This window comes from Staurois parvus, unplaced genomic scaffold (assembly GCF_062004578.1).
Source record: "Staurois parvus isolate SC_StPar_1 unplaced genomic scaffold, SC_StPar_1.0 ptg000114l, whole genome shotgun sequence".
Taxonomy (NCBI): domain Eukaryota; kingdom Metazoa; phylum Chordata; class Amphibia; order Anura; family Ranidae; genus Staurois; species Staurois parvus.
The window spans coordinates 4,913,562-5,490,277 of NW_028317910.1; the positions used below are offsets into that span (position 1 = coordinate 4,913,562).

At 43.0% G+C, this 576,716-nt stretch overlaps 7 protein-coding genes and 1 long non-coding RNA gene across 11 annotated transcripts; 4 read left to right on the forward strand and 4 right to left on the reverse strand.

Moving 5' to 3' along the window:
- The first annotated feature begins 23,834 nt into the window (after nt 1-23,834).
- LOC149467398 (sodium- and chloride-dependent betaine transporter-like) lies at nt 23,835-79,428 on the forward strand. Its single transcript, XM_089671763.1, has 15 exons — nt 23,835-23,889; nt 27,674-27,865; nt 34,101-34,235; nt 54,279-54,419; nt 57,851-57,932; nt 59,150-59,282; nt 65,246-65,380; nt 71,152-71,255; nt 71,820-71,944; nt 73,376-73,488; nt 74,078-74,215; nt 75,499-75,601; nt 77,479-77,579; nt 78,002-78,172; nt 79,033-79,428. The coding sequence occupies exons 1-15, from the start codon at nt 23,835-23,837 to the stop codon at nt 79,189-79,191; spliced, it is 1,887 nt and encodes a 628-aa protein (XP_089527889.1). The 3' UTR covers nt 79,192-79,428.
- Nucleotides 79,429-80,859: 1,431 nt separating this feature from the next.
- On the reverse strand, nt 80,860-101,068 carry LOC149467399 (uncharacterized). Its single transcript, XR_016311938.1, has 3 exons — nt 100,737-101,068; nt 84,324-84,514; nt 80,860-84,242 (listed from the first exon to the last, which is right to left on the reverse strand). It is a non-coding gene; the product is annotated as an uncharacterized LOC149467399 (long non-coding RNA).
- Nucleotides 101,069-111,606: 10,538 nt separating this feature from the next.
- On the reverse strand, nt 111,607-204,261 carry SLC6A13 (solute carrier family 6 member 13). The gene is made up of 16 exons (XM_089671764.1): nt 204,187-204,261; nt 164,323-164,420; nt 154,502-154,720; nt 138,260-138,394; nt 136,353-136,493; nt 135,528-135,609; nt 133,677-133,809; nt 129,945-130,079; nt 127,839-127,942; nt 122,843-122,967; nt 117,787-117,899; nt 116,371-116,508; nt 115,861-115,963; nt 115,521-115,621; nt 115,230-115,400; nt 111,607-112,143 (listed from the first exon to the last, which is right to left on the reverse strand). Exons 3-16 carry the CDS (start codon nt 154,713-154,715, stop codon nt 112,036-112,038), a joined length of 1,803 nt encoding a protein of 600 aa, XP_089527890.1. The 5' UTR covers nt 154,716-154,720; nt 164,323-164,420; nt 204,187-204,261; the 3' UTR covers nt 111,607-112,035.
- A 3,863-nt stretch (nt 204,262-208,124) lies between these two features.
- On the reverse strand, nt 208,125-304,267 carry KDM5A (lysine demethylase 5A). 2 transcript variants are annotated; one of them, XM_089671767.1, is made up of 28 exons: nt 302,117-304,267; nt 293,319-293,396; nt 281,283-281,405; nt 278,280-278,450; nt 277,921-278,052; nt 276,798-276,900; nt 276,565-276,650; nt 273,555-273,713; nt 270,662-270,781; nt 270,114-270,272; nt 269,191-269,372; nt 267,932-268,094; nt 267,692-267,811; nt 265,614-265,808; nt 265,354-265,535; nt 264,198-264,322; nt 260,584-260,734; nt 259,920-260,037; nt 251,315-251,670; nt 250,333-250,471; nt 250,014-250,193; nt 247,154-247,306; nt 244,229-244,780; nt 237,232-237,375; nt 227,301-227,460; nt 224,050-224,264; nt 220,519-220,926; nt 208,125-209,283 (listed from the first exon to the last, which is right to left on the reverse strand). In XM_089671767.1, exons 1-28 carry the CDS (start codon nt 302,291-302,293, stop codon nt 209,071-209,073), a joined length of 5,064 nt encoding a protein of 1,687 aa, XP_089527893.1. In that variant the 5' UTR covers nt 302,294-304,267; the 3' UTR covers nt 208,125-209,070. The 2 variants fall into 2 exon arrangements, with proteins under 2 accessions (XP_089527893.1, XP_089527892.1); XM_089671766.1 differs by having other exon boundaries at nt 224,050-224,270.
- CCDC77 (coiled-coil domain containing 77) lies at nt 304,096-360,792 on the forward strand. 3 transcript variants are annotated; one of them, XM_089671770.1, is made up of 12 exons: nt 304,096-304,231; nt 316,856-316,914; nt 323,382-323,601; nt 327,956-328,098; nt 333,827-333,923; nt 335,889-335,964; nt 337,436-337,524; nt 340,877-341,025; nt 345,000-345,246; nt 350,511-350,636; nt 351,206-351,358; nt 356,344-360,792. In XM_089671770.1, the coding sequence occupies exons 2-12, from the start codon at nt 316,877-316,879 to the stop codon at nt 356,488-356,490; spliced, it is 1,485 nt and encodes a 494-aa protein (XP_089527896.1). In that variant the 5' UTR covers nt 304,096-304,231; nt 316,856-316,876; the 3' UTR covers nt 356,491-360,792. The 3 variants fall into 3 exon arrangements, with proteins under 3 accessions (XP_089527896.1, XP_089527894.1, XP_089527895.1); XM_089671768.1 differs by lacking the exon at nt 304,096-304,231 and adding an exon at nt 313,175-313,254; XM_089671769.1 differs by lacking the exon at nt 304,096-304,231 and adding an exon at nt 314,679-315,111.
- Nucleotides 360,793-417,221: 56,429 nt separating this feature from the next.
- B4GALNT3 (beta-1,4-N-acetyl-galactosaminyltransferase 3) lies at nt 417,222-510,494 on the forward strand. The gene is made up of 20 exons (XM_089671771.1): nt 417,222-417,793; nt 459,646-459,749; nt 469,292-469,339; nt 478,554-478,649; nt 484,207-484,297; nt 487,578-487,678; nt 488,096-488,163; nt 490,447-490,525; nt 491,133-491,199; nt 492,017-492,145; nt 493,749-493,858; nt 495,562-495,662; nt 495,811-495,872; nt 496,120-497,869; nt 498,499-498,800; nt 499,682-499,835; nt 500,003-500,075; nt 503,037-503,190; nt 504,636-504,762; nt 506,639-510,494. The coding sequence occupies exons 1-20, from the start codon at nt 417,616-417,618 to the stop codon at nt 506,754-506,756; spliced, it is 3,912 nt and encodes a 1,303-aa protein (XP_089527897.1). The 5' UTR covers nt 417,222-417,615; the 3' UTR covers nt 506,757-510,494.
- Nucleotides 510,495-510,883: 389 nt separating this feature from the next.
- NINJ2 (ninjurin 2) lies at nt 510,884-552,526 on the reverse strand. The gene is made up of 4 exons (XM_089671772.1): nt 552,373-552,526; nt 519,035-519,272; nt 513,809-513,987; nt 510,884-511,001 (listed from the first exon to the last, which is right to left on the reverse strand). The coding sequence occupies exons 1-3, from the start codon at nt 552,499-552,501 to the stop codon at nt 513,821-513,823; spliced, it is 534 nt and encodes a 177-aa protein (XP_089527898.1). The 5' UTR covers nt 552,502-552,526; the 3' UTR covers nt 510,884-511,001; nt 513,809-513,820.
- A 5,782-nt stretch (nt 552,527-558,308) lies between these two features.
- LOC149467405 (uncharacterized) lies at nt 558,309-560,624 on the forward strand. The gene is made up of 2 exons (XM_089671680.1): nt 558,309-558,327; nt 559,913-560,624. The coding sequence occupies exons 1-2, from the start codon at nt 558,309-558,311 to the stop codon at nt 560,599-560,601; spliced, it is 708 nt and encodes a 235-aa protein (XP_089527806.1). The 3' UTR covers nt 560,602-560,624.
- The last annotated feature ends 16,092 nt before the right edge of the window (nt 560,625-576,716 follow it).

Here is a 576,716-nt window from a genome sequence, read left to right on the forward strand (position 1 = left end):
ACTATGTGATTTTAGTGAATGTCACTTTTTGTCATTTTCAAATTTCCCGCCGTTTCGTCCCTCGTGTGTCCCGGCGCTCGTAGGGGACTGAACCCAGATGACAGATGCCGGCATCCGCCGGATTACATTGCCCGGGACACTGCAGGAGGGACATCGCGGGAGCGCAGGACAAGGTAAGTGATTGAGGGATCCCGGAGCAGCGCCGCATGGTAAGCCCGAGTGTAGTTCGGGGTTACCGCTTGTGGTACTGAAACTTTACCCCGAGCTACACTCAGGAATACCGCCAGGGAGGTTAAGGAGAGCCCACCATTTGTGCACCCAGAATCTTGTGATCACCCAACTGGGGGCAGTCATCTTTCACATCATGGATCCATATCTCTTATTAGGAGATTGGGAGGTCTGATCGAGGAGAGCCTGTTGCTGGTCGTCAATGCTTATGATAACAAAGCAATATTTGACCACCTTAACCGGGATCAATTTTTTTCTGGTGAGTGAGAAATTCACTTATTGTCTGCACGTGGTGAAAGAACATATTTTTGGTCTATGGGACCACACCTTTTTGGGGCTGTCACCATAATATACTTAGTTCACTATTCATCATATTTTGTTCAGGACTACTATTTGTTTTTGATGTTATTGCTATTTCACTTTACTTTTCATTTGTGTTACATAATCATTGCAGCGCCTACCTATTCACACATTCATTTGTTTAAGTGTATTTCACTTTTTAGGGGCAGCTGTTAATTTTTTGCTGGCTTAGAGCAGGCGATATCCATTATTGTTTAAATTATTCACTTATTTGGACGCCACAATATTGCTTTTTCAAATCGCATACACCCATTGCCCTGGTCCCCCACCCATCCCCGCTGCACTTACCTCCCTGGGTGGTTAACTTTTGCTGCCCATGGTGCTAATGCAGGAGTCCAAGGATTTGAAAGTCACATTCTTCTTCAGGGATGGATCAGAGCAATTCTGATTGGTTATGTGACTTCTCTGACCAATCAGAATCACTCTGATTTGTCCTGGCATCCCTAAGGAAACAAGGTAAAAAAGTAAAGGAGACTTTGAAATCCTCAGACCCCCGCAGAGGCTTTGTAGGCAGTGAAGACTAATTATTCATGGAGGTAAGCGCAGAGGGGACTGGGAGGGTGGAGTGGGGAGGGTGTACGGTGTTTGTTCACCATTTCATTTACTGCGAGGTGAAAAATAGTGAACTTACACTTTAAACCCTAATACTTCTAAAAAATAAAAGTTCAGTTTTATTAGTATACTAGAAGCCCCTATACAGCATCTAAGACTTAACTCCAATGTCCCCAGCTAGTGGACGACAGAAAAGACTACTCCAGATACATACCTCTAAACTTTCTGAGATGGGAATGAGGGACACCTATTAGCAAAAGTATGTAGGCATAGGGACTTTGTTACAAATAAGGGACAGTCCCTCGAAATCAGGGACAGTTGGGAGCTATGCAGATGTGTAAGGCAGGCCTACCCCTGGATGAAGGCCTTGCCCCATGATGTAGTATGATAAGCCTGTCCTGTTGATTAGTACCCAAGCCCCACCACTGCAGTTCACTGCTCGTGTACACGGGTTTTACCTTTCTCAGGCCTTAAGGTTACAGGTCTAATGCTGGGTATCACATATTACACAGCTAGCAAGGCCTTGCAACACCTGAGGCCTACTAAATGGGCAGAGTGCAGGAAGCCTGTGGAAACTTTCCTACCCACCACCACTGACAGACCTTCCTTCAGCCACCACACATTCCCAACTGAATCAATAAACTCTTATGACATCTCTTGTTACTCTCCATCTGGTATTAGCTGTGCTATAGGTACTTATAAAGAACCACTGACCACTCCAGCATAGGTGAAGTGCTCTGCTGCATCTTCTGGCTGCCTGCAGTCACAACACACACAAAGTCTAGGTTCACACCTATGCATTTTCTGTTGTGTTTTGCAGAAACGCACAGCAGTCCATATAACATGATTTCCTATGGGACAGGTTCACATATCATTTTTGAAACGGTCAGGGACTTTTTTAAACACAAAACGTTGCATTTTTGGTTCTATAGACTTCAATGGAGATGCTGCAGAAAAGCATGTAGTGCATTTTTGAAGCATTTTGCATTCATTTTAATGTGCCCAGCAACAAGTTGGGCAAAAAACACATGTGCAAAAATGCACAACGCTCCACGAAAAGCAGTGCAAACTTGGATCAAGCGCAAACTACATAGGTGTGAACCTACTTTAAGGGCTTATGTACACTGCAGCTGATAAACTGACGTTCAGGAGCTTTTCTGTGTTTTCTTTCAGCAGCCCCTGAACTCTCCCTAATGTTTTTCTATGTGTCCATGTACATTATGTCGTTTACAGGCAGTTGAGTTCACAGTCGTTTTTTTTAAAGCACCAAAACTTGCGTTCATGAGTAGATTTTATCAGTGTTTCAAATGCTTGTAAATGCGTGTAAACACGGCTAACCACGGTTTTAAGCGTTTGCGTTTAGAAGCGTTTTTTAACTGTTCCATATCCAAATGCTGTCCAGAGCCTTTTTTTCATCATCAGAAATGCATGCAAAGTGTTTTCCATGTATTCAAATGGACCTAGTACACCAGCGCAGTGAGTTCCAGGTTTCGCGTGAAGGAAAAATGGAAGAACGTGCCGCATTATGCTCATAATGGGATCCATAGTGAATACAACCAGAAAAGACAGGCCATCTCAACACATACTGCTCTCCCTGCTTCTGCTCTCTCTATTTCTCTCAAAATGTCTGAAATAGTTAATTTTTACTGTTTTTCATGCATTCTGGGCATTTTGGAAGGTCTCCTGATGTTATCTTTAAAAAAACGCTTCTAAACGCAAATGCACATAAACGCGGTATGCAAACGTAGCTAAACCTACATTTTTAACCTACAGTTAGGTCCATAAATATTGGGACATTGACACAATTCTAAAATTTTTGGCTCTATACACCACCACAATGGATTTGAAATGAAACAAACAAGATGTGCTTTAACTGCAGACTGTGAGCTTTAATTTGAGGGTATTTACATCCAAATCAGGTGAACGGTGTAGGAATTACAACAGTTTGCATATGTGCCTCTGTGTTAAGGGACCAAAAGTAATGGGACAATTGGCTTCTCAGCTGTTCCATGGCCAGGTGTGTGTTATTCCCTCATTATCCCAATTACAATGAGCAGATAAAAAGTCCAGAGCTCATTTCAAGTGTACTATTTGCATTTGGAATCTGTTGCTGTCAACTCTCAAGATGAGATCCAAAGAGCTGTCACTATCAGTGAAGCAAGCCATCGTTAGGCTGAAAAAATTAGGCATGGCCAAAACAACTGTTTGGAACATTCTTAAAAAGAAGGAACGCACCGGTGAGCTCAGCAACACCAAAAGACCCGGAAGACCACGGAAAACAACTGTGGTGGATGACCGAAGAATTCTTTCCCTGGTGAAGAAAACACCCTTCACAACAGTTGGCCAGATCAAGAACACTCTCCAGGAGGTAGGTGTATGTGTGTCAAAGTCAACAATCAAGAGAAGACTTCACCAGAGTGAATACAGAGGGTTCACCACAAGATGTAAACCATTGGTGAGCCTCAAAAACAGGAAGGCCAGATTAGAGTTTGCCAAACGACATCTAAAAAAGCCTTCACAGTTCTGGAACAACATCCTATGGACAGATGAGACCAAGATCAACTTGTACCAGAGTGATGGGAAGAGAAGAGTATGGAGAAGGAAAGGAACTGCTCATGATCCTAAGCATACCACCTCATCAGTGAAGCATGGTGGTGGTAGTGTCATGGCGTGGGCATGTATGGCTGCCAATGGAACTGGTTCTCTTGTATTTATTGATGATGTGACTGCTGACAAAAGCAGCAGGATGAATTCTGAAGTGTTTCGGGCAATATTATCTGTTCATATTCAGCCAAATGCTTCAGAACTCATTGGACGCCGCTTCACAGTGCAGATGGACAATGACCCAAAGCATACTGCAAAAGCAACCAAAGAGTTTTTTAAGGGAAAGAAGTGGAATGTTATGCAATGGCCAAGTCAATCACCTGACCTGAATCCGATTGAGCGTGCATTTCACTTGCTGAAGACAAAACTGAAGGGAAAATGCCCCAAGAACAAGCAAGAACTGAAGACAGTTGCAGTAGAGGCCTGGCAGAGCATCACCAGGGATGAAACCCAGAGTCTGGTGATGTCTATGCGTTCCAGACTTCAGGCTGTAATTGACTGCAAAGGATTTGCAACCAAGTATTAAAAAGTGAAAGTTTGATTTATGATTATTATTCTGTCCCATTACTTTTGGTCCCTTAACAAGTGGGAGGCACATATGCAAACTGTTGTAATTACTACACCGTTCACCTGATTTGGATGTAAATACCCTCAAATTAAAGCTGACACTCTGCAGTTAAAGCACATCTTGTTCGTTTCATTTCAAATCCATTGTGGTGGTGTATAGAGCCAAAAATGTTAGAATTGTGTCGATGTCCCAATATTTATGGACCTGACTGTACATTTTCCAGCAGTCAGTTTCCCTTATTCAGAAATGTTTTCCAAACGTGTACATGAGCCCTAAGGGCTTTTTCTGTATTCCTGTGTGGGCTGGTGTTTGTGCTGGATAGGTTTTAGTTGTGGTGCCTTGTGCAATGCTCTGCATCTGCTGGCTGTGTTCCAGTGTAAACAAATTAAATACAATTGTTTCTTGTGTGCTCTTGCAGAGACCAGAGTGCAGAATAAGGCCTCCTGTACAGGAGCAGCTCCTAAACTCAAGTTTAGGAGCTTTTGCCATTTTTTTGCCAAAGCTCCTATACTCAACTCCATAAAAGCCTATGTGTCCATGTACAGATAGGCTTTTAGCAGAGTTTAGGAGATGCCATGTTTAGGTGAGGATAAACCTCCCTCTTCTGAATGCGGAAGAAACGCGTTCAGGATAGGAACGTTTTGACCACCGACCACGGGAAAACTCAAAACACAGCAAAATCGCGGTACCGCTGTTTTGCCACGATTTGCGTTTTCCTGCGTCTGGAGGTCAGGGTAGGCTCATGTACATGGAGCCTAAATCTTATCTCTACACAAATGTCAATGAGCACTAAGCACCATTCTGATGCTTATAGTCTCTACTGAACATAATAATTTGATGTTTCTTTCTTTCAGTGCTTTACTGGGCTTGGTAACCATTTACAGAGCAAAACTTTTTTCTGTGCCCGTTCCTAAAGGAAATCTATGGTCACAGCATACACTTTAATTTTATAACATTGACATTGTAATAGTCATATAAACAATAGATCAAGGGCGGACTGACAACTCATGGACATCATGGGGCCCCTGTGTCCTCGCCAACACTCAAATCACATCGAAAAATATAATACAATAGATATATATTGACAATCCAATATAAGGTTACTAGAAAAATCTTCTTTCATGTTGTCAGTTCTGCCTCTCTGCTGGCTATCTTTTTCAACAACTTCCTGGATTCCCTAAATCAGTGGTTCTTAACCTGGGTTCGATCGAACCCCAGGGGTTCGGTGAGTCAGTCTCGCGGGTTCGGCGGAGGTGAAGACCCACACCCAACTCATATGATTCGTGCAGTAAATATTCATTATTATGTTTTTGTTTTTGTGTGAAAATCATGTTTTAATGGTTTTGTTCTTTGTTCTTAATGGTTAGTTCATTTTGTGCACCTATGTATAAATATATACCTAAATATATACCTATGTTTTGAATTTGAAAAATCATATTTTATTTTTCCAATTAAGAAGGGTTCGGTGAATGCGCATATGAAACTGGTGGGGGTCAGTACCTCCAACAAGGTTAAGAACCACTGCCCTAAATGCTTTGCAGCTTCTCTTCTGCTGTATACATTCTATCTCTAAGGACTACATATCCCATGGTACCTTGCTGCCTGAAAGTGGTGATTTCTGTACTGACTCCACCTCCTGAAACTCCTCTGTAGATGAGAAGGCAGGCTCTGTGAAATGTGTGACACATCAGTGCCTACCCATAGGGCATAGTGATTATGTGTCACAGAATTCAAGGAAGGGAATGTGTGGGGATCTTTACAAAGTAGGTTTACAAACTTCAGGATGCTTCATATTAATAGTAGAGTAGGATACATATATAGGACAGGTTTGAAATACAACGTGGAAATTAAAACATGAATTAATTTATGACCATAGGTACATTTTAAAGAGAAAGTATGGTAAAGGGAAAGTTTTTTATAGCGTCACTTAACAACCGATTTTTGCATGAACATTTTTAAGTTTTATTCCTTGCAAGCTTGCTCCTGTATGTCTGGCAATTTAATTTTACCATATATTTATAATATTGTATATTATTGTAGCTCTACTCCGGAGGAACCGCTGGATGTAATGTTTCTGTATAACTGGAGATGACACACCTTGCACCCAGCATTTACCAGGGACTATTCACAAAGTAGTATCTTACCACATCCAAGTATGCAGTAAGATACAGCACAGCGGTTTTAAAAAAGTTTGTTAGCTTTCACTAAAAAACACTACTAAAATACTGCATGTGTTATTATATGAGGTCAGCCGTCATTTTAGTAGTAAAAACATGCCCCCAAAGCACCTCCCCCATGTTGGCGGCATGTGGCTTGGTATGGTTCAGGATGAGTGGGTGCTCACTCGAAGGGCCTGGTAAGGACTGGGGGGACCCAATGCTGTTTTTTGTTTCTTAATTTTTAATTGCTGGCAATTCTGACAGCTGATGACTCATGAGTTGTTAAGGACGCAGCAGCTGCCTGCTCCTTAACAACCAGTTATTGTTTGTTAAGGGTGCCGGCGGGCGCCCGCTCCGTGTCATCCACTACATACCATATGCTTTGACTACTACTTAATTGCATGCATTTAATTATTTATTGACTTTAACATATTTTTAAATATGTAAATACCACAAAACACAAAAGCACTTGGTAAAAATTGCATACTAGCAATCAGAGGCGTCACTAGGGTTGGTGTCACCCAGTGCGGTAACACGTGATGTTGGGAGACGGAAGGATGTCCTGTGCAGGGACCGGCCAGTGATGTGTGATGCAGAGGGGTGGACTCTGGGCGGGGTCATTACCATTCATGGACTGACATGTAGAGTAGGAGCCGTCCAATCAGAGAGCGGGAGCGGGCTCCGGTGTACGGGGACAGGCTGGGTGTGAATTGGCCTCCAGCAGCCACTGTGATCCTGGGGATCGGACACCCCTTCCCCCCTTCCTGCCGGGACCCGACATCTCACCCCTCGCATGGCACGGCTGTTCCTGGGGCTGCAGGAGGGATGAGGTGCGCCGATACCCGGGAAGAGGACGGGGGACACTCCGAACAGATGGATTACAGCCACTGACAGCTCTTCTTTTAATTTTTGTGTCACCCATTGTGATGTTGTCACCCGGTGCGGCCTGCAACCCCCTAGTGACGCCACTGCTAGCAATAGTGAATTGCCATTTTCAGTATCACATTCGATATGTGGTTGCGTGACCGACATAAGGGATGTGATAACCGATAATGAATTGTCCCCACCGACACATCGTGAGGTTTTCCAAAGAATTTATTCGGCTAAGCATAGCCTAAAAGGAAAGAAGATTAGCGAGTGTACCCATACAAACCATCAATAAGACAATACCAGGGTCTGCAGTGTGGTGGTAAATTGCTAACCGGAGGATCCTGAGGAGCTAACCAGGGGTCATCGGTAAAGCTCAGAGTTTCCACCAAAAAGAAAAGGGAGGGAGACAGGAGAGCCCTTATAGTGTAGTAGATTAGTTCAGAAAACTGGGATAAAATGCTTCCACAATAAAAGGAAATAGGTCAAAACAGAGTTACAACAGAGACTGGTCACCCAGGAAAGGGGAAACATGCGTCCTTCCTAGTGTGCTGGTGGAGAAAACCTGACTCCACACAGGGTCAGTGTGGTCGCTCGATGCCTCAGGCATTCCCATCCTGGGTGCTCTGTTGGATTCTCAGGTGGGTGAAGAAATTGGTAGGAAGAGTCAGTGCAAAATGAAGCCTGTCAATAGTTTGATTAGCAGAGGCGCCCAATATGGTTGTTCAAAGGATCCTTTGAACAACCACATTGGGCGCCTCTGCAATTGAACAATCAAAGGGCTTTCTGACTCTTCCTACCAATAAGATAATAATGTTACTCTGAGAGATATGGATAAAACCAGTAGTAATCTGGAAAACAGCAATTAAAGTGATTGCAAAGGTTTTTTTTTTCAATTTAAATAACAAACGTGTTATACTTACCTGCCCTGTGAACTGGTTTTGCGCAGAGCAGCCCCAATCCTCCTCCTCTGGGGTCCCCCACAGCCCTCCTGGCTCCTCCTCTTCAGTGTCTGCCCCCACAGCAAGCGCTTGCTATGGGGGCACATGTGCAGGCTTGCTCCCAAGGTGGCAGCTTGTTTGTCCATGGACACACACAATTCGGCTCATCCCTGCTCCCCACTCTCTGCTCACTGGCTTTGACTGACAGCAGCAGGAGCCAATGGCACTGGCTGCTGTCTCTGATCCTACAAAGAGAGAGAAGCGCTGCTGCTCTATGGCACAGTGCTGGATTGAGATCAGGCTAAGGTAAGTATTTGGGGAGGGGGGGGCGAGCACAGGAACTTTTTTTGTTTTTCACTTTAATGCAGATAATGGATTAAAGTAAAAAAAAACCTTAACCTTTACATCTACTTTAACAGAACTGAACTGCATTTACATATTGAACTTGTGATCTCTCTCTTTCAATCCTGTTGAGACAGTCCCACTTTTCCTTACTTATAAGTGGGGAGGAGTGCTCTCTAGTACAGTCTTTGTAATCCAAAGGGCACTGGATTTTCCCAAATAAAGGGGAGTTAAGGCAACCCCATGGGGCAGAACTATTTCACGGAACCGGGACACAACAAAAGTCAGTGGCCAAGAGTCTTTTCATTAAAGTAGGCACTCTCCTAATTCCAGGCATTCTTACGTAGGTTTATGAAAGGGTCCCCCCTCACAAGCTAGCACCCAGAAGTAGTAGCCAGTGGTCCTGTTATAATGGTCATGGGTCTGCTGATGGTCACAATCAATCGCTGTGTCCAGCAAGAGAAGCGCTGATCCCCAGTGTGGACTCTAAGGATCCAAATTCCCTCAGATGTAGCATTGCACAGAGTATAATGTCAGCAGCAGTCTCTAATTAGCCCTCTTTTCCTGGGCAGCACAGCATCAGCAGCTCCAGCAAACTCTGGCCACACACCTGTTGCCCCTTCACTGCAACCTTGTGGTGCTCTCTTCATTTTTCTCTGCAGCCTGCACACTATACATCTCCTTGCTCTGTTGCATCAGCCAATCACCGTCCTACAGACCCAGCCACGATTGGCTGTGCCCTGCACTAGAGACACTGCATAGATGAACATTAAAAAGTCGCCTCATTAAAGTGTAACTAAAGGCAAAACTTTGTTCTTCATTTTAGATAGAGTGGAGAAGGATTAGAACACTTGTCAGTTTCTATTTCTGTCTGAGCCCCTGTTAGGGAGATTCCCCCTCTCTGTTTGTCCTATTTACCATTATCATTGAAAGTGAAAGTAAAAGAAAATCCCACATTTTGAGTTGTCCCCAGAAACGTAATAGATGAGAAATCTTTCAATGGGGACACTAGTTCTGGGTCCAGATGGTGAAAACAAATCTGACAAACCCTTCCTTGCTCTATCCAAAATTAAAATAAAATGTCTCCTATAGTTCTACTTTAAAGATAGCTGCTGTACTTCTGCATTCATGAATATCCAGTTTAACTCTGTCCAAACTGCAGAAGGATAATACAGCAGCAACAAAAGAAGACATTTCACAACAGTTATCAGCTACAATCCCTGTTACATTATTATATATGCAATTACCCTGTCTCCTAACTCCCAGCAGCACTGAGATGCACACAAGATGAACAAAAGTGAAATCCGTTTTCACTAGGCTAGGTAGAAGTCTTACAGTACCAACATTCTGGTTTTCACAAACAATCTAAAAAACACACACTATGGTTTACCTTCCCCCACTTAAACTGGTGAGATTGTAGCGGAACAGAAAAGTGAGCGTTCCTTGGGGGTGGGACTTATGTGAATGGTCATTGCATTCAGTAAAGGGCCTTGGAGTTTGTTACTACTAAATCAAAAGCGTTTAGAATTTCCCTAATAGTGATGGAATATTAAACCAGTGCACACAAGAGAGGTGAAATCCCCTGACTGTATCAAATCATACAATAAGAAGAAAATTGTTGAACAGATGATTCACAATCACCACAGAGTGCACACTTCTGACCAGCCGGGCATGTGCTGCACTGCATGGGCAATGGCTGACAATGGCACAACCACACCCTACTTCATGTTCTACATCTCCCAGACCTGAGACTTTTATTCACTAAGCAAACAATGTTCCAGGTGTGGTAACTATTGTCATCTATTCATTATTCTGCAAACTACATAAGGACAGTGGAAGGAGGGGGGAGGGGTGGTGAGACGCCTGGCAGTGCCATCTGTTTGTGATCACTGAAGGAATGCCAGGGACATGAACTGGTGACGAGGTGGATAAAGCTATCTTCATGACAATAACATCCTGTTCCCTCACTAATTACTACAGCGTGCTACCACAGACCTTTCCTACTGGACCTCCAACATGCAGATGAATAGACACTTGTGTATATAAACGCACACAATGATTTGGACGAATTATTCAATTGTGTTAAAGGTACCTGCACTTTGGGATATCATTGACTCAGGGGCGCAGCCATTGTAATTCTTGTCCTGACAATGAATGATTCACATACTGCCCTTTTGGTTTTGTCTGGAGCATAAGGCTCCTTTCACACTGACGGTCCGATCGGGTCCACCTGTCAGTTTTTCAGGCTGACCCCAACAGACCATTTATAGAGCTCTATGGTCCGCTGACACCCACCGGCATCCGATCCTGTACATCAAAAACCGATGGGGATCCGTTCCCCATCCATCTGGCGGATCAGATGACAGACGGGTGGAAAAGGGCAAGCGGGCCGTTTCCATCTGAACGCTCCAAAGAAGTCAGAGGGCTGTGTCTGTGTCCGCTCTGCAGCAGCAGAGAGGACACAAACCCATCATCTGCCTGCTCAATGGAGATAAGCAGACAGATCCCCTGCAGAGCAGGTGGATCCGGTGATGGGTCCGTCCCGTCTGAAAGGGGAATAGAAGGAGGTTCTATAGACAAACAATAGCCAGTAAAACAGCAACTGCTAAGGGGGATAATCAGTGCTCAAGTTGAGCAACTCATTGGCTGGCCCTGCCTGATGTTCAGCCCCCTAGGCCCCTTTTGCCACTTCTGCAATGGCACCAGTCATATGGCAGGCTGGCTGACAGCTCTGTTTTCTGTATGAAAGGTATCTGCTTTCAGAATTTATGAGTGCAACAGAGCAGGACTATTTTTTTGGTGGGGGTAATCTGACTTCACTGGAGAGATTTGGCGCATTTCAAAAACTGCTAATTAAATGAATCTAGCACCACTATGGTTTTCATTTAAAAATGGGAACGACTGCAGGACATGATTGGAAGTTTGAAGCACAGAGAGGTTCTGCTCATCAAGAGCAAAGATGACTTTTTTATTAAATCGCCATCTCTGTGCATATTAGAATATCGTCCTGGCAGTGCTGAGGCGGGCAGTCAACCTGTGACCCCGCGAGCTGGCATTCCACGAGAGGAGGTGTGATTTTTATGGTTCTGTGTACGCATAATCATTTTCTTATTTTTCTATGTCATGTAATGTTTTACTGAGATGTCATAAAATAACTTTGTGAATGATTAAAAGGAAAGAAAATCTAATCAGAGAATGTGAAGTTTGCTAAAGCCTTGAAAATTTCACCCTACCCTGCAAAGTATAGATCCCCGAGAAAAGAATGTCTGGATATGCAGCAGTTTCCTTGGGTGTCAGTGCCCAGATTCATATTACAATGTAACAATTAAAGTGACTGTAAAGAATCCCTTTTTATTTTATAAAAATGACAAACATGTCATAATTACTTGCTCTGTGTAATGGTTTTGCACAGAGCAGCCCCGATCCTTCTCTTCTTGGGTCCCCAGTCACCATTTTTAGCTCCTCCCCCCCCAGGTGCCCACACAGCAAGCTGCTTGCTATGGGGGCACTCATGTGTGCTTACTTCTGAGCTGGTTCTGTGTATCCATTGACACACAGAGCACAGCTTGGCCCTTCCCTCCATTTACTCCTCACTGGCTGTAATTGGCAGCAGCGGGAGCCAATGGAAGGAGAGAACCACTGCTCTTGTGCACATCTCTGGATCAAGATCAAGCTTCTCAGGTGAGTATGGGGGGGGCTGTGGAGGAGTTGAATGCAGAGATGCATTAAGGTAAAAACCACCTGCATTTAGAACCACTTTAATTTATTCTGCCTGCAGCTGTTTTGAATAATTAGTTACAGTGTCTAGACAAGGAGCAATGTCTGAGAGCATTGCAGATTTGAAGCAAAGTGTACTGCTCGGATGTTACCCTTCTTGCTAAATCTGATAAAATGTCACAAGTGTTAAAAAAAACACAGTTATGGTTGTAATAATCACCTTTAATAGATCGCTGTACCCTTGCAGTACTTTTTGTTTGCCACAAGATGTCCTCAGTCTTCTAGGTTGAATGACTCCCAACTTCGCTTACAGAGGACTATAAATGGCCTGTGAGTGTAGGGTGTCATGAACCCACCTCCTAAGGATATGCCGCACACTGTAATCACATCTGCAACACTTTCCGCATCATTGGGGACTACTAACCATCAGGTAAAGACTGAGAGGGAAGAGGCTTTATGTGATTGGCCTGAAAAAAGAAAAGGTTAAAAAAAACGAAATACTGCTAGGAAGACCATGGGGGGGGGGGGGAGTGTGAGTGTTTGGGGGGGGGGGGAGTTGGACAGATAAGAGTGAAGTTGGCCTGGATGGTGTGCAAAAGCATTGGATGACAATCTTCCAATCCCAAACCATTGTGGATCTGAGATCTTCACCTACACACTCACAGGGGTTGCCTACTGACACCCTTTAGCAATTACACAGCTTAGAAAAATCTTCTCTGCTTGATAATTATTTTTTTTCATCTTTTTTAAAATATTTCCTTGCAAAATAAACGTCCACTGAGCCTAATAAAAAGGTGAATCTGCATTCACTGTACTCAACCAATCATGTGCTAGCAAAAATGCTGTCTTTTATTTCTCTCTATTCAAAGTGAACACCGGTTTAACTTATTTACTAAAATTCACTTTGCTACATGAACAGCATCTATTCTAGTAAATCAGTGAAAATAAGTGTTCCTTTATAGAAAGATGGTAATACAGTGCCATCTACTGGTCAATGTCATAATGCGCCTAATGTAAAGTACAATCCCACAACTATTATTGATACTCCTGTTATTATTGTTACTATTGGTATTATCACCATATTCATCACATGCAATTTAAAAAAGCACATTTCAATATTTTAAATCTTCCATTTAAAGCTTCTATTAAATAATCCTTCGTGATCCTGCTATGATGGCACTTGGGGGGGTTGACAACGCTCTGTCCACCAATTATGTCACTGTTTAATCAACCTGTCACATGGAGACCACAAACAGCTGTTGTGGAACATATTACGCAGGTATGGTCCACTGTTGCTCACCACACACAGTATTATTCCACCCACCTCCTCTGAGCCCAGGTAGTCCTGGTCTAGCCCCAGCCTGGTGAAGCAAAATCAGCATAGTGATGAACTCTTATCACTGTCACTCTGCCCTCTCCTCCTATCAGAATGGCTCTTGTCAGTGCATAAACTGATTGGCTCCTTTTACTGCTTCCTTCTCTCCTAGTTTGAACTTGGCTTTAAAGGGACTGCAAAAGGCTGATACCATGTCAGATCCAAGTACTTCCACTGCTTGCATTTAAAATACATTAATTAATGATCACAGAGCTACACTATTTTGTGTCCAGCTTTAGCATTTTGGACTCATTTTTGGATCATTTCTGCAGGCCTACAATATATTTCAAATGTCTTTAGAGTTGTTTGGAATAAGTGACATTTGTTATTCCTGATTGTCTACATTGTATGTGTAAACCTTTAGTGGGTGTTATCCTTAACAGGGCTTAGAGGCTGCTCCATAATGATGGATTTATACAATAGGATACAATAGCATTAGGATAATAAATGTTCTTAAAAGAATAATGTATGTGTATTTAGTGTGTGTCAGATTATACATGTATGTGTATTTAGTGTGTGTCAGATTATACATGTATGTGTATTTAGTGTGTGTCAGATTATACATGTATGTGTATTTAGTGTGTGTCAGATTATACATGTATGTGTATTTAGTGTGTGTCAGATTATACATGTCAGTTTTTCTGCAACAACTGAAGTTTACTTTGCCTTCCATTTCACCCTCCTTAACATGGTAAGAATAATTTTAAAGAAAATCTTTCTGGTTTCATTTCATACCTTATTTTAGACTCAGTGATGTCATCACTGGGTCTCTGTGCTTCTGTATGCAACACAGGCAGGTGGGCTGTCTCTTGGGAAACATTGTACAAATATCAAAATGCCTTGATGGGTGGATGTCAGTCTGGAGTAGTGGACACTCCTAGGAAGACTACATTTGCAACAAAACCACCCAAGGTAACTCCCACATGTCATACTGAGATTCTATGATTGAAGGAAATGACATTCAATGAATAAAAGGAGCAGACCAGGAACAGTAATGATAAGGAGGAAAGACTAGGTAATGTTGGGTGCCCAACCAGGAAATTGTGTTTGGTTTGTTGCAGCTTCTAAGGCACATTGTAAGAAGCTCACAGTGTGCAGTGAAATCAGAGTAAGCAATTTCAGTACAGGAGATCACTCTGTGCAAATGTGCAGCAAGACATAGGCCCCCTTCACACGGGTGTTCCGTATGTCCATTTACTGATGAAAAACGGATACTCATGTATGTCTATGGACTAGTGGATGTAAACTGATGTTTTCATCCGTTAATGTCCACATCTGTTAACATCTAAAAATGTATAAACATGCAGCGCTAAGATGAGATGACAAATTCAATATATGAGATATAGTGTAAAAAATTGCTAAAATAAATTGGTATGAAACCAATGTTCAAAATAATACTGCAATGTCCCACAGCAGATCAAAGTGCATATAGTGATAAAGGTGCCAAAGTTAATCAATCCATAAATAAATCCAAGTGACAAGGAAATCCGTGACATCGGTGGTAAAAAGTGGCTGTTGAATGCACTAACCAGATAGCGCACAATAAAGTGCGTTAGAGTAAAACGACCTACTCCTGGTCACTGGATCAGGGATACTGCCAAACAGGTGGTCATCGGTGCAGCAACCTCCAGATCCTCTAAAGCAGTGGTTCTCAACCTTTCTAGCGCCGCGACCCCTTAATACAGTTCCTCATGTTGTGGTGACCCCCAACCATAAAATTATTTTCGTTGCTACTTCATAACTGTAATTTTGCAGTAGGAGGAATAGTGCCACGTCATTGGTGTCATTGGGAGGAATAGTGCCCCATCATTGGTATCAGTGGGAGGAATAGTGCCCCGTCATTGGTGTCAGTGGGAGGAATAGTGCCCCTTTCATTGGTGTCAGTCGGAGGAATAGTGCCCCTTTCATTGGTGTCAGTGGGAGGAATAGTGCCCCGTCATTGGTGTCAGTGGGAGGAATAGTGCCCTGTCATTGGTGTCAGTGGGAGGAATAGTGCCCCGTCATTGGTGTCAGTGGGAGGAATAGTGTCCCGTCATTGGTATCAGTGGGAGGAATAGTGCCCCGTCATTGGTATCAGTGGTAGGAATAGTGCCCCGTCATTGGTGTCAGTGGGAGGAATAGTGCCTCGTCATTGGTGTCAGTGGGAGGAATAGTGCCCCGTCATTGGTATCAGTGGGAGGAATAGTGCCCCATCATTGGTGTCAGTGTGAGGAATAGTGTCCCATCATTGGTGTCAGTGGGAGGAATAGTGCCCCATCATTGGTATCAGTGGGAGGAATAGTGCCTCATCATTGGTATCAGTGGGAGGAATAGTGCCCCATCATTGGTGTCAGTGGGGGGGAATAGTGCCCCATCATTGGTATCAGTGGGAGGAATAGTGTCCCATCATTGGTATCAGTGGGAGGAATAGTGCCCGATCATTGGTGTCAGTGGGAGGAATAGTGCCCCATCATTGGTATCAGTGGGGGGGAATAGTGTCCCATCATTGGTGTCAGTGGGAGGAATAGTGCCCCGTCATTGGTGTCAGTGTGAGGAATAGTGCCTCGTCATCGGTGTCAGTGTGAGGAATAGTGCCCCGTCATCGGTATCAGTGGGAGGAATAGTGCTCCATCATCGGTGTCAGTGGGAGGAATAGTGCCTCATCATCGGTATCAGTGGGAGGAATAGTGTCCCATCATCGGTATCAGTGGGAGGAATAGTGCCCCATCATAGGTGTCAGTGGGAGGAGGAATAGTGCCCCATCATTGGTGTCAGTGGGGGGAATAGTGCCCCATCATAGGTGTCAGTGGGAGGAATAGTGCCTCATCATTGGTATCAGTGGGAGGAATAGTGCCCCATCATTGGTATCAGTGGGAGGAATAGTGCCCCATCATTGGTATCAGTGGGAGGAATAGTGCCCCGTCATTGGTGTCAGTGGGAGGAATAGTGCCCCGTCATTGGTATCAGTGGGAGGAGGAATAGTGCCCCGTCATTGGTATCAGTGGGAGGAATAGTGCCCCGTCATTGGTATCAGTGGGAGGAATAGTACCCCATCGTTGGTGTCAGTGGGAGGAATAGTGCCCCATCATTGGTGTCAGTGGGAGGAATAGTGCCTCATCATCGGTATCAGTGGGAGGAGTAGTGCCCCATCATTGGTATCAGTGGGAGGAATAGTGCCCCATCATTGCTGTCAGTGGGAGGAATAGTGCCCCATCATTGGTGTCAGTGGGAGGAGGAATAGTGCCCCATCATTGGTGTCAGTGGGGGGAGGAATAGTGCCCCATCATAGGTGTCAGTGGGGGGAATAGTGCCCCATCATTGGTGTCAGTGGGGGGAATAGTGCCCCATCATAGGTGTCAGTGGGGGGAATAGTGCCCCATCATAGGTGTCAGTGGGGGGAGGAATAGTGCCCCATCCTTGGTGTCAGTGGGGGGAGGAATAGTGCCCCATCCTTGGTGTCAGTGGGGGGAGGAATAGTGCCCCATCCTTGGTGTCAGTGGGGGGAGGAATAGTGCCCCATCCTTGGTGTCAGTGGGGGGAGGAATAGTGCCCCATCCTTGGTGTCAGTGGGGGGAGGAATTGTGCCCCATCGTTGGTGTCAGTGGGGGGAGGAATCGTGCCCCATCCTTGGTGTCAGTGGGGGAGGAATAGTGCCCCATCCTTGGTGTCAGTGGGGGAGGAATAGTGCCCCATCGTTGGTGTCATTTGGGGGAGGAATAGTGCCCCATCGTTGGTGTCATTTGGGGGAGGAATAGTGCCCCATCGTTGGTGTCAGTGGGAGGAATAGTGTCCCATCATTGGTGTCAGTGGGAGGAATAGTGCCCCATCATTGGTATTAGTGACACCAATGATGGGGCACTATTCCCACTGACACCAATGATACTTACCTTGCAGACCCCTGCTCCAGCCTGGGCTCGCTCGCTCCCTCCCTCTCCCATGGTACCGACACTTACCTGTCAGATGTCTTCCTTCTCCGGCCGCTCTCCTCCTCTTCACTCGCTCGATCTTCGCGGTGCCGCTCGGCTCCTCTTCTCCAAGCTCCACCTCCTTGCCGGTGATTGGCCGCCTGTGTGCCTCTCCTGAGCTACAGTGCCGGCGGCCAATTACAGGCGAGGATTGATCTCGAGGTGTGTCCAGATGACAGGGGCGGCATGTCATCCCGCCCACACCTGGAGACGGCGGTGGCGGCGGCGGCGGCGGCGAGGAGGGGTGTCTCGGTTCCTAAGACCATCGGAAATATGTGTTTTCCGATGGTCTTAGGCGACCCCTGTGGAAGCGTCGTTCGACCCCCAAAGGGGTCGCGACCCCCAGGTTGAGAACCGCTGCTCTAAAGCTTCTCCAGGTGTACCGTCTCCAGCCACTGGGGGGATATGTGTCTCTCCCACATATCACGAATCACATAATATAATCCAAATAATTCCAAGGGTCCAAAATGGCCGTCAGTCAGATGTATGGGCCTTGTGGACTATGTCAGCATGTGAGGTATCATCTCCGTAATGCGTTTCGTGGCTAAAGCACATTTTCAAAGGGTTGACTCCCTTTGATAATGTGCTTTAGCCACGAAACGCGTTAGAGAGATGATTCGTAATACATGGGAGTAACTTTCCTAAATAATATACACTAATTTGGGGTATTTTCACCAAAGAAATGTAGCAGAATACATTTTGACCTAAATTTATGAATAAAGGTTATTTACTTGCAAAATTTTATAATAGAAAAGAAGAAAAACACTGTTTTTTTTTTTAAATGTTGTAGGTTTTTTTGTTTATTTAACTCAGTGGTGATTAAATACCACCAAAAGAAAGCTTTATTTGTGTGACAACACACGTTTGTTTACCCCCTTGGCCTGGGCAGGAAGGGGGTAAAAATATTGAAGTGGTTAATATATGCCGTTCCACATACAATGATCCTTATTGTATTGTAACCCCCAGACACATCCAGCAGTGGGCAATCCTCTAATGATATAGAGAGCAGAGCTAATGTGATGATGCCAGCACTGCACTCTTCATCAATAACCTACACAAAGGGACCATGATGCCCTGCATTCATAGTATGCCTTCCTTCATAGTATATCATTAGTCTTCTGCGTTAAAGGAAGCTAGATATCATCTTTTCACAGAAGACAGTGGAAATCTCTGTTCTGTCTCTCCAATCTAAGCATTGAAAGTGTGATCTCTGTAACTTACAGTTGTGATGAGATAGTGATAACTCCAATCTTATTTGAATAAAACAGGCAGTGACTCGATCCAGACAACACCTTGTAGATCTTGGGAAGTTTATTCCATAAACTGAGAGAATCTTACAACGATGAACATCGGATAGGTCAAAAAATCATAATGTAATCTACTTCATGAGACATGAGGCTTGAAGCTGAGGTGCATTACTGGGAAGATAAACAAGGGGTGGAGCTATCTATACAGCATGAACTAAACCAAAGGAAAGGGAGGAGCAGAGACAAAATAAAAAGAACACTTAAAGGCATATGACAGTCATGCAAAACATGACACTTGTGAAAAAAAATACCATGAGGGGTAGTCCTGGATTTGAGGTAAGTATTGCAGGACAAGCTGCTTTTTATTTTTCATACTGGCTGGAGGGGAAATATTATTTTTTTCACAAAGTCAGGCTTTAAACTTAAATAAGGAGGGCTGCCTCTTTCTGTAAATGCTAATTGCCTGGCTGTGTCTGGGAAAAGTTCTTTTGACTTACAGTTGCAGAATAAGCGGGGTCAATGACTCAGTTAGCATTGAAGCCAAAGCATTCAAACGACATCCAGAAAACTAATATTCTCCTAAGAAGAGATCAGCAATAGCAGCCTCCCATAACAGACCTTTAACTGCTGTAGTCTGTATTCTCTCTGGCAGGGTTGCCTAGATCACAAGCCTGGCTGGACACCTTACAGGACCCTGTAAGGTGGTCTGTGTGTGCTGTGGCTGCATGGCACTATGGAGAATTCAGATTAGGGTAAATTAAATGAACATTCTTTTTAGCACAGTTGCAGTATTTGCTAAATATTAGTTACTGATTGTTTGCTTGCAAGTGCTCTCTAAGGGCTCATGTACATGGGGTGTTTGGAAAACTCTTCTGAATGATGGAAACTGACTGCTGGAAAATGTAGGTTAAAAAACGTCAGTTTAGCCGCGTTTGCATACCACATTTATGCGTGTTTGCATTTAAAAGCGTTTTTAAAAGATAACATCAGGAGACCTTCCAAATGCTGCCCAGAATGCACTGAAAAAAAGTAAATAATTTACTATTTCAGACATTTTGAGAGGAATAGAAAAGCAGAAGCAGAGAGAGCAGTATGTGTTGAGATGACCTGTCTTTTCTGGTTGTATTCACTATGGATCCCATCATGAGCATAATACGGCACGTTCTACCATTTTTTCCTTCACGCAAAACCTGGAACTGACTGTGCTGGTGTACCGGTTCCATTTGAATACATGGAAAACACTTTGCATGCATTTCTGATGATGAAGAAAGGCTCTGGACAGCATATGGATATGGAACAGTTAAAAAATGCTTCTAAACGCAAACACTTTTAAATGCGGTCAACCGCGTTTACAAACGCTTGGCGTTTGAAATGCTGGTAAAATCTACTCCTGAACGCAAGTTTGGTGCGTTCAAAAAAATGACTGTAAACTCAACTGCTTGTAAACGACTGTAAACGAAGATGTGTACATGGACACATAGGAAAACATTAGGGAGAGTTCAGAGGCTGCTGAAAAAAATGCTGAACAGCTCCTGAACATCAGTCTAGCAGCTACAGTGTACATGAGCCCTAACACCTTCACTCCCATAATCTGTTTTCAGGCACCGTTTCCCATGTTAAAAGAACATTAAACTAGTGACAAATGCAAGTCTGACACAACATTCAGGAACTAAATAGCATGGTCCCAGTCACGTGATTAACATGGCAGCCAATCATGGCAATCACATGTTTATAAACAAACCTGCATTTTCTCTCCCTATGCACAAAAAGAGGACACAGTGGTAGCTTCAGCTGTCACTCAGCATTTCAGTGCATTACAGTGCATCAATCAAAAATGATTTAGGTGGTCAAATTAGTCACAGAGTTGTTGTGAATTTAACAAATGCATTCTAAGGCCCCTTTCACAGGGGTGTTCCATTTTTTTTCAGCAGTTCACATCAGTTTTTCATCACTTTATATCAGTGTTTCATCAGTTTGCATCCGTTTTTCATCAGTTTACAATTGTTTTTCATCAGTTTACATCAGTTTTTCATCTGTTTTTAATCAGTATACATCCGTTTTGTCGGTTTACATCCCCTTTTCATCCCTTTACACCTGTTTTTGTACGGTTACGTCCTTTCCTTTTTTTTTTTTAACGGTTTAAAAAGAGGGTTTTCTTCCGTTCAAAAAAATGAATGTTAATGGATGTTAATGTTAATGGCTGCGGACATTAACCACTTGCTCTGCTGAAGATTCCCCCCCCCCCCCCTTCCTGAACAGGCCATTTTTTGTGTTACGACGCTGCATTACTTTAACTGACAATTGCACAGTCATCCTTTTTTTCCCACTAATAGATATTTCTTTTGGTGGTAATTGTGCGTTTTTTATTTTTACGCTATAAAAAAAAGAGAAAAAAGCTATATTTTTGACTTTTTGTTATTAAACATGTCCAGTAAAAAAAATTGAAAAATCAGTTTTCTTCATAAATTTAGGCCAAAATGTATTCTGCTACAAGTCTTTGCTAAAAAATATCCTAATATGTGTAAATTAATTGGTTTACGTGAAAGTTTACAAATGGCGGTATAGATACTGGAATTTTTAATTTTTTTTTGCTAGTAATGGTTTGGTAGGATAAGTGCTGTCCACATGTCTTACTTATCGAAATTGCTATATGTTTTTCGAGTCCTACCAGTTCCAGTCCCCGCTCACATCTTGCGCATCCACCATTGTAAACTATTAAAATTATTTTGGGGATCATCCAGACCCAGAATCAACAAGCAGGTACTGTTTGCCTGTAAAATAAATGGTGGTCTTTTGGTTCCGTACCTTCAGGCCTATTATCTGGCGGCCACTATTGCCCCCTTGTCCCACCACCTCCCATTATGGGCCACCATAGATCTAGTGGACTCACACCCCAAACCCTTATTCCTCCTTACCCTGGCTTCCAGCACAGCACCGCCCACCATCGCTCATCCCAATTTTATCACACCGCTCTCCCAATGTGGAAGTCAGTCAAATACTCAGCGGGTCTGATCTCACCCCACTTACCATAACTGTAAGTCCTCCGGTGCCCACTGTTCCCTCTGGGTTTTGACAATCCGAGGCAATTTTCTCAGTGGACTGACCATGGGTTCCATGATATACACTCTCGCCTTACCCCTACTAGACATCTTACATTTGATGCTCTCAGGTGTTCTCATGATATCCCGTTATGGGAGCACTACAGATACCTTCAAACTCTGCCACTTTCTATCTCTTCTACTTAGAACTCAGCCCACGCCCTATACACTAACCCCCTTTGAAAGTTTATGTAGCGCACAACATCATTCTCCAGGCCTTATTTCATTGATTTACTCCTCAATAACTTCTAAAAAAACCCCACTAAGACCATTTCACCAACAATGGGAATGTGACTTGGGGAAGCAGCTCTTATACAGATAGTATTACATGCTGGCTAAGCTGGCACACTTTATTCCTGCCTACTCGCCAAACTGCTTTCACGGATGTCCACAGTCAGGCACGATAGTCCACATCTGGTGATCCTGCCCAAGGGTATGCAGACTTTGGGTCAGGGTCTACATGTTACTCCGCACCCTGCTACAAACAGGTCTTAAGAGGAACCCCCATGAGGCCCTTCTCTGTAAACTGATTGCGGAATTGCTTCGCCCTGTATGACAAATGGCAATGCACCTTTTCACAGCTACCAAACTGACCATAGCTAAAGCCTGGAAAACCCGATCCTTAGATTTAAAGCAGTTAAAAACTGCATAAACGAATTCATGGTAAATGAAAAATGAACAGCCATACTATCAAATACTCATGAGAAATTTCTTCGAGTCTGGCAACCCTGTATAACTCATGCTCAGCCATCTCGATTTGACAACACTCTTTTGTCAATATAACAACCTAGCGCTGTGCACCCCCGGTTTCGGCCTTATTCTTCCTCTGACTACACTTTCTGTTCTATAGCCTTTTCAAGCTTTTGTTCTGGTTTCTCTCTCCACCCGCTTTCTTGCTTGTGATCAGTTAATGTAACGACCTGGTGGCTGGGCATCAGCTTGGCCCTGATGGTTACAACATATGTAACTTCTGATTTCATAACTGGTTTGAGTTGTGTCACATGATAATTCACAATTTATGTACATGCACCATTTGCTGCTTATCTTGAGCATGTTATATTTTTGCCAGCTATGCTTTGTTATTCATGACTCCCATATTGTATGGTTGAGTACACCAGTTGTTCTGATATTCACCTTTGTCTGTTTGACTGAACATTGACAATAAAAAAACCTTTGTAAATAAATTAATAAAACATGGTTACACTAATGTATAAGAAAATAACAATCAGTTAGACACTAAATACACCTAAACTACAAGGAGCAATAGGCTAATGGATTACATTGGATCTCATAAGTGTTATATGCATCACATTTATATCATATTTGATCTCTAACAAATCATAATTTAATTCCCTGCAATAATACTATATGTCAGTTGTGAGATGGTAAAACCTTGTCAGATTAAAAATAGCTGCATTTATTTAATACCTGACATTAGGGATGTGCCTACTGAAACCTAATAAATACGTGTTCATGCCAATATAAATGATTAATAAAAAGGTTTACATCAATGTAATAATAAATCAGATCAGTTAGTTGGAAGTACTGATAGGATACATGTGTGCACATGTTAAATACAGGATTCGTATATACAGTTGTTAGCTGTACATACAGTAAGAGAGAAGTGCCAATGCAATTAGATAATTTACTGTCCTTAGTGTACAAAGTGCCAATTATTACAGGAAATTATTACTGGAGATCAAATGGAATTTAATATCGTCACCACAGTGTCACTGATATTTGAATTCTCCTCCTCTACCTGGCAAGAGGATCAGAGGGAGGAGGAGAAGAAGGTCCAGAAAACTTTTCACAGCAGCTGCAGTTCAGGTGAGATGCCAGCCGAGGACATGCAGGAGCCACAGACCCATCTGCCAGAACTGCTGCCAGGTAAATTGCAAAATCAGAAATTACAGCTTAGAGGAAATGTCAATCAGTGTTAATATCATGCATAACATATTTGTACAACGCAGATATAAGGTAAAATAATAAGTGGCATATTGTGATTGTTTCTTGAATGCCTAATTCATAATGGGGTGGTTCATTGTTATTAGCTCTATGGCTCAAATAAGGGGATATTTAATAAAATATTTGTGACACAATTAAACCCTAATTTAGCAAAGTTGCAGCCGTATGTTATTCTGTGTATTTGTGAGCCCTGCGCCTGCAGTTTTAGACAGTAACCGGACAGATTTGCACAGAAGAGAAGAGATTTTCACTGCAGATACACAATGACAAGTTGATTGGGGCAGGTTTATTTTTTTCACAGTGCTACTTAACAGCTAAGAAAGGAATTTAGGAATGAGGCTGAACCCCTATAATAAATCTGTCTCAGAATCTAAGAGCTCCTGGTTACTATCACCTTGCTGTGGGAGAACATTGACAAATATCCCCTAGTTTGTTTTATGTAGACTTCACCTCCGCAACATCTCCAAGATACGTTCATTTTTAACCTCTGAAACCACTAAGCAACCTATTCACTCCCTTGTTATCTCTCGCCTTGACTATTGTAACTCCCTCCTTATTGGCCTACCTCGTCGTAGGCTATCCCCTCTTCAGTCTATCATGAATGCTGCTGCCAGACTCATCCACCTTACCAGTCGTTCCATATCTGCCATCGCTTTCTGCCAACTCCTCCACTGGCCTACCATTGCCCAACCAATAAAATTTAAAACATTAACAATAACATGTAAAGCCATTTATAACTCTGCCCCAAATGACACCACTGATCTTGTCTCCAAATATCACCCAAACTGTACTCTCTACTCGTCCTAGGACCTCTTGCTCTCTAGCTCCCTTGTCTCCTCCTCCCTTGGTCATCTTCAGGACTTCTCCAGAGCCTGAGTTTATCTGGCACTTGGGGCACTATTCCACCAACTGTCACCAATGATGGAGCACCATTCCCCCTACTGACACCATCAATGGGGCATATACTTCTCTCTGATATCAACAATGAAGCACTTTTCTTCTCACTGACATCAACAATGGGGTATTATCCCTCCCTTTACAATCAATAATGGTGTACTGATGCCAGGAATTTTCTACTCCCATTGGCTACGGTCCGGCCCCCCTAAGGTCTGAGGGACAGAAAACTGTCCCTTTGCATAGAAAAATTGGAGACCCCTGCTTTAGACAAATGTCATCAGAGTCGGTGTCCCTATTATAATATTTCTCCTTTTATTCCATCGACAGCTTCAATATTTTGACTTTCCTATCACTTTCTGCTCCATGACATAGCAGACGTTGAGAACTGCAGTTTCATAAACAAATCACTAATGGCTTCTAGTGGCAGCTCCCATATTTTGTGTTCTGATATTGTCTCTATGCAATGATTATACATTTTGAGTAACATAGTGATATGTACCTAACAATAATTTTCATGTTTGTTTTTTTTATACACTTGCTGTTCCATATTTTTATACCTATATCTTACTGCCAGATTTGAAGACTCTAGTGACCACCTATTAAGCAATACATTCAGTATTCCTGCTAAGTGACTGCCCCATAAAGAACCTGTTGGATTCAGTACATCTGTGCAAACTAAAGCCAGTCATACATGGCTTGAAATTCTGCCAGTTCAACAGGGACTGGCTGAATTTTGATCCATGTATGGGCTAGCTGGTTGTACATAAGTCGATCTATTGATCAACTTGTGTACAACCAGCCTATCAGATTTTTCCCAAATGATTAGTGTTGCCATCTATAGCCAGCAACACTGATTATTGTATTCTACTGGCAGGGACGGCTCCCTGTCAGTACACAATAACTGATTCTCCCATCAGCACCGAATGTGTTGATGAGGGAAGCAATGCATTTTTAGGCTCAACCTGCTGATTATACAGAAAAACAAAGGTATAACGTACGGACAGCCTAACAAATGAGCAGTGAGTGAAAGAACAGTTCAGAACAGTAGATTGATCAGTTTACAAAACCACAGAGAAGATGATTTCAGCCAGTTAAAAACTTGTGAATGTGTATTTTTGAGTTCAGAACTCTAATTTACTGAAAAAGTTGTTATTATGTTGTAACGTTCCCAGATTTAAAGGCATAGTCCATCATTTGCAAAAATGTAATAAATGCACTTGCGTTAAAATAAAGAAAAATGAATTTATTACTTTTCTTTTATCGAAGTCTGACTAGCATTGCAAACATGAGTAGTGTGTTGTGGGTGCAGTGCACAGGCTCCTGCATTGTTTAACCCCAACCCAAGGTTCCTATAAAGGTACAGACTTTCTGTTATGAGGCTGGAGGAAGTGTTACTAAACCCATGACCCTGATTATAAAGTGCTAAATACCTTTTCTCATCAGCTGTTAGAGCAGTCTTGTGACTTCTATCAGTGTCCAGCAGAGCACTGGTTAAAGCTTGTAGGAGGAGTTTTCATTCTCCCCTGATTGTTCTATGAGGCTGCAGGACCCCTGACCCTCTGTCTGGACACTGCTGATTAGCCTCTCCCAAGAAAAAAAACTCTCTACCAATACACACCAAGCTGTGCATGTGCAGCTTGCCCCTAAGGCTGTGTTCTATCAGCAGATGGATTGGGGACTGTCGAAGAAGGGGAGGATCAGAAAAGACAGGATCAAACATCCTTTTTACACAATGCAGAGGATTAACCCCTTAGGTTCCGCAGTGAGTATAACAAGCATGCTTTACTGCATATACAGACTGATTTTACTGTTGAGGGTTTAGTAACACTTTAAAAGATGGACTATAAGGCAGGACCAATACAATCTGTAAGTCCCTCTGCTGAGGTGGAATATGGGATTTGTAGTCTCCCATTTATAGATCTCTGAAAATGGATGACACGGCTGTGAGGGCAGAGACACGCACAACCAGGCTAAATTAAGAAATTCAACAGGATTCTGCAAGGAGGGGAATCCTATGATTTCGGCAAGTGGAAAGGAGGCAGGTGGGTTGGGGAATGCAGCCATGTTTCAGGTTACATCTTAAAGAAGATCTTCAGTAAAAAAAAAAAAATACAAATACTGTAGTTGCTGACATTATAAGAAGACGCATACCTGTCCAGGGATCCAGCGCTGTCCGCACCTGGGCTGGTTCTTCACTAGTCTTACGGTTCTTGGTCCTGCCATGTTTACTGTGGGAACAAAGTCACACTGCACTTTGTGAATGGATCCGCAGCCTCTTGGGACAAGTCAAGGGTACCTAAGAAGATGCGGCAGGGAGGGGGCTGAACTTCCACTCGGATTGCCTAGTTCAGGGGTAGGCAACCTGTGGCTCTCTAGCTGTTGTGGAACTACATTTCCCATAAGGCTTTGCAAAGATTACAAAACTGACAGTTACAGCTATGACTTGCAGAGGCATGATGGAACTTGTAGTTCTGCAGCTCTCAGGTTGCCTACCCCTGGCCTAGGTGATCCAAGCAGAAATTGGAGAGGGTGCTTCTCAAAACTAGGTACCTGTTTCCTAAAAAAAAAACCAAAACTCCAAAGTGGGAGAGTCACGGGGGGGGACTTGGGGTTGTGGCAGAGGAGATAAAGCAGAACTTTCATTTTCAGGTGAAGTTCCTCTTTAAATATGGGTGTAATATGAAACATGTCCCAAAGGACTACACCTAAAATCTTGCACCAATTAAAGTAGCAGCTCTATTGCCATTTGCATTTTATTACATTAATTTTCAGCAGTTTTACTATCATTGTTCACATTTCTTATCTGTAGATTCATCAGATGGAGCTCCACGCAGTCCTGAGGGTGACAAGCAATGCACCCACACTGAGGATCAACAATCAAATCTACAATCTCGAGGGCAATGGGCGAGCAGGGCGGAGTTTATTTTGTCCATCGTAGGTGGAATCATCGGATTGGGGAATATCTGGAGATTCCCATATCTGTGCTACAAAAATGGTGGAGGTGGGAGGTCCATTCCTATCTACTTTTTATATACCAACTAAGAAAAAGTTCTTACTTTCTGTACATTTTAAGGTTTGGCATTGTTACACAGGAGGTCTGGTGCTAGAATTATTGCTCTCGCTCTGACATTCACAGCAATACCTATATGCATGTGAGCATGGGGGGGCAGGGCGCTTTAAATTCTAATACTTATTGTAGTTAATTTTTTTTTTACGTTGTATCAAAATTTTGATAAACAAAATCCCTTGTGATAGAATGGGCAGTGACTGGTCCTCTTTGCTGAGAGATTTGGGGCTATTGAACCCCGGATCTCTCCTCTGCCCTAAAAAGCATCTGCTCAAACTCAGATAATAGCTTTGAAACAACAAACCAAACCAGAAGTGACAAAATCCTCGTAGCTTCCGGTTTTATAAGCCATACAGATGATTGGGGAATAGAAATTCCTCCATCTCTTTGGATTGCTATCCTGATTGCTGGTTTCATTCTCGATGGCCTCTGGGAAAGAGGCTTGGGAGGGGGGGGGGGGGAAACCACCTTCTACCACTTATAAAGGTGATTTGGTGGCTGTATAGCTTTTTGGATCACTTTTACATTTTAGAGCAGATACTATTGTCATGACTGCAGCAGCAGCGATGCCCCTGGTAGAACCACTGAATCCTGAGGATGTACGGGTATTTCCATTTGCATGAAGTGGTTAATATTTTATTAAATATATAATTTGAATACAAGCAGTGCAAGTATCTGAATTCGATTTGGTGTCAGCCACTTGCAGTCTCTGTGCAGCAGAACTCAGAGTAGGGGAGGAAGGAGCACCACAAGCCAATCAGCTCATGTGCTGACAAGGAGCATGCTGATAGTAGGAGAAAGCAGAATGACTGAGAGTTGTTTGTCAGTATGCTGCTTGTCTCTCATTGTCCAGTCACAGGCTGGAGTTGGGCTCATGACAGCCTGAATTCAGAGGACAAGAGTAGAATTTTGCTGGTAATCATTTAACCCCAAAGACTGAGGACATCTAAAAAATAATATTGGGGACAGCTCTGGACTGGAAATGAGTATAGCAAAAAAAGCTGCTAATATGTTTTATATTTTTTTGGGCTATTCATTGTTTTTATTTTTGATGTTTCTACTTTAACCACTTGTCCTCCAGAGGATTTACCCCTCTTCCTGACCAGGCCATTTTTTGCGATACGGCACTGCATTAATTTAACTGACAATTGCGCGGTCATGCAACGCTGCACCCAAGTGAAATTTGTGTACTTTTTTTCCCACAAATGAAGCTTTCTTTTGGTGGTATTTGATCGTCACTGCATTTTTTATTTTTTGCGCTATAAACAAAAAAAGACCCACAATTTTGAAAAAAAAAAAACCAATATTTTTGCCTTTTTGCTATAAAACATATCCAGTAAAAAAATGTAAAAATTTAATTTCGTCAATAACACAGGTCTGCAAAAAAGTTTTTTTTCAAGAGCTGTTTTGGTTATTCTACATAATCTTTATGTTTTTTGGTGCGCTGAATCCGAAAATGACCTCCATTTTGTCATAGAACATCACGTTTCCTAACAATTTAGGTAACTGTTAAATAAGGCAATACCTCAAAATAAATGGAAATAGACTTATAAAATTAAAGTTTTATTACAATTTTTTCATGAAAATCCTTTTTTGAACTGAAATGAGCTCACCTACACACACTAAACTCGATTCTTCTTCCCTGTGAGGCTCCTCTTGGTGCATTTTCGCTTGTGAGTAGCATCTGGAATGTCTCTCTGAAGCATCCAACAGTAGTCTGCCATCATTGTAATGCTCCATTTTCCCTGGTATCTCCTTTCCATCTCTTTAATGTCTTAGTGGAATCGTTCACCTTGTTCCTCACTCACAGCTCCCACATTTTCAGGAAAGTAGTCAAGGTGGGACTGGAGGAAATGCGCTTTCAAACTCATCAAGCAACCTAAAGCTTGAAATGCTTTCAGCATTCGTCCGACGATCTTTTTGTAGTGAGGATCTTTGTTATTGCCTAAAAATTTCTGTACGACTTCTTTAAATGCAATCCACCCTTCTTTTTGAGGATCCGTCATGGTATTGACAAACTCTTCATCAACTATAAGCCTTCTAATGTTTGGTCCGACGAACACACCTTCCTTCAATTTTGCCTCCGACAGGCCTGGAAACTTGGTGACGAAGTATTTGAGGCATTCTCCATCTCTTGGAAGTGATTTTAAGAATTGCTTCATCAATCCCAATCAATTTTATGTGGAGAGGTGGTAGAAGAACTTTATGGGAAGGTACCAAAGTTTCTCGGAGGACATTTTTTTCACCAACTGTTAGCACCCTTGGCTGCCAACTCTTCTTGGTCCAGTGATTTTGTCGGTCTCGACTGTCCCATAGACATAGAAAACAAGAGTATTTGGTATCCCACCCACTGGATTCTTCAGGAAAGATTAACCCCTTCTACCATTAGAAGCACAGACTCAGGGCTGAGGCTTACACATACAGAATGCTGCTGAGTATCCCAGTAGTCAGACATGTCACTCAGAGCAGCACTTGTATTCACCCCCTTTGCAGGGGGGGAGGGGCAGAGATTGTTTACCTGCAAATAACAACAAAGGTCCAGAAGAGAACTAGGGAAATGAGGAAATAGAATTTTTTTTCCTTAAAACTTGCTTATGTATATATTGCTGACCATCAGATTTACAGTGCTATTTTTTTTTTACATAACTCGGACAACCCCTTTAAGGTTTTTTTGGCATTTTATATCTTAAATGCACTTATGTGAATTAATTATTAGTAATTTGGACTTTAGATTTGGTTAAAAACCCATAATATAAAAAAAATACTAAAAATTTTATAAATTTGAAGACAATTTTGCATTTTGTGGCAAATCATGACGTCTAGGAGTTTTTTCAATATTTTATTTGTTTTCAGCACACCAAAATACATGGAAATTAGATGAAAATAATCAAACAGCTTTTTAGTTGCAGACCTGTGTAATTTAGACCAAAATGTATTCTGCTACATGTCTATGCTAAAACAAAATCCCAATACGTGTAAATTAATTGGTTTATGTGAAAGTTATAGCGTTTACCAATGGCGATATGTATACTGGACTTTTCTTTTTTTATTTTATATTAGTAATGGCGGCGATCAGTGACTTATAGCGGGACTTCGGTGGGCATTCTGACACTGGGGGGGAACTGACTAACTGCCACTGACATTCCCAGTGACACTAATACAGTGACCAATGCTAATAAAAAGAACTGACACTGTACTAATGACACTGAGCAGGAAGGGGTTAACATCTTGGGCAGTCATAGGGTTAACTGTGTGTTGTTTTACTATGTGACCTATGTGTGCTTTACTGTGTAAGCATGCTGGTTTGTATTGCTCTGCTATACAGAGCAATACAAAGCAGCGTACTGGTGCTGACAGGGGAGAGATCTGTATTGTTTACATATAGACCTCTCCCCCGTCAGTGTTCCTTGGTGATCGCAAGTCGTCGGCGGGGAATCTCAGGTCGGGACCCAGTGATCGACAGCTGTACCCACCTACCCGGAAATACAAAATCACATATATATACATGATTTTGCACAGCTCTGCTGTCCTGTAGCAGTAGTTCTGTTATAGGGCGGTTGGGAAGCAGTTGAAACTGAACTAAAAGCAGATGGCTAAATACACAGATTTATTATATACCACAGCCAGGTGGATGACACCACTTACAGATATTGAATACAGTAATACCTCGGTTCACAAACTTAATTTGTTCCACAACTTGGTCGTGAACCGAATTGGTCGCGAACTGAGGCAAATTTTTCTGTAGAGTTCAATGTAAATCAGGATAATCCGTTCTGACCCCTACAAACATGGTTGCCAGCCGAATCAAATTTTCCCATAAGGTTCAATGCAAATAAGGTTAATCCATTCTAAACTTTTTTTTGTTTGTTTTTGAACCACAAAAATATGAAACAAAGTACAATACAGTATGGAGAGAGAGAACACTAACCTTGTTTGAGACGACTTCTGGGGGACAGGAAGGCGGGTGGGAGGCGGCTATTATTCGGAGGGAAAGTCCCCCTACATAAGGACATTGGGGATATCTCTCTTCTTTGTCTCTGTTTTGGTGAAAAATCTGTCCAATGTCACTTGTCTTTTCCTGCGCTGCATAACCCTCCGGAAATGAGAGACCACGTTATTGCTCATCAGATTCAACACTTTGTTACAGTTATGTTGGGGTGGTGCTTCTGGTCACCTTCATTACCGTTCTGCACTTTCTTTTTACCACCATACTTGCTCTGTGCGTTTTTGTTGCCTTCATTACCGTTCTGCACTTTCTTTTTACCACCATGCTTGCTCTGTGCATTTTTGTCACCTTCATTACCGCTCTGCACTTTCTTTTTACCAACATGCTTGCTCTGCACGTTCTTGTCACCTTCATTACTGCTCTGCACTTTCTTTTTACCAACATGCTTGCTCTGCACGTTCTTGTCACCTTCATTACCGCTATGCACTTTCTTTTTACCACCATGCTTGCAATGCACGTTCTTGTCACCTTCATTACCGCTATGTACTTTCTTTTTACCAACATGCTTGCACTGCATGTTCTTGTCACCTTCATTACCGCTCTGCATTTTCTTTTTACCAACATGCTTGCTCTGAACGTTTTTGTCACCTTCATTACGGCTATGCACTTTTTTACCACCATGCTTGCTCTGCACATTCTTGTCACCTTCATTATCGCTCCGCTCTTTCTTCTTACCACCATACTTGCCCTGAATTTTCTTTGGAGCCATACTGCATATCCGGTACAGTATGTGCTAAAAAGCACACAAAAAATCTTTATAGCAAGTGTACACAGGGATGTACAGTACAGTATGTGCTAAAAAGCTTCTCAGTACTGTAATTGTCTTCACAGTACACTTTCAGTGTCTGCCTGTGACCGCAATCTCGCCTACAGGAAGTCAGGACCACGTGTCAGAGCAGGCAAGATGGCCACGGCTCGTGTTCGTGAACCGAAGTGGAGTTCGTGAACCAAAGCAAATTTTTGTGAACTCTTCTGTTCACGAACTGAGTTGTTCATGAACAGAAGCTTTCCTGAACCGAGGTATCACTGTGCAATGGTGTCCTCTATGACTACATTGTAATAGAGCATCAGCAAACTGCTGAGGTCATTCCTCTGTTCACCCTGCTGTCATCCTCTCAACATAATCCTTGTCAGCTTATAGTATTTGCATGCAACACACCTTATTTTATTCCTGCTCTGATTCACCCTCTCCCAGCCTGAACTGTGCTGTACAGAATATTGGCTAATACCAGGTCAAATTCAGGTACTCACACTGCGCCCATTTAAAAATGAGTTTATTGATGTATACATGAATACAAAGCTTCATTAGTATTTGCCTGGAGATCAGCTTTAGTCCTCATGCACACCGGACGTTTTTTTTACGCGACTGTTTTTGGCTTTTGACGGTTTTTTTCTACAGCCAGTAAACTCCCCAGCATGTTATCCTCTGTGTTCATGCACACATAGACTGTAATTAACGTTTTTTGGCTGGGGCGTTTTTTGGCTGGAAAAAAAACCCAGGACTAGTGGGTTTCTAGAGGAGTCTTTTTAGCTGTAAAAACACTATAATGCTGAAAAACGCAGCATAATGCAGTAAAACGTAGCAAACCAGCATTTATGGATGTTTTTTTGACCAAAGAAAAAAAATTATTTTTGTCAAAAAAACTGCAAATGTGAAAAACTCTGCTAAACGCTAATACAAAAACGCTAAAAAAAAGTGACTTTACACAGCTAACATTACCAGCGTTATTAAAACGCCCAGTGTGCATGGAGCCTTAACAGCATTTTTTCAGTGAGTGTTCAGTCTTGTAAATATGCCATTCTGTCAATAGTTTGTCATTATCTATGCACATGGCACAGCCATATGTTTTAGCTTTCCTACAGGCTTTGCTATCTGCTCGATAGTACAGCTTTGTGCCTGTACATTGCTGCTTCTCTCATCCCAAAGTGGCTCTAGGGGATGAAGTAAAATTTCAACATTTTGGATAAGAGCGTGCATTCACAAGGTCGATAATCAATATTATTGAAAAATGTAACTATTTGCATAATGCATTTGCCAGAAATGTGGCACTGTAAAAAAAGATAAGAAAATAGCTAAACAAAAATATAACAATTATAAACTACATTTTAAATCCTTCTATTCACTGTACAGTTTATGATGTGTTATGTATGTGTTCAATATAGGGGCATTCCTTATCCCATATGTCATTTTCATGGTCACCTGCGGAGTTCCCATCTTCTTCCTTGAGATCGCTTTGGGTCAATATACCACACAAGGGCCAACGACCGCCTGGTTCAAAATATGCCCTCTCTTCTCTGGTAAGCACAGGACAAATGAAACCTAAACATGAATTTAAAAATATACACTCAAATCAATATTCAAAAGTTATAAAGTGTAACTAAAGGCAAAACTTTAGTTTTTTTTTTAGTTTTGGATAGAGTGGAGAGGGATTAGAGCACCTGTCGGGTTTTTATTGCTGTCTGTGCCCTCAATAGGGAGACTTCTCTATTTGTTCTGTTTACCAATATTACCAAAAGTGAAAGTAGAAGAAAAACTCACTTTTTGGGTTGTCCCCAGAACAGTAATAGAGGGAAAATGTTCAGATGGGGATACAAGTTCTGGTGACAACCAGGGATTTACTCACTTTGGAGGGAATTCCTCTTATTTACTGTTTTGGTTATGGAAATCTCCCTAATGGGACATAGATGGCAAAAAATAAAAACTGACAGAGGTCATAACCTTACCTTACTCTGTCCAAAAATGAAAAAAAAAAGTTTTGCCTTTAGTTCTACTTTCACCACAATAGTTCAAAAAGATTATCAAATGGTCCACTGGAAAGACATTCAGCGAAGGTGCATGTTACTTAAATCATGTAACCAGAGGCTGTAGTCTTTCCCAGAAGAAAATGTAAGGGGGAGTTTAAGTTGTATTGGTTTTTTAGAATAATTTTAAACTAAGTGAAGCAGTCATGTTGTGTTTCCTAGACAGAATGAACAGTGGAATGATTTTAAATATTACTTGCTGAGTTGTGCTTTAATATACAGAATTTTCATCTACAGTCTATATATAAACAAGCTCATCAAACCCCTTTGATTTTTTTAACACTTGGAGGTGATAGCAAACAAACCTGTCAAACTGGGTGATGGTACTTGAATATAGTGCACAGGAAATTCTTCTAGTCTGTTGCATAGCAGGAAAAGTTTCATACTAGGGTAAGTAACCTCTCCCCATACAAAGCAGCAGTGCCTGTTGTCACCCCTGGGCTTTGCCTAGGTTATAGAACTACAGTTCTGGCAAAAACATTTGATTACTTATGATAACACAGTAAGGCTCCATGTACACAAGCCTACCATGACTGCCCGCCACAGGAAAACGTAAATTGCGGCTGCGATTTTGCCGTGCTTTTGCCGCATTTTGTATTTTCCCATGGCCGTCGATTCTTCTGTGTTCAGGACAGGGAGGTTTAACCTCACCTAAATGCGGCAGCTCCTAAACTCTGCAAAAAAGCCTAAGGCTTCAAGTAGACGAACTTACCCTGACCACCGACCATGGGAAAACCCAAAATGCGGGCAAAACCACGGTTTTGCTGTGATTTGCGTTTTCTCGTGGCCGGCGATCAAAACATTCCTATCCTGAACACGATTCTTCTGTGTTCAGGACAGGGAGGTTTAACCTCACCTAAACGCGGCAGCTCCTAAACTCTGCTAAAAGCCTATGTGTACATGAACGCATAGGCTTTTATGGAGTCGAGTTTAGGAGCTTTGGCAATAAAGCCTAAGGCTCCCTCACCGCCAAAAATGCGAAACCACGGCAAAATCGCGGTTTTGCCACGATTTGCAGTTTCCCGCAGCCGGCAATAAGGGTAGGCTCGTGTACATGGAGCCTAAAACATATATGAATTTTGTGGACAACAGTTAATATTCCAAATGTCCAAATATGTTTTATGTCATGCTTTTTCAAGGCAAGACCAAAAACAACACGAAAACAAACAAAAAACTTGTTTTCTGCTAAGAGTTTCAATTAGTTTTTCGGCAGACTTCCTAGAGCCCTCCCCGTTAGGCACACAAGGATGCATATACAGTCATGGCCAAAAATACTGGCACTCCTGCATTTCTGTCAGATAATTCTCCACTTCGCCCAGAAAATTGTTGTAATTACAAATGTTTAGGCATTCTTGTCTTTATTTCTTTTGTTTGTATTGGTATGACACAATAAAGTGGTGAACAAAAAAGCCAAATCTGACCCATTCCTACTATTTACTTGAATATGTGGCATCTGGCAGGTTTGTCACCCGCCAATCGCTACATGTCGGGTGAACTTTTGCAGTGGGCGCAAAGCGAAGCATCACGGGCGCGGCATGGAAACATCCCCATCAGATGCCTATTGCAGCTTAAGGGGGGGGCAGTAGGAACATGCCTCAAACGCACATACTGTATTTGCCATCCACAAACTGCAAGTCTTGATGAAGTCTAAAGGTGTTAAATATCAACAACTTTCAGCATGGGCCCACTGATTTTATCAGCAGAGGGTGCAGCAGGAGGGTGTAACCCAGAGCATACCAGGTCACCAGACAACTTTAAATGTCTAAAATAGATAATTTATTTAGATTTTTGAGTATACAGATTACGCCTAACAGATCATGTCACAATAAACATCTGACTAATCTTAATTTAATTTAAAACTGAATCTGGCACATAGAGCAGGCTCTCAGAAGCACAACACAACTTTAAAAAAACAGCAAGGATGTCATAGTTAATGTACTTTCTCAGTAACAATTTCTTACAGTGCATCCTGAAACAATTTGTTTTTTATTTAGTAAACTGTAGGGAAGGGTTAAGTCTGAACTCTAGAATAAGTAATTATTGCCTAAATACAAGAGTCGTGTATTCTGAATAAGGTGATCCCCGAAAACTTAACTCTTCAGAGAAGTCTATCCTGCCTTCAGCTACTAACCAAATCTTCTATTTCTCCCATCAGTTCATCCCCCAAAGTTATTACCACTGTCTTGGACTCGGTCACTTACAGACCATTTACCGTGATCTACCAGTGAGCCAAATTAATATGAGAATACGTGCACGTGGAAGTAAGACACTGACACTTCGCAGTTTGCCAACTTCCTAAAAATTCTGTTTTATTGAGGAACTAACAGTATCATTTATAGGGCTTATGATGCAGGCAAAGCATATACATTGATTGGGTGAAAAGTCCACTGGGTTTCTGCGTGTTCGTCCATCCGTGTTGATATCTTCCAATCATTGTCCCCAAAGAGACTCATTCCCTTTTATGGGGGTTGTTTACATTAAAAGATACTTTTCTCCTGATGAGTCACCAAGGGTGAGACTCCGGATGAAGGCGCCATCTTAATTATCATCATTGTTCCGTCAACCTATATCTGATTGTTCACTTAAGAGAGTAAGGAATTTAAAGAGCAAGATACAGACAGTAGCAAGACTATAAAATTGTCATTTTACTGATCATCTAATAAAACGTGGACTGTCAATCACAATCCACTACAATCCCCCCTTAAAATGGCTATTTTATTCCTGACTGTCCCTATATCTTCTGATGTCCTAACTGCCTGGTGGCCCTCCCTCTGGAACTCTTTTAAGACGCATATAGAGCCCCTGAGTGGCTAATCCATCCCTAGAGTCTCGATACGTCCTGAGAAGGCCACAGTCAGGCACTATCTTTCCCTATTTATAGTTGTCTGTTAGGGGGGGAAATTTGTAGCATTCCCTTTTGTTTTTATAAATCTGAAATATGATGATCAGGGGCTATAGTCTGTAAGGGAGTATAGGATTCTCTTTCTTCACGGGGGAGTTCAACATTGTTATAGTTCAGGAATGTAGGGGAGATCTCGTTCACAGCGTTTCCTATTAGCCTCTTAATGCAAGGGATCACACAGCAGGCGACTATTGCCATTAGAATGATAATACCCAGGATAACCACCCCCGCTTGGGCGAGGGCTTTCTGCCAGCCACTCAGCCATCCAAACCACTGATCCCAGGGATGTGTAATACCTGAGTTTTCCTTAAGCTCATTTGACAGGTCCTCCAACCTCTTGATGGCCAGTGTCACCTTCCCATTTGGGCCTGTGTTATCTGGGATATACGTACAGCAGGTCATGGTCTTTGGTATCATTTTACAGACCCCCCCTTTTTCAGCTAATAACATATCGAGTGTCATACGATTTTGAAAGACCATGTTAGAAGTAGCCTCCAACTGCTCTGCTATCCCCTTGAGGGCATCTCGTGTGTAGTTTACAAACCGTTGTTGATTATAGTAGATGTAGTTTATCCAATCTACATTCTTGTTCTCAGTGATGAAGAGGAATAGGGATTCAAATCCCGCGGCCACCTGGTCTCTGGCTTTGAATTCATCGGGTACCCCCCTTGGGACTCCTATCGCATCTATATAGACATGGGGGTCAAAACTCCCTTGTGGGGCACTTCGTTTGTGCTTGGTTGCATGGAGGGGGTTAGGCGGCCCCTTAAGTAATGGATCTGAGAGGATGTGCAATGGCATTATGGCATTGGCAAGGGTACATTCCCCTCTCCATTTCCCCATCAGTCGGGTCCTAATCTTCTGATCACCACAGATCCAGAATATATCCCCCAATGACATGACCTGGTTCTGGGTGAGATCTGACCGGGCTGTACTATAAGCAGCACAGAATCCCTTTGTGAAGTTCCCCAGAAACCTTCCTCCTCCCTCATAGTTGGCATAGCAGGTATAATTACCGGGATATATGGTTAAACCATTTGGGGCCTTTTCGTCTCCTTGGATTAAGGGGTAACGCTTCTTCCAGTCCTCACATAAAGACTGGTTCGTAGAGATGTTAGTATACAGGCTTAAGACACACTCCTCTATGGAATCTGGTAGGGTTAGTGGCACCGTCCCCAGATGTGGTCTGGCATGCCCACACACATAGCAGTTGGACTTATTATGCGAGTTTGCATTGTATCTCATCCATTCTAACCACAAATTAGTGTCTGAGAGGCCGGTTTCTACTGCTATAGTATCTTCGTATGTAGGGTTTGCTATGGCCACCATCTCTGCCAACGTTTTGATCTTTGGCATAAGTGGGTTATAGGTGGGAGCAGTATCTCTGGAAGATTTCCATCGGTTTGATCTATACATATCCCTTATCCAGAATTGTCCCATCACTCCCCCATGTCCCCAGTATCCCAACCAGTAAAGCCCCTCATCTCCTGGGCTGGGGTTCTCTATGGTGAGGGTGAGTGGCATAGTTCTCCCTGTTGGGTTTTCATATGAACATGTGCCTTTTTTAAATATAGTCAATCTATCAATTAGGCTCTTCCCATTTTTATCTTTGCGGTTTAAGGCACTTAGCGGTTTATACCCCCAGTCAGGCCCCGTATTCCATCCTACTGAGCCCCAGTATCTGCATTTGTCTCCCCAATAGTCATCCGTCACACATATATATATATTACTGGAGTGATCCTGATACGTAGTACACTGCCAAGGTTGTTTCGGACAAGGCGCTATGAAGCAGAAGTCAAAGGCAAAAGTGGCCACACGGGTGTTGGAAGAATTGTACCAAAATGTTATCAGGCCACTCTGTTCGGGTGTCCCACCTTCCCTTGTGATTGCCACTCTTTGTCCCCTACCCATTCCCGAAAGCACATACAAAAGGATATATGTGTATAGTCTCATGTTCTAGTTGTCTTCTGGGGGTGCAACTTTCTTGCAGTGAGAGGCGTGGATCCAGGTACTCTTTCCTTCTAGCTTCACTGAGGTGGCCGTCACCAGAAGCACCTGGAAGGGACCGTCATATCTGGGTTCCAATGTATGTTTCCGCAGAAACTTCTTGACCAAGACCCAGTCTCCAGGTTGCAAAGTGTGCGTTCCAGTGTCCGCCTCAGGATCTGGAATGGAGGAGAAAACTTGCGCATGGATATTAGTCAACACACGTGCCAAAGATATCACATACTTTGTCAATGAGTCAGACTGCAACTGTAATTGTTGAGGATAGTAGGTACCCAGTCTAGGGGCGGACCCAAACAAAATCTCATAGGGAGACAACCCATGACTTCCCCTTGGTGTGTATCTAACGCTGAAAAGAGCAATAGGCAAGCTGTCCGGCCATCCCATGCCTACCTCTTGGGCCATTTTTAACATTCTTGACTTCAGGACCCCATTTAGGCGCTCTACCTTCCCACTACTCTGGGGATGATAGGGTGTGTGAAACGCAAGTGTGACCCCCAGAGCCCCCCAGATCTCTTTCGTGACATTGGCAGTAAAAGCCGGTCCCTGATCGCTTTCAACCACCTCGGGCACTCCGTATCTGCAGACTATCTCCGTGAGCAGCTTCTTGGCAGTGGTTCTTGCCGTCTGGTTGGTTACTGCGAATGCCTCTGGCCATCCTGAGAACATATCCACCACCACTAGGGCATATTCAAATCGTCCACTTTTTGGCATCTGGATATGATCTATCTGGATCCTCTGAAATGGATATAGTGCCCTGGCCAGATGCTTGCTTGGAGGTTTCTCAGGTCTTCCAGGATTGCACTTGGCACATACAACACAAGACTTACAGAATCTGTCTGTGTAAGCCGTAATTCCGGGTGCCACATAGTATTTACTGATCAAAGAGTTCATTAGCATCTTGGACAGGTGTGACGCTCCATGTGCCCACTGCACTGTTGCCGGATATAAGGATCTGGGAAGCAAAACCTTCTTCCCCACCACCCACAATCCTTTGTCCTCAACTGCTCCTTTCTGCATCCATTCCTTCCTTTCTTCTTCTGAAGCATTATCCTGGGCTTCCTGGAGTTGGTTGTCCTTGGGCTGATGAATTAGCACAGGCATCACCTCACTGCACATCTCTTCATCCTCTTCCTGCACCCTGACCGCAGCTTGCTTAGCAGCCATGTCTGCCAGATGATTTCCTTTTGCTTCCATAGTGGTCAATTTACCGTGGGCCTTCACCTTCAGTATGGCCACTTGGGCTGGTAGTAAAAGTGCTTCCATAAGGTGGTTGATCGCCTTTCCATGCTTTACAGGAGTCCCAGCTGCCGTGAGAAAGCCCCTCATTTTCCAGATTAGGCCAAAATCAAGTGCAACCCCCAGTGCATATCTGGAGTCCGTGTAAATGTTAGCTGTCTTTCCGTTTGTTAATTCACAGGCTTTGGTGAGGGCCCTTAGTTCAGCCTCTTGTGCAGACATAAAAGGTGGAAGAGGTCTAGCTTGCAGTACCATTGTGTCGGTAGTCACAGCATATCCAGTGTGGTAGGTGCCAGCATTATCTGCAAAGCGGGATCCATCCACAAAAAGTATTAAGTCAGGATTTGATAGGGGCGTATCATGGACTGTTGGTAGGTGTGTAGTTTCTGCCTGCATAAGTTCCAAACAGTCATGTACCACATCCTCTGGTGCCACGTCTTTGGTGTCTTCTTCTGCGAAGAGATACATGCAAGAGGGGTCCAGCGGAACACTGAAGAAGGCATTGGCCAAGTCAATAACTGTGAACACTTGGGCTGTGGGAGGTACCCCTGCAAGCAGGGTGTGGGGGTTTGGTACAATGGGGGTTTCCAAAATAGTTGCCTCATTGACTGCTCTCAGATCTTGAACCATGCGATATTTGGTGGGCTCACCTTTTGGAGTTTTTTTCTTCACTGGGAAAAGGGGTGTATTGCATGGGGACACACAGGGAATTAATGCCCCATTTTCCAGAAGTATATTGACTTGTTTGGAGATGGCGTCCATCTGGGCTTGCTTCAGAGGATATTGAGGCTTCCGTGGCAATGGTGCTCCAGGCTTAAGCTGGACTAACACTGGAGCAACTTTCAGATGGCCAATATCCTCAGGGCCGGTGGACCAAAGAGTGAGTGGCAGCTCCTGTAAGGCCTGTTCTACATGGTCTGGCAAGGGGTGGCCTGAAACTTCCTGTAGAGACATCATCAGTGGTAATGAACATAGAGCCGAGGTGTCTTCCTCTCCCAAGGGGGTGGAGAGCTGAATGGTGCCATCTGGTTGGTAGGATATAGTTGCTTGCAACCTGGACAAGACATCAGCTCCCAGCAGATTCAACGGGCAAGTATTTGACACCACAAAACGAGACAGAAGATTGGGTAAGGTGCCGATATGTAGAGGTTTTGTAAGCCAACTGCGTTGTGGGCAGCCGTCTACTCCAACGCAGGAAACATCAATGTTTGAGAGGTATGTTTCATTGGGTAAATCTTCTCTCCGCAAAACGCTTCTGGCTGCACCTGTGTCCACTAAGAATTGTGTAGGATGTCCCTCGATGGGGACAGTGACCTTTGCTAGGGGCCCACTAGCACAATATCCATGAGAAGAAACTGTCATAAGGGGAGTGGACACAGGTTTGCCCCTGTCCTATTGGAGAAGGTTTAGATGTTCTTGGGTAGGACCTGTGCGTGGGGGTCCTGGAAGCGGTGGAGGTGGTGGCATTGCAGACTCTTCCCACCCTGAGTTGTAGTCATTGGGTCGTCGTGAACGTCTGGGAGCTCTGCATTCCCTTCTGAAATGTCCTGGTTTTCCACAGTTGAAGCAGATAAGTGGGTTTCTTCTGGAGACCTGCTCTCCAGCCGACAACATGAGTGGTGCCGGCTTCCGGGCCACCTGGGCGGTCTCTAGACCTTTTGCCACCAATAGCAGTATATCCAGGTGGAGGGTACGGTACTCTGGACGGGCAGTGATCAAACCCTTGCGAACAGACTCCTTTAGTCCTGATACAAATGCAGAGGCCAGCATTTGAGTATGTACCTTGTTATGGACACTGAATCCCAGGTCTGTAAACACCTGTGTTAGTCTGGTATGGAACTTTTCCACCGACTCAGTCTTGTCTTGGGTAATGTCCTGCAATGTGGTTGCCTGGTCCGCCAGTCTCTCTCTGGCCCACTGCTGCAACTGGTCACAGAAAGAAATTCCCGAGGCATAAGTGGTGTCCTCATTTGGCTTTACTCTGGTGAGATCCTTTTCCATTATAGGCCAATATGCATCCCCAGCCTTGATCTCACACAGACTGACCAAATCCCTCCAGGCTGTGGAATAGGTCTTGTGGATCTGGGCTATGCGCCGGTAAAAAGGCATCGGGTGTTTCTCCGGGTCCGGGAGAGTTGTGACTAGTGCGGAGGCTTGGGATGGAGTGAAGGCCACATACATGATAGGAGCATCAGGTAGGTTGGGCACCGGGCGGGGATGGTCTCCTTCAGATCCTTGGGGGCGATAGACAGGATTGTGGTAAGTGGAAGAAAAGGGATGAGGTGCTGAGTCTGCTTCCATTCCAGACTCATACATAGATAATTTTTGACGTTGGGGTTGTGTGGTTGGGGGAAGTTGAACGAGTGGTTTGCTTTCTGGACCATGGCCTTCTGAGAACGGATCATTCTGTTGGGAACGAATGGAAACAGCATCATCCTCTCGGGTACCCTGGCGGACTGCCGCAGCCACTGTCTTTTCTTGAGCCCATCCTCTTCTGTCTGGCAGAGAGGTAGGGGTTACCACATCTGTAAAATTCCAGCCCTGCCATTCTGTGGGTGTCTTCAGTTCAACTTGGTCTGAACCCTCTGTTTGTTTTGGTGGTGGTGCTACAGGCATCAGGGGTGTGTGGAGGGCCGAAGGTGGTTGGGAGCCAGAGACAGTAAGCACTGGGCACAAGGTGGTAGCTGGTATGAGGTGTGTATGGTGTATCGGTGTACTAAGCCCAGAGTCAACATGGCTTCCGGTGGCCTCACTGGGCGCCGCCATCTTTGAAGAGGGCGGAAGCGGAAGGGGCGGAGGCGGAAATGGAGGTGACTGAGTTGGAAGCATCGGATGTTGCATAGTCAGCTTCCGGTCACATCCCTTGCAAATCTCCTCCCACCCCGGATTCTTAACTGAACACCCCTTACATATCCGGAGGTTCTGACTACACGGTATGCAAAAATCTGGACTCTCGGGGTAGGGCCTTCCTGTATTTCCACATGCCTCGCACCTCCAGGACGGGCCATCATCATAGGGGGGCGGCGCCTTGCCGGGCGCATCTCCTTTCCTGTAATATACATATACAACTCCTGATTCAGTTTTTGCTCCACCCACCCCTCCTGATGTAAGGTGCGGGCCACATTAAACCAAGTTTCTGCTGTCTTTAACATGTTATGCTTCATTAGAAGCCCTCTCTTCTCTTTACACAGCTTCCTCCACCAGTTCACAAGCAAACGGACTGTTCTCTGGCTTTATAAGTTTCTGTCCCATTTTGTTTTACTTCCCTCCCGGGGACCCTAAGGTGGTCCCCAAAGCCGTCACTCTGTTCTGAAAGTGCTGTGCCGTGAGACAGTGTAAGCGAAACCCGCGCAGCACCTTGCCCCCTGCTTCTCCTCCAGTAACTTCCCTATTTTTCAGCTACACTGAGAATAATGTACATTAACCCTGTAAACCAATATATCAGGATCTACGATTGTCACCGTACCACTACTTGTAGTACTTTCACGAATCCCCACTCTTTCGTGGTGTACACCAAACATTAATCCACATACACAGTGTGATCATGACATAGTATTTCAGACACGCCTGTCGGGAGTAAAATGTTTTTTTTTTTTTTTTTTTTTAGTTTTCTTTTTCCCCCACAAGCCAATCCCTGGCTGTGGTTTTTTCCCCCGTGTCGCCATTACTGCGACTACGAGTTTCCCCTCGACAGTCACCATCACCACGACTGCGAGTGCCCGGCACCCTCTCTCAAATCAGAGTGTATCCTGTCCACTCCTGACGAGGAATATTTTGCCGTAATTCTCCCCTCCCTCACAGGCGCATCAACAACAACCCAACCAATCACACTGGTACACACAGACAACCAGACAACAAGACAACACAAAAGACAAGACATATCACACTGGTAGATGACGTTACACTGACAGGTGGGTTCAAAGGAGCCCCGGGCAAGTATACCTGTCACTTTGCTGATCAACGGACAGCCAGACGGGTGAGTAGTCCCGCTGAGCAATTCCAGACTACGCAGGTAAGGAATTATTAGACATAAAAATTCACTTACCGCTTTTGGAGGTGATCAGTCTCCGCGTCTGGAATGCTCCACGGTCCCCCTCATCCACTCTGGGTCGGGCTGAGCCGGTGTTCAGAACCCGGGCCCCACGTTGGGCGCCAAATGTCTTGGACTCGGTCACTTACAGACCATTTACCGTGATCTACCAGTGAGCCAAATTAATATGAGAATACGTGCACGTGGAAGTAAGACACTGACACTTCGCAGTTTGCCAACTTCCTAAAAATTCTGTTTTATTGAGGAACTAACAGTATCATTTATAGGGCTTATGATGCAGGCAAAGCATATACATTGATTGGGTGAAAAGTCCACTGGGTTTCTGCGTGTTCGTCCATCCGTGTTGATATCTTCCAATCATTGTCCCCAAAGAGACTCATTCCCTTTTATGGGGGTTGTTTACATTAAAAGATACTTTTCTCCTGATGAGTCACCAAGGGTGAGACTCCGGATGAAGGCGCCATCTTAATTATCATCATTGTTCCGTCAACCTATATCTGATTGTTCACTTAAGAGAGTAAGGAATTTAAAGAGCAAGATACAGACAGTAGCAAGACTATAAAATTGTCATTTTACTGATCATCTAATAAAACGTGGACTGTCAATCACAATCCACTACAATCCCCCCTTAAAATGGCTATTTTATTCCTGACTGTCCCTATATCTTCTGATGTCCTAACTGCCTGGTGGCCCTCCCTCTGGAACTCTTTTAAGACGCATATAGAGCCCCTGAGTGGCTAATCCATCCCTAGAGTCTCGATACGTCCTGAGAAGGCCACAGTCAGGCACTATCTTTCCCTATTTATAGTTGTCTGTTAGGGGGGGAAATTTGTAGCATTCCCTTTTGTTTTTATAAATCTGAAATATGATGATCAGGGGCTATAGTCTGTAAGGGAGTATAGGATTCTCTTTCTTCACGGGGGAGTTCAACATTGTTATAGTTCAGGAATGTAGGGGAGATCTCGTTCACAGCGTTTCCTATTAGCCTCTTAATGCAAGGGATCACACAGCAGGCGACTATTGCCATTAGAATGATAATACCCAGGATAACCACCCCCGCTTGGGCGAGGGCTTTCTGCCAGCCACTCAGCCATCCAAACCACTGATCCCAGGGATGTGTAATACCTGAGTTTTCCTTAAGCTCATTTGACAGGTCCTCCAACCTCTTGATGGCCAGTGTCACCTTCCCATTTGGGCCTGTGTTATCTGGGATATACGTACAGCAGGTCATGGTCTTTGGTATCATTTTACAGACCCCCCCTTTTTCAGCTAATAACATATCGAGTGTCATACGATTTTGAAAGACCATGTTAGAAGTAGCCTCCAACTGCTCTGCTATCCCCTTGAGGGCATCTCGTGTGTAGTTTACAAACCGTTGTTGATTATAGTAGATGTAGTTTATCCAATCTACATTCTTGTTCTCAGTGATGAAGAGGAATAGGGATTCAAATCCCGTGAGAATACGTGCACGTGGAAGTAAGACACTGACACTTCGCAGTTTGCCAACTTCCTAAAAATTCTGTTTTATTGAGGAACTAACAGTATCATTTATAGGGCTTATGATGCAGGCAAAGCATATACATTGATTGGGTGAAAAGTCCACTGGGTTTCTGCGTGTTCGTCCATCCGTGTTGATATCTTCCAATCATTGTCCCCAAAGAGACTCATTCCCTTTTATGGGGGTTGTTTACATTAAAAGATACTTTTCTCCTGATGAGTCACCAAGGGTGAGACTCCGGATGAAGGCGCCATCTTAATTATCATCATTGTTCCGTCAACCTATATCTGATTGTTCACTTAAGAGAGTAAGGAATTTAAAGAGCAAGATACAGACAGTAGCAAGACTATAAAATTGTCATTTTACTGATCATCTAATAAAACGTGGACTGTCAATCACAATCCACTACACCACGTGTACCACCAGCCCCTCCCTTGTAAGCTCCAAGGAGCAGGGCCCTTCTTACCCTCTTGTATTGAACTGTATCGTTGCTGTATTGTCTCCCTTCATGTTGTAAAGCACCAAGCAAACTGTTGGCACTATATAAATCCTGTATAATATTTATGTGCTTGGCATATTTCTTCCAGATCTGTGCAGTAACTTACCATAGAACAGCTTCCTGTAATAAAGACTGATGCCTGCTGCTTTCTCTCCATGTGCAGGGTGACTGGTCTTTATTCCACCCCCTCCTGTAGTTTTTTGCAGACAGCCTATCGTGGGTGGGGTCTTTTGAGTTCATATAGCTTCTTTCTACACAGGCTATGTACAGCACAGTGATGATGTCACTGCTACTTTTATATGGTAATATCTAAGTTTGCTCTTTATGTCCCATTGGAGGAATTTCCTCTCGCTTTTTGTCCCAAACACAAAAAATTAAAAAGAAGACAAAATGAGGAAAAAGAGCACTCTTAAACAGTTGTTGCCGAAACACCTATTCCAGTTCTGCTGACAGCTGTAATATGTTGGATTTCCCAATATCCACATTGAGGGAAAATCTCCCTAGCAGAGCCCTGGATAGCCGTGAAAAACTAACAGAGTTTCTAATTCACCCACACTATATCTAAAATTTAAGAAAAAAAGGTTTTACCTTTAAAATTAAAACTCAAACTCCAAATCCAATATTGGACATAATAAACTTAAAGTGGTTCTAAAGCCTTAAGCTTTTTCACCTTAATGCATCTAATGCATTAAGGTGAGAAACCTTCCAGGCTGCAGAATCCCCCCCCCCCCCCACTTATTTTTACCTGAGCCCAATCCGATCCAGCAATGTGCACAAGAGTAGCAGCTCTCACCCCTGTCTCCTTCCTCCCTAGACAGTTTGATAGCAGCAGGAGCCATTGCCTCCCACTGCTGTCAATCAAATGCTGTGCCAAGCGAGGTGGGGGGCAGATCCAAGCCATCCACTCTGTGTCAATGGATGCTTTCCATGGGGGCACTCACACAAGAGGAGGAGCCTGGAGCATCGGCAGGGGAACTGCAAAACCACTGTAATTATGATCCATTTGTTATTTTAATAAAAAAAAAATAAAAGGAAGCTTTAATGTCGCTTTAACAAGATTAAAGCAGTTGTACATTCTTTTGCCTGAAAAGCAACCCTCCATCATGCAGGTTCCCTCCTTCTCCTCCTAGACATTCACAGATGAAGCCTGGGGCTGTGTGTTTTATGTAATAGGGACACAAACACCTCGCTGGGGTCTTTGAGACATGCAGCGTTTGCATCCAAAGCTGCCGAAACTACAGCAGAAGCTGCAATATGCATATAAGCGAGCAGATTTGCCTAATGCAGAAAGCATGCATTACAGAGGATTGATCGAGGCAAAGAAATGTATTAACCCTGGTGAGTTTATTGTGCCCAGAGTTGGGCTTTCAGTTTAAATCAGCTGAATACCTTTCAGTTGCATACATACAAAAAGTGTGCAAAGTCTAAAGGTGGCCATACAGGGATTGAAATTCTACCAGTTCAACAGGAACCAGACGAATTTTGATCCATGTATGGGCACAGCGGTTGTACAGAAGTCAATTCACCAATCAACTATTGTGAATCCACTCTGCTGGATTTTCCCCACTCAATCAGCTATAGCCTGCAATGCTGATTATTATTATTATTATTATTATACAGTATTTATATAGCGCCAAAGGGTATGCTCAGCGCTATACAGTAGCAAGGGGGACAGAACATGAGACAAGACAGTAACAATACACTACACGAGGGGTTCGAGGGCCCTGCTCTTTCGAGCTTACAATCTAGGAGGGAGGGGAAGGTGGTACAGGAGGAGATGGCTGTGGGGGATGGAGTGGTGGGAGGAGTGGAGGAGGTTAGTTGTTAGGTGAGGTCGGGTGTTAGGTGAGGTTGGGGTAGGCTTCCCTGAAGAGGAGGGTTTTCAGGGTGCACCTGAAGGTGAGGAGGGTAGGTGACAGTCTGATGGATTGGGGTAGGGAGTTCCAGAGGATGGGGGAAGTCCTGGAGAAGTCCTGCAATTGGGCGTGGGAGGAGGAGACCAGGGAGCTAGAGAGTAGGAGGTCCTGTGAGGAGCAAGGGGCATGGGTAGGGTAGTATTTGGGTATCAGGTCAGTTATGTAGTTCGGGGAGGCATTGTGAATGGCTTTGTAGGTCCGAGTTAGCAGTTTGAATTTGATGCGCTGGGCAATCGGGAGCCAATGAAGGGATTGGCAGAGGGGGGGAGGCAGATGTGGAGCGGTTGGTGAGGTGGATGAGTCTAGCCCAGCAATGGGCAAACTACGGCCCGCGGGCCATATACGACCCGGCGGACCTTTTAATCCGGCCCGTGGAGCGTGATACTGTCAGGATGGCTGTCAGGATGTGTGTAGGCGGGGCAGCGTGACGAACGTGAGGGGAGCTAGGCTCCTCTCACAGTCTGCCCTGAAGACCGGAACGGCGCGGGAACACGGCGAGAGGAACGCGCGGAGCAAAGGTAAGTGAATTGACACAGGGGGGACTTGGCTTACTACTTGGGGGGGAATAGTACTATGGGATGAATTAATATGGGGGATGAATTAATATGGGGAATGAATTACTATATGGGGGATGAATTACTATGGGGGATGAATTACTATGGGGGTTGAATTACTATATGGGGGATTAATTACTATGGGGGATGAATTACTATGGGGGATGAATTACTATGGGGGATGAATTACTATATGGGGGATTAATTACTGAGGGGGATGAATTACTATATGGGGGATGAATTACTATGGGGGATGAATTACTATATGGGGGATTAATTACTATGCTTACTATGGGGGAATATTACTATACTTACTATGGATGACACATACACATCATTCATCTACTCTTGGTCCTGCCCCCGGGTCCAATATATTAACCCATTGCGGCCCTCAAGTCAAAAAGTTTGCCCACCCCTGTTCTAGCCGCTGAGTTTAGGATAGACTGGAGTGGGGATAGCATTCGTTTGGGTAGGCCGGTGAGGAGGGAATTGCAATAGTCCAGGCGTGAGATGATGAGGGAGTGTATGAGTTGTTTGGTGGTGTCTGGGGTGAGGAATGTGCGTATCTTGGAGATGTTACGGAGGTGGAGCCTGCAAGATCTAGATAGCAGTTGGATTTTGAAAGCCAGGACTTTGGCGTGTGGGGTAGGAGAGATGGTGGCGTTTTTAGTAGTGATGGAGAGGATGGGGGGGGGCGCGGGGTGGGGGGAAGACCAGGAGCTCGGTTTTGGATAGTTTAAGTTTGAGGAAATGGAGCGACATCCAGTCTGATATGTCGTTTAGGAGGTGGGCGATGCGGGCAGAGAGTGAGGGGGTGAGGTGGGGGGTGGAGAGGTAAATTTGGGTGTCGTCGGCATAGAGGTGAGTTTACACCCGTTTTTTTGTCCAGTTACATCAGTTTTTTCCTCGTTAACATCCTTTTTTTAATGGAAAACCCTATTTCAGCGTACTCTGACAGCAGGAATGTCTCCTCACTGTCAAAATACAATAGCTCAGCGGGAGCATTCACATCCACATTGAGTGTGTGGATGGGAGAATCGAAACAGTTTTTTTGTTGAACCCACTGGGTGTAAAAAAAAAAAGACTCATCTATGGACTCCTTTATAGCTTGCTTTCTTTAGGAAGCAGCCACAGCCTCAGTAAAAAAGCCTGCCCCCTGCCAGCATGCTCTCTGTGGAGTCAGAACTAGAGCTGTCCAATCAGTAGGGAGCATGAGCTTTGCTGATTGCAGAGTTAAATGTCTGATTTCCAGTAATATTAGGTAATGTGTTGGCTCAGAGATAGTTTACTGCAATAAATAGGCCATGGCAAAATAATCCCAAGAACATAATTACAAAACAGTTACTCTTGATACAATAAAATGCACACTGTATTAGTACTTCACCATTCTCTACTTTATCCCTCTGCATAATACCCGATGATGTTTTCTGGGTTTGTACATGGATTGTATATGGTGGCAGTTTAATAGGCATGAATCCAAGATGTTGGGTAAGAATGATTTTGGGAAAGAGTGGAACTTTCTTCCCATCAGCCGGAGTTGTGTTTACAGTATTGCAGTTACAGTATTGCATACATTGTTTTATGCAATCAGATTGGCTATCTTGTTCTCTGTCAGCCTCCCAATTACAGAGAACACAAGGGCGTAGCCCCCCAATACAATCTCACACAGATCAGCCCCGAATATACAAGTGAGCTTACAAACACTAGTAGTAAAAGAACAGTCTCTCCAGCAGATGTAAATTCTTTGCTTAGTACTCTAATGTAATACCCTAGGCACAGGGACAGAGCCATGGGGTGATTGGATGTGCTCAAGCATTCCCAAAAATCCCCATAGCACCCCCATCAGCAGTAATCCTAAGGGTTTTCTGCTTGTCATGATGGCTACTGGCAGATCCAGGGGCAAGGAAATGTCTTATCTTCAAAGTGGCCGTAAGACAGGCCAGTTCTGATGGCCGGGTTGTGTAAGGATTCCCTCCTGATCATCTAATTGCAATGAGTCCAAACACAACATGACTGCCATGAGCAGGGTTCATATAATTGTTTTGTTGGTCTCTAGGTAGTTTCATAATGCCATGACATGCCATTTTACATAAATATACAGGTCACAGCTCATACCATCAGAAAGAATAACTCTCATCTCCCACAACTAATATTTTAGATTTTGTGAGAGATTAAACATATTCCCTCTAATCTTCAGAAAATAAGCTACAATCCCACACAATTTGGTGACCATGTAGTCTCGGTCTGCTGGATCTATAGGGAGGGTCCTGAAGGTGTTAATTCTTCAGATGTGCAGGCCAAGATGACTGTTCTTATTCTATTTGTCCATTCCACTGAGTAATGAATTGTGGCCATATCTGTAATATTTTCATCATTTTTCTATATCTAATGTTACCTCAAGGATTATTTGCAGTTTTTGACAAGACTGTACCTTTTAACAAAATCTGTGTAAAAAAGATATTTTTTTAAATCAATTCCCTCAAAGACTGAATCCATTGCTTTTGATGCCAAACACCCGCCACTATTTGCTTTTGGTACAGAATCTAGGTGATCCAGTGCTCAGTCTGCCAAAGAATGGCCTTGAGAACATAACCATAGATTTCAAGGGGTTTAATTAGTATCAGGGAGTAAAGATTAAGGTTAAATATATATATATATATATATATATATATAAACCTGCGCTAGTAAGAACCACAATAGATAATCAAAAATGAGGTATAAAACATATAGTGACTGAACACAAAAACCCTGATACTAGGCAATCAACAGTAAATACATAAAAGTGCAGCGCTTAAAAAGTTACAAATATAATCATAAGAAAACAGTGAAAAATGTGTAAAGAAATTAGTCCATCCAAAAAGAAAAGGAAAGTCCCAGAGGCTGTGATGAAACAAAAGAAATCCAAGGACAGTTGTCGTGTCACCAACCACTACTACAGAAGGCTTACCAGAAAGGCATGACCCTCTGTTAACAGTGGTCAGTCACGCTTTGTTAAACAATCCAGAAAGCCAGACACTCGAATCATCATCACCAATCATCCTCCAGATCACCAAAACAGCAGATAAGGATCTTCCAAACAATGGACCTTAATTAGGTAGCTAAACCATTCAGGATAAGACTTGTACTTGTACTGGAAAACATGCAAAGAAAGAACGCTCCACATAATGTAAAACCATAATCACAACATTTATTTAAAGTATGGTTGCACTCACATGTAAGCAAACATCATTAGGCATTGATTGGCAAAAAAATTCAAAATTTTCCAGTTTCCAAAATAGCCGCCAGCCATTCCCCAGGGTGGAGCCACGCACACACGCTACTGTGCATGCGCGAACGGCCAGCAGCCATTTTGGAAACTGGAAAATTTTGATTTTTTTTGGTCAATCAAAGATTAAGGTTAAAGTGTTACAAAACCCAGGACCCTGCATTCATTATATCTGGTCTAGCACAATACACACTACATAGAAATGCAATTATTTTAGTAAATATAAGTTGCTAAATACCTTTTCTCATCAGCAGTTAGAGCAGTCTTGTGACTTCTATCAGCGTCCAGCCAAGCACTGGTTAAAGCTTGTAGGAGGAGTTATCTTTTTGCTCTAGGAAGATGCAAAACCCCTGACCTCTGTCTGGACAGTGCTGATTGGCCCTGTGCTGATCACATGCACTCTCCCAAGAAAAAAAAAAAACCTCTAGCAGTACACACCAAACTGAGCATGTGCAGAGTGTCTCCACACAATATGTCTTATCAGGAGATAAGAGGGAGACAATGGAAGAAGGGGAGGATCAGAGGAAACAGGATCAAACAGCCTTTTTACACAATGCAGAGGATTAATCCCTTAGGTTCCACAGTGAGTATAACAAGCATGCTTTACTGCATATACAGACTGATTTTACTGTTGTGGGTTTAGTAACACATTAAGTTAAGATTATGGATAAGGTGTAGGATGGTAAGGTTGCGGTTACCTTTTAGAAAATTATGGCTTAAAGTGTTATTAAAGACAAAACATTTTTTTTAGCTTGCATAGAGTAAGGGAGGGTTATAACTCCCATCAGTTTTTTTGCCATTAGTGTGCCATTGGGGAGATTTCCCTTCACTTTCTGTCCCATAGTCAAAACAGGAAGTGAGAGGAAATCCCTCCAAAGTGAGAGAATCCCAGTATGTCACCAGGGTCACCAGAACTAATGTCCCCAAGATTTCCCCTCTATTAATGTTTTGATGTCAACCCAAAATTTGGAATTTTCTTTTAATTTGACTTTCTGACTAAGCAGACCACTTTGGGAGAACACTGGAATGTGCATGAAGAAGATCGCCAAAAAACAAAAACAAAACAGCAATTTAAGCCATGGTGAAGGGGGAACTGTTTAGCCCCCCGAAATATGCTAACATGGTTATCTTTGGAATTCTGTGATGAAGTAAAAAGACTTGATCTCCTATACCTTTGGCGTAGTATTCTTACTTGGCTTTCACCTTCCAGGTTTGTATGGATGTCCTCAGTGGTGATGTGTCCTCAATGGGACGAAGCATATAGTATATAGTAAATGAGCAGTTCTAATTGAACAAAAAAAAAAAGTTCCATGCAGGGGAGGACTGACAACTCATGGGGCCCCCGGGCAATAGGGGATCATGGGGCCCCTGTGTCCTTGCCCACACTCAAAGCACACCCAAAAAAGCCTATAAAAAGTACCAGGGGCATTTCATGGGGCCCCCTACTGACCCCGGGCCCTCGGGCAGTGCCCGAGTGCTTGAATGGTCAGTCCGCCCCTGGTCCCATGATCCAACAGGAATGGGTACAAAACATGGGAAGGTGTCAGGCACTGGCTGCATAGTCTGCACCTGCTGAAATTACAAATAAATCCCTTTCTACTTCTCCCACAGGTATCGGTTACGGGACGATGATTATGTCTTTCCTAAGTAATATTTATTACATTGTGATCTTGGCCTGGGCATTCTTCTATCTATTTAACTCTTTCACAGCCAGATTACCCTGGGCATCCTGCAATAACACCTGGAACACAGGTAAAAGTGGCAGAATCACTTGCTTCAGAGGATGCATTTTTTGGTGTTGTTGTGGCCTAGTAGACAAAAATGTTTGCTGATCGTTGCTATAGCCATTTCTTAATTTATAATGATTTTGTATGTAATTTAAAGTGTTTCTAAAGGTATAAGGTTTTTTGCCATAATGCATTCTCTGCATCAAGGTAAAAAAAATGTCCATGATCAGCTCCTCTCAGCCCCACCCACCCCCCCAAATACTACTTGGCTCAACTTTCATTCCAGCGCTGTGTCTCCATCTGCACTAGTGCTGCTTTCTCTTCCTGTATTTATAGGACTCAGAGGCAGCAGGAGGAGCCATTGGTAGTTGCTGCTGTCTTTTAGATCTTGTGAGGAGGAAGTGGGGGGTGGGGCCAAGTGGCACGGGGTATGTCTATGGATGCACACAGCCCGAGTGCCCCAATAGTACACAGCTTGCTATGGAGGGCACTCAGAGAAGAGGAGGAGCAGACAGCATCGACAGGGAACCTCAGAAGAGTAGGTAAGAGGCCGCTCCGTGCAAAATCCATTCACAGATCATATAAGTATAACATGTTTGTTATAGTAATTTATTTATTATTATTTATTTATTTCAGGTACTTACATAGCGCCGTCAATTTACGCTGCGCTTTACATATACAGTGGGGATCGAAAGTTTGGGCACCCCAGCTAAACATTTGTATTAATGTGCATAAAGAAGCCAAGGAAAGATGGAAAAATCTCCAAAAGGCATCAAATTACAGATTAGACATTCTTATAATATGTCAACAAAAGTTAGATTTTATTTCCATCATTTACACTTTCAAAATAACAGAAAACAAAAAAATGGCGTCTGCAAAAGTTTGGGTACCCTGCAGAATTTATAGCATGCACTGCCCCCTTTGCCAAGCTGAGACCTGCCAGTGTCATGGATTGTTCTCAGTCATCGTCTGGGAAGACCAGGTGATGTCAATCTCAAAGGTTTTAAATGCCCAGACTCATCTGACCTTGCCCCAACAATCAGCACCATGGGTTCTTCTAAGCAGTTGTCTAGAAAACTGAAACTGAAAATAGTTGACGCTCACAAAGCTGGAGAAGGCTATGAGAAGATAGCAAAGCGTTTTCAGATGTCAATATCCTCTGTTACATCCTCAGTACAAGATATTAACTCTGCAGGGTGCCCAAACTTTTGCAGACGCCATTTTTTTGTTTTCTGTTATTTTGAAAGTGTAAATGATGGAAATAAAATCTAACTTTTGTTGACATATTATAAGAATGTCTAATCTGTAATTTGATGCCTTTTGGAGATTTTTCCATCTTTCCTTGGCTTCTTTATGCACATTAATACAAATTTTTAGCTGGGGTGCCCAAACTTTCGATCCCCACTGTATATTGTACATTCACATCAGTCCCTAACCCTCAAGGGGCGTACAATCTAAGGTCCCTAACTCACATTCATATACAAGGGCCAATTTAGACAGGTTCCAATTAACCTACCAGCATGTCTTTGGAGTGTGGGAGGAAACCGAAGTACCCGGAGGAAACCCACGCAGGCACAGGGAGAACATGCAAACTCCAGGCAGGATGTGCCATGGCTGGGATTCGAACCAACGACCCTGGTACTGCCAGGCGGAAGTGATTGTAAAGCTTCAGTGTTTTTTTTAAATAATAAACATTGTACACTTGCCTGCTCTGTGCAATGGTATTGCACAGAATGACCACGTACCTCCTCTTCTGGGATCCTCTTGCCCCTGCCCTCTGCTCTTACTTTTCTGTGAGTGCCCCCATAGCATACCGCTTGCTATGGGGGCACTCATGCAAGTGCGCTACCAAGCTGAGCTGTAAGACACATGCACAGTGTGGCTCTGCTTCCCAATGCTCCCTCTCCCTGCTCACAGAATTTGACTGACAGTAGCAGGAGCCATGGCTCCCATTGCTGTCAGTAAAGCCTGTGAATACAGGATGAGAGGAGAGCGGGACTGCCAGTAGGAACATCGCTGAAAATGAATGCATCCACCATATCTAAGGCCTGGTTCACACCAATCCGTTTTTTAGTGCTTTATGCAGAAACTCACTACAGTCCATTTACCATGGTTTTCTATGGGACACGTTCACATCTATGCTTTTTTGTGCTTCTGCATTTCTGGAAAGGGTCAGAGACTTTTTAAAATGCAAAACGTTGCATTTTTGGTTCAATAGACTTCAATCAAGGCGTTGCAGAAAACACATACAGTGCATTTTTTATGTGTTTTTCACACAGTTTTTTTTATGCGTTCTATGTTTTTAATCTGCCCAGCAACCATTTGGCCCCAAAAAAATACAAAATGCATCAAAAAATATGTCAAGCACCGCAAAATGGACAAAATGCAAACTGCATTGGAGTGAACCAGGCCTAGGGACTGGTCAGCGTGTGGGTAGGTGTAGCGTGGTGCAATGGCAGTAAAGACTGCAATGTGTTTTACTAATGTCAGGTGATAATAAAACTTGGAACTTGTATTGAAGAGAATGTCAAATTACAGACACCTCAATGGGAGAGCGCCACTTAGGGAAAAGCTCACAGTTCAGTTCAAATTCAGAGATCCAGAAGGAGGAGATACACCAACGGTGTCTGTTTCAGAGGGTGGAGTGTGGCCAGCCTGGTTCCAAAAAGGGGAGGCTTCCTTGCATGATAGTAAGTTCCTAGCCTGTCCCTACTCATCTGGAACTTTTAAACAATAAGACAACATGCCATAAATCAAGGACTAATCAACACAAAAGCCACAGTACGGGGGGGGGGGGGGAGTCATAAGGACACAGTACAGGGGAAGTCAGGAGGGCACAATACTTGGATAAGGAGGGCACAGTCCAGGTTCTGGGATGCTGCCTGGGGAATCCCAGGACAGCTTAGTTAAAAAGGCTGACTGTCCCAGCAAATCTGGGCAAGTTGACAAATATAATGTAATGCAAAATTATCCTGGGGCCCCCATGCACCTGCGGCTCCTAAGCAGTGCTCAGGGGTGCCCATGCATTAAGACAGCCCTGCCTGCCGCTAATATTTTCCCTTACAGACAGGTGCTCTTCCCCTGTTCTAACCTTGGGGGCAGGGACATATAACTTGGGGGCAGGGACATATAAAGCCTCTGCTGACCCAAGATCGCCATCAGAGGTCACCTAAATGCAGCGTAGCTAATTGGAACGCTGCCTTCATGGACTAGGAAACCATAGAGAAATCAGGTTTCTCCTGACTTCCCCTCCAGGCTGTGGTACCACTCAGGTCAAGCACAACCTACAGTGGAGAAAACAGACTTCACCTTCTTACAATCTGCAACATATTGTATTTTTGGTTTTGGTCTTAGATACGCATTGAACTCATATTTCAGCCTTGTTACTTTGAGCAATATATAATGTATAGTTCACCTAGCTTTCGGATAACCTATCTCATATAACTTATTCTGCAGAAAACTGTGTGGAGTTTGTAAACAAGGCAGAAAACTGGACAAAGAGCAGCAATCAGACCAGCCCGGAGGTAGAATTCTGGGAGTAAGTGAATGAGAAGTGTCCTTTATTGTGTGTACTAATAAGAGGTGACATTTATAACTGCATTTACATTATACTGTGTCCCTATTGGTGGGATCAACCCTCTCCTTTTTTTCCTGGTGACCACTGTTACTGGGATTGAAAGAAATGCAAATTTTGTGTTGTCACAAAAACAAGAATCAAGGAGAAATCTTCCATCGGGACAATTGTTCTGGTCACAATTATCTTGCAGTGCAGTGTTGGGCTGCTTTGGTCAATGTTTGCCAATGCTATCCCAACGCAAGAACAAGGCATTTTGCCTTATGTCCTCTGGATCGGGTCTCACCAAGAAGAACATTGTGCATTTTAACAAGTGTGTTCCATCATACTGTAATGCATCATAATTACATATATGTTAAAAAGGGGCAAAAAACACTACAATGTGTTATACCAATGTTGACATGTGTGCACATGTTATGTACGCATTAACTCATAATGTGTGGTGTGAATGAGCCCTAAGAGAGCATTCCACCAACTCTTGAGAGATTTCTTCTCACTTCCTGTTGTGTCTACAGGACATGAAGTAAAGGGATATCTCCCAAATGGGACACAGATGGAAAAAAGCAGATAGAGGTTCTAACACTCTTTAACCACTCCAGCTCCGGAAGAATTTTCCCTCTTCATGACCAGCACATTGCTATTCGGCACTTTAACTGGCAATTGTGCAGTCATGCCCACATTAAATTTATATCTTTTTTTTCCCCACACAAATAGAGCTTTCTTTTGGTGGTATTTGATCACCGCTGGGTTTTTAATTTTTTATTATATAAACGATTACAGACTGAAAATTTTGAAAAAAAACTAAATTTTTAACTTTCTGTTATAAAATATATCCAATAATTTTTTTTTTAAATTTCTTCTGCTACATGTCTTTGGTAAAAAAAATATTGATTGATTTACATGAAAGTTATATATATATTTTATATATATGTTTTGTATTGAATTGAAAAAAAAAAGAAAAATAATGCAGACACTACAGCTAAGGATTAGTAAACTGCAATATATGACATTTTTGCATTTGGGATTGGGTTTAATAACACTTTAAAGTTAAACCCTAACTGAATGATATTTAATTTGCTAAAGCAGTGTGTACCTGTTTTCAAGTTTTTCATCCGTTGTTACCTCTCAATGGGAACCCAACTCATGCTGATGTATAAAATGGGTCTTACGTCATTTTTTAGGAGGCGAACTCTGGGCATCTCAGAGGGCATCCACCATCTTGGATCTATCCAATGGGAGCTAGCACTGTGTCTCCTCCTCGGCTGGATTATATGCTATTTCTGTATCTGGAAGGGGGTCAAATCCACCGGGAAGGTGAGGTCAAACTCTATGTAACTCTATCTCTCAGACTTAAAAGATCCATTCCATTCAGATTATCATTTTTCACTTTTAATACATTTTTTATTGAAAAAAAATGTGAGGGTTAAAACAGAGCATAATAAAACTGTCTGAAATATCCAAGAAGATATTAAACAGCAGGAACATAGCTGCCGAGAATGTAAAAACATCCAACAGTATATATAGTATATTAGCCACTTCATGTCTGGACACTTTCATCTCCTTCCAGTCCAGGCCAATTTTCAGCTTTCAGTGCTATCACACTTTGAATGACAATTGCGTGGTCATGCAACACTGTACCCATATTAATTTTTTAGCATTTTTTGTGAGACAGATAAAACTTTATTTCGGTGGTATTTTCACCACTGGAATTTTTTTTTATATATAAATGAAAAAGTCCAAATAATTTTTAAAAAAGGTGTTTTTCTTATAAAATTTTGCAAATAAATGATCTTTCTTCATAAATCTTGGCTAAAATGTATTTTTTACAATTTTATTTTATTTTGTTATATTATTATTTATTTATTTATTCATATTTGTTTAACATACAGTCACCCTAGCAGTACAGTGTCACCATAGTGACACTGTACTACTTGTGGGGGGCGAGGAAGATTTTTTTTTTCCTTTTTTTACACTGACTGCTTTTACACCCATAAAAGCTGTAAAAGCAATCATTTCTCCTTCTCTCTGGCTGCATTCTTGTAGCCACTGAGAAATACTGTGCAAGCTGTGATTGGTCACAGCTTGTCACATGGTACAAGACTGTTGTGAATAGCCTTGTACCATGTGACCTCTGTGATCATTCACAGATTTCACAAGTAGTAAGCAATGATGTCAGGAAGTGACATCTTGTTTACTACTATTCATGTGATCACTGACTGGCCAATCAGTGAGCACATGAATCGGGACCTCACACAGAGGTCCCGTACAGCGGTCTGTGTTCTGCTGTGTCCTCCAGACACAGCGGGCACCAATCGCGGTGCCGCGCGGTCTCAGAAAGTGCACACACGCAATGGATACGGGAGGACATTTCCACCTGCACCGGCAGCGCTCCCATCTGGCCATTTATTGACATGGGCTGGACGGGAAGAGCTTAATAAACAAGACTTGTAGTCTAAGTTAGAGTAGGTATCATTGAGCCATCAAGTCTCAATAAACAACATGATCCACAAAAAAGAAAAAGAAAGAAAGATGAAGGAAGGATGTCCACAGTAGGAAAGTTGGAAGGAGAGGTGGAGTGAAGGGGAAGGGAATGAATGTTGAGAACCAGTACCCCAAAGCTGGACTGCTACAAGGAGGTGCAGCTCTCCATGGACAGTGGCGAATGGGCGTATTGTATCTATGGGGTCCATATCTAGGAGAATTTATTTTGCATGTCCAGCAGGATGCTGGTTGGTTTCTCATTGATAAAAAACCCGTCGACCCGCTGACGAACTTCTTCAAAGGAAAGAAATAGTTTCTTCCAGACTGTGGCAATAGTCTGTTTTGCACTAACAAAACGTAGGTTGCCAGTTTGAATTGGGGTTTCGTAAAATCAAGGGGTTTAGGGCTCGTTCACACTAGGCTGTTTTGCCAACGCTTGCCAAACCCCCCTATAGCGTTTGGCAAGCGTTGGTCCGGTGTTTGCGGAGCGTTTTTAATGCTCGGCAAACGCTCCGCAAACGCCGCATGTGCGGTTTAGCGGCGGTTGCTAGGCGTTTGCCGAGCGTTAATAACGCCCCACAAACGCCTATAATGCATTTGAGTGGTGTTACCGCTCCGCAAACACCCTGCAACCGCGTCGCAACCGCACCGCAAACGCCGGCCGGGCGTTTGCGGAGCGGCACCATAGACGAGAATAGGAGGCTTCAAAGCCTCCTGACTCGACCAGAGGCGTCCGTTTTGCCGTGACGCAACGCGACGCAAACGCGCCTGTTAGAACAGCACCATGTGCTGTAATGTGCAGAATTGGCAGAGGCGTTTGGGAAGCGGTAAAAACGCTTCCCAAACGCCTCTCTGCCACCTGCACACAAGGCTAGTGTGAACGTAGCCTTAAGGTGTAATAAGATGTACCAAGGATCTCTGGAGAAACGGCAGTCAAATAAGGAATGTATGAGCTTCAAGACCTTGGTTCAAAACCATGTGAGAATTATAATTTTTTAGATAGCATGACATTACCAAACTGCACACAAATTCCAGTCATAGACCAAGTATTACAAGACATGTTATGATGAGTTGGCTTAAAGCACGTCTAACCCCAAAAACAAAGCATTTAATATACTGCCGTTTACTAATCCTTAAATGTGTTTTTTTTTCACCTGATGATCCAGCCAGTAATTCTGTTATTTTTCAACTTTCCTTAAGGCTCCGTTCACACTTGTGCAACTTCAAAATCGTGTGATTTTCTGTGTGACTTGATGCGACTTTGCCGCAACTTTGATGTGACTTTGCCGCAACTTTGGATGAGTGCGACTTTGGCTTTGACAAAGTATGATTTTTTGTGCTGTACAAAGTTGCACACCAGTCCCATGTATATAATTCAGGTACAACTTTCATGCTCCTTTGAAGGGTTTACATTAAAATCTATGGCCCCAAAGTCAGACCAAAGTAGTGCAGGAACGCTGCAACTTGAAGTCACACAGGTATGAATGGTATTCATTTGGAAACATGGTTGCGACTTGTCATGCAACCTTGGTCCCCAAAGTCGCACAAGTGTGAATGGGCTCTATCTTGTCGGCAGCATTCCCCACTGTGCTATAAGCTCATTGTTGCTTCATCATGAACTTAAACCCCCGCCCCCACCCCAAAAAAAAAAATTAAAGTCAGCAGCTACAAACACTGTAGCTGCTGACTTTTATTATAAGGACACTTACCTGTCCAGGGATCCAGCGGTGTCCTCAAAAAAATAGGCCCACTAATGGTTTAAATAATAGCTCCTCGTATGGGTTGTGCTTAATGTTTGTGTGAAACATAGTGCGGAGAAGGGCATAAACTCTGATCCACAGTCTGCAAACCTTGACGTAAGTCCACCAACTATTGGCCATGGTGCCTATTTGTTGACAACCCCGAAAGCAAGTAGGGGAGTATGCGGAGATAAAATGAGTCAGACATGCAGGCATGTAATACCATCTATAAAGAACCTTATAGGCATTTTCTAAAATAATAACAGTCCTAGACCATTTAGACAATGCTTGGGTCATGATCCACCAGTCTTGCTGATCCTGACTTCTCCCAAGTCTCCCCGACTGCCAATGCTGATGATAAGAACGAACCGGGGGCATTCTATAAGAAATAATAACTGAATAGACAAGAGAGATCAAGCCCGGGGCATGGGGTCTATGTCTACAAAGTCTTTCAAAGGGGGTCAGCCTATAGGGTCCTGAATGCACCTGTATTAATGTATTGATAAAGTGGCGGAGTTGAAGGTAGCCAAAGTGCTCCCGCAACGGAATATCATAAGAGGAATGCAGAGTCTCATAAGTGAGGAGAAAGCACAGAATGCACGTAGTGGAAGCCATGGGCTAGCCAACATGCAAACTGTCTGGGATTGTCACGGCACGGGGGAAATAATGGATTATGGAGCAAACGCAGCAAAGGCAGATTGGCGGAAACTAGACCAGCAGAATATTTGATAGAATCCAGTCGAAGCCTGTGCGTCAACGTCGGATTAAGAGGTGAAGGGCGATGAATAGGGGGAAGCCATGGCAAAGAAGGGAGTGGTATTCGGTGGAAGTCCATCAGATCTACAGTAACCCACAAGGGGATATTGCGAGATGCGTGAAGATGGGCTAAGGGAGCAATATTAGCCGCTAAATAGTAAGCCTGAAGATTCGGGACGGACAACCCTCCCTCAGTCTTGTGGGCAAATAAAATCTGTTTGTTATTTCTGGGTCGAGTGGAGCCCCAGATAAAAGACAGAAGTTTCCGCTGATGAATACGCAATATATGTGAAGGGACAGGGACTGGTAAAACTCGAAACACGTACAATAATTTGGGGAGATAAGTCATATGAATCGCATTGATTCTACCGTACCATGAAAGCGGCAAATGAGTCCAGGAGGACAACTTCTCTGTCAAATCCTTAAAAACAGTGGGGAAGTTAGTCCGATAAAGTCCTTCGTAAGTTGGGGTGAGCCTAATCCGCAAATTATGGCAAGACCAAGAGCCATTGAAAAGGGAACGAATGTTTCAGAGTCGCCAGTACCGACGGTGAAAGGGTAACAGACATGGCCTTAGATTTGGCAGGGTTGAGATGAAGGCCTGAGAGAGCAGCAAAGGAATCCAAAGCAGCGAGTAGGTTTGGCAGAGTAACCCCCGGATTCGTAACTGACAACAATATATCGTCAGCAAACAGGGATAACGTATGCTGAGAACCGGCAACATCCAGTCCCTTAATATCAGGATGCATACGAATAGCTTCTGCAAGGGGTTCCAAAGCCAAAATAAATAGTATGGGGGAAAGCAGGCAACCCTGTCTAGTACCCCTACCAATCGGGAACATTGGAGACTCAAAACCATAATATTTGTGTTTTGCTTGGGGGCATGTACTGTAGAATATGTTGAATGTAGACCTTGCATTATGATCACATGTAAAAACCTGGGAGATAAATTGTAAAACATCTGATGCTCTTGTTACCTTTAATGGAAAAAAAACCTAATCATTTTTTTCTTAAAAATGTTCTCATTTCCTACATATCCTGCCTACCCTGTATAAAAAGTTAGGTATACTTAACTATTACCTAATACACTTTGGTATGGTCACGTGATTACTCAGGTATAGCTCTTTTGTGTCAGTGAGCACTTGCTGCAGAGGATAGAGCGCTGACTACAGCAGAGCTACGGGAGCCTATGAGTGATTTCACAGCTCCCGGAATTCAGAGCCATTGTTGAGCACTCCCTGACACAGAGTTTGGGGCATGCATGTGTGCGCATGACCCCTGCTGACCTATTCTGTGATTGGACACAGCATGAGTCTGGCATCTGATTTCAGCCAATGATTACAGCTGAAATCAGCTGTGTCCAATCACTTAGAGAGTTCTGTGTTAACAAACACACAGAACTCTATATACAGGGAATGCATAGCAGGGAGAAAAAACTGCTATATAGTAAAGTAAAATTACACACATCACACATTGGTAGGCACACAATTAAGCCTTTGATTTCCCCTAGATGTTGACCCCTTCCGTGCCAGTGTAATTATTAGAGTGTCAGTGTACAGTATTACATGTGATAACTGTATTAGTGTCACTTTTGATGCCAGTGTCAGTTAGTCAGTTAGTATACCTCCCAGCCAGCATCGGGTAGTACCAGATTGCCTGTCACACTATCACAGTCCCACTATAGGTTGCTGATCACCGCCATTACCAGTACAGTGTCATAACGGCGTAAATTCCAGTATATATATATATCATACTAGATGCTATAGCTTTCGCACAAACCAATTAACATACACTTATTGGAATTATTTTTGTTTTTACCAAAGACATGCAGCAGAATACATTTAGGTGTAAACTTATGAAGAGATTTTATTTTTTTTTATTGGATATGGTTTGTAGTAGGAAATAACAGATATTTTTTATTAGAATAGAAAAATTATATAAATTTCATTTGGGTACAGTGTTGCATGACCGCACAATTACCAATTAAAGAAGTGCAGTGCCAAATAGTAAAAGAAATGCTGTGTCGTGAAGGGGGTAAATCATCCGGTGGTCAAGTGGTTAAATAGATATTAATTTATTTTTTAAAAGAATTCTTTAGCTTTGCTGGCACCTTTCACAGTGTCACTTTCTAGGTGATGTGACTGTTTAAACGCTCCAGTGTAAAATTATAGTTGTTGGATGTTTGACATACAATGTGGTTATTATTACAAGATGACATTTCATTAATCTTTAGAAAGACATCTTTGATAATAGAACATCATTATTGCATTTTTACCATCTGCTTCCAATGTCTGTGGGCAGGTCGTATATTTCACCTCCACCTTTCCCTTTCTTATGCTGGTTATCCTGCTTGTTCGAGGGGTCACGCTCCCTGGAGCGTATGATGGGATAAAGTACTATATATACCCGGATACTTCTCGGCTTAAGGACCCTCAGGTGAGCTGCAAACACATGTCCTTATATAGGATTTACAGCCTTTTCAGTTTTTTAATATATACTGTAGATCTGTGTAACCATCACGATGCAAATAACCATACTGATTTTTTTAAAATAATTTAATTCTATGTATTTGTATTTATACATGTAAATGTGCTCATATTTGCTCAGTAAATGCTCAGGGTCTGCCTTCTACTTTGCAGCATTAAAAAATGGCTGTGCTTTACTGCTATTTCTCATGTTACATGCTTATGAATTAGCTGACTTTGAAAACAATGCACCCACCAAGTGGCTGATATCTGATCTCAACAGCTGTTGAGAAAGAAACTGCTCTGATCCAAATGCTGCTTTATGCAATCACATACATTTATAAACCCAGTCTGTCCAGGCAGCATGGTCACCTGCTGACTTGGCAGCATCAACAGCCAGCTTAACTCTTTAATAAGATAATAAATCCAATGCAATTTTACTTCAGATAATTGGAGTTTAGTGGATTTTTTTTGGTCTTTTGAAATGTACGAAAACAAAGACTTTGTTAAGCTATGTCTCTGTAAAGAACTAACACTGACTGAGGGAACATGGAAGAAATAGAGAGGGTCTAGCTAGGGTTGAATTAACACTAAACGGGGCGGACCGAACAAAATACCAAATTTCAGAGTAAATAAGTGTAGTGGCCCAAAACTGCCACTAGATGCCAGCATACATCAAACAGTAGTAACCTGATACAGTTCAAAACAACAACAGAAAAATACATTTAGGTGGTTCAGAACAGATGGAGGTTTTTATGTGGCTTTCAAAACTCTCTTTAGTGGGGGATATACAAATCTCTATATTTAAAACAATATTAAAAATGCATAAGAATAAATATTTAAAAATGTGTCATGTGACTATGATTTACACCACTTTTGGTGATAATTTCTCACATCCTTAAAGCTGAACTCCATCTTGCAGCCAAATTTTCAGCCCCCATTGCTCCCACCTTGAAGCACTTCCCACACCCTTTGTATATTAAAAAAAACAATATAATAGAGATGGTTGTGCATGAAAATCCCAGTAGATCAGCAGTTTTTTAAATACTCAGACCAGCCCGTCTGGCACCAACAACCATGCTACATTCAAAGTCACTTAAATCCAATTTCTTCCCGATTATGGTGCTCGGTTTGAACTTCAGTAAGTTGTCTTCACCACATCTAGATGCCTAAATGCATTGAGTTGCTGTCATGTGATTGGCTGATTAGCAATTTGTTTTACCAAGCAATTGAACAGGGGTGCCTAGTGAACTGGCCAATGAGTGTATATATACTCTGTGTATACTATATATACACTGTATTGCCAAAAGGATTGAGACACCCCACCAAATCATGGGATTCAGGTGTTCCAATAGCCTCCATGGCCACAGGTGTGTATAAAATCAAGGTCTAGGCATGCAGACTACTTCTACAAACATTTGTGAAAGAATGGGTCGCTCTCAGGAGCTCAGTGAATTCAAGCGTGGTACCGTAATAAGTTGCCACCTGTGCAATAAATCCATTCGTGAAATTTCCTTGCTACTAAATATTCCACAATCAACTGTAAGTGGTATTATAACAGGGTCAGCGTATGCTGAAGTGCGCAAATGTCGCCAACTGTCTGCAGAGTCAATAGCTAAAGACCTCCAAACTTCATGTGGCCTTCAGATTAGCACAACAACAGTGTGTAGAGAGCTTCATGGAATGGGTTTCCATGGCTGAGCAGCTGCATCCAAGCCTTACATCACCAAGTGCAATGCAAAGCGTCGTATGCAGTAATGTAAAGCACGCCGCCATTGGACTCTAGAGCAGTGGAGATGTGATCTCTGGAGTGACGAATCATGCTTTTCTGTCTGGCAATCTGATGGATGTGTCTGGGTGTGGCAATAGCCAGGAGAAAGGTAGTTGCCTGACTGCATTGTGCCAAGTGTAAAGCTTGGTGGAGGGGGATTATGATGTGGGGTTGTTTTTCAGGAATCAGCCTTGGCCCCTTAGTTTCAGTGAAGGGAACTCTTAAGGTATCAGCATACCAAGACATTTTGAACAATTTCATGCTCCCAACTTTGTGGGAACAGTTTGGTGATGGCCCCTTCCTGTTCCAACATGACTGCACACCAATGCACAAAGCAAGGTCCATAAAGACATGGAGGAGTGAGTTTGGGGTGGAGGAACTTGACTGGCCTGCACACCTGACCTCAACCCGATAGAACACCTTTGGGATGAATTAGAGCGGAGACTGGGAGCCAGGCCTTGTCGTCCAACATCAGTGTCTGGCCTCACAAATGTGCTTCTGGAAGAAAGGTCAAACCTTCCCATAGACACCCTCCTAAACCTTGTGGACAGCCTTCCCAGAAGAGATGAAGCTGTTATAGCTGCAAAGGGTGGGCCAACTCAATATTGAACCCTACGGACTAAGACTGGGATGCCATTAAAGTTTATGTGCATGTAAAGGCAGGCGGCCCAATACTTTTGGCAATATAGTGTGTATATATATATATGTGTGTGTGTATATATATATTATTATTATTATTATTATACAGGATTTATATAGCGCCAACAGTTTGCTCAGCGCTTTACAATATAACAAGAGACAATACAGCAACAATACAGTTCAATACAAGAGGGATAGGAGGGCCCTGCTCCTTGGAGCTTACAATCTAGGATATACAGTCAGGTCCATAAATATTGGGACATGGACACAATTCTAACATTTTTGGCTCTATAGACCACCACAATAGATTTGAAATACAACAAACACGATGTGCTTTTACTGCAGACTGTCAGCTTTAATTTGAGGGTATTTACATCCAAATCAGGTGCACGGTGTAGGAATGACAACAGTTTGCATATGTGCCTCCCACTTGTTAAGGGACCAAAATTAATGGGACAATTGGCTTCTCAGCTGTTCCATGGCTAGGTGTGTGTTATTTCCTCATTATCCCAATTACAATGAGCAGATAAAAGATCCAGAGTTCATTTCAAGTGTGCTATTTGCATTTGGAATCTGTTGCTGTCAACTCTCAAGATGAGATCCAAAGAGCTGTCACTATCAGTGAAGCAAGCCATCATTAGGCTGAAAAACAAAACAAACCCATCAGAGAGATAGCAAAAATATTAGGCGTGGCCAAAACAACTGTTTGGAACATTCTTAAAAAGAAGTAACGCACCGGTGAGCTCAGCAACACCAAAAGACCCGGAAGACCACGGAAAACAACTGTGGTGGATGACCGAAGAATTCTTTCCCTGGTGAAGAAAACACCCTTCACAACAGTTGGCCAGATCAAGAACACTCTCCAGGAGGTAGGTGTATGTGTGCCAAAGTCACCAATCAAGAGAAGACTTCACCAGAGTGAATACAGAGGGTTCACCACAAGATGGAAACCATTGGTGAGCCTCAAAAACAGGAAGGCCAGATTAGAGTTTGCCAAACGACATCTAAAACAGCCTTCACAGTTCTGGAACAACATCCTATGAACAGATGAGACCGAGATCAACTTGTACCAGAGTGATGGGAAGAGAAGAGTATGGAGAAGGAAAGGAACTGCTCATGATCCTAAGCATACCACCTCATCAGTGAAGCATGGTGGTGGTAGTGTCATGGCGTGGGCATGTATGGCTGCCAATGGAACTGCTTCTCTTGTATTTATTGATGATGTGACTGCTGACAAAAGCAGCCGGATGAATTGTGAAGTGTTTCGGGAATATTATCTGCTCATATTCAACCAAATGCTTCACAACTCATTGGACGCTTCACAGTGCAGATGGACAATGACCCAAAGCATACTGCAAAAGCAACCAAAGAGTTTTTGAAGGGAAAGAAGTGGAATGGTATGCAATGGCCAAGTCAATCACCTGACCTGAATCCGATTGAACATGCATTTCACTTGCTGAAGAGAAAACTGAAGGGAAAATGCCCCAAGAACAAGCAGGAACTGAAGACAGTTGCAGTAGAGGCCTGGCAGAGCATCTCCGGGGATGAAACCCAGCGTCTGGTGATGTCTATGCGTTCCAGACTTCAGGCTGTAATTGACTGCAAAGGATTTGTAACCAAGTATTAAAAAGTGAAAGTTTGAATTATAATTATTATTCTGTCCCATTACTTTTGGTCCCTTAACAAGTGGGAGACACATATGCAAACTGTTGTCATTCCTACACAGTTCACCTGATTTGGATTTAAATAGCCTCAAATTAAAGCTGACAGTCTGCAGTTAAAGCACATCTTGTTCGTTGCATTTCAAATCTATTGTGGTGGTGTATGGAGCCAAAAATGTTAGAATTGTGTCCATGTCCCAATATTTATGAACCTGACTGTATATCTATATATATAAATATATATATAAAATATATTTTTTTAGCATTGATGTTCCCACCCCAAACTTCACTGTTGGGATGGTGTTTTTGGGGTGATGTGCAGTGCCATTTGACCTCCAAACATGGTGTGTATTATGGCAGCCAAAGAGTTCAATTTTGGTCTCATCTGACCAGACTATATTCTCCCAGTAATTCACAGGCTTGTCCAAAAATGTGCAGCAAACTTTAAACTAGCTTCAACATGCTTTTTCTTCAGCAATGGAGTCTTGCGCGGTGAGTGTGCATACAGGCCATGGCAGTTGAGTCCATTACTTATAGTTTTCTTTAAAACAATTGTACGTGCTAATTTCCAGGTCTTTCTGAAGCTCTCCACAAGTGGTCCTTGGCTCTTGCACAACTCTTCTGATAATTCTTTTCACTCCTCTGTCAGAAATCTTGTGAAGCACCTGGTCGTGGCCGGTTTATGGTGAGAGAGCTCTTTGCCATCACCAATCGTAAGATGTTTCTTGTGTGCCACCTTGGTAATGAGACACCTTTTTATAGGCCATTTGTTGAGACTGAACCACCTGATATTAATTTGCACTGACAAGGGGCAGGTTAGCTTTCTAATTACTGATAGATTTCAGTTGGTGTCTTGGCTTTTCATGCCCTTTTGCACCTCCCTTTCTTCATGTGTTCAATACTTTTTTCCTGTGTCATTCCATTTAGTACACATAACTTAATTTATGAACTAATTTGTTTTGGTTTCTTTGCATGTATGGATTGCATCGGTTGTTATCAGCATGTGGTGAAAATTTCATATTTTCATATTATATTATTGCCATATCTTTCATATTAAATTTCATACTAATTTTACCTGCTGTGTGTGTGTGTGTATATATATATATATATTTATATATGTGTGTGTGTATATGTGTATATATATATATATATATATATATATATATATATATATATATATATTTTTAGCACTGTTCAGTCCAGTCAGGTTGTGATGTCACAGGTCCTCTTTCTCTAGTGCTGGGTGATTGCAAAAGGCTGCAGATAGCAGCACCATGTACTGTAACAGTATCAAGCTACTCTCTCAGCATTCTCCTGGGGGCCCAGCCTGGAGTGGATAACACACGCTCATAGGGCAGGTTCATGATGGCCTGGGCTCTCAGGAAATGGGTTGTATAGCTGGCTATAATTTAACAGAAAAATACTAGCAGCCCTGGACCTTGGAGAGGGCAGTACAGAATAGGAGATGGGTTTTTTGAGAGCTGTTTTTTTTTTTTCTTTTTAAATGGGCAATTAAACTTGAGTTTCACCATAATTAAGCATAAAAGACTAAGCTTCTGCTTACTGAATTTTGCGTGTTTTCCTGAAGTTACTTTTTCTTTTTTGTCATGTATAATCAGTATGCTAACTTCTAGTGGTTGATACTTTGAAGATTTTTTTGTTTCCCTCTAGGTGTGGATAGATGCTGGCACGCAAATCTTTTACTCCTATGCCATCACAATGGGCTTTACTGTCGGTATTGGAAGCTATAATCCCTATAACTACAATTGTTACAGGTATAATCCACAAGGAGAATGTATGCAATTATACTCTGCAAGAAGATCTTACCAGGAGCTGGGTCCTAGAACACACATACCTTCATTACATATGTATTTATATAATTCTATTTTCACATTGCTCCTTTAAAGAGGAACCCCAGGCAGATTTTAAATATCACTATTCAATGTACTGTGGTCATGTATTTATTTAAAAATTATATTTTAAGTACAGCTAGTATAAATACCTTGGTTTAAGTTGATTTTAGTTTCCTCTGTACACTACTGGACACAGAAGAGGCAGTAATTAGGGCCAATCAGGTGTCCTGTATTGACATGTGCTGACTAAGAACATGCTGACAGGAGGAGAGAGCAGAGGGATTACCTAATCTCTCTGATGCTGCTGCTTCTTCAATTAGAAACTGAACCAAGGAGTCAAGCATGGCAAGGTTACACTTATCCACTGTGCTACCCACAAGAGAGAACAGAAACTATGAGACAGACCAGGAATGTACATAACACATATGTCAGATGTACATTGCTAAAATTATCCATCAATTTTTCCACCCATGTTTACCTCTGCAGAGACTGCATCTGTTTGTGTTTCTTGGACAGTGTCACCAGCTTCATTGGGGGATTTGCCATGTTCTCTGTCCTGGGGTTCATGGCACAGGAGCAAGGTGTGCCCGTCTCAATGGTGGCAGAGTCAGGTAAGGCATACATGATGCAACCCTCCAGTACTGGCATGACTGTAGGAACAAAGCTGTATTGGCTAATTAATGACCTCATTAAATGTTTGCTTAAAATGTGTGAAAAAGGATTAGAATATATATAAAATGTTAAAGTCTAGTGTTTCACTAGATGGAGCTATGAGCTTACAGTTCTAAGCCTCCCAGTGATGATACATTTTATCCGTATGTTACACTTTTTATACAGGTAACTGAACTACTGAAAATTGTGCGCCGAGCAAGATGGGGCTCCCTTTAAAAGTAGACCTGTCAGTATTTTTACAAGCCTGAATGAATAAATAAATACCTTCCTGTCACTTGTCACAGTATACAGTAACAGTATCATTTTTCAGAAAAGCTCCACCTTTTGTCATTAAAAAAGTCATGCTTGAGCATTAGTCCATTGACTTTGCTTAGGCAGAGATAATGGCATTCATCTGCTACAGGCAGGATGAAGCATTTCTCCTCTCCTCTCAGCCTGCAATATTGCAACTTTGCCACACAATGGGAGGCTGAAATAGGGGCTGGTCTGTGTCAGACATTTGTGAACATAGGCACGAACTGCACAGGCACCAGGATTTACATGATTGTGTCATCTCTGAGCCGGCATCTCAGAAAGATGGAGAAAAGGAGAAAGATGATGAACCTGGATCAGGGGTCTTCACACAAAGGGCCAGTTTACTGCCCTTCAAACTTTAGGGGGGCCAGACTGAGGCCAATGGATGCAAACAATTTGGGTGTAAACAATTTCATAGGGGTGATGAGGGAGTAAAAAAAATTACATCATCCCTATCATTGGTGTCAGTGAGAAGTGTAGTGCCCCATCGTTGGTGTCAGTGGGAGGAATAGCGCCCCATAAGTGGTGTCAGTGTGAGAATTAGTTCCCTATTTCTGGTGTCAGTGCCCTATTGTTGGTGTCAGTGGGAGGAATAGTGCCTGGTATCAGTAGAAGGAATAGTGCCCCAAGGGCTAGATAAAGGCAAGCAAAGGGCCACATCTGGCCCTCCAGCCGTAGTTTGGAGACCCCTGCCCTGTTTGATGCCTGCACAAAAATGGCATGACCTTTCTGAAAAGAAAAGCAGATGAAGACATTGTCAGAGGAGCACTGTGATCTCTGTGAAAGGTAACACATATTTGGAAGTGCTACACTTACAGATTTAATAGCAAAATATATATATCCTATGGCAGGTCTGCTTATGGTAAATGAAAAATGAATTGCCTTGTTTTTTTACCAGTCGGTCTTTTTTCACTCCCCACTTTAACATCCTACATTTCCGAGTCAGTTTTGTATAAACTGGAGAACATCAGGCTGGTTTTAGTGATGAAATAGGAAACTGTGTTGTGGAACAAAAATATAATATTTTATTGACCTTAATAAATACCCTGAGAGTGAAATTATGTGTCTGCCATTAGGACCAGGACTGGCTTTTATCGCATACCCCAAAGCGGTGACTATGATGCCCGTCTCACAACTCTGGTCCTGCCTCTTTTTCATCATGATTATCCTGCTTGGTCTGGACAGCCAGGTATGATGCCATTTGTATAAACACTGTAGGGGTCCTATGATCACAAAACTGTCATTGCTCAATCTGATCATGACTTTTAACACCGAGCAAAAGTGGGGCAGCACAGTGGCGGGGCAGCACAGTGGCTAAATGGTTAGCACTTCCGCCTAGCAGTACTAGGGTCATGGTTCGAATCCTAGCCACGGCACCTCTTGCCTGGAGTTTGCATGTTCTCCCTGTGCCTGCATGGGTTTCCTCCAGGTACTCCAGTGTCCTTCCACACTCCAAAGACATGCTGGTAGGTTAATTGGTTCCTGTCTAAATTGGCCCTAGTATGTGTATGTATGAATGTGAGTTAGGGCCCTTAGATTGTACACCCCTTGAGGGTTAGGTACTGATGTGAATGTACAATATATATGTAAAGCGCTGTGTAAATTGACAGTGCTATACAAGTACCTGAAATAAATAATAATAGTAAATAAAAGAAGAATGTCTAGCCAACAGCATTCATAAAAATGCACATTTTCTATAGTGGGTTAGAAAATTATGGTTTACTACATTTGCTTAAATCAGTTTTTTTAGATAGTTTTCCTTTCTCGTTTTTGTGCAGTTCATTTACGTTGAGGCACTGTGCTTGGCCATCACAGATATGTACCCAACTGTTTTGCGTAAGGGCTACCGGAGAGAGCTGCTGATTCTGGCTATATGTGTCATCTGCTACTTAATGGGACTTTTTATTGTGACTCAGGTAAGTTAGTAGTGATAAAGGGGGGGGGGGGTTTAAAAACAGACTCAGAATTTTAGTATTTACTGCCCAGCTGTAACAATTTTGATTGAGCTTTTGTTATATGCTGGTTGTTGCTCAGCACTACAGCTAAGGTATCTAAAGTGCACACCTGTCCTATTTAAGGAAGTGCTTAAGAAGACTGCTTGACATTCAGACACTTCCTGGTAAACAAGTCAATCTCTCTGATTGTACATGTCCCTCATCTGTATCTGACTTTTGGCTGTTTGTTCTGCATGCTGTCTGAGAACCAAAGGCTGCTATACATGGCTCAATTGTTTCTCGAGATAATATCAGTCAATTCCCCCATCTATACTAAAGCTATAGGGATTGATTTACTAAAACTGGAGAGTGCAAAATCTGGTGCAGCTGTGCATAGAAACCAACCAGCTTCCAATTCCTTTTGGTCAAAGCTTAAAGGATAAGTACACCTTTTTACCAAAAATAATAAAAGTAGGTACAAAAAAATGTGCATTTATTATTTTTGGTTGCAGGAGCTTAGAAACCATTGCACCAGCGATCAGCAGATTATTGGTGCCATGCAGGTCTCTTGCAGACCTGTCAGTATATCTACTTGCCTGTACAGCCCCGTTTTTTAAAAATATGACAGCAAGCGGGGGGAGAGAAGATCCCTCGCTAGCTGTCAAAGAGGGGGCCAGTGTATCCATAACATGTTACATGTTATACCCTGAATATGAGTGTAACATTTTATGAAAGGTGAACTTATCTTTTAATTGAACAGTTGAGCTGAAGTTAGAAGCTGATTGCTGGCTTCCATGCACAGCTGCACCAAATTTTGCACTCTCCAGTTTTAGTTAATCAACCCCATAGTATGGACATATTATTCACCTGAGCAGCAACTACATCTGATCATTTTTCACCTAGCTCAGCCAATTTTGCAAACACTCTTTTGCTATGGAAGGCAGTGCCTACAGGGCCACTCATGGCTCTGTATTCAGCAAGCATTGGCTGAAATTTGAGTTACCTATGGAGATCTTTACTGCAATATCACATCATCACATCATGACCTGCTGGTTGGGATCTCTGCTGAAATTGGACTGTTTTAACAATCTGGAATTCACTGAATGCCAAACTAAATTGGCAGCGTAAAGTGGGTGGGACTAATCTTTTTTTATTTACATACATATCAGTTGCTTTACAATGGCAAATGTTTAGTGTGGATTGTTAGAATGTTATTTGTTCATGCATAGTTTGTTTTAACCAGCCAGCTTTTGTATAATCTGCAGGGAGGTATGTATATCTTCCAGTTATTCGATTATTACTCCAGCAGTGGAATCTGCCTTCTCTTTGTGGGGATATTTGAGTGTATCTGCATCGGCTGGGTATATGGTGAGTATCATTACAGTATGTGGGTCAATATTATACCAAGAGGCATAACCCACAGCACCCAATCCTCAATTGTCTTTCTTTGTTCTAATTGCTCATCTGGAAAAAAAAGCTTACATCCTATTGGTTGCTGTACATATTGTCTGTCTTCTATGTTTTTACATAAAAGTGAATATGACACTGACAAACTATTATCTATTAGTTGTACTATCTTTACTAAACTGTCTGTCCCGTAAATATATTTTACTGTGTTTCTCTAATGTTTGTATACACAAGAGTGATGGAAAATTTTATATGGAAAGGGGAAAAAAAATTTTTTCTGAAAGATGACTAAATTTTAAGTGCACTACATAAAATGTTATCCTTCTTTATGTTAAACTGTCCTTATCTCCTGCAAACCAATATATATTTCACACAAAGTGAAAAAATAAAAGTGCGTGACCTGCCAATGCAAAAGCAAGAAAGAGAGCAGAGACGTGAAATGACTCCTTCCTTGTCCTGGTGAGACTAAATTCATTGACTAGACGCTTACAGACTATTTCAGGCACTGGGAGAGGCTGGTAGAAGAGTTTAAGGCCCTTTCACATGGGGAAGACCTGTCAGCTGATCTGCTTACACAGCGGGGGATCTGCTCGCTGATCCGTGCTAAGCAAGCGAATGACAGGTCCGTATCCGCTGTGCATAAGAAAAGCACAGCCCGCTATCCTCTATGGGCTGTCGGATAGAAACGGACCACCTGTCCATTTCCATCCGAATATCATCCTATCCGATCTGCCAGACGGATGGAGAAAGGATCCCCATCCATCTGCTTTTAGTGGACAGGATCAAATCGGATGCAGGCAGTTATAAACACATCCATTTACACCCGCCGCTCCATAGGGAGCAATCGAACGTCCGGTCGGGTCCACTTGAAAAACAGACAGGAAGACCCACTTGTGTGAAAGGGGCCCAACTCACACACAGAGTTCAGGCATGTGTCAGGATGACAGGGAAACACACCTGGATAAATTAAGTCATGCTCAGAAAATAGGAGTCATGTACTGCTCGATAAAGAAGCCATGGGGAATATTGGTAGAATTGAAAAAAACTAAAGATTTTACAATTCACAAATATGCATCTTTATTGCTTGAAAATATGCTTTTTCTTACTTACTGGCTGTAAACCTCAGACGTGAAATATGAACAAAATGTATCCCTATATAGTGTGTACTTGTCTCAAATAAGAGCACTAAGTGTCATTTTTGTCTTCTGCTTCATTTCTCTGCTATCAACATGAGTCATTTCTGACAAGTTTTCCTGACACTGAGAAAAAAGATGACATGGGAAAGGAACTCCAGGAAACTGACAGCCTCAGCTCTGTTCCTGTGAGCTGTGTGAAGGAGGGTGTGTCCCTTCCTTCCAATCAGCTCTCAGAGCTCTCCTCACTGAGCTCTGCAGAGTGTAATTTCAGCTCTCCACCTCCTTTTTTCTGAACTCTCAGACAAGCTTCATAAACTCAGCACTTTGAACAGATGTAGAGAAGAAAAGACTGCAGATAGACAGGTACAACTTATGTAGGAGGATTTGTTTAATCTTTGTGTATCACATGAGGCCAGTCACTTCATGAGTATAAGTAAGGGTTTACAACCACTTTAACTGACGTACCTGTTAGAAATTTTAGGCTTAATTCATTCGACTATAACCAGCTTTATTTTCTTTAGTGGCCATTGTAGTCCCCACGGAGAGCCAATGAGAGCTGAAAAGTGACATGGCACTAAATACTGAAAGAAATGGAAAATAACACATTTGTGAATTGAGCATAATATCATCTTGAGTACAGTTGAGTCAATAACACTTTCCCCTTTTTCTCTTTCTCTCATTAACCCTGATGTGATGATGCAGGGGCAGACCGCTTCTATGATAATATCCAGGACATGATTGGCTATCGGCCCTGGCCCTTGATGAAGATCTCCTGGATGGCAGTGACCCCAGCCATATGCCTGGTATGTGGCCTTTAATATGAACCTTAATTTCAGGAATTCTAGAAAATGCAAATGCCCCTCTTTGTCCCCCAAAGCATACAGTACCCTTAAAGAACTTCTCCAGCATCTTGTTGAATCCAGCAAATGCAGCAAAAGAATCAGGTTTTAAGGCAAAAATGGGTCCCGTAAGATACTAGATAGGTACCAAATAAAATGGCTACTCAGTGTAAAACACTTTATTGGTCTTCTGATATCTTTGTTTGAACTGTGGCTGCACTGTCTATGGTTGTTAAATATGCCTACACAGTAAATGAAAATACTAACTACCAACCTTGGACAAAGTGAAAACAGTAGAGACTCAATGGGGAATTAATCCCACCCCTGAGGGATGCAGTACTCTCTTCTCTGATTGGTTTTCTTGCTCTTTCTTTTTTTTTTTTTAGGGCACATTCCTTTTTTCTGTGATCAAGTACATGCCCTTGAAGTACAATAATATATATGTGTACCCGCCATGGGGTTATGCCATTGGCTGGCTCATGGCTATTGCCTCCATGATCTGCATCCCTGTGTGGGCAATTTATATCCTACTCAAGACGGACGGATCCTTCATGGAGGTAAGTGAATGAACTATTCCCCAAATGTGATTTGTGTCGTTCCTTTGTGGAAACCTAATTCTATTACTTTCATTTGATTATCTCAACACTGTCACATGATCCACGAGGACCATTCAATGTACTGGCAGGAGCATACTTACTTCCTGTAATTGTTTAATTTAATGCAGCACATGTTTTTATCTGTTAAAAGCCTACCTGGAAGGAGATAATTTTTGTTGTTGTGCTCTATTTAGACAACCTATAGCAATCCAAGAATGATCCATAATGTTAAAAGGATAAGTTTACCTTTTGACAAAACATATTACATAAACTAGGAGGTAAATGCATTTATAATTTTTTTTTGTTGCAGGAGCTTGTAAATCAATTTACCAGCGATCAGCAGATCGCTGGTGCCATGCAGGTCTCTTGCGGATCTCTCCGTAGATCTGCTTGCCCGTACATCCCGTACAGGCACACAGATACACTGCCAAAAAGAATTAATGAACTCCTCAGCCCCTTGGTAGACAATTGAGAACTACAAGCCGACATCTGCAAAGGATGTTGGTACTTGTAGTTCATTAATTCACATAACTCTGTGAATGAATAATGCGTCCGTGTGAGCGGAGCCCCATAGGGCCGTGCTGTTTTTGAAAAGTGACAGCTTGTACGGGGAACTTCTCCTGTACTGTTGTAACAGGGGGATCGGGCAGCGACTGCAGCACTGGGAACAAGTTACATGTTCCACCCTAAAAACAGGTAGGACATGTAACATGTTCCCAAAGGTGAACTTATCCTTTAACAAAAAAAAATGTATACATTAAAAGAAAAACAGATATAGAAAAAGCTATTCTTAACATTGACTCATTTATTAATTTCATCAGAGGCTGCTTAAAGTTGTTTCCCCTGCGGATGATCTTCCACAACCAAAAGAGCAAGCAGAGAAATCGATATCCTGCCAATCCTGCTTTGGTTCTAGAATGAGGTCCTTCAGTCTTCCAGAAGTTATCAGCGTCAAGGACCTGGAACTTACTTCACTGTAATAATGCTGAATTATGGGACCTTCTCCGGACTCTCCAGTGTATTATTTCATAAGTTCAGCTTTCTGAGCCTCAGAGGCTTGAAGCCCATGAAGACAAGGAGGTTGATGTTCAGAACTGCCTCAAAGGCATCTTATTTTTAAGCTAAGAGATTAGTCACTTTGCTATGCAAACCTTTGCATCATTTATATATTATATATAAATATATTGCATAATTTAAAAACTTTATGCCAAAGTCTACCCTGCCATGTGCAATGAACTCAGTTAATTATTTTCAGCTCAGTACAGGAAGTTAGGAACTTGATGGATTTCTGGCAGGATCAATACATATTTTTCTGTACTTGCAGTGTATTTAAAGACAAAACATGGGGAAATGTTCATATTGCACTTTTCCTCTTAACACCTCTGTAGTTTATAAAGCAGGCTGTGTGAATTGTGTGACACAGTGGGGCCTATTCACATAGCATAATGAATATGTGTCACAAAATGCAAGGATGTTAATGGTGGGGATCTTCACAAAGTACGTTTGCACCCAAGCTTTAGAAAGGGAACTACCACACCTCCGGAAACAAGTAACAGACCTCTCACGGTTCAGAGCCAAAGCCGCAGTTCAAACCTGTAGACGTGTCTTCTACAAATCTGGCAATAAATGCAGTAGACTCTTGGCCAAATCTTTACAAGATCAAGGGGCGGAGACTTGTGTTCTCCATATTACGCGAATGGATGGTCAGTAGGCCTCTCAGCCCAAATATATCGCTTAAACATTTGGATAATTTTACTCCTCTTTATATAGTTTGCACACTGCATCTGCCTCTTCTGTCCAAGTAGAGAGCTATCTAACATCCTCCTGTATGCCCAGACTGCCCTCCTTGATTCGTCAGGTAAAGCACTGGGCCCAGATAGCCTTACTGTTCAATATTATAAACCGATACTTCCCAACCTAGGCCCTTATATGCTTAATGCATTTAAAGACTCAGCTTCTTTCCCCCCAGATGTCCTGAAAGCTCATATTACTGTTCTACCAAAAGAGGGGAAGGATCTCTCGTCTTGCGGTAGTTACTGGCCAATCTCTCTTTTGAATATTGATCTGAAACTTTTCACTAAGGTAGTGGCCACAAGACTTCAGCAACATTTACCACAGCTAGTCCATCTCTACCAAGTAGGGTTTATCCCCAGCCGAGAGGCTCAAGATAACACTCAAGGTGAAGAAATTAATTCATACGGCCAGCCTGACCAATACCTCCTGTATTTTTCTGGGTACAGATGCTGAAAAGGCCTTTGACCAAAGAAACTGGCAGTTTATGTTGGCTGTTTTACACTATATCGGCCTCAGAAACAACATGCTCAATTGGATCTCCAGTGTTTACACCTTACCAATGACCTCTGTTAAAGTAAATGGCATCCTTTTGGATCCTTTCCCTATTGCAAATGGTACCAGGCAGGGGTACCCCCTCTCACCCCTGCTTTTTGCCCTCACTTTGGAGCCTTTTCTTTTTACAGTCAGAAAGAATCCTGATATCCAAGGTACAGTGGGGCAAAAAAGTATTTAGTCAGCCACCAATTGTGCAAGTTCTCCCACTTAAAAAGATGAGAGGCCGGTAATTGGCATCATAGGTAGACCTCAACTATGAGAGACAAAATGAGAAAAAAAATCCAGACAATCACACTGGCTGATTTGGAAAGAATTTATTTGCAAATTATGGTGGAAAATAAGTATTTGGTCACCTACAAACAAGCAAGATTTCTGGCTCTCACAGACCTGTACCTTCTTCTTTAAGAGGCTCCTCTGTCCTGCACTCATTACCTGTATCAATGGAGACAAGAATAACCTCTAGAACACACCTAGGATGACTAATAGACTGGTGCTGGCATAGGGACACTAAACTGTGGACAGAATCAGATATTGAAGATATTGAACAGATTCAGTCAGATTCCACTTCAACGAGCCCAGTGGTGTCATACTTCTCTACCTTCAATTCTCAAATCTCATCTGCGCTCTTTACGCCAGGACTCATGGAACGCACCTTCCGGGCTTTTCTACGCTCAGGCCATGTTCAAGAATCTCATTTCCTGGAAGTATTCTATTGTGTGCTTGAAGCTGCCAGTGCAAAGGAGAGAAGGGAACCCGGCAGCATTGCAGGGGTGGGGGGCACACAGGGAGGCCTGGACAGCAGGGGAAACGTATGGTGCACAGAGCGAGTGATGGGTGCAGCGAAGGGCCAGAGGAGGAGGGAGAGGAAAAGAAGCCAACTTGCAGCTGCTGCAGAGAGCACCATGCAGAGGATCAGTTCCAGTAATTGCCCCCCCCTGTCATTCTGATCACCCTCCCTGCTCACATGTGATTCACCCAGCTGCCTGGCTCCCCTGCTGGCCTAGGCCCTGTACAAGAGGACTGGTGGTACCCCTTTATCCACAATCCTGCTGACAGCCATGGCATGTGCTGGTCTAAAAAATCATCTGGATGTTCCATCTGTCTTAATAAAAAAAAAAATTACACTGATCCTGGAAACTTAGGATGTGGACACAGCTTCTGCAGAATTGCCATTGGTCTAATGCTGAATACGCTGGGGAATTCTAGAGGTTATTCTTGTCTCCAATGCAGAGCATGAATACAGAATCCAGCTTGCATTGCAGAGGCATTTTACTATGTGGGAAACCTACATTTACTCTAGCAGGTCAGTGTATGGCTGTTACCTCTTCTAATTCCTGCTAAAAACTCTTTTGAGCCTATTGTTGAATCTTTCTTGCATTGTAAAGTTTCAGTTTGTGAGAGACATACTAATTCCAGCCTTGTATCAGTAAATACATACTACTGGCCTTTGGCGCATGCAAGGTTATGATACAAATTTTCTGAAGCCTAAAAATATTTAAAGCTGAACTCCTGGTATAATCTTAAAAGTATAGTTACAATTGGTTCTGCTTGGACCAAATAAGTATGCCTTTTCCATGTTTGTCATGATCGTCAGCTTCCACAGCGATCCATCATGAAATAAGCTGGACTAATGTAACTATACTATCAAGATCATACCTGTAGATCAGCTTTAAAAATGTCCCCCTGCAAATGAATAGCTTTCAACATTCTGCAAAAAAGTTTAGTGAGTTAATTTTCACACATTTGTATAAAGATTGTGTTTATAATGAGAACAAAAAGTGTAGGGGTTGTGAGATATGCATAAGACATTTAAAAAAAAAAAACCCACAAACTAAAGCCAGCTTGTATCTTCAATTTTGTATTCTGTCTGCATGGATTATGGATTTTCTCCTATTATTCTACTTGCCATCAATTTTCTCTCCATTAAGCTGACCACAGATAGATCGAAATGCAGTTGGTTCAGGAGGGACCAACCAAATTTTGATCCATCTTTGGCTGTTCCTGTTCATGAGAAGTCAGTCTATTGATTGACTCTCTATTGATTGACTCTCATGAACAGGCTTATTGGAAAATTTTTGTTTGATCGTTGCTGTAGCCAATTTGATGCAGCACTGATAAGTGTATTCTGAAAGTGGATTAGGGAATCTGGTCAGTTTTTCTGATTGAGAAAAGCGGATCCATATATGGCCACCTTAAAGTGGATTTCCACCTGCTCCACCTAATTTTTTTCTTTTTTATAACTTATAATTATAAGTACTGCACATTTCAGATACTCACCCACTCAATGTATCGAGTGTTGTCCAGCTAAGATCCTCTTTTCTGGCAGCACTCAGTCCCACAATGCGATGCTTTGATGTAATGTCATTAAGAGGCTGCTGGCTATTCTGGGTTCAGCCTTCGAGCCTCCTGCTGACACCCGCTAGGCCCACCCCCTCCACATTTACTGAATGAAGGGCTTTGCCTCCTGGAATATGTGACGTGCATATCCCGGGAGGCAAAGGAAGGACAGTGCTCCTCACTCACCTGTGCAAAAAATGTGCAGGGGGGGGGGGAATCGGACTATTTATTAAAAAAAAAAAAGAGTGCTATCCACGCAGAGGACCAGAGGAGGAGTGGAGAGGAGGGATTGTGTTTTAGAGGGTGAAGATCCACTTTAAATCTACTATCCATAAGTCCTGTAGCTGCTCTCTCATTTGAACAAGTACATTTTCTTCCAAACCCCAGCTGCATACCCAACTCTCTCCACCAGTCGGCAACTCTCCTCCACATAGCATAAACAGAGGCATGAAAGCATATCTAAGCACAGGTTTCCTCAATCAATTCCTGCTCACAGGATTTACAGTTATGCAGCCCTTTCATGGTGGGGACAGGTTTCTTTGGGCTACCAAGTGTGCCTTGATGCCACAGTGATTAGTAGGTTATGGCGAAAGGTGGGTGTTCTTAAATGACATTGTTTGTTGTGGCCCACATTTTCACATCACCTAACATCAATGCCAGTGGCTGGTCAATAGGAGTGGTGTGAGTGCCAGTCCAGGAGAACCAGAACAAAGAGGGAGAAGGAGAAAACCAAACATGAGACTATAGCAGATCATTTCTTGAGAAAGCACACTGCTACAAATTGTCTATTTGCTTACTGTATGATATAGTTGTATAAAGCCAAAGGGAATGCTTCAGAACAGGAGTTGCAGCAGGCGGGTAGGCAGTACTAGTGCTTGTAGTGAAGGCAGACAGTGGACCTTATGTCTGGTGCAGTTCACTTGATGGAATAAGGGCTGAGGGCAGTGGGCAAGGCAAGGTGTTGGCAGCAGTGGTGGAACAGGCTGAGGCTGGTCAAAGCAGCGTGACTGGGAGTCCAGGGAGAGAAGAACCAACCTACAGCACAAAGAAGGAGAGAAGGAGAACACCAAACATGAGACTCAGTAGAGCAGATCATTTCTTGACAAAACACATCACTGCAATTTGTGAAATTTGATTACAGTCATATCAAGCAAAAAGGAACGCTTCAGGAGAAGTTGCAACAGGCAATGCTTGGCTTGTAGGCAGACAGTGGACTTTGTGTTTGGTGTAGTTCACTTGATGGAAGGAGGGCTGAGGGCAGCAGGCAAGGTGTTGTTGCAGTGGTGGAACAGGATGAGGCTGGTCAGAGGGGCGTAACTGGGAGTCCAGGGAGAGGAGAACCAACCTGTGGCACAAAGAGGGGAAACTCACTAGAGCAGATAATTTCTTGACAAAGCACACTGCAGCAAATTGTGTATTTGCTTACCCTATGAATGCAAGGGAATGCTTCTTGGGAGGAGTTGCAGCAGGCAGGCAGGTGGTACTTCTGCTTGTAGGCTGGCGGCTGAACTTGTGCAGTTCACTTGATTCAAGGAGGGAAACAGGCAAAGGAGTTGGCAGCAGTGGTGGCATTGGCTGGATAAAGCAGGCTTGATTGCGAGTCCAGGGAGAGCCAACCTAACAGCACAAAGAGGGAGGGAGAAGGTGAAAAAACAAACATGACAGTATAGCTGTCGGTGTTCCTCCACTGCAGTAATTGCTTGCTCCCATAAACTGCTTCATTCCATTGCATTAGTTCATTATTGCCCCCAGTAGACTGCTCCATTCATTGCATGTATTCATAATTGCCCCAGAGAGAGTAGACTGCTCTATCCATCCATTGACCATTGCATTCATTCACTATTGCCCCAGTAGTATGTTGGCCATTTCCAATTTTGCATAAAAATTCACCATTTTGCACTCACAGGCAGTACTTGTAGTTTGCACTTGCACACAATGATCTTACAATTTGCAAACTGTAATAATACATACTGAATTGTGTGGGTACTGGTGGTGGGCACTGGGCAGAGATGGTCTGGTCACTGTTGGCCATTTGCTTAAAAAGTCACTGTTGTGTGCTCACAGTACTAGTTTGCCCTTGCACACAATTTGCAAATTGCTAAAAAAGGGAACTGGTGGTGGGCACTGGGCAGAGCTGTTCTGATCACTGTTGGCAGTGTTGCCAACACCCCGAAGTCAATTTACTGACAAGACACCCAAAATCTACAAACAGCACAAATTTGTTCTGGCAGAAATAATGAAATTTACTGACAGAAACACATTATTTACTAGCATTTAAAAAAAAAAGTACACAAAACCATCTGTTCTGTCCCCACATGAAGGCGAATGAAGGTATATCTAATAATGGCTGTGTAACTTCCTACCTTCGTATCCAAGCAGTGGAGCAGACCGGACCGGCAGATGTTCAGGTTAGATGGATCCAAACGTATACACGGGAATGAAATCAGCGTGGGTTTATTTGGTCCAAAATACAGCGACAAACAGTGATACAATACTGTAAGGTAGTAGAGGTATTGATGCTGTCCTGTGATATCTTTCCTGAGGCTAACTGCTGGTCAAAAACTGATGCCTTCACAAGCCCAGGGTAATGAATGTCCTGTCACACAGCTATATAGCAGATAAAATGGCTGCAGGAAGTGACCAGAACCAAGGCTTGCCTAAAACCACGCCCAGCAGAGAAAACACTTACTAGCTATAACAAAGGCATGCAGCATGCAAATTCTGGCCAGCAGATGGCAGCAACAGATCAAGACATAGAAACAACATGGTGAAATAAGAATTGGTAATACAATGCACAGTTAAATAACAAATATGAGGGGAACAGCACACTCCCCGTCTGAAATTCCATAAGGGATTTCACTATGACGAATGTCCATAAAATATAAAACAACCTGTAACAAAGAACATGTTAGAATGCAATAAACATAACAATATAGTAGATTCCGAGTTGGAATAGAGAAGAACCACAAAGTTCAAGTTCAGTAGAGTTCACCCAGCAGGAATGTTCTCGATGGGTAGTATCAAAATGAGTTCATTAATTGGCCTTGCGAATATTTTAAGCTCACCCTTTCTGAAGATCTTCAACTCCACTTTACGGACCTTGCCATCCTTGCTAGGAAGAACCTTTGTAATTAGTCCCATAGGCCAGTCAATCCGTACGGTATGTTGCTCCTTCATTAACACGAGGTCGCCTTCTTTTAGGTTTGGTTTGTGGTGTTGCCACTTTCTTCTTCCTTGAAGAATATTGAGATACTCCTTTCGCCACCTGTTCCAGAAGTAATCAGCTAGGTATTGTACACGTTTCCAGTGTTTTTGGTAGATATTCGCATGAGTAAATTCTCCACTAGGTAATAGCGTAATCTCAGTTTTTTGGGTAAGTAGGATAGCTGGAGTCAGTACGGCTGGTGTTTCAGGATCCATAGATACTGGCACGAGGGGTCTAGAATTGATGATGGCTGAAACTTCAGCGAGAAGGGTGACTAGAGTCTCATGTGTGAGTCTTGAAGAGTTTACATCCATCAACATAGAATTCAAGATGTTGCGTGAGATGCCGATCATTCTCTCCCAGGAGCCCCCCATGTGGGAACTATGAGGAGGATTGAAAATCCAGGTGCAACCCTTTTCCGCCAAGTGATCTTGAATGGATTTGGTGTCTATGTTCATTTCTCTACAGGCTCCAATGAAGTTGCTTCCACGGTCAGACCTCAACTGTTTCACTGGTCCTCTGATTGCGAAGAACCGTCTTAAGGCATTAATAAGGCTGGATGTGTCCATGGATTCTATGACCTCTAAGTGAACGGCTCGCACACTCATGCAAGTAAATAGTACAGCCCAACGCTTACTGTTTGCGTGACCGCCACGGGTCCTGCGTGCGGACACCATCCATGGCCCGAAGACGTCTAGGCCAATGTAGGTGAAAGGCGGCTCTGTACATAGTCTGTCCGCAGGCAAATCAGCCATTTGTTGGTGTAGTTGTTTTCCTCTAGCTTTGCGACAGTGAACACAGTCATGCAGTACTTGGGCCACACGTCTTTTCATACCTATAATCCAAAGGCCAGCAGACCGTAACTTGCCCTCAGTGATTTGCCTGCCCTGGTGTTCAGTCTTTTTGTGGTAGTGTCGGATCAGCAAGACGGTGATATGGTGTTTGCTGGGAATGATGAGAGGATTTTGTTCTGCAACTCTTAGGTGGGCTTGATTCAAACGACCACCAACTCTGAGCAAGCCAAAACTGTCAATAACTGGATTTAAGTTGGCAAGAGGGCTTTTTATTGGAATCTGCTGTTTGTTGTATAAGCACTTCCATTCTACATTGAATTCCTCTTGTTGGACGTGACGTATTATGAGGGACTCACTATGAGAGATGTTCTCCGCAGAGAAGGGTTTATGGCAGACGTGCCAACCGTGACAATCCTTATCTTTGTGAGTATTGTGATAACATTTCGCAATGTGCACTAACCTTGCAATAGTCCTGACGAGTCTCATCCAACTGGAGAAACGTTCAAAGCGCTGGCAACCGAGGCTGGAGGTTTGCTTTGTTCCAGTGACCAATGCACTAACTTCAGCGCGGATTTCTGGATCATTATCCGGATCCTGGATGCTGAAAACTTCCTGTACACATTCGTCCGCCTGTCTTAGCAGAAACTCCGGACCTGTAAGCCAAGTAGAGTTAGTAAAGGAACCTACAGACATAGGTCTAGTGGCATGATATACTCCGAATGAAGGCAAGTAGCAGCACTTGTTGTTCTTCCTAAAGGATGGAGCTGGTTCTGCATGGTTGTTACGGAATATTTTATCCATAAAGGCGACGATGTGTTCTCTCATTTCAGGCTTGCTATTCATGGTACGCTGAAGAGAGTTAAATCTAGACAGAGCTTGTTCCCGGTTCTTCGGGAGTCTTACCCTGTTAGCTCGGAAGGGTAATGGAGAAACCCAGTGATTGGTTTTGTCTTTAAAGAACTCACTGTCCATTATCTTGACAAATTCTCTGTCCTCTACTGACAAGGCTACTTTATCGTCGTCCTTGGTTGTATGAAAGACTGATCTCCCCAAGTTGTCTGCAAAGAGGGGAGTAATGACATCAGGTAGTTGTACGAGGCCTGGAGACTTCTCTCTCACCTCATAGTGATGAGGACACGGCTTAATGCAAGTTGTGCGTCCATCTGCACGCACATACGTTTTGAAGGAGTTGATTTTTGGTTGATCTAAGCACACATTTCCTATGATTACCCATCCCAAGTCCAGTCTCTGGGCGTATGGCGCGTAGTCAGGACCATTACACTGTTGACGCACCTTGTGTACCCTTAGATTGTCTCTGCCGAGCAGGAGTAGAATCTCGGCGTTGATGTCCATAGGTGGGATAACGTTGGCTAGGTGCCTTAGGTGAGGTTGGTGAAATGCAGCTTCTGGGGTAGGAATCTCATCCCTATGGTTGGGTATTTGATCGCATTCGATCAGCGTCGGTAAGGGTATTTCCGTATCCCCACTGACTGGAGAAGCGATGAATCCTTGTGCCCTTCTGCCGCTAGTCTCTATGCGGCCCGAGCAGGTGTTTAAGGTATAGGGTTCGGATGGTCCCTTTATTCCAAAGGCTTCAAAGAATTTAGGACCTGCTAGGGACCGGTTGCTTTGGTCGTCGATGATGGCATACATTTTTACTGCCTTTTCTGGTAGTCCCTCTGGGTAGACCTTGATTAGGCATATTCGGGCACAACATTTCTCACACTGGCCCTCCCCACATACATCCAAGCATGAGCAGGAAACAGCAGTCGCTGCATTAGCGTAATTTTGGGGCTCCCCGCCATGACTTGGAGCAGGACTGGTGGTGACGGCAGTGGGTGAATCTCTGGAGAGTGGGATTGGGTGCATAGCTGAGGCATGTCTTTCACTATGACACTCCTCACACTTGATGACAGATTTACAGTCCTTAGCCATGTGCTCCAATGAAGCGCAGCATCTGAAACATACCCCGAGCTCGGTGAGGATTTTCTTGCGCTCCTGTATGGTTTTGGATCTAAACCCTCTACATTTGTTCAGAGAGTGTGGTTTTTTATGAATGGGACATTCACGATTGAAGGTCTTATCTCCTGATGAGGTGGTGTACTGTTTACCCGTGGGTACTGCAGGAGATGGTAGGTTAGTCTTTCTAACACTCACGCTGCTCTTGAAGTCTCTGTGTTTATGCATGATGCTTTCATACCTTGACGATGATGTTGCTGAAGCTGTAGTGTTGAACTCCAGGAAGTCGAGGCTGGGGTCATTCCTCATCTGGGACTGTTCATCGATAAATCTACAGAAGTGAATAAATGGGGGAAAGGTGATGTCATGCTCTCTTTTGTACCTTGAGACTGATGCCGCCCACTTTTCTTGCAGACTGTATGGTAGCTTCACGACAATTGGGTTCACTCCATGAGCTGTATCCAGGTAGCAAAGCCCAGACAGACGAGGGTCACCCTTGGCAAGCTCCAGTTCCATGAGCAGATCACTTAAATCCTGAAGCTTCTGGACATCCTTGAGATTGATCCTTGGAACGTTCTGCAGTCTCTTGAATAGGGCCTTCTCTATTGCTTCTGCACTGCCGAAGGTACGTTCGAGTCTCTGCCAGGCGACAGCAAGACCTGCTTCTGCTTGTCCCACATAGACAGTTCTGAGGCTCTTGACACGATTTGTGGAGCCTGGGCCCAGCCATTTGATCAAGAGGTCAAACTCCTGCTCTGCGGTTAGGTTGAGGTTAGCGATGGCGGCCTTGAAGGTTGCCTTCCAAGCTCTGTAGCTCTCTGCACGGTCATCAAATTTTGAGAGACTGGTGTTGATTAGCTCTCTGCTCACCATAAACCTGGCAAACTCAGACATATCTGATTTCTCACTGCTTGTGGCCATGACGACTTGTGATGCCCCTGGGGCGTATTGGCTGCCTGGTGTGAAGGGGTGAGATGCTTCCGGGTAGAATGATGTAGCTGCAGGGTTAAGCTTTCGTTTAGCCTCTGTATATTGTGATGACTGCTGCTTGAGCTGTGGAGGTAGGCCAGAAAACGCCTGATAGCGATCTTTCTGTAACAATCGTCCTTGAGAGGGCACTTCCGGGTAACGGTTATTAGGTTGCTCGGGTGCTGTGGGTGGCACTGGTACCGCAGGTAGAGCTGACTTGGAGGTTTCAGTGTTCTCGGCTTGGACGGTACTGCAAACTGGGGGTGGCGCAGATAACTGATTCAGTACATAGTCACTGGTGCGATCAACTGGATCATCTATCTCCTGTGGTAGCGAGCAGACTGGATCAAGACCTTGGCTCAATGCTTGCTCAAGTAGTCTTACTTTAGCTAATGCAATTTCCTCCTGCATCTCTGATTCGAAAATCTTTATTCAAGCCTCTGCTTCTGCCCTCTTGGCCTCTGCTTCTGCCTCTGCCCTCTTGGCCTCTGCTTCTGCTTCTGCCCTCTTGGCCTCTGCCTCTGCTTCTGCCCTCTTGGCCTCTGCCTCTGCTTCTGCCCTCTTGGCCTCTGCCCTTGCAAGAGCTTCTTTTTCTGTGAAGGAGCGTCTCGCTTTGGATTGCTCTGCGTTTATGCGGGCCTCTAGTAATCTGTCGCTCAAGGCTGAGCTTCTTGAGCACGATGATCTGTATGACCGAGAGGAATGTTTAGATGAATTTGATCTGTGTGACTTAGTTTCTTGCAAATGCGAGATACGGAGTTCCGCTTTACCTTTAACATCCAGCACCATGACGTCTCTTTGTCTGGCTATTGATTCTGCCTTGCTCAGTTCTGATAGGGCTTCATCGATATTAGAGTCTTTTAGAAAGGTTATATACCTTGTGGACAGTTTATTGTATCTTTCATGAGCTGTGTCCAGCCGCCCGATGGCAACTTGTAAGCTTGTGGCATCACCTGAGGAGGATTTAAGTCCGGACATGAGGGAGGAAACTCGTTCCCATTGTTCCTCCAGGTTATCACATAGCTCATCTTTCGTGGTGTGATAATTTTCAATGACTTTTACTGTCGGTTTCAGAGAGCGTCTTGGTCGCACGACTTGTTCTGCTGGAAGTGTGGATTCTGTTCCCTGCCCTTCATAACGATCAGTATCAGGTTGTATTTGCTTTAGTTCATCACTGGGGAACTGTGCAAAGTCCTTTTCGGCCATTTTGACTTAAGGTGCGCTGTCCCTTTAAGAAAATGAAGTTTTGAATTGGGCGCTGAAAATCGCAGCACGGCTCCGATAGGGCACTTTGATAAAATTTCTAAGATGTTTAGAGTGAATTGCGGGGTTTTGCGGGCCACAGCAATGTAATGAGCGTGCATAAACAGTACTTCTATTATGCGAGGAAAAGTTAATATAGGACTTTAGGAATGGCTTGGCGAGTTGTGGAGGACTTCCAGGCGAGACTATAGATACTGCGTATGCGCAGTGCTTCCGCATAGGCTTGTGGAACGTGCACTGTAGCCGGGCAGATTTGCTGCAAGTGGGCCTGTTGCTAGGGAGATTCCTGAGTGTGGTACTGGACTCTGAGGGAATCTGTAGCGGGGTATGGACTTTAAGGCAGTTTTTGACTGTTCTGTCCCCACATGAAGGCGAATGAAGGTATATCTAATAATGGCTGTGTAACTTCCTACCTTCGTATCCAAGCAGTGGAGCAGACCGGACCGGCAGATGTTCAGGTTAGATGGATCCAAACGTATACACGGGAATGAAATCAGCGTGGGTTTATTTGGTCCAAAATACAGCGACAAACAGTGATACAATACTGTAAGGTAGTAGAGGTATTGATGCTGTCCTGTGATATCTTTCCTGAGGCTAACTGCTGGTCAAAAACTGATGCCTTCACAAGCCCAGGGTAATGAATGTCCTGTCACACAGCTATATAGCAGATAAAATGGCTGCAGGAAGTGACCAGAACCAAGGCTTGCCTAAAACCACGCCCAGCAGAGAAAACACTTACTATCTATAACAAAGGCATGCAGCATGCAAATTCTGGCCAGCAGATGGCAGCAACAGATCAAGACATAGAAACAACATGGTGAAATAAGAATTGGTAATACAATGCACAGTTAAATAACAAATATGAGGGGAACAGCACACCATCGTTTTAAGTGTAAAACAGTGCAAATATCAATATTTAAACTATAGACATATAGCTAGTGCTATCAGCAATATATTTACGTTATAAGAATAGTACAAAACACACAGTCTTGGAACGCACAGAGAGAGAGAGATTATGGATCCGGGGGTCCAACTGCTGAGTCCGCTGGTCTCCAGGAGGCAAGACTATACATAAATGGTGCCAAGTGACGCCATGACGTTCCTGCACATGTGCCCATCTGCAAGAGAACAGCCAAAAATGGCTGAGCTTGCCCAAGCCCGCCGTCTGCAATGGACAATTATGGACAGGCAGTAAATGGATAAAACTTTATGGACTTTCCTAAATTTATGGACGGTTGGCAATCCTGACTATTGGCCATTTGCAGTTTTACTTCAAAATTCACCGTTTTTGTACTCACAGCACTAGTTTGCACTTGTACACAATGATCTCACAAAATGTTCAAATTGCAAATATAATATATACCACCTTGTTTGGGCTGGGCCTGTGCACTGGTGTGGGCACTGGGCACAAGAGGTCTGGTTACTGTGTGGCAATGGTGACAGCTGGGGCCTGGGCTGGCCTGGGGCTGGGCGGCAGTGGCACTGGCAGGCAGATCTAGGGCCAGGAAAGAGGGCAGGTAGTCACAGAGAGCAGCAGGTGGTGGTGAGCAAGCAGATTGTAGAGCAGGGTAGGGCAGTGTACCGAGTGGTGAACAAGTGGAGCGACTGGGAAGCAGCCCTTTCTCCAGGAGTCCTGTGATGCAAATGGCAGCTGGTGGGAAATAGCACGCAGTTTTATGCACACCATGCGTTATGGCGTCACGAAAATGCCCACTGCACATGTGCGAAGCCTATTTGACACCGCAACGCCCATGTGTGCTGGTGATGGCAGAGTGTCATTTGGCCGGATTGGCCACTGCACATGTGCAGTGCACTGTCTGCAAAATTTAACATTTTTTACAGGCAGTCACCGTCCGTAATGGACATTTACTGACAGGTTGTAGATGCCCTAAATTTACAAACTGTCCCTAAATTTATGGACTGTTGGCAACCCTATTGACTAAGCTAAGTGACTTTCTTGTTATAAAATAAACTTTAGTAAACTGTATTCATCTAATCATGTGCAAAAATCCATTAATGAAATTCCTTGCATATGATTTTCTTTGCAAAACAAATGTTCACTTTGCTTCATCTCTTGCGCTAAACAAAGTGATTGATTCACTTTGCAAAGAGAATATTATTTTGAAAGTGAACATGCTCTTCTCCTTTTAGTAAATCAGGGTTGTAGAATGACTGAATGTATTAAAGTCAAAGACAGCCAGGAAACTAGAGTTTCCTGAGAGAGGTCAGCAATGGCAGCCAATAGCATGCCTTTCATGACAGGTGTCCTTTGAAGTGTTTAGTTTAATTGTAGATGGCACACGGACGGGTTTAAGGTTATTTTTTTACCGCTGCATCCAGGAATTCTCTCCAAAGTGAACGGAAATCGCAAATTAGACAGTGTAGTGATACCCTCTTGAGAGTCGCTGGTTTTGGGTTCCCCTTTACTGCCAGGCAACACACATTTTCTATTAGTATCCAGACACAAGAAACAGTCTATGGGCTTGGTTTTTAAGTTTTTATTAGGGAACAAAAATAGGCATTAGCAAAATACAGTTTGCTGGAATCCCCTGAGTGTTTTTTTTAGCAAAGTCCCAATTTGTAGGAGATGTTAGTCCCCTAAGTGAACAAAATACTAGCCCACCTGGCTACAGTATCTGATCCTAGGATAAGGGATTGGGTAAGCTATGAACTGTCCCCTGAAGACTTGCCAAGAACTTGCATCTAGCAGATTTCTCCCTTATAGTCCCTGAGGGTGTAGAGGTATTCAGATTGTCCTTGTCCTGTAGCTATGGATACAACTGCTTTCAGGGCTTCAAGCTGGGCTGGTTCCTCTCCAAGCTATGCAGGCTGCCTTTCCCTGGTGAATTGCAGGGCAGTGGAGCTCCCTCCTTCAGCTCTCATCTTTCCTCCTTTATCTTCCAGCCTCCAGCTTCAATGCAGAACCCTCCCTTCTCTGGGCCCCCCGTCAAAGCTACACAGCAGCACCTCTCAGCATTCCATCATCCACCCAACTTCCCTGCTGGCTAGGCTCTGTAATATTTACAAGCTGGTCTGCCACACTGCCAGGCCTCCTGCCTGGGATTGGTCAGACTATATGTAGATCAACCCCTCCTCGCCTCTGCTTACTGACTTCTAGAAGCCTCCCCAAGCTTCTAGATCATGGGTGAGGTACCAGAGGACTGACCTGCAGAGCCCTCCAGCTGGACCTGAAGTAACCCTCTGTCTAAACCCAGGCTTCTAGCAAGCCTCTAACTATTCTCAACAAACTATTTACACCAGAGGGCACTACAACAGACTTTACCAGAACAGAAATCACCTTTGAATGGTTTCCCCTCATCTCTTACTCTCATAACGTTCCCCAGTGACATTGGTCTCCAGGACAAATAGAAGAGAGAATCTAACCAGTGGGCACACAGTAACACAAACTGGTGGAAGAATGATAGAGAAGCAACAGGAAAGGTGGCAGAAGCTCAGATACATAGAATGGGTGAAGCAAAAAGAGGGAGATCCTTGGAATGCAGGTCCTCGGTACAGCTTTCTCTCCAGCAAGAAAAACAGTGAGCAGCACAGTAACAACATCTCCAAACCTCACTCCAAATTGGGTGATACTAGCAGTCACAGGCAGCAGTACCTTAGATGATCTCACACTGTAGATATAGCACTGAGACAGCACAGTGGCCAAGTGGTTGGCACTTCCACCTAGCAGCACTAGGGTTATCAGTTTGAATCCCAAACATGTCACTACCTGGCTGGAGACTGCGTGTTCTCCCTGTGCTTGCATGGGTACTCCAGTTTCCTTACACTCTAAAAACATGCTGGTAGGTTAATTGGCTCCTGTCTAACTTGGCCCTACTATGCGTATGTGAGTTAGGGACCTTTGATTGTAACCTCCTTGAGGGCAGGGACTGATGTGAATGTACAATATATATGTAAAACGCTGCATAAATTGAAAGAACCTGAAATAAATAAGACATGGGAAATATAATGCTATTTTTTAGAAGTTACAAGGTAAATCTTTCAGGGTACAGTTTAGGCACAACTCGCATTTCTAAATGTTCTCTATAACATTGCAGTTTTTTACTTTTTTGAGTTCTTGTCCACTTTAATAAAAGCAAACATTCATCCTCATATCATGCTTGTATTCTCCATGAACTTCAGTGGAAGAAAGCTCAGTAAGTAAAAAAATCTACATATCATTTTTATTATTTCAACATGCATTTCAGTTTTGACATCTATAAACCAAATAGCAATATTTGTAAAATTCTTTTCACAAAACCTTTTTTTTTTTTTATAAGACTATTTTACTGTAAGATATTTTTTATGCTTTATCTGTGTCATCATATACAGTATACACTATATTGCCAAAAGTATTGGGCCAGCCCTCCAAATCATTGGATTCAGGTGTTCCAGTCTCCTCCATGACCACAGGTGTATAAAATCAAGTACCTAGGCATGCAGACTGCTTCTACAAATATTTGTGAAAAAATGGGTTGCTCTCAGGAGCTCAGTGCATTGAAGCGTGGTACCGTGGTAGGTTGCCATCTGTGTAATAAGTCCATACGTGACATTTCCTTGCTACTAAATTTTTCACGGTCAACTGTTAGTGGTATTATAACATAGTGGAAGCAACAGCAACTCAGTCACAAAGTGGTAGGCCACTTAAAATGACAGAGCAGTGTCAGCACATACTGAAGCGCACAGTGCGCAGAAGTCGCCAACTGTCTGCAGAGTCAATAGCTAAAGACCTCCAAACTTCGTGTGGCCTTCAGATTAGCACAACAACAGTGTGTAGAGAGCTTCATGGAATGGGTTTCCATGGCCGAGCAGCTGCATCCAAGCCTTACATCACCAAGGACAATGCAAAGCATCAAATGCAATGGTGTAAAGCATTCCGCCACTGGACTCTAGAGCAGTGGAGATGTGTTGTCTGGAGTGACTAATCACGCTTCTCTGTCTGGTAATCCAATGGACGTGTTTGGGTTTGGTGGTTGCCAGGAGAATGGTATTTGCCTGACCGCATTGTGCCAAATGTAAAGTTTGGTGGAGGGGGATTATGGTACAGGGTTGTTTTTCAGGGGTTGGGCCTAGCCCCTTAGTTCCAGTGAAGGCTGAAAAAAGACAAAAGTCCATCTAGTTCAACCATTAAAAAAAAAAGAAAAAAGTTATAATCCTATACCAACAGTTGATCCAGAGGAAGGCAAAAGAGCCAGCAAAGCATGATTCAATTTGCTCCTGCAGGGAAAAAATTCCTTCCTGATCCCCTGAGAGGCAATTAGATATTCCCTGGATCAACTTTACCTATAAATATTAGTATCCAGTTATATTCTGTGTATCTAGGAAAGAATCCAGGCCTTTTTTAAAGCAATCTACCGAGCTGGCTAGAACCAACTCTTGAGGGAACTGAACTGGAAGGGGGTGAAATTGCTCAGTCTTGAAGTGGTTAACATGGCTCTTTACATTTTTGAAGCCATTTTGGTCTTTACTAGGCTGGGGTGTATGCGAGAGCCACATTTTGGCACTAGAACAATGCACACACATGTTTACCACTCTGCAGCCAGTTTCTTGTTTTTATTCTTCTCCATGGCTCAGGTGAAAGGTTGTGGGTAATGCAAGTCCTTTTCATGGATTTATAAAGTACTCTATACCTTTTATATAACGCCCAATGAAGTAAAATTCATCTATGAAACACGTTGAGAAAAAAAAGTTCACCATCTACTATGGGCTAATTACAGAGTTTCTCTGAGGATGGTTTTGTTCATTTATTTATACGGTATGTTTAACATATACTGTGTGTTTGGTAAAAGTGTAGGACAAAAGTCCATCCAGTTCAAACATTAAAAAAAAAAAAAAAGAAGTTATAATCCTATACCCACAGTTGATCCAGAGGAAGGCAAAAAAAAGCCAACATAGCATGATCCAATTTGCTCCTGCAGGGAAAAAATTCCTTCCTTTCTCTTTGGTTATCTAGTGTATCTGGGGGATTTCAGCCCACACAACCATAGCATCCTGTTAGACATTGTCACCTTCACTATATTATGCGTAGCACCCTCTAGTGTGCTAGTTAGGTAAATTCAGCTTGGCTCACAGAGTAGATGACGTGAGCATGTCTGTGGGGGAGTCAAGCTCAGGTCAGGCTGGAAGGCTCTGCAGGTCAGGCCTCTATCGCTTCCCCCTGGTTCTGGAGCTCCCTGGAAACATCAAAAAGCTAGTGGGTGGAGGGACAGAGGCAAGGATCTGAATATTTATGGGAGTCTGACAAAAGGAGGCCTGGCAGTGTGGTGAGGACCGTGAGGCCTGGGAGGGGACCCTAGGAAAGGGAGGTTCTGCCTCCAGGAAGAAGGTGAGGTAGGAGAGGGAATGACAGACAGACTATCACTACCTTACTAGTCCTATCCAGGAGACACCCTGCCCAGCATGGAAGACTAGCACAGCAAAAGGCCTGGACAAGCAGTCTGATCCAAAACAGCAGGATTCAAGGGACAGTGTGAACATCTCTATATCTCCAGGGCCTACAAGCGAGAAGGCTGCCAGATGCAATACCCAACATGCTTTCACGGAGACAGTGTAACAGCTAACCTAAATCCATTGCTCTGGGACACTTCATAAAGCAGGTAGGTGGGCTGGTATTTTCTTACAAAGTATTGTGACTTTGCCAGTCTCATTCAGAGGTCATAGAGCTCCTAAGAGAGGAACCTTTGCTAATGACCAGCTAGAGACTAATTATTTTGCAGGGAGTATAGTCCAGGATCTGCTTTTTTGTGCACATAGAGAAGAAAGTTTGTCCTCAAGCTGTTCTTTCAAGTCAAGTTGAGCATCCCATAATCCTTTATCACTAGTTTGTCCTCAAGCTGTTCTTTCAAGTCAAGTTGAGCATCCCTATCCCTTTTCCCCCTCAATAAAACAAAAACAAGCCCATGGACTGGATTTCTGACCACGTGTGCCTGCAAAAAATGTGCAGAAATAGGGGGATCCCAAAATCCAGTGGCCCTCTAGGAAGTAGCACCACATGCGTATACAATTAATGATGGCGTCTACTGATGTAAGAAGAAAAGAGCTCCATTTGTGTGGACATTTTTACTGATCCAGCAACTCTGAACTGGGGACACACGTTTTACTGGGTTTTTATGGTGTCCTGAATGCAGACTGCAAGGAGACCATGCCCCACATTTTTTTTGACAATGTGGTGTACAACTTCCCTTCTCACCAATATCAGGTCAAGTCTGGAATCTTCGGCAGTCATTATCTTGACTCTTCTGTACCAGCTATTAGACCTTGCCTGCATTGTGAAGTTTCACTGTGTGACAGACAAGTGCCCACTAAACAACACCAGAACACATCATAATTGAATCTATCACTGAACTGAGAAATGTTCTCCAGATATTGATGAAAAAGAGGGGGGGCTAAGAAGAGGGTCCAGATAGTAAAGGGACGTATCAGAAACATACAAGAAAGAGCAGCCACTGAAGAAGGGAGAATCTCCGCTTTATTTAGAGACAAGAGACAGCTGGAAAACCTGGAGAACAGGGTCCTGAATGAGTTCTCAAGACAGAAAGTGTTCCCCATGCTCCCAATCTCGTTTTATCCTGCAGCTGGAAGTAAAGAGGGATGATCTGTCAAGGAAGATGCATCACATATAGGAGTTATGTGACAAGACTAATCCACTGACTGTTTTACAGAAAACAGATATAGGTGACTTCTGTAAGACTGAGGATGGAGATAACGAGGACACCTGGACATAAAGAGACACGGTCAGCTCCTCCATGATGATGAGGATCTGGATCTTAGCTCTGATCTCACATATGCTAGATTAGAGGATATAATGACCAAGATTAAGAAAGGTATCATTACTGTGTAAACTGCAAACCTATTGCTGGATATAAACACAATCGGTAACTTTCTACTTGTGTCAGAAGACATAAAAATTGCATCCAGTACATATAACCAAAATCAACCACAAATGGCAGAGAGATTCCAAGATGCTCCTCAAGCTTTAAGCACCCAGTTTCCCTTCAGGAAAACATTACTGGGAAGTGCATGACAAAAGATCATGAAGTTGGAGGATTTGAATGTGCTGTCCCAGTATAGACAGGAGCAGTCATAGATTGGAAATAATGAAAAGTCCTGGTATTTGAGCTGATATGATGGTCAGTACAAGAGACAAGATACCCAGTGACAGAGGCAGAATATGTCTGGATTATGGGGCTGGGCAGATCTCCTTTTATGATCTGAGAGACCCAATCCGACACCTCCACACAATCCTCACCACCTTCACCGAGCCCCTCCATGCTGCCGTATGGGTAGAGTTTGGATGTATAAAGATTTGTAGTCAAGGGGAGTTAGAAATGGGAAATATCAGAATATAGGGAATCTGCCCATCAATTGGGAGGTAAAGATTAACTGCCTGGTGAAGATTAACTGTTTCCCGTCCACCCATTGCCTATAGATGGAAGACAGGAAGTACCGCCGATGCGGGCTATTGTATCTGTACATCACAGAGTACACACCTGGGAGTCTGGTGATCCAAGTGTCACCCGGACACAGCGGATCACATTACCGCTGTGTCCAGGTAGTCACATGGTATTGTACCATGTGATTGCTGTGTCCTGTGCAGGGGCAGACTGACAACTCATGGGGCCCCCGGGCAATAGGGGATCATGGGGCCCCTGTGTCTGTGCCTAAACTCAAAAAAGCCTATGAAAACGGTACCAGGGGCATCTCATTGGGCCCCCTACTGACCCCAGGTAGTGCCCGGGTTTCCAAATGGTCAGTCCGCCCCTGGTCCTGTGTCTGCTCTCAAGAGCAGAGAAAAGCAATGCTGCAGCTTGTGAGTGTACAGTAGCCCATTAGGCTGCAGTCCCAGTTAGCCCTAGTGTCCCTGATCACTGCCCCAGTGTAATCATAATAAAAATGCAGCCAGCCCCTGTCAAGTGTCCCAGTGCTCCTGATCACCGCCATACACCATACCAGTGCCATGATCACCACCATACACCATACTAGCACCCTGATAATCGCCATACCCCATACCACCATTCTGATTACCGCCATAGCCCATACCAGTGTTCTGATGACCCCATATGCCATATCAGCATCCTGATCACTGCCATACTGCAAACCAGCATCCTGATCACTGCCATACCACATATCAGCATCCTGATCACTGCCATACCCCATACCAGCATCTGGATCACCGCCATACACCGTACCAACATCCTGATCACTGCCATACCACATGCCAGCATCCTGATCACTGCCATACCACATACCAGCATCCTGATCACTGCCATACCCCATACCAGCATCTGGATCACCACCATACACCGTACCAACATAAATTAAAGTGCAACAGCGCTAGGTGTCTAATAATTAATTCAAATAGATGAGTGTATGGGTTAAAGAAATAATTAGTTGAGCTGCTGGCATAGAAAGTAAACCTCAAAAAACTTCGGATAATATGTCATAGAAATATGCAGCGCTCATAAATCAGATCTCATAGTCCACAGAAACCTGATCGCATATACTGAATCTAGATTAGGTAAAATTCATAATAAACAAACATTACATGTAAAGCATATTAAACTCGTGACTTCTGTGGTGCATCCAGGGTTGGAAAACCAGAGGAAAGTTCGTGACTCTTGTGTTGAAAAAGCTGAAAATAGTTTGCACTAACCAGATGTCTCAGCACATGGAGCATGGAGTAATTAAGACCTACTCCTGGTACTCTGAAAGGAAGCCACTGGAGGGGATGATGTCATCTGATCTCTCGCCACTAGATGTCATGTTCCCAGGACAGCAGGACGATGATTCCAGAAATATGCATCAGCCAATAGAAAGATGAATCCAGCAAGCCAGCCAGCAACACACGGGTCTTGAACTACTTGAATTCAAACTCTCTCCGTCTCCTTAGTTCATGAAGCTGAAGATCTCCTCTCTAGACTGTGATAATCCTTACATGTCTTCCCAATACATCGCTGTTCTCACAAGAGGCCCATGAGGACTGTGTGTTGCTGGCTGGCTTGCTGGATTCATCTTTCTATTGGCTGATGCATATTTCTGGAATCATCGTCCTGCTGTCCTGGGAACTTGACATCTAGTGGCGAGAGATCAGATGACATCATCCCCTCCAGTAGCTTCCTTTCAGAGTACCAGGAGTAGGTCTTAATTACTCCATGCTCCATGTGCTGAGACATCTGGTTAGTGCAAACTATTTTCAGCTTTTTCAACACAAGAGTCACAAACTTTCCTCTGGTTTTCCAACCCTGGATGCACCACAGAAGTCACGAGTTTAATATGCTTTACATGTAATGTTTGTTTATTATGAATTTTACCTAATCTAGATTCAGTATATGCGATCAGGTTTCTGTGGACTATGAGATCTGATTTATGAGCGCTGCATATTTCTATGACACACCGTACCAACATCCTGATCACTGCCATACCCCATACCAGCATCCTGATCACCACCATACTAGCATCCTGATCACCATCATACTTCATGCCAATGTTCTGATCACCACCATACCTCATACCATCGTCCTGATCACCACCATACCTCATACCAACGTCCTGATCACTGCCATACCTCATACCAGCGTCCAGCATTTTAACGTATCAACTGATGAATTTTCAGATATATATTCCATAATTTGTAGACTCTATAACTTTCACACAGACTAAATAATATACTAAATAAAGTACTACACTATATATCAATTTCTGGGCTCCTGTTGTGAGCTTTCTTCCTTAGAAGTCCTTTTGGTCAAAGATTCCGAGTCTCCATTTGAGGGATCAATATCATTGCTACTATACCAGTAGCTTTCTGGTGAGTGCATAGTGGTGGTGGACTGTTTCACTGGATTTCACAGCACCTGCTTGGAACTGAACACGATACTACTGTGTCTTGCAGTGCCATGAACACATTGCTTGTTTACCCACATTAACTTTTTTTTGTCACTTTGATATTTTTTTGGATGGATTTATATTTGTTCATCACACCACATAGCTATATATTGACTATTTTTGCATATATTGAAATATCAAGGGAAAACGAGCGCTAGATCCATGTGACAGGAGCAGCTGGCATGAAAGGTAATCACCTCAAAAACCTTCTGTAACACACAAATATCATACACCATGCAGCGCTTAAATGGATCAACAATGTCCTTAATGAATATCAGTATAGCGTCTTTGTTTAAAAGAAAAAACAGGTATTCCACAATATTACAGATAGGTGAGGAATCGTGACAATATATTAGATAATAGTATGGTGACTTCGGTGGTAAATATAGCTGTAGAATGCACTAACCAGATAGTGCTTAATATCGCGCATATAATTGATGGAATTAGGTCATCTAAGGTTGGACATCTAGAGCTCGGATCCATTGATAAACACCACCAGGAATATTAGTATTTCAGCCAGTACATACGAGTGATGCGATCCAAATCCACCAGGGGGAGCCGGCAGTCAAGATGTCATCAAAGATCCACAGCTCAAAATCACAAATGTGTGTGATGTAGATGGAATCTCCCAGAGGGTGCCAGTGGTTAGCATGTCATCCCAAGGCCTCTTAAAAAGGTGGGCTCAAAGAAAAAAGAGCCCAAGCACAAAAAGTTCCATAGTGCAACACTGCTTTATTTAAATTGTGTATAAAATATATAATATAGTAACACACTTTAAATAGCCTATTGGCACCTGGCCAGATGCAGTATCCACGTGGTCGAGTCACAGAGAGCAACTTGTGCTCTCTGACATGCTCTCTGTGACTCGACCACGTGGATACTGCATCTGGATGGGCACTGGTGGGCACAGGTGGGTGGCACTGCTGGGCACAGGTTGGTGGCACTGCTGGGCACAGGTGTGTGGCACAGGTGGATGGCACTGCTGGGTGGCACTGCTGGGCACAGGTGTGTGGCACTACTAGGCACTGCTGGGCACAGGTGGGTGGCACTGCTGGGCACAGGTGTATAGCAGTGCTGCCAGTCAGTGACACCAGTCAGTGCCCAGCAGTTGTGCCAGTCAGTGCCCAGCAGTTGCACCAGTCAGTGCCGCCTGTCAGTGCTGCCTATCAGTACCCATCATCAGTGCCACCTATCCGTGCCACCTCATTAGTGCTGCCTATCAGTGCCGCCTATCAGTGCCCTTCAGTGCTGCCTATCAGTGCCCATCAGTGTCGCCTATGAGTGCCCATCAGTGCTGCCACATCAACGCACATCAGTGAAGGAGAAAAATTACCTGTTTGCAACATTTTATAACAGAAACAAAGAAACTTTTTTTTTTCAAATTTTTTGCAATTTTTTTGTTTCTAGCACTCGAAAATCCGTGCAGCCGCACCACCCGCACAGAGAAAGGTTCAGGTGCGGGCTGCATTTTCGGAAGAAGTGTGTGGCACGGGCAGGGGAGGCCATTCAAATTAATGAGCTCTCGTGCCCGTGCAAAACACACCTCGCACAGCCGCATGTATGTGAACCGGGGCTAAATCATGTTGAAATCCTGCTGAAACCTGCTTGCAGGTTGTTTAAAGTGGCAGTCCCATTATGATCTGTGTTTAACATTTCCAAACAGGAGCTGAAGGGCACTTTAAAGACTTAGAGAGAGATGTTTGAAGCTTGTCAAAAGCTTGCTGTTCACACTGCTTTTATAGAAGCTGATGACCTTGTGAAATAGGCCTTAGAACAGGTGTGCTCAACCTGTGGCCCTTGGAGCCCTCTGATGTAGCCCTCAACTTCAAACCAAGGAAGTGCATGCCTGGGGTTGGCAACCTGTTGACTGCAATCTGGGCTTTCCAACCCACCATCCCAGAACATCAGACAGCATTGAGCTGGCTCCAGGAGCAGAGAAAGCAAGGAGTGATACCAAGTGCATCTTACCAAGGACCTTTCTAGCAGCGTGGAGACAGAGAGCGATGCCAGCAGAAGCTAGAGGAGGAAAAGAAGGTCAGTGTATTAACTTGTTTCCGCCAAGCCACAGTGTTTTTACTGCGGCAGTACGGCACCTCTGCGCAGAGCTCCGTCTTTTAACGTCGCTCTGCAAAACAGGTAGGGGGTGCGCGCCCTACCCGTCCCGCCGATCGCGACAGCGGGTGTCCATCACTGGGTCTCGGCGGGTCATTACCCGCCGGGTCCCGGCGATTACGGGCAATCACTGACAGAGAGCACAGCTGCAGTGTTTACAGTGCAAGTCTGCTCTCTGTCAGTTCAGAGCATGCTGAACCTGAGAGAAGAGTTTATCTCTCAGGATCAGCATGTTCCTGTGAAGTACACACCCCTGCCCCCTAGTAAAACACTCCCCTCACACAGTTAACCCTTTCATTACCTAAAAAATGTTAACCCCTTCCTCCCCAGTGCCATTAGTACAGTATCAGTGTTTTGTTTTTTTTTGCACTGATCACTGTAGTGGTGTCACTGGGGATGTCAGTGACCCCAAGTCAGTTCCCCCCCAGTGTCAAAATGTCCGCCGCAGTCCCGCCATAAGTCGCTGATCACTGTCATAAATCGCTGATCACCGCCATATGTCGCTGATCGCTGCCATTATTAGTAAAATAAAAAAAAAATCCCAGTATCTTTCCCGCCATTTATAGACGCTATAACTTTCACATAAACCAATTAATTTACACGTATTGGGATTTTTTTTTCTTTCAAAAATCTTTTGTAAGAATTTTTGTTCGAATTTCACACTATTAGTGGGCCACAGCAGTGGCCGATTTTTGAGCAACCATCAAATTAGAGTGATCAGGCATGTTGGAAATTTTTTGAAAAACTAATTTCTAATCAATAAATGGAGACTCGTGCAAGAAATGTAATCAAAAAAGAAATGAGCATGAGCTGTAACCTGGAAAGAAGAGAAAATTCCTAGCCAGGAAAATTCTTTTCTGTAGCAACATGAAGTGAAATTAAAGGCTTGGTTGGTCGAATTTCGAAATCAAGGGTGGCACCAACGGATTACAAAATGCACAAAATTTCAGATTTTCTAAAGGAAATGAGTTCGGAATTTGACCCATGATTGGATTCCAAGCACAGCTGCTTCAAATTCTGGCTGCTCCAGTCTTAAGCTGGCCACACATGGGTCGAATTCCGAAAGAATTTTCTTTAGAATTTTCTTTAGAAAATCTTTTCTAAGAATTATCGTTCAAATTTTGCACCATTAGTGGGCCACAGAAAAGGACGATTTTCGAGCAATCATCAAATTTAAGTGATTTTTGAAAATTTTTTAAAAAACAAGCGAATTTCTAATCAATGATGGGAGAATCATGCGAGAAATCTAATTGAAAAAGAAATGAGCGTGAGCTGTGACCTGGAAAGAAAAGAACATTCTTGGCCACAAAAATTCTTTTCTGTAGCAACATGAGGTGAAATTAACCACTTGCCCTCCAGAGGATGTACCCCCCTTCCTGACCAGGCCATTTTTGTGTTAAGGCGCTGCGTTTAACGGACAATTACGCAGTCATGCAACACTGCACCCAAATGAAGCTTATGTCCCATGAATTGAGCTTTCTTTTGGTGGTATTTGATCGCCTGTGCATTTTTTATTTTTTGCGCTATAAAGAAAAAAGTCTGACAATTTTGAGCTAAAAACAATATTTTTGAATTTTTGCTATTAGCCACTTCCCGTCCGGCCGTTGTATATAAACCGCCGGACGGGAAGTGGCTAATAGCAAAAATTCTAAAATATTGTTTTTATCTCAAAATTGTCAGACTTTTTTCTTTATAGCGCAAAAAATAAAAAATGCACAGCCATCTAGAGCAGTGTGCCCGAGCCGACAGGGAGGAGAACTGTTTTGTTTACAAACAATTCTCCCCTCCCCGTTGGAGATGCTTGGCAATCTCTGGGTGCCGGCAAGTAATCACCGGCCAGGGCGTGATTTTGCGCATCCATGCCACCCTGTAGCAGTATATCTGCTATAGGGTGGACAGGAAGTTGTTAAAGGTTTATTGAGTCAAATTTTTAAACCAATGGTGGCACCATCGGATTACAAAACGCACAAAATTTCCTATTTTCTAAAGAAAATTCGTTTGGAATCCGACCCATGTATGGCCTACATTAGTAAATTCCCCTCAGTGACCAGAAAGATTACAGCCTCTATTTTTCTGTTAAAGCTGAACTCCAGGGAAACTGAATAAACAGATAAAACCTTAACTGGCCATACATGGGTCGAATTCCAAAAGAATTTTCTTTCTAAAATCTTTTCTAAGAATTTTTGTTCAAATTTCACACCATTAGTACACCACAGAAACAAGCGATTTTTCGAGCTATTATCAAATTTGAGTAATCGGGCATGTTGGACATTTTTTGAAAAACGAACAAATTTTTAATCAATGATAGGAGAATTGTGCAATAAATGTAACTAAAAAAGAAATGTCTACACCGGGGTAGGCAACTGTGGCCCTCCAGCTGTTGGTGAACTACAAGCCCCATCATGCCTCTGCCTTTGGGAGTCATGCTTGTAACTGTCAGTTTTGCATCATGGGACTTGTAGTTCTACAACAGCTGAAGGGCCACAGTTGGCCACCCCTGGTCTACACAGTCCTACACAAAAAGTGCGTAATGGAAAAGATAAGCAGCTGTACTAAATATAAACAAAAGGTGAATGATAAATACAACTTAAGTGCTATCGGTATTTATCATTCACCATTCACTTTTTGTATATATGTAGTATAGCTGCTTATCTTTTCCATTACGCAGTTTTTGTGAATATCTAGGCCAATTGAGCATTCACTTGATTCATCATTGATTTATTCCATTGGGGGGGCTGATTGCTCAGTGGTGCATTTATTTTACAATGATTTATTACTGTTTTTGTTGGTTTTCACACTTGTTGCTTCAGCTCAGCCAGGTGTTTATTATAGCTCAGACAGGTGTTTACTGCTACTGTGATTGTGTTTTATTTCTGATATACGTTTCACATATTTATTATTATTATTGCTTTTTACACTATATTCTTCAGCTCAGCCAGGTGTTTATTATAAGTTGGCCAGGTATTTATTGCTACTGGGAGTCGCTGTCCTGCAGTAGGCCCTGGATGGGGGGGTTGTTGCCCTGCTGTGGGTCTGCTGTCCTGCTGTAGGCCCTGGATGGTGGGGTCGTTGTCCTGCTGTGGGTCTGCTGTCCTGCTGTAGGCCCTGGATGGGGGGGTCGTTGTCCTGCTGTGGGTCTGCTGTCCTGCTGTAGGCCCTGGATGGGGGGGTCGTTGTCCTGCTGTGGGTCTGCTGTCCTGCTGTAGGCCCTGGATGGTGGGGTCAATGTCCTGCTGTGGGCCCACTGTAGGCCCTGGAGGGTGGGTCGCTGTCCTGCTGTAGGCCCTGGATGGGGGGATCATTGTCCTGCTCTAGGCACTGGATGGGGGGGATCGTTGTCCTGCTGTGGGCCCTGGGGGGGGGATCGTTGTCCTGCTGTGGGCCCTGGATGGGGGAGTCATTGTCCTATTGTGGGCCCTGGATGGTAGGGGTCCTTGTCCTGCTGTGGGCCCTGGATGGGGGAAGGGTTGCTGTCCTGCTCTGCAAAATTCCCCAAGAATAGTGCTGCGCTGCCCCCTAGTGACGGCGCTATATAAGTACCTGAAATAAAATAAATTTACTGGGAATGCTGAAATGCATTATAGTGTCCATTTTACCTCACACCTCGTTCTGCATTTAACCTTTAAAACAGTCAGTCCTCCATTCAGTAGCCATTTTTTCCTCCTGACTCCCCTACTTCTTTAATACTAGGTCTACTGACTGTCCTACTAGAAATGGGTCAGGTGGCACATTGTCCTATTCTGGTTTCATCATATCTCCCACAGGCCACAACATAGGTCAGCTATGACTTGGCCTTAGGGTCTGTCCATTTATGGATGAAAAACTGACACCCATGTATTTCTATGGACTAGCGGATGTAAGCTGATGATCATCTGTTTACATCCGTTAGTGTCTGCATCCGTTAACATCCATTTTTTCTTTGAACGGTAAAAAGCCCTATTTTCCTTCCGTTAAATAAAAACAAAAAAAAACGGAATGGACAAAAAAGGATGTAAATAAACAAACGGTCCGTTTTTACAATGGCAAAGGATGTAGAGAATGATGAGAAACGGATCCTTTTTTTATTTGAAAAAACATGACTGAACTGATTTAAAAAACGGAACGCCGTATAGTAGGGGCCTTAGAAGTCTGCATTCAGTTTTTCTGTATAAACATTGTTTGCAGTATTTATCTAAAAAATTGTCGGAACATGCCCCTAGTAATCCAATGACTGGTGCAAGCACGGTAAACTATTGGTAGTTTGTGGATCCTGGTAGAATGGTGGACTGGCCCATAAATATGAGAATCAGGCTGACGGAGGAGTCAGGTGGAGACTGTCAGTGCCTAGGAGGGGTCCCCTGGGTCGGGGGGGGGCGGCTCCAAGCTGGGCTCAGGCTGGCTCAGGAGGATACATTCAGCAATGATGCATGAATAAGATCGAGACCTGGAACAGCAGTGTGGGATGTATTTTTGGTGGAGTGGGCTGCCACACTGTAACTTTCTGCTGGTAGATAGACAGTAAAGCATCCTTGAATGCAGGTGAGCCTGTGATTGAATGGATAAAGACCTTCACATGATCTTAACAAGATGTAGAACAGGACCATAGGATGTATACAGTGATGATTATGAATTAGGAGGTACAAGCAAAATGAGAGGTGTGTGATAAAATGAACACTGTACTGAAAATCCATTGCCATACGTTGTCTGAAGAAAATTTGTCAAGATTGCTTACTTCAACAACATTTAGTGAGGTTGGGGTGCCATGCCATTTTATTGTTGACTAAAATTTCCTTTTTGGCCTTTGCTGATGAGGAACTTTTAGTGATGCATATACTGTATGTCTGCTTTAATGTTTGAATTTGCATAAAATGGAATCCTCTTGGGTTCAATGGACTACTTTCTTCTCTGCCGTGTTTTCATGTTCTCTTCAGGGCATTACATTTAATTTTCTGTGTTTACAGCCTTCCAGTAATTATTGCACTATTTTTATCACTATTTAAGACAATAAATGAGTCTGCCTTTAATATTAAGTTATTTTCATGCTTTTGAGACTTGGCTCCCCCACTTTTACCCCTAGCACCTGCATAGCACCTGCAAAAAAAAATAGGCTGGAGCCGCCTTTGTATGAAAGGATAGTAAAATGAGTAGAGGCATATCATTGAGCTGTGAATCTGCTCTCCTCTTATCAGCATGATCCCTTTTAGCACATGAGCCTTACAGAACAACAGACTGGCTCCTTGTGCTGCATTTCCTTCTCCCAGACTGAGCTCTGCTCTACAGAGACTGCAAGAGGCTGACACCAGGCCACATTCAAATACACTGCTCAAAAAGATTAAAGGAACACTTTTAAATCAGAGTATAGCATCAAGTCAATTAAACTCCTGTGATATTGATCTGTTCAGTTAAGTAGCAGAGGGGGTTGTTAAACAGTTTCAGCTGTTTTGGTGTTAATGAAATTAACAACAGGTGCACTGGGTGGGCAACAATGAGACGACCCCCAAAACAGAAATGGTTTTACAGGTGGAGGTTGCTGACATTTTTTTCCCTACTCATCTTTTCTGTTTTTCACTAGTTTTGCATTTGGCTAGGGTCATTGTCGCTACTGGTAGCATGAGGCGATACCTGGACCCTACAGAGGTTGCACAGGCAGTCCAACTCTTCCAGGATGGCACATCAATACGTAACATTGCCAGAAGTTTTGCTGTGTCTCCCAGCACAGTCTCAAGAGCATGGAGAAGATTCCAGGTGACAGGCAATTACTCTAGGAGAGCTGGACAGGGCCGTAGAAGGTCCTTAACCCATGAAGAGGTATCTGCTCCTTTGGACAAGGAGGAAAAGGATGAGCACTGCCAGAGCCCTACAAAATGACCTCCAGCAGGCCACTATTGTGAATGTCGCTGACCAATCAGAAACAGACTTCATGAGAGTGGCCCGAGGGTCTGACGTCCTCTAGGGGGCCCTGTGCTCATTGCCCGGCACCATAGAGCTCGACTGGCATTTGCTATTGAAAACCAGAATTGGCAGGTCCGGCACTGGCTCCCTGTGCTTTTCACAGATGAAAGCAAGTTCACCCTGAGCACATGTGACAGATGTGAAAGGGTCTGGAGAAACCGTGGAGAACGTTATGCTGCCTGTAATATCGTTCAGAATTACCATTTTGGTGGTGAGTCAGTGATGGTCTGGGGAGGCATATCCATGGAGGGACGCACAGACCTCTACAGGATAGACAATGGCACCCTGACTGCCTATAGGTATCGGGATGAAATCCTAGGACCCTTTGTCAGACCCTACGCTAGTGCAGTGGGTCCTGGCTTCCTCCTGGCGCACGACAATGTCTGGCCTCATGTTTCAAGAGTATGCAGGCAGTTCCTGGAGGATAAAGGAATTGATACCATTGAATGGCCCCCACGCTCGCCTGACCTAAATCCAATAGAACACCTCTGGGATATCATGTTTTGGCCCATCTGACGCCGCCAGGTTGCACCTCAGACTGTCCAGAAGCTCAGTGATGCCTAGCCTAGATCTGGGACGAAGTACCCCAAGACACCATCTATCGTTTCATTAGGAGCATGCCCCGACGTTGTCAGGCATGCATACAAGCACGTGGGGGCCATACAAACTACTTTGTACCATTTTGAGTTGCTGCAATGAAATTTCAGCAAAATGGATTTGCCTGCTGCATCATTTTTTCACTTTGATAGAAATAAAATCAACCTACAGAGGATTGAATTCAAAGACACCCCAAAAAATCAAACGATGGGACATCCTTACATTCCTAACACATTACCCAGTCCATATCAGTATAGATTTCCAGCATGATATTTTTCCCCATTGAGATCTGATGTGTTTTCAAAATGCTATTTTAATTTTTTTGTGCAGTGTACTTACACTATTTGTATAACAAAATACATTAAAGTGGTAGTAAACTCTTTTTTTTATACTTTTACCTACAGGTAAACTTATAATAAAGCATACCTGTAGGTAAAATTAATATCTCCTAAACGTGCGCCGTTTAGGAGATATTTGCTCTTTTTGGGAGTTGGCACATACGCTCTGACGGAATGACATACCTGTGCTAGTGCTATTCCTTCAGAGCACTTGAGACTTCCCGTGCATGCGTGGGAGTGACATTGCGACTCGAACAGCCTGACTGCCGGAACTGGCAAACCTGGAAGGCTGGGTGAGGATGGAAGCCTTTGCGGCAGTGACAGCGCACCGATGCAGGGCTTTGTTTTAAGGTAAGTTCTTCATAATGTGCTGGTATACATCGCATACTAACACATTATGGCATTACCTTGCAGAGGATTTCTTTTTTTAGTTACGGTTTACTACCGCTTTAAATAACATACCAATGATTACAGAGCTGCATTCATGCGGGTCCTTAATATCTGCTGGGAGTTCAGCTCTAAGCCTCCGCTGATTAACTTATACACCCATGTTTGATAATAGCACTTGGCAAAGTTCTTAATACTCTTTTGAGATGTATAATAAAGACATTGTTTCAGCTGAAATATCACAGAACAAAAATCACTTATTTTTGGTGCCTACTGTGAAATAGAAATCATTATACCTTTTAATGCAATACTACGGAAAGCAGCCATAGGCCATGTGACAAACTCCAAGACTGGCTTTTCCACAGAATTGGGGAGAGAAAGTGTTGACATGTCACAAACTGTAAATCATGGCTTTAATTAATGGAATGCATAAAGTTAAAAAAAAAAATGTGCGTTTTACAAGTCTGTTTCATACTGCGCAAATGTCCTCGAGATGTGGAGCATATGCAGGACAAAAACACAGCTGTGTAGACAGTCCGTTCCAGCATTTGTGCAGGTGTGTGTGTTTACACGATTGTTGACATCATCTGTGAATGCGTGTAGATGTGACCCTCACCGTAAGCATTTATACCGTTGTCACTGTGCCCAGAAAAACACATCGGCCCTGCACACGCCGTGTACTGCTCACATACACACAGCCTTGTCCTAGCACAGGGACTCTTCCAGTGGAGATATAGTTGTTGCTTGTGTCTGTCGATCTCTCAGCTGCTTTTGTGGCAGGTCGGGGTCCGGACAGGTAAGCTGACGAAATCTCTGGATGAAGAAAAGTATAAGCACTGATCAGGTTTGGAAATAATGTAGTAGAGATAGGGGCTGATGAGTAGTACAAGAAGGGGACTGAACCAGCCTGCTTTTGCTTTTTGGTCTACTTAGCAGGTCAAACCATTCGACAAAATACTTTTCTGTTGCCAGGGTTGTGCATTCTGCAAATGCAAGGCCTACATTTTTCCTGCTCCTCCACAGCAAAGATGGCTGCCTTGGGTAGTTGTGTTACCAGTGTCTGTGTGCACTCACACACCCATAGGTAACCTGCTCAGAGATGATGAGCCTGTTAAAAGGGCAGGCTATGGATAACTGAAAATAATTGCCTGCTTGGCTGCTGTGCCTTCCATACAAGCAGGTGCAGTGGATGGGAGCGCTGTGCTCAGTGATTCTGAATCTGCACTTTTAGCAAGCTCCACGTCACTGAAGAAGCTGGGCTTCTGCGTCTGCTTGTGTAACCGACACAGTGTCCAGGCAGGCAGCTTAGTAATGCTGCGTCTGTGGTTCAGGGTTACCAAGCTGCAGGATGGAATGGCATGGACACTTCAGCCTTGGTGCTGCCACCCACCATGCTGCATTAAGTGCCGCCTCAAGTGGCCTTGTGGACTGCAGAGCACTGTCTGTTGTGTATAACCATTTATTGCTTCTCACTGGCAAATGGAACAAAAGAATAATGGATGGACAAACTTGAGAGTTCTCCCTTTGTTTTATTTTAGGAGAAAAATTGAGGTATTTTTGCAAAGTTCATAATATAAGGGAAAATACACTGAAATCAATATGAAAGGTGTCATTGAACGACTAAAGAGAACAAAAGCAGCGCCTTCTAAGTGCAGCGTGTTAAAACCTTTCATTCTAAATGAGCAGTAAAAAAACTCACAAAACATATGATGATGACAGAGTTCTTTTAGTACTACAGTGTATCTGATGTGGTCCAGATTGTGGATCACTGTCCAGTGGTGTAGAGCCGAATGACAAGGCGGTGCTGGTGGCTCCTGGCACTTGCTATGGATTCAGGTACACCAGGAAGACGTACCGACATTACTTCTGGTCACCAGGGTAGTGGAGGGTGGCAAGCGTTTGGAGCATGCGTGCTCCGTGTTCAGGCCTGAAGTCCTGGGAGCCACCAATGCCGCCGTGTCATTCAGCTCTACACCACTGGACAGTGATCCACTATCTGGACCACAGCAGATGCACTGTAGTACTAAAAGCGCTCTTTCATCATGTTTTTAGTTTTTTACTACTCATTTAGAATTAAAGGTTTTAACTAGCTGCACTTAGAAGGCGCCGCTTTTGTTCCTTTGATCTCCCTACAGAGTTCCTTCTAGCTCTTCCTCAGCTGGCAGCCCTCAAGTAAAGCTAGTGTCTACAGACTTATATTCATTTCCTGAACACTTACTCTAAGATCATTTATCATTATTATATTCTTCATTGTTCTTGTTCCTTATCCATTACAAGGACCACACCACTCCTACCAGAGTGAACCAAATACCTGTTGCCATTACTGTTGTCACTGAACGAATAAAACTGTCATTAAAAGTGCCCCCTTGCAAAGAAGATAGCAAATACTCCCCCCTTCTCTGCGCCGCTGAACTTTGCTACAGTCGGGGTCAGATTTAGACCTTTGGGAGCCCAGAGCACTTCAGGTTCTGGGGGGCCCCTTATACACAGAGTTGGTTTACATTCTCAATGACTATCACACATTTTTAAAATGCATGACATAACGTCCTTCTGAGATCACGCGTTCACACATACATACAGTCATAGCGCTCTGTGTGGTTCGCTTGTTCACTTTTCACCTACTCTATAATGGTATGTAGTTACGTATTCTGTGACAGATATGAGAAACTCCAGCTAGATATTCTAGTACTTGTAGCTCTATAGAAGTTGGAGAAACAGCATTGGACGGCATGCTGGGACTTCACTCTAGACAGGGCTGTGGGGCAAACTAGGCTATTACCTCTCCAGGGCCCTAGTAGCCAGAATGGCAGTGGGTGTGGGAAGCTGGAATGAAGTTCATATGGGAGCCCCCCCAGTGGCGTATCATACATAGGTGATGTGCGGGCGCTGCACATGGGCCACGAGGGGGTAGGGTCCACTGTGCTCCAACAGACACTGCACCCATGGATGAGACGTATCAGACGCTACAGCTGAGGTGTGGCTCTGGGGACCTTAATGTAGGGGGGCTCTTGGAAGCATGATGTAAGGGGGGCTCTTGGGACCCTGATGTAAGGGAGCTTTAGGGACCCTGATATAGAGAGCTATGGGGACCCTGATGTGGAGAGGTGACTTTGGGGATTCTAATGAAACAGGGAATCTGGGGACCCCGTTTTAAGGAGGGGGGACTCTGGGGACCCTGATGAAACATCGAACTTTGGGGATTCTAATGTAAAGGGCAATTTGGGGGCCCTTCTGTAGTGGAAGGAGCCTGGACCAAATACCCATCGCCATATACTCCGCAATCCTCTCCTTCACATACTACCCACCAGCATACACTCAATATCCCTCTCCCTGCACATACTACCCACCTCCATAAACTCACCCCTCTCCCTGCACATACTACCCACCTCCATAAACTCCGTACCCCTCTCCCTGCACATACTATCCACAGCCATACACTCCGTACCCCTATCTTGTACATACTACCCACGCCATACACTCCCCTCCCTGAACATACTATCCACCGCCATACACTCCATACCCCTCTCCCTGTACATACCACAAACCTACGCACTATGTAAGTCTCAGACTCTACTTAACCACACCCCTTTTAAGCCACGCGTAAGGGCCCACTTTTGATCTTGAACACGGGCCCACTGACTTCATGATACACCTCTGGGGCCCCACTTTATATTTCCCTGTTGAGACCTCAGCATAGTAAAATAAACAATTTTCTGCTTATCAGCGTTGCATCTTCCATTTTGTATTTTTTATGGACTAATGCAAAAATGACCAGTGAATATCATCTTGAAGGGTGAATCTTATCTTCTTGGATTCTCTGTAACTCTGTATGTAAGCCCTCACTTCAGCAAAATCTAGATGCTTTGATATATAAAAAGAATATGGTGTAGCCATCTTACCTGTGCCAACGGCCCTTTAATGGTTGCGACTTTATAGCAAACCCACAGCGGGATGCAAACCATGGAGGCAATTGCCAGAAGCCAGCCGACAGCATCTCCCCACCATGGGTATGTGTAGCGTTTATTATACTGTAATGGAGTGTACTTCACCAGGGAGAAGATGAACGTGGCCTGGAATAAGGTAAAGGATATGAAAAGGTGTGAGCTGGCAGTCTCTCAAACTTTTTTAACAACTAGTACTTAACTGAACCATGGTACCCACCCCCTACATCACAACTACCTCCCTCTCACCAGGCAAACAGCAGGAGTAGCAAACAGCCAGCAATACTTAATGAGGGGCAGAGGCCTGTACCCAATCATGTGCTCCACATTGTCATAGAAGTTATCCGCACCTGTATAGAGATAGATAGATACATACTTTCATTTTTTCATAAACATATATTGTTTTGTCATACATTTTGCCCGTTTGGCCAAGGATGTAATAGAAAAACCTAGATAGATAGATAGATAGATAGATAAAATTTAGGTGTAACCAATCAAGTCATTAAAGCTGTTGTCCATGTGTCATTAGAGTGTCATTAGAGGGTACCTGTCATTAAACAGCAGAGATATATACTGTGATAATACTCACCATACACCCAAGCAATACACAGAGTCTCGAAAATAGCTACAAACAGCAGACACATCCCACTGGCCGCGTAATAGTCAAAGAGCTGGAAGACATACATGCCACCCTACAAAAGAAAAGGTGACAATAAGGCCAAAAAATGATGGCAATGTACTAGTCACTGGGAAGAAAGAAGGTTGGGTAATGGTTTGAATACTCTGTACTAATACAGGGGGTGCCCAAGATTATAATTGCAAAATATTTGACAGAAGGGAGTGTAGGAAATTTTGAAATAAATGATTGCTTTGTATATTAGGTTGCATATGGTTAGGTTTAAGGTTCAATCATGATTCTCAGAACAGATGAAAGATTTTGACTGTAGGCAACAGGTTTCCATTAAGCCATTTTTTTATCATTTGAAATTTTCAAATATTAAGGTAAATAAAATTCATAATTTTGGTGGTGATTATAAATTATTAGCTCAACTTCCTACCTTAAATTCCAATCCTTACCCCACCACCCCATCCCTCATACCTCAGTTAGCATGACTAGTCCAATGAGGAAGGAGAAAATGCAGACCACCAGGATCAGTAGCTCCCGTCGATTCTTCTTACGGAATGTGCTGGGATACATATCTACCAAGGAGGTCACTAGGCTCTCTACACACACAAACTAAGCCAGGAGGAACAAAGCAGAAAACAGACTCAGTTTCAGTGACGAAAGACTGCAAATGGTAACAGTGAGGCAAAGACAGGGGCAGATGTACCATTTGCAGAGACTATGCAGCTGCACAAGGGCGCTCTGGGAGCCTATTTTTACTAGTTGTGGGTGAGTGGGTGCTAGAACCTCTCCCACCTAGATCTGGACAGTGCCACATCTAAGACAAGTAATAAATAAAAGACTTTCTTCATAATGACCTAACTGTCCATTTGCTTTGTAATATCCAAATAGTAATGGTTAGTTAGAATTTCTTTCACTTAGTAAGTGAGCAGTTTACACAATGCTTTATATGAGTGAACTGCTCCAGCATAACATTGAAATCACTTTATTTGGAAATCAGAATGTGGCTTTTCTCATTTGCGCTTTGTACCCCAGAGAAGGGGGCCTTTCTACTGAGCACTGATGGGAGTATAGGAGGAGGTTAAGCAGGAGATTCTTTATCTTATACAGAACGCTTCTCCAGAATGATACCATGCCAACTGTAAGTGAAAAGGGTGTTCCCTGTTTCACCTTAGATGGATGTCATGGACCACAAAAGAGTTCAGTGTAACAAAATCTACTCTTCATATCTATCTATCTATCTATCTATCTATCTATCTATATAAGTAAAGTAAAACTAAAGGCAATTTTTGTTTTCATTTTAGATAGAGTAAGATTATTACTTTTTTTCCAAAATGAAGGAATCCCTGGTTTTCACCAGGTCACCAAAACTCATGCCGCATTGGAAGATTTCCCCTCTATCACTGTTCTAATGACAACCCAAAATTTAAGATTTTCTTTTACTTTCACGATCAATGATAACAGTCACCAGGACAAATAGAGAGGGTGACTCTTTCTTACAGGGGCTCAAACAACAATGAAACCCTGACAGGTGTTCTAATCCCTCTCCATTCTATCCAAAACATAAAAAGATGTTTTCCCTTTAGTATACTTTAAATGGTAGTGTTAACCTCCCCCAATTGTTTTCCTATCATGCAGAATGAACAAATAATTTGGGAACCCAACAGCAAGTGAGTGACATCTTCATTATGAATTTGTGGTATGAACACAAACCACTTCTTTATAATCTCACCGATTAGGTCTATAAAAGGCATACGAAATGGGAAAGCAAATTAGCCCACCCACGTCTAACTATTACTTAGTTCCCTAAATTATCATCTGTCATTTCAGGTAAAAGACACCCCCAGGGAATGAGACAGTTTATAAGGAGAATAATGGATTCTTACATACCTGGCTGTCTAGTCCCAGCAGAATGACCATGATAAAGAAAAAACAGGCCCACAGAGGAGAGAATGGCATCATGGAGACGGCACGGGGGTAAGCAATGAATGCCAGTCCTGGACCTGCAGACCAAGGACATGTTTAGAAGAAGAGTTCATTTACAACATGGCAACTCACCTTTAGTGCTAAGAAACCATAGTTTACCCAGTTAGTTTTCTGCTTTAAACCTGAACTGTGAGCTTCTCTACCAAGTAACATACACATGCTTATAGTCCGCGTACCTCAGAAAAGTCACGCTGTCCTCTTCCATGCTCTTCCTCTCCACATAAAACAAATAATAGCCCATAATGGCCTTGCCCATTTTCTGAGTTTATATATAAAGGGATTGTAAGGACATTTTCACCCCTAATGAATGGCTGCTGTAGAAAGCGGGATACTTATTCCCTGGGTCAGAGAGGATGGAAGGGATTACGACCAGGCTGGTCAGTGTCACAGCAAACAGGCTAGTGGTTCAAAATAGCTCAATAGTGGTGACATGGGACACTCATTATATTCAACCATCTTCCTCCATTACAATTGCGCATTCACAGCAAGATCTAACGCAAACATCCAACTGGCAGGCAGGACATCCATATAACCATCTTAGGCAGAGTTTCTTGTTGAGGAGAAAGGTCATCCATGCTGGATAACTGACCTCCTCAGCAACCCCTTCTAATTTTGCAGGCTACACCTACATCATGTGGGTGCCCTGCAATTTTATTTTGACAGAAGAGAGGTAAGTAAAAAACAAAAAGGTAGTATCCTCCCTTAATGCCCCATGTACGTTGGAGGAAATAACGCGTGTGATTAGCGCACTAAGAACTTCCACAGCACCGGGCCCTGATGGGTTTACCACCAGCTATTATAAACATTTTGCTACTACACTTGCTCATTTTTTGCTGTTGTTGTTCAATCATGTTTTGCAGGGCGGCAGGTTCCCTGAGGAGATGCTGTTGTCTAATATGTCTCTTTTGCCTAAACCCTTAAAAGACCACCATCTCCCCCAAAACTATAGACCTATTTTGGTAATGAACAATAAACTGAAAATTTTTAGCCGTATTCTGGCAGATAGGTTGGCCTCAATTATACCCACTTTGGTTGGGCCACTGACCGGATCCCATACCTAGGTATCTACCTCACTCCCAACTTTTAAAAACTATTTACCATTAATTACCCACAGTGTGTGTCTCGCCTTGCTACTCTTTTGAAGGTCTGGCATGGGTACCCCATTTCATTCTTGGGCAGAGTCACAGCAGTAAAAATGAACATCTTGCCTAAATTACTTTACTTATTTAGGTCACTCCCTATCTTAGTCTCGAAGGCATTCTTAGATCGTTTTCAACGAATGATTAATAATTTTATTTGGCGTAATAAACGCCCTCGTTTTACCTCATCGGTCCTATACCAATCGCAACGGACGGGAGGCTTTGGTCTCCCCAATTTCTGGTTTTACTGCCTGTCGACCCGTTTTGATATCTCAATGGTCAACTATCAATTCCCAGATCCCTTGGATTAGATTTGAATCCCAGTCTATCCGTCCATACTCTCTTCCAGGCATATTTTGGTCAAAAACGCCCCCCCCCCCCCGTTTATTATTGACTTATAATTCTATTGTTGCCCAATCGCTAATGCTTTGGTCCTGATATAAATTTAAATTTAAGCTTATCTCCTCTATCCCTCCAGGTTCATCATTTTTTGGTGACCCGAATTTTCCTATAGCATTCTCATCCCCATAGGCATTTCGTTGGTGGTATGATAGATCCCTCATCAGGTTATGTGACTTTCAAAGGGGAGGGTCTTATGTCACTTTTGAGATGCTTTGTATACTTTTTGACATCCCGCTCAGAGAATATTATCATTATCGACAGATTAGACATTTTTTCCTCCCACATTTTTGTCTGATACCTTCCTCCCCGATCTCACTTTTCGAACATATTAGCCGTGACTCTCCCAGGGGTAGGGGTATAATTTCGGATTTGTATCGCCAATTTCTGGTTGCTGCCTTCCCATCTCCCCACAGGCATTCTCATCCCCACAGGCATTTCGTTGGTGGTATGATAGATCCCTCATCAGGTTATGTGACTTTCAAAGGAGAGGGTCTTATGTCACTTTTGAGATGCTTTGTATACTTTTTGACATCCCGCTCAGAGAATATTATCATTATCGACAGATTTGACATTTTTTCCTCCCATATTTTTGTCTGATACCTTCCTCCCCGATCTCACTTTTCGAACATGTTAGCCGTGACTCTCCCAGGGGTAGGGGTATAATTTCGGATTTGTATCGCCAATTTCTGGTTGCTGCCTTCCCATCTCCCCCCCTTTATAGACAGAAGTGGGAAGAGGATGGTGATGTCACCTTCTCTGATGAGGATTGGGAGTCCATGGTGGATAATATATGTAAGAGCTCTAGATCTCTTTCTGTCCGGGAAACTGCCCTCAAAATATTAACCAGATGGTATTATACTGTATCTAGATTACATGTCATGTTTCCAGGGACGTCCCACCTTTGCTTCCGGGGCTGCGGCCTTACTGGTACCTTGGTGCATATATTTTAGGACTGCCCAAGCCTCTCATTGTTATGGCGCAAGATCTCGGATGAGGCCTCTGCTGTGGCAGAGGCCCCGGTGCATCTGTCTATGGAGTCTTGCCTACTAGGAGCCCATATCCTGGGAGTCCGAATTAAGATTATGAGGCTAATCCATACCATCTGTATATCTGCCCTATGGGCTATAGCCCTACATTGGAAGTCCCTCATGGTACCATTGGCCACAGTTCTGAATAGAATTAATGCAGTGATGCTCATGGAGAGAATTCATTACACCTTACTGGATAAGATGCACTTATTTGACAGAAAATGGGAAGTCTGGAGAACTTATAGGCATTTACTATCTGGCTAATGTCCACTCATATTTTGGTTGATTGAGTCATTTTTCTTGGAAGCTATATAGCGTTACATACCCCTCTACTTATACTGCTCATGTACTTAATTTCTCTTCTATTTTTTTCCTTTTTTTTTTATTTTACATGGCTGTACCACTTGAAATATGCATTACAGATGTGCCTTGTTCTTGTTGTATGCTTTACTTGATACTGTACTGCCATTTTGTAGTATATGTCTTGACAAAAAAAACTAAATAAAAACGTTTGTAAACAAAAAAAACAAAAAAACAAAAAGGTGTTGCAAATCAAGATAGGGAAGGTTTATGATATAAATTAAGACACGCCCAAAAAAAGGACTTTAGGGACCCCACCCTCCCCCCACGTGCCCCATGTGACAGCACTTGGACTTGTGGACTGGCTGCTCAGCTCCTGACTAAGCTGCATTGTGGGAGGAAGAAGAGAGGATGTGAATGTTGTTATTATTACTACCTGCTAACATTCTAAAAACGGTCATTGTAATTCTTATGTACATAGGAGCAGGCAATTGAGTTTATCACATATGCAGGTTCCACTTTGTGCTGCTGATACATGGTTTGGCTATTCTGATTCTCTCAGTGGGATAAAGCAGAACTGTAAATTTTATAATCTGTATGAAGTCAGGCAGCTGACAGGCAGCAGAACTCAAGTGACATCTCACCCCCAGACCCAGACAAAGTGGGTCAAGCTAAAAACTCTTTTTTAAATAACCCTGCAGAGTTGTAATATAGTTCCAATTTTTGCAAAAGCCTAATCACAACCTATATCGTAATGTGCACCTTCCTTGGCCTAAGTGCAGGTTCCTGAAGTGCCCACATATTCTTCACTTAGTTTTTATAAAACAACTTCCGTGTGCCTTAGTTCCCAGGATACTAAACCAAGGCTGACTTCAGTCCAAGTCAAGATTAACTTACTCCGCCAAGCTAAACCTGTCATTCAAGTGTCAGATGCTAGAGCCTCTACTGCCCACTGAAGTTCTTTCCCTGAAAACTACTAAAAGTGTATGTCTGCTTTTGCATCCAAACTGGGATAACACCTACTTTATATTCATTACATTTTCCTATTCACATAACATAAGGGCCCATTCAAACTTCCCTGGAGAGCTGCCGCACACTAAACCACAGCAGTTTAGTTTGAGGCAGCTGTCCGTTCTGGCTGCAGTGAGCTGACAGTAGGGGGCGCATTTCAGTGCATCACATAGTTCCTTTTTTTGAAGTGCACAAATTGAAACTTTATTTATGTCACTGTACAGCAGCACGGTGCAATGCTCTGCTGTACAGTGACATGCAATCCTGTCCTGTAAGCTGATAAAAATGCAGCATGTTTGAATTTTATTGCAGCTCACTGCACCTTACCTCTGGGCTGTGCTGCAGTGTGAACAGAATAGAAAACCATTGTTTTCTATGTGTCCTAGCGGTTGCCTGCTTTTATCCAGTTCAGTAAAATGCAGTTCACAGCACTGTGTGTGAACAGAGTCTTAAAGGGGAACTGAAGTTCCCTTCTAGCAAACAGTGAGCAGGCAGGCTTTCGTCTTCTTGCATGTCTCTTCTGCATTAAAACATCCATACCTGCCAGCTTGCTGTTTTCTCTGGCCCTGCAAACTGAGATCTGCACAGCTTACATCACTGTGCCGGTCTCTGAGTGCCTGAATGACGGACTCCTGTGCATGTGAAGGAATGATCATCCTGCGCTGGCCAATGAAGAGGCCTAAAGACTGGCACTCATATGAAGATCTCAGTGCTGGCAGGGGACCATTGAACAGGTGGGTATAAACCCTTCAGTTCTGGTTTAATCTCCTTCACTTTGTCACTTATCTTCACACTGCCTCTATCCTAAGCAATAGAAGCTGCTATAGTGTCCTAAGTAAAAAACTGTTTTAAAGTAACAAACTAGAAAAGTAAGATATATTTAAATATATATATTTTTAGGTATACTGTGTAAATAAGAACACATAACCAACATAGAGTGGGAGGTTCAACAATGTGTTTGCAAAGGTGGAAATACATTTTAAGGGAAAACAATGCAACTAGGAGGGATGTATTAAAGTGTATTAGATCAATTTTTCTGAGCCCATGGGTTGTATGCAGGCTGTAGGTTGACATACTCACCAGACTCTGCCACTTCAGATATTGGCACCCCTTGCTCTTGTGACATGAAACCCAGAATGGAGAAGATTGCAAAACCTGCCACAAAACTAGTGCCGCTGTTAAGAAAGCACAGAGCAATGCAGTCCCTGGCAAAAGAAAAAAATAAATCTGATATAACTGCTACAATGTGACAAGGCAATAAGCAAATATCTGTCAACCATGGATATGCAGACATTCAAAGCCACACAGGTCAGACTGGCATCTTCCAGGTCACATATGGCCCTATAGCTCCTTCCATGTGATCAGCTGGAGACCCTTTCACATTATAAAAAAGTTTCAAACCAGAATGTAAAAAAAAAAAAAATAGAATGTACCCATGCCACTGAATGATATTCCATTGCCGAGGAATTATCTCCACTTCCTGGAGTGTCACTCTCCTGGGTCCCCCACAGTTCTCAATGGTTCCTTCTGCTGACCTCTACATCACTGCAGGACAGTATTGATTTTGAGGTCAGCAAAGGAAAGTGAAGTGATAGGAAATCACCTCCTATGTAGTTGCCACCAAAACTAATGTAGTGTTGAAATTGAAAGATTACCCCTCTATTCCTATTTTGGCGACAGTTGTAAAATGTTGGATTTCACTTCCCTTTCTTTCTCAAAGACAATGATCAGAAGAGAATTAGAGGTTTAATCTTCCCAGAGGGAGCACAAACAGTAGCACAAACCTGACAGGGGTTCTAATTCTTCCATGATCTCTCTCTCTCTCTCTCTCTCTCTCTCTCTCTATCGACTTTCAAAGAGTCAGTATGAGAAGCGCCAACAGAAGTTTTGTTTTCCCTGGATTTGGTAAATCTGTAACTTGAAGGCTCCAAAGAGTATTGGGAGGGATAAAGTCTTCAGTCCTGTGTCCAGGTTTTCCTAAAATTCTGTCAGGTGTGTATGTGTTCAGGTGCGCACATTCGATATAAAGCAGATCTGGGCTTAGCTCAGGAACAGAACTTGCTGCAGTTTGAAGACAGAGCTTGACAGGAGAGCTGGGAGTTCCTGGAGGAGACTACAACCCATGTTAGGAGGATTCTGGGTCCAAGGACTAGGAAAGGCTGGTCAGCTACGAGAGGCTGAGGAAGATGTAGAGGCAAGTGAGTCCAGGGGGCTGGAGGGAGCAAGCAGAGTTACTGGGAAACCCTGTCAAAAGCCCATGTGGGGCCTGAACAGCAAGGTGTTGTCATCTAGGCTGAGAGATCCTGTATAGCCAGTGGTCTGGGAGGCCCAAAACTGCGCAGAGGTACTGCTGACCCAAGAGTCAGGTGTCTCCGCATTATTTTTTTTGTATTTTTTGGTGTGTGCAGTTAAAAACCCCTACGTGGGAAACACTGCATTGGATGGACTCTTCATTTACCGTTTAATAAAAGTGGGCTACTAGACCCTCAAATTTAGTTCCTGTCTGGTATGGACTCACTTAAAAATGTATCTACTACTAAGCTAAGCATCCCCCATATCACAAAATATACACTGCTCGGAAAAAAGGAACACTTTGAAAACACATCATATCTCAATGGGGAAAAATATCATGCTGGATATCTATACTGGTATGAACTGGGTAATGTGTTAGGAACGTGAGGATGCCCCATTGTTTGATGTAAATGAAAATTGTCAACCTACAGAGGACTGAATTCAAAAACACCCCAAAAATCAAAAAGTGATCAAATCAAAGTGAAAAATGATGCAGCAGGCTAGTCCATTTTGCTGAAATTTCATTGCAGCAACTCAAAATGGTACTCAGTAGTTTGTTTGGCCCCCAACGTGCTTGTATTCATGCCAGGCAACACTGGGGCATGCTCCTAATGAGATGACGGATGATGTCCTGGGGGATTTTCTCCCAGATCTGGACCAGGGCATCACTGAGCTCCTGGACAGTCTGAGGTGCAACCTGGTGGCATCAGATGGACCAAAACATGATATCCCAGAGGTGTTCTATTGGATTTAGATCAGGCGAGTTTGGGAGTTATTTAATATTATCAATTTTCTGGCAGTGCTCATCCTGTTCCTCCTTGCACAAAAGAGCAGATACCGGTCCTGCTGGTGGGTTAAGGACCTTCTATGGCCCTGTCCAGCTCTTCTAGAGTATCTGCCTGTCTCCTTGAGTCTCCTCCATGCTCTTGAGACTGTGCTGGGAGAGACAGCAAACCTTCTGGCAATGGCACGTATTAATGTGCCATCCTGGAGGAGTTGGACTGACTGTACAACCTCTGTAGGGTCCAGGTATTGCCTCATGCTACCAGTAGTGACACTGACCCTAGCCAAATGCAAAACTAGTGAAAAACAGTCAGAAAAGATGAGTAGGAAAAAATATCAGTGGCCTCCACGTGTAAAAGCATTTCTGTTTTGGGGGTCGTCTCATCGTTTGCCCATTTAGTGCACCTGTTAATTTCATTAACACCAAAGCAGCTGAAACTTTTTAACAACCCCCTCTGCTACTTAACTGACCAGATCAATATCCCAGGAGTTTAATTGACTTGATGCTATATTCTGAATAAGGGCTAGTTCACACTAGATGCAGTTCAGTGCTTTTTTTTCTCTGCATCAAAAATGCATGCACAGTGTTTTCCATGTATTCCAATGGCCCTAGTGCACACCAGTGCAGTCATTTCCAGTCTGTCATTTCCGTTGCAGAAAAAAAAGTAGAATTTTTGCTGCATAGAACCATAGTGGAACATAGCAAACTGCATCAAAACTGCGTGTGGTGTGAACTGCAAGCAAAAACGTATCCGGAGTGCCTTTTTGTAGTGTGAACTGGCTCTAAAAAGTGTTTCTTTAATTTTTTTTTAGGTGTGTGTGTGTGTATATATATACAGGGGTGTATTTACCACAAGGCAAACAAGGCATTTGCCTAGGGTGGCATTTTTCAGGGGGGCAGTACCGTCCCCTGAAAGAAGGAAAGGAAGAAGGGACACGCAGCACAGGGATCTGAGAGAGGCTGTGGGCTGTTAATGGTGTATGCAGAGCCTGACTCTTGTTCCGCTGTATGGGGGGCGGTGGTAGTAAAAGGCTCTCTCGGGTGGGCGTGGGGGGCGGTGGTGTTGTTGGTCAATGCCAGGCTCTCTTCGTGGGGGAGAGGGGGTGTTGGTCGGTGTCAGGGTCTCTCTCCATGGAGGGGGGGAGCCAATTTTTGTTTTGCCTAGGGCAACACGTAACCTAAATACACCACTATATATACAGTTGCAAGAAAAAGTATGTGAACCCCTTGGGATTACATGGAGTTTTGCATGAATTGGGCATAAAATGTGCTCTGAACGTCATCTAAGTCACAACAATAGAAGAACACAGTCTGCTGAACATAATACTACGTTTCCTGTAGTTGCAGATCAGACCTGCACAACGATCTGGAATAATTTTGGACCACTCCTCTTCACAAAACTGTTTGTGTAGCAATATTCTTGGGATGTCTGGTGTGAATCGCTCTCTTAAGGTCATGCCACAGCATTTCAATTGGATTGAGGTCAGGACTCTGACTGGGCCACTCCAGAAGGCGTATTCTGTGCTGTTGCAGCCATTGTTTTGTTGAATTACTTGTATGCTTTGGGTCATTGTCCTGTTGCATCACCCATCCTCTGCGGAGCTTCAGTTGGCGGACAGATGGTCGTACGTTTTCCTGCAAAATGTCTTGATAAACTCTGGAATTCATTTTCCCATCAATGACAACAATCCGTCCAGGCCCTGAGGCAGCAAAGCAGCCCCAAACCATGATGCTCCCTCCGCCATGTTTTACAGTGGGGATGAGGTTTTGATGTTGGTGTGCTGTGCCTTTTTTTCTCCACACGTAGTGTTGTGTGTTCTTCCCAAACAACTCAATCTTGGTTTCATCTGTCCACAGTATATTTTGCCAGTAGTGCTGTGGAACATCCAGGTGCTCTTTTTCAAACTTCAAACGTGCTGCAATATTCTTTTTGGACAGCAATGGCTTCCTCCGTGGTGTCCTCCCATGTACTCCATTCTTGTTTAATGTTTTCCTTATTGTAGATGTGTCAACAAAAATGTTAGCATGTGCCAGAGATTTCTGTAGGTCTTTAGCTGACACTCTGGGATTCTTCTTTACCTCATGCAGCATTCTGCGCTGTGCTCTTGCAGTCATTTTTACAGGATGACCGTGCCTAGGGAGAGTAGCAACAGTGCTAAACTTTCTCCATTTGTAGACAGTCTGTCTTACCGTGGACACATGAACATCAAGGCTTTTGGAGATACTTTTCTAACCCTTTCCAGCTTCATGCAAGTAAACAATTCTTGATCGTAGGTCTTCTGAGAGCTCTTTTCTGCGAGGCATGGTTCACATCAGACAGTGCTTCTTGAAACCAGTAAACCCAAAACAGGTGTGTTTTTTAAGGGCAGGACAGCTGTCAGCAACACATCCAGTATCATCACACTGATTGGAGTCAAGGTTGGCTCACTCCTGGCTCCAATTAGCTCTGGGAGAAGTCATTAAGCTAGGGCCTCACATACTTTTTCCTCCGTGCACTGTGAATGTTTACATGTTATGTGCAATTAAACCATGGCAACATCTAATGTTTGTGTAGTATTATGTTCAGCAGACTGTGTTCTTCTATTGTTGTGACTTAGATGACGTTCAGAGCACATTTTATGCCCAATTCATGCAAAACTCCATGTAATCCCAAGGGGTTCACATACTTTTTCTTGCAACTGAGTGTGTGTGTATATATATATATATATATTATATAATTATACTGTACATGCACACACTTTAATAACTTGCTGCAAATTTAAAGCAGTAACTGGTAGCCAGATGTACTGCAAACAATATCAAAATACAGTTTAAGGATTTTAACACTTGGCTGCAAATTTCCTGAACAGTGACAATTATCAAGGGAAAAGTTGAAGTTGAAGAGGCCAGTTTGCATGGAACGAAGGAGAGTTGGCGATAGGCAAAGAAATTTCTTAACAGGCAATTGTCTGGCCCTCACCTCACTAGAGGGCACACTGGGAGTATATCGCAGACTAGTACCTGTAGCAGTTGTTGTTGTACTTGTTGTAGCTCCCTAGCGCTGTCAGACAGCCCAGGCAGATGGCGTACGAAAAGAAAATTTGAGTTCCTGCGTCCATCCAGACCTGCCGAGGAGAGTCTAATGAATGGCAAATAAAGGATCAGTTGGTAAAGGAGGCTTGGGGTATCCCTTTAACCTCAAAAAATTCTATCAGTAAAACAAACAACATTAATGGGGTGACCCAGAAGACATTCAGATCATCTGTGATAATAATGGGACAGTACAAGCATCCATTAACGACTATGCAGTGGTGAAATGAATGTGGTAATCCTAGCATGAGTCTCAAAATTAAGTGGCATTAGAAATCTTTAGGACTGTAATCCAAAAAGTTTCTGGTCATTTCACCAAAGTCCAAAGGCCTCTGGCCGCTTTGTGGATGTTAAGTAATTAGAAAATGCAAAAATAATATTTCAATCAGTCTCTTCCTCTGGTAGACTTGCAGTGAGATAGGACAAACCCCCTGTGAAGTAGGAAGCAGAGAGTGTAAATGTAATGAGCAAATATTGCTGACTATGTATACTTTAAAATGATGCTATTGCCATGCATAGGTCAGATTGTATGTGTTAAAGTGGATTTATTTTTAATGCATGCTAAGTACATCATCGTAACATTCCCAGGTATTTATTACCTCTCACAGAGATCACAGTACTCTACCTGAAAATACCTTCATCTGCTTTTCTCTCCAGAGGGAAGGCACCATCTTTGTTCAGCCATCCTCCAGGGTCACCATCTACTTCCTGGATTGAGATTCCAGCTCACCATGACACAATCATGTAAATCCTGGTGTCTCTGCAAGTTCTTGGCTGTGTTCACAAATTTCTGACACAGATCAGCCCCTGCTGCAGCCGATCACCTTTTGACTTGCTACAAAGTTACAATGTTGCAGTCTGATAACTGGGGGAGAGGAGACTGAAAAAAGAGCTTTCTCTAGCCTGCAACAGACTGCAGATACCAACCTAGCCTAGGCAAAGTTGCTGACTGGAGCTCAAGGACGACTTTATAATGATGATCGGTGGAGTTTTTTTTTTTTTTAATAAATAATAATGTTGGCATATATTGGGAACTTATTTATGTACACTTGTAAAGTCAATACAAGCTCCACTTTCAGCTGACCACTTTACAAGCATATCTAAAAAAAAAAAAAAGACAAAAAAAAAGTGAACAGACTAGTTGTTGTTTTTTTCTTTTAGAAGGTTTTATTACATAATTCAGCTTATAAGAATTATGTGATTTGCTTCCCTCAAAGTTAGCCTGTGTGCTTCCTTGAGTTACTAATTCCCCCTTTTTCATAGTAAGCACAGCTGAGTGTCACACAGAGCAAAACATCTGAAAAAACTGGCAGAAGGAAAAACACAACCTGCCCCAGGCCTCTGCTCCTGGCATGGAGGATGTTTTTCAGTACAGACCTTGTAAAGCCCAGCCGCCTGTGAACACCGCTATGTGACTACACGCTGTGATCAGACTCTGGGACCCAGCAGGGCTCTGCACATACGGGTCACCTGCTGCCCTGTGACCGAAGCCCGGAATGTGGCCCTGATCTTTTCCTACATGTTTCTGGTTAAAAGTTTGCCTGTGGATTTGTAGTTATCAAAGCACAGGCAAGAAAGGCAAAGCCATCTCTGTCCTTCTGTATCAACTGTGAAGGATTATGTATATTTTGGTAGGAGAGTTGTAAACGGAACTATAATGGTATTCTGTCAGTTTTATTTTTGTTATTTTATATTTTAGATAGTTTAAAACTGTTCACTTATACTTGATTGTGTTACTATCTATAGCCAAACTTTGTTTTACAAATAAATATGTAATAAAGGAAAAAGGGGTACCCAGAGCACCATGGGTTAGCTGAAAAGACAGCTCAGCAGAGTAGCTTGCTTTTCAGGTCCCTTTGTCTGAATGAAGCCTCCTACTGAGCCATTTGAGGAAGGAGTCACTGCTGTGATGACTCATTGAGATCTGTAAACAATGGGCTTCCCTCAACACTTACAATGTGTAAACCTATAGTTGGGATTTATGTTAAATAAAAATAATGTAAAAAATAAAGTTTTCACTCTATAATCTGTAGGTACCTGAGGGTCCTTAAGTCGGCTGAGGTCTGGGTACAGGTAGAACTGGATCCCCTCCATTGCCCCTGGGAGAGACACCCCACGGATAAGCAGGACTACCAGCATCAAGTAGGGGAAAGTGGCCGTGAAATAGACAACCTAGGAAAACAGTGAGAGAAATAGGAGAGCTCTAGAGGTAAGAAGGGTACATACAAGGTGTGTCCAGAACATAATGAAAATTATATTTTAAAAACTGTTTTATCGTAAAATTTTGCAATTGAACATTGTTTTCTTCAAAGTATGCGCCTTGTGAGTGTACACAACACTCCCAATTGATATTTCTATTCTTCACAGCTTCACTGGAAGTTTTCAAGTGGGATGGCATTCAAAGCCTGCGTAGTGGCTCTATAGACATTATCCACACTACCAAAATGGTGTCCTTTCAAACCCTTCATCTTTGGGAATATGAAAAAGTCAAAAGGAGCCAAGTCAGGCCTGTAGGGTGGATGGGGAAGCACCGTGATGTGTTTTTCAGCCAAATATTATCTGACAGCCATAGCACTGGGACTCGGTATGTTGTCGTGATGAAGGATCCAAGCTGAGCCAATCTCAGGACACATGCAAAAAATTCTTTGATTCACAGTGTCACCAATAGGTGCAAATTCCTTATGGACAATTCCACATGAAAAAAAACAAAAACAATGACCATTGATTTGATTTCATTCGAGCTTTCTTGGGGCAAGTTGACATGGGTGTATGCCATTATTAACTTTGTTTCTTCGTCTTGGGAACGTACTCAAACACTCATCTTCCATGATCACTCAACTCAAAAAACAGGCTTTTTCCAAATGAGCCAACAAGTTTTGGCAAACGAGTTGACAGGGTTCTTTCTGATCAGGTGATGGGTTCTTTGGAACACGTTTTGCACACATTTTTTTTTCATGTTCAAATCCTGAGTCATGATTTTATGAACAATCGACTTGGTAATTCCCATTTCTTCTGCAATCATTCTGACAGTGAGCGGTTGAGAACATACCTCACAGCATCTACATTCTGTTTCATTTTGGATGAAGAGGAGTGTCCTGGTTGTTTTTCTTCAACACCTTCTCGTCCTTCCTTGAAGGCCTTGAGTTATTGGTACACTTGTGCAGATGATAGCACAGCTTCTCTATAAGCTTTCCTCACCATTTCCAAAATAAAAACTTAACAGACGTTGTAATCCCTCCCATTCCTGTCCAAAACTAGTTAAAGCAGAACTCCATTAAAAAAATAATAATGTAAAAATGAATAGCACTCTAAAGGATAAAATAATGAAACAAGTCTTTACTGAAATATTGACCTGTATTTCAGATATTTGAACTGCCGAAAGTGTTTCTGCTATTAGATGTCCGGCTTAATTTAACCCACTTCTTTTGAGCCCAGATCATCCTGAACCTGCCCCCAGCCTATGACAGGACAGTGAAAGGGGAAGCAGCACAGTGATGATCTCATCTCTCTGCCACTGTGTTTTCTCCTCCTATCAGAATGTTCATTGCCAGCACATGAACTAACTGGCTCCTTGTGCTAGTTCTTCCTCCAACTTACCAGTCAGGTATGTACAGGGACTGCAACAGGATAATACCAGGTCAAATTCAGGTACTTACACTGCTTGCATTTAATGATGTATTAATGATAACAGATATGTATTATTTGTGTCTTTTATTGTATATCTACCTAGAATTCAGTATTAAAACAATTTTGGCTTTAGTTGTACTAACCCATCCTGATCTCTTAGTATTACCATTAAAGGGCAGACTGTGGAGAAGGGCCCAATGAGTTCTAAGAGGTACCTAATGGGTGATGATGCAATTTACTCATAGCGAGAAAATAGGCCATTCCATCTCATTCCATCAGTAAGGCTGTTTTCACACTGATCAGTTTTTCTTCTGCTTTTGCATAAAATAAGCAGAAGAGAAACGCATGACCATTAAATCCTATGAAACGCTTCACACTGATCCATTGCAGATAGTTTTTCCACTTTCCAAATGCCCGCTGAACCAGAGCATGCAGCTGCTGTACACATACCATGGGGGCGATTCTGTGCTTTGTAGCCAAAGCCAAAATTAACCCTTCAAGTCCGGACACTTTCACCCCCTTCCAGTCCAGGCCAATTTTCAGCTTTCAGTGCTATCAGACTTTGAATGACAATTGTGCAGTCATGCAACACTGTACCCATATGATTTTTTTTTTAGCATTTTTTTGAGACAGATAAAACTTTATTTTGGTGGTATTTATTCACCACTGGGATTTTAATTTTTTCTATATATAAATGAAAGTCCCAAAATTTTTTTAAAAAAGTTTTTCTTATAAAATTTTGCAAATAAATAATCTTTCTTCATAAATCTTGGACTAAATGTATTCATCTACCTTTTTAGTAAAAAAAAACCCAAATTAGTTTACAACCAAAAATTATAATTTTTCTTACTTTTTTTTATTTTTTTTATATTATTATTTGGGTTTTTTTTTTAACATACTGTCACCCTAGCAGTACAGTGTCATCATAGTGACACTGCACTGCTTGTGGGGAGTGATGAAGATTTTTTTTTTCTTTTTTTACACTGATTGCTTTTACACCCATAAAGGCTGTAAAAGCAATAATTTCTCCTTCTCTCTGGCTGCATTCCTGCAGCCATTGAGAAATACTGTGCGAGCCGTGCTTGGTCACAGCTTGTCATATGGTACAATCCTGTTTAAAAATGTTAACCCGCATCGGCAGAGCTCCCGTCTGGCCGATTATATACACGGGCCAGATGGGAAGAGGTTAAACATTATGTTGCATTCAGCATGTCTTGCCACCACCGAGTTATGAAAGTCTATGGGGCCCCAACGCAAGCATCCCCAACCATGTGCTATACCAGGAGTGGGCAAACTTTTTGACTTGAGGGCCGCAATGGGTTCATATATTGGACCCGGGGGGCGGACCAAGAGTAGATGAATGATGTGTATGTGTGAATTAATATAAATTAAATTACCTTTGCTCTGCGTGTTCCTCTCGCCGTGTTCCCGCGCCGTTCCGGTCTTCAGGGCGGACTGTGAGAGGAGCCTAGCTCCCCTCACGTTCGTCACGCTGCCCCGCCTACACACATCCTGACAGCCAATCACTGGCTATCAGGATGTGAGTGGCAGCGGGACTGGCCAATCATTGCATTTGAGCGTGCTGAATGATGCAAATGTTTGCCTGCCCTGGCTGTTTTTTTTTTGTATCACGCTCCGCGGGCCGGATTAAAAGCTCCGCCGGCCGTATACGGCCCGCGGGCCGTAGTTTGCCCATTCCTGTGCTATACACATGATGGCAGTATGGTGATGCAACAATTACAGGGTTAAATCAAACAGTGAGAAGGTGACACATCGCTTCCTCACCACCAGTCAAATGTCCTGTGAAAAGCCATTGACCTTTGATCACTTTTCAGAGGCAGCAAGGGCTGTCGCACATGTGAACAAGCCCTAACTGATTCCAAGCAATGTATAGCTCAGTCACTAAGCAACTGACTTTTTTGCAGCATTGGAACTATAGAATCACCAGGTCCACTAGCCCTTTGTTTTATCCAATGCATCTGCAGAGGACCACAGTGCACCACAGAGATGTAGCTGCATAGATGGGCATTATAGTCCACTAAGCAGCAACTCCAGACATCACCAGAGCACAGAAATAAGGGGATTTATAGTGTCACAAAGCCGTTCGTGTTCCTATACAGTGAATCTTGGGCCAAAACTTGCCTTTCCAGTGGATTTCACCCCTTTCCAGATACAGAAGTAGCAGATGACCCAGGCAAGAAGGAGACACAATGCCAGCTCCCAGCGCAGACTTCCAATGTGGTCGATACCATCTGATATACTCAATACACGCCTCCTGTAGACACAAGAGGCTCAGTGAGGAAAGCAGAGTCATAAGCAGAGACATGAATATTCAGTGATATCTATTACCTTAGGTTAACATCTGTGTGGGTGGTGCCGCTGCGGATCCGCACGAAAATCCGTGCAGCCACACCACACGCACAAAGAAATGCGGACCCGCAGGCGGGTGCCATTAGTTCTAATGGCACACTGCCCGCACCGAAAAACACAACCGCACTGGGAACCGAGGTACCTGTGAGGGCTGCGTTTTCCAAAGAAGTACAGGGACTTCTTCCCTGCGTGTCCCGAGGCATAGGAGTCCATTCAAATGAATGGGCTCTCGTGCCCGTGCAAATTGCAGCCCGCACAGCAGCATATATGTGAACCGGGGGACAAGGCACCACCCTTACATTCTATATATAACTGCAAAGCCATAAGTTATATATTGGATAGGCCTCATGCACACTGGGCACGTGCCCAGCTCTCCTGAATGCCTTTCTCATGGCAGGAGAAAAGCAGCATCAAAAACACACCTAAAGCTGCATTTTTGTTAAGGCGTTCATTTAGGCATGTGGTAATCCATTTCATTGGCCAGAGCAGCAATTTATTCTGGTCATTGAAATGAATTAACACATGCCTAAACGAACACCTTAACAAAAACACAGCTTTAGGTGCATTTTTTGATGCTAAGGCATTTGTTTAGGCATGTGTTAATTCATTTAATTAATTCTGGTCATTGAAATGATTTAACATTCAAACACTAAATGCGTCTAGCGTTAACATGCATTTAGTCACATTTACACACTTCTAGGCGCATCAAGTGTCTTCTTTTTTTTTTTTTTTTTTTAAATGGCAAAACACTGCTGCTCCTGAATGCACTGGGTTTTTTTTCTGGCACTAAATGCCTGTAAATGCCTATGTGTGCATGGACATATAAAGAAAAATTTTCTAAGATCTTTTTTTTGTAAATCTTCCCAAAAACAGGGGAAATTTCCTTTTTCCTTAGGTTTCCCCCTTTGAGGATTTTCACCCATCTCCTTTTTTAATGTCATCTACTAAATGTTGGACTTGACATCACTTTCTATGGCAGCGACCATGATCTTGAAGGCTATTTTAATCAGTAAGGACACAGGCCCTCACCTTCATGCAAAATTAAAGAACATTTTTGCACAGTGATACAATTTAAAGTCTCTCAACTTAAAATTAAAGTAAATCTGCCAATTGTCAATTAAAACCAAGCACATGATTTCATAGGAAAAGGTGGCCTTCAGTGAAAACTGCATAACAATTCAGTCCTAGGTCTAAAGATATATATATATATATATATATATATATATATGAAGTTATAGGCAAATCTTGACTTTTTAAAAAAAAAGCTGAGCTTGTCCCTTCTCCTGCCCACCTCCTAAGCCCTGCTGATGGCCAAGGTGCCTCCCATCAAAGAGTTTCTCGAGAGGCAATACTGGAGTGGGGCAAACATGTGTTTCAAAGTGGAGATCTACATCTAACTTTAGCTGCCTGAATCTACTGTTGATTTCTATTTGGTTAAAAACTGGCTAAATTCATACCCTTGTTGTCAAACAGTGTGGCATTAAATACAGAGAATAGTAGAAAGAGTTTACTTTCACACCCTCTCTCTATAATGGAAACTCCATTATAGCTGTGAACATGATGAAAATGGCAAGAAAACTCATTTTGGTTGGTGTTATTGGTAGATAGCAGCAGCGCACTTACTCCCAGAATTCGATGACGCTTGATGTGCCATTTGCTGTTGTGCTGTGTGTGCTGTTACTTTTGTAATTATCCAGGCATTGTACTAGAAAAACAGGAAACACATGACCAGATCGGTGAAAACATGACAAAAAGGTATACCGGTAAATCAGGAATATTTTGTAAAGTATTTTAGTTGCCGAGGACAAACTAATTACAGCTTTGGGTGCACTGTTGGTATAGAATTATCTATTTGCTGTTTCTATTTGACCCAAGGAGTTATTTCCAGTGTAGATGGAGTCTCTGGTTTCTTATTTCTTCTGGGAACTCTAGTGATGAGATGTCCCTGCTATAATTTCCAACTCAGTTCCTATCCACATGGAAGTTTCTGTTTACCAGTGCCTTCTCCTGTGGCAAATATAAATTAAAAACCTGCAGAGATGATGGGAAGCTCTCATAATGGGGATAACAGGTTTGTGGTCCCCGGAACTCGGGGCATAGATGGTGGGAGCCCCTACAATGGATCAGCGAGCATATAGACAAGGAAAGCCAATGCAAGGATGATAGGAACTACTCATAATGGGCACCGCAGTTTTGAAACACCAAGAACTAAGCTCAGGTGTGGTGGAGACTCCTCAGCATGGGCACAGCAGGTGTTAAGACCCTGAACCTCAGTGCAGAGATGGTGGGAACTGCTCATAATGGGAACAGCAAGTGGAAATTCAGAACTCCCCAATACTAGAGTAATAGAAGAAACTGTCAGGTGATTTAGCCTGTTAGCAGACACCAGCACCTGTAGTATCTGTTATGGGTGGAAATTCCAGTGTAGAAATGTTTAATACATCTTACCTGTGTTCCAGGTATGGTTGCAAGAAGCCCAGGGCAGATCAGAGGTGAAGGAGTTGAAGAGATAGAAGAATGCCCAAGCCAGGACAACGATGTAATAAAAGTTCAGCAGGACGACAATGACTTGGGATGAATAGCCAATCCCTGAACACAAAGATATAACACATGTTATGAGGCCCAAATTACCCTAGTATGTGCTATCTTATTTTGCCTACAAACAGCTGTGGCTGTCATTGGTGATCATGCTGGTATCCAACTTGTCCAAAAGTGACCAAACCTGCTGCGGGCAGGAGGACCAATTTCCTCCATCTCCTCTCCCCCAGTGATCAGACTGCAACATTGTAACTTTGTAGAAAGCCAGGTGACAGGCTGCAGCAGGGGCTGATCTGTGTTAGGCCTTGGTGAACACCGCCAAGAACTGTGCAGGCACCAGAATTTACATGACCGAGCCAGCATCCTAGTCTAAACAATAGATGGTGATTCTGGATGATGCCTGAACAAAGATGTTGCAGTCCTTCTGGCAAGAAAAGCAGATGAAGGCATTGTTATGGGGAGTATAGTGATCTCTGCGAGAGGTAATAAATACCTGGAAGTGTTAAACTGACACATTGGTTGGTGTTCTTCCCTTAACATTTTAAATAGATCTGTTAAGTCCACCTAAACCTTGTTTGGTCAAAAACGAATTCTAAAAATTATGAATAACACAGCTATTTACCTATGGTAAAAATGTAAAATCATATATTCACTCCCCATGTATTTACTTTCTGGAATTCTGTGACATGTCTTCAGCTATGCCCTGTGAATAGGCACTGCTGTGTCACACATTTCACAGAGTCTGCCTGATATGAAGAGGTGCTGATAGGAGGCGGAGTCAGTACAGAAATCACAGCTTGCAGGTAGCAAGGTACCATGGGATATGTAGCCCTTAGAAATTAAGAGTAAACAGCAGAGGAGAGGCTGCAAAGCATTTGGGGAGTTCAGGAAGTTGTGGGAAGAGATGATCAGCAGACAAGCAAAACTTTTAACATGAAAATAGATTTTTCATGTAAGCTTTTTTTGGCTTGTCAAAATAACTATTGTTTAAATTATTATTATTATTATTATTACAATGTTGATGTTATAAAATGAAGGTGTATGCTGTGACCATAGAACACCTTTAATCACTTACCCTACCACCACAAACTATTTCTATTTTAGGTTTACATTTATATAAATGCACATATATTTTCTACACTTTTTGTTACTGTATTCTGCAAAATGTGGAGATGTAAGGTATCTGTAGACATAGGAAGATTGCCTCTCCAATCTAGCTGAAAACAGTTGGCTTGTTGGATGACTGTAAGTCTGTCTCCCAGCCTATGCAGACAATAAAAGGAATAAGGTAATGCTAACTTTAATTCGTTGTTTATAAACAAGGTCATGTGATTGTCATATCAGCACTGACACAAAATGGTGGAAAACAAAGTCATGAGATTTTTTGTTTGTTCATCAAAACAGTTCATGTGCTAAAATTTGAGGCTAATGACAATATTCTGGCAAAGGCAAAATTGTTAATTTCACTGCAAAATTTTTCTCATTTTGGAGGTTACTTTTTTACTGTTACTTTTACTGTTACTTTTTTACAGTTACTTTTATATGCTCATGACACGTTGGTTCTTTTGAATGATCTTTCATTTAGGAATAGGGTCTCCAAACTATGGCCCTCCAGGTGTTGAGCAACTGCAAATCCCATGAGGCCTTTCAAGACTCTACAAGCCACAAGCAAGACTCCCAGAGGCCTGATGGGACTTGTAGTACTTCAACAGCTGGAGGGCCATAGTTTGGAGACCATAGATCTGGGATAAAAAAAGTACTGAGGCAGTTGTAGAGAAACTGGTGGCGTTTTGTGGTCCTTTGTTATATAAACTGACCTTCAAAGAGGGGGCAGATTTTCCTCCAGGCAGTGACACCTCCTTGGCTGGTGTACTGGCCCAGCGCTGTCTCCAGAAAAAAGACCGGAATCCCACAGGTGAAGAGGAAGATCAGGTAAGGGATGAAGAAGGCCCCTACAGAAATAAAAAGTATAAAGTCAAAGTTAAGTTTTTGTTTTTTTTTTAAGTTTTCAATTGAGTAGGGAAATTTTAATGTAGGGTTTTGATCCCTGTCTGTGGAGGGGATCTTTCCAACACAGACAGTGATGAAAACGATGTTGCCTGGATTTGGAATGTAAATAGCAAAATGCCTTTTTCTTACATTTTAATTGTTACTCAATAAAAAAAAAAAAATAGAAATTGCTACAAGTTATGGATGATCAGTGTATGTACACAGGGGCAGACTGGCCATTTGGAAACTCGGGCACTGCCCGAGGGCCTGGTGTCAGTAGGGGGCCCCATGAGATGCCCCTGGTACCTTTTTCATAGGCTTTTATAAGTTTGGGCAAGGACACAGGGGCCCCATGATCCCCTATTGCCCATGAGTTGTCAGTCTGCCCCTGGGTGCAGATATATTTGATCATTTGATGTGAAAACATAAAAACTGATAATGAGGTAATCAACTGGTCAACCTGTAAGGCTGCACATGTCAGTTTTTAGGAAATTCAACAATTCCACAAACTAGTCAAGAATTGCAACATTTTGAGTACAAAAGTGATCCCTCACAGGTAATAGAAATAGTAGAAGATGAGTCAAAATCATTTCCAGCTTGTTGGAAAATCCTTCCCTTCAGATGTTTTTTTTCATCCTTATCATTGACTATGTAAAGTATGGAGAATTTACAACATAAAGGATAAAAGTAAAAAACAACCACCAATTGTCCTCAAATCTTTTAAAATGACAAGCTACTATCATTTGTTCATTTACCATGGGTTAATATCTGATTTTTGTTGTTCAGTCTTTTGAAAGCTCAGACTGTCTGACCAGACAAGGTTATCCTGGTGCACCTAGGAATCCTGAGTGGGGGTCATGTCCTGACACTACACAGATGCACGTGTGACTAAATAAAACTGACTTAAGAAAAAAGCACAATTTGATTAATGAAAAACGTTACAAGTGCAGATCACACAACATCAGGCCACCGAAGCCTCAACTGACCATCTTATTAACCAGGGTGTGAGAACGGAGAGGTTAACTACAACCAGAAATGATTAAACCCTCATACATGCTGATCTGTTCATAAAGAAAGTTTCTAGCAGAAATTCCTACTCTGCTAGCCACTGATAAACTCAATGTAAATGTAAAACACAACTTTACAAAAGACGATTATCCTTAAAGTTATCCTTTATTAACCCCCCCAACACACCGGTCCACATTACTGCCATGTCCATGCAGTCATAGCTGCACAGCAGTCGCTGTAAACTCTCTTGGTCTGTTCTGTACTTCTGTTGCTCATGCACAGAAATATCCCATTCATCCTAGTCCTAGGAGGACTATCAATCGTGCCCCAGCGATATACAGCCACTCTGTAGGAATACATTGGATTTTTCAAATGGATTCCATGTGCTAAGGAAATAGGGATTGGCAGTAAATGAATGTAATTTATTGGATAACCTTTTGAATGTCATTTCAAATGTTGTTTTCAATCTTGTTAAATCCTCACAATGAAACAAATGTTTGACCATGCCTGACCCCCCCCCCACCCCCCCCCCCTACCAATGCTGATATGAATTAATTTATCTTCTTCTGTAAGTTACCTAAGATGCACTCACCTAAGCCCCCCCCCCCCCTCCAGGTCCTTCACCCCCCACCAGTTCCTGAAAAATTCCATACAGCCATTGCTGGAGTGTAGGTAAAAGAGGAAGTTCCGCTTTAAGGACTGCTCCCCCACTCCCCATTAAGGATTGGCACCTTTGGGGAGCGGGTACCCGAATTTGACCCACTTCTGGTCTGATCACCTAGGCAATCAGAAGCAGAAGGTGTCTTCCCTCCCTCCCTGTAGTCTTTTGGGACACGTGACAGGTCCCAGAAGACTACAGGACCATTCATGAAGAGCAGCGCTACTCGCGCATGCGCAGTGGGTACCCGGCTGTGAAGCTGCAAGCTATCACAGCCGGGTGCCCACACTGAAGATGCCGGCCTCCTGGAATACAGGACGGCCGGTGAAACGAGCTGCGGAGGACACACCATGGGACCGAGGGACAGGTAAGTGGCTGTTTTTTAAAAGTCAGCATCTACAGTTTTTGTAGCTGCTGACTTTTATTTTTTGACAGGGTGAGCGGAACTCCGCTTTAAGTGGCAGCAACGAGGCTGCAGAAGATTAGCAGCACTGAGAGGCAACAAAGGACAAAAAGGGTGTAAAACAGCATTTGCCAATTGTTTATGATACACAGCACTTTAAAAACTGTGGGGTTTATTTACTAACGCTGGAGAGTGTAAAATCAGGCTCACTTCTGCATAGAAACCAATCCGCTTCTAAACTCAGCTTGTTCAATCAGGCTTTGGCAACAAACTATAAAATTACTTGTGAGCCACAGAAATAGACGTTATAACTTTGAAAATGTTCGCAGGCTCCCTTTCACATCCTCATATGTATGTGTGATTGAATACCTGTATTTGGAATTTGGTGCCGCGCGCTATGATTGAGTGAATATCTATGTAATATATATGTTATATATGATGGTAAACTATAACAGTGTATTAGATATTGTGCCTTATATCAATATATAATCAATATAATAATAAGAATTGCATACATAATAATACTGTAAGATATCAATTCAGCTGATTGCAAACATTATACAATTATAATACAAAATGTGAATATAAATGGTGAAATCATTATAATAAAAATCATAATAATTAATAAAATAAGTGTCCAAAAAGTGTATATGTAAAATAAAAATGTCCAATAAATATTTTTTGCTTGCTGTTAACAGTTTTATTTTACAGTATTGTTATGTATGCAATTCTTATTATATTGATTATATATTGATATAAGGCACAATATCTAATACACTGTTATAGTTTACCATCATATATAACATATGTATTACATAGATATTCACTCAATCATAGGGCGCGGCACCAAATTCCAAATACAGGCTTTGGCAATAAAACCTGGAAGCTGATTGCTTTCTATGCAGAAGTGAGCCTGATTTAGCACTCTTCAGCTTTAATATATAAACCCCTAAGTGTCATTCAGTTAGGGTTTTCATCTGTTTAACACATACATCACTGCCTGTTTCCAGATCCCCCCTCATCCTCCTACTCTTATGCAGGCCATACATGGGTCGAATTCCAAACAATTTTTGTCCAAAAATCGAAAACGTTGTTCGCTCGGTAATCCAATGGTGTCATCAATGATTTCGAAAATCGGCCACACAAGTCATAAAGTTCACCCCATATAATAGGTGAAACGTCTGTTCCTTCCAGGTCATGGCTCATGCGCATATTCTTTTCGGAAAAATAATTGTACGTTTTGACCATCATTGAGTCGAAAATCAGTAGTTTTTCACAAATTTTCCAAAATGCCCGATCACCAAAATGGAGAGGAACCATGAAAATCGGCCAGTGCCATTGACCCACTAACAGAGCGAAAATCGGCTGATTATTCTTAGGTCTGATTTTCGGACTAAAAATCGGTCAACTTTCGACCCATGTCTGGCTGGCATTATTCCTGTACACTTTGGAAGCTTGTCAGCAAGCCCCGGGCCAACGATTCTTTGCAGGACCTGCTGATCAGCTGTGTACAATCACAGCCCAGAGCTCTGTGCTGATAATCAACACAGAGCTCTGTACAGAGGGAACGATCTCTCTGTTTGTCATCTCTACAAAGCAATGATGAGAAATTCAGAGATCTGTTAGTAAAAAGCAGCACACTTTACACATATTACACATCGGCATACATTTAATCCCTTGATTGCCCCAGATCACAGATGTCAAACTGGCGCCCCTCCAGCTGTTGTCAAACTACAAGCCCCATGAGGCGTTGCAAGATTGACAGTTACAAGCATGACTCCCAATGGCAGAGGCATGAGGGGACTTGTAGTTTCGCAACAGCTGGAGGGCCACCAGTTTGACACCCCTGCCCTAGATGTTAACCCCTTCCCAGCCAGTGTCATCATTACAACAGTGACAGTGTATAGTATTATCACTGATCACTGTAGTAATGTCACTGGTGATGTCAGAGACAGTCAGTTTCCCCCAGTGTCAGTTAGTGTCAGATAGTTTGTGAGCGCTAAAACTTTCAATCACACTTATTGGGATTTTTTTTAATAAAGACATGTAGACTATTACATTTTGATCAAAATGTATGATTTTTTTCATGTTTTTATTGGATATGTTTTTTGGTAGAAAGTAACTTTTTTTTTTATATTGCCAATAAAATACCACCAAAAGAAATCTCTGTTTGCGTGAAAAATATGATATCAATTTTGTTTGTGTACAGCATTGCATGACATCGTAGTTACCAATTAAAGTATCGCAGTGCCAAAGAGCAAAAAATGGCCTGGTTATGAAGGGGGTAAATCTTCTGGAGCTCAGGCAGTTAAAGGATCTGCCACAAATGCCCAATTTTGGTGTTCAGGTTTATGAACTGTTATCAGTAATTTGGTACTCTTTAGAAGGAAATCGATGATGAGATTGATGAGTGGCCTCAATGCTTACAGCATTCATTGCAGAATGTATATTGCCCTAAATAAAAGTACTGCTGAATGCTCTGCCCAGCCCAGTCTAGCCGTAGCAGCTAAACTCCGGAACCTCATGCACCAGGGCTGAATGCCCAATGTGCACGAGACCTCATGCACATTGGGCATGAGACCTCATGCACACGAGACCTCATGCCCAATGTGCATGAGGTCTCGTGTGTCAGTACTCTAACCCTCTCCACCGACACTCATTCAGGAACATTAGCAGACACCGCGCGGTGATTACACCTGTATAGTGGATGTAACATCTTGTACTCAGACTTTAGACTTGTCGGTTGCCAGTAATTGCTGTGCTGGGCCAAGTCTTCCCTCCTCCCTTCTCTTGGGATAATGCAGCCAATAGTACAGGGGGAGGAAACAGGTCAATCTCAGTCTAATTCTACTTCTTGGAAGAAAAAGAACTTAGAACACAAAGATTTTCCTGCTCCTGTGACCCAAATGAGGATTCAGAACTGGCACTGCATCCTGTCCGCACCCATGTTGCAGTACAATTACTTGCCAGGTTTGCAAAGCAAGCAGAGCTGACAACTCCACCCAAAGTGGATGTCCTTTTTGGACGAAGTGAGGCTTGGATGGAACACCTGGCAGGTTTTTACCACTGTATGAGATGCCAAACCTCTCCGCATCCTGGATACACTTGTGACATGCATAGCTCAGCTTTTTCTACTGAGCCATTATCGTCACCAAGTCTGTATCACAATAGATTTTTCTGGAGAATCTACTGCACAATAATGCCAGGCATTTTTTCTTTTACTGACCGATGATGTCAGGTATTTTTTCTCCAGCTGACCACTAGTACGTTTTCCCTCTTCACTCCCTACCCATGTATGCACTATGTTACAGAATATAAGCGGTGCACTCCACATGCTGTGCTGTATGTCACATACTTACCATAGTATTTATTGTCTCAACAATTGGTTGCCAAGTAGCCCCAAGTGTCTCAATGAAGTGTCTATGTATTGCTCCTTCTTTGCTTATGCCAGGGTGACAGTAGCAGCTTGGATGAAAGTTTCAACACATCTTGATACAGCCAAATCAATGGGTGGAAATATTCCCCCACCATCACAACCACACACACCTCCCAATGGCTCTCTTCCTTTTCCCTTGGTTTGGATACCACTGAGGACACCATCCTAAAGGGACTTGCTGGGCTACCATTAGAAATCATGAGGCTCCATATAGCCTACATGATAAAGCCCCCAGCCCACTTCAGGCCCTGTACCGAATAGTTGACAGGGGACCCCAACCCCTAGTGTCTCAGCATACACTTTAACCCCTCTCCATGTGCTACCTCTGTGCATAAAGCCCCCCACCCCACTTAAGGCCCTGTACCAAATATTTGACAGGGCCCCCCATCCCCTAGTGTCTCACCATACACTTTAACCCCTCTCAATGTGCTAAATCTGTGCAGACAGCCCAGCCACCATCACCCAGGACCCACACCCAGGTCCTCCTGCCCAGTTCCCAGGTAAAGACGTGCCCTATAAGGCCTCACTGGATGTTTGTACAGCTGCTCCTAGGGCTTCTGGCCTCTAAACTCCCCTGCATGTTAGCCTATGTGTCCATGCCAGGAGCAGACTGACAACTCATGGGGTCCCTGGGCAACAGGAAATCATGGGGCCCCTGTGTCCTTACCCACCCTCAAAAAAGACTATGAAAGGTACCAGGGGCATCTCATGGGGCCCCCTACTGACCCCAGGCCCTCGGGCAGTGCCCAAATGCCTAAATGGTCAGTCCGCCCCTTGTCCATGCACATATAAGCTTTTAGTGGCAGAAGAGTTTAAAAGCAAGAAAAAAACCATTGCCAATGCATCCAGGGGCAGCAGAGTTTTGGCAGAAAAAACACTTAATGCTTCTAAACGTATCTTTACACGCATTAGGTGCTTGAGCATTAATTAATTTTAATGGCCAGAATAAACTATTTATCCTGGCCAATGAAATGAATATACACCCAAACGCTTGATGCGGCTAAACACGTTATACACTTTTACAATTCGGCCTTTTTTCTGCCAAAACGCTGCTGCCAAGAAGAAAGGCTTCGAGGAGAGTTAAGAAAACGTCCTGTGTGCATGAGGCCTAATGTATCAGTGATTGTGCTGTGAAACATCCAACAGGATGTTTCATGGAAAGTACCCCCTTTTCTCTCCCCCACTGTCAACTGATACAGAGGGAGGACGGGGTGTGCCTAAAAAGAGGAGAGGGGGCAGTAAGCAGAAGAAAGAATTCATTTGGCCATACACAGATCAAAATTCAGTTGGTTCCGCAGGGAACGGACAAAGTTTGATCAGTGTATAGGCGGCCCCTCTCTACAGAAGTCGATTGGGACATTTTGGAATTTTTTTCCTAAATCAGAGGCTGCAGCCAATCTGTTGCAGCTACTGATCAGTGCATTCTGACAGCAATGGATGCTAATGTTAGAATACATTGTCCCATTGGGGGGAGGCACCTCTCTCCACCTCGTTTGTGTGGATGGAGGAATTTGTTGGCCGGCTGAATGAAAGCTAACAGAGCATAGCTAACTTTGGACTGTTCTCTTGCAATATGCAGGAATATTGCTGCACTAAGATCGCCTACAGGCAGCCCCCGCCAGGCTTTCCTGCTGACCTAATATTTCTAAAAACATACCAGGCAAGTCAATTGCCTTCCTAAAATCCTCCCCAACTTATTATGGACTGTGAACCCCCAGGGGGTACAGGGGCTGATATGAATGGCTTTATATGTTCATCGAATCCTGTCTAAATTGACCCTAGTATGTGTATGTATGAATGTAAGTTAGGGACCTTAGATTGTACACCCCTTGAGGGTTAGGGACTCATGTGAATGTACAATATACATGTAAATTGACAGTGCTATATAAGTACCTATAATAAATAAAATAAACAGGGGAAATATATAACTTCCGAGTAGGAAATGAGGCTCATTCTCTTTAATAAGGATCATATGTATGTAGTGGACGTGAAATGGTTAATGCTTCACAAGAGAACATCTTTACATGTTACAAGTAACTACAGAAGAGCCCTGGGCCATCCTAAAAGAAATTTCCATAACAAAAGTTTGACTTTTAAAGTTAGAATTCTGTGTTTAAAAGTCAGAATTCTAAGATTAAAAGACAGCATTCAAACTTTGTTACCTCAGAATTCTGATTTAATGAAAAGGCAGAATTCTGAGACTAAAAATCAGAATGCTTAGATTAAAGTCAGGATTTTGTATTAAAGTCAGAATTCTATGATTAAAAGTCAAAAACATTTTGAAAGTTAAAATTTTGATATTAAAATTCTGACCTAAATAAAACTGAATTTTTTTATTAGTCAGAATTTTGAGATTAAAAATCAGAATTCCGATTTTAAAAGCCAGAATTCTGAGTTTCAATGACAATTCAAAGTCAGGACAAAAGTACGAATTATAAACTGCAAAGTAGGAGTTCTGAGAATAAAAATCTGAATTCTGAGTTTCAGTCAAAATTCAAAGTCAGAATTCTGTAATTACAATTAGGAATTCTGAGTTTTGAAGTCAGAATTCTATCAAAAGTGATAATCTTTAGATTAAAAGTGAGAATTCTGACTTTTAAAGGTAGAACGTTGAGATTAAAAGTCAGAATTTTGTTTCATTGCTTTTCTTTTAAACTTTTCTTTCTTTCTTTTAAAATTGTCACTGGGCTGTATATTAATTTACCTTCCCAAAACTGCTACATCTAGTATGTTAGAAAGCAGCATTAGAATCATTGTTGAGCTTTCCAGAGGAACCCAGGAGCATTGGCCCCAAATGACCCACTATATTTGCTGAAAATAAAATTATGAGGAGCTAGAAACACTAAATGAGCATTCACTGAACATTCACCCCTTCCCACCAGCATTTTTTTTCTCCTCTGCTGTCAAGTACCCTCCTGTATATGTGTGCTTGCACCATCTACTGGTTAAAATAGTATATTGCACTGCAGGCACAGAGCAACGCAACAGCAGCAAAAAAATTTGCTCAGTGCAATGGGACATCCTTGAGAAAAGAAAATTGTTTGCCTTATCATAGGAACTGGGCAATTCTATGTATTTTTACTTTAATAAGAGTCAAATTAAAGCCTAACTCCTGTGAACACTGAGATTGAGCTCTGCAGTTTCCTTTGCAGCAGCTGTTTTCTTATTCTAGGTCACAATCCTGTGCAATGTTCTTTTGTCTCTTTCGGTTAGTTGACCATGTTTACCATGCTTATGGTTATCAGACAACGTTTTCCCAAAAACTGTATATGTTGTCAATTTGCTGTATATGCTGTTAGTTAAGTGTCAAAAGAATGTTACATCACTTCTGCTTTCAAGTGAAACATGTCATCACTTTCACACATGCAAATCGTGTAGTGTTTCCATTTTTTTGTCCAATCCTCTTTACAATGCAAAGCCAAAGTCTGGTGAAAGGAAAAGAGCAGGGAATTTGTGTTGGATGTGGTTTTGTCATTAGGGTGGGTTGTATTAGAAAGACAGGGAAATTTATGCTTGGAAGGCATATTGTGCATTACCTACTCCTGACTCCTGCACTCTTCGTGACACTTACTCTTGATCCAGAGCAGGGTAGGCTCAGGATTAATATAACAGTACAAACAAAGGGCAGCTGCCCCAACCTATAACTGGCCTTTGCAGCAAGGAGCACATGGAAAGGTGACGCATGCCAAACAACAAAAAAGAAAACTTCCCAGCTCAACTTACCAGCCATCCTGCAACCAACCGAATTATCCTGTTTAACAGTTCATGTTAATAACGGGTTTAGTTTGCACACATATGGGTAAGTTGCAGAGCCACTTCATGGCACCCCAGTATTATTATTTATTTATTTAAGGTACTTATATAGCACTGTCAATTTACACAGCACTTTACATATATATATTGTACATTTACATCAGTCCGTAACCCTCAAGGGGTGTACAATCTAAGGTCCCTAACTCACATTCATACATATGCATACTATGGACAATTTATACAGGATCCAATTAACCTACCTGCATGTCTTTGGAGTGTGGGAGGAAACCGGAGTACCCGGAGAAAACCCACACAGGCACAGGGAGAACATGCAAACTCCAGGCAGGTGATGCCGTGGTTGGGATTTGAACCAACAACCCCCTAGTACTGCCAGGTGGAAGTGCTAACCACTAAGCCACTGTGCCGCCCGTATTATCTGAAATCCCTAAAGCTATACATTTTTAGAGCCTCCATAGTAGAAGCACATGTATAATAATAGATAGATTAATGCATCAGGCTTAATTTAACTTTACCCCTTTAAGCTCCTCCCACTGCAATGTGGCCACTACCGCCATTTGACATGGCACACATAGTCATTATTGCTCTTCTCAGAGTTACCCCAGGTCCTTCACTGTCCTACCAACCTACCTGAATCCTCCATGATCTTGTGCTGTTAGGTAGCCATCTTAGGGATGGTGCCACTAAAGTAGGACATAGATTGATTGTTTCATTTGACCAGTGGGCTGAAAACAAAAAAATCCTCCATTCACACAAGTGAGGTAGATAGAGGAATCCCCACACTGAGACAAGGGCAGCGGGGATTCTCTGTGGTCAGAATACACTGATCAGGGGCTGCAGCCCATTGGCTGCAGCTGCCGATTGAGAAAAATTTTACAACATTCCTGTTGTCCTATTGTAACGATCGACTTCTGTCGAGTGGGAGTGGCCACACATGGATTGAAATGGTCCCCGCTGAACCGGCTGAATTTAGATCCATCTATGGACATCTTTTGAACCACAAGCGCCACTTCAAAATGGCGCTGCTGCAGCCAGTTGCACATGCATGGCAATTGTCACCTGGGCATGTTTTGCTCCGCACTGCACAACGCTGTTAATATTTGGTGAGTGTGGCTACAAATGGAGGCGTGTTTTTGTGAGTGTGGTAAATAGGGTGTCCCCGTATTTGATTATGAAAATCTGATGTTTCAGGAAGAGGGAAAGTAATGGGTCTACGTGCAGGATCAACAGGTAATACTACTATATTGTAAAGGGGAAGCTATAACTAGACCCACAACAGCAAAATCAGCCTGTATATGCAGTAAAGCATACTTGTTAAATTCACTGTGGAACGTAAGGGGTTAATCCTCTACATTGCGTAAAAAGGCTGTTTGGTCCTGTTTTTTCTGCCCCTCTTCTTGTTCAAATGTCCAGTTGATAAGACAGACTGAACCCGTAGTCGCATGTACATGCACAGTTTAGTGTGTATTGCTAGAGAGGTTTTTTTTTTCTTGGGAGAGTGCATGTGATCAACACATGGCCAATCAGCCCTGTCCAGAAAGAGATCAGGGGTTTTGCATCCTCCTAGAGCAGAAAGAAAACTCCTCCTACAAGCTTTAACCAGTGCTCTGCTGAACACTGATAGAAGCCACAAGACTGCTCTATACCGCCAATGAGAAAAGGTATTTAGCAGTTTATATTTACTAAAATAATTGCATTTCCGTGTTCTATATACTGTGGGAGACCAGATATAGTGAATGCAGGGTCCGGGGTTTAGGAACACTAAATTAATGAAAGACTGCATCATATACTGTATATCTTTTTATACTGTATATACTGTATATTTTTTTATTTTCCCAGACTTACAGTATGCTTTACGATTCCTCAGAGTCCCTTGCAATCAGAGATAGTTTACAAGGATTCTATACATTTGAGTTCAGCGCTATAAAGCCAGGTACAGTGAGTAACATACCCCAATGACAGTATGAATGTAAATGTTTGAACAAAGGTTATGCTATATGTAGTTCAAGGAAACGCAATATACACAGAATACAGGTCACTGACACCGGCCACTGATGGAACTAAGCAGGCAGTGTAATAACTGACCATTTTCATTCATTCAGTATTCTTTACTAGTTTGTCAATATCAGTATATGCAACAATTCTTGAAACCAATTTCCATTTTTTTAAGAGGATTTATTAAATTGTACACATTTTCCTTATTTATGCATGGAAACTAAAATACAGTTTTAAAAATTAATTTATAATCACGTAAAAAAGAAATATGGCATTTTAATATTTTATATTGAACACTAGTATCTACAGTTGGAGGTTTTAGGCCTGGTACACACCAACGCAGTTTGCGTTTTGTCCTTTTCTGCAGTGCTTTTTGTGGTGCGTTTTTGCATGTACATTTTTTGATGCGTTTTGATTTTTTTATGCTTTTTTTCGGAGCCAACTTGTTGCTGGGCAGGTTAAAAACCAAAATGCATCAAAAAAGCACTACATGTATTTTCTGCAGCATTCTCCATTGAAGTCTATTGAACCAAAAACGCAACATTATGCATTTAAAATGTCCCTGACCCTTTCCAAAAACGCAGTGGCTCAAAAACGCATAGCAGTGAACGTGTCCCATAGGAAACCATGTTAAATGGACTGTAGTGCGTTTCTGCAAAAAGCACTATAAAATGCATTGGTGTGAACCAGGCCTTAAGCTCCATGCCAAAGCCGAGTCTTTTTCACCTATTTTTACAACTGTAAAACTAACCTAAAAGGCAGGAGAGATCAGATTACATTGACTGAAGAGAGAATCACACCACCCAGTGTCTCCTACCAGAGACAACTTATGAACAGGGATGTCCAGCAGGGAGTAGGAAATCATTGCTGGACTTTCTTATTAAAAGAAACACAGCATGCTGACTCAATGCTATGGGAGCATTATATTAAATGTCAATCTGTATAAAAAGATTTATACAAATAATTTAAAAAGCTAAAAAATTTATAAACTCCGTATAAACAACTGACCAAAACCCATTATATTTACCTTTCAAGCTTTTTTTTCCCCGAGTGTGGCTGAGAGCACTCTAATGACCATTATCTCAATGCATCCTACAGGTTTACTCAAGCAAACAACTAAACACAGAGATGAAATATGAAAGCTGTTTTGGAGGATTTGTATTGCTATCCAACCAGTCATGGGATTTGCACAGCTGTGCCACATACCACAATTTTGACTGGCTGGGAATAAGACCAGATTTTTTGTTGCTTCAGTTCAGTACAACTACAGGTCTTGTACCTCCCCCAGCCTGTGATTGGACAGTGCAAGGAGAAGCAGCAGACGTATGAGCTCATCTCTGACACTCTGCTCTCTCCTTTGTAATCCTTCTATTTATATATTTTTTAATATGTATGTATATAAGGGCTGCCATATTTGTAAATTATGTATATGTATTCTGCAAGAATGGTTAGCAGCGTAGAATAGGGAACTGTGCTTTACTTTTCCATGCAAGGAGCTTTGACAATAGGCTTCCATTAGAAACAACCTATCTGGACAGGTTTTCCAACTCACTCAGCAGATTGTTTCCCTCCAACAGCAGATAGCCAGCAGACCTGCCATTGAACACAACCATTTGGGAGTATATTTATATAGCAGTAAATCTGACATTCACTGCTGGTGAATCTTCCTGGTGAATGTGTTTTAAATTACAGTGCTTGATTCACTACTGGTGAGTGTTTGGTGGAAGTCACATTCACTGCTTTATAAATATGATCCTTTTGATAAATAGGGTTATAATCCCATGATTTTGGGAACTTGCAGAACCCGTAGACCAAGTGATCCCAAGAAAGAGAGAGAACTTTATCCAATAACTGCACTTTTCCTAAAAATTGGATCCAGCGATGCCTGCATGTGCCTCTATGGTCCATAGAATATAAGTAAATGTTCGGGCAACCCAAGCCTGCATATCTATGCCAGAAGCTGAACCTTATCCCCAGAGGGACAAAAGTCACCAAGGGAACCCTGTCTGTGCAAGACCAATTTGTAGGCCCCCTTGCATGTACACAAACAGATTCAATGTGTATCGATTGACAGCTAGGTGGGAGTGAGCTATGTCCAGATCTATGTGTGGGTTTCAGCCTGTCTAGTATTAATGGGCCACCAGAGAGTCCTTGAGCAGCTGCATAAATGGTAAATCTGCCCGTAGAAGGTTAGATTAAGGTTGAATGTCTGTTCATCCCTTGATGCATATGGACAGCCTTCTATGAAAACAGACCTCTAATATTTTCTTAATGCTGCCCTTCCAGGAAGCATCCTTTTACACCCAAGAAAAAAAAGGCCAAAGTATGGCCCCTCCATGAGCTGTGAACTACTTTCGCAGTGAGACAGGTTCTGCTCAAGGCTGCCTCTTCTGCATACCACTCGGCCCAGCCTTGGCCCCAGACATACACCAAGTTTGTCTGATCGGCAATCATAGTGCTGCCAAGAACTGACCACTTGAATGATATTTCTGGGGGGGCCCCGCACACTTCTTCACATTGTGCTCTGCTTCAGCCTAGACTGTATTATTGCTCAGTAATCAATGCAAATCCTGCAAAATTCCAGAGAAAATGAGCTAAAGAAAATTCCAGGAGAGATTATCTTTATAGGCTCACTTTTTATCTAGATCAAACATAAGCCAAACCTTCCCTTTACCTGTGTTATTGTGTCATTAACATGTTCAACGTAAGAAAATAAATGTTAATGGTGCTGTCATGGTGTCATCCACCCTGTACATGGGTGCAAGTACAGTCAGGTCCATAAATATTGGGACATCGACACAATTCTAACATTTTTGGCTCTACACACCACCACAATGGATTTGAAATGAAACGAACAAGTGGGAGGCACATATGCAAACTGTTGTAATTCCTACACCGTTCACCTGATTTGGATGTAAATACCCTCAAATTAAAGCTGACAGTCTGCAGTTAAAGCACATCTTGTTCGTTTCATTTCAAATCCATTGTGGTGGTGTATAGAGCCAAAAATGTTAGAATTGTGTCGATGTCCCAATATTTATGGACCTGACTTTATTTACTAAAGCTGGAGAGTCCAAAATCAGACTCCCTTCTGCGTAGAAACCAATCAGCTTCTAACCTCAGCTTGTTCAATGAAGCTTTGACAATGAAACCTGGAAGCTGATTGGTTTCTATGCAGAAGGGAGTCTGATTTTGGACTCTCCAGCTTTAGTAAATAAACCCCTATGTGTCTGGCCTCTCTTCACACCTTTGCTCATGTATTTGTGCACATCTTATATGATGTGCTTTACAGCTTGTTCACAGCAGGTGAACTGAACCGCGTTGATCTATGTCAATCTACGCAGGCTCGATGCAAAGACTCTGAGAAAACCATTGTTCTCTATGTGCCCTGTTCACACCGTACTCATGTGTTGGTGTACATTACCTAAAAATGCAGCAGATCTCCATTTTAATGCAACACAGCACACAAAAATGTGTTACAATGTTCATCAGCATATTATAATGTGCTCTCGTGAATAGAATTAAATGAAGTGTTTTTTTTCTTCTTTACTTTAAATACAGTTAAAAAGAAAAAAGTATCACTGTACGCAGGGCCTGTTGTGAGTCCTGCTTGCTTAAAACTGCTATCTCTTCTCTATGTTACTATAAGTTTTTGTCTTCACAAGTGTTTTATATTTTGTTATGAAAATCTTTAATAAAGACTGATTATACAAAAAAGAAAAAAGTAAACACTACAATGTGTTGTAACAATGCATTGTGGTGCTAATGTGCACTCACTGGTGAGACCAGGCCCTTAGTATGTGCACTCCACAATAAGCAGCATGTATTTGTGTTGAGTTCCAAATGGCACCCCAACAACACCCAATCAAGCCTATCGGGTTTGATGCAGCAAGTTAATCTATGCATGTTAATGTGCTGTGTGTTGAGCTTTATGTCAACACATTGCAACAGCCCAGTAAAATGCATACGACCCCCTTTTGCCACCATAGCACACAAAGTACGGTAATTACCTAAAGGGAGAGCACAGTGGTAGCTGGCTGCCATCAGAGCCTTCAGGCTTGCTCTGTCTGACTGAAACCTCAAGTGCAGATGTATAAAGGGATGGGAGAGGAAAGAGAAGAATCACTGATCTAATTACTCATTTTCTTGTGAGTGTAAATTGCAGCTTAAGCATTTGATCTCTATAAACAAAAGTCTTTTTACAACAAACTAATAAAGGAAAAAGAGGAAAACGCATAAAAAGGAGCCTAAAGCTCCACCTGGTTCTTTAGAAGACAACATAATATCTAACCAAAAAAAAATATATATATATATAATTTTTAAAGCAGTATTTTTAATTCATAACCATAATAAAGGTAAACTTAAACTGCTATATATTACTTTTAGAACAGTGGAGTGCTTATTTACTAATTTTATCAGGTCTAAAAAAGAGAACCTTTTACTTTGCTTTCTCCAGACAAAGAACAGACCCACTTCAATCAAAGGAAAGAAGCTGAACATTTGTAGTTTTGTCCTTCAACATTTGACTGCATTAAGTGATTGTGTATATGGATTTTGAACTTGTGTCCATGAAAACAGTTTCAAATGCATTTGAGATCATTCGGAATTCGTTGATAGGTGCATTTAACCTGCAGCTGACCTATTTCTGACCTGCACTTGACCTGTTTCAGGAGGCATTTGTATTCCCATAGACTTGAATGGAAATGCTAAACCCATTTGAAGTGAACAAAGACCCTTAGGCAAAACCCATCACATCCTCATTGCTCTCATGTCTGTCTGTATTTGTTGCAGTGACGTACCTCCTCCATTCTTGTAGCACAGGTACGGAAACCTCCACACATTCCCCAATCCAATAATCTCTCCAGCCACCGACAAGACAAACTCCATTTTGTTATTCCATTGCCCTCTCTCTGTCATGTATTCCTTGGTCACCTCCTGAGGCTCCTTTGCCATCAGTGGCTGAGCTGGATAGGATTCCCCATTCACCACAGCTCCTGGGACCTTGTTGTCCATGGTACCTGGAATAAAAAGCAGACACAGTCTGTGGTGCAAACCTAGTGTGATCAGAAAGTATTATTGATTTCCAGGATGGACCATACAACATTAAAGCCCCTGTATCATCAAGGGTAAAGCAACAGAGGCTATTTAATATTTAATGGTAATATTGTCTAGCATACACACAACATGTTGATCTGTTACAAATATCTTTTTAGTAATTACAGAGCACAGGCATTTTAGGAACTTCAACATTTAGATTTTCATATTTCGTAAAGATTTGCAAATGTCTTCTCTAGTGGAGATCTGTACAGCCAGGAATCTGATTATCATTCCTACTAACAAACTTCTGACATAAACTCCTGAATTGAGAAATGAACTAAGCATATGCTTCCATAATGTGTACTTATTAATTCAATGCACCTAGTGTGATTTCTTTCTGCTCTGTCTTCCCTCTGCTATCTGCATGAGTCACTTCTAACAGGTTATGTAGACACCACAGAATCCTGGGAGATGGCCCCATCCCCTCCATCCTGCACACAGAAGGTGACTGACAGCCTTAGCTGTGCCTGTATCCCTATGAAACTGTGTAGTAGGAGATGTGTCCTTTCCCTCCACTCAGGTCTCAGATTACACTCAGCTCTATAGTCTATACCAGGGGTCTGCAACCTTTAAGACATAAAGAGCCACTTGGACCCGTTTCCGAGAGGGAAAAAAAGACTGGGAGCCGCAAAACCATTGCAACATTTAAAACAAATCCGACACTGCATATATTGCAAAAAACGCTCTGGTCATGAAGGGGGTTTAAGGGCCCAGTAAGCAAAGGGTTAATCAGGGCCACGGTGTATCGTCATAATCACAATCATAGCCTTAGGTCAGTGGTGGGCAACCTTTTTTTTCGACTGAGCCAAATCTCGCCAAAACCACGATTGAAATTTATTTTGAGAGAAACATTTTTAAAACTGAAAATACATCCCCCATATAGTAATTCATCCCCCATATAGTAATTCATCCCCCATATAGTAATTCATCCCCCATAGTAATTCATCCCCCATATAGTAATTCATCCCCCATAGTAATTCATCCCCCCTATAGTAATTCATCCCCCCTATAGTAATTCATCCCCCATATAGTAATTCATCCCCCGTAGTAATTCATCCCCCCTATAGTAATTCATCCCCCCTATAGTAATTCATCCCCCCTATAGTAATTCATCCCCCATATAGTAATTCATCCCCCATATAGTAATTCATCCCCCATATAGTAATTCATCCCCTCTATAGTAATTCATCCCCCATAGTAATTCATTCCCCATATTGTGTGAATTCACTTACCTTTGCTCCGCGCGTTCCTCTCGCTGGGTTCCCGCGCCGTTCTGGTCTTCAGGGCGGACTGTGAGAGGAGAGGAGTTCGTCACGCTGCCCCGCCTACATCCGGGCTGCCCCGCCTACATCCTGACAGCCAATGTTTGCCAGCGGGCGCCCGGCACACAGAAGATCTGCATTAAAAGAGCCGCGGCTTGCCGACCCTATTGCCTGTCACCTGGTGGGCAGTGTGCTCCGGAGCCGCAGGAAAGGTGAAAAAGAGCCGCATGCGGCTCCGGAGCCGTGGGTTGCCGACACCCGGTCTATACCAACCTTTCTCAACCTTTTCAACGCAAAGGAACCCTGGACATAACTTGCAGGTCTCAGGGAATCCCTGATAAAAATGATTTTATCTACAACTCATGATACATTAGTGTGAGGTAAGAATGCTCCTTACACTTGTGGTCATCGGGAAGAATTACCCCCTTACAGATAGCTAAAAAGATCAATGGTGTGAGTGGGAACTTACCTGAGAGGCAAAAATTGTTCATTGCTCAAGGAACCCCTGGCAACCTCTGGAAGAACCCTGGTTGAGAAACTCTGGTCTATACTGAGCAGTGTGTAAGATAAGATCCCCGCCCCCAGCTTTCTGAAGCTCAGAAATAGCCTTTTATCTGTGGGCTCTGAAGAAGTGAGGGCGGTAAATAAACATGAGCAACTTATGTACAGGGAGCTGTTTCATCTCTGTACCACCTGAGACTTGTTATTTCACTGGGTATATGAAAGGGTTTACAACCACTCTAGAAAACACCTACACCCTAACTTGATGGCATTTTGCTTGTTCTGTGCACTGTTTATCATGTGTATCAGTATGACAAGGTAATAATGCTGGGAGCCAGGGAGAGTGAGTTGTCACCACATAGGAGGAAGCTCTTTTCATGGCAGGATCATCTGGTTTTATTTTATTTAAAGTTGCAGATTAAAAAAAAATGAAAATGACTTTAGGAATGACATTACCATGTGAAAGCTTATAAGATATTTTGGTGATATGGTTTACTTTAAAGTGGAGCTTTCCTCAACTTTACTAAATTGAATTTTGCAAACTGTCCCGGTTTTTATATCAGTCTCTGTTTATGTCTCTAGTGCAGTAAAGTATTCTTACCTGCTTGATTGCAGGTTGCAGAAAGCTTGAAAAAATAAAACTAATACAGCTACCATAATGTATGTAAGTCCTCATGCACACTGGACGTGTTGATAACGTTGGTAACGTTATCTGTGTAAAGTCACATTAAAAACATGAGTTTTTCAGCTTTTTTTAGCATTTTTTCATTAGCATTTAGCGGCGTTTTGCCGTGTTTAGCAGTGTTTTCCTGCGTTTTCAGTTTTTAGCATTTTTTTGTCAAAAACGCCAGTTTGCGTTAGAGCGTTTTTACAGCTAAAAAACTCCTCTAGAAACCCACTAGTCCTGTTTTTTGTTCCAGCCAAAAAAACGCTGATCACAGTCTGTGTGCATGGACACATAGGATAACATGCTGAGGGGGTTACTAGCTGTAGAAAAAAATGGCAAAAGCCAAAAACAGCCGCTGTATAAACATTCACTGTGCATCAGGACTTAAGGTCTGGTAAGCTGAAGTAGTTTACTTTTTTATTCTTGTGTTTAAATACATATTGACATTCACTGTTAAGATTGCTCACATTAATTTACCTATAGAAAATTAAAAAAAAAAGATTAAAGTGATATTAAACCTAAAAGCAAACAGTTATTATATTGCAGCTTACCAATTCCTGGATGCGATGGCTGCATTAGTTTTCTTTTTTTAAGGTTTTTTTTCCTGCATTTTTATCTGGTAATTTCGCTGTTTTTCAAAAGAACAGGGTCTCATGCAGTTACTAGGATGAGATAAACCATTTAAAGCGGAGCTCCAGTCACACTGTAAAAAAATAAAAGTCAGAAGCTACAAAAACTGTAGCTGCTGACTTTCAAAAAACAGCCACTTGCCTGTCCCTCGATGCCGCGGTGTCCTCTCCACAGCCTGTTTCACTGGCTGTCTGGTGTTCCTGGCACCAGTATCTTCAGCATGGGCACCCGGCTGTGACAGCTTGAGGCTTCACAGCTGGGTGCCCACTGTGCATGCGCGAGTAGCGTTGCGCTTTCTTAATGCTCCCATAGTCTTCTGGGACCTGTCATGTGTCCCAGAAGACTACAGGGGGGGGGGGGGGACAACGTCTGCTTTTGATTGCCTACGTGATCGTTCCAGAAATGGGAATGGGTACCTGTCAATTTCAGGTACCCACTCCCCCCCACCCCCACTCCCAAAAATTGCCAATCCTTAATGGGGAGCATGGGACCAGTCTTTAAAGCGGAACTTTCCCTTTTGGGTGGAGCTCTGCTTTAACACTGACAGGGGTGCTTACAATGACCAGTTTTTATTTCTTTATGTAAACCCTTTATCCCAAAAGGAAAAAAACATGATTGCTGTAACTGATTATAAAGTATTAGCTGGAGTTTGGCTTCAATTTGTGAGTGTATCTAAATACCATTGCAGCTGTCTGCTGTTCCCCTGTATCCTTCATCCAGAGTGCAGACACTCTAATACAGGAGTTGTATTACTGCTATTACAGAGTGCAAACGGAGAAGAAAAAAGCCTAAAAAAAAATAAAACAAATGCAGCCACCACATCTAAGGACTAGTAAGATGCAATATATTACATTCTTGGTTTTGTTTTTAATACCATTTTAAAAATGCTATAGATAACTGTACCCAAAGAACAGCTGATTATTCCATCAAGCAAGAGTATGCCATACAGTAAGACCGATCACCTCCTCATACACGTTTGTGCAGAATCTTTGGGGTTTATTTACTAAAGCTGGAGAGTGCAAAATCAGACTCCCTTCTGCATAGAAACCAATCAGCTTCCAGGTTTCATTGCCAAAGCTTCATTGAACAAGCTGAGGTTAGAAGCTGATTGGTTTCTATGCAGAAGGGAGTCTGATTTTGCACTCTCCAGCTTTAGTAAATAAACCCCTTTGTGTCTGAGGTCAATGTGTAAGTATCAGATGTCGCCCTGTGTACACTGCAACTGATCTCCAGGAGTGTTTAATCATGTGCAAACAAGAATTTAAAAAACATTTTAGCATAATGATGCAAAACATTGCAAGTTTATAATTTATAAACAGAATTCTGTCCCAAATGCCCAGCACCAATGCCAGCCAATCAGCCGCAGTCACTGTTTGGGTATTCTGACAGCCATGGGTCCTGGCTGTTGGAATACCATGGCAGGCAGCGGGAGATTCCTCATTCTATGTTGTTTAGCATAGATAGGGGAAGCTTTATGTATATGGAGAGCTTTAGAATTGGCTGAGAGAATAAAAAAAAAAAAAAAAACTACTGCTGGTAATATTGTAAAATAATTTGCAGGGTCAGAGGTACAACCTGCGTGCTTAACGCATTCTGCATCTTTTACAGGCAGTTCAGTTTAACTCTGGAACTGAGTACGGCTATAATGACATACAGTAGATCCCACTACTCATGTAAAACATTGTGTGCATTTAAAGTAGAACTAAAGGCAAAACTTTTCATTTTGGATAAAGGGAGGGTTATAACCCCTGTCAGGTTTTTTTTTCCACTATTGTGGAGATTTCAAATGTCAACCGAAATTTGGGGATTTTATTTTATTTTCTCGACGATAACAGAAAACAAGACAAGAGAGGGTGAATCTCGCTTATGGGGACACAGACAGAAACAAAACCTGACAGGAGTTCTAATCCCTCTCCACTTTATCCAAAACTAAAAAATAAAGTTTTGTCTTTAGTTATACTTTAAGAATATCAAAACATGATGGCTTGCCTCAGTATGATTACAGCGCCGCTTTTTTTATCTAGTTCAAAATGACATATCCAATGCAATATGAAATTTTTTTTTGTTTTAGTCCCCCCCATAACACCTGTTGATCCCCCCCAGTAGATGCATTATTGTTCCACTTGCTTTAACAGGGTGACAACCCTTGAACTGGTGTATACATAAGTCAATCTCCCCCGCTCCACATCTGATTGCTCCCGCTCTATTTGTTTGAGTAAGCCCTCTCTGAGTAAATCCTCACTCTTGAGTGAAACACCTTAGAAGGGAGGCCCCAAGTGCATGGATTTCACAGCGACTATTTGCTTCAATAAATTGGAATCCATGTGATGTCATCAGATTGCAGAGACTTTTCTTCTGTCTGTTCAGGGTGACAACGCTGTCCGTTCCACAGTTAAATCACACAGCAGTGTTGTCACCCTGTAGACATAGCAGTCATAGACTTATCATTTTAAACAGACATATTATTATTATACAGGATTTATATAGCACCAACAGTTTGCTCAGCGCTTTACAATATAACGGGAGACAATACAGCAACAATACAGTTCAATACAAGAGGGATAGGAGGGCCTGATCCTTGGAGCTTACAATCTAAAACTTAAAGTAAAAAACAAACAAATGAAAGCCCAATTCCAGGTAATACTCTTGCCTCATGAACATGGGCAAATGGGGCCATACATGTAAAATTCAGGCATGTTTCCCCACCCAAAAGCCACAGGTGTTGCATACAGCTGCCAAAAGAAATCACTGGCTGGATGGTAAGCTCCTTCTCTGATTCAAAGCCCCTCACATACTCTTTCTCTCTCCTTTTGCAGTAGCTATGAGCAGGGGCGGACTGACCATTTGGAAACTCGGGCACTACCCGAGGGCCCAGGGTCAGTAGGGGGCCCTATGAGATGCCCCTGGTACCTTTTTCATAGGCTTTTTTGAGTTTGGTCAAGGACACAGGGGCCCCATGATCCCCTATTGCCCGGGGGCCCCATGAGTTGTCAGTCCGCCCCTGGCTATGAGCTCAGCGTTTGAGAGCTGGATTCTGTGACGGTGAAGGTAAACAGTAACAGCTAGGCCTCTTTTAGAAATGTCCTTGGATTTTTCCAGTTAGGCTTCATGGGGTACATAAAAGGCCTACACCTATAGCAGGGGCATTATTCAACTTTAGTTGAAGCTGTGCAGTTTGTTTTTATTTACAGACTCCCATTATCTGCATAGGCAGGTTTTTTTTGGTAAAGGTGAACTATCCCTTTAAACCAGATGAATAAAAGCTGACCATTGTAAGCACCCTGCTCAGTGTTATATGTTTTGTCCCTACCCCTGTAACGTTCACTTTAGATGCTCAGCTTGACCTGATCACTGTGTTACTGCTACTGACAGACTACATAATGTTTGTCATTTTTAAATTTTGTTATACTACACTCAATTGTTAGAAAATAAAAACAGTGCCACATCCCTGTATCCATATAGACATGCAAAAAAATTTCATAAAATGGGACTTTGTGGTACAGCATTATACATAAAAATATATTTTTATTTAATTTATATTCCTAAAAAGATTTTTCTACAAAAATCATCCCCATTACATGAAAAATGTTGCAACACCTAATTACAAAGTTTAAAAAAAAACCATCTCAACAATATAGTACATCATATCCAGAAAAGATCATTCTTAATGGCCCGATGCGTTTCCTGGACATAGTAAATATGCAAATATATGTACCAGATGCTCTGAAATAATATCCATTCACTTGCCAAAGAATGGAGGGTTATAACTGGAATGTATAGAGAACTTCCCAAGGAAAGAGAGAAAAGAAATCCAACGATTACTATATAAAATGTTGTCCTATCGTTCCAACGGTCTACTGGAAGCACCCCCTAAGAATAGAGGCTACATTATCCAGCTCCATCTAATCCATAACTAATGCTCCATGTGTGGATTATGCCTCTCCCCTTCAAGGGGGTCTGTAATGGTGAAATATCGTATAGCAACATAAACGACACCATCTGATTCATCTAATCCTTCTAATCCAGTGTACTGCATCTAATCTGCTATAAACTCACACCACACTCCTTCTATTGAATACACGTACGCCAACTGCTCTCCAACATAACCCCGCCATACACCAGAGAGACAGGTGATGTATTTGTGTAGAAAAATCTGTTTACGAATATAAACTAAATAAAAATATATTTTTATGTATATTTTTGTGCCTCAAAAGTCCCATTTTTGCATGTCTATTTGTTACATTTTAGTTTGGTGGAGTGCTAAGGACAGGTTCACACTAGTGCGGGCTGCGTTTGCTCAGACGGCAGCCCATTCACTTAAATGGGCTGCTGTGACGCGTGTCCCGCACAAAAAAAGTGCATGCACCTGTTCAAAAATGCATCCGCAGGGAAACCACGTGGTCTTTTTTTTTCACCATGCAGTTTCCCTGTGGTTCTTTCACCCTCGATCGCGCTGTGGACTGAGATGCGTGGGGGTACCATTCAGAATTAATGGCAGCCCCGTGAGTCTCGCAAGAGCAGCGTGATTCGCCTGCGAGTGGTTGCGGGAACAGATGCGATTCCTGCACCCACGGCCAGCCTGTCATCTGCGGGCTAGTGTGAACCCAGGGTAAAGGTGTGTCCTTTAGGGCTTGCTCACACGTATGGCAGTCCTTGCCACTCCTCTGAAACGCGATCTGCGGTGGAAAGTTTTTAAGAGTCATTTAACAGGCAGGTAAATGGCATTAACACTCAAAATGCTGACCAATAGCACTGCAACCACATGCAATGGACTCATTGAAGGGCATTTGTGGCATGGCCCCATTCACATGAACAATGCAGCATGGTGGCATGGGTACAGCCCTGTGTGGCTCAAGGGCGGACTGACCATTTGAAAACTGGCCCGGAGTCAGTAGGGGGCCCCATGAGATGCCCCTGGTACTGTTTTCATCAGCTTTTTTGAGTTTGGGCAAGGACACAGGGGCCCCATGATCCCCTATTGCCCGGGGGCCCCATGAGTTGTCAGTCTGCCCCTGGCTGGGATGGTAAGAGCTCCTCATAATCGGCCGAGCAGCTCTACAGAATTGGGAACTACTAAAAATGAGCTCAGCAGGTGTGCAGACCCAGAAATGGTGAGGACCCCTCATAATGGACTGCATTGCTGTATTTAGGTGGATGGCCGCCCATGTGAACAAGCCCTTGGAGAGTTCATGGTTTCTATCACATCCTCTTTGTATGAATTTCCTGTGGATGTACAGTATGCATGCTCTAGTGATAGAGAACATCAGCACACTGTTTTGCCACAATTGCTTGTAGTCCAATTCGTGACAGTGCAGGAAAAGGCCGACAACGCTGCAACTGAACCGAGCAAGTGTTGCACCATTGGAAAGTGCTTGTATAAACATTTGGCTGGTAAGTTCACCATGCTAGATTGAATCGATAAAGGATTCAACATTCTGTGCAACAATATATTTGGTTTAAAGCGTGTATCCAGCCAAAGCTTTTGCTTTTAGCTTTGGATAGGATGGTGAAGGATTACAAGCCCTGTGAGGGTTTTCCTGCTTTCCAGGGACCTGAGAGAGTTAGGCAGCACAGTGGCTTAGGTTGGTTAGCCCTTCCACCTGGCAGTACTAGGGTCATTGGTTCAAATCCCAACCATGGCACCACCTGCCTGGAGTTTGCATGTTCTCCCTGTGCCTGCGTGGGTGTAAGCGGTTTCCTCCCACACTCCAAAGACATGCTGGTATGTTAATTGGCTCCTGTCTAAATTTTCCCTAGTATATGTATGAATGTAAGTTAGGGACCTTAGATTGTGTACCCCTTGAGGGTTAGGGACTGATGTGAATGCACTTCCACCTGGCATTACTAGGGGGTTGTTGGTTCAAATCCCAACCATGGCACCACCTACCTGGAGTTTGCATGTTCTCCCTGTGCCTGTGTGGGTTTCATCCCACACTCCAAAGACATGCAGGTAGGTTAATTGGATCCTGTATAAATTGTCCCTAGTATGCATATGTATGAATGTGAGTTAGGGACCTTAGATTGTACACCCATTGAGGGTTACAGACTGATGTAAATGTACAATATATATGTAAAGCACTGTGTAAATTGACGGTGCTATATAAGTACCTGAAATTAATAAACTAATTTCAGCTACTATCCCGATAACAGTTTCACCAGACAGGACATGGGTGGAATTCTTTGACAGTAATACACACAGAAATAGAAATGTTTCTTTTTTTAGCAGTAAGGCCTGGCAGATTTTTATTTCTGTCTGCGTCCCTGTTTCCGAATTTCCTTCATTTCATTCTGGTAAACTGTTTTTTACCAGGACTGAGAGGTAGGAAGAATAGCAATGAAAACCTGGCAGGGGTTCTAATCCTTCCCTACTATATCCAAAACTAGAAAAAAAAATGCTTGGACATACACTTTAAGTGTTCTGGCTTAGATAGGCTTTAAGAAAAAACAAATGAAAATGCAATACCTTTTTTGGGGTGTCAGGACGGAACAGTGTGCAGCAGTGAGGAACCTTTCGGGGTGCCAGCAGCCGTCTACCAGGCAAGTCAGCGTGAAGGGTGCGTCCTGGGTAAATCCAAAAAAAAGAGTTCCTGGTTAGGTCAGACCATAAGAGGTGGCAGACAGAAGGAAAGCATGCTGAAGGCAGAGATGGCACGGCTGTGGCACCCACCAGCTCCAATCTCCCTAAACACTGGGCTACAAATCCCTAAGCTGCAGATATTTAAAGGACGGAGTAATTGTAAACTTCTCCGCCCTCTGACATTCCTGGGTCCAGCAGTGAGAGCAGAGGGGTCACAGGGCAGCTGGAGGAGTCTGCTCTGTCCTGCTGGGGCAACAGGACAAACACAAACCGTTATTTAACCCTTTGGCTGCCTACAGCTGTTGCCCAATGGCTGCATGCATATAGGCCTTCCAACCAATTAGATGTTCCTGTTGTATCTTTCCATTACTGTCTCACATATTCATTTAATACTTTACCAGATACCAGGACACATTTCACTTCATTCAGCAGTTCATGCATAAATAAAATAACCCCTTCCATTCATTCTGTTGGTGTCTAGATGAATCACTCTATTCTGCGTTCATAATTATTATTATTATACAGGATTTATATAGCGCCAACAGTTTGCGCAGCGCTTTACAATATAAGGGAGACAGTACAATCACAATACATTTCAGTACAGAAGGAATAGGAGGGCCCGGTTCGTGGAGCTTACAATCTAAAGTAAGAGGGGGGAGGTGATACAAAAGGTGATAGCTGCGGGGGATGATCTGGTGGCGGTGATTCAAGTACAGTTCTTAGGTGGAGGTGGGGTAGGCTTCCCTGAATAAGTGAGTTTTCAAAGATCGCCTAAAAGGAGACAGGGTGGGGGCTGACCGGACATGCTGTAGTAGGGAGTTCCAGAGGATGGGAGAGGCTCTGGAGAAGTCCTGGAGGTGAGCGTGGGAGGAGGTGGTGAGGGATCTAGAGAGGAGGATATCATGGGAGGAGCAGAGTGGGCGATTTGGGTGATATCTGCGGATGAGGTTGGTGATGTAGCTAGGGGCAGTGTTGTGGATGGATTTGTAAGATGTGGCTCGTATTTTGAATTTTATACATTTGGTTAGTGGAAGCCAGTGAAGGGATTGGCAGAGGGCAGCAGTCGCTGATCGGTTGGTATAATTCCCCATTGCCTTAAAAGATCAGCCCACCCAAAAGTGATATTTTAGGTATAGGTGGGGTCTGGAGAATTGGGTCTGTCCCTGGCTTCTTACACATCTTAAATATTCCAACAATGAGATTCATAAATTACGCCATAATCTATGACTCCAATCCACCTGGGGGATTTAGGGTGTTTCTTGCCTCATGATCTAGCCCATCCTGTCACATTCTCCACAACACAAAATGATTAATAAACTCAAAGCTGGGATCAGGGGCGGACTGACCATTTGGAGGGCCCGGGGTCAGCAGGGGGCCCCATGAGATGCCCCTGGTACCTTTTTCATAGGCTTTTTTGAGTTTGGGCAAGGACACAGGGGCCCCATGATCCCCTATTGCCCGGGAGCCCCATGAGTTGTCAGTCCGCCCCTGGCTGGGACGGTAAGAGCTCCTCATAATCGGCCAAGCAGCTCTACAGAATTGGGAACTACTAAAAATGAGCTCAGCAGGTGTGCAGACCCAGGAATGGTGAAGACCCCTCATAATGGACACAGTGAATGTTGAGAACCAGGGAATCAGCACGGGGATGGTGGGAACCCCTCATAATGGGCACAGCGTGTGTGCAGACCTGGGACCTCAGTGCAGGAACAGTGGGAACCCCTCATAATGGGCACATCTGGTGTACAGAACAAGGAATTAAGTGCAGGGATGGTGGGAGTCCCTCATAATGGGCACATCTGGTGTACAGAACAAGGAATTCAGTGCAGGAATGGTAGGAATTCCTCATAATGGGCACAGCTGATGTACAGAACCAGAAACTCTGTGGAGGGATTATGGGAACCCCTAAAAATGTGCGCAATAGGTATGCAGAACCAGGAAGTAAGGGCAGGGATAGTAGGAGCCATCATCCTAATCAGCACAGCAGGTGTGTAGACCCAGAAATTCAGGACAAAGATGGTAGGACTCCTTCATAATGGGTACAGCAGGTGTGCAGACCTGGGAACTCAGTGCAGGGATGTTGGGAACCCCTCATAATGGGCACAGCAGATGTGCAGACCTGGGAATTCAGCACAGGGATGGTGGGAGCCCCTCATAATGGGCACAGCAGGGGTGCAGACTCAGGAACACAGCACAGGGAAGGTGGGAACTCCTCATAATGGGCACAGCAGGTGTGCAGACTCAAGAACACAGCAGAGGGATGGTGAGAACTCCTCATAATGGACATAGCAGGTTTCTTCAGGCACTTCCCAATATAGGGTGACAATGTTCTGTCTGTAATTGTGCTGTTACTCTGTCACACAGTCTTACAACAAGGAATCAGCTGTGTTGACACACATTACGCAGGCATGCCCCACTGTTATCACCATCAGGAAACTGACCCTGAGAAATTCAATGGAGCCATCACTCGACTGCATGTAGATAGGACATGGTTGCAAAGAGGTTGCAGGAGATCAGCAGCACTGATTTGCCACAAAAGATAAAAATAGGGTAAATACACAATTTAATTTTTTTTTAAATGGCAACTGTTTATGATACGCAGTGTAAAGAGCAAATACAATGTCACCCAGGTGGGGTTTATATCTACTGAACAACTATTTATTCCCTTTAGCCTGTTATAACCCCTTTGGCTCTCCCTGGGTTAATGTGCTGCGTACGTCATGCTTTCTTGCATACGCTGCACATTTACCTAACTGCATAAAGGTGACTCCCCCCCTCTGTGTGTCGCCGCCCTGCTGTTCACTGTCATCTCTCAGAACATCTGACAATCCAGCTGTCATCGCAGTGTGCGGTCCAGCAGATGCATCCATAGCTTGAGGGTTGGAGAGAAATAGCGTCCCAAAAAATTCCAGAGTCTGCAGGGGCCCCCAGGAATATGGATAACCCTGTCCTTGCCAGGATGCAAAAAGTAGTCTTAAATCAACAGATATTTCCTGTGGAAACGAGTACAAATCGTAGATGGTGAAAACTATATTCTGACAGGTGCTCTGAGTTCTATTTTCTCTATGAAAGATTTGTGTCCTGGGAATAGGAGCTGCTGACACACCTGGAGTCTGATTTCCAGGGACTGTCTCTGCTTCTGAAACTGTGTGCCTGGAAATGTCCCACAATAGCACAATCAAAAGTCATTACAGTTGGAATTTTTGTAAATTATCTTTCCACTTTGCCTTTAAGGCTGAACTCCAGCTCTCCCTTCAGTCTTGCACAGTTGTATAGGTTATTTTCACTGCACACTGCGAGCTTCTCACAATGTTCTTTATAAGCTGCAGCAAGTCAGAACGAACCTGCTGGCAGAACAAATATACATACACTTTTACTGGGCGAGTTGATATTCACATTTGGGGGGGGGGGGGGGCAGCTGTGAGCTTACTTTGGCCTCATTGCCTTGAGTGCCAAAGGACTTCTCTAGAGTGTCCCTTCAACAGTGGAGGCTTAATGCAAGCAGTGAGCTGGATCTTTTTAAAATACCTTGATGGGTGAATGCCAGTCTAGAGGGGTGGCCATTCTTAGGCAAACTGTATTTGCATGCAGACTACCCTGGGTAACACCCATATGTAATACTGTGGCCCCCCATGTTTGAGAGAACTGAAAGCCAATTAATGAAAGAAGCAAGCCAGGGACAATCAGGCTGGGGATGAAAGTCCTCCAGCCAGGAAATAAAGCAAGCTTTCTATGACTTGTTGCAGCTTCTAATTGTAGCACTATCCCCTTAGGAGTTGCTGAATATTTGGATCCCCCTATAGCAGGGGTGGGCAACTGTGGCCCTCCAGCTGTTGTAGAACTACAAGTCCCATGAGGCATTGCAAAACTGACAGTAACAAGCATGACTCCCAAAGGCAGAGGCATGATGGGACTTGTAGTTCACCAACAGCTGGAGGGCCACAGTTGCCCACCCCTGACCTATAGTCCTGCACAGTCAGGCAACACGCCTTTCCACAAACTTGCATCCAGGAGTCAGAAAGCAGCCCTTGGGCTTGTTTTTTTTTATATTTTATTAGGGGGATATCAACTTGGATAAGGCAAGGGGTATATGGGATGCCAAATGGAACTGATGAACTGAGGACAACAACCTGGAACTATTTATAAGTCTACTGCAACAAAGTCTCTGTTGGAGAGCTAGCCAGCATCTCCCAATGTACCTCTCCAGACCCCAAGTATTCCTTGATGTGGCTGCCTGAAGGAAATCTCCGGACAGGGGATCCAGTTCTGCTACTTTACATAAAAGACAGTCCCAGCAGGTTTGCTAATCTGGTTTCCCACCAGAGTGCTCCTTCCCCTATCTGGCCCAGGGGTTGTGGGTTTACTCACTTGTCCCTCTCCTGTGCTGCTATTGATTCGGTGGCTACTACCAGGCCTTCTAGCTGGGCTCCTCCTCTTTTGCTGCTCAGGTGGTCCTATCTCTGGGGGCTGGTGAGGGTGCAAGCTTTCTTCCTGGCCAGCTCCTCTGCCTGTAGGTGAGCCCCTCTCCCATCTGCCCCCACCCCCAGGCTCCTGCACCTCAGCCTACTTCTCCATCTTCCACCCGAACTTTCTTGCTGCTGAGCAGGTTCTCTCACTTTTAAGGGTAGTCCTGGCTCCTTGCCAAACCTCCTGTTTGGGATTGGCCAGGATTCCTTAAGAGTACAAGCCAGCCACACCTCAGATCCACCCACTGCTTCTGGACCTTTCGCCAAAGTTCTAGAGCACAAGGAAATTCCAGAGGGGCTGGCCTGCAGTGCCTCTCAGCTCTGACCCAAATTTAACTTCCCTCTGACTGTTATACCTGGGCTGCTGCTCAGCCTCTGTCTAACAATTGAAGCTAGAGCTCCCCCTAGCTAAATAGGAGGGTGTTACATAATGAACACCATGAGAGAAGCTCACAGTGTACAGTCCAGGAGAGGAATCTGTATAACTGTGACTGAATGTAAATTTAGCCATACATGCATCAAATTTCAGCCAGTTTCTGCTAAATTATTCAAAGTTTGCTCAGTTATTGGCCCTCTCGGCAACAACCAGATTGAAAAAATTATATTTTTTACTTTTACCTTTGCCGAAGGTATTGGCTGAAAAATTGTCAGCCTAAACAGTGCCTACATATTATCAGCAAGCATCGTTCGAATATTCTGAATCCAATAGCCCGCATCAGAAGATTCGTCCACCAGAGCTGTATAGTGTGGATGGAGATATCCTTTATTATTTATTTATGCTCTATTATTCAACCCACAGGGAGAAAGAAGGACGTGTTTACAAGTATAGCCAGTTTAAGGTGTGAGTTCAGCTTTAAAGCAGAACCCTGGGTAAAAACCTCTTTACATGTCCTTGTTGCTGATTTTCTACCTTCACTGCATATGTCATCCATTTTATGGTTCACTCAGTAGTTGCTCTGTTCAGTAGCCTATTCATTTTCAAATCAAACTGGTAATTCACTTTGGTTTCCTGTTTGTAAGATCAGTGGCTGCTATGCCTCCTATATTTTCCCAGCCACTGGTCTCGGCACATCCCTTCTGTAGTTCTTTCTCCAGGAAGCAGTGATGTAATTCAGCCCCACTTGCAGTGGCGGGCGGAACAAGACTCTCAAACACATTCAACATGTACAAGTATAGTGTACCCACTCACATTCACTACAGTTCCCTGTGTTGATGGGAACTGTAGCTTCCTTTTACTGCAGAGAGAGAGGAGAGGATATGATGTAATCCCGGCTGCTATACCTCCTCCTTGGCAGAGCAGATGCTGTTATCTTTTAAATTACAGTGATGAGGTCATACATGGTAAGGATTTTCAACATTTTATTAACTGCTTAGTGTTTTGTTTAGGGGGTGTACCAATGGGTGATGTTTTGCCTATCCCTATCCCCTTCTTTAACCACTTTAAGATCGCCCTATAGCAGATGTACTACTCTGTGCAAAATCATGGAAATATACATGATTTTGCATCCCTGGGTAGGGGGCACACGTGCGCCGCCCTTCTCGCGCTGTCATTGGCTCCCGTAGATGTTAATCACCAGGCCCCAACCAGTGATTCATGGCTGGCTGGTGATTGGTGGAGCAGCTGACAGGGGAGAGATCTGAGTGTAAACAAAACATGGATCTCTCTCCTGTCAGTGGGGATGTGCTGCTTTCTATCTCTGCAAAGCAGAGAGATAGAAAGCAGCATTTCCCCCTAGCCTAGTAAAACAGTACACAGCTAACCCTTTGATCACCCCAAATGTTAACCCCTTCCTGCCCAGTGTCATTAGTATCGTGATCAGTGCCTTTTATTAGCACTGATAACTGTATTAGTGTCACTGGAGATGTCAGTGGAAGTTAGTCAGTTCCCACCCAGTGTCAGTTAGTGTCAGAATGCCCACCGCAGTCCCGCATAAATCACTGTATAAAATAAATACAAATTCCAGTTTATATACCACCATTTGTAGACCATTTGTAGACGCTATAACTTTCACAGAAACCAATTAGTATACACTTATTGGGATTTAGTTTTTACCACAGACATGTGGCAGAATACATTTTGGACTAAATTTATGAAGAAATGTTATTTATTTATTTGTTGACTTTTTTAATGGGTTTTATATCAAAAAGTATATTTTTTTTAATTTACTGTCTTTTTTTCGTTTAAAGCACAAAAAAAAATAAAACTGTAAAAATTAAAAACTGTAGAACCTTCCAGGCATGACAGAGGAGCACAGTTGAGAGAAAAAGGATAAAGCATTGTTACCCTAGAACAGGAAGTGCCTAAACAAGTACCTTCATGGCAGAATCACCAGGGATTATTTTAATAAAGCCTGCAGATTGCAAACAATTGAAAATGACATTTAAAATTAAATTTCAGCTTATACTGTATGAGATGTTAGTGATTGCATTTACATATGTTTCAATACTGCTTTGGAAAATGCTTATATAATACTCGACAACAGTGTCTCGCCTCTGGTGACACCAATCGTCCCTATTCTACCAAGCTAAAAGCATGGCTAGAATCACCACAATCCAAAACGTTTAGGTATGTTGGATGTCTGTGCCCCCACTGCTATTTCCCCACCCCTTCACCATTCATTGGTGTGTCCCTGCAGGTCTGATGGAACACACCAATGAGGTACAGTGGGGAAAATAATAATTTGATCCTCTGCAGATTTTGTAAGTTTGCCCACTTTAAATGATAGAGATAGAATATCAACCAAAAATCCAGAAAAAACACGATACAAATGTTACAAAATTGAGTTGCAGTTCAGTGAGTAAAACAAGTATTTGATCCGCTACCAACCAACAATAATTCTGGCTCCCACAGACTGGCTATGTACTCATGTGGTACACAGATTAGTCCTGTCAATTTAAGAAGGTGCTCCTAACGACAACTTGTTATGTGTATAAAATACACCTGTCCACAGAAACTCTTTCTTGGGTACCACTATGGGCAAGACCAAAGAGCTGTCAAAGGACATCAGGGACAAGATTATAAACCTTCCCAAGGCTGGAATGGGCTACAAGACCATCAGCAAGAAGCTTGGAGAGAACAATACAACTATTTGAGCCAGAGATCAAAATTTTAAGTCCTGAGCTACTAGCCAGGTCTTAGGAGTTACTCGGTACCAGTTGTCCCACCCAACCCTTACCCTGCCTGCCCCTAAACAGGCCCTCATAAATTATCTCATGAAATGACACTCTTAAATGTTTTATGCAGAATAAAGTTACAAAAATTAATATTAACAACAAGAACAATGTTAACAATATTAACATAAAGCAATGTAAACATCTCCATCCTATGTCCTCCTCCTTCTCCAGTCCCATCTCTCCCATTCAATGTTCTCCTCCTTCCCCAGTCCCATCTCCCCCATTCAATGTTCTCCTCCTTCTCCAGTCCCATCTCCCCCATTCCATATCCTCCTATTTCTCCAGTCCCATCTAATCAGAGACTGCGGATGTACTACAGGAGATGATCAGAGGCTGCGGATGTATTACAGAAGATGACCAAAGGCTGCAGATGTACTACAGGAGATGATCAGAGACTGCAGATGTACTACAGGAGATGATCAGAGACTGTGAATATACTACAGGAGATGGTCGGAGACTGTGGATGTACTACAGGAGATGATCAGAGACTGCAAATGTACTACAGAAGATGGTCGGAGACTGCGGATGTACTACAGGAGATGATCAGAGACTGTGGATGTACTACTACGGTTGATTGTCAGAGACTGCAGATGTACTACAGGAGATTGTCAGAGACTGCAGATGTACTACAGGAGATTGTCAGAGACTGCGGATGTACTACAGGAGATTGTCAGAGACTGCGGATGTACTACAGGATATGACCAGAGGCTGCAGATTTACTACAGGAGATGATCAGAGGCTGCAGATGTACTACAGGAGACGGTCAGAGACTGTGGATATAATACAGGAGACGGTCAGAGACTGCGGATGTACTACAAGAGATGATCAGAGGCTGCGGATGTACAACAGGAGATTGTCAGAGGCTGCAGATGTACCACCGGAGATAGCCAGAGGTATTACACTATGGAGGTTTTTATTGTCCTTACCCCAACCTGCACGATTGAGATATAAAGAAGGAGAGACAGTGGTGCTGCATGAGAAGGTGACCTGACTTAAGGCTGAGTCATGGGAGGAGTGGTGGAAACCCCTGGTTATTGAGCACAAGCTGGCCCAAGATTGGTGGGTGAGTGTATCTATTAGTTTTAGTTACAACAATGAGCAACTGAGGTGAAAGTGAGGGATAGAGTGGCTGATATTAGTGTATAAACTTCTATGGATTCAGTCTGCCCCCAGCACACAGTATATGGCTCCCATAGAGTATGATAGACCACAGAGCCACTATGAGCAGCACAACACCAAGCCTGAACTTGAAATAACCCGTGTGTGTGTTCTAAACTCATATATTGCAGACAGTATTGGTAAACTCACCTGCGTCTGGTCCTAGGCACACCACCCATGTAATCTCTGGTCCCCCCCTCCCCCTGCATCATGCACCTCACTCCATGCGGGCACACAGTACATAGCAGTGGTGGGGTGTGGCTAGGGGGATGTCAGCAATGCCTTCATTAAACACAGGAAAGGGAACAAGGGTCTGAACATGCAGCAAGTGAACTCCATATGGGTAGCTCCCTCGGGATGCCTGGGACCCCTACATAAGTATGGGTTGTCCCCCCTGATGGCAGCCCTGCGGTGGGAGCTACACTGATCCTCTGACCCCACCCCTTCCTGCTAGTTTGGGAATATAGCACTGGTTTGGGAATACGGCAGGGCCGGGAGCTCCACTGACGCTCTGACCCCATCCACCCCTGCTCTCTGGGACACACTCTCCCCTACTTTATTTCTACTTGCCAAATGCGAGCAGGCGAGTTGAAATTTTGAGTGCTGGTTGGAGCTATTAGCAAATGGAAGAAACACAAAATAACCATCAATCGCCCTCGGTCTGGAGCTCCATGCAAGATTTTGTCTTGAGGGGTAAGGATGATGATGAGAAAAGTGAGGGATCAGCCCAGAACTACACAGGAGGAGCTTGTGAATACGCTGTCATTGATTGAAATCCTGCCGCGCCTGCAAAGTACCCCTCCTCAAGAGGGCACATATACAAGCCAGTCTGAAGTTTGCCAATGAACATCTAAATGAATCAGAGAAGGATTGGGAGAAAGTGCTGTGGTCAGATCAGACCAAAATTGAGCTCTTTGGCATTAAAGTGGTTCTAAAGGCTTAAGGTTTTTTACCTTCAAGCATTCTATGCATGAAGGTAAAAAAACCTTCTGTGTGCAGCAGCCTCCCCCCCAATACTCACATAAGCTCCCTCTTGATCCAGCGATGTGCACAGGAGTCTCAGCTATCCCAGAACTCCCTCTTCTCATAGGCTGAGACAGCAGCGGGAGCCATTCCTGCTTTCAATCACAGCCCGGGAGCCAATGAGGAGAGAGAGGGGGTGGGGCTGAGCAATTAATGAACACACGGAGTAACGGGTGCCCCCATAGCAAGCTGCTTGCTTTGGGGGCACCCGACCGGAGGGAGGGGCCAGGAGCACCAGCGGGGGACACAAGAAAAGGAGTGCAAAACCACTGTGCATAGGTAAGTACAGACATGTTTGTTATTTTTTGTAAAAAATAATTAAGCCTTTAGAATCACTTTAACTCAACTCGCCATGTTTGGAGGAAGACAAATGCTGACTATGACCCTAAGAACACCATCCCTACAGTCAAGCATGGAGGTGGAAATATTATGCTTTGGGTTTGTTTCTCTGCTAAAGGAACAGGCTGATTTTGCCGAATTGAGGGGCCAATGGGCGAGGCCATGTATTGTATAATCTTGGATGAGAACCTTCATCCCTCAGCCAGACCACTGAAGATGGGCCGTGGATGGGTCTTCCAGCATGATAATAACCCAAAACATACTGCCAAGGCAACAAAGGAGTGGCTCAAGAAGAAGCACATTCAGGTGATGAAGAGGCCTAGCCAGTCTGTAGACCTTAATCCTATAGAAAATTTATGGAGGGAGCTGAAACTTTGAGTTGCCAAGCAACAGCCAAGAAACCTTAAGGAATTAGAGAAAATCTGTAAAAAAGAGTGGACCAAAATCCCTCCTGAGATGTGTGCAAACCTGGTAACAAACTACAAGAGTCTTACCTCTGTGCTTGCCAACAAGGGTTTTCTACCAAGTACCAAGTCATGTTTTGCTTGGGGATCAAATACTTATTTTACTCACTGAACTGCAACTCAACTTATAACATTTGTACCTTTTTTTTCTGGATTTTGGTTGATATTCTGTCTCTATCATTTAAAATACACCTATGAAAAAAATGATAGACCCTTCATTTCTTTGTAAGTGGCCAAACTTGCAAAATCTGCAGGGGATCAAATCATTATTTTCCCCACTGTATTGTTCAGGGGGAGACACAAGCATCCAATAGACCTGGAATGGTCAGTTTGTGATAAATCTAGCATGGCACTCTTTTGGGAGGTTATAATAAATAACGCTCCCCAAACAGAATATTCTGTTAAACCTGTAGATAGTTAAGAGAACCAGATCCTTCATTAAGTGGAAGAAGGATTTTAATAATAAAGCTGACAGTGACTCCTCCCAGGATAAGGCCTCTGTGAACAGAGAAGAGTCCCTTCCGGGGAAACTAGTAAGCTAATCAAGGTAATTGGGCACAGAGGAACTATAGCAATCAGCATATAACATTAACTATAAGTACAGTATATACAGTAGATGCACACCAGTATGGAAATAATACAAGCCTTTTATAGAGATTAATAACTACACACATCCAATTTACAAACAGGTATTATCAGGAAAGGGCCCTACAAGAGTCCTGGTGGAATTGTGCACCTATACCCAGGTATATTTAGTTATTACTAAAGATACCTCCAGATGAATGCTGCAGCAAATTTCAGTTGCAGAGCCCCCCTGAGAATGATTGCGATGCGGCGTCCATCTTTGTGTCAGAGACCTGAAGACAAGATCCATTGTGATGTAGCGATCCTCCAACCAATGTCCAACCAGCCTGGAACGCAGATTCTCACCAGCCAAAACCATGGTGTGGCACTGGAACAGATTTAGCCTATCTACTCTGCATCCTAGTCACTAGTAGTTTCTAATCTGTTATGCAATTTGACCTCTCTAACTACCAGAAGTGGCCGTCCAACATGTAATCTGGATCTAGCCTATTAATGAGACCTACACTAAAACCAGCTATATAATCCCAGACCAGAAGGGACAGGGTTAACTAAAATGTTAGGAGTTGCATATAAAATCTATTAAACAGGTTCAGCTACTAATATACAGCAAGGTGACTACTACACACCCATACCATATCACAGACGTATTTATCTGGTATAGTGCATGTAAGATAACTACAGGGAGACAGATAAACTTCTGTCACCAGTATATATATACAGTCATGGCCGAAATTGTTGGCACCCTTGATATTTCTCCAGGAAATCATGTATTTCTCACGAAACGTATTGCATTAACACATGTTTTGCTATACACATGTTTATTCCCTTTGTGTGTATTGGGACAAAACAAAAAAAGGGAGGAAAGAAAGCAAATTCGACATAATGTCACACAAACCTCCAAAAATGGGCTGGACAAAAGTATTGGCACCCTTTCACAACTGCGGATAAATAAGAATGTTACAAGCATGTGATGCTCCTGTAAACTCACCTGGGGCAAATAACAGGTGTGGGCAATATAGAAATCACACCTGAAAGCAGATAAAAAGGAGAGACGTTCACTTAACCTTTGCATTGTGTGTCTGTCTGTGCCACACTAAGCATGGACAACAGAAAGAGGAGACGAGAACTGTCTGAGGACCTGAGAACCAAAATTGTGGCAAAATATCAACAATCTCAAGGTTACAAGTCCATCTCCAGAGAACTAGATTTGCCTTTGTCCACAGTGCGCAACATTATCAAGAAGTTTGCAACCCATGGCACTGTAGCTAATCTCCCTGGTCGTGGACGGATGAGGAAAATTGATGAAAGATTGCAACGCAGAATAGTCCGGATGGTGGATAAGCAGCCCCAAACATGTTCCAAAGACATTCAAGCTGTCCTGCAGGCTCAGGGAGCATCAGTGTCAGCGCGAACTATCCGTCGACATTTAAATGAAATGAAACGCTATGGCAGGAGACCCAGGAGGACCCCACTGCTGACACAGAGACATAAAAAAGCAAGACTACAGTTTGCCAAAATGTACTTGAGTAAGCCAAAAGCCTTCTGGGAAAATGTCTTGTGGACAGATGAGACCAAGATAGAGCTTTTCGGTAAAGCACATCATTCTACTGTTTACCGAAAACGGAATGAGGCCTACAAAGAACAAAACACAGTACCTACGGTAAAATATGGTGGAGGTTCAATGATGTTTTGGGGTTGTTTTGCTGCCTCTGGCACTGGGTGCCTTGACTGTGTGCAAGGCATCATGAAATCTGAGGATTACCAAAGGATTTTGGGTCGCACTGTAGGGCCCAGTGTCAGAAAGCTGGGTTTGCGTCCAAGATCCTGGGTCTTCCAGCAGGACAATGACCCCAAACATACGTCAAAAAGCACTCAGAAATGGATGGCAAAGAAGCGCTGGAGAGTTCTGAAGTGGCCAGCAATGAGCCCAGATCTAAATCCCATTGAACACCTGTGGAGAGATCTTAAAATTGCTGTTGGGAAAAGGTGTCCTTCCAATAAGAGAGACCTGGAGCTGTTTGCAAAGGAAGAGTGGTCCAAAATTCCGGGTGAGAGGTGTCAGAAGCTTATTGATGGTTATAGGAAGCGACTGATTTCAGTTATGTTTTCCAAAGGGTGTGCAACCAAATATTAAGTTAAGGGTGCCAATACTTTTGTCCAGCCCATTTTTGGGGTTTTGTGTGACATTATGTCATATTTGCTTTTCTGCCTCTGTTTTATATTTGTTCCAATACATACAAAGGGAATAAACATGTGTATAGCAAAACATGTGTTAATGCAATACCTTTTTTGTGTGAAATACTTGATTTTCAGGAAAAATATCAAGGGTGCCAACAATTTCGGCCATGACTGTATATATATATATATATATATATATATATATATATATATATATATATACACAGTTGTGTTCAAAATAATAGCAGTCAGACATCACTAACCTGATCAATCACTGTTTTTGGTAGAAATTATATTTCTACATGGCAAATAATTTACTAGCAGGTGTAGTAGAGTAATAGAAATCCAACAGACCCAACAGTCATGACATGCATGCTGCTGATTCTGTGTAATTGAATCACTAATTGAAAGGGGCATGTTCAAAATAATAGCAGTGGGGAGTTCTATTAGTGAGGTCATTCATTATTTGAAAAACAGGTGGCAATTATTGCCCTTATTTAAGGAAGGAAGGCAGCAAATGTTGTACATGCTGGTTACAGTGCATTTCTCTCTGAAATTCTGAGGAAAATGGGTTGTTCCAGACATTGTTCAGAAGAACAGTGTACCTTGATTAAAAAGTTGATTGGAGAGGGGAAAACATATAAAGAAGTGCAGAAAATGATAGGCTGCTCAGCTAAAATGATCGCAAATGCTTTAAAATGGCAACCAAAACCTGAAAGACGTGGAAGAAAGCGAAAAACTACCATTCGAATAGAGAGAAGAATAGCTAAAATGGCAAGGACTCAGCCAACAATCAGCTCCAGGAAGATCAAAGAAGGTCTAAAGTTACCTGTGAGTACTGTTACAATTAGAAGACGCCTATGTGAAGCCAAGCTATCTGCAAGAAGCCCCCGCAAAGTCCCACTGTTGAAAAAAAGACATGTGCTGAAGAGGTTACAATTTGCCAAAGAGCACACTGACTGGCCTAAAGAGAAATGGCGCAACATTTTGTGGACTGATGAAAGTAAGATTGTTCTTTTTGGGTCTAGTGGCTGGAGACAGTTTGTCAGACGACCCCCAAACACTGAATTCAAGCCACAGTACACTGTGAAGACAGTGAAGCATGGTTGCGCAAGCATCATGATATGGGGATGTTTCTCATACTACGGTGTTGGGCCTATTTATCGCATACCAGGGATCATGGATCAGTTTGAATACATCAGAATACTTGAAGAGGTCATGCTGCCTTATGCTGAAGAGGAAATGCCCTTGAAATGGGTGTTCCAACAAGACAACGACCCCAAACACACCAGTAAACGTGCAACATCTTGGTTCCAGACCAACAAGATTGATGTTATGGAGTGGCCAGCCCAATCCCCGGATCTTAATCCAATAGAAAACTTGTGGGGTGACATCAAAAATGCAGCTTCGGAGGCAAAACCAAGAAATAGAGAAGAACTGTGGAATGTAGTCCAATCATCCTGGGTGGAATACCTGTTCACAGGTGCCAGAAGTTGGGTGACTCCATGCAATACAGATGTACAGCAGTTCTCAGAAACAGTGCTTATACAACTAAATATTCATTAAGTGATTCAAAGGAAAGCAAAATCTTCAAACATTTTTCAGTTTATATAGTGACTGTTTGAGTTTGTAAAGAAGAATACAAACACTGCTATTTTTTTGAACAGTCTAATATTCACTTTTCTTCAATTTTTTTAGAGGAACAACACAAATTTGATCTATTTTTCTTCATGTTTTGATTTGGAATAGAATGTGTAGTGTTCCCAATGCATTTGTGTGTATGGAAATAAAAGCTATTAGAAGGATTTTGAGCTTTATTCACTTTTTTCAACACACTGCTATTATTTTGAACACAACTGTAGATATATATATGAATACATACACTGCACCAGATAAGCTATACAGCTTTCCTCCTCCTGGCCGGGCAGCTGCCGCTCTGCATTCATTTGGCTGTCAGTTCTAGAATCCACTATCCAACTTGCATCTTTCACAGGTGAAGAATTTGAAGAGGTACTTGATGGTTGTATGGTACAGGGAGCCAGTCAATGAAATATAGGCAAGAAGATGTAGATAAAATTCCTAGGTTTTGATATTCCTTTTTTTAACAGAGCGTTCGAAAGAGGAGGAGAAGGAGATACAAGCATCAAAGTTTGTTGATGGAGAAGGAGAACCACCTGGGGAATCTTCATTCCATTAGTCCCATTAGGAGAAGCGCTTTATGACCAAAAGTTTATAAATGTGAGGTCAAAAGCTCCAGGTGACAGCACAATCTAGGTGTTGGTGGAGGAACATTGGTTTATGTTTTATGCAGATGTGAAGTAGTGAAAGAGTGGAGGAGCATCAAGAAAGATCCTAACGTATATGGGACTTTTTCTTTTGTATATGGGACTTTTCTTCTTAACCACTTGCACTCCAGAGGATTTACCCCCCTTTCTGACCAGGCCATTTTTTGTGTTATGGCGCTGCAGTACTGTAACTGACAATTGCGCGGTCATGCAACGCTGCAGCCAAATTAAATTTACGTCCTTTTTTTCCCACAGATGGAGCTTTCTTTCAGTGGTATTTGATCACCTCTGCATTTTTTTATTTTTTGTGCTATAAAAAAAAAAGACCAACAATTTTGAGAAAAAAAACAATATTTTGTACTTTTTGCTATGAAACATAAATTTTGGTCAAACTGTATTCTGCGATATGTCTTTGCTTTAAAAAAATCCCAATACATGTAAATTAATTGGTTTACGTGAAAGTTATAGCATTTACAAATGGTGGCATATATACTGGGATTTTACATTTTTTTAATTTTTACTAGTAATAGCGGCACAATGGGGGGGAACTGACATGGTGACCCGGTGATTGACAGCCACGGCCACGAATGGCAGCCCCCCACCCGGAAATTCAAAATCACACATAATATATATATATATATATATATATTATACTTGATTTTGCGCACCCGTGCCGCTCTGTAGCAGTACTTCTGCTATAGGGCGGATGGCAAGCGGTTAATATTTTTGGAATACACTTATGTTTGTGAAAAGGTTTTTAAGAGGTGTTTAGGATTAGTAGTAGGGAGGCGCTGCTCTATATATTTATTCTAGATTTTGTGACACATTAATGAATGTGTGGAGGGTGTATGCAACTTCAAATTGGGTTTTTTTTGGGGGGGGGAGGGGGGGAGTTTGGTTGCTCATGGGATTAATACCCATAAACACTAGTAAAGTATTATACATAGCAGCACTTGCCTAATAATCCCCTCTGGCTCTGAATTTATTAGCAGCTTTTCCAAGAATAGGATATGACTTTTCTCTCGTCTTCCTCCTTCTGGGGTTTTCAACCTCACAACCAAGAGTCGGGAGGGCATACATAATATATCAGCAGCCCAAGAATTTACAACTATAGACAATAGAGGGCAGCAGATCCCTATATTAGCATGCTTAAATTTGGGGTCAGAAACCAGTAGATCTCATCCAGGGGACTGATAGATCATGGTCTTGGCTTGCTGACCCACCATCCCAGAGCATCAAACAGAGTGTATTGCAAAGGAACTACTTGTAAAGTTGGAGCTGTAGTAGGGAGCAAGAGCCGCATAAGCCAATGCCTCCTCTGTAGTGCTGGCTCCTGTCCCATGTGGAGTGACACCAACTGCACTCAACCCCGGCTAGAGATCTCCAGAGTGGTGTCAGCAGCAGGAAAGAAGAGATCTTCAGGTCAGTGTGAAGCAATGCACTGGGCATAATAGTATAGGGCTGCTTTCCACTGATCCTCTGCCATTTACCCTGCAGGTTTGCTCTGCTTAGCCATAGACTTCTATTATATACTGCTGGTTTGGAGCACTTTCTGAAAGTACAGCAAACCTCCTGAAAGCATAAATACAGTATAGATAAAGCATAAAGAAAGATATAATAGAAGTCAATGGCAAAGCGCAGATGCACAGCGCTAAACCTTTGGTGCAGGTAACCCTCATCAGCCCATCAGTGTGAAAGCAGCCTTATAGGGGGCTCAGAACAGTAAGGGCTTATTTACATTTGCAGTTTGGGGGGTGGTAAAACCTCATAGTGTCTTTTCCACCCCATCTCAAACGCACCCCCTTTAGCTGCAGTGGACAAGAGTGTACACATTTTGCAGCCACAGCAGGAGTTGTACCCCTGTCATGGTTGGAGGGTGTAGCCCCTGTCAAACGTTACCCATTCCAGTGAATTAGGACTGCTCTTCAAGTGCTTTGCAACCTTGTGCAATACAGCAAACAAGGGGTTAAAGCTGTCAGGATTGTGGTGCTTTCTTACCACCTGCTTTAACCCCTTGGCCCCTCCAGAATCATGCAGTTGTGGGGCACTGTTGAATGGTCATGATTAGCAGACAGTAGCACCCGCCAAAAGCCACAGGGGGTTTTATTCCTGCTGAGGCATGTGTACACCTTTGGCTGCTGCCTCAGCTGCTAAAGGGCGTAGGCATTGGGGGTCGGTAAAAGCATGACACTGTGCCCAGTGATCTTTGACTCCTCCCATGTTCAGGTAGATCTCCATCTCTTTAAGGTTGCCTATCCCTGCTTTAAAGATACACTGAAAAATGGGAAGGGTGGGAGATGGAGAGAAAGTAACTCTACCTAGCCTTGTAAGTTGGCTTTACTGGTACCACACCTCTAAGAGACATACTGTAGTTGAGAAAACCCTAACCAGAAAAGCTAATGGTACCACACTATACACTTATGTTATGGTGTGATACCTCTAAAGCCCCATTAGCTTTTCTGGTTAGGGTTTTCTCAACCCTGCTTTAAAGAGTTACTAAACCCAGGACCCTGCATTTGCTAAAACTGGTCTCCCACAGTACACAGAACATGGAAGTGTAATTATTTTAGTAAATATAAACGGCTAAATACCTTTTCTCCTGAACAGTTGTGACTTCTATCAGTGTCCAGCAGAGCACTGGTTAAAGCTTGTAGGAGGAGTTTTCTTTCTGCTTTAGGAGGATGCAGAACTTCTGACCTCTGTCTGGACAGTGCTGATTGGCCCTGTGCTGATCACATGCACTCTCCCAAGAGAAAAATAAAACCTCTCTAGCAATATACACCAAACTGAGCATGTGCATGCCTACAGTTCAGTCTGGAGATAAGAGGTGGTCGCTTGAAAAAGGGGAGGAACAGAGAAGGAGGATCAAACAGCTTTTTTACACAGTGCAGAGGATTAACCCCTTAGGTTCCACAGTGAGTATAACAAGCATGCTTTACTGCATATACAGACTGATTTTACTGTTGTGCGTTTAGTAACACTTTAACCTCCCTGGTGGTATTCCCGAGTGTAGCTCGGGGTTAATTATCAGTATCAAAAGCGGTAACCCCAAGCAACACTCAGGATTACCCTGCAGCGTTGCTGTTTGATCCCTGTTTCACTTACCTTGTCCTGCACTCCCATGATGTCCCCCCTGCAGTGTTCCCGGCCATCTCCTCCGGCCGATGCCAGCATCCGTCTTCCGGGTTCCATTCCCTGCAAGTGTTGGGATGTACGGGACGCACGGGGGACAGAACCAGCGGGAAATTCAAAAATTTAAAAATGTGACATTCATTAAATACACAATAATTACATAGTAAAACATTACTGTATCAAACCATTTCACATACATTTTGTCCCGAGTGCTGGAAACTGAGAAACGTCCATGGTGTCCAAAAAGCATCCCTTTAGGTCAAAAGCAGTTTTAGACCAGCTAGAGAACAGCGATAGTAAATCAGAACCACTTGCAGAATTGAGTGATAATGATTCGTGGAGAAATTCGTCATCAGACACTGAAAACGATTTTTCAACTTTGCTCAGTGATGTGCAAACTTGGCGCTCTATTTCAAATTTCAGTGTTTTTGGTTTGATTATATTATTGAATTAAATTTATTATTAGATTATTATTTTTTATGATTATTATATTATAATTTATGATTTTTGGTTTCAAGTTTTATCCCACCCGTAATGTTTGCTAGACTCTTGTTCGGACAGATTTCAGTGATTTATTCCTAAAAATTACAGGCCTACAATAAAAAAACAACATATTTCCATACAAAAAAATGTACCGCTTTCAGCACAAAAATATGGACATAATCAGACCGCTAGGGAGGTTAAAGTCAGCAGATTAGTGATGGTTGGATTCACCAGAGGCATTAATACACTAAGGTGTCCATTTATGAACCAGCGGTAATAGATCGCTGCTCAGTTTTCCTTCATTCTCGGAGAACACAGTTCTCCTGTGAATGCAGTTTATGAAGCAGTTCTCCGAACGAAGGGAGAACGATCTCCAAACGCTGGAGAACGGTCTACAAACTGGAAAACGGCTGATTTTACTATTATCTCGCGAGATTACAGTAAAACATCAGTTTACTAAACAGAGGTAAATTATCTCTGCTTATGCAGGCCATAGATGGGTCGAAAATCGGCCGATTTTTCGGCCGAAAATAAAATCGGCCGATTTTCGGATCGTTAGTGGGCTATTTGTTCGGCCGTTTTTCGGTATTTTGGCCGGGTTTTTTTATCGGTAAAATTGGAAAAAAAATCGGCTGATTTTGCCGATCGGCCGATTTTCGCGGCAATGATGGGCAAATCAGCCGATTTTTTACCAATAAAAAATCTGCGCATGAGCAGTGACCTGCAAGAGGAAGACAAAAAGAAGAAAAAGAAGAAGAGGAAGAAGAAGAGGATGAAGATGATGATGATGAAGAAGAAGAAGAAGAGGATGATGATGAAGAAGAAGAGGATGATGATGATGAAGAAAAAGAAGAAGAGGATGATGATGAAGAAGAAGAAGAGGATGATGATGAAGAAGAGGAAGAAGAAGAAGAAGAAGAGGATGACGATGAAGAAGAGGAAGAAGAAGAGGATGATGATGATGATGAAGAAAAAGAAGAGGATGATGATGATGATGAAGAAAAAGAAGAGGATGATGATGATGAAGAAGAAGAAGAGGATGATGATGAAGAAGAGGAAGAAGAAGTAGTAGAAGAAGAAGAAGAGGATGATGATGAAGAAGAGGAAGAAGAAGTAGAAGAAGAGGATGATGATGAAGAAGAAGAGGATGATGATGATGAAGAAGAGGATGATGATGATGATGATGAAGAAGAGGATGATGATGATGAAGAAGAGGATGATGATGATGATGAAGAAAAGAAGAAGAAGAAGAAGAGGATGATGATGATGATGATGAAGAAGTAGAAGAAGAGGAAGAAGAGGATGATGATGAAGAAGTAGAAGAAGATGAAGAAGAGGATGATGATGAAGAAGTAGAAGAAGAGGAAGAAGGAGAAGAAGAGGATGATGATGAAGAAGAAGAAGAAGAGGAGGAGGATGATGAAGAAGAAGAAGAAGAAGAAGAGGATGATGATGAAGAAGAGGATGATGATGATGAAGAAGAAGAGGATGATGATGAAGAAGAAGAAGAGGATGATGATGAAGAAGAAGAAGAGGATGACGATGAAGAAGAAGAGGATGATGATGAAGAAGAAGAAGAAGAAGAGGATGATGATGAAGAAGAAGAAAAAGAAGAAGTAGGATGAAAAATAAGAGGAATTCCAGTCCAGCAAAAAGTGTCCCTGCAGAGAGCTCCGCTATTTCTTTGACAGTTCTTTGACAGTTCCTTGACATTTACAGCGGTTGCAACATTGTATCTGTTTGTTTCCGAATAAAAACATCTGTATCCTAAATGGAAACAAATAGATACAATGTTGCAACCGCTGTAAATGTCAAGGAACTGTTAAAGAACTGTCAAAGAAATAGCGGAGCTCTCTGCAGGGACACTTTTTTGCCGGCTGTAGACGGGATGAAAATCGGCCGATTTTTTTTACCATTGATGGTAACGTCGGCCGCTTGAACGACCTATTTTTTGTTTTTTAAAAGAAAAATCTGCCGTTTTTCTCCCCGTCTATGGCCTGCATTAGTTTGCGGTCCCTCTGATTCTCCAGCTCTGGGCTGGAGAATCTGGAGGGAGAACACAGATCTCCAGAGAAGGGCTGACATGATCTCCTGAGTGTCATAAACTGTGAATGACCAGAGAATAGCTGAGATCCGTTGAATCGCAGCTATTCTCTGTGTCATAAAGGGACACCTTAGGCTCCATGCACACTGGCTTAAAAATCGCTGCTTCTATAGGAGTTTTGTGTTTTGTCTGTAGAAGCAGCTCAGTGTTATCCTATGTGTCCATGCACATTAGAACGATTAGAGGCATATTTTAAGCTCAACATTTAGAGGCAGGAAAGAAACCCCATCCGGTTTGCGTTTTTGATTGGAGCTTTCTGACATAAAAAAAACGCTAAGCTCACCTAAACTCACCTAAACTGTGTACAAAAACGGTCTAGATGAGCGTTTTTTTTTCGGCCAGTTTTTTTTAAGCCCAGTGTGCATGAAGCCTAAGCCTAACACAAAGGTGCATTAGCTGTTTAAAGTCACGTTAAAAACGCAAGTTTTTTTGCATTGTTTAGTGTTTTGCATTAGCGTTTAGCCACATTTTTAGCGTTTTTTTACACACAAAAGAAATAACATTTTGGCTCAAAAAAAGCCGAGAAACGCTGGCTTGTTGCAGTTTTGCTCCTCTAGAAAGCCAAAAGCTATTTTTTTTTTCCATACAAAACACAGCCCTGTGCATGGACACATAGGATAACATGCTGGGGGGTTTACTGGCTGTAGAAAGAAAATGCCAAAAGCCAAAAACAGCCGCTGTAAAAACGTCACGTGTGCATGAGGACTAATGGTGAGAATTTCACATGTATTTTCCAGTACAGTATTAAAATGATTTAACTGAACAGACAAAGTGTCTGAATAAACATTTTACCAAAATAATAAGAAGCTGATATAACCCAAGTTTATTTGCAGCTAATATCTTACAGTCTTGGTATATATAAATATCTCTTTGCACTTAGTTCTAGTGGCTTAGGTGTCCCTTTATGACACAGAGAATAGCTGCGATTCAACGGATCTCAGCTATTCTCTGGTCATTCACAGTTTATGACACTCCGGAGATCATGTCAGCCCTTCACTGGAGATCTGTGTTCTCCCTCCAGATTCTCCAGCCCAGAGCTGGAGAATCAGAGGGACCGCAAACTAAGCAGAGATAATTTACCTCTGTTTAGTAAACTGATCTTTTACTGTAATCTCACGAGATTATAGTAAAATCAGCCGTTTTCCAGAGTTTGTAGACCGTTCTCCAGCGTTTGGAGATCGTTCTCCCTTCGTTCGGAGAACTGCTTCATAAACTGCATTCACAGGAGAACTGTGTTCTCCGAAAATGCCGGAGAACTGAGCAGCGATCTATTACTGCTGGTTCATAAACAGACACCTAAATCTTTAACTTAGAGTATTTATAGAGGTGTTTATGTGGGAGGAAACTAACACCAGACTCATTCTAAAGATTATACCGAGTAACCAGCAGTGTGCATTGGTGTCACCTCAGGCTGGAGCTAAGTAAAGCAATGTTTCAAATTAGAGTTTACCACCATGGTCTTGGAGTGCTGGAGTTCTGGATTCAAGCCCCACTAGGTACACTATTTGAATAGAATTTGAATGCTTTCCCCATGTTTATATTTCTTTCTCTTTGCAGTATCAAACCTACGCACACTGCTACCTCCCAGGTTACTAAGAGCCAATAGAGCATTCATAACAATAATAAATTAATTTACCCTTAAAATATGAGTGCTAGGTTTTATTGCAGTTTGTTAGGTTTTATTGCAGTTTATTAGGTTTTATTACAGTTCTTTTTATTGCAGCTTTCACAAAGCAAAGCAAGCACATTTTCAGTGAGTAGCTATAATTTGAACATTAGCCTTGTGTTTGATATTCCATATTATTATTTTTTTTTGTTGTTTTTACAACAATATCAAAGAAAATAAAAAAAAGACAAAACAGTATGTTCCATAAACATATCTCACTCATACCTATAAAATAATTAACATCAACAATAATTAACAAGTATGTCAATTCAGCCCCATATGCCAGTACAGGAAATCAAGCCACATATCATAGCATTACAAAAAATAAACAGAGGAAAAAAAAATCCAGAAACACACCTGAATGAGTAGTAACACAGATAGAATGTTATAAAATTAGGTAACGGAATAACCGGCAATGGATAAACAGCAAGCCAGGAGGACCATATTTTATAAAATTTTTGTACACAGCCCCTATGTTGGTATGATAATTTTTCTCTTTTAAGAGTTTTTTTAAAACCATATCATGCCATTGAAGAAATGTTGGTGGGATAGGGGACATTCAATTCTGAGCTATCAGTTTTGGGCTAGAAAAAGTAAGAGTATAACTATTAATTTAAGCATTGGGGATAACATACCCTCTGGTATAATACTTAGAAGCGCAATCTTATGATCCATAGGTAAACCAATATGACCTACTGTCCCATATTAAGATCCTTAGTTTATCTGTTTTGTATCTATTTCCATAAAGGGTGTTCCAATGGGCAACCTTGCTGAACAACTTGTGAGATAAAATCTACAGATATTTAGACACGGGTGTTAATTAGAAACAGTGGACTATGGGCCTGCTTACAATATTGCTTTGGTGTAACATGATCATTACTGGAACACAAGGTAGCCCACCAAACACAGTGTGAAGTGTTGCGGTACTATGCATTTCTGATGATGCCTCAATCCTAGAGCCAGTTCACACCAATGTTAATTTATCTATTAAATACTCCTCTCCAAGTTCAGGACCAATTGCTGTTTTAGACGGCATGCTTGGTTTGAAGTCAGAATCTGACATTCCTCCCGAGGAACATGATTGTGTTTCAATTATACATGAAGACACTACTCCCAGGCATGACATGTTAGAAGAGCCAGTAGAAGGGAGTGTTGATATTGTTGTAGATGGATCATGCACAAGACCTAATGACAATGTCTACTTGTCCGGTTATGCAGTTGTCCAACTCCCAGATAAGGTATGGGAAGCAAAGCCCCTGCCTTATCTCTCAGCACAGGCTCCGGAAATCAAAGCCCTGACCCGTGCTTGTGAATTATTTGAAGGGAAAGATGTTAACATTTACACAGATTCCAAATATGCATTTGGTGTAGTACATGATTTTGGCAAGATTTGGCAGCGAAGGGTATTTGTTACAGCAGATGGTAACGGTATTTCTCATGCATCTTTAGTGAATGATCTTTTAGAAGCCATACACAAACCCTGTACTATTGCTGTTATCAAATGTAAAGCCCACACATCTTTAAATGACCCCCATAGCTCTGGGTAATGCATTGGTTGACCGTACGGCCAAGGAAGCTGCTTTGCAGTCTTCACAGGAGTCTGCCAGTCTTGTTTTGACTATGTTAGAGCAGCCCATAATCCTAGAACAACACTTACTCAAAGAAATACAGTACACAGCCACAAAAGAGGATATTCAGTACTGGAAAGACAAAGGTTTGACATTGGACCAGAATGGTCTAATGTCCAAAGAGGGGATCATAGGGTACCTCAGCACAGTGCACCGGTGTTTATTGCACAGTTTCATGGCATAGGGCACAGAGGATGCAGGAAAAGAAAAAGCATTTTTGTACACATAATTTGTCACAATGGGTGCAAGATCAGTTAGGAAGGTGTGTTATTTGAGGAACAATAATACAGGAAAGCAGTATGGTCAACATGACCATCTTCTTCCACCGCAGGGTCCTTTTGAAGAATTACAGATTGATTTTACACACATGCCTAACAACAAGAGAGGTAAGTATCTGCTGGTTATAGTGAATACATTTTCAAAATGGCTGGAGGTTTTTAATCACTAACAAAGAGGATGCCTCCACTGTGGCCAAAAGTTTGTGCAAGGAAATCATTCCAAGATGGGGATGTCCACGTGTGATTGATTTAGACAAGGGCCCAGCATTCACATCCAAAGTGACTCAACACGTAGCCAAACTAATGGTTATGCAGTGTCACGTCCCTTATCACCCAGAGTTCAGGAATGGTAGAGAGGATGAACAGGACAAAAGTTGAGAAAAGCTACTGGGGGTACATTTATTAAGTGGGAGACTTAGTTGCCCGCAGTGTTGGCTGAAATCAGGATGACACCAAACAAAACAACTAAATTGTCACCTTTTGAAATTTTAATGGGCAGACCATTTCCTACCCCATGGACCTGGAGATTTAGAGCTGATCCGAGAAGCATATGTGACGAATCTTATAAGGCTCTTGAATGGTATCTACGGTGATGTATCTCTTTCTTTTCCGCTTCCCTCACAGGAACCAACACATCAAGCCTGTAGACCATGTGGTTGTTAAAGCCCTACATAAGCAAAAGGTCCTGGACCCATGTTATGGGGAGCCCACAGTGATAACAGCTGTGACATGTACAGCAGTTCTGACTGCAGATTCTCAGGCCTGGATCCATGCGTCAAGGGTAAAGAAAGTCCCAGATTCTCTTCCACCTGAGGTGTTGATTACAAAAGAGGGTGAAGCAGGTGTTGAACACCCTGAAGCAGACATGTTAGAGAGAGAAGCAGGTGATATAGTTCCATTAGAAGACAGAGGGACCAAGACTAATGAAGATGTCCATACTTTTGCATCCACAAACCTCTTGGAAAATCTTCCTTTTAATAGGTTGTCTTACAGTGATTGTGTTTCTCCCGATTTGGGTGATTAGCACGTTATTATCACTCGCAGGACTTGATGTACATTTGCCCGCAGCCCCAAAAGACTGAGCTTGTGCCCCAACACAGACATCCACGTGAACTGGTAAAACAAACGAAAAATGTCTGGGTTTATATGGCAAGGAGAGTGATGAATGTTTCCAATTTTTGTCTGACGGATATGCTTAATCCTATCAATCTCTTAATTACATGTTTGATAGCCATTCCCACTCCAACACCCGTGTTGATGGACATTTTCAGAGTAATGACTAATGATACTAATGTAAGAATGGATGATGTACCATTTATTTCATTGTATGAGTACTGTCGGAATTGTCCAGGTTCATTTAAATGCTGGGAAAATATGACTAGTATAAAAATGTTAAATGTTACCCAAGGAGATGTGTGTTACAATAGGACATGCGATTCTGAAAAGATTCCCCGGTGTTGGCATCTATGATTTACATATGGCTCACATTAAAAAAAAACCCTATCTCTTCAGGATAGAATTTTATGTAAGTCTAATAGAACATGTACTTCAGTACACAACCCTATGACCTGTAATCATGTTTTAGCACAGCCCAGCCACATTGAGCATGTCAAATTACCTTTAGGATGGTTGTTTTCTTGTGGAAATACCACATATTCATATATTCCAGGCAATATTACTGGAGGGCCTTGTACTTTGAGCCGTTTGAGTATGAGATTGCCTGAGCATCCTAAAGCCATGGAGAGGGATCTAAGATCAAGAAGGAATGCTGAGATTGTCACATCAGAAGAGTGTATATCAGATATTACACTGTTTTATAAAGCTGAATATACTAGCTTAGCTGTATGTATTGTAGGAGTACCAGCATTGGCATTATATAACGCATGAAGAAAGCATTGGCATTATATAACGCAAGAACTGTTAATGCTTTAGCATGTAGTATGGCAAAAAGTCTTAATCATACTTCTCTGGCTTTGCAGTAACTGTTGCTCGATCTTCAAGGAACCTGTAAAGCTGTGCTTCAGAATCGAGTGACTATAGATTATTTACTGCTTAAAAATAATTATGGTTGTGAACATTTTGACAAAAGTGATTTAAGTGATCATACCACCTCTATACAATCACACATAAAGGCTTTACATGAGTTGGCCTTAGGAATTAATCAGGATACTGGAAATTGGTGGGACTGGGTATTTGAATGGATACCCGGCCTAGGAAGTTTGAGGCAAATAATGGGTGGTTTGATAATATCATGTTGTGGCCTAATTGGAGTGTGCTGTAGTATATAGTATATTCCCAAGTTGGTGACAATGGCACGTTCAGTAAATCAATACTGAAAGGTATAAAGGGTGAATATAGCAGTTGTCACTTTGTGACAAAAGGGAGGTTGTGAAAGGGTTAATAGTTAACTAACTTTTGCTTTGTGCCTACTAACTGGTTTATTTTATTCAAGATGTTCCCTTGGCATTTAAAGGCAAATTTGTCTTTATTATTTTATGTAAATTTAACAAAAAGAACATAGGAAGTATAAAAAAACAAGTATAAGTATATAAACAAAAGAAAAACATCAGAGAGGTGGTTACGATCCATGCGGGTAAATGAAAATAGTGTAATATAACAGTAAGAGGGAAGGAGCGATAACCCATATTACAGAGGTAAAACAACAGATTGTCAGGGGCGTATCCCCTGGCACGATGTGTGAACCAGTATGAAAGAGCTCCGCACAACCAAGATGGTAAACCGTAATTGAGGAGAAAGAGAGGGAAAAAAGGGGGGGGGGGGGGAAACAGAAGGAAAAAGAAAAGAAGGGGTCAGTGAAAAGTATCGACGGAGAAGAAAGAAAGAAGGGGATGAGGAGAATGTGGATGGCAGTAAGCAACAATGGGATAGCTGCCCACGCATGTCTCATGGAAGCAACCCTGCTGCACACAGCACAGCGTGCGGCACAGGGTCCAACCAGCGGATAAGCCAAAATGAGATCGAGTCGGGGGGACCAGGCATAACTCCACTAGAGCGTAGCAGGGGCGCACACATCAGGAAGAGGAGAAATGAAGCCAGACCGACCACAGCATCTTATGTTTATCATAGGTATCATTAGTAAACGCCAGCATTTCCTCCATACGCATGGTATCATTAAGCACAGAGACCCACATCGGGAGAGGGGGGGGGGGGGGGTCAGCCGATTTGCAAAAGAGAGGTATTAATTGGCGGGCTGCAGACAGGAAGAAACGCAGCAGACTTTTCTTCTGTGAAGCCCGTGAGCCCAGTAATATAGAAAGAAAAGCAATTTCCGGAGAAGGGGCCAAGGACTCCCCATAGATCTCGTTAAGTCAGGGTAAATAATTAAGAGAATATAAAGCAACAAGATCAGCCGAAATCAGGACCCCCAGATATGTGATAGCCTTAGGTCGCCATTGAAAGGAAAAATTAGGCCGAAGGTTCGCCAGTACATGAGCAGGTAGAGAAATATTGAGGGCCTCCCTTTTAGAGATATTAAGTTTAAAGTTACTGAAGGAACCAAATCTACGGAATTTGTGGAAAAGACTGGGGAGGGAGAAAAGTAGTTGAACGTAAACTAGCAGGTTGTTGGCATGTAAGGATAATTTGTGGTGCGTGGAGGGAGTATGTATGCCCAGTATAGAGTCATTAGCTCGTATGGCTCGTGCAAGATGTTCCATTACTAAAACAAAGAGAAGAGGCGAGAGGGGACACCCTTGTCTAGTCCCATTCAATATGGGAAAGGAGGAGGAAATCGTACCGTTAACCAGGACAGGCGCTGAGGGGCGGGAGTAGAGGGACATAATCCGAGCGAGGGTCCACGAGCCCAAACCAATCTGTTCCAAGGTAAGACGGAGAAAGCACCAGTCAATGCAATCGAACACCTTCTCAGTGTCAAATGAGAGTAGGCAAGCCTTTAAACCGTGCTGTTTGATGTAAGAGATAAGATGGAATCATTTTGGATGTATTATCCCGTGCTTCGCGACCCTGAACAAAGCCGACCTGGTCGTGATGGATCAAGGGTGGTAAAAAAAGAGGAAAGACAGTTTGCTAAAAGTTTAGCAAAAAGCTTAACGTCCAGGTTAAGTAGAGAAATCGGGCGATAGCTACTGCAATGAGAAGGGTCTTTACCCGGCTTGGGGATAACCGAAATGGTAGCGGACAGAAAGGCTGATGAAGGCACATTCGAAACTTCGATGAAATGAAACGCTCGGGACTGACCATTTGGAAATTCAGGCACTGCCCGAGGGCCCGGGGTCAGTAGGAGGCCCCATGTGATGCCCCTGGTACCATTTTCATAGGCTTTTTTGAGTTTGGGCGAGGACACAGGGGCCCCATGATCTCCTATTGCCCGGGTGCCCCATGAGCTGTCAATCCGCCCCTGGCCGGTAGTGTTCATTGTGTGATCCAAAATAAAGTCATGGATAGTCTTCTCTATCTCCACGATACAGAGAGAATCTTTAAGTAGGGTGTCATTCAGGTGCCACGAAAAATGACATACAGATGATGGCCTGTCTTGAATTGTAAGATGGATTGGAGCGTGATCCGACCACAAGAAAAGACCAAGAGAGGATGAAGTCGGACAATCCAGCAAACACTGTGAGCAAAGAAATAGTCTATATGACTGTATGATACATGAGCTGCAGAGTAATAGCTATAGTCTCGCTCTGAAGGATGTTGGATACGCCAAACATCCACTAGGTGTAAGTCATGCAAGTGCGACTTACGTTGAGATAAGGTCGAGAAGGAAAGAGAAGACTTACCCGCTGAAGTGTCCAAATCTGGAGAGAGAGCTACATTGAAGTCCCCTCCGACAATGAGGCAGGAACCCCCAAAAGTGGACAGCTGGGAAAGGACCTCCGTAAGAAACAGAGCCTGATTTAGGTTGGGAGCGTAGATGTTTGCCATTGTAAAAACGAAATCTTGGTATTTAAATTTAAGGAAGAGATAACAACCAGTTGGATCAATTAGGGAGTCCCAAGACCTCCGGGCCGAAGGTATGATGAAAGGCTACCGACACCCCCTTAGACCTAGTCTGTGGATTAGTACTATGATACCACTGATTATAGTAACGATTGTGGCGGACTGGAATACCATCAGAGCGAAAATGAGTCTCCTGGAGTAGTAAGATCTGTGTGCCATATTTATGGAAATGGTAGAGCATCTGGCTCCGCTTCTCCGGAGTGTTAAAGCCCCTACAGTTAATAGAAGAAGATTTTATCGGAGTCATAATTGGTTGTGGGGGAACAAATTGGTAAAAAGTGTGACACCATGTCAGGGCTCCAGGGTATGACCAGAGGTATGTGACTGACGCAGGGAAACGCAGGCTTCAGATATGTTATAAACAATACGATTTATTAACACTAACAATACATAAACGCAGTGCAATACTAAAACATAACACAGTGCAAACAAACCAAACCACCCACAGATAACTATACATACAATGCAAGCATCGTCAGGCAGGCCGGGTCAATAACAAACGGGCAGGTAGGAACAGGAGGAGCAGGCAGAGAGTAGTCAGGTCACGAGCCGGGTACAGCAACTAACAGGCAGGTAGGTACAGGGGGTCAGGCAGAGAATGGTCGGGGTCACAAGCCAGGGATCAGAACAGGAGAAGTCAGCAGAGGTCAGGATCAAGCAGGGTCAGCAACAAGACAGGAACAGGGACAGGAACAGGAATGCAGGAACAAGATACAGGGCCCAGGAAAAACACACACCAAGGCAAAGACTGCAGGTCTGGGCATCACTTAAATACACCTGCATAAGCAGTTTCAGGTGTTTGGCTGGTTGCAGGGTTGAGTCTCTGATTGCTGGGAGCACCTGCTGGCCAGCCCTGGTACTGCAACCCACAAGGCAGGTGAGTCCCACCATTACTGGCAAGTCCATTCCTGACACACCAAAAGAATTCTGCCGAATCGCCCCCAACCCCAGAAAAGAGAAAAGAAAAAGAAAGTGGGGGAGAAGTCGAGAGAAGAACAGATAAAAAGAGAAAAAAGGAGAAGGAAAAACTACTATACAGGCGAGTTGTCAAAATAACATACAGTGTAATACTACGCAGTACACTGAAGGCCTAGGTGGGGAACGTAAAAAGGAGCATGTATCTGATCCCGACCCAGGCCTCCCACAGGCCAATGGTAACTAGGAGGAAGGTCACTTACAAATAAGGGTGACCGCCTCTACAAAACGTATTCAATAATTCCTCAAACAGGCATGAGAAAATAAGCCATCCCCAACAAATCAAAATAAACAAAGTATGGTAAAGACAGGATGTGGAAAAAACAAACAAGGAAGGGCCCAAAGCCCCTAAGACTAGGGCCAAAGGTGTCCCTGCCCGTCACGGCAAAACTGCGGTGGCGGTAACCGAGGATTAGCCACAGGCCACAGCCTCAGTTCCTAAAAAAAAAAAAAAAAAAAAAAAACAGAAAACCAACAGGCACAAATAAAAGGCATGAATACAAGGTATTGAACTAACAGGGGTAACCCTCAGAATGTGTGGGAACTGTAAAAAGAGGAGTAAAGGGAGAGGCCTCCCAATTCACATAGATAAGGGGTCATCCCTCCGGGACCTGTTGAGAGGAGGATCTGGAACGCTTCTTCTTGCGATTGGACCACTGCCAGGAGGAGGGAAAAGGGAGTCCTGGGGTCGGAAGTTGAAGGGGCCAGTCCGGGAGGGACACCTAGGGCAGCTCAAACACACCGAGAAATGTAGGCAGGTCCCCAAAGGAAATGGACAGATTTACCGTTCTGTGAGGCGTGACGCTGGAACTGGAACCGCCACTGGTAGCGGATATGCCTCTCTTGCATCTGAGTGAGAGGGTGCAGAGCCCTGCGCATAGCTAGAGTCTGGCGGGAAAGATCAGGGAGGAGCATTACCGGCACATTGTTGAATAGGATGGCGTCCTGCATGCTGGCCACACGCATAATGGCATAATGGACCCTGCATAAAGTGTCACGGACAAAGTATGGATCAGGATTTCTTGGGCCCATCGTGCGATGTATGCGGTCCAACTCAATGTAGGTGTCTTTAGGTTGGAGTAGTTGATTGATGATGGCGGTAGCTGCCGCGGCCAAATCTTTAGGTTCAACGGATTCAGGTATACCCCTGATATGGATATTGTTACGGCTGTTCCTATTCTCAATGTCATCTTGTTGGTACAGGAGCTGTTGTATAAGAACTGTATGGGAGTTAAGGGTCTCTTCGTGGGTTCGTAAAGCGTTACAGAGACCGCCAGCGGTGGTTTCAATCCCTTCCATACGCACACAAATATCTTGTTTAAGATCAGAAATTTCCTGTTTGTATGTGCTTTCAATACATTTCACACATTGTTCAAAATCTGCCTTTGTAGGTAGGGATTTGATGTAGGTGTGCAGGGATTTGATGTGGGACTACAGATCCCAGCCATCCTCAGAGCAGAAAGATGCTGGGGAGGGCTGCGGGATCTCTGTGTGCCCTGGGCCTGCTGAGCTTTTTGGAAAGAGCCCCCTGGAGAGAGAGAGAGAGAGGAGAGAGAGAGAGAGAGCCCCCGAGGGCTTACCTGCCCTTCATGCGCCTGCTGTCCTGTATGTTTTTACAGGACGACCGCGCCTAGGGAGAGTAGCAACAGTGCTAAACTTTCTCCATTTGTAGACAGTCTGTCTTACCGTGGATACATGAACATCAAGGCTTTTGGAGATACTTTTGTAACCCTTTCCAGCTTCATGCAAGTCAACAATTCTTGATCGTAGGTCTTCTGAGAGCTCTTTTCTGCGAGGCATGGTTCACATCAGACAGTGCTTCTTGAAACCAGTAAACCCAAAACAGGTGTGTGTTTTTTAAGGGCAGGACAGCTGTCAGCAACACATCCAATATCATCACACTGATTGGAGTCAAGGTTGGCTCACTCCTGGCTCTATTAGCTCTGGGAGAAGTCATTAAGCTAGGGCCACACATACTTTTTCCTCCCTGCACTGTGAATGTTTACATGTTATGTGCAATTAAACCATGGCAACATCTAATGTTTGTGTAGTATTATGTTCAGCAGACTGTGTTCTTCTATTGTTGTGACTTAGATGATGTTCAGAGCACATTTTAGGCCCAGTTCATGCAAAACTCCACATAATCCCAAGGGGTTCATATACTTTTTCTTGCAACTGTAGGTATTTGTGTTGCAGTGTTCCCAAAGTACTTTGAACTGTATGTCATTGTATGAGAGGAAGAGGGCCCTAATTTGATGTTCCTGACACCCCTTACACCAGAGTCTACAGAGTCCCTCCTTACATCAGAGCCCGCAGAATTTTCCTGTAAGGGGGAGATCTGTATACTCTAATGTAAAGGGTAACTTTGATGTAAGGAGTCAATGCTCACCAAAGTCCCCCCTTATATCAGAGCTTACTGAGCCCCCTTACATCAGAGTCCACAGAGCACCGCCCTTACATCAGAGTCCACAGAGCCACTTTACATCAGAGGCTGCAGAGCCCCTCCTTGCATCACAGTCCACAGAGCGCCACCCTTACATCAGAGTCTGCAGATTTTCACTGTAAAGGGGAGATCTGTGGACTCTAATGTAAAGGGAAACTCTGAAGTAAGGTGGGGCTTTGGTAAGCAGAGACTCTTCCTACATCAGAGTCCACACAGCACCCCATACAATAGTTTACTGTAGGAGGCAGGCGAGAGAAGGGAGGCACGTGCAGGCTGAGTAGCCTGCACGATCTAGTTGCCAGAGGCTGTTCTTTGCCGTTCATCCCCTTTCTGAGCACATTGCTGCTGGGAATTGGAGTGCGGGCAGGGGCACAGGCACACACAGGAGGAGAGGGGTGAAGGAAGGAGCTCCCTCTCATCTCCTGTCCCTGCGAGGGGCGGAAGGCGCAGCTGTCAGTGCTGTGGCTTGGCAGTGTAAGAGAGTGTAACAGACACTCTCCTTACAACCGCAGCCAGTCACCCTGCAGTGGAGCCACAGTCCAGGGGCTCCCCACAGTGGAGGAACTCCAAGGTCCTGTTGCAAGTGCAACCTTTGAGACCCTGGTAGCTCTGCCACTGATTCATTGATAGAAGACATCGCTTTCTATGATTGGCTGAGCGCCGCTCAGACAGACTCTATTGTTTTCCAAGTCTGAGAGAGGACGGTCTCAGCTGGCACCGGAACACAGCATTGTATGCTGTATGTAGCCTTTGCTACATACAGTTTATACAGGGGCTGCACTTGTCAATGAGGGACATAGTTCATTTGGGCCAGCTTGTAAAGTGTACCAAAAGCTGGGAGTTCAGCTTTAAACCTCACACACAGCATATGTATACTTACAATTACACCACAAAACACATTCTACTCCTCTTCCTCCTGAGTATGGTGATACCACATATGTGAGACTTTTTCACAACCTAGACACACAGAGGTGCCCAAAATCCAGTAGTAAGAAAACACCCTAAAGTATTTCCTGAAAGCCAGAGTGAGGCTTTTGAAAATTTAATGTTTTGTCAAAAGTTTTTGAAGATTATTATTTTTTTTTTTTTTTTTTTTACACAAAGTTGCCAATCAATTATATATTGCCAACACACAGCATAAGCATACTTGGCATTACACCCCAAAACACATTCTGCTGCTCCTTCTGAGTACGGCAATACCTTATGTGTGATACTTTTTCACAGCCTAGTCAAATAGTAAGGTCCAAAATCCAAGAAGTATCTTCAGGCTTTCTAGGGGCATAAATTACCCATCTAATTTCCTGACTATCACATATTTGAAGGCCCTGGACCACAAGGATAGTGGAAACACAAAATTACCACATTTCCAAATTTTGGAAGGCAAACACCCCAGGGTATTTTCTAAGAGGTATAAGAGGTTATTTTCAGGGCCGCCATCGGGGGGGGGGGTACAGCCCATACACATGTAGGGGGCCCGGCTGCTCCTGTGGAATTCACTTGCTGTATGTTCTGAGACACACAGTAAGCAGAGACAGCCAGCCCATTAAAGGATAAGTTCAGCCTTTTGACAAAAATAATAAATGCACATTATTTTGCAGGTAAAAAAAATTAGCATTTTTTATTTTGGTCTTCAGGAGCCTGGAAAGCATTGCACCAGCGATCAGTAGATCATGGATGCCATGCAGGTCTCCTGCAGACCTGTCAGACTATCTGCTTGTACATCCTGTAGGCCAAGCAGATATTCTGACAGGAAGCTTCAATGAACTACCATGGTGCTCCACAGTGCCGTGGTAGTTCCTTGAAAACTACAAGTCCACAGCCGCTAAGGGTGTCGGGACTTGCAGTTTATTCATTCACGGAAGTCCGTGAATGAATGACGCAGCCATGTGGGTGGAGCCCCGCACTGCCACATTGTTTTCAAATCTGACAGATAGTACGGGGAAACTTTAAAGGCAGCAGGGGAAGCTGCGGCTATGGAAACATGTTACATGTTCCAAAGGTGAATTTATCCTTTAACAAAGAAAGCAGACACAGCCCTACCTGAACGCTACTTGGCGCCCCCCCCTTTACCACGTACACCACCCCCGGGTTCCCCATCCACTCACTGACCAACTATGCACTGTGCTCTGCCCACCATACACCCTGTCAATCAGAGGTTACATGAATCAGTAGACCTTTGTTCCCTGTGTCTAGTAAGGGTGCTGCTGGCATTCTGATGCCTACGCTTCCCCCCCTCCCATGAATTGAAGATCATGATGATGAGGGGAGAGGGGGGGACCAGAGAGGACGGGCGGTGTCCCTAGGACTGGAAACAGGTGAGTTTACCAATAGTGCAATATATCATTGGGCTGTTTGTGACAATCTCTTGGATCAGATTGGACTGTCTCTTTGCTTTAATGGGGGTCTCTTTAATGGATTGGGCACTCTCGGGCCTGCTGTGTAAGGGACCCCAAAATTTCTGATGGCTTTGGTTATTTTTTACCTCCAGTTTTTGTAATACTTGGAAGGAAAATGCATTTTCCTTGTACCCTTTGTATCTGTTATATCTCAAAACTTTTGGGGGAAAAAAATTTATATTTTTTTAATACAAAGTTGTCAAATATTTAAAAAAAAACCACAAAAAAAAAAACCACAGCATGGGCATACTTAGCATTACACCCCACAACACATTCTGCTCTTTGTCCCAAGTATGGGAATGCCACATGTGTGGCAGATCCTCTCCAAGTCATTAACATTTGGTGGCTGACGTTTGGCAACTCGAACTTTCAGCTCCCTCCACAGATTTTCAATCGAATTAAGGTCTGGAGACTGGCTAGGCCACTCCAGGACCTTAATGTGCTTTTTCTTGAGCCGCTCCTTTTTTCTTGGCCGTGTGTTTTGGGTCATTGTCATTCTGGAACACCCATCCATGACCCATTTTCAATGCCCTGGCTGAGGGAAGAAGGTTCTCACCCAAGATTTAACGGTACATTGCAACGTCCGTCGTCCCTTTGATGTCGTGCAGTTGTCCTGTCCCCTTAGCAGAAAAACACCCCCAAAGCAGAATGTTTCCACCACCATGTTTGACAGTTGGGAAGGTGTTCTTGGGGTCATAGACAACATTCCTCCTCCAAACACTGCGAGTTGAGTTGATGCCAAAGAGCTCGATTTTGGTCTCATCTGACCACAACACTTTCAACCAGTCCTCCTCTGCATCATTCAGATGTTCAGTGGCAAGCTTCAGACAGGCCTGGACATGTGCTTTCTTGAGCAGAGGGACCCTGCGGGCACTGCAGGAATTCAATCCTTGTCAGCGTAGTGTGTTACCAATTGTTTTCTTGGGACTGTGGTCCCAGCTCCCTGGTGATCATTGACAAGATCCTCACGTGTAGTTCTGGGATGATTCCTCACTGTTCTCATGATCATTGACACTCCACGAGGTAAGATCTTGCATGGTGCACCAGACCTAGGAAGACTGACAGTAGTTTTGTGTTTCTTCAATTTGCAAATGATTACACCAACTGTTGTCACCTTCTCACCAAGCTGCTTGGCGATAGTTTGGTAGCCCAGTCCAGCCTTGTGTAGGTCTACAATCTTGTCCCTGACATCCTTGGACAGCTCTTTGGTCTTTGCCATGGTGGAGAGTTTGGAATCTGATTGTTTGATTGCTCCTGTGGACAGGTGTCTTTTATACAGGTAACAAAATTAAATTAGCAGCACTCCCTTTAACAGACTGCTTCTAATCTCAGCTTGTTACCTGTATGAAAGACACCTGGTAGCCAGAATTTCTGCTGAATGATAGGCGATCAAATACTTATTTCCCTCATGAACATGCAAATCAGTGCATACTTTGTTAGACATGCACTTCTTTTGAGTTTCTTGTTGCTATTCTGTCTCTCAGTGTTACAATACACCTATCATTTGATTTTTAGACTGATCATTTCTTTGTGAGTGGGCAAACATTCAAAATCAGCAGGGGATCAAATACTCATTTCTTTCACTGTAACAAGCCAGTTAGTTCAGGCAGCAGAGACATGGTCAGCATGTAGACAAAAGATCAGTCCAGACACCAGGCAGAAACATGATCAGTATGCAGGGAAATGGTTGAGCATCAGGCAGAAATGTGGTTGAGAAAAACAGGCAACAGGTCAGTACACAGGACATCAGATACAGGAAAAATGCAGGTTGTGAGACAAAGCAAAACCACCTTCACCATCACTAATAATGTAGTGAGGTATGGTAGTGATGGAAGCAGTCTACTTTGCAGAGGCCAGATTGTAAGGGACATTGGTAATGTGTGTCGCGCCATCTTTGGTGCATATGCAACATTTTTTTTTGGGGGAAGGGGGGGGGGACTCTTCGGTCTATTTTGGTAAGAGGGATATCAGGGAAGTGTGTCATGGGTTTTCACGTGCAGGGCCTTGCTGGTAAGGACTGCTACAACCTCTTCTCGGTCATTTCTTCCTGTGGTCCTGTAGTTGGTGTGAGAGCTGTAAATTTGCCAGTTGGGATAGATGGACACTTTTGTAAACTAGTGAGTGAATCTTCCAGTTGCCAGGTAGGGCTTTATCAGTTGGTCATTTAAATCTACACCTCCCATTAATTGTATTTGTGTTTTCAACTAGGTTTTTGCACCAGACCATTCCTTCCCTGGCTTTCCACTGAGGTGTCTTTGTGGATATAAGAAAGGACATAGACATCCCGCTAATCCTTCTATTTAAGGGCCAAAATGTCTTCATTGTACAAATTTGCCGACTCCCCCTACTTAATCAGCTGTGTGCTAAGTCCTTGTGATTTACTTGCACTATACCACAAGCTACAGTTTGCTGCAAGCTGTCAGAAGAGGGGCAAGCTAGTGTAGAAATTGTCCAATTTTCCCTGGTGGAACAAGGGAGACAATGTCCAACACTAGTTCCCGCTGCTACCCATATACGTTCAGCATCCAGGGGGCTCCAGCTGGCTATCTTTCTCTACATAAAGGTGGAAGTCATGTGGCCCTGTGACAAAGTTTATATAACTTCACCCCACATCTGACATGTTTACTGGGAATATACTGTTTGATGCCCAGTCTGCCTGTAAAATGTATGGGAGACTCATCAATGCAGATTTTTAGGAGGCGGGGGGGGGGCTGTATAAATATTGAGAAAAGTAATTTTTAAGTGGCCTAATATTGTAGAGCTTTTCATAATCAGGTACACTTCAGGGATGGCACAAGGAATGGTCATTGAACTGCAGGAATCTCAATTATTGTAAAGCATGTCCTGCTCATAACGGAGGAATTAAATGTAATTTGCGAATGGGGTGTGTGGACCAATAGGACTGCAATTAATTTTTTGTCCCATATTTAAGGTAAGGCCAAGAAAGATTTTACATTTTTCAACTGTGATGGGCTTCCACTCAGGTGGGCATAAATGGAAATCAGAATTTAGGAAATCAACTGAATGGAAAGATTGCATTGGTGAATTGAAGAAAACATATAGACAATAAATAAAAAACTGAAGGGGTGTTAACATTTTCAGATCTGTTGTGCTGGTGGTGCTTGCCTGCTGCTGGTTTATTTTTGTAGGGACCCTTTCATCCTCTGAATCAGAGGTTGTTTCTGAACTGCGGTTCTCCATGGGGTTCACATTCTGAATACAAATCTGACAGTGAGAGCTCCTCCTTGCTACTCTGCTCTGTCATGCTCAGACACAAAGGCCTCCTTACTTCTAAATCTTTGTTTTTTACATGGTGGCCAGGACACTGGTTGTGGTTGGCGATCAGGTTATGCTGGCTCTGCTGACACTCATGTAACTAGTGATCAGAACAATGTTTCTCCTGCCACTGGTTAACTGGTCAACACTGGCACTTGTGTGGCGGCAATCAAGACACTGGTGCACACTAGCACTGGTGTTACACTAGTCTGGCAACACAGTAATCAGTCACTGGCTCGATGCACTGGTTTGGTGACAGAATGACTGGTATCACTATCAATGAGGGACAATATAGCTGGCAGCACTTTAGTGACAAAACACAGGAGTGTGGCTAGTAATCAGGGACACTGTAGCTGAAACATTGTGTAACAGTATAGTTCCTTACATATGCCTGTAATGGCTCTCTTCCCTCTCACAGGCGCTATCTGTGCAAGGAGAGAGATCCAATGGCTGCACCATGCAGCCTTTGCTTACATTGGTGATCCCTGTGACTGGACACAGCAATCACAGGGTCAATTTCAGTGGCCCTTGGGTCTGAAGAACACAGCTGCTCTAGAAACTGCACACGAGCAGAAAAGGCAGGAGGGGGAGGGGGTGGGCGGGGTGTGTGTGTTAAGACGGGAAGTGGTTAAGGCTTCTTTATGTTACCCCAAGCACATCAATATCTACAAACAAATGAAAAGATTAAAGATCTCTAAGTGTGCAGGTTTGTTATCTCACCTCCAGTCTCCAGCCTGAGACAATCTTCAGTTAAAGGTCCGACTTTCAGTGAACCCCGTAGATGTTCAGAGACGTAGGGTGTCTGCAGCAGAAGAACTTCATCACAGAATAGAAAGTTACCTCATTGTACTCCCTCATAAAGGTGAATGTTTGACTTTTACAAGTGTTTAAATTGCTGTGCTTTATATAGATATAGGCCTGGAGAAGAATGCAATGTAAGTAATGCAAATCCTACATCGATAACATTCAGTTTTCTCTGTCTACATGTGTATAATAAGCAATTGCTTTTTTTTTTTTACCCATCTCAGTGCTGATGATCTCCTCTAGCCCCTTTAAACCACTTCCTGTGAACATGCATGTGTTCCAGTGTTGGCTGCATGTCATAGCTCTGGACCTGCTTCATCATAGTGACAACAGTGGACCATTCTTGTGCAACGTGTCAGCCCAGCTGCTTGCCATATCCACAAAACAGCAACAGTGCAGAGCATAATTGGGAGACGGTAGTTGCCCTGTAAAGGAGGTGTCTGAACAAGGACCTTCATGGAAGGATCTCCAGCAACTATTTGAATGAAAGCTGCAGTTTTAAAAACTTAACTTCTGAAATGACATTAACATGTCATAGCTTTTCTGGGATATTAGTGATTACATCTACTTTAGAGTGGTTCTACAGACAGTTGTTTTTTAACTGAATGCATACTCTGCACGAAGGTAAAAAAAAAAAAAAAACACACCTTCTACACGCAGCCCACTGCCCCCCAAGCCCCTGAGCCCGATCCAGCACTGAGCATGACCGCCACCGATCTCTCTCTCTTCTCACTGGACAGAGGGCAGCAGCAGCCAACCAGCAGAAATCAGGGGAAGGGCCGAGAAGCACTCTGTGTGTCAATGGACACACAGAGTGTGGCTCAGGATCAATTCCACACAAAAGCCCCCATAATGAGCAAGAATTATAAAATCTGGAGAATGTAAAGCACATCAACTGTGTATTCAGCTGCCTGCCTAGATTTCAGCTTTAAAGTTTGACCACAGGCAAACTTTTTCCAGTTTTGGATAGCATGGGAAAGGGTTAAAACTTCTGTCAAGTTTTTATTGCTGACCTTTCCAACTAGGACACAAACAGCAATAAAAAAAAAAACTAAAAGAGCTTCTTAGAACACCCAAGTTTCATGTTTCTTATGACCCTCAAATCAACCTACAAAACAAAAATGTTCATGTTTGCCTGGAGAAAGCCTTGAAAGAGTCACCATTAAGGACAAAGTGATCTTGTCTGCACATAGCTCACTCTCTCCCTTTTCCTGCAAGTATACTTACCCATCAACACTCCCTTGCTAGCTAGGTGTTGCAGCATTCCTGCTTCTCTAAACCCCATTATCAAAGCTTAGACAGGACGGTGATATCAGAGTACCTGCTCACATACTAGCGCTTGGGTCGGGTAATTGGCCACTCTGGGGGAGGTTCTGCTCTGCTCGGTTAGCCAGGGGTAAGGTAGTGTGGGAGCTTGGCTGGGTAAATATACATGCTTGGGGGGTGGGCTATGTGTAGACACTGACACATTACCCTAAATGGGTAGTGACACCATCTCTTCAGAGTAGTGCTGCCCATTAAACACAGGCTTATAAATAGTCGCCTGGGTAATTCCTATTAAAAAAAGGCGCAATCCAGGGAATGCCAGTCACATTCATTGCAGAACAGTTTGATGAAAATGATATGATAAATAGCTACATATTCATAGCAGCACTTCAGATTTGTATTAACCTCAGACTCCCCTGCCCCCCAACTTGAAGCAGTAATTCCTACTCCAATGTAGTAAATTGGCATTTCATTGAGGAATGTAACACATATACAATGACCATGACCTAGCATTGACCATTAAAACATGTCATACGGCTAAACAGAAGAGATGATGTGGGGGAGAGACTGATCTGTGTAAGGATAGTTCAAAGCTGCAGAAAGCAATATCATTCAACAAACGAGACCTTATAGCTTCATTTATATAAAATTCATAAAAACTTTGTTGGAAGTTTGGTAAATTTTATTTGTGCAAGACCCTTCGTACAGAGCATTCATAAAGTATTCAGACCTCCTTCCTTTTTTTTCAATTTTGTTATGTTGCAGCACAATACTACAGTTGTTAAAATTCATTTTTTCTCATTAATCTACACTCAGTACCCCCATAAAGACAGCATGAAAACAGAATTTTAGAAATGTTTGCAAATTTACGAAAAAGGAAAAACCAAAATATTACATGGGCACAAACCTCTCTATAAAAGGCCTCACAGCTGACTGTGAATATTGTATCAGAGCTAAAGCTATGAGGGTCAAAGAACTGCCTGCAGAGCTCAGAGACAGGATTATTGCAAGGCACAGATCTGCAGAAGGCTGTAGAAAAGAACATTCTGCTGCACCAAAGGTTTCCAAGAGCACAGTGGCTTCTTTAATTCTCAAATGGAAGTAGTTTGGCACAACCAGGACTCTTCCAGGAGCTGGTCGTCCAGCCAAACTGAGCAATCAGGGGAGAAGGGCCTTAGTAAAGGTGACCAAGAACCCGATGGTCACTCGGACTGAGCTCCAGAGATCTGGAACTTTGTGGAGATGGGACAAAGTTCCAGAAGAACAACCATCACTGCAGTCCTCCGTCCATCTGGGCTTTGGGGCAGAGTGGCTAAGCAGAAGCCTCTCCTCAGTGCAAAACACATGCCCAATCTCCACACAGGATCAATGGAGTTTAGAGTGACCATCGGTTTCTTGGTCACCTCTCTTACGAAGGCCCTTCTCCCCTGATTGCTCAGCTTGGCTGGGTGACCAGCTCCTGGTTGTGCCAGACTTCTTCCATTTGAGAATTATGGAGGATACTTTGCTCTTGGGAATCTTCAGAGTAGCAGAATTTTTTTCTGTAGCCTTTTTGTGGCTTTTGCTCTGCTACAGTATACAATTTCAGCTGTGAGGCTTTTATAGAGAGGTGTGCGCTATCCCAAATAATGTCCAATCAATTTAATTTACCACTCCAATCAAGATGTAGAAACATCTCAATGATCAAGGAAAATGGGAGGCACCTGAGCTAAATGTCAAGTGTTGTTGCAAAGAGTCTGAATACTTATGCCAATGTGATATCTCAGTTTTTTCTTTTTCATCAATTTGCAAACATTTCTAAAACTCTGTTTTCACTTAGGCATTGTGGGGTACTGAGTGCGCATTAATGAGAAAAAATTAATATAAACAACTGTAGTATCAGGCTGCAACATAACAAAAATGAAAAAAAGTGAAGGGGACCTGAATACTTTCTGAATGCACTCTATATATCTAAAACTTTTTTTGCCATATATATTCTTTTTTGTGGAAACTTTCCTTCACTTTCTGTCCTGTGGCCACAACAAAGTGAGGGAAATCTGAATTTACGCAGCTGTCATTCATTTCCTGTCATGTTTCTGGCAAGAAGAGCCTTAACATCTAAAGCTGGTCATAGATCAACTTGTCAAGCGGGAGAGCCTGCACATGGATTGAATTTCGATTCATCTATGGTCAGCTTTACTCTCCTGCCACCGCTGCAGAGAACTGCTACCCTGACATCTACCAGAAACCAGCACTTCTGGGAGTGTCCATCTTTGTGGTCTCCAGCAGATCTTACTGGTTCCTCCCTTTGATCCCAGGTCTCTACTGTGTCCTCTGTTGCAGTTCTCTGCAGCAGTGCAGTGCTGAAATGTGAGGCGGCAAAAAAGGAAAGCATTCAGCCTCTTTCTTAAAAGATATGTGCTTTCCTAATAGCATTTATTATGTGAAAGTGTTTTTTAAAAACCCATCAAACTTCTGTATGCACTCACCAAATTCTCAGCCAGTAACCCAATACCCACCACTTAATGACAAAAGCAGAAAACCTTTTCTTTTTTTTTTTTAGGTCTCTCAATACCAGATTTTTACTCAAGCTATTAAAACCAAAAGCAAACGTTCACCAAATTTTTATAAATAATGTATCTATCCACCCAGAGTCTTGAATGTTTTTCACTTCAACTTTTTTGATAAAATATGTATACCGTAAAGGAAAAACAATGACAAAGAAAAAAAGGCTTTTCAACGACTCCTTAACGATCTCTGGTTTACAAACAATCTTGTACTATGGGAGAAAATCTTTAAACAGTCAGTAGTCTCAGGAGGGAGACAGGGGCAGGAAAGTTTGAAGGTTTTTTTTTTCCTTCCTTGGGCTTTTCTGAAACCAATGACTACTGCAGTCCTTCCACCTGCCCTCGTTGACAAGCGGCATCTTTCTGCAACATCAGCAAGACTAACCATATATGAAGGAGCTCCTCGATTAGATGCAAAACCGTTGATTTGCACCATGACGGTGACACACAACTGTTGGAAGCATTTAAAAAGTGGTCCAGCTCTTTGTAATGATGGTCAATCTCTATCACTCTGCATCCAAGTTACAGTATCCACGCAGAAAGCATAAATGAAAACTCAAACTATCACCTGAGCGAGCAGACACTCCTTGTGTATTGTGCCCGGGTTTTTGGGGAATGGGCATCCATTATAAAAAGTTGCTTCAAGAAGATTCAGGAGACATTGAAACCGTTGTGAAATTAATAATACAAAAAAAAAAAAAAAAAAAAAAAGGATTTGGGTGAAGCCATCAATGCTTTTCTAAGCTACAGAGTTCAACCTGCAAAAAGGGTCCAAAACTAGCCCAACACATGGGTACAGTTTGATAACTGTTTTTCTCCAACTGATCATGGAATTCTGTCATGTCTGAGGCCTCCCCTTATGAAGAACACACGGTGCAGAAAGGGGGCTACTTAACATGAGCTGCTCAACAGACGCAGGTAGAGGATGGTATTTTTAGAGCTACAGAAGAGGAGAAGCTGACAGTCTACATTAGAGGAGTCTGTGATGCTAGCTGACTTCCTGTTTCACCTCGATGCTCGGCATAGGAAACCCTGGTGGGCAACTCAGGTTGGGAGGGCAGGGAGGACAAGGTCCCTGGACTCTCTTGCAAGTACAGTTCGTGCAGATGTAATCCTCGTTCTCTGCCATCTCAGAAGAGACGCCAACACAAACCTGGTGGAACCACTCATCGCAGCCGCCATCGCACTGCACCCAGTCAACCTGCATGAAGCAAAGGAAGATGTCAAACTGGGGACATATGTACAAAGAGCAACAGGTGGAGATGCTGGAGGCAGGGTGGCCACAGGGCAGGAGGATAACAGAACATTACAAAACATAATTAAATAAAAACACACACACACAAAAAAAGGAGTTCATTAAACAATCTGGACTGCTTGAATCACGCTTAATACATCCTTTCATGAATTGTGGTCTGTGAAGCCTAGATACCCAGGCCGAATTTAGTGTCTGTGGGCATCAGCTAGCTTCCTTCTTATTATAACAGACTGGTTTGTACTTTTTTGTCTTTTCACAATTTGATTCACTTTTATACATTTTCAATATATACATTTAGCTGCTAGCTTGATATATTTTTCAAATTAGACTAAGATTTATTATGTATTGTTTGTACTCACAAGTGAGGTTACCTTTTGTAAACACATTTATTTATGTCTTTTATAGTTATTTGCCAGAAGTTCAGCTTTAAAGAAGAGTATTTTTATGTGAACAGTGAGTACACAAAGAAAGAAACACTCTAGTGACAACTGCTTACAAATTCACGTGATTACCATGTCATAATTGACACTCCTGGTCAATGACAGGGAGGGAATACATGTAAATAACAGGATACAAGGCTATCTTTGTAAAATAATAATAATATTAATAATAATGAGTTGAGATTTAAATTCATGAAAAATGTTGACACCTGGCTGATCCTGTTTAAAAGTCTATAGAACACATTTAAGGTTCTGTACCAAAAAGCAATGATCCTTCACTCCTCTAAATAGAAAACATTTACTTTTATACACCACAGAGAAGGGGCAGTACAGAATTTTATGCCAATTCAAAGCAGACTCTAAACTGAATTATCATATTGTAGATTAACTTATTAAAATGTCATCTTTTTCTATGTGTAGTTTTTTGATCGATTATGATACCACTGGTAATGTGAAGGGGTAAGGTTGTTGAGCCCAGTGCTGACCTGTTTAACATTGACACTTGTAGCCTATGTATTTGTTTACTTCTATGAAAGGTTGTAAGTCAGGATGTCATTCTCTAGTTTCTTTATTGTAACAAACTCTAAAGTGTGCATTAAAAAAAAAAAAGTAGTATAAATCAGCCCACTTACTTTTATCCTAACTGTATTTAGCAGTTTACCTGAATTCCGTACTTTTCCTAAAACACTTTTCATGGCGTTCATTAGGGGACAGGTTAAATTATGAGAAAAGAGGGGGTTTATACTACTGCTTACAAGAGATTGGACACTAGTAGACAAAACTGTTAGTCTGCCACATATAACTCCTCCCACCAGCATCATGCTCCAGTATTGAGAAAAAGCAGTAGGAGTGAACCATAATGACAGGGGTGGGACCTGTCCCCCCCCCCCAATGAGTACCAATTTTTATAGTACATTCAAAAACCCTCTTTTCTTTATTATTCATTAAGGGACACAACTTTGCCTGGGACATTTTGGTCTGATGGGTATCATGGGTATGAGCTCAGTTTTGATTCAGATGAGAAAGCTGCATCAGAGGGGGAAAGGTGAAAATCAGATTGAACTGATTCCACAGAATCACCAGGACTACTACTGCTATGGCTAGAGAGTCCCTGGACCTGGAGGCAAACCTGCTCCATTTCTTGTTAAATCTGGAAGTCAAGAGGTCCACGTCTGGCATTCCCCAAATGCGATAGAAGTCTTGAAGTATCTTTGGGTGAAAAGAGCACTCTATAAGTCCAGACGGTGATGACCACCTGCCAATTTTGCTAAAATGCAGGTAACGTGGATAAGGAAATGCAAATAGGCATGCTTTATGTTGACAGAGGCCAGAAAGACCTACATATAGAGGAAAGCGATGGCTGAATGGATAGATTCAATGAAGAACATTTGCACTCAAAATAAGATGTTTAGGGGTTGATTTACTAAAACTGGAGAGCACAAAATATGCTGCAACTGTGCAAGATAGCCAATCCGCTTCTAACTTCAACTTTTTCAATTAAGCATTGACAAAAAAAGAACTGGAAGCTGACTGGTTGCTATGCAGAGCTGCACCAGATTTGCATTCTCCAGTTTTAGTAAATCAACCAAGTGTCTTTAGATCCAGAATTGGGTGGATGCTCCCTTTTGCTTTGGGGATGGTTAATAGGTTTGATAACCCTTACTTTTTTTTTCTGGTACCATGGCGAGAATTCCTTGAGAGAGTTGTGCCAGAGCAGCATAGAGGTCTGCTTGTCTTTGCAAGTATGTTGGCAGGCTTGACAAGTGGGCAAGAGGTAGATTTTGAACCACTAGCTTGTAGCCTCTGGATACTTTGTCCATCATCCATGCCTCTGAGACTTGAATGGTCTAGGTGGTAGCTAAGGCTAACAGACAACCCTTAACCCTTTGTGAAGTGGGGGCACCTCTCACTGCAAAAATTAATTGTTCACAGGCTTGGGGGCTTTGGGAGACCAAGGCTTACAGTGGAAGAGCTCCAGGCTTAGACCTAGATGACTAAAGGAACTACCTTGGCTTCCAAGGTAGAAGATTTTCCAGTCTGAGGCTCAGAATGGTAGTAAAGTCATATAATAAAAACAAAAATGCTGGTCCCCCTGCAGGTTTAAGTCATAATGTATTACTTTGCACGGCATACTAGCACATTATGACATACTTGCATGCAAACTGAACTCTGTCAGCTCTTCCATCTTTGCCCGGTCTTCCTACTGGGTCTTGTATGTCCGGCCGCTTGAATGACCGGGCCTCAGTGGCATCACTTCAGCGCATGCGCACTGGAGTCTCACTGCACTATGGGCATTCCCCTTATGGCTCTTTGGTGAGCTTTTTAACCCCCCAGAGCTCCCCCTGGTGACCATCCCTGGTTTATGAAGAGGCTGAATGCACGTACTTTAAGTGGACCCCGGGATGTAAGGACACCCTGACGTTATCCACCACTCCTAAGCCGTACCATCTTAAGAGGGATTCCGGGCAGACCTCCGCCTGATTAAATACATTGCGCATACCTTTTTGCGCTTCTGGTGAGTGCGCATTTTTATCTATTTGTTGCCACCCACCACCCTGTCTGAAGACTGACATACCACCGGGATTAATCGCGTCACCTCGGGGTCCATTCATGATTTTTAAGTCGAATTTTAATTTATTTATGGACTTTTATTTTAATATTTCATGACTAAGAGCCATTTTATGATGGTTATTTATGGTTTATATTTGTCCCTTGCATCTTATTGATTGATATTCCTTTATATTATTTTATCATTGTTATTACACCCATATACTTTCTTACGCTGCACTATCTTATATTAATAAAAGAATCCTCTATGCTGGGACACTGTATTCTGGCAGCGGGACTCTTCCACTGTCAGAATACATTGATCATTAGATCAATGTCTGTCGAATAGAAATGGCCACACATGGATCAAAATTCAGCCAGACCCTACTGAACTGGCTGAATTTCAATCCAGCTATGGCCAGCTTTAGCTTTCTTTTGCTGGGGCAAAATGGCACGTTTTCCTCCTGTGAGGTTCTTGATAAAGTTGTCCAGAGACACCAAAGAGGCGCCCTCAATAAAGGGGCATGTGCAACACGTGTTATTTTGCACAGATGTTCTGCAGAACAACATTTTAACTAAAGGGTACCCCACACCTATGTTTAGACAGGAAGTCCATTCTAGATAACAGGCATATGAAATCCACAACGCCATCAAACTAGTGTATGGCAACAGGTATAGATTCCAATATCCTGCAGAAAAGAGTGTTACTCCAGCCTACCTACAAAAGTCTTACACAATTGTACATGCTCCTTTCTTGGATTGAATGTCACTGTACACTGTAACCTCACAGTATGCATTAGAAGTTGCAAATCAGACAGAGCCAGCCTATGCTGAGCCAGCCTATGCTTGTAACACGAATGGGGACCATTGGGAGGAGTACAAAAGGCAGGGTTCTGTGATGTTTCAGGAGACCATGTACAGCATTCTGCTGGCTCCTCCCTCCAGTCATGATCTGCCTGCATTGCATAGATGCGCACAGAAACCTAGTGATGACATCAATGGGTGTGAAATAAGAGATGTAATGAAAACTGAAAGATTTTATTGAAAATTTCCTTATATTGATGAGGGAAAAGTGGGAACCAGGGAAGGAAAAATATAAGTAGATTAAAAGTCAGTTTTAACTATAGAAAGGACTGAGGGCAGTTCTCTCTGCAGCTGCATTAAGATCACATGGTAATTAACTCTGTCACTTTTATACAGTGCAGCAGAACGCATGGTACTCAGCAGCTCATGAGAGCTGGTCTATTCTGGAAGAGGATTACTTTTTAAGGGAAATCCACAAAGACGGAATGAAATGCAGATTTTCTTCCCACGAGACCAGAGAACAGAAGCCGCTTGTTACCAAACAGAACAGGCTGTTGGCAACTGCAGCACAAGAGACAGTGAACAAGCAAGTTAGCTGTTAACGCTAAGGCTCAGTTCCATGTGTTTCGGTTCTCCACCCCACCCCATCCACGTACTCCCCCTTTGCTGGCTGTCGCTCCTCTTCCAGGTTGAATAATTACCAGCTTCATTCAACCCACTCCATGTAAACCCAGGCTGTCATGACCATCTCCACTGGGAGTCATAACATTCTGCATGACACTAATGGAATACAGAGATACACCTGACGGAGGTAATGGCTGCTAAAAAGGTCATTTTAGTGGTGAGATCCTAGAATATGATATCCCTGGTCATCTCAAGGGGAGGTCTCTGAAGAATCAAAAGTACTAGATTCAGATCAGGGAGACACAGGAGGTCAAAGTGGGGGATTACCACCTTGTATAATGGAATTGACAAGAGCAAGTGAAGCCAACAGTTTCTGGAACAAGATGGATAAGGTAGAATCCCATCCCTTTACAGTAGAGTCAGACATGAACGAGAGAATAGCCCCAGGGACTATGTGTAGGTAAAAATTTGTATAAAAGGTAGAACAATATATCCACATTTTTATCAAACACTTAAACAAATATATATAATCAGGCACGATCTTATAAGAACAGATGTCCAAAATTCTAGTAGAGAGGTGTAAGAAGCTCACGCTTATATATAAACACGCTTAGGGGTGAGTTACACTTGTGTCCAACATAAGAAATCTAGAGATGTGCAGTCCTGCTTATATCAAATGCTTTTTTTAGTTAAAAATCCAAGTTGTATTTTCATGTAAAAGGGCATTTGATATAAACAGGACTGCACATCTCTTGATTTCAAACTAATAAAGATTTCTTTATTAGACCAAAAGCTTTCTTTCTTTCACCTTACATTACATCAAAATGCATAAAGTGAAGGGGAAAAAACCCCCAGAATCCAGTTACATAATATATTCCATACCCTACATCGCCCCGCCATGCCAACACTCAAGCACAGTTCCAGAAAACTTATAAGAAGCATTGACTCCTGCAGGGACCAGGTGACCTGGACATTTAGAAAATTGGAAATCCCACCCCAGGCCAATAGGCTGGCATCCAACATAACCACATTCAAGGGAGAGAGGAGGCAAGATTTCCTGGCATCTAGGGCTAAATTGGAAATCAACCATGCCACAGAGAAGAAGAGATCGGTTTGTCCCACACTATGAGAATGTTGTGCTGCAAAAGGTCTGGATTGGAACGAAGTAAAGGGAAACTGCCTTGAAAGAGACTATCATGAGGACAAGACTCCTCAGGGAGAAGGGAAGGAGTGAAGGAATGCCAGACTGATCTGCAAGTCCAACAGTTGGAATTCAGAGAAGCATTTTTTTCCCTAGGAAAGGAAAGGTTTGCCCTGGGCCATGTTTAGAATCAGTCTAGATACACCAGGGGATGGTAAGAGTGAAGGGCATACTTCTTTAAGATGATTACCCTTCTGAAAGTTTGAAGAAGCTGGATTGTTCTTTGAATGTTGGAAGACAAGACTGTGGCTGTGGAGTCTTTCAGCTTGAGATCGTCTAGGTATCCCATGAAAAGGATGCTCTGAGATACTAGCAGTGGTTGAAGTGGAGCAAGAAGTGGAGCAGAATAAAGCCCAAATGGCAGGGTGACAAATTGGAAGTGTTGGTCACCGACAAGAAAGCACAGTGTTGGTGTGCTCAAATCAATGAGTTCCAGGCACTAACGGAGTTCCTGTGGCTATGACCCCCGAGGTATTAGGGAACAGGTTGATTGATGGATTGACTTGGGTACAATCAGCTTGCCCACACATGGATTGAAATTCGGCTGGTCCCTGATGGACTGGCCAAATTTCAATCCATGTATGGCTGGCTTTAGTAATCTTATAAGCACTACATCAATAGCCAGAGAGAAACTTCCATTAGTGAGGTAGAAGAAAAGACTGCCAATATCAAAATAGGTAAACGCTATAATAAGGTTACATATAGGGCAGAATAAAGCAAGACAATAAAAGATAGCTCCATCTCTGATTGATTAACAGTCAGAGGGAAAAGAGGCAGCATAGCTATTTTAGCCTTTGGAAATCGAAGGTTCTAGGAGAGCCAAAAGTGTTTCAAATAATTCAGACCTAGTGGCAAAAGAATCTGCTTTTGTCAGATAGGCCACATTACATGCGGCAGAGAGGGAGATGGACCTAGAGGAGGGGAGCGGTCTCATAATAGGACAAGGGAAGCGCTATCACGCTAGGTGGGGTTTTGAGTTTCCCTTAGGCCATCAGCAGAATGTGTGGAAAATGACCATAGTTCCTGCATCCTTGTGCCTGCTATCTGTCATTACTAAAGTGAGGGGATCCCCTCTTGGATCATGGAATGGATGCAGAGGAAGAGGGGATTTGCATGTCCAGAATGCAGGAACTGCTATAGCCTAGGGGCTGACCATATTCCTTTTTGGAGTCTCTGTAGCAGAAGGTATCAGGAATTGCAGCAAATGTAGTGTGCACATTTTTGTGCAATATGGGGGTGGAAGTGCAACAGGCAGGAGGCAACAACATTAGAGTCATGAGACAAAGCATGGATAGGGAAAAAAAAAAAAGCCACATTTAAAAGTAAGTGTAAATACTTATACTGCCAAAGAAATTGGAGACAAGTATAATATTAGGGAGTAACACAAAATAAAGAACTACCCCTTGCTGTAACTACAGTGCCTTGAAAAAGTATTAATACTCTTTCCATTTTCAGATGATGGACAGTACTCAGTAAGATGTTCAAAGCTTGGGATGTTTTTTCATAACCTAACCCCGTTTTAAACTTCTCAATTTTATCCCTGATCTGTCTGAGGTGTTTCATGGCCTTCAGGATGCAGTTTGTTCACGAACGTTCTCATACAAGACCTCTGACGGCTTCACAGAACAGCTGTATTTATACTGAGACTTCTAAAGGCAATTGGTTCCGCTAGATTTAAGTCAGGTGTATCAGAGTCAACGGGGCTGAATAGAAATGCGCACCACACTTATCAGATATTTATTTGTAAATAAATTTTGAAAACCATTTATCATTTTCCTTTCAACTCAACAATTATGTGCCACTTTGTGTTGGTCTATCACACAAATTCCCAATAAAATACATTTACATTTTTGGTTGCAACATGACAAAATGTGGAAAATTTCAAGGGGTACGAATACTTTTTCAAGGCACTGTATATATGTGTTTGAATGCGAAGAACTGCGGATTGTGTATAGCCAGGAATGGTCCAAATTATAGGGAAACCCTCTCTTGCCTTGTCAATATTGGGCAAACTGCTGAGAGTGTTTTCAGGATCTGGGAAGCATAAAAAGATAGACCAGGTTTCTGGATCTGTATAGCACCCTGTGGCTAACTGCACTCATTGCAACAATGTGCCATGTTAAGTGTCTAGAATAGGATCCAAAGCGAAAACCTTACAGGCCTAGCCCACCACAGTGCGGTCTGGGTACAGTCTCTGAGGTTTACCGATCCAGAAACTGTTAAATATTGCAGGCAATAAGCAGTCAGATCTTGACAAGAGTGTCTGAAGAAACACAGAATGGTTTAAAAAAAGAATAAACCTCTCCAGAGAAGAGATCCATCAACTAAGGTCACTAGAGAAAAACTGAAGTCTCTCGGAGTTGGTGGGGTTACACAAGCATGCATTAAGGGAGTGCTGGGTCTTCTTACTCTTAATATTTACTCTGTTGGTGGGTGTCCCTGCATGATGCACTGAGTGGCACTAATGTGATGAAGTCTTCTCGGGGGTGGGTGCATGATGCCCTGCACGCACAGTATGCCTGCTGGGTGTCATTCATCCAAGAAACCTAGGAACACTTTGTGGTGAAAATGAATTCCTACATAGGTTAAACAGCACCAGCGAGGAGGTGAGAAGCGCAGACAAACATGGTGGACCTTAGAAAAAAAAAAACAAAACCCTGAATTGGGCTTTTAATGTGGGAGGGGTCCTAGTGTGGACCCTAACTTGGATTTGGGCTTAAAATTGGCAATGGCACGGTCCTGAGGAAGATTCAGTAGCTACACAGCAACAAAACCGCTAAATAAGAGGTCTGAACATAGCAAAGCCACTGTAGTACTGCACTGTGCTGGAGAAACTGTTAAAAGTTCAATACATTTAACCCTATCGCTTCCAGGCCCTGCGCTCCATTTTTAACCTCTTCCATACAGGGCACTTTTACTCCCTTCCTGCCCAGGCCATTTTTCAGGTTTCAGCGCTCTCACACTTTGAATGACAATTACGCGGTCATGCTACACTGTACCCAAACTAAAATGTTATCATTTTCTTCACACAACTAGAGCTTTCTTTTGGTGGTATTTAATCAACACTTTTATTTTTTGCTAAATTAACAAAAAAAGACCGAAAATTTTGAAAAAAAAAAAACTAAGTTTCTCTTTGTTTCTGTTATAAAAGTTTGCAAATAAATAATTGTTCTTCATAAATTTAGGCCAAGATGTATTCTACTACATGTCTTTGGTGAAAATAACCCAAATTAGGATGTATTATTTAGTCTGTAGGAAAGTTATAGAGTTCACAAACTATGGGATATATCTGAATATTGATCAATCCTGAAGTACTGACAGCCAATCTAATTTCTTGAGGTCCAAGAATATAGGAACAGTATAGATATCCCCCAAATGACCACTTTTTGCAAAGTAGACAGTCCGACGTATTTCATAAGAGGCATGGCGAGCTTTTTGAAGTTGTAATTTTTATGTCATAATTGTTTAGAAAATGAAAAAATGAAAAACATTATTTTCATTATTTTTTTTTTTTTTTTTTAATTGTCACCAGTGTAGTACAGCATCATCATATAACTGGCATGGCAGTGATCAGGGACACTGACAGGTGACAGTACGAAGAAAAAATAAAAATATTTATTTATTATTAGTTTTAATTTTTTATTACATTTTTAAAAATACACTAAAATCATATTTTTAGTGGATACATACATGGCAAAATTTACAAAAAACTCCTGCTAAAGTTCTACTAAATATAAAAGTTAAAACTGTATTGAGTTAATAAATATTTGTAAATTTTAAAGTTGCGCCTTTTTGTGTAATGGGGAAAACGGAAGGTGCGCAAAACTGCAAATAAAAACAATTTACTCTAAAAATCTGCAGGTTGCCATTTTTCACAAACAACTTCCAGAATTTGTAAAAGACCCCCCAAACCATATATTTTCCGAAAGCATATGACCTATAGAACAGAAAAAAGATGTGCTGCTGATCTTTTTAGACTACGCAATAGTTGCGCAAATGTTCATCAAATCGCTATTTTCACCTAAAATACACTAAAATCATTATTAGTAGATACATACATACATGGCAAAATGTATAACATTCCTCCTAAATTCATACTAAATACAAAAGTTAAAACTCTATCGAGTTAATAAATACCAAATATTTGTAAATTTTAAATTGTGCCTTTTGGTGACATGATTAAAACGGAATGTGTGCAAAACTGTAAATAAAAACAACTTAGTCTCAATATCTGAAGGTAACCATTGTTCACTTACAGCTTTCAGAATTGAAAAGACCCCCAAACAATATATTTTCTAAAAGCACATGACCTGTAGAATAAAAAAAGTGCTACAGATTTTTTAGGCCCTGCAGTAGTTGCGCAAATGTTCATCAAATCGCTATTTTTACACTACACTAAAATCATTATTAGTGCACACAAACACAACATAACTTACAAAATTCCTGCTAAATTGCTACTAAGGCCTCATTTACATGGGGCGTACTAAAGCGTATGTCCATGGAGGGCCGTGTCTACCCACACAGGAATGCCTAGGTGTTCCATACATGCATTCCCATTCATGTCAATGGGGATGCAGTGGCTGCACAGGCATAGCCACTGCTCACAATCGGACATTAGTGTGGGTGCATGACTCCAAGCGCAGACAGTGTGAGCTAAGGGATATGCACCCGAACCTGCATGGATGTCACATTGGGAGCAACAGCTATGTTCGTGCAGTTGCTACATCCCAAATTACATCAATGGGACTGCCTGCACAGGGATGCACAGAACACCTGTGCAGGTAAACTTTACTTTAAGAAAAAAAAATTGGGGGGGGGGGGGGGGGGGTTGTGAGATATTGGAGGTCTAAACCTCTTCTTTTTTGAGACAGAAAAAAAAGCACTGAAGACAGTCCCTTTCTTTACATCCTAAGCTGCACATTAAATGAATGAATAAGGAGTCTGTATAAAGACTCTTTTTCATTCATAAACTGACACATAGTAAACACAGTTTACTATGCCCAGTTATCAGTGGATACAGGAACGATAAGTAATAACCACTTACTGTATCCATCAAAGGAAAAGGAGGGGGCTGGTAAACACATGTATATATTTTTGTGTACGTATGTATTTTTTAAAGCCTCTGTGGCTGCCCTGAAGCCGGTGGGAGAGGCGGGAAACCAGCAGCTGCAGGGTAACCTAAAGGGGCCAAAAGAGTGGGAGGGCACAGAAAAGCGGTGGGATTTAGAGGCAGACCCAGGAAAGCAGCAGCATTGGTGGCCTCTTTGGGAGGGGGGACATCGCTCCTTTAAAGATAATTAGCTCTGATCAGCGGAATGTCATCCACTGATCAGATCTGATGTTTTGTTCAGCAGTGTCTGCTGAACATTTCTGCTATAGGTGAAGTGACAATGAGCTTATAGCAAAGGTGGAAGCAGGAAGCAGTCCTATAGGTGGCAGTGAAAGGGTTAAAACAAAAATATTAAGCACAGGAAGGACACGTGGTCATTCACCGACAAGATCAACTAATGTGAACACGATATTCTGAAAACTCCACGTGCCCATCCACCTGCGCACCCCTCTCACCTTGTCCTTGCATGGGCGCTGGCAGTTCTGCGCAGCACATATGGCGTTCTCGTCATCTGAATCTTCCGCTCCGGACCAGTCATACTTCGAGGGGATGTCCAAGACCTTTTTTTCTCTTTTCTTCTCGGTGATCTCCTTGTTAAGCTCAGCTTTGGCCGCCGCTGCCTTCTCTTTCTTTCTCTTGCGCTCCTCCTCTTTGGCAAGCCGCTTAGCCAGTTTACTGAGCTCCTTGGCCTTGTCGTGACCCAGCTTGAGCTTTTTCTTTTTGGTCTTGTCAAGCTTCTTCAGCTCCTTGGACCTCTGTTTACCCTCAGCAAAGAGGTGTTCTGCCCTCTCCAATTTCCTCTTTCGTTTCTTCTCTGATGACTCTTTCTTTACCTTCACAGGTTTCTCGTCCAGGCTGTCATCCTGTAGGAAGTCAACATGGGTTGCAAAACTACTCAAAGTGACAAGATAAACCAATGAGCTATCAGTGCATATTCAGGAAAACTTCCTTTTGCAGTCATGCTGAACTGAGAATGCTGATAAATGTGATTATAGCCCTTTGTTATCTCACACTATAGAACCTCTCACCTAAACAATACTTGTATGAAAAATGCAGAGACATAATTGACATGTTCCCACAACAACTGATTGCCTCTGACTGCAGGATGTCACACAGTGCTGTACTTAAAGTGGATCTTCACCCTCATATTTCAAAGTTCCCTACTCTACCCCTTCTCCCCGCCTTTACACAGACAGCCACTTCTCTTTCCTGTAATTTACTTTTTTTTTTATAAACCAAGACGTTCAGTCCCGCCCCCCCTTGTTCATCATTCGCCTAGACAAATGATGTGCCCTTTCCTCTCTTTACTTCCTGAGATATGCACGTCACATATCCTAGGAGGCATAGTGATCCACCAAAAAAGGAGGAGGGGGTTGGCCTAGCAGCACGTCATGAGGCCCGACGGCTGAACCTGGAAGAGCTGGAGGGCCTTGCCATGACGTCAAAAGAAAGATGGTGGCACAGGACAGAATTCTGAGAGGATTCTGCAGGATACTGCTGGATCCACTGGGTGAGCAAGTATCTGAACCAACATCAAGGTAGGCGGGAATTTGGAGAAAAAAAAGGAGGGAGCCTGGAAATCCGCTTTAAGGTATAACTAAAAGGCAAAACTTTTTTTTTTTTAGTTTTGAGTGGAGGGATTGAAGATTCCACCTTCCTCTTTGTTCTGTTTACAGTTATCAACGAAAGTGAAAGTAAATGAAAATCCCAAAAATGTTCCTTGACACCAGAACAGGAACAAAGGTGAAGCTTCCAATGGGAACATGAGTTCTGGTGACACCCCAGGATGCCCTCACTTTGGAAGGATTTTGTAACATTTCCTGTTTTGGATATGAGATGGGAGGTAAAGGAAAATCGGAAAATCTCACCAATAGGACACAGACAGCAAAAAGAAAAAACTGACAGGAGTTACAACCCTCCCTTACACTATCCCATATGAAAATAAAAAAAGTTGTACCACTAGTTCTACTATAATTCCAAGTTTAAAAATATATATCTTTGCAAGGTTCCGTACCAAATTTCTCACAAATAGCTTTTTCTTTGTTTCAGTTATTGAAGACTGAAGCGCAGAAGGTCATCAATGTCTGAAAGATGGAGAAAGTGAACAAACGTGCTTTGATCCAATACCTGCTGAAAAAGGGAATGAGTGGACAGGACATCCACAAGTACATGATGGAAACATTAGCGGAGGATGCCCCTTCTTATTCCACCGTTAAAAAGTGGGTGGCGGAATTCAAGAGGGGGAACCCCTCTGTCCAAGATGCCCCTTGCAGTGGAACTGCTTGTACGAAGGAAAACATCACAGCAATCCAGGATCTTATAATGGCAGACAGGCATGTGACAGGTAGTTGCTGGCCTTCCACTGCGAGGGGCATCTTGGACAGAGGGGTTCCCCCTCTTGAATTCCGCCACCCACTTTTTAACGGTGGAATAGGAAGGGGCATCCTCCCCTAATGTTTCCATCATGTACTTGTGGATGTCCTGTCCACTCATTCCCTTTTTCAGCAGGTATTGGATAACAGCACGTTTGTTCACTTTCTCCACCTTTCAGACAGACAATGATGACCTTCTGCGCTTCAGTCTTCAATAACTGAAATAAAAAAAAAAAACTATTTGTGAGAAATCTGGTATGGAACCTTGCAAAGATATGTACTATGAGGAGCAAAAATAAAACTGGGCTAAGACAAATGCTTCATGGGTAGGCCGAGAACTTTTCAGTCTCCCCTTATATATATATATATATATATATATATATATATATATATATATATATATATATACCGTATTTGCCGGCGTATAAGACGACTGGGCGTATAAGACGACTGGGCGTATAAGACGACCCCCCTACTTTTCCTGCTAAAATGTAGTGTTTGGGCTATACTCGCCGTATAAGACTACCCCTCTTCCAATGCACACCAGTGGGAGGAATAGTGCCCCATCATTGATGTCAGTGGGAGGAATAGTGCCCCATCATTGGTATCAGTGGGAGGAATAGTGCCCCATCATTGGTATCAGTGGGGGGAATAGGTGCCCCATCATTGGTATCAGTGGCAGGAATGGTGCCCCATCATTGGCATCAGTGGGAGGAATAGTGCCCCATCATTGGTATCAGTGGGGGGAATAGGTGCCCCATCATTGGTATCAGTGGCAGGAATAGTGCCCCATCATTGGTGTCAGTGGGAGGAATGGTGTCCCATCATTGGTGTCAGTGGGGGGAGGAATAGTGCCCCATCGTTGGTGTCAGTGGGGGGGGGAATAGTGCCCCATCGTTGGTATCAGTGGGGGGGAGGAATAGTGCCCCATCGTTGGTGTCAGTGGGAGGAATAGTGCCCCATCGTTGGTATCAGTGGGAGGAATAGTGCCCCATCATTGGTATCAGTGACACCAATGATGGGGCACTATTCCTCCCACTGACACTTGCTGACCCTGTTCTAGTACGGTGCTGCTGCAGCCAGCATATGTGGTTGCAGCAGCACCTCTACACACAGCACTTACCTGCTGCTCCGGCACTCAATTTTCGCGGGGCCGCTCGGCTCCGCCCCCTCGCCGGTGATTGGCCGCCTGTGTGCCTTTCCTGAGCTACAGTTCTGGCGGCCAATCACCGGTGAGGAGGCGGAGCCGCGCAGCCGCACGAACATCCAGTGGCCGAACTGAAGGAGACGCCGCGCTTCCTGGACCGGATCGTCGTGGGACTGGATCCAGGTAAGAGACGTCAGCCCCTGCAAACCCCTGTACTTAATGCCGCAGCCCCCCTAACATGTGTACCGGCGTATAAGACGACCCCCGACTTTTGAGAAGATTTTCAAGGGTCAAAAAGTCGTCTTATACGCCGGCAAATACGGTGTATATATATATATATATATATATATATATATAAATATAAATATATAAAATCCTAACTGGATTATCCCTCCAACACAAAAACCGATGCAAATGATTTGTTACAAATGGCCAAACCCCAAATAATTTTGCTGAATGTCCATTACCTCCATAACATGCAGGAACCTCTCCTCCGAAGGAGGATGTGTGGCTTGCAAAATACGCCATATATGTTGCGTCTCATCCAGCGACACCTCCAGAAGGTCCCCCAACATCATAAGTTCTTCCAGTTGGCATTTAGCTCCAGGAGATAGCTCTAAAACCGGGGGCTCCAGACTACGGGGCACAAGAGGGGTCTTCCGAGGCTGCTTTCGAGGTGCTCCTGAAGCTTTTAAATAAGAACATTATCATCCTGATGAAATGTATCTATAGCCAGAAAACTTTTTTTTTTTTGCATTCAATATACTAGGGTATTTTTAAAATCACTTTAATTTTTGCTGTGAGGTTACCCTTCACTTCCAGTTCTACAGGTACAACAGAAAGCAAGAGAAGATCTCTCCAAATTGAGTAGAAATTACTTTTGGTCCCAGTGGCAATGGTGACTCTCCAGTAAAAACCGACAGGATTTCTAAGCCTTCCACACATAACCAAACCAAAAAAACAAAAACAAACAAAAGCATGCTTTGGCTACAGCTATCTTAATGAGTATGTTACATGACATTTCGGATTCCTGATATGTGTCTGTCGTACCATGTACTTATGTTAAAAAGTAACAACCTGCCTGTCCTCCAATGGCTCCCTGCACAGCTCTTCAATGTGAAGATCAGTGTACTGCTTTCTCCTTTCCTCCTGCTGACAGGCATCCCCACCCCCCCTTATGCAACTAGGAGCAGCAGAGGTCATGTGTTACTTCTAGAAGAAGGAAACATTTTTGATATACAATATATACACATACATACATGCATACACACACAATCAATTTAAACTGAATGGGTTGTTTAATAAAGGTATGGGTTCACAGAAGTATACTTTAAGGCGGAACTAAACCCACTGATTTAAGTTGAACTCCAGCCTTCCATTCAGTCTTGCACAGTTGTAGTTGTTCCTCTCCTGTACTGAAATTGCTTACTGATTTCACTGCACACTGTGAACTTTTTGTAATGTGCATTAGAAGCTGCAACACATCAGATAGAGCATGCCTCACTTCCTTGCTGTCAGACATGCAGTATCATGTAGTGCTTTCCTCTCCAGCCTTACTGTCCTTGGCTAGCTCCTTTTATACACTGGATTTCAGTACTTTCAATCACAGAGGCTCAGCATCATTTATAGGAGTTACCTAGGGCAGTCTAAATGCAGCCTGGCAAGCAGGAGTGGACTGACAACTCATGGGGCCCCCGGGCAATAGGGGATCATGGGGCCCCTGTGTCCTTGCCCAAACTCAAAAAAGCCTATGAAAAAGGTACCAGGGGCATCTCATGGGGCCCCCTACTGACATTGGGCCCTCGGGCAATGCCTGAGTTTCCAAATGGTCAGTCCGCCCCTGCTGGCAAGCAACTGCCACTAGTTAAAGAACTATCTTTACTTTCTTTTCTCTCTTTTGTGGTCTCTCCGTTGTCCCCAAAACACACCCCTTAATGCCACCTCTAGCGGCACCCCCTTAAAATTAAAAAACAAAATGATCCTCCAATAGAACCAACCGTTCCCAGGTAAGTTATTGGACCAAGAACTCGTGGCGCAATACTGTCTCTTGTTTTATATCATTGAACAGCAAAGAAAAGACAGCTGCTGGCTATATATAGTAAGTTCCTTTTGGGGCACTGAAGGTCCACTCTAAGCCTCTTTTCTTCAACAGTGAAGTCCCACCAGTCACGATCCCACAGAGGTTTACAGCAGGTATGCAGGATTTTTCTGTGTTCTCAATAACTAATTTTCAGTCATTAAAAAAAATACATTCCTGGATCTATTGGAGGATCATTTGTCATTTTCTTGGGTGTATCGTATAATTTCCTTGATGTTTCCAAAGATACCCACATGGAAGAAAAATATATTTGAAATAGATCTTAAAAATATTATTCCCAAATATATTGACAATTTTGGTCATATTCAATATTTCAATAATTTTTACAATATAACGGGAGAAAATACAGCAACAATACAAGAGGGATAGGAGGGCCCTGCTCCTTGGCGCTTACAATCTAGGACACACGGACACACACACGGGGACACACGTTGAAATGTGTTTTTATTACAAAGTATATGAAAAATATTTTTTAAAATAGATTTCAAATAGACCGTATGTCTTTAAAAATCTACATTTTTGGAATGCATTTACAAATATATGTAAAAATATGTTAAAATGACTTTTTTTATATGGTAAAAAAATCTGAAGAATATATTTAAAAAATATTTTTCATACATTTTGTAATGTATAAAAACACATTTCAACATGCAGTGTATATATATATATATATATATATATATATATATATATATATATATATATATACATATACATATATACACATATATATATACATACACATATATACATACACATATATATATATATACACACATATATATATACATACACATATATACATACACACATATATATATATATATATACACACATATATATATACATATATACACATATATATATACACATATACACATATATATATACACATATATATATACATACATACATACATACATATATACATACATACATACATATATATATATATATATATATATATATATATATATATTTTTTTTTTTTTTTTTTAAGAATTTAATTTTAACATATATTTGTAAATGCATTCCAAAAATGTAGATTTGTATTTTTAAAGACATACAGTATATTTGAAATTTATTTTTAAAAATATTTTTCATATATTTTGTAATAAAAACGCATTTCAACATGCAGTGTGTATATATATATATATATATATATATATATATATATATATATATATATATATATACACACACACACACACACACACACACACACACACACACACACACACACACATATATGTACACACACACTATGTTTTATTAATTCTCACACCATATCTTCACCATTATTCATCAAGTTTAATGATAGTTTTTCTTTACGCCTGCCCTGGGCAGAAGTCAAGGACCCACAAATAGCCTAGTACAAGGATCTGAGGCGCTCCAAGGAGATTGATTACCACAAGGTGTAGCACTTCAGAACAATTCCCATCTTGCCTGAACTGTTTTAAAGCTGGCCAAGGTTCATTTTAAATAAAAAACACTGCTAAGCTCAAAAGTAAAATTAACTTGTTCATCCTTTAAACAAACAGGAAAGCCCAGCGAACCTCTGAGAATAGCGCTCCTCCAACCCCTGAGATAAAAAAGGCCGTTTAGTGAAGTCCACACTCACTTTGTATGCAGCTTTTGGAAGCGGAAGAATATGCGTGTTCAGCGCAGAACGAGGGAGTAGTCCACATATGGCTGACCACTTCCTCTGATTTAATTGGAATCTCCTCATCACAGAACAGGTTGGGTTCTAGGCTGCTTGAAGACTTGACGCTGCCAGTCTCCTAGGGGAAAAAAAAAAGTGTAATTTATTCTAGCTTAAAGCAGGAATCCAGCCAGAAAACACAATTTATATGAATAGAGCATTAAAAGATAAATTTTTTTTTTTGCAATATTTAGCTTCAGTCCAAATATTTCCCCCCCACAGTTTTTTTCTGCCAATGAATGTCCTCAGTCTGACTGCCAGCGTCATTCAACTTTCTCTTAGCCCAGGATTGTCCTGGATCAGCTCCAGCCTGTGACAGTGAATTTATAATTCTGACTTAACTCCTTATCTTAGAGAACAATACAGGCCACAAAATCATAAACCCGGGATCATATGCCGATATCTGCAGGAGATTGGACACCGACAAAAGCTTTGTTGGGAACACCCTCAGAGCACTCATATAGCCCCACCTAATCCATGGAGGGAAAACAGAGAATAAAAAGGAGGGACCTGTGTCCTATACTGTACTCCAAGATCTGGAATATACTGGTAAGTCAAAATTTCCATTATCCTACTCATAGAACACAGGACAGGGAGTCATAAACTATCAGATGTCCCCAAACAATAAACTGATGGGTGGACAAGGTCTGGGACATCTCTTATCCTTACTGGTGCAATCTCCAACAGGTATCCCCCCCCCCACTCTGAAATGAGGGGGGTTGAGGGCACCCCTTCATTGTCAGGAGGGCTTCTATGTAGGCTTGGAGGGTTTTGGGGTCCAAAGTTTGTGACAAAAAAAGATGGACCTGCCTTTGACTTAGAGAAGAATGCCAGGGTGGAGCAAAAGGACCCCTTTTGACTAAGTAGCAGCTGGGCCCTTGGGCTGTTTTTTTGTGTAGTAAAAATACCTTACATCTAGCAACTTCCTTGATAAATTTATCAAGGAATTCACAGTCACCATTAAGATACCTTTCACGGACAGGCTCAGCAGACTAAGCCTTTAACAACATCATCCTAGCAACCCGATAAAATATACTCTCTAAGGCATCAACACAAAATAGCAGTGCTGAAGACATGACCTGCAATTATTCCAGCAGAACAGGGTCCTGAAAGATAGGATCATATTCTATATTCATTTGATCAGTTCAGTTAGCAAAAGGACGTAGCTGCAATAGTCAGATGTAAGGCAGGACCAGTGAGAGCAAAGACTGGCTTTCAATATGGTTTCAAAGGATCCATCAACAGACGCCTTGAAGGAACATTATCAGCAGGAACAGGGAGATGCATGTTGGAAAAGAAAGTGGCAAGATCCACCACTGGGACAGACCATTTTTCCATAAATGTCCGTTAAATAGGGTATAACTCCGCATAAAGTCTAAGCTTATGTCTCATAAAATGCAGGAGGTGATAGTACAATTATGTCACCACCTGAGCAGCAACACTGTCTGGGAAAAAAAAGAGAGCCAAATTTAAAGAAAATTATGCAATTGTTATAATAATGTTGCTTACTGCCAATGTTAGCAGAGACATTTACAGTGGGGGATAACACAATCAAGTGAAAAGCACCCCACATCTAAAAACAGGACCTGGGGAAACCCTCCCTTACCTTATCCACGCTGTAGATTCCTGGAGTGGACAAAACTTTAAACACAGCCTAGGACCTGTATAGAAAACTGGCTAAAAGACTGAATTCAGAGAGTAGTAGTTAGTGATTCATACTCTGAATGGTCTAGGGTTGTTATTGGTGTACCCCAAGGTTCAGTGTTGGGACCCTTACTTTTTAATACACTGTTCAAAAAAATTTAAGGAACACTTTTTAATCAGAGTATAGCATAAAGTCAATTAAACTCCTGAGATATTGATCTGGTCAGTTAAGTGGCAGAGGGGGTTGTTAACCCCTTCACGCCTAAGGGTAAAACAAATCTAAATGCCTAAGCACAATTCTGCAACATTGACATGTGTTAGTAAAACCGTACATATCGTCACAACTACTTTGTACATCCAGGTGGATTATACCTTGTTTTTTTCAGGACAAATTGGGCTTTCATTTGGTGGTAAATGGTCATGGATAGCTCCTAATTTTTTTTTATTATTAAAGGAAAACTGGGCCAAAATAGTAAAAAAAATCATTTTTTTAAATTTAACTGTGTGTTTCTTGTTACGACCATAACCTACCACCAAAGAACAACTCAAAATACATTCTCCAGTTCTTGACGATCGCAGCGATACCATACATGTGTATGTTATTTGTTGTTTGTACCCGTAGTACAGTCCAGAAACAACAGTGCGCATTTTGTTTTTGTCTTTTTTTTTTATATAAAACACACTGTCACTGACATTGACATTAACACTAACTGACACTGATACCAATTTTTTTTTTAAATCCTGACCTTTGACCCTGACCTTTGCCTTTGACCCTGACCTTGACCCAAACACTAACCCTGGTACTGAACTAGATCAAACCTTGATCTAGGTATTTTTCTTTATTTTTTAATATTTATTTATCTTTTTTTTTTTTTTTTACAAACTTTTTTTTCTCTCTCTGTGTCAGGAGTTCGAGAGATACAATGTATCTCTCTTCTCCATTCATAGAGAGAGAGAAAACAAGGGGGCCGGGCTGCACAGTGATTGATCACTGTGATAGCCAATCAGAGGCTATCACAGCAATCACGTGACCCGGAATCGGGAGTCCCGGGTCCCGATCGTTAGAACGGGACCCGGGGCTCTCAGTGACACCGCGGTCTTGGTGCTGGGAGCGCGCCGAGCGGCGCGCTCCCAGCACAAAGACAGGTACGCAAATATGCGGCCCCACGGAAAAAAGCCCAGGTCCGTGAGGCCGCATATTTGTGTTACGTCGGCGTCAAGGGGTTAAGCAGTTTCAGCTGCTTTGGTTTTAATGAAATTAACAGGTGCACTAGATGGGCAACAATGAGATGACCCCCAAAACAGGAATGATTTTACAGGTGGAGACCACTGACATGTTTTTATCTGACTGTTTTTCACTAGTTTTCCATTTGGCTAGGGTCAGTGTCACTACTGGTAGCATGACGCGATACCTAGACCCTACAGAGGTTGAACAGGCAGTCTAACTCCTCCAAGACAGGCACATCACACTTGCCATTGCCAGAAGGTTTGCTGTGTCTCCCAGCACAGTAGCACAGCATTGAGGAGATTCCAGGAGACAGGCAGTTACTCTAGGAGAGCTGAACAGGGACATAGAAGGTCCTTAACCCTATAGCTGGACCGCTATCTGCTCCTTTTTGCAAGGAGGAACTGAATGAGCACTGCCAGAGCCCTACAAAATGACCTCCAGCAAGCCACTAGTGTGAATGTCTCTGACCAAACAATCAGAAACAGACTTCACGAGGGTGGCCTGACATCCTCTAATGGGCTCTGTGCTCACTGCCCAGCACCACAGACCTTGATTGGCATTTGCCACTTAATGCCAGAATTGCCAGGTCCGCCGCAGGAGTCCTGTGCTTTTCACAGATGAGAGCAGGTTCACCCTGAGCACAAGTGACAGATATGAAAGGGCCTGAAGAAGCCGCGAATAATGTTATGCTGCCTGTAACATCGTTCAGCATGATCGTTTTGGTGGTTCAGTGATGGTCTGGGGAGGTATATCCATGGAGGGACGCACAGACCTCTACAGGCTAGACAATGGCACATTGACTAAAGATAGTTTTTTTGGAGGTTACAAAATAAATTACTGTATCACCCAATATATGGCTTCCATTCAGTAGCCCAAAGAGGCATACAAAAAAGAAGGGTTTGTGAAAAGGAATTCACAGAAAAGCGGCTACATTATGAACAGAATGTGATACTCAGAAAAATTTCCAAAAATTATGCTTTATTACATATAAATATTTGACATATGGGCAATCGCCCTGGTTTACCATCACCTCAGTATGAGACAATACACACAGACCTAAAACCATATAAAATAACACCAAGACCGGTCTGGATAGATGTGCTGCAAAGACAATGACCACTGAAGTCTAAAGTCTTTGTAGCACTGGCACATAGGTTAACACTTCCCAAAGGAGGTGTACACAAAAATTATACCATAGGTATATAGTGTCACATGTAATAAATATAAAGACATGTGTCATGACCATATAGGTTCTATCCCATAGAGGGGAATTCCCAAAAATTATACCAAAGGTATGAAATATCACATGTATACAATGCAGCGAGCACAGTGTGCGTCAAAAGAGAGGCATAACCATAAGCCTATGTTAGGCAGCAAAAGGATATCACAAATGAGATGCAGTACAGTCCCATGCCGGCACATGTGGTTGGGGCCCATTCATCTGTAATATAAGTGACTGATTCTTAGGACTTTTAGATATAAATAACGCCCCAGTTGTTGCCTGGATGGAGAAACAGATGCAAGTAGCAGAACACTGCTTCAAGTGATTTCTTCACCACAGCATGTGGACTACACACCACTTTTTGTTGAAAACAAGATAAGGCCCAGCGGCTCCTCCGCCCGTTGAAATATATGTGGCATGCCTTGTTTCCTATATAAAGCACCATAATGTCCCCATCCTGTAGTAAGACAAACAATATGAGGGAAGTCACTGTAAGAGCTTTCACTCGATAATAGACGTTTATGCCATATAGGTCACAAGGGACCTTTAATCTAATGTCCTGTAACAGTCCACTCACCACCTGTGCAATGGGCAGTAGGAAAGAAAAGAATATCCTTCATAAGTACTGCCCTTCAAAAGGTACTGCTGTATGGAACCAAGGAACCACCGCTAACATCAGCCGACATACCGCGGGTTCCGACCTCTCCATGGCGCCTGTGCCGCCTAAGTATGCCTCATGGCATGTGAAGATGGCTACCTCCTTGTAGGTCAGCGTGCGTTCCACCTAGTGCGCATGACCGGAAGTGACGTATCTGACGTATGATGTCAACGCGTTTCGCCGATGGGCGTATCTCACTCAGCTTCGTCAGGACCAATGGGATTCCTGCATTTCAACCCTCTATTTATAGTGGATTAAGACCCACCCACATATGCAAAAAATTACATTGCAGTTATCCCCAATGGAAGAAAAGGGGCTAAATACTTAGCACAACCGCTGGTCATAGTTAAATTAAAAAGACAGGCGATTGGCCACCGGAACTGTAGCTCAGGAGAGGCACACAGGCGGCCAATCACCGGCGAGGAGGTGGAGCTTGGAGAGGAGGAGCCGAGCGGCAGCGCGCGTACATCAAAGAAGACCGAGGGAGCTGCCGGAGCGAGTGAAGAGAGAGGCCAGAGAAGGAAGACAGCTGACAGGTAAGTGAGAGAGCGAGCCCAGGCTGGAGCAGGGGTCAGCAAAGTAAGTATCATTGGTGTCAGTGGGAGGAATAGTGCCCCATCATTTGTGTCACTAATACCAACAATGGGGCACTATTCCCCCCCCCACTGACACCAACGATGGGGCACTATTCCCCCCCCCACTGACACCAACGATGGGGCACTATTCCTCCCCCCACTGACACCAACGATGGGGCACTATTCCTCCCCCCACTGACACCAACGATGGGGCACTATTCCTCCCCCCACTGACACCAACGATGGGGCACTATTCCTCCCCCCACTGACACCAACGATGGGGCACTATTCCTCCCCCAACTGACACCAACGATGGGGCACTATTCCTCCCCCCACTGACACCAACGATGTGACACTATTCCTCCCCCCACTGACACCAACGATGGGGCACAATTCCTCCCCCCACTGACACCAACGATGGGGCACTATTCCTCCCCCCACTGACACCAACGATTGGGCAGTATTCCTCCCCCCACTGACACCAACGATGGGGCACTATTTCTCCCCCCACTGACACCAACGATGGGGCACTATTCCTCCCCCCACTGACCCCAACGATGGGGCACTATTCCTCCCCCCACTGACACCAACGATGGGGCACTATTTCCCCCCCCCTGACCCCAATGATGGGGCACTATTCTCCCCTCCACCACACTGACATCAATGATGGGGCACTATTCCTCCCACTGACACCAATGATGGGGCACTATTCCTCCCCCCACTGACACCAACGATGGGACACTATTCCCCCCCCCCCCTGACCCCAATGATGGGGCACTATTCTCCCCTCCACCACACTGACATCAATGATGGGGCACTATTCCTCCCACTGACACCAATGATGGGGCACTATTCCTCCCACTGACACCAATGATGTGGCACTATTCCTCCCACTGACACCAGTGATGGGGCACTACTCCCCCCACTGACACCAGTGATGGGGCACTACTCCCCCCACTGACACCAGTGATGGGGCACTACTCCCCCCACTGACACCTGTGATGGGGCACTACTCCCCCCACTGACACCTGTGATGGGGCACTACTCCCCCCACTGACACCAATGATGGGGCACTACTCCCCCCACTGACACCAATGATGGGGCACTATTCCTCCCACTGACACCAATGATGTGGCACTATTCCTCCCACTGACACCAGTGATGGGGCACTACTCCCCCCACTGACACCAGTGATGGAGCACTACTCCCCCCACTGACACCAATGATGGGGCACTACTCCCCCCACTGACACCAATGATGGGGCACTACTCCTCCCACTGACACCAATGATGGGGCACTACTCCTCCCACTGACACCAATGATGGGGCACTACTCCTCCCACTGACACCAATGATGGGGCACTATTCCTCCCACTGACACCAATGATGTGGCACTATTCCTCCCACTGACACCAGTGATGGGGCACTACTCCCCCCACTGACACCAGTGATGGAGCACTACTCCCCCCACTGACACCAATGATGGGGCACTACTCCCCCCACTGACACCAATGATGGGGCACTACTCCTCCCACTGACACCAACGATGGGGCACTATTCCTCCCACTGACACCAACGATGGGGCACTATTCCTCCCACTGATACCAACGATGGGGCACTATTCCTCCCACTGATACCAACGATGGGGCACTATTCCTCCCACTGACACCAACGATGGGGCACTATTCCTCCCACTGACACCAACGATGGGGCACTATTCCTCCCACTGACACCAACGATGGGGCACTATTCCCTCCCACTGACACCAACGATGGGGCACTATTCCTCCCACTGACACCAACGATGGGGCACTATTCCCTCCCACTGACACCAACGATGGGGCACTATTCCTCCCACTGACACCAACGATGGGGCACTATTCCTCCCACTGACACCAACGATGGGGCATTATTCCTCCCACTGACACCAGTGATGGGGCACTATTCCTCCCACTGACACCAGTGATGGGGCACTATTCATCCCACTGACATCAGTGATGGGGCACTATTCCTCCCACTGATACCAACGATGGGGCACTATTCCTCCCACTGATACCAATGATGGGGCACTATTCATCCCACTGACATCAGTGATGGGGCACTATTCCTCCCACTGATACCAACGATGGGGCACTATTCCTCCCACTGATACCAACAATGGGGCACTATTCATCCCACTGACATCAGTGATGGGGCACTACTCCTTCCACTGACACCAATGACATGGCACTACTCCTTCCACTGCAAAATTACAGTTATGAAGTAGCAATGAAAATAATTTTATGGTTGGGGGTCACCACAACATGAGGAACTGTATTAAAGGGTCGCGGCATTAGAAAGGTTGAGAACCACTGCTCTATAGGTTATTTTGCCCAGGGTTCCTAAACTTCAAATTAACCACTTATAAGTGTACATTTATTCTCAAAGGAGAGGAAAATAGTTCAAAGATTAGTCCCTTCTACACTTCTAGACCTATATTTCAATGTGTAACATCAGGTTATTAGATATCTCCCCAAAGAAGGTTTACCTTAATTATTTAATTAACATATTGTCCTTAATAATTCAATTAGCGCATTAACCAGCCATTAATGCTACTTGCATCTGTTTCTCCATCCAGGCAACAACTGGGGCGTTATTTATATCTAAAAGTCCTAAGAATCAGTCACTTATATTACAGATGAATGGGCCCCAACCACATGTGCCGGCATGGGACTGTACTGCATCTCATTTGTGATATCCTTTTGCTGCCTAACATAGGCTTATGGTTATGCCTCTCTTTTGACACACACTGTGCTCGCTGCATTGTATACATGTGATATTTCATACCTTTGGTATAATTTTTGGGAATTCCCCTCTATGGGATAGAACCTATATGGTCATGACACATGTCTTTATATTTATTACATGTGACACTATATACCTATGGTATAATTTTTGTGTACACCTCCTTTGGGAAGTGTTAACCTATGTGCCAGTGCTACAAAGACTTTAGACTTCAGTGGTCATTGTCTTTGCAGCACATCTATCCAGACCGGTCTTGGTGTTATTTTATATGGTTTTAGGTCTGTGTGTATTGTCTCATACTGAGGTGATGGTAAACCAGGGCGATTGCCCATATGTCAAATATTTATATGTAATAAAGCATAATTTTTGGAAATTTTTCTGAGTATCACATTCTGTTCATAATGTAGCCGCTTTTCTGTGAATTCCTTTTCACAAACCCTTCTTTTTTGTAGACAATGGCACCCTGCCCACCATTAGGTATCGGGATGAAATCCTTGGACACATTGTCAGACCCTACGCTGGTGCAGTGGGTCCTTGGTTCCTCCTAGTGCACGACAATGCCTGGCCTCAAGCATACCGCAGGCAGTTCCTGGAGGATGAAGAAATTGGCCCCCACGCTCACCTGACCTAAATCCAATTGAACACCTCTGGGATTTTATATTTCGGTCCATCTGACGCCGCCAGGTTGCACCTCAGACTGTCCATGAGCTCAGTGACGCCCTAGTCCAGATCTGGGAGGAAATACTCCAGAACATCATCTGTCATCTCATTAGGAGCATGCCTGACGTCTTCGGGCATGCATACAAGCAGACGAGGGCCACACAAACTATTGAGTACCATTTTGAATTGGGGGCCAAACGATGGGGCATCCTTACGTTCCTAACATATTACCGAGTCCGTATCAGTACAGATATCTAGCATGTTATTTTCCCCCACTGAGATCTGATGTGTTTTCAAAGTGTTACTTTAATTTTTTTTGAGCAGTGTATATTCACAAATGATATAGGGTCTAGGATTAAAAGTAACATTTCAGTCTTTGCAGATGACACCAAGCTATGCAGTACAACAATGTCCCAGCAATGAACCTTGGGGTACACCACTAACAACCCTAGATCATTCAGAGTATGAATCATTAACCACTACTCTCTGAATAGGATCTTTTAGCCAGTTTTCCAACCATTTAAATAATTTTTCCAAGCCTGTAGACTACTTTACACATTAGCAGCATGTGGGGAACGAAGTCAAAAGCTTTTGCAGAATCCAAGCATACAACGTCCACCGCCACCCCTCTCTCCAAGGTTTTGCTCATCTCCTCATAAAAAGAAATCAGATTTGTTTGACAACTGTTTGAGTTCAATCTCAGTCTTCAACACAGGGCTCTGGGATGTGATTGGACACAGCCGATCAGCAGGTCCCAACCATAAATCATTGGCCAGAACATGCTGACTGCAGCCACTGGGATTGTGTGTACATCTGAAAAGCCGACTCCTACCTGTCAGATGAAAACATTCTGGTAGCTATGCTGCCACCCGATCGCATCCAGACACCCCTAGCAACATGCGCTCCCCCCATGAATCGTGGGCTCCGCTTTCCCATCTGCCAGCCTGGGACTGGCATAGCGGGTGCCACTGGGTAGGGGAGAGGGAGCAGAGTGGACACACATCCGCTCTCTTCTTGTTGCTTACCTGGAAGCGACATGAGCAAGGCAAGCCCTTAAAGTTTATGCAGACTGCTGTTTTACCTTAACATCATAGCCATAGGTCTCCCGGATACCTTCGTCTGAATCGGTCTCTTCGTCGTCATACTCCAGGGGGAGCTGTGGTGATGAAGTCAAACTAGACATTCCTCGGCTAAAAGAGCCCTGCTGGAAAATGGGCAGATGACCCTGGAGTGACAATGCAAGAAATTACTGAGTAGCATTTTAGTTAATAAAGACGTTCTCAAGGAAAATAGTAAATAATAATAGTAATAATAAAAAGGTCTCCATTTTAAACAATGCTCTTGGCTGGCATTTAATAAACCAAAATATAGAATAAGTCGTCAAATAAGACTTCTGATTTTACCAAAAACACTAGTAGCCATCTTCTATTGTCAAGTAAAGCACAAAAGCAGAAAGTTTGGACTTTAATAAACAAACCCTGCAGCTGAGATGGAAAGTCCACTTTAAAGAGTTTTGACTTGCTTGTAAATTCTGTATTTTGGAGTACAATACAGGAGACGGGCTTCATATTCATAGACTCTGGGTTACAGGCTGGTACTTTCAGGTGATTGAACACTGGCAAATATTTGAAGGAAATGTCCCCTTGATATTCCCCTGTAACTCGACTTTATTCTACAAGTCCACAGTTTTGTAGCAAGCAAAGCAGAGTACCACAGGATTAGAAGGGAGAGTGGCCTGTATCTTGTGCTGTACGGCTATATATGCTATTTACAGGGAAGTCAAAATTTCTTGGTGTGCAAGCTCTTGAGACGATTTGCCTAGCAATGGTGGATTTTGAAGCACAAAGTTTTCTGTGGGTAGGATGAATAGGGAGTCTTCCTAATAGAAGCTGTAGCTTTGAGGAAGATTCTGCTCTTCACTGATTGGACATGGTCAAAAACATCAATTTCCCTTGGATGCTTTGGAAAAGGGCAAAAAGAGGGAAGGATTATATCTTTACTGAGGTGGAAGACTGATACCCCCTTACGAAGAAAGAGGGTCTTGGGCGCAAGACAACTTTGTCCTTGTGAAGAATGAGGAATAGATCTTTACAAGAAAAAGCTGCCAGCTCAGGGGCATGTCTGCCAGACGTGATAGCCACCAAAAAGGCTGGTTTTGCAGGAGAGGTAATCTACGTGGATTTCTCTGAAGGGTTCAAAGGGGGGGGGGGGGGGGGGCAGATGGAACCAGAATAGGGTCACAAGAAATCACAGGGAGCTGTAAGCCGATAGCTGTCCTGTTAGAGCACTGAAGGCCATGTTGTGGTCAAGTCCTGATTGTAGGAAGACCAGAGTACAAGGCACAGAGTAATCTCGGGGACTTGAAATGCCTGTGTTTACACCGGGCAAAGAAGGACCTCCAGGTATGATAACAGATCTTCCTGGAAGCAGCATTTGTATTTAGCAAAGTAGGAATGAGACTCAGAAAGCCCTCTGTTACTCAAGACATGGGCTTCAACAGCTATGCCGTTAAAGTCAGTGACTGAGAAGCAGGAGGGGTTAAGTGGTGTAGAGCCATTTTGCTCACTTTGAGCTCCAAGATGTTGATGGGGAACTTGGCTTCAACTGGTGACTACGTTGACTGAACTGTGAGGGATTGGAACACTGCTCTCCAACCAAAGACTAGCAGCTGTTGTTATCACCTTTAAATGATATGGCACAAACAACTTCCCCAGTGTAAAGGTTGGGTTGGAAATCCACCAAGCTGAACAGAAGCATAAGCAGATTGAAAGAAGGAGTATGCTTGTTCCATGCCAACAAGATGTTGTGTTGGAGAGGTCTCAAATGAAATTAAGAAAATGGAACAGCCCAGAAGGAGGCTACCATGAGGCCCAAAACGTTTGTGGAGAATCTCAAAAAGGGGGTGTCTTTTTGATCTCAAGACCTAAGCACGAGTTCTGGGACTGTACCATTTGTTTTCTGGAAGGAAGACTTATGCTTGGGCTGTGTCTAGAATTAGGCCGAAGTATTCCAGGTGACGAGAGGGTTGGAAAGGATTTTTTTTTTTTTTAAATCGATTACTCTTAGCTGAGAACCTGAAGTGTATAAATGGTCCTGTGGGCATTTGCAGATAGCTGGAAGGGAAAGGAGTTCTTCCAGAGGTGGTTGTCTAGACAACCTGTCACTTGAACGCTCCGAGTTCTTAAAAAGGGCAAAAAAGAGCTGCAAATACCCTTGTAAATACTGTGGGAGCAAAGGATAGTCCAAACGGCATTGAGATAAACAAAGTGATTGTCCTCTACTGAAAAGTGTAGGAAGAGCTAATGGAGTGAATAAATGAGAATATGCAGACAGACACCTTGGATGGCTACAGATGCTAGGTATTCCCCTGGTTTTAGAAAGGTGATAACTGACCATACAGATTCCATACAAAATTTTGGAACTTGAAGATATACATTTAGGGATTTTACATCTAGGATAGGACGGATACGCCAGTTGGGTTCTGGTACCTTGAACAGATTTGAATTGAATCCTTGTAACCCATCCTCCAAAAGTAGTGGAGTAAACACTCTCTACAACTAGAGATAGTTCAGGGCATTCTGCAAATCTGAGAAAATTTTGGTTGGTTCGTGAGATATAAGTGTGTACGACGTCTGTGACCAGAGACAAGCAAAGTGTAACAGATGTCTCCCACTCTTAGGAGTGAAAGCTCCTCTTCACTGGGAAGAGGGCTTTGCGGTAGTCTTGGTGAATATTGTGTTCCAAGTCTTGCACCATAAGGAAGGGCTGAATTTTGGCTTAGAGTTTGGAGTATGTGTAGAGTTTTGAGGTGCTCTTTGTTTTGAGGAGATAAAAGCAGCCGAAGTGAGGGCTTTTGGAACCTTCCTCTGTGGAAGGAGCTCTCCTCCTGTGACACCTTTGGTGAATATATCTAGTGCCTCACCAAAGAAATGTCCTCCTTTGAAGGGCATACATGTGAGGTGTCCTCTACAGCCAGCTTCGACTGTCCAGGATTTTAGACATAAGATTCTACGCATAGACAGAAATAGGAGCCATTCAAGCCAGCTAGCTGCAGTCTGACAAACAGAAATTGCAGCAATAGCTGGCTCCAGAGCTTGTTCTGCAAGAGTAAAGAAAACCTTTAAGAGTATCTCAAACTTTCTTTCAGAAGAATCTGTGAATGAAGGAACATCTTCAATGGGTACAGTAAAGTTAAGACTGAGATAACAGAGTCTACTAAAAAAATCCACTATTTTTGTGAATGCTTTTTCCACTGGATAGAGCTCAGGAATGATTCTCGGAGAGGTGAAAATCTTTTTTTGAACTGACTCAATCCTTATAGTGCCTATTCTTTTTGTTTGTGAATGGAGAATGTGTTTTAGTAGGTCTCTTAAGACCCAGAGAGGCATGGAGAGAAGGTGTCAAGTGTGACAATGCAGAGACTTTTGTGCACAGTAGAAAATGAGCATAACACTGGCAAGCAAATTGCATGAAGCTGTAACATCTGGCATATAAGAATGTGGGGGTGAGAAATATTTCCTGATCTCCTCTATCACTGCCTCCAGGTACTCTTCATTTTCCTCAATGCCTGCATCCCTTAAAGGAGCCTGGTGCTTTTGAGCCCTGGACAGTGATGGCTCTATTAAAGTTGTTAGTTGTCAAAGAAACAAGTTTTCTGCAGTAATTTGCCATAAAATGTAATCTGATACTCATCTAAGTCAGTGTGCTTAAAGCAGAACTACACTGCATCTGAGCTCTACAAATCAAAAACCCTATTTAATTAATTTGTAATATTTAAAGAAAACTCCCCCATCCATATCTCCATGCTTTATTCAGGTGGTAAATAACTTTGAAAAACTCCACCCTGGCATTTCTGGATGTGGCCTTCTTGAGTAAGGGCAGATGATTCATGAAGTATTTACTTCCTGGAATCCATTTGCCCTTAGTTTAGGCATGCAGACAAGAGGGTGTGCTTGAGAATTCCCCTCCTCCCTTCCTGAAGACTCCTGGAATGTATGACATTAGTTGCCTAAGCATGGAAACCAGGAAGTAACTGAAGAAATGTAAAAAAAAAAAAAAGCCAATGTTGATTGGCAGAGTGAAGTTCCACTTTAAGCTGATAACAAACAATTCTAATTTAAAGTAAAGTAAGTAAGTGAACCCTTGACGTTAATATCTGGTCGATCCTCCTTTGGCAGCAATGTCTTCAAATGCTTTCGGCAGCAGCTCTCGAGGTCATTCCACAACATCTTAATGGGGTTAAGGTCTGGGCTCTGACTGGACCACTCCAAAAGGTGCATTTTTTTTTACTGAAAGCCAGTCTGTGGTGGATTTACTTTATGCTTAGGGACATTGTCCTACTGCATCACCCAACTTCTATTAAGCTTCAGTTGGTGGCCAGCAACCTTGACATTATCCTGTAGGATATGTTGGTAAGCTTGGGAATTCATTTTTCCCTCGATGATGGCAAGTGGTCCAGGCCATGAGGCAGCAAAGCAAAGCAAAATCATGATGTTCCCTACACCATGTTTCAGCATTGGGATGATGTTGGTAAGCTGTGCCCTTTTTGTACCATACATAGTGCTGAGTATTCTTGAACAATTCAACTTTTGTTTCATCAGTCCACAAAACATTTTCCCAGTATCGCGGAGGTTTGCCAAGGTGCTCTTTGGCAAACTTCAGGTGCTCAGAAATGTTTTTATTTGGAGAGCAGAGGCTTCCTCTGTGGTGTTCTGACATGGACACCCTTGTCTGTTCAAAGACATATGTATGGTTGGCTTATGAACAGGGTTGTTTGTCAGTTTAGCTGTTACTCGTGGGCTCTTCTTTACCTCATTGAGGATTCTTCGTTGTGCCTTGGGAGTCTTGGCTTGGCTGGGTGCCCATGAGTAGCCACAGTGCTAAACTGTCTCCATTGATAGACAATTTGTCTGTCGACTGAGGAATGCCTAAACATTTTGAGATTTTGTATCCTTTTCCAGCCTTATGCAGATCATCTATTTTGATCGTAGGTCTTCAGAGTGCTCCTTTTTGCGAGGCGTGGCTCACATCAGCGGTTATGAACATCAACCTTAAATTGTTTGAGGTTCTTTTTTCAATCAAAGTAGCTCTAAACCACACCTCCAAACTCATTATATTAATTGGACTCCAGGTGTGCAAACTACTGACTCCAAATAGCTTTTGTTGAATTAGTCTATGGGTTCACCTACTTTTTCCTTCAGCACTATGAATGTTTAATGTATGTTTAAATAAAGACACGAAAAATTAGAATTGCTTGTGTGTTAACAGCTTAAGTATATTGTGTTTGTCTACTGTTGTAACTTCAATGAGGATCAGATCACATTTTATGGCAAATTACTACAGAAAATCAGTTAATTTCAAGGGGTTAACATACTTTTTCTTGCCACTGTAGTTGCAGAAAGGTCTGCCTTAGTCAGGTAGGCCACTTGTTGCAAGCCTGAAATACAGCTAGAACTGATGCAGAAACTGGTGTTGAACTAGGGCCCTGCTTTGGTGAAAGGGAAGCATAGCCACTATGAATGTTTTGAGTGTTTGGCAGAACTTTGGCAGAGCGAAAATGTTTACCTGAGCTTTTGCTGTGGTTCCCTTGCACCTTGCTTATGCTATTGCTGTCATTAGGTATTCCCCTGTGAAGTATTCATGGAGTAATCTACAGAAATTGGATAATCATGTCCGTATAAGAGTATGCAGCAACTCCGGTGTCAACTGTCCTGCAGCAAAGTCCTTGAGGTGAAAGGGCAGGAGGAGGCGCCTTACAAAAAGCTCAGGTGAAAATGGCGGTAAACTGTGAAATCTGCAGCGTGATTTAACACTTAGCATGATGTAACACCTCGCCATCCGACTGGGAAAGTACCAGCCTATAATCTAGGGTCTATGAATATCAAGCCTGGGCCCTGTACTGTATGATTCAGATCTGATAATTTGAGAATGACAGTTTACTAGTGTATATCTAGCTTAATCTTCTGAGATATACCTTTTCTGAAGGGTCAAGTTACACATACAACAGATATGGTTTTTGTGTTTCAGACAGAAAACGCCTTAGTCATATCCTTAATAATGACTTGTAAGAAAGACCCATTTGGGCTGAAATACGCAAGCTAAATCCGTTTAATGCGTAACTTTAAACTTCAATAAAGTTTATGTCGGGGTTATCTTGTGTGCTGGATTGTTTACACTCTTGGTATGGATTCAGTTTGCAGAAAGGACTGTTGCAGAGTACTGATGGAATGGAGTGTGAGCTGGATGTGGGGTCAGAGTGTCGAACTTTCTATATCTTCCTGTGCTCTCTGACTGAACAAAGAGAAATGAAGTAGGCAGTGCTGAAAACATATGCTTAAGAATTTAGAGCTGTGCTGTCGTGTCAAAAAAGGTAGGAGCAGAGCATACTTCTGGCACTTCAACAATACATTTTCTGTACCTGCAGCATGTTTAAAGGGGTATAACATAGGGAAATGTGCATGTATTCCAGAGATGTACTAAACATGTTTCTTTTTTTTTTGGCATATGCTCTAAGAAATAGGGGCACATATCCTTTTAATGCCTTTCCTCTCCACAGATACATATGCACTCACTGCTCAGGACAACCTGTCCAGTACAGCCGCACTGACTTCTATGGGACAGGCACCTTTCATCTCTGGCCATGGGAGCCTATGGGGTCATAATGCATAGGCATGGCTGAGACAGTGTGGTTTATGAGCTAAAGCTGGAGAGTGCAAAATCAGCTTCACTTCTGCATAGAAGCCAATCAGATTCCAGGTTTTATTGCTAAAACTTAATAGAACAAGCTGAGGTTACAGGCTGATCGACTAACAAGCATAGGTGAACAGGATTCTGAGTGAACCAGCTTTAGTAAATCTCCTCCAAGGAGACTTGTTAGGTTGCATGTGGAGGCCACAAGCCTGGGATCAAGATATGACTGTACCTTAAATACAAATCACCAGTGATACATAATGGTTGAACTATGCAAGTGGGGGGGGGGGGAGGGAAGAAACAATAAGATCAATGAATATAACCTCTGTTAAAGGATACTAGCTGTTGTGAATAGCAATATCAGTGCTATCATGTCCTCAGGCACTCACCTGTAGGTCAGGGTTTGCTGCAGCTTTCTGGAGCTCTGCGCTGATAATTTTCTCTGTCTTTTCCCTTGCTGCCTGTTCTACCATGCGCTGGCTCAGCACAGACAGCTTGGCCAGTGCACATGACAGTTCCTCAGTAGCCAGCGCTTGCCGTGCTCGGTCCTGCCAGCTCATTGCTCGCTCTGTCAGGCACTGCAATGCCTCCCCCTCTGGCAGCCGTACTGGAAGCTTCTGCAATGATACCAGCAGCGAGAGAATGGTCTCCAATCGTGGCCGCCGGGACCTCATACACTGTGTACAGAGAAACTTAACGTCTTTCGATTGCCAGTTGGTGCCCTTTTTTTGGGAGCTGGTCTTGGGCAGAGGAACACATGTGCCGTGAAACCAGTCCTTGCACAGTTCACATTGTAGCATGAAGCCACTGGCAGCTTTGCGGCAAACACAAAACCGCACCTCTTCAATGCGATCCACCATGGTCATCTTCGCCAGGTTGGCTGCCCGTATAGAACGCATGGAGTCCACCTCTTTGCGCTCCATTTCTTTAAATACAGCAACCTGCACACAACAGAAGAAAATTATCTTCAATTTACCTGGTTCATCAACCCACAAACACTGTTCAAGCTGACTTCCAGGCAAAACAGCTAAATACACAGATGGAATACATAAATAAAAGCGGTTTAATCTTCCAAAATAATTTTATTTCTGTCCATACAGTCCTGAGATTTACACAGCTCTGCCACACAGCACAGTCCTGTCTGGCGTGGCTGGAGACCATATTTTTCTCTAATGCAATTTATTAACATTTTCAGATCTTGTCCCCCTTGCCTGTTACTGGACAGTGAAATAAGAAGCAGCAGAATGATAAGCTCATCTCTCTGCCATTTGACTCTATCCTCTTATTAGCATGCTTTAGCTCCCACTGCTGCCTATCAGTCCGTGTGAAGAGGGAGAGAGAAGACTGCAGCTAGGCACAGTGCTGGGCCGATACAGGGCTCAGGTAAGTGTTTAGAGGGGGAGGGACCACAGCAAGTCCTAAAATGTTTTTTTACCTTAATGCAGGGAATGCATTAACCACTTCAATACCGGGCACTTTTACCCTCTTCCTGCCCTGGCCAATTTTCAGCTCTCTCACACTTTGAATGACAATTGCACGGTCATGCAACGCTGTGCCCAAACTACATTTTTATCATTTTGTTCACACAACTAGAGCTAATCTTTTGGTTTCTTTGGGGGTTTTATTTTTTGCTAAATTAACAAAAAAAAAAAAAAAAAAAAGACCAAAGTTTGAAAAAACAAAACACGTTTTTCATGGTTTGTGTTATAAAAGTTTGCAAATAAATATTTGTTCTTCATAAATTTAGGCCAAGGTATATTCTGCTACTTTTCTTTGGTGAAAATAAACCAAATTAGTATTTTTTAGTCTGCAGGAAAGTTATAGAGTTCACAAACTATGGCATATATATGAAAATTGATCAATCCTGAAGTACTGACGGCCAATCTAAATTTCTTGAGGCCCAGAAATGTCAGAACAGTACAGATATTCCCCAAATGACACTTTTTTGCAAAGTAAACAGTCTGAGGTATTTAATAAAGGGGCATGGCGAGTTTTCTAAAGCTGTAATTTTGATTGTCATAATTTTTTGGAAAATGAAGAAATTAAAAAACAAATTCACAATTTTTTAATTTTTTTTTTCTACATACAGTCACCAGTGTAGTACAGCATCATCATATAACTGGTGTGGCCGTGATCAGGATCTCTGACTGGTGACAGTACAGGAATTTTATTACCTTTTTTTACGATTTTCTTTTCATATTACACTATGACCAAAGCAGTCTAATGTTACCATAGTAACATTGTACTACTTTGGGGAAGTGATCATTATTTTTTGTTTACCCAATATTATTGCTTATAGCAAAGAATTTATTTGCTATAAGCAAGCATTCAACTGAATGAAATTGATTCATTCAGGATTATTTGATTAGCTGTGATTGGCCACAGCTAATCACAGGACACAGATGGGCTATGATTGGCCCAGTCTGTGCATGTGATCACTGTGACCAATCACAGCTAATAACACAATTGTATACAATGGATGGCATGAAAGGAAGCCATCCATTGTTTACAATAGTCATGTGACCTGCTGTGATTGGTCACAGCAGGTCACATGGTACTGGCAAAGGGCCAGTATACAGATCTGTCCGAGGTACACAGCCAGTGACAGATCTCACCACTGTGCGGCACTGTGGGCACGTGCAAGGCGCGATCCAGGAAGCTTGTCATATGACGCTTGCCTTGATTGACTAGCGTTACGCTCGGCTGTCATTTTCCTATTGGCTGGGAGGGAACAGGTTAAGGCAAGAAACATTTGAGCTTTAAAACCACTCTAATAATGTAAGTATTAACTAACACAGAAAAGCATTCCTTTTTTTTTTTTTTTTTAATTTTGCAGGTGTTCCTGATCACCACCACACCAGTTACAATATGATGCTGCACTGCACTGGTGACAGTATGTAAAAGGGGGAAAAAAAAAATTATTTGCAAAATTTTATAACAGCAACGAAGAAAAACTTGTTTTTTCCTTTATTTAACAAGAAATAAAAAACCCAGTGGTGATTTAAATACCACCAAAAGAAAGCTCTAGCTGTGTGAACAAAAATTTGATAAAAATTTAGTATGGGTATAGTGTTGCGTGACTGCCGCAGTTGTCATTCAAATCTGAGCACTGAAAGCTGAGAATTGACCTGGGCAGGAAGGGTTAAAGGTGCCCGGTACAGAAGTGGTTAATGTACTCTTATTATTTGAACCCACAAACATACCCCATTCCTGGACGTACTGTGGTTATTACACAATACCACATCTTATATATAAGCCTTAAAGAACTCTATAAAACATATAGAACTGGAAGTTTGACTTTGATATTTCCTTACTACGGAGGCTGTGTCCCGGTGCTCATCCAGAGGCTCCTCAAGTTCACTCATTGAGTCTAAATCCAATTCCTTCTCCTCCAAGAGTTCTTTTACTCTCCTCCGTTTACCCCGGCCGCTTCCGTAAACTCCAATATCACTACGAGGGCTCAACACCTGCATGTATAAGAAACAGAGAGGTCACCAAAGTTCTGCCATTGCAATGATGAACAATGGAGGCTGGAGGACAATCATGGAGATAACACAAAACAACATGAATAGGAAAGTGACCTAAAACCAGTTAAGGTCACCAAAGTTCTGCCATTGCAATGATGAACAATGGAGGCTGGAGGACAATCATGGAGATAACACAAAACAACATGAATAGGAAAGTGACCTAAAACCAGTTAAGGTGTTTCCTGCCGTCAGGTGGCTCTAAAAAACCATGAGTATTAAAATGCCACTTTTCCACCACTGGGCTCCTCCCAGAAGCAGTATACATGGGATTGCAGCTTCATTCTGTATGTCACAATTTATTTGGACCCATCTGAGCTGCAATACCCCATATGATGTGGAATGGTGAAACCTAGTCTCATTATTTAAAGAGAGCATTTAAAAAGAGCCTCCAAAAAAATTAAAATTTTTTTCTTGTGTACATACCAAAGCTGTTGCAGTAGATTTTTCAAACCATAGCAATGGCATAGATGTTTCTAATAACCTTCACAATATAGATTGTGAGCAATTCCTAATTCTTACTTCCTCATGCAGGGGATACTGTACAGGGACCTAGTGTTCATCCTCCTATAAGGGTTGAATGGGTATGAAAGTGCAACTTTACCGATAAAGCACATTATCCTTTGCTGCCAATATATATACAAAACACAGAAGATTTGGGTTTAGGTGCGTGAGGATTATTTATGATGGTAATTATATGAATTTATTTTAAAGGTTTCATTCTCTTTGAGCTAAATATCAATTTGTTTATATGGCTCTAGCTGCTTTAGATATATGTATTTTATAATGTTGGACCCCTGGATAAGTTTCTTGTGGGATCATTCTACATGCTCAAGATACTGAGATTATTACAGGCTTTTGATTATATACAGATAACTTAGGGGCCCTTATATGAACTGTTTCAGACCAGTGTGGGGAGTAGGGGTGTAGCTTGGAGTTATTTGGTCCTTTAAGATATTATTGATGGAGTGATTATTTTATCTATCCACGTAGCTCAGTTTAGAACGTGACCTTTTCATCCCTCCCTATATCTCAAGCACAAATATCTATACAATATTGGACCTTTAAGCTTATTGTTTCTACTTCATTTCTTTTTCCTCTTTTTCTTCTCTTATTTTTCTTTTATTTATTTTTTTTTATAGGGCTTATATTCTTTTTATCTATACGCTATACATACTCACTGGCCACTTTATTAGGTACACCTTGCAAGTGCCAAGAAAATGTCCCCAACACCATTACACCGCCACCAGCCTGAATCGCAGATACAAGGCAGGATGGATCCATGCTTTCGTGTTGTTTACGCCAAATTCTGACCCTTCCATCTGAATGTCACAGCAACCAGTCTGCCCATTTTCCTCTGATCTCAACAAGGCATTTTCATCCACATAACTGCCACTCACTGGATATTTTCTCTTTTTCAGAGCATTCACTTTAAACCCTAGGGATGGTTGTATGTGAAAATCTGGCACCAACAACCATGCCACGTTAAAAATCACTTAAATCCCCTTTCTTCCCCATTCCGATGCTCGGTTTGAACTTCACCTCGTCCACATGCCTAAATGCATTGAGTTGTTGTTATGTGATTGGCTGATTAGCAATTTGCATTACCAGCGATTGAACAGGTGGCTGATGAGCGTATTTTTAAATTTATTGAATTTGTCCCGCTTCCAAATTGGTGACTGGTTTTAAATCACTGCAACCTTTACTGCATTGTGAAATTTGAATAAACAGGTCCCCTGAGATATATAGTAGATGTATCACTATAGAATGTATCTTTGTTTTGTTGTTTTTTTCTGTCTGTTCATTATGGCTCTGCTTACGATTCTAGAGATAGAATTGTGCTCTAAAGTTTGCATACCCGTGCAGAAATCGTGAAATTTTGGCATGGATATTGAAAATATTACTGATCATGCCAAAAAAACGATCTTTTAAGGATAGTGATCATACGAAGCCATTCATGCAACATTGGCACTACTTACATCAAGCCCAATTTTCTTATGGTTACAATATGTAATGGTATATGTTTTTAGAAAGCATGTTTATGCTCAGTTTTTGGTACTACAATCATGTTTAATATTGTATAATAAAGCTATTTTTTATAATACTTGTATGAGTGGCTGTTGGTATCATACCTCAAAAGTCCCAGTAGTTTTTCTGGTTAGGGTTTTGTATTTTTCAGTATCCTTTGCTGCCCTTAAAGCCCAATTGGAACCTCTCAAAGTCAATAAAACAAATGAGGGGGCAGCCATATGTGATTGGTTAAGCTATTATTTTTGTTTTTGCTGCACTGGAGCTGCTGTAGGATGAGATAAAACCTGTTCCCTACAAAGTGTACACCTGTTCTCAATGGGTAAGTTGCAGCCCCCCCTCCCCCCAGCTCAGTGACATTGATGGAACATGTGTAGCTCACACTCCATGCCGACTGGAAAGCTGAAGTTCAAACTCAGTAGGTAAGTGGTGTGTCATACTGCTGCAGAGAAGCTTCGGCGTACCCCTATGGGGAGCAACAGATTTCTCTGCAGCCCAATGTCATGGGATAGCTTTTCAGCAATAAAGACAGCAGAAACTGATGCAGACATAAAGAGAGTGGCATCAAGGGAAAGAATATACTAGATTAAATATGCCACACAACACAGATAATGAATCTTACCTGCAGCAACGTGTAGCTTGAATTCTTCTTCAGGAAAGTCCTTCCTGTGCGTTCCCGCCAGGCTCGTGCGGCCGATACCTGGGACTCTAACTGTGGGAGGGCTTCGAGACGCACTGGGATGGGGCGAGCTTTGCTGAGCAAGCTCTCCAGCTGCTCCAGGTAGGCATAATGACTACCATTCTACAAAGACATAATAACCAACATTTGCACATTATGTACATCTTGCAGAGAGAGGACAGTGCACTATAGGCATTGTAAACTGTGCAAGAGAATGGAGAATGACAGTGCTACAAAACGGAGACTCAGACGATGTCCCTACCTGTATGGCCTCTACTTTGGCAGTCCAGTCTTTAGCTCTCTGTAGAGCATCCTTCAATGCCAGCACGTTCGGTAGATATGCCTGGATGCTCTTGGCCTCAACGATAATGCTCTCCAGACTGGAAACAGTGTGGTGTGGCCTGGGGAGGTAAAAACAGTCACAGAGTTATACAGAGGATTGCCAGAGTTAAAATGGTTAGCTCACGTTACCAAAAAACTGACTACGCAGATAAAGGACATTTGTAGATAAAAACAAACTGCAGCTTTGACTAAAGTTGAATAATGCTTTTGCTATAGGTGTAGGCAATTTATGTATCTCCTGAATGGAATACTCCCAGGATGTTGCTAGGTACATTGCTAAGTAAGGCCTAGTTGTTACTGTTCACCTCCTTCATCATAGCAGTGAGATCTCAAACGCTGAGCTCAGAGCTACTGCATCGGGGAGGAACAGAGTATGTGAGGGGTTTTGAATCAGTGAAGAAGCTAACTCCTGTAACGGTGGAGGTGAGCAGTAATGACTAGTCCTCACTTAGCAATGTCCTGGGAGTGTTCCAGTCAGGCTTTGGAAGGTGTGTAAATGGTCTACATCAAGAGCCAAGGGCATTATTCATCTTTAATCAGAGCTGCACGGTTCATTTTTATCTACAAACACTCCTTACCTGCATATGCAGCTTTTCTGCAAAAGGTGAACTAGCCCTTTAAAAAATACAGTAAATATGAAAAATAGTACCGTGCCTTCCACCAATGAAAACTAGGATTCAATAAAAAGCAGAGGTAGCACAGCTATGCATAACAGAGAGTAAATACTGACAACTGTTCTTTATTATAGATGAACCCCTACAACAAAACAGTTCAGTCAAAGCCTCTTACTAGTCCAGAAGGTAGAACGTAACATTGTCAGTATTAGTTCTCCTTAAAAGGCAAACAAACATTGCAGTTTAGTTTCCCCTAATGAACAGCAAGAGTAAAAGATCTGTGTTCACCTGGCCTGCAGACAAGCTTTGGCCTTCTCCTCCCATCTCTCGGACACTGTCAGCAGTTCTTGAAGTTCGCCCATTGCTTTCTCTACAGCGTGATGAGGAGCCAAACCGACACCGGAATCAATTAGCTTCTTCATCACATCCAAAGTGACTTTGTGCGGGTCAGACAGAGTCTGACGGACTTCATCCAACCAGCGTGCCTGCAACAGTTCCTGCTTCAAGCGAGGCAGCTCTGGGAGTTCTACATATAGGTTGGAGCCCAAATCAATAAGAGCCTGCAGCTTGCTGGAATCTGGAACTTCATCTAACATGGCTTCCTGTGCGCGCTCATGAAACTCCTCCACATCATCCAACAGATTCTGCACAACAGAGAACAAGGAGTTTGTTAAAAACCATCGCCAGAATTAGACAAGTGCTTGTCACATATACCAATCTATTTTTTCCTGCACTTTTCATACAATGAACTAAGGGCTAATGGCCTTACTAAAGCATACAAAAGATATTTTACACAATTGTGCACTTTAAACCTTGTGGTAACACTTTGGGGAATGCTCTTTTCTGTTCCAGCATGACTGAGCCCCTTGTGCAAAATGCCACATCCATAAAGATATGGTTTGACCTGTTTGGTGTGAAGGAACTCAAGCAGTCTACACAGAACCCCAAAACCTCAACTCTCTAACACCTTTGGTGTGGATTAAAACATGGATTGCGAGCCAGGTCCTCTCATCCAAAATCAGAACCTGACCTCACAAATGTTCTTTTGGTTGAATGGGCACAAATCTCCACAGACAAAACACCTACATCTTTTCCAGAAGATAGAAGGCTGTTATAGCCGTACATACGGGGGGTGGAGGGCCACTCCATATTATTGGCTATGGTTTCAGGATGGGATGTGCAAAAAGCTCATATAGGTATGATACATTCAGCTGAAAACAAACTTTGGTCATACAATGTACAAAAGGATTCTGTTCCAATCCACAGTTAAAGCAACAGAAAAGCTGGAGAAAAAAAAAAAAGCAATTAAGATTTTCTGTCTTAGTGTGTTGGTTCACCATGATGGAGGCCTGTACCCCCAGTATTTTTCAGGTTTTCCTATATACTAATAGGAAGTATAAACTTGCATGACTACAACACCCTAGCTTGTTCAGAAACTTTTAATGCATAAGGAACAATTTTCCACAACATAATTTTCACATCAAGTGATCTTTATATTGACCTCTAAATATAACCTATTATAAATGTTAATTAGAGATGAGCGAATCGAACATGACGAAGTGGAATTCGTTTCGAATATTAGGAAAAATTCGATTTGCGCCGAATCCGAAAATTAGCAAACTTCGGATGCACAAATCGAATTTTCCCCGATCGGCCGATTTTCATCCCTTCTACAGCCGGCAAAAAGTGTCCCTGCAGAGAGCTCCGCTATTTCTGACAGTTCTCTGACAGTTCCTTCACATTTACAGCGGTTGAAACATTGTATCTATTTGTTTCCATTTAGGATACAGATGTTTTTATTCGGAAACAAATAGATACAATGTTTCAACCGCTGTAAATGTGAAGGAACTGTCAGAGAACTGTCAGAAATAGCGGAGCTCTCTGCAGGGACACTTTTTGCTGGACTGGAATTCTTCTTATTTTCATCCTACTACTTCTTCTTCTTCATCCTCATCCTCTTCTTCTTCTTCATCCTCATCCTCTTCTTCTTCTTCTTCATCCTCATCCTCCTCTTCTTCTTCTTCTTCCTCACCATCATCCTCTTCTTCTTCCTCACCATCATCCTCTTCTTCATCCTCACCATCATCCTCATCTTCTTCTTCTTCTTCCTCTTCTTCCTCCTCTTCCTCTTCTTCTTCATCATCCTCTTCCTCTTCTTCTTCTTCATCATCCTCTTCCTCCTCTTCTTCATCATCCTCTTCCTCTTCTTCATCATCCTCTTCTTCTTCTTCATCATCCTCTTCCTCTTCATCATCATCCTCTTCCTCTTCTTCTTCTTCATCATCATCCTCTTCCTCTTCTTCATCATCATCCTCTTCCTCTTCTTCTTCTTCATCATCCTCTTCCTCTTCTTCTTCTTCATCATCCTCTTCCTCTTCTTCTTCTTCTTCATCATCCTCTTCCTCTTCTTCTTCTTCTTCATCATCCTCTTCCTCTTCTTCTTCTTCATCATCCTCTTCTTCTTCTTCATCATCCTCTTCCTCTTCTTCTTCTTCATCATCCTCTTCCTCTTCTTCATCATCCTCTTCCTCTTCTTCATCATCCTCTTCCTCTTCTTCATCATCCTCTTCTTCTTCTTCATCATCCTCTTCTTCTTCTTCATCATCCTCTTCCTCTTCATCATCATCCTCTTCCTCTTCTTCTTCTTCATCATCATCCTCTTCCTCTTCTTCTTCTTCTTCATCATCCTCTTCCTCTTCTTCTTCTTCATCATCCTCTTCCTCTTCATCCTCATCCTCTTCTTCTTCTTCTTCTTCCTCACCATCATCCTCTTCTTCTTCCTCACCATCATCCTCTTCTTCATCCTCACCATCATCCTCATCTTCTTCTTCTTCTTCCTCTTCTTCCTCCTCTTCCTCTTCTTCTTCATCATCCTCTTCCTCTTCTTCTTCTTCATCATCCTCTTCTTCTTCTTCATCATCCTCTTCTTCTTCTTCTTCATCATCCTCTTCCTCTTCTTCATCCTCTTCCTCTTCTTCTTCTTCATCATCCTCTTCTTCTTCTTCATCATCCTCTTCTTCTTCTTCATCATCCTCTTCCTCTTCTTCATCCTCTTCCTCTTCTTCTTCTTCATCATCCTCTTCCTCTTCTTCATCATCCTCTTCCTCTTCTTCTTCTTCATCATCATCCTCTTCCTCTTCTTCTTCATCATCCTCTTCCTCTTCTTCATCATCCTCTTCCTCTTCTTCATCATCCTCTTCCTCTTCTTCTTCTTCATCATCCTCTTCCTCTTCTTCTTCTTCATCATCCTCTTCCTCTTCTTCTTCTTCATCATCCTCTACCTCTTCTTCTTCTTCTTCATCATCATCCTCTTCTTCTTCTTCATCATCATCCTCTTCTTCTTCTTCTTCATCATCATCCTCTTCTTCTTCTTCATCATCCTCTTCTTCTTCTTCATCATCCTCTTCTTCTTCTTCTTCTTCTTCATCATCTTCTTCTTCTTCATCATCCTCTTCTTCTTCATCATCCTCTTCTTCTTCATCATCCATCATCCTCATCCTCTTCTTCTTCATCATCCTCTTCCTCTTCTTCTTCTTCATCATCCTCTACCTCTTCTTCTTCTTCATCATCCTCTTCTTCTTCATCATCCTCTTCTTCTTCATCATCATCATCCTCTTCTTCTTCTTCATCATCATCCTCTTCTTCTTCTTCATCATCATCCTCTTCTTCTTCTTCTTCATCATCCTCTTCTTCTTCTTCTTCATCATCTTCTTCTTCTTCTTCATCATCTTCTTCTTCTTCATCATCCTCTTCTTCTTCTTCTTCTTCTTCATCATCATCCTCTTCTTCTTCTTCTTCTTCATCATCATCCTCTTCTTCTTCTTCATCATCCTCTTCTTCTTCATCATCTTCTTCTTCTTCATCATCCTCTTCTTCTTCATCATCCTCTTCTTCTTCATCATCCTCATCCTCTTCTTCTTCATCCTCATCCTCTTCTTCTTCATCATCCTCATCTTCTTCTTCATCCTCTTCTTCATCCTCATCCTCCTCTTCTTCTTCTTCATCCTCATCCTCCTCTTCATCCTCATCCTCCTCCTCTTCTTCATCCTCATCCTCCTCCTCTTCTTCATCCTCATCCTCCTCCTCTTCTTCTTCTTCATCCTCATCCTCCTCCTCTTCTTCTTCATCCTCATCCTCCTCCTCTTCTTCTTCATCCTCATCCTCCTCCTCTTCTTCTTCATCCTCATCCTCCTCCTCTTCTTCTTCATCCTCATCCTCCTCCTCTTCTTCTTCATCCTCTTCTTCTTCTTCTTCCTCAACCTCTTCTTTTTCATCCTCTTCTTCCTCTTCTTTTTCTTCATCCTCTTCCTCTTCTTCTTTTTCTTCTTTTTGTCTTCCTCTTGCAGGTCACTGCTCATGCGCAGATTTTTTATCGGCAAAAAATCGTCCGATTTGCCCACTATTGCCGCGAAAATCGGCCGATCGGCAAAATTTTTTTTCCAACTTTACAGAAAAAAAAAACGGCCAAAATACCGAAAAACGGCCGACCAAATAGCCCACTAACGATCCGAAAATCGGCCGATTTTATTTTCGGCCGAAAAATCAGCCGATTTTCGACCCATCTATGGCCTGCATTAGGGCCACAGAGACTTTAGGGCCACAGAATCGTTACTCAGGGCCACAGAATCGTTACTCAGGGCCACAGAATCGTTACTTAGGGCCACAGCTATCAAAGAATCGAAAATTTAAAGTGACATACACCCTTTTTTTTTTTGGTGGCTGTCGTGCACAGTTGGTGCTGCAGTTTGCCGATTGTGCAAAATAAACTGACTTTCTGCTTCACAACCACTATTGTACGTTCAAAGAGTTAAATCCATTTACACGCCGGCTGGCGGTAATATTTTTTGGGTGATTAGTGCATTCCAGTGACACAAACGTACAGTTTCCAGCCAACGGCAAGCTGCAATTGACCGATTGTGTACCATAAACTGACTTTCTGCTTCACAACCACTATTGGCCTTCAATTGAAGCTGCTTCCGCTCCGCCACTCTGCCATTGGACTCTTGATAGTCGTCTCCCCACGCTGCTGCTGGGGGGACTTTTTAACCTAGGCCTGTGTATGGCCTTCAATTGAAGCTGCTTCTGCTCCGCCACTCTGCCATTGGACTCTTGCTAGTCGTCTCCCCACACTGCTGCTGGGGGGACTTTTTAACATAGGCCTCTGTATGGCCTTCAATTTAAGCTGCTTACGCTTCGCCACTCTGCCATGGGCCCCTGTACCGCCTCCTCATGCTGCTGCCAGGTCCAGAGTGTGTCATGGGTCCCTGTACGGCCTCCCATTGCTGCTGTCTCCATTGCCACACTCTGCCATGTGCCACTTTCAGGTCTCCTCACACTGCTGGTGGGTTCCATTTTGTCATAGGGTGCTGTATGGCCTCCCATTGCTGCTGCCTCCACCGCCACACTGTGGCTCCACACTCTGGTTTTGGCCCCGTGACTGCCCAAATGAGTGAAGTGTGCGGTGATTCTAAGATCGACGGCACTCATCTGCATGTCATACTGACTGACAGTATTATTTCTCTTCCCCAGCAGACTCCAAGGGCATTTAAATTAAAGGTACAGTGTTCTGCACTAATATAAAGGCTCTCTGAAGCCTAGAAACCCTTTTAATAAGTTAAATTCACAGCGAATAAATTCGCATCGAATCAAATTTATTCCGCAAATTCGGCGAATCAGCCGAATCGAATTTTTGAATAATTCGCTCATCTCTAATGTTAATACTGGTACCATAAGGTATCTGCATTTTAGCACACTTACATTAGGTACTTAAAAAAATCTGCTACAGATACCTTTAAAGTGACAGCAATATTCTTTTCTTTACATCAACCAGTCTAAAATATTTTTCAGGCTTCTTTTGTCTGATACAAGCTCCCTGTCCTCCACTGATGCACCTCACTGCTACTAGTGTAGAACGAGCACATGCTGGTCACGTGCTGCACTCCACATGTACTAGAATTCCCATGGAACGGATTGTGTATGCACGTAGATGTGCGTCCATCTTTGGGGTGAGCAGGAAACAGTAGCTACATTCGCATACACAAAAGGGGCATGGAGAACAAATGTAGCCACTCTAAAACAGGAAGCCTGAGAACAGCTTTCATTTAAGAAATGACTAAGAAAAATACAGATACAGGTGTACCTCAGTTTACAAATGCCTCAGTTAACGTAATTTCCATTGAAAATAATGCCTTGGTTTACAAATGTTTTACAAATTTTTTTCGCAGTACGAAGTGTATGCAGGTGCTGATTTTTAAATGCAATTACTGGCTTTTTTTTTTCTTCACTATAGCTCACAGAACTAGCTGTCACTTTCCCTGGAGTTAAAGGAAACTATTTCTTTTAATTTGGGGAAATAAAACTAAAAGGAAACTTTTTTTTTAGCTGGAGGGAATATGACAGTTGAATCTCTGAGCTATAGTGATAGTTACATTTAAAATATATTGCAAGTATTTTATTTAAAATTTTAAGGCGCACATATTGGCTGCAGACATTAAAAATCTGCCTTTACAGTTGATTCCAGGGCTGACAAATCCTGCCTACCCTTCCTGTTATTGATCAATGAGGCTGGCTATTTGCGTGACTGGCCAATAGGAATGTGTGGAGCTGGAGCTTGGCAGCAAGTACTGACACTACAGTGAAAGTGTTACTAAACCCAGGACCCTGGATTCACTATATCTGGTCTCCCAAAGTACACAGAACATGGAAATGCAATTATTTTAGTAAATATAAACTGCTAAATACCTTTTCTCATCAGCAGTATATAGCAGTCTTGTGATTGCGATCAGTGTCTGGCCAAGCAATGGTTAATCTTGTAGGCAGTTTTTATTTTCCTCTGACTGGCCTATGAAGTTGCATAACCCCTGATCCTGTCTGGACAGTGCTGATTGGCCTTGTGCCAATCACATGCACCCTCTCTAGCAATACACACCAAACAGAGCATGTGCAGACTTGTCACTGCTGATCTAACTATTGCAAATGGATTGGGGACAGCTTGTTTTTAAGTGTTAAGACAGACAGTTTTGAAGAATAATGCAAGGTCCACTCAAATTGTCCAGGACCCCTCTCACTTTACAGATACATTTTACACCTGCTAACAGTAGGTGATTTGTGAAAGGGAAAGTGGCCCAGACAGTGTAAACAGACCTTGCATTTTACTGCATGGTCTGTTTTAAGGCTCAATTGCTGATGAGGTGAAAAATCCATTAAAATATAAAAACTGAACGAGAATTGCAATCCTCTAAAACAGCGGTCACTAAATGGCGGACCATAGTCTGCGAACGGCCCGAGCAGCACTGTCGCCCGGACCGCCATCCCACAATGACAGATCCACCGCTGAGCAAAGCAGTCATCACAGCAACATGACATCACGTGTGCGCCCTGCCCCTTTCAGCTCACTGTCTCTCCGGCTCCCGATCCCTGCCTGTACACAAGCATCCAGCGAGAATCCCGGCACAGCTCCTGTCTGCCCTCAAGGTAGGGTGTAGTCTTACAGGGGCACTCTGATGGACACATTGAATGTTAAGGGGCACTCTGATGGGCACAATATAAAATGTATCCAGCAGAGTGCCCCTTAATATAAATGTGCCCATCAGCGTGCCCCTCAACATAAAATATATATTATTAACTGATGCTGCGCTACTCAATAATAACAAAGGTGCCAACCCACAAAACGTAATGAACAAAGGTGAAAGTAAACCAATGTGACAATGAATGACATATTATCAATAATAATAAATCACTGAAGCATGAAAGAAATGACCTACAAATAGTGATCAATATTCATATTTGAGCAAATAAATATATATTTTGATAAAAATAACTTGTTAAAAAACAACAAAGTCTCAATAAATATGCGCAAACAGATCCTCCACCAGCTAGCATGCAGGTTGCCCCACCCCTTACATATTTAAGAACTGTCAAACCACCAGAGCAGACAGACGGCGGGAGTCCCCCCCTGCCCTAAAGCACCCCCCCATTTTCACTGTCTGGATTGCAGTTAGATGCTTGCTGCAACTCTGGCATAAGTAGGGTTACTGGCAGCGCAGGAGAATTTTTTCATATATACCTTAACATAAAATGTGCCCATTAGCATGCCCTTTATTTTATGTTAAGGGGCACGCTGAAGAGCACATTGTATGTTAAGGGGCACTCTGACGGGCCCATTTTATGTTAAGGGGGCACAAATGGGCACATACTGTGAAAGGGGCACACTGATGGGCACATGTGATGGAAAGGGGCATTCTGATAGGGAATATGATAGAAAGGGGTTCTTTGAGTGCAAGGGGGCACTCTGAAGGGAAAGCTGATGTAAGGTGGCAATGTGATGGGGATACCTGATGTAAAGGAGCACTCTGATGGCACACCTGATGTGATGGGAATACATGATGTAAACCTGCACTCTGATGGCGACACCTAATGTAAGGGGGCACACTGATGGGCACACCCTATTCAGACCTTGGCCAGACGAAAAATTTTAGTAACCAGACCTTGAATTTTAATTCAATACCCCTGCTCTAAAACCTAACCCTAATCCATAACCTAACCCCAATACTAAATAATTCCATAGAATTCCACTTATACTATAATACAGGAATAGGCAATCTTGGCACCCCAGATGTTGCAAAACTACAAATTCCATCAAGCTTCTGTCTCTGGGAGTCACGTCTGTGTCTGTCAGTCATGTATTGCCTCGTTGGATGTTTACTTCCACAACAGCTAGAGAGCTGAGATTGCTTACTCCTGCTGTACTGAGTGCTAGATTGCCAGTGCTGCAGACATCCTGTCCTTCATCGATCTTTTTTTGGATTTTCTTGCATTTTACATTCCATTTATTAAAAATAAATAAAACGTCATTCTAGATGTAAAAGACATGATCATAATTGCATGGGCTCACCTTAACCTGACGGGCCTGTGTGACGACGCAGGGCAGGCTGAACAGCTGTTGGACAAAGGCCTTCAACTCTTCCATAGTGAGCTTAGTACGTGCCTTCCCAGTGTCCTGACTCAGCTTACTGTACAAAACAAGAACAAATGAGGCAGCTGATCCTCATAGAGGGAATACATTCATCATGACAGATCATGTACAGAGGCGATAACATTTTCCTCAATGAAAATCCCCAGACATAGATAATAAAAGTAATAAAGCAGATAGTACCCAGCAGATAATTAACCAATTCAATACATAAACTTGCAAATTATTTCCTAGTTAATTTCCAGTATAAATGGAGATCTCCATTAAATATCTGTGGAAAGGATGGTGGAAGGTAAGTGTAATGTGTCAAATTTAGCCCTCTTGCAAGCAGAGACTGCACGCATTCTAATGATATCAGCATTGGTTAAACTTTTTTTGTTCTGGAAAAAAAAACCAAAAAAAAAAAAACCAAAAAAAAAACCCCAGAAGGTTCACCCTGACGCTCCTCACGCTGATGGGTTTCTCCCAGAAAGGGCTTAGTCATAAAGTCACCAGAGGTTCTAACCCTTCTCCACTAATTAAAGCTGCCTTCCTAAAAAAACAAAAAGCCAGTGTTGCTATACAACTGAAAAGCAAACAGTCTCACTTGTGCTTCTGTTTCTTGGTGAGCAGCAGCTGAGCAACAGAGGCACAGGTTTCTGCCTCCTTTACAGCATCTCTGAGTCGCCGGTAAAGTTCGTTCTCAGGGAACTTCCGGTCCTCGGCATCCTCCAACATCACTTTCAGCTCTATGATGTCTGTGAAGAGAGCAGGAGAGATCAGTCTGTATGAAACAACAAAAAATAAACTGCAGGTTTGACCGAACTAGCATATGCATGGATCAAAACATAGGGCACCCGAGCCACAATTGTTGGCATGTGGGGTGCTTTGGGAGAGGGTTATACGAATACTGTACTACAGGGATTCTACATACAATCAAGAGAGGTAGCCTCATTTAGCCCATTTTCTTACTTATGAGGATCAGATAGTGTGCACACGCTATGAGGTCAAGACCATTGGGGATATAGTACACAATGGGGTCCTGCGATCCTTTCATGAGTTGAAAGCTTTATACACTGCCTGGCAAATAGGCATTTCTTTAGGTTCCTACAGCTCAGACATGCATGTCAATCACAGTTTGGGAGGGCCCCAGTCACCTTTGCCCCCTCAGACATAGAAACTATGCTACGAGATGAAGACCTACTCAAACCCTTGTCTACCGTATATATAAGTCCCTGTTTCCTCCCACTCCTGATCTTGATACAGAGGATTGGGAGGATATTTGGGATGCCCCCTTTGTCAGGCTCATTTCTGCTCGGGATCAGCTTATACATTATAAATTTGTTCATCGTATTTATGACTCCTGCTAGGCTAGCTAAAATATTTGATAATGACTCATCCTCCTGCTGGCATTGCTCAGTCTCTGGGGCCGTATGACGGGAGTCACTTTGGGTGGGGGGCCCATGGAACCCGGCTCACTTTGGAGAGGTGGGGAGACCCCTGTCTCAGCTCCCCATATCCCTCTTATGTGTAAGCCACCCTGTGCCTGTTAGGGGTACAGGGTGATCTGTCCTATTATTGTGTAGACATGTCTAGGAGATAGGTGGGGTGGGGGTTGTGGATTGTTTGGTATTATGTGGTTGCATCCCATTGCTCTATTGTTTGTCTGGTTTGGGAGCAAACTATTATGGGATGTATGTGTTTATGTGTATTAGCTTAGTGAGGGGGTTCACATAATAATTATATTGGATTGTTCATGTACATTGCTTAGCAGTCTTGTTGGCCAGTGAATTCCTGTTCCTGGACTATGTGACAACAATGCCTTTATCTGTCGAAATGGTGGGGAGAGAGTTTCTTTGTAACCTGTAGGATGTATGTGTCTTTGGGTGGGGGGAGGGGGTGTCTTATTTCTCCTGAATGTATATTTATACTGACGTTCCCTGTACAACACGGCATGGTTCTCCTCTCTCTTTCATTTTGTCGTGTAACTGGATGACTACCTGGCTTGTTGGCCATAGCCACAGCTTGTTTTTTGTTGTTAATCAACAGAGAACTGTTCATAGCGTTCCTGAGAGGAGATTTATTGAAGCCTCTGTTGTGTTTTTTTAAGGTGGTGATTTCAACTCATAAAAGGATCATGGTTGAGGAAGGTGAATGACATTTATATATAACTGTATGAGTCTGAGTCTGTGTGTAAGGAAACCAATAAGTGTGCTGACCTAAGTACGGAGTGTCCAAGATCTTTCAATGCTGGTGCTTATTCCAAAGACAATAAAACAGCTAAAACAGTTTTTTTTTACATGTATGCTATGCTGAAGGAAGCAATAAAATCTATAAATATAAAAACAGCTAAAATCGGGAGTACAAGGACCTCCCTCTTCCTCAGAGCTAAACTATTGTACAATACTTGGAAGGACTCAAAATGGCACAATAACTAACATTAAATATTTAGAAGACACATACAAAGTGCCCAAGGGCTGTATTTTGACAGCAGAATGCTTGAGTACTCTATATATTATTTTCTAATTAAAGTGCTCTTAAACCCCAAAACAAAAACATGTAATTTATTGAGTTTGCCAATCTTTAACTATGGTGGCCTAATTAGTTTTCTTTTTGAGGGCTTTTTATCCTTTTCACCTGATAATTTGGCCAGTAATACACTTCCTGTTTTAGGGTGTTTCCACTCTGGATGGAGGAGCAATGGAGACACCTTTGAATAGTCGCATTATCAATCTTGGGAGAGGGTGGCATTAGTCAAGTAGACCCAACTCTGCTATTGCATCTAACAATGTAAAGCTGATCTCCAGGTACACTTTTTAAGCCGTTATAGGAAAAAAAATTTTCCTTTTGGGATAAAGGTTTTACGTGAGTAAAAAAGGCTGACCATTGTAAGCACGCCTGTCATTGTTAAATGGTTTGTCCAAACCCTCTAACTGCCACTTTTGCTGGAGAGTGTGGTCTGTTAAAGGAAGATGAAAAATAACATTACTGGCTGGATCAACTGGTGAGAATAAAAGGAAGAAAAAAAAGAAAATACACGTATGCAGCCGCCACATACAAGAACTGATAAGCTACAATATAATACATTTTTGATTTTGATTTTAATCCTGCTTTTATTTGGGTAACTGTCATTTTCAGTTATTCCAAGTATACAAAATATTTGAGATCTTTGTATTCCCAAAAGAGGGTGGCTGGTTTAAGGCTGGTGCACATGGGCTGAATATCGGCTGGTTCAACAGAAACCGACTGACATTTGGCCTGTTTGTACAGCAGCCTGTCCAACAGGAGCCAGTCTAATGATGCTTTTATCGAATGGGCATGCTGGAAAACCAGCGACCATTCAGCACTCACAAGCATACGGCTGTGAGCGCTGATCAGTGTTGTCTGGCAGGGGGGGAAAAGCAGTCCTCCTGTCAGAACACAATAGCTCAGCAGGGGAGATCGCCGCACTAACATCGCTTAGTTAGTACGATGAGCTGTCAGTTTTTTTCGTTCAGCTCGCTGGGTTTGAAAAAGAGAAAAAAAAAAAAAAATCCCCATATGTATCGAACATCATATTGTCTAGTTGTGAATGAACACCATCATTAAAACGTTTTGTACTCTCAGTTCTTTAGTCTGGCACACACCCTGGACTGGACTTTTTACACATGGATTCAATCTTCCAAGATCGGTTTGAATTTAAATGATGGCTGTGAGAAACTTCTTAAGCTGTATCTAAAAAATTTTTTTTTTTTTTAAATTCAGCTTACCAGTCCTAAGTTATGATGGCTGCATTAGTTTTCTTTTTTTCAGGCTTTGCTCTTATATTTTCACTTCGTGCTCTTGCAATAAAACAATTCCTGTCCTAGAACTACAACATTCACTCGCTGTATTGTGTCTAGAGGATGAGCAATATTGTCACCTTATGATAGGAAGTGTGCTAGCACTGCACTGAACGCCTTTTACTCACTCTTCTCTGTAACATATGGGTGAGGTGTTCTGTAGTACTAATAACATTTCCCAATACCATTGTTTGAGAGAACACTACAAAATACTCATGGCAGCACTAGATTTCGCGGAAGATGAACAGATTTTTTTTTTTTTTTTTGCACTTATCGAACAGTGCAGCAGAAGGACTAAATTATTTAGACTTTTTTGGCAATTCCAAAACTAAAATGGATTAGCCTTGTGGGTTAGCAATGCCAACCTAATAAACCTTCCTCTGCAAACACATTGACACACCTTTTTTGTGACTGAGGCTTGCAGTCAGTGCTTCTGTTACTCGACTGACCCAGGTATCATAAGACTGCGCCCGTGACTTTACACCATATAGCAAGGCAGGGAAATCTTCCAGAGAGTAGCGGTACCTAGAAGTAGCAAACACAATGCAGCAATAAAAAAAACAAAAAAACAAAAGAAGAAGGGGGCAAACTTACAAATGCAGCCTGCAGTCCTAAAATATATACAAGTGTTAAAAAAAAGTGTATTTCTACCTCAAACGTATAATTGTTTTTTTTATTTTGTATGTAAAAATATTAATTCATCTGTTATACAATCATAAAGTGAAGTGAAAAAATGCTGCGCTACATAAACCAATGGTGCAAACCATTATATTACCAAAAAACAAAGTTAAAAAATAAATAATTATTAGAAAAAAAAATATGTCCTAACAAGAAGTGAAGAGAAAAATGGAACACAGACAAAACTAAAAACACATTTTTAGTAGAGTGGAAAAGTTAGAAAAGCTGACAGTGTTTTTTAATGCTTTCTGTGCCTTCCTGTTCCAATGACACTCCACACATATTTCCTTTATGGCTGTCAAAAGGGGACAAGGAAGTAAGAAGAAAGCGCTTTAATGTTGTCAATGTCAGAAATAAGACCTATTTGCACACTTTTAAAATTAAATAAATCATTGACTAGTGTGTAAGGCCCCTTCCAAACAGGGTGGACTCCTAGCGGATCCGTCTGCTCAGCGGGGGATCTCTCCACTGATCCCTGCTGAGCAGGCGGACGACAGGTCTGTGTCTGCTCCGTTATGCAGCGCGGACACAGACACAGCCCGCTGTGTAGAGTGGACACAGACACAGCCTGCTGTTCTCTATGGTTGGATGGAAACGACCCACCTGTCCGTTTCCATCCGATCTGCTGGACAGTTGGAGAACACATACCCATCCATCTGTTTTTAGCATACAGGATCAGATCGGATGCTGGTGGGTGTCCATGTGCTCCATAAAGAGCTATGAATGGTCCGATCAGATCAGCCTGAAAAACTGACAAGTGCACCCATTCAGACAGTCAGTGTGAAAGGGGACTTAGGCTTTTGAAATACCCCAGTAAAGCACAAGTTAGGGTAGCTTAAATGTATGACCATGTACAAACCTGCTACAAGGATGCTCACCTGAGACACTTGTCCTGCATTGGACAAGAGCACAACTCCTCGCCGTGATGCAGACACACAAGACGATCAGTACTGCAGCTACAAGTGAGGGCCGAGAGAAAACAAGTTGTTCTACAAGTTGAGCATTGCCTCTCATCATCTGGGACAAGTTCAAATACTTCTTCTTCTGACTGCTGGACTCCCTGCAACCAAAACAGCATTTCTCAAAAAAAGAAGAATGGAAAGAACCAACACAAAATTTAACAAACTGAACAGCCTACCAGCTGTAGGACAGCTTCCCGCAGGCGAGTCTCTTCCTCAATCATTATGGTCATCTCTTTGCACACAGCTGCTGCCAAGCCAACATCCAAGCACTCAGGGTCAGCTGCCATCTTGAAGATCAGTTCCTCATGCGAGAAGACACAGTATCGCCTCAAACGGCGGTAATGATTCACACACTGGCGTCCGATGGGCAGCTACCAAGGATAGAACAAACACAATTAATTTATATAGCCTTTTTTTTCCAAGTGTGCCAATTCCAGTAACATGCACTAACCAGCTATTGTTTTGAATGGTACTCGTCAACTGTATGGGTTTATGGGGCCGGTTTATGGGGAACTTGTGATATATCGGTGACATGAGAAGCCTGGCATACCAAGCCACCATACCAATAACACATTTCTTTTAATTTTGAATAGAGAATCTCTGTAAGTATTTAACTGTCTATTGTCCTCAGGGACATTCCCCTGTCACTTTGTGCCCCAATGACCATACAGCAAGTGAGGTCTCCCCATTTTTCCACAAAGTAATTTACTCAATTTCCCTAAGTAACCTGATCCATGGGACTTCCGATTCTAAAGTATAAAATAAATGCATAAACTTAGCATTAGAATAAAAAACGTAAGAGGATGGAACATTGGCTAAAAAAAAATATATATATATATATATATATATATAATAATAATAATAATAGGCTAGCCAGTACAAAAGTTATCTTTTTCTTTAATATATCCAGATACTGCAGAATTCACAAACCCAGTAAAAATATTACATCTTTTGTCACAGGTGAAACATTTAAAATTGCACAGTACATCAACCACCTGTGCAATAAGTCCATCCGTGACATTTCCTTGCTACTACATATTCCAAGGTCAACTGTTAGTGGTATTATAACAAAGTGGAAGCAACTAGGAACAACAGAAACTCAGCCACGAAGTGGTAGGCCACGTAAAATGTCAGAGGGGTCAACGCATAGCGCGCAGAAGTTGCCAACTGTCTGAAGAGTCGATAGCTAAAGACCTCCAAACTTCATGTGTCCTTCAGATTAGCACAACAACAGTATGTAGAGAGTTTCATGGAATGTGTTTCCATGGCCGAGCAGCTGCATCCAAGCCTTACATCACCAATTGCAATGCACAGTGTCGGATGCAGCGGTGCACACCGCCACTGGACTCTAGAGCAGTATAAACGTGTTCTCTCGAGTGACCAATCACGCTTTTCTGTCTGGCAATCCAATGGACGTGTTTGAGTTTGGCGGTTGCCAGAATGGTACTTGCTTGACTTTGCCAAGTGTAAAGTTTGGTGGAGGGGGGAATATGGTGTGGGGTTGTTTTTCAGGAGTTGGGCTTGGCCCCTTAGTTCCAGAAAAGGGAACTCTTAAGGCGTCAGCATACCAAGACATTTTGGACAATTTCATGCTCCCAACTTTGTGGGAAAAGTTTGGGGATGGCCCCTTCCTGTTCCAACATGACTGCACACCAGTGCACAAAGCAAGGTCCATAAAGACATGGATGAGCGAGTTTGGGGTGGAGGAACTTGACTGCTCTACACAGAGTCCTAACCTCAACCTGACAGAACACCTTTGGGATGAATTAGTGGAGACTGTGAGCCAGTTCCGAGGAATGTGGGACCCGCAGGAGAGTGGCATTAGTTCTAATGGCATGTCGCCCACACTGGAAATCGCAACCATACTGGGAACCTCGGTTCCCGTGCTGGCTGTAATTTCCCAAGTAGTACAGGGACTTCTCCCCTGCGTGTACCGGGGCATGGGAGTCCATTCAAATGAATGGGTTCTTGTGCCCACATCTGTGTGGCCCACATGGCCGCACATATGTGAACCAGGGGTAAAAAATGGCCAATCACATCAGGGCAAGGTGGGTGACCTTATGGGGTGCTGCAGAACAAAAACAACAAGCCCACAAAGCAGCCATCTCAAAATGTCATGTGGCAGGATCATACGATATAAACATCACTTCTCCTTGTTATACCTTCAATCTCTTCACAGCATTTACATTTTTGCCAGGGCTTTAATCTGACCTATAAGACACATCCTACAACAATCCTATTTAGGTGAACATACCCAGTCTGCTGTGCAGAAGTTTACGGCCTCAGCAAAGTTGTAGCCTTGGTTGAACCCAGAGTGGTAAGCACGAGGAAAAGTGACCACAAACTCTCCAGCACACTGGTTGGTTCTGTAAACCTAAAATCAAGAGTACGAAAAAAAAAAAAAAAAAGTTTGAAAAAACAAAAGTGATTTGCAGTTTTCTTAAAAATCAATGAAAGATGGCAAGGACATCGTTGTCAAATTCATGTGACTCACCGGCACACCGTGTTCCATCAGGATGTTGGGGTTCATGATTGTCACAAGCTGATGTAACAGATCTGGCTGAGCCTCAAACAATTCTGGAGCCAGTTCTCTCATGACATCCTCTAGCTGCTCCGCTGCATGAGATGGAACACCATACCAAGTCTTGGGCTCTCCCCTGCACAGAATATTATGGAGAAAGGTTTAATAGATGTGAGAGAAAAAAAAAAAAAAATAAGAAAATACAGGTAAGCTGTTCAATGTACATCAAAGTTAAATTCCAGGCTAAACCTTACTAGTCTTAAAAATGCTCCCCAACCCCCCAAAAACCCATGTTGACCAACCTGAGTAAGAGAGCTACTGTATGAAGTTACCTATTTTCAGCCCACTCCAATCTAGTCACGCGATTTTCCGCGTCAGTCATCAGCGGCTGCAGGGGGGAGGAGAGAATGCTCAACAACGGCTGGGAATGCCTAGGAGCGTTGACATCACCCATAGGCTTCCAATGCCCATCCGTTGTTGATGTTCCCTCCTCTTCTCTACAGCGACTGCTGGCAGACACAGGGGAGCCAGATCACGTGACCGGACCAGAGCAGGCTGAAAATAGGCAAGTATATACACATCTTACACAGGTTAGTCAGCATATGTGTTGGGAGAGGGAGGGAGCATATACGAAGACTAGTTAAGCCTGGAATTTTACTTAAAATCTTGAAATCCTATCCTCCTAAAGCTGATACCTCTTTTATAAAGCAGAAGAATGACCTTATTGCAGCCATAATGTTGCACAGCAATGTGCTTTTAATGCTTTTTGCCTTGGAAACTTCAAAGCAAGAAAAGCGACGTTTATTTTAATGAATGAAAAAGAAAGCAGGAGAAAAGCCCAGTCACTTGAACTTCAAAGTCACGTGACCTGTATGAATTTTATGGCACATTCCACAGTGTGGAGCAATACAGCAGTATTTCCTCTTTGCTATAAAAAGGTCCTCTGGGTGTCAGGCCTTGTTCACATGAGACGATTTAATCGGTGCCCCATGTAGGACCATATTTACCGGCACACACATGCACAGCTGTTGCCTGGATACCCATGCCGGCAGTCCCAGCAGCTGTCTACTGGGACATGGTGGTTGCACACACACCCTGTATGTGCAAGGTCTTACCAGCTGCTAATAAAGACAAGTCCTGAATAACTACAAGTGATGCAAAACAATCAATGTAAAAAATAAAAAAAAGACAAAAAGTTAAGCAAGTTAGGTATGCAGGAGCTGGAAACATACCAATGAAGGTAATTAATGGAGTAGCTCCAGTGATCTTCAATGTGCCAGCAGAAAGAAGAGAAGCACATCCCCACATATAGCCAGGGCACCTTCATGCCAGAGATGTCCACATTGATGTGGGACAGGACAGACTGATCGAGAACAGGCATGTTATTGAGGTTCCACCCACACTGAGCATAATCCTGTCATTTAAAGAAAACAAGAATTAACAGGTTGTACACAGGTGTTACATTGACTTTTAGAAAAACATAAAAGCAAGCGAAAAACTCAGATCTCAGAGAGACCTTAAAGTGGTAGTAAACGCATAAAAAAAAACAAACAAAAAAAGGGTAATATCATAATGTACCAGTATGCACTTCTCCATAGAATATCTCCTAAACGTTCATCTTACCTACAGGTAAGCTTTATTATAAGCTTATTTCTGGGTAAAAATATACAAAATGACTTTAATACCACTTTAAAACTGAGTTTAAATCTGCATATATTTTATTTAACCCTGGTTCCTCCCTCTCCCCTGATCAACATGCTAATGACAATTTTAAATAAAACGTTTTCTTTTTCATTACATACCTTATTTTAGACCCAGAAACATCAGCATTGGGACTGCATGTTTCTCCATGCAATGCAAGCAGATCATAGCTGCTGGAAGGTTCCAGCAGGGTGCTGTACATAGTTTCTTGAAAATACTCTTTTCAAGAGCCTTATAGCCCTGATGTAAGCGATGGGCTGGCCCTTGCAAGGAGTTATGCAAATATCAAAATGCTTTGATGAGTAGATGTCATTCTGGAGGAGAGAGACTTCCTAGGTAAGCATTTGCATACAGACTGCCCCAGGTACTGCCCACTTGTGAAGCTGAGACTACATTGCTGAAAGAATACATTAGCTCTAAAGAGAACCTGTAATCAGTGCAAGCTTCCCCTCACCTCTTCATCTGTGGAAAGTTTCCTGCGGCCATCGAGCACTGGAAAGCCACTGCCAAAATCTCTAGAAGAAATGTCTGCCCCATATTCCACAATGACATCCTCTTCAATGGAGCTAACCAGGCGCCAGAATTCCTTCTCCACCAGCTCAGTGGGCACCATCTGTATAGACAAGGAAGATGGAGTTATCAAGAAGTTTTGTTAAAATGTTCATAGACAGCTTTAGACAAAACTCAATATTCAGTAACAAAATGAGCAACTGTAATGCAGACATTTTTCTAGCTGCTTGGCGATTTCTTTTAAATGTTATCATCTTGTGTATGACTATACTTTATAAAGCCACTGGAAAGAAGGGCGATAAATTGCTGCAGGTAAGTGCAGGAACACAAAGGGCTAAATCGCAGACCATTCTCACATGCAAGGAGTGTTTGGGAGGCTGCTGCAGGTATGTGCAACTCTTACTGCCTGCACTCGCTTGCAGCAGTTTGCTTCCCTTCGCTATGTCTCTTTGGAGAGCAAGAGAATTCAAATCAAAGAATGAAAACACCTACATGAACTGGCATGTTGAAGTAGTCCGATTTGAAGCTGTCTGCCATCTCTCCAAAGCTCTGTAGGGTGTACTCTCTCACGGCCTGTTCGAAACCGAATGCTTCACGTGGCTTGCTGCACTCCTTATAGAAGCAAAGGAAAGGTCACCTGATTAGATTTACATCTGGAATCCAATCTTCCCAATGCCGATGGTATTAATCGCATGGACCAATTCAACATGCTGGTTGTACCAAAGTTATACAACAATCGAATTGGGTACATTCAGCCTGCCCATAGATGGTTCGAATCTCGGCCAGTCCCTGCTGAAACAGTCAATATCTGAACCATTTATGGCCAGCTTTATTTTGCCTTTCCTTGGACCTTTGAGATCAGATGTCACCAGAAGTTTCATCATAGATAGCATTGTGACATATCAGATGAGATGTAAATAGGTTTTTGCCATAATGTGCAAGTACACACAGCATATTTGAACAATATGGCAAATTTTTCCAGTAACACAACTCCCTCCAGTGCTGCAATGTCCGCACACCTTTCTGGCACTGGCAGCTCATCTGCTCTCAGTCTCCTGAGTTCAGAACCTTTGGCCATCTTGAAAGTCCATCACTATAACAGTACTCAAACCTTTAAAAAGTGTACCTTTTTTTTTTCTTTTAAGTTTTGAATAAAGTGGAGAGGGATTAGAACACTTGTCAGTTGTGCCCCCGTTAGGGAGATTCATGCGATTTATGTTTACAGTTATCATGGAAAATAAAAGAAAATCCCAAATTTTGGGTTGACATCACAACACTAATAGAGGGGAAATCCTCCAATGGGGACACTAGATCTGGTGACACATGGAGTTTACTCACTTTGGAGAGATTTCCTCTCATTTTCTGTTTTGACTATGGGACAGGAAGTGGAGAAATCTCCCTATTTTTTAGAGGCAAATGCAGTAGCATTATTATTATTATTTTTTTTTTAGATATATAAGCACAGGGGAGAAAAGTTGTTATAGTTATTTAGTTATATAGTTATTACTATTTTGATGTCAATCAGAATGCAACTATGAAAACGTAAAAAAGGTATTTTGTATATTGGGAAACCAAATGGATATACCTTACTGATGCTTTAACACCTAATGGCTTAAATATTGAACTAGATATTGTTTTATTAGTGATTATTGATTTATTATGATTATTCATGTGTATTGTCAATTAATTTATTAGTTGATCTAAATTTGTTTATAAAATGTAATTCTTTATTATTTAATTTAATATTTAAATTAGTTTTATTTAAATTTAATTTCTAAATTTTCTAACTTTTTTTATACAATTCTTGGAATTTCCTATTTATTAATTTAATTATTTGTATGTGGGGTTTGATCTGGAGTATTTAAGTGTCCAATTGGTTGAATTTTGATCTTGTACAGTCAGTCTTGTTATGTATAGAGAGAGGTTTTAGAATGCCCATCAAACATACTATTGATTACTTTTATGTCATCTTAAATTTATCCACAAGATGGCGGTCATGAGAATGAATTACCTAACCAATAGTATAAGGAGCGGTCTTATATAAGGCCGCCCTCTTTCACGTATGGCCACACCCTCAGAGGAATTCTGATATGACGAAACGCGCCAGGGCTTGACCATCTGTGATGACCGCATGCATGCAGGGGACCACGAGGTGAGAGCACGTGACCGTTGTTTAAGATCTCAGTTACCAGTGTGCGGTGAGACTGTCACTAGCTGCTGTGAGCAGCGGCCATCTTATTGGAAGTATATATACAATGTGCATTACCATGTTACTCAATGTGAGTGCTTTTCTTAAGGGGGGTTTTCTATTGCAACAAAATGATTGTTTTTACGGTATACGCTATGTGGCTGTTTTATTTCGCCCACATATGGAATTGATATTTCCCAATCTGAATGAGGAGGAGATCGGAGTGTGAGATACTAATAATCTATTGATTGGAGGTCCTTTTGCGCTGCTAGCTGATCATCAAGTTTGAGATTTCACAACCATTCATTATTAAGGAGATTGATTGAATTCCTACTAATTTTCCATTGCTGGTTATTCACCAGCTTCTGGTGAGTGTTGAATCCAATGGGGTGTTAATCACTGAGGATCATATGGATGGTGGATCACTTTGTCTTAAAGAGACACTTACCACTGGAAGGAATTGAACTTTTCATATTATTATTTTTTTGGTGGAAGTTTTTCTCTCTTTTGTCCTTCTATATTAATTGAATATTGTGTTTTGATATTGTGCTGTTTATGTGTACTTTTTTTTAGCCACTGTTTTTAGATTTTTATTTAAAACGGCAGCTTTGTTTAACTATTTAATGATTTGTTTAATAATTTTATATTCGTATGATAATATTTTCACCATTTCTTTAGCGCGGAGATATAGGCTGGTTTCATCCTATATATTTTTTAAATTCTGTATATAACTGCTTGTTAGTTTTTGGAAAATGATAATAAAATGTAATTATAAAAGAAAACAAACAACAAAATCAGCAGATAGGGGCAGGCAGTTACCCTCTGACAGGAAGTTCAATGAACTAGAATGATCAACAGCTCCTTGGTAGTTCATTGAGAACTCCAAGCCAACAGCCGAAAAGGTTGTCGGGACTTGTAGCTTTTCCATTGAGAGAACACTGTAAATGAATGACAAGGATGTTTTCTTGTTTTAGTTTGTGACAGTAGTGGGGGGGGGGGGGGGGAGACGATACCCCGCTAGCTATTAAAAAGGGGACTTGGGTAAAGGGGGGGGGGGGAATAGTGTAGGCTGGGTGCGGGGTTCGGTGCAACATGTTACAAAAGCTGAACTTTAGGAGGTGTAGTAGGCTGAACTTCTCATTGGGCACTACTTGCATATGAAAGAGGACATTTCTGTGATTGATATAGTGTTATTACCTCAGCAATGCATTTTGGACACCTCCAGTCCCCTTTGGGCACCTCTGGGAGAGGAGGAATGAGACAGAAGGTATGGTAACTGTCATCGCAGCCATCACAGAGGAGAAGCCGCTCTTCACAGTCTCCACGGCCACAGAACAAGCAAATATACAAATCCACCTGTAACAAGCAACAAAAACTGTGCTAAACATGCATTGGGCACACTCCAATGTTTTACAATGTACTTGACAACATAAAATTGCATACCAGTGTGTTGGCTCTGTATATGGCAGTGATGTTGTATTTGTATGAGAGCTGCAAATCTGGACCAGCTACACTTGAAGTACAGACAAAGCGCTTTTGGCTACACTTTTCCTGTGGATCACAGGAGTGCAGTTCATTTTGCACTCGTTCTGTACAGAGCAGATATCTGTGACTGACAGTCACTGCTCTCTGCTCAGAGCAGGTGTGAGAACTCAGAGGTCATGTGATTGCCGAGTTCTCACACTTTGAGCCGGCGGGGGACCGATGCTGCATCCACCTAGGCAAGTATGATTTTGAAAAAAACGAAATCCCATACTTCTCTTTTGAAGGTCTTCTTTACTATTGCTATTCAGAGAACCATGATTTATTTTTTAGAAGCACTTCTGAATACCATTGTTTTAACCTAGTAACTCAGGTCACGTGACAACACATCCCTTTCTATCTCTTCTTCCTATAAGGGTAGTGAGCAAATTTTTATGAAGCTGAAGTGGGAGGAGCAGTTAGTTAGTAAATGTCTGCTAGTCTCAATTTCCAATGAAGGCAGTGACGGGATGGGGTCACTGCATAGCTAAATGAAGAAAGAGGGTTTGAAGGGCTGGTTGACAACATTATTTACAATGGGTGCGGTGACTGGCTAATAATGCTACATTACAGCGTTGTTGGCCAGGAATTGAGACCACAGCAAATTCCGAAATCAGGAAGAGATTACAAATAGGAGATTTACAAGTATATCAAGGAAATCTTCATGTCCATATAAGGAACTTTTGTATTTTGCCTGGAGTTCTACTCTAACTTCCCTAATCTGAAACCAGCTGTGCTGAGGCAGACATGTTATTAGGGGTGGTGCTGCAATAAATATTTAAAAAAATAGGTCTACTGCAGCACCTCCCTAACAACCAGTTGATTTCAGCGTGGCTTTTTAAACCCTTCCTGACCAGTTCATTGAAGCCTATATGCCCCCCCTCTCTCCCCGTAGTCTTCTGGGACACATGACAGGTCCCAGAAGACTACGGGGCCATTCACAAACCGCAGCACTTCTCGCGCATGCGCAGTGGGCACCCGGCTGTGAAGCCACAAGCTATCACAGCCGGATGCCCACACTGAAGATGCTGGCACCAGGGAGAGAAGACGGCCAGTGAAATCAGCAGTGGTGAAGACACCGCTGGACCGAGGGACAGGTAAGTGTCTGTATTTTAAAAGTCAGCAGCTACAGTTTTTGTAGCTGCTGACTTTTATTTATTTTTTTTCAGGTGGAACTCTGCTTTAAGCATTAATAATTTGTTTTTACAGTTTATTACTGTCCGAATTTCACCACAACAGCTGCAGCCTGCCATTCTCTGTGCAAGGCACAACGCCAGCTGAGCTAGATTTCTTATTAAAAAAAACCCATGTGATTGCTACGATTGGCTCTCATAGTGATTACATGGTCAGGAACCAATCAGGATGCTTCCTGATTGTTGGTGTGAGACCATTGTTTTTACAAGGTGGTCTTGGACCTAGAAGCTTGCATTGCTGTGAATTCCTAATTCTATAATGGTCCATAGAATAACATTCCCTTAGCAAAGGGCAGCTTGACTCAGATTGATTAGGCAAAGTGTTTGGAATAGGGGCTCAGGTATCCAACAGCCTTGAGCATTTCGGTGCAGGTTAATCAGCTTAAAGAATTTAAATTATTAAAGTGACTAGAGATGGGGCAACTAAAGTTAAATGTGCATCGACTGGCTATGGGCTTCAGCCAATGGCATCAGTTTTACATCAGTTTAAGACACTTCCTACTTATTCAGAATTCATTGACAGGCACATTTGACCAACATTTGATCTGCTTCGAGCTGGTTTTTTAAGCCTATAGACGTGTTCAGAAGTGCAAAAAACATCTGTTGCAAACAAAATCTCACCAACACAGGCACTTAACTGAACTCCAGGATCAAACATTTTTACCCTCCCCACTGCCAGGGGTAAGTGCTCGTTTTGCCAAGGAGATTATGGAGAAGTGATAAACTTGCCTTATTTCCCACACCCAAGCAACCACCTCCCCTGTTCAATGCTTGGGAATGTGGGTGAGTCCTCTGCTCCTCCCATACAATGCAGGAATGCTGGTCCTGTACTGTACAGGGTGACATCAAGAAGGTGTGACCAGCAGGTCAGTGAAAGGAAGAGGCTTTGAGGGACTGGTTACAGGGAGAGGAGGAAGCCTGCAGCAACAAGGGTTAAGGCAAGTAAAACACCTTACTTATCATCCCCTGAGCAAAATGAGCAGCCAATCTTTCAAGTGGCTAGGGACAGCCACTGCAAGGGTAAAGATCTTTTCGCTTCAGGAGTTCAGCTTTAAATTCTTTTCTGGAGAAGCATTTGCAGGAGGAGTCTGGGCCTGAATTTGAAGCTCCCAAATCTAAACGGACTTCCTCAGCTTTTTCACTTCCTTGGGGCATCCCTGCTGAAACCAATTCATTGGAGGTCAGCAGGAAAAATGCCCCCTATATTGATGGCCAGTGTAAAGAATGCCTCTTTACAGTGGTGGTCTAATTGTCACCCCTACAAAATGCTAAAAAGATCATTGGCATGTCTTGCAACTGGCTCGGCCAAGTGGTTTTGGCCCTGGAACTATGCAGACATCATCAAATTGGAGGTCAAATAGCCACATCTCAAGGAACCCCTAGCGACCTGTGGAGGATCCCTGAAAATAGTTGGTCTAGACTATCTCACGTTCACTACAAATGGAAAGAAGCAAAACATGTGGATAATATGGGGGATGTTTGATCCTACTTACGAAATTAACTGATAGGGCTCCTTTCTTCTTTCTCATTTGCATTCCAAACAGCTCTAATTTTGAGTTCTTTTTCTTGAACATTTCATCTGCAAAGGAAAAAAATCACACCACCACATATGTTGGAAATCTCGGTCAATAATATTCTTTAAGTCATGGTGATTACATTTGTGGGATTGTCAAAAAAAATTCCTGAAATAAATATCTGGATAATAAAAACTTTTATAGTTTCTCACCAGCTCGGTCTTTAACACTATCACTAACACCAATCACCCTGGGTGCTCCGAGCACATGCAGCTTCTTCACTTCGGCACCTTTTCGGTTCTCCACAATCTCTTGCTAAAGATGAAACATGACAAATAAAACCACAAACTCACAAATTCATTAAAAAAGTATGTTATAAAAAAAAATATTTAAGTGTTAAAAAATTGTAAGTGTCTGAATCTGACATGGTAATAGCCTCCTGCAATCCCCTAAAGCAGAGTTCAGAGAAGCAGCACAAGGAGCCATCCAGCTGTGCTACAGTGCTCATGTTTAGCAAGGGACATACTGATAGGGAAAGAGAGCAGAGTGACAGGGTGATGAGTTCAATCTGCTGGAGGGGGCAAGACCTGTAAGCTCTACTTGATTGCCACAAGGAAAATTCAGGTCTCTTCCCATTCCAGGCAGGGCTAAGCTGTGTAGCAAAGTTGTGTAAGTCTCAGAAAAGCACAGAGATTTATCTGTGCTTTTCTGAATGTACATGAATTTAAAGGGATGGTTCTTGTTCTGCCACAGCTTTGTCCTCAGCTGTTATCTAAAGCCTAACTTTGTGATTACCTTTACTTTAAATAGTTAGGTTTTAACTGAACTTACCTTGTCTGTTAGTTTTACATGTACCTGATGAAGAGTGTAGGGATGCTTGAAACCTGTTGTGCAGTTGAGCAAAAAACTAATTTGGAATGCGGAAACTTTCTTGGATTGGTTATTATTTTGACAGTATGAAGCATGTTGGTTACCTGGCACCCTTCACATAGGGAACATACCCCCACTGGCAATATTATAGGTCTGGGAGACAGATTCTGATGCAGTTTGGGGGGGGGGGGGGGGGGGGGCTTTTTTGAGAAGGGGTAATGCTAAAATATTGAAAACTTGTCATAAGAGAAAGCAAGAGGAGTACTAAGGCCAACTGCTGTGATATTTCCTGTTGCCACTTCCGGACAGGAAGTAAAGGGAAATCTCTCCAGCATACACAGGCAGCAACCTGACATGTGTGGTAACCCTTTCCTACTCTGGGTGTATCTGCTTTTTTGGTGAAAATGCAAGAAGCAAAAAGGAGATAGAGATATTAAAATAATAAGAAAGAAAAAATCTAAATACCTCTGACTTGATCCGCCGAGATCTCTTCAGAGGAATGTTGATTTTTTCACTTCCTGCAGATTCTTTGGGATCTTCACAGGGCTCCGTCACCTCCACTTTCTCCTCTGCCTTCAGATTGGGTTTCTGCATACCCTGGTTGTTCAGAAATTAGAAAAAAAAGACACTTTTGTGCAACCTGAAAACGTCCTACTACTTCGCACAAATGAAAAAATTCAAAGTCGAAGGATTCATGCTGAGACCTGTAATTCTTCAAAAACCAAAAGGGTAATATTATGTCTATGACTCCTCATAAGACAAACAACACTCAGTTTAGCTGTTATTCTCCTGCAGAACATGCTTATCAAGAGAAATGATCTTACCATGAGACTGATCCCAGACTGGAAGAGCTCATATGGGTACAAAATACGCTCATAGTGGGTCTTCAGAAGAGACCCTGTGCCCTTGCCTGGCATGTACCCTAGACGGCTACCAACTTTTGACCATTTTTTCTCTTTGCTGACAACCTCAAAGCCTCCTTCGCTAGAAACCACCTAAAACAGGGGAGGAAGCAAGTGTTTAGAAACATACTGTGAAAAGCCAAATTAACAAAAAGATACATCCAAAAAAAAGGTATAAGCTGCTGTCATTTAAAGTGTATGTAAAAACCCACAAATATGTACTAGATTTGTGCAGTACATGCATAGTTCACCATGTTTTATTCCTTTTAAAAAGTTGCAAGTACATGAGAATTACCTGTTGATCTGCCAGAAATCCAGTGTGTTCCAAATTTTCAGTGTGGCCTGACAACTTACCTTTTCTGCTCTGCAGTCCTAATTCGCATTAACAGCCCTGCCTGCTGGATTACAGAAGTCTGCCTATCCCTTATTCCTCTTTGTCTCACTCCACATTCACACATCGATTTCTTTCCAAGTAAAACATTGCTGCTGCATCGACTCTCAGGAAAATACCTACAGTCATGGCCAAAAATATTGGCACTCATGAATTTCGGTCAGATAATGCACCACTTCACCCAGAAAATTGTTGCAATTACAAATGTTTAGGCATTCTCATGTTTATTTCTTTTGTTTGTATTGGTATGACACAAAAAAAAGTGGAGAAACAAAAACCCAAATCTGACACATTGCACGCAAAACTCCAAAAATGGACTGGACAAAATTATTGGCTCAAGTTAACATTTGGTAGCACACCCCTTGGAATAAATAACTGAAATCAATTGTTTCCTGTAATCATCAATGAGTTTCTTACACCTCTACTGGAATTGTGGAAAATTCTTCTTTCGAAAACTGCTCCAGGTCTCTCAGATCTTCCCAACTGCTGTTTTGAGATCTCTCCATAGGTGCTCTATGGGATTGAGATCTGGACGCATTGATGGCCAGTTCAGTATTCTCCAGCGCTTTATCTGAAAGCATTTCTGGGTGCCTTTTGACACATGCTTTGGCTTTTGCTCTGCTGTAAGACCCATGACCTCTGATGGAGCCAAAACGTTCTGACACTGGGTCCTACACTGCACCCCAGACTTCTTGGGTAGTCTTCAGATTTCATAATGCCATGCACACAGTCAAGACACGCAGTGCCTGAAGCAGCAAAGAAACCCCAAAACATCAATGAACCCCCACCATGTTTCACTGTAGGGACTGTATTATTTTCTTTAAAGGCCTCATTTCTTTTACTGAAAACAGTAGAATGATGGGCTTTACCAAAAAGCAGTAATTTTGTTTTGTCCGTCCACAGCACAATCTCCTAAAAGGATTTAGGCTTCCTCAGGTAAGTTTTGGCAAACTCCAATCTGGCTTTTGTATGTTTCTGTGTCAGCATTGGGGTCCTCCTGGGTCTCCTACCATAGTGTCCCTTTTCATTCAGATGGCAATGTATAGTGGGAGCTGACACAGTTGTAACCTGTTCCCGAAGGTCAGCTTGAATTTGTGTGGAAGTTGATAGAGGTTCTTTATCCACCATTCGAACAATCCTTCAATGCAATCTTTGATCAGGTTTTTCTCTTTTGTCCACGTCCAGAAAGATTAGCTACAGTGCCATGGGCTGTAAATGTTGCACATAGTGGACACAGGAACATTAAGATCTCTGGAGATGGACTGGTACCCTTGAGATTGTCCATGCTTTTCCATAATTTTTGTTCTCAAATTCTCTTCTCCATGTTCCATGTGGCACACAGAGACAAACAGAAAGATTGATTCAATTTTTCACCATTTTAACTGGTTGCTGATTTCTATATTGTCGCACCTGTTAATTGATACAGGTGAGTTTAATTTCAAAATACAGGAGCATCACAAATTTGGAATGCAGTTATTTATTACAATTTTGAGAAGGTGCCAATCATTTTGTCAAGTCCATTTTTGGAATTTTGAGCGGGATGTGTCAGGTTTGGATTTTTTGTTTCTCTTTTTTTTGTTTCATACCAATACAAACAAACAAAAAAAAAATAAGCATGAGAATGCCTAAACATTTGTAATTACAATAATTTTCTGGGCAAAGTGGTGCATCATCTGACAGAAAAGCAGAGGTGCCAATATTTGTGGCCACGACTGTACAGATTGTGTGTAGGAAAAGGGCTCTTGGGAGATGTAGTGTTGAGGGTGTGCTTACTTCGCTATGAACTGACCTCCCAGCAGCTGCCTTTACAGGAACCTTATAAGCCCAGTGATGACATCAAAGGGAATAATAAAAATGGATTCTTGTTACAGATACAAAGAAAAATAATAAAGTCTATATAAATCCTTTAAATGCAAACACGCACATACATCCGACACACATACAGTGGAAATTATTTATCTTTGTCTCCTTTTTTTACATCACAGAAACCTGACATTTTAACAGGGGTGTGTAGACTTTGTATATCCACTGTATGTAAACCATGATTGCACCACACAAGGTATTGCGGCGAACACTGGAGAGCAATAATTCTATTGCCATAGCTCACGTTTAACTCTGGTAATCTGTACAGGCTTTTAAAGCATTGCTTTATGCTCCAAGGCCTCTACTTTCAGAAAATATATAAGGTTTTGCTAATTTTCTAGCAAAAAAAGGCTGATTTTAACAGGTATATGAAAAATGTCAAAACTGCCCCAGACAGCAAGCGGCTGGAAAACAATGAACAGGCAACAATGAGTTGCTGGCACTAAAGAAGAATTACCACAACTGTGCAAATATCAAAAAGGCATTTTCAGGCCTCATTTGCAATATAGCATTTTAAGGCAATGTTCTTCCTGCAGTTGAAATGTTCTCCCAGCACCCTCCATCAGGCAACATAATACAAGTAACAGGCACCTGCAGCCCTGAGATCACATCCACATTTCATCACCGACATCCATTAATAAAAAGCGGTGTTTATGTAGTGAAAGTCATACCTTACTTAGTGCATAGACATCCAACAGCTTGCGATCCACCACTGGGATTCTCAGTGCGGAGCCTTGTAACTCCCAGAACTTTGCCAGCTGATCCAAAAAGTCAAGCTTCACACGGGTTATTGCCTAGCAAACAATAACACTTTTATTTATTTTTACTTTAAGTAATATAAAAACACTATCGATGATCAAAAAGTGTAATTGTAGTACAATGAACAGGAAAATAAAAAATGTATCTACAGGAAACTATAAGCACAGCCAAAAATTTTTTTTTATAATTTATGATAGATAGGGGAGGAATTTTAATCTTGTCAAGTTTACTGCTATTTAGGAATCCATTAGAGAGATTTCCAGGCACTTCCTGTCCTGGGACAAGTTTTCACCATGCAAGAAATGGGGGGAAAGGAGCGATAGAGACACAGACAGCAATAAAAGTCTGACCGGTTCTAGATTTAGAAGAAAAGAGACAGGCGGCACCCGTCTGAGTGAAGTAATAACACTGTATTTAATAGCAAAGGATTAAAAACACTCACAAAAGGGAATAATAAAATAAGCACATGTGTATATGAGCGATGACCGTTCCTCAAAATGTCCTGCAGGTGCCAGCAGGTGGCCAATAGAAGGAGCTAGAGGCTCCGAGCGCATAGCCTGACATTCCCACATCTGTGCTCTTCCTCCCCACTGACCCTCCGCCTCTTCCTGTGATGTCACATTCTGCTGGTGTATTCCAGGCTGGTCACTAATCTCCTTCCTGCACAAACGCCGCTGGAGCGGATCTACAAACACCACCACTCTGCAGGATTGACCACTACATTGTCTCTCACCATCTCCATCAGAACAGCTGCTATTGCACTAACCACCTAGTGGTGACTGCAGGATGTTTTGAGGAACAGTCATCTCTCATATACACAGATGAGCTTACTTTATTACTTCCTTTGTGAGTGTTTTCAATCCTTTGCTATTAAATACAGTGTTATTTATTTATTTCAGGTACTTATATAGCGCCGTCAATTTACGCAGCGCTTTACATATACATATTGTACATTCACATCAGTCCCTAACCCTCAAGGGGCAGTAAAATCTAAGCTCCCTAACTCACATTCATACATACACATACTAGGGCCAATTTTTAGAAAGGATCCAATTAACCTACCAGCATGACTTTTGGAGTGTGGGAGGAAACCGGAGTACCCGGAGGAAACTCATGCAAGCACAGGGAGAACATGCAAACTCCAGGCAGGTGGTGCCACGGTTGGGATTCGAACCAACGACCCTAGTGCTGCCAGACAGAAGTGCTAACCATTTAGCCAGTGTGCTGCCCAGTGTTATTACTACACTCAGACGGGCGCCTCCTATCTCTTTTCTTCTGTCCCTGCATACAGAGCTGGCTTGCTCCGAGGATGGCTGCCATCTTTTTGTGTTAAAAAGATTCCAGGCAAATTGCCTGAGAGACTCTTATAAGGACTTATTGTACACCAATGCATTTACATTCCCTGTTTTAAAGTACTTGTATGCCAATATTGCCATTATCTTTTCATTTATATTTTTATCCTTTTCACTCTTACACTACTTTACTCCTGTGCGCCAGAGTTACTTGTTCTTTACTATATGGTTCTAGATTTACCTTTTTCTGCTAAAGAAAGGCATTTTTATTAATACCTGTGTTGCTGTTTTGTATCACATGCTGTCTGGTGAAACCAATGACCATGGCAGGAAGCGAGGAGAAATCTATATAACAAGCAGTAAAAAAACTCAACAAGAGTTCTAATTACAACTGGAAAAAAATTCCTTTCAGATTCACATTTTAATATTGAGCCTGAACAGCCACCCTTGAGGCTCCACATTGGTAAACAACTTGTTATGGTTACCTTAGCACAGGTCTACGTGTACTACAACCACCTGACAATGTTCATTGCTGTAATAAAGACAGCAGCATCTACCACTTTCTGTCATTTGTCAATAGTGTCTGAAAGATTATCACCAAAGATCAAGCTACTGCAAGGGATATCTGGCAACATCTGTGAAAAGAAGTGAACCAGAGGGAGATGGGAATTTGTTGCAGTTGAAATAATTTTTTTGTGTTGTGGTTTTAAAAAATCATAGTAGCTGCAGCTTAAATAAATTCTGGGCTTGGAGGAGGAAAACTTTTCATCTGCCTGTCTCCTAATCACGGAATATGTTGCATTGGGAGAACTTAACAGTATGGGTACTATGAATGAAGCATAGGGCAGAAAGGGAATATACATATACGGCTTCAAAAACATCTTCTTCCTTGGGGCTGCATATGTGCATACCTGTGTTTGTGCTGGAAGCATGCTGCACAGTACACTCCCAGCACAAAGACCAAGCCATCACTGACAGAGCCAGGTCTCATACTAACAATCAGGAATCAAAAAGGGCTGGCTCTCAATCACAGTTGCTGTGGAAGCCTGTGATTGGCTCAGTGATCAAAAACGGTACAGCCTACCTCAGTACTCTCTTTTATCACTTGAACGAAAAAAAAAAAAAAAAAAAAAAAAAGGATACATTGTATCCTTTCTTCTTGCTAGAAAAGAATAAAAAAAACAAAAAGTAGTTGGAAAAAAAAAAAGGAATCTAGGTCAGTGTCAAGGTCAGGCTCAGGGTCAGCATGTTTTAGATAGGATACAAAAGCAAAGTGTGCACTATTGTTTCTGAGCCCTGCTAGGAGTACAAACAACAAATAATGTACACACGTGTTATCGCTTTGATCGTAAAGAGTAGGAGAATTTATTTTGGGTTGTTCTTTTGTGGTGGTTCATTATAACAGCAAACACTATAGCAATACATTTTTATTTTATTTTTTTTTTATTTTACAATTTTGGGTTAGTCTTCCTTTCATCATTAAAACAAAAAAAAAACAAAAATAAACACGCACACAAACACACAATATCCATTAACATTTACCACCACATGAAGGTCCAATTTGTCCTGAAAAATGTACAATTTTAGAACTGTATTCAGGCATTAAGGAGGCACCACACTCACAGCGGTTCCAGCAATGCTTTGTCCTGCCCCACTGTCCACTGACCTCTTTGAGCATCCAGCTTCTGTCGTCGCCCGCTTTCATTGGCGGCGTGTGGATGACGTCACTCCTGCGTATGTGCAGGAGTTCCATCGGCTTTGGCACTGCTGAATTTCTACAGTGAGCTCACTGTACCGGAGGGAGGGGTTGGAGGAGGGGGACAGGAAGGTAGGTAATTTTAATGCAGAAGAGACAAAGCATGTCTCTTCTGCATCAAAAATCCTGTCTGTTCTAACATTTTTATTACCTAGAGTTTCATTTTAAGATTTGTTTTTTTACCTTTGTTGTTAAGGGGTTATTGTCTAACCCAGGGCTTAAAATTTCGAGTCTAGACCTACTAGCCAGGCACAAACCTTACTTTTCACCAGTTGCCCAACCCAACCTTGCCCAGGTCCGCCTCCAACCCCACCCCCGGGTCGTCCCCCAACCCCGCCACAAGCCCTGCCCCCAACCATGCCCCCATAAAGCTTATGAAATTACATTTTTCTTTAAAATAAAGAGTCCAAAATATAAAAAACTGCAATTATACCATAGCTTTATTATGTCAATTTAAAAACAAAAAAAAAATGACAATTTTGAAAAAAAAAAAAACTATTTTTGACTTTTTGCTATTAAACATGCCCAGTAAAAATAGTTTTAAAAATCAAAAAATTTACACCAAATTGTATTCTGCTACATGTCCCAATATGTGTGAATTAATTGGTTCAGGTGTAAGTTATAGCGTTTGCAAATGGCGGTATAAATACTGGAATTTTTTTCTTTTAATCTTTTTTTTACTAGTAATGGCAGTGATCAGCAACCTATAGCAGGACTGCAGCGGGCCTTGTGACACTGGGGGGAACTGACTTGGTGCCACTGACATCCACAGTGACACCAATACAGTGATCAGTGCTAATAAAAAGCACTGACACTGTACTAATGGCACTGGGCAGGACGGGGTTACTATCTGGGGCGATCAAAGGGTTAACTGTGTGCTGTGTGTGTTTTATTATGGGGCTGTGTGTGTGCTTTTAGCAGCCGGTGCTCCCCATCCCCAACACAAGGATGGCCACCTCCAACCTACCGGATCCCGTGCATACCCTGCGATGGCCACCGATGCCCTCCTGCCTGGCGTGGCCTTCCTGCGCTTGATTCGTCACCTCCTGCTCCGAGCTGCGGCTCAGTCACCGGCCTGAGGATTTATGAATGAAGCTCGGAGAGGAGGCCCCGCCCATCCGGCACACGTGACTCTCAACAGGCTGCAGGCAGGGGAGGTGGTGGTGGTGGGAGATAGCGGGAGAAGGGGAGCTGTGCACCTGAAGGCATGCATCGAGCTCTCCTCAGGGTGGGTGTCAGCACACACTCGCCCCCAGATTATTTCCACTCGCCAAATGCGAGCAGAAATTTCAAGGCCTGGTCTAACCCATTTATGCCAAGCTCACACAGCTATGCAGTTTCACGAAAGCGGGTCTTCTTCCCAGGCACCACAAATATGCACTTGGCATTTAAGCTGGAAGCAAGCTCAACAATGTGCTTCCAGCACAGAGACTGAGCTGTCACTAACAGCTCTGGGTCTGTAACTAATGATTGAGAGCTGACAGGGCTGGCACTCAAACACAAGATTGCAGTAATAGCCTGTAAACATATATAGGGTGCGGCGCTCAAGCAATAATCAATGCATCAAAAGGTATAGATGAGAATTATATAAAATACATAAAGTGACTTGTGACAAGGTGCCAACATATAAAGTGACTTTAGTGATATCATGTATTCCGTCACTGCAAAAGTGACTCACGGTGAACAATAATAATGGAATATAGTTCAAATGTGAATATAAGAGATCGGAATATCTCAAGCAATAGGTGCTCCATTCAAACCAGATAGTGAGGTGACCGGTATGTATGATAAGGCTGTGCACTCACCAGATGCACAGTTAATCTGCACATGTAGAGACAATGCTCATGTAGGGCACGCTCCAGGCTCCCGTTATAAATCTGTTCTGGTCAGGTTTTCCCCTCACTGCTCTCCTCAGCTGGCAATGTGGCCTCACTTTTTTTTAAGCATATGCACTTTTATTCCATTCAAAGGCAGTAGTACAGGGAAAAAAACAGTTGCACTGACCGTATGATGATGACCAAAATGGCCGCCAGGACCCACGTGGTGTCGGCGGCGCATTGTCACAACGCTGTTGCTCCTCACTGATGCGTTTCGTGCTAACCGCACATAATCATAGGGGGTGTGCTTCAGCGTGTGACTGTTAGCAGCATCTATTTATACTAAAAATGGCGCATGCGTATTAGCGCACGCACCATTTTGCGAGCCGGATATGTCCTCATATTCGGCGCCATTTTACTGAAGTTCAGTGCGATAGCGCATATGCAAGCGCCATATTGTAGACTGAAATTTCTACGCATGTGCGAGCGCCATTTTGTGGAAGTCAAACCTGATCGTACATGCGCAAACGCCATATTATAGACCAGAAATTTCAGTCTGTCACAAAATCACCAGGGAAAACAGGGTAGATTGCGAAATACATTAAACCCGTAAAATCAAACAGTATATTACAGGGAATGAAAATAACCGATAACAATGAAACTTATCCACGTAAAAGTTAAACATCAATATGGGGGCCCATCACGTCCCGCCCACAGTGCATGCGCGCTCCATCATAGTTCAGCATGCATGTAAATACATGTCATGCGTCTATTAATGTTTCAATTGCGCACATTTACATGCACGCTGAACTATGATGGAGCGCGCATGCACTGTGGGTGGGACGTGATGGGCCCCCATATTGATGTTTAACTTTTACATGGATATGTTTCATTAAGTTATCGGTTATTTTCATTTCCTGTAATATCTCGTTTAATTTTACAGGTTTAATGTATTTTGCAATCTACCCTATTTTCCCTGGTGATTTTGTGACAGACTGAAATTTCTGGTCTATATGGTGTTTGCGCATGTACGATCAGGTTTGACTTCAACAAAATGGCGCTCGCACATGCGTAGAAATTTCAGTCTACAATATGGCACTTGCATATGCGCTATCGCGCTGAACTTCAGTAAAATGGCGCCAAATATGAGGACATATCCGGCTCGCAAAATGGCGTGTGCGCTAATACGCATGCGCCATTTTTAGTATAAATAGACGCTGCTAACAGTCACAAGCTGAAGCACACCCCCTATGATTATGTGCGTTAGCACGAAACGCGTCAGTGAGGAGCAACAGCGTTGTGACAATACGCCGCCAGCACCATGTGGGTCCCGCCGGTCATTTTGGTCATCATCATACGGTCAGTGCAACTGTTTTTTTTCCCCTGTACTACTGCCTTTGAACGGAATAAAAGTGCATATGCTTAAAACAGTATCACACTATTGGCCTCCTCTTTTTCTGGGCACTTTGTGAGTCATCAACAACCCACAGAGCCTTATTGAGGAGGAAGTGAGGCCACATTGCCAGCTGAGGAGAGCAGTGAGGGGAAAACCTGACCAGAACAGATTTATAACGGGAGCCTGGAGCGTGCCCTACATGAGCATTGTCTCTACATGCGTAGATTAACTGTGCATCTGGTGAGTGCACAGCCTTATCATACATACCGGTCACCTCACTATCTGGTTTGAACGGAGCACCTATTGCTCGAGATATTCCGATCTCTTATATTCACATTTGGACTATCTATTCCATCGGTATTGTTTACCGCGAGTCACTTTTGCAGTGACGGAATACATGATATCACCAAAGTCACTTTATATGTTGGCACCTTGTCACAAGTCACTTTATGTATTTTATATAATTCTCATCTATACCTTTGATGCATTGATTATTGCTTGAGCGCCACACCCTATATATGTTATGAAAGGTTTTTGGTATCCTTTGGTGCATTGGCTGCTCTTCTGATTTATAGCGCTCGCTTTTACTCTGTTTTTGAAGTAATAGCCTGTGACTGTGAGCACTCAAAACTTTCCCCTGTACTGTTTTTCTCTTCTGAATGGAGAAAACAAGATACATTGTACTGTATCTTTTTCTCATAGTCAGAGAAGAGTTTAAAAAAAAAATAAAATAAAATAATACAGATAAAATGGGTAGTGTCAGGGTCAAAATGAACAGACATGGCCAGGGTCAAAAGTCACAATCAGTGTGTTTTAAGGAGCATTTTTTTTTTTTTTTTAATTTAGTGTCAGTGTGTTCAGGTAGGATAAAAAGAATATTTAATTACGAACTATTGTTTCCTGGAGCTTAGTGCTTAGGAGCAGGGTAAAAGGAAGGAAGGACAATGTCGCTTCTAAGTTGGAAATCTGATATCACCTTAGGGAGAAAGGAGGGTCTTGAGAATAGGAATATGGAGGTAGCCATCTTGAATTTTTACTCATGCCAAGTATTCCACTTGTCTTAGAAAGGAAATAACCAACTTTGCAAATTTCATGCATAACTTGGGAAAACAAAAAAGGTACCTGTTAAGAGGATAAGTACACCTTTCTGAACATGTTACACCCATATTTAGGGTGTAATATGTAACATGTTCAGCCTCAGACCCCTGCCACTCCCCCCCCACCCGCGTGCGACAGCGAGCCACGGGGATCTTCTCCCCATACTTGTCATAATTCAAAGAGTGCGGCCGTGCGGGGCCAAGCCCACATGGCCACATCAGTGATTCACAGAACCCCGTGAATCAAACTACAAGTACCGAACGTTTTTGCGGCTGTCAGCTTGAACATCTCAATGAACTACCACAGCGCTGTTCAGCACTCTGGTAGTTCATTCATTCTTCCTGTCAGTGTAAAACTGTCTGCTCGTACGAGGTATGACCAGACTGATTACACTGACAGGACTGCAGGAGACCTGCATGGCACCAATGATCTACTGATTGCTGGTGCAATGCTTTACAGGCTCCTAAAACAAAAAATAGTAAAATGCACATTTTTTTTTTACCTGCAAAGAAATATAATATTTTTTGTAAAAAGGTGAACTTCTCCTTTAAGAATTTTAGGCTCAGGATAGGATGAATACCCCCAGTTGAGTTTAGACACCATGAACAAGTTTGACTAGAATCCTTTGAACCTGTTTTCCAGGGAAACCCAAACAGCCACTCCCTAGAACAAGAGATGATCCTGGGCAGTCTGCACATCTGACTGTCCTTGGTCAGAATTTGGCTGGTTTGTGAGAAAACGACAAGGAGGTACAGTTTGCAACTCTATTTTGTACCCCTTTAAAACCACCAAGTAAAATCATAGGTCTGGGATGTCTGTGACCCAAAAAAATACAAACTGTAACAGACCACCCCCTTTTTATTCTTAGCAGTGAGGGTTCCCCTTTACTGTGAAAAAGGCTTTGTGGCAAATTTGGTGGAATTTGTGTTCAAAGTCTTGCACGGAAAGAAAGGGCTGAATTTTGGCATTGAAAACAAAGCCTGAGGAGAATTATGGGGTGCTCTGCGATTTCAGGAGGCAGAAGTCCCTGAAGAAGGGTTTTGGAGCCTCCCGTCATGGAAGGAAGGCCTTTCCTCCTGTCACATCCTTAACGAACTTGTCAAGTGAAACGTCCTCCTTCAAAGGGCATGCGAGTGAGGCGTCTTTTACAGGCACCTTCAGCTGACCAAGCTTTCAGTCACAAGGACAGAAATCAGAGCCATTCTTGTATCATGATTTGTTCTAGTGCAGCAACAACAGAAAAGTAAAAGCAGAAGGCAGTGTTTGAAAGTGTTCCACCAGAGTTTGTTTCTGAAAGACTGGATCCAGTTGATTGTTCATCACTCTAGCCCAGTTCACCATGGAGCCTTTAGAGCACAGGTGTCAAACTGGAGGCCCTCCTGCTGTTGCCAAACTACAAGTCCCATGAGGCATTGCAAGACTGACAGTTACAAGCATGACTCCTAAAGGCAGAGGCATGATGGGACTTGTAGTTTTGCAGCAGCCGGAGGACCGCCAGTTTGACACACGTGCTTTAGAGGCATCTCAAATTTTTATCTGCAGAATCCTTAAAGTGACACTAAACAATATTTTCTAAAAATAAACAATACACATCCACTAGCCTTAATAGCCCTGTAATTTTCTTTATGTGAAATTGTTTCTTACTATGTTTTTCTACCTTGTTTTTCTCTGTAAGCTTTTGAACCTCTCTCTCACCTTTTCCCTCTCACTTCTGGTTGCTTGCAATGAGCAGTGCACATTTTTTGTGGTCATATGCCCTGTTTATGTAGAATACAAATCCCAGAGCATCAAATTCATTTTGGGAGCAAGCAAGAGAGGGTGGCTATCTTTCTACGTACAGAAGGATCATTGAGAACAAATGTAGACACCCTACAACAGAAAGGAAGATCACAGCAGCCAAATCAAAGTCATTTGAAGGAGGCTGAGAGTAACAGAAGGTACTTTTCTAAATTACTTTTCATTCTTGAATAGAATTTTTTTCTTATTAAAATGGCGTTTAGTGTTTAAATTAAGGAACCTCTTCCATAGGTACAGTTTGATGTTTTATGTGGTTCTAAAAGGATAACATTTTTTTTTTTACTTAAAATAAAAAAAACATGCTCTATTACTTGCCCTGTGCAATGGTATTGCACAAAGCGGCCTTGAACCCCCTTTTCTGGGGTCCCTCGCCAGTGCTCTCTGCTCCTCTTGTTTTCCCCCATAGCAAGCCACTTGCTATTGTGGCAGACATGTGGGCTCACTCCCAATCTGGACTGTGTGCATCCATAAAAACATACAGTGTGGCTTGGACCCTTCCCTTCACTCTCTGCTCAAAGGATTTGATTACTAGCAAGAGCCAATGGATCCAGCTGCTGCCTGTGTTTCCTGTGAATGCAGGGAGAGAGGAGAGAACTGCTAAAGACGGGCACAGTGCTGGAACAATGAGGTAAGTATTTAAAGGGAAGGAAGGTGATACTGCTACTAGGACATTTTTTGATACTAAAGCTTTGTTTTTTATGTTTTTTTATAAAATAATAAACATGTCATACTTACCTACTCTGTGCAGTAGTTTTGCACACAGCTGCCTTGATCCTCTTCTTTTTGTGTTCCCCAATGGCCCTTTGGCTCCTCCCCCTCAAACAGTACCCTCAGGGAAAGCTGCTGGCCCTGGGGAGCACCGCTACATGTTCGCTCCAGAGTCGCAGCTCTATGCGTCTAATGTGGCCGCTGCGCACAGGTTTTTTACCTTCATGCATAGAATGCATGAAGCTAAAAAAAAACCTTGAGCCTTCAGAACCACTTTAATGCAGGAAATGCATTAAGGTAAAAAATGTTATGACTTTAAAACCACTTTAAGACCAAGACAGCAGGGTCTACTACTGAAACAGTTCACTTTTCAGTGAATGCTTTTTTCACTGAACATAGCTCAGAAATTATTCTCTTGAGGGGTGAAACCTTTTTAGGATTAACCCAATTATCATACATTATCCATTCTATTTTTTTTTCATAAATGGGAAGTGTCTTTTAAGACTTTGAAGGTCTTTTAGTACCTTGAGGGGTATGGCAAGGTGGAGAAGAATCCAGTGCAACTATACTAAGGCTTTTGCACACAGCAGAAGTGAGCATATCTACAATGGTGAGAATATTGCATGAAGCTATATCAGGTGTGTGGGAGGCTGGGAGTGTATAAACTTCAGTGGCCTCCTCTAACACTGCCTCCAGCTCTTCCTCAGGTTTTTCATGTCTACCTATTCTAAAGGAGGTAGTTCCACTTCCACAGGTAGAAAAGGGGAGAAGCTGGAGCTTTTTGGGCTCTGGACAATGATGGCTGTACACCCCCATTCTAAAGATATTCTATCTAACCCTGTAAAGAAAAGATGTGTATACTTACCTATTCTGAAGCCGACCTGGTCCAATCTCCAGCTGCAGATTATGTGTGCAGAGAGAAAGCAAACAATGGCTTGAAGATGGTGTCACCCATACATTTACTATGGGGAATCCGTTGTCAGCTGCCTCTCCTGCACACAGAAGCCACTGCTGACAGTTCAGCCTGAGACTGGACCAGAGCAGCTTCAGAATAGGCAAGTACAGAGATATTTTCTTTTCAGGGTTAGATAGAATAGCTTTAGAATGGGGTGGGAGTAGGTTTAGCCTTGGTTAGCTATTGACTGTAATTCCACTTTCTTACAGCCATCATTGTCCAGAGGCCAAAAAACAGAGCTTCTCCCCCTTTTCTACCTGTGAAAATGGAACTACCTCCTTTAGAATAAGTAGAAATGAAAAACATAAAGAACCAGAGCCAATGTTAGAGGAGGCCACTGAAGATTTTACACCCTCAGGTCATTAGTTGTGTAAAAATTCTGACACAGTTGCAGATAAATCTGCCTTGGTCAGGTAGACTGCTTGTTGTCTGCCTGAGGGAACGTCACGCTGAGTAGTTTGAATATTTTGTTACAAGGCTACAGTAACGGTTCAATAACAGTAAAAACCTGTCTTACCTATTCAGATCACTGGACCCTGTATGGGTCCAGGCGTGGGCCTAACCCTGGAGAGGTCTTCAGGGTCTGGGAACCACAGGAATAGACCACAGCCCTGCACTTGTATAGAACCCTGTAGCTAACTACACGTTTCACCAAGTGCCAAAGTGAGCGCCCAAGTAGGATCAAGTGCGTCAAGCAACATTATAGGTTGTCCCCACAGCATGGCATACAATTCCCAAGGTTACTGAGGCTGAACTGATGCAGATGAACTGCTTCTATTGTTATTGTAGAAGGCAGTGAAGCGTTGATTGAAGAATTTGAAGTAAATACTAGTTAAGTACAGAATCTTCTCCATAAGAAGGTCGTCCATCACCTACACTATCAAAAAGTGGATGTCTCACAGAGTAGGGTAAGGTTTTAGGTTAAGGAAAATATAAAATTAAAGAAAAAAAAGGTATATGCATTACATTATAACTTTAGGTAATGTCAAAGAACTCATTGAACATGCTGCATCCTGCAATGCATCTGCTGGCCAGCAAATATGCAAATCTATTTTGTAAAAACAACTGTCAGATGCCAGGTATCTCTCTCATACAATATTCCACCTCTAGATTCTGATGAGTACTGTACCTCCAACTCATTGAGCCGCTGCACTCGAGGGGTGAAGCTGAAACTCTTGACATCGCAAGCAAATGGTGGCTGCCAGTCCTAAAAAAAAGACAAAACAAAAAACACAGTTCAAGAAAATTATTGTAAAGTAAAGTAAAGAGGTATTGCCAAGAAAAATTTACATCACGCCTGTCTGCATAACATAACCGAAACCTAAAATACATTGAAATCCTCAATGCAAACCTAAGTGCAAACTGAGGTTTAGGCATATATAAAAAACACATTATTACAGCTCTGTAATTGTTTCACTGAACTTATATTTGAAATGCAAGCAGTGCAAGTACTTGAACTTGACCTGGAATCAGCATCTTGCAGTCCCTGTACAACTTGGCTGGAGTGCGAGAAGAAGCAGCACAAGCATCCAATCAGTGTATGTGCTGACATGAAGCATATGGATAGAGAGGAGAGAGCAGAGTGACAGAGAGATGAGCTCATCACTGTGCTGCTTTCCCTTTTTAATGTCCAGTCGCAGGATGACCTAGGCTCAAAGGAATTGGGTTAAAGGGTGCTGACCATCAGACTAAAGACATCTAGTGACAGAATAAAAGTACTGCGGAGGAGACCTTTGGATTGAAGATACTATAAATATTGCAGCTCAAACTGGTTTTGTTATTTTATCTTTCTATTTCAATGGTTTTTATTAAATTTTTTAAACAGTATAAACAGAGGCAATAAAACATGCCCACGCAGGGGCTATCAATTGCGTTATTTTATATTTTAACCCTTTCATTGCCACCGATGTGTCATATGTCAGCAGCAGTGTGGAGTTTTACAAACACTCAGTGTGTAAATCTTACAAGCTGACTGTTGGCCTATACAGTTATGAGATTGCTTTTATGGATTCCTGCTAGTGTGGTGACTCCCTCCATGTTTTCCAGGGTCCACAGTCACATGTGGGCCTGGGACCCCATGTGGGTGCCGCGAAGTAGGGAGAAGGGAGGCCAGTGATCTCCCCTAACTAGCATAAACACGGAAACAATGTGCACTACATCACTTTGGGGTTCGGTGCTCCTTTAGATTCAGTAGAAGGCCGGTCGAATAGACCCCAATGTCTCATTAAAGCCTAACTCTAGGTTTTTAGTCTTTTTAGTTTGTTTGGACCAAACTGGTCCAAATTATTTGCACAGATAACATATGAGCTTTGCTGGGAGCGCTGTATAAGCTGTATGTAGTTTCAGCTATAGAACGCGGTGTTCGCTGTCCCGCTCCCAGAACAAAATTGGGATGGGCGTTGCTCAGGCATTCATCCAAAGAACTGTATCTCATCAATAGGTAAAGGTCTCTGATTGGCTAAAGTAGAGATTGTAGCATCATCTGCCCACCTCTCTACTTCGGCCTGAGGACTGTGAATGGCTGAGCATCAATGAGCCAGACTCAACTCTTTTCTGGGAGTGGAAAAGGAAATCTGCATCCTACTGTCAAAACACAGATTCTATGTGTCCACACATTTGATGCATCAAGGTAAAAAAACCTTTTATTATCTGCTCCCCTTAACTGCAGCTCCAAATTCCACCCCCTAATACACCTCCTAATACACCCCCAGCTCCTCTTTCAATCCAAAGCCATGCCAGAGTGCAGCAGTGCTCACAGTCACAGAGGTAGCAGAGGGAGCCATTGGCTCCTGCTGCTGTCAATCAAATCCTGTGAGGAGAAAGTGGAGGCGGGGCCAAGCCAGGCTGTGGGTTTCTATAGACAGATAGTAAGCGCTTGCTATGGGGAGAGACACAGAAGAGGAGAAGCAAAGAGCGCCAGTAGGGGAGAAGGTTTGGGCCACTCTGTGCAATACCATTGCACAGAGCAAGCAAGTATAATGCCTTATTTATTTTAAGAAAAAAAAAGCTGAGCTTTTACAACAACCCTGCTTGAAAAAAGGCTGGTTTAACTTGCATGCGTCCAATCCCGGTGTTTTAGCGCACATATAAAAGCACAATTGTAGTGTCAAGTCCCACTGCCTGTAGCCTGTCAAAATCTATTGCAGACTGAAATACACTGTGGCTGGACAGGGCTATACCGAGTGGTACTCACATATAAGGCCCTTTGCATTAAGGGACGTAAGCCTGGAATGTAGGTATTCTGCACAAGACCCTAAATATGAGTACCGCTCAGTACAGTGTTCAACCCCCCACAGCATATTTCAGCAAGATAGGAACCTTAAATTGTAAGCTCATCCATGGGCAAAGACAGATGAAAATGTACACAATATGTAAAGCTGCGTAAATTATCAGCGTTCTAGAAATCTCTGTAATAAATAGGAGGAGCAAATATAAGCCTTTCACAAGCAAAGAGTTTGATACAATTTTAAATAGTTCTTTTTAAAGACCTGTCACCTTTAGTTCATTCATCAGTTAATGCAAGGTAAAACATTTCCTAAGACATTTCATAAATCCAAATATTTATTTTCATGTCCGTTTCTGTTCCATATGCATTCTGCACTTTTCTACTTAGTAATGTTATACAGTGATTGTGCTTTACTTCTTTGTCTGCCCAGGCTGATGAAAACAATACAGTCGCTACATGGCTGATCCTGTAATCTCAGCAGTTCTAAAAATATTCTAAATATCTTTTTACATTCTGAAAATTGAGTCACCCTTGCAGATAGGGTAAAAGAATGGAACTGCAGATTTGTCTATGCAACGCAGGACCTGTGTAAATGATTATGAAAATGAACCTGGACTCAGGGACAACCACAGTCCATGTGAAATATATTTATGATGATGATGACAAGGATACATGTGGACATATCTGGCATCTTATAGGCATCGTTTCTTGGGTGTGGTTACGTCACCAGGTTTACTTATATAGCAAGACCCCAGTTTCCCAATCTTGCCACCCTTGTCAAAAAGCATGCATGTGGATATAACCAGAGAGAATTCAGGCTTTGCCAGCATTTGCACTACTTCTTAGGAATGACCATTAGGCCTCATTCAGAGGAGTAAATGAGAGCAGATAGGCTGCTGTGTTGAGATGCAGCTAAAATGCAGATACCATGTACAAATAATGATGCAGCGCTAAAATAACAAAATAATAAAGAATACAGAAAAAAAGAGAACTAAAAAACAGGTCCAAATAAAAAGTGATCATATAACACACGTGATCCCAATCCCTATGGGGATATAATAAATAGTGACCCACAAGTACCCAAGATGGGACACAAGGTATCAAACACTGATAAAGATCCCTAGCACGGGATCAGACAACACACTATGTGAAACACACATCTTAAATAAGGTGGTTAAAAGTCCATAAATAAGTGCAGTAATCTTCCTGTTCATGCACGGTGTAGATGTCAAAAAACACCCTCAATGTAATTCCAAAGGAATGGCTGCAATGGCCTCTCACCTCTACTTCATGACCCTGCAGGGCCACAAAGCAAAAAACTCCTCTGGATCCTCAGGGCAACCCCTCTATTATTCAGATGGTGTCATCAGATAATCAGTAATCACCTTTTCCACATAACCGGTCTGCCAGCGGCTGTAGCACTCTCATAGATGTCATAAACCATATACCCATAGAACAAAAAGAGAACATATCTCCATAGTGTAAAATGTTTAATGGTATATAAAAATAAGCCAGAAGTGCACTCACATGGATAAAGATGACATGAAGTGGAGTCCAGCATATATCAAGGTAGAATCCAATGGGCACAATATACAGTTCATATCAAGGCAGAATCCAAAGTGCCCAGTATATAACTTATATCAAGGTAGAATCCAATATGCAAGGTGTACTGCATGCAGTACACCTTGCATATTGGATTCTATGAACTGTATATTGTGCCCATTGGATTCTACCTTGATATATGCTGGACTCCACTTCATGTCATCTTTATCCATGTGAGTGCACTTCTGGCTTATTTTTATATACCATTAAACATTTTACACTATGGAGATATGTTCTCTTTTTGTTCTATGGGTATATGGTTTATGACATCTATGAGAGTGCTACAGCTGCTGGCAGACCGGTTATGTGGAAAAGGTGATTACTGATTATCTGATGACACCATCTGAATAATAGAGGGGTTGCCCTGAGGAGCCAGAGGAGTTTTTTGCTTTGTGGCCCTGCAAGGTCATGAAGTAGAGGTGAGAGGCCATTGCAGCCATTCCTTTGGAATCACATTCATGGTGTTTTTTGACATCTACACCGTGCATGAACAGGAAGATTACTGCACTTATTTATGGACTTTTAACCACCTTATTTAAGATGTGTGTTTCACATAGTGTGTTGTCTGATCCCGTGCTAGGGATCTTTATCAGTGTTTGATACCTTGTGTCCCATCTTGGGTACTTGTGGGTCACTATTTATTATATCCCCATAGGGATTGGGATCACGTGTGTTATATGATCACTTTTTTGTTTGGACCTGTTTTTTTAGTTCTCTTTTTTTCTGTATTCTTTATTATTTTGTTATTTTAGCGCTGCATCATTATTTGTACATGGTATCTGGATCTTATGGGATAGGATAGGATGCTGGCTGCTTTTTAATAATTTTCAATCATATTGAATTGTAATTTTATACATAAGAGCGCAGGGGGATCTTTTTATATAATTTTTTCGAGATGCAGCTAAAGCTGCTCCGTAGCTAAACACCTCCTCTGGATGCAGCAGCACACTGTGCTACGAACGCATACAAACTTGACAATTGACTGAAACCAGTTTGTATGCAACCATAAATGCCATCCCTGGACACAAAGGGGATTATTTACTAAAACTGGAGAATGCAAAATCAGGTGCAACTCTGCACAGAAACCAATCAGCTTCCAGGTTTTATTGCCAAAGCTTAATTGAACAAGCTGAAGTTAGAAGCTGATTGGCTACCATGCACAGCTGTACCAGATTCTGAGTACACCCGTTTTAGTAAATCTCCCCCAAACTGTCTGCATTCAGGGTCGGTCAGAATCGCTCACTACATGTAACCATGCGGTAATGTGAATAACCGCAGTGCTGACAATTGATTTGCACAGGTTACAAATCCGGCCTTGCTGCAGCTGATTGCAAACACTGCATGAGGGTAACTAGTTTCTCCACCAGCAAGACTCACCAATTTTCATCAGCAGCGGTCTGTGTGAATGACAGCTTAGGATAATTCAGAGCTGAGCACTGCAGTAACAGAACTAATATCAATGAGTAAAGAGTATCCCAATACAAATAGCCAGCAACCTACAATATGCAGACGTGAACCATCTGTACACTGCAGGCCACTTTGTTGAAGAAAAAAAAAGAAAAAAAAAGGAAGGAGGAGATGGAGCAGGTACTTCTGTGTATTGGCAGCCTATCCAAAATAAACAGGCTGCTTTAACACAGCACACCTCAGTGTGTGTTGATGTCATCCATACTTTGAATGGGCCATTATTCCCAAAAGCAAGGTGTAACTTGAGAATCAGACCCCTAAGTAGGGTTGTCACCATCCCTTTAAACCTGAACACATATTAGCCCCGTGGCGCCGACGCCTGCCAGCCCTTTAAGAGATTTGCAATGCTGGGAGGTGGGGCGGGTTTAGAGTTATGTGACAGCCATGATTGGTCACATGATCCAAAAGCTCCCGACTGCAATAGTGATCAGGACCTTTCGATGAGGCGCCAGTAAATGTGTCGGGAGCGTGAAGGGTGCGCTCTTTCAGTATATGTATTTACAATGGGGGTACAGATATGTGGCCCCTCGGCACCAAGGCCCAAGAGATTGATTACACAGGTTCTGTGGCCGATTAAGGTGGTAATTAAACTCACTTAGGGCCTTATCTGAATCGGCCTCAGAACCTGTGTAATTAATGTTTGGTTTTAAAGGGATGGTGGCAAACCTACTTAAGGGTTTGATTCTAAAGTAAAGAAATAGGCTGCACTATCCAGGTTTGTGTGATATGCATGTTTTCCCAATGCTCTATAAAGAGATTTACAGAGGAAGGGGAATCCAGGGATTTGCTATACAAAAGGCATCTTCTGGTACAGTTGCCTGGAAATCCATTTCTAATCATACTTTCCCATTTACATGCTTGCAGTTTCATATTTCCATAATAGTATTTTATAACCAAAGTTGTGAATTATTCTTCTAGCAGACAGCTCAATATAGTTAAAATGCTGAACAACTGCTGAGATAAAAACAATTTAACCACTTAGTGAGCCCACTATTTTTTTTAAATCTTTTTGACAAAGCAGAAGAGTAAGCTATTATACACAGGCTTCAGCTTGTATTAGAGCAGTGTATGCAGCACACTTATATAAAGCTTCTAAAAATGTCTGTCAGGGCAGGAGACCCGATTTTCCTTTGCTGTAGTTAAAGTGATTCTAAAGGCATTTTTTTAAAAATAACAAACATGTTATACTCTCCATGCTCTGCGCAATGGTTATACACAAAGCAGCCTCGATCCTCCTCTCTTCTGGTGTCCCCTGCAGTGCTCCTGGCTCCTCCCTCCTGCTGAGTACCGACATAGCTCCCCACATGTTCCTGTGTCACCTCCTCCCATGCTAGCCTCCAGGACTTCTCCTGAGCTTCTCCCATCCTATGGAACTCTCTACCCCAATCTGTCCGGTTGTCTCCTAATCTATCCACCTTTAGACGATCCCTGAAAACCTCTTCAAAGAAATCTATCCTGCTTCTACCTAGTAAACCGCCATTTATTTCCTCCATCAGCTCATCCCTACTACAGCTATTGCCTTTTGAATCACTCAACCCTTCCTCCTAGATTGTAAGCTCTGACGAACAGGGCTGGTTTCCTCTTGTACCCAATTGTATTGTAACTGTAATGTCTACCTTAATTTTGTAAAGCGCTGCACAAAATGTTGACCCTATATAAATCCTGAATAATAATAATAATAATAGCAATCTGCTTACTCTGGGGGCACTTGTACATGCTCACTCCCAAATCAGCTCTTTGTGTCCATTGACACACAGTGTAGATTGCCCCATACCCTGCTCTTTCCTCACTGGCTGTGATTGGCAGGAACCAACAGCTCCCGCTGCTGCCTCTCCGTCTGATGAGAAGCAAAAACTGCTGCATATAAGGGGAGTTCGGGGGGAACTGCATGCAAAATGTTTTTTTTACCTTAATGCAGATAATGCATTAAATTAAAAAGCTTCTGCCTTTAGAACCACTTTAAGTAACACTTACAGGTCTTCTCCTTGCACCAGTCTGTGATTGGTCAGTGGAATGGGAAGCAGCAGACTGCAGAGGTCATTCTGCTTTGTATGTTCCTTGTTAGAATATAAGCACTGCAGCAAAGCTGCAGATTCCTTGGGCTGCTTCTGGCTTTTCAGGTCAGCTGCACTGAATGTCAGTGCAGTGACTCTCCACAGACTAGAATGAGGTTGTACCCTGAGAGTTCATTCACACGGCCTAACCGGCAATGGTGTAGCAAGTATCATGCAGAAAACCTGTATCAGGAACCGGGGGGGTGGTGGTGGTGGTGGTGTGTGTGTACGTGTGTGTGTGTACGTACGTGTGTGTACGTGTACAGCTGCAGCTAGGAAGCCTGTACAAAGCAATGGTAGGCTGTCGGCATTTGCAAGTGTCCAGAAGTAGTCACACAAGCTTGCATCCAGAAACAAACAATCATCGGCCCCTTAGCACAGGTTCTCACTCTTTTGCAATTTTGTCCAAACACTGGCAGACATCTGCAGCCACTGTCAGCCTGTCATTGCTTTGTACAGGCCTCCTATTCATGGCTATACTCAGACACCTGGGTTCCCAGATGCAGTTTTCTGTAAGTTACTTGCCACACCTGATTGGGTTGTGTGAATGAAGTTTTAGGGTCTCTATTGTAGGAGTATGGTCCCAATCAAGTCTACAAAGACTCTACACGCAGGTGTAATCAGCACTATAAGAGTTTGGCACAGTCAGACAGAACCGAGGACCTGGGTGAGGGCGATTGGGTTAGCAATAGAAGGATAGGAAAGCTTTGCTATTGTTCTTTTCTGTTTGTAATAAACTTGAACTTTAGGGCTTGTTCACATAAGCGGCCATGCATCAACATTTAAAAAGCGCTGGTGCAATGTGGTGCAGTTCATTCTGAATGGCATCCCAGTGCACCTTGTCAAAAATGGTGCATGTGTCATTGTTTGCTAGCACACTGCACGGTAGTGCTTTGCTAAATGTTTGCAGTGCACGTTTGTTGGCAGGATACATTGGAGGGCCACATAGAATAAACAGCAACAACCACTATCAATGCATTTAAGGTGCAACATAGTGTGAATGGGCTCTTACAGAACACCTGTCAGAAGATAAGTATGTAGGCTGTCATTGCTGATCTCTACATTTGAGAATGTGGTTTCCTGTATGTATGTTGATGCTTTATTGTCAATGCATTCTGAGCTTTTGACAAGTATAGAGATAAGGAATTCTGACAATTTGTTTTTTTTTGTTTTTTTTTTAAACAGCTTGTTCAGGTGTGAAGTATTAAAGCCAGACAAGCTGGCATTTTTACCAGCTGAACATTGGCATTTGCAATCCAAAATTTGCCCTGCCAGTTTGAGGAATCAGGTGGCATATTTCTAAGCTACACAAAATGGCTTCTTTCTTGCGTTCCTCGGACAGGAAAATTTTAAGAGGGCTCCACAACACTTTGGTAATAAGACTCAGATGTCATGGGCGTCACCTGTCAACTTCTCTGCCACAGACCCAGGAGACAAGCAGGGAGACAGAGGCTTCTCACACAGGTGTTCGCTTGCTGACAAAAGCCCTTTAATGCCATCTGCCAGCTGCATGCAAATAATACTTCTGCTGAATAAACCTTCCAGGTCAGAACATCCCAGTGTGCAGGGCAGGCTTACCTTGGGCGGCCTAATTTTGCATATTCCGGTTCTCTCAGCAATGGGACGGATACGCCCGATGAAGCTGAGAGGATCTGAGAATTCCTCCCAGGACGGTTCAAAGACCGGGCACTCCGGAGGGGGCACAAATTCATTGTACGCAGCCATCCCAGGGGTTAATACTAATCCCTCAGGCATAGAGTTACGTGTACAGAGCAGTAAAAGGCAGCACAGATGCTTGGAGTGTGGAGTGCCAGCGGATGGAGAGGCATGTGGCCCTGTCACCACGGGACCCTCCGCATATCTTGGCAGTAAAAAGCTCTTTGTTCATCTGCCGCTTGTATTCCAGGAAAGGTGGGGGGAAGGGGGGTAAAATCTAGTCTCACACGACACCCCAACTTTTAAATAGCTATAAGACAGTTTCAGAATCCCTCAGTGAAGCTGCAATTATAATCCATCAGAAATAATCAGTAGATTCCTGCTCCGAATATCGCCAGGTTGTGCCACCAAATGCACAATGATAGATCAACCCTGGAGGTGTCACAATCCAGAATTCATATGGAGACAAGAGACTGATCCCATCATAAGATCACTCAGGGTGATTCACAGAACTGTTGCAAATATAAGGAAAATCCTAAAACTCTTCAAGTAGATCTCTCCAGGTAATGGATCACCAGCAGGTATATCCTAACAGAGGGCACAGAACAGATCCTTCCAGGTAATGCTCCTCCCAGGTATGTACTCTTAATGGATCAACCCTCTTGGTCTCTTTTGGTTACAGATCACCCCCAGATCTCTCCAGGTCCCCCCAGGTAATGGATCACCCCCAGATCTCTCCAGGTAATGGATCACCCCCAGATCTCTCCAGGTAATGGATTACCCCAAGATCTCTCCAGGTAATGGATCACCCCCAGATCTCTCCAGGTAATGGATCACCCCCAGATCTCTCCAGGTAATGGATCACCCCCAGATCTCTCCAGGTAATGGATCACCCCCAGATCTCTCCAGGTAATGGATCACCCCCAGATCTCTCCAGGTCCACCCAGGTAATGGATCACCTCCAGATCTCTCCAGGTAATGGATCACCTCCAGATCTCTCCAGGTAATGGATCACCCCTAGATCTCTCCAGGTTACCCCAGATCTCTCCAGGTAATGGATCACCCCCAGATCTGTCCAGGTCCCCCCAGGTAATGGATCACCCCCAGATCTCTCCAGGTTACCCCAGATCTCTCCAGGTAATGGATCACCCCCAGATCTCTCCAGGTCCCCCCAGGTAATGGATCACTCCCAGATCTCTCCAGGTAATGGATCACCCTCAGATCTCTCCAGGTAATGGATCACCCCCAGATCTCTCCAGGTAATGGATCACCCTCAGATCTCTCCAGGTAATGGATCACCCTCAGATCTCTCCAGGTAATGGATCACCCTCAGATCTCTCCAGGTAATGGATCACCCTCAGATCTCTCCAGGTAATGGATCACCCTCAGATCTCTCCAGGTAATGGATCACCCTCAGATCTCTCCAGGTCCCCCCAGGTAATGGATCCCTCCTCATATGTCTCCAGATTACAGATCACCAGGTCTCTCCAGGCCATACATCCCTCCTCAGATCTCTTCAAGCAATAGATCACCACTCCCCCAGATCTGTCCAGGTATTAGATCACCCTCTTGTCTCTCCAGATGATTCATTCCAAGATGTCTCCAGGTAATCCATCCCCCCCGATCGGTCCAGGTAGTAGAGCACACGGAAATCTCCTCGGGTAATAATGAGGCCTCTGAATGAGTCCTAAAAGGGGCCCCTGATCAGCTGGCTCCTATCTGCGGTTCCCTGCACAGGTACTTCCGATCCCTCCAGTGGCCCCTCAGGCACTCCTCCTCCTGGTTGACACTTCCAGCCTGTTTTCTCCGGCAACGGACAACGTACACCGGTTTGTTTTGTTCCAAGTCCAGGGCCGGAAGTCGGGTCAGAGACAGCCGGAACTGTCCTCCTCCGCCGGTCGGAACTTAGTGCGCAGCCGTGACAAGATGAGGGGAAGGGACGGACGGGCCCGGGAGGTGGGAGGCCAAAGTTTGAGGGGACCCCGGGGTTCCGCCCGTGTCCGAAGGATGAGGGGCGGTGAAGAGACGCTCAAAACGGTAAATGGCGTATATCCCTCCGCGCTTCATATAGCTCTGCACCACCTGGAACTGCCGCCAGAGGGAGCCAAGAGTCTAACCGGAGCCAATCAGAGCCCGGAGGAGGAGAACCCCGTCACTGTGCCCTGCAACACCAGGAGCGCCCGCCAGAGGGAGAGTAGGAGCTGATGATAGCCAATCAGAGCCGGGGGGGGGGGCGCAGAGTACTTACTACTGCTATTAGGGCTGCTGCACATCAGATGCAATTCAGTGCGATTTTTTTCAGCATCAAAAATGCATGCACAGTGTTTTCCATGTATTCCAATGATCCTAGTTCAAACCAGTGCAGTCAGCTCCAGTCATTTTCTGGTGGAGAAAAAAAGTAGAACATGGTGCACTTTTTCTGCACATAACTGTAATGGAACATAGCAAAACGTGGTGTGAATTGGTCTTTGGGGATTATGGAGACATTACTAGATGTGTTGTTGTGGGGGAGGGCAGGAGGAACTGCGAACGGTAGATGCATTTTGGATGTGGGGTTATATTAGGATGGTGAGGACACTATTGGATGTAGGGGGGCTGGAGGTGACAGAGACATAACAAAGGATTCTTAGCCAATGTTATTTAGGCTCTATGCACACTAGCGGTTTTTAAACTCAAAAAACACTGGAAAAAAATCTGGATAAAAAATGCTAGTAATATTGTCTTTTAGTAGCGTCTAGAAGCGTTAGCATTTTTAAAGTACATGTAGAGGGAAAAAAAATCTAGAAAAAAGCTGTTAGTAGAGTTTTAGGAACATTTAGCGTTTTTTTTTTCTGCTGGAAAAGGCTCCAAAATACTCTACAAAAACAGTTTTTTTTCTGCTTCTAGACTTAGGATGTAAAAAATTGACATCTGTGCCATTCAGCTCCAATTCAGCAGGGGATCTGCTCGCAATGCATCAGGGCTGTGTACACTCCGGGCTACCACCTCTGAGGGGCGGTAAATGTGCCGCCCCACCCCAACTGCTAGTGTGAACAAGCCCTTAAAGGAGGAGTGAATGTAATTGTTTCTTGACTAGTTTTATCGAACTGGTTATTTCAGTCTGGTGAGTTTGTTGCTGTTGCATTGATAAAGAGATTAGATACTAAAAGTGTGTAAATACCAGTGCATTCACACACAGGATCATTGTATCTGGGAAGTATGAAGTCTGTTTATACTCCCAGATCATTTCTCCTGCATTTAACCACTGCCCGCCCGCCATATAGTAATATGACGGCCGCAAGGCGGTTCTCTTATTCTGGGAGGACATCATACGACGTCCTCCCATTCTCACTGCACATGCGCGGCTTGGGGAGCGCGCAGCGCGGCGATCGGCAGTGCGCTGTGTCCCTCAGACACAGCGGATCACCGACCACGGAAAGAGCCGATGATGTCAGCTCGGTCATGTGATCAGCTGTGTCCAATCACAGCTGATCACATGTAAACAGGGAAATGCCGGTTATCGGCATTTCTCTCCTCTAGAGCTGTCACACTGACAGCTCGAGAGGAGAGCCGGTAATCGTCTTTCTGCGGAGGGGACATGTACACTGATCATCAGTGCTCTGATCAGTGTAGCCCCAGCAGTGCCACCTGTCAGTGTCCATCAGTGCTTTATGTCAGTGCTCATCAGTGTCTCGTGCCAGTGCCCATCAGTGCCTACCAGTGCACATCAATGCCACATATCAGTGCTCATCTGAGCTGCCTTTCAGTGCTGCCAATCAGTACCACCTATCAGTGCCAGTCAGTGCTGCCTATCAGTGCCAGTCAGTGCCATGTATCAGTGCTGCCTTTCAGTGCCCATCAGTGATGCCTGTCAATGCCAATCAGTGCCACCTACCAGTGCCTCCTCATCAGTGCCACCTATCAGTGTCCATCAGTGCAGCCTATCAGTGCCCATCAGTGCAGCCTCATTAGCACTCATCAGTAAAGGAGAAAAATCACTTATTTAAAAAATGTTATAACAAAAACTAAGAAAAGATTTTTTTTTTCAAAATTTTCAGTGGTTTTTGGTTTATTTAAGAAAAAATAAAAAAACCCATAGGTGATTAAATAGCACCAAATAAAGCTCTATCTGTCACAAAAAAGCTAAAAATGTCATATGGGTACAATGTTGCTTGACTGCGCAATTGTCATTCAAATGCAACAGTGCTGAGCGCTGGAAATTGGCCTGGGCAGGAAGGGGGTATAAGTGCCCTGTAGGCTAGTGGTTAAATAAACCAAATGCAGGAGTCTAACGTGAATGCTGTCCAAGGGGATCACATTCCCACTGACCACCAAGGTGAGGGAACATGGTCCATACCTCACATACATATACTACGGTCAGTGAAGACAGGAGCCAATTGGAAAACAGCATGTTTTTGGAGTGTGGGAGGAAACACACGCAAGCACAGGGAGAACATGCAAAGCCATGCAGGTAGTGTTGTGGTTGGGATTTGAACCCATGACCCTAATGCTACAAGGTAGAAGTGCTAACCACTAAGCCACTAAAATGCCCCTGCTGCAGACACATGCATGTTCTTCTGGGTTTAGTTCCGCTTTATGATTTACTCCTGCTCAGAGGCCCTGAGCGTCAGAAAAATGACAGCTTCCAGCAAGAAAAAACAGGAGCAATGCTGGAAGCAATTTACGGCACACACTTATTTTGGTAGTATAATTATTAATGTGGAATGTATGCTCCTTGCTAAAGAACATTAATTGTTATCGGGTTATTATGGGTAAAGTTCAGCTTTAAAGTGGAACTGTAGCTAAAAAATTAAAAAGGGTGAACAAGCAGGAATTTTTTTTCCGGTAAAGTAGAACTATTGTCAAAATTTTCTTTTTTTCTTCATTTTGGATAGAGTAAGGGAGGATTATACAGTGCACCCAGAAAGTATTCACAGCGCTTAACTTTTGCCACATTTTGTTATAATGCAGCCTTATTCAAATTTTTTTTCCTCAACATTCTACAAACAATACCCCATAATGACAACATGAAAGAAGTTATTTTTGAAATCTTTGCAATTTATTAAAAATAAAAATTAAAAAAAAAAAAACACATGTGCATAAGTATTCACAGCCTTTACCATGACACTCAAAATTGAGGTCTGGTGCATCCTGTTCCCACTGATCATCCTTGAGATGTTTCCACAACTTGATTGGAGCCCACCTGTGGGAAATTCATCTGATTGGACATGATTAGGAAAGGCATAAACCTGTCTATATAAGGTCCCACAGTTAACAGTACATGTCAGAGCACAAACCAAACCATGAAGTCCAAGGAATTGTCCGTACACCTCCGAGACAGGATTGTATCACAGACCTGGGGAAGGGTACATAAAAATTTCTGCAGCATTGAAGGTCCCAACAAGCACAGTGGCCTCCATCATCCGTAAATGGAAGAAGTTTGGAACCACTAGGAATCTTCCTAGAGCAGGCCGCCGGACCAAAATGAGCAATCGAGGGAAAAGGGCCTTAGCCAGGGAGGTAACCAAGCACCTGATGGTCACTCTGAAAGAGCTCCAGCATTTCTCTGTGGAGAGAGGAGAACCTTCCAGAAGAACAACCTTCCCTGCAGCACTCCACCAATCAGGCCTGTATGGTAGAGTGCCAGATGGAAGCCACTCCTCAGTAAAAGGAAAATGGCAGGCCGTCTGGAGTTTGCCAAAAGACACCTGAGGGACTCTCAGACCATGAGAAACAAAACTCTCTGGTCTGATGAAACAAAGATTGAACTCTTCGACCTGAATGCCAAGCATCATGTCTGGAGGAAAGCGGGCACTGCTCACCACCTGGGCAATACCATCCCTACAGTGAAGCATGGTGGTGGCAGCATCATGCTGTGGAGATTTGTTTCAGCGGCAGGAACTGGGAGACTAGTCAGAATTGAAGGAAAGATGAATGCAGCAATGTACAGAGACATCCTTGATGAAAACCTGTTCCAGAGCGCTCTGGACCTTAGACAGGGGCAACAGTTCATCTCTCAACAGTACAATGACCCTAAGCTCACAGCCCACATTACAAAGGAGTGGCTAGGGGCCAATTCTGTGAAAGTCCTGGAGTGGCCCAGCTAGAGCCCAGACTTGAACCCGATTGAACATCTCTGGAGAGATCTGAAAATGGCTGTGCACCGACACTCCCATCCAACCTGATGGAGCTTGAGAGGTACTGCAAAGAAGAATGGGAGAAATTACCCAAAAATAGGTGTGCCAAGCTTGTAGCATCATACTCAAAATGACTGGAGGCTGTAATTGGTGCTAAAGAAGCTTCAACAAAGCATTGAGCAAAGGCTATGAATACTTATGTACATGTGTTTTGTTTTTTGTTTTTTAATAAATTGCAAAGATTTCAAAGCAAACTTGTTTCATGTTGACATTATGGGGTATTGTTTGTAGAATGTTTAGCAAAAAAATGAATTTAATCAATTTTGGAATAAGGCTGTAACATAACAAAATGTGGCAAACGTTAAGCGCTGTGACTACTTTCTGGATGCACTGAAACCCGTCAGATTTTTTTTTTTCGCCATCTGTGTCCCATTGCAGAGATTTCCCTTCACTTCCTGTCCCATAGCCAAACAAGAAGTGAGTAGAAATCCCTGCAAATTAATGGAATTCCTTGGGGACCCCCAGGTCACTAGAACTAGTGTCCCCATTGGAAGATTTTCCCTCTATTACTTTTCTGGGGACAACCCAAAATTTGGGATTTTCTTGTACTTTGACTGATAACATTAAATAGGATAAATAGAGTTAATCTCCCTACTGGGAGTACAGGCAGCAATAAAAACCGACAGGTGTTCTAATCCCTCTCCACTCTGTCCAAAACCCCTAAATAGTTTTGTCTTTAGTTATACTTTAAAGTTACCTACCTACCTTCCCACCCCTGTCTGCGCAAGCACAGTTTACTGTACAAATTCGGCAATGCCGAATATGACTGAATTCCCATGCATGCGCTGGAGTGATGTCATCCCTGCCTGGCCAATGAAAGCAGTCGGTGATCAAGACCTAGAAGCCGGCAGCTCAAAGATGTGAGTGGCCAGGCGGGGAACACCAAGACGCTCCATTGCTGGATCCAAGGTGAGTATAGTTCCACTTTAAATTAATAAAACAATATTATTATAAGTACCCCTGTCAGTGTTAAATGCTTTGTTTCAACCATCTAACTGCCACTTCTTGCTGGACAGTTTAAAAAGAAGGGTTTAGTTATGCTTTAAAGTGAAACTAGGCCTGTCAAGATGTAACTATTTCAAAAAAAGTTACATCCCCGGAATGCCAGGAAAGCTAACTGTCACATTTGCCTGTGCTGTCAAGCAAACTGTCAAACCATTACCTGGCTGGTGTCATAACTGATCACATGTGCAAGACCATGGCCAGTAAAGATCAAACAGAGGTTAGCATGGCAGCTTCCATGGCTGAAACGGATAGGAGGGTTTGGTCTTAAAGTGGTTGTAAAGGCTGAAGGTTTTTTACCTTCATGTATTCTATGCATGAAGGTAAAAAGCCTTCAGTGTGCAGCAATGCCCCCAGCCCCCTCAATACTTACCTGAGCCTCATCGCGATCCAGTATTGTGAATGACAGCCTTGGCTGTTCTGGGTCTCTGCCTCCACATTGGCTGAGACAGCAGTCGAGAGCCATTGCCTCTCACTGCTGTCAATCACAGCCAGTCAGCCAATGAGGAGGCTCCGTGTGTGAATGGACACACAGAGCAGTGGATGCCCCCATACCAACCTGCTTGCTGTGGGGGCCCCAGACAGACAGGAGGAGCCAGGAGAGCCTGCGGGGGACCCAAGAAGAGGAGGATCCAGGCTGCTCTGTGTAAACCACTGCACACAGTAGGTAAGTATAGCATGTTTGTTATTTTACAGAAAAAAAACAGAACCTTTAGAATCGCTTTAAGGTTTGCCATTCTGGTGCATTCAAACACATTATATTAAAGAGGAACTAAAGCTCTACTATAACAAACAACAAGCAGACAGGCTTTTTGTTGCAGAAGAGACATGTTATAAAATGCAGTCAGCCCTGGTTCACACAGAATGTAACTTTGAATTCGTGCTACTTCACTTGAAGTAGTGCGATTTCAAAGCTGCAGATCAGTGCGATTTCTACCTCCGATTTCACTGTGGCTTGCGATAGAAGTCAATGCAAGTCGCAATGAAATAGTAAAAAAGTAGTACAGGAACTATTTTTGAAATCACATTACTTCAAATTGCACTGATTAAGACGATGCCAAAGAAATACATTAGATGCAACTTCAGGTGTGATTTGTCAATGAAGAGGGCCGAAGACCTATGCCAAGGGCAAGGGACAGGGACCATTGAAGGAAAGGGAAGTATCACTCCCTTTGGTTCCTCTTTAAGGTGGCTTATTCAAATGAATGGGCTGTCAACTCCCCAGTTAGGACAAACAAAAGTTTGAATTTTTCAGAAGCAGTGCATCAATATGCAGTGTGTTACTGCAACACCTATGTGTCAGGTTAGTGTGTTGGGGTGCCATTTAAAATTAATTGCCAGGCAATGTGCTAAAGCATGTAATACACATTGTTGTAATCTGCACACCCCAATTTTATTTTAAAATAAAAAAGGAGAAATCTATTCTAGGTCACAATTAACAAATCTGCGGCTGACACATGACAGAAGGCATACAAAATTATATATAACAAAGTGCAGCGCATAAAGGATGATAATGGTTTAAAAAAATTGCACTGATATTCCAATGTATGCAAATACCAGATATTACCTAGTGAAAAATGTGTTATCATAAAAAAAACCATAAAAAGTGGCAAACATTATTATAAGATACTGAATATTATCTAATAGCAACAGTGATCCTGTGTAATTTAAATCAATATTAGTTTATATTACACAGGATCACTCTTGTGATTGGATAATATTCAATATCTTACAATAATGTTTGTTACTTTTTATGGTTTTTTATTTCACATTTGTATTGGGTAATATCTGGTATTGTATACATAGGAATATTGATACGATTTTTTAAATCATTATCATTCTTTATGCGCTGCCCTTAATGTATTTCTCTATGATATTTGCAAAAGCATTGGAACAACCCTCCAAATCATTGGATTCAGGTGTATAAAATCAAGCACCTAGGCATGCAGACTGCTTCTAAAAACATTTCTGAAAGAATGGGACGCTCTCAGGAGCTCGGTCAATTCAAGTGTGGTACCGTGATCGGTTGCCACATGTGCAGTAAGTCCATCCACGACATTTCCTTGCTACTAAATATTCCACGGTCAACTGTTAGTGGTAACATAACAAAGTGGAAGCAACTGGGAATAACAACAACTCAGCCATGAAGTGGTAGGCCACGTAAAATGACAGAGCGGAGTTAGCGCATGCTAAAGCGCACAGTGTGCAGAAGTCGCCAACTGTCTGCAGAGTCAATAGCTAAAGACCTCCAAACTTCATGTTCCCTTCAGATTAGCACAACAGTGCATAGAGAGCTTCATGGAATGGGTTTCCATGGCCGAGCAGCTGCATCCAAGCCTTACATCATCAAGTGCAATGCAAAGCGTTGGATGCAGTGGTGTAAAGCACGCCGCCACTTGACTCTAGAACAGTGGAGACATGTTCTCTGGAGTAACCAATCACGCTTCTCTGTCTGGCAATCTGATGGACATATCTTGGTTTGGCGGTTGCCAGGAGAACGGTAATTGCCTGACTCCATTGTGCCAAGTGTAAAGTTTGGTGGAGGGGGGGATTATGGTGTGTGGTTGTTTTTCAGGGGTTGGGCTTGGCCCCTTAGTTCCAGTGAAGAGAACTCTTAAGGCGTCAGCATACCAAGACATTTTGGACAATTTCATGCTCCCAACTTTGTGGGAACAGTTTGGGGATGGCTCCTTCCTGTTCCAACATGACTGCATACCAGTCCATAAAGACATGGATGAGCGAGTTTGGGGCGGAGGAACTTGACTGGCCTGCAACCCGATAAACTGACCTCAACCCGATAGGACACCTTTGGGATGAACTGGAGCGGAGACTGGGAGCCAGGCCTTCTCCGACATCAGTGCCTGACCTCACAAATGCACTTCTGGAAGAATGGTCAAACATTCCCATAGACACACTCCTAAACCTTGTGGACAGCCTTCCCAGAAGAGGTGAAGCTGTTATAGCTGCAAAGGGTGGGCCAACTCAACATTGAACCCTATGGACTAAGACTGTGATGCCATTAAAGTTCATGCGTGTGCAAAGGGAGGCATCCCGATTCTCTTGGAAATATAGTGTATCCTAGATTGTAAGCTCCAAGGATCAGGCCCTCCTAACCCTCTTGTATTGAACTGTATTGTTGCTGTCAGGGGCGGATTGACCATTTGGAAAGTCGGGCACCGCCCGAGGGCCCGGGGTCAGTAGGGGGCCCCATGAGATGCCCCTGGTACCTTTTTCATAGGCTTCTTTGAGTTTGGGCAAGGACACAGGGGCCCCATGATCCCCTATTGCCCGGGGGCCCCATGAGTTGTCAGTCCCCCCCTGGTTGCTGTATTGTCTCCTGTTATATTGTAAAGCGCTGAGCAAACTGTTGGCGCTATATAAATCCTGTATAATAATAATAGTTACAAAGCCTGAAAAAAGATTGTTAATTTATCATTTGTTTTGTCCCAAGATTCACACATTTTTCTAATTGAATCTTATGTGAATCTTGGGTGAACACTTTGATAAATAGACCCCCAAATGGACTGCAACCAAAAGACAAAATGTAAAGTTCAATGTAAAATTTATATGGGTATTTTATTGTCATATGTATGTCATCAATAATAGCAGTGCAGAAAAGCGATTCTTGCTCGTATGATCGTTTATTTTATATAGATTTCATTCCACCAATAATAGCATAAATAAGATCCTGTCAGGCGGCCGCAAGTGAGGCTTCGCGGCGAACTACATCTCCCGGCATGCTCGGTTTCTTGTAGGCAGAGAAGCGGCAGTTGATTGGCGGAGGAATGAAGACGGTTTACGATTGGACGGGATGGGAGAGGCGGCTTGTTTGGTTTCCAGGTACCCGGTCAGAGTAGGCGGCTGTAGGAGCGGGCTGGAGAGGTGAGAGATCGCCTTGTGTGGGGGGGTTGTATGTCTCTGTATTTGGGGGGGGGGTCTGCCTTATAGCTAGATATTGATTTATATTGAGCAGCTGCGTGACTGCTATCACCTATAGCTTCATTCATTGCAATGGATAGAATAACCTCTATGTGCTTGGTATCTGCTGCCGAGGGACCCGTGCAGGTGCAGAGCAGGGAAGATGCCCGTTGCATCCTGGGAAAATAAGGAAGCAGTTCTTAATTGACTACAAAGCACATTCCTGAGCACAGCACCAAGCAGCAATTCTCTGACCATTGACTTCAATGTATTTCATTCTACATTTTGCTCATTTCTGCAAAATGCATTGAAGGAGAATCCATAGCAGCTTGTCCTTACTGCCCCGGAGGTCCCCACAGCGTTCTTGTGGTGGTCCCCTATGTCCGTAGCGGCAATGGCGAGGACTGTCTGAGCTCTGACATCACAGCGCTGCCTGATGCTTAGCATTACCTGCTTTCCATGTGAGAGAAATGCTGAAATCCAAACTATGCGTGTGCCATGCGTGTGAACTCCGTGTCACCCTCCCCAGTACAGTCTGCTGATAGATTTCATACAAGAGAGGAGGGAAGGATCCCCAGGCACAGATGGACACAGAGAGAGCGATCTGTCAAAGGCAAATGTGACAGGTTTCTTGAGCTAGATTTAAACTCCCTGTTAAAGCGGAGTTCCACTCAAAATCGGAAGCTCCACTTATTTGCCTCCTCCCCCCCCTCCACGGCAATATTTGGCACCTTTTCGGGGGGAGGGGGTACACTGTTTTTGACAGATACCCGCTCCCACTTCTGGCTCAGTTCGCCGTGGCGAAGTGAGACGGAAGTTCAGCCTCCTCCTTCCTCCCGCAGTCTCCTGGGAACTTTCACAGGTCTCAGAAGACTGCTGGACCAATCATGAAGCTCAGCGGGCACCAGGCTGTGAAGCCGCAAGCTGTCACAGCCTGGTGCCCACAGTTGTGATGCCAGCACCATGGAGGAGAGAAGGGACGGCACGGGTGAGAACATCGCTGGACTCTGGGACAGGTAAGTGTGTGTTTATTAAAAGTCAGCAGCTACAGTTTTTGTAGCTGATGACTTTTAATAAACACAAAAACGGCTGGAACTCAACTTTTAAAGCAGAACTAAACCCATCGACTTGAACTGACGCTCAATGATAGAAAACAAACACGTATTTTAGTGGGACTATATCTATGCCATTGGGAGTCAAAAAGACAAAATACCATTAAGAACAAACAGAAATTTATTGCAAATAAAATTTGTCTGGCTGCTTGAGAACAATTTCATACGTGAACATTATTTGTAATAAAATTGTTTGTTTTTAATGGAATTTTATCTTCTTGACTTCTGATGGCATAAGGTCCCACTTGTATACTTGTTTGTGTTTGTATGACAGGGCTCGACAAATCCCAGATGACCAGAAACCACATCCTGGTTCTTGGGCCTCTGCCAGTCCACACTGCCGCACGTCCTCAGCCGGCCTGTCTCTTCCACCCTACGGGGTGGAACCCAGCCCAGTGTCCTGAGACCCCTAGAGTCGAGGAGGAGCCTCCCAAGCAATAAATCCCCAGAAAAGCCGGATCACCGGAAGACACCGCAGGCCCGCTCCCCACCACACAGCCAATATCTCTCACCAACACATGCGGCTCCCCCACCCGGAGGAGCACCGTGTGCTTACAGATCGGTGTCATCAAGTCCCACCACATGCGGGACAGCAGACAGCCCCATCTCCAGCACGACACCAACCACAGAAACCAGGCGGACACAGGCTCAGCTATCCCTCCTGGCACCAGATCCTCTGACACCATCTGGAGGAGCCGCCACTGGACAGGTGAGCACTAGGAGGACTGGTACTTCCCAAGGTATGTGTGACAGTGCCCCCCCTCCTGTGACCCTGCCCCCCTCCTGTCCCACTGCCTTCCCCCACCTAACTCCTAATTTTAACTGGCTCCTAGATTCAAAACAAATTTGTCAAGCCCTCATACAGATCCATGGCATGCCCCACTATTATATTGTGTCACTTTATATATGACACTAAATGATGTCATTTCCCAAAGGTAATCCATGTAATCAATTTTGTATGGAATCCTTTCTTACTATGTTTTTCTGCCTCCTTGTAACTTTTTCCATGAGATCCTGAACCTATCCTTTTTCCTTTCACTCTCTTTTAACGAGCAGTGTTTGTTAGTTGTGGTCATGTGCACTGCTCTATGCACACTATAATTTCCATAGTTCCTAGTCCATTGCGGAAGCAAGTAAGAAAGGGTGGCTACATGCAGAGGGATCATGAAGAATGAATGTAGCGACCCTCTAATAGGAAGTCAGATCACAGCAAAAAAAACAAAACAAAATTACTTCCTGTCAGAGTGTATTGGCTTGCTCGTATGGGATGTACAGGCAAGCAGATGTACTGACAGGTCTGCAGGAGACCTGCATGGCACAGTGATCATCAGATTGCTGGTGCAATGCTCTACAGGCTCCTGCAACAAAAAATAATCAATGCACGTTTTTTTTTACCTGCAAAAAAATGTGCATTTATTATTTTTCTTTCAAAAGGTGAACTTATCCTTTAGTAATACATCTCAGCATTTCATTAACTGTTTTCCTAAACATTTCATTGAAAGCTGAACTACAACTCCGATGTCACGAACTGCAAGTAAGTAGGCTCTTTATTTATCTCTTCTGTAAAAAAATACACTTATCTAGCTGCTTACCGTGTTCCCTGGCATGTAAACTGAACTGTGCATAATATGTCATCCTGTGCCATGCAAAGAAGATGGCTGAAGACTGGCACCCAGAAGTAGATGCGGGCTCAGGTGAGGGACTGGTACTATTGAAGAAAATGTACTTTTAGCTCTACTTTAAAGAATGCTATGAATCATAACTGTTGCAGTTCCTTGTGCTGTCAACTGAACTGTTAAACCATCAAATGGCAGGTGTCAGCCATGTGCAGCAGCATGGTAGCTGCATATCAGGCAAGCTAAGATGGCATTTTCTTTGGCTGTAAAGTTTAGGAGGGATTAGTTCCACTTTAAAGCAGAACTTAGGACCAGCTGTCAAAAACTGCAAACAGGCAGGCTCTTTATTGCAGAAGAAGCATGCAGTGTCTCTTCTGCAATAAGACACCTACCTGCCTGCTTGCAGTCATCTTTGGAATGTAGACTGAGCTACGGAAACACAACACCATTTACATCCCAGCACAGCACCTGTGTGCCAGAATGACTGCACTCCTGCACAGGAGTAACGTCATCCTGAGTCAGCCAATGAAAATGGCCAAAGACTGGTAGCCACCAGAACATGCAGACAAGGGACCTTTTGAAAAAAAGATAAGTTTAGCTCCACTTTACGTAGCTCTGTGACCATATAAAACCTGTTCCTGACCAGTTCTAATTCTGTCTGTGTTCTAAGTGGAAGCCAGTCTGGGATCTTTGCTTTAGGAAACGCAAAGCTCTCTTTTGGACATTTACTCTGTGATAGAAGCTCATTGACTGCTTACACATCAAAACCATTAAAATACTGTACATGTTATTTTGACAAAATATTTAATCTTTTTTTTTTGTTTATTTTTTTTGTAGTCAGCTTTGCTGGAGTGAGACATGGATCGTACTCCACGCCAGGAGATTCGGGGAGTCAGGTATGAGACTCTGTTAACAGTGATTAGATTTAAAGTGGTTGTAAAGGCTCAAGTTTTTTTTTTACCTTTATGCATTCTATGCATGAAGGTAGAACACCTTCTGTGTGAAGCAGCACCCTTAATACTTACCGAAGCCACATCGCAATACAGCGGTGTGCATGAGAGCCTCAGCTCTCCGTTGACTCTCCCTCCTCATTGGCTGAGACAGCAGCAGGAGCTATTGTCTATCAATCACAGCCAGTGAGCCAATGAGGAAAGAGAGGAGGTAGGGCCAAGCCTCATCTTTGTGCGTGAATGGACACGCAGACCAGTAGCTTGGGAGCAAGCCTGCTTGGGTGCCCCTATAGCAAGCTGCTTGCTCTGGGGGCAGGAGGGAGGTGCCAGGAGCGCCAGCGGGGGGACTTGAGTGGAGAAGGATTGGGGCTGCTTTGTGCAAAACCACTGCACAGAGTAGGTAACTATGACGTTTTTCTTTTTATTTGCCTTTTAATATCTCTTTAATTTAATCATCAAAGTACATCTAAAGCTAAAACAGATTGACCCTCCCTTATTACTATAATGCACAAAACAGCGGGAGCGCTGCCGCCATGTGTGCTATGACATGAAAACCATGCTTAACCCGTTCACGCCTAAGGGTAAAATAAATCTAAATGCCTAAGTACAAATTTGCAACGTTGACATGTGTTAGTAAAACCGTACATATCACAACTACTTTGTACATTCCGGTGAATTATGCCTTGTTTTTTTCAGGACAAACTGGGCTTTCATTTGGTGGTAAATGGTAATGGATATCTCCTGATTTCTTTTTATTATCAAAGGAAAGCTGGCCCAAAATAGTAAAAAAAAATTTTTTTTTTTAATTTAGCTGTGTGTTTCTTGTTACTACCATAACCTACCACCAAAGAATAACCCAAAATAATATTCCAGCACTTGACGATCGCAGCAATACCATATATGTGTATGTTATTTGTTGTTTGTACCTGTAGTACTGCCCAAAAACAATAGTGCACATTTTGTTTTGTTTTTTTACCTAAAACACACTGACATCAAATTTGTTTTTTTTTAAATTTTGACCTTGACCCAAACACTTACCCTGCACTGAACTAGATCAAACCTTGATCTAGGTATTTTTTAGTATTCTTTTTTTTTTTTTTTTTTTTTTTTTTACACAAACATTTTTTTTCCTCTATGCCAGGAGTTAGAGAGATAAAATGTATCTCTCTCCTCCATTCATAGAGAGAGGAAAAAAAAAGTGGCTGGGCTGTACAGTGACTGATCACTGTGATAGTCAATCAGAGGCTATCACAGCGATCATGTGACCCGGAATCGGGAGTCCCAGGTCCCGATCGTTAGAACAGGGCCCGGGGTTCTCAGTGACACCACGGTCTTTATGCTGGGAGTGCATTGTGCGGCACGCTCCCAGCAGAAAAATAGGTACGCAAATATGTGGCCCCACAGAAAAAAGCCTAGTTCTGTGAGGCTGCATATTTGTGTTATGTCGGCATCAAGGGGTTAAATAATAAACATAACAATAGGTTGTGAAATGAAGTCCTAAATGTGAAATCAAGTGAACAAACATCCCTTTCACATCCTGAAGGTGGTAAGTGCTCTGTGATCCCCACCTGTGTGCCCCCTCACTCACCAACTTTAATGGACTCTCTTATGGTGAAATAAGTCTTTCATGCTTTTGGTGGGGCATAGGAAGTCATGCTGGAGCTTGTAGTCCTCCTGATTAAATGTTTCCTGTCATTCCCAGTGATTCAAATGTAGAGCATATATATATATATATATATATATATATATATATATATATATATACATACAGTCCGGTCCATAAATATTGGGACATCGACACAATTCTAACATTTTTGGCTCTATACACCACCACTATGGATTTGAAATGAAACAAACAAGATGTGCTTTAACTGCAGACTGTCAGCTTTAATTTGAGGGTATTTACATCCAAATCAGGTGAACGGTGTAGGAATTACAACAGTTTGCATATGTGCCTCCCACTTGTTAAGGGACCAAAAGTAATGGGACAGAATAATAATCATAAATCAAACTTTCACTTTTTAATACTTGGTTGCAAATCCTTTGCAGTCAATTACAGCCTGAAGTCTGGAACCCATAGACATCACCAGACGCTGGGTTTCATCCCTGGTGATGCTCTGCCAGGCGTCTACTGCAACTGTCTTCAGTTCCTGCTTGTTCTTGGGGCATTTTCCCTTCAGTTTTGTCTTCAGCAAGTGAAATGCATGCTCAATCGGATTCAGGTCAGGTGATTGACTTGGCCATTGCATAACATTCCACTTCTTTCCCTTAAAAGCTCTTTGGTTGCTTTTGCAGTATGCTTTAGGTCATTGTCCATCTGCACTGTGAAACGGCATCCAATGAGTTCTGAAGCATTTGGCTGAATATGAGCAGATAATATTGCCCGAAACACTTCAGAATTCATCCTGCTGCTTTTGTCAGCAGTCACATCATCAATAAATACAAGAGAACCAGTTCCATTGGCAGCCATACATGCCCACGCCATGACACTACCACCACCATGCTTCACTGATGAGCTGGTATGCTTAGGATCATGAGCAGTTCCTTTCATTCTCCATACTCTCTCTTCCCATCACTCTGGTACAAGTTGATCTTGGTCTCATCTGTCCATAGGATGTTGTTCCAGAACTGTGAAGGCTTTTTTACATGTCGTTTGGCAAACTCTAATCTGGCCTTCCTGTTTTTGAGGCTCACCAATGGTTTACATCTTGTGGTGAACCCTCTGTATTCACTCTGGTGAAGTCTTCTCTTGATTGGTGACTTTGACACACATACACCTACCTCCTGGAGAGTGTTCTTGATCTGGCCAACTGTTGTGAAGGGTGTTTTCTTCACCAGGGAAAGAATTCTTCGGTCATCCACCACAGTTGTTTTCCGCGGTCTTCCAGGTATTTTGGTGTTGCTGAGCTCACCGGTGCGTTCCTTCTTTTTAAGAATGTTCCAAACAGTTGTTTTGGCCACGCCTAATGTTTTTGCTATCTCTCTGATGGGCTTGTTTTGTTTTTTCAGCCTAATGATGGCTTGCTTCACTGATAGTGACAGCTCTTTGGATCTCATCTTGAGAGTTGACAGCAACAGATTCCAAATGCAAATAGCACACTTGAAATGAACTCTGGACCTTTTTTCTGCTCATTGTAATTGGAATAATGAGGGAATAACACACACCTGGCCATGGAACAGCTGAGAAGCCAATTGTCCCATTACTTTTGGTCCCTTAACAAGTGGGAGGCACTTATGCAAACTGTTTAATTCCTACACCGTTCACCTGATTTGGATGTAAATAACCTAAAATTAAAGCTGACAGTCTGCAGTTAAAGCACATCTTGTACGTTTCATTTCAAATCCATTGTGGTGGTGTATAGAGCCAAAAATGTTAGAATTGTGTAGATGTCCCAAAATTTATGGACCTGACTGTATATATATATATATATATATACACACACACAGTGGGGCAAAAAAGTATTTAGTCAGCCACCAATTGTGCAAGTTCTCCCACTTAAAAAGATGAGAGAGGCCTGTAATTGGCATCATAGGTAGACCTCAACTATGAGAGACAAAATGAGAAAAAAAATTCAGACAATCACATTGACTGATTTGGAAATAATTTATTTGCAAATTATGGTGGAAAATAAGTATTTGGTCAATATCAAAAATTAATCTCAGTACTTTGTTATATATCCTTTGTTGGCAATGACAGAGGTCAAACATTTCCTGTAAGTCTTCACAAGGTTGGCACACACTGTTTCTGGTATGTTGGCTCATTCCTCCATGCAGATCTCCTCTAGAGCAGTGATGTTTGGGGCTGTCGCTGAGCAACACAAACTTTCAACTCCCTTCAAAGGTTTTTAATTGGGTTGAGATCTGGAGACTGGCTAGGCCACTCCAGGACCTTGAAATGCTTCTTACGAAGCCACTCCTTCGTTGCCTGGGCGGTATGTTTGGGATCATTGTCATGTTGGAAGACCCAGCCACGTTTCATCTTCAATGCCCTTGGTGATGGAAGGAGGTTTGCACTCAAAATCTCACGATACATGGCCCCATTCATTCTGTCCTGTACATGGATCAGGCGTCCTGGTCCCTTTGCAGAGAAACAGCCCCAAAGCATGATGTTGCCACCCCCATGCTTCACAGTAGGTATGGTGTTCTTTGGATACAACTCAGCATTCTCTCCTCCAAACATGACGAGTTGTGTTTCTACCAAACAGTTCTATTTTGGTTTCATCTGACAATATGACATTCTCCCAATTCTCTTCTGGATCATCCAAATGCTCTCTAGCAAACTTCAGACGGGCCCGGACATGTACTGGCTTAAGCAGGGGGACACGTCTGGCACTGCAGGATCTCAGTCCCTGGCGGCGTAGTGTGTTACTGATGGGAGCCTTTGTTACGTTGGTCCCAGCTCTCTGCAGGTCATTCACTAGGTCCCCCCTTGTGGTCCTGGGATTTTTGTTCACCGTTCTTGTGATCATTTTGACCCCACAGGGTGAGATCTTGCGTGGAGCCCCAGATCGAGGGAGATTATCAGTGGTCTTGTATGTCTTCCATTTTCTAATTATTACTCCCACAGTTGATTTGTTCACACCAAGCTTCTTGCCTATTGCAGATTCCGTCTTCCCAGCCTGGTGCAGGTCTACAATTTTGTTTATGGTGTCCTTCGACAGCTCTTTGGTCTTCACCATAGTGGAGTTTGGAGTGTGACTGTTTGAGGTTGTGGACAGGTGTCTTTTATACTGATAACAAGTTCAAACAGGTGTCATTGATACAGGTAATGAGTGCAGGACAGAGGAGCCTCTTAAAGAAGAAGGTACAGGTCTGTGAGAGCCAGAAATCTTGCTTGTTTGTAGGTGACCAAATACTTATTTTCCACCATAATTTGCAAATAAATTCTTTCCAAATCAGCCAATGTGATTGTCTGGATATTTTGTTCTCATTTTGTCTCATAGTTGAGGTCTACCTATGATGCCAATTACAGGCCTTTCTCATCTTTTTAAGTGGGAGAACTTGCACAATTGGTGGCTGACTAAATACTTTTTTGCCCCACTGTATGTATGTATGTATTAAAAAAAAAAATATATATATATATATACACATAAGGAATGGAGAGAGGCATCCAAAATAGTGTAATTCCGTTTGTTAGTAAAAGTAGACACGACACACTGGTATTGCACCCACATGTTTCCAGATACAATAGACATAAATACAATAGGCGTCCTCAGAAGCAACCCAGTGGGAGGGGTGAAATGCATCAACATGGACTTGGTGATACTGATCTTTGTGGAATACTAGTGACCTACTATTGTACACTTGGAGATTCATGCCTATTGTATCTGGAAACATGTGAATGCAATACCAGTGTGTCTACTTTTACTAATAAACGGAATGACATTATTTTGGATGCCTCTCTCCATTCCTTACATGTATATATCTATCGGGTCTACATTTGACATACTTTATTTCACAACTTATTGTTGTGTTTATGATTTAGGCATGCTTTTCATGTCATATAACACACATTGAGGCAGCGCTCCTCCTATTTTGTGTATTATGTTGATAAGGTTGTACCTTTTTATAGGCGCAGCAGCTCAGTTTTTGTTTAATATTGAGTGTGCACTATTGATTGGTGTGTCCTAAACGCAGGTGATCATTATCTATCCCTCCCTTATTACTGTTGCTGTAATGCAGCCAGGCTGCATAAACAGTAATATAAAGTATATGGGCTTTTTTAATCTTTTATTTTTAAGCCCAACTATAGGCAAAAACACTCTCCTACCTATCCTGCAAGGTGTTTATTTACCTTGCCCTTCACAGAACTAGAGAGAAGTAGCACAATGATGAGCTCATCACTTTGTCACTGTTTTCACTCCTACCAGCATGCTTTTTTTTTTTCCAAAGCACATGAACTGATTGGCTACTTGTGCTGCTTCCTCCTCTACCACTCTGTACTTTTGCTCTGTAGGCTGATAACTAGTCAAATTCAGGTACTCTGCTTGAATTTAAAAAATACTTTTATTTAATGCTATATTACAACAGTGCTGTTTTCATTTGTGTTTTTGATATCTGCTTAGAGTTCAGCTTCAAAGAGACTTTCACTTTTTCCTGAACAGGCAAGTGAAAGGCTGTGCTAAGTTGAACAACTCAGTAGAAACTTCATGTTCACTTAGTTTTGTGAGAAAGCAGCAGCTAATTTTCTGACATTTTACTGCGTGGCGGCAGAGTGTTTGGTAGTCGCTTAATCTAGACAAAGGTAACAGGGATGCTGTATGCATTAATGTTCACATGGATGATTTGGCTACATTTTACCCTAAAAAAGAACCTTACTGGCCAAAGGTTTCTGTGATTTTGGTTTATAGGAGTCATCTGTACCATGTGAACATTTCATCAACCCTTCTATCACATATCATTTCTCTACATAGGTATAGAACACCCCAGACCCCGGAGCCTTCCATATTGTCCACCCTTGCTTCCCACCAAGTAGATTCCACCCCTCTGCCTCCCATAAATGAGCGTTTGGCATATCTCCGCCCATCCCGTGAGTTGCTGGAGTATTACCGTAAGAAGATTGCAGAGTTTGATGAGGAGCATGAAGAGTTGGCAAAGAAGTTGGAGCAATACAAATCCACTTATGAGGAGCAGGTAGGTTTTGGGGTCTATGAATTTTTTTTTTTTTCGTTGTGTGGAATAAATTGACAGGATGCTGTACTGGAGGGAACCTGAAGCAGCATTTCCTGAAGCATCACTGTAGCTTTACCCCTTTTGCTGTCTGGACCATTTTTGCATTTTTTTTTGCACACCTTTTAAAATAATCACTTTAGGCCTGAAAATTAGGTAAAACCCCCAAACAGTATGTTTTCTGAAAGCAGAGACCCTGCAGAATAATTTTTTATTGTCCCACAATATTAGCGCAACTGTTCATTATGCGCAAATTTTCAGTAAAGAATACACTGAAATTAAGTTTATAGAATGTACGTGCAATTTTTTGGTAAAATATAAAAGATGAGGTTGTGCTGAGTAAATGGCTACCCAATATGACAAGCCTAAATTTGCAATCGCTTGTGAAATCGCAACAAACTTCAGTGTACATCATTTACCATAGGCAACACTTTAAAAGCTTTACAGATCATCAGTATAGAGTTAATTTTAAACAATGTCATAAAATCCTTGCTCTTACTCTGATGTGCGTGGCATTATAGAGCATGGGTAGCGCTACCAACTTTTACATACATAGGCATCCCCTAAGTGTGCATTTATTTTTATATATGTAAATATATATAGTGTGTATATGTGTGTGTATGTATATGTATGTGTGTGTGTATATATATATATATATATATATATATATATATTAGTGTGTGCTTGTATGTGGGGATGACTCAAAAAAATGTTTTCACTTTATTGCTATTACATACAGTGCCTTGAAAAAATATTCATACAACTTGAAATTTTCCACATTTTGTCATGTTACAACCATAAACTTAAATTTTATTTTATTGGGATTTTATATGATAGACCAACACAAAGTGGCACATAATTGTCAAGTGGAAGGAAAATGATAAATGTTGTTCAAAATTTTTTACAAATATCTGAAAAATGTGGTGTGCATTTGTATTCAGCCCCCTTTACTCTGATACCCCTAACTAAAATCTAGTGGAATCAATTGCCTTCAGAAGACACCTAATTAGTAAATAGTCCACCTGTGTTTAATTTAATCTCAGTATAAATACAGCTGTTCTGTGAAGCCCTCAAGGTTTGTTAGAGAATCTTAGTGAACAAATGGCATCATGAAGGCCAAGGAACACCCAAGACAGGTCAGGGATAAAGTTGTGGAGATGTTTAAAGCAGGGTTAGGGTATAACAAAATATCACAAGCTTTGAACATCTCACGTAGCACTGTTCAATCCATCATCCAAAAATGGAAAGAGTATGGCACAACTGCAAACCTACCAAGACATGGCTGTCCTCATAAACTGACAGGCCGGACAAGTGGAGCATTAAACAAAGAGGCCCATGGTAACTCTGGAGGAGCTGCAGAGATCCACAGCTCAGGTGGGAGAATTTGTCCACAGGACAACTAATAGTTGTGCACTCCACAAATCTGGCCTTTATGGAAGAGTGGCAAGAAGAAAGCCATAAGAAGTTCTGTTTTGCAGTTTGTGAAAAGCCATATGGGGACACAGCAAACATGGAAGAAGGTGCTCTGGGCAGATGAGACCAAAAGTGAACCTAAAAGCAAAACGCTATGTGTGACGGAAAACTAACACTGTATATCACCCTGAACACGCCATCCCCACCGTGAAACATGGTGGTGGCAGCATCATGTTGTGGGGATGCTTTTCTTCAGCAGGAACAGGGAAGCTGGTCAGAGTTACTGGGAAGATTGATGAAAACAAATACAGGGCAAATCTTAGAAGAAAACCTGGCCCCACAGTATGCTTACCAAGTCCTTGAAAGTGACAGCCCGCTGTGATGGGTGAAGGTTGGATTCATGGTGTAAGGCTGAGTGCTGTGGTGGGAATGGTAAGATGCCTCCTTTTTTTCTCTTTTAAAGAAGGAAAAGGGAAATGAAGGAAAACAAAGATACTGTTTTCCGTTGTTGGTGAAGGTTGCCACTACGGAAAGTGCTTCATTGTCCTTAAGTTTGCCTGGTCTTCTTTTTTGGTGCCTGTAGGCGGAGCAGCCTGATGGAGAGACAGCCAGCTGTGGATGTGGCGCACACACGGCGGGGGACATGCACAGCGTATGCACAGTAACGGCTGGAAAAGGAAATCGGCCATATTTATTTATCCGGCGCTCCTGGGCACACGTTGGGCAGCTGGAGTTGGAGGTGACTGGGGCACAGAGCAGGCTATTCAGTGAGCACGTGCATACTCTCTTGGGGATGGAAAACATTGGCCAGTTCAGACAGGAGGCTGTACTTTCTGACTGTCCATGGAAATCAGCAGGTACAGTGAGCGTTTTTGGTCACACTACCTGGCATAGCTATATCCTGGAATCTCTGTATTTGTTTCTATCTGTATTTAGATTGAGCGCTGTAGGAAGGGATGTTTTCCAGAAAGCCGGTGGGAAAGGCACAGCAGGAAAGGGCACATGTGCACCACTGTCAGGTCTAGAAAACCTAGTCAAAGTTCCGCTGTGTTATCCTTTTTATAACCTATGACTTGTATCCCTCGAGTTCTGAGCATCCCCAAATACTGGAGCCAGAACCTTCCTAAACACTCTAGAAGCTGTGGCCAGCCCAAATGGCTGATCTATGAATTGGAAATGCTGAACTCCTACTGCAAACTGCAGACATTTTCGGTGAGAACTGAATATTGGTACATGCAGGTATGTGTCCTTGATATCTATGGATGCTAAAAAAAATCTCCTTCCTGCAACGAGGCCATTACTGACCGGATGGATTTCAAACAAAAGGATTGGACATTTAGAAACTAATTTAGAGCCTTGAGGTCAAAATGGGCCTTACATCCCCATTTGGCTTAATGACTATAAACAGGTTTGGATATAACCCTTGAAACTTTTCGCCATTGGATCTTCCGTAATCACCTCCTGAGACAACAACAGGTGATTGAGAACCGGGGAGGAGGGAAGACCCAAAACGTTAGTCTGTATCCCGGAGAAATCGTAGAAATTACCCATCCCTGTCCTTAGAGTCTTCCAGTCTTAAGGAGGCGGACTTAGGATCTGTCTTAGCTGATTTTTGTGCCCAGGGTCTCCTTGGATTCTGACCTTTTGTGCCCTACCCCTAGAGGCTGGGGCCTGCGCACGACGAAATGACTGGTAGCCGCCGAAGCCCCTGGTCCCTTAAAAGAAGAGCGCTAAGATTTCTTTCTAAAAGGCAACAGAGAACTCTCCTCCTGAAATCTTTATTCATTTGGTGTTTTTTATTTCAAAACGTTTTTTGGTTTGGTGGCAACTCCTACACATTTAAGTTGCAATTAGCGTGATATAATAGATGTTGATCACATTATCACATTTGTTTTATAAAAAATTTTCGTCCCATATGTGATGGAGAAGAAAAAAAAAAGTTAAGCAAAAAAAATAGTTACTCAAGCACATGTAATACCACCCAAAAAAAATTTGATGGCCCTACCCACATATATACGAACGTAAATTAATGTATTGGGGGCGCCTATGTTTGAAAACATTGATTGCGATACACATGTTACATATCGCTGCGCATGCCGGAGAGAGGGCAATCATTCCAGCACCAGACCTCTGTAACACTAAACTGATGACCTATGTCCTATGACCTATGGCTTTGTCCAAAGAAAATATAGGGTACTGAAGTTTGTGGCCATTTCACAAGCGCGCACACAAATTTAAGGTTTGACATGTTGGTTATCTATTTACTCGGTGCATCCTCGTCTTTTTGTATTTTACCAAAAATGTGGGTAATTTTTGCTTGCCCTAAAAGTGTGTTTTTTACTGAAATTTTGCGTTTCTAGATCTTTGCAGTAATAGCGTATGACATAAAAAATATAAACTACCACTATTTTATTCTCTAGGGTGTCTGCTTTTAAGAAAATATATAATATTTGGAGGTTTTGTGTAATCTTCGGGCCTGAAATAATTTTTTAAACATGGCTGCACACAAAAAGTCAAAAACGGCTCTGGCAGTGAAAGGGTTAATGCATGCCTTTTATTAAGGTAAAAGAAATGTTTAGGCATCAGTATTCCTCTTCAAACCGCACTCCCGCTGCTTTACTTACCAGAGCCCTCACTTGATCCAGCTCTGTAGACACCTACAGCTCTTCTCTTCCTTCATTTCCTGGTCTCAATGGCTTTGTTGAGGAGCACCCAGAAGTGCTTCTTCGCTGGATCCCAGGTGAGGTGAGCATTATACTAGCATACACTCCTACAAACAGGCAAACCCTACAAACTTCACGCTGTTTAAACCCAGGATCCCAGCTCTCCACGACACGTATTATTTTTTTATCATTGTTCCAAATAGTAGGTAAAATGAAAAAGTCGTTATTTTTTTCTGTTCTAGCACAAGCTGCAATGGGAGATGCGTCAGCGGGAGGAGGAGATTGCGGAGCTGCAAAAGGCTCTCAGTGACATGCAAGTCTATCTGTTTCAGGAGCGTGAGCATGTGTTGAGACTGTATTCAGAGAATGACCGGCTAAAAATCAGGTTTGCAATATATATATATATACTGTGCATGATGATGTGTTTTTGTGTTTCCTACATAAGGAAAACTTGGCTTTGAACAAGATACAGTTTACAACATTGTATTCACTCAATCACTTGGCATTGCATGCTCATTTTCTGTTGTCAGATGAACTATACAGAGGCATTGTGGCATTCAAGGCCTCCATCCTCCTGCTGGAAGCAGCAGCTTGTTTACCAGAATGTACTGTTAAAAGGGGTTGCACTTTTGCTCCACAGCATAATCTTTTTGTAGCTTCTGGGTCTTTCATCACATCAAGTCTGGTAACTAGCTTATGCTTCCTCCTATTCTAAAACTTTTATTTGGTTATTCTGGTTGACAGGAGTTTTACTCAACATGCACAGCAAACTTTCACAAGGGTGTTGTTTGTACAAAATAAAAAATTACCTGTATGATGCAGTCTGTCACTAGCATTAACAAAGAAGTCTTGTTTTGTTTCCCCTCTGTAAGTTATATTACCTGTTGATCCTGCTGTTATTTTTTTTTAACTTCCTTTACCTGAACAAGTTGTACAACAAAAGTGGAAGTTAGAGAGGTGAGACAAACCCTTTAACACTGACAGAAGTGCTTATAATGGTCAGCTTCTATTAATTTAGTTAAAGCAGAACTAAATCCTCCAATACTTCACAGCCAAGGAAGCTGCCATATTTCCCTGTGTTTAATCTGCCGTTGCCTTGCACACGCGATCAATTATGACACCAGACATTTGATGGCTTCTCAGTTCGATTTGAAGGCAAAAGTCAAGGTGACTGCTGTCATTCTTGACATGCCTTGAATTTAAAGTGGTTTTAAACCCTTACTTATACCCAATGAAGTGACTGGCCTCAGGTGATACACAGAGATTATACAAATCCTTATACTTGAGTTGTACCTGTTTATTAGCAGCCCTTTCTTCTCTACATCCTTTCAAAGTGCAGAATTTATAATGCCTGTCAGAGCTTCCAGAAAACAGGGGGCAGGGGCTTACACACTGCAGAGCTCAGTGAGAAGAGCTGATTAGAGGGAAGGGACACACCCCCTTTCAGAAAGCACACAGTAACAGAGCTGAGGCTGTCGATCACAGGCTGTGTGCTGAAGATCACTCCTCTCACCATTTTTCTCTTGGTGTCAGGAAAACTTGTCTGAAGTTACTCATGCTGATAGCAGAGGAACCAAGCAGCAGACAAAAATAAAATGACACTTCGTGCTCCTAATTGTGACAAGTACACACAATCGAGGGATATGCTTTGTTCATATTTCACATCTGAGGTTTACAACCACTTTAACTGTTCTAGGAAACCATTAAATTGAGTGGTTTAGCTCAGCTTTAGAACATTTATCCCAAAAGGAGAAAAAGCTGTTCCTGTAAGTGTTAAAAAAGGTGTTAGCAGGAGTTAGATTTTAATTTGTTAGTCCCTTCTAACATCTAACTTACCTCTCTGGACAGTGCTGCTGCTCAAGTGTGTGGCTATGCTGCTCCTCATAAGTAGAGGAGCCATCCTAGCACAGGAATGTTACTGGTCAGCTCACCAGGTGAAAATAATGGGGGGGGGAGAGAGCCTAAAAGCATAAAAGCATAAAACTAATAGAGGTAGAACATCTAAGGATTAGTAAGGTGCGATTATTTAAAATGTTTGTTTTTGGGCTATGCATTAATCACAGTCCTTTTAATTGCTGTTCTCAGACACTGCACTCTCAGATAGCTATGTGTGCTCCTCTAGTTAGGTGACCACACGGATAGCCACAGTTCTAAAACTAGCTGGAACCAAACAGCATGGACCCTGATTATGTGATGGTATGCCAGCACTACATGTTAATCAAGGGACTGACAGATTGCCTTGGAGATCAGGAACGATATTTTATTGTTATTATGTATTTATTCTTGGGCAGGTTGTTGTCCCCAGTAAATAATGAAGGTGAGTTGTGTTCACCTTAAAAATATTGCCCTTGCTTGGTTGTTTAGGGGACATAGACCCCACTTTGTTTTGGTGCATTTGTTTTTATTTTATTTTTTAGCTCTCATTCTTATTGTGACCTGTTGTGGGTTACATTGTTGGTGTTCAACCTTCATACAGGCTGGGCTTATACCCCAGGGGTAGACTGGTGTACCCCAATAAGCCAACAAGGATCTTTTTGTGTTTGAGTTCTGCAGAACTTTAACTCTGAGAAAATTATCAGTATATAATTTATGAAAACAGGCGGAGATCTGGAATTAGGGAGATTCCCTACTAATTTCCAGAAATCAACTGATCATGTGAGTTCATTATTTTTATTCTAATTTGAAGGCGAAATAAAAAGCAATAATGTGCAAAAATAAATAATATATAAAAATCAGTGCAAACTGGTAATTAAATATAATAGGTGGTGATAAATCATAAATCAAAATAGCAGTACAATGATCTAGTCACAAATTCCAACCAGCAAATAGTATCTGACATTAAAGATATGATATGAAGTGAAAGAGGACCAACGGTCTAATTATTCAAGGAATCTTGCAGTAACTCTGCAACATATGACAACGGCTATGCAAATCGACCACGTGATCTCTCTACAACCAGATATTCAAAGCTCAAAGTGTACCTTGGCATGAATTGAAATAGAATACCATATACAGGACAATCCAATAAACTTAGAATCTATCTGAAGTCAAGAACAAATGTCCCCCTAAGTTGTCTGCTTTGTCATATATACCCAGCTAAACCACTGACTAGAAGCTGAAATTGGCTTCAGGGATTTTTCAAAGATAATTCTCCCCCTTACGTAATTGAAATGAAGATAATTTATACAGTTAAAATTATTTCACATCAACTCCGGTGCTAACCATAACCGTTATCAGACTAAAGGGTTTAACTGGAAATATAAGGCGAGTTCAAATTGCTTGAAGAAAAATTAATGTTACCCTATGGTGTCAGTGATGTCAGCTTTCAGTCAGCTCACTTCAGTGTGTGTATGTCTGTGTTGTCCTTTTTCTCCTGTCTTGTCCCCTGTCTCTGTCTAACTTTTATCATCCCAAAACACCTAGGTGGGCACAGCTTATGTCGCCTAATTATGATGTCACTCAATGATTCTAATTACCTGAAGGGGGCAGTATAGGATAGGTAATAATTTTGGATTTTTCCTAACACCTCCTGTGCCAGATCAAGAGTTGACCTCTACCCTTAAGCTTGTAAGAAGACTATACATTTAAGAGGCAACTATTCTTTTGACAGAACTGGTTAGGCAAACTGGGACCAGTGTCACTAAAATATATTACCGAAGTGATTCTGAAGAAGAAAAAATTCTACCTATACATCTTACATTCCCTGAGGTCATTTGTACTGAGATTTCTTCATTCTCTGAATTCTTCCATAGCATACAAGCGTTGTAATATAATGAACAGAAAATTATTTATGTTAAAATCATAACATTCACAATATATACCAATATGTATCAGTTGTTAAAACCAATTAATATAGATAAAATATATAGATCGATAGATTGAATATAGTAATATAAAACCCAAATTACTTAATTAGGCAAATATTCACTTCATGCGATACTAATAATAATACAATTGACATTTTTGGTTAAAATATTCCTGTCAAATAATAACACTGAATGCAGTGAAAAGTTTAGTTATGAACTCTGTTTGTTTATGGGGAAAAGAAAAATCGGAGTGAACAGTTCTTTGTCCTTTGTCCTTACTCCCCCCCCCCCCCCCCCCCCTTTCGCCCCCCAAATTTATAACCTGGGAAGGTGTGCTGCTCTTTGTTTAGAAACCATGAAAATAGAATATAAAAAAACGAAATGGCTTCCAGCATGTCCATGTTACATTATGATAGTTCAGGCCTGACCGTTTTATTCTGTGAGCCCAGAATTCTTCTGACAGTTCTAATGACAAAAATAGAAAAAAAGGTAGCACTCTAACCAAAAAATCAATAATTACAAAAAACCATCATCAAAGCATGAAAAAGATATATATTAATTGAAAAAGAAAAAAAATTTAAAAGTGTATCAAAATCCAAAAATATGATTTTAAATGCAAAGTATCATAAACATATTTTATCAAACAAATGAAATGTCCAATTTCATCATGAAAAAATATATACATTCTGAAAAATCAATACCAAACATCAAATTATGTCCAATAATAGTGTCCTTTTAAGTGTAGAGAAAATATATGGAAAAAAACTTTACATCAGTCAAATTCCAATGTGCAACTTGATAGTGAAAAAAATTTGTAATCTTAAACTTCACTGCTCCAAACCGTTTTTGAAATAAACCCAAAACACCGTGAAAAATCCACCACTAGATGAATTTAATAAACTCACCAGAGCAATATGCTGGTCAAATTATAAACCAGCACACGCTATCGCTCTGGGAGCAATGGTCTGCAGATAGATGGACGGCAATCGGGAGGCAGTTCAATGAACATTACATCAAACACTCATAAAGGAAGAGAGGGAACTAATAGTGTAAAATCGTATGGCAATTTTATTCATAAAAACATTCCTTAAATTACCCTCATATTCTGTAGTGTCAAAGCCGACACTAGCTTGATCAACGTATACAGCACAAATTCAAAAAAGCCCGCTTCAGTGTCATCCGACGCCGACAGCTCGTTGGGCGTGGTGGCGTCACTCCAAGGCTTCACCCTAATAGTTGTTAAAGCTGATCTTCAGGCAGAAATTTTACTTTTCAACAGGTAATTTCTTAACTTCAACCAATGTCTTCTTGCTTTTGAAAACCTTTATCAAGCCACTGATAACTCACATCTGGAATCCTGCAGAATAAGGGCTCAATGTCCCTTAGTACCTGTGTGTAAAATCCATGCCCGCTATGCTCACACATGCCTTGGATCACCAGCTATGTAACATCCTCTGTGTAGTTTCTTTTTGTACGTCTGTCTGTGGTGAATAGACATGAGCATTTCAGATTCCTGTGCTGTGCCTTCACTTATTGTGGTTTGACAGGGGAAGACACTCCTGGTGTCTCCTGTCTGTAAGACAGAAAATGCCCATTGCCAACTACAGTTCCCATCACATGGTGGGATTTGTAGTTTGTTCCACTCATCCTGAAAAGTAAGGCTTCTTTCACACTGAGGAGTTTTTCAAGCGTTTTGCGTTACAAAAAAGCTCCTGAAAAGCTCAAGAGAACTGCTTCCCTATGTATGTGAATGTATATCTATATATATTTTCACACTGAGGTGTGTTGCTTGCGGTGCGGTGTAAAAACTCCTGCTTGCAGCATCTTTGGGGCATGTTTGGGGAGTTAAAAAAAAAAAACAAAAACAAAAAAAAAGCCATGCCTCTTCCCATTGGGAAACCGCCTTAAAAACGCCTCATTTTTGGAGCATTTTGTAAGTCATGTGTCCTTTAAAAAACTGCCTAGAAAGTGCGGTAAAACTGCCTATGTGTTTTTGCTGTGTTTTTGCGGCGGATTAGTGTGAAAGTAGCCTAAGAGGAAGTGACATTGGTACTACATTAATACCTCCTACTGGTTCCTGGGCATAGCTACATTTTCTCTTTCAAAGTGGTGATCTCACAGACTAAAATGGTTATTTACTCTAAACCTAGGCATGTTTTAAAGAGGGAAGAAATAATTTATGTGTGGAATGTGTATGGAGACAAGAAGTATGGATCAAAAGTAGAAATGGGGTTCAGCTTTAATTGCACCTAAATTGTTATACGTTTAGCTTGGTCACCTACCTAAACGTTCTATTCTTTATTATAGAGAGCTGGAAGACCGAAAGAAAATCCAACAGCTCCTGGCTCTGGTTGGAACAAGCAGTGGGGAAATCACTTATTTCCACAAAGAGCCTCCAAACAAGGTAGGAGGAAAGAACTAAAGCTGGTTTGTCCTACGTTTGTGTTTATCAGGTATACAGATTATCAGGTATACAGGTATCAATGTTAACTTTTTATACCTACATAGCAAAGAGGACTGCTGTACACAGCCCTATGATTTCTATCCACCATGCATACTAAAGCCAGCCATATTTGTGAGTGGAACTAATTTTCCTCAGAATAATCTCATAACACTTATATTAATAATGAACATGACAGCAATACAGCATGACAGCAATAATTTGTCGCTGCATCTCTTTAACAGTTCAGAATTATTATGTGCTGCAACAAAACATTTACAATTTTGAGCGGTGTATAATATATCATGTCTCCCCTAATGAAATTTCCATCACTTCCTTTTTGGAGGACCGACATAAAACAAGAGTAAACCTTCAAATTGAGGGACAGATGCTCTGAACTCCTCCTTGATCTCTTCAAAGCAAAATAGTTTTGGCTAGAGATATTAACTGACACTGACAAGAATCTGAAAGCTGTTTAAAAATGCAGACAATGTTAAAGCTGAACTCCAGCACAAAAACTTTCACTTTCAAATATATTCCTTAAAAGGCACAAAGGATATCCGTCCTGTTTGTGTCTACCAATGCCTTCGTTTTTGCAAAACAAGCTATTACCTTTTTAAAAGTAACAGCAACATCAGTGTGCTATGAATGGCTTGTATTGAGATCAGAGCTGTGGGGGAGAGCCAGGAGGCCCACTCAAGACAGGTTGCCAGCAGAAACTTACAGGAGGAGGCACATACAAGACCAGTCACCCTACACAAGGAAAGAAGGCAGCAGAGACTGGTCTTTATTACAGGCCTTCGTATGCAATGTAAACATTATTATTATATTTTAATTTTTATTTTTACTGATCAGCTCAAGCTAATAGAAATAGCTAGATCAGTGTATCATCATATTAGATCAACTAAAGTAGTGGTGTACTTAGGCATTGGTGGAGATGTAAAGAACCAACTCTGCCATATTTTGTCAAACTTTTTAAGACATCGCCTACTGAGATATGTGGCTTTATAGAATGGAATCATTGTAAGAAACAAGGCCTTCCAAGAGCACCAAAGTAGGTGCAATAGTCCTTTTTTTTTTTTTTTTTTCCCCAGTGCAAAATTATTGCTTTACGGGAGTACAATAGGAAATAGTAGGGCTTTGAGTGCCCTCCATCAATCCCAACAAACATACAGAGATTGTCAATGGTATAGGCAGGACCAAGATATAATTTATGCATTTAGTTACCTACGCCCAAAACACCTGAACTGCAGAGCAATGCCAAAACACATGACTAAAATCAGCAGAATGAGATCATCGCCAGCATTCGTTGGAGAGATCAGGGTAGATACTAGCTAACTTAGCAGGAGTCAAGTATATTTTATGCAAAAAGTTTAATTCTATGAGACAATCTCTAGCAGAGACTAGGTATTGGAAAGAATGGTATCATAAGTCTTTCCCAGTCCTCTCCCTGTAGGTCAGGGAAGTCCTGTCCATTTTGCTCTACAGCGTGCCATTGAGGGTTGTGTCTCAGTAAAAAGCTCTCTGTATACCTCAGACAAGGGTTTTTTCCTGGGGAGGAATCCTCCTGCAACAGTGTTTCAATTGTGGAGGGTCAAGTCTCTACCCTAGAGAAACCTAATTGAGCCATGAAGGCATGATGTGCTGGGAGATAATGAAAGAAATACTGCTTAGAAAGGGTATACTGGGCCTTCAACTCATCAAAAGTTACCAGGCAAAGGAAAGTTTCATGCTGAATCACTGCACATATGTGGAAGAAATTCACGAAATACTTCTAAGATTCAAATAAGAATACACATGCCTCTTGTAGTTTGACATTTTCTTATCCAGAGAGAAGGTGCAGAGAGGAGACATTTTGATAAAGCAGTGGTAACGATTGGTTTCATATTTTTCTTTATGCTGATTTTTAATTAAATGTTCAACCCTTAGGTCACCATACCACAGCGTATTGTTCAGTCGGGAGATCCACATGAGAGGAAAGAACGTGCAGGCCACTTTGGAACAGGTAGGTGACTACAGATCACTGATAAAACAAAACATTAGAAACATATGGGCGGAACGCGAGAGCTCTCTCTCGTAGCTAAAATAAGAGACCGTGATAAAAATACACTTCTTTATCTTGTCAACTTTTAATTGCCTTTAAGCCCAGATCACATTACTTTCGCATTGCTGCCGTCACACAAGCTGAATTTTCAAACTGGCTAGTGGCAGGATTACCATAATGGATGCTGATGATAGAAACTGGGAGTAAGTGACACAAGCTCCCATCTGCTGCTTTTACTGGCTCAGGGCAGTGTAAGCAGTTCAGACTCCTACATATATATTTCCAGATCAGAAAAAAAGAAGTTTCTGGATGTAGAATAAAGACAATCCATGGGTCCTGTTGATGCCCACCCCCCCCCCTCCCCCCTCACCTGTTGTCACAACCTTTTTGTCATGCTCCCCCACCACTTTGTTAGGCTTTTGTCACACCGGCAATCCTGATGCTGTCAATAACCTTCCAGTGTCAGGGTGGTTGTGCAGGGCAGTATGTGTTGCTCTCTTGCAGTTTGGAGCAATATATACCAGCAATTGAGTGTTTTCCCACACATTTTAGGCATCATGCATAGTAGTAGTAGTATTATTATACAGGATTTATATAGCGCCAACAGTTTATGCAGCACTTTGCAATATATATTGTCTTATGAAAATAAGCAGCCTTTTTATCTGCCAGAATTTTGGTAAAAAAAAAAAAACGCCTGTAATATTACAATATGTATGCGCATATGGCATTTGAGCATAAATGCATTCTACTGGATAGAATATGAATTCATACTGGCCATTGGAATACATTTAGAATGCGTTTAAATGTGTTTACACATGTTCTTTCTGTGCAAAAGCACCTCTCAGATCGTGCCTTTTGGTGTGTGTTTTAGTTTTTGTTTTTTTAACTTCTGCCTGTAAACACACTGTGAATGCCTATGTGTACATGGCCACGTAGGCTAACATAGAGGTGCTTTTACAGGCTGGAAAAAAAAAAGCTGTATGCCTGTATAAGCAACATTTTTTTATGCTCCATGTGCATGAGGCATTGCCAATCCTGTTGCTTGGGAGTTCCCTGTAGAGATCGAATCAGTCTTAGACTCTTGAAATCATCAGAAATAGCAGATGCTTCATGGTATTGGAGCATGTGGCCTTTCACAGGATACAGTGCTTGAGCCTAAGTGGTCAATGACCAGAAGATAACAATTTCAGGTAGAGAAGCAGTAAGGTTCATTAAACATCTCTAAGCTGTAACAGGGTTTAGACATTGGGATCTGACAAATGGAAAGGTGGAAGAGCACAGTAAACATGGGTATAAACCAGTTGTGTATCATGGGGAAAACCTGGTATTTTTTTTTCCCTTGTGTGAATTTCACATATTAAAAAGTGTCATCCTATTCATCTGTAGTTATGAATCATGTTTTTTTTTTTTTTTTTTTTTTTTTCTTTTGCAGCTACAAAAAAAGGCCAACTTAGACTGAACACAAAAACTGACAGAACCCAAGGTCCTGAAAGGCCAGATGACCAGACTCTACTGCTGCAGGTGAGTTGGTGTTGCCTGTCTTATGAACACAGAATAGAAAATTACCAATTTGTATCCTGAAGTTGTAATGCTTAATTTGAACTAGTATGTATGTATCGGTGCCACTTCACCCTTTCTCAATTCATAAAATAGCTATTTGAAAACATGCTAATCCTTTGTCTCCTAGGGCAATTATGTCCCCCATGTCTCCGTAACCAGTTGGGCATCTAGACCCCCACACTCCTTCCCTCCCCATGCACCTTAGATTGCTCTCAGCATCTAGTGCTTTACATTCTAGAACCCTGTACCTTACCACTTTACCCTTCACCCCCATACTCCAACCCACTATGCCCTTAGCCTCATTTAATATGATTGAAGTCACATCTGGACGTGGCACTGTTTACTGGTTGTTAAGGAAACGAACGTTTACTCTGTAATCTGTCATCCAACTAGATGTGTCATATTCTCAATATATCTGCTGCATATTATAAACCAAACAACACACAAGGTGGACAACTGCTTGATATTGTAATGCCTTTATTGTAAGGATAATGTATAGCATCCTTACAGGGTACTGTCAGTACTGCTTTTTTTTTTTTTTTTCCCCTCAATATAAATATTAAATGTTTGAAAAAAAAATCAGTTAAAATTGAGTGCCAGGTAAATCTTAAGAGAACCTTCCATAAATTCAGGTGATGTAACCATTACATTTGGTTAGAATTTTATAGACTTCATATCCACTTCTTGCAATCTATTTCACAGCTGAGAGAGTCAGAATTCTCAATCAGTCGGGCCCCATTCACACTTTGCGTAGTGGTAATGTTCGTTTCAGCGCACGTTCCCCCACTTCCCACAATGGGTTCACTTCAATGGGCTGCCCTATGCACAACAAATATGCCAAAGAAACTCCAGAACCTTTTTGGGTTTGAAGAATCGCTGAGATTTTTGTGCAACAAACATGACAAAATCACACTGTGTTTGAGGTGAATAATGGCATTGCAAACGCGTCACACGTTTCTGAAAACATGGATAGAACATGCGATTCTGCCCGTGTTTTTAGAGCGACCAAGTGTGACTGGGGTCTTAGTGTTTTGTTGTTTTGGACAGTGCTTGTTAGTCAAATGCTGAACATGCAAAGTGATAGGCTAGTTGTTGTGATTCTGTTCCATTGTTGTACAAGCACAGGCTAGGGAAGGGAAGTGACCAAGGAACACAGCTTTGGCAGGTTTGGGTGTTTTGTTTTTTGCTATAATCCGTTATTAAATGAGGAGAACACCCATGATTTTAAGGTGGAAAAGATCTTGAACTGTGCACTTAAGGATGCTTGCAAGGGTATAATTGCATGTTTATGTGAAGCATATAACTGAAATACTGAGGTCACATTTGACTAGGGTTCTGCTATCAATTCCACTTTTACATATCTGCATGAGTACATTTCTGACATGTCACAATATACAGCAACAGTATTGTGTTCAGGGAAGCTCCACTTTCATCATTTAACCATTTCCATACCGGGCACTTTTACCCCCTTCCTGCCCAGGCCATTTTTCAGGTTTCAGCGCTCACACTTTGAATGACAATTGCGCAGTCATACAACATTGTACCCAAACTATAATTTTATCATTTTCTTCACACAACTAGAGCTTTCTTTTGGTGGTATTTAAGCACCGCCGGGGTTTTTATTTTTTGATAAATTAACAAAAAAAGACTGAACATTTTGAAAAAAAAAAACACGTTTTTCTTTGTTTCTGTTTATAAAAGTTTGCAAATAAATAATTGTTCTTCATAAATTTAGGCCAAGATGTATTCTACTACATGTCTTTGGTGAAAATAACCCAAATTAGGATGTATGTTTTAGTTTGTAGGAAAGTTATAGAGTTCACAAACTATGGTATAGATCTGAATATTGATCAATCCTGAAGTACTGACAGCCAATCTAATTTCTTGAGGTCCAAGAATGTCAGAACAGTACAGATATCCCCCAAATGACCCCTTTTTGCAAAGTAGACAGTCCGACGTACTTCATAAGAGGCATGTCGAGTTTTTTTAAGTTGTATTTTTTTTGTCATAATTTTTCAGAAAAAGAAATTTTTTTTTTTTTTTTTTTACATACTGTCACCAGTGCAGTACAGCATCATCATATAACTGGCATGGCGGTGATCAGGGACACTGACTGGTGACAGTATGGAAAAAAAAAATATATATTTTTTTTATTTTAATTTTTTTTATTAATTTTAATTTTTTATTACTTTTTTTTTTTCTTAAGATTTTTTTTTTTTCATATTTCACTATGACCAAAGTAGTACAATGTTACCTTAGTAACATTGTACTACTTTGGGGAAGTGATCAGTATTTTTTTTTTTTTTTTTTACACAATTTGCTTATAGCAAAGAATAACTTTTGCTATAAGCAAGCATTTACCTGAATGACATCGATTCATTCAGGGTTTTTTTTTTTTTTTTTGTTGGTGCTTAGCTGTGATTTGGCCACAGCTAATCACATGACATGTGCATGTGATCGCTGTGACCATTCACAGCTAGACACTAGTATACAATGGATGGCATGAATGAAGCCAACCGTTGTATACAACTGTCATGTGACCTGCTGTGATTGGCCACAGCAGGTCACATTGTACCGGCAACGGGGGCCGGTACTCAGATCTGTCATCAACCGTGTCCGAGGTACACGGCCGGTGAAAGATCGCGCCGCTGCGCGGCTCTGCAAGCACGAAAACTGTGCATGCCCGGGAGGATGCCAAATGGAAATCTACAGCATTTTGCCGGCCGCCAAACGGCTATTGCCCGGGCGGCTATTGGTTAAAAAGCCGGCCTTGAGCTTCAGTCAATAACATTGCCTAGGCTGAAATGTTGTAATCAGTCTGCTACAGGCAGGAGGAAGTGTTTTCCTTAGCAAGCCACAAGGTCAGAGATTGCAGTAGGGGCTGATCTATGTCAGCCATTTGTGAACAAAACCAAGGTCTGCACAGGAACCAGGATTTAGATACGTTTGTCATCTTTGAGCAACCATTCCATTTCTGGAGGTAGATGGATCCCTTGATGAAGCATGAATAAAGATGGCACCGTCCTGGAGAGAAAAGCAGATGAAGATATTGTGAAAGGTAAGAAATACCTGGAAGTGTTGCACTGAAACAAATCTTGGCAGACTGTACATAAAGCTGAGCTAAACCCTCCAATCCTTTATAGTCAGGGAAGCTGCCATCTTAGCTTCTTCCTTGACTTGCAGTTGTCATTCTGCACATGTGATCAACGATGACACCAGCCATTTGATGGCCTGACAGTTCGGTAGAGAGGTAACTTAAGGCATGAAAATTCCCTAGTAATACAGCAACTTTTATGTGTTGTAATTTAAACAGGTGGAGGCACTGCAGGCCCAGTTGGAGGAGCAGACCCGTCTCTCCAAAGAACAGGTAGAGTCATTGCTGGATGACCGAAGGATCCGTATGGAAGAGGCTCAAGTACAGCATCAGAGGGACCAGGACAAAGTCAAAGAACTGACGGATAAGTGAGTTTCCAAAGATGGCTTTCTTTTCTAACAACTCAGTTTCTACTTGACTTACAGCAGCCCATCACAGGCAGGTAATGGGTAGATTATGACTGACCCTGCATTTCTGCCTTTCACACCTCAGGTCAGAAATGTGAATTCAGAGCTAAGGGAAGTCCTGGGTTCTCGCATCCATGTCCTATGACACAGCTCAGGGGAGACCTGGGAGGTCATGTATGCAGGCGCTGCTGAAACTGAGGTCTCATCTGTAAATTTTACAGGAGGAGAGGGGGTGTTAGTAACTCCTGACCTTCGCACTGTGTTACTTTTTCTGACTTCTGCGATCTGCATTACATAATAACGAAATGTCACTACTGATGCTTGCAGTCTGCATTTATTCTGACCTCTGAACTCCACATTGCATACTACTGACCTCTGAAATCTGCAATACTACTAACCAATGCACTTTGCATTACTACTGACCCCTGAACTCTGCATTACATATTACTGAGCGCTGTGTGGTCTACTACTCCTATATTACCGATCTCTGATGAGGTTGTCGTTCTAAGTAGTAATGCTTGTCACATTTCATTACACTAGGCATAATTTATTCCTATAACTTGGGCTCAGAGAAAAGTTTATAAAAAAAAATAATCTCCCGAGTGTATAAATAATATCTTAATGGACCTCGGCACTTTGTGTTACTATTGACCTCTGAATGCTGCATTAGTTACTACTGGCCCTTGAAGCTGTTACTTAATCCTGACCCCTGAACTCCATGATATGTCTGCTTTACTGCTAACAGCTTAAGTCTGTTGCTTAACTGTAAACCCCCACATATACCCAGTGAAGTGACTGGCCTCAGGTGATACACAGAAATGAAAAGAATCCTCCTACATAAATTATCCCTGTTACCTACAGCTGTTTTTCCCCTACATGCATTCAAAGTGCAAACTTTACACAGGATTTCTCATCTCTGAATAGCAGGGGGCGGGGAGCTGAAGTTACATCCGTGAGGAGTGCTCTCAGAGCTGATTGAAGGGAAGGGGGAGGGCCTCATTCACATCTGTGCGTCTTTTTTGCGCGTCAACATAGGGCAGTCCATTAACCTAATGAGTCATACAGTATTGCAACCTTAAATTATATGAAATGTGCACAACCTTAAACCGTGTCAGCTTATTGGAAACAGGTAGATTTATTCACCTATAAATTATCTATCCCTATACCCTGTACTGCTGCGATGTGCCTCCTTGGTATTCTGGATGAAGAATTAGGAGGATGGTACCCTAGAACAGTGTTTCTCAACCTTTTTCCAGTCGGGGCGCCCTTGAAAAGTATTTTCAATCACGGGGCACCCCTGTCCAAGGCTTGCTTCACGTTACCGTGTGTTGCAAAATGCATGCAAAATCGCTCTTATTTTTGACACGCAGACAAATGCTCTGCTCTTTAGGGGTACCCCCATACATTGGCAAACACGGGGTGTTTTTTGGTGTGGTGCAATTTTAAAACTAAGGTTAGGGATGACTTTCCCTGCATTTCTGCGGGTAAGGTAGCCCATTGAAAAGAATGGACTGCCCTACACACAGCCACACAGATGTGAACCAAGGGCCTTGTTCACCTCTGAGGTTGGAGGGCAGTAAAACCATGCAATTGCGCTGCTCCCCCTTTAGCTGCAGAAACAGCAGCTGGGGGATGTACACATGCTGTTGCCGCAGCTGGAAGTATACCTCCAGGTGAATGGGGTTGAACTACAACCACCCCGCAACTGTGTGTGCATTGCATGCATTTGTGTGGTGGTTGATGCTGCTTTTTACAGGGTTATACTAGGTGGTGAGGAGGCAACGTATTGCCTCTTTACCACCTGTTGGATGCCTCTGAAAAGCGATCTGAGCATGGATTGCTTTTCAGAGGCGCAGCAGTCCTTGCTTCTATTACGAACAAGTCCTAAAAAAGCAGTTCTGAAAGGACAGGAATAGGGGGTCGAGTTTAAAAGTAAAATACATATACACATATATAAAAACACACACACACGTATGTGACGGGCACACCGTCAAACCCCAGCCCTTCTCAACAACTTGTGACCGAAGGACCAGCCGATCTAAGACCGCACTGCCACTTGCGTAACAATGCCACTCTCAGCTGCGCCCTGCACAAAGATTTTCCAGCTTTCTGGACCACAATCCTGTGTGCCAGCAGCCTGAGAGCGATTGTTACTGGGTCAGGTTAATTACGCAATTAACCCTTCACACTGCCACCACCACCTTTTTATAGAGAAGTAGGAAACTCACAAATCTTAGCAGTAACACTATGATGTTTGAATAAGCGTCTGTATACACACTGCCACCGCAGACAGATGTATGCAGAGGGTTAAAACACACAGTAGCACTCTTCAGAGACGGGGAATCTTTTAGTTTTCATTAAAAGCCTTAGAGACAGCTTCAACACTTTTCAGAAAATAGGATTTATTACTAAAAAGGTTAAAATGAAGGTTGTCTTTTCTCCCAAAGATGGTTCCTGGTGTTAAAAGGGAGAATCTCTTCTTTTCTCTTCAGGCATGACGGCCTTTTTTCTAGTGTCCCAGCAGGGGGTGGCTACTGAAGCCAAGGGCTAATCGCCTCATTTGGGGAGGGGTGTTAGGCGGGGGACCCAGGCTATGACCAAATTCCTCCAAGTTTATACCATGGTCAATCACCTTCAATATGTACATGTAGCATCCTAGCCACTGGCAGATTAATATGCAGAATCATATTCTGAACGTCCAGACACCAAATATGCCATAACTTACCATTCCAGATAAAAATATATTGCTTTCTACTCTCTTGTAGACGCCACATAGGGATGTAAGGTGTCAGGTGACTCGTATCAAAATGACCTATCTGAATATATGCTTTATTTTAATGTGCCCTGTTCCTGTTAAGGTTTATGAATTTGTATGAAAAAGTGATTCAAGTGGGATGTGCATTTTATGGCCACTCTGAGATAATGTTTCATGTCAAGTGACGACTGAGTTATAGTTTTATGACTGGGCAGATGAAAGTGTTTCAGACCCTCTGGCACCAGGCTTAATTGGGGTTACAACCATGAAGCGTATCCAGCTGTGCCTTATGCATTTGTGACCCCAGTGCACACACACATACAGATCACATTCCATTCCAAGATAGAGTGAGAATGATCTTTGTAGGGTATGATACAAATATGATTGTCAGCGTCCGTATCTCTACGCACAATTATCACAACGTACACACATACATGCGTACACATACATATACACATGTACACATACATACACATGTACACATACATACACACACACACATACTCATGTACATGTATACACATACATGTGTATGTACACATACAGGCACATGTATACAGCATTATGAAACGTTACGGTACCTTAGCTTCCATTACACAGCCACGTACTGCACTCTAGGGGGAAGCAGAGAGCACAGAAGACACTCCCCTTCACTTTGCTGAGTGATGTGATGGCTCCCAGTGCCGACGTACAGTGCGGCCGGGGATTGGGAGCTCGGGCTTAAGTGACAGCCTTTCTCCCCATGGCACCCCAGAAGACCTCTGGCGGCACCCCTGTTGAGAAAGGCTGCCCTAGAACCTTTCTAAAAGAAACCAAATGATAGCCCTTAAATGGATGCAGTCCACCACTACCTTAATTCAGTGGATAGCAACATGCAATCAAATGAACCTGTATGAGAAGATTGTACTCTATATGATAGTACCACCTAGGTAACTGAGGGTACCAGTCTCACAGGCTTGGTATTATGATATCTCCATTGTAGTTATTGTCCTTCATCGGGGAGGGATAGGAGATGGAGGCTTGTTTATGTTATGTGTTAATTTTTGTCACTATATATTGCCATGCTGGAAACAAATCTGAGTAGGAATGTATACCTTTGCATAGTTGACAATCCTGTGTATGCGTTATGTTTGCAATAAACAGAGTTAAAAAAACATTTTTAAAAATCTGCCATCTGTAGGCTGAACAAGACTCAGAAGCTCCTCTATGAGAGCACCAGGGATTTCCTGCAGCTGAAATTTGAGGGTCGTGCCAACGAGAAGTCCTGGATGGCAGAGAAGGACAGACTGCTGCAGGAACTCGATCGTTGCCGAGAGCAGTTGACCTTGAGCTGTGACCCAGATCGTGGGAGAGAGCAGGAGATGGTAATCTTTAGATTGTCACAGGCCGAGAAAGCGGCTCGGACATCACGGACTGAAGAAGTCAAGGTGATTATATAGTGCTGTGCAGACTCCTAAAGCTTTGGGCATGGTCGAGATTTTGGGGGTTAGGGGGTAGGGGCTTGTAGCCATACCAAAATTTGAATTTCTAAACTTTTTTTTCTTATTCATGTATTAAGATACACAGGGTGAAGTAATTCAGGTACACTGGGTTATGTTGCTGCCTTCAGGAGATTGGACACTGGTAGCAAAACTGTAGGATAAGCCCTGTAAACCCCTCCCGCTCCCATCATGCTCCAGTTTTTTGCTAGTCTCCTTAGAAGAACTAACATCTTCTCTGCTCTGTAAGAAGCAAATCCTTGTCTTTTTATCTAGATTCATTTTTTAGTAAGTTGGTCAACAATGGTTGCAGAGCTGGAATGGGCTCACGTTGCAGCTTTCCAGATCGGTTAATCCTTGGCAATCCTGGACCCCGCTGGGACGAAGCAGTGGAGCCAGCTTGTAATGTGTCCTGTGGGCACTGAACTGAAGGCTCTCTCCTAGACACTTGTGTGTAATGTGTGCGTTAGCCAGAGTGCTTTACAAGTCATGAGCTCGCAGTGCACCCATCTGGTGCAGCTCTGTCTCTAAAGACTCGTTCAGGAGTAAGCCCACCGGGAGGGCAAAGACTGCTTGGATGGAGCATGTCACCTGGATCCTGCCTTTCTATCCCCAGTGTATCTACTTTGTGAACTGCATGGTCTCTTAGGACCACTGCTGCAGTAAGGTCTTTGTTGTTTATGTAGGAAGCCTGGTGCTGCTTTACATAGCTCTGGTGAATCCTCTAAGGCACATGTGTCAGACACAAGGCCCAGGGGCTAACTTCGACCCATCAATCAATTTCATGTGGCCCTTGCACCTCTCCTGCAGCTGCCGCACCCCCCTCATTTCTGCTCCTACCTTGTCAGCAGCAGAGAAGGGAACAGAACTCCTACAGATCCTGCACCTCTCTGTGTAGCCACAGCACCCCCTCGTCTCCACCTCCCCTGGCCTCAACATTCAGCTTCTTTCCGGCAACAGCCCAAGGTAAGGGGGTGCATTGTGATGTTAGGAACGTGGCAAACTCTTGACCTCCAAAGGTGGGGTGGGCTCTTGACATGTTTGAGGGGTGGGCGCTCTGAACACCTAGACTTGGAGATACAACCGTCCCTTTGAGAGCAACCATAATGCTGATGCGGCCCACAATTCAATTTTTACACCCCTGCTAAAGGCAGCAGTCTGGTCGAATGTTGGCAGTGTACGATCCTAAACCATTCCACGGTCACTTGCAGTGTTTCTCCCATTGAACCTGTCACAAATAGCTGGGGCCACTGTCCCCTGCCTGAATCAACACACCTCCGAGTCCTCTTTCAGGGCTGGCTCCCTCCTCTGTCTTGTCCAGGAAGGAATTCTCTGGTACTATATTTGTGCTTATGGGGAAAATTTCAGCTTTGTTAGCTAACTCTGAACACAGAGGTCCCAAGTAGGCTGTTACACCCTCTCATCCAGAGTCCTTACCTCATGGCTGCAGCAGCTTCTGCATGGTCAAGTAAGGATGAGGAGAATTGCACCCCATCATTGTTTGAGGAGTTGGTGCATTGGTAGTCTCATGTGCAGACATAACTCTTAAAGATACCATTTTGTTCCTTACTGATGCAGTATGTACATGCCTAGACTTGGAGCAGCCTGGGTCAGCTATAACTAGTTACCAGCCTAGATTCTTTTCAGCCCACAACTTAAGACCTTTCCAGTACACTCACTACTGCAACCTGTTTTGTATGGTGATGGGCTTAATTCAGATAAGGTCTTCACTTCTAGGTGATTTTACTGCGCACTATGCTATTGGGGACGGGCTTAACAAGGCTCTGTCCCTGTGGAGGACACCCCAATGTTTAAAGATTATGTGGATAATAGAAGCCCTTTCCAAAACCTTATTCTCATCTGCCACACCTTAGGTGTCTGATCCACAGATGTGTCAGGATCCTGGCTCTATCCTAACAGATCCTTCTGCCCTCCCAACAATGGACGTTCACACCTCTGGACCTACTCTACTGTATTAACGGCCTAGCGACTATTATACTCCTAATATCCAGAATGGGTCTCTTTTCTTTTTTTTTTTCCAGTGCACATATGAAAGACTGCTCAAATGGTGGTCTGAGAAGCATCAGTGTTGAAAATGCATTTTGTATACATACTTCCCTGGACCACCTTTTTCGGGTAGAGTACCCTTTTTGCCCCATCAAAAGAAGGCTAAACTCCAGTATAAAAAACAGTCTACCCCTGAGGGTAAGGCAAGTTCCTTTCACTGCCTCCAATTCCTAGGCGAAACCTGGGACTCAGAGGACTTTTGGAGTCCAGGACTCACAGCAAAAGTCCACAAACAAGTCCTCCTTACAATGAGCAGATGTGCTCACTTGTTAAAGTGGAGAGGTGTCTTTTGGCCCATGTCCATCTGGTGCCAGGATTTTTCAGATGCTTGGGTCATGCAAGGACATGCTATCCAGGGGCTACAAGCTAGAATTTAAATATCTGCCTCTGTCCCGCTTTGTTGTCTAACCTGCCAACATTCCTGCAAAGACTAGTTGACCATCATGCTGCTCTGGCAAGGCTGCTCTCTCAAGGTGACATAGTTCTTGTTCGAGAGTTAGAAAGATTCCACGGTTTCTACTGGGGAATGAGGGAATTAAAACCGTTCCGGAACTAAAGGTTCTCAGCACTTTCTCTCTGGTACTAATATTCTGCATGGAGTCTTCAGGGTCAGTCAATGCTTTATTCCATCTGCAACATCTTCTGGTCTCTGTGGACATCAAGAATGCCCAAACCTCGAGTAGTCAACGTCAACGCAGTCTCATTGCTTTGTGTATGTAGTGCTCGTCCTGGATACTGGCCAGTTCAGGTTTTTTTTTCCTCAGGAAAACTTCAGATTCTCCTCTTCTAAGTTCAGACCCTGCAGTCCAGGAAGCATCATGTTCAGGCCTATTCTGCCATGCACATCCTAGGCGTGGAAAATTGGCAGGCAGACATTCTCAGTCGTCAATATCTGGTGAAGAAGTTCTTCACCCCAAGGTGATTGTACGTGGAGGAGGCTGGATGTGGACCTCCTGGCTTCCAGGTTCAACACAAAATGACCATGTTTGTTTTCAGGTCCTGGGATCCTCTAGTTATCACAGTGGATGCTCTGGAGACTTTTTTGCTTGCTCCGTAGGCTTGACATGGAGGGCATGCCGGCGATTCTCATTGCACTGAACTGGCCCGGCAGATATCATGCTTGTAAATCCTCTGACTCCTGGCAGACTCATAATGGGACCTCCCAGATCTTCTGTTCCTCAGGACTGTAGTTTCAATGGCTTGGCTGTTGAAGCACAGTTTTTAAAAGACAGGTATGCCTGATTTGGTTATCCCTATGCTTTAAAATCTAGAAAATTTTCTTCTCACACAGTCTACAATCACAACTGGATAGCTTATTTCCCATAGTGCAAGTACAAGTAGTGGAGGTTTTCCACCCAAAAAGGTATACTGTGGTGTGAATCTTATCTTTTCTGGATCAACAATTGCCCTTGAATACCATCAAGAGTAAAATATCATCAATTCTTTTCTGCATACCACTTGCATGTCACTTCTTGGTAAAGGATTTTGTGCAGACTGTGGCTCACATTGTTCCCCAGTGACTTCTTGGAACATGAACTTAGTTCGGTCTGCTCTTCCCTTTGAACTGCTCCGGGATACTTCAATCTCTTTTACTCACAAAGTTGCCTTCCTCGTTGCCATCACCTCTGCAAGCTAAAGTTTTGGGTTGGTGGCTTTATTCTGTAAAGAACCTTTTGTTATGTTACACAGACACCTTTCATCCCAAGGTGGTTTCTTACTTTCATCTGTAACCAGGACATTGTTCTACCGTCCCTGTCCTACTCCAAAGCCTCCTAAGGAGATTTCCTCTGCTGTTTGCATTTGGTACTCACTGTTCGGGACTATCTCTCAACTTAGTTTCCTTTGATAGATTAGCTCTCTTTCTGTCACTCCTGTGGGTCTCTGCAGAGGACAGCCTGCCTTTCATTGCACTCCAGGTGGATTTGGCTGCTCTTCCATCCTACGGCCTTAAGGATATAGTTTTTACCCTTCCCTGTCAAGGTGGGCTCTACTAGATTTAGTGCTCTTGGGCTTTTCAGTATTTGCATCTGTTTCTCAAATTTGCAAGGCTGGCACCTGGCCTTTTGTTTACAATGTTTAAGTTCTTATAAGGTGGTTGTTCTGGCCTACAATGATGCCAGCTTTGGATGTAGGGTTATTCAAGCAGCTCTGTAAGCGCTATTGTGCCCCCTCTGTTAACCTATGGTTACTTGTGGGCCTGTTGGCATTTTCGTTTTGTTGCCTACCCTTTAGTTGGACTGCTTTTGGACATTCCAATGTACCTGAATTACTTTACCTGGTGTCCCATAATGTACAATTACAAATACAGAACTTTTGACTTGCCATAAAACCCTTTACTTAAGGGACACAGGTCCCTCCCATCTGTTCTTATGATCATCTTACACTATTGCTGCAAAACAGAAGCATGGTGGGAGTGGGGAGGGCGTATACCAGGCTGTCTTACAGCTTTGTTTCCCAGTGTCCAATCCCCTGAAGGCAGCAACATATCCAAATGTACCTGAGCGTCCTTAGGGCGTATTCACACCAGCAGCAGCACCGATCGCGTGGCGCATCAAACTATCCCCCCCCTTTTTTTTTTTTTTTTTTTATTTATTTTGGTGTTCAATATGTAATTGTGTGAGTGCCACTAGTCCTGGAGTACATTGATCCCAGCCTGCATGGTGTGCCCCCCCTCCCCCACTGGGGCTTGTGTTAACATGCTTGGCTCAGTAAATGGGCGGAATGGCATGAATGTCTTTTTGCCTGAAGAGGTCTGCAGGTGCTGGACCGAGGAGTAAGCCGGAGACATTGGACAGCACAGGAAGTGATGGGATATATCTCCAATGGGCACATCATCAAAAACATGGTTTAGTAGAGTGGGAAAGATGCATTTCTACAATGTTTCTATTGCTGTCTGTGCCTCCCTGTCCCAGTAACAGCTGCTCCTCTGAAATGTTTTGCATGGGCAGCACAGACTGGACGTGAAGGAGAATCTCCACAATGGTGTTAGACATACATAAAAACATGAAATATAGTATAAATGTTCTCCACTCTTTCCAAAGCTAAAAATGGAGTTTGGCAGGAACTAGACATTTAATAACACCTTCCACACTATAGTCATCCATTCTAGTAACACCAGAGCTTTCTTGCTCTCTTTTGACTTGTAGAGCCTAATGGAACAGCTCTCACAGGCTCATCGACTAGCAGACATGTACCGAGAGCAGTGCGTAGCCCTGGAGGACGAGCTAGCAAAGATCCGGGAGGAAGGAGATGTCGGACGGGAGATATTCAAGGTAAGATCTATATAGGAGGTTTATGGACATGGAAGTTTTAAAAACAATTTTGCACACAGAAATAACACAGATACACAGAAGATTGTGCTACAATCTGGAATAGAAAATATAAATGTGAACAAACCACACAGTACAGTAAACAATGGATACTTTGTCTCCCCCCCCACCCCAGCACATAGAGCTCTGATAATCTTCTAATGAATTGACCTTTTAGTTAAAAAGTACTTATTCCTGGATGATGTGAGTCTGGAATTGCATTGAATTTACCAGTTACCACTTCATAAACATGTAGCCAGTGATAGACCTTGAAGTGATCAGTCCAGCTCATAACAGAGCTCTTATAAAGATCTTCGGTACATACCAGAAGTAAAAAGCAAACATAAGTTTCATACTTCGCATTCCAGTTGTTCCCTATCCCAGCGCCCTTTTAATTCTGTTGTAAAATAAGTTGGCAGGATTATATTGTAGGCTTTGTATTACTTTAAGTGAAACTCCAAGGATTTTCATACTGTTCATAAGCCCTGTGGTTTCTCCTCCCAGCCTATTGCTAGTCTCCTTCCATATTTCAGGAACGTTCTGACAAGGTCGCCAAACGTCTTCAGCTTATGACCCAACGCTACGAAGCTCTGGAGAAACGTCGCAACATGGAGGTAGAGGGCTTCAAAACAGACATCAAACTTCTCCGCCAGCGGCTGCGGGATGTGGAAAAGCAGCTTTTCAAGGTGAGGATGAGGATAAATCAAAGGCCTGCTTCTCTCACAAGTGGTGCAGGTGACATTGATGTGAAGGCTTATTCAGCATCTGCTGCATTGCCACTGGTCCTCTAATAAGCTGTTTTTACTCCTGGCTTATTATAGGGATTGATCTCCTAGCTGCCCATGTCATGGGCAACAACGCCTGCAGGGATTGCATGCCTGGATTGACATCTCCACTGTGCAAGAGGAAAAAATGCTCCTCTGAAAATATGCCTGTAAACGCCCTAATGTGCATGGACACATAGGCTAACATAGAGCTGCTTCTATAGGCTGGAAAAAAAAACCAAAAAACTATTTCATAATTCTTGGTCAGCTGACCTGCAGAACAAGAATTCTGAAATAGTAGCTCTGACATTTTGAAAGCTGAAGTTTTAGCTTTAAAAAAAAAAAAAAACCCTCCCGCTAGTCACTTCACTTACCTGTAATGATGTATGTCCCACGTTATGCAGGCTGCTGGATCCTGGGGAACTCTTCAGTGCAGGGGTACCTTGCCTTCTTCCTGTCCTTAAACTTAAGGAAGAGGACAAGGTATCCCTGTAAACCAGTGGTTCTCAACCTTTCTAACGCCGCGACCCCTTAATACAGTTCCTCATGTTGTGGTGACCCCCAACCATAAAATTATTTTCGTTGCTACTTCATAACTGTAATTTTGCAGTAGGAGGAATAGTGCCACATCATTGGTGTCAGTGGGAGGAATAGTGCCCCATCATTGGTATCAGTTGGAGGAATAGTGCCCCGTCATTGGTGTCAGTGGGAGGAATAGTGCCCCCTTCATTGGTGTCAGTGGGAGGAATAGTGCCCCGTCATTGGTGTCAGTGGGAGGAATAGTGCCCCGTCATTGGTGTCAGTGGGAGGAATAGTGCCCCGTCATTGGTGTCAGTGGGAGGAATAGTGCCCCGTCATTGGTAGGAATAGTGCCCCGTCATTGGTATCAGTGGGAGGAATAGTGCCTCGTCATTGGTGTCAGTGGGAGGAATAGTGCCCCATCATTGGTGTCAGTGTGAGGAATAGTGCCCCATCATTGGTGTCAGTGGGAGGAATAGTGTCCCATCATTGGTATCAGTGGGAGGAATAGTGTCCCATCATTGGTGTCAGTGGGAGGAATAGTGTCCCATCATTGGTATCAGTGGGGGGGAATAGTGTCCCATCATTGGTATCAGTGGGAGGAATAGTGCCCCATCATTGGTGTCAGTGGGAGGAATAGTGCCCCATCATTGGTATCAGTGGGAGGAATAGTGCCCCATCATTGGTATCAGTGGGGGGGAATAGTGTCCCATCATTGGTATCAGTGGGAGGAATAGTGCCCCATCATTGGTGTCAGTGGGAGGAATAGTGCCCCGTCATTGGTATAAGTGGGAGGAGGAATAGTGCCCCATCCTTGGTGTCAGTGGGGGGAGGAATACTGCCCCATCCTTGGTGTCAGTGGGGGGAGGAATAGTGCCCCATCCTTGGTGTCAGTGGGGGGAGGAATAGTGCCCCATCCTTGGTGTCAGTGGGGGGAGGAATAGTGCCCCATCCTTGGTGTCAGTGGGGGGAGGAATAGTGCCCCATCCTTGGTGTCAGTGGGGGGAGGAATACTGCCCCATCCTTGGTGTCAGTGGGGGGAGGAATTGTGCCCCATCCTTGGTGTCAGTGGGGGGAGGAATTGTGCCCCATCGTTGGTGTCAGTGGGGGGAGGAATTGTGCCCCATCGTTGGTGTCAGTGGGGGGAGGAATCGTGCCCCATCGTTGGTGTCATTTGGGGGAGGAATCGTGCCCCATCGTTGGTGTCAGTGGGGGGAATAGTGTCCCATCGTTGGTGTCAGTGGGAGGAATAGTGTCCCATCGTTGGTGTCAGTGGGAGGAATAGTGTCCCATCGTTGGTGTCAGTGGGAGGAATAGTGCCCCATCATTGGTATTAGTGACACCAATGATGGGGCACTATTCCCACTGACACCAATGATACTTACCTTGCAGACCCCTGCTCCAGCCTGGGCTCGCTCGCTCCCTCCCTCTCCCATGGTACCAACACTTACCTGTCAGATGTCTTCCTTCTCCGGCCGCTCTCCTCCTCTTCACTCGCTCGATCTTCGAGGTGCCGCTCGGCTCCTCCTCTCCAAGCTCTACCTCTTTGCCGGTGATTGGCCGCCTGTGTGCCTCTCCTGAGCTACAGTGCCGGCGGCCAATCACAGGCGAGGATTGATCTCGAGGTGTGTCCAGATGACAGGGGCGGCATGTCATCCCGCCCACACCTGGAGACGGCGGTGGCGGCGGCGAGGAGCGGTGTCTCGGTTCCTAAGACCATCGGAAATATGTGTTTTCCGATGGTCTTAGGCGACCCCTGTGGAAGCGTCGTTCGACCCCCAAAGGGGTCGCGACCCCCAGGATGAGAACCGCTGCTCTAAACAGAGGAGTTCTCTAGGATCCAGCTGCCTGCACAATGTGGGACATACATTATTACAGGTATGTGATGTGACTAAAACTGTGTTCTTTTTTTTTGTTTTGTTTTTTTTTCTTTTAACTTCTGCTTAAGGGTCCATGCACACTGGGCATAATAAAATGCTGCTTATACTGGTGTTTTGGGGGGGGTTTCATTTTTTTTTTCCAGCCTATAGAAGCAGCTGTATGTTAGCCTATGTGTCCGTGCACATTAGGACGTTTACAGGCATATTTTCAGAGGAGCATTTAGAGGCAGAAAAAAAAACCTTCAGAATGCATTTTTGAGAGGAGCTTTTGGGCAGAAAAAGGCTTAACACTATTAAACTCATTACTCATAAACGCGGTGTTTAGGCGCATTCTGCATTTTCAAGTGTACGTTGAAAAATGAGCAGAGGGGAATGTTTTGAGGGAAAAAAACTTATAAAAGCAAATGCCCATAAACTCTTGTGCAACACAAGCCACTATGAGCATTTTTATGATGCATTTTTGATGCCAGAGGTTCTGACCCTTGTGTGCATGGAGCAATAATGGGTATGGATTTTCTTAATTGTACATCACATATTTATGACTACTTGGGTCATGCTGTCATCTTCAAATGGGCATAAATCCCCAAAAATCGGTTAATACTTTGCTTTTAGGTGTTGGATGTGCCTTCACATGTCTCTCTCAATTTGTGGGGTTTAGTCCTATCTTTAAGGACCTATTCCTAAAGTACCATGTTGGGACAATGGAGGGCTTCATCCAGATTGGTCAATATGGCCAGTAGGCCAACCAAGAGGGACTTTGCCCAGGCCCTGTATGCAAGTGTGGAGACAGCCTGTAAAGCTGCAGGGCAGTGATCACCAGGGTACAGATTACCAGGTGACCTCGCTGACAAGATGCTCTACAGATCCTGGGCTGTAATTCCCTGGGTAGAGAATTAAGTCCCTGAAGGCTCTGCAGGGTGCCCCCAACGTAATGGGTAAGTAATGTCTGCACTCTTTGGATGTGGTGCAAGTTTCTCTGAAGTCTACAGCTTTGACAGTCTTGATTCCCAGTTTGTTCTGCCTGAGGGTCTCCTCAAGGGTCAGGCTTCTTCTGGATCCACAATTTCTGGGTGGATTTATCAGCCCATATCTCAGGCCTCATCAAGGGCATTCCAGCAGGGGTAATTCTGCACCAAACTTCTGTTTTGTAAGTCTGTTACCTGGTCTTCTCTGCACACATTTACTGCGGTCTACCAGGTAGATGCTCAACCCTTTGGGGGTGCCAATTTGAGTGATTTGCAGTGGGGATCTCTTCGCTCTGTTTTTGGATTTTGGGTGCATTTGGTCTTGTTGCTGTGTTACCCACCCCTAATATTCAGTGATTTGAGACATCCCAGGTAGTCATAAATATGAAGTCATCTGCGTCCTGTGAAGTACGAATAAGTTCGGATTTTTAGTTTAGCTGTAAAATCTGTTTCTTGGGTACATCAGAGGACACAGAGATCCCTCCCTTTTGTTTTTTTCATTGATGCAAAACTGAGTGGTGGCTGAGCTGGGAGTTATTCCTAGACAGTGATTCCTGACATTTTTGGGCAGTGTCCATTCACCTGAAGTTGGCAGCATAACCCAAGTAGTCATGAATATGATATCATCTGTGTTTTGTGAGGTATTCCAAAAAAAGATTTTACAGGTAAACAAAAAATCTTAATTTTGTTTTCTGCCTTGCTGAATAGTGAACATGGGGAACATCACCACTCTATTTCGTCAAATCAGAGAACACTTTACATTCATTAAGAAAAGTGCAAGCTGTTCTGTGATTGGCATCTGTGCTGAACAAGGGACCCACTGTGTTACCTACGTAGCAGGGCAGCCACACGGCATGGGACCTGGAAGACAGTGGCGATCACTGTAGTAGCAGTGAATACTATAGTGATTCTCTGCTCCCACAGGAATGCCACAGGTATGGACCAATGGAAAATTGACACTTTTGGAAGTGTTGCTTTCATTGTGCACTTTGCATGTAGATTTGGAGCAGAGCTTGGCAACACAGGCAGCAGGGAAGACAAGTACTCTACATAGACTGTTCTTTTACATGTATGACTTGGTTTATAAATATTTCTCTAACTGTAGGGACTCATTTATAAACCATTTACTAATGGCAGCTCCAGTATAACTAGACTGACAGGTTCAGCTTAAAAGAATGCTGTATACAAAATAAAATCCTGAGAAAACCGCTAATAACATTCACAATTGCATACATACCTGTACTAAATTCTATATATTTGGCATTGTATAACTTTCCCATGAAGCCCTTTAGTCTGCTCACGTCCATGTTAGACTAAAATAAAAAATTTATAGTTTTCTGCTAAACCATAAAAATAGCATGACAGCCAGCCAACCTGTGTTTCAGAGAGTTTGGCTATGGCAACCTTTTTATATTTCTCTTGGGCTTTCTTTTAAGCCAGTTTGTAAATGATATAAATGTCTTTTGGGAATTGTAGACTTTATTGGGTTTGCAGAACCTTTTAATATTTGCTTTTTCATCTTGCAATTTCCAAATAACTACAGGTCACGCTGAACATCGGACCCGACCAGGATCTGGCCATCCTTGGTGCAGTACGCCAGGGAAACAAGCGTACACACAAACTCCAGGGTGAACTGCGCAACTTGAAGGCAAAGATCTATGGCCTGGAGAATGAGCTTCGAATTGGCTAAATAAAATGGTCTGGAAAAACAAAGTGTTAGGAGGAGGTTCCCAAAGACTGTTCAAATAAGCCATGTTTTTTACAGCAGTGACTGTGGTTTGTGTAGATTTATTTGATGAAGAGTTTGCAGTTAGGAGTTTGGTTTGCTTATCAATTGGAAAATGCAGTGGGCCGCCTAATGGGCAAGTAACTAAGGATGCCCCTAAATTTCAGCAGCGGAAACATATCAGCCGAAAATAGCCCTATTGGCATTTTGCTGATGGGAAAATTTTAGCAGATACAGGTGCTGATAGGGGGCTGTGTGTACTGCATATGGGGGGCGGTGGCAGAGAAAGGCAGGAGAGGAGCAGTGTATACAGAGAGAACCTGCTAAATGTAACTGACGGGTTTTAAATGTAATTACCAGCTTTTTTTTTTTTTCTCCTTCATTATAGCTCCAAGAGCTGTCAGTCTCCCCTCCGCTAAAGGAAACTAAGGGGTGGGCTCACTGGGTAATGTCACTGGGTGGCTCCACCCCTTTCCTTTAGCAGAGGGGAGAATGACAGCTCATTCTTCGAGCTAAAGTGAAGGGAAAAAAGCCGGTAATTACATTTAATTGCATTGGTCCCCTATGTGATAGCACAACATCCATAAGTTAAAAAAGAAATAAAATACACATTAAAGTTAAAAACAAAATAAAGAAAAAAATTTGAGCCTCCCCACCCCCCACATATGCAGATGTTTTGGTTTTCGACCAAGTGCATTCTAAATTTTTGGTATCCGCTTCGGCACCAGAATTTTTCATTTCAGTGCACCACTACAAGTAATCTTTCAGCCTATCGTTTTGCTGATATGCAATGTGTCTTTAGGCTGCAGGCTGGCCCACTGAACAGATTTAAAGAAGACCTAAACTTTCTAGTCTGTGTTTAACTAGAAATTAAAACATTAAATTGGTTGTAAACCCAGAAAAAAATCCTCATAAAAGGATTATTAAAATTGTCTAATAACTTGTGCCCTTTTATTTTTTTAATATTTCATTAAAGATAACATTTATTAGTGCTGCAAGTTGCATATAATTCTGGATTTACTCTGGCAACCATCTGCAGACTAATCTAGCCTCTTCAGCATTGCTGCATCAGTGTGTATGCTCCTGTTCTTTGCTCTGTTCTGGCCCTTTCGGCTTCTAGCTGCCCACATCACAGGCAGCAATTGGGCTGTTCAGTGTACATAATTGATAGCTTTTCCTCTACTCTGCTTTGCAAGGCTCAGGGAGGAGACAGGGAAAAAGTCATGCAGAGCAGGACCTGGGCTATGCAGAGTAGAGGAGAAGCGGAGTATTCATGTTAGCAGCACAGATGAGAGGTATTTCAGAAACCATACTGTAATTTTAACATCTGATGTATTGTGTTGATGGTAAGCCTTACTAATAACATGTACAGAGCATCTGAGTTTACAACCACTTAATGAACAGGAAATTCTCTATTGTATTTTGGAAGGACTGGTAAAATCTTGTAGTTCAGACCCAGAACCTCAAGCAGCAGCAAAGAATGCTGGGAACCGTGGAGAAGTCCTTCAAGTACATCTCAACACTAATTGGTTGATATTTTGTTTGCTAAAGCACTGTGTATTATGTGGTTTTCACCTTTCAGTTATTTCCTGCTTACATGCACTCACTCCAGTATTGTCTGCACATTATTGCTGTGGGCCAGTGTCCTAATAGTGACAACAGCGGATCACACCTTTGCAATGTGTGTCCTCATGGCTGCTTGTAGTCTCTGCCAGGGAAGCATATGAGACACAGTGTCAACCAGATAACAGGCTTTTAATGAAAGCTGAAGATTTAGAAAATATTTATAACTTCTGCACTGTCAGGGGAGTATCTACTGGTATCATGTAGGCGCTACATGGTCTTGTGACACTTCAGTATCTTCCACTTCAGTTTGGAGTTCTAGACCAATACCGCAACTCTACACCATGTCACCAATTCCGTGCAACATAGTAGGGATACATTTTCTAGCTTTGTACTGTTTTTAAAAACACTTGCAGCTCCGCTATTCACTGTTGTTCTATTTAATACAGATTATAAATTCTTTTGAGAGTTTAGATCCCCTTTTTGCTTTTTAATTTTACCTATGGACAAAAATGTTTGTATTTTTACTTTTTAAATGTTTGTTTTTAATATATTTTCTTTAACTTGACATATTTATAAAGGTTTATAACAAAAAAAATCAATTCACAAATATCAGTTATTACAAAAAAAAAAACCAGTTGTGTAGTTGGTAATATTTTGCTTTCTTGTTCTCTTTAGTGGAATTTGCAATTCCAAATCAACACCACATTGCTTAAACTCCTATTCTGGGGTGGATTCCTCAGCAGTGGTTTAAAAAAAGTAATAGTTACAAACTCCCTCCACTTCTCAGACATTCATTTCTGCCACTAGATGTTGCCCAGTCCTCCAGGTTAAAGGGCAGTCAGCATCATTCAACCTTTTCCTTTGAGTCCACCTGGGCTCATAATTTTTCTGCTTTAAAGGTCATTGATTGACATGTCATTATGGGTGTGCTGTTCAATGCAGGAGTAATGACAGCTCATTGTCACTGAAGGAGGCCTAGTTATGTCACCTGATTGTCCAGAAGTTCTTTAGTAAAGGTATAGGGCTGTCCTTGGCACAGAACTTCATTGGAAAGGGGGAAGGTAAGTACAATAATGTGAAAAGTACATACACCCTATGGAAACTGACTTTTTTAAATTATTTTAATAGTCAACATTAAATCTTAAATCCAATAGTTTCTATAAATAGACAATATTCTTGAACAAATGACACAAAATTATACACAGTGGGGAGGAATTAACAAAGGGTTGTGCAAGCCCATACTTGCACAACTCTTCTAAACTTAGAAAATGGAGCAGAAGTTGCACCTAATTAACAAAGGGCAGCTTCTTTCTTAGGAATAATCCCTTCTCTACTCTGTGGTTGTGATGGGCATAGGATAAAGAACAGAGAGATGGATCTGCATTCTCTGATCTCACAGCAGGGGGAGGAGGAGGGTGTTAACGCTGCTTGGTCGCTGCTTGTGCTCAGCAATCGCTGCACTGGCATTGAAATACGTGTGAGCTGTCTGATAGCCCACATCCCATATGATAGGCTCATATTAGGCAGAAATCTGTGTCAGTTTTCTATATGGAAAACTGCAGCATTCCCTCAATCTGGTGCAGACCTGCACTAGTTTCTAGTTCATTCTGAAATGGAAAATGTCAGAGATAAACCTGAAACAGGTCTTTCTGCTTTGTTAATGTGGCGCAGATTGTTCATTCCCCAGATTGTATTTATTTTTATAATCTTTTAATTGGCAGCACAGTGGTTAAATGGTTAGCACTTCCGTCTGGCAGTACTCGGGTCGTTGGTTCGAATCCCAGCCACGGCACCTCCTGCCTGGAGTTTGCATGTTCTCCCTGTGCCTGCGTGGGTTTCCTCCGGGTACTCCGGTTTCCTCCTACACTCCAAAGACATGGTGGTAGGTTAATTGGCTCCTGTCTAAATTGTCCCTAGTATGTGTATGTATGAATGTGAGTTAGGGACCTTAGATTGTACACCCCTTGAGGGTTAGGGACTGATGTGAATGTACAATATATGTAAAGCGCTGCATAAATTGACGGCGCTATACAAGTACCTGAAATAATCTAAATAATGAAAATGTAGATATGTCTTGTAGGGGAAAAAAAAAAAAGTACACATCTACATTTACTACCACTGCATATCCATGGAATAAGAATCAGTTGTTCCACATTAGATGTCAATGATTAAAATCTCCTTAGGTAGAATGCAAGTGGGACTTGTCTTAAACCTCCGCTATCTAGGGTGGTTGAGGAATGTGGTATCCTCAAGCCAAGATCAATAAAGTTCTCTAAGCCCCTCAGAAGTTTGTGGATGCCTGCACAGGATGTAAAAAGATTGACAAATTATTTCAAATAATCAATCCAGTGTAAGGAAAATAATCTATAAGTGGCATTTATGCAACTTTTTATTTGCTCCAGACTGGCCAACCTAGCAGAATCAACCCTAGAGCTACCCATGTGTGCTAAAAGATGTCTCCAAGAGCCCTGAGATGTCATCACAGGTTGTTCAAGGTAAATCTTGCATTCCCATTGGCATTTTGCATGGACAAGTTAACAAAAAAATAAAAATGTAACCATTAATATCAGAGACTTGTGGGCAACAAGATGTCATTTGCTCCACAGGGAGCAATACCAGCTTTTGATGCTAATGGTGTATTTATTGTTTCATAGTACAGCATTACATTGATATTTTTGTTGAATAAATTGAAAAGGTGCATTTTCCTTGTGTTCATATTTAAGTATATCCCCTTTTATCTGTAGGCAGTTTGAATACAGATCTAATGTTTCCCTGTTCAAATATGTTACAAAAGTCAACAATTTCTATCAAGTTTACTTAATTTTTCACATGACTGTGAAAATGCCTGCCTAAGTGCAGACAGGCTGCAGTCAGGGAGTGGGTGATTTATTAAGGGAAAACTGTACTAAAGATACATTTGTCCTTTTAATACTGTCCCCGTCAGCTACCGATGGTGGGGATCAGGTGCTCTCTTTATAACAGCTGGTCTCTGCACTGAGTGTGCTCTAGGCACAGACACATCAGCCACTCAATTATGCATATGTGTGGCCTGTGGGCATTAAAGCCCACCCTTTTAGCACTGCACATATGTATTATGCTGACAGCAACAGCTTAACTAAACAAGCTGAAGATAGAAGCTGATTGGTTGCTATGCACAGCTGCTCCAGTTTTGATAACTTCCTCTAAGCCCTGGTTCACACTGAATGTGGCTTTTAATTCACGCTACTTCACTTGAAGTAGCGCAATTTCAAAGCTGCCGGTCAGTGCGATTTCATGTGCAGCTTGCCTGACATCTGTGCAAGTTGCACATGAAAATGCCAAAGATGGTGCCAAGATCTTTTTTTTTCAAAATCTGTGCCACACTGCAAATTCAGACTCGCACTGATTTGAACAGTTCCATAGGCATTGTCATGCAATTTGGAACTGGAAAATCACATGACAAGACGCAATGGTGTGAACCAGGGCTTATTTTATTTTCTCTTAGTCTGAGGAGAAGAATGTACCCAAAATTGTGTGTAAAAAAGACACAATGCCTAGATCAGGGATTGATTTAGGTCACTTTATTAGGTACACCTGTTCAAATGCAGTGGTGTAAAACATACCACCACTAGACTCTAGAGCAGTGGAGATGTGTTTTCTGGAGTGACCACTCACGCTTCTCTGTCTGGCAATTCGATGGACGTGTCTGGGTTTGGTGGTTGCCAGGACAACGGTACTTGCCTGACTGCATTGGGGCAAGTGTAAATTTGGTGGAGGGAGGATTATGGTGTGGGGTTGTTTTTCAGGGGTTGGGCTTGGCCCCTTAGTTCCAGTGAAGGGAACTCTTAAGGTGTCAGCATACCAAGGCATTTTGAACAATTTCATGCTCCCAACTTTGTGAGTACAGTTTGGGGATGGCTCCTTCCTGTTCCAACATGACTGCGCATCAGTGCACAAAGCAAGGTCCATAAAGACATGGATGAGCAAGTTTGAGGTGGAGGAACTTGACTGGTCTGCACAGAGTCCTGACCTCAACCCAATAGAACACCTTTTAGAATGAATTAGAGACTGAGCCAGGCCTTCTCGTCAGACATCAGTGCCTGACCTCACAAATGGGCTACTGGAAGAATGGTCAAACATTCCCATAGACACACTCCTAAACCTTGTGGACGGCCTTCCCAGAAGAGTTGAAGCTGTTATAGCTGCAAAGGGTGGGCCAACTCAATATTGAACCCTACAGACTAAGACTGGGATGCCATTAAAGTTCATGTGTGTGTAAACGCAGGCAACCCAATACTTTTGGCAATATAGTGTGTGTATATGTGATATATATATATATATATATACAAACAATTATCCTCCCATATAACTGCAATTATCCTCACATATAACTGCAATATCCGATCACTTGTACATCACAATAGTGGTGAGTGTCCCCAATGAAAAAGCTGGGCGATCTCCAAAGTCTATGCAAAATTTTATCATACAAATCCCACTAAAATCAATCCATGTGCAATACTTTAACATATCTTCTGTTTGCAGTTCAGAACCACAATGTGTCCCGCCACCTGTCATTTTATACACTCACCTTTATAATAGACCTACTGCCAGGTCTAATTGCTCCTTCCCCAATGGGGCTTATCAGTGGTCGGATACCTCCTATGGATCCTCAATGGTCCTCCACTTCTCAGCAAGATAAAAGGTATTTCATCTCAAAAATGTGTTTCTGTCCTAACGTAATTATGTCATAGGCTCTGCCCCAACGTGTTTCGCCAAAGGTCACACAACTTCCTCAAGGAGTTACTAATGTTTAGATTTGCATTATATGGGAGAATAGTTGCATTTTAGTATTATGCATGCAGTTTGCAGGGTTTTTTTATTACATGTTTAGATCAGTTACATTTTATGTTGGCATATATTTGTTATATAGTATTTTAGCACTTTTTTTATTAGCATTAACATGGAGTGTGACACCACTACTACATTTGTTTGGTAACGCTACACTACACATTTTATTTTCATTCGTCTAGCTATGTGGGAACACACAGATGTTTAGCAACAGCCTTTATTAATTATTACACATTTGCACATATAATATTGCGGTGTAAATATATACACCTTGAGAATTGCTACTACATCAAAATGGGACATTGAAATGTTAGCCTATCAAAAATAGTTTCAATTATTACACTAGTTTATGCTGCCCTCTTTTACACTAAAAAAATTACAACAAATTAAGTTTTTCACTCAGATACGTACATTATCTATATCAGTGATCGTTCAGTTGTGATCTGCCAGACTTTTTCTGCTCATCAGCTATCCTTATGGTTAGTGTATTTTATGTGTGGCCCAAAACGATTCCTCTTCTAATGTGGCCCAAGAGTCATTTAAATCCCCTTTCTTCCTCATTCTGATTCTCGGTTTGAACTTCAGCAAGTTGTCTTCACCACGTCTAAATGCATTGAGTTGCTGCCATGTGTTTGGCTGCTTAGCAATTTGTGTTATCAAGCAATTGAACAGGTGTACCTAATGTTTCCTCAGCAGCATGTGTTTGCTAAGTGTATATGCATTTTTATATTAAATTTAAAAAAAAAAAATCAACAAATTTTGGGCCAGTGGTGGGACACCTCTGTTCTGGAGCAAAGTATTGAGGACCCTGATTTTGTAGCAAGGGCTGCAGAGGAATTGCCTTTCTCTACTTTTTATAAGACACAAACTATAAGGGCTCATGTACATGGGGCGTTTGGAAAACTCTTCTGAATGATGGAAACTGACTGCTGGAAAACATAGGTTAAACAAAAACATCAGTTTAGCCGCATTTGCATACCATGTTTGTGTGTTTACGTTTAGAAGCGTTTTTAAAAGATAACCTCAGGAGACCTTCCCAAATGCCCAGAATGCACTGAAAAATAGTAAAAATTAACCATTTCAGACATTTTGAGAGGAAGAGAGAGAGCAGTATGTGTTGAGATGACCTGTCTTTTCTGGTTGTATTCACTATGGATCCCATCATGAGCATAATGCGGCACGTTCTACCATTTTTTCCTTCACGCGAAACCTGCAACTGACTGCGCTGGTGTGCTAGGTCCATTTGAGAACATGGAAAATGCTTTGATTGCATTTTTGATGATGAAAAAAGGCTTTGCACATCATCTGGACATGGAACAGTTAAACAACGCATTTGCACATGTTTACAAGTGTTTGGCGTTTGAAACGCTGGTAAAATCTACTGAACACAAGTTTGGTGTGTTACAAAAAATGACTGTAAACTCAACTGCCTGTAAAAGATTATGTGTACATGGACACATAGGAAAACATTAGGGAGCGTTCAGGGGCTGCTGAGAAAAAACGTTGAACAGCTCCTGAATATGAGAACTGACATTTCGTGTGAAGAAAATACACACCCCACAGTTCCTGGGTCTTTAATGCTTCTAGAAGCAGGCTGTTTTTTTTTTTTAATTATATTAGCACTCCCACATTTGACCCAGAACAAGACGTTGTCTTGTCCATTTCTCATTTAGGGACAAGCTGGCTGAAGCAATACATGAACATAGAGGAACAGCTATGATATGAGATCCCATCATTACAAGCTAGGACAAATAAATGGCACAAGGAATATAACAAAACTAAGACCTAGTAAAAACACTGAAAACATTTGAAAGTGTACAATGCATTTTAAGGACACCGTCAGTAGGCATCTGTAAGCCATCTTAAAGGCCTTATTTATTTATTTCAGGTACTTGTATAGCGCCGTCAATTTATGCAGCGCTTTACATATATATTGTACATTCAGTACTGTTAAATCACCTATTAGGAAGTGGAAAGTTCGGGGATCTCTTGATACCAAGCCAAGGTCAGGTAGACCAAGAAAGATTGCAGCCACAACTGCCAGAAGAATTGTTCGGGATACAAAGGGAAACCCATAGGTAACCACGAGAAAAATACAACCTGCTCTGGAAAAAGACAGTGTGGTTGTTTTGAAGGAGCACAATATGATGACACTTGAACAAAAATTAGCTGCATGGTCGAGGTGCCAGAAGGAAGCCTTTACTGCATCAATGACACAAAAAGGCCTGGTTAGGCATGTCAAGGTGTTGTCAAGCATATTGTAACTGGGCTTTTTTGTGGCATTGGTGCAGTAAACGCTTCTTTCTGGCACCTCGACCAAACAGCTCATTTTTGTTCAAGTATCACCGTATTGTACTCCTTAAAAACAAGCACACCATCTTTTTCCAGAGCAGCCTGTATTTCTTTTGAGGTTGCCTGTGGGTTTTTCTTTGAATCCTGGACAATTCTTCTGTCAGTTATGGCTGCAATCTTTCTCGGTCTACAGGTTAAACTTGAAAAATTAGAATATCGTGCAAAAGTTCATTTATCTCAGTAATGCAACTTAGAAGGTGAAACTAATATATGAGATAGACTCAGTACATGGAAAGCAAGATAGTTCAAGCCATAAATTGTCATAATTGTGATGATTATGGCTTACAGCTCATGAAAACCCCAAATCCACAATCTCAGAAAATTAGAATATTACATGCAATCAATAAAACAAGGATTGTACATAGAACAATATCGGACCTCTGAAAAGTAGAAGCATGCATATGTACTCAGTTTGGGCCCCTTTTGCAGCAATTACTGCCTCAATGTGGCGTGGCATGGAAACTATCAGCCTGTGGCACTGCTGAGGTGCTGTGGAAAACCACGATGCTTCAATAGCGGCCTTCAGCTCTTCTGCATTGTTCGGTCTTATGATGTCTCTCATTTTTCTCTTGGCAATGCCCCATAGATTCTCTATGGGGTTCAGGTCATGCGAGTTTGCTGGCCAATCAAGCACAGTAATCCCACAGTCATTGAACCAGGTTTTGGTGCTTTTGGCAGTGTGGGCAGGTGCCAAGTCCTGCTGGAAAATGAAGTCAGCATCCCCATAAAGCTCGTCTGCAGAAGGAAGCATGAAGTGCTCCAAAATCTCCTGGTAGATGGCTGCTTTGACCCTGGACTTAATGAAGCACAGTGGACCAACACCAGCAGATGACATGGCTCCCCAAATCAACACAGACTGTGGAAACTTCACACTGGACTTCAAGCATCTTGCAGTGTGTGCCTCTCCATTCTTCCTCCATACTCTGGGTCCTTGGTTTCCAAATGAGATGCAAAAGTTGCTCTCATCAGAAAAGAGGACTTTGGACCACTGAGCAACAGACCAGGCCTGTTTTTCTTTAGCTCAGGTAAGACGCTTCTGACGTTGCTTGTTGTTCAGGAGCGGCTTGAAAAGAGGAATACGACATTTGAAGCCCATGTCCAGGATCCGTCTGTGTGTAGTAGCTCTTGATGCACTGACTCCAGCCTCAGTCCACTCCTTGTGAAAGTCCCCAACACTTTTGAATGGCCTTTTTCTGACGATCCTCTCCAGGCTGCGATCATCCCTGCTGCTTGTGCACCTTTTTTCTTCCACACTTTTCCCTTCCACACAACTTTCTATTAATGTGCTTTGATACAGCACTTTGGGAACATCCAACTTCTTTTGCAATTACCTTTTGAGGCTTTCCTTCCTTATGGAGGGTGTCAATGATGGTTTTCTGCACAACTGTCAGGCCAGCAGTCTTTCCCATGATTGTGATTCCCACTGAACCAGACTGAGAGACCATTTAAAGGCTCAGGAACCCTTTGCAGGTGTTATGGCTTAATTAGCTGATTAGAGTGGGACACTTTGAGCCTAGAATATTGCACCTTTCACAATATTCTAATTTTCTGAGATTGTGGATTTGGGGTTTTCATGAGCTGTAAGCCATAATCATTACAATTATGACAAATCACGGCTTGAACTATCTTACTTTGCATGTAATGAGTCTATCTCATATATTAGTTTCACCTTTTAAGTTGCATTACTGAAATAAATGAACTTTTGCACGATATTCTAATTTTTCGAGTTTCACCTGTACCTGACCTTGGCTTGGTATCAGGAGATCCCCGAATCTTCCACTTCTTAATAGGTGATTTAACAGTACTGATTGGCATATTGAAGGCTTTGGACATCTTTTTATGTCCTTTTCCATCTTTATAAAGTTCCATTACCTTGTTACGCAGTACTTTTGACAGCTGTTTTCTGATCCCCATGGCTCAGTATCTAGCCTAGTCAGTGCTTCCATGTAAGAGCTAACAAACTCATTGACTATTTATACACTGACACTAATTGCAATTTAAAAAGCCACAGATTTGGAACATTAACCTCTAATTGGCATTTTAGCCCGTGTGTGTCTGTACCAAGGCCAAACATTCCAGGGTATGTAAACTTTTGATCCGGGCCATTTCTGTTATCATTATGATTTAAAAAGGAGCCAAACAACTATTTGATAATAAATGGCTTCATATGATCATCATCCTTCAATAAAAGAGCATTTTTGGCATGCTATATCAATGCCAAAATTTCACATTTTCTGCCAGGGTATGTAAACTTTTGAACATAACTGTAAGTATGATGTTTGTTATTTTATAAAAAGCCTGCTTCTGCTCTACAGCAATGCTGAGAGGAGTCAGTACTGCTTGCAGGCAGGAAGGTACCATGGGATATATTGTCCTTAGAAATTGAAAGCATTCAGGGAATCCAGGACGTTGTGGTAAGAGATGGACAGCAGACAGGCAGAACTCACAACATGAAGGGAGATTTTTCAAGTAAGCTTATATTGGATGGGCAGATGTGACTATGGTGTGACCATATATTTCCCTTTCCGGGCAAAAATGTTAGTTTCCGATGCAGTAGGGCTGTGCCTGCACTGCATGGGTTAATTGCTTGTTTTCCTCTAGGGGTTTGGTAAGCGGAGATATACTTGCCTAATCCGCCATTCCTCCGAGTGCATTACCGGTCCCTTCCGCTCTGCCTACCCCCATCTTCAACCACCTCCCCCCGCACGCTATCAGTCATATGAATGAGCTGCTCCTGATGTCCTCACACCCATAGACTGGCTCCAGGCATGAGGACAGCAGAAACAGTCCAATGCTGGACTTGGGGAAGTGCCGTTTTTTGGAGGACGGGGAAAGTACAGCATTTTCCCTGAGCCCCTAGACATAGCGAGCTGTTAACCCATGTAGTACAGGCACAGCCCCACTGCATGGGGAAAAAAAACATTTTGACAGGAGTTTTGCCTTAAGGACTCATTTTCCCCAGCTTTAAAGCACACACTGTAAGATGCATTGTCATACACTATCAGTCATGATGTGCTGGGATTTCAGTTGACTTGAATGGCAAAATGCTGGCCAACACACCTAAAGAATTAAAATAGAACTAAAACCCAAATTATGTTTTTCATTTTGGATAGAGCAAGGCCCCAAGGGAGAGATTTACCATTACTTCCTGTTCCCATATCTGAAAAAGGAAGTGAAAGCAAATACATCCAACATGAGGGAATTCTGGAATGTCACTCGGGTCACCAGAACTAGTGCCCCCATTGGAAGATTTCCTCTCTGAAAGTAAAATTTTCTGTTACGTTCACTTTCAACGATAATGGTTAACAGAACAAAAAACTGACAGGTGTTCTAATTCCTCCCCTCTATCAAAAATGAAAAAACAGAAAATTGTACCATACTTACCATAATTTTCCTTTTCTGGTGGCTATCCATGGCAGCATACCTATGATAAGCTCCGCCTTAGACTCCTCCCTCAGGACCAGTGAATATGTAAAAAGAAAGGATTAAGGTACCCCCAGCATTCTCTGTAATATAGAATATCGAGGGCGGGATTGTATGGTGCCATGGATAGGCATCAGGAAAGGAAAATTACGGTAAGTATGGTACAATTTTCTGCTTTCCTGGTGCCTCCATGGCAGCATACCTGTGATAAATAACTAGCTGAAATGGGTGGGATCATGCTTAAAAAATGTTTTATTTAAAAGGTAGGAGGATTATCAGTTTGAATAGGCAACGGCCGCCCTGATAGCTTGTCTGCCAAACTCCACAGATGAGAGAGCCCCTGGGTCCACTCTGTGGTGCCTTATAAATGTGCGTTGGGACGACCACATAGCTGCTCTGCAGATGGTCTCCATGGATACATTTTGCCCTGGCTGCCCATGAAGCGGAGACAGACCCGGTTGAATGCGCCCTGATTGAAATGGGGGGTTCCAAACCCTTGGCCCTGTACGCCTTATGAATTAACTTGACTATCCATGAAGCAATTGTTCTTGATGAAGCCTCCTTTCCCTTGTTTTTGCCCCAAGGGATGACAAATAGAATCCCTAAAGGATGCTGTAGCTTGAAGATAACACCTTAATACACTGGCGATGTCGAGCTCATGAAGGGTACCCGATTCGGTTTCTGAAAAAGTTGGCAGAGCCCATGGTTCTGAAAGACTGGAAAATGAAGAGACCTTCGGAATGATTCCACGCAGTGTTCTAAGTTCTACCCTATCTGGGTAGAAAGTAATGTGGTCCTCTTCTGCCCCTAGGGCTTGAAGTTCCGACACTCTTTAACCAGATGATACTTCTATTAGAAAATCCAGTTTTAGAGTCAGATTCCACAAAGAAGCTGATTCAGACGGAGAAGAGGGTTGGTTGGATAAAGCCTCTAGAACTACAGACAGATCCCATGTGGGAAAAGCTCTTTTGACAGATGGACATATCTTCTGAGCAGCACAGTGGCTAAATGGTTAGCACTTCTGCCTGGCAGTACTAGGGTTGTTGGTTCGAATCCCAGCCATGGCACATCCTGCCTGGAGTTTACATGTTCTCCCTGTGCCTGCGTGGGTTTTCTCTGGGTACTCTGGTTTCCTCCCACTCTCCAAAGATATGCTGGTAGGTGAATTGGCTCCTGTCTAAATTGGCCCTAGAATGTGTGTGTATGAATATGAGTTAGGAACCTTAGATTGTATGCCCCATGAGGGTTAGGGACTGATGTGAATGTACAATATATATGTAAAAGCGCTGTGTAAATTGACGGTGCTATTTTAGTACCTGTAATAAATAAAATAATAAAATAAATCTTCTTAACGCCTTTGAAGAATTGAACCACAAGCTAATCTTTGGCCCACCACTTGTCTGTTGCTGCCAAGATTGCGGCCAACTGTACCTTTAAGCCTAAACCTAGGTTAAGGCCTGCCTGGAGGAAGTCCAAAAGCTGAGAAGTGGAGAGCAGATCTGGACTGAAGTTCCTGCTAGCTGGAAAGGCTTTAAACTTGTTCCAAACCTTGTCATACATATTAATGAGTAGAGGGTTTTCTGGCTTTGAGTAGAGTCAAAATACCTCCAAAGAACATTCTAGGGCCTGGAACCTCTGCCTTTCAATAACCATATGTGAAGATTCAATTTGTGAGGATTTGGATGTGTGTGTTGATTCTGACACAGAAGAAAAGGTATGAGTGGGATTTTTATCGGTGAGCAAACACCGAGAAACACTGCTACAGGAAACCATGGATGTCTCAGCCAGTACGGTAGGACTGTTATCACTGTTGTGACTTCTCAGAAGGAATTTCGAGATGTTGGGGGGGGTCTTATGTGTCTTGAAGGTCCGCTGACAGCATCCAGTCCGCAGGTTGATCGGCGTGGATAATAGTCTGCAGTGATACCATCTTAAAGCTCTCCAAGAGTATGTAGTGGTTTAATTTCTTGAGGTCTATTACGGGTCTCCAATCGCCATTCCTTTTGGGTACCAGAAATAGGTTGGAGTAAAAACCTCTCAGATGGAGGGACCAGTATCACTGCGTGCTGTGCCTTTAGGGAATCCAGAAACTGAAGAAATACCTCCCTCTTCAAAGACTCTCTGGTATTCTTGTGGGGGTGAAGAAGTCGCAAGGTGGCTGGTCTGAGAAAGCCCAGAAGTGTCCGAACTGAACTGTCGAGACCACCCAGGGATCCTGACATCTTTGCAAAATGCCTCAGTCTGGCTCCTACTGGGATCGCCTGGGCTGGCCTGGCATCAAAAGGACTTGGAATTGACCCGCGGGATAGGCAGATCCTTTTGTTTGTGGGTCCTGAACTTTTTTTTGAAAGTTGATTGTGTGCTTCTCCAGGCCTTCCTTGAGTCTCTGCCCTGTCTGAACTGCCTGTAATCTTTGCCCTTGAACTGCTGAAATCTTGAAGTAAATCCCCTGGTACAGCTAGGTCTTCTGTCTTGGGGCAACAGGTCCTAGTCCAAAATGCCCGTCATTTTTGAGGACTAGGGCTTGGGGAACGTGAGGATCGTTGTCTTTTGGCAAAATAACTTGCCCCATTCAAATGGTATCTGGATCTGGAAGATCGAGCTTGGCTCAGGCTGCCCTCGCTGGATTCCTCATGGAGCCTGGATGTCCTCTTGGATCCTTTCTGGCATACAGGGCTGAAATACATAAATGTACCAGCATAAGTGCACTTTTTTTTTTTCTCTTTTTTACTTACCCAACCGGAGACCCTGACCTTTGAAGTAGAGGAGGCTCTTGTTTGGACAGTGAACGGCTCATCTTAAGCAAAGGGCAAAACGAGCAGCTATAAGACAGGAAGAGGATTTAGATTACTGCGTTTCCCCGTTTTCCCAATTTTCCTCCTGTAACACAGGAAATGGCCTTTTCCAGCCTCTCCCCAAACAGTGCTTTACCATCAAAAGGGATTTTAAACCAATGTTGTTATGACACCATGATGTCCGTTTATGACACAGAGAATAGCTGCGATTCAACAGATCTCAGCTATTCTCTGGTCATTCACAGTTTATGACACTCAGGAGATCATGTCAGCCCTTTTCTGGAGATCTGTGTTCTCCCTCCAGATTCTCCAGCCCAGAGCTGGAGAATCAGAGGGACCGAAAACTAAGCAGAGATAATTTACCTCTGTTTAGTAAACTGATCTTTTACTATAATCTCGAGAGATTATAGTAAAATGAGCCGTTTTCCAGAGTTTGTAGGCCATTCTCCAGCGTTTGGAGACCGTTCTCCCTTCATTCGGAGAACTGCTTCATAAACTGCATTCACAGGAGAATGCCGGAGAACTTAGCAGCGATCTATTACCGCTGGTCCATAAACGGACACCCATGTCAGCCAACCATGGCTTCAACCATAACCCCACCTTGCCATTACGGCATGCAGCATTGATCTTGCAGAAGAGCTTATTGTATCAATAGCTGTTTCACCAATGAAGTCAGCCGAGAGCTTGAGCTCATCCAAAACCTTAACTATGTCTTGCTTGGGAACTCCCTTCTGGATAGCCACCTCTATGTTGTCCATCCATACTCACAAAGCATTGGAGACAGATGTCAGTGCAATCACTGGCTTTCAGGCATTTCCAGCCATCTAATATGCCTCCATTAGTGGACCACCACTGTATCCACTACTGGTGGACCATCCAAGACTCTGGAGTCTGCTTCTGAAAGCGGATATAGCTTGCCCAGGTGATTGAGAGAAAATCCTTGTCCTTTTCCATTCCCCTTCTATGACGTCCCTCATTTCATCCATCAGAGGAAAGAAGGCGATTCACTTTTTAAGAAATGGGAAGTAGCTCTTTGATTTCCTTGGTGGGGAATCCGTTTCTTCCCAACCAATGGTAAGCTTGACTGCCTGGACATAAGGCTGATACAGGGAAAAGCTAAAGCCTGAAGGATCTGATTCATCCAAGGAATTTTCTTCTACAGATTGTTTAGATGTTTAGTCCGCTATTGGGTGAGAGGGTTTTCCCAAGAATGGGCCTGGTAGTAGCACATCTGATGCTTCCTCCTGAAGAAGCTGTAATGATAGTTGTGATGGATTAGCTGCTACAAGTTCTGCAAGTGAATCTTTGACCACATTTTTTAGTAGGTCTGCAACCTGCTGGCTCTCTGAACCCCTTTCCGCTGCATAACCCTGAAACAGTCTCTGCAAACTAGCTTGCCCGGTAGAGAGGTGGCTTCACATGCCCGTCATTTTTGAGGACTAGGGCTTGGGGAACGTGAGGATCGTTGTCTTTTGGCAAATCAACTTGCCCCATTCAAATGGTATCTGGATCTGGAAGATCGAGCTTGGCTCAGGCTGCCCTCGCTGGATTCCTCATGGAGCCTGGATGTCCTCTTGGATCCTTTCTGGCATACAGGGCTGAAATACATAAATGTACCAGCATAAGTGCACTTTTTTTTTTTCTCTTTTTTACTTACCCAGCCGGAGACCCTGACCTTTGAAGTAAAGGAGGCTCTTGTTTGGAAATCCTGCACTTTATGTTGAACTGTTATTTTGTGTTTCTCTTCATGCTGCATTAGTCAAGTAAAATGTTTAAAGCTTTGTCATGCCTTGTCTGACGTTACTTAGCAGGGTGGTAATGGCGTATAGAAGGCCCCAATGGAGAGATTTACTGCAAAGAGCTGCAATGCACACGCATGGGGTGAAGTGGTGATGAGCACATGAGGAGGATGGTATGATGGTCAGACAGCGAGAGAGTGGTACTGGCAGAGGTTAATGGGTCTCATGCATAGTGAGGAGAGTGGTTCACAACCTACTCCCTGAACGGTCGGTTCTCAGCAACAGGGACTGGACCTACTTGATGGAGACCATAGGGACCTAGCCGTATGGTATGGAAGAGTTCATTATGTGAGCTCATGGGGTCTGCGCTGGTTCCCGGCATGACCCACTCAGCAACAGGGACTGGACTTATGTGATGGAGACCATAGGGACCTAGCCGTATGGTATGGAAGAGTTCATTATGTGCGCTCATGGGGTCTGCGCTGGTTCCCGGCATGACCCACTCTCTCACTGGGAGATAGGTGGCGGAGTCTAGCTGGACTGGTGGAATGGGACACTGCAATGTGGTGTTGCTTTTAAAATGTCGCATCCTGAGCAGGTGTATTTATTGTGGGACCGGGAGGCACCTGTACACAGCAAAGAAAGCGAAAGGCCCCGTGTGCACCAGGGGAGTCGCACCACCCACAGGAGGGTGGTTGCAGCCATGAGGCTTCCTGCTAATAACACCCGCTGGGAGAAAGTGTCCGCAGTTCAGGATCACTAACAGGTGCCATTGTTGGCGATCCCTGATGTAGAACATGAGAACAGCCTCTAGGATTAAGCCTTCCATTAGGGTGAAACGCGTTGGAGGGGGGCCTGTGTCCAGCAGGATATTAATGTTCATGGAACGGTAAGCTTTCTTGAAAAAAAAAACAGCAGTGGTGTGGCCTGTCCTTTCAATGCACAATGCAATGCTACTGGAAGAGAAAATCACCCAAGATCCTAAGCATCTGAAGCAGGTTTAGCCAGAGGCACAGCCTTAAGCTGGGTATGTACTAGTAGCATTTCAAACAAAAATTTGTACAAATGTTCTTAGGAAAAATGGCATGAAAATTCTCAGAACATTTGAATGTCATTCAAAAAAAAAAAGTTCAAGACTTTGCATTTAGCAACCAGTTTTGGGAATGAATGGACTTTACTGAACAAAAACCACATACTGTGAACATTTTTCATCCTGCTCCTTTGAATTTTCTTGTCACCGTGGTCGGAAATGAGCATCGATTTGACCTCACTAGTGATTTGAAAAATGAAGAAACGTTCTTACAAAAAATGGTAAACAAAATTCCACTAGTGTATACCCAGAGAAAAATCAGGTCTTCTACCCAGCCAGACAGGATTGTGCTGTGTAGCGAAGCAGTGTCAATCTCATGACTTAATGGACAGAAATATAAAACTTTAGGAGGTAAAATGGTTCATTCATCTGTGTATTTAGTTGTCTGCCAATAATTCAAGTTTCCCTTGTCAAGCAAAGGCCTTACGCTCAGGCAATTTTATAGTAAGATATGTTTTGGACCTATCCTGTAGTATAACTGCAGGTAAGTCAAAAGGGGTCGCTATGCACCAGCTGGTCTGTGTTACCTGATATCACAAGGAATTGCCAACAGATGTCACAGGGCTGAATAGCGGGGACAAGAGGTATTGTATAAAATAAACACAAAGAACTGGATTAATGGTAGGAACAGCTGGGTAATATACGGTATGTGCTTTCATTTTGACATTTGCCTGGCACATAATAACCTCATATGTGCTTACATTAGATGTATAACAGAGTAGACACCTGGTAAGGCCATAATAATATCATCGTTCCCTGCAGGAGCTAAGGCACCCCATAGATGGGTCAGTTTATCAATTAAATAAACTGACCCGATTCCCTCATCCACACATTTGAGGTGAATGGGGGAATCCTTCCTGCTTTGTCATTGTATTCTGACAGCAGGGAGACATCCCCACTACCAGAATACATAGATCAGCGTTGCAGGCTACAGCCTGCAGCAATGATCAAATGGGAAAAAAACAATCAGTCAGTTGACTTATGTACAACCATAGTGCCCATACGTGGATTGAAATTTGGCCAGTCACTGCTGAAACGGCCAAATTTGTATGCCTGGCTTAAGAATTCAGTTCTCACTTAGTGTTCCACATTCAAAGGTTTCCCTGTTATTCCTATCACGGTGACAAATGTAAATATTGGATTTGCTCTTATTTATTGTCTTGATGATAATGGTTTTTGCATTAGTTTTCCTTTCTTTTAAGCTTACCTTTATTTTGACTCAATGATTGTGCCAGAAAAACATTCCTGTCCAGGGCTAACAACACTCACCCTATGGAAGAGCAGCATTGTCAGCCTAGGCTGCTCTCCTGTTTTTGACAACAAACACCTTCTGTCCTCTTCATCTCCTTTACATAGGTTGGGGGTGTGCTGTAGTTCACAGAATATACTATGAAGCCCAATAAGTCTGATATCAGTTCACCAAATGGCTCCCTATGCTGCCCAAGTCTTCTGTGAAACTAAGGCTACTTTCACACTGATCTGCTGCAAAAACATTTACTGTGCTTTCTGAGTGTTTTTTAAAGGACACATGACTTAAAAACTGCTTTTCAGAGGCGTTTTTGAGGTGCTTTTCAGGTTTTCCATTGATGTCAATGGGAAGAGGCTTTTTTAATCCACCAAACATGCCACAAAGATGCTGCAAGCAGGAGTTTTTACACCGTACCGCAAGTGCAACACCTCAGTGTGAAAACATACATAGATATACATTCACATACATAGGGAAGCATTTTTCTTGGGCTTTTCATGCGCTTTTTTTAATACAAAAACACTTCAAAAACTCCTCCGTGTGAAAGTAGCATAAGAAGAGGGGAGTGAAGAACTACGTCCGAAGAAGCGCTGAATCAAGAAAGGACTCGAGTTGGGGTGGGGCAAAAAAAGTGCTAAAATGCCTTTTACCCTAATGCAAGGAATGCATTTATGTAAAAGAAAGTTTTAGCTTTAGAACCTCTTTAAAGTGGTTGTAAATGCTTACAGTACATATACCCACTGAAATCACTGGCACTTAGCTGATACACAGATGAAACAAATCCTTCTACATAACTTGTACCTGTTTATCTGCAACCCTGTCTCCTACATATCAGTTCAAAGTACAACATTTAGTCCCCATGTACACGGGACACTTCTGAACGATGGAAACTGACTGCTGGAAAACGTAGGTCAAAAAACATCTGTTTAGCCGTGTTTGCATAACGTGTTTATGTTTGCATTTTGCATTTAGAAGCGTTTTTTTAAAGATAAGCACAGGAGAACCTCCCAAATGCCCAGAATGCACTGAAAAGTGGTAAATTATTAACTATTTCAGACTGTTTCAAAGAAATACAGAGAATAGAAGCAGAGACAGAAGTATGTGTTGAGATTAGCTTAGGTGAGAGTTGCTCATTAACATTTCTTTTGTTTCCAAGAGTGGGAAAGGTGTCTGGTGGAGGGAGTCCTTAAGGTCACCTAGCAGGGGGTCTCCATGAGGAATTTGAGGTGTGAATGGGCATTAACATATCTTTTGTTTCCAAGGGTGGGAGAGGTCTGAGGTGTGAATTGGTCATTACAATGTGTGACAAGCTTGGTAGGAACATCCTGTTTTCAGTGTTTTGTCCATCTGAGTACCTTGAAAATGCTTTGTTCGCATTTTTCATGATGAAAAAAAGGCTCTGGACAGCATCGGGAACTGGAAGAGTTAAAACATTTTTCAGACGCAAACACTTATAAATGCGATTTGCCACGTTTACAAGCATTTTGCATTTGAAACGCTAATAAAATCTCTCTGTTAAAAAAAAACGACTGTAAACTCAACTGCATGTAAACGACTGTAAACGAAGATGTGTATAAGGACACATAGGAAAACATTATGGTGAGTTCAGGGGCTGCTGAAAAAAACGCTGAACAGCTCCTAAACGTGCGTTTATCAGCTGCAGTGTACATGAGCCCTAGACAGCATTTCTCAGCTTCAGAAGACAGGAGACGGGGATCTGATAGTACACGCTGCACAGCAGAGAGCTGTGTGTAATCTAAGTCAAAAAAGGATTTGGTCCCTCTAGTCTCATAGGGAAACATGCACAGCTGAGGCTGACTGTCAATCACCTGCTGCATACTAGAAGGGGGGATTGTTAGGTGTCTGAATAGCCATGGAGTGTCAGAAGTGAGGGAGGATAGAAGCAGGAACATATTAAGGATATGCTTTGTTCATTTTTAATTTCAGAGGTTTACAACCACTTTAAGGCTGAACTCCGACTAGGCAGCTAAATAAACACTTGCAATACGCATATAACTGTTTTAGCTGACAAAATGTTTATCGTTCTTTTTAGCCAGTTTGTTGATCCAAACACACCTGACGCACCATAGCAATATATGGTGACATTTATGCCATCTGCTGCATGGAAAATAAGTTATTAACATCATCACACTGCTGTGATCCTCCCCATGCTCACCTCCCTCTGTACATTGCACTCTTCCCTCAGTGCCTGAAACATGTTATATTTGCAGCATTGTGTTGTTCTGAGCTTGGCTCACACTGCAGAACTTCTTATGCTTAGCCTTGCTTTACTATACAGATTTCAGGTATGTATACTATCAGTAGTTAGATATTTTATATGCATGTAAAACTGGGCTAAATGATTTATATTTGTGGCTTAAATTCAGGGTGTATCACTGGACCACTGTAGCACCCTCAACTACACCCATCCACACTGTCACTCCTGGGGTATCCATTGTCAATTGTTCTGAAATCATCAGCATCCTGTCTATTCTTCCAGTTCCTTTGATAAGCTACTGTTCATTGTTTTCTGCAAGTCACTTATCTGAAGACAATCACATCAGATCTGGAATGCAATCATCTGTCTCATCATCAAAGTATGTCAAAATCTGGCAATTCTCAGCTAGTTATTTTTTTATTTTATTTTTTTTTCTCAGCCAGAGGGGTGAAAAAAAACTAACATATTCATCCATCCACACAAATGAGGTGGATGGCAGAATCCCTCAACCTGGACATTATTTTCTGGTAGCGACACCAGCCACTGTCAGATTACAGTGATCAGTGGCTGCATCTGATTGGTTTCAGCCACTAATTGATGAAAAAAGATAAAGACCTTGACCTTGACTTTGACCCTAACTCTGCAATCAGCAAAGCTAATTTTTCATGCTGATTGGAGAGCTCTAGCTCTAGCAAAATCGCATCCTATTGACATCAATGCAAAATCTCCATCCCATTGACTTCAATGCAAAATCGCCTCCCATTGACTGCAATGCAAAAACACTTCCCATTGACTTTAATGCAAAAATGCCTTCTATTTCCTTCAATGCAAAAATGCCCTCCACTGACCTCAATGCAAAAATTCCTGTCAATAGCAATCCTATGTGAACACTTTTCTCCGCATGCCACTCTATTTTGTCACTTGCGAATTTGGAACGCACTGCTACAAACTCTCACAGGACCCTTTTCGTAATGGCACTCAAAACGTAATGCATGTGTCCTGCATCTGTGTGAACCACCTCAATAGGAACACATAATATCTAGCCTGTCATGCAAATCTGTGCATTTGAAAATGCATCCAGAATTGCATATGTGTGAAACAGGGCGGCTCCATTCACAGATGGGTGTTTTGGAATTGCAGCAGAATCCCTGCGAGTCTAGTCACAATCGCAAAATGCAGATTCAGTTGCCATTATTTTCAAAGGCATCTAAAATGTGGTATAGTTTCACCATGATTTTCATATAGAAAATCACATTGCGTAAAGCTTGTTGCCCAAAAAAAGCTCCTGCTCGTTTTTGGACAACAAGCATCCCGCAATTCGAATTGCCACGCAGTAAATCACACGAGAATTGTGGCAAATCACATCACGTGAAGATTGTTGCTGAAAAAGAAGCTCCTGCTCCTTTTTTGGGCGACAAGCTTCACGTGATGTGATTTGCCATGATTGGCGCTCAGTAAATCATGCGACAATTGCAGCAAAACCAAACCGCATTTTAGGTGCCATTGAAAATAATGACTGTTCAACCTGAATTTTGCTATTTTAGTTAGTGCATCTTGAGATTGCATGCAGAATCGCAGTAATTTGGCTGCTCAGCAGGCGCTAGTACTGAGCACCCAAATGCCTCCTGTGTCTGAGGGTAACCTGAAGGAATAAAGTTGTTTTTTTCCCTCATTGGGGCCGGCGCCTTATTTACTCGCTCAGTAGATGCACTTCTGCTGAGTGTTAAAAGAGCCTCGCGCTTCCCTTTCTTGACGAGCCTCCCGATCTGTGCTCGTCACAGTGCAAGGTCTCTCCCCTCCCTGCTAGTCCCCGGGTACGGTGCTGGAGACAGGCAGGGAGGTGAGGAGGAGATAAACAGCCCAATGTTAAAAAATGTAATTCACCGTAACGCCCCTTTCATGTTTAAAAGCCCCAGACATTCCTAAAAACATCAACCCTTCATATTTTTTTTATTGGGACAAGTAGATTGGGATCCTGATTTAGTACCTTGGACAAGTAGTTTTTTAAAAAATTTCCACACCCCTGCTTGATAAATCACTTTTAGTCCACATCCACTCTAAAGAGTGTAGACATGACATACTGTATCTCTACTGCCAGCTATTGCATTCTGACAGCTGGCTCCCTTGGCTGTCAGAATTCCTGAAATGTGGCTACATTTCATTGGATGAAGCTGCTGTTTGTCTGACGATTTTCTACCCAACTCCTGCAGTTTTCAGTCTGAAGGATGTCCGGCAGGAGGATGCCAGCAGCTGTATAGGACGGTGAAGATTTACAGTAGTTAAGAGCTCAAACTTTTTTGTCACTAGCCGTACCAAATAGAATAGGCTACCCCAGTGGTGGGCAACCTTTTTTTTCAACTGAGCCAAATCTCGCCAAAACCACGATTGAAATTTATTTTGAGAGCCACATTTTTAAAACTGAAAATACATCCCCCATATAGTAATTCATCCCCCATAGTAATTCATCCCCCATATAGTAATTCATCCCCCATAGTAATTCATCCCCCATATAGTAATTCATCCCCCATATAGTAATTCATCCCCCATATTAATTCATCCCCCATATAGTAATTCATCCCCCATAGTAATTCATCCCCCATATAGTAATTCATCCCCCATATAGTAATTCATCCCCCCTATAGTAATTCATCCCCCATATACTAATTCATCCCCCATAGTAATTCATCCCCCATATTAATTCATCCCCCATATAGTAATTCATCCCCCATATAGTAATTCATCCCCCATAGTAATTCATCCCCCATATAGTAATTCATCCCCCATAGTAATTCATCCCCCCTATAGTAATTCATCCCCCATAGTAATTCATCCCCCATATAGTAATTCATCCCCTATAGTAATTCATCCCCCATATAGTAATTCATCCCCCATAGTAATTCATCCCCCCATATAGTAATTCATCCCCCATATAGTAATTCATCCCCCATATAGTAATTCATCCCCCCATATAGTAATTAATCCCCCATATAGTAATTCATCCCCCATATAGTAATTCATCCCCCATAGTAATTCATCCCCCATATAGTAATTCATCCCCCCATATAGTAATTCATCCCCCATAGTAATTAATCCCCCATATAGTAATTCATCCCCCATATAGTAATTCATCCCCCATATAGTAATTCATCCCCCATATAGTAATTCATCCGCCATATAGTAATTCATCCCCCATATAGTAATTCATCCGCCATATAGTAATTCATCCCCCATAGTAATTCATCCCTCATATAGTATTTCATCCCCCATATAGTAATTTATCCCCCATATAGTATTTCATCCCCCATATAGTAATTCATCCCCCATATAGTATTTCATCCCTGATATAGTATTTCATCCCCCACAGTACTATTCCCCCCCAAGTAGTAAGCCAAGTCCCCCGTGTCAATTCACTTACCTTTGCTCCGCGCGTTCCTCTCGCCGTGTTCTCGCGCCGTTCGGGTCTTCAGGGCGGACTGTGAGAGGAGCCTAGCTCCCCTCCCCTCACGTTCGTCACGCTGCCCCGCCTACACACATCCTGACAGCCACATCCCCGGGCCGGATTAAAAGGTCCGCGCGGACTTTTGGGGCGGCCGACCGAGAGGATGGAGGGGAGCGGGCGCCCGGCACACAGAAGAGCCGCATTAGAGTGTGTAAAGAGCCGCATGTGGCTTGCGAGCCGCGGCTTGCCGACCACTGGGCTACCCTAAAAAGCCCATCTCCACATAAAACCTATCCTGATAAAGAAGAAAACGAATTCACATAAGCAGTTCAAAGAGCAAAGTTGAGCTTCCAGCTTCCTTTGTTGAACTTCATTTCACTAAAATCACTCTTCTTATCCCTAAGTCTCGGTTCTCACTACTACTACCTGAAAGTCATGCGACTTATAGTGAGACTTTGCCAGGCAACTTGAGTACTACTTTGAAGAAACTTTCAGGGAATGCCTGGGTAGTCTTCCTGTAATGTCGGATCCAAATCAATATAGATGAGGATCCAACTTGGAGGCGACTTCTATTAAAGTCTATGGGCACAATTCAGATAGCAGTCGCCTTGAATTAGTACAGGAACTTACAGTACAGTACTTTTCTAAAGTTGGAGCGATTTCAGTAGTGCTAATTAAGACAACTCTCATTGACTAACATGGGATTTCACATGTCATGCGACTTGGTTTCTCATAAGTCAGATCCCAAGTTGCTACAGTGTGAACCAAGCCTTATAGTGACAGTATCTTGTAGACTTCACCTCTGCAACATCTCCAAGATACGGCCGTTTTTAACCTCGGAAACTACTAAGCAACTTATTCACTCCCTTGTTATCTCTCGCCTTGACTATTGTAACTCCCTCCTCATTGGCCTACCTCATCGCAGGCTATCCCCTCTTCAGTCTATCATGAATACTGCTGCCAGACTCATCCACCTTACCAGCCATTCCATATCTGCCATCCCTCTCTGCCAATCCCTCCACTGGCTTCCCATTGCCCAATGAAAAAAATTCAGAACATTAACAATAAAATATAAAGCCATTTATAACTCTGCCCCAAATTACATCACCAATCTTGTCTCCAAATATCACCCAAACTGTCCTCTCCATTCCTCCTACGACCTCCTGCTCTCTAGCTCCCGTGTCTCCTCCTCCCATGCTCATCTCCAGGACTTCTTCAGAGCCTACCCCATCCTCTGGAACTCTCTACCCCAATCTATCCAACTATCGCCCACTCTGCCCACTTTTAGGCAATCTCTGAAAACCTATCTCTTCAGGGAAGCCTATCCTGCCTTCAGCAGATAACCAAATCTTCTATTTCTCCCATCAGTCCATCCCCCACATTTATTACCTTTTGTACCACCAGCCACTTCCTCTTAGATTGCAAGCTCCAAGGAGCAGGGCCCTCCTTACCCTCTTGTATTGAACTGTATTGTTGCTGTATTGTCTCCCCTTTATATTGTAAAGCGCTGAGCAAACTGTTGGCGAATTAAAAATCCTGTATAATAATAATAATCCGCTCCTTCCCTAAGGCTTCAGTTACATGGCCATTAAAAAAAAAAAAATCTACATGCATTTTTTATATACAGATCTAAATGCAGCTGCATTGTTTTCAAGGTAGACATTCACACAGGTGCGCAAATATGCACTGTGTTCTGATCTGCAACATGAAATCCAAAAATCTGACAATATACAGTACGTATATGCATGTGCCAAATGCAGGTATTAGGAAAAAATAAACAGGGCAGTTTTATGCAATTATTTACTGATCATTATGCAGGAGCTTTTGTGCTAGAAAAAAAAAGTGTAATAAGATCAGTAAAATTTTTACACCCATGTGACAGTAGAGTAAGTGTGGTTTCCAAATGTATTAAGACCCATTTCCAGTATTACGTTGCAGTAAGAAGTTACATGCTTTGGCACATGATCATTCTAAATGGCACCCTGACGCACCGTGCTGATGATGTGCACCATTACACGTTGCATCTGACCACATAAAAAGGCAAGTGGTATTTGATTATGCAAATATTCAAAATGATGGTGATAACAGTTATAGGTGTTGCTAGCCTATCTGTGCCAGTGTATGATTTTTTTAATGATCTCGTTGTTTTGCTTTGCACAACAGATTAATAACTGTTTATATAGCTGCACATGGGTCCTGGGCGTGTTGAAGCAATGCCTCCTGGGAGAGAAGCAGATCAATAGGTGTGCAGGTGTTCAACATCTAAAACCAGTTTTTCCCTTCTGTGTACAAAAAAGATTGTCACACCCTCTGTGTACACAGTGCTGAACACCATAGTAGGGGGAGGTCATACTGCAGGTTTATAAGTGAGGGGTCATCCACATCACCACCAAGTTCTCAAGGATGTGGAAAGATAGGCTTAGTAACTGAACAAATCTCATATATATTTTATTATGTTGTTGTCTTTTTCAAGAATTTTACATTTGCAGCTTTGTTTAGCCACTTGCCCTCCAGAGGATTTACTACCCTTCATGACCAGGCCATTTTTTGCAATAAGGTGCTGCGTTACTTTAACTGACAATTGCGCAGTCATGCAACACTGTACAGAAATGTCATTTGTTTCCCCACAAATATAGCTTTCTCTCAGTGGTATTTGATCACCTCTGCGGTTTTTATTTTTTGCGCTATAAACAAAAAAAGACTGATAATATTGAAAAGAAAAAACAATATTGTTGACGTTTTGCTATCAAACATGGCCAGTAAAAAAATTTAAAAAATCAAATTTCTTCATAAATTTAAGCCAAAATGTATTCTGCTATAGTACATATCTTTGCTAAAAATATCCCAATAATTGTACATTAAATGTGTTACGTGAAAGTCATAGCATCTACAAATGGGGGTGTATATATACTGGAAAAATGTTAATACTAGTAATGGTGGCGATCAGCGACTTATAGTGGGTCTTCGACGTGCATTCAGACACTGGGTGGGAACTGACTAACTGCCACTGATATCTCCAGTGACACTAATGCAGTGATTAGTGCTAATAAAAAGCACTGAGACTGTACTAATGACGCTAGGCAGGAAGGGGTTAACATCTGGGGCGATCAAAGAGTGTGCTCTGTGTGTTTTATTTGGGAGACATGCTGTTTTCTATCTATTTGCTGTGCAGAGAGATACAAAGCAGCATGTCCATGCTGACAGCAGAGAGACGTGTTGTTTACACAGAGGTCTGTCCCCTGTCAGCTTTGCCAACGATCACCAAGTACAGGCTGGGAATTGCTGACTGGGAATTGCCGGCCGGGACCCAGAGATTGACATCCCCAGCCGCCAATAGGTGCGCGGGTAGGGTGGCACGTGCGCCCCCTACCTGCAAATGCAAATCACACATATATATACAGTATATATATATATATATATATATACAGTTGCAAGAAAAAGTATGTGAACCCCTTGGGATTACGTGGAGTTTTGCATGAATTGGGCATAAAATGTGCTCTGAACGTCATCTAAGTCACAACAATAGAAGAACACAGTCTGCTGAACATAATACTACACAAACATTAGATGTTGCCATGGTTTAATTGCACATAACATGTAAACATTCACAGTGCAGGGAGGAAAAAGTATGTGAACCTTTGGACTTAATAACTGGTTGACCCTCCTTTGGCAGCAATAACCTCAACCAAACGTTTCCTGTAGTTGCAGATCAGACCTGCACAACGATCTGGAGTAATTTTGGACCACTCCTCTTCACAAAACTGTTTCAGTGTAGCAATATTCTTGGGATGTCTGGTGTGAATCGCTCTCTTAAGGTCATGCCACAGCATTTCAGTCGGGTTGAGGTCAGGACTCTGACTGGGCCACTCCAGAAGGCGTATTCTGTGCTGTTGCAGCCATTGTTTTGTTGAATTACTTGTATGCTTTGGGTCATTGTCCTGTTGCATCACCCATCCTCTGCGGAGCTTCAGTTGGCGGACAGATGGTCGTACGTTTTCCAACAAAATGTCTTGATAAACTCTGGAATTAATTTTCCCATCAATGACAACAATCCGTCCAGTCCCTGAGGCAGCAAAGCAGCCCCAAACCATGATGCTCCCTCCGCCATGTTTTACAGTGGGGATGAGGTTTTGACGTTGGTGTGCTGTGCCTTTTTTTCTCCACACATAGTGTTGTGTGTTCTTCCCAAACAACTCAATCTTGGTTTCATCTGTCCACAGTATATTTTGCCAGTAGTGCTGTGGAACATCCAGGTGCTCTTTTGCAAACTTCAAACGTGCAGCAATGGCTTCCTCCGTGGTGTCCTCCCATGTACTCCATTCTTGTTTAATGTTTTCCTTATTGTAGATGTGTCAACAAAAATGTTAGCATGTGCCAGAGATTTCTGTAGGTCTTTAGCTGACACTCTGGGATTCTTCTTTACCTCATGCAGCATTCTGCGCTGTGCTCTTGCAGTCATTTTTACAGGACGACCACGCCTAGGGAGAGTAGCAACAGTGCTAAACTTTCTCCATTTGTAGACAGTCTGTCTTACCGTGGACACATGAACATCAAGGCTTTTGGAGATACTTTTGTAACCCTTTCCAGCTTCATGCAAATCAACAATTCTTGATCGTAGGTCTTCTGAGAGCTCTTTTCTGCGAGGCATGGTTCACATCAGACAGTGCTTCTTGAAACCAGTAAACCCAAAACAGGTGTGTGTTTTTTAAGGGCAGGACAGCTGTCAGCAACAAATCCAATATCATCACACTGATTGGAGTCAATGTTGGCTCACTCCTGGCTCCAATTAGCTCTGGGAGAAGTCATTAAGCTGGGGCCTCACATACTTTTTCCTCCCTGCACTGTGAATGTTTGCATGTTATGTGCAATTAAACCATGGCAACATCTAATGTTTGTGTAGTATTATGTTCAGCAGACTGTGTTCTTCTATTGTTGTGACTTAGATGACGTTCAGAGCACATTTTATGCCCAATTCATGCAAAACTCCACGTAATCCCAAGGGGTTCACATACTTTTTCTTGCAACTGTATATGTGATTTTGTGCAGCTGTGCCACCCTGTAGCAGTACTTCTACTATAGGGCGGATGGCAAATGGTTAAAAATAATACCTGATGATCCTGCCATAAGACCCCTTTTAGACGGGGCGGATCTGCTCTCTCCGATGATCCCCGCTGAACAGGCAAATGAGCAGGCGGATGACAGGTCTCTGTTCGCTCTGCTGCTGAAGAGCAGACCCAGACACTGCCTGCTGATTTCAATGGGATGGTCGGATGGAAACGGACCGCCTGTCCATTTCCACCTGATTGTCATCCAATATGATCCGCTCCATGGATGGGGAACGTATCCCCATCCATCTGTTTTTGGCGTACAGGATCAGATCGCATGCCATCGGGTGTCAGCGGGCTATTGTCCGCCGGTCCATAGAAGTCTATGGATGGACCAATCCGGTCTGCCTGAAAAACGGACAGGTAGACCTCATCGGTCCGTTTGTGTGAAAGGGGCCTAAAGGTTCTTGTTCAGGCACTTCCTCATGGATGGCGAAAACGCTCTGTCCATGTGTCCCAATGCCAGTGCCTCCAGCCCTCCTCACTAACACTTTCCTGAGTCCTGTATTGATTCACCGCTCTGCCCGGCTTTAGTTCTTTTCTCCAATTGGCTCCTGCAGCTGTCAGTCAAGTCCTGTCTGGACGGAGCGGGGTGGGGGCTGAGCCGCACTGTGTGCGTCTATAGACACACACAGCCTATCTCAGGTTCAAGCCTGCATGAGTGCCCCAATAGCAAGTGGCTTGTTATTGGGGCACTTGGAAGGGGGGAGGAGCTGAGAGTGCCAGCAGGGGACCCCAGGAGAGGAGGTTCAGGGCTGCTCTGTGCAAAACCATTGCACAGAAAAGGAAAGTATAACATGTTTGGTATTAAAAAAAAAGCCTTTACAATCACTCTAAAGTGTATCTGTACCCATACCTATTTCTTGTTTTGGATAGAATGGGATAAGGTTAGAACCCCTGTAAGGTTTTACTGCTACCTGGCAGAGAGACTTCTTCTCACTTCCTGTTCTGGGGTCAACCTTTAATCAGACTGGAAGTGAGGGAAAATTTGCTGTTTTTTTTGTTCTGCTTAAAAAAACATTTTGATTTCTGTCTGTGTTGCTGTTAGAGAAACTTTTCCACACTTCATGTCCTGGGGACAACCTTTTTACAAGACAGGAAGTAATTTCTCCGGCACAGCCTCTGAAGGCAGTAAAACTTGACAGTCCTATCCACCCCCACACTATGTAAACTTAAAAAAAAAAAAAAAAGTTCTGGGCATAGATACTCCATAAAAATTGGTAACTGTTTATGATACACAGTGCACAGAGCAAACCAAATGTCATCCCCCTTAGGTTTTACATGTACGTTAACTGCTTCCCGTCCGCCCTATAGCAGAAATACTGCTACAGGGCGGAACAGGTGCGCAAAATCACGTATATATACGTGATTTTGCATTTCCGGGCACTCGCGGCCTCGGCTGTCAATCACCGGGTCCCGGCACCCACTGATCACCCAGTACTACTGACAGGGTAGATAATTGTATGTAAACAATACAGTTATCTCACCTGTCAGCTCCTGCACACTGCTTTGTATGGCTCTGCATAGCACAGCCATACAAAGCAGTGTGCTTACAGTGGAAAGTGTGGTGGCTATTTTGGGCCTATAATAATTTTCAACATATTTACCATCTGTTGTATCACCTCAACACACCTCCATGTATGTTACTGTGACTGTGGGGGGGAGGGGGATTACACTGCAAAAGACTCAATGGAGCTGAGGGGGATGGAAGGCAACTGCTTCTTAGTGTACCTTGCTCTGAAGCCCACCCATTGGAAGATAACTTGGGTGGGTGGTTCTTGGGATGGTCTTTTGTAATGTGCATAAAACACCTTGGACAAAGGATAAGCTCTCTCTTTATCATGTGTGCCTTCCAGGAGCCAGACCTAACAACATCAGGGTGTCTGTAACGTATCACCAGTGCTCTGTCTTTTTCTTCTAACTATCTCTTTCTTGTAGTCTTTGTATTGGTAACATTCTGTATTATATTTTTGTTGTGTTTGATTAATAGAAAGCTTCCTTGCTGTGTAAATAAATCAGATCATTATTTTTTGCACAAGTGGTTATCTTTTAATATTAACACTATTGGCTAAATTCAGGTATAGACAAAGGGTTATAATCACTTATTACGTTTATAATCTGTATAGAATCAAGTAAATAAGTGTGGGTAGGAAAACCGCCAAAACAAATGGTGCCCCGTGTGAGGAAGTCTGAATGTTTAGGTAAATGTTACTTCTTGCGTGGAATAGATAATTATTTACATCTTTCTTTGTTTTCATGTCTATCTTCCATTTCTGTCTAAAATACCTAGACTAGTAAGCTTTGTCGAATGTCATTTTTACCTTTTGTCTTTACTAATATTTTGATGAGACTGATTATGAACAGTATAATTGAATTAAAATTGTACTGAGAGTGTATAAGGAAACATCATAACTGCTGGGTTGCACCTATTGCAGCGGGGTGTGAGTATGAATCTGTCCTCTTTGTAATTTAGTAACTGTAGATTGTAAGCGTGTAGTTAGATCTGTGAAAACCAGCTCTATTGTAACTACTACACACCATACTGCAAGTAGCTGTGCCTCAATTAACTGCCTGATGCACTCCAAGCACTCAAATCTTGATTATTTAAGTTTGCTCTAATCCTTCTTGGGATAATAGGAGCAATTTAGGAAAAAATCTGTCAGAATACTTCAGAAACCTCCACGGGGGGGGATTGAACTATCAAGTTCGGGTGATCCCTAGGCTGCTTGAAGGACTATATTACAAGTAGTGAAAAGCAGCAACGGTGACAGGGGCAGAACCTGTCAACCCAATCATTGGCCAGAGATTAGCTACCTCTGGGGGCAACCGCTTAAGGTTGGGGCAACCGCTTAAGGTTGGGAATTATTCCAGGGTCTAGTATCCGTAGCGGTAAATATGGACCCTGGGTGGTAGAATATATACATGATTGGGAGCGCTGGACTGGAATGAAGTATTCTAAAAGAGGTACTTTTAAACCTAAGACCTGGGAAGACCTCTGGTATGATCATCGTAAAAAGATGACATGCCCAAATGAAAGAGATGCTTGGAGTATATGGCTGTTAGAGTCTATGAGTAGGGAAGCAGGGAATGTTTTTAATATGGAATCATTCCATGAGAACGCATTCCAAACACTTGAAAGTAAATGTATAAAGGAACAGTCACTAAAGTCTAAACCCCAGAATTGTGGCAATGATGAACAGGGGGACAATGAGCAATCTTCAGGACTGGGGCCTTATGCAGTTACCCAGTCCTTGCCAGTGGAATTCTCAAGCACTGATATGGACTGTTATCAGCAGTTGATGAAAAGGGAGAGCCACAAGGTAAGGCCAAAAGACTGTGAGAAACAGGAACAGAATGAGGAAAATAGAGAAGTTAGTCAGGGAAAGGCCAGACTGGAGTTAGAAGAAGATACAAAATCAAAACCTAGCGGGAAAAGTTGTAGTAAGCGTGTGGGAAAGACTCCACTGATCTTTGCTGCCTGTTGGATGGCTAAGGAATATGAGCATCTGAAGTTGCAAAACGAATCACTACAGGAAGCTCTTGAAGTATCCAAAAGCAATCTGAGTAGTTTAAAAATTTCTGTAACCAATTCTGATGCTAGCCACCAACAGCTAACAAGAGATAACAAAAGATTACAGGAGGAAATTGATCAGTTAGTAGAAAAATTGAAGAATGCAGAAAGTGAATTGAATCAATTTTCTGTGGACTGCCAGAAGCAGCTTGCTCATTTTCCCGTTAGATTAGATGATAAAAAGACTGATTTAAGTATTTGTGAAGTCAGTGAAAAATCATCCTCTCCTAGTGTATGTGTGAACATTTGTAAATCTCTGGATGGTAGGAGCGATTGTATAGCTGCCCCTTCATCTTGTAAGCAGCCAGAAAAAGTTGCTAATCAGATGTCAGTCACTGAATATTCTCAGTCTAAAACACAGCCTTTAGTTCATAGATGCCGGACCACCTTAGAAAAGATCAAATGTTATGCATGTGGATTATTTGGCCACATTGCACGATTTTGTCGATCCTCTTCTGCTGGAAAGGTAGTGAAACAAAATCCATACAGGACAATGAGACGTGATGTGGAAGTTTATTCAGCACGCTTTGGTACTTGGCCGAGGTGTAATAAGTATGAACGGCCGAGATCATGGGTCCCATTCCAGCAGATGAAGGTAGAGAATGCATCTATACAGGCTGAGAATAAGCAACTGAAAAGGGAGGAATCATTAAAGGAATCTCAAACTTCCAAAATGGATTTTATGGAAGTAAAAAGAAAAGGTCCAGGTTATTGGAGAAGACATGCTGGTATTAGTGGTATCTAGAGTTTGTCTTTAAGATAACAAATTGTAAGAGTGTGTTTATGGAATCTATGTTGTCTTGTCTGAAGGTGAATGTAATATTTGTTTAGGCTTCAAAAATCTAATGTCTCAGTTGCTGACAGCCCACCAACAACTGTTCCCCCCCCCCCCCCCCCTCCTGTATAGCCAGGTCTGTGAGTGGAAATGACCCTATTCATATGCAAATGTACTGAGCTGTATTCACTATGATGTGTTTGTTTTTCTAGAAAGACGAGTTTTGAGGAATTTCTTTGGTGAAGTACAACATTTTGTAAATGAATGGTAACACTAAAATGTTTGTTTTGAGCTGCTCATTTTCATTTTAACCATGGTAAACAATTTTTTTTTTGGATATTAATGGTATACCATAAACAAAATCCACGTGGTAATAATTAGTTGACGTCAACAATTTTTTTTTGTAATAGAAAAAGTGCACTCTTTAAATATCTGAGAAAATGTTTTTTTTTTTTTAATATTCACTGTAAGCTGTGTTGCTGTTGTAAAGCCCTAACCATTGGTTGTTTATTTTTTAGGTGGAAATGTAATGTTTTATTTCTAAATTTTATTGGTGTTTTACCTCACAGGTTTTGTCATTGGCTTTCAGGGCTTTCCGAACAGAAGGCGATCATCTCGTTCCAAAATTATCTTTCTCCTGTATTGTCTGTTTTCAGGTGTCCATGTTTATGAGTTTCACCCCCCATTAGTTAGATGGTGCTTGTTTGCGTTTGTCAGTCAGGTTGTGTCTTACTGTTCAGGTCTAGGCGTGTGTTGTATGTTCTAATTGCTTTGTTGTAACCATGTGATCGTTCATTAAAACTTTTGGCCCCATATTGGTGATCCTCAGTGTGCTGGTGACAATTTGCTTTGCTTGATTCTGTTCGGTTCCAGCAGACGGTCGCTGCAGCACCCACTTATACACACCGCCATTGGTAATGCAGGAACGTGTGCGTTTGGATTGTACGCTTGTATGTCCTAATCTGACATGTATGGAGCTCAAGTATGAACGAGTTTCTTTGCTCCACTGATTGGTGACTAGGTAAAGCCAGTTTTCAGATGGAAATCTGATTAGGACAGCGCTAAAAAGTGTTACTACATCTATAGTGTTTGTGTTTTGTGAAGATATTCCTAAGGATCAGTAGGTATGACGGTATATGTAGTGCCATGGCTTTAACTTGTAAGGTTTGGCTGATCCTTGTTGTCTCACAAAACTTGTATTGTAGACTGGTTAACCTCCTGCTGTTAATTCAGTTAGCTACACCCCCACCCCCCAGCCAGGCTATCTCTTTTCAAGCTTGTCTAATTACCATAGCCTTGTCACCTTATTGTTCCTAGCAGCCTGCCTTTGTGTACCCAATTGTATATTAAGCCTGTTTCCTGTCCAGTGTCTCAGTGTACCTCTACCTGTCTTCTAGAGAATTCTGTTTGTTTGCATGGCTGTTTTTATGTGTTTTTGTGTATTTGTCCCCAGTATCTGTGTGTCTCTATGCACACCTGTCAAATTGAATTTTACCCCCTGTTTAGTGATCCCAGCACCTCGGCGCTGCAAGAGATTCTTATTTGTTTATTGGCCAATTGTTCCCAATAGCAGCAGATCCTTGAACACTGTGCCTCGGCTCTTCCAAGAGCCCTTCACCTTGTGATACATTCGGGTATGCTGTAGTCTCCTCACATAGTACCCATAGGTGCCCTTCCTGTCCTAGACTCCTAGTGTACCTCAATTAATATTACACTATGGATCTGGAGGTACTCAGAACCAAATTGGGAGGTCTGCTACATGTTGGTGAAGGGGTCAGGAAATCCAACTTGCTCTGTCCAGTACCCAGGTACAATCAGAGGTGTCCCAGGACCTCGAAGGAATGATTGTTTCTTTCTCAGTGGATAATTTCCACTTTGCAGAGACACATGTAGGGTAGTATCCAAATTTGCTATGAGTCATAAGGATTGGTGGATGGCTCAGGTCCTTGGCTATCAATGCCTGACTTGCACTGTCTCATCCCTGTGTCCAACTGCAGGGACTGAACAATGTGCATATACTGCAGTCAATTTGGGTACTATCCTATAGTACTTTACTGTGTTATACCCCCGAGTCCATCATGTTTTGATGGTTTATGAGTCCGGACATCCTCAGATGATTGATACTGATGGGTGCTGGAGAAAGGAGGGTGTTATGATAGGCTTGGGGCTTTACAGGAGACAGCAATGCTGGCACAAAGAATAGCAGAGACACAGGCATATACCCCTATTACCTCAGGGAAAAGGCTTGGTCTCAAATCTGACACCCTTATACACCTACAGAAACTTCATTTGGAATCTGAAGAAGAGTTAAAACGTTTGGTTTTGGACAACCGGTTTTAGATAGCACCAACAATTTGTGCAGAGCATCAACAGGAGGGCCCAGATCAAAGGGCTTATAATCTAAAGGGAGGGGGTGGTACAAAAAGTAATAGCTGCGGGAGAATGGTCTGATGGAGCTGGCTGAGGTATAGTTTTTAGGTGGAGGCAGATGAGGTTTCCCTAAATAAATTAATTTTCTGAGATCACCTAGTGGTGAACAGGGTAGGAGATGGCTGGACATACTGGGGAGGGGAGTTCCAGAGGTTCTGGAGCAGTCCTGATGATGAGCATGGGAGGAGGTAACAGGGGAGCTGGAGATCAGGATGTCTTAGGAGGAGTGGAGTGGTCAATTTAGGGGTTACCTTTGGATCGAAGTTGATTAATCCAAGTTACACACACATTAGAGAGATGCTAAGGTAGGCTGATGAGTTTCTTCAGGTACAGTCCTAAAAGCCACAGCTTTCTTAAACATCTTACTCCACCCTCTTCACCTGATTTGTGTAACTCTGTTGCTCTTCCTGATGCAATTAATAATGTGCATCACCATCAGGAAAATGATCACCAAACTTATAAGAAGGTGTACCTCAATGAGGTATCTCCTATTGAGAAACCGAGAGGCCATTAACTGCTCTCTAAAGAACCTGATCCGATACACACAAAAGAAATTTGCACATTCAAGAGAGGACCCTAAAACAACATAAAGGAAAAGGAAACTCTTGATGTTCTTTGTTTCTTTTTTCCCCTTTTTTATTGTTTTTTTTGGTTTGGTTTGTTTTTAGGGAGAAGCCTCTAAATTGGAGCAATAAAATGCAGTCAGGTTTATCTAAATTCTAAAAGTTTTTTTCAATCAAATTTTTTTACTCTCCCCGTTTTTGTGTACCTGACCTGCAAATATACTGTTGATTATAGTATGGCGGAGGACTTGTCTATTGTCTAGTAACTGCTGCAATTTTTGCAATGTTTTTGTGTTTTAATGCAGTTTTCCTAGGCGACTATATATATCCACAATATATTTTTTTTTTTTCACCTTTTCTAATTTTTAATTTTTTTGTATGAATACAGATTCATTGCTCTTCACCATCCTAAAGTAAAAGTCGTAGTTGGAGGAGCATTAAATCTGTACCCTTTTTATTTTCATATTGTTTTGTTTATGCTTTTGCTTTTATTACTTTTTCCTCTCTCTCTTTTTCCTTGTTTCATGTAATTTTTTTAGCCTGAATTATAAGGCTGTGGCATTTGTGCCCGGTTCAGTTTCAAGAGTCCGATGGGGATCCACAGGCTTAGAATTGCTTCCTGCAGACATCCCTCAATCTGTTTATAGTTTCCACCCCGAGCTCTGTGAGTGGGTGGGGAGAACCCAGGAACTGAGACCTGACAATAGCATGCAGCATCGGCCATCCCCACCTTCAGAGGCTCTGGTAAATACCGGCTGTTGCTCAGACTCTGCATCCTGTGGGGATCCCACTTTACTTGCCCACATTAGGACCCCCTATGCTTAACAACCTTAAAGGCCAAACAGCTGCTTCATGCTTGATTTCCCCCTCAATAACATTCTCCTTCTCTTTTTTTGTATCCATGTATGATTGTCTGGAGGCCTGCCCTACCACCACCTGAAGAAACAACAACCGCCACGTCATCTCTTGAGACAAGGGTGCAAAAGCTAGACCTTCCTCAACCATCTTTCACCATGCTGAATAGTGCCATTTTGCGGTCTGATCCAATCTTTGCAAACATTGCACAGTGTTCCCAAGATACGGGACTAAAGATACCAGGATCCCGCCATCAATGTTGGAGTTCCATCCTTCCAAGGCAGAGGGGTGAGGAAACATCGCAGCACAGGCATTCATGGTGCGAATGTGAGGTCTCGGAGGCACCAGGACTAGGAGTTCCTTCGTGATCAAGAAAGAAGAGGAGGCCGCAGTGGTGGTGGGGGGGTTGGGCCTTCTGGGTGGTCATGGGTGGGTACAAAATCATTGAGGGAGGGCATAAGTTCTCGCATGAACTTGAGGGGGAGATGTGGTGGCTATTTTGGGCCTATAATAATTTTCAACATATTTACCATCTGTTGTATCACCTCAACACACCTCCATGTATGTTACTGTGACTGTGGGGGGGAGGGGGATTACACTGCAAAAGACTCAATGGAGCTGAGGGGGATGGAAGGCAACTGCTTCTTAGTGTACCTTGCTCTGAAGCCCACCCATTGGAAGATAACTTGGGTGGGTGGTTCTTGGGATGGTCTTTTGTAATGTGCATAAAACACCTTGGACAAAGGATAAGCTCTCTCTTTATTGTGTGTGCCTTCCAGGAGCCAGACCTAACAACATCAGGGTGTCTGTAACGTATCACCAGTGCTCTGTCTTTTTCTTCTAACTATCTCTTTCTTGTAGTCTTTGTATTGGTAACATTCTGTATTATATTTTTGTTGTGTTTGATTAATAGAAAGCTTCCTTGCTGTGTAAATAAATCAGATCATTATTTTTTGCACAAGTGGTTATCTTTTAATATTAACACTATTGGCTAAATTCAGGTATAGACAAAGGGTTATAATCACTTATTACGTTTATAATCTGTATAGAATCAAGTAAATAAGTGTGGGTAGGAAAACCGCCAAAACAAAAGCACACACACAGCCTCATAGTAAAACATGCACAGCACACAGTTAACCCTTTGATCACCCCAGACATTGACCCATTCCTGCCACGTGTCTTTAGTACAGGGTCAGTGTTTTTTATTAGCACTGATCACTGTATTGGTGTCATTGGGGATGTCAGTGACACCAAGTCAGTTCCCCCCAGTGCAGAATGCCCACCGCAGTCCTTCTATAAGTTGCTGATCACCGCCACTACTAGTAAAAAAAAAAAAAAATTCCAGTATATACAGTATCTCACAGAAGTGAGTCCATCCCTCACATTTTTTGTAAATATTCTATTCTATCTTTTCATGTGACAACACTGAAGAAATTACACTTTGCTACAATGTGACGTAGTGAGTGTACAGCTTGTATAACATGTAAATTTGCTGTCCCCTCAAAATAACTCAACACACAGCCATTAATGTCTAAACCGCTGACAACAAAAGTGAGTCCACCCCTAAGTGAAAATGTCCATATTGGGCTCAATTAGCCATTTTCCCTCCCTGGGGTGTCATGTGACTCCTTAATATTACAAGGTCTCAGGTGTGAATGGGGAGCAGGTGTGTTAAATTTGGTGTTATCGCTCTCACTCTCTCATACTGGTCACTGGAAGTTCAACATGGCACCTCATGGCAAAGATCTCTCTGAGGATCTGAAAAAAAGAATTGTTGCTCTATATAAAGATGGCCTAGACTATAAGAAGATTGCCAAGACCCTGAAACTGAGCTGCAGCATGGTGGCCAAGACCATACAGCGGTTTAACAGGACAGGTTCCACTCAGAATAGGCCTCGCCATGGTTGACCAGAGAAGTTGAGTGCATGTGCTCAGCGCCATATCCAGAGGTTGTCTTTGGGAAATAGACATATGAGTGCTGCCAGCATTGCTACAGAGGTTGAAGGGGTGGGGGGTCAGCCATCAGTGCTCAGACCATACGCCGCACACTGTATCAAATTAGTCTACATGGCTGTCATCCCAGAAGGAAGCCTCTTCTAAAGACGATGCACAAGAAAGCCCGCAAACAGTTTGCTGAAGACAAGCAGACTAAGGACATGGATTACTGGAACCATGTCCTGTGGTCTGATGAGACCAAGATAAACTGATTTGGTTCAGATGGTGTTAAGCGTGTGTGGCGGCAACCAGGTGAGGAGTACAAAGACAAGTGTATCTTGCCTACAGTCAAGCATGGTGGTGGGAGTGTCATGGTCTGGGGCTGCATGAGTGCTGTCGGCACTGGGGAGCTACAGTTCTTTGAGGGAACCATGAATACCAACATGTACTGTGACATACTGAAGCAGAGCATGATCCCCTCCCTTTGGAGACTGGGCTGCAGGGCAATATTCCAACATGATAATGACACCAGACACACCTCCAAGACAACCACTGCCTTGCTAAAGAAGCTGAGGGTAAAGGTGATGGACTGGCCAAGCATGTCTCCAGACCTAAACCCTATTGAGCATCTGTGCGGCATCCTCAAATGGAAGGTGGAGGAGCACAAGGTCTCTAACATCCACCAGCTCCGTGATGTCGTCATGGAGGAGTGGAAGAGGACTCCAGTGGCAACCTGTGAAGCTCTGGTGAACTCCATGCCCAAGAGGGTTAAGGCAGTGCTGGAAAATAATGGTGGCCACACAAAATATTGACACTTTGGGCCCAATTTGGACATTTTCACTGAGGGGTGTGCTCACTTTTGTTGCCAGCGGTTTAGACATTAATGGCTCTGTGTTGGGTTATTTTGAGGGGACAGCAAATTTACATGTTATACAAGCTGTACACTCACTACGTCACATTGCAGCAAAGTGCCATTTCTTCAGTGTTGTCACATGAAAAGATAGAATAGAATATTACAAAAATGTGAGGGGTGTACTCACTTCTGGGAGATACTGTATACCGCCATTTGTAGACGCTATAACTTTCACGTAAACCAATTAATTTACACATATTGGGATTTTTTTTAGCAAAGACGTGTAGCAGAATACATTTTGCCCTAAATTTATGACAAAATTTTATTTTTTACATTTTTCTATTGAACATGTTTAATAGAAAAAAGTCAAAAATAATGTTTTTTTCTCAAAATTGTCAGTCTTTTTTTGTTTATAGCGCAAAAAATAAAAAACACACAGGCGATCAAATACCAATGAAAGAAAGCTCTATTTGTGGGAAAAAAGGACCTAAATTTAATTTGGGTGTAGCGTTGCATGACTGCGCAATTGTCAGTTAAATTAGCGCAGCAGCGTAACTCAAAAAAATGGCCTGGTCAGGAAGGGGGGTAAATCCTCTGGAGGGCAAGTGGTTAAATATTAAGCAGAAGGGATGTCAGCGAAGGATGTCCCTTCCTGAGTTATTTCTCTGCTTGTACTTGTGCATGCCTGTTCACCATCTGGCCATCTGCACAACCTCTACCAACTTTGTTCCTCATGTTAGATGTCAATAGGGTACCATCACCCGACAAAGATGCTCCTCTGCATTGCTTGTCATTTGATCAGCCTGATTGTGGCCTATACCATCACAGCCCTTTACCAGCTATGGTGAAACCTCAGGTTCTGCCCGGCAGGTGCACACAGCAAGATTTTCCTAGATAATGTGACCAGTGTAGTCTATATAAATGCCTGTCGACAGAAACACAGATAAATCCGACTGCCTGCAGCAACCACTGAGGCCCAGCTGGTCTGCCCTTCAGAGTAATAAATATCCATAGGGATCAATGATCTTTGTATCCATTAATACATCTTTACCAATATTTATTAAGTGTAAGTACCTACATTTGACATGTTATTCACCTCTTTCAGGACTGGAGTGTGAGAGAAGGAAGCAATAGAAGGAACCAATCAGTTTATGTGCTGACACGAAGAATGCTGATAGGAGGAGGCAGCAGGGTGACGAAGAAATGAGCTCATTACTGTGCTATTTCTCCTTTCACTGTGTAATCACCAGTTGGGGGTGGGTCCAGAATGATCTTGGCTCAGAAGAAGTGGGTTGAATGATGCTGGCCATCAGACTGAGGACATCTAGCAGCAGGAAAACGTACTGCAGGGGAAATCTCTGATTTTAAACAGGATATTGCAGCAAAAGCTAGTTTTGTTTATACTTTAATGGTCTATTTATTTTTATTTTGTTATTTGGCTGGAGTTCTGCTTTAATAAAGGTATGATTATAGATTTTAAGCAAATAATAATCTCATCAATTCTTCTGCAAGTAGATATAAACCCTAAGTGGTTGATATTTAGTTTTCTCTTTGCACTGTCCGTAAGGCTAGGTTCACACCTATGCAGGTTGCATTTGAGCCATTTCTGCATTGCATTTTGTGTTGCATTTTGCATTTTTGCACTTGCGTTTTTGCTGTGGTTTACTTTTTTTAAAAAAAATTGCTCTTGTTGCTAGAAACACATAAAAAATGCGGCAAAAATGCATCAAAAACACATAAAAAATGCAATACATGCTTCTCTGCAGCATTTCCATTGAAGTCTAAAGAAACAAAAATGCAACTTTTTGCGTTCAAAAAAGCCCCTGACCCTTTCCAGAAAACGCTTTGCGTAAAACCTCACAGGCGTGAACATGTCCTATAGGAAATAATGTTAAATGGACTGTACTGCATTTCTGCAAAACACAAAACACTGCAGAAAACACTTAGGTGTGAACCTAGGGTAACAAATAGAGATGAGCGAATTATTCAAAAATTCGATTCGGATGATTCGCCGAATTTGCGGAATAAATTTGATTCGATGCGAATTTATTCGCTGCGAATTTAACTTATTAAAAGGGTTTCTAGGCTTCAGAGAGCCTTTATATTAGTGCAGAACACTGTACCTTTAATTTAAATGCCCTTGGAGTCTGCTGGGGAAGAGAAATAATACTGTCAGTCAGTATGACATGCAGATGAGTGCCGTCGATCTTAGAATCACCGCACACTTCACTCATTTGGGCAGTCACGGGGCCAAAACCAGAGTGTGGAGCCACAGTGTGGCGGTGGAGGCAGCAGCAATGGGAGGCCATACAGCACCCTATGACAAAATGGAACCCACCAGTAGTGTGAGGAGACCTGAAAGTGGCACATGGCAGAGTGTGGCGATGGAGACAGCAGCAATGGGAGGCTGTACAGGGACCCATGACACACTCTGGACCTGGCAGCAGCATGAGGAGGCGGTACAGGGGCCCATGGCAGAGTGGCGAAGCGTAAGCAGCTTAAATTGAAGGCCATACAGAGGCCTATGTTAAAAAGTCCCCCCAGCAGCAGCGTGGGGAGACGACTATCAAGAGTCCAATGGCAGAGTGGCGGAGCAGAAGCAGCTTCAATTGAAGGCCATACACAGGCCTAGGTTAAAAAGTCCCCCCAGCAGCAGCGTGGGGAGATGACTATCAAAGAGTCCAATGGCAGAGTGGCGGAGCGGAAGCAGCTTCAATTGAAGGCCAATAGTGGTTGTGAAGCAGAAAGTCAGTTTATTGTACACAATCGGTCAATTGCAGCTTGCCGTTGGCTGGAAACTGTACGTTTGTGTCACTGAAATGCACTAATCACCCAAAAAATATTACCGCCAGCCGGCGTGTAAATGGATTTAACTCTTTGAACGTACAATAGTGGTTGTGAAGCAGAAAGTCAGTTTATTTTGCACAATCGGCAAACTGCAGCACCAACTGTGCACGACAGCCACCAAAAAAAAAAAGGGTGTATGTCACTTTAAATTTTCGATTCTTTGATAGCTGTGGCCCTAAGTAACGATTCTGTGTCCCTGAGTAACGATTCTGTGTCCCTGAGTAACGATTCTGTGTCCCTGAGTAACAATTCTGTGTCCCTGAGTAACGATTCTGTGTCCCTGAGTAACGATTCTGTGGCCCTAAAGTCTCTGTGGCCCTAATGCAGGCCATAGATGGGTCGAAAATCGGCCGATTTTTCGGCCGAAAATAAAATCGGCCGATTTTCGGATCGTTAGTGGGCTATTTGGTCGGCCGTTTTTCGGTATTTTGGCCGTTTTCTTTTTTCTGTAAAGTTGGAAAAAAAATCGGCCGATTTTGCCGATTGGCCGATTTTCGCGGCAATAGTGGGCAAATCGGATGATTTTTTGCCGATAAAAAATCTGCACATGAGCAGTGACCTGCAAGAGGAAGACAAAAAGAAGAAAAAGAAGAAGAGGAAGAGGATGAAGAAGAGGATGAAGAAGAAGAAGAGGAAGAAGAGGATGAAAAAGAAGAGGATGAGGAAGAGGAAGAAGAAGAAGAAGAAGAGGATGAGGATGAAGAAGAATAAGAAGAGGATGAGGATGAAGAAGAAGAAGAGGAGGATGAGGATGAAGAAGAAGAAGAGGATGAGGAAGAAGAAGAAGAAGAAGAAGAAGAGGATGAGGATGAAGAAGAAGAAGAAGAGGATGAGGATGAAGAAGAGGATGAGGATGAAGAAGAAGAAGAGGATGATGGTGAGGAAGAAGAAGAAGAAGAAGAAGAAGAAGAAGAAGAAGAAGAAGAGGATGAGGATGATGAAGAAGAAGAAGAAGAGGAGGAGGATGAGGATGAAGAAGAAGAAGAAGAGGATGAGGATGAAGAAGAAGAGGATGAGGATGAAGAAGAAGAAGAGGATGAGGATGAAGAGGATGAGGATGAAGAAGAAGAGGATGAGGATGAAGAAGAAGAAGAAGAGGATGAGGATGAGGAAGAAGAAGAAGAAGAGGATGAGGATGAAGAAGAAGAAGAAGAAGAGGATGAGGATGAAGAAGAGGATGAGGATGAAGAAGAAGAAGAGGATGATGGTGAGGATGAGGATGATGATGAAGAAGAAGAAGAAGATGAGGATGAAGAAGAAGAGGATGATGAAGAAGAAGAAGAAGAAGAAGAAGAGGAGGATGAGGATGAAGAAGAAGAAGAAGAGGATGAAGAAGAAGAAGAGGATGAGGATGAAGAAGTAGAGGATGAGGATGAAGAAGAAGAGGATGAGGAAGAAGAAGAAGAGGATGAGGATGAAGAAGAAGAAGAGGATGAGGATGAAGAAGAAGCAGAAGAAGAAGAAGAAGAAGAAGAAGAAGAAGAAGAAGAAGAAGAAGAAGAAGAGGATGAGGATGAAGAAGAAGAAGAAGAAGATGAGGATGAAGAAGAAGATGAGGATGAGGATGAAGAAGAAGAGGATGAGGAAGAAGAAGAAGAAGAAGAGGATGAAGAAGAAGAAGAAGAAGAAGAGGATGAGGATGAAGAAGAAGAAGAAGAAGAGGATGAGGATGAAGAAGAAGAAGATGGGGATGAGGATGAAGAAGAGGATGAGGATGAAGAAGAGGATGATGGTGAGGAAGAAGAAGAAGAGGATGAGGATGATGAAGAAGAAGAAGAAGAGGAGGATGAGGATGAAGAAGAAGAAGAAGAGGACGAGGATGAAGAAGAAGAAGAAGAAGAAGAAGAAGAGGATGAGGATGATGAAGAAGATGAGGATGATGAAGAAGAAGAGGATGAGGATGAAGAAGAAGAAGAAGAGGATGATGAAGAAGAAGAGGATGAAGAAGAAGAGGATGAAGAAGAAGAAGAAGAAGAGGATGAGGAAGAAGAAGAAGAAGAGGATGAGGATGAAGAAGAAGAAGAAGAGGATGAGGATGAAGAAGAAGCAGAAGAAGAAGAAGAAGAAGAAGAGGATGAGGATGAAGAAGAAGAAGAAGATGAGGATGAAGAAGAAGAAGAAGAAGAAGAGGATGAGGATGAGGATGAAGAAGAAGAAGAAGAAGAAGAAGAAGAGGATGAGGAAGAAGAAGAAGAAGAAGAAGAAGAAGAAGAAGAGGATGAGGATGACGAAGAAGAAGAAGAAGAGGATGAGGATGAAGAAGAAGAAGAAGAAGATGAGGATGAAGAAGAAGAGGATGAGGATGAAGAAGAAGAGGATGAGGATGAAGAAGAAGAAGAGAATGAGGATGAAGAAGAGGATGAGGATGAAGAAGAAGAAGAAGAAGAAGAAGAAGAGGAAGAGGATGAAGAAGAAGAAGAAGAAGAAGAAGAAGAGGATGAGGATGAAGAAGAAGAAGAGGATGAGGATGAAGAAGAAGAAGAAGAAGAAGAAGAAGAAGTAGGATGAAAATAAGAAGAATTCCAGTCCAGCAAAAAGTGTATCTGCAGAGAGCTCCGCTATTTCTCCTAATTCTCCGAATTTTTCCTAATATTCGAAACGAATTCCACTTCGTCATGTTCGATTCGCTCATCTCTAGTAACAAATAATTGAAGTGCTTGGGAGTTTTTTCCTTTGTTCACTTTTTTCCCCATCTTAACTTTTGTTTAGGGTCAGTTTACACTACATGCAGTCCAGTGCATTTTTTTTCCTGAATCAAAATAGCTAGGTAACAGCAGGTTACATGGTTTCCAATAGCATAGCTCACACCAGTGCGGTCAGTTCCAGTGCGTTCCAGTTCTAGAAAAAATAGTAGAACATGCTGCATTTTTTCTGCACTGAACTTTACTGGAAGGCAGTAAAACGCATCAAAAATGCACTAGAACACACATGTCCTTATTTAAGCTGAAAAAAAAGAGAGGGGGGAAAAATGAACCGGAATGCATAAAAAAACGAATTAAGAACACACCGGAATACGTCAAAAATGTGCATATAGAAACGCATCTGGAATGCATCCGGACTGCATTTCTGTGGTGTAAACCAGCCCTCACACTAGCAATTTTGGGGGTGATAAAACCACAGGGTCAAACTTCAGTTTTACCGCACACACTTTCACTGCAAAAGCAACAGAGGGTTGTGTACATATGCTGCAGACATGATACTTTGCATCACAGTGCGGCACAAATGATCCCTGCTGCCTAATCAACTGAATAAGGGGGTCCCACAAATGAATGAAGTAGGGGCATATCATGTATACAGTTGTACGCCATGCAGGGGCAGACCGACAACTCATGGGGCCCCCGGGCAATAGGGGATCATGGGGCGCCTGTGTCCTCACCCACACCCAAAAAAGCCTATGAAAAAGCCAATGAAAGGTACTAGGGGCATCTCATGGGGCCCTCTACTGACCCCGGGCCCGAGTGCTCGAATGGTCAGTCCGCCCCTGATGCCATGTTATATGTCTGAATCACATTTACAGTGATTTAGGAATTTGATGAAAAAGCAGAAGAGTGCCAGTCAGTTGTTACTTGGACTTAAGTCCTCATGCACACGGGACATTTTTACAGCGGCTGTTTTTGGCTTTTGACGATTTTTTCTACTTCCAGTAAACCCGCCAGCATGTTATCCTATGTATTCATGCACACAGACTGTAATCAATGTTTTTTGGCTGGAAGAAAACCCAGGACTAGTGGGTTTCTAGAGGAGTTTTTTAGCTGTAAAACACTTTTTAGCTGTAAAAACGCTGAAAAATGAGGTAAAATGCTGCAAACTGGCATTTTTGGACTTTTTTTTAGCAAATTTTTTTTTGGTTAAAAAAATGCTACAATATGCTAAAAAATGCAAATGCAGAAAAACGTGGGAAAAGTCAGCTAAACGCTAATGCAAAAACACCAAAAAAATCTGAAAACCCATGTTTTTAACATGACTTGATACAGCTAATGTTACCAGTGTTATCAAAATTCCCCCCCAGTGTGCATGGAGCCTCAAGGGGGAGATTTTCTGACACTGGTTACTATGCACAGCTACACCAGATTCTGTATTCAGCTTCTACCTTCAGCTTGGTTAGTTAAGCTTTGACAATAAGCCCCGGTTCACGTGGGCACAAGAGCCCATTCAATGGACTCCTGTGCCCCGAGACATGCAGAGAAGACGTCCCCTGCACCAAAAACGCAGCCCACACGGAAACCCCGGTTCCCAGTACGGTTGCGTTTTCCAGTGCGGGCGGTGTACCATTAGAACTAATCGCACCCACGGGTCTGCATTTCTCTGTGCGGGTAGTTCAGCTGCACGGATTTTCGTGCGGATCCGCAGCGGTACCACCTGCACAGATGTGCACCTAGCCTAAAACCTAGAAGCTGATTGGTTACTCTGCACAGCTGCACCAGATTCTTTGTGCTCTGGTTTTAGTAAATCCCCCCGAAAGTGTATATAATTTATTTCTAGGTGTATTCTATTAATCTGAACAATCTTGACATTTGCAAACTTACTTTGTGAAGATCTCCCCATATTTATTCCTTGAATTCTGTGACACATAGTCACTAAGCCCAGTGAGTAGGCACTGCTGTGTCACACATTTCACAGAGCCTGCCTGCTGATCTCCAGAGTTGCTGGGGGGAGGAGTACAGGAATCACTGCTGGTATTTGATTGTCAATGACAGGAGCGGACTGACCATTTGGAAACTCGGGCACTGCCCGAGGGCCCGGGGTCAGTAGGGGGCCCCATGAGATGCCCCTGGTACCTTTTTCATAGGCTTTTTTGAGTTTGGGCAAGGACACAGGGGCCCCAGGATCCCCTATTGCCCGGGGGCCCCATGAGTTGTCAGTCTGCCCCTGGTCAAAGATAACTATAGGTTTTATTGCAATATAGCATATTAACCCCTTCCCACTGCAGTCTCCCAGCCTTAGTGGATCTAGATGCCAGGAGGTGGACATTCTGATCATGTGACTGCTGTGATTGGCAGTAACAGTGGTCACATGACTGGAAAGCTCCTGATTGCAGGTACAGTATGCATTGGGAGCTTTCCGATACCCGTTCATTACTGTGCTGGGAGCGCACTCTCAGCACATTAAAGTGTTTACCAATAGACACGTATATATGTGGCCACTCGGTGTTAAAGCCCACCTGCCAAGAGGCCACACATATGTGCCAGGTTGGCAGGAACTAGTTAAAACAGTGATATTATAAAATGAAAGTGCTTGCTAAGACTATAGAACTCCTTTAAATCTGCTGCATTTCCTGCCTGATATTGACCATACGTTTTATACGTCATATGTTCTATCGGCAGAGCTGCTTGCTCTGATCCCAAAAGCCTGATGTGCCAGGTGAAAGTGCGCATTTTATCTTTTGCAGCTTATTTTATTAGGCAATAAAGTCTTACCAAAGATAAGCTGAAACATGCTGGCTTGATATGGAGTCCAAGAACAGACTAAAATACAAAAAAAATAGATGTTATTGAGTAATCAACAGTGGAAATGCAGGGTTGGGAGCCCTGGAAAAAGATCTGTTTTGAAAACCAATAGATAATTGTTCAGAACACCCCCACCTTATATAATATTACGCTTTATTGAACCTTTTTTAAATTTTTTTTTTTTGCTTTGGATAAAGTGGGTATGTGTTAGAATTTATTGCTGTATAAATGAAAATGTTTCCGTGTGTCATGAAGACAGGAAGGTTTAGAACCTCTGTCAGTTTTTTTTATTGATGTCTATGTCACCCTTACGGCCCATTGACACCAGAATGCATTGTGCTGCGCTGAGCATCTTTGCCCAGCATAGCTGACCACATAGACAAGGCAACCTGTGTCCAGTTGCAATGGTGTGTGTTGCACAAAATAGGACATGCACTACTTTTTTTCACCCTAGCTCACAGCAGCAAGTTGTGACACACTGCACCACATCATAATGCACAGTGCATAAAGGTGCATAAAGGTGAATGAAATGTCATTTCAATAAAGCTACTAAAAAAATAAATAGTGCAATGCATTGTAATCAGCACATGGGCAGTGTTCATATCACAGCGCATACCAGCAACTGCTGGTGTGAATGGGGCCTTTAGACAAATTTCCATTTGTGTATCATTGACATACAAGGTGGTATCAAAAGTTTTGTAACACATCAACAGATGGCAGCACAAGACTGCACACACAGTCACAGGGACCAGCAACCTTCATAAGTCAGTGTGCCAAAAGACATCATCCTGTGTACATCGGGAGCTGTGTAACTGGTGCTATTCTAACCACGTACGTTACCACATCTGCTATTTCATCATGGAAAGTTAGAACAAAGACCAAACATGAAATTCTATGTGAAACCCATACACTCAAGTTTCATCGATGGTTATGATTGTTCTTTGATGATCATCATGCACAAGTTGCCAAACGGTTTTGACATTTTCGGGTGCTGAGCTCGTTAAGGTCTTCCTGATCACTTGTTGTCTTCCAGTGATGTTCTTCCACTCATGTCAAACGTCTCTGTGGCAGATTTGTCCAGTTTCACACAGAATTACTCTTTGCTCTAACTTTCATTCCATGATGAAATAGCAGACGTGGTAATGCACGTGATCAGACAAGCACCAGTTGCACAGCTCCCGATGTACACAGGACGATGTATTTTGGCACACTGAAGAACGGTGCTCTCTGTGACTGTGCATGCAGCCTTATGCTGCCATCTGTTGGCGTGCTACAGAACTAGTCTCAATACTTTTTGATACCACCTTGTAGCTGTTACAATGAAGGTAAATCTTCCACTCCAGAAACTTAATAAAAAGAAAAAGGTTTTTTTTAATGTCTAGAATTTCGTTTTAACAAATTGCTTTTGGCACACCGTTGTTTGGTGGTAACTCGCAGGTACTGTATATGTGCATTGTAATTCATTCTGAATGACACCCCTTCACACATGAACAGTAAAAAAATGCACTGCAATGCACAGATGTGAATATATCTTCCTTGGCCTCTGCATTGTGGTTTGTTGCATTGTCAGAAATAATGCAAAACAAAAGCAACTATGGCACAGGGCCAGATCTAACCTATCTGATCTGGGGGTGCAGAAAAAACGTCTGGGGGCATAATGTCAATAGTGTGACAGAGGTGCGTGGAACCAGTATTCCTGGTTTACTCGGCATGCTTCTGTACCACTGAGTCATAATTTAGAAGTAATATTTGACAGGTAGTGCAGAGGCAATGCAGAAGTGAACAGGGAATGCTGGTATATATTAGGCTGTCATAAGATTAGAATGATTAAACAGAACCTGGGCCCCCTTATATCAGATAATCCTATAAGAGTCACTCCTTATATCAGGAGTCCTCCTCAGAGTTCCTATAAGAGTTCCCACTTACATCGGGTGTCCTCAATAGAGTGCCCTGTACAAACAAATGTCCATATCAAAGTGCCCCCTTACATCAATTGCCTCATCGGAGTGCCCCCTTACATCAGTTGTCCCCCTCAGAGTGCCTCCTTACATCGAGTGTCCTCATCAGAGTGCCCCATACAACAAAATGTCCATATCAAAGTGCCTCCTTACATCAATTGCCCCCCTCAGAGTGTCCCCTTACATCAATTGTACCCCTCAGAGTGCCCCCTTACATCAATTGTACCCCTCAGAGTGCCCCCTTACATCCGGTGTCCTCATCAGAGTGCCCCATACAACAAAATGTCCATATCAAAGTGCTCCCTTACATCAATTGTCCCCCTCAGATTGCCCCCTTACATCAATTGTCCCCCTTAGAGTGTCCCCTTACATCGGGTGTCCTCACCAGAGTGCCCCGTACAAAAACAATGTCCATATCAAAGTGACTCCTTACATCAATTGTCCCCCTCAGAGTGCCCCCTTACATTAATTGTACCCTTCAGAGTGCCCCCTTACATCGGGTGTCCTCACCAGAGTGCCCCTTACAAAATAAATGTCCATATCAAAGTGCCCTCTTACATCAGTTGCCTCATCAGAGTGTCCCCTTACCACAATTGTCCCCCTCAGAGTGCCCCCTTACATCAATTGTCCCCCTCAGAGTGCCCCCTTACATCAATTGTCCCCCTCAGAGTGCCCTCTTTACATTAAATGTCCCCATCAAGTCTCCTTGATTTGTGGATGCACTCTCAAAGATCTGGGGGGGGCACTTAAAATTTGGGGGGGGCATAGCCCACCCCAGCACCCCCCTAGATCTGGGCCTGCTATGGCAGTCGCTCTGATCTATGTGAAACTAGCAAAAAGGTGCACATGGGCAGGGCAATATACAAAACAATACATAGAGGGGCCCAGCACGCTCTTGAGTAAGCCAGCAAGAAAATTAAATGTTTCTCCTACCCAGGGTAAAAAAACAAGGTTTTAGTTACAAAAATATGTGGAGGCCACACTGCCATGTCCAGGCACCTCTAATAAGTGCAGCAGCAAACTCTAAACTGAGTTTCTCAACTTTGGGACACTATATTGCCAAAAGTATTGGAACATCCACTCCTTCAAATCTCTGGATTCAGGTGTTCCAATCAACTCCATGGCAACAGGTGTATAAAATCAAGCACCTAGGCATGCAGACTGCTTCTAGTTTTTTTCTCAAAATTGTCTTTTTTTTTTTTATAGCGCATAAAATAAAAAGGTGATCAAATACCAATGAAAGAAAGCTCTATTCGTGGGGAAAAAAGGACGTAAATTTCATTTGAGTGCAGCGTTGCATGACTGTGCAATTGTCAGTTAATGTAACACAAAAATGGCCTGGTCAGGAAGGAGGGTAAATTCTCTGGAGGGCAAGTGGTTACATTTATTTCATCATTGCCTAGTCACTTCTTTGCAGGGTGTTAGAAAGCATTAGGTTGCATGTTAGCATGCGTTGTGTTAAGGCAGTCCATTCATTGTGACCACAGTAACATGCCTGCAAATGCAAATGATCTACATGCAAAATGAATAGTGCAGCAACGCATGTTACGTGCATTAACACACATTGAGATAACAGGAGAAGGATGGATCTAACCGTGTTCTTTGTATTTGTGTTTGCCTTTTTTTGTATATTTGATTGTTATTTGTGTCCAGCTGTTTTAGATTTTTTTATTTTACTTTTTTACTGTTTTTTTTTCTTCTTTTAAACAAATGGAAAATAACGAAAGTCCTTTTTAGGCACAAAAACAGGTCCAGGATAGTTGAAAGTACCTTTGTAATACTCAGGATGCATTAAGAGCCCTTTCACATCACACTTAACATGCTCGTTTGCAATTCCAATGCATGGCAACGTATGTTAAAGCAGAACTCCAGGCAAAACCTTTTTTCCATGTCCTTGTTGCTGATCTCCTACCTTCACTGAATATGCCCTCCATCTTCTGGTTCACTCAGTAGTTGCTCCGAAATATTCTGATGATTTTGAAATCAAACAGTTAATCCCCTGAGGTTTTCTGTTTGTAAGATCAGTGGCTGCTGTGCCTCCTATTCCCCCAGCCACTGGTCTTGGCACATCCCTTCTGTAGTTCTGTAGTGATGTATTTCCTCCCAGCTCACTGTAGTGGGGGGAGTCAGAATCCTGGTCTGTTCCTCTCACCCATCCAGTGTCCTAAGAATGACAGTTCAGGACATTCTGATTCTGCCCCACCTCCCATAGCTTCAGCTAGGAGTCTCTGCACCTCCTCTGCTAGTAACCGTATATATACTATACATACTAAGGATGCACCCATATATCGCCCGCCAAAATGTATTGGTCAAAATAGTGTTATCAGCATTTGCCGATAGGAAAAAAGGTGCCGACAATGGCCACTGAAAATTATTATTATTATTATATTATTATACAGTATTTATAAAGCGCCAATGGTTCGCTGAGCGGTGTACATTACAAAGGGGGACAGAACATGTGACAGAACAATACCAATACAATGCAAAACATGAGGGGATCGAGGGCCCTGCTCTTTCGAGCTTACAATCTAGGAGGGAGGGGATAGTGGTACAGGAGGAGATAGCTGTGGGGGATGGAGTGGTAGGAAGAGTGGAGGAGGTCAGCAGGTTAGCAGGTGGTGGGGTAGGCTTCCCTGAAGAGATGGGTTTTCAGGGTTCGCCTAAAGGAGAGGAGAGTAGGTGATAATCTGATGGGTTGGGGCAGGGAGTTCCAGAGGATGGGTGACACCCTGGAGAAGTCCTGGAGGCGGGCATGGGAGGAGGAGACCAGGGAACTAAAGAGAAGGAGGTCTTGTGAGGAGCGGAGTGTGCGTGCTGGGCGGTACTTGGATATTAGGTCAGTGATGTAGTACGGGGCAGTATGGTGGACAGCTTTGTACGTCAGTGTTAGGATTTTGAATTTGATCCGTTGCGCAATCGGAAGCCAGTGGAGGGATTGGCAGAGGGGGGTGGTGGAAATGGAGCAGTTGGAAAGGTGAATGAGTCTGGCAGCCGTATTCAGGATGGACTGAAGCGGGGATAGCCAGCGGCGAGGCAGGCCAGTGAGGAGGGAGTTGCAGTAGTCGAGTCGTGATATGATGAGGGAGTGGATGAGCTGTTTAGTGTTTTCTGGGGTTAGGAACGTGCGGATTTTGGCGATGTTGCGGAGGTGGAGTCTGCACGAGCTTGTTAAAGATTGGATTTGGGGCTGGAAGGATTGGTTGGAGTCCAGAATGACACCAAGTACTCTGGCCTGCGGATGGTGGGTTTGTTGGATGTGACGGAGAAGTCAATGGGGGGTGGTGTCCGGGCTGGGGGGAAGACAAGAAACTCGGTTTTGGAGAGGTTCAGTTTAAGGAATTGGAGCGACATCCAGTCTGATATGTCGCTCAGTAGGTGTGTGATTTGGGCGGAGACCGAGGGGGTGAGGTGGGGGGTTGAGAGATAGATTTGTGTGTTGTCGGCATAGAGGTGGTAGTTGAAGCCATGAGAGTGTATGAGTTGGTCAAGGGAGGAGGTGTAGATGGAGAAGAGAAGGGGCCCGAGGACAGAGCCTTGAGGGACCCCAACAGAGAGGGGGAGTGAGGGGGAGGTGGTAGCATTATAGGTAACGCTGAAAGAGCGTTGTGACAGGTAGGATGAGAGCCAGGAGAGAGCAGAATCTCTGAGGCCAAGGGAGTGTAGTTTTTTGAGGAGGAGAGTGTGGTCGACTGTGTCGAAGGCCGCAGAGAGGTCAAGGAGTAGGAGCACTGAATAATGGCCATTAGCTTTGGTGGTTAGCAGGTCGTTGGAGAGTTTAAGTAAGGCAGTTTCGGTGGAGTGTAGGGGACGGAAGCCGGACTGTAGGGGATCGAGGAGGTTGTTGTCATTGAGGTGAGAGCTTAGGCGGGTGTAGACTAGGTGCTCGAGGAGTTTAGATGTAAATGGAAGCAGGGAGATGGGTCTGAGGTTGTTCGGGTCATTTGGGTCCAGGGAGGGCTTTTTAAGTATGGGGGTGACGTGTGCATGTTTCAGAGGGGAGGGGAAAGTGCCGGAGGAGAGGGAGAGATTAAAGATGTGGGTGAGGGAGCGTAGGATGGAGGGGGAGGGAGGTCATAGGAGTTGTGAGGGGATAAGGTCGAGGGGGCAGGGGGTGAGGCGGACATCAGAGAGGATCTTGGAGACTTCCTCGATGGTAGTAAGGTCAAAGGTGCGGAGTGTTGGGGGGGCTTCAGTATGAGGAATGTAGGGTGGGGTGGAAGTGGGGGTCAGAGCAGTGGTGCGGCCGTGGGAGAGGGGTGATGAGGGGGTAGCTGAGTGAGGGGGAACGGGGTTGGAGGGAGTTTGAGCAGCGACAAAGTCCCTGGGGGTTATGTCGAGGGAGAGGGGGGATGAGGGGGTAGCTGTGTGAGAGGGGACGGGTTGAGAGAGTGTGTGAGTTGCGGCGATGTCCTTGCGAATTGTGTCAATCTTGTTTTTGAAGTGATTGGCAATCTCAAGGGCAGTGAGTGAGGTGCTGGGTGGAGGTGGGGGTGGCGAGAGTAGAGAGTTGAAGGTGGAAAAGAGTCGGCAAGGATTGGAGGAGAGGGCCTTGATGAGGATCAGGAAGTAGACTTGTTTGGCTGCGTGGAGGGAGGAGGTGTAGGTGTGGAAGGCAGATTTGTAGCGGGCAAAGGCTTGTTGGGATTTGGTTTTGCGCCATAGTCACTCCAGGGCACGACTGTGTCGTTTGAGGGTTTTGGTGTGATCAGTCTGCCAGGGCTGGAGCGGTAGGGGTCTGATGTTGCGTGTGGTTCGCTAAGTCGCTAGTGAGTCAAGGGCTGTTGACAGCGCGTTGTTGTAGGCAGTCATAGCCAAGTCGGGGCAGGACAGGGGGAGGATGCTGTCGTGGAGTTGATCAGCTGCAGAGTGGAGGGGGGCAGGGTTAAGGTTGCGGAGGTTACGGCTGGTAGTAGTGTGACATTTGGAGGGGTAGGCGTTGGAGGACGAGGAGATAGAGAAGGTAATCAGATTGTGGTCAGAGAGAGGGAATGGGGTGTTAGTGAGGTTGTGGGGAGCATAGCGGTTGGAGAAGACGAGATCAAGGATATTACCATTGGAGTGGGTGGTGGATGTGATTTTACTCGGAATTCTGGCTTAATTTTACCCAGGATTTTGCCGCAATTTTACCTGCAATTTTGCCTCAATTTAACTGGGATTTTACCTACGATTTTTGATACATTTTGTATTTTTTAAATATTTTTCTTTGGCAAACTTGTTGCAGGGCAGATTAAAAATGCATAAAAAACACAACACTTGTGCGTTTCAATGCATTTCAGGTCTGGTTCACACCAATTTGTGTTTTGTCCATTTTGCAGTGCTTTTTGCAGTGCGTCTTGCATTTTTGGACACATATTTTTGATGCATTTTTTGATGCATTTTACATTTTTTTATTTTTTTTGGCCAACTTGTTGCTGGGCAGATTAAAATGTATCAAAAACGCAACATTGTGTGTTTTTTGTGCGCATTTGCAGCGTTTCAATACCATTCAGGATTTGTGCTTTTTGCAGTGTGTTTTGCATTTTTGCACATGCGTCTTTGTCACGTTTTTTGATGCGGTTTTTATTTTTTTAATGTTTTTTTTTTGGCCAACTTGTTGCAGGGCAGATTAAAAACGTAAAATGCATCCATAACGTAACGTGTGTGTTTTTGCTGCATTTTTACTGCATTTTTATTGCGTTTTTAATGCATTTCAAGCTATATTCACTACAATTCCCAAAGGTTGATGGGAAGTGTAGTTTCCTGAGAGGAGAGGATATATTGTGATCTCTGCTGTTACACTTCCTCCTTGACAGAGCAGATGCTGTTATTTTTTAAATTACAGAGATGACTTCCTGAAAATTCAATTAGATTTGTCTCTTCAGTGATCAGGAATTTCAAAGATGTATTAACTAGTTAGTGTTTTGTGTAGGGTGGTGTACTAATGGGTGATTTTTTTGTTTTTCTTTAAATGTCGACATGGCGCCATTCATTCTGGCTATGCCTGCCTCCCGATGGAGAGGTGTTGCAGTGCATGTGGTGTGCTGCCAGAAAATGATAAGGGGCATAACATTTTCACTCTTCTCTAAAGCTTGCCATACATGTGGAAATTTGCTCAAATTTTTGAGCTTTCAGTTCCATTCCTTTCCTAAAAAATATCAAAGATTTAGAGAGGAGGCTTCAAATAAAATAGTATTTAAAAAACCTTACTCAAACCTTGCAAGAAAAATCCAATTTTTTAAGATCGCCATAATTTATTTCTCCATTCAATACAGCTTCAGTTTGATCAGAAATTTTTTTTTTCTTTATTGAACTTCTCAATTTAAAGGAGAAGTATGACCATTGTTCTTTTGGCCATACTTCTGTGGTCACAGGAGTGCACTTCGTGTTGAGCGCCTGTGTCTCAGATTCAGTTGACAAGAGGCTAATATGAACTGACAGCTAACGTCACAGAACCGGTCCAGACTCAGAGATCCCGACATTAATATTGGGATCAATCCAGATATCTGAGGGGCAACTGGCTCAGTCTCTCATCATGCTGCTGAGAGCCTGAACCAGCTGCTCCCGCTCCCGTCTCCTCCCCAAACAAGCACTCCAGTGAGTACTGGAGGGGCAGATCACAGCACAGTGATTGACATGTCTGTGCTCAGAGCAGACCAGAAAAATGTGAGTGATCAGCGGGTACATTACCTTCCAGGGTCCTATGGAGCCCTTCTGTATCCACCTTTTCATTCACACTCTTGGAAGAGGACTACAGTCCTAGGTGATAATTGTGCCTGCACTGACAAGTACAGGCAGTCTGAGAGCTGATTCACACATATGCGGTGTGGATTGAAGCTCAGGATTCAGAGATAATTGATACAGTAGTGGTTCAGCAGTTCAGGTCAGGTTTACATCAGGTTCAGGACAGGATTAGCGCAGGATCTTATCCTGTTCACACACATGCGGTGTAGGAACGGTTCCCATAGAAGTTAATAGCCTGTAATCTGCGCCTGCACCAGACCACACTGCTCAGAAATCGGAAAGGACTGTTTTTCAAAAGACACTGAAGTCGCACTGCCAGTGCATCGGACATATGTAAACAGGCACCATAGGAAGAAATGTTATTTCACATGTCATGCAGATTGGATGCGGTTCAAACTGCATCCAATTCGCATGTATGTGAACCAGCACCGAGAAGATTTGTCACTGATGGGGTATGCATGCACGATGGAACTTGCACAAGCAGCCTGAGAGGATTTGTCAATGACAGGGTATGCATAACGTATGGCCCTAGTGCAGGCAGTCCGTGGGTATTTGTCGATGACAGGGTATACATACCTGATTGCCCTAGTGCAGGAATTCTGAAGGGATTTATCAATGACAAGGTATACATACCTGATTGCCCTAGTGCAGGAATTCTGAAGGGATTTATCAATGACAAGGTATACAAACCTGATGGCACTAGTGCAGGAATTCCGAAGGGATTTTTCAATGATAAGGTATACAAAACTGATGGCACTAGTGCAGGAATTCCGAAGGGATTTATCAATGACAAGGTATACACACCTGATGGCACTAGTGCAGGAATTCCGAAGGGATTTATCAATGACAAGGTATACAAAACTGATGGCACTAGTGCAGGAATTCCGAAGGGATTTATCAATGACAAGGTATACATACCTGATGGCACTAGTGCAGGAAGTTCAAGGGGATTTGTCAATGACAAAGCATGCATGCGTGATGGTGCTATAATACAGGCAGCATGAGAGGATTTGTCAATGATAAGGTTTGCATGCATGATGGCGCTAGCGCAAGCAACCTGAGAAGATTTGTCAGTGATGGGGTATGCATGCACGATGAAATTTGCACAAGCAGCCTGAGAGGATTTGTCGATGACAGGGTATGCATAACGTATGGCCCTAGTGCAGGCAGTCCGTGGGTATTTGTCGATGACAGGGTATACATACCTTATTGCCCTAGTGCAGGAATTCCGAAGGGATTTATCAATGACAAGGTATACATACCTGATGGCACTAGTGCAGGAAGTTCAAGGGGATTTGTCAATGACAAGGCATGCATGCGTGATGGTGCTAGCACAAGCAACCTGAGAAGATTTGTCAGTGATGGGGTATGCATGCACGATGGAATTTGCACAAGCAACCTGAGAGGATTTGTCGATGACAGGGTATGCATAACGTATGGCCATAGTGCCTGCAGTCTGTGGGTACTTGTCAATGACAGGGTATACATACCTGATTGCCCTAGTGCAGGAATTCCGAAGGATTTATCAATGACAAGGTATTCAAACCTTATAGCCCTAGTGCAGGAATTCCGAAGGGATTTATCAATGACAAGGTATACAAACCTGATGGCACTAGTGCAGGAAGTTCAAGGGGATTTGTCAATGACAAGGCATGCATGCGTGATGGTGCTATAATACAGGCAGCATGAGAGGATTTGTCAATGACAAGGTTTGCATGCATGATGGCGCTAGCGCAAGCAACCTGAGAAGATTTGTCAGTGATGGGGTATGCATATGTAATGGCACTAGCATAGACAAACCGATAGAATTTATTAGCGATGGAGCACACGTCTGATGGCGCTAGCACAGACAGTCTGAGAGGAGTTGTCAATGACAGGGCATGCATCCGCAATGGCGCTAGCACATGCAACCTGGGGGGGATTTGTTAATGACAGGGCATGCATGCTCATTCATGCTAGCACAGGCAGCCTGAGAGGATTTGTCACTGATAAGGCTTGCATGCATGATGGTGTTATCACAGGCACCCAGAGAGGATTTGTCAATGACAGGGCAAACTTGTGATGGCGCTAGCACAGGCAGCCGGAGAGGATTTATCAATGATGAGGCTCACATGCATGATGGCGCTAGCAGAGGCAGCCAGAGAGGAATTGTCAATGACGGGGCAAACTTGTGATGGCGCTAGCACAGGCAGCCAGAGAGGATTTGTCAATGATGAGGTTCGCATGCATGATGGTGCTATCACAGGCAGCTAGAGAGGATTTGTCAATGACGGGGCAAACTTGTGATGGCGCTAGTACAGGCAGCCGGAGAGGATTTGTCAATGATGGGGCAAACCTGTGATGGCGCTAGCACAGGCAGTCTGAGAGAATTTGTCAATGATGGGGCATGCATGTGCAATGGTGCAAGGAATGATGGGATGTGTACTCCTGAGGAGGGGGATCAGGTGACTATAGATAATTTTCCTGAGTGCTCCCCAAATGGAAGTTTGGAGAACTGCTACGGAAGAAGCAGGAGGCTGTGGTTGTAAACAGATACAAATGTAAGTGTTTTAGGATACTTTTGGAAATAATAATTTCCTGTCCAGTGGCTAATTGATCAAAAAAGCTGAATTTTAGTGCTACTTAAATTTCTGAAACCTAACACATTTTGACAACTTGTAGCAGGTGGTAGACCCGAATGACCAACCCGGAGGCACAGGTGACTCCTTGTGCTTGCTTGACTTTCCCTCCAGGTATCCTAGCCATCAGCCATCATCAGGTATGAATGACTTACAAAGACTGTTACAGCAGTGTCATTAAGCAGGAGACTGACGGAAAGAGTCAGGGAGGGGCCACCATTATGGGAGAGTCACCCCTCCCTGAGAGCAAAGTGCCTGAGCCCCAGGGGGATGAAGAGGCGAGGAGACGATGGGAGAAGGAGGGGAAAAGCGAGTGACAGAAAGACGAGGGTGACAGGGGACAGGCACTGTAAACAAGGGCTGAGCCTCACAGGTGGGGGCGTACAGGTGACACCAGGAAGAAACAGTACAGCAGAGCACAAAACTGTCTGTCCCTTTTACCATTCAACCTAAACCTGCCTTCAAAATTTACCAGCATTTCATAACGTCTCAGCAAAGCATCCTGAAAATTGACACTCTGTTCACCGAGCACCCTCCGCCTTTCCTGCAAGGTAACAGGACACCTACCTGTGGCGACACGGCCACTTTCACCGCAGCAGTACCTGTCGCAAACATTCCAGAGAGGCCGAGTTGAGATCTGCGCTGGTCATGGTGGAACGCAGGAGATGACCTCTGCTTTGAGGCAACGGTGGACAAGAAAAAGAATCTTAGGACACCATGCTGTACAGACGGGCACAAGGGAAGCGGGCGGCCAACGTGTGGGTACGTCCGCTCCCGGTAAGGATGCTGCAGAAGCATTTTTGGCTGCTGCTGCTGTTTTCCATCCTCCTCCTGGGACTGTGGACGGTTTACCTGCAGCTGGCTACTTACCCGGATGGGAACCCAGTGAATCGCAGTAAGTTTGCATTTCCTTTCCCTGTGGCTTCCTCACGCAGGTTACAATTTGATAGTGAAAGCGAGGATTTTCATAGCTATTCTCTTTGTTTATTTATTAGATCTAAACACAATTAGTAAAACATCCTATAAATTTGAACATGTTAATGAATTTTCAGAATTCGGTTCAGTCTTTTTATTTCAATCTGCAACCAATATTAAAATAATACTCAGTGATCCTGCCATGGAGGTTTTGGTTCAGGCATTACCTGTTATTGTGTGACAACTGCCTATGAAATGCTCTTCTGTGTTGTCACCCCTTCACAAAGGAAACTACTGTTGGCCGTAACTACACACATTGTACTAGCACAGCCTACTGTTGTCACTTTTAGGAAGCAGACTCTGAACAAGGATGAGCAGCTGATGTTAGAGTGAGTGCATGTAGACAGGAAGTGGCAGAAAGAGGCAGGAGGTGATCAGCTGCACTAAAGTCTCTCATCGATGGACAGAAATTCAGTTGGTTCGGCAGGAATTGACCGAATTTCAATCCATATATGGCCCATGTGGTTGTACACAGGGGTGTATTTACCACAAAGCAAACAAGGCATTTGCCTAGGGCGGCATATTTCAGGGGGGCAGTGCCACCCCCCAAAAAAAGGGATGGAAGAAGGGACACATGCAGCATGGGGACCAGGTGGGATCTAAAAGAGGCTGTGGGCTGCTTGATGGTGTATGCAGAGCCTGACTCTTGTCCTCTGGGATGTGCGGAGCTGTGAAGGTGAGTGTCTTAGCCCTTGCTAGAGTGGGGGGGGGGAATTGCCAGTGTACGTGGAGGCTGTGGCAGTGGAAGGCTCTCTCGGGTGGGGTGTTGTCGGTCAATGTCAGGCTCTCTTCATGGGGGAGGGAGGTGTTGGTCGGTGTCAGGGTGTCTCAGTGGGGGGGAGCCAATTTTTGTGTTGCCTAGGGCAGCACAAAACCTAAATCCTAAATACACCACTGGTTATACAGAAGTTGATCTACCAATTGACAACCACCCTGTCAGATTTTCCCCACTCGATCAGTGCTGCAGGCTATAACCTGCAATGCTGATCAGTGAATTCTGACAGCGGGGAAGTCTCTCCAATGTTCCTAATCCACATCTCTGGGCTGTCTTAGATATGAAAAAGGACAAAAACAATTATTAAGAAAAAAAGGCAATTGCTTATGACACACAATGCTTTAGCAAACTAAATGCCATCCAGTTGGGGTCTAGATCCACAGTCGCACCACATTTGGTGTGCCATCACTTGAAAACGATCAGAACTTTCTGATAGAACAGTATTTCAGAAACTTAGCATTCCGTTACACTGTTCATTTATTAGCCCACATTTTGGTGCACTACAGTGCATCGTGTTGAAGCTGCGTTTCCTTAATGCGTTTGGGGGCATTCAAAATGAATAGCACCCAAATGCACTAATGCATGAAACATAGTTAACAGGTACATTTACCTGCAGTTGACCTCCTTCTGACCTGCATCAAGGATACACAAATGCAAAACCTGCTTGAAGCAAACAAAAGGTAATTGACCCAGGCCCTTAATGGCATCTGCTGCACCAAGTATGACAGAGCTTCATTAAAGTGCCCTTTCTTGGCAAACAGAAAGTTTTGCCAGCCCCTCCTTTCCGAAACAAAGATAGCTTTAAAAGCCACTTGTAAGAAAAAAAGTTCACGCAAAAGCTAAAAAAAACACCTATCTCAGCCCTGGTATCCATCATTTCCGGGAGCACGGTGTGATGTCATGGTGTCTCCCAACACAGCTAGGAGCTCAAAATCCCATACAAATGAACTCCAGCCATTGCGTAAGTGAATTCTCCTGGGACCTTCAGCTCCAAGCTCTGCCGGGTAGCATGGTGCAAACACTTGTGCCCCGTGGAAGCATTGGAGACTAAGGTCAGAGCCTTTTTTCTCTTTTTTGGAAAAATGGTTTGTTTACAAGTTACATGTGTTTGGGGGGGGGGCTAGCAAAAAGCAGGTCTTCTGCTTACCATAGAAGGTCCACTTTAACATACAAGTCCAGGGATTCTTAACTTAAAAGATATCCAAACCCAAAAATGTAATAAATTGCAGCTTACAAGTCCTTAGATATGGTAGCTGCATTCGTTTTTCTTTTTTTCTTACAATAAGTACAGTTTATGCAAGTACAGAAAATACCAGTTGATTCTGCTAAAATTCCAGTGTCCTTATTGCTTTCTATGAGATTAACTCACATATCAAACAGACAAAGGGGTAGATTTGCTAAAACAGGTGCACTCAGAATCCGGTGCAGTTGTTCATGGTAACCAAACAGCTTCTTACTTAAGCTTGTTCAATTAAAGTGGTTGTAAAGGCTGAAGGTTTTTTTTACCTTCATGCATTCTATGCATGAAGGTCAAAAGCCTTCTTTGTGCAGCATCTTCCCCAGCCTCCTTAACACTCACCTAAGCCCCCTCTCGATCCAGCGATGTGCACTGGAGCCTCGGCTATCCCTGGACTCCCTCTCCTTATTGGCTGAAACAGCAGCAGGAGCTATTGGCACTCACAGCCAGTGAGCCAATGAGAATAGAGAGGGGGCGGGGCCAAGCTACAGCTCCATGTGTGAATGGACACACGGAGGAGCGACTGGGGAGTGCGCATGCTCGGGTGCCCCCACAGCAAGCTGCTTGCTGTGGGGGCACCCAACACGTGGGAGGGCCAGGTGACCCAAAAAGAAGAGGAGGATCCGGGCAGCTCTGTATAAAACCACTGCACACAGCAGGTAAGTATAGACATGTTTGTTTGTTTTTTTTTTGTTTTTTTATAATAAAGCCTTTAGAATCACTTTAAGCTTTGGCAATAAAACCTGGAAGCTGGTTGGTTTCTATGCAGATTTGCACCAGATTTTGCATTCTCCAGTTTTAGTAAATAACCCCAAAGTGTTTGAAACTCCATTGTTCAATTCATATCAGGGTGTGCCAACATTTCAAATACACATCAAAAAGGAATACATATGTAAAATGGACTTTTAATGTATAAATAAATTGGAAATATTTTATTAAAAATTGCCAAGATAAATCCTAAAACATATCTAAAAAACAAGGCTATTTCAAGGCTGAGTCTTTGATGGAACGATAGTTAGTTTTCAAGAACCAAACGTCCACTTCTTCCAGAAGACATATAGAGGTATGATCTAAAATTATACAGGCATTAGATAACATTATATTACAATACAACAACAAACCTCCAATGTATACACCACATCGTTACTTCCATTTTAATCTCAGCATCTCACTTAAATCAGCCAGATCCTACATTGTATTATACAAAATGCCTGTCTGTTATCCAATGTCTGACCAGGGGACTGTGGAGATCCAAGGGGAAGCCACTCCAAGTACTTATAAAGGTTAAACAAATAGGACCACCATAATTTTAAATTGCCTATTATCCATGTACCAAAGTCAGATGGCTATCAAAATATTATGTAAAGTTCACTTATCAGGAGTCAGGGATTTTTTCAGCAGGAACGTGGGGAAACGCAGTTCCGGCACCTCCAGCACTGAATGTATGTAATGGCAAGTGGTGGTGGGATGTACTGCAGGAACCATTGATGCTGGCTGCTGGGGGATCTATTTTTGTGGGGGAGGGGGGGTGTGTATTGATGCTGGGGAGGTCTACTGATGATAACAGGGGATCTATTGATCTATTATTGTTGTTGGGGGGTCTTATATTGATGTGGGGTCAATTGTTGCTGGGAAGGACCTACTGTTGAGGGAGGGGTCTATCATTGTTAGCTGCTTAAGGATCTATTGATGCTGGCTGTGGGGAGATCTGTTGATTTGTGGGGTGGTTATTTTGTTGCAGGTGGTCCATTGTTGCTGGGAGGGGGTCTAATTTTGCTAGCTGCAGGGGATCTATTTTACTGCTTTTCTTGCTATCATTACAAATTCCATACAAATTAATACTTGGTTCTGTTTTCTCTAAAAGGGTGCTACTGGGAGGTAGGTAAAGGGTGGAGTGCACGGACAGAGCGGGATGGAGACGGGGGTGACTCGGAAAGGGAGAGTTCCTGCACCTATTCTATGAGAAAAAAAGCCCTGTCTAGAACAATGTATAAAGGGCACTCCTACTATATGGATTGACTCCTAGAAACCAGCCACCTTATTCTTAGAGTAAAACTAACTTCTATAGTTGGGAAGATACTGGAGAGTTTAATAAAAGGCCACATAGATGAGTTCTTGCTGGAAAAAAATATTTTAAGCAACAGACAGCATGGATTCATGAAAGACAGAAGTTGTCAAACAAATCTGATTTCTTTTTATGAGGAGGTGAGCAAAACCTTGGACAGAGGAGTGGCGGTGGATGTGGTATACTTGGATTTTGCAAAAGTGTTTGACACAGTTCTCCAAACACAGCTAATGTGTAAGGTAAAGTCTACGGGCTTGGAAAAATCCGTATGTAAATGGATAGAAAACTGGCTAAAAGATCGTATTCAGAGAGTAGTGGTTAATGATTCATACTCTGAATGGTCTAGGGTTGTTAGTGGTGTACCCCAAGGTTCAGTGTTGGGACCCTTACTCTTTAATATATTTATAAACTATATAGGGTTTGGGATTAAAAATACAATTTCAGTCTTTGCAGGTGACACCAAGCTGTGCAGTGGAATAACGTCCTTACAGGATGTCTCCAACTTACAAGCCGACCTCAATGTACTGTTTAATTGGACAACTATGTGGCAAATGAGGTTTAATGTTGATAAATGTAAGGTTATACACTTGGGGGCTAAGAATATGCATGCATCATACACACTAGGGGGGTACAACTGGGGGAATCAATGGTGGAGAAGGATCTGGGAGTTCTGGGAGATCACAAGCTTAATAATGACATGCAACGCCACGCTGTGGCTTCTAAAGCGAGCAAAATCCTCTCTTGTATTAAGAGGTATAGACTCCAGAGAGAGAGATATCATATTACCCCGGTACAAATCATTAGTAAGACCTCATCTGGAATATGCAGTTCAGTTTTGGGCACCAATTCACAAAAAGAACATTGGGGAACTGGAGAAAGTACAGAGAAGGGCAACCAAACTGATAAGAGGCATGGAGGAGATCAGCTATGAGGAAAGATTAGAGGAACTGAATTTATTCTCTCTTGAGAAGAGGAGATTAAGGGGGGATATGATCAACATGTATAAATACATCAGTGGTTCATATAGTGAACTCGGTGTAGAGCTATTCACCCTGAGGTCATCACAGAGGACAAGGGGGCACTCTTTATGTCTGATGGAAAAGAAATTTAATCTCCAAACCCGGAAAGGTTTCTTTACAGTGAGAGCTGTGAAAATGTGGAATCGACTCCCTCAAGAGTTGGTTCTGGCCAGCTCCGTGGATTGCTTTAAAAAAGGCCTGGATTGTTTCTTAGATACACAGAATATAACTGGATACTAACATTTATAGGTAAAGTTGATCCAGGGAATTTTCGATTGCCTCTCGGGGGAACAGGAAGGATTTTTTTTCCATGCAGGAGCAAATTGGATCATGCTTTGCTGGGTTTTTTTTGCCTTCCTCTGGATCAACTGTGATATAGGATTATAACTTCTTTCTTTTAACGGTTGAACTGGATAGACTTTTTTCTTTTTTTGGCCAGACTAACTATGTAACTAAAGGCAAAGCTTTTTTTTATTATGAATAGAGTAATGGAGGGCAGGGGTGGACTGACCATTCGAGCACTCGGGCACTGCCCGAGGGCCCGGGATCAGTAGGGGGCCCCATGACATTCCCCTGGTACCTTTTATAGGCTTTTTGGGTGTGCTTTGATTGTGGGCAAGGACACAGGGGCCCGATGATCCCCTATTGCCCGGGGGCCACATGAGTTGTCAGTCCGCCCCTGATGGAGGGTTATAATCCCCATCTTTTTTGCCATCTGTGTCCCATTGGGGAAATGTTTCTCTTCACTTCCTGTCCCAGAGCCAAAAGAGAAAGGGAGAGGATATCTCTTTCAACAGGGTCACCAAAACTAGTGCCCCCCACTGGAATATTTCCCCTCTATTTCTGTTCTAGAGACAACTCAGGTTTGGATTTTATTTCATTTTCAGTGACTAATCCCTAAGGATTAGGACGCACAGCTGGCATTGCTTCTTGACCACAGGCTTTTGCTCTCTTTGTTTCCTTTGGAGGACAGTCTGTCAGGAGATCCCAGTACCATCTATGGGTCCACCATTGGTTTCTGTGGCCATGTAGCCATTACCTTCTTACACTACCTCTGCCCCTTCTGTTTTTTGGAGGTTTTGGTTCCGCCCACAGTTTCTCAGGCAGACTTCTCTAGTGACATTCCTCCTGAAAGATTAAAAGATTGAGGTTTCAAATTCCAGATGATTGACACCTTGTCAATAGAATTCTCTCCTGATGAAGTGAATTAAAGTTCACAAAACGTGTTGAGAAATGTGATGAGCTTTCCCACTCACTGGAATTGTGTGAGAACACCCCTGAGATCAACTGGGTGGAAAAGATATGGGATTAAAATAACTCTTTATGTGATTGAAATAGATAGAAATGCATTAAATCAGCTATACAGTAGCTTTACAGTACAGTATGCAGGGCAGCCATCAGACATTTTGGGGCCCCTTACACAGTTTTAGGCCTGCTCCCCCCCCCTGGCCTGGCCACCAACATTCACCAGGGCCTGCCCATGACAAGGTAAACTGTTTTGAGCAGGACCCTACACTAACACTAACTGCACTACCTTTTCAATGCATGTTACACAGACCCATCTCTATATAAACCCCTGACACCTACCAACCTCTATATAAGACCCCCCAAGACACTGACCTCTATACAAGACCCTCCAACACAATGACTCCTAAATAAGTCCCCCTGATACCTACCGACCGCTATATAAGACTTTAGACACCAACCGACCTCTATATAAGACCCCTGGACACTTACCAACCTCTATATAAGACCTTCTGACACCTACTGACCTCTTTATATGAACCCTTTACACCTACTGACCACTGAATAAGACCCTCCAACACCTATCAACCTCTTTAAAAGACCCCTGACACCTACCGACCTCTATATAAGACCCCTCCCGACACCTACCAACCTTTTATATAAGACTCCAGACACATACCAACTTTTATATAAGACCTCCAGTATATAACACCTACCAACCTCTATAAAAGACCTCACGGACTGCAGGGAGGGGATCAGAGGGGCCACTCTCACCCATCCAGTAATACTGACTCCCTCAGGAGAAGAAGACCCCTGAACAGGAGTGCATGGGGGCAATTTAAAAAAGACTCTCACATCCAGTCCTGAATAAAGACGAATATAGGGAGACCCCATCCTGGAATACAGGAGCCACCTCCCCCAGCAGTTAAAAGAGACTCCCAGCTAATATGCAGCTGTGCAAAAAATGTTAGTTTAAAGAAAAAAATATATATAGTACATCTAATAGTCACACATCTGTTTTATGAAGGAAAGCCTAAGGTGCCAATAGTCCAAAGTGGTCTTCACTTCCCCCTAGAAATTTTATCAAAGTTTCCTCCCCTTCTGGTAACATCAATGGCCAAATCACCGCCAAGGTGAAAAGGCCAAAGTCTACCCCATCAAATAACTTATGAACTACATCAACAACATTAGTTGCAGGTCTCTTCCGTTTTGCGCCTCTCCTGAAGTTCCCAAGACAGCCACTTCATCTGCCTACCCCTCGGACCAGCCCTGTATAGAGGAACTGAAATCTATACCTAGTGTAAAAATTACCACACTTGTTTAATGAGATATTCATTTGGTCTTTGTGTTCTAATTCTCTGATAAATACCAGAGGCCAGGTGTCAGGGAATGGACAGAACAAATCTCAGTAGGCCTGGCCACACTGAAGAACGTCCATAAAGGTGAACTCCAATCAGACAAGAATATTTGGCATTCAAAGGGTCAGACCAACCCAATACAAACATATTGCAATGTTTGGTAGATGTGGGAGAGTCTGTCCCCTGACACTGTCTGCTATCTTTATTGGGGAGATCTCTGTGATGAGTTCCTAGGCCTGCACACCTCCTGTGCTCATTATCAGGGGTTCTCACCATCCCTACACTAAGTTTAGGGTTCAGTACACCACCTGTGCTGATTATGAGGGTTCCCACTATCCCTGTGCTGGGTTCCTAGATTTACACACCTGTTGTGCTTATTATGAGAGGTTCCCACCATCACCACACTAATTTTCTAGATCTGCATGCCTGCTAGGGCCATTATAAGGGGTTTCCACCATCCCTGTGCTGAGTTTCTAGTTCTGCACACCTCCTGTGCTCATTATGAGGGGTCCCCACCATCCCTGCATATATTTCCCAGGTCTTCACACTTACTGTGCCCATTAAGAGGGGTTCCCACCATCCCTGCATAGATTTCCCAGGTCTGCACACTGTTGTGCCCATTATGAGGGGTTCTTACCATGCCTGTGCTGAGATCCCAGGTCTGCACACTGTTGTGCCCATTATGAGGGGTTCTTACCATGCTTGTGCTGAGGTCCCAGGTCTGCACACTGTTGTGCCCATTATGAGGGGTTCTTACCATGCCTGTGCTGAGGTCCCAGGTCAGCACACTGTTGTGCCCATTATGAGGGGTTCTCACTGTGCCTTCACTGAGGTCCCAGGTCAGCACACCTGCTGTGTCCATTATGAGGAGTTCCCACTATCCTTGCACTGATTTCCCAGGTCTGCCTACCTGCTGTGCTCAATCTGAAGGAACCCTACCATCTCTGTGGTGAGTTTCTGGGTCTACACACCTGCTGTGCCTATCATAAAGGACCTCCCACCATCGCTGTGCTTAGTTCCCAGGTCTGTACAGCTGCAGATCCGGGTCATCTGCATTCCTAGCGTTCATCCCTGATTGTATATGGCCCTAAGCGTGGTTACCACTCAGCCCTGTCACAGCCTGCCATAGACTTTGACAGGCTGCAGGCAGTGGGGCTGAATACAGCACCTGTCCCTTCAGGGCGCACTAAAATGTCGGGGGGGGGGCTGCACATTGCAGGTAGGACTCGTGTGCAAGGGACACTTCATCTAGCGCATGTGTAGCTGACCACTGATGTTATTTTTCAAAATGGGAGCACAGGTAGATCTGATGCAGCACACAAGTGCCTACATATAAGTTGCACACGTATCCACTAATTTAGCTACAGTGTTTTTTTATACTGTTGGCAGTTTTTAAAGGGAAGTGTGGGGTGGGAGAGTCCACTTTACCCATGTATCTTGTATCCAAGTCATCCATCCATAGTATATCCAGCTGTGCAAAAAATGTTTAAACATCTATTTTAGGAGGGAAAGCCTGAGGTGTCAATAGTCCAAAGTGGTCTTCTCTTCCCCCTATAAATTTTATCAAAGTCTCCTTCCCTTCAGGTAACATCAATGGCCAAATCACCGCCAAGGTGAAAAGGCCAAAGTCTACCCCATCAAATAACTTCTGAACTACATCAGCAACATTAGTTGCAGGTCTCTCCTACTTTGCGCCTCTCCTGCTGAAGTTCCCTAGACAGCCACTTCATCTGCCTACCCCTCGGACCGGCCCTGTATACAGGAACTAAAATCTCTACTCCTAGCAGGGGCAGACTGACCATTTAGAAACTCGGGCACTGCCCAAGGGCCTGGGGTCAGTAGGGGGCCTCATGAGATGCCCCTGGTACCTTTTTCATAGGCTTTTTTGAGTAAAGACAGCAGATACTGTCAGGGAACTGACTCTCCCACATCTACCTAACATTGCAATATCTTTGTATTAGGGTGGTCTGACCCTTTGAATGCCAAATATTCTTGTCTGACTGGAGTTTACCTTTAAGGATCCTATGCCATCTGTCTAATGTTTGACCACTGAGGTACTTCAGTCTGGCCAGTCCTACTGAGATGTGTTCTGTTTACTCAGAGAACCCTTTGAATGACAAATATTCTTGTTTGATTAGAGTTCACCTTTATGGACATTCTTCAGTCTGGCCAGGCCTACTGAGATGTGTTCTGTCCATTCCTTGGCACCTAGCCTCTGGTATTTCTCTGAGAATTCAAACACAATGACCAAATGAATATCTTATTACAGAAATGTGGTCATTTTTATACTAGGAGTCAGGGGCGGACTGACAACTCATGGGGCCCCCAGGCAATAGGGGATCATGGGGCCCCTGTGTCCTTGCCCAAACTCAAAAAAGCCTATGAAAAAGATACAAGGGGCATCTTATGGGGCCCCCTACTGACCCTGGGCCCTCGGGCACTGCCCAAGTTTCCAAATGGTCAGTCCGCCCCTGATTTGTAAACTTCAAAAGCCAATATAAAGCAGTAGTAATAGTAAAAATGCACTTCCTGCGCCTCTCTGCTATCTGCGGAGCCCTGGACACCGCCAGAGCTGCCGGGACAGCAAGGAGGATTGCACAGGACCAAGCCGCAGCACTGCCCGGACATACTGCATTATGACATGCCATTTTTAAACCTACACGTGTGAGTTCTTAAACTTATTAAATTGCTTGATTTTATCTAATATCTACACTTAGAGTGGTGTCACTGTGTCTTCACTTAATCCAATATAAGCTTACTGGAAAAATCATCTTTCATGTTGTGAGTTCTGCCTGTCTGCTGGCTATCTCTTTCCACAACTTCCTGGATTCCCTCCATGCTTTGCGGAGTCTCCTCTGCACTCCTTCCTGCACCCCTCCCCCCATACCTAAACACTTACCTGACTCCTCTCTCGATCCAGCACTGTCCCATCGGCAGCTCCACTCTCCCCTCTTCCTAGTCTCACAGGAAACTCTAAGGAGGGAGCAAGAGACAGGGGCTGAGTCGTGCTATGTGTCTATGGATGCACACAGCCTGGGGCGGGAGCATGCCTGCATAGGTGCCCCTGCAGCACGGGGCTTGCTAAGGGAGTAACTGCAGAAAAGGAGGTGCAGAGAGCGCTGCTGGGGGAATCCAGAAGAGGAAGTAATGCAGGCCATAGACGGGGAGAAAAACAGCCGATTTTTCTTTTAAAAAACGAAAAATCGGTCGTTCAAGCGGCTGACGTTACCAGCAATGGTAAAAAAAATCGGCCGATTTTCATCCCGTCAACAGCCGGCAAAAAGTGTCCCTGCAGAGAGCTCTGCTATTTCTTTGACAGTTCTTTGACATTTATAGCGGTTGCAACAATGTATCTATTTGTATCCATTTAGGATACAGATGTTTTTATTCAGAAACAAATAGATACAATGTTGCAACCGCTGTAAATGTCAAGGAACTGTCAAAGAAATAGCGGAGCTCTCTGCAGGGACACTTTTTGCCGTACTGGAATTCCTCTTATTTTTCATCCTTCTTCTTCCTCTTCTTCTTCTTCATCATCATCCTCTTCTTCTTCTTCTTCATCATCATCCTCTTCTTCTTCTTCATTCTCTTCTTCTTCTTCATCATCATCCTCTTCTTCTTTCTTCTTCTTCATCATCATCCTCATCTTCTTCTTCTTCTTCTTCATCATCATCACCATCCTGTTCTTCTTCTTCATCATCATCATCATCATCCTCTTCTTCTTCATCATCATCATCATCATCCTCTTCTTCTTCATCATCATCCTCTTCTTCTTCATCAGCCTCTTCTTCTTCTTCTTCATCATCATCCTCTTCTTCTTCTTTCTTCTTCTTCATCATCATCCTCATCTTCTTCTTCATCATCATCACCATCCTGTTCTTCTTCTTCATCATCATCATCATCATCCTCTTCTTCTTCATCATCATCCTCCTCTTCTTCTTCATCATCATCCTCTTCTTCTTCATCATCATCATCCTCTTCTTCTTCATCATCATCATCCTCTTCTTCTTCTTCTTCTTCATCATCATCCTCTTCTTCTTCATCATCATCATCATCCTCTTCTTCTTCATCATCATCCTCATCTTCTTCTTCTTCATCTTCTTCTTCATCATCATCCTCTTCTTCTTCTTCTTCTTCATCATCATCCTCTTCTTCTTCTTCTTTCTTCTTCTTCGTCATCATCCTCATCTTCTTCATCATCATCCTCTTCTTCTTCATCTTCTTCTTCTTCATCATCATCATCTTCTTCTTCTTCTTCATCATCCTCTTCTTCTTCTTCATCATCATCATTCTCTTCTTCTTCATCATCATCATCATCCTCTTCTTCTTCATCATCCTCTTCTTCTTCTTCATCATCATCCTCTTCTTCTTCTTCTTCATCATCCTCTTCTTCTTCTTCATCATCATCCTCTTCTTCATCATCCTCTTCTTCTTCTTCTTCATCATCATCCTCTTCTTCTTCATCCTCTTCTTCTTCTTCTTTTTCTTCTTTTTGTCTTCCTCTTGCAGGTCACTGCTCATGCGCAGATTTTTTATCGGTAAAAAATCGTCCGATTTGCCCATCATTGCCGCGAAAATCGAGCGACAATACTTCTTGTTTCTGCCAAAATTTAGGAATCAATCCTTTTGCAGCGTTTATAAGATGGAATTCCACCAAGTTTTTATATTTCTCTACTGTATTCTGTTTTATGGAATAAACAAGTCCCAGGATCGTTCGCTATATTCTTCCCAGTGATCCCCTGTATTTGGTATATTATCTCCTCCCAGTATTTCTGTATTTTACAACATTCCTACCAAATATGTGTCATAGTGCCCGCATCCTCTCCAACATTTAGGTGAATTATCTACTCGTTTATGTGCAACACTCGGATATCTTTCACCTTTGGACACGGAAATCCACTAGCGCACAGAACTCCCGCCAGGGGTTCGTTGGACCAGAAAAAACAGCCAGCTCACAGCACTCCCAGGGAGACAAGAAAAAGTGCTTCCATAGTGTAATATTGTAGATTAATTAAATTTATTGTAAAGACAAATGCACACTTACATGGGAACAGATCAAACAAGGCATCAATCACATGTGCTGATTTGGGTGTACTGGGTGTACTAATATGGCTGCGGCCGTTCATGTCAGAAATGACGTCACCACATTCCTTGTTGATGTCTGAGGTCAATGGAGAATGGGCAGATTGGTTCAGCTGCGACATTCGGATGGTAGGGTCAGAATTTGGCATAAACAACATGAAATCATTTATCCATCTTGCCTTGTATCAATAGTTCAGGCTGGTGGTGGTGGTGTAATGGTGTGGGGGATATTTTCTTGCCACTAATAAGGTGTACTTAATAAAGTGGCCGGTGAGTGTATAATATAATAATACAATTTATTTGATTTTCTAGGTTAGGGGAAGAATAATATGACAAAACGTTTTTTTTGGTAAACCAATATTGAAATTAATATTCTGCAAATTCAATATACTTAGTCAAAAGAATGTGGGCTCCTCTCTGGTGATTGAGTTCTGGTGTTTCCTGAAAGTTGAGAGATTAAAGTACATAATGTGGTATTTGCTATAGCATGACGAATGGATGAATTGTACATATACAAAGTATCACTGGAGCTGTATTGAGTAACAAAGGTGTTACACATTGACAATTGCCAAATGTTGTTTGCGGACACCCATTGAGTCCTGGAGTTTTCAGAAAAGGGTGCTTTCAATGCTGCAGCATACAAAGTATTTTTATACAATTGTGCATAATGTGGCGTAGGTCGTCTTTGGTTCCAGCACAGGCGCGGACTGACCATTTGGAAACTCGGACACTGCCCGAGGGCCCGGGGTCAGTAGGGGGCCCCATGAGATGCCCCTGGTACCTTTTTTATAGGCTTTTTAGAGTTTGGGCAAGGACACAGGGGCCCCATGATCCCCTATTGCCCGGGGGCCCCATGAGTTGTCAGTCCGCCCCTGTTCCAGCATGACTGTGCCCACGTGTACAAAGCTAAATACATGGTGTGACTAGTTTGGTGTGGAGGATCTTGAATGTCTTGTGCAGAGTCCTGACTTCAACCATACTGAACACCTTTGGGATTAGCTCAGGGGTGTTCGGATCCTACTCCTACCCCACCTGAATGATCCCACCAGGAAGCTGTCACTGTCTTTGGCCAATCCTAAGTGGCCAAAGCATAGTCAGTAATACAATGCTAAAATGATTTTTTGTTAATGCAAGCAATGTAAGTAACAGTCTTTTTCAGTCCTTGTTCGCTCAAATGTGAGAGGGATAAGTGATCATCCACCAAACCTGCATCCTAATTTTCGAACATTTATCTAATAGACCTTTAAAATGACTTTAATCTATCAAGGACTGGTTCACACTAGCCCACACAGTAAAATGAAGCGTTTTACAATGCAGGCAGCTGTCAGTGTGAATTCCGACAGGGAGCAGTGCAATACACATTTCAGCACACTGTGGTGGGTGTTACAATAATTGGTATTGGAACACTTATCTAGGACGGTGCCAGCATATCTTTTCTGGCCTCTGGATACGGGCAACATCATTGATGCCATCACCAGAGAGTTACTAATCTTAAAGGGACCGTTGCAGCTGGAAAGAGGTTGTGACCTGTTCCTTGGGGAATCATTAAAATGCTGATATGCTGCCTATAATCATAGCAGCCGGTAATACCCTCTGGTGAGTGCAATGTGTTGGTGGCGGTTTCACATGGTGGAATAGTGTGACACTGGACCAGAACCTATCCAGATATGCATGCTAGAAAGGACACACAGACACTTATTTTGCTTTATAAGAATCACTTTTATTTAGATTTTTTGCATTAAGTAATTTATGCTTGGAATATTGACACAGAATAGAATACGATTATGTTTGTTTTTTCCCATTTAAAGTGACCAAATTTTTCAGTTTATCTACTATTTGACACCTAAATGATATAATTTCCCATGTTCATGTATTGGTCCATGTTTATGGACACTCATCTTTCATATTAACCTCTTGGTGCTGCCGCCTCCCGGCCCTTTAAGAGTTTCAGAAGTGAGAAGGTGAGGCGTGGATTTAGGGTCATTTGACCACTGTGATTCGCAGTCACGGCAGTCACATGATCGGAAAAGGTCCCGATCGAAAGAGGAGATTGGGACCTTTCCAGGAGTCGTGGACATATGTGCTGGGAGCGCTCTCAGCACATATGTAATTTCTAATTGCAAGCAAATATGCGTCAGCTCGGCGTCAAGGCCCAGACGCCGAGAGGCCGCATATTTGCGTGCGATCGGTGTCAAGGGGTTAAGTTTGCTTTTTACACTATTTTTAGTGATTGTGTTAGAGCGCTACACTGTATTTACTTTTTTAAAGGGTAGGTTTGGTTTATTGACCTCTTGTGCCAACTGCTACTTACTTTTCTACATATTGCTCTTTTTGCAGTGCAGTGAACTGCAGTGCCATCCAGTGCACTATGGAAAGATACAGCATGTCCTCATTTTTCAACACTACAATGCACTGCACATAAAACCAGCATTGTGGAATGAAAAGGGCACAGTGTGGAAAACACAGAGGGACTGATTTACTAAAACTGGAGAATGCAAAATTTGGGGCAGCTGTGCATAGTAGCCAATCAGCTTCTAACTTCAGCTTGTTCAGTTAAGCTTTGACAATAAAACCTGGAAGCTGATTGGTTTCTATGCAGAGCTGCACCAGATTTTGCACTCTCCAGTTTTAGTAAATCAACCCCATAGTGTAAATGAACCCTAATAAAAAACTCTTTGTTATGAGATGTTGAGTGGAAAGTAGATGGTCGGTTCAGTGGTTGTTCATGGGTGAGGTTTGGTTTTCTGGCAGCAGCTGTGAAAGGTGTACACACTAATGCCACATCCTGTCCTTGCCTCATACAGCTGCTCACGGTAATTGGTCCCTCTGGGGCCCCATTTTTTTTAACACTTCAAAATCACCACACTAACACTTGCTGCATTATGGCTATCATACTGAGCCCCGGAGCAGTCAGTGACAATTATGAAAAATCACCTGTAATTAAGTCAACTGGAAAAGTAACAATCCAAAACTACCAGTTGGATTTTAGTGTCATGAAGACTTTCCATTGTGATACAAAAGTGCACTTTATACAGTGTTTACTAAAAACAAAATCAGTGAATGACAGATAAGGAGCTATGTACAAAGGACAGTGCAGAGGGGGGGACAAAGCACCAGCTTGGGAATAGCCTAGAGTCAGGGAAAATACTTGTCATTTAATTATTAGGCATACTCTGGAGCTGGAGATCTGAAGATCAACTGCTAGAGATGACAGCTGTTGCTTCTTCACATGACTTTCATAAATTTACAGTTTGATTTGTAGTACCAAGACATCAAGTCTAAAGACGTATACCCTAACTGGATGGCATTTAGTTTTTTCTGCACTTGGTGTGCTATACATAATTGCTATTTTGAGTTTTACTAAACTACTTTTTTATTTTTTGTTTGTTGCTGATCTTTTGCAACTTCTTTGCAGCCATTTTCTGTTTACATGTCCTCCAAAACTGATTGTATGTCATTTCTCTGGACTGGTTTCCTGCAAGTGACAATAGTAGAATATGTCTGTGTACTGTGTTATAAAAAAGTCCACTTGTAGTCACCATCAGAAGCCTGTGCGACAGAGTGACAATGCAGGAGCACAATTGGAAGACAGACAGAGCGTTATCACCTGTAACGCCCTCTAGTGTAAGATGGTTTTTTTTGTGTGCATAGCTGGAGACTTGCTAGAAGCCTGGGTATGAGTCAGCTTGGGAGTGACACAGCGAGGTTACTTAAGGTTAAGGCTGGAGGGCTCTACAGGTCAGTTTTCTGATACCTCCCCATGCTCTATAAGCTTGAAAAAGTCCTGGAAGCCGGTAGGCAGGGGGTAAGGAGGGGCTAATCTGCATACTTAGGGGAGTCTGCCAATCCTATGGCTAGGTCAGCCCTTAAATATGGGAGAGCCTAGTCAGCAGGGGAGTTGGGTGGAGGATGGAGTGAGGAAATGCTGCTGGGGTGGAGCCTGGAAGGGGGCCCCAGAGGAAGGGAGTCTGCCTACAGGCTGGAAGCTGGAAAGAAGGACTTTCACTGTCCCACAGTCTGCAGGGGAAAGACAGCCTGTCAGCAGGGAAGGAGCCAGTTCAGCATAGGTCCTGGAAGCAGCTTCAGCCTTTAAAGCTACAGGAACAGGACAGTGGGAGTACCTCTACACCCCCTGGGCCAAAGAAGGGAGAGAACGGTCAGGTGCAATACCCAACTAGTTCATTATCTGTGTGTCTTGGAATCCCTTGCCCTGGGATACTCTCAAGACAGCCAAGTGGATAATGAGATTTTCATCTGGGGTCTGAGGAGGTTCATTTATGGGGACCAAGTGCAGCTTGCAAAGACTGTGTGTTGATTATTCAGAAGATAAGAGCCACTCCTGAAGGTGTAGATAGCCTAGGATTGGTTCTTTCTGTGCTTTTTGCTCAGTTTTTTGCTTTTTTTTGTGACTAAGTTGTCCTCCAAGTTGTTTCAGTTCCATTGGGCATCCCATATACCCCTAGACCCCATCCAAGTTGTTAACCCTTAATAAAACAACAAAAAACATGGACTGTTTACTGACTGTGAGTGCAAGTGTGGAAAATGTATATTGCCTGGCTGTGCAGAGTTTAGGGGACCAAAAAACTCAGCGGCCCTCAAGAGGGTAGCACTACACACCTTATAACAGAAAGTGGTTGAACAAAAGCTTTTATGACAGGTTCATCAGGGATTATTTAAATAAAGCTGGAAAATTTAAAATTTTGAAAATGACTTTTTAAATATTAACATATTAGGGATGCACCAATACCGGTATAGGCTTGGGTGCCGATACCGAGTATTTTCACGAGTACTCGTACTTGTGAAAATGCTTCTGATACCTAAACCGATATTTTAGGTATGGATGCAAAGAATAGCATGCTGTTTGAACAGGAATGCGATTCCTGTCCAAATTGCATGCAGTTTACCCACTGCTCCTGTGCTAATCCAGGCTTGTCATAGTCTGAGTTCACACAGGAGTGGTGCAGGAAACCTCCGTGCATCGATCCCAAGCTGAGTGGAGAAGGGCCTGTGAGGATGTATACGTTGGTGTCGGCTTTTAGGCGAAGGATGGAGGCAGATGCTCTGGATTCTCAGCTGTAGGAAAGGAGAGGAAGCCACAGAGATCTGAAATCCCTGGCACTTTCTATCCTCTGTTTGCAGGGATGACAATATGAACTAGACAGCTTCTGATTGGTCAGCACATGACAGTGTTGGTGAATCAAAAGTCGTTTAGCCTGTACTGTCATCCCTGCAAGGAGAGGAGAGAAAGCCAAAGGGATTTCAGATCCCTGTGGCTTGCACTCCTCTCTTACAGCTGAGAATCCAGAGCAACTGACTCTATCCTTTGATGGCCAACATCAAGGTATACATCCCCAAACGCCCTTCTCCCCCACTCTCTGCTCAGTATGGGATTGGTGCAGGGAGTTTTCTAACACCGCTCCTGTGTGAACTCAGGCTATGACAAGCCTGGGTTCACACAGGAGCAGTGCGGAGGCCATGTGCATTTTGGATAGGAATTGCATTCCTGTTCAAATTGCATGCTATTCTTTGTGGTGCAATTTGCGTCCATACCAGGGGCGGACTGACCATTTGAGCACTCGGGCACCGCCCGAGGGCGCAGGGTCAGTAGGGGGCCCCGTAAAAGGCCCCTGGTACCTTTTATAGGCTTTTTTGGGTGTGCTTTGAGTGTGGGCAAGGAAACAGGGGCCCCATGATCCCCTATTGCCCAGGGGCCCCATGAGTTGTCAGTCCGCCCCTGGTCCATACATTTTGTATTCAAGGTATCGGTACTCTGTATCGGCAAGTACTTAACTACAAGTATCGATACTCGTACTCACCAATCAAAAAAAAATGGTATTGGTGCATCCCTAATGTTAAAGAATATATGAGGTTTTAGTGACTGGTTGTATATCTACTTTAAACACACCCCTGTGACATGGGGTGGACTCCATTTAGATCAGCAGGTGATCTGTCCGCTGATTCCCTGATGATCAGAGCAGAGAGGGCGGATGACAGGCCTGTATTCTCTCCCTTTGTGCAGAGTGGACACGGAAAGAGCCCAATCTGCTCTATGGGCAGCCAGGAGTAAATGGGTTCTGCTGTTCATTTACATCTGACTGCAATCCAATCCGACCTACCTAGACAGAGGAGGATGGATCCCCTTCTGTTTTTTTTTAGTGGGCTGGATCGGATTGGAGGCAGGTGGGTGTAAATGGACAGAAGTGTGTTTAGGGGTGAATAGAGGGTTCAATCAGGTCTGGCTGAAAAACTGACAAGTTGACCATATAGACGAGGGCTGGAAAAAGCCACTCGCCCGCTCGCCAAATGCGAGAGGAAATCCTTGTGTGGCGAGCACAGATGGAGCGGCTCCACCTGTGTTCCAAGCCTCATTGTGAAACCGAGTTCTGGTTTCCAACTTCCGGTTTCCAACTTCCGGCTTCTTCTTCGCCACCGCCATTACACTGGCAGCGCCGCTGAGGGGACAGGTGCAGGAGAGGTACGCTCTCCTCCGCTGAGAGGAACCATTATGAGAATAGAAGATTAAAGGGGGCAATAGTAATATTAAACTTATATAAAAGATACAAATGTCCCTTGAAAAAAAAAAGAAGCAAACTAGAGTCAGTCCCTTCAAAGGCGCATGAATAAAAGCTGAATTAGAAAGATAAAAACAAATACATATTAATGCAGCTCTGTATTGATTAATTCATCATTCAATGTATTTTTATTTTTACATGCAACCACAGTATGTACCTATATTTAACCTGGTATCAGCCCCTGTACAGCAGAGTCCAGACTGGGAGAGGGAGAAGCAGCACAAGAAGCCAATCACGTGTGCTGCAGTGCTGATATATCCTGTACATCAGGAGGATGCGGCTCTCCCTGTGTAATCATTGGGCTCTGTGCTCTGTATATCAGGAGAACGTGGCTCTCCCTATGTAATCATTAAATCATCATCAATGAAAAATACAAAATGTTTACTACAGGTTTAAAGCTGTAAAACTTGATATTTTGATTGCACCCTATTGCTATTAAGCTATTGCTGTTATGTTTAAATTGACATAAAAAGCTATGTTATAATTGCAGTTTTTTATATTTTGGACTCTTTATTCTAAAGAAAAATGTAATTTCATAAGCTTTAAGGGGGCAGGGCTGGGGGCAGGGTTGGGGGATGGGACGGGGTGGGGTTGGAGGCGGACCTGGGCAAGGTTGAGTTGGGCGACTGGTGGAGAGTAAGGTTTGTGCCTGGCTAGTAGGTCTAGACTCGAAATTTTAAGCCCTGATATAGACCCACCGTATGAAAGGGGCCTTAATTTACTAGTATCATTCTCTACATCAAGTAGGGGTAATGGTGGAAGCAAGAAGTGTGTGCTGTTGACAACTGCAATGACATAGGCCATTCAATGAGTTACTCCAGGCAGCTTTAATTTACATATATTTCTCAATAGTCACAAAGAATATAAATCTACTTTGTGTGTGCCAAATGCTTTTACCATTCCAAATATTACTAAAACTACCTTGTAAAAGTACTGTGCTGTACATAGACTGTGCCGAAAGCACAGCTGTGGTAGGGACTTAGCAAGCTCCACCCACTACAGGCTGCCTACAGAAAACTACAGGAGGGGGCAGAGACAAGACCAGTCACCCTGCACAAGGACAGAGAGCAGCAGTGACAGGTCTTTATTACAGGAAGTTCCTACACAGAGGTAGTTTAACCCCTTGACGCCGACGTCACACAAATATGCGGCCTCACAGAACTGGGCTTTTTTCCATGGGGCTGCATATTTGCTTACCTGTCTTTCTGCTGGGAGCATGCCACATGGCGCTCTCCCAGCACAAAGACCATGGTGTCACTGAGAGCACCGGGTCCATTCTAACGATCGAGACCCGGGACTCCTGATTCCGGGTCACATGATCGCTGTGATAGCCTCTGATTGGCTATCACAGTGATCAGTCACTTTACAGCCCGGCATCCTTGTTTTTTTTCTCTATGAATGAAGGAGAGAGATACATTGCATCTCTCTAACTCCTGGCATAGAGGGGGAAAAAATGTTTGTAAAATAAATAAATATTAAAAAATTAAATAAAAAATAACGAAAAAATACCTGGATCAAGGTTTGATCTAGTTCAGTGCAAGGGTATGTGTTTGGGTCAAGGTCAGGGTCAAAGTTCGAAGTCAAAAGGACAGGGTCAAAGGTCAAGATTTAAAAAACAAACTGGTGTCAGTGTGTTTTAGGTAAAAAAAAAAAAGACAAAAACAAAATGCGCATATATTTCTGGGCTGTAGTACAGGTACAAACAACAAACACATACACATATATGATATCGCTGCATTCGTCAAGAGCTGGAGAATTTATTTTGCGTTGTTCTTTGGTGGTAGGTTACAGTAGTTAGAAGAAACACACAGCTAAATGAAAGAAAATTATTTTTTTTACTATTTTGGCCCAGTTTTTCTTTGATAATAAAAAAAAATCAGGAGATATCTATTACCATTTACCACCAAATGAAAGCCCAATTTGTCCTGAAAAAAAGTGCGGTATAATTCACCTGGATGTACAAAGTAGTTGTGATGATATGTACAGTTTTACTAACACGTCAACATGGCAAAACTGTGCTTAGGTATTTAGATTTGTTTTACCCTTAGGCGTGAAGGGGTTAAAGTGGTTGTAAAGGCTGAAGGTTTTTTTATCTTCACGCATTCTATGCATGAAGGTAAAAAACCTTCTGTCACCAGCAGCTCCCCCAGCCCCCTCAATACTTACCTGAGCCTCATCGCGATCCAGCGATGTGAATGACAGCCTCGGCTGTCCCGGGTCTCTGCCTCCTCATTGGCTGAGACAGCAAGCAGGAACCATTGGCTCTAGCTGCTGTCAATCACAGTCAGTAAGCCAATGAGGAGAGAGAGGGGTTGGACCAAGCAGCGGCTCCGTGTGTGAATAGACACATGGAGAAGCGGGTGCCCACCATAGCAAGCTGCTTGCTGTGGTGGCACCCCAACAAACAGGAGGAGCCAGGGGGGGACCCGAGAAGAGGAGGATCCAGGCTGCTCTGTGCAAAACCACTGCACACAGTAGATCAGTATAGACATGTTTGTTATTTCACAAAAAAAAAATGAAGGTTGAAATAAGAATACACATGACTCTTGTAATTAAACAATATTTGCTTATCTCGATGTTCAACTTTAAGCTAAGGAGTGAGTTGCCTAGAAAGTGATTGAATTTTGTTTACAGAACAGCTGAGCTCTTATTTGTGTTTAACAACAAGCCGGCTGTATAATTTATGAGTTTATACTGGCATCCGTTGCCGAGTGCTTTCTGTCAGTTACCTGTCTTTGTGTTGTCTGTCCTGGCTTTCCCTGATACACGTAACTCAGCAAACACGGCGACTAAAAACCACAAAGAAAACAAACGTCACAGGCAAACACAGACAAGGGAGGCAATTGCCCAAGTATGTCTCACAGAACAGGACTTAAAGTGTATTTAAAACCTTAACGTTTTCAGTATTAGATAGAAGGTATGTAAGGATTAGGATTATTATTATTATACAGGATTTATATGGCGCCAAAAAGTTTGCTCAGCACTGTACATTATAGTGGGGGACAGTACATGAGACAATACAGTAACAATACAATACACGAGGGGTTCGAGGGCCCTGCTCCTTGGAGTTTACAATCTAGGAGGGAGGGGATAGTGGTACAGGAGAAAATGGCTGTGGGGGATGGAGTGGAAGAAAGAGAGGAGGAGATCAGCTGTTTGGTGAGGGCGGGGTAGGCTTCCCTGAAGGGATGGGTTTTCAGGGTGCGCCTAAAGGTGAGGAGGATAGATGACAGTCTGATGGATTGGGGTAGTGAGTTCCAGAGGATGGGGGAAGACCTGGAGAAGTCCTGGAGTCGGGCATGGGAGGAGGAGACCCGGGAACTGGAGAGTAGGAGGTCTTGTGAGGAGCGAAGAGTACGTGTTGGGTGGTATTTGGATATCAGGTCGGTGAGGTAGTTTGGGGCAGTATTAAGAATAGCTTTGTACGTCAATGTTAGTAGTTTGAATTTTAGTTTGACTCCTGTCTTGTTTTTATTGCTAAAATAAATAGCCAGCACTCGTTTTACACCATATATTATATATTAAATGCTGAGGTGTTAGTAGCATATGTTTGCAGATCTCTGTGGAGGCCATACTGCAGGGATACTCAACCTTTCGGATTATTTATTTTGAATAGCACAATGAACATTTTCCTAATGCCGGAGGGGAGGGAGGAGGAGAAGCCAGGTTTCAGAGGTTGCAGGAGGAAAATGGAGAGGATCAGTTCCTGCATATACCGCCCACGTCGCCTTTCCTGTCCAAATGTAAAACAGAATGTGACAGGAGGCTGCATGGGCCCCCTGGAGCATAGAGCAGGGCCTCCACTGCGACCTCTAATGCTATACCAGTGGGTGAGGGAATGTGGTAAAAACACATCTCAACTATGAGGTTTTACTGTTCCCTAAACTGCACATGTAAATGAGTCCTGAACCTCCTACAAGGCTTTTTTCACAGTGATGCACCGCAGTTCACCTGTACCAGTGCACCTGTGGCTTTTCTGTGTGTTAACTGTGCTTTGCCATAGACTTTGCCACCTCATCCCTTTAAAACACATTAATTACAAAGGTTCTGTGGCTGAATTAATGCAGATAAGGCTGGCCATACATTATACAATTTTCTGGAGAATTTTACTTTAAATTTACCAAAAACCATATAATATGAGGTCAAACCTAAAGAACACTTTCAATTGTATCCAGTTAGGCAGGCCTTTGCACTACATAGTTGAAGGTAAATCTAAAGGAAATTGGGCAGAAATTGAACAGAAAATTGTATAGTGTATGGCCAGCCTAATGCCCCGTACACACGATAAGAAAATCGTACGAAAAATTTTGCAGAACCACTGATGGAACAATTTTCTCTTGGTTGATGAGCGGGATGTTTTAAACGATAACGATATTGTGAACGAAAAAATCTGGTTGAACAACAGTGAAAAATGTTGTCGTTTTGCATACGAACGACCGTTTTTCCATGCGTTGTGATGACGGTCGTACGAAAAAAATCTATCAAGCGCTATCACGCATGAGCGGAAACAGAAGATGACTCCGATGTTTTTGTCCAAGGAATCTTCGTAAACACGAATGAAAAATCCAAATGTTAAAAGTAGATTGGCCTAATGAGATAATGAAACCAGAATTCTGCATATTATATTTTATGTATCACTATTTATGTATATAGGTAATGTAATAAACTATATTATACTCATTGCTGTTAATTGTTGTGTATATCGCTTGTTCCCGGGCGGCAGGGCGTGGCTACAAGGTCACATGCACACTGCATCACTCCCACTTGTACGGAAGACGTCAAACACTACGTATTGCCCAACAAATGATTTTTTTAGATTGGATAACCTCCCTGGCGGTATGATTATTTCAGATTTTTGGTGCTGAAAGCGGTACCATTATTTTGCATGGAAATATGTAGTTTTTTTATTGTAGGCTGTAATTTTTAGGAATAACTCCCTGAAATCTGTCCGAACAAGAGTCTATTAAACATCCCGGGTATGATAAAATTTGAAACACGAAATCATAAATTATAATTTAATAAATAATCATAAAAAATAATAATATAATAATAATACATTTAATTCAATAATATAATCAAACCAAAAACACTGAAATTTGAAATAGAGCGCCAAGTTCGTACATTGCTGAGCAAAGTCGTAAATTTGTTTTCAGTGTCTGATGACGAATTTCCCCATGAATCATTATCACTCAATTCTGCAAGTGGTTCTGATTTACTATCGCTGGTCTAAACCCGCTTTTGACCTAAAGGGACATTTTTTGGACGCCATGGACATTTCTCAGTTTCCAGGCAGAAAGAACAGACAAAATGCAGGCAGGGCACAGGACAAAGCACTAGGGACAATATGTATGTGAAATGGGTTGAAACAGCAATGTTTTACTATGAAAAATGTGTTTTGAAAAAAATGAAATTTTAAAAATTTTCAAATTTCCCGCCGGCGCCCGTACATCCCGACGTCACAGGGTGTCAAGGTCCTACCTTTTCCCAGAGGTTATGTTACTCCATGTGCTAGCATCCATCTTGGATTTCTGCTGAGCATGATGGGAATCTTTTATGCCTTCAGGTCTCTGAGGTCCATCCCCCAGAGGGGTGTGGCTGAGTACATATAAGCCTGGGATCTGCACATGCTCTTTGCACTTGTGTCTTGTGTCTTTGTCTTGCTACAGCTCTGTGTATACGCTCGTGACTCTTCTGGTATTCTGACTCGGCTTGTGACTAAGACCATTCTCTGCGTTTCCCTTTGATCTGACCTTCTGTTGCTGAACCCGGCCCGTGACCTGTGATTCTCTGTCTACTGTTCTGTACTGTTTTGTCCCGTTGTTATTGACCCGGCTTGTCTGACTACGCTATTGTCATTCTCACCAACTACACGCCATTGGCGGCGGCCATTACCGCAGCTGGGGTGTCTCGGGGGCCGCGACCTGGTCCCTGGTTGCGTCAAGTCCATCCCCACCATCAGGGGCCCTGGTGAAGGGCAGCCTGGGACTTAGACTCCGCGCCCTGAGGGACTTCAGTCTGTTGGTGGTGGTTGTCGTCAGCCAGTGCGTTACCCTGCCACTAGGCCTACCTGTCCGTTCCACAGCCCTGCCCTGACATTACACAAGTGCCATGAATCCTGACGGTGCAGGTACGCCTTCACTTCCTATGTTGGTTGCCAGACTGGATCAACAGGATCTCCTGTTGGATCAGTTCGCTCAGGCGTTGCAAACTCTGCTGGCACGCACCGCGCACCTTACTCCTGGTGTTATTAGGCCGGTTGTCACTCCGGTGGTCGCTCCCGCTGCTGTTCCGCTTGCTGTGCCTACCGCCGCGGCTGATGCGGCACCCGCAGTGTCCAGAGGTATGACCGGTTCAGCCCCTCTTCCACAGCGCTTTGGGGGTGAGCCGAGTCAGTGTCGTGGGTTCCTTAACCAGGTGGGGATTTACTTTGAATTAATCCCCTACGCTTTTCCGACTGAGAGGTCAAAGGTGGGTTTCCTCATCTCACTACTCTCAGACAAGGCCTTGGCCTGGGCGAATCCCTTATGGGAGAGGAATGACCCCGTGATTCACGAGTTTTCCGGTTTTGTCGATGCCTTCCGTAGGGTATTCGATGTACCGGCTCGCTCCGCCTCGGCTGCCAAGCTGCTCATGTCTATGCATCAGGGTTCACGGACCGTGGCCGAGTACGCCATAGAGTTTCGTACCCTGGCAGCAGAGGTGGGTTGGAACAATGAGGCTCTGGTGGCTGCGTTTTCTCAGGGTCTTTCTGATGCATTGAAGGACGAGATCGCAGCCAAGGAATTGCCTGTGGAGCTGGAAGCACTAATTTCCTTCCTGATCCTGATTGATACCAGGCTCAGGGAGAGGCCTTCACTCAAGGAACGCCTGCGGAGGCCTTCCAATCGACTGGCACCTGCGTTTTCTATCCCACCCATTCCTCCCTCTCCTCCCACGCCTCCTGGGGATAGATTGTCTGGTGGTGAGCCCATGCAGCTGGGGTTTGCTCGCCTTTCCGAGGGAGAGCGGGCCGCTCGGCGTCGGGATGGTCGCTGCCTGTACTGTGGTCTTGGTGGGCACTTTCGGCTGTCCTGTCCGGTCCGTCCGGGAAACGCTCGCACCTGAGATCCTGTCGGGGACAGATCTTGGGTGGAGTCTCCTTGTCCCCGGCGTTCCGCAGAGATAAGCCACTGATCACCGTTGTCCTCTCTTGGGCGGAGGGCTCGGTGACGGCCCAGGCGTTGGTAGATTCTGGGGCTGGCGGGTTGTTTATGGACAGCTCGTTTGCTGCCCAGCACTCCATTCCCCTGCAGGCTCGAGTTACCCCATTGGTTCTCGAGGCGATAGATGGCAGGCCCCTGCAACCACCGCAGGTTACCCACGAGACTATGCCAGTTGAAGTAGCTATTGGGGCTGTTCACAGGGAGTTGGCCTGTTTCCAGGTGATTTCTTCTCCGCACTATTCGGTGGTTTTGGGGTATCCCTGGCTCCAGATGCACAATCCAACCTTCAATTGGCAAACTGCCGAGATTCTCTCGTGGTCTTCACAGTGTGGGGCCGGGTGCATCCGTGGGCCGGTTAAGGTGTTGTGTGCCTCCTCAGACTCTGCGTTGCCCACTGATTATGGGGAGTACCAGGACGTGTTTGATAAGGTACGCGCTGGTGCCTTACCTGCTCATCGTCCTTACGACTGCGCCATATCCTTGCAACCCGGTGCCACTCCTCCGCGTGGCAGGGTGTATCCTCTCTCGGTTGCGGAGAATAAGGCCATGGAGGAGTACGTTGCGGATGCGCTTTCCCGGGGGCACATTCGTAAGTCTACTTCCCCAGCAGGAGCGGGCTTTTTCTTTGTAAAGAAGAAGGGTGGTGAATTGAGGCCTTGCATCGATTATAGGGGTCTCAATCGAATCACCACTAAGAATGCCTACCCGATTCCCTTGATTACTGAGTTGTTCGACCGCCTTAAGGGGGCAACAGTCTTTACCAAACTTGACCTTAGGGCGGCGTACAACCTCGTACGGATCAAACAGGGGGATGAGTGGAAGACCGCGTTTAACACCAGAACCGGTCACTACGAATACCTGGTGATGCCCTTCGGGTTGTGTAACGCGCCCGCAGTTTTTCAGGAATTCATAAATGATGTCCTTCGTGACTTGTTGCAGCAGTGCGTGGTAGTTTACTTGGATGACATCCTGGTTTACTCTGCCTCCATGGAGTCCCATATCCAGGATGTCAAGCAGGTGCTGCAACGATTACGTGAGAACGAACTTTTTTGTAAACTTGAGAAGTGCGAATTCCATCGATCCCAAGTTGCCTTTTTAGGCTACATCATTTCTGCGGAGGGATTCTCCATGGACCCTCAGAAGGTTTCGGCAGTTCTGCAGTGGCCTCGTCCCAATGGCCTTCGGCCCATTCAGCGCTTTTTAGGTTTTGCCAACTACTATCGGAAATTCATCAGAAATTTCTCCACGCTGGCAAAACCTCTCTCAGACCTAACCAAGAAGGGCAGCAATCCTCACGAGTGGCCATCTGAGGCCATCGTAGCTTTTGAGGCTCTGAAATCCGCCTTCGCTTCGGCTCCGATACTGTCTCATCCCAATCCTGGATTGCCCTTCGTCCTTGAGGTTGATGCATCCGAGACAGGAGTAGGCGCTCTCCTGTCTCAACGTCGGTCGCCCGATGGACCCCTACTTCCCTGTGGGTTCTACTCCAGGAAGCTTTCCTCTGCAGAGTGCAACTACCAGATTGGAGATAGGGAGTTGTTGGCAATCATTCTGGCTCTCAAGGAATGGAGGCACCTGCTCGAGGGCTTCGCAGTTCCGGTCCTCATTCTTACCGATCATAAGAACCTGACTTATCTTTCGGAGGCCAAAAGATTGACACCCCGTCAAGCCAGATGGGCCTTGTTCTTGTCGCGGTTCAACTATGTGGTCTCCTATTTGCCTGGTTCCAAGAATGTCAGGGCTGATGCATTATCGCGGCAATACTCTGAGTTGTCCAGGGAGGACTCTGAGCCAACCTCGGTCATACCTCCGGATCATATCCTGGCTGCCATTCGTACCAGTCTGACTTCTCCCCTTGGGGAGCAGATTTTGGCGGCTCAAACTGACGCTCCTCCCGAGAGACCGGAGGGTAGATGTTTTGTACCCGAGGGGTTGCGCACCCGTCTGCTGCGTACCTACCATAACTCCAAAACTGCCGGGCATCCGGGGAGGAACCAGTTGTCTTGGGTCGTCTCTCGGTTGTTCTGGTGGCCAACTCTCCGTACCGACATCGCCTCTTATGTAGCGGCATGTTCGATCTGTGCCCAGAATAAATCTCCACGGCATCTTCCAATGGGTCTTCTGCAACCCATTCCCAATGGGGAGCGTCCTTGGTCACACCTGGGCATGGACTTTATTGTAGACCTCCCTGTGTCTCGGGGTCATACGGTCATCCTCATGGTCGTCGATCGTTTTTCCAAAATGTGCCATTGTATTCCACTCAGGAAATTACCAACAGCGCAAGAACTGGCCACGGTCTTTTCCAGGGAGATTTTTCGCCTGCATGGGTTGCCCAAGGTGATTGTCTCGGACCGCGGGAGTCAGTTCGTGTCCAGATTCTGGCGCGCCTTCTGCTCCCAGTTGGGCATTAGTCTCTCCTTTTCTTCAGCCTACCACCCGCAGTCCAATGGGGCTGCGGAGCGTTCCAATCAGGCCTTAGAACAATTCCTTCGGTGTTATATCTCGGACCATCAGGACGATTGGGCCGATCTCCTGCCTTGGGCTGAGTTTGCCAGGAACTCAGCGGTCAACTCCTCCTCCGGGATGTCCCCCTTCATGGCCAACTATGGGTACCAACCCGCGGTATTACCTGAGAGGTTCTCACCACAGGACATTCCGGCTGTGGAGAACCATCTTGCTGCCCTGCGTTCTTCATGGGGGCAGATCCAGAGGGCTTTGAGGGACTCGGCTCAGCGTCAGAAGTTCCAGGCTGATCGCAGACGGTTGCCCGCTCCTTCATACCAGGTCGGCGATCGGGTGTGGTTGTCTACTCGTAACCTCAATCTTCGGGTGCCCACACCCAAACTAGCTCCCCGTTTTGTCGGTCCTTTTCGCATTCTCCGCAAGGTGAATCCGGTGGCCTATGCCCTTGCCCTTCCACCTGGGATGCGGATCTCCAATATCTTTCATGTATCACTGTTGAAACCTCTGATCTGCAATCGCTTCACTACCTCTCTGCCTCGGCCCCGTCCCATTCGGGTTGACGGTCATGAGGAGTATGAGGTGAGCCGGATCCTGGACTCTCGATTGGTGCGCGGCCGATTACAGTTCCTGGTTCATTGGCGCGGTTATGGTCCCGAGGAGCGTTCCTGGGTTCCTTCCGCGGATGTCCATGCTCCTGCCCTCCTCCGCGCGTTTCATACCCGCTTTCCTCGGAAACCTTTTGTTGAGCCGCGGAGGGGGAGGGGCCCTTGAGGAGGAGGTACTGTCAAGGTCCTACCTTTTCCCAGAGGTTATGTTACTCCATGTGCTAGCATCCATCTTGGATTTCTGCTGAGCATGATGGGAATCTTTTATGCCTTCAGGTCTCTGAGGTCCATCCCCCAGAGGGGTGTGGCTGAGTACATATAAGCCTGGGATCTGCACATGCTCTTTGCACTTGTGTCTTGTGTCTTTGTCTTGCTACAGCTCTGTGTATACGCTCGTGACTCTTCTGGTATTCTGACTCGGCTTGTGACTAAGACCATTCTCTGCGTTTCCCTTTGATCTGACCTTCTGTTGCTGAACCCGGCCCGTGACCTGTGATTCTCTGTCTACTGTTCTGTACTGTTTTGTCCCGTTGTTATTGACCCGGCTTGTCTGACTACGCTATTGTCATTCTCACCAACTACACGCCATTGGCGGCGGCCATTACCGCAGCTGGGGTGTCTCGGGGGCCGCGACCTGGTCCCTGGTTGCGTCAAGTCCATCCCCACCATCAGGGGCCCTGGTGAAGGGCAGCCTGGGACTTAGACTCCGCGCCCTGAGGGACTTCAGTCTGTTGGTGGTGGTTGTCGTCAGCCAGTGCGTTACCCTGCCACTAGGCCTACCTGTCCGTTCCACAGCCCTGCCCTGACACAGGGACTGGAACACAGAAGTCGGATGCTGGCATCGGCCGGAGGAGATGGCCGGGGACGCTGCAGGGGACACATCGCGGGAGCAAAGAACAAGGTAAGCTCTGCAGGGACTCCCTATGCCGCGCCGCATGGTAAGCCCGAGTGTAGCTCGGGGTTACCGCTTTTGGCACTGACATTTTACCCAGAGCTACACTTGGGAATACCGCTAGGGAGGTTAATGTGGGCCACGATTTCGACCAACGAACGAATGCCTCTCGGTCGTCGGATAACCGAATGGTAGATTTTCTAATTGCGTATTCCCACCTTAAGTTACTAAGTATTTTTAATTATCACTTTAATCAGCCACAGAACCTGTGTAATTAATATGTGTTCTGTTTTAATGGGATGAGGTGGCAACCCTACTTGCGGGTGTGGTGCACTTTTTTTAAAGCACACCAAAACTCCTGCATTCAGGATATAACAGAGGTCTATGGCTCAGTGCAGCTAACCCACAGTGAAAGCAGTCTTGTAGTTGTTAACCCTTTTATAGGTGCTAATATGCCCATTGCAAAAGTGCAGGGTATGTGTGGTTTAATACACTGACCTTTTTTTCCTCTTCCAGCTTCTGCTGGCATTGCTCACTAGACTGCTAGAAAGGTCCCAGGTGAAGTGCATTTGGTATCATTCTGCCTGTGACAGAAGCTGGTGCTAAAGAGGAAGCATCAGCTTATGCAACGCCTGCTCTGTCCGTGGTCACCTGCTTCCTCCGCTACTGTCTTGGTGGACTTATGCTGTGGTATGGCAGGTCAGCAAGCCTAGATCGCAATCAATGGGTTGCCAACCGAGGACGTGCACTTCCCTGGTTTATGGTTCATGGCCACATCAGATGGCTACGAGGGCCACATGTGGCCTGCAGGCCACAGGTTGAGCAGCCCTGCCATACTGCCTTGTTAAGGCCCCTCTGCACAATATGCTCCCCTAGCGCTAGACTAAAGCTGGGTATAAATGTTTAATTTTTTTGTTTAGCCAGTGTTCTAAAAACAAATGGATTTCCTCATCCACACAATTAAGGAGGATGGAGAAATTCTACCTGCTATGCTATTGTATTCTAATGGTGGGACTCTGCTGTGAGAATACACTGATCAGTTCTGCAACTCATTGGTTGCAGCAGCTGATTGAATGAAAATTTTCCAACAGTCCTGTTTGAAAGACATCAATGAGGGAGGGCCACACACAGACCAAAATTTGAATTTAGATCTGTGTGTAACCAGCTTAAAGCTGGCCATACACTGTGTGGATTTTGGCCCTATTGGTCACCTCCAACATCCCTCGATTTAAAAATCGAAATAGCCAGGTGGAAAATTGTCAGTTGAACCGCGGCTACATTCAATCATATGCAGCTGCTGTTCTGGTAATTAGACAGCTGGTTGTCAGACTACAATAATTGCAGTGGGAGACTTGTCCATCCATGCTGTATAGTGTGGATGGAGGATTAGGTTCTTTTTTTTTGTTCATCTTGCAGGCTGAAAAATAACTGCTGGTGTATGGCCAGCTTAACAAAGCACACATGCTGGCACACACAGCAATAACTAGATTAAAGGCAGGTATGCCCGGAGGAATCACCTCCTCAAAGGTGCAGAGACATGCCATAAGCAAATTAAATATTGTTTGTTAGGGGGAGGTTTTTACGGGTTCCTGTGTCCTCACTGAGTATATATACCCTCTCAGTTTGTCCTGATCACAACAATCCCTACTCTGAAAGTGATGGCAAATCCAACATTTGAGCTTTTTAAAGGATGAACAGGAGGTGAGAGAAAAATCATAGGCGTGCGCACAGGCTATGCCAGATGTGCCAAGGCCCACCCTAATCACCATGTGCACATTAGCATTATCACTGTGATTGCTGGGAAATGGGAAAGATCTCCCTCTTCCCAGCTCTTGCATAAGAGAAGTGCTTATGCACTTCTCTTTCACTGTGCCGGCTGAGAGATCAATATGTTGGAGCATATATATATATACACACACACGCACAAATGTTTGAGCTTTGGGGTGCACCCTGCAATGCAATGGGCTGCGCATACCTATGGGGACACCTGTACTGGTGACAACTGTCTAAGAGGAGACCTGTTGTGTCTCTGGTACAGAAAGTGAAGCAAAACCTCCCCAATAAGACAGAAAAATAAATAAAAATAGACATTGGGTTTTAAAAATTTAAATATTTCTTGTTACCTAAACTAAAATAATATTTTGGCTGGAGCAGTTTAAAGCTGAACTCCAGTCTTCTCTTCAAGCTTGCACAGATGTACAGTCCCCCTTTCCTGTACTGAAATTGCTTACTTTGATTTCACTATAGAAGCCACAACTGGAGAATGTCCTACATCATCTAGCTCTTTCCTCTCCAGCCTGACTGTCCCTGGCCCACTCCTTTCATTCATAGGATTTCAGTTCTTTCAATCATGAAGGTTCAGCATCACATGTGGGTGTACCTAGGGTAGCCTGCTCAGAAATGCCTTCTCCTCCAGACTGACATCCATCAATCAAGCTATTTGCATAACTACTCTCAAAAGCCAACCACCTACTTACATCCATGCTGTTGGCTCTTGAGTGGAGTACTGATGTAGGGTGTTGTGATGTTTTCCGGAAGCTTTGTACAGTACCCTACCGGCTCCCCCCACCAGCCATGATCTTGCCTGTATTGCAAAGATAGGTACAGAGATCCAGTGATGATGTCACTGGGTCTAAAATAAGATATGTATTGAAAATGGAAAAGTTTAATTTAATAATTGCAGTAGCATGTTGACGAAGGGGGAGGGAATAACCAGGAAAGGCAAACAGTAAGTAGATTAAAGTTGTTTTAAACCCTTACCTATAGCTCAGGTGATACACAGAGATTAAATAAATCCTCCTACATACGTTGTACCTTTTTATCTACAACCATCTCTCCTCTACATCCATTGTAAGTCCAGAATTTACACAGGATCTCCTACCAAAAACAGGGGGCGGGGAGCTGAAGTTACATGCTGCAGAGCTTAGTTCACACAGTAACAGAGCTAAGGCTGTCAATTACAGACTCTGTGCTGGTGCTCCCTCCCATGTCACTGTTTTTCTCTTGGTGTCACTCCTGCAGGTAGCAGAGGGAGGAGGCAGCAGACAAAAATTACATGTAGTACACAATACATTTATTTATTTATTTCAGGTACCTATATAGCACTGTCAATTTACACAGTGCTTTACATGTAGATTGTAACGCTCAAGGAGTATACAATTTAAGGTCCCTAACTCACATTCATACATACACATACTGGGGCCAATTTGGACAGGATCCAGTTCACCTGCCGGCGTGTCTTTGGAGTGTGGGAGGAAGCTCCAGGCAGGAGGTGCCGTGGCTGGAATTCGAACCAATGACCCTGGTGCTGCCAGGCAGAAGTGCTAACCATTTTGCCACTGTGCTGCCCCATATATAAAGGAATATGCTTTGTTCATATTTCATGTCAGAGGTTTGCAACCACTTTACATATCAGCTTTAATAATATTGGGATTTCTATAAATATTGTGTCCCATCATTGAAGTGTGATTGAAATACCATTAAAAACTAATCAGACAGAATATTTACTGACCCATATTTGAAAGATTTCCATACAAATATGGTACTGCAAGATTGTAAAAATATGAAAAAAATCATAACAAAAATTACTTTAGTTAAAGCAACAAAAATGAGTTCTCACTGAAAATTGTTTTCCATGAAAAAGTTGTTTTTTTCTTAAAGAGCAATTGTGCCGTTTGTGGCCACTTAAAGGGCTCCATGCTTAATGGTGAAACAGATTGGCTGTTATCTCTGAATTTACATCTTATCATGCCAAGGTCATTCTATGAGCACAGAGTGCTGTTTTCATGTATGTTACATGAGTCTACTGACAGAGATCTCTATACTGAAATTGGGGGAACCCAATACCCCCATCTACTTAGTAGAACGTATTTGTGTATCTGCCTTACAGACTGCCATTGTCAGGCCGCCATGTCTCCGGGGAGCTGGGTGGAATTTCTCTGTGATTCTGTACATCAGATACAGACAAGGGCCTCGATTTACCTTGGGACATCAAAAAAGCAAACTTCTCATTGAGACTTCAATGTGTCTGATGGCAAACACAGCGGCACACCACTCTAAAATCACTTTGCCACTGTTCAGACTCGAAAGTAACTCGATACAAAAACTATTCATGTGTAAACGATGGCGAGAAATTCACAGGTGACAAAGTTCTGTGAGGACAACTGAAATGAAACCCCTTTCTTTTACACCCAATTGCATATGAGACTTAAGATGTTCATTTCAAACATTATTTTCCAGTTTTTAACTCTTTTAACATCTTTTATTAAGGGCTACTTAAGTGTTCTTTTGTGGTGTGTTAATGCACATGCATTAATGTGGGTTATGGCACAAGTTACCTACCTAGTAGCTTCTACCTAGTAAACCTTCATTTATTTCCTCCATCAGCTCATCCCCCCCACAGCTATTGCCTTTTGTATTACTCAACCCTTCCTCCTAGATTGTAAACTCTATCAAGCAGGGCCCTCTGTTTCCTCTTGTACCAAAATGTATTGTAACTGCAATGTCTGCCTTCATTTTGTAAAGCGCTGCGCAAACTGTTGGCGCTATATAAATCCTGTGCATTGCATTAAGGAAGTGTTTCAATATGAATGGGCTGCCAAACACCTCAATGGATGAAAAACATGCATGACCCTTTTTATAACACAGCATATACTGTGCATTGTGGAGCACTATGGTATATTGGGTTCTACTGTTCAATGCATTGGGGTGCCATTCACAAAAATGGTTTATTGGCCAGACAGAGAAAACCAGACAGAATTTTCCAACAAGCCGGTTCAATTGAAGTTGACCTAGATTGACTTCTCTGAAACAGGAACGGCCACAGATGGATCAAAATTTGTCCAGTCCCTGCCTAACCAGCTGCATTTCGATCCATCTGTGGCCAGCTTTAATAAGATTTCCAGTCCTGGCGTTTTCAGAAACAGCATTTAGAAAGGTAAGTGGCATATATTAAATACTTTTTTTTAAAGGTTTGTTATATGATTGAGAGTATGTAACAATTATAATTTACACCAGATTGGCTGCAAAAGTGGAAATACACTTTAAGGCATAAAACACAGGGAATTTTGCATGTATTTTTTTTTAACAGGTAAAATTGCATGTATTTTTATTTTGCCTTGACATACACTTGAAGCATTTGTATTGCAGGGCAAGGAGGCTCTGATTGTTAGCGGCTGCACTCTCTGAGTTGGGGTTTAGGGGATAAGCTGTCACAGCAGGATAAGGTCAGAAGATAAAGAAGAGAAAAAAGAGAGATCCTTTATTCTTACATGAAAGATCTCACCTGCAGAGCTCCACAAGGGAGTCGCCATCTGTCCCTTTAACCCTTTCTGCTTGTACCGCATGGCAAACATCATCAAAGCCATCGTATGATCTGAAATGATACAGTCTTTAAAGGGCTCATTCACACTAAAGTGTTTTGTTTCGATACATTAATATACTCTTTAACATGCATTGACTTAAGGCAGCCCATTAAATATGAATGGGCTGCCAGCGTATCACAATGGATAAAAAAAAACATGTATGACCATTTAAAGAAAAAACACAGCACACCACAATGCATGGTATATTTTTTGTGGTGTGTTTCATGCTCTACTGTGCAGTGCATAGTGGTGTCATTCACAATAAATGACACCACAGCATACTGCACATAAATCAGGTGTGTTGCCATGCAATGAAGCAACACACGTTAATATATGGTGCACACAGCCACAATGCACAAGTATAAATGAGCCCCTACTATATTCACACTGTAGTTCACACCAACTAGCTGTTTGTTTATCTAGCAGTTTTTAAGGTACATCAGATTAAAATTTAAAAACTGAAGATAAAAAAAAATCTTCACAAAAGCAGAGAGCCTAGAGTGGTTGTAAACCCTTAGATATACCCACTGAAGTGATAAGCCTCAGGCGATGCGCAGAAATTAAGAAAGTTCTCATATATAGGCTGTGTTTATCTGCAGCCCTCTCTTCTCCACAGCCTGCTATGGCAAACACATCAAAGAGTATTTCTGAGCTTCCATAGGGAGGGGGCGGAGATCTGATGTCACACACTGCACAGCACAGAGCAGAGAGCTGAGTGTAATCTGAGACCTAAAGAAACATGCACAGCTGATGCTGTCAATCACCTGCTGTGTGTTGTAGAGGGGGACATCTCCAGGCATTGCCTGGTGTCCAGTTAAACTGTCAAAAGTGACTCATGCAGATAGCTGAGGAAGGAGAGAGTAGTCCAAAATCACTGTTTTTGATTGAAGCAAGCACAGATTATAGAAGGATGTGCTTTGTTTATTTTTCATTTCAGAGGTTTACAACCACAAATTTCATTTATTTATTCCCTGGGGAAACTAAACAAGTTCTCATTACTTACTACAGGTAAGTCTTTCACTTTTGCTGGCTCAGTGATCTTTACTGTGCAGACCCGATCTGAGCCGCAAAGCCTTTCCTTGCTGGGTTGGTACTACACATGCGCACATGGCCTGATTCATTCCTATGGAAAAGTCATATGAGTCATAGCAGTAAATTGTTGTTGCAACACTTTAATTACAGGCTGATGGAGATGTCATGTCCAATAGGTGTTAATTACACTTATTAATCTGGGGATTTTAACTACCAGAAGCAACACATTTATAAAGGTCTATAAGTATATTTCGATGAGGTTTGTGTTTTGTGTAGAGTAGAATCTCATACAATTAGTTGTGAAATCTTGCTTTTCCTCTGACAGTTGAATGAAGTAACCTAACAAAATATTTGGTAAACATGTTCACGTCAGTACAGTATGTGTTGTGGCTTGTCATGTACAAGTGATATGTACTATGTGATGTAATTCTTTCTACTGTACATAACATAAATGCCTGTTAGGAACTGCATTCAGTGTAAATCAGCCCAATCAGGTCCTGAAGAAGCTACGCTTGTACGTAAGCGAAACGCGCTGACGTCACAGAGCGTCACGGAACGTCACACTGTCACACCCCCACACCCAGATAACTCAAAGGCGGATCACAAGAAGTGAGGTTGACAGGCAGACTCCATCTCCAATATGGAAACAGAGTGTGGTAAATAGACTGGTTGAAGGGGGAAACCCAGTGGGTACCTAAGTGTGGTAAGACCCTGCATTGATACTTCTAAGACTGTAGATGAGACGGAGTAACAATCTTTGATATAGCTACTGCTGCTGCACCCCAGGGACAAGGTTGGTTCTGCTCCCCAGGTGGACTTTTACATAAGGGTTGAGCTTGAGTAGAGCCTGCTGACGTCATGCCACTGGCTCTGTGCCTTGGAGCAATGGCCATCTTGGTATGCTGCATGTTTAATGTGTACAAGCTATTTCAACGTGGAATGTTTTTACATCTATTTTAAATAAATACTACACTATGTACACCATCTCTTTGGGCTCCATGTGGTGAGCTTTTCCCCTAGGAGATAACCTGACCATCGGATGTTGTAGAGTGTATTGCATAGATCTTCTGTTACATCTAGCAAGTAGCCCTCTGGTGAGTGGTGGTGGCCCAGAGCACTGTGTGGACCAGACACTTTTTTTTTTTTGTGATTAGCAATATCACATTTCTTTCACACTGATTGATATTGCAAAGACTTTACGTATAATATTGGACTGATTGCACTAATATATAAATTTTTTTGATATATTACATATTGACTATCATTGTTATATGCGCTGCACTATGTTATGTATATTTTGAATACTGAGCTTTGGTGCTGATTGGACTGTTTGATCGCATGCTATATACCATCTTCAAAAGCCCACAATATCCCATAGTTCATGCTATGCATGGCACTAAAGCCGGCCATACATGGGTCAAATTCCAACCAAATTTTCTTTAGAAAATTGGAAATTTTGTGCGTTTTCTAATTTGATGTTGCCACCATTAATTTTGAAATTCAACAAACCAAGCCTTCAATTTTTCCTCATGTTGCTACAGAAAATAATTTTCGTGGCCAAGAATTATCTATTCTTTCCAGGTCACAGCTTTATATTTCTCACAAGATTCTACCATCATTGATTCGAAATTCAGTAGTTTTTCTAAAAATTTCCAACATGCCTAATCACTCAAATTTGATGGTCACACAAAAATTGGCCGTTTCTGTGACCCACTTATGGTGCGAAATTTGAACAAAAAGTCTTAGAAAAGATTTTCGAAAGAAAATTTGTTTCAGAATTCGACCCATGTATGGCCGGCTTAACCCTGCTACTTGGCTTTTCTTTTCACCACTAATATGCAAGCTGTTTATTGAATGTAGCTCCATGGATTGTCATTGATATGGAGACTTTGAAGCATTACATAGAGGTGGTATATTCACTTATAACCCTGACTCCATATAGTGGATCTTCCTGTCAAATCACTATCAGTTACCAACTCACTATAAAATTACTGCCTTGAGTAATCCTACAGTGTTATCTGACTTATAGAAGCCTTTATATTCCTCATATTTCCATCTTAGTTAGTCTGTATATGGACCCTGGGGCATGTGAATGTGTGTATATATATATATATATATATATATATATATATATATATTTGTTTGCATTCCCGGCTTTTGTCACTATTGATACTTACATATGTGGCTTGTTGTCTGTGCCGGGATCCTGAGAGAAATATATATAATTTAGACGTCCGGACGTTTATATGCTGACATTGTTGTTAATTATTGTCTGTTTTTGTAATTCATGGTAAGGGTATTGAGCACTGTGCTTTTTCTAGTATATGACATGTAATTTTATCTTTTAATAATTATACACTTTGATAACTTTATTAAAGAGATAATATTTTCTTGACATAAGCCTAGATTGCCATTTCAGTAACTGCTTGTCCCACCTTTACTTCGTGATAGGGGCGATTTCTTTTTTCTGTTTTACTTATGGTTTAGAAATCAACACTTAACAAGCAATTAGGCGGTCAGTTTCATCTTATTCCCTCATTTTTTGTTTGTAGCTGATGGAGATGTAATTCTCAATAGGTATTAATTACATGTATTAATCTGGGGAATTTAATTACCAGAAGAAATACACTATAAGTATATTTTAATGAGGTTTGCATTTTGTGTAGAGTAGAATCTTCAAACAAGTAGATGTGAAATCTTGCTTTTCATCTGACAGTTGAATGAAGTAACCTAACAAAATCTTTGGTAAACATGTTTACGTCAGTGCAGTACATGTCATGGCTAGTGAAGTGCAAATGATATGTAATATGTGATGTAATTCTTCCTATTGTATGTAACATAAATACCTGTTAAGAACTGCATTCAGTGTAGATTAACCCAAGAAGACCACTAAGCACACTTGTATTGCAGCATTGGGGTTCCAAGTCCAATTCCCATCAGGGACACTATCTGCATGAGGTTTGCATGTTCTCCCTGTGATATTTATTTTGAGGGCCCACTCAGATCTTGGCATCCTGGTGCCTTGCCCTAAAACGCGTGCATTAATGAAGGGTATTGTTGAGCGTTAACGTGCTTTGCATGACGGCAGCGAATGGGCTAGCAATGCACCAAAAAATGGGCATGCACCTTTTATTGGCAGTGCAACACCACAATTCATGGTATATGGTAGTATGTTACTATAAGTTGAGGTGTGTTGAAACACAAGTGTGTTAGAGCTGGATTGTCCTAGGCCTAGTGCATTGCGGTGCCATTGAAAATGATTGAGACTGCAACACACTAATGCACTTAACATGTTGCAGTAACCTAGCGTTGCAATAACCAGTGCACCACAGAAAAAGAGTGTACTGTATTTTGGCCCTTAAATTGGTGCTTTCTGTAAGGCCCAGGGGCGGACTGACAATTCATGGGGCCCCCGGGCAATAGGGGATCATGGGGCTCCTGTGTCCTTGCCCACACTCAAAAAAGCCTATAAAAAAGGTACCAGGGGCATTTCATGGGGCCCCCTACTGACCCCGGGCCCTCGGGCAGTGCCCGAGTGCTCGAATGGTCAGTCCGCCCCTGGTAAGGCCCCATTAATTCTGTTGCTCTGTGGTAATGCGTGTTGAAGCGATGCAGTGCTATTTATTCTGAAAATAAAAGCCTGATATATCCTTAAAGCGGTGCTCCACCCAAAAGGGTAAGTTTAAGGACTGTTCCCCCATTCCCCATCAAGGATTGGCACCTCTGGGGGGCGGAGGGGAGCGAGTACCCGAAATTTGACAGGTACCCGCTCCCACTTCCGGTTGGATCGCCTAGGCGATCGGAAACGGAAGGTGTCCTCCCTCCCTCCCTGTACTCTTTTGGGACACATGACAGGTCCCAGACGACTACAGGACCATTCATGAAACGCAGCGCTACTCGCACATGCGCAGTGGGTACCCGGCTCTGAAGCCGCAAGCTATCACAGCCGGGTGCCCACACTGAAGATGCCAGCCTCCTGGAATACAGGACGGCTGGTGAAACAGACTGTGGGGGACACACCATGGGACCGAGGGACAGGTAAGTGGCTGTTTTTTAAAAGTCTGCAGCTACAGTTTTTGTAGCTGCTGACTTTTACTTTTTGACAGGTTGAGTGGAACTCCGCTTTAAATAACAATTTTAAAGTATTTAGACAGGCATACTAGTCACAGAATTGACCTGTCAGTAGCTTTACACGCTGGCATAAATTCCCAATATACAGTAACAGCATAATTTTTCAGAAATCTCCAACGTTTATCATTTAAAAGTCATCCTTGTATTCCATTCAGAGACATTGCCCATGCTGAGATGGTGTCATCAGTCAGCTGCTGGCAATAGAAAGCTTTTCCTCAGTCTACTCTCCCTCAGTGTTTAGACTGCAACCTTTTAATTTTGTAGCAAGTCACAAGGTAAAAGGCTGCAGCTGGGGCTGTTCTGTGTGAGAAATTTGTTAACACAGCCAAGAACTACATAGACACCAGGATTTACATGATTGGGACATGTCTGATTTGGCATCTCAGTCCAGAAAGTAAAGTTGACCCTGGATGATGCCTGAACAAAGACAGTCGTCTTTCTGGAGAGAAAAGCAGATGAAGGCATTGTCAGAGGAAGTACTGTGATCTCTGTGAGAGATAATAAATACCTGCGTGTTACACTGACACATTACTTAGCATGCAGAACTTTATATGGAATTTTGTTTGATGCCCAGTCCACTTTAATCTCAAGGGACATTTGTATTTTAGCAAAGGTACAGTTATATTACAAAATTGAGATTATATTACTTATCTTGTTAAAAACTTCTAAAAAAAACTTATTCCCCTGACACAAACCATAACTGACATCCTTCTCTCTTCTCTGTTGGTCAGGATACAACAGTTGGAGCGAACTGGGCAAAGCCTTGGCACACAATAATATCCCAGCTGTAGACCCCAACTTGAAGTTCTACAAACCTGAACGGCACCAGCGCTTGGTGAGTATGCATTTTCTTGGCACTGAATGTTAGGGCACTCTGGAATTAGTATTTCCCCTGCAGACCAAAAAATCCTGTAAAGGGTTCCTTGAAAAAGTCCACCTAAAAATACATATTTTATTTTTTATATCATTGGCACACTCTGGTGCTAAGATTTTTGAGCCCCCAGCTCAGCCTATCTGTGGTGGGTGGGTGGTAGTGTCCCTGTTTAGATTATGGAGGATGCAGCTGGATTAGTGATAACAGAATAGATACAATTGAGCGCTACTAGGTGTCACCAATAATATTGCTAATAGGGGAGAAAGTCCATGGTATGATACAGTCTTTAGTGTCCACTGTAAGGCAACTTGTTGTAAGAGCAGGAGAAGACTCTGTCAAGGATGCAAGAGGAAGAGAAAAACAAGCGCCATCTGAGTGTAGTAGTAAAACAACCAATTTAATGTAGTAAAAGCAATTCACTCACAAAGGTAAGGTAGTCATAAGGCATGGATAATAAGGATGATCATTAGTAAAGGTCCCAGACCACGATGGTGGTAGCTGTGAGCTGGTTGCCAGGCTGTTCTGGAGGCTCCCAGGGCTTCCTGGTCCCAGGCCTGAAGAAGGAGCGCATGCTCCACAACACGTTGCCATCTTTGGTCATCTGTTCCGTCGTTGACGTCACTTCCACCTTCGGCTGTGTTCCACGCCGACCAGGAAGCACTAGGAGCCTCCAGAACAGCCTGGTAGCCGGCTCACAGCTACCACCATCATGGGCCGGGACCTGTACTGATGACCATCCTTATTATCCATGCCTTATGACTACCTTACCTTTGTGAGTGAATTGCTTTTATTACATTAAAATGGTTGTTTTACTACTACACCCAGATGGCACTTGTCTTTCTCTTCTTCTTTCAGCTGGATGAGTGAGACTCCTTCACCTGGTTTTATAATGAATGCAGTGTGAAGATAGGCATTTCTATAAGGAGACATTGCTATTGGAGTATCTCTGAGATAAAATTGATTTTTAAGGGTCTGGTCCAATGTTGTCAGCCCTACCCAGTTCTCCCTTTCTGGACTCCAGAACATCTCCCTCTCTTCTCCTACATAACATAAGAGGGATGTGTTCCGTAGTCCACCAGGAGAGACTTAGGCAGGGCTTACACCACTGCTTGAGATTTAGGTGCAGTAGAGGCAGAGTTGTCAACTCACAACAAACATTTTCTGCAGCATTTCAAAGGCAGAAAACATTTTCGTCCAAATATTTTAGGGAGCTGCAGATTAGTCCTCTGTGTCAGAAGTCCCATGCCAAAAATAATTACAACGTGGAGGAACATAATAATATTCACTCTTAGGTTCAGGGAGAGAAAAATACATTTTTGCCTTTATTGAAAGCAATATTTGCGCTGCAGGTGTCAGGAAAACCGGGTGTCTCACCTCTCAGATAATCCAGTCATGTCACAATGTTCTCCTTTCCAAGGTTCCCTCTACACCCACTATTTCCTAATCAGCTCATATTCCACATTGCTTGTCAGATAGAAAGGCCACTCCTTCCAAAACTGACATTTCAGCTTCTAGTGGATGCTGGCTAAAACTGTTGCTGGTTAAAAATCATTTACTGTTTCCTTAGATTTTTGGATAAAACCCCTGGCAGGCTTTTGTTGCTGTCTGTTCTGGGTGTGCCATTATTAGGTGCTTTAACATCTGGAATTATTTTATACTATGGAGAATGCAACAAGAAGAGTGGCAGCAGCCTAGTGGAAGTAAAAACACTTAAAGGGACCCTGTTAAAAACATCACTTCCCTACATAATCCTTGCTTCTCGGGAGAAGTGAAGGTAATACTATAGCAGGGATAGGTTACCTTTGAGAGGTGGTAATCAACCTGAACAACATGGAAGATCAAATGTCCCTGGGATGTGGAGCCCTTTTTAACCAGTTCCCTTCCGGCCCATGTACATAAACGGCCAGACGGGAGCAGTGCAGGAGCTGTTTGCCGTTCATAAACGGCGCCCACATTTTCAGCCTGTGCGCGCTCCCTGGGAGCATGCGGCACCGCGATCTGGTGCCTGCTGTGTCCGGAGGTTATAGACTAATGTGAGTTTTTTTTTTTTCACTAAAAAGATAGCTGAATACATTTTGGCCAAGATTTATGAAAGATTATTTATTTGCAAAATTTTATAAGAAAAACACTTTTTTTTCAAAATTTTTGGACTTTTTCATTTATATAGCAAAAAAAAAAAAAAAAAATCCCAGTGGTGAATAAATACCACCAAAATAAAGTTTTATCTGTCTCAAAAAAAATGATAGTAAAGTCATATGGGTACAGTGTTGCATGACCGCGCAATTGTCATTCAAAGTGTGACAGCGCTGAAAGCTGAAAATTTGGCCTTTACAGGGAGGGGGTAAAAGTGTCCGGACTTGAAATGGTTAAAATAAAAAGAAATTAACTAGCCAGGCCCCAATAAAAAGTAAAAATAGCATGGAGAAAACTCTAATAAAACAAATATCTGTGTTTTAGCACTGCTGTAAAGCACATATCAGTGCAAGGACGTCTAAAAGACTATTTTTTATGTGTCTGGTTCATACCACATTTCTGCGTTGACCTGCGTTGCATTAAAGTACAACATGTGTGTATTTTAACGCAATGCAGGTCACGCAACACAGGTAAGGAAAAAAAAGTTTGCTTTGTGATTTATTTTGTGACCCACAGAATGTGGAAATCCTGCAAAATCCATTTTCCCCACATTTTATCGTTAAGTCAGAGTGACTTCAACCTAAAAGTTAGCTTCAGTGAGAAATTTGCCATTGACTTTCATTCACAATTTGTTTCATGTCTGGGAGTAATTGAATACCTCAAGTCTGATACAGGAGTCCATCATGAAGGCAGGAGAACTGGTAATGAAGCTAGTTTCAGGCCTGGCTAGCCTCAATTCTGGCCTGGCTGTCTGCTTGGAGTTCTGGCCTGACTGGTTGAATTAAGTTCTGGTCATTGTAAGTAATATGTAGGGCACTGTACAGAGGTCAGTAGTAAATAATGCACTGTACAGAGGTCAGTAGTATGTAGGGCAGTGTGCAGAGGTCAGTAGTAAATAGGGCAGTGTACAGGGATAAGTAGTAAATAGGGCAGTGTACAGGGATAAGTAGTAAATAGGGCAGTGTACAGGGATAAGTAGTAAATAGGGCACTGTACAGAGTTCAGTAGTATGTAGGGCAGTGTACAGAGGTCAGTAGTAAATAGGGCACTGTACAGAGGTCAGTAGTATGTAGGGCACTGTACAGAGGTCAGTAGCATGTAGGGCACTGTACAGAGGTCAGTAGTATGTAGGGCACTGTACAGAGGTCAGTAGTATGTAGGGCAGTGTACAGGGATCAGTAGTAAATAGGGCAGTGTACAGGGATCAGTAGTAAATAGGGCACAGTACAGAGTTCAGTAGTAAATAGGGCACTGTACAGAGGTCAGTAGTAAATAGGGCACTGTACAGAGGTCAGTAGTATGTAGGGCACTGTACAGAGGTCAGTAGTAAGTAGGGCACTGTACAGAGGTCAGTAGTAAATAGGGTGCTGTACAGAGGTCAGTAGTATGTAGGGCAGTGTACAGAGGTCAGTAGTAAATAGGGCACTGTACAGAGGTCAGTAGTATGTAGGGCACTGTACAGAGGTCACTAGTAAATAGGGTACTGTACAGAGGTCAGTAGTATGTAGGGCACTGTACAGAGGTCAGTAGTTTGTAGGGCACTGTACAGAGGTCAGTAGTAAATAGGGCAGTGTACAGAGGTCAGTAGTATGTAGGGCAGTGTACAGTGGTCAGTAGTATGTAGGGCAGTGTACAGAGGTCAGTAGTATGTAGGACACTGTACAGAGGTCAGTAGTATGTAGGGCACTGTACAGAGGTCAGTAGTTTGTAGGGCACTGTACAGAGGTCAGTAGTTTGTAGGGCACTGTACAGAGGTCAGTAGTAAATAGGGCACTGTACAGAGGTCAGTAGTATGTAGGGCACTGTACAGAGGTCAGTAGTATGTAGGGCACTGTACAGTGGTCAGTAGTTTCTATGGCTGAGTACTGGGGTCAGCAATTTGTTGGGCAGATTATAAAGGGTCAGCAGGACAGTATACCGGTATCAACAGGGTAGAAACCAGCAGAGCAATGTACAGGGGTCATCAGGGTGGAGGTCAGCTGTGCAGTGTACAGGGGTCAGCAGAGTGAAGGTCGGTAGAGCAGTGTACAGGAGTCAGTAGGGCAGAGGACAGGGGTCAGCAAGGTGTAGGTCAGGTAGTTTAACAGGACAGAGGACAGTAGAGCAGTAATTTTGCAGAGCAAGGAAGTGGCAGTGCCAGTGATAAATTCTTCTGGTGTACGGTTTCCTGATGGCCCTCTTCTCCCAGGGGGAATCAGCACTAAAAGGCTAAATGACTGTGCAGTTTGCAAAGGCAGTTGCACTCTGCAAGTACAGTTGCTCAAGAGCTTAGTAAATGAGGTTGTTCTGTCCTCGCTACATGTTTCCCTATGTGTAACTTCACATGCAGCTAAACCCTCCTATTCTGCAATAAGCCAGACTGAATGTAATCTTGAAGCTTTATTAACAAAACAAGGTGGGGTGAAACTAATAGCAAAAATAGTTAAGAAGCACATATAATCAATATATGAAATATAAAAACACAATGAAATGATTAAGCTGCAAATGACAATAAGTTCCTGCTCTCCAGCGATGCTGCCTGTAGGGGATGTAAGTTCAGTCCATGACATTTGCTTCAGGGAATTATGGAATTATGGCTGGTTCCTTTCCCTCAGTTTGTAATATAGAGTCTCAGGCTGCATCTGCCTCCCCTTCACAGAAGAAGCATGATAGGAGCTTTCATGAACCAATTTGATTCTGGTTTCTGTGAAACAGTAAATTTATTCCAGGCTCCATCTAATGGCCAAATTTAATATTGCATCCCTGCTGGAGGCAGAACAAAGGTAAAGCTTCACTTTACAATGAATACCCAATCACAAGCAAAGAAAAAAAACAGCATTTTTTTCTTGCACATGATTGGATGATGGAAGTCAGCAGAGCTCCCCTCATTTACTAAGCTCTGCAGCAATTGCACTTGCAGAGTGCTACTGCAGTTGTAAAAGTGCACAGTCTATTTGCCTTAGTAAATCAATCCCAATCTCTTTAGTCATGTGGCTTTCCTGCAGCATTCTGCAAGTGGGGGACAAAGGATTTTCTCACCTTGCCAACAAAGGGTCAACAAGGTGGGGCATAAGCTCAGGTGGGTTCGGACATGACTTCAAACCCCCTGAGCTTTTCTGCTGGGAAAGCCAACAGACAATCATAACCGGGAAACACCTCCACCACCTGTGATTGGCTCTCGGCTTTGACAGCTTCCCTGCAGGATAGCTCAGGCAGCTTTGGACACTAGTCTCATTCCTGCGATCCAGCTGTCACCTGCGTGCAGTCGACTGGTAGATTGCAATAGATGAATTTCTGACCTCTGCTAAGGAGTCTGCTGGGGCTGCTGAAATCATATCCAACGTTGGCAGCAGCTGGAAGCATTCAAGAGGTGCTACTTCCACCTTCTTTTTTGTTTTCTTTACTTAATTGTGAGACCACACCACAACTGCGAGCCAAGCATTTGATCTAATAGGTGAGTGTAACATGCTGCTGCTTGAGTTTAAATTGCTGCAGCAGCGAAGCAAAGCGTTGCAGCTATGGCATGTGTACAGCCCTGTCAAGCTGTAATGTTACAGTTCTGGTGGGCAGCCAGATGTCAGAGTGCCTGCAACCGCCAAAGCATCTGCAGTGACTGGTCTTACAGTACAGAGGGAGCTTGTGGGAGCCTAGGTATAAACAAGCATTTTTGTTTTCCTTGGATTCAGCTTTAAAACACATGAACCAAGAAGCTTTATGTACAGTGATTGTTTAAAGAAGATCAGATTGATTTTTTAATTTTGTAAAGCACTGCTCAAACTGTTTGCAGTAGGTAGAGCGTGATGCAGTGAGCAGAAAACACTCGGAGTCCAAATGCAGTAACAGGAATATATTGTAACGGAAGTCCAGTAATGCACAATAGGCCCAGTGGGAAGGCAACCCAATCAGGAACATTCAGAGGTTATAGCAGATGTGCAACAGTAGTCTGACAACTCAGAGATGCCGACAGTGTCTGTCTTGACAGACAGAATGTGCCCTAGCTGGTCTGTGCCCAAATGGGAAGGTTTCCAGGAAGTCCTTGCACTTTCCCTACTCTTCTGGAACCTTTCCCTGACAGACAGGTTTGCTGTCCCTACACTGCCACTCACAAAAATGTGTGCCGATACCAGGAGCCAGGGTCTTAAATAGACTCTGCCTGACCCAAGATGGCCACCAATGTCACCTGGGCCACCAGCATCCAATCAGATGGCTGTTTTTCTGTGACCAAGAAAACCATAGAGGAACCAGGTTTCTCTCATCTTCCTCCTCCACCTACATTGCTGCTGCAGATGAGTTCCACCTGCAGTGGAGAAGATAGACTGCACCTACCTATATGTTTATGCTATACAAATCTTGTATCCTGTATTATAATAATAATATTAATTGGAAGACATTTAGTTTGTGGTCTGCACTCTATATAATAATTATCATAGATAAAATTCTTGTTTTCAACTTTTTTTCGTCTTTGTTACATCTTAGTGCTGTAGATCTCCATCAGACTCTTTGCAGCCACTTCCTGACTGTGTTTTTGTTTGAGCATTGGGGTGCCATTCAGTATTATTAGTGCAGTGCGCTGCAATGCACATATACCTGTTATTTAAAGAATAAGTTCATTTAAATTAAAAAAAAAAAAAATTAAATGCACATTTTCTTTGCAGGTAAAAAAATGTGTGTTTACTTTTTTTTTATTAGGATCCTGTAAAGTATTGCACCTGCAATCAGCAGATTGCGGGTGAAATTTCAGGCTCCTGCAAACTGTCAGTGTAACTGTTTGCGCATACCTTGTACAGGCAGGCAGTTACCGAATGACAGGAAGAATCAATGAACTACCTAGAGCGCTCACCAGTACCCTGGTAGTTCATTGAGAACTACAAGCTGTCAACTGCAATGACTGACGGTAGTTGTAGTTCTCCCATTCACAGAACTCTGTGAATAAATGACATGTCCGGGTGGGTGGAGCCCTGCATGGCCACATCTTTTTTTTAATTGTGACAACAGGTGTGGGGAGAAGATTCCCGGCCCTCTGTCACAATGGGGGCAGGGGCTGCTCATTTACCCTAGGTCCACATTTGTGCAGGTGGTGCCGCTGCGGATCCGCATGAAAATCTGTGCAGCCGCACCACCTGCACAGAGAAATGCGGACCCACGGGCGGGTGGCATTACTTCTAATGGCACGCCGGCCACACTGGAACACTCAACTGTATTGGGAACCGAGGTTCCCATGCGAGCTGCGTTTTCCAAAGAAGTGCAGGGACTTCTTCCCTGTGTGTCACGGGACACGGGAGTCCATTCAAATGAATGGGCTCTCGTGTCCGTGCAAAACGCACCCCTCATGGCTGCATATATGGGAAACGGGGGTTAGTAACATGTTACACCGCAAATACGGTTATGAATGGTGACCATATCCTTTAACTTGCACTGCTGATGGGGGAGAATCCATCCTTAGAAGCATAGGAAGCATTTTAACCTACTAAAGTTATCCATGGATTAAATGTGCAAAGCTTTAACACTAGGATCTTTATTTTCAGCCATGTGACTGAACTTTTTAGACTGCATTTACACTTGAGCGATTTTCTGCTTGAAACTTGTAGCTCTAACACTCAACAAGCAAAATCCTATTTATTTCAATGGCCCCTGTTCACATATGATCGTTTTGTCACCTAAAGAAAAACACCTGTCGCTTAAAAAAGTACATGAGCTTCTTTTTGGCTGATTACAAGCATTTTTGGCCCCATAGAAACGCCTGAAAATGTGTGACGAGAGCATTTTACAAGTGTTTTGTGACGTGTTTTTCTGCTTAAGCAGCAGCACTCCACCCAATTTCCTCCCCTTCTCCTCCCCCTAGTGTTTTCTACTGGCTAAACAAAAATGCCTGAAGCTGAAAAAGGCTTGTATTACGTTTCTAACACGCTTGTAATACATTGTTAAAAATGCTAAAAAACTCAAGTCAAAACGTCAGTAAATCTCTACGCTCAGCCTTAGACCTCATCACACTCAGTAGCTAAAAATAACTATTTTTTTTCTTAAAAAGTAACCCTTATCGTGTTTTGTTAGCTTTGCAAATTGATCCTATTTTCTTATTTGCACATCTTGTATGAACGGCGGGTACAAGAATTCTCCCAACAGATTAAATACAATTTGTTACAAAGTGAGATATAGGACACAGTTCTAAAGCGCTCTGGTATGCAGTAGTGCTATGGTGTAAATCAACAAAGCAGGATTACTCCAACCCAAACTGCATGATGTTATCACTGAGTACACACATTATCAGTTATTACCCTAATATGTAACTCTTTGTTATGTGACTTTCAAAGTTTGAGAATCATTTGCATATAATGGACGGTAAATGGTTACATAGATAAGATCATCTAGTTGCCTGCAGCATCTAGTCTTTTCAGTTAATCTTAAACTAATACTGGCTATACACATACAGATTTTTCCTGATTTCCAGATCTCCCAGCTATTATGAATTGATAGCAGGTCCTGACAGCTGTCAAAATACCCAAATAGTGCCTACATCCGATTGGATGCTGCTTGGCCAACAATTTTCCACCTGGTTCCTTTGGTCGTTCAATCGAGGGATGTCGGATGGGAGGCACTTTGTTTCTAAAATCCATGTATAACCAGCTGAATAAAGTCATACTGGCAGGTAGAATCACATCACAATCAGCATGTAGGAGATTCTGCAACAGTAATGGGCAGATATGATTATCCCTGGAACCTTCAGTTTAAATTAACTACATTTCAGTTACATCAAAACAAAAGATGTGCAAAGTCTTACACTTCATCTTTTTTAGAAAGTAGCTACAGCCTGGGTAGAAAAGCCTGTCCCCTGCCAGTGAGCCACAGAGAAGAACCCTTGCTGGCTGTGTGGAAGCAATAGTATCTCTGCAGAGGTCGACACGCACCTTGCTAAGTCAGGGCTAAAGGACTCCAATCAGAAGGGAGTATTAAGTTTGCTGATTGGACAGCTCAGGCTCCGACTAAGCAGGGGGTGTCTTGGGTCTCTGTGGAGGGACAACTGTTTCCACATACAGAGCACAGGTCTTTCTTTGCAGTATACTGGCAGGGGACAGGCTTTCCTACTCAGAACGTTGCTTTAATCTCTGTAAACCACACTATGTTTAAAAATGAAAAACAATATACAATATGCAGTTATCCAGTGATTGATCCACAATCATTGATCATTGTTTGATTCCTCTGCACCGATAAAGGTGAAGGCTGATCAGTACTGCTTATAGTGACTTCTGCACAATGTTTGTTTTTTGCTTAGCCTTAATAGCCTTAAATAAAAAGATTTGCATTGTTGACATGATAGGACTGAAGAAGTGGAAAAAAGATTTAAATTGCTGATCAGTACATAAGGTTGTAATGTTTTCTCCTTATTTCCACAGATGCGTGAAGAGGCTTCCTGGAACCTGTCTGTTCCCTGGAGAGCAGAGGTACTGCCAAATCTGACTATGTCACTGTACAATTAAGAATTAATTGATTAAAGTATTGTGTGATATTTGGTATAGTGTGGCAGAAGGATGATAATGTATAATGTATCACTATAGCTGTATTGAGTAACAAGGGAAATACATGTTGACAAATGTTAAATGTTGTTGAGCAGGCCTGAACTGGGCATATGGCACACTGGGCATTTGCCCGGTGGGCCAGGACCACCTGTATAGGAAGGGTGATGGGACGGCATTGAGAGGAACCGATCCATCCATTTCCCCCCTGCCACCGCTGAATGCCCACTTCGCCCCCTCTCCCTCCTGCAGACGTCCAGTGGCTGCAGGAGAGAAATTAATAGATCAGTTCCTCTATATGCCACCCTGCCGCCCCTCTTATCTATCTTCTTTCTGCTGCCCCAGGCCCCTGTCCTATTTTCTGGTACCCCTGTGCTCTCTCCTGGGCCCCCGTCCTCCCCGCAGTGCTGCCGAGTCCCCCCCTCCCCTCTCCCACCCATATGGAAGAAAAATATCTTTGAAATAGATTTTAAAATCTCCCCAATCATATTGACATATATTTGAAATACTACAATTTTGGCCATATTCAATATATATATATATGTTTTTATTGCAAATTATATGAAAAATATTTTTAAAAATACATTTCAAATATACTGTATGTCTTTGAAAATACAAATCTACATTTTTGGAATGCAAATAAATGTAAAAATATATGTTAAAATTACTTTTTATATGTTAAAAAAAACTGAAGAATATATTTTTAAAAAATATATTTTTTAAAATATGTTTCTTGTATTTTGTAATAAAAAATTTCAACATGCAGTATGTGTGTGTATGTGTATATATATATATATATATTGCATTTTGAAATGCGTTTTTTAAATATTACAAAATATAAGAAAATATTTTTAAAAATATATATTTTTTAAATATATTCTTCAGATTTTTTTAACATATAGAAAAGTCTTTTTAACATATATTTTTACATTTATTTGCAACTGCATTCCAAAAATGTAGATTTGTATTTTTAAAGACAAAAAGTATAATTGAAAATGCGCATATATATATATATATATATATTAATTAATTTTTTTTTAAAATATATTGAATATGGGCAAAATTGTAGTATTTTAAATATATGTCAATATATTTGGGAAGAATATTTTTAAATTATATTTCAAATATATTTTTATTACAGCTGCGTGGGATCTGTCAGGATGGAGAGCGGGAAAGGGGCTGGTAAATCATTTACCGGCCCCTTCCTTGTCTGAATGGACAGTCAGTGATTGGTACCAATCACTGACTTTGTCCATTCATAACTGAAGCATAGCAAACTGTGTTTACTATACTTCAGTTTATGAATGAATGGGAAGCTCTGTAAACAGCTATTCCTGTCCATTCATTCTGTACTGCTGAGACTTCAGAGATGGAGATTGAGGGCTGTATCCTCAATCTCCTTTCTCTGTCTCAAAGGTGAGATGTCAAGGGTCTATTTAGACCCCTGATATTTCACCAAAGCCACTTAACAGGGCTCCTAAAACATTTTTTTAAAAATATAAAAAAAAAAAAAAATAAAATAAAATGGTAAAAAATAATTTAAAAAAATAAGAAACTACTAATACCAGTGGTGGAACTACCAGGGTCGCAAAGGTCACAGTTGCGACCGGGTGTTTCACCACTGGGTTCCAAAGAAAGGGCCCCCAGGCTCAGGACTGCTCAGTCTAAAATTCCCAGATCAATTTTTTGTTCCAGTCTGGGCATGTTGTTGAGTGTTTGTGTTTGGGCATACATTGAGAGTTCAGGAGCTTACATTGAAGGATTCTTTTAATTTTAGTGCATACAAAGCTATTTCACACAATTACAGTATGTGTTTTCAGCCTTGCGGTAACAGTTTGGGGAAGGATCTTTTCTGTGACTATACTCCTGTCAGCAAAGACAGCTCACTATAGACATGGCTTGACCAGTTTGGTGTGGAGAAACTTGAGTAGCCTGCACACAGTTCTGACCCCAACCCTACTGAACACGTCTAAGATGAATGAAAACATAATTTGTGAGCTAGTTCTTCTTATCCATCAACACTACCTGACCTCAAAATAGAAACATATACCTAGAAACACCCACTAAAATCTTGTGGAAAGCCTTTCAAGAAGAGTGGCGTAGTCTCCCGTGTTCCCTTGGTGCTTCTCTCCTTTTATTTAACCTTGATCCTATTTACCTGTTTTATGCCCTTTGTGTTTTCTTTCCTTATATTATTTACAAATGTGAGTCGTTTCACCGAATACCTTGTGTTAATGCATGCAGTTGTTTCACATACCACTGAGTCAGTTGTGACCAGATTCTGTAACTCCATTAGCTGCTTCCTTGTCTGTTCATGTACTGCTTGGAATCTCGTCTGTTGTGATTCTTTCTTTCTGTATGTTAAGTGATTGATGACTGCTTTTTCTTTTTCTCATGGAACTAAAAAGATTAAAAAAAATTATAAAAAAAAGAAGAGTAGAGGATATTATACCTTCAGAGGAAAGGGAGGGGGTGGGATTCCATATTAATACCAATGTCCAACAATCTCATATAGGTGTGATGGTCAAGTGTCCACAAGCTTTGGGCCATCAAGTTTATAATATGTGAGATATATTAAAATATACAATAAATGTAATCCCTAACTAATGATGTTTTTTAATGAAATCTGCAGATTTAAAACAATTGAAAACAGCTTTTGAAATAACATGAACATGTCAAAGCTTTTCAATAATAAAATGTGTTTTGTAGGTCATAATATCATTATTAAGTCCATAATATCAGGTCACCCCAGGCAGGGACTTTTCTGTACCCTGAACAGCCAGTAAATCAGGGAAGAAAAAGCCGTTGGCACTTGTTAGGTGTAACTTTACTGTTCTAGGCAAGTGAACACTGACGCGTTTCACCCATAAAACCTGGTTTAATCATAGGGAGCCTGTCTGGAACAATAAAGTTACATTTGCATAATATTTTATCAGAGTGTAATCTACTTTTTCTTCCTGGATTCAATGTTAAAGCTTTTATTGGATTTTAATAAATAGTTTAAGATCTGGGCAGCAGGCAGACCTTCTCTCATCACAGGCCCATCCTCTATGATCTACGCTATGTATTGTCACATTAAGCTGTCCTAGGAGTGGGGTGGGGAAGGGGGAGAGGAGAAGGTTCAGGTGTTATTTGCAGTCCATCAGGTGGATATAGATGGGAGGGGGAAGCGTTATCTTTTCTAAACAATACTTTCTCTATGTGGCCGCGTTAATCCCCTTTATGGAAACAAATCTCGGGATTGGCTGTTATGGGGCCCCATTCTAATCTCCAGTTACAGCCCTTTCCCATCATGCCATTTTTTCTTATCGACACAAAATCTCCACCTATCCTTTTCAGGGAAATTAGTTTACACTACACAATACAAAGTGGCCCATGTTACCTCTTTGTAATGTATATTTTTTCTCAGCAGATTGAGTGGTAAGGGACCTTTCACAGGCGTGCTCCACTCCGTTCAGCAGAGGATTTGTGAACAGATCCCCTGCTGATTCGGGATAGAATGGGATGGATGTCACTTTAGTGATATCTATGCCCATTCAGTTTTTGTCAGCATTTTCAGTCCTAAGGTCCATTTACATCATGCTACAGCCAATTAATCACATTTTGGTTTGGGAAAATGAAAAAGAAGCTAGGCCAATGTAAGCGTCACACATCTGTTTACATCCACCTGCCCATAGACTTGAATGGAGCTTCCGATCAGGTGTTTAAAAACTGATAGGCAGACCTGATTGGAAAGCCCATGTAAAAGGACCCTAAGGTTGACTGTAAAGGCTCAATTACAGATTTAAAGAAGATTGAGCCTAGGTTCACACTACAGCGGTGCGGTAAATCGCATGTGATTCATACAGGAACCGCACCGCATTCCTGTACATATCACATGCGATTTGTATGCGGTGCAATTGGAGCCATACATTTTGGATGGCTCTATTTGCATTGCACCTGCACCAAAAATGTGCAGGACCCTTTTTTGGCCACACTAGAATTGGATTGCATAGGTATTCACACCTATGTGATCCAATTCTGCACATCGCACCGCGTTTTGCGGACCAATGTCGGGGTGTTGTTAACTTAACATACACACCCGCATCGGTTCGTATTAATGGGGTGTGTTTGTGATGCGGTGCGGAATTCGCACTGAAAATCCTGCGATTTCAGCACTGCATCAGTGTGAACCAGGGCTGAAAGTTAGAACTTTTTTTCTAGTTTTAGATGGAGTCGAGGTGGGTTTAAACCTCTGCAATGCTTCTAATGCTTCCTATATCCCTGCTGTGTATTTGTCCTGGTGACTGCTGTCACTGGGGCAGAAATTGATGGGATATCTGAAATGTTACATTTGTCACCAGGAAAAGGAGAAGACGTGAAAGCTTCCGTTATGGGCACCTGTTATGGTGTCTGGTAGTATTTTTTTCTGCATATTGATTCTGTGCTTTGAGAAATATGTCATGTTCATCTACTGGCAACGGGACCTTCTTAATCACTGACTTGGGGCAAGTATACAGATCAGAGTTCTGATTTCACTTGCTGCATACTTGTTTTGGATCAATAAAACTGGTCATGCACTGAGCGAATTTTGGCTAGTTCCTGATGAATCTGATGAGAATCACTCTTTGGGTGGCCCTTTTGTCACCCTTAGGGGCGTATTTACCACAAGGCAAACAAGACATTTGCCTAGGGCGGCATTTTTTAAGGGGGCAGCATTGCCCACTGGAAAAAGGGACATATGCGGCATGGGGACCAGGTGGGATCTGAGAGAGGCTGTGGGCTGCTTGATGGAGTATGCAGAGCCCGACTGTCATTCCCAGGGATGTCCAGAGCTGTAAAGGTGAGTGTCTTTCTCTCTGTCATCAGGGGGGAGGGTGTTACTTAAAGGCTCTCTCGGGTGGGGGGATGATGGGGCAGGGGTATTGTTGGTCACTCTCCCCGGGAAGGGGGTGGGGAGGGGGTCTGGTGTTAGTTGGTGTAAGGCTCTTTACACCAAGGAGGAGAGGTGTCCGATTTTTGTGTTGCCTAGGGCAGCACAAAACCTAAATACACCACTGGTCACCCTCCTGTCTTACATCCTTAGAACAAAACATTGAAGGAGCCGCACAGAGAGTTGTCAGTCAAACAACTGCTGCATCCAATAATACAGAGGTATGCTATTGGGTATTTTGAGAATATGATCGCAACAGCAGATTTCTCCATCCACACTGATTAGCATGGATGGAGTAATCTGGTTTAACAAAGAAAAAAAAAACTGTATCAATACATGGCCAGCTATGATCAGAGGCATACAAACAAGTATCTTCAAAAGGAGGTTAGCAATGAAAACCTACATATTTCAATTATATTAGGTTTTCATGCAACCTATCTATTCATTATGGTATTTAAGGATTAGTCATTTTCTCATCAAACATTCCATTCACATACCTGCATAAGTCTGCAGTCATTATTCCTTTTAATACAATAGACGTAGAAGTTTATTACCTGTTACATGTAATTAAAACAACAGTTCTAGAGTGTACGTTAACCCTAACAATAAACTTCTTTTATTTGGTCCCTTTTGGGTTTTTAAATAAACCATTAGAATCATTCTGTTATATCTGTTCTGTGTGGGTGCAAAAAAACCCCTAAAACATTAGCTGTTAATTCTATCATAAATCTAGTGCTGTCCTGTCTTCTGTGCTGTGTTTTTTAGCATTTATGTACAGCCCAAACTTTTTTTTTTTTGTATGGAGTAGGGAAGGATTTAATCCCCTGCCAGGTAATTGTTTTTGCTGTCTGTTTACTGCTAGGAACATTTTCCTTTGCTTCCTGTTCCAGAGACACAACAAGAAGTTGGAGAAAATCTCCAAAAGGAAGGACAATTCCCCTCTTAAACAGTTGTCCCCAGAAGAGATCCTCCAGTTGGAAGATTTGCGTTCACCTCTAGTTCTGGGGACAAATTAAAAATTTTGGGTTTTTATTTTGGATACAGTTGGGAAAGTGAATGTTGTCACCCTAGGACAGGAAGTGTAAAGTAAAGAAAAAAAACCCCTGAAAAATAAAATAAAAGCAGCTACCACATTTAGGGACTGGCAAACTGCATTATATTACATGTATATGCTTAGGTTTAGATACACTTTAAATCTCCTGACAGTTTCTTCTACCTTTGTTTTGAGTTCCCAACTCTGAACACTTGCTGTGACCATTATGAGGAGTTCCCACCATTCCTGTGCTACATTCCCAGGTCTATACAGCTGCTATGCCCATTATGAGGGGGTCGCACCATCCAAGAGCTAATTTCCCAGGTTTTTACACTTGCTGTGCCCATTACAAGGGGTTCCCACCATCCCTGAGCTGACTTTCCAGGCCTGCACACCTGCTGCTGCCCTTTGTGATGGGTACCCACTATACCTGCATTGAGTTTCCTGCTCTGAACACTTGCTGTGACCATTATAAGGGGATCCCACCATTCCTGTGCTACATTCCCAGGTCTACACACCTGCCGTGCCGATTATTAGGGGTTCGCACCATCCCAGAGGTAATTTCCCAGGTTTTTACACTTGCTGCACCCATTCCTGAGCTGAGTTTTCAGGCCTGCACACCTGCTGTTGCCCTTTGTGATGGGTACCCACTATACCAGCACTGAGTTTCCAACTCTGAACACCTGCTGTGACCATTATGAGGAGTTCCCACCATTCCTGTGCTACATTCCCAGGTCTATACAGCTGCTATGCCCATTATGAGGGGGTCGCACCATCCAAGAGCTAATTTCCCAGGTTTTTACACTTGCTGTGCCCATTACAAGGGGTTCCCACCATCCCTGAGCTGACTTTCCAGGCCTGCACACCTGCTGCTGCCCTTTGTGATGGGTACCCACTATACCTGCATTGAGTTTCCTACTCTGAACACTTGCTGTGACCATTATAAGGGGTTCCCACCATTCCTGTGCTACATTCCCAGGTCTACACACCTGCCGTGCCGATTATTAGGGGTTCGCACCATCCCAGAGGTAATTTCCCAGGTTTTTACACTTGCTGCACCCATTCCTGAGCTGAGTTTTCAGGCCTGCACACCTGCTGTTGCCCTTTGTGATGGGTACCCACTATACCAGCACTGAGTTTCCAACTCTGAACACCTGCTGTGACCATTATGAGGAGTTCCCACCATTCCTGTGCTACATTCCCAGGTCTATACAGCTGCTATGCCCATTATGAGGGGGTCGCACCATCCAAGAGCTAATTTCCCAGGTTTTTACACTTGCTGTGCCCATTACAAGGGGTTCCCACCATCCCTGAGCTGACTTTCCAGGCCTGCACACCTGCTGCTGCCCTTTGTGATGGGTACCCACTATACCTGCATTGAGTTTCCTACTCTGAACACTTGCTGTGACCATTATAAGGGGTTCCCACCATTCCTGTGCTACATTCCCAGGTCTACACACCTGCCGTGCCCATTATTAGGGGTTCGCACCATCCCAGAGGTAATTTCCCAGGTTTTTACACTTGCTGAACCCATTCCTGAGCTGAGTTTTCAGGCCTGCACACCTGCTGTTGCCCTTTGTGATGGGTACCCACTATACCAGCACTGAGTTTCCAACTCTGAACACCTGCTGTGACCATTATGAGGAGTTCCCACCATTCCTGTGCTACATTCCCAGGTCTATACAGCTGCTATGCCCATTATGAGGGGGTCGCACCATCCAAGAGCTAATTTCCCAGGTTTTTACACTTGCTGTGCCCATTACAAGGGGTTCCCACCATCCCTGAGCTGACTTTCCAGGCCTGCACACCTGCTGCTGCCCTTTGTGATGGGTACCCACTATACCTGCATTGAGTTTCCTACTCTGAACACTTGCTGTGACCATTATAAGGGGTTCCCACCATTCCTGTGCTACATTCCCAGGTCTACACACCTGCCGTGCCCATTATTAGGGGTTCGCACCATCCCAGAGGTAATTTCCCAGGTTTTTACACTTGCTGCACCCATCCCTGAGCTGAGTTTTCAGGCCTGCACACCTGCTGTTGCCCTTTGTGATGGGTACCCACTATACCAGCACTGAGTTTCCAACTCTGAACACCTGCTGTGACCATTATAAGGGGTTCCAATCATCCCTGCGCTACGTTCCCAGGTCTGCACACCGGTTGTGCTCTTTATGAAGGGTTCCCACCATCCCTGCACAGAGTTCCCAAGTTTGTACACCTGCTGTACCCATTATGAAGGGTTCCCTCCATCCCTGAGCTGAGTTTCCAGGTATGCACACCTGCTGTGGCTTTTTTGAGAGGCTCCCGCCATCCCTGCACTACGATCCAAGGCCTGCACACTTGTGGTGCCCTTTATAAGGGTTTTTCTATATCCCTGTGCTGAGTTCCCTGATTTGTACACTTGCTGTGCCCATTTTAGAGGGTTCCTGCCATGCCTTCTCTGAGATCCCAGTTGTACAAACATGCTGTGCCCATTATCAGGGGTTCCCACCATCCCTGCTGCATTTGTATTTATGTTTGAACCAGGGGCGGACTGACAACTCATGGGGCCCCCGGGCAATAGGGGATCATGGGGCCCCTGTGTCCTTGCCCAAACTCAAAAAAGCCTATGGAAAAGGTACCAGGGGCATCTCATGGGGCCCCCTATTGACCCCGGGCCCTCGGGTAGTGCCCGAGTTTCCAAATGGTCAGTCCGCCCCTGGTTCATACTTATTTGTGCTATATGTTTATGGTTACAGTAGGGTGTCCACCTCATCCCTTTAAAACCAAACACATATTAATTACACAGGTTCTGAGGCTAATTTAATGCAGATAAGGCACTAAGTGAGTTTAATTACCACCTTAATCAGCCACAGAACCTGTGTAATTAATATGTGTTCGGGTTTAAAGGGATCAACCCTATGTTACAGTCTTCAAATAATGTTTGCCTTTTGTATTATAAGTGTGAAGTCTCTCACTTCTTGTTGGTTCTCCAGACTTTTTAACCATTTCCCTTGTCTTTAGATATACAGTACGTTATTTGTAGACTCAGGAGACAAAATGCAGATCCTGCAAAAACACAGGGGCAATATTGGCAGGGTGTTCTCCACTACTGCCCCCTGCAGGATGAATTAGGGTGCACATACAATTCAACCCATGTAGAATATAATCAATTTATTTTAGAATATAATCACTACTAACACATGATTGTTCTGCAGTTTTCTGGTCAGGTGAATCTCCATGTGTTTGAGGATTGGTGTGGAAGCAGCATCAGTCAACTATGCCGCAACCTGCACTTCCCCCTATACCCCCACGTGAGTACCATTGCATGTACACTGCAAGTAGATGAGCACATGAGACAGCTCACCAGACTTTACTTTTTTTTTTCAAAATGTTTGTTTTTTTAATTTTCTCTGCCAATTTTTTTTTTTTTTTTTAAATCAATCATTTAACCACTTTCTGACCAGAAGCAATTGAAACCTAGATTCTGAGACCAAATTTAGCATGCATCACCTAATAGGACAACAACTTTCTGTATAAGGGTTTAATTTGGCACACAAATTTAATAAATACCATGTTTTTGTTTTTTTAATCATAAACTGAAAAAGAGAAATCATTTTATTACGTTTTAAATAAAATATTTTATTTTTGGCAGCATATTTGCCTTTTAATATATAAAAAATGTATATATATTCAAATACATATACAGGTGCCGCGTTCCATAATATAAATATAAAATCATATACAAGTGATCATATAAATAGTGATGTGAAAAACTTATGTGCTTCAAATCAGGGCAGTATTTAGTGCTTTTCAAATATATTACTACTTAAATACTCAAAAGTAAATTCATAAATAGTCCTCTTTGTGCTTTAATTCTTTTCAGTGACAAATACAGTGTTGTGCCACACTCCCCGTGCTCTATACATAGGTGTGCGCTCACCTCCTTAATTAGCCAAACAAAGTGGCTAACAACACTTTTGTCCTATCAGGACTGGGTGGTAATCTTCATACTATATATGTATTTCCATCCATGCCGTGGATTTATATTGCCATTTTCCTGCCACCAGAGGTCTCCCTTATTCCTCCTTCCACACTGAGCCTCAATGGATAATTAGGGATGGTTTGAGTGGTATTTCCTCCTCCCAGTATATTGGGAAACCATGTAAGAAAGAGCCACAATAGTGCCTTATCCTTTGTGAGGTTAAATCACCTTTTATTGAGAATAAATCGCCACTCACATTATGCAGTATCCAACAGAGCTGTGCCCAGATCCTGTGCTTGTAAATGCTGCTCGTCCACCGCGGCGTCGTGACGTCAGAGCCCCTCCCCTACACGTTGCGCCACAGGGTCACGTGGCTTCATCAGGGGTTAGGACAAAGGTGTTGTTAGCCACTTTGTTTGGCTAATTAAGGAGGTGAGCGCACACCTATCTATAGAGCACGGGGAGTGTGGCACAACACTGTATTTGTCACTGAAAAGAATTAAAGCACAAAGAGGACTATTTATGAATTTACTTTTGAGTATTTAAGTAGTAATATATTTGAAAAGCACTAAATACTGCACTGATTTGAAGCACATAAGTTTTTCACATCACTATTTATATGATCACTTGTATATGATTTTATATTTATATTATGGAACGCGGCACCTGTATATGTATTTGAATATATATACATTTTTTATATATTTTATGTTTCACACAGATAATGAGTATTGTGTAAAGTGTTGATGCACCATAATTTGATGTAATAGTTTGTTAATTAATTTATTGCACAAGGGGAGTATCACATTTTGGCTCACGAGTACTATTAATTTCATATTTGCCTTTTAACCACTGAAGCCTGTCAGCCTCAGCTGTCACAGCGTCTTTCTGTGCTAAGTAAAATGGTAAAGCAAATGGAGAGCAACAACGGACAAAGCCCTCTACAGGAAAAAATGGATGTGTGATTCTTTACCTTTTTGGTAAGGATTTTGTCTAGTGAATGTAAGCAGTAGGGTTGCCACCTCATTCCTTTAAAACTGATCACATATTAACTACACAGGTTCTGTGGCGGATTAAGGTGGTGACCAGGGGCGGACTGACAACTCATGGGGCCCCCGGGAAATAGGGGATCATGGGGCCCCTGTGTCCTTGCCCAAACTCAAAAAAGCCTATGAAAAAGGTACCAGGGGCATCTCATGGGGCCCCCTACTGATCCCGGGCCCTCGGGCAGTGCCCGAGTTTCCAAATGGTCAGTCCGCCCCTGGTGGTGACTAAACTCACCTAATGCCTTATCTGCATTAAATTAGCCTCAGAACCTGTGTAATTAATATGTGTTCCGTTTTAAAGGGATGAAGTGGCAACCTAAGTAAGCAGCCTTTATCTTTTGACATATGATGGTTTCTGGTCAGGCTCTGTTTGTGCCAGCATGAGACTAATGCCCCATACATAAGAAAATCGTATGAAAAAAAACACTGATGGAACGATTTTCTCTTCGTTGATGAGCAGGATGTTTTAACCGATAACCATATTGTGAACGAAAAAATCTGGTTGAACAACAGTGAAAAATGTTGTTGTTTCTCATATGACATCCGATTTTCTATGCGGTGGTATTACGGTCATACGAAAAAATCTATCAAGCGCTATCACGCATGAGCAGAAGCAGAAGATGACTCGGATGTTTATGTCCAAGGAATCTTCGTAAACACGAACGAAAAATCCAAATGTTAAAAGTAGATCGCTCGTTCTGGCCGGAAGGGCGTGGCCACAAGGTCACACGCACACTGCATCACTTCCACTTGTACGGAAGCCGTCAACACTACGTATTGCCCAATGAACAATTTTTTTAGATTAGTTAATGTGGGCCACGATTTCGACCAATGAACGAACGTCTCTCGGTCGTCGGATGACCGATCGGTAGATCTTTCTAATTGTGTATTCCCATCTTAAGGGTTTGTTTGACATCATTTCGTATTTGTTGTGGAGATCACATGGTCAGGAACCACACTGATTGTGACAAGGAGTGGTCACTTGACAGTGGGATGTGAAAAATAGGAGTGTACACAGGCGCACATTCTTAGTTCTGACAGGGACTTCATGTTTGAAAACCATAATAGCCAGATTTCAGATGGCGTTTGGCTGGGAAATATATTAGCTTAAGTGGAACTAAAATCAAAAAACTTTTTTTACGAACATAAATTCAATTCCTCTTCTGCAATAAAATAAACTTACCTGAGTACAGTCTTCTGGAGAATGTTCACTGATGAGCCATAACATTATGACCACCCACCATAACTTGATCACCCACCTAATATTGAGTAGATTCTCCTTTTTCCACCAAAACAGCTCTGACCTGTGTAGGCATGGACTCCACTAAACCTGTGTATACTGTGATATCTGGCACCATGCCATCAGTAGCAGTTCCTGTAATTTACAATGTGGTATCTCCATGGATTGGAATTGTTTTTCCAGCATATCCCACATATGCGCAATTGGATTGAGATTCAGAGAATTTGGAGCCTAAGTCAACACCTTGAAGACACCTTCTTTCAGTGCTCTGTGTTCCAGTTCTAATGCTCATGTAGATGCTTTCGGTTATGGACATGGGTCAGCATGGGCACCTTGACCAGTCTGTGGCTACACAGCCCCATAAACTGGGATGCACTGTGTGTTCTGATACCTTTCTCTTGGAACCAGCATGAACTTTTTCAGCAATTTGAGCTACAGAAGCTTTAATATTGGATCAGACTACACAGGCCAGCCTCAACTCCACATATGCATCAGTGAGACTTGGCTGCCCATGACCCTGCTACCGGTTCCCCTGTTTTCCTTCCCTCGACTATTTTTCCTGACCACTGCAGACTGAGAACATCCGACAAGAGTTGCAGTTTTGGAGATGTTCTGTCCCAGTCATTTAGCCATTACAATTTAACCCTTGCACAAATCCTTACACTTGCCCATTTTTGCTGCTTTCAACACGTCAACTTCAGAGCCAACATGCTCAGTTGCTGCCTAATATATCCCTTCCGCTTTAATGTGCCATTGTAACAAGATAATCAATACTATTCACTTTACCTGTCAGTGGTCATAATAGTATGGCAGATCAGTTTATGCTTAATTTACATTTCCGCCATGGTGCCAGTGACAACATCCCATGCTGGCCAATCAAAAAAGCCAAAAACCAGCACCTAGAACAAGCCACGAAGAAGATGCGATGGACCTGGCAATCCTCAAACCAGAGCAAAGCTGAGTAATCCTGACCAGGGGCAGACTGACAACTCATGGGGCCCCTGGGCAATAGGGGATCATGGGGCCCCTGTGTCCTTGCCCAAACTCAAAAAAGCCTATGCAAAAGGTACCAGGGGCATCTCATGGGGCCCCCTACTGACCCCAGGCCCTCGGGCAGTGCCCGAGTTTCTAAATGGTCAGTCCGCCCCTGATCCTGACCTTAGGTCTGCTTGAACCTTCTATCCCAAATGTAAAAAAAAAAAAACTGCCGCTGTAACAACCTAAAAAAGTGTTAGATGAAGCTGGCCTTTAATGTGTTTGTCTACTACTAAAAGTCCATTTAAAACTACATGTCAAGTCTAAGACTTCCCTGTCTACTGCAGAACAGTGTTGTCATCCTATCACAACTGTAAAAAACGGGGATCACCAGATAATAAAACTATGATACGGGGGACTCAGGGATAGAACATTCTCTAGTGTTGGTAACAGTGACAGGCTGCATCATATTTCTGATGTCTGATTTTGCATATAGTTTTACTTCCCCAGTGTCCAGTTAGGCATCTGCTGCAGTTTTTTTTATTTTCTATGACACTGAGAAGTTACACAGTGAGTAACCTTCTCTGGACCTCGTGGATTAACTACAGATCTGTACTGAGTGCAGAGTGTAACTGTCTACAACCATTCAGAACATGTGGTCATTGTTGTTCCACCCAGTGCTGAGTGGGCCACCATTCTAGAACAAAGGAGAGACAATGTGCGCTTGCTTACCAGCTATAAATTCATCTTCACTATTAATGATTAATATTTTATTATTTATAAACCAACCTAAATTGTGAGCTGGTGTTTGTTTAGGTGCCAATAGAATCTGTACTGTTCAAACAAATCCAAGATAAGAATTAATGACACACTGCTATCTCTATTGAACAAATCGATCTGGGATTTTACTGCTTTTGTTGAAAGACATGCATCATGCTCTAGCACAGGGGTGTCAAACTTGCAGCCCTCCAGCTGTTGCAACACTACAAGTCCCATCATGCCTCTGCTTTTGGGAGTCATGCTTGTAACTGTCAATCTTGCAATGCCTCATGGGACTTGTAGTTTGGCAACAGCTGGAGACCTGTGCAGTCTAGCAGGTCATTCAAAAGCATGCCATTAAACATTTGTGCACAGAATTGTATCACAATGGTAGCTGAGTGTTAGCTCTAGTCGAGCTGAGGAGAGGCCAGCTATGGACATGAAGTCATCAGTCTTCTACAGGCAGAAGGTAGCATTTCCTAAGTCTCCTCTCCCCTAGTGATCAGACTACAACATTGTAACTTTGTAGTAAGTCACAAAGTGAGAGGATGCAGCAGGGGCTGATTTGAGTAAGAAATTTGAGAACCCAGCCAAAACCTTTACATGCAGCATGATTTACATGATTGCGAACTGGTGTTTTAGTACACGAAGGAGATGCTGACCCCAGATGATGTCTGAACAAAGATGGCACTGTCCTTCTGGAAAGAAAAGCAGATGAAGCCATTGCTTGGAAGAGTACTATGATCTTTATGAAAGGTAATAAACACCCGAGAGTGTTACACTAGCAGAGTACTAATGCTCCACATGCAAAATATATTTGATGACAGGTCCATTTTAATACAAAGTTTTTGTTTTTGCTACATCAGATTCGTACTACAATCAACAAGCTTGCTGTTACTCCGCAATGGACCAACTATGGGCTGCGCATGTTTGGATACCTGCACCCTGCTATAGACGGTAAAGACAATAACCTGCCAACAATGGCAATTTGTCGTTTTATCTGCTGTACAGCAGCACTGTAAGCCAATCTATCATGGCATAGTGTTGTCAGCATGCTTGTTAGGAGGAGAAAGGATTGACCTCATCAGTGAACAGCTGCTCCTTTATTATCCAGTCACAGGGTGGGGTATGTCCATAACACAGAAAGGTAAGGTCAAGGACCTGGGTACTCTCTCTTGAAAGAATCTCGACTGGCTAATAGATATATTAAAGGATAAATTCACCTTTTAACAAAAAATAATAAATGCATATTTTTTTGCAGGTAAAAAAAATGCATTTATTATTTTTTATTTCTGGGGCCTCTGAAGCATTGCACCAGCAATCAGCAGATCACTGGTGCCATGTAGGTCTCCTGCAGACCTGTCACTTTATCTGTGTGCTTGTACATCTCATGCAACCAAGCAGATACTTAAAGACAGGAAGACTCCATGAACTACCACAGAGCTTCACAGCGCCGTGGTAGTTCATTGAGAACTACAAATTAACAGCCACAAAGGCTGACGGAACTTGTAGTGTTCTCATTCACAGAATACTGTGAATGAGTGATGTGGCTGGGTGGGCGGAGCCCCGCACTGCTGCTTTATCTTTTAAATTGTGACAGCTAGAAGGGGGGAGAAGATACCCCCCGCTAGCTGTCACAACATGGATTGGGGGGGGAGTTGTTGGCCAGTCCATTCATAACATGTTACATGTTACACTCTGAATATTGGTGTAACATGTAAAATTTTCTGAAAGGTGAACTTATCCTTTAACACTGTGTATGGGATTACAACTCATCCGTCTGATATAGCATATATATAATATATACCTCCAAAGAATAAAATGTAATAAAACGCAATGATGGGGTACTATTCCTCCCACTGACACCAATGATGGGACACTATTCCTCTCACTGACACCAATGATGGGATACTACTCCTCCCATTGACACCAATGATGGAGCACTATTCCTCTTTCTGCCTCTGAGCTCCTGGCATGCAAGGGGTTTACAGCCTCAGGTCTCGAGGGCTAGGGGCAAGAATCTTGTGACTCATCAGACTCTACCCCATTCACAAATCAAGTTACAGGTACAGAAAGCAACAAAAGAACTTTTCTCAGTGGGGGTGAAAAGAGGAGGGGGTGGGTCCCCATCGGGAGCTTTTTTCTATTAAATTCAGTCTGGAGACCTGAAGCTATTAACCCCCACAAGCTGGAAGTTCTGAGACAGGAAGAGGACGGGTTATCCCTTGGGTTAAGATTTCTACAAGATCGAGCTGCTTGCATGGCTTAGGACATCCATCATTACAGATAAGTTATGTCAATAAAACTGTTGGGGCTAAAAATAATTTTTAGCTACACTTCAGCTTTATGCACTAATTAGCACACCTAAAGAGTAACTCCAGTTTTACTGTGGCAAAAAAAAGCATTCCTCTATGGGTGATCTATCTGCATTACAAGGATCTTTTTTTTTACCTGTTTTTGCTCTGAAGAAAAAGCTGTATGTTCCACTATGTCTGATTCCTGAATGGCAGCATTCTAATGAGGGAAATTACAGTGCCTGCAGCTCTTTAGAAGTAATTAACCCTTTGGGAGTATGTCGCCAAAAATGAATTTTTTGTTGCAGAAGATGCCTAAAATCGGACTTGTATCTTAGTGATGAAAATCACTTGAGCTAATCATACAAGCAAAATGACATTTCTGGGGAAGTTCCATACGCTGTCTGTGTACAGAACACCTCCAGGCTGCCATATTGAATTGAATTTGACAGAAAATAACAGATGCTACAGACTGAAAAGGAAATGTACTTTTTAATAACATTAACTTAAAATATGGTTTGTGCAGCAATTGTATATGCAATTTTTTTTTAATTTGCTGTAATTGTTACCCACAAAAGTGGAGTTACCCATTTAAAAGATGTTCCAGCTTCACGAAGGACTAAAGTATTCATGTAGGTTTTTGTTTGATATAAAGGATATTGTGTTTGTATAAATTATTCAGTTTTGCAGTTAATATTCAGTGGTTTATCAATAATTGAGAGATCTGAAAGAAGTGAAATCCTCTAAGGCAGGGGTCTCCAAACTTTCTAAACAAAGGGCTAGTTTATTATCCTTCAGACTGTAGAGGGGCTGGACCATGGCCAGTGGGAATAGAAAATGTCCTGGCCTTGGTAACAATGCCTCATCATTGGTGTCAGTGAGAGGAATAGTGTTCCATCCTTGGTGTCAGTGGGAGGAATAGTGCCCATCCTTGGTGTCAGTGGGAGGAATAGTGCCCCATCCTTGGTGTCAGTGGGAGGAATAATGCCCCACCATTGGTGTCAGTGGGAGGAATAGTGCCCCATCATTGGTGTCAGTGGGAGGAATAGTGCCCCATCATTGGTGTCAGTGGGAGGAATAGTGCCCCATCATTGGTGTCAGTGGGAGGAATAGTGCCCCATCATTGGTGTCAGTGGGAGGAATAGTGCCCCATCATTGATGTCAGAGGGAGGAATAGTGTTACATCATTGGTATCAGTGGGAGGAATAGTTCCTCATCATTGATGTCAGTGGGAGGAATAGTGCCCCATCATTGATGTTAGTGGGAGGAATAGTGCCCCATCATTGGTGTCAGTGGGAGGAATAGTGCCCCATCGTTGGTGTCAGTGGGAGGAATAGTACCCCATCATTGATGTCAGTGGGAGGTATAGTGCCCCATCATTGATGTCAGTGGGAGGAATAGTGCCCCATCATTGATGTTAGTGGGAGGAATAGTGCCCCATCATTGGTGTCAGTGGGAGGAATAGTGCCCCATCGTTGGTGTCAGTGGGAGGAATAGTGCCCCATCATTGGTGTCAGTGGGAGGAATAGTGCCCCATCGTTGGTGTCAGTGGGAGGAATAGTGCCCCATCGTTGGTGTCAGTGAGGGGAATAGTGCCCCATCATTGGTGTCAGTGAGGGGAATAGTGCCCCATCATTGGTGTCAGTGAGGGGAAGAATAGTGCCACATTATTGGTGTCAGTGGGGGGAATAGTGCCACATTATTGGTGTCAGTGGGGGGAATAGTGCCCCAAGGGCTGGATAAAGGCAGGCAAAGGGCCATATCTGGCCCCCAGGCCACAATTTGGAGACCACTGCCCTAAGGCAACAAACACATTCTGAAACAGGGAAAAAAATGTATAGGATTTGTCATTTTATGTGACTCGGCAAGCTCAGAGCTGCTGTTTGCCCCATCACTTATTTATATTGCTCAGAATGATGCTCGTTCCATGTTCCTTGTTGCAGGAAACTTCCAATTTGCCGTGTCCTCAGATGACAATTCAGAGTTCTGGCTGAGTGAGGACCATTTGGTGGAAAACCTGCAGCTGCTGTGCAGAGTGGGCCCGGTATGGAAGAATGGCCTTAAAGGGCCATGAACAGCAAATTTGGTGATAGCATTTTATTATCTTAGAGGAGAATTCCAGATTATACCATGCTGCATTCAAACAGTACAGAAATGTCAGATCTGCCACATTTATAATATACAGGTTGCTAAATATAAGAAAGTACAGTGACTTTTCTGTACAGACCAGGAGCCTATTTGTATTGTTGTCTGCAGCCTTAGGACTGTGCCTGGCTACATTGTCTGACTCTGCTCACATTTTGTTCTTTGTACTGTGGCATGAAATATATAAAAACTACACAAGTCACCTTGATTCTTACTGCAAGATCAGTCACCAGCATTTCTAAATGTTTGTTTGAGCAATAAAATCTGGATTCTCTTGTTTTACGCCTGACTCTGTCTGAAAGCACTCTTTCTCCAGGCAGGAAGACAGTGGACAGCTCCGGGAGAGTTTGGAAAATTCCAAGATCAGGTCTCCAGGCCTGTCAGGTAAGAACTTAGTGGGTCCCCTTCATGCTCTCCTAGTCTTTGTATAGTTATAGGGACATTACACTATGTTAGTAGTGAACGGCACATGTGAACAATCCCAAAGCATCATTCCCTGTCCTGGATCCCGACAGACCTTAAACTACTGGGGAACATCTCACCATTGTGGGAGGGGCAGAGACACAAACTACTGCAGGGGAATCTCACCATTGTGGGAGGGGCAGAGACACAAACTACTGCAGGGGAATCTCACCATTGTGGGAGGGGCAGAGACACAAACTACTGCAGGAGAATCTCACCATTGTGGGAGGGGCAGAGACACAAACTACTGTAAGGAAATCTAGCCATAGTGGGAGGGGCAGAGACACAAACTATTGCAAGGAAATCTCACCATTGTGGGAGGGGCAGAGACACAAACTACTGCAAGGAAATCTAGCCATAGTGGGAGGGGCAGAGACACAAACTACTGCAAGGAAATCTAGCCATAGTGGGAGGGGCAGAGACACAAACTACTGCAAGGAAATCTCACCATAGTGGGAGGGGCAGAGACACAAACTATTGTAAGGAAATCTCACCATTGTGGGAGGGGCAGAGACACAAACTACTGCAAGGAAATCTCACCATTGTGGGAGGGGCAGAGACACAAACTACTGCAGGAAATCTCACCATTGTGGGTGGGCAGAGACACAAACTACTGCAGGGGAATCTCACCATTGTGGGAGGGGCAGGGACACAAACTACTGCAGGGGAATCTCACCATAGTGGGAGGGGCAGAGACACAAACTACTGCAAGGAAATCTCACCATTGTGGGAGGGGCAGAGACACAAACTACTGCAGGAAATCTCACCATTGTGGGAGGGGCAGAGACACAAACTACTGCAGGGGAATCTCACCATTGTGGGAGGGGCAGAGACACAAACTACTGCAGGGGAATCTCACCATTGTGGGAGGGGCAGAGACACAAACTACTGCAAGGAAATCTAGCCATAGTGGGAGGGGCAGAGACACAAACTACTGCAAGGAAATCTTACCATTGTGGGGGGGCAGAGACACAAACTACTGCAAGGAAATCTCACCATAGTGAGAGGGGCAGAGACACAAACTGTTGCAAGGAAATCTCACCATTGTGGGAGGGGCAGAGACACAAACTACTGCAGGAAATCTCACCATTGTGGGTGGGCAGAGACACAAACTACTGCAGGGGATCTCACCATTGTGGGAGGGGCAGAGACACAAACTACTGCAGGGGAATCTCACCATTGTGGGAGGGGCAGAGACACAAACTACTGCAGGAAATCTCACCATTGTGGGAGGGGCAGAGACACAAACTACTGCAGGGGAATCTCACCATTGTGGGAGGGGCAGGGACACAAACTACTGCAGGGGAATCTCACCATAGTGGGAGGGGCAGAGACACAAACTACTGCAAGGAAATCTCACCATAGTGGGAGGGGCAGAGACACAAACTACTGCAGGGGAATCTCACCATTGTGGGAGGGGCAGAGACACAAACTACTGCAGGGGAATCTCACCATTGTGAGAGGGGCAGAGACACAAACTACTGCAGGAAATCTCACCATTGTGGGAGGGGCAGAGACACAAACTACTGCAGGAAATCTCACCATTGTGGGAGGGGCAGAGACACAAACTACTGCAGGAAATCTCACCATTGTGGGAGGGGCAGAGACACAAACTACTGCAGGAAATCTCACCATTGTGGGAGGGGCAGAGACACAAACTACTATGGGGAATCTCACCATTGTGGGAGGGGCAGAGACGGAAACTACTGCGGGGAAATCTCACCATTGTGGGAGTCGCAGAGACACAAACTACTACGGGGAAATCTCACCATTGTGGGAGGGGCAGAGACACAAACTACTGCGAGGAAATATCACCATATACATAATCTACTGTGGGGAAATGTGACCATTGTGAAAGCAGCAAAGTCTTCCTGGAGTCCTTCATATTCGTATATTTTATTTATAGCACTTTGACATAATATTGTATATGTTTTTAATTATATTCAGTTGGCAACAACGTTCTTTAGATCAGGGAATCCAAAGATTTACTGTAAATTCTGGATGCTAGGACGTGTCCTTTCTGTGTCCCGTTCTTTAGATGCCAAGGGGACCATATGTACCTGGAGAGGGAACTTTAAGGATGAATATTTCAGGGTGGAGGATAGATGCTAATTCATATCAGTACACCTAGTTACCTTAAATTAGGAAATGGTGCTACCATTTTAAAAAGCTCATGTTAATTTACATATTGCGTCTCTTTTACAGGCTGTCATCTTCTAAGCGGTATTACTTTGAACTTTTACACAAGCAAGACGACTCTGGCACGGACCATGTGGAGCTAGCGGTAAGAGGGCTATATGGCGCCTTTGTGATATTCTGCGTGGTGAAGTTCAGTACATGACAAAATACAAAAAGTTTGAGCAGGACTAAAAATTGGAACTTACTAGGTTTGTAACCAACACCCCATTTGTCCAAATTTTAATGCATTATACAATATCATACAATTATATCTGTATTCTCAGTTCACAGCTTTTCCCCCATGATGTGTCCATTATGGGGGGTTCTCACCACCCCTGCACTCCTTTATGAGTTCCTTTATCTGCTCTCATGCTATGCTATTATGTCAGGGTTGACAACATCCTTGCACTGAGTTCTTGGGTCTGCACACTGGCTGTGTCCATTATGAGGGGTTCTCACCATTACTGCACTGGGTTTTCATACCTGCTGTGCCCATTATGAGGGGCTCACACCATCCCTGAACTGGTTTCCAGGGTTTGCACACCTGCTGTGCCCTTTTTGAGGGGTTCCTGACTTTTTTTTGCTGCTCACTGACCCTACTAGGATATGAAATAGGACTTGACGTAAATCTGTGCAACTGCAAAAAATTATTTTCCATTTGTCCTTAAGAAGTACTATATTTGTCTCTTATTCCTCTTCTTCATCTCTCACAGTGGCGTCAAGCAGTTCCTGGATCTCACTTTACACTGATAGAATCAAAATTCCTGTCCCTTTTCTCAAGTAAGTGCCATATGTCATGTGTATGGTATGTATTTCAGGAGAGGAGACTTAGATAGAGGAAGGAACCGAGTCCTTCAGCAGTGCAGAGTATTTCAGAAGAGGAGAGTCAAAAAGAGGAAGGAACAGAGTCCTTCAGCAGTGCAGAGTATTTTAGGAGGTATAATGAGGTGTAGGAGGTGAGATGAAGGAGGACAGCCATCCAGTGTAGCCAGTTTAGGAGATAAGGCAATTTCACCCTTTTTTCCTCCTTACTTTGGTATAGATCTGTCTGATCTGCAGAGAATCACTCAATTGAGCAATCCAGCAATTACAATTCTTGGGCTATATGAATATAGGTAGATTGGATACACATATATTGTATGTAATCTAAATATTTCAGCAGGTTAGTGTTAGGTTGGCCCTAGAAAGCTAAATGTTTCCCCCAGAAACAGGAGGTGGGAGATATGTACCCAGTGCCAGGGTCCAATGGCGTTCAAGCTGCAGTTTGGTCACAAAAACGTTAATTTAAATACATTCCTTAAAAGCCACAAAGGATATAATTCCATGTTGTATACACCAAAAGCTTTTATTAACCCAGATATTATCTTTAATCATGCACTCTGTCCAGAAAACTGAAATAAGTAGGAGAGGGAGGGGGGGAGCAGGTGTTAATACCTCATTATCGCCCCTTTCAACCCTGTCAAGACCCAATCCTTCCATTCATGGCCAACTATATCTAGCCTATCTATCTTTTTGCTAATGAAATCTTTCTCAGTATTTTTTACCATTATCTTCTTAAATGCAGACTTATTTTACCCCTCTGACCTTCTGTCCACAGATGAATCTAACCTTCCCCTGGGGGACACATCCCAGACCCCACTGAGCAAAGCCAGTCACCACAGCCAGAGTTCTGACAACCACCCAGCGGATATGCTGAAACCTGACCCAAGAGACACATTCTACAAAGGTGACTATGTTAGGACGTTTTCCAAAGGCTCAGGGCTGCCAGAAAAAGGAATAAGATGATTATTATTATTATTATTATTATTATACAGGATTTATATACAGTTTGCTCAGCGCTTTACAATATAACGGGAGACAATACAGCAACGATACAGTTCAATACAAGAGGGTTAGGAGGGCCCTGCTCCTTGGAGCTTACAATCTAAGAGTGAGGGACTAGTAATAAGTATTAGTATTAAGTATTTTAGTATTTAGGCTTATACTGTGTTGGCTGAAAGTAGACTAAATTCTAGGCAGGCAGCTAAAAGCAGTGTTAAGATGCAGTACATATACAGGGGTTGGGCAAAATTATGGAAACACCAGGTAGAAGAATGAAATTGTTACCTAATATGGTGTCGAACCGCCTTTGACATCCAAGATGGCCTGAATTCTGCTGGTAATTGACAAATATAAGTTTTGAATGGTGGAAAATCAAATCTGATACCACTCTTCATGCAAAATAAGTCCAGTTCTCACAGAGATTCTAGAGGTGGAAAATGAGCCCAAACCTTGTTTTTCAAAATTGACCATAGTGGCTCTATGATATTGAGGTCTGGTGACTGCGGTGCCCAGGGAAGGTGCATGACTTCATCTGCATGCTCATCAAACCACAATTTGACAACACCAGCTGTGTGAATTGGAGCATTAGTATCTTGGTAAATGGCTCTGTCTTCAGGAAGCAATGGGGTGCACATGGTTGGCCAAAGTTTGTACATAGTCGCTGGCAGTGACGCTACCTTTCAAGGCGATGATGGGGCCTGCAGAATATCAAGATATGGCTGCCCAAACCATGATATCTCCTTTACCAGGTTTTACCGTTGGCACAAGACAGTCCTGGCCATAAGCTTGGGACAGAGTTCGCCAAAAGTAAACAAGTCCAGTGGTTGGGAACAATGTGATGCATGCTTCATCGGACCATATTACAGTCTTACATTGATTGTCCAAGATTTACGGGTGTTGCACCGCTCTCTTCTCTTCTGAGCATTATTATCAGTCACTAGTGGTTTGGCATTTGCAGCTCGCCCATGAATGTTTTGCTTATGGAGTATAACTTAAGGGAAAACCTGTCTTTTTAGATTTGTATAGAGCGGAGAGGGATTAGTATACCTGCCAGTTTTTTATTGCTGTCTGTGTCCTGATTAGTGAGATTCACCCTCTCTATTTGTACTGTTTACCATTGTCACTGAGGGTAAAAAAGAATGAAATAAAATCCCAAAATCTGGGTTGTCACCAGCACAGGAATAGAGGGGGCATCTTCCAATGGGAACACCTGATTCTGGTGACAATTAAGGATTCCCTCACTTTGTAGGGTTTATTCTCACTTCCTGTTTTGGCTATGCAACAGGAAATGAAGGCAAATCTACCCAATGGGGACACAGATGGCTAACCTTCCTATACGCTATCCAAAAGTTTAAAAAAATTGCCTTTAGTTCTGCTTTAACTTGTAATATAATATACTGTAAATTTTTTAAACATTTAGCATAAAAATCAAGGCGATGATGGTGTTTTTTTTAATGTTAAGAATATCAGTGATATTGCCTCTATCTATGTCTCTTTGTATATTCTAGTCCCACTTCTGCCTCTGCAACAGCTGCACAGTGTCCTGCCCAGCTGTGTCTATAGGCCTAGTTACCTGGTAGAAGGTTACCCCCTGCAGCGGTACCAAGGTCTGCAATTTGTAAGTAACTGCAAAAAGAGGAGAAAGGGAAGGGGAAAGTGTTAGTACCAGGGGCGGACTGACAACTCATGGGGCCCCCAGGCAATAGGGGATCATGGGGCCCCTGTGTCCTGGCCCAAACTGAAAAAAGCCTATGAAAAAGGTACCAGGGGCATCTCATGGGGCCCCCTACTGACCCCGGGCCCTCGGGCAGTGCCCGAGTTTCCAAATGGTCAGTCCGCCCCTGGTTAGTACAGTCATGGCGGCCAACTAGGCCTGATTGTTCCAACTATGAGTGTGTTAACACACTTTTTAAGGTTCATTATGTACAAAGTGGATGGGCTGCCCTGACACAATGTGCCTCAAGGCATCCCATTCACTTTGTACATAATGATCCTTGACACACAAATAGGTGTACTTACAATTTTTTGGAGAGTGCAGAACAGCACATGCATATGTGTTACACCAAAGTGTAGGTGCATTTTATGATGAAGTATATGCACACTGGGGTGCCTTTCAGAATAAAAAACAGTTCACCATAACACATACTGTATGTTCAGTGCATTAAACAGAAAGGAGACTTTCAAACTAAGTTTAGAAGAAGCTTCCCTGCCCATTTTCCTCCCCTCATCCAAAAACTGAACACATCCAATCTACTGCCCCCTTCTCAGCTGCATACCTACCTAGTTCTTGCGCCAAATTTAGCCTCATCTTGCCACCTTGGCTTCCACTTCCAGCTTGAAAAGTAAAACCCCATAGTCTTCCAAATAGGCTGGGGTTCTACTGCACACATGCAGACATCACGGAGATCAAGAGATGTAAATTGTATAGTGATTGAGCATTACCCTAATGCCTAGTACACATGATGAGAAAATTAGCCAAAAAAGGAGCAATCCTACGATAATCTGATCGTTAGTACACAGTTTTTGAGAGCGATTCATGTCAGTTCATTTGCAATTATCCAAAGGGACAAGCACGATCATTTTTTTCTACTAAGATAACAGAACGAACATTTTTTGTTTAATCAGTACAGTATTCATCTGTAAATATCGAGTGACCAACACAATACAATACATTACATCATCATGGGTGTTGTATTCTGTCTTTTGAGAATTTTCATAACTCTAGTAACCTATTTGTTTTCGATATGAGACTAGCATGCAAAACAAAAAATGGAGGATCACTCATCCAATATTCTCGTTATGTGTACAAAGCTTAAGACAGGAAGTGTGTTACTGGCAGCATCATAAAGTAAAAATAAAAGGAAAAAAAGTCTGAAAAAAGAAAACGAATGCTATCAACACAGTGGTTGTGTTTTACTATTCCTTCTCACAATGCATGTTTAGAAGTGAGATTTTTTTTATTGAAAACAATACCCCATAGCTGATGATTCAACAGTTAGTTGTAAGGACAGGGTATTTGTACTGAGCCACTGAGAGCTCCCTTTAGTTTGCTAATCTACAGATCTACAGTATATATTTATTACAATAACAAAAAATATGGAATTAACAGCTTGATAAAATGAGAAAGTTGTATCAAAAAGATTATAGTAATGCAATAGGAAGTCCAAAAAAGTTTAGAAAATCCTTTATGGTAACAGAGTTAACTGACGGAAGAACTGAATGTGGAGGTGGAAGTAGATCTCTTTCATGTGCATATTTTAAAAACATTAAAAAGACTACAATTTCTCTATTAACACTATCACCATCCCTCTATGTATTCAGGTCCGTCTAAGTTATGTTTTCCCCAATGACTACACCCGGCTCAGCCACATGGAAAAGGACAATGAGTGCATGTACCAGGAGAACACAAGATACTCCAGCAGGTCTGTAGTGTTCCTAAAATGATAAATGGGTAGGGGTAACATGTGAAGCCAATGTGTCAGTCTTCTTTACTGTTAACATTGTAACATTTATACTATTTAGGAGTATTAATTTTCCAGAATGGAAATCCTTGTCTTTATTATGTTTCAGATTGAAATATAACAAATATATGAAGGTCGAAAATCCTAAAGCCAGATCTGTTGATCATCCTGGTTTGTATCATGAATTTTATTAGCAACCGATTCAATTTTGTATAGGTGTTTTCTGACTTTTTTGTTGTGGCATTAGCCATTTCTTTGCAAAAAAGGGAATTTGGGCAATGAGTCCTTTTCTTTCAGACCAACAGTTTCCTCCCTCTTTGCTTCCTTCCTTCTTTCCTTCCTTCATATTGGGCAAGATTAAAGAATATGTTTGTAGTACAGCAAATTATACAATAACTTTCTTTATCCTCTTGAATAGGTTGGTCAGATGACTATAACCCATCTGATTTCCAGTATGTGGACACAGATTATCAGATGGTGGAAAAAGGCAATCAGGAAGTCAGGGAGGAGCCCAGCGAGGATGAAATAATTAAACAGAGGAAGCTTTTCCTTGTTGCAGAGACTGAGGAAGAAAGTCGGTTAAGGCCCCTGAAAACTGAAAATGCTCAGGACAAAGCACTTTCCCACTCCAACAACTTAAACACAGCTAATAAAAATAATTCAGGCTTAGTTTTTTCAAATCATGATTCCATTTGGCTACCCAAACTAGAGGGGCAGAGCCAAAAGACCCTGTCTCCTCGTGGTGCAAAACCCCATAAGCATAAACGCCAAAATCTTGTTAATGTAAAACATGATTACAACCGCCATGAAAACAGTTCAAATGTACAGGAGAATAATTGGAAAAAAAGGAACAAAAAGACACAGAAAGCACTAACAAAGTCATTGAATAATGGACTGAACAGTGTATCACACTCTGTAAGACAGAGGATTACATCTATGATGAATGATCCAGTATTAAGGAAAACAACCTTGGCTAACAAGGAGGGTTACCAAAGGGTGCCACAAAACAGTAGCAAGGGGAACACTAAGAAGGAAGAATCTCAAAGAAAAAACAATAGGCAGTATACAAGTGATCATGACCAAGGATTTAAAGTGGGGATGGTAAACAAGGAAGGTTCTAGGAAGCAGGATATGTTAGATGAAGAAACAAGACAAAGAGAAATTCTTAACAGGTGGAAGGAGCAACTAAAAGCTACACCTGCTGGGAACCAGGGCACTGGACCCAAGCTTAATGGAGACTTTGGTGATAATAAGATTCCTGAGTCTGAGATTTATCAGGGGAAGTTGCATGACTCTGGAAAGGATATGAGTAGAAAACAAAGACCTGAATTTGATCAGGAGAAAATGGAATGGCATAGGAGACCCGAGAGGTATCGTTCTAATGGGCAACTAAAGCAAGAATCTCAAAATGAACATCTTCATAAGAGTAAAACTCAAGAATTTCAAGATATTAAAAGTAGAAGGCAAGACCTCCTAGTAGTCAAGGGCAGACATCATGTTTCAACCACAGTTAGTAAGCAGGGAAATGAAAGTTACAGAAACGGACAAGGAACTCCTTTGGTAGCTAATGGTAGCGAGCTGGACCTTCAACATAGAAATGTACAAAGCCAAAATCGTGAAGCAGTTGTGGATAGGAAAATGACCCAAGGGGGAGAACAAGGTAAAGATGAAGGAGAGCTTGGTGAGCCAGTTCTCGGTGGCTTTAATCAAGAAAAGAACAAAAAGCCAAAAGAACATGGAGCAGCTATAGATCTTGGTGAAAGAAAACAAAGTCCTGAATTGAATAATGATGGCCAAAAACAAAATCAGGGTGAGCAAGACCCCTCATGGAAAACAAATAATATTCTGCTACTTCCTGTTCCAAATCTGGAGAGACCAAATGATGGAAATCAGGACCGCAGCAATCAAAACCCACAAGAGGAAGAAGGAGAAACCCAAAATAATGACGAAGATGAAGATGATTACCAAGAGTTTGAGTACCCCTTTGTGTTTGAACAGCCTGTTTTCTGGAACCAGACTTTCCATGTGGGTCAAACAGACTTTCAGGTGGTGAGGTCAGAATACATTGACCTTCAGTGCAACACTTCGGGAAACCTACACCTGAAAGAAAACGAAGCCTTGAGCATAGTTGGTGCTTTCATGAAACGGCTGCACCAGTGGCATCGAGGGTGAGCATTTGGGCCATGTACCAGATCAGCTTTATGAGTAAAGTGTACAAGAGGGATGAGGGGGTTTCAAAGTATGAAGACAGGTCTATAGGATATTGAATAATGTACAAAAAGCAAATATACAATTGTAGAGCTAAGTCATTAACAAAAAAGTAACGACACTGTTTCAAGAAATTAGATCTCTACTTCTATCTGTCTCGGTGACCATTGTAAAAATGTTACAGTTGTTATTAGAACAGGAGGTAAGGGGAAATCCAGTTAAGACACCTGTTCCAGTGCGAACTGCCTAAAAGGGGGCTTTCCTCTAATTTTAGAAAGGCTGTCTCTAAATTTCAGTTGTGTCTCCAAGAGAGGAAATTAGAGCACATATCTCCCCAATGGGAAGCAGACAGCAAATAAAAAAAAAGACCTGGCAGGATTTTAGTGTCCCATATGCTATCAAGAAAAGTATTGATATAATGATTTTTAATGCTTGTGGGTATGTAAGGACTCCTTCTAGAAGCCCTACTTAAATTTAAAGAGTGCTGGCCATCTAAATCACCTATATCCACAGTGGGAAAATAGTAAGGCTAGAGGATTGTTGCCATGTTTGTTATCACCTTAAATACATTTATCTTTTTTCTTGTCAGAGTATACAAACTACAGCGCATTATCAACATTGAGAAACGCTTAGACTACGTTAGAGGAAGCCGCTATTTGTTAGAACTTGAACTCTCTGATAGGTCCAATCGTGTCCTGAGATTTTCTCAATATGTGTTCGCCCCAAATTGGACTGGGCTGACTCAGGAAGAGCGAGAACAAGAAAGAAACATGAGGAACATGATGTGGGGGCCACATCGGAGACTGATGGCAAGCGAGAAGCTACCAGAACTGTGCTGGCCAACAGGGTTGGCCTGGAACCCCCGAGCTATGGTGTACATTATAGTACCAGGTGAAGTTGTTAACTGAAATGCATTTTGTGACTTAAATGCCAGCCAAAACTTTTTTTTTTAAAGCTGACAATAAGGTTAGAACCTTTGTCAGATTTTATTCCTAAGCATTAATAGCAGCTACAAATAAATAAATAAATACTTTTGGTATGCTCTGATCAGATGATCTATATGCCTTGGCAAAAGTCACATCATGTCCCTTGTATATGAGCTGCATTGAGAGAGGTGCTAGTCTGTTACAGTCTGTGTATTGCCTAAGGCCATTGTGGGACTCTTTGACTTTCCATCTTAACATCATCTCCACAAAAAAAAGAAAAATGGATTAGCCATTAACGATTGTCCGAAAATGGGGAAGCTCTGCAGAGGACATGATTTAGTTCTACTTGAGATTATAGCCAAAGGCAAAACATTTTTCTTTACTTTTGAATATAATGGGGAAGGGTTAGACCCTCTTTCAATTTTTATTGCTGCTTGTATCATCCTACTATGTGTACTGGTAACCATTGTGACCAAGAATTAAAGTAGGGGGAAATCCACAATGTTAAAGTTGTTCTCATTGCAAGAGGTTAGGGAAAATCTTTAATTGGAAACACCAGTTCCAGGTGCAACTGTCCAAAATGTAAATTCCCTTCATATTGGGCAATTTCCTCTAACTTCTAATTGCATCTTTGGGACAGGAAGTGAAAGGAAATTTCCTCAGTGGTATACAGACAGCAAACAATACAATAGCAAAGAGATTAAACCTTTAACTGCTCTACCCTAGACTAAAAAGAATGTTTTGGCTATACATACACTTTCAGTATCTCTATCTACTATCTACTTTACATGCAGCTGTAGGTAATCAATGGAAGGCATGGCTGTATCTTTTTTTTATTTCTTCTAGTAAAGAACCAGGCTCGATGGGTCCAGAAGTTTATAGAGGACATGGAAACCATACATCACACCACATTGGACACATACTTCAGCACTATTATTGTGGACTTCAGCAGCACCGACTTGGATGTAGAGGCAGCTCTAAAGCAGTCCCTTCTTCCCAGGTGAGCTAACCCAGCAAAATGAAAAAGTGATAAAAAGGGCTTCTGGGTTAACACCAATATGGCACACTCCATGCTGAGTATTTCGGGAGAGAAGGGTTGCATACAGTTTTTCATGATGTAGATATGGTATCTTATCATCTCTAAGCTCTCTGCTCTCCTCTCTGCAGTTACCAGTACGTACGATTGGAGGGAAATTTTGAGCGTTCTTTGGGGCTCCAAGCTGGAGCTGATCTGGTAAAGGTGAGTGACAAAAAGAAGTAATCCTGTAAAGATTCTATCAACAGAAAATTAAAATGTATCATACAGTAACTACTAAGGTCCATTGAGGTTTTTGAGATTTTTTACTCCAAAAATGGTGACCAGAATCAGCAGAGGTGCCCATAGAAAAAATAGGGCTTCAAGGTCTTTTCATCAAAAGGTATTTATTTGGCATATAACAATTTAATAACTCCCTCAATGTGTTTCTTGACTTTAGGATGGCCACTTCATCAAGATCAGTGTATGAAACACTTTAACCCCTTTTCTACCAGGGTACATTTTAAAACCGTGGATTGGCAGCTCATTATTTACCAAGAGCCATTCAGAAATACCACTGGATAAATAGTGCAGTGCAGCCAGTCCACTTGCTAATAGCTGAGTACCGAGCCTCAGTACAGTCACGATCAGGTTCAGAGACCAGTAGCTATAGCAGTAGAGAATCTCCCATTGACCAGCTGGATAAGTACACAAGTAGGTCACCCTGTCGGATGACACAGACACACCCGAGGTGTGGGGTCTAACCACTAGCCAGTATTCATCAGAGTTCCTGATGGTGGAGATGGGTTTTGTTGAATGTTATTACCAGGTCGTCAGGATCACCCCACCAGTAGGTGAGCAAGCTGGGGTCCAGTAGCAGATATAGCAGGTAGTATTAAGCAGAAGCTTAGTCAGTAAACATGCCAAAGGTCATCAGCAAGTGGTTGCATGTTGGGATCAAGCGGAAGCAAAGTTGAGAAACAAGCCAAAGGTCAGTAATGAATGCTTGAAGGTTGGGATCGAGCAGAAGTGTAGTCGAGGGACAAGCCAAGGTCAGCAATGAATAGTAGTGAAGATACAGACAGCAGCAGGAGAGACAACAGCAAGATATTGGCTGATGAAGAGCACAATAATCTGGCAAACAGTAATTGCAAAGGCATGGCTTGAAGTATATGTAAACCCTCACCTTGTAAAACAACCCATTCAGTTTAAAATACAAGTGAAAGGCAAAACATTTGTGTAAAAGTATAAAAAAATGTAAATACCTTTTCCCCCTTTTATATAACTGACCATATACCCGCTGTACTCAGCTGTGTAAGGATCTTAGAAAGGTGGGGAGAAAAAACAGCAGTACACTGAGCTTCACAATGAATGACTGTGCAGGGAGGGGGAGGGGTGTGAGCAGAAGTCTAACAGTTGGAGGAGAGCAGGATGAGTTCTTAGCACAGCCAGAAAACTGACCACACTGCTCTCCTGCCTAGTGTGGTCAGTTTGAAATAGGAAAGCAGAGGGACTGACAGATACAGTAGGTATTTCGCACAAAGGAAGCAATACAAAGAGAACAGAATACTTTTCATACAACTACATGGTACACTAGGCACATATCAAGAATATGAAATGTTAAGTGTACATATTCTCATATTCTTTTAATTGGAAGTTCATGGCAAGAGCAAGGTTCACCAGAAACAAGGTAGGATTGTCCAAAGGATCAGAGAACATCTGTCCAGCATCTCAGGTGGCTCAGCAAGAAGTGCCACTGCAGGCTGCAGCAGAGGTCATGAGTTCAGATCCCAGTCCTGATAAGTACACTGAGGCATTGTACTGAGCCCATCCAAGAAACTCGAAATCTTGTGACAGACATGATTGGTCATCACAGCAATCACATGCTTTTGCTTACATAGTTAGCCCCTTCCTCTTACAACAGAGTAAGGAGAAGGATCATAGTCATTTCTGAACTTGGAAAGAATTAATGGATAAATAGCAGCAGTTGCAAATTGATTTGTTCAGTTTCACTGACTGTGGGATATTTTTTTAACCTTTTCACTGTCCCATCTCTCCAGCACATCTAAATGCTGTCTCTGTATCTGAATTGTACATTAACCCCTTCAACTCCCTTCTCCTGCACATCTGCATATCCACCCTGCCACTGTATGTGACCTGTACATTGAAAGCATCACTGTCTTCTCCCGCTGCGTATGACCTGTACATTATTGTATCTAGTGCACCTTTGCCATTGCATGTTTTACCCCTCACTACTTGCAGGTTTCTTAATCTGCAGAAAAGAAAGTAATTGTGTTTTTGTACTGCCCTGGTATTTTTATTTGTTTTATAACAGAAACAAACAAAGCAAAACTGTTTTTTTTTTTTCAAAATGTGTTGCTGTTTTCAATTTTTATTATAAAAACAAAACAGTGGTTGGTAAATACCTACAAAAGGTAGCTTTATCTGTCTTAAAAAAGTATAAAAATGAATTGTTGCCTGAGTCAAATTATAACAGTACAGAAAGCTGAAAAATGGCCAGGTAATGAAGGGTATTATAGGCTGGTACACAAGCGATTAAGGAGCCCAGACTCAGTCCCAGGCTCCTTAAATGGGTTTCAATACACCAATCTTGATGGAGTGGCCATTTTAGAGCCACAGTAGGCATTGGTAGTGGTGTTAACTGTAATATAACAAATAAATGCTTACCTTTTGATGAAAAAACCTTGACGCTTTCTTTACTATGAGTGTCCTTGCTGACACCACCACCACCATGCTGTTGGCTGAAATCTCTTACATCATTGTATACTGGCATTGCTGTACTGTCAGATATACAATCACCCAGAACACCCCGCCAGACATCGAGAACAACCGTCCGCCATACCGTCGCGGAGACAGACATGTTCTTCAAGTGCTATGCCAGGTTGCTTGATCCCTCTCTGGGCTTGTTGCAGCCCTACAGGTATAATTATATGCATTCATCCTTATATTGTTCATTGTCAAAACCTTACATTTTTTCAGATCTCTTCTGTAGCATTCTTTCCTTTTTTCTTTTTCCCCGTCTCACAATTATTTGGAAAGGTCCTACAAAGTCCAGTTAAATGTGTCTGGGTATAACAGATTAGCTACTAAATTTTGTAAATACAGGCAGACAATGTAATTCTAATAAAGCAGGATTTTATGGAAGCCTTGCTTTCTCTCTTTCAGAATCCGCACAGCATCCTCTTCCTGTGTGACCTTCACATGCATTTCCCTCCGTCCATTATCCACTTAATACGCACACACACCATCGAGGGCAAAATGGTGTATGCTCCCATGATCATGAGACTGAACTGTGGTGCAACTCCAACCTGGCCTGAAGGTGAGGGTGGAATGTAAGATATCAGAAAATGTGTTGTTTCTGCAGAATATCTCCCACTGGTAAATATCAAAAGCAGGGGCAGACTGACCATTCGGGCACTGCCCGAGTGCCCAAGGTCAGTAGGGGGCCCCATGAAATGCCCCTAGTAGGGGGCCCCATGAAATGCCCCTAGTACCTTTTTTATAGGCTTTTTTTGGGTGTGCTTTGAGTGTGGGCAAGGACACAGGGGCCCCATGATTCCCTATTGCTCGGGGGCCCCATGAGTTGGCAGTCCGCCCCTGATCAAAGGATAACCCTAATGATCTGAGCAAAGATAGGGGGATAAGCTAGTAAGTGTCCAGCTTGGCAAGTTGTGAGTTCTAAGTTATTCCAGGTAATAGTATATCTTTAAAATGTTTATATATTTTGAAAAATGCAGGAAAGATTTTGAAAGTTTTTTTATGGCTATCTGACAATATTTTTACAGCTGTCACCTCAGCTCATACCGCAGTGCTGTGCAGAAAACCGAAAACTAGTCATATCAAAATCTGCACCAGAAGAGCTTGCCCTCCAATGTCCCCAATGCAATAAATGTACATACTATTATTATTATTATACATTTATATAGCTCTGACCGCAGTGCTATACAGAGAACATGGCGATAGTCACATCAGTCTCTGCACCAGAGAAGCTTACATGTTAATGTCTACTTTGCAGTCACATGCTAATATTGTTATACTGTATATTTATATACAGTAGTTCTGACATACTACACAACACTGTGCCTTTCACATCAGTCTGTGCACCAGAAGAGCTTACACTCTGAGACTCCAACGCAGTCACACACTATTATTATTAATAAAAATAATTATTATTATTTGTATAGGTCTAACATATTCCACTGTGCTGTACAGGAAACACTGAGCCAATTACATCAGCCTGTGGAGCAGTGGAGCTTACATCCTAAGGTCTTTACAACAGTCACACAATAAATATTTTTTACACTTATTCAAGTGTAGTTTTTTCATTTCCAAGCATGCAAGGTCTTGGTCTTCCAAATTTTTCATATGAATACTGTACTGATTATTAAAATTGTCTGTTCTGGTATTGTAGGAGAAGAATCTTCATATTTGTCCCTTCGGATTATTTCACATGAACTGTGTGATCAGCTTTGGAATGTGTACTAACAATTAGATTATCGTATGATTTCTTCAAAAGTGGTATTTTTTGTCTGATTGTGTGTACTATGCTTAACACTTTACCCTTTGTATGGTCATTAGTGCTCCACAACAATCAAATTCATGTCTGCCCTGACTTGGACGTGAAAAGTCCCAATCTGACTGCTTCCTGTGGGTCACTACGAGCAGTTCATATTAAAGACACGTTGAGGATTTTAAATAATTACATACTAGTTTATAGATAGTTCCATGTTCTCAGGAAATTAAATTTTTGTGTTTCCTTTGCAGGTTTTTGGGAGGTAAATGGATTTGGACTGCTGGGGATATACAAGTCAGACCTGGAGCGTATTGGAGGGATGAACACAGAAGAATTTCGGGAGCGATGGGGAGGAGAGGACTGGGAGCTCCTGGACCGGTAACGGGGCCTATATTCTGATCTAGTGAGAGGGGTGGATGATACAAGAAAGGCCTGAATTATTTGCAACATTATTTTGCATGTTGACTTCCATTAATGGCAGGTCTACATCCTGGTGATTTGTTGCTGAATGGGTTTCTGTAATTCTAAAAAAAAAAAAAATAATCTTTTTTATGTCCTGCTTTCAGTCATATTATACAAGGAAACTGTATCCTGTCCAAGGCTGAGGACACTTACTCAGTTCAGCTGCAGCGTTGACCTTCGTTTCGTGTACACCCCTTAATTGAAAAAAAAAGCAGCTGTGCCAATGCACTGTGCTCTGCAACATTCAGTAACATTCTGCAACAGTAACATTGAGATTCTCGGCTGCTGCTGGAACATGTGCACAAGTTAAACGCATCAATGAAAAGCTAGTGATCGCTGTCATTTCATAATGGTGATCACCTGACAAAGGAATGTTGCCTAAATGCACTTTTAAAACTAAAATCTTACACACTAATACCTTGTCGGTTCACACTAAATCTGACTTTGAAATCATGTGACTTCACTTAAAGTTGCACGATTTCAAAGCCGTATGTCAGTGCAACTTTAGATGCGACTTGGCTGACATCTGTGCAACTTCATGCACAGATGTCTATGCAAGTCGCACCTGAAATCACAAATACATAGAGTAGGAACCTTTTTTTTCTAATTCATTGCAGCAATGCAAAGTTGGATTCACATCGATTTGAACGGTTCCATTGCCGACAATAGAGTGAGATTTGTCTTGCGATTGAACCTGTCAAATCGCAGAACAAGTCGCACTGGTGTGAACCAGGGCTTACTGTCCAGAGAGAAAGACAAGTAGATTGCTACAATGTTTCCTTTCATTCATGAGTTATTGAATACCAGTATTGCTGACTACTGAGAATGCTCTGTGAGTTTCAATTGTGACCAGATAAGCAATAAAATGCCTTCTTTTGTGCACTCCTTGAATAAATATTTTGGATATTTCACATTTTCAAGGTTTATAGAGTTACTAAAAGCAATAGCTCTTTTTATATGCTAGAACAGGAAACCGGATATAATGGAGATAAGTGTGGTCTTGCATGTTGTTGAATGAACTCAACTGAGCCAGCAGAATAATGAGCAGAAAAGAGACCCTGTAAAATGAGTGCAATATAGTTTAAAGCATGCTTAGATAGCTAGCAGTAGTTAGTCACATTCAGCTGGACGTAAACTGATTTTAATCCCTCACCTTGTAAAATAATTCAGTTTAAAATAGAAATGAAAGGCAAAACATTTGTGTATGGATATAAAAAAACATTATAAACACCTTTTTTCCCTTTTTTATAAATTATCCAATTCCCTTTGTTCTCAGTTGAATACGAGCTTGGGGGAGATGAAACAGCAGCACACTAATCTTCCTAGTGAAAGGCTGTGCAGGTGGGGGGGGGGGACAAGTGTGATCATTGGAGGAGAGCACACAAAGTTCCCAGCACAACTAGAGAATTGACCATGCTGTGCTCTTCTGCTTAGTGTGGTCAGTTTTTAACAGGGACTTAGAGGGGCTGATAGGAACACCAGGGATTTCACAAGCGATGCAAAGTGAACAGGATACTTTTTCATATAAGTACATGCTACATTGTTATGCTTCACTACTCATCAAAGTGTCATCTTTGACTTTAAGACCTGCTTGGATAAGGGGTGAAAAATCTTTAACACTACAGAACGTTCCCAGTTGAATGTGACTACTGCTAGCTATGCCATGACCTGGATAAATGAGGACCTTCATAGATGGTTCTGTAGATACATTTCTGCAAATAATTGCTTTTTTCACATAAAGTGAGTCATGATTTACCTTAGTCTGACCCCATGGTTTCTCTTTCTCTCTCAGAATACTTCAAGCTGGGATGGAGGTGGAACGTTTGGCAGTTCGAAACTTTTACCACCATTTCCATTCCAAGCGCGGCATGTGGAACAGTCGACAGTCCAGATATGGTCAACATTTCTAAATATTGCACTGAGAGCAATTGGCTCCAGGGGTAATTCTAGAAGAATCTCCAGAATCGGAGAACTCTCTTACAGCATCAGGAAGCCGCTCCACATCCGTGGTGGAGTGTGGCAATTGGAATTGTCCCATTACCAAGGGACAGTGTCATGACTGATTTATCAAATGTCAATTTATTTGCACTAGCGGTTCCCCCATCCTGTCTTGGGGGGGAGCCACCAAAATGTGGGTTCCGACATGGTTTCTTAGTTAGGGGTCGTTAATATGATTGAATTAAAAGAAATTTGCTGTAAACTGGAGGCTGCCATCCTTTGGAAATTGCTAGTTGCTTTGCTGTCATGCTGACCCTCTGTATAATTGACTGACTATGACTTCTCATAGAACATATCCCTATAAAGAAAAATGTATATACTTGCCTCTATTGCCTAATGCTTCTCTGATGACGAATAATCAACCTCTGAAGTTTGTTCAGAAAACAACACTTCCAAAAGTGTCTGTCATCTGGTTCATCAAGTCTGCACTTTTTTTTCTTTTTATGCATGTTTTATATATATGTTTTCATTTGTTTGTTTGTTTGTTTTTGTTTTATTTTTTTCCTTTAACTTTTGTTTATCTGAACATAGATCCATGGTTGTCCAAGCATGTTTGAAATCATTTGCTGTTGACTGACTCACTACCTCTGCTGAAAGTCTATTCCAAATTCTTCTCAGTGATTCCTCCTGCCAACCCTCTAACTGACACAGTGGTTACATGGGGGTCAGCTGGAGGAACCTCTGAATGCGGCAGTGGTCCAAGAGATAAACAGTCCCAGGAGGCAGATGGTATTAAAGCAAGAGGAACAGCATTTTTAAAAGTAGGTCAACATAACAGCCAAGCAACTGGCATTTTTTAGAAGGAGGTAGTTTTCCTATTTCTTTATCAACAGGTGTTTCTTTAAGCATGACAAGGGCAGCAAGCAAGAACAACCCTAAAGGGCAGATCTGCAAAGTAGAATTAGTTTCCCATAATTGGAGATGGATGAAACATCTTACAGTGAAGGAGGCCCAATTTGGGAAGATGCCTATGGGTTGGACCATGGGGTTACAGTCCATTTGGCACCAGGATCTTATCTGGGAATGTTGGCAAACAAAATAATGAGTATTTATTGACTGGACAAAGTGCCTTAATAGTGATAAGGACTTGTATTTATTTATTAAATTGCCTTTATTTTAAAGTACAGGCATCTTTAGCAAATATATATATATATATTCAAATTGAAGGAATCTATATATGTATTTTATAGCAGTGTTGAAGAGTTGGTAGCCTTTGCACTGCTGAAGATCTACAAATCCCAGCAGGATAGTAAGCCATTGATTTGAAGTGCCTGGGCAGATGGATGTCTGTAGATTGCCCTGGCAAGGTAGGTAGCAAAAGTGGTGTCAGAGACTACATATGAGTCAAGATATGAATAGTTGTATAATGTACAGCAATGTTTGTTGTATAGATTGAATCTTGTAGCACTTGTACAATTTGAATGCTATGCACTTATTTTGACACAATTCAGAAGAGTAGTTGGGAACTGTATGTACAGTGTACAGAATCCTGGTGTGTATGCAGGATTACAATTAGAGACAAATGGAGTGATTTTAGGTAAACAAATGTAAAGTTACTGATTTTGCCTTAAATTAAAAGTCATAAAAATTAGCCTCTTGTCCATGGGCCGACTGACCATTTGGAAACTCGGGCACTGCCCGAGGGCCCAGGGTCAGTAGGGGGCCCCATGAGATGCCCCTGGTACCTTTTTCATAGACTTTTTTGAGTTTAGGCAAGGACACAGGGGCCCCATGATCCCCTATTGCCCGGGGGCTCCCATGAATTGTCAGTCCACCCCTGTTCTGGTCTCACCATATTGTCAGGTACGGAAAATGTATGTTGAGGTTAGGGATATATATATATATATATATATATATATCCAGCCAAAACTTTTTTTTCTTATTTATATAGAATGAGAAAGAACCAGAATCCTTGTTGGATTTTAACTGTGATCCAAGGTTCCATTAGAAAGATTTTACCATACATGCGTTGGTCATACATGGATCGAAATTCAGCTAGTTTAATAGGGACTGGCCACATTTCTTTCCATGTATGACCACAACTGCCCTGTTAGAAAAAAAAAAAAGGCTCGATCAGTGATGTAGGCAATTGACTACAGTGCTGATCTGTGTATTAAGACAGCGGAGAAGTCTCCTTGCTGATAGAATATAAAGACACAACAGGGAGGATTCCCCCATCCTCTTCAAACATGCAGATGGAGGAATCAGGGGGAACAAAAAAAACAGACTCATTTATGGCCAGCCTAAGAGCTGATTCACACATGTGCGGTGCAGATTGAAGCTCAGGTTTCACAGATAATTGGAACAGTAGTTGTTCAGCAGTTCAGGTCAGGTTTACATCAGGTTCAGGACAGGATTAGCTTAGGATCTTATCCTGTTCACATATGCGGTTTAGAAACAGTTCCCATAGAAGTCAATAGCCTGTAATCCGCACCTGAACCGGACTGCACTGCTCAGAAATTGGACATGACTCTTTTTAAAACCGCACTGAATCTGCACCAGCAGTGCACTGGACATTTGTGAACAGGCACCATGGGAAGCAATGTTATTTCACATGTCATGCGGATTGGATGCGGTTCAAACTGTATCCAATCCGCATATACTGTATGTGAACCGGCACTTGGTGTGACATTCATTAAGCAGGAAGTGAGGGAACATTTGAAACAGGAACAAGGACAGCAATAAAAATGTGACAGGGGATCTAGCCTTTCCTTGCTTAATTTAGGAATAAAAAAAATTATGTGTGTGATGCTCTTGGAGATTTCCCCTCACTTCCTGTATGGTGAAAATGTGGTCAGTTGGACAGTAGAAAGTAGGAATCTTTATAGTGATGCTCCCGAGAGCAGTAAAAACCCAACGGGGCTCTAATTCTTCCCCTCCAAATCCAAAATGTAAAAAATGTTTTGGTTTGGCATATGCTGTACTTTGTTTCCCATTTTTATTTGTAAAGTGTGTGTGCTTTTCTATTAAGTTAAATTGAAAAAAATAAAAAGTAAAAAATGAAAAAAATAAAGCAAAAGTACACAAGAACAGCAAAATAAAAAATAGGGGGGATAAACAGTAATTGTAACTGTAAGTCTTCTATTAAATTTTCATCAGGTCCTGCACACAGGCTGGTTTTCATGCAGACTAATAATGGAAGTGCCTGTAATTGTTGCTGAAATGAGGATAGAGGAAGAGAGAAGGTGGGAATATTTTCTTCACTCTTCACCTATCTGCTGGGGGAACATATTATATGTTGTAAACAATTTTATTTATAATTTTTATTCAAGGTTTACAATGTGATGTTTTACATAATTATTTATGCACTAACTTTATTTGCAAATACACATTTAGAGCAGGAGACATCCCTGATGCTTAGAAAGCCTACTGGGCTTTCCACAAAGAAAGCCCAGCATTGTCTGGATTGATGTAAGGACTGTGTATAAAGCAGAGTAGGAAGGGTAAATTGACAAACCGACAGAGAGGAGGAGGAGAGGAGTGTCCCTCTTGTTTAAGTAAGTCTGCAGTGTGTTTAATCTGATCTCCCAGCTCTTGAAGTCTATTTACAGCGAATGCTGTTGTGTGAACCTAAAGAAATAGAACATTTGTATGTGAAAGTTCATAGTTTATTTAAATAAAATGGAATACATCTTTGTTTTTTAAAAAAAGTGTTTCAATACTAAATGTACAATTTTTTTTTTAACTATATCACATAATTATCACGCTTATTTCAATGTGTGTGTGTGTGTGTCTGCAATGTTCCTACCACTGCCCTGCCTGCTGATTGGACTGTTGGTGAACATCAATGTCATCCTCCCTGAGCTCTCTTCAGCCCATCCAAGTCCCCCCCCCCCCCGTATATTATCTTACAGAACACTTACCCCAGCTGCAAGCCTGATTTCAACTTTCAAATGTCGGGTGAAAATTTATTATGAAGTCAGATTTAAAGTATTGGCTAAAATGAAATATGTTGTGAGTTAATTGTAGGAATACAAAATAGTTGTGTGGATCGCAACAAATGCTAAAAAGATCAGTTAATTAAGAAGAAGCTGCACACTTACATTAAGTCTATTTATTAATAATCATACAAATAAGAGGAATTGTAAACGTTTGTGGTTGATGAATTGTTAGAAGATCGGAGCCAGGAGAAAGGACAGGAACATTGGATGGCAGATCTAAAACACAGAGAAGATACAATTACTGTTCACAGCTGTGCACTTTGGCTTTTTGTTTTTAAATTGTATCCAAAGCCAATTTTCTTTTCTATTGTTCTGTTCGGTTGGAAAGATTTCCCTTCACTTTCTTTCCAGGATTACACAACAGGGAGAGAGAAGAAGTTAAAGGAAATCCTCTGTTTGGTCTTGCTTAAGTGGGCAGTAAATACAGGCACAATTAACTCCCCCCTCAACCGTAGAAGCGACATGGCAAAAATGATAAAACCCGTCACATTTGGAAGGATGGAATTGTCGGCAAATGTGACTGAATCGGGCAGTGGTGCAGGTGGTTGTGGTGCTCTGAACTCTCAATGGTTAAAACAGGCAAATAGGAGGAAGATATTACCTCTAAACCACCCGTACCCTAAAACAAATCACTTTTCAGAGAGGGCGGCAGAACAGCCTTAAACATTTGTGAGCAGAACAATCCTGTATTATAGAACAGGTCTCCCCACTGGAACATTTCCTTTCACCTCCTGTTCCAGTGACAAGTCTAACATTTTGGATTTTACATGACTTTCTTTCTCAGTGACAACAGTTATTACGACAAACAGGATGAATCTCCCCAGTGGGAACACAGACAGCCATATAAACCTGAGAAGGGTTCCCACACTCTATTCAAAACAACATACAACAAAATCAAACAAAAAAAGTTATTTCTTTAGAAGGAATTTTATAATTGCTAAAAGCTGAAGTTTAATTTACTTATTGTCTGCCTTTCCTGGTTCCACCTTCCCTCCCGACCAACATGCTAATGACATTTGTTAATAAAATCTTTCCGTTTTCATTGCATACCATATTTTAGACCCAATGATGATATCCCTGCGTTTCTCCATGCAATGCAGGCAGAACATGGCTAGTGGGAGGAGATGGCTATTCATTAGTTCTTGGAAACATCACATCATCCTTCTTCAGTACTTCTCTCCAGAGCCCCCAACTCAGCAGTAGGCTTGTTGAGGTTCACATCTGTGCAGGTCTGTGCAGGCGCGTTTGTGCAGGCACAGTGGCCCATCCATTTAAATGTGTTGCTGTACTTGTGGAAAACATGAAGAAAAAATGTCCCCAAACCCAACGCATGGAACTACATTGTGCTATGGGCAGCATTCAGTTTCAATCATGTGAAAAAGTGCCATTTTTTCCAATGTGTGGGGGTGCTATCAAGAATTAATGGCACCACAGTGCATCAACAAAAGAGCAGAACATTTTGCCTGCAGGTCAGGAACGTGCGTGATTATGAATGCAATCCTGACTCGCATAAATGTGAACCTAGCCTTATTAAAGCCTTGGGTGGATGTCAGTCTAGAGGAGTGGGAGTTCCAAAGTAAACTGTATTGGCATGAAAACTGCCATAGGTAATGTCCACATGTGATGCTGAGTCTCTCTGATTGAAAAAACTACAAGCTAATCAATTTAGGAGGCAAGCCAGGGACAGTAAGGCTGGCCATACACTATACAATTTTCTGTCCAATTTCCTTTAGATCAACTATGTAGTGCAAGGGCCCGCCTAATTGGATATAATTGAAAGTGTTGTTAGGTTTGACTTCCTATTATATGTTTTTTGGTAAATCTAAACCAAAAATCTCAAGAAAATTGTATAATGTATGGCCAGCCTAAGGGCTGAGAAGAAAAGGGCTAGGCGGTCTCTATCTGCCTTGATGTGGCTTCTAATGTGCATTGTGTGAAGCTAACAGAGTGCAGTAATATTAGAGTAAGCAATTTTAATACAGGAAAGGAGCCTTTACAACTGTACAGACTGTGGTTCTAAAGCCTCAACCTTTTACCTTTAAAGGATAAGATCACCTTTGGGAACATATTACATATTCCACCCGTTTTTAGAGCACCCACTTTCACAATTTGACAGACCACGGCCAAGTCGTTCATTCAGAGTTTTGTGAATGAATGAACTACAAGTACCAACAGCCTTTGTGGCTGATGGCTTGTAGTACTAAATGAATTACCAGGAGGGTGCTAGTGAGTGCTCTAGGTAGTTCATTGAGTTTTCCTGTCATTGTGTAACTGCCTGTCACACTAACAGTCTGCAGAAGCAGTGTATTGCACCCGCTATCACCTAAAATAAATAAATAAAAATAAATAATACACATTGTTTTACCTGTAAAAAATGTGCATTTATTTTTTTTTTAGAAAGGTGAACTTATCCTTTAAGGCATTCCTTGCACTGAAGTAAAAAATGTTTGGATAGCAGTATGTCCCCTCAACCCCCCCCCCCCCTTATACTTACTTTAGCATTCATCCAGTGCTGTGTCCATCTGTAGTGGCTCTCTCCACTCTCACAGGCTTAGTTGAGAGCATCAGGAACCATTGGCTCCCGCTGATGTCAATCTTACCCTGTGATGAGAGAGGAAAGGACAGGCCAAGCTGCACTGTCTGTTTTAATGGACACAGGCAGCACGGCTTGGGGTCAAGCACACACATTTGCCACAATAGGAAGCAGCTTCCTATGATGCCACATCAAGAAGACGAGGATCCAGGAGCGCTGGAGGGGGGCCTGAGAAGAGAAGATTCGGGGCCACTCTGGATTGGACAGAGCAGATAAGCATAAACCTGTTTGTTATTAAAAATATATATAGTTTGCAATCACTTTAAGGGAAGGATAGAGTTCTGTGCTAAACTTGCGGGGGTTACTAAAACTCCTACAACTCACATCACAAAACCTAACCTGAGTTATGTAAGGCACGTAGTGAGGGCCTTCCCTAGCTGGCGATCTATACAGCTGCCTCTGTGACATTACTCTTCCCCCTGCTGCATACCTGTGTGATCCTTCATTGCACCTCACGTGGCCCCCTGGAGGGGTACAATCCTGTCTTCTGCACCCCGAATGCTGTAATAAAGATGTTGAGGAGAACGGTGATAAACACAAGCGCGGTCGCCACATTGTTCAGCATATCCAGATCCTGCTGCTTGGAAACGTCGTTTAGGTTCTTCCGAGCTGGAGAGGGGATTAGAAATGATGGATTTAGGTAAGGAAAGATTGTAAGACTACATCTGAGTACATCTAAACCTTAATTGAATGACATTTAGTGTATTATAAACAATTACCCATTTTTTTCCTCCACAAAACACTTTTTTTCACCTTTTTTTTTATCCTTCATTAAATCTTAGTGTTGGTAATCTCCTACAGCCTCTTTGAAGTTAGACCTACTCTCCAGTGATGGCTACATTGCATTTCTCAGCGCAGGTTTCCTGATGGTGACAACAGTGAGCAATGTCCACAAATTGTGTAGGCCAGAGACAGTCAGTCTGGGGAGGAAAGAACGAAATGATGCTGGATGCCCTCCAGCCAGAGGAGGGCTCTTTGTGATTTGCTGCAGCTTCTAATGCACATTGTGAGAAGTTCACAGTGTGCAGTGAAATCAGAGTAAGCTAGTTCAGTATAGGAAAGGAGCCTCTACAACTGTGCAGGGCTGAATGGAAGGGTGAATTTAAACTTTAACCACTTCCCTACCGCACTATACCAGAATGATGGCTACAGCACGATCCTCCAGTTCTGAGTGGGCGTCATATGACATCCTCCCAGAATGCACCCCCAGCAGCGTGCACCCGGTGCTGTCTGTGATTGCTGTTTCCTTTATATGGTATGATATGGTAAAATGCCAATTACAGCGGCCTTTTACCACATGATCAGCTGTGTTCAATCACAGCTAACCACCATGTAAATATACTTGCCGGTTATCAGCAGCACTTTCCTCTTGCTGTCACACCATGAGGAAAGTACTGCCGATAACTGGCAACTGTCAAACAAGACATCGACACTGACTATCAGTGCAGCCCCAAAAGTGCCCATTAGTGCCCCACAGTGTCTGCCCATCAGTTCCCAGCAGTGCTGCCAATCTGTGCCCATCAGTGCTGCCAGTCAGTGCCACTGGTCAGTGCTGCAAGTCAGTGCCCTTCAGCGCTACCTATTAGTGCCCATCCTTGCCAACTAAAAGTGCCCATCAGTGCAGCATCATTGGTGCCTCCTCATCAATGCCCACTAGTGCTACCTCATCAGTGCAGCCTATCAGTGCCTATCCGTGCCCCCTCATCATTGCCTGTCAGCACTGCCTCAGTGCAGCCTCATCAACACGCATCAGTGAAAGAGAAAAATTATGGTTTGCAAAATTTTATAATAGAAACAAAGAAAACCTTTTTTTTACCCAAATTTTAGCTTTTTTCATTTACAGTGCAAAAAATAAAAAACCCAGTGGTGATTAAATACCACCAAAAGAAAGCTCTATTTGTGTGAAAAAAATGATAGAAATTTCAAATGGGTGCAGTGTTGTATGACAATGTGCAATTGCCGTTCAAAGAGCGACAGCACTGAAAATTGCAAATTGGCAGTTTGGCAGATGCACCAGATGAGGGCGTGCTGGACTGAGGAGCTGTAGCGGACTGGATGAAGCAGGATGCAGGGTTGGACAAGCCGAGTTGGCAACAAACAAGCAAATCAGCCATAAATGGCAAACATGAGTGAAGTCGGGTCACAGGCCAGTGTCAGCAGCGGTGGAGGCAGATCAGGCTGAAGCAAAATCCAGAGAACAAGCTGAGATCAGGGCAGGTAGCAAACAAGCAGAGTTAGAAGCAAGCCGGGTCAATATCAGAAGTCAAACACAGGAATCAGGATATATACACACAGAAGTTGCACGCTAAACAGCAATTAGCCAGTGCAGTGGATTTGTATAAATAGCCTGTTTGACGCCAGCCCTGGTGACAAGTGCACGCCCGTTTGTGCGAGTGCGCATGCATGTTCATGCCTATGAACATATTTGTGCACATCTGCCCAGTCAGTTGCCATTCTGCGCATGAGCATATGTATGCACTAAGAATCACTTGCGCTATGGGCAAGCCTTTCCTGACATTCTCGCAAGACCCCATGCTTAATTCCAGGCAAGCCACTTTCATCTTTAATGCTACCATAATCTGTCTCACCCACAATTATTTCATTATTTCACCTTTGATGGGGACTAATATTTACAGATCTATGGCACTGCAATGGGGGCCAATTTTGCGCACTCATATCCAAATTTGACTATGGGTTATTGGGAATCACAATTCATCTGATAAGGAAACCCCTTTGCAGCCAAAATAATTTTCTATGGTCACTACGTTGATGATATTATCATTTGCGATGGTCCTCCCACCTTAGTTGATGAGTTTGTATCATAATGTAGTAAGAACAACTTTGGCCTATCCTTCACTTCTTTCAAAGATAACTTATCCTTTTTTGATCTAAATATGGGTCATCATAAGGAGATGATATTTTCATGAAATTATACTAAACCCACCGTGGCAACTCCTTCCTACATTATGATAGTTGTCACGACCCGCGATGGATTAAGAACATTCCCACAGGCCAATTTTGCTGTTTGAGACCGAACTGCACCAGAGACTCTGACTATATCACCCAGAGTGCCCTCTTGAAAAATAAATTCTTAGATAAAGGGTACTCTGATTCTCTAGATCACACCTTTTCTACCTACCTTGATTGAAAACCACCCAAGTTGATAAAAGATGAATGTGAACAGTCAGGTTCATTACCCAATTCCATGATCAACACCAAAAAATGGAGTGTATTCTTGCAAAACATTGGGTTATCCTTCTACAAAACCCCCATCTACAGTCTACCATCAATGATAAATCGAAGGTCACATACAGAATGACCCCTAACTTAAAAGGTAAAGTGGTACGCGGTAAAATAAAATCTTTAGCATCCAACGGCACCATGACCTCATTATGCTTACTTCCCCTTAAAACGGTTGTAAAAGCTCAAGGTTTTTTATCTTCATGCATTCCAAAAATCTTCTGTGTGCTTTTCCTCCCCACAGCCCTCCCTAATACTCACCTGAGCCCCTCTTAATCCAGCAATGTGCACAAGAGCCTTGGCTATCCCGGGACTTCCTCTGCTCACTGGCTAAGACAGCAGCAAGAGCCATTGGCTCCCACTGCTGTCAATCACAGCCAGTGAGCCAATGAGGAGAGAGCGGGGGTGAAGCAGAGCTGAGCCACGACTCTATGTGTCTTATGGATGCATACAGCCAGGCTTGAGAGGGAGCATGCATTAGTGGCCCCATAGCAAGTGGTTTGCTATTGGGAGCATTGGTGACGGGGGACCCGAGAAGAAGAGGACTGGGCTGGGGCGGTTCTGTGCAAAATCATTGCATAGAGCAGGTAAGTATGACATGTTTGTTTTGTTTTAAAAAAGCCAAACCTTTATTAACACATTAAGGGTATGAACCAATGCCAGAAAGCACTTTGTAAGACTTGTAGTTTTGTACAACATGGACAAAAAGAAGGTGTGACTAAAGTGAAAACTTACAAAATTGATTACTTTTACAACTGTTTGTATGACTTTGTAGTCTACTTTCTCACTTGCCCATGTGGGTTGTTGTATATGGGTTGAACCATTAGAACGCTTAGAAAGAGGTTTGGCGAACATCGTCATCTTATTGAAGGAGCAAAGGATAAGCATAGTGACTGAGCCCAACCATTTCCTTGAATTTCACAATAAGTCCACTGTTGGTTTATGAGTTTGGATAATTGAGGCTAAGCCCAGGGGTCTCCCGGAGGCAGAGTGTTTTCATAAGCTCTGCCAACATGAGACTTAGTGGATTTATGTTCTGGATACTATCTCCCCGGGAGGGTTAAATGAAGGTCTAGAAGTTGGCACCATTTTGTAATAGTAATTTTTTTGGTTCATCGTGCTTTCCTTTATAAAATTTTGGTTTAGATACTCCTTCGTTGCAACACATTTCCATTTTTGATAGTTTAATTTTTTTCTGAATATATAGATATTAACTCTGATATATATTTACAGGTATTACTTCCCTTAGTTAACTATTTGGGGTTTGACATGATTAATACATTCATAGTAAGTATGTAATATACAACACATATTTTTCACATCATATAGATGTAGTTGTTTATGGCGTTAATTTTACATGCCCTTTAGGGCCAGTTCACACCACAAAAACGCACTCCAGATGCATTCCGGATACATTTTTGTTTACAGTTCACGCCACACTTTGTTGCGGTGCAGTTTTGATGCAGTTGCTATGTTCCAGTACAGTTTTGTGCAGACAAAATGCAACATGTTCTTTTTTTTTTCCTGCACTGGAAATGACTGGAACTGACTGCATTGGACTGCATCTAATGTTAACTAGCCCTTAGGGCCAGTTCACACCACAAAAATGCACTCAGGATGCATTCTGGATACATTTTTGCTTACAGTTTACACCACACTCTGTTCCAGTGCAGTTTTGATGCAGTTTGCTATGTTCCAGTACAGTTCTGTGCAGAAAAAATGCAGCATGTTCTACTTTTAATTCTGCACCTGAAAATGACTGGAACTGACTGTACTAGTGTGAACTAGGGCAATTGGAATACATGGAAAACACTGTGCATGCATTTCTGATGCATGGAGTGCGGGATGACATCACCAAAGGGAGAATAGCGATACGTTTCTGCCATGTCCAGGCAGAAAAAAAATGCACTGTACTGCATCTAATGTGAACTAGCCCTAGTTCACATTAGATGCAGTCCAGTGCATTTTTTTTTTCAGCCTGGACATGGCAGAAACATATCCTCCACTTGGTGATGTCATCCCGCACACGCTGCACTCCATGCTGTGTTCCACAGCGATCCTGGGCAAGCACAAGCCAGCTTCCTCTCCCATGGTATTGGTTCTCAGGGAACTTCTGGTGTTCCATTGTGCAGATGCTACCATGTTCCTCTGCATTACAGGTGAGCCTGTTTTTTATTTTCACACGTGAGTTGTCCTTTTTGGGTTTTTATTAAATTTGTCTAATTATTCTGCACTTAGAGGTGCTTTTTCCCTTTTTTCAATCTTCTTAGTACATGCAAACACCATGCAGATTGTGAGGGGAAATGTCCTGAGTGATGACTCCTGAGAGAGGCTCTACCCCTCCCCTGTTCTTAACAAAAAGTGATATTGAGCTTTAACTTTTATGCTGCCCCAATCAAGCCCTCAAATCTCTTACCGATAATAATGAGAAGGATTCCAATGACCAGCTGTAGAGCCAGAGACAGACTGATGAGTGTGATGAGAGTGACATAGTAGGTGAAGCTCGGCCCCTGCTCGAGAACAGCCTTCAGCTGAGTTGCATTCGCCATAAAGAGCGCCACATCCAGCATGCTTTCAGCAACACTCTTCTTGGTGGCATAATGGTTAAGATTGATGGGCGATCCTCTCCGCCGCTCTCCAGAATTACCACCTGCCTGCAAAACAAGTCCCCATGTCAATAACTACCAAATCTATCCAGTAAATATTGTAGCTGCACTTAAGACCGGATTCAGACTTTTGCCGTGTGTAATGTTGCAAGCTAACACACAATTCAACTCACCTGCCCTTTTTTTTTTTTTACAACATTGCATTGTCCATTGTGGTGCATTGGCATTTGCATTGTGGTGCCATTTAAACTGGAATTAAACTGTATCTGAGCACAACAAATACTATTTAATTTAATATTCAAGAAAACTCACTCATCCATCCAAGTATCCATGCTTTATTTTTTGAGAAATCACTACCCCCATTGCATTTCTAGCCACAGCCATCTGGATTAAGGGCAAATGATTCATGCAACATTTCTTTCCTGAAATCCATCTGCCCTTAGGTCAGGCATGCAGGCAGGAGGTTGTGCTTATCTAAGAAAGCCCCCCCCTCCCCTCCCAGAACAAAGCAGCACAAAACAGCACATTGAAGTTCAGGTATTACTATGCATTGCAGTAATGTGTGTTTGATTGCATGCTACTGCAACACAATGCTGTGAATCACTTCATGTTCTGGGAAACCAGGACAAATACAAATGGTGCATTTTCCCAATGGGGACACGGATTGTAATAAACACCTGAACATGGTTTAAACCCTTCCAAACCCCTTCCAAAGCTAAAAGAAAAATACATCAATTAATGAATAAATAAAGCAAAATTTCAGGCCTGATTGAAATGTATTACAGTAGTAAGCAGAATATTAGGAGTGAGACCCCTGTGTTACCTCAATAATGAGAGAGTCACGTGGGTGTGATGTAACGCGTAAGGGGCTTGGCTCTGGGCAGACGTGAATAGTGAGTTCAGCTGACAAGTGAAGCCGGTATCTGATGATTTTATGACATTTTATTCATTTACTACATGTGAGTGTATTACTGCTTCTTAATAAATTTTTATATTAGTACATACTGCACCATGGGAGTGTCCTTTGTTCCCTTTTAAGGATAGGAATGTGTGACCTCCATCACCCTTAAAGGGAACGTTCCCTGGCTCTGGTTTGACAATCTATTGAAAGCTCAAAGGTGTTTGATTATTTGATTACTATCACATGGTTGTGGATTGAAAAAGTGAAGAATCCTTTTGTCTATTTGATATCATAAAGCGCATTTCCATGTGCTCTGAGGTGAGAGTTCTGTGAGCACTGAGGTGGCACTATATGTTATCTGCACTATTTTACTTTATGGTGTTTGGGATATCAGCACAAGAAGAAAGCACGTGAATTATGGAAGACTCTTTATTACAAATTGATTTTATATTTATGGACTCATTATGGACGTTTTATTCAGCTATGTCACTCTTTTATTTTTTGTAGCTATTACTTATACATCACTTATTTATTTTTAATAGACATTCCATTAGACTGCAGTTATGCATCTTACCACTAGGGGTCACTAGTGGCAAGCAATCCACCAATTAGTATTATAAGAACCAATCACAAAAATGATTTATATATAACTAAAAAAGAAAATATATTTGCTGGGAAAAATAACATATAAAGTGTCCTCATCAGACATATGCATAGTTCAAATACAAATGTATATAGAAACTGCAGTAGTAGCATCACACCTTGGTCAAGGGGACAATCCCAACTTGCTGGTTGGATCATGAACTGATGTACATTGAAAAGTCATCACTACCAAGTTGCCTTGTTATTATTTTTGCCCTTCCCTATTGAAGTCAAAGTGCCATTGTTTAGGGGAGGACTGAGCAAATACAAAAAAACCCAACAAATTTATATACTTCCACTTGCTGCATTTAAGCATTTATTTTAATTCCATCATGTTAGCTTGCTTTCCATCAAAATGTTCATTTCTGGGCAATTTTTTTATTTTAGAAATACATTTTTAAAATGTAATAAATATTTTTTTTTTTTTTAAAGCTTCAGGCAGTTTTTTTATGGGTTAATTGTGGACAGCGCCTCGTAGTTGAGCTCAGGAATCACAGTGAGTGAGGATGCTGGGTGGACAGCAGGGAGCACTGGAGAGATGGAGGAGCGCCTAATGTGAAAGCCTGGCAGGTCACTGGAAGGTCCAGAGCGGCGGCGCTGGCGTGTGATGTCATAGACATGCAACGCGTTTCTGAGCATGTGCAAGATCCGATGTGGACAAGAGCGCTTCTTTAAAGCAGCAAGCAAAACGCTTGCCTATGACATCACACGCCATCGCCGCCGCTCCGGAGTTTCCAGTGACCTGCCAGGCTTTCACATTTCTCCATCTCTCCAGTGCTCCCTGATGTCCAGCCGCCATCCTCACTCACTGTCATTCCTGAACTCAACTACAAGGCGCTGTGCACAATTAACCCGTATGAGCCTGCTTGTAACTTTCTACATGTGAGTTGTTAAACTTATGTTTTAACTATTAAATGACCTAACAGTCTACACTCAGAGGTGCTGTGTCTCTCTCGTTGTTTCTACGTCAGTCATTGCTTCACTCTACCACAGCTTGCCCGGGGATTTAGACTGCTTACCCTCCGGTCAGTTTCTGGACCCCACACCCATCCAAGAGACTATGTGGACTGCTCATTCCATGCGCCTGTTATTTCTCTGACTACAGTATATAAGTACCTGTAATAAATAAGTCACATTGCTTGACATATTTATGAAAACCTTTTGACACCAACTATTATGACATAAGGAGAAAAGGATTTGGATTCTTTTATAAACTCATTTTTGCTGAATGATATAAGCCTGTGTTCATGTCTTCTATCCATGTGACCACATTCCGTCATACCAGATGACAGCAAATCATTTTCAGGGTTAAGAGGTTGCCTGAGACCAGAACGTCCCTTCCGACTGCCTAAAATATTGGCAATAAATGCCAAAATTAACTGAGTGCCACAGGCAACCTCCCTATCACACCCTACTACCCAGACATTGTGTCATGGCTGAGTCACAGAGACTGGTGACAGGCTACAATCATGCAGTTTCTGACCTGTCTGTCATACATGCAATGATTGCACTGAAAGCTGCAAAATTCAGTTGCATAATACTGATACTCAAATGTGTCTCAGACACTGTACTGGGTTTAATTGTCAACTCACCCATAAATGATATTCCAGGATCTGGTAGATGTTGGAGAGTTATCCTTTCTCTTCTAGCTCTCAAGGATTTTATTGGTAATATCTGCAGAGAGTTCCTGGGTCTCCCACCCAGGAACTCACTGCAGCTCCCACCATCCTTGTGTTCCTAACTCTCTACACCTGCTATGTCAATTATGAGGGGTTCTCACCATTTCTGCCCTGAGATCCAGGCTCGCACACCTATTGTGCCCATTATGACGGGTTCCGACCATTCCAGCTCTGATTTCTCATGTCTGCACATCTGCTGTGCCCACTATGAGGGTCTCACAGTATTCCTGCTCTGAGTTACCAGGTAAGTACACCAGCTGTACCTAATGTGTTCTCATTATGAGAGGTTCTACCACCTCATTTCCTGGGTCTGCACATCTGCTGTGCCAATTAAAAGGGATTACCACCATTTCTCTGCTGAGTTTCTGCATGTATACAGTTGCTGGGTGCATTATAAGGGTCTCCCACCATTCCATTGCTGAGTTCTACAGTCTGCACCTGCTGTGCCCATTATGAGGGGTTTTTACCATCCCTGCACTGAGCTTCTGGATCTGCACTTCTGCTATGCCCATTATATGAGGTCCCCACCATCCCTGCTGGATTTTATATTAATTTCATAATATGGAGAATGTAACACGAGGAGCTGGAACACACAAACCTCCCAGAGCTAAGAATTAAGGCAGGGTGGTCTCACATTCAGCAAATAACACAAAACACACCTAACTAACACTTCTGCCTTCCTTGCAATGAGTTCTCCCTTACTGTGTAAACAATTTGAAGCACAGAACAATGCCATTTAAGCAAACTGTATGTTAAGTAAACCTGTGAGTCACTTTACAAATCTTCATAATTAATTTCCAAATACTGTATGTCACAATATACAGCAACAGTATAATTTTTCAGAAAAAAATTCCACCTTTTGTCATTAATAAAATGTTCCTAAATCTGCAATCCAATGGCTATGCCTGGGCTGAACTGATGTCATCAGTCTACCGCAAGACGAAGCATTTCATGCAAGTACTCATGTACACTGGACGTTTTTACACAGGCTGTTTTTGGCTTTTGAAGTTTTTTTCTACAGCCAGTAAATCCCCAGCATGTTATCCTACATGTCCATGCACACATAGACTGTAATCAACGATTTTTGGCAGGGACATTTCTTGGCTGGAAAAAAAACCAGGACTAGTTGGTTTTCTAGAGTTGTTTTAGCTGTAAAAACACTCTAACGCTGAAAAACGTGGTAAAATGCTTCAAACTGGCATTTTTGGATGTTTGTTAGAACCCCGCAATTTTTTGGGGGTAAAAAAAAAAAATCCAATTGTGGGAAAACGTCGCTAACACTAACGTAAAACGCAAAAAAAAGCTGAAAAACACACGTTTTTAACGTGACTTTACACAGCTAACAGTACCAGCATTATCAAAATGCCTAGTGAGCATGGAGCCTAAGGATTAGCTTGGGTTTGGCCCAACCTTAGGTTTGGGATGAACATAGAAGGAAGCTGTCACACCTGCCCACTGCTACCCAATCAACTGTCACCAGGGCATTCCCTGCCGGCATCTCAGTCCAGGAAGAAGACAATGAGCTTGCATTTTGCCTCAACAAAGCTGGTGCCATCTATCTGGAAAGGAAAGCAAATTGAGGCATTGTCAGATGGAATACAGTGATCTCTGTGAGAGGTTCAAAATACCTGGAAGTGTTAAACATACACATTACTTTCCGTGATACATTAAATTTGAAAAAACATATCTGGTGCTAGGTTGACTTTAATTCAAACAGTTTACTGCTGAAAAATGTTGAGTTCACAAGAACTTAGGTAGAACAAGAATACCCTTAAATGGCAGCCAGTTGACTTTCACATTTGCACTAGAGAGCCCTCACTGCTGTCTGCACCACAGTGAACGTGGGTACCCTGCCCAGCATCACTGGCACCTACAACCAGCAATAAGCTTCAGCTAGAGGTCTGAGGGAAATAATGATATTGGTGTTCTGGGAGAGGGATCTTGAACACTTTTTAGTGGCCTGCAGTTGGGCCCTGACTTCCTTCTTCAGTACCATCCAGTTTCCAACCACTGGGGTCAAGATGGCAAAATCTAAAACTACAAATATTGACTTTAAGGCTACAATATCTAAAAGTTTACAAACCAGGAATAAGTAAGCCACCAACAGCCAAGATATAGATAACAGCACTAAACCTTGAAGCTTTAAAAAACAAACTTGCCAATGGCGTCTGCTGGATTTTTTTGTTCGAGCAAGTTTCAGGACTGGTGTAAGGGGTGGACAGAAGAGAAACACGAAAGAGATACGGCACTCTCCATTGTTTATTTGGAAGGACATACAGACTAGTGCTCATAGAGGTTGCCCCAGGAGATCTAATTATGTTGTCAACCTGCAGACTGTAGCATGGACTGTAAGCAGAAGAGTCGGACCCCTAAGTGCTTCAGCAGAAGGGGGCGCAAAAAGGGCAGGACCTGCAATCTACACTGCTGAAGAAACCTAAAAAATAGTAGAGAAGTGTACGCTGAGAGTATCCTCTTTTTGGTTAGACAGAAGAGTTGGCCACTTTTGGTGCTTCAGCAGAAGGGGGCTGCAAAAAGGGCAAGGTCTACAACCTATGGTGCTGAAGCAAATCACAACTCATGAAGTGAGGGGCGCACTTTAGCTTTTTTGTCTTGGGTGCTAAAGGACCTTGTCCAGACACAGGCAGGTTGACAAAAGTGTCAGGAGAAATCCAGGAACAGATTATAATCTTTCGCTGACCTGGGGTTAATTATATACAGTCATGGCCGAAATTGTTGGCACCCTTGATATTTTTCCTGAAAATCAAGTATTTCACACAAAAAAGGTATTGCATTAACACATGTTTTGCTATACACATGTTTATTCCCTTTGTATGTATTGGAACAAATATAAAACAGAGGCAGAAAAGCAAATATGACATAATGTCACACAAAACCCCAAAAATGGGCTGGACAAAAGTATTGGCACCCTTAACTTAATATTTGGTTGCACACCCTTTGGAAAACATAACTGAAATCAGTCGCTTCCTATAACCATCAATAAGCTTCTGACACCTCTCACCCGGAATTTTGGACCACTCTTCCTTTGCAAACAGCTCCAGGTCTCTCTTATTGGAAGGACACCTTTTCCCAACAGCAATTTTAAGATCTCTCCACAGGTGTTCAATGGGATTTAGATCTGGGCTCATTGCTGGCCACTTCAGAACTCTCCAGCGCTTCTTTGCCATCCATTTCTGAGTGCTTTTTGACGTATGTTTGGGGTCATTGTCCTGCTGGAAGACCCAGGATCTTGGACGCAAACCCAGCTTTCTGACACTGGGCCCTACAGTGCGACCCAAAATCCTTTGGTAATCCTCAGATTTCATGATGCCTTGCACACAGTCAAGGCACCCAGTGCCAGAGGCAGCAAAACAACCCCAAAACATCATTGAACCTCCACCATATTTTACCGTAGGTACTGTGTTTTGTTCTTTGTAGGCCTCATTCCGTTTTCGGTAAACAGTAGAATGATGTGCTTTACCGAAAAGCTCTATCTTGGTCTCATCTGTCCACAAGACGTTTTCCCAGAAGGCTTTTGGCTTACTCAAGTACATTTTGGCAAACTGTAGTCTTGCTTTTTTATGTCTCTGTGTCAGCAGTGGGGTCCTCCTGGGTCTCCTGCCATAGCGTTTCATTTCATTTAAATGTCGACGGATAGTTCGCGCTGACACTGATGCTCCCTGAGCCTGCAGGACAGCTTGAATGTCTTTGGAACATGTTTGGGGCTGCTTATCCACCATCCGGACTATTCTGCGTTGCAATCTTTCATCAATTTTCCTCATCCGTCCACGACCAGGGAGATTAGCTACAGTGCCATGGGTTGCAAACTTCTTGATAATGTTGCGCACTGTGGACAAAGGCAAATCTAGTTCTCTGGAGATGGACTTGTAACCTTGAGATTGTTGATATTTTGCCACAATTTTGGTTCTCAGGTCCTCAGACAGTTCTCGTCTCCTCTTTCTGTTGTCCATGCTTAGTGTGGCACAGACAGACACACAATGCAAAGGTTAAGTGAACGTCTCTCCTTTTTATCTGCTTTCAGGTGTGATTTCTATATTGCCCACACCTGTTACTTGCCCCAGGTGAGTTTACAGGAGCATCACATGCTTGTAACATTCTTATTTATCCGCAGTTGTGAAAGGGTGCCAATACTTTTGTCCAGCCCATTTTTGGAGGTTTGTGTGACATTATGTCGAATTTGCTTTCTTTCCTCCCTTTTTTTGTTTTGTCCCAATACACACAAAGGGAATAAACATGTGTATAGCAAAACATGTGTTAATGCAATACGTTTCGTGAGAAATACATGATTTCCTGGAGAAATATCAAGGGTGCCAACAATTTCGGCCATGACTGTATCTGTGTATAATGTGTTACCTAGCATGCCAGCCCTGGCATCTTATTGCAGCCAAATAATAATTGTTTGCAATCGTGACTCATATTGTCTACCTTCCAACATATGAGGTACAGCGCCAGCATACCCCACCCCTTCTGTGTGTGAGCAGCGCTCAGAGTCACACCTTCACACCAGGGAAATCCACAAACCGCCAAACACACCGTGCAAATAATTTACAGATAACATACACTCCACTGAAAGTATATTCTGTCTTGTGGAATTCTACCACACAGCTTGGGGTCTCTCAGATCATCCTATATCCAATCATCCAGTCATGTGTATGTAACAGGGTAACTGTGATGTTGCTTCATAAACTAAAAGCAATCTTTAATGATAAAGCTTAAGAGCAGCAAAAACACCTTTAGGTTAAAGAAACAACACTGGGAAGATCAGTGTATTGCTCTTTCTCTGCCTCCTACTAACACGCAAACCCTGCAGCCCTCACCCCCCAACCCTCTAAACCTCCTTATGCTGAGAACAGAGGTCAAGTGACCACTTATAAAGAAAAAGCTATTTGATATATTTGATATATACATATATATTCTGTATATATACGTATATGTTTTAGTGGTGCACTGAAATTAAAATTCTGGTGTCAAGACCGAAAATTCAAAATGCACTTGGCTGAAAACCGAAATGCGCAGTTTTTAAAAATGAATACAGTTGCAAGAAAAAGTATGTGAACCCCTTGGGATTAAGTGGAGTTTTGCATGAATTGGGCATAAAATGTGCTCTGAACGTCATCTAAGTCACAACAATAGAAGAACACAGTCTGCTGAACATAATACTACACAAACATTAGATGTTGCCATGGTTTAATTGCACATAACATGTAAACATTCACAGTGCAGGAAGGAAAAAGTATGTGAACCTTTGGACTTAATAACTGGTTGACCCTCCTTTGGCAGCTATAACCTCAACCAAACGTTTCCTGTAGTTGCAGATCAGACCTGCACAACGATCTGGAGTGATTTTGGACCACTCCTTTTCACAAAACTGTTTCAGTGTAGCAATATTCTTGGGATGTCTGGTGTGAATCGCTCTCTTAAGGTCATGCCACAGCATTTCAATCGGGTTGAGGTCAGGACTCTGACTGGGCCACTCCAGAAGGCGTATTCTGTGCTGTTGCAGCCATTGTTTTGTTGAATTATTACTTGTATGCTTTGGGTCATTGTCCTGTTGCATCACCCATCCTCTGCGGAGCTTCAGTTGGCGGACAGATGGTCGTACGTTTTCCTGCAAAATGTCTTGATAAACTCTGGAATTCATTTTCCCATCAATGACAACAATCCGTCCAGGCCCTGAGGCAGCAAAGCAGCCCCAAACCATGATGCTCCCTCCGCCATGTTTTACAGTGGGGATGAGGTTTTGATGTTGGTGTGCTGTGCCTTTTTTTCTCCACACATAGTGTTGTGTGTTCTTCCCAAACAACTCAATCTTGGTTTTATCTGTCCACAGTATATTTTGCCAGTAGTGCTGTGGAACATCCAGGTGCTCTTTTGCAAACTTCAAACGTGCTGCAATATTCTTTTTGGACAGAAATGGCTTCCTCCGTGGTGTCCTCCCATGTACTCCATTCTTGTTTAATGTTTTCCTTATTGTAGATGTGTCAACAAAAATGTTAGCATGTGCCAGAGATTTCTGTAGGTCTTTAGCTGACACTCTGAGATTCTGCTTTACCTCATGCAGCATTCTGCGCTGTGCTCTTGCAGTCATTTTTACAGGACGACCACGCCTAGGGAGAGTAGCAACAGTGCTAAACTTTCTCCATTTGTAGACAGTCTGTCTTACCGTGGACACATGAACATCAAGGCTTTTGGAGATACTTTTGTAACCCTTTCCAGCTTGATGCAAGTCAACAATTCTTGATCGTAGGTCTTCTGAGAGCTCTTTTCTGCGAGGCATGGTTCACATTAGACAGTGCTTCTTGAAACCAGTAAACCCAAAACAGGTGTGTGTTTTTTAAGGGCAGGACAGCTGTCAGCAACACATCCAATATCATCACACTGATTGGAGTCAAGGTTGGCTCACTCCTGGCTCCAATTAGCTCTGGGAGAAGTCATTAAGCTAGGGCCTCACATATTTTTTCCTCCCTGCGCTGTGAATGTGTACATGTTATGTGCAATTAAACCATGGCAACATCTAATGTTTGTGTAGTATTATGTTCAGCAGACTGTGTTCTTCTATTGTTGTGACTTAGATGACCTTCAGAGCACATTTTATGCCCAATTCATGCAAAACTCCATGTAATCCCAAGGGGTTCACATACTTTTTCTTGCAACTGTATATATGTATACCCCAATTTTTTTGTAAAATATGAAAGAGGATGTTACGGCGAGTAAATACATACCCAAATTGTCAAGCTTTAAAATTGCACACGCTCGTGGAATGGCGTGATGCTTTAAAAATTTCTACAGGTTAGCAGTGTAAAGTTACAGAGGAGGTCTAGTGCGAGAATTATTGCTCTTGCTCTGACGTTCATGGTGATACCTCACGTGTGTGGTTTGAACACCATTTACATATGTGGACATGGCCTACATATGCGTTCACCACTAAGTGCAAGCACAGGGGGAGGGGGGCACTTTAAACTTTTTTATTATTATTTATTTAATGTGTTTGTTTTTTGTTTTGTTTTTTTGCACTGTCCCTTTAAAAAACATTTTAATCATTTTTATTAATAAGACCATACATCGCTCCTCTGCAATGTAAAGCATTGGATCAAAAAAAAAAGCATTGATCTAATACTTAAAAAAAAAAAATGGCTGGAACGGGAAGTGACATTGCTCCTGTCCTCCAAGGGCATAGAGATGAGTGGCATCCATCTGTCCTTCACTCATCTCTATGCCCAGCGCCGGGATCGATGGTTTCTCAGGTAAGGCTGTGGACTACTGAGCGGCCGCTGGTGGCGGTAGCAGCAACGGCGGGCGGTGCGGTAACGAGGGGTGGGTTTTTTCAGCACCTGTATCTGTGCTTTTTTTTCATTTCAGCCACCGAAGTTTCAGTGCATCCCTAATATATATATATATATATATATATATACACACTGTATTGCCCATAGTATTGGAACACCCCTCCAAATCATTGGATTCAGGTGTTCCAATCACCTCCATGACTACAGGTGTGTAAAGTCAAGCACCTAGGCATACAGACTGCTTCTACATACATTTGTAAAAGAATGGGTCGCTCTCAGGAGCTCAGTGAATTCAGGTGTGAATTCAACATGATAGGTTACCACCTGTGTAAAAAGTCCATCCGAGAAATTTCCTTGCTACTAAATATTCCACAGGTAACTGTTAGTGGTATTTTAACAAAGTGGGAGCAACAGCAACTCAGCCACAAAGTGGTAGGCCACGTAAAATGACAGAGCAAGGTCAGCCAACTGTCTTCAGAGTCAATAGCTAAAGACCTCCAAACTTGGTGTGGCCTTCAGATTAGCACAACAGTGCATAGAGAGCTTCATGGAATGGGTTTCCATGGCCGAGCAGCTGCATCCAAGCCTTACATCACCAAGTGCAATGCAAAGCGTCAGATGCAGTGGTGTAAAGCACGCCGCCACTGGGCTCTAGAGCAGTGGAGATGTGTTCTCTGGAGTGGCGAATCACAATTCTCTGTCTGGTAATCCAATGGACGTATCTGGGTATGGCGGTTGCCAAGAGAATGGTACTTGCCTGACTGCATTGTAAAAGTGTATAGTTTGTCGGAGGGGGGGTTATGGTGTGGGGTTGTTTTTCAGGGGTTGGGCTTGGCCCCTTAGTTCTAGTGAAGGGAACACTTGAGGCATCAGCATACCAAGACATTTTGGACAATTTCATGCTCCCAACTTTGTGGGAAGAGTTTGGGGATGTCCCCTTCCTGTTCCAACATGACTGCGCACCAGTGCACAAAGCAAGGTCCATAAAGACATGGATGAGCGAGTTTGGGGTGGAGGAACTTGACTGGCCTGCACAGAGTCCTGACCTCAACCCGTTAGAACACCTTTGGGATGAATTAGAGCGGAGACTGCGAGCCAGGCCTTCTCATCTGATATCAGTGCCTGACCTCACAAATGCGTTTCTGGAAGAATGGTCAAACATTCCCATAGACACACCTAAACCTTGTGGACAGCCTTCCCAGAAGAGTTAAAGTTGTTATACAGTTGCAAGAAAAAGTATGTGAACCCCTTGGGATTACGTGGAGTTTTGCATGAATTGGGCATAAAATGTGCTCTGAACGTCATCTAAGTCACAACAATAGAAGAACACAGTTTGCTGAACATAATACTACACAAACATTAGATGTTGCCATGGTTTAATTGCACATAACATGTAAACATTCACAGTGCAGGGAGGAAAAAGTATGTGAACCTTTGGACTTAGTAACTGGTTGACCCTCCTTTGGCAGCAATAACCTCAACCAAACGTTTCCTGTAGTTGCAGATCAGACCTGCACAACGATCTGGAGTAATTTTGGACCACTCCTCTTCACAAAACTGTTTCAGTGTAGCAATATTCTTGGGATGTCTGGTGTGAATCGCTCTCTTAAGGTCATGCCACAGCATTTCAATCGGGTTGAGGTCAGGACTCTGACTGGGCCACTCCAGAAGGCGTATTCTGTGCTGTTACAGCCATTATTTTGTTGAATTACTTGTATGCTTTGGGTCATTGTCCTGTTGCATCACCCATCCTCTGCGGAGCTTCAGTTGGTGGACAGATGGTCGTACGTTTTCCTGTAAAATGTCTTGATAAACTCTGGAATTCATTTTCCCATCAATGACAACAATCTGTCCAGGCCCTGAGGCAGCAAAGCAGCCCCAAACCATGATGCTCCCTCCGCCATGTTTTACAGTGGGGATGAGGTTTTGATGTTGGTGTGCTGTGCCTTTTTTTCTCCACACATAGTGTTGTGTGTTCTTCCCAAACAACTCAATCTTGGTTTTATCTGTCCACAGTATATTTTGCCAGTAGTGCCGTGGAACATCTAGGTGCTCTTTTGCAAACTTCAAACGTGCTGCAATATTCTTTTTGGACAGCAATGGCTTCCTCCGTGGTGTCCTCCCATGTACTCCATTCTTGTTTAATGTTTTCCTTATTGTAGATGTGTCAACAAAAATGTTAGCATGTGCCAGAGATTTCTGTAAGTCTTTAGCTGACACTCTGGGATTCTTCTTTACCTCATGCAGCATTCTGTGCTGTGCTCTTGCAGTCATTTTTACAGGGCGACCACGCCTAGGGAGAGTAGCAACAGTGCTAAACTTTCTCCATTTGTAGACAGTCTGTCTTACCATGGACACATGAGCATCAAGGCTTTTGGAGATACCTTTGTAACCCTTTCCAGCTTCATGCAAGTCGACAATTCTTGATCGTAGGTCTTCTGAGAGCTCTTTTCTGCGAGGCATGGTTCACATCAAACAGTGCTTCTTGAAACCAGTAAACCCAAAACAGGTGTGTGTTTTTTAAGGGCAGGACAGCTGTCAGCAACACATCCAATATCATCACACTGATTAGAGTCAAGGTTGGCTCACTCCTGGCTCCAATTAGCTCTGGGAGAAGTCATTAAGCTAGGGCCTCACATACTTTTTCCTCCCTGCACTGTGAATGTTTACATGTTATGTGCAATTAAACCATGGCAACATCTTATGTTTGTGTAGTATTATGTTCAGCAGACTGTGTTCTTCTATTGTTGTGACTTAGATGATGTTCAGAGCACATTTTATGCCCAATTCATGCAAAACTCCACGTAATCCCAAGGGGTTCACATACTTTTTCTTGCAACTGTAGCTGCACAGGGTGAACCAACTCAATATTGAACCCTATGGAATAAGACTGGTATGCCATTAAAGTTCATGTGCTTGTAAAGGCATTGTATATATATATATACATATATATATATATATGTATATATATATACATATTATTATTATACAGGATTTATATAGCGCCAACAGTTTGCTCAGCGCTGTACTATCTATCTATATATATATATATATATATATATATATATATTGTGACAGTAGGCAGGTGAAATCACCTGGTTGCGTCCTGGATGGACGATACATTTGTCCAAAGTTTAGACTCTGTGGGGATTTGTTCCACTAGGGGGAAGTGCTGAGTCCTTCAGCACTGCGGTAATGAGCCCAGCTGAAGTGGCTCATTAAGGCCTTGATAAAACTTCCCAGCCTGCTTCGGGAGTTGTTCCAACCTGGAACCAGGTCTGTGCCTGAACTGGCTGGGGAGCAACCTACTATCTGAGTGCAGTGAGACAACAGCCTGTGTGGCTAGCCTCCAAATAACAGGGACTAGGTATAGCATCAGGCTGTACCTAGTGGATTTGATTTGATGTTTCTTTTTGGTTTGACGTTTTCCTGTAAATATTGTAAATAAACTGCACCTTTTTGTTTTTCACCTCCACTGTTGTTGTGCCGTGCCTGTGTTTTGGTGTTGTGCACCCATCCAGGGGGTCACACACACCCGCTGCCGAGCGAACCCCGTTACAATATATATATATATATATATATACAGTGCTCAGCATAAATGAGTACATCCCTTTTGAAAAGTAAGATTTTAATCACAATATCTCAATGAACAAAAGAACAATTTCCAATATTTTGACAAAACTGAGTTCTATAGAATATTTGTTTAGCTCATTACATGAAAGTAAGGCTAATAATATAACTTAGATGATAAAATCTTCAGTTTTACTCAGATTAGTTGATGAAAAAATGAATACACCCCACAACAAAAACTACTACATCTAGTATTTTGTATGATTTTGTAAGGACAGCACCAAGTCTACTAGGCATGGAATGAACAAGTTGGTGACATATTGCAACATCTATCTTTTTCCATTCTTCACAAACGACCTCTTTTAGAGCCTGGATGCTGGATGGAGAGTGGTGCTCAACTTCTTTCTTCAGAATTCCCCATAGGTATTCAGTTGGGTTCAGATCAGGAGACATACTTGGCCACTGAATCACTTTCACCCTGTCATGTTGGAAAAGTGCACAACGACCAAGGGCACGGAGTGATGGTAGTACCTTATCTTTCAATATAGAGCAGTACATCTGTGAATTCATGATATCACCAATGAAATGCAGCTCCGACACCAGCAGCACTCATGCAACCCCACAGAAGGACTCTGCCACCACCATGTTTCACTGTAGGCACCATGCATTTTTCTTTGTACTCCTCACCTTTACAGTTTTTAAGCCATCAGTTCTGTCACATATCTGGTAGTGATCCTGTCGTGCAGAGGAAGGCCTCTCGTACAGCTCCGGCTCAGGGGTCACTGATAGTGGAACACTAACCACGGGAGCACAGTGAGATATGAGTGCTGTGATCAGTCCAGTAGTCTGTGTGGGTAGCTGTCACCTTGCTGAAAGGATGCCAGGAACAGAGCACCTGGTGGTAAGCAGATGTCTCAGCAGTGTAGGCTGGCAGCAGGCAGATGGCACAGCAGGGCAGACTGGTAGCAGATAGGCTGGCAGCAGGCTAACGTTACAGCAGGCAAGCTAGTAGCAGGCAGATTAACCAGATGAGAGCGTGCTGGACTACGGAGCTGTAGCAGGTTGGATGAACAGAATGCAGGGTCAGGCAAGCCGGGTCAGCAACAGACGGGCAAATCAGGCATACACGGCAGACAGGAGAGAAGTCGGGTCACAGGCCAATGTCAGCAACGATGGAGATGGATCAGGCAGAGACAGTAAGCACAGGTAGAATCTGGAGAACAGGCTGAGGTCAAGGAAGGTAGCAGACAAGCAGAGTCAGGAGCAAACCAGGTCAGAGGGCAGACCAAAGAGCAATTAGCCAGTACAGTATTTCCATTTAAATAGGCCGTTTGGTGCCAGCCTTGGTGGCAGGTGCACACCCATATGTATGAGTGTGCATGAGCGCGCAGGTGCGCACTCGCGCACTAGGACTCAGTCTTCATTTTAAGATAATGCGTAGACCCAGGCAAATCATTCCTTTTTTTACCACTTAACTAACATCCATAAACAGAAAACTAGTGAGCCAAAGGATAGGTGCTTTGAGGTTCCAAAGCACTGATGGAGCTGCCTAAAGAGGGCTGTTTACCTTTATACTGAGATCGGCATGCCAGTGAAAGTACTTAATCATTGATGGGTGATGGCTTTTGTGTGGAATCGCTGTGAACTGTAACAGGTCCTTGAAGGCAGCTGCTTCTAAATTTAAAAAAACTTAATAAATATGACCTTTCAGTCATTTTACAAGTCTCACTAAATAAATTCCTGACATGTCACAGTATACAGCGACAGTATGATTTTTTTCAAAAGCTGCATCTTTTATTATTAAAGTCTTAACCCAAAAACAAAAAAAAATATAAAAAAGGAGATGTACAGTAGCTCTCAACACGATGACTATGACTAATAATATAATTTATCCCTGCGTGGCACACAGTACATTTTCCGTCTGCCAAGTCTTTGTGTGTTCAACTGCCACAACAGGTGAACCTTAACACCTTGTTCCACATCCAAGGCTTTTGTTCTGTTTCTCAGGAGAGAGTCGGAGAACAGCCTGACTGATTGATCCTGGGGCAGGTGACAGAAGGAACAGAGAAGTGACTGGGCTCTGTTCCATACAGTCTAAAATGGTGACTCTCCCATGGCAGAAACCTGATCTGCTTTAGTCTGAACTCACTAATTGGATACAAGCCAAGAGGGCAGAGAGGTGTGCTGAATAATACAATTCATTAATTACTAATAACGCAAACGTCAATACAGAAGTACACCATCCCATGCACAGAAAAAAACAGTACTGAATGGCAAGGAGTTATGGAAAATGTTCTGCCTCCCCAATACTAAGCATTGCAAGTGTGAGCTTTATAACTGATTCAGTGGTGGCAAGATAGCTATAACTTACATTCTCAGTAGAGCGAGCAAACAGTAACTTGATTCAAATGACATTTTACAGATCATAGAAGGCTTTAATCCAAACTTGGGCAGATCATAACAGATGAACATCCTTTTAGACCAAAATCTACTCCCCTTAGTGGCCTTCCCCAACCCAACACCCTCCCCTTTTTTTTTCTTCTTTCTCTTTTCCCTTCTTAAAGTGTTTGTAAACCTTCATTTTTTTTAATTAAAATTATAAACATGCTATACTTCCGTGCTCTGTACAACAATATTGTAGAGCGGTCTCTCACCTCCTCTTCTGGGGTCCTCCATAGCACGCCATATTTTTAAATGTGCCATGTGCTACGGGGGAAAACGTGCAGGCGTGCTTGAGAGCCAAGCTGTGTGTGTTCATTGACACTCACAGTGTGACTTGGCCCCTCCCTCCTTCCAGAATTTGATTGACAGAAGCAGGAACCAATTGCAGCCAGGAAAAGCGTTGTCTCAAGAGAAGAATCAGGTAAGTGTTTAGGGAGGGGAGGTGGAGGGAACAGGCAGTGGAAGGTTTTGCATTAAGGTAAAAAACTGTTCACAGACTCTGCTGTTGGTAATCTGGCTTTATTGTAACTGTCATTATGTTTTTATTGTTACAATTAAAATAATATTCTTTTTATAAAAAGAAAAAGGTAAAAAACCTTTAGAACCACTTCAACTTCACAAGTTACCTACCTAGTAACTTCTACCTAGTAAACTGCCATTTATTTCCTCCATCAGCTCATCCTTTCTTTTACACCTAATTGCATATGAACCTTAAGGTGTTAATTTCAAATGCTATTTTCCAGTTTTTAACTCTTTTAACATCTTTTATTAAGGGCTACTTAAGCGTTCTTTTGTGGTGTGTTAATGCACATGCATTAATGTGCATTATGGCACAAGTTACCTACCTAGTAAACCTTCATTTATTTCCTCCATCAGCTCATCCCCCCCACAGCTATTACCTTTTGTATTATTCAACCCTTCCTCTTAGATTGTAAGCTCCAAGGATCGGGCCCTCTTATCCCTCTTGTATTGAACTGTATTGTTGCTGTATTGTCTCCCGTTATATTGTAAAGCACTGAGCAAACTGTTGGCGCTATATAAATCCTGTATAATAATAACCCATCTGGTCACTTCCTCCTTTATTTCCACTGTTCCCTACCATGCTATTTATTGCTACCCCCTCTTCCTCCTTCCCTTTTTTTCTCCATTTTGTAAATGTAGAAAACATTGGATCTAAGATCTTACCTAGATAGAACCCCCTTAGTTAATACCCTTATATCCCAATTCAACTCACTCCTTGCTGCTTTAAAGTACTGTACTTTTTCTGTTTTAAAGTTATTAAGAAAAAAAAAAACCAGATCCAACAAGTGCATAGTAGCAAATATACAAAGGTATCACTATTCTCTTGTGATCTAACAACGTTGGATATATTTGGATCATATGATGTCCATCTGCTATTTCCTATGATGATAAAGTTGACATCATATAGTATATTTGTAAACAGACTGGATAGACCAGACTGAACATGATTTTTGCAAATCTGATGTAACATTTACATTCCAGTCTCGACCACTGTATTTGCAACCTCATTGGTTCTTATAAATACAGAATTTGAAAAAAAGGCAAAAAAGAATACATGTGTAACATGATACTCCCCTTTGAAATATTTGATTTCAAATATTAAACAAATGAGTATTAAGTTCAAAGTGAAGACTCTCTTCCAGGAACACCTGAAAGAGATGAAAGGGGGAAACAAGAAGAATAATGCAAACATTGACATCCTGTAAAACTTGTAAAGTCATTACTTGCAGTTGTTGTAAGATGGCACAAAAGACAATCCATAAATCTGTAGTAAGAGGGTAAGGCAACAACATGCACCAGCCCTTCACTCTCCTTCCTTTGAATCAAGTTGTTGGATTAGAAAAGGAGTTCTCCTCAATGGTAGGAGGTCTTTTGCAGAAGTGCCATCTACGATACACTTCATGGTCCTCAGCAGGGGCGGACTGAGAACTCATGGGGCCCCCGGGCAATAGGGGATCACGGGCCCCTGTGTCCTTGCCCACACTCAAAGCACACCCAAAAAAGCCTATAAAAGGTATCAGGGGCATTTCATGGGGCCCTCTACTGACCCGGGCCCTCGGGCAGTGCCGAATGCTCGAATGGTCAGTCCACCCCTGGTCCTCAGTATTGGTTGCAAAATGATGAGTAACATGGATAAGTTGTGAGATAACTCGTACAACAGATGATCACTTAGAAAAGCATTCAAAATGGTGAGAACTTATTTTGACCTCGTCCTTGACCTCTTGGAGGTGTTAGGTGTTAATAGCATTGGCTCTGTGTTTCTTGTCAGACTTAGGATCAACCAGTTCAAATGAAGAATCAGAGTGAATTGTGATGGGGTCATCATTCAAGAAGTCAGGTGAGTATGAGCATGAAACATTCAGAATTTTGAAGCAGATACTGCTTCAGTGGCAAGATCAGTGGGATTGAGTTCCATAGGCACATAGTGCCATTGATCAGGGTTGGAAAACTTTCTGATGCTTTTAACTCTGTTACTTTCATACACATAGAACTCTTTTGTTTGGTTGTGTATGTATCCCATGTGTCTGTAGAAGTGAAAAGAGTATTTCAAAGTCTATTTCAGCTATTTCAATACCTAACACGGCTGCACATAGTTCAAGCCTTGGAATGGTATGTGCTGGTTTCTGGGGTCAGCTTGGCTTTACTGAGGACAAAACCCACCGTTACTTTGTCTCTTAGATCTATAACTTTGAAGTAGACTTGCATTAAATGGAGCAGGGCATCACACTGTCCAAGTTAACCGCTTACACGCTAGTGTAAGAATCAACTTCAGCTCAATCTCCTCCCTTCCGCCATGCCCCTCTGACGCATTTCATGCCTGCAGGACTTAATCATAAAGGTGGGAGTGACTACCTCTGTCATGTTTATTTGCATCATCCGCCATGAACTGAATCAACTACAGCTGGGTCACTGGAAAGAACATAGTCTCATCTCCCAGTGCCACCCATAAATAAATATGCAACATTGAGAAACAGATGAAACAAACAAACACATGAGACAAGCATAACAGTCTGCAGGCAGAGCAAATAATAGATGAAATGAGGCAAATCAAATAAATTGAGTCTCACAGTGTAATCCATATTGCTAATCTCAGGCAGTACTTAAAACATTGCATATACAGTATATTCTTAAAGATGCTATATAGCCAGCTGCTGATTAAATGTACAAAACAGTTCAACGAGAAGTGCAAAATATAAATGTAAATGTTATACATGTATTCATAGGAGCTTTTTATTATGGTCCAGCAGTAGAACCCTTTCACATATTCTACTGCGGGTCCCCTTCCTGCTGTCCTGGGGCTCACCCATGGTGGCGGAATGACGGGGCACGGTCACATGTGACCCTGGTAGTTCCACCACTGAGCCTAACTAAATAGTAAGGAAAACTTAGAAAAATAAAACAAATGTCACTGTAAAAGTATAAACTTAGCCTACCTTAAAAGCCAACAGTGTAAGCCAGTAGGAAGAGATGAAACTGAAGTACTACAGTAATTCAACTCTTCTTACATTACACTACAAGCCAAGGAGACTATGGAGATATTCTGGGGCGTAGAAGCCGCCTGCCCAGGAACCAGATCATTTACACCAACATTAATACCTTAAGATAACAATACCAGTAAAATAAACCTACGGGTCCTATGCTATCTTTCCACTTTTGTCACGTGTAAGTCAGTAGAGCAGTGGACAGTTTCAGTAGGTCAGTAGGGCAGTGGATGGTGTCAGTCATTAGAGCAGTGGACGGTGTCAGTAGGGCAGAGGTTGATATCAGTAGGACAGTGAATGGTGTCAGTCAGTGGAGCACGAGATGGTGTTAGTATGGCAGTGGACGTGGTCAGTAAGACAGTGGACGTGGTCAGTAGGGCAGAAGATGGGGTCTGTATGGCAGTGGATGGTGTCAGTAAAGCAGTGGAAATGTCAGTTGGGCAGTAGGACAATGGACGGTGTCAGTAGAGCAGTGGATGGTGTCAGTAGGACAGTGAATGGTGTCAGTCAGTAGAGCAATGGACATGGTCAGTAGGGCAGAGGATGGGGTCAGTAGAGAAGTGGACGAGGTCAGTAGGGCAGCAGACTTTGTCAGAATGCAAAAACTGGCACTCATCCACAGACTATGGAATCTTCTTTATTAAATCACTATGGTAAAAACAACATGGTACAAACAAAGTAACACTGTTTGTACCAAGGTGTTTTAATCATAGTGATTTAAAAAAGAGGATTCCATGGTCCTTGGATGAGTGTTGGCTTTTGCATTCAGTCATATGATGGGCATGCGGGAGCCCAAGTTGTTACACTGTCACTTGCACACAGACATTGGACCTACCCAGCTTGAGCACGGTGAGTTTGATTTTGGATCAGTGGAATTTGTCAGTAGAGAAGTGGACGGTGTCAGTATTTTTTTATTTTTGTTATTTTTATTTATTTATTTAATTTATTTTTCACCCTTCACACAGTGAAAGGAGATTGAGGACAAAGCCATCAATCTCCTTCTCTGCAGCTGCACAGAATGAATGGACAGGAATAGCTCTGTACAGAGCTTCCCGTTCATTCACAAACTGAAATATTGTAAACACAGTTTACTATGCTTCAGTTATGAATAAACACAGGAGTGATCAGTATCAATCACTTACTATGACCATTTAGAAAAGGAAGTGGCATGACATACTCACTGGCCCCTTCCCCCGCTATACATACCTAAACATCCCCTGCAGCAGGGGTATAGAGGAGGGGGGAAGCCGGCAGCGCTGGGGGGACAAGGGGAACCAAGGGAGCTCACAGGGTGCCGGGGGCAGCAGGAAACAAGTAATCTGAACAGGAGGGGCAGCAGGGATGTCATATAGAGGAACCAATGCCCTCCATTTTCCTCTTGCAGCTGTTGAATACCTGGCAGAAGGGAGAGGGGGAGAAGATGGCTTTCAGCAACTGCAGGAGGTAAATGGAGGGCATTGGTTCCTCTATATGCAACCCCCCGCCACCCCTCCTATCCAGTAGAACCAAATGTGATAGGGTAGCTGTACGGGCCCCCTCGAGCATGGAGCCAGGTCATAATTGCGACCCCTACTACCCCTATAGCTAAGCCAGTGACTGGAATTGATAGTGCAAGGAATTCCTATATATGCACAACTAGAGCATCTAATGGCTATGTTTGGTTGTGTTTGCAAGAGGTGAAGAGGCTCGATGAAAGTATATTGCCTAAAGCAAGTGAATTTTTTGACAAGAAATCTGGTCCCCTGAGCCAATATGGTGCTGTAGAATGAATCACCACATAGAATAGGGAGGTATCTTGTAATTATGTGTTTTAATATAATTAAACTGTGAACTTCAAGTGGAAAAGACAACTGATTTATTGATAGTTTCCAATCTGATAGGATCAGCCAATATGCGCTTTATGGAGATCTCACTTCCTAACAAGCTGTTTCTAGGAGTGTGCTCTATCAAATCAGCTTCTTTTTCGAAATCCACAAGAATGGAATAGTTCCGTCTAACCCTTATGAACTGGCCCTTTGAGATTTCTTTTAAGACGTGGGCTGGATGGCAACTGATTGCATGTAAAAGGAAGTTTCTCAAAATAGGTTTCCTGTTAGATCATTCTCTGACCTTGTGATCATCTATCGAGACCACCAAAGTTAGACCTAGATGGTTAATTTCTAATTATTTATTATTTCATTATTATTCACTGCTGTTAAGGTATGCCAAAAAGTCAATCCGAAGCAAATCAGAACAAGCAATGAAAATATGATCGTCAATATAATTTTAAAAAGACATTATTCAATCTCTTTATGGAGGTAGGGTACCGCAGCTATTGTTTCAATGGATACATCAGAGAATACATGGATCTCTCTCTGGTGGCATTCGTTAATAAACTCCGAGGATTGTAAATGCTGTCTACAGCAGACAAAACTCCTTTCGTGAAGGGCTTCTCATGAATTGATACTTGAAACATGAATGTGTTTTATATATTATTATTATACAGGATTTATATAGCGCCAACAGTTTGCGCAGCGCCAGGGGTGGACTGACCATTTGGAAACTCGGGCACTGCCCGAGGGCCCGGGATCAGTAGGGGGCCCCATGAGATGCCCTTTTACCTTTTTCATAGGCTTTTTTGAGTTTGGGCAAGGCCCCATGATCCCCTATTGCCCGGGGGCCCCATGAGTTGTCAGTCCACCCTGCGCAGCGCTTTACAAAATGAAGGCAGACATTACAGTTGCAATACAATTTGGTACAAGAGGAAACAGAGGGCCCTGCTTGTTAGAGCTTGCAATCTAGGAGGAAGGGTTGAGTGATACAAAAGGTAATAGCTGTGGGGGGATGAGCTGATGGAGGAAATAAATGGCAGTTTACTAGGCAGGATAGACTTCTTTAAAGAGAAAGGTTTTCAGGGATCGTCTAAAGGTGGATAGATTAGGAGACAGCCAGTCAGATTGGGGTAGGGAGTTCCATAGGATGGGAGAAGCTCAGGAGAAGGCCTGGAGGCGAGCATGGGTGGAGGTGACACGGGAACTAGAGAGCAGAAGGTCTTGTGAGGATTGAAGAGAGCGGTTTGGATGATAATTTGAGACCAGGTTGGTGATGTAGCTGGGGCAGAGTTGTGTATGGCTTCGTAAATTGTTGTGAGTATTTTGAATTTTATTCATGGGTGAGTGGAAGCCAGTGCAGGGATTGGCAGAGAGGGGTAGCAGTCGCTGATCAGTTGGTAAGGTGGATGATTGTTTTGTTTGACATCTCAAAACAATCTGAAGCTACGTTGCATAAGGGGAAGATCAGTTCCAAGGCTTGAGTCCCTTTACACTAACAGCATAGTCGTAAGAGGGAAAAGCTTTCATTACCTTGTCACCGCAATTTTTTTTTGAGTCTGAAGTTGACAACAGCAAGCATATCCTGAGTTCTTTTGAGAAGGGCAACTGTTTCTTCCTCTGTATCTAGGGATTTGAGCCCATCGTCTACATATAAATTCTTTTGCACAAATTCATGTGCATCAGATCCAGATTCTTTTTCACCTTATTGAGCTGTCCTTCTAAGCTCATAAATTGCTACAGGAAGAGAATGACTGTTACCAAAACATGTACTTTCATTCAGTAGTTTATGACTTCATCACTGATATTGTTGCTGCAATATTATCGGAACCTGAGGAAGTTTCTGTTGTCTTCTCGAACAATGAAACAGTGGAACATTTGCTGAATGTCGACCATAATAGCAACTGGTTCTTGTCTGAGGTGGAGCAAACCTCCTACAAGGTTGTTGTTCAGATTTAGCCCAGTGAGAAGGATGTCGTCAAGAAGGATGCTTGCAAGAATGGTACACTTAGTTTACACTTAGTTTAAATATGTCTAAATTAAAGAAATGTGTTTTAATTTAGGAACCTAGCCTTGTGCCAGCACTTTGGGGATATACTTGCACTATGCCCTTTGAGTGGTTGAAAATAATTAGGGGTGTATTTATATGAATTTGCAGAGCTATTCGTTCTGTGAAACTGCAAATGTTACCAGGATATTTCCTCTTCATATCAGATGTTCTTCATTCATACATAGCAAATCTGGAAAATATTGCATTATGGCCACTAGATGTAGCTGATGATCATAGGAAATACATACCTATCTACTGTGATCACCAGCTCCATCTAGTAGTCATAATGCACTTGCAGTTTTGCAGGGCAAAAAGCTCTGTGAATTTTATATAAATAGTGTCTTAATTCTGTGCCTGAAAGACAACATAGGTTACCAGTTATTATTATTATACAGTATTTATAAAGCGCCAACAGTTCGCTCAGCGCTGTACATTACAAAGGGGGACAGAACATGCGACAGTACAGTAACAATACAATGCGATACACGAGAGGTTCGAGGGCCCTGCTCTTTCGAGCTTACAATCTAAGAGGGAGGGGATAGTGGAACAGGAGGAGATAGCTGTGGGGGATGGAGTGGTAGGAAGAGAGGAGGAGGTCGGCAATTAGCAGGGGGTGGGGTAGGCTTCCCTGAAGAGGTGGGTTTTAAAGGTACGCCTAAAGGAGAGGAGAGTAGGTAATAGTCTGATGGGTTGGGGCAGGGAGTTCCAGAGGATAGGTGACTCCCTGGAGAAATCCTGGAGGTGGGCATGGGAGGAGGAGACCAGGGAACTAGAGAGAAGGAGGTCTTGTGAGGAGCGGAGTATGCGTGCTGGGTGGTACTTGGATATTAAGTCAGTGATGTAGTACGGGGCAGTATGGTGGACGGCTTTGTACGTCAGTGTTAGGATTTTGAATTTGATCCGTTGCGCAATCGGAAGCCAGTGGAGGGATTGGCAGAGGGGGGTGGCAGAAACGGAGCGGTTGGTAAGGTGAATGAGTCTGGCTGCCGTATTCAGGATCGACTGAAGTGGGGATAGCCTGTGGCGAGGCAGGCCAGTGAGGAGGGAGTTGCTGTAATCGAGTCGTGATATGATGAGGGAGTGGATGAGCTGTTTAGTGGCTTCTGGGGTTAGGAACGTGTGGATTTTGGCAATGTTGCGGAGGTGGAGTCTGCATGAGTTTGTTAATGATTGGACTTGGGGCTGGAAGGATAGGTTGGAGTCCAAAATGACACCAAGTACTCTGGCCTGCGGGGCGGGCCTGATAGTGGCATTGTTGGACATGATGGAGAAGTCAATGGGGGGGGGTGTCCGGGCTGGGGGGAAGACTAGGAGCTCGGTTTTGGAGAGGTTCACTTTAAGGAAGTGGAGCGACATCCAGTCTGATATGCCGTTTAGTAGGTTTGTGATTCGGGCGGAGACTGAGGGGGTGAGGTGAGGGTTTGAGAGATAGATTTGTGTGTCGTCAGCATAGAGCTGATAGTTGAAGCCGTGAGAGTGTATGAGTTGGCCAAGGGAGGAGGTGTAGATGGAGAAGAGAAGGGGCCCGAGGACAGAGCCTTGAGGGACCCCAACAGAGAGGGGGAGTGAGGGGGAGGTGGTAGCGTTATAGGTAACGCTGAAAGAGCGTTGTGATAGGTAGAATGAGAGCCAGGAGAGAGCGGAATCTCTGAGGCCGAGGGAGTGTAGTTTTTTGAGGAGGAGGGGGTGGTTGACTGTGTCAAAAGGCCGTGGAGAGGTCAAGGAGTAGGAGCAGTGAATAGTGGCCATTAGCTTTGGCAGTTAGAAGGTCATTGGAGAGTTTGAGTAAGGCAGTTTCGGTGGAGTGTAGGGGACGGAAGCCGGACTGTAGGGGATCGAGGAGGTTGTTGTCGTTGAGGTGAGAGCTTAGGCGAGTGTAGACTAAGCGCTCGAGGAGTTTGGATGTGAATGGGAGCAGGGAGATGGGTCTGAGGTTGTTCGGGTCATTGGGGTCCAGGGAGGGCTTTTTAAGTATGGGGGGATGTGTGCATGCTTCAGAGGGGAGGGGAATGCGCCGGAAGAGAGGTAGAGATTAAAGATGTGGGTGAGGGAGCGCAGGATGGAGGGGGAGGGAGGTCGTAGGAGTTGTGAGGGGATAGGGTCAAGGGGGCAGGTGGTGAGGCGGGCATCAGAGAAGACCTTGGAGACCTCCTCTGTGGTAGTAAGGTCGAAGGTGTGGAGTGTTGAGGGGGCTTCAGTGTGAGGAATGTTGGGTGGGGTGGAGGTCAGAGCAGTGGTGGGGACGTGGGAGAGGGGTGATAAGGGGGTAGCTGTGTGAGGGGGGACGGGGTTGGAGGGAGTTTGAGCAGCGATGAAGTCCCTGGGGATTGTGTCGAGGGAGAGGGGTGATGAGGGGGTAGTTGTATGAGAGGGGGCAGGTTTGGAGGGAGTGTGAGCTGCGGCGATGTCCTTGCGAATTGTGTCAATCTTGTTTTTGAAGTGATTGGCAATCTCAAGGGTGGTGAGTGAGGTGCTGAATGGAGGTGGGGGCGGAGAGAGTAGAGAGTTAAAGGTGGAGAAGAGTCGGCGAGGATTGGAGGAGAGGGTCTTGATAAGGGTCAGGAAGTAGGCTTGTTTGGCGGCGTGGAGAGAGGTGGTGTAGGTGTGGAAGGCAGATTTATAGCGGGTGAAGGCTTGTTGGGATCTGGTTTCGCGCCATAGTCGCTCCAGGGCATGACTGTGTCGTTTGAGAGTTTTGGTGTGATCAGTCTGCCAGGACTGGAGCAGTCGGGGTCTGATGTTTCGTGTGGTTAAAGGCACTAGTGAGTCAAGGGCTGTTGACAGAGCGTTGTTATAGGCAGTCATAGCCAGCTCAGGGCAGGACAGGGGGAGGATGCTGTCATGGAGTTGATCAGCTGCAGAGTGGAGGGGGTCAGGGTTCAGGTTGCGGAGGTTACGGCTGGTAGTAGTATGACATTTGGAGGGGTAGGCGTTAGAGGACGAGGAGATAGAGAAGGTAATAAGGTTGTGGTCAGAGAGAGGGAAGGGGGTGTTTGTGAGGTTGTGGGGAGCGCAGCGGTTGGAGAAGACAAGGTCCAGGATATTTCCGTCAGTGTGGGGGGTGGATGGTATGCACTGTGCAAGTGCAAAGGAGCAGGTTAAGTGGAGGAGTTGGGATGTGGCCGGGTTGTCAATGGTGACAAGGATGATGGTGGGTATCTCGGAGGAGAGAAAGAAGGGTAACCAGGAGGAAAAGTCATCAAGGAAGTGGGATACGTGTCCAGGAGGCCGGTAGATTATGGCAATCTTCAGGGGGGTTGGGGAGAATAGTCGGATGCAGTGGGCCTTGAAGGAGGAAAAGGATAGAGAGGGGGGGTTTGGGAGAACTCTGAAGGTGCTCTGTGGTGACAGGAGCAGACCAACCCCACTACCTTTACGACTGTTGGGTCTGGGTGAGTGGGTCCAGGTGAGACCTCCATAGGAGAGTGCTGCAGGGGAGGTGGAATCAGTGGCCTGGATCCAGGTTTCCGTGATCACTAGGAGGTTAAGGGAGTGTGCTCATATCTCGCTCCCAAAAACTGTAATGAACTATTGGAAGTGACTGTTTAGTTGTGTCAGTGATGTCATTGAAGTAGCTTTTCACGCACTCTTTATTGAGGCCATAGGCTGCTTCATATAAATGGTACATGCAAAATAACTTCTGTTGTTTCCTTGGAGTCCAGACCTGGGCTGAGGATGTACGTTCTGAACTCAAACTCAAATCTGAAGCACAGGCAAACAGATTTGTATTCCTGTTTGTCCTGATTTTTATTTCTGTCATTCCTTAGGTTTATATAACTCACACGGCACAACCTCATATGGCAGGGGTGGGGACGTGACATTTCTCTGCTGCAGTTTCACTTTCACTTACAGATCTGGTCCCTCCCCCAGTCTGTGACTAGACAGTGAAGAAGAAGCAACGGACTGATGAGCTCCTTTCCCTGTCACCCTGTTCTCTCCTCCTATCATTATGCTCCGTGCACTGCAGTGCACCAGCTTGGCTCTTTGTGCCACAAGTTCCTCTTTGAGCTTTTATGTACAAAGGCTGCAAAAGTTTGATACCAGATTATATTCATGCACTTATACTTCCTGCATTTAAAAAATTACACTTAGCCCTGGTTCACACTGATGCGATGCGGAATTCACAGCGTTTTCAGTGTGAATTCCGCACCGCATCAGAATCGAACCCATTCATGCGACCCGCTGTGGGTGTGTATGTGAACAACACCCCGAAAGCGGTCCTCAAAACATGCAGAATGTGCAGAATCGGATCACATACGTTGCAAGAAAAAGTATGTGAACCCCTTGGGATTACGTGGAGTTTTGCATGAATTGGGCATAAAATGTGCTCTGAACGTCATCTAAGTCACAACAATAGAAGAACACAGTTTGCTGAACATAATACTACACAAACATTAGATGTTGCCATGGTTTAATTGCACATAACATGTAAACATTCACAGTGCAGGGAGGAAAAAGTATGTGAACCTTTGGACTTAGTAACTGGTTGACCCTCCTTTGGCAGCAATAACCTCAACCAAACGTTTCCTGTAGTTGCAGATCAGACCTGCACAACGATCTGGAGTAATTTTGGACCACTCCTCTTCACAAAACTGTTTCAGTGTAGCAATATTCTTGGGATGTCTGGTGTGAATCGCTCTCTTAAGGTCATGCCACAGCATTTCAATCGGGTTGAGGTCAGGACTCTGACTGGGCCACTCCAGAAGGCGTATTCTGTGCTGTTACAGCCATTATTTTGTTGAATTACTTGTATGCTTTGGGTCATTGTCCTGTTGCATCACCCATCCTCTGCGGAGCTTCAGTTGGTGGACAGATGGTCATACGTTTTCCTGTAAAATGTCTTGATAAACTCTGGAATTCATTTTCCCATCAATGACAACAATCCGTCCAGGCCCTGAGGCAGCAAAGCAGCCCCAAACCATGATGCTCCCTCCGCCATGTTTTACAGTGGGGATGAGGTTTTGATGTTGGTGAGCTTTGCCTTTTTTTCTCCACACATAGTGTTGTGTGTTCTTCCCAAACAACTCAATCTTGGTTTCATCTGTCCACAGTATATTTTGCCAGTAGTGCCGTGGAACATCTAGGTGCTCTTTTGCAAACTTCAAACGTGCTGCAATATTCTTTTTGGACAGCAATGGCTTCCTCCGTGGTGTCCTCCCATGTACTCCATTCTTGTTTAATGTTTTCCTTATTGTAGATGTGTCAACAAAAATGTTAGCATGTGCCAGAGATTTCTGTAAGTCTTTAGCTGACACTCTGGGATTCTTCTTTACCTGATGCAGCATTCTGTGCTGTGCTCTTGCAGTCATTTTTACAGGGCGACCACGCCTAGGGAGAGTAGCAACAGTGCTAAACTTTCTCCATTTGTAGACAGTCTGTCTTACCGTGGACACATGAGCATCAAGGCTTTTGGAGATACCTTTGTAACCCTTTCCAGCTTCATGCAAGTCAACAATTCTTGATCGTAGGTCTTATGAGAGCTCTTTTCTGCGAGGCATGGTTCACATCAAACAGTGCTTCTTGAAACCAGTAAAACCAAAACAGGTGTGTGTTTTTTAAGGGCAGGACAGCTGTCAGCAACACATCCAATATCATCACACTGATTGGAGTCAAGGTTGGCTCACTCCTGGCTCCAATTAGCTCTGGGAGAAGTCATTAAGCTAGGGCCTCACATACTTTTTCCTCCCTGCACTGTGAATGTTTACATGTTATGTGCAATTAAACCATGGCAACATCTTATGTTTGTGTAGTATTATGTTCAGCAGACTGTGTTCTTCTATTGTTGTGACTTAGATGACGTTCAGAGCACATTTTATGCCCAATTCATGCAAAACTCCACGTAATCCCAAGGGGTTCACATACTTTTTCTTGCAACTGTAGGTGTGAATACCCATGCAATCCGATTCTAGTGCGGACCAAAAAAAGGGTCCTGCACCTTTTTGGTGTGGGAGCGGTGCGATTAGAGCCATACAAAATGTATGGCTCCAATCGCACCGCACACAAATTGCATGTGATTTGCACAGGAATGCGTTGCGGTTCCTGTGCAAATCACATGCAATATACTGCACCGCACATATGTGAACCCAAGCTTAATGTTACATTAATGAATACAGAATATTTCTATTGCGTCCTTTCCCTCTTACCTCTTTTCCCTCCCCCTACCACACATACAGTTCTTTGTATCAGCAGATCAATTTCTGTACAACCACCCTGCCTCTATGTGGATCAAAATTCAGCCGGTCCTTGCTAAACTGGCTGAATTTTGATCCATGCATGAGCGGCATTCCCCTTTTAAAAAAGTATCTAAAGGCAAGCATTGTTTTTGAACAATTTTTATTAATTTTCAAAATAGTACAAAGTATAAAGAGTCTAAAGCACAGAGAAGACGTCAGCACAAGGGATATCAGCCTTCGCAGAACATATAAACAGAACAGAACAGAAAATGTGCAAAAGAGCAACAATGTAAAAAGTACCACTGAGCCAAACAAAGCCAAAATCCTAAGTAAAAAAATCACAGTGTAAGGTTAAGATGCTCATTAAGTGCTGGGTCAATATGACAGTAGATACAACACTATTACAGGAATAGAAGTGTGGATGTACAGTACAAAGCCTTTTACAGATCATTTACATAGGAACTTTTGTGCCTGAAAAATCTTGCCTATGTGATCAGTAAAATTCTTACAGCCAGGTGCATGTAGCCTTAATTCACCCTAGCAGGAGATGGCCAAATACAAGCAGCACTGTATGGACTCTTTCACACGGGACGGACCCGTGTAGAGGATCTGCTTGCTCAGCGGGGGATCTCTCCGCTGCTCCCCGCTGAGCAAGTGGATGACAGCTCTGTGTCCTCTCCGCTGCTGCAGAGCAGACACAGAGCTGCTCGCTCTCCTCAGTGGGCGGTTGGATGAAAATGGACCGCTTGTTCGTTTTAATCCGATCCAATCCAATGGATGAAAGGGGAATTGGATCCCCATCTGTCTCTTTCTGGCGGATCAGATCGGATCGCATCGGATGTCGGTGGGTGTAAATGGACATGTGTCCGTTTACACTTGCCGCTCCATAGAGGAGAATAGAAGTTCCAATCAGGTCAGCCTGAAAAATAGGCAGGCGGAACGTTCCTGTGAAAGAGCCCTAAAGCAGTTTAGCTCTGCACCTCTGGACAGTGCTGTTCATCATTGGGAGTTTCTTCCTTCATGGCTTTACCTTGCAGCATCCACTACTTGATTATTATTATTATTATTATACAGGATTTATATAGCGCCAACAGTTTGCTCAGCGCTTTACAATATAAAGGGAGACAATACAGCAACAATACAAGAGGGTTAGGAGGGCCCTGCTCCTTGGCGCTTACAATCTAAGAGGGAGCACCTTGCTGGATACTTGTATAATAACAATGTGCATTGTGACTTTTGTAATGAGGGTCAAACCTTATGGTCACCTGGGAGTGCACTATTACTTGGAGTTTTAGATACCTTGGACTCTTTTTGCACAAGACTCTTGATTACACACTATATAGATATTACAGTGCGTCATTTATTTTATATTTGGTTCATAGATCTAATATATTATTTTGTGTTTGCTGAAATATTCACATATTCATATCTGCAAATTGATTTTGTTTTATATATTTTGTGTTATTATATTGCATTGAGCAAAAAACAGAATAACCCCGCACTAGCCACACAAAACCGCAGATACAAACTGCATTGAGAGTTCATTGAGTGCTGTGAGCTCAGCACTGATTCAAACACGCGCTAGGGTGAGTTTGTCACATTGTGCTTGCCTATCATTTTGGGCTGTTGCAAAAAATTATTTATACACATTCCAGCTCTCTGCCACCTCTCTCATTGCAGCAACCAGTGTAGATTCTATCAACCAATGTAAACAAATCCCCCAAATGTTAAATGAAAAGTAAAATCTTATAATAAGAGTAAGGCTCCGTTCACACCTATGCAGTTTGCTTTTTGTCCGTTTTGCAGTGCTTTTCGCAGTTCATTTTGCGTGTTTCTATATGCATTTTTGGCATGTTTTTGATGCGTTTTTACTACATTTTGCGTTTTGTTAAAGTGGAATTTTTTTTTTTTTTTTTGCTGGGCAGAATAAAAATGCAAAATGCAAAACGTGGCAAAAATGCTCTACCATGCATTTCAGCAGCTTCTCCATTGAACGCTATTGTAGCAAAAATGCTGCTTTTTGCTTTTAAAAAGTCCCTGACCCTTTCCAGAAACGCAGCAGCTCAAGAAAGCATAGATGTGAACATGTTCCATAGGAAACCATATTAAATGAACTGTACTGCGTTTCTGCAAAAAGCACAAAAAAAAACGCATTGGTGTGAACGCAGCCTAAATCAGGAACTGAAGTTCATAGTAAAGCATGATCAGTCACATTGTGCATTGGGCAAACAATTAGGCTCTCCTGCTGCAATGTGTGCTTGGCTCCAGGATGAAGAGGTCACATTATGTCAGGAATTTACCCTCAGCGCACAGAGAAGTCAGCCAAGGCAGCACATATCTTATGGAAGTATATTCCTAAATGGATGAATATGAATGATTTGTTCCCAGAAACATCTGGGACAAGTTAGAACTTTTCCCTGTTCTGACATGCAAGACGGAAATTCCAGTGAATGGAATAGAGAGGAGAGGGATGGTGAAACAATAGAAAAAAAAAATCTACAAGCTTTATATAGATAAAAAAAAAATTTTTTTCTAGAGAGAGGGAGACAGCGAAATAAAGGGAGAAAGCAGCAAAGGGGATGATAGAGAGAGAGAAAGAGTTAGAGGCCAAAGGCCCTCTACCTGCATTCCTCAACATAAGCCCCTGCTAAAGTCATAAGTCACACTTGCAGCAGCTATACTGATCTACTGCTAGTATGTGAGAGATAACAGAGTTAGCAAGGTGCTTCTGCTCTACTTGAGCTGGCCACCCACAAAAAGGAAGTCAAAACACAGCCCGAGGTAGAGAATCACTTTAGGGGGTTAGTAATATTATTACAAAAAGCTGTATTCTGCAGGATAATAGTCCATTATCATTTAATTATCAGGATAGGGAACTGGATACATCTAAGGATGAAGCAGAAAGCGTGTTAAATGCTAATTTGCCTGTTCATCATGCAGCAGTTAGTGGCACAAGCTGACGTGGAATCTGAAACAGTTCTGAAACGAAGCATTCTACACAAACGTCCTAAAAGCCCTGGGGTGAGTGATAAAAAAGGCAACCCCCACCCCCAATCCCTTCTCCGTAAAGTGTACTGACCTCCACAGTGATCCTTTCTCTCGGAGTACCCATGTCTCTGTGCTGATGTGGATGAGCACTTCTGCTGCTGTTGTTGTGGCTGCGCACAGAGCAGAGGGTGGGGGCCATGTCTGTACACACATGTTCCATTCATCCAGATGAAGTGGGACTCGGTCCATGGTGCGGGGAGTGAAGGCTCCACACAGATTCCTCATTGTGTGCCTGTGGAAAAGCTTAGATGTTTAACACTATGAGTGCGAGAATAAAATAAGTGAATGTTATCTCATGGCAGTACTGCTAAAAAGTTATTGATCTAATTGCTCAAAGGCAAACTAAGGGCTTGTGTAGATGAAGCTGACTTCCTGATCATCTACACATCCCCCTTTCTCACCTACAGTTAACCTTCTTCATCTACATCTTTCTCTTCTGAAGGTGACCACCTTCTCATCTGCAGATGACCTCCTCTTCTGCAGTTAACCTCCTTTTCACCTGCAGTTGAATTCCTTTTTCTCTGCAGTTGACTGCTCAGCTGAGGCTGACCTGTCTTCTACCCGCAGTTGACCTCCTGCTCACCTGCACTTCACCTCCTCATTCGTAGTTGAACGCCTTCTCGCCTGCAGTTTACATCTTTCTCTTCTTCAGCTGGCCACCATCTCACCTGAAAATGACCTCCTCTTCTGTAGTTAACCTCCTTCTACCTGCAGTTGACCTCCTGCTCACCTGCACTTCACCTCCTCATCCGTAGTTGAAAGCCTTCTCACCTGCAGATTACATCTTTCTCTTCTTTAGCTGGCCACCATCTCACCTGCAAATTACCTCTTCTTCTGTAGTTAACCTCCTCACCTGCAGTTGACCTCCTTCTTAGCCACAGTTGACCTCACAGACACAGTTGACCCCCTTCTTTTCTACAGTTTATGTACACATGTTTGTGAAATCTTTTATTAGGAAAATTTAAATATTTGAAAATCGTTTCGTCCCCCTATATCTCTGCATCTACTGATCATTTAGGCTTGTTGTGTTGACTGATTTTAACCACTTCCAGACCGGACACTTTTACCCCCTTCCTGACCAGGGCAATTTTCAGCTTTTAGCGCTATCACACTTTGAATGACAATTGTGAGGTCATGCAACACTGTACCCAAATGAATTTTTTACCATTTTTTTTAGATAGATAAAGCTTTATTTTGGTGGTATTTATTCACCACTAGGATTTGTATTTTTTTTGCTATGTAAATGAAATGTCCAAAAAATTTTTAAAAAAGTGTTTTTTTAATAAAATTTTGCAAATAAATAATATTTTATCATAAATCTTAGCCAAAATTTATTCCGTTATCTTTTTAGTAAAAAAAAAAAAATCCAAATTAGTTTATAAGCAAAAATTATAATTTTTAAACATTTTTTTTTACATTTTTATTTTATTTTTTTATATTATTATTTTTTATTTTTATTTTTTTTTTTTACATACTGTCACCCTAGCAGTACAGTGTCACCATGGTGACACTGTACTACTTGTGAGGGGTGATAAAGATTTTTTTTTTTTTTTACACTGATTGCTTTTACACCCATATAGGATGTAAAAGCAATCATTTCTCTTTCTCTCTGTGCATTCCTGCACTCATTGAGAAATACAGAGTGAGCTGTGATTGGTCACAGCTTGTCACATGGTACAAGGCTGTTGTGAATAGCCTTGTACCATGTGACCTCTGTGATCATTCACAGATTTCACACATAGTAAGCAATGATGTCAGAAGTGACATCTTGCTTACTACTTTGCATGTGATCACTGATTGGCCAATCAGTGATCACATGATCGGGACCTCGTACAGAGGTCCCGTCCGACGATCGGTGTTTCACTGTGTCCGGAGGACACAGCGGGCACCGGATCGCGGTGCTGCGCGCTCCCAGGGAGCGCGCACAAGCAGGGTGCGGGGAGGCCATTTATAGAAGGCCACCCGACCCTGCAGTGCCACCCTCCGGCCGTTTATATACAACGGCCGGTCAGGAAGTGGTTAAAGCGTATCTAAAACAAAGTGAAATTTTCAACAATTTATGTCATGTTACAACCAAAAACGTAAATGTATTTTATTGGAATTTTATGTTATAGACCAACACAAAGTGGCACATAATTGTGAAGTGGAAGGAAAATGATAAATGGATTTCAAATTTTTTTACAAATAAATATCTGAAAAGTGTGGTGTGTATTTGTATTCAGCCCCCTTTACTCTGATACCCCTAACTAAAATCTACTGGAACCACTTCTGCCTTCAGAAGTCACCTAATTAATAAATAGAGTCCACCTGTGTGTAATTTAATCTCAGTATAAATACAGCTGTTCTGTGAAGCCCTCAGAGGTTTGTTAGAGAACAGTAGTGAACAAACAGCATCATAAAGGCCAAGGAACACCCCAGACAGATCAGGGATTAAAGTTGTGGAGAAGTTTAAGCAGGGTTAGGTTATAAAAAAAAATATCCCAAGCTTTGAACATCTCACAGAGCACTGTTCAATCCATCATTTGGCTGTTTTCTCCCATTTCTCTGAGGATTGCAGTGATCTATTGGCCTCCTGGACCGGTGTCCCGCTTTCTTGATGACTTCTCTGCCTGGCAACCCTACCTTCTCTCCTCTGAACTACCCACTATCATCCTTGGAGATTTTAACATCCCCATTAATGTGAACAATCCAGCTACATCCCAACTCTTCAACCTAACCTCATCTTTTGCCTTAACACCATGGGCACAGTCCTCCAATCACTCTGATGGGAATACATTAGACCTTGTCTTCTCCTGTCCTTGCACTCCATACAATCCCACAAACACCCCCTTCCTCTCTCTGATCACAATATCATCACCTTCACAGTGTCTTTGTCTTCAAACACCTATCCCTCCAAGCAGCAAACAATTACCTGCAGAAACCTTCACAACTTGAACCCTGCTCCTTTCCACTCTGCAACTGACCGCCTCTATGACAGAATCTCTCCCCTGTCCTGCCCTGACCTGGCCACTGCTGTCTACAACAGTTCACTTTCATCCACATTAGACTTGCTCCTCTAACTACACGAAGTATCAGGCCCCGACCATTACAACCTTGGAAGACTAACAACACCAGAAATCTTAAATGACAGTCATGCACTGGAGCGATTGTGGCGTAAAACCAAATCTCAGCAAGCTTTCACCCTATATAAATCTGCTTTCTTAACATACAATTCCTCCCTCTATGTCATCCAGTCCTCGTAGTCTCTTCTCTACGTTTAACTCTTTACTTTCTCCACCTCCACCTCCTCCCAGGATGTCAGGGCCTGGACTTGAACCTGGGACTTCTACTGTGTCAGGCAGTAACTCTACTCACTGAGCTACCTAGGATGCTGGACAACACTTTGCCTCATCTATTGGATAATCCTGCCTTGTGCCTTGTTTGCTCTTGAACCTTGAACTCCTTGCTCCTCCCATGAACTTCCTATATAAGCCATGTCCTTGGACTTCCTCCTTGCCAGATTATTGTGCCTTTCCAGCCAATATCCTGCTACTGTTCCTGCTGCTGTCTACACCTCCGCTACTGACCTTTGGCTTGTTCCTGACCACGATTGATCTGCTACCATTTGTGACCGACCCTTGGCTTGTGACCGACTCTGCTTTCGTCTGATCCCTAACCTGTTGATCCGCTATTGGTTCCCAGTCTGCTCATTCCCTGGTGGGGTGATCCTGAGATCTGCGACCTGGTATTAACACGCAGCCCAATCCATCTCCACCATTAGGAGCTCTGGTGAATACCGGTTAATACTTAGACCCTGCACCTCAGGTGAGCCTGCGTCATTCCCAGGGGGATCCGCTGGTGTACCTATCCTGCTGGTTCCAGGTAAGCCTTTTACTGCTATAGCAACTGGTCTCTGAACCTGGCTTTACACCGTGACAGAATAATCTGGCCCACACATGGAGGCCGCTATAGCAAATGCCATGGCTCCTGTCAGGCAGCAAATTTCAGAGCTACAAGAGTTTGGTGTTACCTACCAAAAGAAATTTGCTGAACTGCAAAGTGTAGTAGAGGGGCAACAGGAAGAGATCCATGCTCTGCAGACACGATTGCTGGACATGTGCTCCCGCGATGTTGCTAATACACGCATGCCTCTGCCACTCAAGTTCAATGGAGACCGCCGCCACTACAGGGGTTTCCTTAACCAATGCCGCATTTATTTCCAGATGCAACCTGCTGCATTTAATACTGAGAGGCAGAAGGTATTGTTTGTTATAAACCTCCTGACTGAGGAAGCCCTAGCTTGGGCCTCTCCCTATATAGAGCAAAACAATGCAATGTTAAACAGTTTTGCGACTTTTGTGACTGCAATGAACCAGGTCTTTGATGATCCCAACCGCTGCGCTACCGCTGAAGCAAAGCTGCATAGTTTGAGGCAGGGTAGACGCCCTGTTGTGGAGTATACAACTGAATTTCGACGCTGGATCTCAGACACCACCTGGAACCCAGCAGCGCAAAAGAGTCAGAGACTCCTAACGATCTTGAGGAGTTCATCCAATTATGCATTCGGATTGACCAGAGACTGACAGAAAGAAGAAAGGAGAGATTGGGAAGTAATGGTGGCATGCGTTTTTCTGCTAATCAGTTCAGTCAGAAGGATTTAAACATTTCTTCAGATTATAACACACCTGAACCTATGCAAGTAGATACTGTTAAAAGAGCAATTTCTACTCAAGAGAAGACGTTTGGAGAATTTATGTTTATACTGTGGGGATTACGCAGTCAATTGTCCTAATAAAGTCAAAAGAACAATTGCTGCGACTGATGTTATCCTGCCTGAACGCATAAATTCAATTACCCAGTCTATCTCCCCATTGATCGATGAAGAAAATAAAGTTGGTCCTAAACAGTCTCATTTTGTTGTCCCTATCAAACTTTTTACTGAGGGCCATGAAATTCCTTGTTCTGCTATGCTGGACTCTGGGGCTGGGGGAAACTTTATGGACATAGAGTTTGCCCACAATAATAATATTCTCAGGAGAAACAAATCTGCCCCTATTGATATGGAGACAGTTGATGGTTCACCTTTATCATCAGGACCAGTTACTCATGAAACAGTTCCTCTAGTACTCCAATTTCAGGCTGACCATTTTGAGACCATCAGCTTTCAGCTGATTACATCACCTAAATTTCCTGTCATCCTGGGCATCCCTTGGTTTACTACCCATAATCCCTTCATCAACTGGGGAGCATGGACCATAAATTTTACATCCCCCCATTGTGAGGAACATTGTAGGAAACCATGTGCTACAAGTTGTCTACCAATCAGGAAATCACAGGCTGATATGGTAACTACACAGTCATATGACAATCTGCCTCCACAATACCATGAGTTTCGAGACGTCTGTGATAAGAAAAATGCGGATCAACTACCTCCTCATCGTCCATATGATTGTCCCATTGAACTGCTTCCAGGAGCAGAAATACCATTCAGCCGCATTTTCAATTTATCAGAACCTGAGTTAAAGGTGCTAAGGGAGTGGCTTGATGAGAATTTGGAGAAGGGCTTTATCAGACCCTCAACATCTCCTGCAGGAGCAGCCCTGTTCTTTGTTGAGAAAAAGGACTCCACCTTGCGTCCATGCATTGATTTTAGGGGCTTGAATAAAATCACTGTTAAAAACTGTTACCCACTCCCTTTAATCGCAGAGATGTTGGAAAGACTCCGCTCTGCCAAAGTCTTCACAAAACTTGACTTACGGGGGGCATATAACCTGGTACGCATGCGTCAAGGTGACGAATGGAAGACTGCCTTTAGAACCAGATATGGACACTTTGAGTCCCTAGTTATGCCTTTTGGCCTATGTAATGCTCCCGCAACTTTTCAGCACTTCATAAATGATGTGTTTCGAGATTTGTTGGACCAGTTTGTTATTGCTTATCTGGACGATATCCTCATCTTTTCGGACAACCTGGTGGAGCATCGCAAGCATGGAGCATCGCAACCGCTGTATGGAGGGAATGTCCCAGAACTGTCAAATAGTCTATTTCTGACAGTTGTGGGACATTCCCTCCATACAGCGGTTGAAACCGCTGTATGGAGGGAATGTCCCAGAACTGTCAGAAATAGTCTATTTCTGACAGTTCTGGGACATTCACTCCATACAGCGGTTGAAACATTGTATCTATTTGTTTCCATAAATGACATTCTGCAGATACACTTAGAGGAGCTCTGCAGATACACTTTTTGCCGGCTTGGAATTATTCTTATTTTCATCCTACTTCTTCTTCTTCATCCTCATCCTCATCTTCTTCTTCTTCTGAGGATGAAGAAGAAGAAGAAGTAGGATGAAAATAAGATTAATTCCAAGCCGGCAAAAAGTGTATCTGCAGAGCTCCTCTAAGTGTATCTGCAGAGCTCCTCTAAGTGTATCTGCAGAATAGAGGAACTCTGCACATACACTTTTTGCCGGCTTGGAATTATTCTTATTTTCATCCTACTTCTTCTTCTTCATCCTCATCCTCTTCTTCTTCTTCTGAGGATGAAGAAGAAGAAGTAGGATGAAAATAAGATTAATTCCAAGCCGGCAAAAAGTGTATGTGCAGAGCTCCTCTAAGTGTATCTGCAGAATAGAGGAACTCTGCACATACACTTTTTGCCGGCTTGGAATTATTCTTATTTTCATCCTACTTCTTCTTCTTCTTCTTCTTCTTCATCCTCAACCTCATCTTCTTCTTCTTCTGAGGATGAGGATGAAGAAGTAGAAGAAGAAGTAGGATGAAAATAAGAATTCCAAACCGGCAAAAAGTGTATGTGCAGAGTTCCTCTATTTCTGACAGTTCTCTGACAGCTTCTTCACATGTACAGCGGTTGAAACATCTGTATCCTAAATGGAAACTAATAGATACAATGTTTCAACCGCTGTACAAGTGTTCCTTCTGTCAGAGAACTGTCAGAAATAGCGGAGCTCTCTGCAGGGACACTTTTGCCGGCTGATCGGGAAAAATCCGATTCGCGCACCCGAAGTAGGCAAATATTCGGATTCGACGCGAATCGAATTTTTCCTGAAATTCGTATCGAATTCCGGTTCGCCTGGTTCGATTCGCTCATCTCTAATCAAGACCATGGGGGTCTATTTCTATGGATTTTGTGGTGGATTTACCTCCCTCAAAAGGAATGACCACCATTTTGGTAGTGGTTGACCGTCTCACTAAAATGGCCCATTTTGTTCCAGTTAAGGGGGTGCCCACTGCTGAACAGACTGCTGAACTGATGGTTCGAGAAATCTTTAAACTGCATGGAATCCCTGATGATGTGGTGTCTGACAGAGGTGTGCAGTTTACTTCGAAATTCTGGAGAAGTTCTTGCTCAGCCTTAGGTGTTACAATTAATCTGTCCTCTGCTTTTCATCCCCAGTCTAATGGTCAGACTGAGAGAACTAATCAAACAATGGAACAGTATCTTCGTTGCTTTGTCACTTATCTTCAGGATGACTGGGTGGACTGTCTTCCCACTGCAGAGTTTGCATACAACAATTCTAAACATAGTTCCACCTCTCAAAGTCCTTTTTACTTAAACGCCGGTTACCATCCAGTTTTTAGTCCTGATCTCCCTATCACAACTCCAATCCCTGCTGTTACCAATAGACTAACTACATTGCAGGAGATTCAAGAGAAATTGATTGAGACTTTGAGGGAAGCTCAGGAGTATTACAAAAAGTCTGCAGACAGACACCGGAGAACTCTTCCTACATTTCATGTGGGTGAAAAAGTTTGGTTATCAACAAAGAATTTGAAGGTCCAGGTGCCATCTGCTAAGTTGGGTCAAAAGTTTGTGGGTCCTTTTCAGATTTCTGCCCAAATCAACCCAGTCACCTTTCGCTTACAGCTTCCGGATAGTATGAGGATTCACCCTGTTTTTCATATATCACTACTCAAACCGTTTCAGGAAAATCCTTTCCCTGGAAGAATTTTTCTACCTCCTCCACCTGTTGAGGTACAGGGTGAAGAAGAATTTGTGGTGGAGAAAATCCTTGATTCCAGGATCTTTAGGAATAAGTTACAGTATCTGGTTCAATGGGAAGAATATGGACCAGAAGAAAATTCTTGGGAGCCTGAGGAGAATGTTCATGCTCCTAGACTAACAAGAGAATTCCACCAGAGGTTTCCACACAAGCCTAGTCCTAAGACGTCCAGAGGACGTCCTGGGAGGAGGGGAGTACTGTCAGGGCCTGGACTTGAACCTGGGACTTCTACTGTGTCAGGCAGTAACTCTACTCACTGAGCTACCTAGGATGCTGGACAACACTTTGCCTCATCTATTGGATAATCCTGCCTTGTGCCTTGTTTGCTCTTGAACCTTGAACTCCTTGCTCCTCCCATGAACTTCCTATATAAGCCATGTCCTTGGACTTCCTCCTTGCCAGATTATTGTGCCTTTCCAGCCAATATCCTGCTACTGTTCCTGCTGCTGTCTACACCTCCGCTACTGACCTTTGGCTTGTTCCTGACCACGATTGATCTGCTACCATTTGTGACCGACCCTTGGCTTGTGACCGACTCTGCTTTCGTCTGATCCCTAACCTGTTGATCCGCTATTGGTTCCCAGTCTGCTCATTCCCTGGTGGGGTGATCCTGAGATCTGCGACCTGGTATTAACACGCAGCCCAATCCATCTCCACCATTAGGAGCTCTGGTGAATACCGGTTAATACTTAGACCCTGCACCTCAGGTGAGCCTGCGTCATTCCCAGGAGGATCCGCTGGTGTACCTATCCTGCTGGTTCCAGGTAAGCCTTTTACTGCTATAGCAACTGGTCTCTGAACCTGACCTTACACCGTGACACAGGACCTCATTCACTGCTTACGAGATTGCAAATCATTTCAAAAACAAGATTGATACAATTTGTAGGGGCATCTCCACTGCACAGACATCGATCCCACTTAGCATACCTTATACTAAACCTCCCTCAACAGTCTTTTGACCTTGCTACTACCGAAGAGGTCACTAAGCTTTTCTCAGAAGCCCATCTCACTACCTGCCCCCTGGATCCTGTCCCCTCACAACTACTAGGGTTACCCTCTTCTTCTGTCCTATGCTCCCTCACTCACATCTTCAATTTCTCCCTCTCTAACGGTGCTTTCCCCTTCCCTCTAAAGCATGCACACATCACTCCCATACTTAAAAAGCCCTCCCTGGACCCCACCAACCTGAACAACTTAAGACCCATCTCCCTGCTCCCGTTTACCTCTAAACTCTTAGAACGCTTAGTCTACAATCGCTTGAGCTCCTACCTCACTGACAACAACCTTCTTGACCCTTTATAGTCTGGCTTTCGCTCACTACACTCCACTGAAACTGCCCTACTAAAACTCACTAATGATCTACTAACTGCTAAAACCAATGGCCACTACTCCATACTCTTACTACTTGACCTCTCTACAACTTTTGATACTGTTGACCATCCCCTCCTCCTCAAAAAAACTCCACTCTCTTGGCCTCCGAGACTGCTCTCTCCTGGTTCTCCTCCTACCTATCGCAGCGCTCCTTCAGCATTACCTATAACTCTGTCTCCTCCTCTCCACTCTCTCTTTCTGTAGGAGTCCCTCAAGGTTCTGTCCTTGGACTCCTTCTCTTCTCCATCTACACCTCCTCCCTTGGTCACTTGATAAACTCCCATGGCTTTAAGTACCATCTCTATGCTGATGACACACAAATCTAACTTTTTACTCCTCACCTCACCCCTTCAGTCTCCTCTCGCATTACTAACCTACTAAGTGACATAGCGGCATGGATGTCACTCCACTTCCTCAAACTCAATCTTTCCAAAACTGAGCTTTTAGTATTCCCTCCAGCTCGTGCCCCCTCCCCTGACTTCTCCATCAAGATCAATAACACAATCATCAGTCCCTCCCCTCATGCCAGGGTACTACGTGTAATCCTAGACTCCCATCTGTCCTTTCAGCCCCAAATCCAATCGCTGTCGAAATCTTGTAGACTTCACCTCCGCAACATCTCCAAGATTCGCACGTTCTTAACCTCTGAAACTACTAAGCAACTTTTTCACTCCCTAGACTATTGTAACTCCCTCCTCATTGGCCTACCTCATCACAGGCTATCCCCTTTTCAGTCTATCATGAATGCTGCTGCCAGATTCATCCACCTTACTAACCATTCTGTATCTGCCACCCCACTCTGCCAATCCCTCCACTGGCTTCCCATTGCCCAACAGATAAAATTCAAAACATTAACAATAACATATAAAGCCATTTATAACTCTGCCCCAAATTACATCACCAATCTTGTCTCCAAATATCACCCAAACCATCCTCCCTGCTCCTCCTACTACCTCCTGCTCTCTATCTCCCTTGTCTCCTCCTCCCATGCTCATCTCCAGGACTTCTCCAGAGCTTCCCTCACCCTCTGGAACTCTCTACCCCAATTTATCAGACTATCGCCTACTCTGCTCACTTTTAGGTGATTTCTGAAAACCTATCTCTTTAGGGAAGCCTATCCTGCCCTCAGCTAATAATGGAATCTTCTATTCCTCCTACCAGTCCATCCCCCACAGTTATTACCTTTTGCACCACTAGTCCCTCCCTCTTAGGTTGTAAGCTCCAAGGAGCAGGACCCTCCTAACCCTCTTGTATTGAACTGTATTGCTGCTGTATTGTCTCCTGTTATGTAGTAAAGCACTGAGCAAACAGTTGGCGCTATATAAATCCTGTATAATAATAATAATCATCATCATCCAAAAATGGAAAGAGTATGGTGTCGCAAACGTGGGCACCAGAGACTGGTGCAGTCCGCCATTTTGTTAACAATCTCCATTTTCTCCCCTCATTCTCCCTCCCCCCATCCTCTGAGAGGTACAGTGACAGTGTATGTGTGTGTGTTAAAAAATGTAACAGGAGGGTCATAGGAGCTATAAAGGCCCCCCCAGGGAGCCGGGGCCTAGCTGTCCTAGAGCCTGTGCCATTTCACACCTCGGAAGAGATAAAGCAAGGTTTCCCAAGAGTTGAAAGAGATTCCGACCTAATAAACCCAACTCAGCTTAGGTGACAGAATCAGATAACTCTTCTCAAAATCCATTTCTACCCTATGTCTCGTATCTTGGAATATGAGAGACTTACATAAAAACCGGACATATCGTCAGATGGATGATGAGCAGGCGAACAGTTTGATGGGTCACTCGCCTTGTCTCGGACACACAGGAAAGCAAAAAAATAGATCTCGTGAACCATTCAGTGTACACTTTCATAATTCATATCTAATCAATCCTCAGACTTGTCTGCATAATAATCTACCCGCGGGTGGAATGTCACTTGTGCAGATGGAAAGTTATAGGCCAAAATATGAGTTAGGGAGATTTTTGCTCTAGTTGAGGCATCCACCCATATCTCCACGCTGTAAGCGGGGATTGGTCCTTGACTTCAGAGCCAACCCCTGCTGGGGACTACAAAATAGGGTGTCAGGCCTAAGAAAGGAAAGTTGAAGACGTCTCCCATTTTAACATCAATACCACCTGGGGGAGACCCGTGCCCCTTCTGCTCAGAAACTTGATCTGCTTACATCCAAGGCTTAATGGCAAGTACCTTAACCCTTTAATCTCTCTCTGTTATCTCTTTGCTGTGCTGTTATTCTCTGTATATTTATATATATATCTTAGTTACATCTTTTACGTATATATTTTTATTGCACCCGTTTGACCTTTTAGTAATAAATCTTTCCTTCTGAAAGTGTTGAACTGTTTCTATAGCGCATTATTGCTAGAGATGAGCGAAGTATTCAAAAATTCGATTCGGCTGATTCGGCGAATTCGAGGAATAAATTCGATTCGATGCGAATATATTCGCTGCGATTTTAACTTATAAAAGGGTGTTTCTAGGCTTCAGAGAGCCTTTATATTAGTGCAGAACACTGTACCTTTAATTTAAATGCCCTTGGAGTCTGCTGGGGAAGAGAAATAATACTGTCAGTCAGTATGACATGCAGATGAGTGCCGTCGATCTTAGAATCACCGCACACTTCACTCATTTGGGCAGTCACGGGGCCAAAACCAGAGTGTGGAGCCACAGTGCGGCGGTGGAGGCAGCAGCAATGGGAGGCCATACAGCACCCTATGACAAAAATGGAACCCACCAGCAGTGTGAGGAGACCTGAAAGTGGCACATGGCAGAGTGTGGCGATGGAGACAGCAGCAATGGGAGGCCGTACAGGGACCCATGAGAGACTCTGGACCTGGCAGCAGCATGAGGAGGCAGTACAGGGGCCCATGGCAGATTATGGGCCTGGCAGCAGCAATGGGAAGCCCGTAATCTGCCAGCACCCTATGACAAAAAATGGAACACACCAGCAGTGTGAGGAGACCTGAAAGTGGCACATGGCAGAGTGTGGCGATGGAGACAGCAGCAATGGGAGGCCGTACAGGGACCCATGAGAGACTCTGGACCTGGCAGCAGCATGAGGATGCGGTACGGGGGCCCATGGCAGATTACGGGCCTGGCAGCAGCAATGGGAGGCCCGTAATCTGCCAGCACCCTATGACAAAAAATGTAACACACCAGCAGTGTGAGGAGACCTGAAAGTTTCACATGGCAGATTACAGGCCTGGCAGCAGCAATGAGAGGCCCGTAATCTGCCAGCACCCTATGACAAAAAATGGAACACACCAGCAGTGTGAGGAAACCTGAAAGTGGCACATGGCAGAGTGTGGCGATGGAGACAGCAGCAATGGGAGGCCGTACAGGGACCCATGAGAGACTCTGGACCTGGCAGCAGCATGAGGAGGCGGTACAGGGGCCCATGGCAGATTACAGGCCTGGCAGCAGCAATGAGAGGCCCGTAATCTGCCAGCACCCTATGACAAAAAATGGAACACACCAGCAGTGTGAGGAGACCTAAAAGTGGCACATGGCAGAGTGTGGCGATGGAGACAGCAGCAATGGGAGGCCGTACAGGGACCCATGAGAGACTCTGGACCTGGCAGCAGCATGAGGAGGCGGTACAGGGGCCCATGGCAGATTACGGGCCTGGCAGCAGCAATGGGAGGCCCGTAATCTGCCAGCACCCTATGACAAAAAATGGAACACACCAGCAGTGTGAGGAGACCTGAAAGTGGCACATGTTTGGGGCATGATTCATGGCGGATTTAGTCAGTTGTGTCAGGAACTGGTGGTTTGAAATCCAGACTAATCCACGCCTGATTCATTTTCACAAACGTGAGTCTCTCCACACTTTGGGTGGACAGTCGTGTTCTCCGCGGAGTTACAATACCTCCTGCCGCACTAAACACGCGCTCCGATGCCACGCTACTGGCCGGGCATGACAGCCTTTCAAGGGCAAATTCAGCTAGTTGGGACCAAAGGTCAAGTTTCGTTGCCCAGTAGTCAAGGGGATTGTCTACCTCGGTTGGCAGGGTGCTGTCCAAGTAGGCCCAAGCCTGTTGTTTGAGGTCCTGCTCCAGGTCCACCTGATGCTGCTGCTGCTGCTGCTGCGGCTGGTTAGTAGTTTCCTCACTGCGCTGGTGAAGAAAGCTACTCATCATCGACTGGAGACTGAGGCAGCCGCTGCTGGTGGAGCTGCCACTGCTCCTACCACCCCACCCCTCCCCTGCTGCCATGGCAGCGGAACGCGAGCGCACAGGGCCCACAGTGTCTGAGGATGGACGTTGGCGCAGAAAGGCAGAGACCAACTGACTACATAGGTGGTTTTTATAGTACGTTATTTTGGCCTCCCTCTCAGCAGGTGTGAAAAAGGCCACCATTTTTGAACGATAGCGAGGGTCCAACAAGGTGGACAGCCAAAAGTCATCCCTCTGTCTGATGGTTATTATTCGGCTGTCGCTACGCAAGCAACCGAGCATGCTATGGGCCATTTGTGCCAAGGAATGCGAGGGACTCCCTGCCTCCATCTCCACAGCATACTGCCACGGTGCATCTGGGTCCTCTGTCTCCTCCTCCTCCTCCTCTACCAGATGCTCCTGCTCCTCCACTCCTGTCCGCTGAGTGGAAAAACCACCCATTTCACTCAATAATTCCTGAGCACAAATGTCCTCCTCTACCTCCTCCTCTTCTTCCTGTCCTGCCCCCACAGGGGTCATGTGGCGTTAAGATCTGTGCGCCACGTCTACCGCACCCTGACCAGCCATTGTTAACAGCATTTGTTCCAGGACGTGCAACAGAGGAATGACGTCGTTCATCCCATAGTCCTGCCGACTCACGAATAGCGTGGCCTCCTCAAAGGGCCTGAGCAAGCGGCAGGTGTCACGCATGAGCTGCCAATGGCTGACATCGAAGTTACACAGGGGAGTACCTTTATCCGCTTGTAACATCAGGAAATCGGTGATGGCCTTTCGCTGTTCGTAAAGGCGGTCTAACATGTGTAGGGTTGAATTCCACCTTGTTGCAACGTCGCATATCAGGCGATGCTGTGGAATTCCGTTCTGCCGCTGCAGCTCAAGGAGGGTGTGCTTTGCGGTGTAGGAATGGCTGAAATGCATGCAAAGTTTACGTGACATTTTAAGGATGTCTTGCAGTGGGATGGTGGATTTTAGGAACCGCTTGACAACCAGATTGAACACGTGAGCCATGCATGGCGCATGGCACAACCTTCCTTGACGCAGAGCAGACACCATGTTCTTTCCGTTGTCGGTCAACATGGTTCCGATTTTCAGTTTGCGCGGAGACAGCCATCTGTCGATTTCTCTGTTCATTACACTCAGAAGTTCCTCCCCTGTGTGACTACGTTCGCCAAGGCATACCAGGTGCAGCACAGCGTGACACCGTTGCGCCCTGCACATGTGATATGCCGGTCGGGTAATGGGACTTGGCACGGGGGTGGCGGCTGAGGACACGGCGGAAGAAGAGGTGGTAGAGGCGGACATCTTTGCTGGACCAAGGACGTGCAAACGTGGAGGCAAAAGCGGCGTGACCTGTCCAAGTTGCTGGTGCGGCTGTGCCGGCACCACGTTCACCCAGTGGGCCGTAAATGACATGTACTGTCCCTGACCGTAGTTACAGCTCCACACGTCGGCGCTGCCGTGCACTTTGGCAGAGACCGACATGCTCAAAGACTGGCCCACCATCTCTTCTACATGTGAATGCAGGGCTGGCACTGCCTTTTTGGCGAAGAAATGATGGCTTGGCACTCTCCACCGCGGCGCGGCACAAGCCATCATTTCTCGGAAAGGTGCTGAGTCCACCACTTGGAAAGGGAGGGACTGCAGCACCAGCAACTTGGACAGGAGGACGTTCAGTTTTTGCACTGTCGGGTGCGTGCTCGCAAACTGTTGTCTCTTGGAAACGGATTCCAAGAAAGGCTGCTGACGGAATCCGTGAAGAGGAGTAGCAGGAGAAGGAGCATCTGAACGAGCGGAAGATGCCAACGAGCGACAACTCCCCTCAGCAGAGGTGTTGGAGCCTTGACTGGCTGATAGAGGGCGATTGACGTCGGGTGACGGAGCAAGTAACGGAGCGGGTGATGGAGCGAGGGCTGGGGCAGGCAGAACCGCTGTATCTTTATCACGGTTTTCCCAGGCCACCAAATGGCGACGCTGCATATGCTGCCGCAATGCTGTAGTCCCAACATGGGCCCCCTGGCCACGCTTGACTTTCTGGCCACATAGTCGACATACGGCTACGTTTACTTCCTCGGGCGGCTTGACGAAAAATTGCCACACCGCCGAGTAGGAAACTTTGCCCCCGATACTCCTCACTGGCTGACTGCTACTTCCTCCGTGCACACCGGCACCACTACTGGCCGTGGTGGTAGGCTGCAGTGGAGCTGGTGCTCTACTCCGTGGCCGTTTGCCTCCACTGACACTGCTGCGAGCCTGCTGCCTCCTGGGCAACCCACCGACTGTTTTGCTCGCTGCCAAGCTGCCACCCTCTTCTCCTGATGATGCGGAAGCAATAGCCTGATGACGACGAGGCAGCCTCATCATCATCAATTAGAGTCTCCGCCTCACTACTAGCCCCCTCGGCTGCGTGTGGGTCAGGAGACAGACCTGTCTCTAGACCGGCTACCGAGCCACTCTCCTCGCCACTACTTCTTCGCCTGGCTGCTGAAGAGGCGGATGTCTCCGCCCGTTCCTGACCGCCCTCTGTTAGCTCTTCCTCACTGTACAGTGGGGCTGAGCCCACAGCATGCGATACTTCGCTTGGTGAGGGAACACCAAAGGACAGGGGCAGGTAGAGGACACGTGATTTCAGTGGGCTTGCTCCCGGGCCATGCCAACTAACGGTTGTGTCTGACGTACCCACCGACCGTTGGCTGTAGGTGTCAGAGGTGACCTGGGAAGAGGAAGACGACCGAGCCAACCAATCGATGACGGCAGGGTTGTCGGTGGAGACACGACCGCTGGATGACACCGGGAGCAATGGCCTCTGGCTGCGACTAGTGCTGCCTCGACCCCTTCCTCTGCTGCCACGTCTGCTCGCTCCTAAAACATTGCCTCCTCTGCCACTCCTCTGCATGTTGTCTGACATACTCTTTAATTCAACGATTATGTGTCCCTGAGTAACGATTATGTGTCCCTGAGTAACGATTATGTGTCCCTGAGTAACGATTATGTGTCCCTGAGTAACGATTATGTGTCCCTCAGTAACAATTCTGTGTCCCTCAGTAACACTTCTGTGTCCCTGAGTAACACTTCTGTGTCCCTCAGTAACACTTCTGTGTCTGTCCCTGAGTAACAATTCTGTGTCCCTCAGTAACAATTCTGTGTCTGTCCCTCAGTAACAATTCTGTGTCCCTGAGTAACAATTCTGTGTCTGTCCCTCAGTAACAATTCTGTGTCTGTCCCTGAGTAACGTTTCTGTGTCCCTAACTCTCTCCCTCAATACAGCCAGGTCTGCCTCTCTTGAATGACTGGAGGCAAATGGAGAATTCTAAAATGGCCGCCATTTATAGCTCGACCATTACACAGTGCTGGCTGGCTGCTGATTGGCTAATGCGATCACATGTCATGAATGAATGCATTATGGGTCAGCGCGCCTTGTCTGCGCGCCTTCCCAGACATCCCTGCTCCGTCGCCGCACATGTCGCCGCCATTTTAGGAAAAATTTCGATTCGCGCATCCAAAGTCTGCTAATTTTCGGATTCGTCGCGAATCGAAATTTTCCTAATATTCTAAACGAATTCCACTTCGCCGAGTTCGATTCGCTCATCTCTAATTATTGCAATTTACGAATTCCTGCCTCTAAAGAGACGCTACTGTGTTTGTTTAACCCTCAGTATAACTGGCGTGTGGTGACCGGTTTATACAGATGTTTATCTCAACCATTATAGTGTTATTGCGGATATCTCCGAGTTTCCTCTTTCTCTGTACAAAAAGGAGGTAGTGGCAGTGTGAAGGGTTAATTGCGTAATTAACCTGACCCAGTAACAATCGCTCAGGCTGCGGTACATCGATCTGTGGTCTATTAGCTGGAAAATCGTTGTGCAGGGTGCAGCTGGGTGTGGCATTGTTACGCACATGACATTGCGGTTTTAGATTGGCTAGTCCTTTGGTCACAAGTTTGGTGAGAAGGGCTGGGGTCTGATGCCACGTCACATGTTGGACGTCGCGATCATGGGATCGTCGCATGTTGGTGGCAGCGATCTTGCGATCGTGACGTATGGGACAACTGCAGACCTACCAAGACATGGCCGTCCACATAAACTGACAGGTAAGGAGAGCATTAATCAGAGAAGCACCAAGAGGCCCATGGTAATTCTGGAGAAGCTGCAGAGATCCACAGCTCAGGTGGGAGAATCTGTCCACAGGACAACTATTAGTCATGCACTCCACAAATCTGCCCTTTATGGAAGAGTGGCAAGAAGAAAACCATTGTTGCAAGAAAGCCATGAGAAGTACCATGTGCAGTTTGCGAGAAGCCATGTAGAGGAAACCCCAAACATGTGGAAGAGGGTGCCCTGGTCAGATGAGACCAAAATGGACCTTTGTGGCATAAAAGCAAAACTGTGTCATGATTTTCATCCGAGATTCCTTAAGGTTTGGGAACTTTGGATACACTATTCCTTACCATCCCTTTCTCCTACTAGTTATGGCCTCCTATAGTCGCTGTTGGTGCTAGCCCCGGATCCGTGATCCCTTTTAGTTTCCCTTCTTTCATGTTTTCTTTCTGATTCCCTTTTTGTTTTATTTTCTTTCTCTTTTCTTCTAAGTTCTTTTCTTTTCTCTTTTTTCCAATATTATGTTGGATTACTGCTGCTATTTGGCTCGGCTGTTTGCCATCCCTTCTTGATGTCATTGGACATTTGTTATTTGACTAATACAAGTCAGCAGGATGTGCCTGTTTATATGTTATTGTTGTGCTCTGCCCCTGCGAGGGCGTATTTTGAGCTTGCTATATTCTTAAAAATCAAAATTTTCCTAATAAAAATATTGAAACAGAAAAGCAAAACTGTGTGTGATGGAAAACTAACACTGCACATTAGTCTGAACACACCATCCCCACCTTGAAACATGGTGGTGGCAGCATCATATTATGGGGGATGCCTTTTTTCGGCAGGGACAGGGAAGCTGGTCAGAGTTGATGGGAAGATGGATGGAGCCAAATAAAGGGCAAATCTTAGAAGAAAACCTCTTAGAGTCTGCAGAAGACTTGAGACTGGGGTGGAGGTTCACCTTCCAGCAGGACAACGACCCTAAACTTACAGCCAGATCTACAATGGAATGCTTTAGATCAAAGGATATTCATGTGTTAGAATGGCCCAGTCAAAGTCCAGACCTAAATCCAATTGAGAATCTGTGGCAAGACTTGAGAACTGCTCTTCACAGACGCTCTTCATCCAATCTGACAGAGCTTGAGCTATTTTGCAAAGAACAATGGGCAAAAATTGCACTCTCTAGATGTGCAAAGCTGGTAGAGACATCCCCAAAAAGACTTGCAGCTGGAATTGCAGTGAAAGGTGGTTCTACAAAGTATTGACTCAGAGGGGCTGAATACAAATGCACACGCTTTTCAGATTTTTTTTTGTAAAAACTTTTGAAATCCATTTATCATTTTCCTTCCACTTCACAATTATGTGCCACTTTGTGTTGGTCTATCACATAAAATCCCAATAAAATACTTTTATGTTTTTGGTTGTAACATGACAAAATGTGGAAAATTTTACTGTGCAAATTTTTGTTCTTGGGTTTAGTTATCCTTTTATCCTCTGCTTGAACATCTTTTTTATCATGTGATCTGTTTGAATAGCCCATTTTTGTGACAAGTTCACTTTGACTCTTCAGCTTCTCCCAAACCCTAACATAAAATATCAATGTGCATGGACTGGGCCTTTAACTGTAAGGAATCCTTTAGAGCCATCAGTCGGCATTACGGGAAATGCAGAAAGACTATGTCAGGATTTGGGCAACTGTTTTGCAGCACTTTGATGCTCCTATCGCTGGCCTGTGTTAAATATGAGAAGTGCTCTGCAAATGCTAATTATAGAATGACAAATCTCAGCAAGAATTTAACGCCTGCATGAGACTGGCTGAAGCATCGTGCAACTCGGAGAACGCCGATGGATCAGGTTGAGGTTGCTCCACACCTTGAAGTCTTATGTGTAACCATAACGTTATTGATCCAACGTACAAGGTGAACTTTATTGAGCACATGGGACTTATTTGCAGCATAACTCCCCTTAGGGCTCACTCACACCCTTGTGCTGCATTAATGCTAACATACATTATAACATTAACTTTTATTTAAATGCACCAAAAAATGCATGTGGCATTTTTGGGCAGTGCATAGCAATGCACAATAGTGTGTTGCTGCTTCCTACACTGCAACAACATCAGCAAAGAGCATTGAAGTGCAATTTAGAATAATGGCATGGCACCACACAAATGTATGTAACATGCAATGGCACACATTGCAAGAAATCATGCATTACCGCAGCACAGCTGTGTGAATGGGCATTTAAAGTCATTCTAAACCAATCATTAAAACCTTATACAATGGGATGGGGTGTGGTAAAGACTTCTGACTGGATGCAGTTTCTTGTGGGGGGGGAGCTCTTTGCTGGGCAGGGGGGTTCTTTTGAAGAGTGGGAGTTTTCTTGGGGTGAAATTTATTAGGCAGGTTGGTTAAAGGAAGGGGAGTTCAGGGATAGGAATCTTGGCTTGGAGAGGGATGTTGCTTCAGGGAGATGATTGCTATGGAGGGTTGCTTTATACAGGCAGGAGGGTTTATTCTTGGGCGGAGGGATTTGTTTGAAAGTAGAGTTCCACTGAAAATTGGAAGCTCCGTTTTATTTGCCTCCTTCCTCCCCTCCACTGCCATATTTGCACCTTTTGGGGGGGGGGAGCGGATACCTGTTTTTGACAGGTACCCGCCCCCACTTCCAGCTCAGTTCGCCTCAGCGAAGTGAGCTGGAAGTTCGGCCCCCTCCTTTCTCCTGCAGTCTCCTCGGAACCTTCACAGAAGGCTGCTGGACTAATGAGAATGTGCAGTACGACTTACACATGCGCAGTGGGCAGACCCTGCTGTGAAGCCGCAAGCTGTTGCAGCCTGGTGCCCACAGTCGTGATGCCGATCCCAGGGAGAGAAGAAGCAGAGAAGGGATGGCACGGGTAAGCACATCGCTGGACCCTGGGACAAGTGAGTGTGTGTTTATTAAAAGTCAGCAGCTACCGTTTTTGTAGTTGCTGACTTGTAATAAACACAAAAATGACTGGAACTCCGCTTTAAAGATATGGAGGGAGGTGTTTTGGAGTGGGAGTTACTGGGGTGAGCGGGTTGCTTACAGGAGAGACTATTGCTGGGGCAGGATTTTGGAAGTAATAGGGAGAAATGTTATGTTGGGGAGAAGGAGATCTTGAGTATTTCTGCTTTTGAGTGGAGTTTGCTTGCGAGAGGTGGTTTGCTGGAGGGAAGGGGGGGGTGCTTTTGGCACAGATTTTGCTTGTTGCAAGAGGGGATTTTTAATGGCAGAGATTTTTGTTGGCGGGAGGGAGTTATTTGCTTTGTACTGTAATTGCCTTTGCATCGGGACTGCACCAGACAATGCCCAGTGCAGCCCAACAAAATGGTGTGAACAGGCCCTGAAAATGGAATTGAAGTTTGTTCTTTAAACATAACATTGCAGGGAGATGGAGTTTGCTTGCTTCTGCTAAAATAAAATCCCTTCCTCTCTCCTGTAGCAAGTTTATAATTAGTGTACACTGCCTGTGATGCACGCACCATCCAATAGCCGAAGAGGAGTAATGTGAAACCCGAAAGAAGTGTCGGAAAGGATGGAGGTGCTAGAGGATGAAGCAACAAGGGACAGCAAGGTACAACTCAGGCTTGTCATTGCTGGAGGAGGGAAAACAGCCAGGTGAGTCTGCCATAATGTGCAAACCTACGCAGCACACTTGGACATTATGGCAAGTCCCCTGCAGCTGCAGCAATCTTGACCTCTGCACTCTGTATGGTAGTCAGTACGTACTTTACTCCTGACCACTACACACTGTGTAATGGCTTGTACTTTCAAACTTAATTCCAATTTTTTAGCAAAGAGAAGGCTGGAAGGGGCCCCATGATTTCTAATGGCAGCCCTGGTTGCAGCAGTCATTGTCCCTACTGTAAACAGCAATCTACATTGGATTGCTTTTTGGAGGCATATGACAGGTGGTTTGGAGATGATATGTTGTCTCTGGTACACTCTTGGGATAACCCTTGAAAGACCACAGCACCATTTTGCAATTGCATGCATTAAACACAATTATAGCACAGCCCCATTCACTTGAATAGGTCACGATTAGCAGTGGAACTGCTTACTGAAAGTGACCTGTGGTATACCTTTTGGTGTGAAGCACAACAACGCAGCCTCAGCATGTGTACCGCCTGTTGCAAAAGCACGCATCAGAGATGGACGCAGTTCAACTATTTTGGTTTCAACCTCCATCTTGGCGAAGGGACTAAGCATCCTGAAATATATTTTCCTGCATCCTCCCCCCTTCCCTCTCTGTTCAGCCACAGCAACATCTGGTTGTGGGTCACCAGCAGGCTAGAGCAGCAGGGGGCCCAGAGCTACAAAGCCCCCCAAGAGAGACAGAGCTGCTCTGCCCAAGAACCTGTGGACTCTCTCACCTCGCAACAGAGATAAGGCAGCTTTTCCCAGGAATTGAAAGAGATTGTAACCTCATAAAACCTAGCAGCATAGGTGACAGGATTAAATGAACATTCCTCAAGTCAGTTTTTCCCCTATGGTTCATATCTTGCAATATGGAAGACTTACATAAAAACCAGGCACCTCGTCAGATGGCCAACGCACAGACGGACGTTCTGAAAGGCCTCTCCATTCGTTTTGCACGCTCAGGGAAGCAGAAACATAGATCTCATGAACCGTGCGGCCTACAATCTCATAATTCATATCTACATGATCCTTAGATTTATTTGCATAATAAAATACCTGCGGAGAGATTGTCGCTTGTGCAGCTGGAAAGTTATAGGCCAAAATATGGATTATGAAAGATGTTGGTTCTAATTCAGAGTTCCGCCCGACGATCCCTCCCTAAACAGAGTACTGGTCAGTTACTCAGAGTCACCCCCCTGCTGGGGGACTTTAAAAAAACAGGCTAGCAGGCCTAAAGAGTAAGCTGAAGACATCTCCCATTTGTAACATCAATACCACCTGGAGAGACCCTGTCACTCTGCAACTTGGATCTGTTTACATCAAAGGCTTAAATGGCAAGTAACTTAACCCTTTAACTTCTCCCTGTTATCTCTTTGCTGTGCTATGGTTCTTTGTGTGTGTATGTGTGTGTGTATGTGTATATATATATATATATATATATATATATATATATATATCTATATATATATATCTATCTTAGTTACATATTTTTCTGTAAATATTTTATTGCACCTGTTTGACTCTTTTAGTAATAAATCTTTCTTTCTGAAAGTGTTAGACTGTTTCTAAAGCACTTAATTGCAATCTACGAATTCCTGCCTCTAAAGAGACGCTACTGTGTTTGTTTCATCCTCTGCACAATCGGCCTGCGGTGACCGTATTGGACAGACGACTTTTCAACCATTATAGTGTGTATTTGATAAAGAGAGTTTCCTCTTTCTCTGTACAAAAAAGGGGTGGGGGCAGTGTGTAAGGGTCAGTTGCGTAATTAACCTGACCCAGTAACAAGCGCATCCAGGCTGCAGGCACAGATTGAAATCCATTAGCTGGAAAATCGCTGTGTAGGGTGCAGCTGGGTGTGGCATTGTTACGCACGTCACATCGCAGTTTGGATTGGCCAGTCCTTCAGTCATGAGTTTGGTGAGAAGGTCTGGGGTCTGACGCCACGATCGTGACACAGCCCATTCTACCTGCCACCTTGGGTTAAGGGGGTATTAAAAACATGGATTAACCATCTGTTTTTATTGCTCCCCAGTAGCAAATATTATCTAGGGCTTAGCATGAAATATATATCTGTTGTTAGGTCCACCTTAATGTCAGTGTTGGGGGAAGGGTGCTGGCAGATGCTGTAATTGCTACTTGCGGTGTGGTCTGGTTTTGTAACCTCCTGAATTAATATTGTGCCAATCTGCCTGCCAGCATGGACATGTCATTGTTGCCCTGTTCAGTCAAAAATGGCAATATAACATTTAAATAGCTTTCTTGCCTGCTGATTTTCGTTATTTAGTGTAGAGTGTTATTGTACAGGACTTGGTGGTGTTTTAGATTATGTGCTTCTCAGCAGGTCACATACAAAAGTGGGGTATTTGACACACTTATGGAATGTTTGGAGATGCCACTTAGTAAGTAACACGTTCTCTCTAATTGTGCAGACCTGGTGTCACTGAACAGCTATTTCATAATGTCACATTACACAAGTAGTGATTTAACAGAAGAAAGTAAAAGTTCTTTTATAGAATTACAGTCAAAACACAAATAAGCCACTTCTTATAAAACAGAGATATTTTAGGAGATCACAGATGTATAACAGTTTATTTCCCCAAGAAAAGACCACAGAATATAAATATCACATTCACAAGGGAAGTAAAGTTGTTTTCTATATTTTAATTGAAGCTGACATATACTCTAATTGCATGACATTTAACCTGCTCTGTGTACTATGATAAGAGGAGGAAAATGGGTGTCCAAACCCCACCACGAGGGTTCATTCATGGCACAGACGAAGCAGCTGGGCTATTGTAGCCCTGGCTGAGAGCCCCTTTACGCTGTGGGAGCCATACTGTCAGGGAGCCAGCACCGCTGTTGGAAATCATTTGGCCGCATACAGCCTACCTGGCAGGGGCCCTCCCACATGACAGCGGTGGGTCCTCAGCCCGAGCACCCCTTCCTCTAGCCCACAGCCAGCCAGTGGAGAAGAAGGAGGCAGTGTGAACTGTATGCCAGTGTTTCTCAACCTTTTTTCAGTTAAGGCACTCTTTAAAATTACAGACTCTCCCGAGGCATCCT

Bases quoted from the DNA above. Each gene is read 5' to 3' on its own strand.
- CCDC77 (XM_089671770.1), top strand. From the start codon at position 316,877: ATGGATCGTACTCCACGCCAGGAGATTCGGGGAGTCAG. The intron at 323,602-327,955 runs GTAGGTTTTGGG...TTTCTGTTCTAG, and splicing joins AATCCACTTATGAGGAGCAG to CACAAGCTGCAATGGGAGAT. The intron at 350,637-351,205 runs GTAAGATCTATA...TCCATATTTCAG, and splicing joins TCGGACGGGAGATATTCAAG to GAACGTTCTGACAAGGTCGC.
- NINJ2 (XM_089671772.1), bottom strand. From the start codon at position 552,501: ATGGAACATGTGTGTACAGACATGGCCCCCACCCTCTGCTCTGTGCGC. The intron at 519,273-552,372 runs GTCAGTACACTT...CTTGTTTTGCAG, and splicing joins GAGAAAGGATCACTGTGGAG to GCAGGTGGTAATTCTGGAGA. The intron at 513,988-519,034 runs GTAAGAGATTTG...TCCCCTCTCCAG, and splicing joins AATCCTTCTCATTATTATCG to CTCGGAAGAACCTAAACGAC.
- LOC149467398 (XM_089671763.1), top strand. From the start codon at position 23,835: ATGCCAGCCGAGGACATGCAGGAGCCACAGACCCATCTGCCAGAACTG. The intron at 59,283-65,245 runs GTGAGGTCAAAC...GTCTGTGGGCAG, and splicing joins GGGTCAAATCCACCGGGAAG to GTCGTATATTTCACCTCCAC. The intron at 74,216-75,498 runs GTAAGTTAGTAG...TATAATCTGCAG, and splicing joins GACTTTTTATTGTGACTCAG to GGAGGTATGTATATCTTCCA.
- SLC6A13 (XM_089671764.1), bottom strand. From the start codon at position 154,715: ATGGACAACAAGGTCCCAGGAGCTGTGGTGAATGGGGAATCCTATCCA. The intron at 133,810-135,527 runs GTAAGTGCGCTG...TTGTGTCTACAG, and splicing joins AGCGTCATCGAATTCTGGGA to GAGGCGTGTATTGAGTATAT. The intron at 127,943-129,944 runs GTACCTACAGAT...TCTCCTCGGCAG, and splicing joins GCCGACTTAAGGACCCTCAG to GTCTGGATGGACGCAGGAAC.
- B4GALNT3 (XM_089671771.1), top strand. From the start codon at position 417,616: ATGCTGTACAGACGGGCACAAGGGAAGCGGGCGGCCAACGTGTGGGTA. The intron at 417,794-459,645 runs GTAAGTTTGCAT...TCTGTTGGTCAG, and splicing joins TGGGAACCCAGTGAATCGCA to GATACAACAGTTGGAGCGAA. The intron at 493,859-495,561 runs GTAAGTAACTGC...CTATGTATTCAG, and splicing joins GGTACCAAGGTCTGCAATTT to GTCCGTCTAAGTTATGTTTT.
- KDM5A (XM_089671766.1), bottom strand. From the start codon at position 302,293: ATGCCTGAGGGATTAGTATTAACCCCTGGGATGGCTGCGTACAATGAA. The intron at 267,812-267,931 runs GTGAGTCACATG...TCTTGATTTTAG, and splicing joins TGATGGAACACGGTGTGCCG to GTTTACAGAACCAACCAGTG. The intron at 227,461-237,231 runs GTAAAACAGCAG...TTTTTCCCCTAG, and splicing joins CCTATGGCTATGATGTTAAG to GAGACTGGCAGCGTCAAGTC.